At 46.7% G+C, this 576,716-nt stretch overlaps 2 protein-coding genes across 5 annotated transcripts in view; both read left to right on the top strand.

Annotated features, from left to right (window-relative positions):
* PIK3AP1 (phosphoinositide-3-kinase adaptor protein 1) overlaps positions 1–2,729 on the top strand; it is a 1,392,564-nt gene extending 1,389,835 nt beyond the window's left edge. For 2 of the 3 annotated variants that reach the window (XM_069240444.1, XM_069240442.1), the window contains one exon: positions 2,041–2,729. In XM_069240444.1, coding sequence (XP_069096545.1) covers positions 2,041–2,092 — 52 coding nt within the window. In that variant the 3' untranslated portion in view covers positions 2,093–2,729. The remainder of the gene's footprint in view (positions 1–2,040) is intronic. The other variant, XM_069240443.1, reaches the window with a different exon arrangement.
* A 132,645-nt stretch (positions 2,730–135,374) lies between these two features.
* TM9SF3 (transmembrane 9 superfamily member 3) lies at positions 135,375–479,345 on the top strand. Of its 2 annotated transcripts, none has more exons than XM_069240441.1 (15): positions 135,375–135,488; positions 232,985–233,180; positions 255,272–255,394; positions 271,415–271,575; positions 283,144–283,221; positions 298,940–299,071; positions 307,863–308,029; positions 335,671–335,765; positions 367,276–367,406; positions 410,990–411,129; positions 426,847–426,915; positions 427,031–427,177; positions 428,263–428,346; positions 447,478–447,554; positions 477,502–479,345. In XM_069240441.1, exons 2-15 carry the CDS (start codon positions 233,015–233,017, stop codon positions 477,567–477,569), a joined length of 1,638 nt encoding a protein of 545 aa, XP_069096542.1. In that variant the 5' UTR covers positions 135,375–135,488; positions 232,985–233,014; the 3' UTR covers positions 477,570–479,345. The 2 variants fall into 2 exon arrangements, with proteins under 2 accessions (XP_069096542.1, XP_069096541.1); XM_069240440.1 differs by lacking the exon at positions 135,375–135,488 and adding an exon at positions 191,442–192,106.
* Positions 479,346–576,716: the final 97,371 nt, after the last annotated feature.

Below are 576,716 nucleotides of genomic sequence, written 5' to 3'. Positions count from 1 at the left end.
CCCAAATCTTGTTGGTGCATGTAGTTGGTCATCATAAAGCCTGTGTGCCTCACTGTGCCTTCCACTGTCTTTTCTAGCATGGGTGTTGTCATGCCAGTCACTGCTACATGTGACATGTTTAAAACTACCCACTATCTCCAGTGCTTTAGGTGTCTATTGCCCATCCCTACCCGCCATCAAACCTGTACACGAACTCTAGTGTTCCAGACACTCTCCCTGGTAGCTCAATAAAAGAGAGTATCGAAGATCAGTTGGGTGCATGATCATGTCTCAGTGTTGCCTCTGGTTAAATTGGTTTTCTTTCCCTTGCACCAGCCTCGTCCTCAGCCTTTAGTCCCTATGGTACCCATCAGGATGATACGGGCTCCACAACTCTTGCCTCTCCTGCACTCTGTCCTGTTGTCTCACTCCCACCCCCCTCCATATCTGTGACCACCATTTCCTTTGACCTAACCATGAACACAGTAGTAACTCTAAAAACCATATACTGCAGTAACCGCCCATGTGGTGCCCAAACACTTGTATCTACTAGCCCCCTCTCCCAAGCACCCTCAATGTTTAGCTTTCTGCTACATTTGCCACAGACGGGAAAATGGATAGTTTATCAACTAAAACGAAAAAGTACTCTGTGTTCTAAGAGGTGACACAGTATCATCCAGATAGTCTCCATTCCATAGTTTCAAATTAGGTCACCTACGTCCCCACCAGTCGACCTACAGAAACAAAAGTTGTTCTAATGTAGCCAGATACAACTCATTTTGTACATGCTGAAATAGAGTACATTCAGCATTTCGTGATGTGCAGCTTATTTTAGAAAAGAAAACTAGAACTACAACGTGGGGAACGTGGAAATACGTAGTGTCATACGCAGTTTGAAAACCACCCACACACCCATCATAGTAAAAAAAAGACAAATGCGCAGTTGTTATGCTTTATTAACAGATTAAATAACAGTCACAGTTTAAAACCATTTATTCAAGAAATACACTAGGAACAGAGAAGCATCTGTATGGAAGACGGGTAAGAGGTGACAGCAGCAGCCCCGAAAGCCCCAGTTTAGGATCGAAAGCCAATATTCACGAAGCAACAGTGCCTCGGGGGTAAGGGGTTAAAGACACGAGATAGTGACACCACCAAGAAAGGCAAAACTCTCCTCTGGACCGAGAGGTCGTCAAAAGGGTACAAGCCCTTGTACCGTGGCCTCTGGAAGTGTCCCCACAATTCAGAAGATAGCTGCTGACAGCTGCCAGGCATGCGTCAAAGAATTACTACATAGATGGGATCTACTACATTGGTATGGAGCTTACCAACGTGTACAAGAATAAGCTGTCAAAAGGTGGCGGCCAACCATGTGGACAAGACAGCGGGGACATTTAGGGCCAGATGTAGCAAAGGGTTTTTCCCATTCTGTGTCAATCGGAAAATGTGTTTGTACATATGGCCCTTAAAAACAGAATGCGATGCGGCCCTGTTCGGAAGAAGCAGACAACCGAAGCAAATTGGGACATCACCTAAACCAAAACTGATTGTTGCCTATGTGGGAGTCCCGGTTCCTTCAGGGACCCAGATAATATAGGTACACAGGAAAGGGATGGGGGTCTGCTGGATGGTAGACTGCTGCAAACTTTGGTAGTCTACTGCCCATTTTAGTAGAGCTGTGGAGTCTGGATTCAAGTCACTGCTGAAAGTTAACTGTGCGTGACAATTGGTTGTGTCAGTGTGACAGCTGAGTCTCGAACCAATTAGCATGTTTCTCAGGCACCCAGTGTGAGACTCAAGGTCTCTGCTTATGCTGACCTTTTGTTGATCTGCAACAGCAAAGGTAGTTAAAAGTTGATATGCTCCCTGTTTTAATCGTTATTATATCATGTAACTCAATGAATTGTATGTGCTAAATCTGACAACTTCGTTTTTATTTATTGAGAAATCTGGATGTTTGTGCATCAGTTTTGCCGTCTACTTTGCCGTAAAATCCTTATAAATATATATTGCATGTCCCCTTACAATTTAAATGTTATTGTTTATGTTTTCATTTTCCAGGACCCAGAGCAGCAGTTTTCATCCTCCTCCAGTGCCACCTAGAGGACGCTGATATTCCAAAAGAAACATCCTGGAGCATGTCTAATCTCATCTGCAGCAGGGCGGTCTTTCTGGAATTGAATACAAACTGTATTGTTTCAGTAGCCATTGCAAATTTAATGTTACTTAGGCTTACACATTTTCTTGTTATAGTTTAGTGCAGTGGTTCCTAAACGTTTGACGATTCACCTACCTTTAACAGACATGAGGCGGGCAATATTTGAATTTAACTATATCGTCGTGTGGTAGTACATTGTCATTTACAGACAGCACATTTTCCATTGAAATGTCCACAAAATTTGCACAGGCCTACAGTTTTACTGATAAAACTACATAGCAGACAAATGATAAAGTGTTGAAATCGAGTTTCTGTGAATAGTTATCATTTGTGAATCACCAAAAAAGTATCTTGTTTGTTTTGGTCCTATTAAAATCTTTGTTTCCAGCACATTTCTGAATTACAAAAAACATGCTTGTTTTTTGCTTTCCTGACTTCTGGATACATGCTGTTCATGTACAGGGAATTACATTTTGTTGTGTATTACAAGAAACAACATTATGCATTGTCACGTAATTCACTTTAAACACTCCTGTAACTTTGCAGTCAGATAAAGAAAAATAAACACCAATCCCCATGTTAAAAGAATAAAGCAGCCTGACAGTTGACCTCTTTCAATCACCAGCGAACGTGACAAGATAAACACAGAAGTTAAAGGTATCTATATTGATTGCACTGAGTTTCTTGACCCACCAAACTCAGCTGGGTCAGACCCCAGTTTGGGAAACACTGGTTTAGTGCATTTGGATCCATTTTCATTGTTATACAGCCAGTGTTATGAGCTGTGAGCCCAAAAGCTCTGTATGACTACAACACAAAAGAAAACTGATCGCTTTGTCTCTGCCTTTTCGCTCCCTCCCTCTTTTTCTCTCTCTCCTGAATTCTTAGGGGGCCTGTCACAATTAACCTAAGGGGAATGGGGAAGTTGACAGAGGCACCAAGAGTTGCCCCAGGAATCCAGCCCACTGGGAAAATGCACAGTGGAATAAAAAGCTTGACTGGCTCTGATGCTGCTCGTGACATAATCCTAGAGTGGCTAAGCAGAAGCGTCGCAGACCAAAGAGTGGAGTGTCCCAAGGCAACTGGAATCAAGATGGCAGTGGCAGACCTGGTGACATGGTGAAGAGTGAGGGAGCTGCCTAGACATGAAATCTATGGAGGTAGTGGTGACATGGGACTACTGTAGCAGGCCTGCTCTTCTCCCAGGCTGAGGTTTCCAATCAGGGAGCCCTGGAGCAAAGACGTACAGCACTGATGGAGGTAGCTCTCTCTGCAGCCTGTCCATTGCCAACACAGAGAATGAGGAGCTGCAGAGCTCAGTAATGCTTGGTTACCAGGGACTGGAAAGTGAGCCTAACCATGATACCATCATTAGGCTGTGTTGCTCCCAGGTGGAAGTTGCCTTTACCTGTGTCCATGATCAAGGTGTGCTTGTGCAGGGCTCCAGGGAGTGCTGTTTGTCTACAAACTAGTAGAGGACCTGCATGCCTCAAGGTTGGGGCTGCAGAAGGATAGATGGTGCTCAAATGGAGGTTGTCACATGATGCCTGATGATGGTGGGTAGTAACTGCCTGAATTAGCATTGAAGGCCTAGAGGGCTATATAGGAGTGGCCAGATAAAAGCAGGTGTCATTTCCATTGCTTGGGCCAACCCCGCAACCCTTCATAGAGATTACAGAGGGGGGTGCACCCCCAAGAGAATAGGTTAATTCGGTCACCTAAAAGTAGGTGGATTTTAATACATGACTGTGATCAGACAGGTAACATGTAGAGAGGCTGTGGGTCAGAGATGGTGAGCAGAAATCCAGAATATGCTGCAGTTACCCCTGTTTGAGAGTTTTGGATGTGAAGAGGCAATGCTGCTTGCTGGACTGAATGAAGGACATGGTGTTAACTCACCTGTACTGGCCGGTGGATTGGGTGCTGACTCTGTATATCAGTTGGGTCCTCTGGGAGCTGAGAGAAAACAGTGAAAAGGAGGATAGTCATAGGAATTAGCGCTCACAGTAATTCACCAAGTTACAATATACCGCAAGTTATACACGGTGCTCTTAACAGGAGGATCCCCCCACACCTCCCAAGTTTCTAATAGAAACACAATAACCACAAACAGATGTCAAGGCACTCGTGAATTAAAAGTTCGGTGTTCATGAGTTTTTGTCCTGATGTTTTATTTGCAATAATCAGCCGTACATTCGACGAGGATAAAGGGCAGAATTGTTCATTTATTCTTGAAGTAAATATCCTTTACAACAGCAGCCAACATGTGTTTCGTTCCGTGAGAGAGTTGCTCCCAAAGACTTCATCAGGGCTGTAAAGATTCAAATTATGACCAATATTAAAGTCAATATTCGCAGTATTGTTCCTACACAATGGATAACCCATATTCCAAACCACGTGACTTTTGTGCCGAATCCTGATTTTATATGTGACAGTTTGTGGGAAAAAATTAGAAAATACCAGAATTTAAGAACATTTTGTCAAAATTCACAGTTCAAAATATAAAGTTACAATTTCTAAGAGATGAACGATGAGTAGTCTAGAGTTATGATGAGACATGGAGCCACTGATATATGCTACTCTATAAATAGTAACCAAAGTACTTAAACTTATTGTTTTATCTTTGTTTTGAGAGATCAGATAACAATCACATGTGGTGGCATAGAGCATTATGTAAGTCATGACACCCCGTATGTGGGCCAAATGAAAATCGAAAACCAGAGAAATTAAAAATATCCCAGTTGGTCTGAAAGCAGCCATGTGATACTAGAAATATAATAATACAAAGGGAAATGGCAATACCCTAAGGTGAATTATAATGTCCCTGTGAACACCTAAGAAAACATCCCACATACCTTTCTATTGAATAAGCAAGCAGCGCAGTTTAATGAATGTTTAGATCCCTCTCCTGAGAGTTCAACATTAATTCCATCTAGGGATAAAATATACAGTGATGCAACTAAAACTTTAACACTATTACTAATATACCAATATTACGTATATAAATTATGCTAGTGAACCTAAAGGATAATATTGTGCAATAGTTTTAAACACGTACCCCATATAGTCAGTCCATGTATTACTGGATGTGCCCCTATCGGTATGTGGGCACATTTATCTGAAATAAAAATAAGCTGTAGAGGCGGTTTGTTAGGTATATCCACGATCCTTAATAGCCCAATATAAGTATCCCCACAGACATTTGGAAAAAAAAACGACTTTCCCCACTCATCTATGTGCAGAATAATACGAAAGAAAAGAGTCCTTCAGTTTTTGTGGCTTCACTACGAATAGTATTAGGGACGCTGGCAACCAGGAAGTGCTCCCTTTATACTCTATTAAGACGATCCTTCATGTAATGGAAGTAGAAAGAGGACTGAGATACTCTAGAGCGCGGACGCCATCTTAGAAGAGCGGCGACCATCCTAAATGAAACATACGTTCCCATACTCGGCAATTAGATCCGAAATCACCTAATTGGACGCGTATCATAGGTACTTAGAAGTATAAATATATATAAGTATAGCCTAATTATGGCTGTGAGACCTATATATAGAAAAACGACAAACAAAAGAAATTAGATTCCACATGATTGAGTGAGCTAGAGGGGAGAAGACGGTTAATGCAATTCCCAAAGAAGGGAATAGGTGCTGTATATATTAATTAAAATGGCGGTATTATATGATGATATTAATTTGCATATTGGAACCATGTATCATAAGTCACATATGCTTCATGCCATAACATCGCTTTGAATATGTAAGCATTGACTGCATTGTACATTATCAACAATTGACATATTGGATATACATATTGAAAATATTTGAGAAATTACATTGAGACTTGAAATTAGTTAGACTGACGAATTCACTCATTCATAATATTCACAAAACAATAAGACAGATATAACTGAAGGTGATCTTTGAATACAAATTAATGCCTGATTATTCACCCAAATAATATTCCATCTCAAAGTTCGTATTGAGTCCCTCCTCAACTGCTTTGAGTTTGAGGATCCAATAACATTCTCTCTTTCTCAGAGCCAGTTCTCTGTTCCCCCCTCTGGAGTTCCTAGCTACCTGTTCAAAGCCAAAAAATTCAAATACCTTTATTTGGCCTTGTGCAGAGCATTGTCTCATATGAATGACTATAGGGTATCTGTCATCACCATTTCTCAAGGCCCTGTAATGTTCACTTGCTTTGATCTTGAGAGGTCTGATCGTACTGCCTACATAATAGAGTCCACATTTACATACAATCATATAGATGACAAATTTGCTATCGCATGTGAGATTATCCTTGATTAAAAATTGTTCACCCGCAAGGCTTTGAAATGTAGATAAACCCATTCTAGCCCACCTACACATCCCACAGTGTCCACATTTGTGGAACCGTTTGTGGCGGCTAGTAAGCCAATTTTCCTGTTGTTGGGTGATGCGATAACTGGGACACAGTATATTCTTGAGGGTCTTGCCTCTACGGTATTTAAATGCTGGGGTATCCGTAACCAGTCACTTGAGTATTGGGTCTGCTGTCAGTACATGCCAGTGTTTATTCATACATTTGCGCAGAAATGTGGACGTGGTTGTGTAATTTATTATACATCGAGTGCTGTTATCTCTTGATCTATTTTTGTGTTTTAGTGTGTCATTCCTGTCCAAACGTGTTATTCTATCTCGTGCCTTTCCAATAACACGTGACGAGTATCCCCTTGACTTATATCTAGTTTCCATATCACCTATACACTGTAAAAAAATCCATCTCAAGACTGCAATTCCTCCTAGCCCGTACCATTTCGCCATATGGTATCGAGTTTATTTGGTGTGTTGGATGTGAACTTTGTGCGTGTAAAATAGAATTGCAAGCTGTGCTTTTCCTGAAGAGACGGCTCTCAATCTTGTCATCTTGGATAAAGAGTTCCACGTCTAAAAATGCTATGTGAGTTGTGCTGTATTCAGAGGTGAATCTAATGTTGAGATCATTGGAATTTAAATAGGTTAGGAAATCTTTGAGTTTTTGTGTGTCACCTGTCCAGATCATTATGCAGTCGTCAATATACCTGCCCCAAAAGAGTATATCTGTGTTCCAAAAACTGCCTTCTTTGCTCCAAATGATACTCTGTTAAAAAAATCCCATAAAGAGGTTGGCGTAGGCTGGTGAGAATTTAGATCCCATGGCCGCACCCCGTTTCTGGCGATACCAATCCTTTTTGAATAGGAAAAAGTTGTTCTTCAGAATCAATTCCACCATGGTAAGTACCATGTCAGTGTGGCCATAGAGACTCGCTGATCTCTTGTAAAGAAAATGTCGCAAGGCTATCATACCCAAATCGTGTTCTATACATGTGTATAAGGGGGGTGACATCCAATGTTACCAGAATCATCCCAGGTTCCCAATTAATGTCTGCCAAAAGGCTCAAAATATGTTTGGTATCCTTGATAAAAGACGGTAGATGTACTACAAAGGGCTGCAAGAAAATATCTACATATTCTGAAAGTCTCTCCGTTGGGCCCCCTATACCTAAGACAATGGGCCTACCTGGAGGGGAAATAGGGTTTTTGTGTATTTTCGGTAATGTATAGATGCAAGGGTTTCTGGGCCTGAAGACCCTGAGATACATGAACTCATCTTCTCTCAACAAGGATTGCTCAAAGCTATCCTGCAGAAATTTGTTAATCCTATTTGAAAGAGACTGGATGGGATCAAAACTGATCTTCTCATAACAAGTGTTATCACCTAGTTGCCCTAAAATCTCCCGTTCATAATCATGACTATTCATGATCTCAATATTTCCTCCTTTGTCAGCCTCCTTGATCGTAATGTCGGTACTTAATTGTAGGCACCTGAGGGACATTTGTTCTTCTTGGTTTAAATTTTTATGGTGAGTTGTGTACCGGGAACCTTTTTTAGATTCCAACTTGTTCAGGTCACGCCAAACTAGCCTAAAGATTAATGCTTTATGCCATCACATGTGATTGTTATCTGATCTCTCAATACAATGATAAAACAATAAGTTTAAGTACTTTGGTTACTATTTCTAGAGCAGCATATATATCAGTGGCTCCATGTCTCATCATAACTCTAGACTACTCATCAATCATCTCTTAGAAATTGTAACTTAAAATTTTGAACTGTGAATTTTGACAACATTTTCTTAAATTCTGGTATTTTCTAAAAAAAAATCACAAACTGTCACATATAAAATCAGGATTCGGCACAAAAGTCATGTGGTTTGGAATATGGGTTATCCATTGTGTAGGAACAATACTGCGAATATTGACTTTAATATTGGTCATAATTTGAATCTTTACAGCCCTCATGAAGTCTTTGAGAGCAACTCTCTCACGGGACGAAACACGTGTTGGCTGTTGTTGTAAAGGATATTTACTTCAAGAATAAATTAACAATTCTGCCCTTTATCCTGGTCGAATGTACGGCTGATTATTGCGAATAAGACAACAGGACAAAAACTCATGAACACCGAACTTTTAATTCACAAGTGCCTTGACATCTGTTTGTGCCTCTGGGAGCTGGGGTCTAGACTGTGCTGGCCCCTGATCTATCCAGTTGCTTGGTTGCTTGTGTCTTTAGTGTGTCTTTAGTGTGTCTTTGAGGGGGGTATGTTTAAAGAGGACAACTAGTCTCAGATGTTTGCAGGTTCTACCACAGGGAGGGTCTGAAAAGTTACACATACCTTGATCTCTAAGATAGTGGAACAAACTGCTCTCTACCCCTGACACGGGATCTATGACCAAACTGATAATCCTAAGTGGCTGCAGTCAAATAATGGTTCTTCTTCTTATTGTCAGGATCAAGACTTTAGTGCTTTGTAAAAGACGTTAGAGCCTTGCTTTGCAACCTGCTCAAGGGAGACAGGTTGTTAGCTCTCCTAATGAAATTTAGAAGTGAGGTGAGGCTTCTGGACCCATGATCCTGGATGGGAACTTGAAGGTTGGAAATGGCCAAAGACAAGTGAAGATAGCTTTCTCACCAATGGAAATTCAACAAGCTAAATGCACTTGGTCAGCTGGTTGTCTCTCCACACTCTGACCCAATTAGACTGCTGGGGGTACTGATTCCATTGCCTCATCATTCTCCATTAAGGTAATGCTGTAGGATATAAACACCAATAGATCCGCCATGGAAACAAAGATAGATGAAGTCGGCAGGATCTTAGCTCTGTTACACCAGGATCTCCATAATGTGATTAATAGGGTGAGGTTAAGGCCGCAGAAGCGCGAGCAGCATCAGGGCCAGACAGACCTTGTATTCCACCAGACATTTTCCCGGTAGGCTGGAGCCTTTGGAGGCTGGTGATGAAAGCCTGGGGTGAATCCTGGTGCCCCTGTCACGTTCCCATTTCCCTGAGGTTAATTGCAGCAGGCTCGGGGAGAATTCAGGAGAGAGAGAAAGAGAGGAAGGGAGTGGGAAGCCAGAGATAAAGAGATCAGAGAGAGAAGACAGAGGAGTGTAGGAGAGACAGAGAATGGAAGGATGGAAAGAGAGAGATTGTGCATGGAGACAAAGGGAGTTGTGCTGGTTTGAGCATTTTTTGAGAGGTCTACTTTAACCTTCACCAGTCCAGCCTGGAGCAGCATCCAGCACCTCTTGAGTTCCTGTGTCTGTCCAAATGGTGCTCTGTGGCTCCCACCGCTCCAGGCTTCACAGCATCCTCATACCACAAGTGACATTAGATGGGCCATGATTCTATATCACTGCAAATTAGTATGGACATTGATACGTAGTAGAAGCAGATGTTGCAGCAACAGCCATCATGTCTTTTCTTTCTCAATGTGATCAGAACACAGAAGCACTTCATTTCATGGCTTTTTGCTCTTGAATTCTAACATGTACTGAACAACCCTATGCCATTTACAGTTGTAAGTTGTTGACGCCTAATACACTTTCACACAATGCAGGCCTTATATAGAAAGAAGAACACAGGAAAGTATAGTATGGGCAGATGAATTAAGCTGGGAATGTCTGCCATCTATTGTGAGAATCTATTAATCTCTATTTAGAAGCACTATTTTTTCATGCTTTCATTTCAAGATTCATTATAGTACAGAAAACCTCCATGAAATATCTAGTACATTTTCCAGAAATACTGAGATCACTACAGAGGTTCTCCAGCTCTGTTTATATTGCCAGTAGTTGCTACAGTCCAAAAGGAGCCTATTTCTTTCCTTGATTAGGCGGCGCTCGCATACAGCATTACATCGTACATAAACAGATCTAAGAGGAACCCACACAAAGACAAATAATGCAAGCTATTCTATTACAAAACAAGATCTTTGTACTTACTAAAGAAGTACCAGAACAATTGTTTATCATTTTGCCATGATTCTTTAGTAGAAGAACACCCAGAAAGACACCGCCATCAGGAATAAACATCTCACATCTGTGTTAACGTACATGGGTTTGCTTATTCTTTTACTCACCCACTCCTAACCCTGTTCTTCTATTCTAGTGAATTTCACTGACAGTCTCCCACCATCAAATCTGAGGAACAGTCAGTTAGGGGTTGTGGACTCATTTACCAAAATGAGTCATTTCTTTCTACTGTCAGTACAATACACTTCTGTTTAACGTACTTTAAGTGTTTTGAAGGACACTACGAAACGAAATAGACAGCCCTTAGTTATCATCACTTCCTTGGAATCGCAAATCATTTTGAGGTTTTGAACAGCTCTCTTATGAGGACATAAATCAAGCAGCTACTATCTCCAGTCTGATAGACAGATGGAAATGATGAATCATGCCATCAAAAAGTCAATACATTGTTTCCTATTACAGGATCCTGAAGATACTAAATGCTGAATTCATGTACAACAATTCATAGCACAATGACATGAAGTAGTCAACATTTTATGCTCATATAACTTTCATACCCACATATTACTGGTCACTTTTTCTATATGTATGATTCACTTGATCTAAGGCCTGGTCCAGTCCTTACAGGTTGTCAACCAGACAATTGTAGTCCACATAATTGCAGCTAATAAGTGGTACACACGTTTTGCAGATGATCACTGCACTTTGCGCCTTTTATGAGGTTGGCAATTTGGTTAGGGTTTCCATTGTTTTATTTGTGTATTGGGGGTGTCATGCCAGATTTGTGCCTCACTTTCTTGGTCCATTCGTGACTATTGTCAATCTTGCTTCTCTTTGCTCATCTCCCCATCTGACTGGTACAAGGTTTTTCCTGTTTTCATTCTGAATCCTTTCTCTTGGGTTCCTTAGCATTCAGTGGTCCCTGCTCTGCCTGTAGCTGTGGCATAATATTAAAAGGGGTCTTTAAAAATGTATGTTTTTACCAGGTCAACGTCAGTATTATATTGCTTAGAAGGACTATGTTGGAAAATGGGTTATTGGTAGGGCAGGTAGGTACCTACACCTAGCAACAAGCCACTAACCTCCACATAGGTACAGTTAGGTCTCAGTAAATTAATCCCAGCTCTACCCTTGGTAGCTTGGCATCGAGCGTCAAGGCTTAACTTAGGAGACAAAGTGTAAAGCATTCAAATATCACAAAACAGTAATTAAATAAAACACAGGAAACAGTTTAAAAATCCAAAACCAATTTATAAAAATAGCTTATATTTTTATCTTTAAAATGACACAAAAACGATTAAAATCGGTTCAGGGGAACCGGAGATATGAATTTTTAAAGTATTATTATTTTCTAGCGCTTAGAAACAAAAAGCGCCAATCGGGTCATCTGGTTGCACCAGGACCGAGGCAAAGTCAAACTTTCAGGCCGAACGCGATGGAGCCCTGCTCGGCTACAAGTCGCGGGAGGCCTCGGTTAAAAAGTTACCTTCTGACTTAGTCTCTTTTTTTATGTTTTTCTTCCCCGGGACGAACCTGCCAGTTGAATCCGACCTCCTGGAGCCCTTGTCCGGATACGCGAAGTCGGTTTCCTCGGTGGTGATTTTTACCTTCGGACTTAGTCGTTTTTTCGAGATGAAAATCCTTCGACCGGGGTAAACCTGGATCTTGATCCGACGTCCATGGAGCCCTTCTCGGATACGATGGCTGGGAGGTCCCGGTCAACTTTTTACGTTCGGACTTAGTCTCTTTTTTGGATGTTTTTCTCTACCGGGACGAACCACGAAGTCAGGCCGGGTCGCGGTTGAGGCAAGCCGGCTAGAATTTCCGTGTCGGGTCGGTCACTTTATGGAGCTTTTTTTCAAAAATTCTCCAATCTTTTCCAAACTTCTGGGGCTTCACCCAGATGTTCTTTTAAGGTTCTTTTGGGGTCCACAGCTCACCCCAAGGGTCCAGAAGTTCTGTGATGGTCCTTGGGAAGTGCGGACTTCAACTCCCAGAATGCACCTGGCGCAAACTCCTTTTTGGCCACTGGACAGTGGTCAGCTGGTCGCTTTCTTCAGGAGTTGGTGCAGGGGACTCTGGTTTAGCAATTTTTCCTTCTTCTTCTTTAGTTCCTTTCTTGTTGAATTCTGGAGGGGATCTGAGGTGTGGGGGCAGGTCTGCCAGTTTTATCCTTGCTCCTGGGTGAAAAGCAGGGGGGTCCTGATCCTCCAATCAGGGACAGGGTTGTCCCCCTGTGATGACCACTTCCTGGGAAGTGTGGCAAAAATCCATCCCAAAAGGCAACAGTCTCCAAAAATCCAACATGGCTGAATCTGATTTTTGGAGGTTACATCTGGCTGAGCCCACCCACTGGTGTGGCTAAAAATCATAAACACACCCCTCTCCTGCCCTCTCCTAATCTAATCAAGGGGGCACCTAGTGGTCTGGGGTTGCAGGATGTGGGGGTGTTGCTGGGTGCTGCAAATGTCCTTCTCTGCCTTTGAAGACCAGTTTGGCAGCCCTCCCCCTTCCTGCCTCACCATCTGCTGAGGGGAGATTCTCTCCCCCAAGCACATTCCTTTGTGTGAAGTCAGGCCACTTCACACCTCATCAAGGTAGCCTGGCAGAAGCTGCTGCAGGCTGGCCAATCAGAGCCCAGCAGCAAAAACAATGCAGAGCTGAAATTGGCAACTTTTTAGGTAAAGTCTAAACTTTTTACCTGGACAAGTTATATTAAATCCAACAACTGGAAGTTGTGGGATTTATTACAACAATTAATTTGATACCAAATTCTTGGTATGTAACATTTAAGGAGACTTTAAAATTTAAAATAAAGTCTGCCCATTCTAGCCTATGAAGGCCATTTACTTCAATGAGGGAAAAACGAATTTGGCTGTTTTTACCTCACCAGGGCTTATAAATCTATTTTTATAAAGTCCCTGCTTATAGTTACATGGCACCCAGCCCTACGGGCACATAGGGCACACCTTAGGGGTGACTTATATGTAAAAATAAGGTAGTTTAAGACTTTGGAAGTACCTTTAATTCCAAAGTCGAATTTGCATATAACTTTTATTTAAAAGCAGCCAGCAAGGCCGGCTTGCTTTTAAAATGACACTGGGCACCTCAGCAATGCACATAGGTGTGCACCACCTATGCTGTGGTCCCTAAACCTACATGCCCTACCATATACTAGGGACTTATAGGTAGGTTAACTTAGCCAATTATAATTAGCCTAATTTGCATATCCATTTTACACAGAGCACAGGCCCTGGGACTGGTTAGCAGTACCCAGGGCACCATCAGAGTCAGGAAAACACCAGCATAAAGTGGAAAATGGGGGCAAAAAGTTATGGGGCCTCTGCAATCAGCCCTAGTTTCTCACACAACCCCCCCCCCCCCCCAGCCCACACGCCCAGGAGACTCAGCCCAACCCTGGGAGAGTCTTCCTGGCTTGTTAGGCGAGGAAGACAGTGAAGAAAACTGGCTGTCCCTTTGCAGGGCCTACTCTGCTTTATATCCTCCTGTCAGGGTCACTCCCTCTGGGTAGTGAAGCCATCCCAACAGTAAAAGGACCCAACTCAAACTGAAACTTCCCTCTAGGGGGGTCTTCCTCCTCTCTCTCTGCCAACTTGGGTAGTGAGGTGCCCACCTCCCCTACTCCTAACTTTGCTAGGGCAACACCTAGCTTACCCAAAGAGGTCACCCAACACTTGAGCAACCCCACCATGACCAATAGGGACAGGGGGCCTACTTTGCTATTGGCCCTGGGGTCTGCCTCCCAGGCCAAGTACAGTGCTGCCAGGAAGGCTAGCACCCAGCAGAGGCTACTGACAGCTGTCAGTACCCAGAACCACACCCTAAGCTCTCCACTGACAGGTGGCTGAGCTGCTTTAGGGGCAACTTTGGGGTCCTGGCACCGCTCTTGCTGTCTAGAGTGGGGGGCTACCACCTCCTGTGGCAGACACCCTCCTTCCACTCTCCCTTCTGTCAGTGCAGGGGCAACACCTTGCATCTGGACAGCTGCCTGACTACTCAGGACTTCCTTGGGGTCAGGTGAGGCCTCACCAGTGCCAACTCTGGGCTCCCCCCTTACTGGGGCAGAAGGCCCTTGGCTCCCTGGAACTCTCTTTAAGAGTGGCCTACCCTTTCTTTTCTTCTTTCCTTTTCTTGGGGACCCCTGTCTCCTAACTGTAGGGACTGACTCCCCAGGACTTTGGGTTTGGGGGGCGCCCTGGGCGACCACCCCGTCTGTGACCAGACTCACCTCTGGGAGGTCATTGCCCAGGATACAATCTAGGGGGAGGTCAGCACTGACTACCACCCTAATCCAGTCAAGGATACCCTCCCTCTCTAGGGGCACTATGGTACAGGTTTGGAGGTGACCTCCCCTGTGGCTATCCTGACTTTCTTTGTCTTTCCTGGGACATACATGTCTGGGGTCACTAACCGGTCACTCACTATAGTGTGACTGGCACAGGTGTCTCTCAGGCCAGTGGTAGGGATCCCATTCACTTGAATGTGGTGGAAGGGCCTACTCCCACCCTCAGGGATCACCAGCTTACCATCTGGTCCTGTCTCCCAGCACAATGCTAGGAGGACTTCATCATCTGAGGAATCCTCCTCTATGGCTACACTGGACAGCCCAATGCTAACCACCTTCTTTGGACAGGCTGCATCTCCTCTGAAGTGACCTGTCTGCTGACAGTCAAAGCAAGCCCTACTGTCCAAGAGCTTTTTTAACCCTGGGTCTCCCTGTCTCTGCTTGTCAGAGTGGGAGTGGGATTTACTCTCCTCCTTCTTAGGGTTCTGGGGTACAGAGGGAGTCTCTGTGGTGGGCTTACCACCTCCCTCCTTAGGTTTTGGGGGACCTGTCCCCCCCTTCTTGGAGTCTCCCCCCTGGGACTTGACAACCACCCTGGTTCTCAACCACTCATCAGCTGCCTCCCCTAGCTCTCTAGGGTTGGTCTGCTTAGAGTCCACTAGATGCTGGCGTAACCTTTCTTGGATACAATTGGTCAAGATGTGCTCTCTCATGATCAGATTGTATAACCCCTCATAAGTATCTACTTTGTTACCAATAATCCAGCCCTCTAGTGCCTTTAGTGAAATGTCCACAAAGTCAACCCAAGACTGGGTACTGACCTTCTGGGTGTCCCTGAACTTCATTCTATATTGCTCTGGGGTCAGACCAAACTTCTTGGCTAAGCACCTCTTCATACTAGGGTATGAATCTGCCTCCTCCCCCCTTAAGGTCAGAAGCCTATCCCTCCCTGAGTTGGGGGCCAACTCCCACAAAAGGGAACCCCAGTATTGAGGCCTAACCCTTCTCATTTGGAGTGCCCTCTCAAAGGCCCCCAGCCACTTATCTATGTCATCCCCCTCTACATAAGCAGGAACCACCCCCTTGGGTAATCTGGGGCAAACTCCCCCACCCATGGACACCTCAGCTTCTTTATCGCTGCTTCCATCTCTTTTCTCTTTGTATGCCCACTTTTTCTTTTCTAGGGCCAGCTTCTCTGCTTCCAAAGCTATGTATGCTAGCTGGGCCTCCAGCTCTCTTTCTCTTATGGATGGGTTCTCTCCTCCTGAAAGGACCCCCTTCCCACCACTAGCTTTGGGTCTGCCCCTAGTGACTGTATTTACTGAGGACCGTTCTTCCTCATCCTCACTTGGGCTCAGATGCCTTCCCTCCCCTGAGTGGTTAGAGCTGGCATCCTCCCTTCTTTCTCCCTCCTCTGGAGCTTCTTCTGACTCTACCTCTTGGGCCTCAGCCCATGCTGTCAGGGATGTGATCAGGATTTGCTTCCTGAGATCAGTGGTTGCAGGCAACCCTCTTTCAATACACAACCCCCTAAGCTGGAATACTGTCAGTGTGGGTAGGCTAGCCAGATCAAGCTCCATGGTTCCCTAGTTTTGTGTCAACAAAAACTTTTTGCAAAAATTGGAAACAAGAATTTAGAAAAATTACAAAAATTCAATAATTGAAATTAATCCAAATTAAAAATTAAAAACAATTTTTGCACTAGGACAATTTAAAGGATTTTTAATTTGTTTTACTTAAAACTGTAACGTGATATTGAACACAAGTACAGGATCCCGTCGCTGCTTCCAATTATGTTGGAAAATGGGTTATTGGTAGGGCAGGTAGGTACCTACACCTAGCAACAAGCCACTAACCTCCACATAGGTACAGTTAGGTCTCAGTAAATTAATCCCAGCTCTACCCTTGGTAGCTTGGCATCGAGCGTCAAGGCTTAACTTAGGAGACAAAGTGTAAAGCATTCAAATATCACAAAACAGTAATTAAATAAAACACAGGAAACAGTTTAAAAATCCAAAACCAATTTATAAAAATAGCTTATATTTTTATCTTTAAAATGACACAAAAACGATTAAAATCGGTTCAGGGGAACCGGAGATATGAATTTTTAAAGTATTATTATTTTCTAGCGCTTAGAAACAAAAAGCGCCAATCGGGTCATCTGGTTGCACCAGGACCGGGGCAAAGTCAAACTTTCAGGCCGACCGCGATGGAGCCCTGCTCGGCTACAAGTCGCGGGAGGCCTCGGTTAAAAAGTTACCTTCTGACTTAGGTGGTCATTCTGACCCTGGCGGTCTTTGACCGCCAGGGCGGAGGACCGCGGGAGCACCGCCGACAGGCCGGCGGTGCTCCAATGGGTATTCCGACCGCGGCGGTAAAGCCGCGGTCGGACCGGCACCACTGGCGGGGTCCCGCCAGTGTACCGCCGCCCCATTGAATCCTCCGCGGCGGCGCAGCTTGCTGCACCGCCGCGGGTATTCCGACCCCCCCTACCGCCATCCAGATCCCGGCGGTCGGACCGCCGGGATCCGGATGGCGGTAGGGGGGGTCGCGGGGCCCCTGGGGGCCCCTGCAGTGCCCATGCCACTGGCATGGGCATTGCAGGGGCCCCCGTAAGAGGGCCCCTACATGTATTTCACTGTCTGCTGCGCAGACAGTGAAATACGCGACGGGTGCAACTGCACCCGTCGCACAGCTTCCACTCCGCCGGCTCGATTCCGAGCCGGCTTCATCGTGGAAGCCTCTTTCCCGCTGGGCTGGCGGACGGTCTGAAGGCGACCGCCCGCCAGCCCAGCGGGAAAGTCAGAATTACCGCCGCGGTCTTTCGACCGCGGAACGGTAATCTGACGGCGGGACTTTGGCGGGCGGCCTCCGCCGCCCGCCAAGGTCAGAATGAGGGCCTTAGTCTCTTTTTTGATGTTTTTCTTCCCCGGGACGAACCTGCCAGTTGAATCCGACCTCCTGGAGCCCTTGTCCGGATACGCGAAGTCGGTTTCCTCGGTGGTGATTTTTACCTTCGGACTTAGTCGTTTTTTCGAGATGAAAATCCTTCGACCGGGGTAAACCTGGATCTTGATCCGACGTCCATGGAGCCCTTCTCGGATACGATGGCTGGGAGGTCCCGGTCAACTTTTTACGTTCGGACTTAGTCTCTTTTTTGGATGTTTTTCTTTACCGGGACGAACCACGAAGTCAGGCCGGGTCGCGGTTGAGGCAAGCCGGCTAGAATTTCCGCGTCGGGTCGGTCACTTTATGGAGCTTTTTTTCAAAAATTCTCCAATCTTTTCCAAACTTCTGGGGCTTCACCCAGATGTTCTTTTAAGGTTCTTTTGGGGTCCACAGCTCACCCCAAGGGTCCAGAAGTTCTGTGATGGTCCTTGGGAAGTGCGGACTTCAACTCCCAGAATGCACCTGGCGCAAACTCCTTTTTGGCCACTGGACAGTGGTCAGCTGGTCGCTTTCTTCAGGAGTTGGTGCAGGGGACTCTGGTTTAGCAATTTTTCACCTGTAGAAAACAGGGAGTCCCTCCTTGAACCAGTTGAAGCCAGGCAAAGTCCTTCTTGTGGTGAAGCCCAAGTGTGCAGCTGGTGCAGTCCTTCTGAGTGCAGGTTCCAGGTGCAGGCCAGGGGTCCAGCAGGGCAGTCCTTCTTCTTCTTTAGTTCCTTTCTTGTTGAATTCTGGAGGGGATCTGAGGTGTGGGGGCAGGTCTGCCAGTTTTATCCTTGCTCCTGGGTGAAAAGCAGGGGGGTCCTGATCCTCCAATCAGGGACAGGGTTGTCCCCCTGTGATGACCACTTCCTGGGAAGTGTGGCAAAAATCCATCCCAAAAGGCAACAGTCTCCAAAAATCCAACATGGCTGAATCTGATTTTTGGAGGTTACATCTGGCTGAGCCCACCCACTGGTGTGGCTAAAAATCATAAACACACCCCTCTCCTGCCCTCTCCTAATCTAATCAAGGGGGCACCTAGTTGTCTGGGGTTGCAGGATGTGGGGGTGTTGCTGGGTGCTGCAAATGTCCTTCTCTGCCTTTGAAGACCAGTTTGGCAGCCCTTCCCCTTCCTGCCTCACCATCTGCTGAGGGGAGATTCTCTCCCCCAAGCACATTCCTTTGTGTGAAGTCAGGCCACTTCACACCTCATCAAGGTAGCCTGGCAGAAGCTGCTGCAGGCTGGCCAATCAGAGCCCAGCAGCAAAAACAATGCAGAGCTGAAATTGGCAACTTTTTAGGTAAAGTCTAAACTTTTTACCTGGACAAGTTATATTAAATCCAACAACTGGAAGTTGTGGGATTTATTACAACAATTAATTTGATACCAAATTCTTGGTATGTAACATTTAAGGAGACTTTAAAATTTAAAATAAAGTCTGCCCATTCTAACCTATGAAGGCCATTTACTTCAATGAGGGAAAAACGAATTTGGCTGTTTTTACCTCACCAGGGCTTATAAATCTATTTTTATAAAGTTCCTGCTTATAGTTACATGGCACCCAGCCCTAGGGGCACATAGGGCACACCTTAGGGGTGACTTATATGTAAAAATAAGGTAGTTTAAGACTCTGGAAGTACCTTTAATTCCAAAGTCGAATTTGCATATAACTTTAATTTAAAAGCAGCCAGCAAGGCAGGCTTGCTTTTAAAATGACACTGGGCACCTCAGCAATGCACCTAGGTGTGCACCACCTATGCTGTGGTCCCTAAACCTACATGCCCTACCATATACTAGGGACTTATAGGTAGGTTAACTAAGCCAATTATAATTAGCCTAATTTGCATATCCATTTTACACAGAGCACAGGCCCTGGGACTGGTTAGCAGTACCCAGGGCACCATCAGAGTCAGGAAAACACCAGCATAAAGTGGAAAATGGGGGCAAAAAGTTGTGGGGCCTCTGCAATCAGCCCTAGTTTCTCACAGACTATTACCATGTTCATTGTTCCTGGAAACCTCCTTAATTAGTTCTTGCTCTTCGTTTGATTTGCTCTTTTTTATTATTGCTTTCCTATAATGCCATATGAATGTTCCGAGGTGGGGGTACTGCCGAAACGCACCATGTACCATGGGCAGCAGGGACTTCCATTTCACCTCACTATGTGCCACAGATAGCGGGGTTCTCCATCAGGCATCAACAGTGCAGTTGAAAGAGGGGAGGCAATGTACAGCTCACCAGCAGGGGTTGTCAGCCGTGGCAGTCAAACAGACAAGGTCCGGAAACAACTAGCAGCTTGGTGAGGACAGCCATAATGCAGCATTTTTAATTATATGTTTTACTCAACCCTTTCCAAGCTAACCCTGGAGGAAAGGCTGAGAGGTAGTTATGCTTCCAGATCATAGCAATCAGGGCAGCATTTTAACACTGTGCCACATGTCTTCTGTAACTGGAAACATTGCACATTAGAGTGCTTTCCTCTGTCCTTTGCATAGATTGTATCCAGCTACCTTATTCTCTACTTGTCAGGACTTGTGAATTTTTGCAGCTCCCCTTCAGTTTGTGACAGTGTGTTTGTATATCCAGCTTCTTCTTTCTTCATTGCTTTTTAGTTCTGGTCTTCAACAGTGCATATGCTCTCGCTTGACAGAGCTATTGTATACAACAAGGGGTTTCCAGCACTTTTCGTTGTTAACATTCAATGCTTTTATTATCACTCTTATTTGCTGCCTTCTAATTGTCCAGCATGTGCTGGCTCAACTTCTTCTTCTTTCAACTGGAGCATGGCCCAAGTACTGATTGCTTCAGCTTGATTGTTGTCCTTAAGCAGATTGTGCTGTGATTGAGGCACTATTTTTTTTTCTTCTTCCCTGTCATCCTTGTTGAGCTCTTGCCATTTGTAGCTGTGTTTCACTATGCCACATGCACTTCAAAGAAGACCTTTTCTCATTTGAAATGGATGTTTATTGTAACAACAGATGTTATCTGCTTCCAAATGTATTTTCACTAACACATGGACGCAATTGGGTTTTTTGTGATATGATTTTTTGCCAAATATATATATTTTTTGTTTTTTTTACATGCATGAGGAGATTTACTGATTAGCTCAGATTCACAGCGTTGTTGTGGCGAGACCTAACATGAATTAGCATGCCAGTAGGTTTCACCCTTGAGGCTATTAGCTCTGCTATCGTTGTCTGTTCATGCTGTACAGCATGGGCATTGCCGACTTTGGCAATTACTTATAGTCATGCTTTTTAGCAGAGTGGCTGCTGTGCAATATGGCTAAAAATAATAACCAGAAAAAGATCTATGATACATCCAGTGCTAATGTAGTTTTAAATAAAAACTGCATGATCCCTGGCTGCATCATAGCACTTATATAAATTCATTTTAGCCATACTGCAAAGCATCTGCACTGCTGTGTAGCATGTGTACAAAACATTGCCAAAACCAATAGCTCTCATAGGTGAGGCATATTGGCTTTGCCAATGCTTGTTTGCATATCCGTTTGCTCGCCTCATAACCAGTTTGAGTTATTGAGAACCATCAGTGTCAGAAATCATTGTCATTGGTGAGTGCTTCTACTACTACCTTTGGATATTCTTCATGTACGTGTTACTTTGGGTGTAATAGTTAACTGTTATTTTGCAGGACCAGATTTTCTACATATGGATTGCAGTGTTTCTCCTTTTCCGTGCGCTACATCAGCCCTCCCTGTGTGACATAAGGTGTTGAGCAGCTTGGGGTTTGTTTGCTAAGGTCCCTTTGCTATTCTCAGTCCTAACAGATATCCCATAATATCCCTTTCATTAACTTCAATGTCCTGCTAATATAATTCTGAACAATACCCTCAAAGGCCTACAGTATTTCTATGATCGGCAAAACAAGGCATTCAACTAAACTGTTTACCCCTGTAATATGGGCCCTACTGATATTAGCGCTAAAAGATATGTACATCCTTATTGTGACATCCATGAATACACTGGTACAGCCACTGGAGCTGTTAGCGTTATCGAGTGGCATTAGAAGCTATTACACAAAAAATATCATATTCAATGATTTCACTTTACTAGGGGCGGTTTCTCTTTTAGGGCTGAGGGGCTGTGCCCCTCCGAAATTCCTACACCCTTATAGGACAAAATAATAAATATATCAATTTGTTCAGAGATGCGATTGTAATGATCATAACTCTAAACTAATCGATGCATTTAATTCTGGGTTGTCTGTCCCCCGCTACCTGCCCACCTCATTTTGAAGCAGGAGACAGAAGGCAGGCAGTAAATCAACTTTTTACACTGTGACACATGACGCAGGACTGACTGTTCTAAAGCCCTTCATTTCCATTGTAGTCTATCGCAGTATCTACTATAGGCCAGTGATGCTTTTAACATCATGGTTTCGGGCGTCCGAGTCTTCATCCCTGCGTGAGGGCAGCCATCTGTCATTCACAGATAGACCCCACCCTTTCTCCATTCATCCCGCAGTAGGGGTGAATACGAGCATGTGAAACCTGGTGCCTTTTCTTCAGTAATTGTAAGTGTTATAATGCTAATCTTGTGTTTTTTTTATTGCACTGATACCCCTCGTCACACTAGCCTCTCCCACTGTGACACCCCAGGCCCTAGCTGCAGATCGCTGGCTCCTTTAGAAGTGGAGCTGCTGTATTTTTTCCCTCCCGAAATTGATCCAAAAGACAAGCATGGTTCTTGTTCCCTTGCAAAATTGATCCTAATAGAGGAGTCAAGCCAAAGGGACTACTATGTGATTACAGTAAATCTACTTATCTGCTGTATGGCTTTAAAACTGGCCCTGCCATCATGCACTTAGCATTAATGCCAAACTCATGGTTTGCCATGCAAACAATGAATGTTAAAAAGCAATTTAGTTCTTCTTTTATTTCACATGTTTTAGTTAATGTTGCATTCGCCAAGATAGTTAGCTGTTTCATCAAGCTCTGTTTCAGTATTTCTTTTTGTGCATTTTATTACTCTTGCATAGTGTACACCTTGACTTGTGCCAGGTGTTTATGAGGGGCTTTGACTGAGATTGCTGGTGCTGAGGCTGAAGGTAAAGCAAAGTTCCTGTCAGTGAGTTGGTGTTTCTGCAGAGCACACAGAACAATGGTCACGTATTCCAGTTACAATTGAAATTCAGTGTAAATGTATGTGAAGGGGAAGCACGGAGGTCAAAATATTTAAAAGGCAAAAGGAAATAAAGTGCTTAAATGGGAATTACTGCAGTGTATGTTTGAGGTGTTAAAATGAGGGCGATGCTACAAAGTGCACCCAGAGGAGAGTGAAAAGAGGGTGCTGAAGAGGAGAGAGGAGGTTGTAAATGTGCAGGTGTATCAGATGTGAAGAGAAAAAGGGCATCCATATCCAACATAAAGCACACATAACTGAAGGCCCTGATCCTCCTACAGGCCTCAAACATATTTAATTCACAGTCTCGCAATTTCACAATTGAAACATTTCCAATGTTAAATATTTATAACTAATCATTGTTGCTACTCATTTATCATAAACAGCTAACAACCATTGACAAAGTCAATGATACTGACAGGTGTTAGGTGTATGTCATTTGTTGTGTTATATTGGTGGATGCAATAACATCTCAGAGAGAAACCAAAATACAGGCCAGGTGGCTCACTATGGGAATCACACATTTATTTTGTATGTTCCCTTTTAGAGAGCCACCATTTTTTTCAGCCCACTTAAAGACCTATCTGCACATATTTCTGTATGACTGATTGCAGCCAGCTTCTGTGGGTAATTCCTGGTGCCTGGTTAGAGCATTTCATTCCAAATTTGATGTTGCATGCAGTGCAAGACACTGGGTAAGCTCACACTTTAAAGGGCCTGAAGTTGTTGCTGTGTACAATTCACACATTAAAGGCAAGGGGGAACATATTAATGCAGTAAGATATGGGGCAGTTTTTAATGTGTTTAATATTTCAAGATTATACATTCCCACTGCTTCATAAACCTTTCATTCTCACCAAATTAATTTCCTTTAAAGTGCCTCATTTGTCAATCTTTTTTTCAACTTTTTCTTGGGAGGACCCACACTGAAACCCACGTTTGTCCACTGAGCTTGCTTAATTCACTCATTACATAAAAGTCGTACCTAGACTTTTATGCCCGACCACTGCACTTTACCTTACTGCAGGTGCATAAAACAGGTACATTTGCTTTGCGCTATGCCTGCAAAGCCCATCATGATACAACTTCTGCTCTCTTTCCATTATCACATTAAGCTTGCTTTCAAGACTTGTCATACCATGAAGGGCGTCCTTCAGGCATGCACCAAGTAAATCAGCTGTACATTTAGTCATGTGGGGTGTGGGCATAAATATTTAGAAACATTCATCTCGTTGCCATATGGAAGTGGGACAAACATCAAGGAGAAGATCTTTTATTCCAAATTTGTAAGTCAGAAATGGGTTGTTTTTAACAGTCAATCTGTTAAGAAGGAAAACAGTGGGTTTGGTTTTCCTTGGTGGCCTTCCTGGGGAACTTGAACTACTAGTTGACCATTTAGGAAACAGTTGAGTAAGGCATGTACCAGTTCCTTGGGAGCCAATACGTAATAGCAGCATGTTATCAAAAATCACAGTGTTCTAGAAATTATCTGTCAATGAAGGCGGGGAATGCGCTCACTGTGTTTTCCCCCATGTGACTCTTTAAAACCCTTATAGCACCCACCACTCTCTTCCACTTGGGACCATTAGAAAGGCTCTTCCTTACGCGTCCTCAGTATGACAGCACAGTTGGTTTGTGGTAAATTTGTTAATGCCTTTCCCAGAGGAGGAATACTTGCATTCACTAAGAAGTGGAGAACTTGCATTAAATGTAATAATTTTTGCCATGTTTCTTATTGTTTTAGATTTATTATTTACACTGTGTTTTTTTGCTGCAGTCTTGCTGGGACACCTCTTTTTACTTGGAAACAGTTACCAGCGCTACTTGTTTTTCATTATATATCAATGTTTGCGTTAGATTTTAAAGGGACTGAAGTTTATTCAAAATAAGTGAGCAGAACCAATCAGAGTATATTGGCTAAAGATTTGCATCATGATGGCTGATTATGCTTCACAAAGTTGTTATCCTGTTTTCTGTTTTGGTGATTATTGAAACCAATGCTTGTCAAAGATCCCATTGGACCTCCATTTTATGTGAATGCAGTGATGGCCTGGCAGCGATTAATTTGAAAATTGCCTCTGTTTTTATCTCTACATTGTGACTCCCAGCCTTTGCATTTTACGTACTTAAAATAAAGTCATGGAGGCTTACTTCTTCGCGTAAGTCCAGTTTCAGAGTGGGCTGTGCAAGCCAGCAGGTTATCATAACTTCCAGTCCATAGCACAATGTAAATCTAGTGGTGGTGCTTTGAATCCATCTTATATACCTTGCCCAGAGCAATAGTCCAATAGCAAAATCATTAAGATAGCCTCTGGACATGCTGTCTGACAGAACCTATGGTTGAGTCTCTGGTATAAGGCCCACCCCGTTGCTAGCTCTGGTTCCTTCCACTGGGTCTCAGAATGGTTCTAGTGCTCCTGTCTGTGGGTGTCCCTATTGAGGTCAAACCTCTCCTTGTGTTGCACACCTCTCTGGGGTCATTGGTCTTTTCTCCATTGAATTCTGGGTCTCTGTCACTTTACAACTACTGACCTGAGTATTCCGATCAGCACGGGTGGTGAAGCAATGATAATTCGACCACTCCCCTCTACGTTCTCCCCTGGGGACAAGTACAAACTGCCCTCCAAAGGGGAAAGGGGAAAGGAGAAAATAAAGAACAGCCAGGAATACTGGACGGCCTGTTCTGCTGCATCATCACTGGAGGACCTGGTTAGGTAGCATGTATAATAGGCCAATCTTAGGGTGCATAAACAGAGATAGAGGGAGAGGACATAGGAGTCTATTACATATGGCTCTTACAATTCACTTACACTCAGGGGGTCATTATGACCCCAGCGGTAAAACTGAGAAAAGTACTGCCAACGGGCTGGCAGTACATTTCCCCATATTAAGACATTGGCAGTTTGGCTCAAGCCAAACCGCCAATGTACCACACCGTCTTCCACGGCGGCCGTCACTAGCTCGCCCACAGGATTATGACCACGCCTTCCGCCATGGTTTTCGTGGCAACCTTACCGCCACGAAAACCCTGGCAGTAGGCACCATCAGTGACAGGGAATTTCTTCTCTGTCACTGTTAGGGGTCTTCCCCACCCCTTCCCCCTCCCCAGGTTTCCCCCCAAACCCCTACGCTCTCCAGACCCCCCCCCATGACATACATGCACCTTCACTCAGCAACAAACTCACGCATACACACACTCACCCACATTCATCCACGCATGCATACATCCATTCACACACACATTCACACACACTGACATACATACATGGACACAACACAACATACACACACTCACACATCCATACACGCACACACAACACCCCCCACCCCCCTCCCCTGTCGGAGCACCCAATTTACCTGATGTAAGGGGGTCCTCGGGCAGGAGACGAGATGGGGCGCTGTTGCCAGCAGCAGCATTCGCCAGCAGAACACTGCCAGGCCTTATCATGGGTCATGATACAGTCTGCGGCGGTCTACTGGTGTGGCGCTGCTGGTGGCAGCAGCGCCACCTTACCGCCATCCGCCGGCATGACCACAGCCAGATTTCCGCCATCCTTCTGGTGGAAATCCGGCTATGGTCATAATCCGGCTGACGGCTGGTAGCCACAGCGACGGTCGTTTGGCAGCCGTCGCCGCAGCGGTAGGCGGTATATACCGCCAATGTTATAATGAGGGCCTTAGTCCACAAAGCTCCCGCCTCCCATACTCACTCAGACAACCACACAAATACAGTAGGGCTGATATACCAAACAAATGTGGAGTTGAAGACTTCACTCCAATATCACAGTTCCAACCATAGGTGCGTAAGTGGCACTATCACAAAGGAAGAGTGCAGGATAGGAAACCAGAGTAAGTTAGACACCACAACGTAAGAATCTCAATAATCCATGGGGAGTAGTCAGTAGGTACACAAATACCACTTGAAATATGCTGGAGAAATCCAGAGGCACACAGTATGCCTCTGCAGAGTAACTGAAAGGCGAATCACTAAACCCAAGGGAAAAGGCTGTTCTTACAAAACAATCCAGGCCCAGATGTACAATAAAATCACGCAACTCAGCTCTGTAAGTGAAGTTGCAGTGCTGCATTGTGTGAACAGGAGACAGCAGAACAGCGCCATATCTAAAAGGAAGTGGCGTTGTTCCGCTCCTTTCCTGCTCTGACTCCCTTTATACTACCATGTGCAAACGCAGGTACCATAGTGTAAGGGTGTCGCAGTTTTAGTACAGGAAGGGCTCTGTTCTTGTATAAAAACTACGCTGAAAGTCAATTTGTGTGTGTACTGCAAAATGCAGGACACATGCAAAGAGGAAAAATGAGAAGAAATACAAATATTTCTCCTCCTTACATTAGATTTTGGCGCAAATCCCTGTCTACAAGTGTTTGAAGATATGGATTTGCAAAACAATCCATGGGTTGATGCAGGGGAAAGCCTACGTACCACCCATGGAATGTCCCCTTGAAGTCATGCAAGACAGTGCATTGTGCTGCCTTGCGTTACTTTGCACTACAATCCAAGAGGAATCATGATTTATCCTACCCACCACTTTACGTCAGGTCAGCGTTAACAAAACTAGCACAAACCTGATACAAAGTGTCTGTTAATCAGGTTCCCAATATTTCTGGGTCCATGTGGGTATTCCCCATTGCTGGGAGGAAGCATACTAGTCAGTTTTTGATGCAGGGATATGGGCTGGAATCTCCACATCAAAAACTAGCAAGGTTGTAATCGGGTTACAACAGTCACAGTCAGGCTTAAGGAAGCCTACAGGTGTGATGCTGCTCTGAGGGCAATCAAGTACTCAAGCTAAGACTCGGGGATGACATTGCAGCTTGTGCACAGCTTTGCAGGAGCTGATCAGGCCACCCAAAAGGGGCCGAAGAGCTCAGACCAAATAAACCCACAGATTATCTGGCACACAGAAGGGGTCGTAGGAGCAAAGGGCAAATGCACGGGAGTCTGCACAACACATGGAGACTAAAGTCGGTCCGGTGGCCCGAACACCAGTATTTTTGTTATAAAAGCATATTTATAATTTTTTCAAAGCACAATCAATTTAAAACAGAGTCAATTGCTGTTCAACAGGTGCACAATGGTTCCGTCAGGGCCGAAAGGGACTTACCACAAGATCATGTACGTGCCAATACTTTCACTGGGAGTCAAACATCGTTGATGTCAGTGTATGCTTCAAGTCCTGTCCAGCCCTTGTATGTCATCATCTTGTAGTACAACCAGACCTCATGCAGCCCCAAAGCTCCTCAAGCAACTGTTCGTCTTGTCTTCAAGGCAGGGACTCCCCTTCAGAGCACACTCTAGTACCACTTTCTATAGTGAGGGAAATGAAGCATCACTCCAAGCACGTATCCAACGGAGACTTGGTCCCAGTATGGGAAGGAGAACAGCAGCCAGCATACTCAGCCCTCAGACATAGCAGTCTTCTCAACCACACATTAGTGTGAGCTTCCTCCCCTGTTGATGAGAAATTCTGGCACATTGAGAAGTCTTTTCCCACAATGCTTTCCAATCAGCTTTAGTGGCACATTTAAACTTAGGGTCCTCCTCCAAACAACATATTTGCAATTATTCTACCGACTGTCAGGTACATGGTGAGAGGCGAGCATTCACATTGCATGTTTGTTACTGCTGCCGAGCGCCTGCTTTGAACTCCTGTCATGTATTTAATCTTGCAGACGTCACCTCTTCAGCATCCGCCTTCTCTGCCTGCCTTAGCAGTCTGCTTACCATCACTACTCTTTTGGCCTACTTTAAATGCAGAGCTGCGGCAGCCCGTGGTCCTTTCAGCCTCAGACACAACAGCATCAGAAGGTCTGTGGTCCACCTGCCTTGCCTGCTTTCTCATCTTATGCTCAGCTTCCAATGTGGAACTGCACTAGCAAATGATCATCTCTGAATTTGGCGTGGCTGTCCTGGGAAGAACACTGGCTCGTCCGAGGGCTACATACTTTGCCTGCCGTCTGCCCCTCACTCCATGCTGCGAGAGAAGAACAGCTGCTGCTGAATTAGCTAAATACTCCAAATGCAAACACATCTTTCTCCTAGAAAACACCTCCAAGCTGGCCTGTTCACTAGGCCATAGGAAGCTTCTTTCTGCCATATTGGAATCGAAGGTACTTTAGTTCTGACACTAAGAGATTTCACTACATTACCCCAATTCATGTTTTTGTGGGGGTAAGGTCTTATTATTGCATTTAAATAAATTGTATGAGAACTTGCAAGAAAAAAGGGAATTGCTTTCTGTTTGTGATTTATATTTCCCTCCAGGTCATTTTCGCCTAGGGGTATTACATTTATTCAAATCTAACTTTCAGTGTGTCGCAATTTTACTAAAACCTATTCAGTTCATTTCTTGATCTGAATATTTGGTGCTCCATTATACTCCGACTTGTCTTGATTTATTTGTCCTCAAATTCCTGCTGGATTGTTTGCCACCTTACTTTCTGTTCAGTGTGTCTTTTCAGGGCTTTTGGATTTTTCTCACAAGAGATCATGTTACACCTAAAATTTTCTTTTCCCCTTTCGCCCAGAAACCTCTTGTGCTGGATTGAAAACTTTAGGTGGCGGAGGAAAATGGCAGGCAATATCAAAAAGATGAACCTAAGATTCACAATACATGCATTTCACATTATGCATTGTAACTGCATCATCACCTCTTTGCCAGGGAACTCGACACTTGGATGCTTCTTTGTATATTATGGCTCTGGCAGGACTTCAAGCTTTTTGTGACAGACTAAGTTAGACAAAAACAGGACAGCTAGGACCTCTCTGACAGCAGAAGGCAAACACAAAGGGGGGAATCTGGCATGCCACCCCCATGATACTGAAACTTTCTACAGTGAACCTCTGGTGGATGAGAATGGAATGTAACACTCCAGGCTTCCAATCTAACAAAGACAAGACCAGTAAAAATCTAGGCAGCCTCCTATTTTGTAATCCTATTCACACAAAGACAGGTCCAAAATGGATTTCCGCTTCCACACAGCCAGACATTCCCTCTTCTAAAACCTTTCCTCTGTGGTTTTGAATAAGGGTCGGGTAAAAGAAACAGTGGACGTGATGAATGATGGTTGCCTTCTTGTCCTGGGTGGAGCACTCTACTCAGAAACCTGTATGCCCGCCCAGCCACCAGTATTGTCCCAGCATCCACAAGCTCCAGGTGTGCAGCGCCATTCACCACCAACCCCCAATGACACCCAAACATTATTTGTGAGCTAGATCCTTCCTTCCTACTTTGACCACCCTGACAATGCCAGGTGGAAGACTATCTTGCCTTTGTACACAATGAGTCCAGACACTATCGTAATTGTTTTCACCTGTTTTGAGTTTCACGCAACTTGACTCCTATATTGATGTAGAAGAATGTTAGTAATATCTCAGTACTTGCTAGACTAGAGAACAGCTGGTGAGAAAGGGCTTCTCCTGGAGATTAATATATAATTTAAGTCTGTACTGGCACCACTAATAGGGGTGTTCTAAGTTGTACTTTAAGCAATCCGGTAAAACCCATATCATAGAACGAGTTTAACATAGTTATGTTTCTCAAAAAATTAAAAACCTGCCGATAGATGCAGCTCATATCTCTGGGTCTCATCGATCAATGCAGATGTAAGATTATACTCCAAATCTTTACCATTTCATTTGGTAACTATTGTCAGCATTTTAGTTTCTAAATGGCACAGCTTTGTTCCCAAGTGGGATTCACCAGAACCTAGAAATCTGACCTTAATACAATATTTTCAGCTTTACTATTTGATCCATAAAATACTTTCAGTGGGGTGGGATGGCCATACCTTTGGATCTAATTGTCCCAGTTTGACATATTATTCTCATACCTTCAAAGGGTAGACGTCTTATATAAGAAATCGTTAGCTCATATGCATCCAATGGTTTGTCAAATAGGGGGTTTAAGAGTGCAGTGAGACATTTTTTCAGGTGTTCCAGCTTCAACCTCTCTTGTTCACTTTTTATTTAGAACCACTATTTATCAAGGAGACTTTGTAAAGCTAATATTCCACCAATCATTGTCAGAGTATTGAATACATTTATAATCTGTACTACTGATATGGTTGCGACTACTTTCTATGCCTCACAGCATTGCACTAGTTCTATACAGAAACTTCAGCATTTCGTTTAGAGACAGGGAACCATTTTATTAAGACAGAAAATGGAGGTATTAAAAACTGAAGATTTTCCAGGATGTTCCAATAAGGCTGTATGTTTAGAAGTTAAGCTGTGTCCTCAAATTTGGTGAATAATATGTTCTAATTTTAATCCTTTACGTAAAACATGTTTTGCTCTTGTGAAGTGATGGGTGTACCAACCTATTTTGCTTCCTGACCAGTGCAATATCATTAAATGTCTGCATTCATTTCATACAATCCCACTTATATCCCACATACATTCTTAAAATGGCTAGAATCTGCCACATGTGGTGATTCGCTGAGAACCTGTACAACCATACTTCTGTTCATTTTTTCCTAAAGGCTTGTTTGCACCACTATCGTTTATAGCACTGAATAGGTTCAGTTTAATACCCCAGCGCAGTGGTTCTTAACCTGTGGTCCAGGGACTCCTGGGAGTCTGTTAAGCCTACTCAGGGGTTTTCAACCACTTAGAAAATTAAATAATATTAGCAGATTAATAAACTGTATAGAAATAAAGAAGCAAAATGGACAATTGAAAATCTTAAAATGTTAAGAAAATGTGAAGGAATTTAAGTTGGGAGCTGAAAATGAAATTAGTATTCTCAGATTTATTTGTGGGAGCAGAGCATCAAAAAGAAAGTAGTATGGCTGATGCATGGAGTCAATTGAATTCAGAAACGCTCCATCTATTTTTTGTGTGCATTATTTTGTAGTTCAAATAAATAATGCTTACGCTTGGGTACCCTGCATCCAGTAATGACACTCTGAGGGTCCCTGGATTCCAATAATGATTCAGTGGGGGTCCCGAGTTCCAGCAATGATTAAGTGGGGATCCACAGAAGTCAAAAGGTTAAGAACCACTTCCCTAGTGGCTTGGGCAGGAGATGCAACAATACTGAACATTGGTTTGGCATCCATTTCATACCTGTGGTATAATATAATGGCACAATTGGCTACTTCCATTATAATTTAAAGGCCCCAGACAGTGTGAAAAGACAGACATAACTAATGTTTTCAGTGCATAAGGAATTGGCTATAAAATTGTTTGATGATTTAGCACCAGAATTTACAAATATATACATTTATAAAAGCTGACTCAACTATACCCAGTGGCAACCTCCACTGGCTGGATGTATATATATATATATATCGATAGATAGATAGATAGATAGATAGATAGATAGATAGATAGATAGATAGATAGATAGATACTACTGGCAGTCACAGGTAGGTAGTTATAGTTAGGACAAATCTCAAGCTGAGATCTGATTGGACGCCAAAACTTCAACCAGGAATTGTTGGCAGCCATTATGGGACTCAGACTCAGCCAAGTCCAAAGAAAAAAGTTAAGATTAAACAAAAGGGTGCAGTGTAGGAATACCCAGACTACCTAGGCCTAGTGCTAGGGTCCCCCAGGGACCCCACTTGGGCCAAAAAGTATTTTTTTGAAAATAATTTTGTGACAAAAAAAAACTCAGGGAGAATACATGAATCTGCCCAAAAAGTGTTTTTACAAAAATGAAGCAAGGTCTCCCGTGACTGTTTGTATTTCAGTACCCGAGTGGGCCAGGTCTCAGGGGCATATTGTAATATATATATACTATGGGGAGGAAGGCGCATGTGACCCCTTTCCCCATGGCTGATATGGGCCCCGGGGACTGCCACCTCCCTGGGGGCCAGGCCAATATGCAATTATAAAGAGAGGGCCGTGCAGCCCAACTCCATAGGCCTTTTAAGGACCCGGAGACTGCCACCTCTCTGGGGCATGGCCAAGAAATTTAACATTTAGGAGGGGGCTGCGCAGACCCCCATCTAGAGCCCTTTGTGACCCTGGGAACCTCCCCAGGGCCAGATCAACTGAAGATAAAGGGGAGAGGGCCGCACGCCCACCAGCTCCCCGGGGCAGGCCCTAGAATAATGAAGGAAGGGGGCCATATGCCCCCCCCCCTCCTGGAGCCATTAATGACCTTGTGGACAGCCACCCCCTGAAGGCCGGCTCCCTATGTCCTGAAGTGCCCACCCTCTGGACATAGTAGTTTGCTGTTGCTTGGTGGGAGCTATGACAGCTCCCGGCAAGCGAGAGCAAACTGTAAGACATTTCATCTGTTTTCCTGCCTGCTGTCAAGCAATTGCCCTCTGTCAACAATTGATCCCGTTTCCAAGAAGCATCATTTCTTGCTGCTCCCTCGGTGCCGGAGCAATGGGACCATGAGGGAATTTAGCCTTCCCACGTTCTATAAAAGACCACAGTTTTGCACAAAAATATGGACTCTTCTTGGATAAATAAGCCGATGAGGATCCATTCTGGCACCAATGCCCATGCATCTTTGCTATATTGGAGTGCAGTCACTTCAGTGATGACTGTGATGAGCAAGATCGTTCCCGTGCTTTCCTGTGCGTAACAGAGTCTATCCTTCATCCCTTCAATTACTACCAGTGTGCAAATGTGCAAAATGACCTTGAAGCTGCATTTGTTTGGCCCTGCCCTGTATATGTTAGTGGTATGCACCGGTCTTCTCATCTTTTTCCAACTTGATGGACTGCTTACCAAATGGCCCCACAAGCGTTTGTGAGAGAAGAATATAAGCACATCTCCACCAAACAAAGAATAACTTACTTAATATTATTAAGAGGAAGTAACTTTGTTTGGTGGAGACTTAACTCCTTGTAGAATTGCCATCTTCTCTGTATGAGCCTTCATGTTAGCACAGATTTCAGCAGGAAAACGCTCAAGGAATAGTCACATTCCCCAAATTACGCCAGACATCACATTGTGGTTCTATGGGAAGTAGCAGAGTAGAATATGCACTATACATTTACTCTGTAGGGTAGCACTTACTAATTAGCTTGTAGAAAATACTCCAGTTGGGTAGACTTTTGTGCAAAACTGTGAACTCTTCTTGAATAAATAAGCAAGCGGGGATCCATGCTGGCTCCATGCTCAATTCACAGAAATTAAACCTCAACGGGAAGCACTTGCAAACATAAACATAGTAGATACCCCAGTTGAATCTCTGCTTCTGAAAAGAACACATCCTCCCAAAAAACTTAACTTATCCAAGGCAAAGCAAGGTTCTGTCCCTGGAATTCCACACTGAAAAAATGCCTGTGGCCAACTCTCATCACACACGGCCCAATTCCGTACATAGTACAGGATTGAGTGCCAACATGAGGTTGGCCGCAGGGCCTGCTCATGGCATGAGCTGTGCATGGCCCAGGGTTGGATGCCTAGGTGGGTTGGCCGCAGGGCAGGCCTTGTGGCACGGGGTGGGATGCCTACCGGCGTTGGCTGCAGGGCCTAACCACGAGTGTTGGATTAACAGCACGTAATCTAATTTTACTTAACATTTAAAAAAGATTACAGATTCACTGAAAATACAAAGATTGCCGGGACGTTATAATTAGGACCTTGCATTTTAAAAAAACATTAGAAATTCACTAAAGAACCAAAGGGTAGAGGGATGTTATAATTAGGTTCAGATTTTACATGCATAAAACCATAGAAATTCAATAGTTATAGTTATACTTATATCACAACACTTTAACTTGTGCTCTAAGAAAACCATAACTAGTGCCCTCACCATGCACTGCTACTTACCCCACTTATTACATAAGTAACGCCATCTTAGATGACATCATTTGGAATAAAACTTCAACATTTGTAATAAAATTATTGATCAGAAAACTGTGCATGGTGGGGCATGAGTTGTATGCTAAATCTTGTGATCATACTTATATCATGTTCTCCTACTCACTTTTTCTCTTTCCTGGCCCTCCTATTGGCTTTACTCCTTGCTCCCTGTACCACTTCTGCGCTGTAACCTCTGTCAATGAATCTGCTGAATAATTCATCCTGAGCTTCTCCCAACTGCTGTTGATTGCTAGTTTCTACACATGTGCAGATTTTCAACATAGGGCATTATTAGGGTGAAAACTGCGGGCATGCAATGTTGTATCACCCATTGTCAGTTGTCTGAGTTTTGGTGTGAATTCTGCCTTGCTCATAACAGACTGTGAGGTCCAAATATTTCACATGCTGCTTACTAATGATAGATGTGAAGTGCAAATTTAAATTGTTGACATTCAAAGTCTCTGTAAAGGATCACGCTGAGTATTCTAAACCTTTCCAGATGAGGGAATGTATTGTTGATAAAGCACGTCTATAGGATGACATTTTCTGTGCACTTAGCACCAGCACTTGCTCCTCCCACTAGCTCAAATGCAGATTAGCACAGCTGGGGGCAAAGCAGGTGCCCATGGCTGTCGCCCTATCTGTTTGAAGATGTCCTCACCAAATAAGAAAAAAATACTGTAGAGACAGTAACACACTATTGCAAGCAGCATCTCTGTATGCCTATAAAGGGAAATTGGTCTCGTACTGACAAAATACTCTACGGCCCTCAGGCCGTCTTCATGTAAAATGTTTGAATACAAGGATGTAATGTCCAGTGTGACTAGGCTATAACCCTCTTCTCATGTGACATCATAAATCCTTTCTCAAAAAATCTCCACTGTCATGTATGTAGGAGGACAAGTTCTGAACATGGGTCTGTAAACGAAAAATCAGTGTACTGTGAGGTGTTTTCAAAAAGAACTCCTAGGGCCCAAATAGGCCTGCCGGGGGGTGCCTTCACATTCTTAAGTACCTTGGGTATATATTCACTGAAAAAAAACAAAGGTTACAGGGATGTTATAGTTAGGTTCTGAATTTACTCGTACAAAACAATAGAAATTCAGCTGTTATAGTTAGAGTTCTTTCAAGTAACTATAACTCGCAACCTACGGTAACTATAACTCGTGCCTTGCCATGCACAGTTTTCTTATCAATAATGTTACTGCAAATGTTGCAGTGATATCTAATATGACATACAAGATCTCATCAATGACATAATATGTGGAGTCAGTAGCTGTGCATGGCGAAGGTGCGAGCTATAGTTACATTGGGGGGTGAGTTATAGTTACTTGAAATAACTCTAAATATAACTGTGATGAAAAATCATATTAAACCTATAATTTGCCGCTAAACCACAACTATATCACTCCCCTTATGCCGCTCTCAATTTCAATTTTCACCCACCAGGGACCGTGTTCTGTGAAATAAAATGGTTTTCGCAACTTTCTAGTCAGCCTATTGCAGAGCTTCTTTTCGCATGCATGTTTGCGAACATTCACAAATTTTGTGATTAATCGTGGCCAATGATATACAAATTTATTTGCCCTTAAATATTTTAAATATCTTCTAAACTGCTGACCGGATTTACAGCAAATAACAGAGCACAATCTGCGTACTGGCAGCTAACTTCCTGCTAAATTTGGTGTCATTCTGTCCAGTGGTTCGAGCTGTAGATGTGTTGACACGTCCTATGGGAATTAACATGGAAAACGCAATTTTTTCTCGTCCCCCTCTTGACAGATTACCCCAGAATTTCCTGTATGCAACAAGAATCACTGGGCCACTTTGTTTTGGAAAATTTTGGGAAGATTCATTAAACTGTGCCAAAGATGTAGGCAAGACAAAAAACCCTTTTTCTAGGGAAACATGGTCCTAACTGTAGCTATTTACTGGCAACTGCCAGAGGTTGTTTATATATATATATATATATATATATATATATATATATATATATATATATCTATATATATATATCTCTCTCTATATATGTATATATGTATATATATATATATATATATATATATATATATATATATATAAATGTATAAGTCGTGTTAGGTCAGCTGCTCCATAGGAACAGTGCATTTTGTGTTGCTACTAACTTTGGCCTCGTCTGACGAATCTCCATGAAACTCTCCAAAAAGGTACTACTTTTGACTAGTTTGCCATGGAAAGTTTCGGGGTGATCCATCAAGTGGGGGCCAAGAAAAAAGGGAGGTCTCAAACACAAAAAATCTCCTTGCATTTTCCATAGATTTCTTTATGAAGGGTTACAGCAAAATAAGCTGAACAAAATTACACCAACTTTGGCAGGAAGTTAGATCTTAGTCTGCAGATTGCGATTTCTGTGATTTGGTGTAAATCAGTTCAAGAGCTTTTCAGAAGTCAAAGGTCAAAGATATTTGTATATCTGGACGGTTGGGTCTGCAAGAGGTTGTAGAGACTCTTGCAGGACCAGCTATTCAAAAATAGAGCGTTCTGATTGGCCACGAAGCTTTATTTCCCTTGGGCTAATTTGCTCCAGCAGTGTAATGCTATTTCTATTTGATCACGACTCCATCTTTACCACTGACTCCATTTTGTGCGTAGCTTCAGATGTCCTCCCATCGGTGGTGCAGGTATTTTTCCATAAAGCTTTTTTTTTTTTAAATGAATATGTTTTTCGCTTTTCTCACTAGACCAGGGAGCATATTGTGGGAGATGCGGCAGTGATAAGAGTGTACCAGAATGAGAATCTTTTCAGCAGAGAAATGTACAGCTCTCTGTCAGGAATGTGCTTTGGGGCAGAGCCCGTTCCTTTGCATGTTTTCAATGCACACCGAGTACATCCAGTGCTAGAATTTCATAATTTACTCAAAGGGAGGGGGAGGTTGACAGAATCTTCCTCTTGGGTTTGTTTAAGGTATATAACGTGTGGAAGCTTGGCACTGAGGCAGAAGGAGCTCGCCTGAACGTGGACGCATGATTCAGGAAGCACCCCATGTTGGTAAAACCTCCTGCCTCAGCTGTTCAGGGTTCCTCAGCTTGATGATGCTGGCAAGGATGAAGAGTTCAACCCCCATGGTGAATCATTTTTATTCTTAATTATCTAGCTTGGCTGTGGACATATGTATACATATCTATATATTCCCTGCATATATTAATTGTTGATGTATTTCACTTTTTATGCTTGCCATTATTTAACTGCTGTGAGTATTGTGGTATTTACATGTGTTTTACTGCTTTCACGTGAAATGCTCATGTTTATATTCTTGTGTGCTTTTATTTGGTATCTGGGAAGTGTATTGATAATTTAATTATTCAAACTAGGAGTGCTGCATTCCTTTGCATTGTTTTCCTCTTAGTTTGAAGCAAAGCAGAACAAGCGGGAGTCAGACTGTCTTTAACTTTGATACACATTAAAGATATAAAGGGCAGGGTAGAGCTACCCTGGTTCCCCAGGCATCTTGAGGCGACCCAGAGTGACCCATTCTAGTGCTAAAATTGGAAAAATAAAACAGGCAATTTTTGCCGTGATGGCAAGGGACTACGGTGAGATCATAAAAAAAATAATGACAACCTGGGGACGTATTGTAAACCCGGGACCCAGGAAGCCCACCCCAGAACTGCATTTCATAGGAGGTGGGGGCTGCATTGCCCCCCAAGCCATTATAGGCAAAATGTGCACAAAAGGGGAGGGGTCACGCCAACCCCCTCTTCAAGCCTTGAATGGCCCCGGGGATCATTTCCTGCAGGGCCAATTTATTTAATTAAAGGAGAGGAGCTGTGGGTCCCCTCCCTGAGCCATTATAGGCCCCAGGGGCCCACCCCTGGGGCCAAAACTAACAAAAAAGGGAAGGGGTGCTGTGTGTCCCACCTCCCTAAGTCACTAATGGCCTGGAAGACCCATCCTCATGGGCCAGCTTACTTGCTATGTCCTGAGGAACCCACCCTCGGACACAGCAGTTTCCCTGCCCACACCAGCGCGAGCATGGAAACTTGTGTTTTTAAACCTCCTGCAACAAGGGAGCAAACACAAAGTCTGCTCCCAGTGGGTAAAAATGCTCCTGCCTAATGGCAGAAGTCTTTTGTTCTGTTTCCCTGCACTGATGCTGGCAGGTAAACAGACCAAGAGAACAGATCAAGATATTGCTCCCCCCAGTGGGAGCAGCATAAATAGCTACTCCATGTTGGCAGGAGCAGTGCAGACACCTGCAGCATGCGGGGAGCCAACTGGGTCCGCGGGGGCCCTGGAGCTCCTCCCACTGCCTTGAACGTGTTGCATGGAGGTGCCCTGGGTGGGCACCAGGACACCCACCCATCCTAAACTTAGGCCCCAGAGGATGGGGTCTCTAGGGCCAAAATAGGCTTGGGAAAGGAGGCAGTGCGGCCACCCCTCCCCTTACAAAAACAGTAAATCACATACAAGCTCCACCCATTTGGCTCCGCTTTTTCAATTTTAGTAGTATCCAAATGTGTTCCCGCCATTTTCCAGTCTGATGGACAGTGTGTTTTGTCTACAATTGCACATCAAAACAATCTGAAATCTTTGTTGGAGGTGAATGCTTTGTTGATTTATTGGAGCGCAATCTCTTGTGTAGTGAGTGTCCAACAGAAGTGGGTTCTTTCTTGTCATCTCCTCTTCTGAGGTCCATGGTTGTCCCTTTTAATTGCTGCCAATTATGCAAAGGCACCAAATCACCTAAAAGCTATGCCTGTTTGGTCCAACCTCTTCCATGTTAGTGGTAAGCAACAGTGTTGGATCTGGAGAAGTGGGCTAAAGGCTGGCCCCTTTACCATGCCCCTTCTGTGCACGGCCAAAGGCTGCGCACGGTGTGGGCTTAGCTGCCTGAAGGGGGCCTTGCAGACAACCCCCACAGTGCACAGCCAAAGGCTGTGTGCAGTAGGGGGTTGGATTTACGCATGGTAATAAAATATTATTTTACATAAAAAAACTACAAATTCAATTTAAAAAAAACAAAGGTTAAAGTAATATAATAATTAGATGTGATAAAAACAAATCTGTTTTGTTAAAAAAAATTATTGGAAACTCACTGAAAAACAAAGGTCAAAGTAACATTATAGTTAGGTGACTATGCCATTGACAAGATTAAAATTTTGAACTAAAAACATCACAGAAATTAACCAGTTATAGTAAGTAGAGCTAACAGTAACTTGAGCTCCCGCCATGCACTGCTTATGACCTCACATTTTACATCACTCCTGACGTGTTCCATGACATCAATTATGACATTGAATCACATCACTGATTACATCATCCAAGCTTCTTCTGTACACATTACTGTATAAACTAGTATGGCATTAGAGGCCTGAAAGTAGGTACAAAATAGCTCAAAATAATATGAAGCATCATTAATGCCATCACAAATACAACAATCTTATGTGTAGCAAGCATGTGCTATGCGCAACAGTGACCCTATACCATACACTTCACATTAACAATCAACAATATATGGGAAACCCTCATTGCACACAATGTTCAATATGTACAAAGTTTCAGAGAAAGCCAGGTTACTTAAGATTTTCAATGCCTGTTCCAAAATTAATACCTTACTACGGACAGCTTTTATCTGTATCAAATCCCTCACAGTCACCAAACCTACATTGAGAAATGAAATTGATATGAGTAGAAAAGTGGGCACTGTAATCAGTGTTTACTCTATGAAGAGAGTTTACTCCTCTATATAGCCCTGTTTGCAGACATTGAAACTCTCACAAGAAATACACCACTGAGTATTAAAAAGTATCCACTGAGAACAGTGTTCATTCTATGTATCACTGGTCAAAAAATACACTATTCGCTTGGAATAACCAAGGTCTGAAGGTGGTAAAGATCATACTACCTGCATCCTTCATACTGTGGGTACAACGTTACAGATAGCTCATCTTTTGAAGCAAGAGATGCACGTACTTAGGTTAGTACCTGGTGAACACAGTCTACTGTTATGTAGAAACTGTCATGGTTAGATCATTCTGCCTATAACTCAAAGCTGTTTACAATACTTAGTATCTACTACGTAGAATCTTTGCCCTGTTGGAAACTTTTTCTGCAGAACCAAACAACTTGTGTAGAACATGCTAAACATAAGTCATCAACTGTCACCTGCATGCAGAGCTACTCTTCTACATAGAGATTTATAACATGTTCAATACCTCTACATACCAATCAATCAAGGCATTTATAGAGCGCGCTACTCACCCGTGAGGGTCTCAAGGCGCTAGGTGGGGAGGGCGTCACTGCTGCTTAAAGAGCCAGGTCTTGAGGTGCTTCCTGAAGGCGAGGTGGTCCTGGGTAGTCCTGAGGTGGACTGGAAGGGAATTCCATGTCTTGGCTGCCAGGTAGGAGAAGGATTTACCTCCAGCGGTGGTTCTGCGGATGCGAAGGAGGGCGGCGAGGGCGAGGCTGGTTGAGCGAAGTTGACGGGTGGGCGTGTAGAAGGCGAGGCGACTGTTGAGGTATTCTGGGCCCTTGTTGTGGAGGGCTTTGTGTGCGTGGGTGAGGAGCCTGAAAGTGATCCTTTTGTTGACGGGTAGCCAGTGCAGGTGTTTCAGGTGGGCGTAGATGTGGCTGTGGCGTGGTACGTCGAGGATGAGGCGTGCAGAGGTGTTTTGTATGCGCTGAAGACGTTTCTGAAGTTTTGCGGTGGTTCCTGCGTATAGGGTGTTTCCGAGGGCGTGGGTCCGAGGAGTTCCGTCTTGTCAGAGTTCAGCTTCAGGCGGCTGAGTTTCATCCATTGTGCGACATCTTTCATTCCATCCTGCAGGTTGGCTTTGGCGGTGGCTGGGTCTTTGGTGAGGGAGAGTATCAGCTGGGTGTTGTCGACGCAGGAGATGATGTTGATGTTGTGTTTGCGAGTGATGTTGGCGAGGGGGCTCATGTAGATATTGAAGAGAGTAGGGCTGAGCGAGGAGCCTTGTGGGATGCCGCAGATGATCTCGGTGGGTTCTGAGCGGAAGGGCGGGAGGTAGACTCTTTGGGATCGGTCCGAGAGGAACGAGGTGATCCAGTCCAGGGCCTGTCCTTGGATACCGGTGGAGCGTAGGCGGGTTATTGGGGTGCGGTGGCAGACGGTGTCGATGGCAGCCGAGAGGTCAAGGAGGATGAGGGCGGTCGTTTCTCTGTTGTCCAGCAGGGTTCGGATGTCGTCGGTGACTGCGATGAGAGCGGTTTCCGTGCTGTGGTTGGCCCGAAAGCCAGACTGGGAGGGGTCGAGCAAGTTGTTGCCTTCGAGGAAGTTGGTCAGTTGCTTGTTGACGGCCTTCTCAATGACTTTGGCCAGGAAGGGGAGGAGCGAGATGGGGCGGAAGTTCTTCAGTTCGTTGGGGTCCGCCGTAGGTTTTTTCAGGAGAGCGTTGACTTCCGCGTGTTTCCAGCTCTCGGGGAAGGTGGCAGATGCAAACGAGCTGTTGATGATGCTGTGGAGATAGGGGGCGATGATGGCGTCAGCTTTGTTGAAGATGTGATGGGGGCATGGGTCCGAGGGGGCGCCGGAGTGGATGGTGTTCATGGTGGTTCTAGTCTCTTTGGAGCTGATGGGTGTCCAGGCATTGAGGGTGATGGTTGGGGCTGTGAGTTCCGTGGTGGCCGGCGGGATCTGTGGTCCGAAGCTGTCGTGTAGGTCGGTGATCTTTCGATGGAAGAAAGTAGCGAGGGAGTTGCAGAGTTCTTGTGAGGGCGTGATGGAGTTGGAGCTGGCGTTGGGATTGGAGAGCTCTTTGATGATGTTGAAGAGTTCTTTGCTGTTGTGGGTGTTCTTGTCCAGTCTCTCTTTGAAAGATGCCCTTTTGGTGGAGCGGATCAGCTGGTGGTGTTTGCGGGTGACGATCTTGAGGGCTGACATGCTTTCTGCAGTGTGTTCTTTGCGCCAGGTTTTTTCGAGGGTACGGCAGGTTTTCTTGGATTCTTTGAGGGCGTCTGTGAACCAAGGAGGTTTCCTGATGTTGGTCTGTCTTGGGTGGCTTCTGAGGGGGGCGAGGTTGTCGGCGCAGTTGGTGATCCACTGTGTGAGGCTGAGGGCTGCGTTGTTGGCGTCGGAGGTGATGGCAGGTTGGTTATGGTTGAGTGGAGAGTAGCTGTTCTGTGGAGATTTTGTTCCAGGGTCTGCGGGTGATAAGTTGTGTGCGAAGGTGGTGGGTCTTGCATCTGAAGGTGAAGTGGACACTTCTGTGGCCGGTCCAGTGTATCTCAGAGGAGTGGCTGAAGGATACATGGTTGCTGGCAGAGAAGATGGGGTCGTGCGTGTGGCCAGCGGTGTGGGTGGGGGTGTTCACCAGTTGCTTGAGTCTGAGATTGGCGAGGTTTTCGAGCAAGGTGGTGGTGTTGGTGTTGTTGTTCTTCTCCAGGTAAAAGTTCAGGTCTCTGAGGAGGATGTAGTCCGGTGGGGCTAGAGCGTGCGGAGAGATGAAGTCTGTGATGGATTCGCTGAATGGGGCGCGTGGGCCAGGGGGCCTGTAGACGAGAGTGCCTCTGAGGGTGGTCCTGGGGTCGGTGTGGATCTGGAAGTGCATGTGTTCGGCAGCGAGGAGGGTGTCTTCAGTGGAGGTAGTGACGTTGATTGAGCTCTTGTAGATGATGGCGATTCCACCTCCAATTTGGTTGGCGCGGTCTTTCCTGGGGATCTTGTAGCCGTCTGGGATGGCTAGGGCGATGTCGGGAGCCGATGAGGCGTTCATCCAGGTTTCAGTGATGAAGGCGACGTCTGGTGCGGTTGAGTCCAAGAGGTCCCATAGTTCAAAGGCGTGCTTGTGGACGGAGCGTGCGTTGAGGAGGATGCACTTGAGGTGGTTGTTGGAGCGTGGGCTGGTGGACGGATTGCAGGCGCAGTGGAAGGTATAATTGCAGGTTTGATAGGCGAAGGGTCCATGGGTGCGTTTGGGGCTGGCTTGGTAGCAGGTGGTAGTACATGCGGGGTTGAGTGCGTGGAGGGAAGCGGCGTCGTATCTGAGCTGGGGGTTTTGGGAGCGCTGGGGGCCAGGGGTTCTGGCGCTGGGCGCGGTCCAGGCGCGGACGGGCGCCTACACCTGCCTGTGCACCTGCATTTAATAAACAATTAGCTGGACAAAAGATGTACAAAAGTAGGTAGAAAAGTAATATGGTAGCCACTCACCACTATGTCAACTATAAAACAAACTAGCAATCAACTACAAAACAAACTAACACACTCTTTGGATGATGTCCTCAGTGATGTCAAAAATTATGCCAAAGAATATGTCATGAGTGATGTGAGATCATAAGCAATGTGTGGCGGGGCTGCATGTTATAGGTATATGTAGACACACACATATATATATATATATATATATATATATATATATATATATATATATATATATACATTCATTACATGCATGTCTTATAGAGACACACACCATAATGGTAATCACTCCTCCTTCATCTGCTGCAAGAAAAATGATCTTAAGGATACTTTCACATTGCTAAGTTTAGTACGGTCATTGCTCAGTTTAGTATAAGTCTCTGGATCTTTCTACATGGTTGTTTACACTATCGTAAAACGTTCTATTCATTACAACCAGTGGTCCGCCTTTTATCCGCCAGCTTTAATGTCAGGTCAGACTTCTTAGCTAGTTTGTGAAAAATGACAATTTCTTCCTTTGTGCCTTTAAAGTATTTTTTCCTCTGACGTTTAACTCCTAATTGAGTAGACCTTCAGTCAGCTTACTTCAGTAACCACGACAAGCCAGTATGACTTTGCCCTGGAGAGCAGTCATAGCTAGCAGCAATGAGCGCTGTCTATACTTTCAGTTGGCACTTCACGTAAGAGGCTCACCAGGTTCCAAAACTAGAAGTGCCCACAAGTATTTTTCACTCAGCGGAAGACACATTTTATTATTATTTTCTTTGATATATACAAATTTCATATATAACCACTGTATAGTTGCAGTACAGTAGTTGCAGTACCTTAATAGCATTCTGCATTAATGTATACTATGTGTATTTTGTTCCAATTTGTCAGGAGCTTGATGATTGTTTTTACCCTAAGACTTACATGTTTAGTATGAATACCAGTTTTCTTATTGAAGCTGTTTATAGTAATGTGCCCCGTGCCCGAAGTGCATTGGGGAACAGCTTGAGAACGAGTAGATGTTATCAAATAAGCAGTCTTAGTTGGCATTAGTTAAAATGCTAAAGTTACAAAAGGAAGTTGTGCAGGGGGTGTGGTCTGGCCACGGAACGTGATGGCCACCTGAAGCGTGTGCTCCGTGAGGCGGCCGGGCCGGGGACCGGGGCACTGTGGGGCCACGGAGCATCTTCCCAGGAACGTGGAGGTTACCGGAGGACGCTGCAGTAGCAATGACGCTTCCTGGGGGCGCTGCGGACTCGCGGCCCCGGAGAGGTTGGCGCTGCGTCAGGGCGGCCTAGGAGGGAGCCCGGAACCGTGGCCTTCAGTACTTTCGGAGCCCGGTGCTCTCAAGGGCGGACCGACGTCCCAGGAGTAGAGCGGGCGCTCCTGGGCGCCTAAGCATCGACGACCCCCCCCCACCGCCGCTTTGACCAGTTTCCCTTTCTGCCGCTGGTGCGCAGCTTACGGTAGGGGTCCGGACCCTCTACCCCTTGTGGCCTGCTTTTTGCACTGGGCCTGACACCGCCCTTCCAGCTGCAAAGGAGGGGTGGACGCCAGGCGCTGCAGAAGGACTCGCACTGTGTTGGGGGCGCAGCGGGACCCTCCCCCCCCCATTGGAGGTTAATTCACTCTTTCCCTGCACCTGCCTGCCCCCGCCCCCATCCTCCTATCACAGAGAGGGGCTGTGGACCACTGGAGACCGCGACGGAGGACAGATGGGCAAGTCGGTCTTCTCTTGGTGCTGGGTGCCCTGACACGCCTGTTGAAACCGGTATACCTGCACCTCCCTCATTACCCATGGAGCCGGGCACAGTGCCGTGGAGCGCAATATGGAGACTACCGCCACAGCTTCAGTGACACCCCGCTGGGCTGCTTTCCGGACTTTCTCTTTGCCCAGTTACCTAGGATGAAGCCTGGCAGATCCACTATACCAATGGAGTGGCAATGCGGGACCTAGGTCTCATGGCCGTTCTCTTGGAAGTTCGCCGGGGCCCTCGGGGGACTGGCACCGAGTGACTGAGACGAGGAATATAACTTGTGCCTCCTGTTCAACCCCCCCTTCTTTCATCATTGTGAGCGCCAGGTGTGGAGGGGTGCATCGCCTACCACAGGGACGTCCGGGAGACAGCCCACAACACGACGCGTGAGGAGCTGGTGCTCTCTGCCTAGTGGAATACCCTTGCCCCTGCACATTGAGACTGAGGCCCTCACTCTGTCGTCACATTTCCTTTGAGATGGACAGACGCCTTTTATCTCTGGGTTGCGACCTCCTTCCTTTATTAGAGCACAGACTGCACCGCGGACCCCGCTGGGGCTGTGCCACTCACCGGCCACGCTGCTGTGGGAGCCAGGGCCCTTCAGCCTCTCCCCCCTTCCCTCCATTTACCCGATCACGCAGAGTTGGGTCAACTCCAGCTTCAGGAGAGGACCCCTGGTCCCCCACACAACCTCTGCTAGGCTCTGCGAAGGAGCCACATATGCCAGTCGGCCAGTCGTCCCACAAGAACTCGGGCAAGCCGGCGAGACAGTTGCTCTTTTCTGAGGCCTTACTTCAGACGAAAGCCCCCCCCCCCCACTTTGGCGGCGCTGCCACCTGCCACAGACCACGATATGACGGGCTCAGCCCAGGAATCCAACATGGATCGGATCCTCCAGGAAATTTCGGCAGTTGGTCGTAAGTTGGAGGGGATGGATAGTGCAATGGTCTCATTGACTGCGGAAACGAAATCCATCTGTATGGAAATTGCAAGCTTTCAGACCTGCGTACTGGGGTTGGAACAACGGGTGTCAACAGTGGAGGCCCAATCTGCTTCTTTTCAGGATAGAGACCAGGAACACCTCTTTCTACGCAGTAAGCTGACAGACCTGGAGGACAGAAGCAGGAGGGACAACCTCCGATTCCTAGGATTTCCTGAAAATATTGAGGGAGAGGACCTTCATGGATTCCTGCGAGATACACTACCCAAGCTGACTGGCATTACTTTTGATCCACCTTTGGAGTTCCAAAGAGCTCACAGGCTGGGTCCTAGGAGACCCGGCACGGACGCCCGCCCTCGGGCGATCATAGCCTGCCTTCTTCGTCATGCACAAGCCCGCTAACTTATACAGAGAGCACGCACACAGGGTCCCTGCCAGCTGGACGAAAACACGATCCGAATATCAGCAGACTTCTCCAAGGAAATCAGTGAACGTCGAAGGGCTTTCCTGGCCCTCTGCCCTCGGCTATGTCAGATGGAGGTGAAATACGGCCTGTTAGACCCGGCGCAAATGTGGTTAACGAAAAATGGCGCATCCAAAGACTTTTATGACCCGGAAGACCTACGCTCCTTCTTGGATGGCCCGTGCTCATGGACTATTCCACCCAGACTCCACACCGAGATCTAACGGTTGCGGATCAGAGTACTTCCTCTCAAGACCTTGCTCCAGGAGGGTCAGGGTCTGACCACCATCCTCCTCTCTCCTCCCCAGGGAACGGGACTTGGAGAGACTTTGAGAAAATGTACATAAACTTAATCATACACCATAGCTGCTAGGCATCTGTTTATCTTTATTATGTTTCCATGTGCTCGACAAACCTCCTGAACTTTGAAGATTGACCTTGTGCTCGCAGCCTTGGGCTGCAATCTGCTTATCGCTGTAATTTACTTGTTCTAACCGTAGTTCAGAGAATTTTTGTGCTTAATCAGTAACTGCCAGAACAGGTTTGTACAGGTTGTTGCCACCTCCTGCCAGCTGCATCTGTACCTTCTCCCACCACACGTGTATCCCTGAAATATTCTGAAGGCCGCAGAGGACCTTGAATACGCTAGGGGTGGAGTTGTCCTCTGACTAAGCAGTTTTGTGTGTATATAAGGTTGGGTGCCCCAGAGTGAAGGGGCAGCCTCTGTAGGATAGTCACTTGACTGTCCTGGGACTCTGTATTAGCTCGAGCTATAATCCATGTAATAAACTTCTCTTTATTCCTCCAGTTGGTGACTCCGCTTGATTTGTGTACTCTCTGCTAAACGGACCCTGAGGACTAGGGTGTCCCTCCACCGCTGGGAAGGAGACCCCGGGTGGGGATTATATCTTTCCTGGTTCCTCAGTTGGCGCCCGAACAGGGACCCGAGTCAGGCATCCAGGGGACCGACCAGGTGACGGAGGACTCATGATTGGACTTCCAAGGGAGGTGCCCCACACCAGATTCTGAGCTTCGTTCTCTGTCGTGGACCTGCGGATCTCCACTGTGTGTCTTCCAGCCGGCTCGACTTCTGCTGGCGCTGTCTGAATTCGGGTCTCTGTTTTCCGTGAACTACTGGAGTCCCCAACTGTCGGACTATAACAGAAGTGTCAGGTAAGGACGGGAGTTGAAAGATTCCTGTCTAAAAATAGGTCTGTGAGTATTGTACGGTTTCTATCGCTCTTTGCAAAGATCAACGTCAGTGGTAAGACTGACCTCAGTTCTCATTTAAGTATTTAGGAAGCAAAGGGCATATTTGCCACTCATTTGGTGTATTCAAACCACTGGTGTAAGATTTTTTATTTATTTTTAAATACTAGCAGAATGCCAGTGGTCAGTTGTTTTAGGAAATTGTGTTGTTGTCTTTGCAGTACGGACTCCCGCCTGGAGGAAACATGCCCCGCTCCTCCGGCCGGGACTCCGAATCATGATATATATGTTAAATATGGCATAGGTCCGATTATCTGGTCTGATATATGGAGAAAAAGAACCAAAGGTAGTTCTGATTTACAATGGCCTATTCACGGGACATTTGATAAAGATAAATTAGACTATTTACAGGAACGTTTGTTTGTGACAAAAAGTAGACCAGGGATGTTTGATTCACTACGGACTTGGCAGAAAGAAGCAGACCAAAGACGTAGGAAGGCAGAGAAAGAATTACAGAGACATAAGACCAGGATGGTGACTGAAAAGGTATATGACTCTGACGTAGCTGAACATCAACAGAACATTTTAGAACATGACCGAAGGCTTCACTTACAAACTGATAAGTGTTACCCTTCCAGGACAGTAGTGGATAAGCCACAAGAGGAAGACCCCCTTTTAAACGATATGTTAGATAAACCCCTGTTATATACTCCACCAATATATCCTACACTACATTCTCAACCTGCACCAGGTGATCCTATTGTGCGACCCCCGGTTGGATCTCAGGCGAGTGCTCCGCCACCCACCACCACCCCTCCTGTCACCAGACCTATAGAGGATACACCCCGCCCGACTGTACCCACCCCTCGACTGGCCCCCATTTGGCCCACCCCTGACTCCTGTTTAGACACCACACATACCCCACGCCCCATGACCCTGCGAAAGCGCACCCTCCGCGGACACTTGTTCTCTAATTCACAAGAGGAAGATGTCATTGAAGAAATGACATGGAGGTGGATGACTAATTGGAATGACTATGGGGTCAGGGACATTGTCCACACTATGAAACAATGGGATAGTTTAGTTCAGTTACATGCAGCTACCCTTATGTGCAACATTATAATACAAGAATATGAGGATGATGGTTCCTCAGCTCCAGCGGGACTGGTGGACCTCTGAAAACACGCCTCTACTGTACTGCCGTTTGGTTCTGGTCTACATGATTATGTTGTTACTCTTCTCGTATATAGGGACCGCCTGTGGACATGTAGCCCTTCTATAAGGGCATCCATGTTTCCCATGAGAGAGGTTCCGCCGGTTTGGCGAGAGCCGGTGATGGATAACGCTGACCAAGTTATTACCGCAGGGCATTTTCAACAAATGTGGGTACACACCCCATGGAAAAGATCTGAAACATATACCCTAAAAGCCGCCTTACCTGACCCCCGTAAGAATCCTGCAGGATATTATAAAGAACTGCAACAAATTCTTGAATCCTGTACTATGACGTTGTCCGATATTGACATGTTAATGGCAGCAGTAGTCCTGCAGGAAGTATGGTCAAAAGTACGGAGGCACGACCATGCTGAACTGGGGGCACGTGGGACCAATTGCAAGCAGCAGAAAGGGACAGGGTTGGGGGAGCGAAACCAGACCCACTAATATTGGCTCTCCCACTGCGTATTTTGAATTTAATGAAGACCATACTTGCACCACACAGGACAAATTGGGATAAATTGGCCGCCTGTAAACAGAAAAAGGACGAGGGTGTTTCGGACTTTTATACAAGGTTTGAGGGTGTCTTTTCTGATTACAGCGGCCAAGACATGACTACTGAAGGGGGGATAAGACTCTTTGTTGACAAATTTGTGGACAATTTATTACCAGACATAAAGGGAAAATTGAAATTGTGTGAAAGTACGTGGCCAGTCTCTACTGCCACTGGAATACTGACAATGGCCCAATATTATGAGAACAGGGAGATAGAAGAACAAGAAAAGAACGAGAAAAAAAACAAAGGAGTTGAAAACGAAGGTGTTATTTCAGCAGGCCTACCCTCAGCCCCGTCAACAGCAGTCCAGATCAAGGTCACAAGGACCTCCCAATGACAGAAGGCAGTCCCAACGCCCTCCCCGTTCTTCCCTCTCCTACAATCAGTGCGCCTATTGCAAGCAGGAGGGCCACTGGAAGAATGACTGCCCCAATAAGGACAACTCTACAGGCCGCCCCATGCCCCCACCGCAACAGGACAACAGACCACGTAGTAGGTCTGGTCCTGCAGACAGACCCCGCCAGCAGGCCCCTTCACAGTCCCACAGTACCCCCCACCCGAATTATTTTGATGCTTCATCCCAGCGTCAATATTTTAATGACGACTATGATGCGTATGAAGGTCAGGGGTCCTCCTTTGACTAGGACAGCCTTCGACAGAGGGGGGTGGGACCAGTTTCTATTCTTGTTAGGCAGAATGGCCCTCACGTTGAGGTACAATTAGACAGTACTCTACATGATTTTTTGGTAGATACTGGGGCCAACAAAAGTTCTGTTAAACAGGAAGAGGTTCAAGGGGTCCCTCTGTCTGTCAATATTAACGTCTCTATGGGTTTTTCTGGTGTTCCGGTGGCTAACCCCGTCTCCCAGCCGCTGCATGTTGCTATAGGTCCTTACACCATTAGCTCCCCTCTCATTCTTACTTCAGCCTGTAGTGAGAATTTATTGGGTTTGGACCTATTAAAGAAATTGTACGCCACCATTTAGTGCTCTCCGGATGGAGTTCATGTCACTTCAGGTCCAAATATTTCCCTGTTATAATTTTTGTCAAAACCACTTCCACCCGAACTTCGAGATTTGCCAGCCATTTTATGGGCCACACATAAGGACGATGTTGGATGTCTGGACATACCACTGTATGTCATACGCTTGAAAGCCAATGCCAAATTACCTCGTCTTCCCCTATACAAATTATCCCAACACATTGAACAACAACTCAAAAATATTGTGACCAAGTTGATTGATTTGGGTGTCATTGAAGAAACGCATGGTAATGATTGTAACAGTCCTGTCCTTCCTGTTCATAAAAAATTATCTGATGGCACCGCGTCTCCAGGACTCCGATTTGTTATTGATTTACGGGCGGTCAATAAGATTGTAATACCCCAGTTCCCTGTTGTTCCTGACATTACGACATTATTAACAATGATACCTGCCTCCGCTACTTGGTTCTCTGTTATCGATCTTAAAAATGAATTCTTTAGCATTCCCATTCATCCAGATAGCAGACACATCTTTGGGTTTTCACTGGGTGGTCGCAGTTTCCGGTTCTGTTGCGCTACACAAGGCTATACTGAATCACCTAGCATTTTTAGCCAGGCCCTCAAGGGTCAATTAGATACCCTTGTTTTCCTTGCTCCTCGACGCTGGTTCAATATGTGGATGACCTTTTAATAGCATCCACTTCAGAACAAAATTGTAAAACAGATACTGTAGCCTTATTGAAACATCTTGCACACCATCACCATAAGGTCTCCCTCTCCAAATTGCAATATTGTAGACAGGAGGTTATATACCTAGGACACCTCCTGTCTAAGGAGGGACGTACGTTGACGGCTGAGAGAATACAAGCTATACGAGACATACCGGTTCCAAGGACACAGAGAGAGGTTAGGGCCTTTATAGGTATTACCTCCTTCTGTCGTCTATGGATTCCTAATTGTTCTCTTTTGATAAAACCGTTTTTGCATCTCACCCACAAAGATTGTCCTGAAATTGAATGGAATGACGATTTTCAGTTTGGTTTTGATGAATTGAAAAATACACTCTGCACAGCACCTGTACTGGGTACGCCTGATTATCGTAAAGATTTTCAGTTATATGTGAGTGAGAAAAATGGATGTTCACTATCAGTGTTAACCCAAGAGCATGGCGGCAAACAACGCCCCTGTGCTTATTTTTTGGCCCTACTGGATCCAGTGGCACGTGCACTCCCGAGTTGTCTACGGGCAGTATCCGCTGCAGCGGTCGCAGTGCGCCAGTCGGCCGGGATAGTCATGGATTCACCCCTCACCCTGTTGGTCCCACACACTGTTGACGCACTATTAAACAAAACAAAAACACAGCATCTTACTAATGCACGATTAACTACTTATGAACTGACACTTTTAGCTAGTCATATAACATTAAAAAGGTGCAACACGCTCAATCCTGCCACTTTATTGGCAATTACTGAAAAAACTGAAGATTCTTATGATGACATACATGACTGCATTCTCCGGACGGAGGATGAAACAAAAGGGAGAGTGGACTTACAGGACACTCCACTGAAAGACCCTGATGGCATATTATACGTAGATGGCTCATGCGTCAAGCTACCTGATGGCACTACCTCTGCAGCCTATGCAGTTACAACAGCTACCACTGTAGTTGAAACAGCTAGAATACCACATAACTCTGCTCAGGCCGCAGAATTAATAGCTCTAACACAAGCCTGTGAGTTAAGAAAAGGACTTAATGTGAATGTTTACACGGACAGTCAGTATGCATTTGGCTTAGCACACAATTTTGGTCGCTTGTGGGCAGAACGAGGATTCCTCACCTCACATGGGACACGTATTCAACATAGGACCCTTATAACTAACTTACTTTCTGCCCTGGCATTGCCCAAAACAATGGCTATCATGAAGTGTAGTCCACACAAAAAGGTGACAGATTAAACTGGACGGGACAACGCCCTAGCCAATCAGACAGCAAAAGATACAGCGTATGCAAAGACAGGACACATGTATGTGGTAGATAGTACAGAGAAGGTTCGTCCCCATGAAATATTTGGGAACACAGTAGAGAGTGTCAGGAAGATACAGGATGAGGCAACTGAACAGGAGAAAAAGGAATGGGAAGAAGGGAAGGCCAAGTTAGATGAAAATACGCTGTGCTGGAGAGATCTGTCACAGAGGGAAAGATGGATGTTACCCGATGCATTCGTTCTGCCAGTAGTGACTATGGCCCATGGTCCTGCACACGTTAGTGCGAAAAGCATCTGTGATTTGCTTGATCATGTTTTGTCTAATAAAAATATCAGAAGAGTAGCTGACCAACTGGTTCAATCCTGCATGATTTGTTTACAACATAACATAGGGAAGGGTGCCTCAGTCCCCGCTGGGCATTTTTCACCACCAACGTATCCCTTTGAAATACTACAAATGGATTATATTGAGATGGAAAGGTGTAACAATTTGAAATATGTCCTAGTTGTGGTCTGTATGTTTAGTAAGTGGGTAAAAGCTTACCCTACTAAAGATAATACTGCCCTTACTACCGCAAAGGTACTTCTGAAGGAGTTCTTCCCACGGTTTGGGGTCCCAAGGTGTGTCTGGTCAGATAATGGGAGTCATTTTGTAGGGCAGGTGATGAAAAGGGTGTGTGAAGGGTTGGGCCTCCGCCAGAAGTTTCATGCAGCTAACCACCCCCAGCCAGCAGGACTAGTTGAAAAATATAATGGCACACTTAAATTGAAGATGTCAAAGATATGCGCAGAACGCGGTATACGGTGGCCGGACGCGTTGCCCCTGGCTTTAATGTCTGTCAGCATGACGCCTCACTCTAGATCAGGGTTGTCACCCCATGAGATAGTGATGGGAAGGCCAGCAAATGTCTGGGGGGTCCCTCGACCTCACAAGTACTCAGAACTAGAACATCCTGTTTTGATGGACTATTTAAATGAACTCACTAATTCTTTGCGTTCTATTCACCAACAGGTGCGTGAAGCACTCCCATCTGTATCCACTGATCCAGGTCACAAGATAGTACGTGGCAACTGGGTTCTCACAAAGAATTTCCAGCGGAAAAAGAGTCTCGAACCTCGATGGAAAGGTCCGCAACAGGTCCTTCTTGCTACTCGAACAGCAGTTAAAGTCGAGGGAGCTAAGAATTGGATACATGCATCCCACTGTAAGAAAGTACCCCTACTCGTACCCTCTGATGAAATAAAAAGTGGTGACCACCCGACGACTGAGGACCATTTCAGCAACACTACGCGGAGTGATAAAAAACAGAACGACAGTGTGCTGCAGGAGGTTCCCTCAGATTTAGGTCACACTGAACAATTGTTTCCTGACCATACCATACCACAGTCCACAAGATACGATTTCCGCCCACGAAAATAAAAAAATGAACAATGAACTGATTGTTTGTCCCCTGTACTAAGTCTGACGATAGCTGCAGGGCCGTTATTTTGTCTCTCGGGGCGGACCAGAGTGTGTCAATAGGACTGCTGGTATCACCCTACAGTGAAGCAACCACCAGTCACGGGCAGCACTTAGGTCGGACTGAACTGCTAGTGGGACAAGCAATAACGAGAAATTGGTGTTGTACAAGAAGACAAGAGGAAAAATAAGAAAATAAGTAATTTAAAAAGACTATTAGGGCCACGTATCGCTTGTCTCACCATAACAATACTATTTTTGGTACTTCTGTCCTGCATTGGGTGGGTAATACATGATTCTGATTCAGAGGTCTCACCAACTACGCCACCGCCTTCAGAACACAGCCATGTTTCCTTACCACCCCATGAGGAAGGACGACGTAAGGAATATGAAAACAATACCTTCATATCTATGTTACATCAACATCAGCTGGCTTTAAATCGAACAAATTGTTGGATATGTGGCTTGCTACCGAGTTCCGTGCAAAGAAGGTTGCCATATCTTTCATTCCCTTTTTCTTTTGATGGCTCCTGCAGCGCCTGGTACGAACTATCAGCCATGTGGGCTACCTCAATGGATGCTACTAATTCCGGACTATTGGTCACCCACCTATACCGGTTATGCTGGCCCACTGGAACAAGAGTTTATGGAACAAAGGAAGAAAAGTCAGAATATGCTGACAGACGAAATAGGTCTACTGGCATATATTTTTTATCCTTTAATACCACACCCCGGATTGGCCGAAGATGTTTTGTAACACAAGTCAAGGCTCCACTTTGTTTTCAGAAAAGTGGTAATAGAAGTGTAGGTGCCAGTAACTGTAATGCTACAGTAATATTGAATGGAACTAATTGGCCTACCATGATACATCACGAAACTTGCATTTTGTTTGTGGTAATAATTCCTACACCTCCTTGGTACCCACCTGGACCGGCAAGTGTTACATTACTTGGTTACTACCACCAACTCACACAGCTGGCCCTCAACACCACAGGACTCGGAGAGGGGTAATATCTGCAGAAGATGCCTCAGCACAAGAAGCATTGGACTACTTTAAAGGAGTCCTTCCATTTTGGGGCCCTATGATGAACAGTAGGGATATCAGACATCTCACACGAGTCGTGGAAGCAACAATAAATGAAACAGCAGGAGCTCTGAGTAACATCACTGCAGAGTTCGCTGCTGACCGCCTTGTTACTCTTCAAAACAGAATGGGTCTTGACATCATCTTGGCGGACTGTGGTGGAGTTTGTACTTTGATCGGATCGAGCTGCTGCGTTTATATTCCAGACAATGCCCCTTCAGTGTACAAAGCTATTCAAAGGTTGCATGCGATAGCTTCCACAATACACCAAGACGAAGGAACATGGCCCTTGACCGACTGGTTTTGGGGCTTGATTTCCCAATGGGGCTGGAAGATACTAATATTCCTTTTTGTGCTTGCTGCTGTACTCCTCACCTGTTGTCTTTGTGTACAGTGCCTACCTGCTTTGTGCGGTTGCTGTATGGCATCCCTTGCCCCCTGGCCTGTTCGCCCTCCTCAACACACGGCTATGCTGTCCCTTGAGCAGGAGATAAAAGACCTTATGTCCATTAACATAGACACTGAATGATGTTCAAACTTGCCTCACAATGGCAAAAGGAGGGATTGAGAAAATGTACATAAACTTAATCATACACCATAGCTGCTACGCATCTGTTTATCTTTATCATGTTGCCATTTGCTCGACAAACCTCCTGAACTTTGATGATTGACCTTGTGCTCGCAGCCTTGGGCTGCAATCTGCTTATCGCTGTAATTTACTTGTTCTAACCGTAGTTCAGAGAATTTTTGTGCTTAATCAGTAACTGCCAGAACAGGTTTGTATAGGTCGTTGCCACCTCCTGCCAGCTGCATCTGTACTTTCTCCCACCACACGTGTATCCCTGAAATATTCTGAAGGCTGCAGAGGACCTTGAATACGCTAGGGGTGGAGTTGTCCTGTGACTAAGCAGTTTTGTGTGTATATAAGGTTGGGTGCCCCAGAGTGAAGGGGCAGCCTCCGTAGGATAGTCACTTGACTGTCTTGGGACTCTGTATTAGCTCGAGCTGTAATCCATGTAATAAACTTCTCTTTATTCCTCCAGTTGGTGACTCCGCTTGATTTGTGTACTCTCTGCTAAACGGACCCTGAGGACTAGGGTGTCCCTCCACCGCTGGGAAGGAGACCCCGGGTGGGGATTCTATCTTTCCTGGTTCCTCAACTTCTCAACAGCCACGATGACGGAGGGCAGGTGCTGCACGTGGTGGCACTTCACACGCAGGTGGCGGACAGAGACAAATCTCTTTCCCCTTTGAAGCCCCCAACGGAGCCCACCTGAACCTGCTATATCCTATTGGACTGCAGGAAACCGAGAGCCTGGTGATCATGGCCTCCCCCTGTTTCGGGGCGGCCGACCCTTCGTTGACCCACTGGCTGGCTGAGTACAGATTTTTATTCATGCACAATGTTGGGTGTTTTGTTATTCCTTTGTTATCCTCGTTTAGCAATGTTTTCTTACAGACATAGGGCCTGATTCTTACCTTGGCGGTCGGCGGAGAGTCGGCGGTCGGACCGCGAACAGACCGGCGGTCCAAAAAATGGCATTCTGACCGCGGCGGTCACCGCCGCGATCGACCGCCACTTCCCCACTCCGACCGCCACGGCGGTCATGACCGACGGGCTGGAGTTCACACACTCCGGCCCGGCGGTCGACCCAAGACCGCCAACCGTATCATGACCCTGCTTTCCACTGCGGTTTTTGGCGGTCGGGAACCGCCATGCGAACCATGGCGGTAGGCACTATCGGGGCCAGGGAATTCCTTCCCTGGCACTGATAGGGGTCTCCCCCACCCCCCACTGCCCCCCACGAGTCCTCCCCCCACACCCTCCACCCCCCTGCCACCCCCCAGAGGTGGTACGAACCCCCTGCCCCCCCCCACCCCGACATGCACATACACGCACCCCGACATGCACGCACCCCCAACATGCACATATGCACACCCCCTACACACACACATACACAACGGGGGCACATACCCGCACACATACATGCCCACATGCGCACCCGCCGAACTACACACATTGCCCAAAGGCACAGCAGCACCCCCCGCCCGCATGCACGCACTCACACACCCCCTCTACACACCCCCATGCACGCACACATCACACAACACCCCCCCACCCCCTCCGCTCACGGACGATCAACTTACCTTGTGCGTTGGTCCTCCGGGAGGCGACGGGAGCCATAGGGACGTGACCGCCAACAGAAGACCGCCAACAGAAGACCGCCACACAGAAATGTGGGTCGTAATTCTGGGGGCGGTGTTCTGCTGGCGTGGCGGTGGAGGTTGACCAGTCTCCACTTTCCCGCCGACCGCCAGTGTGGCTGCTGGCGGTATTCCGGCTGAACGCTCCCAGCGGTCGGAATACGCGCAGCGGCATACCGCTGCGGTCGGCGGCCTTTACCGCGGCGGTAACTCGGCGGTCTTGCGAAAAGACCGCCAAGGTCAGAATCAGGCCCATAATGTGGAGGCCGAGCAGACTCACGAGGATTGTCCAGCCCCCGTTGGGACTGATGGAATGTGGGACAATACATACTCCTTAGGCTTAGTAGCCCCACGATTAATCTAATATAATAGCTGTTAATATAATGACAATTGAATGATTGCTCTTCACTGTCGTATTCCCTTTTTGGGTTTCTTGAGCTGCTCTTTACATTCTTCTCTTCCTCCTTTCTATTTGCACTCCGTTCAGCCTCCTTCCACTTTTCCTCCCCCCCCCACCGATGTACATGCAGCAACACTGACACAATAATGGCCTTTGCTGTCCCTCCTCCTCCCCCATCCCTCCCCGGGGGGGCTTGCTGATCCCGCCGCGGCGTCCCTCTGCAGGCTTGTTTTCCAGTTGTGTTACGCTGCGATGTCTCATTCCCTCCTGGGGGATACCAAATCACATCACATTGTGTCATACCCTCCTGGGGGAATTCAGCTCCAGGACCCTGGGAAGTTAGTACCAATGGGCAATAGTGGCCCTGCGCTGCGTCCCCGCTCCTGGCCATGGCCCCGCCGGCCTTACCCTGCGCTGGGACTTGTTAGGTCCAGGTATAGACCCGCAGATTAAAGTTTAGGTTCTCTGGGGCTCCAGTTTTGCTCAATTTTTCTTCGTCTTTCCCTTTTTCTTTCTCCCTCCTGCCTCCTTCCCTTCCCTTCCTTGGCTCACCTCTTCTTTAGTTCTTGTAAGGAAATGCCTCCTTGGCATAGTTACCCCCTGACTTTTTGCCTTTGCTGATGCCAAGTTATGATTTGAAAGTATGCTGGGACCCTGCTAACCAGGCCCCAGTACCAGGGTTCTTTCCCTAAACTGTACCTTTGTCTCCACAATTGGCACAACCCTGGCACTCAGGTAAGTCCCTTGTAACTGGTACCCCTAGTACCAAGGGCCATGATGCCAGGGAAGGTCTCTAAGGGCTGCAGCATGTCTTATGCCACCCTAGGGACCCCTCACTCAGCACATAGACACTGCTTCACAGCTTGTGTGTGCTGGTGGGGAGAAAATGACTAAGTCGACATGGCACTCCCCTCAGAGTGCCATGCCAACCTCACACTACCTGTGGCATAGGTAAGTCACTCCTCTAGCAGGACTTACAGCCCTAAGGCAGGGTGCACTATACCACAGGTGAGGGCATATGTGCATGAGCACTATGCCCCTACAGTGTCTAAGCAAAATCTTAGACATTGTAAGTGCACGGTAGCCATAAGAGTATATGGTCTGGGAGTCTGTCAAACACGAACTCCACAGCACCATAATGGCTACACTGAAATTGGGAAGTTTGGTATCAATCTTCTCAACACAATAAATGCCCACTGATGCCAGTGTGCACTTTATTGTAAAATACACCCAGAGGGCATCTTAGAGATGCCCCCTGAAAACATACCCGACTTCCAGTGTGGGCTGACTAGTTTTTGCCTGCCTGCCACACCCCAGACATGTTGCTGGCCACATGGGGAGAGTGCCTTTGTCACTCTGTGGCCAAGAACAAAGCCTGTAGTGGGTGGAGGTGCTTCTCACCTCCCCCTGCAGGAACTGTAACACCTGGCGGTGAGCCTCAAAGGCTCACCCCCTTTGTTACAGCGCCACAGGGCATCCCAGCTAGTGGAGATGCCCGCCCCTTGGGCCACTGCCCCGACTTTTGGCAGCAAGGCTGGAGGAGATAATGAGTAAAACAAGGAGGAGTCACTCCCCAGTCAGGACAGCCCCTAAGGTGTCTTGAGCTGAGGTGACACTTACTTTTAGAAATCCTCCATCTTTTAGAAGGAGGATTCCCCCAATAGGATTAGGGAAGTCCCCCCCTCCCCACAGGGAGGAGGCACAAAGAGGGTGTAACCACCCTTAGGGCTAGTAGCCATTGGCTACTAACTCCCCAGGCCTAAACTGACCCCTAAATTCAGTATTTAGGGGCTCCCAGAACCGAGGAAGATAGATTCCTGCAACCTAAAGAAGAAGAAGGACTGCTGACCTGACGCCTTGCAGTGAAGACGGAGACGACAACTGATTTGGCCCCAGCCCCACCGGCCTATCTCCCTACTTCAACGAAAAACTGCACCAGCGACGCATCCAACAGGGATCAGCAACCTGCACCCGCAGCACCCAGGACCTGAAGGAACCGAACTCCAGTGCAGGAGCGACCCCCAGGCGACCCTCTGCCTAGCCCAGGTGGTGGCTACCCAGAGGAGACCCCCGTGCCTGCCTGCATCGTTGAAGAGACCCCCAGATCTCCCTATTGATTCCTAACTGAAACCTGACGCCTGTTTGCACTCTGCACCCGGCCACCCCTGTGCTGCTGAGGGTGTACTTTCTGTGCCTGCTTGTGTCCCCCCCGCTGCCCTACAAAACCCCCCTGGTCTGCCCCCCGAGGACGCGGGTACTTACCTGCTGGCAGACTGGAACCAGGGCGCCCCTGTTTCCATTGAAGCCTATGTGTTTTGGGCCCCACTTTGACCTCTGCACTTGACCAGCCCTGAGTTGCTCGCGTGGTAACTTTGGGGTTGCCTTGAACCCCCAACGGTGGGCTACTTTGGACCCAACTTTGAACCATGTAAGTGTTTTACTTACCTGCGAACTTAACAAATACTTACCTCCCCCAGGAACTGTTGATTTTATCAGTGTCCACTTTTAACCCCTTCTGTGCCCAGGACGTAATGGTTACGTCCTGAGGCACAGTGCTGCTGTGCCCAGGACGTAACCATTACGTCCTGTGCACAGAGCCCAGAGGGAGCGCTCTCGCTCCCTCTGTGGGGTTCCCCCCCACCCCCCAAGTCAGGGATGGAAGGGGAAGCCCTTCCCCTCCCACCCCCGACCCCCCCAACCCCCCCTGTGACGTCAGCGCGCGAGCGCGCGGTGATTAGTCACAGGGTCTCCCCCATCGCGCTGGAAGCAGAGCTTCCAGCGCGATTGAAAAAGAAATGCTTTTGCATTTCTTTTTCAATCCCATGGGGGAGGCCCCGAGAGGCTTCAAAGGGAAGGAAATGTATTTCCTTCCCTTTGAAGTCTCTCACAGGTTTCAAAAGCCAGATTGCTTGCAATCCGGCTTTTGAAACCCCACTAGACACCAGGGATTTTTTTTTTTTTCTTGAAATTGGCAAAAGGGAGCGACCCCTTGGGCAAGGGTCGCTCCCAGGGGGGCATTTTTTTAGGAAGGCCTTTTCTGCCCCTCCTGGGGGCAGAAACCTCTCGGCACCAGGGACCTTTTTTTTTTTTTTTTTTTTTTTTGTGATGAATTCTTTTTTTTTAGGTGGGGAGCGATCCCTTAGGCAAGGGTCGCTCCCCTACGGGGCAATATATATTTAGGCCATTTCTGCCCCCCTTGGGGGCAGATTGGCCTATTTTGATAAGGCCAATCTGCCCCCAAGGGGGGCAGAAACCATTAGACACCAGGGAGTTTGTTTTTGCGCGCGAATGTCACGCAACAAAGCGACCCCTTTGGCAAGGCTCGCTCCCAGGGGGGGCAATTTTTTGGGAAGGCCTTTTCTGCCCCCCCTGGGGGCAGATCGGCCTATTATTAGGCCGATCTGCCCCCAGGGGGGGAAGAAACCTCTAGGCGCCAGGGCAAAAAAATTTTTTGTGTTTTTTTTTTTGTTCTTTTTTTTTTTTTAGAGATGGGGAGCGACCCATCAGGCAAGGGTCGCTCCCCTGGGGGGCAAATTGTATTTAGACCATTTCTGCCCCCCTGGGGGCAGATTGGCCGATTTTAGGTCAATCTGCCCCCAAGGGGGCAGAAACCACTAGGCACCGGGGATTTGTTTTTTGCCGCCAATGTCACGCAGGGGGAGCGACCCCGTAGGCAAGGGTCGCTCCCGGGGGGGGGTTGGGGGTTGGGGGGGCAAATTTATTTTAGGCCATTTCTGCCCCCCCGGGGGACAGATCGGCCTATTATTAGGCCGAACTGCCCCCGGGGGGGGGGCAGAACACTCTAGGCGCCAGGGCAATTTTTTTTTTGTGTTTTTTTTTTTTGTTGTTTCTTTTTTTAGAGATGGGGAGCGACCCATCAGGCAAGGGTCGCTCCCCTGGGGGGGTAAATTGTATTTAGACCATTTCTGCCCCCCTGGGGGCAGATTGGCCAATTTTAGGTCAATCTGCCCCCAAGGGGGCAGAAACCACTAGGCACCGGGGATTTGTTTTTTGGCGCCAATGTCACTCAGGGGGAGCGACCCCGTAGGCAAGGGTCGCTCCCCGTGGGGGGGTTGGGGGGGCAAATTTATTTTAGGCCATTTCTGCCCCCCCGGGAAACAGATCGGCCTATTATTAGGCCGAACTGCCCCCGGGGGGGGGGCAGAACACTCTAGGCACCAGGGCAATTTTTTTTTTGTGTTTTTTTTTTTTGTTGTTTCTTTTTTTAGAGATGGGGAGCGACCCATCAGGCAAGGGTCGCTCCCCTGGGGGGGCAAATTGTATTTAGACCATTTCTGCCCCCCTGGGGGCAGATTGGCCAATTTTAGGTCAATCTGCCCCCAAGGGGGCAGAAACCACTAGGCACCGGGGATTTGTTTTTTGGCGCCAATGTCACGCAGGGGGAGCGACCCCGTAGGCAAGGGTCGCTCCCGGGGGGGGGGATGGGTGTTGGGGGGCAAATTTATTTTAGGCCATTTCTGCCCCCCCGGGGGGGGGGGGGCAGAAACCTCTAGGCGCCAGGGGAATTTTTCTTTTTTTTCTTTGTTTTTTTTTTTTTTAGAGATGGGGAGCGACCCATCAGGCAAAAGTCGCTCCCCTGGGGGACAAATTGTATTTAGGCCATTTCTGCCCCCCTTGGGGGCAGATTGGCTGAGTTTAGGTCAACCTGCCCCCAAGGGGGCAGAAATCACTAGGCACCGGGGATTTGTTTTTTGGCACCAATGTCACGCAGGGGGAGCGACCCCGTAGGCAAGGGTCGCTCCCGGGGGGGGGATGGGGGTTGGGGGGGCAAATTTATTTTAGGCCATTTCTGCCCCCCCGGGGGACAGATCGGCCTATTATTAGGCCGAACTGCCCCCCGGGGGGGGGGCAGAACACTCTAGGCGCCAGGGCAAATTTTTTTTTGTGTGTTTTTTTTTTGTTGTTTCTTTTTTTAGAGATGGGGAGCGACCCATCAGGCAAGGGTCGCTCCCCTGGGGGGGCAAATTGTATTTAGACCATTTCTGCCCCCCTGGGGGCAGATTGGCCAATTTTAGGTCAATCTGCCCCCAAGGGGGCAGAAACCACTAGGCACCGGGGATTTGTTTTTTGCCGCCAATGTCACGCAGGGGGAGCGACCCCGTAGGCAAGGGTCGCTCCCGGGGGGGGGGATGGGTGTTGGGGGGCAAATTTATTTTAGGCCATTTCTGCCCCCCCGGGGGGCAGATCAGCCTATTATTAGGCCGATCTGCCCCCGGGGGGGGGGGGCAGAAACCTCTAGGCGCCAGGGGAATTTTTCTTTTTTTTCTTTGTTTTTTTTTTTTTTAGAGATGGGGAGCGACCCATCAGGCAAAAGTCGCTCCCCTGGGGGACAAATTGTATTTAGGCCATTTCTGCCCCCCTTGGGGGCAGATTGGCTGAGTTTAGGTCAACCTGCCCCCAAGGGGGCAGAAACCACTAGGCACCGGGGATTTGTTTTTTGGTGCCAATGTCACGCAGGGGGAGCGACCCCGTAGGCAAGGGTCGCTCCCGGCGGGGGAGGGGGGAGGGTGGGGGGGCAAATTTATTTTAGGGCATTTCTGCCCCCCCCCCCCCTGGGGCCGGCTGAGCTACAGACCAAACACCACAGGTAGGCACCTTGCAAAAAACACCTCTGTTTTCTGTGAAAAAATATGTTGTGTCCACGTTGTGTTTTGGGCCATTTCCTTTTGTGGGCGCTAGGCCTACCCACAGAAGTGATGTACCATTTTTATCGAGAGACTTAGGGGAACGCTGGGTGGAAGGAAATTTGTGGCTCCTCTCAGATTCCAGAACTTTCTGTCACCGAAATGAGAGGAAAAAGTGTTTTTTGGGCCAAATTTTGATGTTTGCAAAGGATTCTGGGTAACATAACCTGGTCAGAGCCCCGCAAGTCACCCCATCTTGGATTCCCCTGGGTTTCTAGTTTTCAAAAATGCACTGGTTTGCTAGGTTTCCTCAGGTGTCGGCTGAGCTACAGGCCAAAATCCACAGGTAGGCACTGCTTTTTATAAAAAAAATGTGATGTGTCCACGTTGTGTTTTGGGCCCTTTCCTTTCGTGGGCGCTAGTCCTACCCACACAAGTGAGGTATCATTTTTATCGGGAGACTTGGGGGAACGCTGGGTAGAAGGAAATTTGTGGCTCCTCTCAGATTCCAGAACTTTCTGCCACAGAAATGTGAGTAACATGTGTATTTTTAGCCAAATTTTGAGGTTTGCAAAGGATTCTGGGTAACAGAACCTGGTCCGAGCCCCGCAAGTCACCCCTCCTTGGATTCCCCTAGGTCTCTAGTTTTCAGAAATGCACAGGTTTGGTAGGTTTCCCTAGGTGCCGGCTGAGCTAGAGGCCAAAATCTACAGGTAGGCACTTCGCAAAAAACACCTCTGTTTTTTTCCAAAATTTAGGATGTGTCCACGTTGCGCTTTGGGGTGTTTCCTGTCGCCGGCGCTAGTCCTACCCACGCAAGTGAGGTATCATTTTTATCGGGAGACTTCGGGGAACGCTGGGTGGAAGGAAATTTGTAGCTCCTCTCAGATTCCAGAACTTTCTGCCACAGAAATGTGAGGGACATGTGTTTTTTTAGCCAAATTTTGAGGTTTGCAAAGGAGTCTGGGTAACAGAACCTGGTCCGAGCCCCGCAAGTCACCCCTCCTTGGATTCCCCTAGGTCTCTAGTTTTCAGAAATGCACAGGTTTGGTAGGTTTCCCTAGGTGCCGGCTGAGCTAGAGGCCAAAATCTACAGGTAGGCACTTCGCAAAAAACACCTCTGTTTTTTTCCAAAATTTAGGATGTGTCCACGTTGCGCTTTGGGGTGTTTCCTGTCGCCGGCGCTAGGCCTACCCACGCAAGTGAGGTATAATTTTTATCGGGAGACTTGGGGGAACGCTGGGTAGAAGGAAATGTGTGGCTCCTCTCATATTCCAGAACTTTCTGCCACAGAAATGTTAGTAACATGTGTATTTTTAGCCAAATTTTGAGGTTTGCAAAGGATTCTGGGTAACAGAACCTGGTCCGAGCCCCGCAAGTCACCCCTCCTTGGATTCCCCTAGATCTCTAGTTTTCAGAAATGCACAGGTTTGGTAGGTTTCCCTAGGTGCCGGCTGAGCTAGAGGCCAAAATCTACAGGTAGGCACTTCGCAAAAAACACCTCTGTTTTTTTCCAAAATTTAGGATGTGTCCACGTTGCGCTTTGGGGTGTTTCCTGTCGCCGGCGCTAGGCCTACCCACGCAAGTGAGGTATCATTTTTATCGGGAGACTTGGGGGAACGCTGGGTGGAAGGAAATTTGTAGCTCCTCTCAGATTCCAGAACTTTCTGCCACAGAAATGTGAGGGACATGTGTTTTTTTAGCCAAATTTTGAGGTTTGCAAAGGATTCTGGGTAACAGAACCTGGTCCGAGCCACACAAGTCACCCCTCCTTGGATTCCCCTAGGTCTCTAGTTTTCAGAAATGTACAGGTTTGGTAGGTTTCCCTAGGTGGCGGCTGAGCTAGAGGCCAAAATCTCCAGGTAGTCACTTTGCTAAAAACAGCTCTGTTTTCTGTGATGTGTCCACGTTGTGTTTTGGGGCATATCCTGTCGCGGGCGCTAGGCCTACCCACACAAGTGAGGTATCATTTTTATCGGGAGACGTGGGGGAACGCTGGGTGGAAGGAAATTTGTGGCTCCTCTCAGATTCCAGAACTTTCTGCCACAGAAATGTGAGGAACATGTGTTTTTTTAGCCAAATTTTGAGGTTTGCAAAGGATTCTGCGTAACAGAACCTGGTCCGAGCCACACAAGTCACCCCTCCTTGGATTCCCCTAGGTCTCTAGTTTTTCAGAAATGCACAGGTTTGGTAGGTTTCCCTAGGTGCCGGCTGAGCTAGAGGCCAAAATCTACAGGTAGTCACTTTGCTAAAAACAGCTCTGTTTTCTGTGATATGTCCACGTTGTGTTTTGGGGCATATCCTGTCGCGGGCGCTAGGCCTACCCACACAAGTGAGGTATCATTTTTATCGGGAGACGTGGGGGAAGGCTGGGTGGAAGGAAATTTGTGGCTCCTCTCAGATTCCAGAACTTTCTGCCACAGAAATGTGAGGAACATGTGTTTTTTTAGCCAAATTTTGAGATTTGCAAAGGATTCTGGGTAACAGAACCTGGTCCGAGCCCCGCAAGTCACCCCTCCTTGGATTCCCCTAGGTCTCTAGTTTTCAGAAATGCACAGGTTTGGTAGGTTTCCCTAGGTGCCGGCTGAGCTAGAGGCCAAAATCTACAGGTAGTCACTTTGCTAAAAACAGCTCTGTTTTCTGTGATATGTCCACGTTGTGTTTTGGGGCATATCCTGTCGCGGGCGCTAGGCCTACCCACACAAGTGAGGTATCATTTTTATCGGGAGACGTGGGGGAACGCTGGGTGGAAGGAAATTTGTGGCTCCTCTCAGATTCCAGAACTTTCTGCCACAGAAATGTGAGGAATATGTGTTTTTTTAGCCAAATTTTGAGATTTGCAAAGGATTCTGGGTAACAGAACCTGGTCCGAGCCCCGCAAGTCACCCCTCCTTGGATTCCCCTAGGTCTCTAGTTTTCAGAAATGCACAGGTTTGGTAGGTTTCCCTAGGTGGCGGCTGAGCTAGAGGCCAAAATCTACAGGTAGTCACTTTGCTAAAAACAGCTCTGTTTTCTGTGATATGTCCACGTTGTGTTTTGGGGCATATCCTGTCGCGGGCGCTAGGCCTACCCACACAAGTGAGGTATCATTTTTATCGGGAGACGTGGGGGAACGCTGGGTGGAAGGAAATTTGTGGCTCCTCTCAGATTCCAGAACTTTCTGCCACAGAAATGTGAGGAACATGTGTTTTTTTAGCCAAATTTTGAGGTTTGCAAAGGATTCTGGGTAACAGAACCTGGTCCGAGCCCGGCAAGTCACCCCTCCTTGGATTCCCCTAGGTCTCTAGTTTTTAGAAATGCACAGGTTTGGTAGGTTTCCCTAGGTGGCGGCTGAGCTAGAGGCCAAAATCTACAGGTAGTCACTTTGCTAAAAACAGCTCTGTTTTCTGTGATATGTCCACGTTGTGTTTTTGGGGCATATCCTGTCGCGGGCGCTAGGCCTACCCACACAAGTGAGGTATCATTTTTATCGGGAGACGTGGGGGAACGCTGGGTGGAAGGAAATTTGTGGCTCCTCTCAGATTCCAGAACTTTCTGCCACAGAAATGTGAGGAACATGTGTTTTTTTAGCCAAATTTTGAGATTTGCAAAGGATTCTGGGTAACAGAACCTGGTCCGAGCCCCGCAAGTCACCCCTCCTTGGATTCCCCTAGGTCTCTAGTTTTCAGAAATGCACAGGTTTGGTAGGTTTCCCTAGGTGGCGGCTGAGCTAGAGGCCAAAATCTACAGGTAGTCACTTTGCTAAAAACAGCTCTGTTTTCTGTGATATGTCCACGTTGTGTTTTGGGGCATATCCTGTCGCGGGCGCTAGGCCTACCCACACAAGTGAGGTATCATTTTTATCGGGAGACGTGGGGGAACGCTGGGTGGAAGGAAATTTGTGGCTCCTCTCAGATTCCAGAACTTTCTGCCACAGAAATGTGAGGAACATGTGTTTTTTTAGCCAAATTTTGAGGTTTGCAAAGGATTCTGGGTAACAGAACCTGGTCCGAGCCCCGCAAGTCACCCCTCCTTGGATTCCCCTAGGTCTCTAGTTTTCAGAAATGCACAGGTTTGGTAGGTTTCCCTAGGTTGCGGCTGAGCTAGAGGCCAAAATCTACAGGTAGTCACTTTGCTAAAAACAGCTCTGTTTTCTGTGATATGTCCACGTTGTGTTTTGGGGCATATCCTGTCGCGGGCGCTAGGCCTACCCACACAAGTGAGGTATCATTTTTATCGGGAGACGTGGGGGAACGCTGGGTAGAAGGAAATTTGTGGCTCCTCTCAGATTCCAGAACTTTCTGCCACAGAAATGTGAGGAACATGTGTTTTTTTAGCCAAATTTTGAGATTTGCAAAGGATTCTGGGTAACAGAACCTGGTCCGAGCCCCGCAAGTCACCCCTCCTTGGATTCCCCTAGGTCTCTAGTTTTCAGAAATGCACAGGTTTGGTAGGTTTCCCTAGGTGGCGGCTGAGCTAGAGGCCAAAATCTACAGGTAGTCACTTTGCTAAAAACAGCTCTGTTTTCTGTGATATGTCCACGTTGTGTTTTGGGGCATATCCTGTCGCGGGCGCTAGGCCTACCCACACAAGTGAGGTATCATTTTTATCGGGAGACGTGGGGGAACGCTGGGTGGAAGGAAATTTGTGGCTCCTCTCAGATTCCAGAACTTTCTGCCACAGAAATGTGAGGAACATGTGTTTTTTTAGCCAAATTTTGAGGTTTGCAAAGGATTCTGGGTAACAGAACCTGGTCCGAGCCCCGCAAGTCACCCCTCCTTGGATTCCCCTAGGTCTCTAGTTTTCAGAAATGCACAGGTTTGGTAGGTTTCCCTAGGTTGCGGCTGAGCTAGAGGCCAAAATCTACAGGTAGTCACTTTGCTAAAAACAGCTCTGTTTTCTGTGATATGTCCACGTTGTGTTTTGGGGCATATCCTGTCGCGGGCGCTAGGCCTACCCACACAAGTGAGGTATCATTTTTATCGGGAGACGTGGGGGAACGCTGGGTAGAAGGAAATTTGTGGCTCCTCTCAGATTCCAGAACTTTCTGCCACAGAAATGTGAGTAACATGTGTATTTTTAGCCAAATTTTGAGGTTTGCAAAGGATTCTGGGTAACAGAACCTGGTCCGAGCCCCGCAAGTCACCCCTCCTTGGATTCCCCTAGATCTCTAGTTTTCAGAAATGCACAGGTTTGGTAGGTTTCCCTAGGTGGCGGCTGAGCTAGAGGCCAAAATCTACAGGTAGTCACTTTGCTAAAAACAGCTCTGTTTTCTGTGATATGTCCACGTTGTGTTTTGGGGCATATCCTGTCGCGGGCGCTAGGCCTACCCACACAAGTGAGGTATCATTTTTATCGGGAGACGTGGGGGAACGCTGGGTGGAAGGAAATTTGTGGCTCCTCTCAGATTCCAGAACTTTCTGCCACAGAAATGTGAGGAACATGTGTTTTTTTAGCCAAATTTTGAGGTTTGCAAAGGATTCTGGGTAACAGAACCTGGTCCGAGCCCCGCAAGTCACCCCTCCTTGGATTCCCCTAGGTCTCTAGTTTTCAGAAATGCACAGGTTTGGTAGGTTTCCCTAGGTTGCGGCTGAGCTAGAGGCCAAAATCTACAGGTAGTCACTTTGCTAAAAACAGCTCTGTTTTCTGTGATATGTCCACGTTGTGTTTTGGGGCATATCCTGTCGCGGGCGCTAGGCCTACCCACACAAGTGAGGTATCATTTTTATCGGGAGACGTGGGGGAACGCTGGGTAGAAGGAAATTTGTAGCTCCTCTCAGATTCCAGAACTTTCTGCCACAGAAATGTGAGTAACATGTGTATTTTTAGCCAAATTTTGAGGTTTGCAAAGGATTCTGGGTAACAGAACCTGGTCCGAGCCCCGCAATTCACCCCTCCTTGGATTCCCCTAGATCTCTAGTTTTCAGAAATGCACTGGTTTGGTAGGTTTCCCTAGGTGCCGGCTGAGCTAGAGGCCAAAATCTACAGGTAGGCACTTCGCAAAAAACACCTCTGTTTTTTTCCAAAATTTAGGATGTGTCCACGTTGCGCTTTGGGGTGTTTCCTGTCGCCGGCGCTAGGCCTACCCACGCAAGTGAGGTATCATTTTTATCGGGAGACTTGGGGGAACGCTGGGTGGAAGGAAATTTGTAGCTCCTCTCAGATTCCAGAACTTTCTGCCACAGAAATGTGAGGGACATGTGTTTTTTTAGCCAAATTTTGAGGTTTGCAAAGGATTCTGGGTAACAGAACCTGGTCCGAGCCACACAAGTCACCCCTCCTTGGATTCCCCTAGGTCTCTAGTTTTCAGAAATATACAGGTTTGGTAGGTTTCCCTAGGTGGCGGCTGAGCTAGAGGCCAAAATCTCCAGGTTGTCACTTTGCTAAAAACAGCTCTGTTTTCTGTGATGTGTCCACGTTGTGTTTTGGGGCATATCCTGTCGCGGGCGCTAGGCCTACCCACACAAGTGAGGTATCATTTTTATCGGGAGACGTGGGGGAACGCTGGGTGGAAGGAAATTTGTGGCTCCTCTCAGATTCCAGAACTTTCTGCCACAGAAATGTGAGGAATATGTGTTTTTTTAGCCAAATTTTGAGATTTGCAAAGGATTCTGGGTAACAGAACCTGGTCCGAGCCCCGCAAGTCACCCCTCCTTGGATTCCCCTAGGTCTCTAGTTTTCAGAAATGCACAGGTTTGGTAGGTTTCCCTAGGTGGCGGCTGAGCTAGAGGCCAAAATCTACAGGTAGTCACTTTGCTAAAAACAGCTCTGTTTTCTGTGATATGTCCACGTTGTGTTTTGGGGCATATCCTGTCGCGGGCGCTAGGCCTACCCACACAAGTGAGGTATCATTTTTATCGGGAGACGTGGGGGAACGCTGGGTGGAAGGAAATTTGTGGCTCCTCTCAGATTCCAGAACTTTCTGCCACAGAAATATGAGGAACATGTGTTTTTTTTAGCCAAATTTTGAGGTTTGCAAAGGATTCTGGGTAACGGAACCTGGTCCGAGCCCGGCAAGTCACCCCTCCTTGGATTCCCCTAGGTCTCTAGTTTTTAGAAATGCACAGGTTTGGTAGGTTTCCCTAGGTGGCGGCTGAGCTAGAGGCCAAAATCTACAGGTAGTCACTTTGCTAAAAACAGCTCTGTTTTCTGTGATATGTCCACGTTGTGTTTTGGGGCATATCCTGTCGCGGGCGCTAGGCCTACCCACACAAGTGAGGTATCATTTTTATCGGGAGACGTGGGGGAACGCTGGGTGGAAGGAAATTTGTGGCTCCTCTCAGATTCCAGAACTTTCTGCCACAGAAATGTGAGTAACATGTGTATTTTTAGCCAAATTTTGAGGTTTGCAAAGGATTCTGGGTAACAGAACCTGGTCCGAGCCCCGCAAGTCACCCCTCCTTGGATTCCCCTAGATCTCTAGTTTTCAGAAATGCACAGGTTTGGTAGGTTTCCCTAGGTGCCGGCTGAGCTAGAGGCCAAAATCTACAGGTAGTCACTTTGCTAAAAACAGCTCTGTTTTCTGTGATATGTCCACGTTGTGTTTTGGGGCATATCCTGTCGCGGGCGCTAGGCCTACCCACACAAGTGAGGTATCATTTTTATCGGGAGACGTGGGGGAACGCTGGGTGGAAGGAAATTTGTGGCTCCTCTCAGATTCCAGAACTTTCTGCCACAGAAATGTGAGGAACATGTGTTTTTTTAGCCAAATTTTGAGGTTTGCAAAGGATTCTGGGTAACAGAACCTGGTCCGAGCCCCGCAAGTCACCCCTCCTTGGATTCCCCTAGGTCTCTAGTTTTCAGAAATGCACAGGTTTGGTAGGTTTCCCTAGGTTGCGGCTGATCTAGAGGCCAAAATCTACAGGTAGTCACTTTGCTAAAAACAGCTCTGTTTTCTGTGATATGTCCACGTTGTGTTTTGGGGCATATCCTGTCGCGGGCGCTAGGCCTACCCACACAAGTGAGGTATCATTTTTATCGGGAGACGTGGGGGAACGCTGGGTAGAAGGAAATTTGTGGCTCCTCTCAGATTCCAGAACTTTCTGCCACAGAAATGTGAGTAACATGTGTATTTTTAGCCAAATTTTGAGGTTTGCAAAGGATTCTGGGTAACAGAACCTGGTCCGAGCCACACAAGTCACCCCTCCTTGGATTCCCCTAGGTCTCTAGTTTTCAGAAATGTACAGGTTTGGTAGGTTTCCCTAGGTGGCGGCTGAGCTAGAGGCCAAAATCTCCAGGTAGTCACTTTGCTAAAAACAGCTCTGTTTTCTGTGATGTGTCCACGTTGTGTTTTGGGGCATATCCTGTCGCGGGCGCTAGGCCTACCCACACAAGTGAGGTATCATTTTTATCGGGAGACGTGGGGGAACGCTGGGTGGAAGGAAATTTGTGGCTCCTCTCAGATTCCAGAACTTTCTGCCACAGAAATGTGAGGAACATGTGTTTTTTTAGCCAAATTTTGAGGTTTGCAAAGGATTCTGCGTAACAGAACCTGGTCCGAGCCACACAAGTCACCCCTCCTTGGATTCCCCTAGGTCTCTAGTTTTTCAGAAATGCACAGGTTTGGTAGGTTTCCCTAGGTGCCGGCTGAGCTAGAGGCCAAAATCTACAGGTAGTCACTTTGCTAAAAACAGCTCTGTTTTCTGTGATATGTCCACGTTGTGTTTTGGGGCATATCCTGTCGCGGGCGCTAGGCCTACCCACACAAGTGAGGTATCATTTTTATCGGGAGACGTGGGGGAAGGCTGGGTGGAAGGAAATTTGTGGCTCCTCTCAGATTCCAGAACTTTCTGCCACAGAAATGTGAGGAACATGTGTTTTTTTAGCCAAATTTTGAGATTTGCAAAGGATTCTGGGTAACAGAACCTGGTCCGAGCCCCGCAAGTCACCCCTCCTTGGATTCCCCTAGGTCTCTAGTTTTCAGAAATGCACAGGTTTGGTAGGTTTCCCTAGGTGCCGGCTGAGCTAGAGGCCAAAATCTACAGGTAGTCACTTTGCTAAAAACAGCTCTGTTTTCTGTGATATGTCCACGTTGTGTTTTGGGGCATATCCTGTCGCGGGCGCTAGGCCTACCCACACAAGTGAGGTATCATTTTTATCGGGAGACGTGGGGGAACGCTGGGTGGAAGGAAATTTGTGGCTCCTCTCAGATTCCAGAACTTTCTGCCACAGAAATGTGAGGAATATGTGTTTTTTTAGCCAAATTTTGAGATTTGCAAAGGATTCTGGGTAACAGAACCTGGTCCGAGCCCCGCAAGTCACCCCTCCTTGGATTCCCCTAGGTCTCTAGTTTTCAGAAATGCACAGGTTTGGTAGGTTTCCCTAGGTGGCGGCTGAGCTAGAGGCCAAAATCTACAGGTAGTCACTTTGCTAAAAACAGCTCTGTTTTCTGTGATATGTCCACGTTGTGTTTTGGGGCATATCCTGTCGCGGGCGCTAGGCCTACCCACACAAGTGAGGTATCATTTTTATCGGGAGACGTGGGGGAACGCTGGGTGGAAGGAAATTTGTGGCTCCTCTCAGATTCCAGAACTTTCTGCCACAGAAATGTGAGGAACATGTGTTTTTTTAGCCAAATTTTGAGGTTTGCAAAGGATTCTGGGTAACAGAACCTGGTCCGAGCCCGGCAAGTCACCCCTCCTTGGATTCCCCTAGGTCTCTAGTTTTTAGAAATGCACAGGTTTGGTAGGTTTCCCTAGGTGGCGGCTGAGCTAGAGGCCAAAATCTACAGGTAGTCACTTTGCTAAAAACAGCTCTGTTTTCTGTGATATGTCCACGTTGTGTTTTGGGGCATATCCTGTCGCGGGCGCTAGGCCTACCCACACAAGTGAGGTATCATTTTTATCGGGAGACGTGGGGGAACGCTGGGTGGAAGGAAATTTGTGGCTCCTCTCAGATTCCAGAACTTTCTGCCACAGAAATGTGAGGAACATGTGTTTTTTTAGCCAAATTTTGAGATTTGCAAAGGATTCTGGGTAACAGAACCTGGTCCGAGCCCCGCAAGTCACCCCTCCTTGGATTCCCCTAGGTCTCTAGTTTTCAGAAATGCACAGGTTTGGTAGGTTTCCCTAGGTGGCGGCTGAGCTAGAGGCCAAAATCTACAGGTAGTCACTTTGCTAAAAACAGCTCTGTTTTCTGTGATATGTCCACGTTGTGTTTTGGGGCATATCCTGTCGCGGGCGCTAGGCCTACCCACACAAGTGAGGTATCATTTTTATCGGGAGACGTGGGGGAACGCTGGGTGGAAGGAAATTTGTGGCTCCTCTCAGATTCCAGAACTTTCTGCCACAGAAATGTGAGGAACATGTGTTTTTTTAGCCAAATTTTGAGGTTTGCAAAGGATTCTGGGTAACAGAACCTGGTCCGAGCCCCGCAAGTCACCCCTCCTTGGATTCCCCTAGGTCTCTAGTTTTCAGAAATGCACAGGTTTGGTAGGTTTCCCTAGGTTGCGGCTGAGCTAGAGGCCAAAATCTACAGGTAGTCACTTTGCTAAAAACAGCTCTGTTTTCTGTGATATGTCCACGTTGTGTTTTGGGGCATATCCTGTCGCGGGCGCTAGGCCTACCCACACAAGTGAGGTATCATTTTTATCGGGAGACGTGGGGGAACGCTGGGTAGAAGGAAATTTGTGGCTCCTCTCAGATTCCAGAACTTTCTGCCACAGAAATGTGAGGAACATGTGTTTTTTTAGCCAAATTTTGAGATTTGCAAAGGATTCTGGGTAACAGAACCTGGTCCGAGCCCCGCAAGTCACCCCTCCTTGGATTCCCCTAGGTCTCTAGTTTTCAGAAATGCACAGGTTTGGTAGGTTTCCCTAGGTGGCGGCTGAGCTAGAGGCCAAAATCTACAGGTAGTCACTTTGCTAAAAACAGCTCTGTTTTCTGTGATATGTCCACGTTGTGTTTTGGGGCATATCCTGTCGCGGGCGCTAGGCCTACCCACACAAGTGAGGTATCATTTTTATCGGGAGACGTGGGGGAACGCTGGGTGGAAGGAAATTTGTGGCTCCTCTCAGATTCCAGAACTTTCTGCCACAGAAATGTGAGGAACATGTGTTTTTTTAGCCAAATTTTGAGGTTTGCAAAGGATTCTGGGTAACAGAACCTGGTCCGAGCCCCGCAAGTCACCCCTCCTTGGATTCCCCTAGGTCTCTAGTTTTCAGAAATGCACAGGTTTGGTAGGTTTCCCTAGGTTGCGGCTGAGCTAGAGGCCAAAATCTACAGGTAGTCACTTTGCTAAAAACAGCTCTGTTTTCTGTGATATGTCCACGTTGTGTTTTGGGGCATATCCTGTCGCGGGCGCTAGGCCTACCCACACAAGTGAGGTATCATTTTTATCGGGAGACGTGGGGGAACGCTGGGTAGAAGGAAATTTGTGGCTCCTCTCAGATTCCAGAACTTTCTGCCACAGAAATGTGAGTAACATGTGTATTTTTAGCCAAATTTTGAGGTTTGCAAAGGATTCTGGGTAACAGAACCTGGTCCGAGCCCCGCAAGTCACCCCTCCTTGGATTCCCCTAGATCTCTAGTTTTCAGAAATGCACAGGTTTGGTAGGTTTCCCTAGGTGGCGGCTGAGCTAGAGGCCAAAATCTACAGGTAGTCACTTTGCTAAAAACAGCTCTGTTTTCTGTGATATGTCCACGTTGTGTTTTGGGGCATATCCTGTCGCGGGCGCTAGGCCTACCCACACAAGTGAGGTATCATTTTTATCGGGAGACGTGGGGGAACGCTGGGTGGAAGGAAATTTGTGGCTCCTCTCAGATTCCAGAACTTTCTGCCACAGAAATGTGAGGAACATGTGTTTTTTTAGCCAAATTTTGAGGTTTGCAAAGGATTCTGGGTAACAGAACCTGGTCCGAGCCCCGCAAGTCACCCCTCCTTGGATTCCCCTAGGTCTCTAGTTTTCAGAAATGCACAGGTTTGGTAGGTTTCCCTAGGTTGCGGCTGAGCTAGAGGCCAAAATCTACAGGTAGTCACTTTGCTAAAAACAGCTCTGTTTTCTGTGATATGTCCACGTTGTGTTTTGGGGCATATCCTGTCGCGGGCGCTAGGCCTACCCACACAAGTGAGGTATCATTTTTATCGGGAGACGTGGGGGAACGCTGGGTAGAAGGAAATTTGTAGCTCCTCTCAGATTCCAGAACTTTCTGCCACAGAAATGTGAGTAACATGTGTATTTTTAGCCAAATTTTGAGGTTTGCAAAGGATTCTGGGTAACAGAACCTGGTCCGAGCCCCGCAATTCACCCCTCCTTGGATTCCCCTAGATCTCTAGTTTTCAGAAATGCACTGGTTTGGTAGGTTTCCCTAGGTGCCGGCTGAGCTAGAGGCCAAAATCTACAGGTAGGCACTTCGCAAAAAACACCTCTGTTTTTTTCCAAAATTTAGGATGTGTCCACGTTGCGCTTTGGGGTGTTTCCTGTCGCCGGCGCTAGGCCTACCCACGCAAGTGAGGTATCATTTTTATCGGGAGACTTGGGGGAACGCTGGGTGGAAGGAAATTTGTAGCTCCTCTCAGATTCCAGAACTTTCTGCCACAGAAATGTGAGGGACATGTGTTTTTTTAGCCAAATTTTGAGGTTTGCAAAGGATTCTGGGTAACAGAACCTGGTCCGAGCCACACAAGTCACCCCTCCTTGGATTCCCCTAGGTCTCTAGTTTTCAGAAATATACAGGTTTGGTAGGTTTCCCTAGGTGGCGGCTGAGCTAGAGGCCAAAATCTCCAGGTTGTCACTTTGCTAAAAACAGCTCTGTTTTCTGTGATGTGTCCACGTTGTGTTTTGGGGCATATCCTGTCGCGGGCGCTAGGCCTACCCACACAAGTGAGGTATCATTTTTATCGGGAGACGTGGGGGAACGCTGGGTGGAAGGAAATTTGTGGCTCCTCTCAGATTCCAGAACTTTCTGCCACAGAAATGTGAGGAATATGTGTTTTTTTAGCCAAATTTTGAGATTTGCAAAGGATTCTGGGTAACAGAACCTGGTCCGAGCCCCGCAAGTCACCCCTCCTTGGATTCCCCTAGGTCTCTAGTTTTCAGAAATGCACAGGTTTGGTAGGTTTCCCTAGGTGGCGGCTGAGCTAGAGGCCAAAATCTACAGGTAGTCACTTTGCTAAAAACAGCTCTGTTTTCTGTGATATGTCCACGTTGTGTTTTGGGGCATATCCTGTCGCGGGCGCTAGGCCTACCCACACAAGTGAGGTATCATTTTTATCGGGAGACGTGGGGGAACGCTGGGTGGAAGGAAATTTGTGGCTCCTCTCAGATTCCAGAACTTTCTGCCACAGAAATATGAGGAACATGTGTTTTTTTAGCCAAATTTTGAGGTTTGCAAAGGATTCTGGGTAACGGAACCTGGTCCGAGCCCGGCAAGTCACCCCTCCTTGGATTCCCCTAGGTCTCTAGTTTTTAGAAATGCACAGGTTTGGTAGGTTTCCCTAGGTGGCGGCTGAGCTAGAGGCCAAAATCTACAGGTAGTCACTTTGCTAAAAACAGCTCTGTTTTCTGTGATATGTCCACGTTGTGTTTTGGGGCATATCCTGTCGCGGGCGCTAGGCCTACCCACACAAGTGAGGTATCATTTTTATCGGGAGACGTGGGGGAACGCTGGGTGGAAGGAAATTTGTGGCTCCTCTCAGATTCCAGAACTTTCTGCCACAGAAATGTGAGTAACATGTGTATTTTTAGCCAAATTTTGAGGTTTGCAAAGGATTCTGGGTAACAGAACCTGGTCCGAGCCCCGCAAGTCACCCCTCCTTGGATTCCCCTAGATCTCTAGTTTTCAGAAATGCACAGGTTTGGTAGGTTTCCCTAGGTGCCGGCTGAGCTAGAGGCCAAAATCTACAGGTAGTCACTTTGCTAAAAACAGCTCTGTTTTCTGTGATATGTCCACGTTGTGTTTTGGGGCATATCCTGTCGCGGGCGCTAGGCCTACCCACACAAGTGAGGTATCATTTTTATCGGGAGACGTGGGGGAACGCTGGGTGGAAGGAAATTTGTGGCTCCTCTCAGATTCCAGAACTTTCTGCCACAGAAATGTGAGGAACATGTGTTTTTTTAGCCAAATTTTGAGGTTTGCAAAGGATTCTGGGTAACAGAACCTGGTCCGAGCCCCGCAAGTCACCCCTCCTTGGATTCCCCTAGGTCTCTAGTTTTCAGAAATGCACAGGTTTGGTAGGTTTCCCTAGGTTGCGGCTGATCTAGAGGCCAAAATCTACAGGTAGTCACTTTGCTAAAAACAGCTCTGTTTTCTGTGATATGTCCACGTTGTGTTTTGGGGCATATCCTGTCGCGGGCGCTAGGCCTACCCACACAAGTGAGGTATCATTTTTATCGGGAGACGTGGGGGAACGCTGGGTAGAAGGAAATTTGTGGCTCCTCTCAGATTCCAGAACTTTCTGCCACAGAAATGTGAGTAACATGTGTATTTTTAGCCAAATTTTGAGGTTTGCAAAGGATTCTGGGTAACAGAACCTGGTCCGAGCCCCGCAAGTCACCCCTCCTTGGATTCCCCTAGATCTCTAGTTTTCAGAAATGCACAGGTTTGGTAGGTTTCCCTAGGTGCCGGCTGAGCTAGAGGCCAAAATCTACAGGTAGGCACTTCGCAAAAAACACCTCTGTTTTTTTCCAAAATTTAGGATGTGTCCACGTTGCGCTTTGGGGTGTTTCCTGTCGCCGGCGCTAGGCCTACCCACGCAAGTGAGGTATCATTTTTATCGGGAGACTTGGGGGAACGCTGGGTAGAAGGAAATTTGTGGCTCCTCTCAGATTCCAGAACTTTCTGCCACAGAAATGTGAGTAACATGTGTATTTTTAGCCAAATTTTGAGGTTTGCAAAGGATTCTGGGTAACAGAACCTGGTCCGAGCCCCGCAAGTCACCCCTCCTTGGATTCCCCTAGATCTCTAGTTTTCAGAAATGCACAGGTTTGGTAGGTTTCCCTAGGTGCCGGCTGAGCTAGAGGCCAAAATCTACAGGTAGGCACTTCGCAAAAAACACCTCTGTTTTTTTCCAAAATTTAGGATGTGTCCACGTTGCGCTTTGGGGTGTTTCCTGTCGCCGGCGCTAGGCCTACCCACGCAAGTGAGGTATCATTTTTATCGGGAGACTTGGGGGAACGCTGGGTGGAAGGAAATTTGTAGCTCCTCTCAGATTCCAGAACTTTCTGCCACAGAAATGTGAGGGACATGTGTTTTTTTAGCCAAATTTTGAGGTTTGCAAAGGATTCTGGGTAACAGAACCTGGTCCGAGCCACACAAGTCACCCCTCCTTCGATTCCCCTAGGTCTCTAGTTTTCAGAAATGTACAGGTTTGGTAGGTTTCCCTAGGTGGCGGCTGAGCTAGAGGCCAAAATCTCCAGGTAGTCACTTTGCTAAAAACAGCTCTGTTTTCTGTGATGTGTCCACGTTGTGTTTTGGGGCATATCCTGTCGCGGGCGCTAAGCCTACCCACACAAGTGAGGTATCATTTTTATCGGGAGACGTGGGGGAACGCTGGGTGGAAGGAAATTTGTGGCTCCTCTCAGATTCCAGAACTTTCTGCCACAGAAATGTGAGGAACATGTGTTTTTTTAGCCAAATTTTGAGGTTTGCAAAGGATTCTGGGTAACAGAACCTGGTCCGAGCCACACAAGTCACCCCTCCTTGGATTCCCCTAGGTCTCTAGTTTTCAGAAATGCACAGGTTTGGTAGGTTTCCCTAGGTGCCGGCTGAGCTAGAGGCCAAAATCTACAGGTAGTCACTTTGCTAAAAACAGCTCTGTTTTCTGTGATATGTCCACGTTGTGTTTTGGGGCATATCCTGTCACGGGCGCTAGGCCTACCCACACAAGTGAGGTATCATTTTTATCGGGAGACGTGGGGGAACGCTGGGTGGAAGGAAATTTGTGGCTCCTCTCAGATTCCAGAACTTTCTGCCACAGAAATGTGAGGAACATGTGTTTTTTTAGCCAAATTTTGAGATTTGCAAAGGATTCTGGGTAACAGAACCTGGTCCGAGCCCCGCAAGTCACCCCTCCTTGGATTCCCCTAGGTCTCTAGTTTTCAGAAATGCACAGGTTTGGTAGGTTTCCCTAGGTGGCGGCTGAGCTAGAGGCCAAAATCTACAGGTAGTCACTTTGCTAAAAACAGCTCTGTTTTCTGTGATATGTCCACGTTGTGTTTTGGGGCATATCCTGTCGCGGGCGCTAGGCCTACCCACACAAGTGAGGTATCATTTTTATCGGGAGACGTGGGGGAACGCTGGGTGGAAGGAAATTTGTGGCTCCTCTCAGATTCCAGAACTTTCTGCCACAGAAATGTGAGGAACATGTGTTTTTTTAGCCAAATTTTGAGGTTTGCAAAGGATTCTGGGTAACAGAACCTGGTCCGAGCCCCGCAAGTCACCCCTCCTTGGATTCCCCTAGGTCTCTAGTTTTCAGAAATGCACAGGTTTGGTAGGTTTCCCTAGGTTGCGGCTGAGCTAGAGGCCAAAATCTACAGGTAGTCACTTTGCTAAAAACAGCTCTGTTTTCTGTGATATGTCCACGTTGTGTTTTGGGGCATATCCTGTCGCGGGCGCTAGGCCTACCCACACAAGTGAGGTATCATTTTTATCGGGAGACGTGGGGGAACGCTGGGTAGAAGGAAATTTGTGGCTCCTCTCAGATTCCAGAACTTTCTGCCACAGAAATGTGAGGAACATGTGTTTTTTTAGCCAAATTTTGAGATTTGCAAAGGATTCTGGGTAACAGAACCTGGTCCGAGCCCCGCAAGTCACCCCTCCTTGGATTCCCCTAGGTCTCTAGTTTTCAGAAATGCACAGGTTTGGTAGGTTTCCCTAGGTGGCGGCTGAGCTAGAGGCCAAAATCTACAGGTAGTCACTTTGCTAAAAACAGCTCTGTTTTCTGTGATATGTCCACGTTGTGTTTTGGGGCATATCCTGTCGCGGGCGCTAGGCCTACCCACACAAGTGAGGTATCATTTTTATCGGGAGACGTGGGGGAACGCTGGGTGGAAGGAAATTTGTGGCTCCTCTCAGATTCCAGAACTTTCTGCCACAGAAATGTGAGGAACATGTGTTTTTTTAGCCAAATTTTGAGGTTTGCAAAGGATTCTGGGTAACAGAACCTGGTCCGAGCCCCGCAAGTCACCCCTCCTTGGATTCCCCTAGGTCTCTAGTTTTCAGAAATGCACAGGTTTGGTAGGTTTCCCTAGGTTGCGGCTGAGCTAGAGGCCAAAATCTACAGGTAGTCACTTTGCTAAAAACAGCTCTGTTTTCTGTGATATGTCCACGTTGTGTTTTGGGGCATATCCTGTCGCGGGCGCTAGGCCTACCCACACAAGTGAGGTATCATTTTTATCGGGAGACGTGGGGGAACGCTGGGTAGAAGGAAATTTGTGGCTCCTCTCAGATTCCAGAACTTTCTGCCACAGAAATGTGAGTAACATGTGTATTTTTAGCCAAATTTTGAGGTTTGCAAAGGATTCTGGGTAACAGAACCTGGTCCGAGCCCCGCAAGTCACCCCTCCTTGGATTCCCCTAGATCTCTAGTTTTCAGAAATGCACAGGTTTGGTAGGTTTCCCTAGGTGGCGGCTGAGCTAGAGGCCAAAATCTACAGGTAGTCACTTTGCTAAAAACAGCTCTGTTTTCTGTGATATGTCCACGTTGTGTTTTGGGGCATATCCTGTCGCGGGCGCTAGGCCTACCCACACAAGTGAGGTATCATTTTTATCGGGAGACGTGGGGGAACGCTGGGTGGAAGGAAATTTGTGGCTCCTCTCAGATTCCAGAACTTTCTGCCACAGAAATGTGAGGAACATGTGTTTTTTTAGCCAAATTTTGAGGTTTGCAAAGGATTCTGGGTAACAGAACCTGGTCCGAGCCCCGCAAGTCACCCCTCCTTGGATTCCCCTAGGTCTCTAGTTTTCAGAAATGCACAGGTTTGGTAGGTTTCCCTAGGTTGCGGCTGAGCTAGAGGCCAAAATCTACAGGTAGTCACTTTGCTAAAAACAGCTCTGTTTTCTGTGATATGTCCACGTTGTGTTTTGGGGCATATCCTGTCGCGGGCGCTAGGCCTACCCACACAAGTGAGGTATCATTTTTATCGGGAGACGTGGGGGAACGCTGGGTAGAAGGAAATTTGTAGCTCCTCTCAGATTCCAGAACTTTCTGCCACAGAAATGTGAGTAACATGTGTATTTTTAGCCAAATTTTGAGGTTTGCAAAGGATTCTGGGTAACAGAACCTGGTCCGAGCCCCGCAATTCACCCCTCCTTGGATTCCCCTAGATCTCTAGTTTTCAGAAATGCACTGGTTTGGTAGGTTTCCCTAGGTGCCGGCTGAGCTAGAGGCCAAAATCTACAGGTAGGCACTTCGCAAAAAACACCTCTGTTTTTTTCCAAAATTTAGGATGTGTCCACGTTGCGCTTTGGGGTGTTTCCTGTCGCCGGCGCTAGGCCTACCCACGCAAGTGAGGTATCATTTTTATCGGGAGACTTGGGGGAACGCTGGGTGGAAGGAAATTTGTAGCTCCTCTCAGATTCCAGAACTTTCTGCCACAGAAATGTGAGGGACATGTGTTTTTTTAGCCAAATTTTGAGGTTTGCAAAGGATTCTGGGTAACAGAACCTGGTCCGAGCCACACAAGTCACCCCTCCTTGGATTCCCCTAGGTCTCTAGTTTTCAGAAATATACAGGTTTGGTAGGTTTCCCTAGGTGGCGGCTGAGCTAGAGGCCAAAATCTCCAGGTTGTCACTTTGCTAAAAACAGCTCTGTTTTCTGTGATGTGTCCACGTTGTGTTTTGGGGCATATCCTGTCGCGGGCGCTAGGCCTACCCACACAAGTGAGGTATCATTTTTATCGGGAGACGTGGGGGAACGCTGGGTGGAAGGAAATTTGTGGCTCCTCTCAGATTCCAGAACTTTCTGCCACAGAAATGTGAGGAATATGTGTTTTTTTAGCCAAATTTTGAGATTTGCAAAGGATTCTGGGTAACAGAACCTGGTCCGAGCCCCGCAAGTCACCCCTCCTTGGATTCCCCTAGGTCTCTAGTTTTCAGAAATGCACAGGTTTGGTAGGTTTCCCTAGGTGGCGGCTGAGCTAGAGGCCAAAATCTACAGGTAGTCACTTTGCTAAAAACAGCTCTGTTTTCTGTGATATGTCCACGTTGTGTTTTGGGGCATATCCTGTCGCGGGCGCTAGGCCTACCCACACAAGTGAGGTATCATTTTTATCGGGAGACGTGGGGGAACGCTGGGTGGAAGGAAATTTGTGGCTCCTCTCAGATTCCAGAACTTTCTGCCACAGAAATATGAGGAACATGTGTTTTTTTAGCCAAATTTTGAGGTTTGCAAAGGATTCTGGGTAACGGAACCTGGTCCGAGCCCGGCAAGTCACCCCTCCTTGGATTCCCCTAGGTCTCTAGTTTTTAGAAATGCACAGGTTTGGTAGGTTTCCCTAGGTGGCGGCTGAGCTAGAGGCCAAAATCTACAGGTAGTCACTTTGCTAAAAACAGCTCTGTTTTCTGTGATATGTCCACGTTGTGTTTTGGGGCATATCCTGTCGCGGGCGCTAGGCCTACCCACACAAGTGAGGTATCATTTTTATCGGGAGACGTGGGGGAACGCTGGGTGGAAGGAAATTTGTGGCTCCTCTCAGATTCCAGAACTTTCTGCCACAGAAATGTGAGTAACATGTGTATTTTTAGCCAAATTTTGAGGTTTGCAAAGGATTCTGGGTAACAGAACCTGGTCCGAGCCCCGCAAGTCACCCCTCCTTGGATTCCCCTAGATCTCTAGTTTTCAGAAATGCACAGGTTTGGTAGGTTTCCCTAGGTGCCGGCTGAGCTAGAGGCCAAAATCTACAGGTAGTCACTTTGCTAAAAACAGCTCTGTTTTCTGTGATATGTCCACGTTGTGTTTTGGGGCATATCCTGTCGCGGGCGCTAGGCCTACCCACACAAGTGAGGTATCATTTTTATCGGGAGACGTGGGGGAACGCTGGGTGGAAGGAAATTTGTGGCTCCTCTCAGATTCCAGAACTTTCTGCCACAGAAATGTGAGGAACATGTGTTTTTTTAGCCAAATTTTGAGGTTTGCAAAGGATTCTGGGTAACAGAACCTGGTCCGAGCCCCGCAAGTCACCCCTCCTTGGATTCCCCTAGGTCTCTAGTTTTCAGAAATGCACAGGTTTGGTAGGTTTCCCTAGGTTGCGGCTGATCTAGAGGCCAAAATCTACAGGTAGTCACTTTGCTAAAAACAGCTCTGTTTTCTGTGATATGTCCACGTTGTGTTTTGGGGCATATCCTGTCGCGGGCGCTAGGCCTACCCACACAAGTGAGGTATCATTTTTATCGGGAGACGTGGGGGAACGCTGGGTAGAAGGAAATTTGTGGCTCCTCTCAGATTCCAGAACTTTCTGCCACAGAAATGTGAGTAACATGTGTATTTTTAGCCAAATTTTGAGGTTTGCAAAGGATTCTGGGTAACAGAACCTGGTCCGAGCCCCGCAAGTCACCCCTCCTTGGATTCCCCTAGATCTCTAGTTTTCAGAAATGCACAGGTTTGGTAGGTTTCCCTAGGTGCCGGCTGAGCTAGAGGCCAAAATCTACAGGTAGGCACTTCGCAAAAAACACCTCTGTTTTTTTCCAAAATTTAGGATGTGTCCACGTTGCGCTTTGGGGTGTTTCCTGTCGCCGGCGCTAGGCCTACCCACGCAAGTGAGGTATCATTTTTATCGGGAGACTTGGGGGAACGCTGGGTAGAAGGAAATTTGTGGCTCCTCTCAGATTCCAGAACTTTCTGCCACAGAAATGTGAGTAACATGTGTATTTTTAGCCAAATTTTGAGGTTTGCAAAGGATTCTGGGTAACAGAACCTGGTCCGAGCCCCGCAAGTCACCCCTCCTTGGATTCCCCTAGATCTCTAGTTTTCAGAAATGCACAGGTTTGGTAGGTTTCCCTAGGTGCCGGCTGAGCTAGAGGCCAAAATCTACAGGTAGGCACTTCGCAAAAAACACCTCTGTTTTTTTCCAAAATTTAGGATGTGTCCACGTTGCGCTTTGGGGTGTTTCCTGTCGCCGGCGCTAGGCCTACCCACGCAAGTGAGGTATCATTTTTATCGGGAGACTTGGGGGAACGCTGGGTGGAAGGAAATTTGTAGCTCCTCTCAGATTCCAGAACTTTCTGCCACAGAAATGTGAGGGACATGTGTTTTTTTAGCCAAATTTTGAGGTTTGCAAAGGATTCTGGGTAACAGAACCTGGTCCGAGCCACACAAGTCACCCCTCCTTCGATTCCCCTAGGTCTCTAGTTTTCAGAAATGTACAGGTTTGGTAGGTTTCCCTAGGTGGCGGCTGAGCTAGAGGCCAAAATCTCCAGGTAGTCACTTTGCTAAAAACAGCTCTGTTTTCTGTGATGTGTCCACGTTGTGTTTTGGGGCATATCCTGTCGCGGGCGCTAGGCCTACCCACACAAGTGAGGTATCATTTTTATCGGGAGACGTGGGGGAACGCTGGGTGGAAGGAAATTTGTGGCTCCTCTCAGATTCCAGAACTTTCTGCCACAGAAATGTGAGGAACATGTGTTTTTTTAGCCAAATTTTGAGGTTTGCAAAGGATTCTGGGTAACAGAACCTGGTCCGAGCCACACAAGTCACCCCTCCTTGGATTCCCCTAGGTCTCTAGTTTTCAGAAATGCACAGGTTTGGTAGGTTTCCCTAGGTGCCGGCTGAGCTAGAGGCCAAAATCTACAGGTAGTCACTTTGCTAAAAACAGCTCTGTTTTCTGTGATATGTCCACGTTGTGTTTTGGGGCATATCCTGTCACGGGCGCTAGGCCTACCCACACAAGTGAGGTATCATTTTTATCGGGAGACGTGGGGGAACGCTGGGTGGAAGGAAATTTGTGGCTCCTCTCAGATTCCAGAACTTTCTGCCACAGAAATGTGAGGAACATGTGTTTTTTTAGCCAAATTTTGACATTTGCAAAGGATTCTGGGTAACAGAACCTGGTCCGAGCCCCGCAAGTCACCCCTCCTTGCATTCCCCTAGGTCTCTAGTGTTCAGAAATGCACAGGTTTGGTAGGTTTCCCTAGGTGCCGGCTGAGCTAGAGGCCAAAATCTACAGGTAGTCACTTTGCTAAAAACAGCTCTGTTTTCTGTGATATGTCCACGATGTGTTTTGGGGCATATCCTGTCGCGGGCGCTAGGCCTACCCACACAAGTGAGGTATCATTTTTATCGGGAGACGTGGGGGAACGCTGGGTGGAAGGAAATTTGTGGCTCCTCTCAGATTCCAGAACTTTCTGCCACAGAAATGTGAGGAATATGTGTTTTTTTAGCCAAATTTTGAGATTTGCAAAGGATTCTGGGTAACAGAACCTGGTCCGAGCCCCGCAAGTCACCCCTCCTTGGATTCCCCTAGGTCTCTAGTTTTCAGAAATGCACAGGTTTGGTAGGTTTCCCTAGGTGGCGGCTGAGCTAGAGGCCAAAATCTACAGGTAGTCACTTTGCTAAAAACAGCTCTGTTTTCTGTGATATGTCCACGTTGTGTTTTGGGGCATATCCTGTCGCGGGCGCTAGGCCTACCCACACAAGTGAGGTATCATTTTTATCAGGAGACGTGGGGGAACGCTGGGTGGAAGGAAATTTGTGGCTCCTCTCAGATTCCAGAACTTTCTGCCACAGAAATGTGAGGAACATGTGTTTTTTTAGCCAAATTTTGAGATTTGCAAAGGATTCTGGGTAACAGAACCTGGTCCGAGCCCCGCAAGTCACCCCTCCTTGGATTCCCCTAGGTCTCTAGTTTTCAGAAATGCACAGGTTTGGTAGGTTTCCCTAGGTGGCGGCTGAGCTAGAGGCCAAAATCTACAGGTAGTCACTTTGCTAAAAACAGCTCTGTTTTCTGTGATATGTCCAAGTTGTGTTTTGGGGCATATCCTGTCGCGGGCGCTAGGCCTACCCACACAAGTGAGGTATCATTTTTATCGGGAGACGTGGGGGAACGCTGGGTGGAAGGAAATTTGTGTCTCCTCTCAGATTCCAGAACTTTCTGCCACAGAAATGTGAGGAACATGTGTTTTTTTAGCCAAATTTTGAGGTTTGCAAAAGATTCTGGGTAACAGAACCTGGTCCGAGCCCCGCAAGTCACCCCTCCTTGGATTCCCCTAGGTCTCTAGTTTTCAGAAATGCACAGGTTTGGTAGGTTTCCCTAGGTTGCGGCTGAGCTAGAGGCCAAAATCTACAGGTAGTCACTTTGCTAAAAACAGCTCTGTTTTCTGTGATATGTCCACGTTGTGTTTTGGGGCATATCCTGTCGCGGGCGCTAGGCCTACCCACACAAGTGAGGTATCATTTTTATCGGGAGACGTGGGGGAACGCTGGGTGGAAGGAAATTTGTGGCTCCTCTCAGATTCCAGAACTTTCTGCCACAGAAATGTGAGGAACATGTGTTTTTTTAGCCAAATTTTGAGGTTTGCAAAGGATTCTGGGTAACAGAACCTGGTCCGAGCCACACAAGTCACCCCTCCTTGGATTCCCCTAGGTCTCTAGTTTTCAGAAATGAACAGGTTTGGTAGGTTTCCCTAGGTGGCGGCTGAGCTAGAGGCCAAAATCTACAGGTAGTCACTTTGCTAAAAACAGCTCTGTTTTCTGTGATGTGTCCACGTTGTGTTTTGGGGCATATCCTGTCGCGGGTGCTAGGCCTACTCACACAAGTGAGGTATCATTTTTATCGGGAGACGTGGGGGAACGCTGGGTGGAAGGAAATTTGTGGCTCCTCTCAGATTCCAGAACTTTCTGCCACAGAAATGTGAGGAACATGTGTTTTTTTAGCCAAATTTTGAGGTTTGCAAAGGATTCTGGGTAACAGAACCTGGTCCGAGCCACACAAGTCACCCCTCCTTGGATTCTCCTTGGTCTCTAGTTTTCAGAAATACACAGGTTTGGTAGGTTTCCCTAGGTGGCGGCTGAGCTAGAGGCCAAAATCTACAGGTAGTCACTTTGCTAAAAACAGCTCTGTTTTCTGTGATGTGTCCACGTTGTGTTTTGGGGCATATCCTGTCGCGGGTGCTAGGCCTACCCACACAAGTGAGGTACCATTTTTATCGGGAGACTTGGGGGAACATAGATTAGCAAAACAAGTACTATTGCCCCTTGTCTTTCTCTACATTTTTTCCTTCCAAATATAGGAGTGTGTGTAAAAAAGACATCTATTTGAGAAATTCCCTGTAATTCACGTGCTACTATGGTCACCCCGGAATTCAGAGATGTGCAAATAACCACTGCTCCTCAACACCTTATCTTGTGCCCTTTTTGGAAATGCAAAGGTTTTCTTGATAGCAATTTTTTACTCCTTATATTTCAGCAAATGAATTGCTGTATACCCGGTATAGAATGAAAACGCACTGCAGGGTGCAGCTCATTTATTGGCTCTGGGTTCCTCGGGTTCTTGATGAACCTACAAACCCTATATATCCCCGCAACCAGAGGAGTCCAGCAGACGTAACGGTATATTGCTTTCGATAATCTGACATTGCAGGGAAAAGTTACAGAGTAAAACGTAGAGAAAAATTGATGGTTTTTTCACCTCAATTTCAATATTTTTCTTTTTCAGCTGTTATTTTCTGTAGGAAACCCTTGTAGGATCTACACAAATGACCCCTTGCTGAATTCAGAATTTTGTCTACTTTTCAGAAATGTTTAGGTTTCTGGGATCCAGCATTGGTTTCATGACCATTCCTGTCACTGACTGGAAGGAGGCTGAAAGCACAAAAAATTGCACAAATGGGGTATGCCCCAGTAAAATGCCAAAATTGTGTTGAAAAATTGGGTTTTCTGATTCAAGTCTGCCTGTTCCTGAAAGCTGGGAAGCTGCTGAGTTTAGCACCGCAAACCCTTTGTTGATGCCATTTTCAGGGGAAAAACCACAAGCCTTCTTCTGCAGCCACTTTTTCCAATTGTTTTGAAAAAAACGAAATTTTCACTGTATTTTGGCCAATTTCTTGGCCTCCTTCAGGGGAACCCACAAAGTCTGGGTACCTCTAGAATCCCTAGGATGTTGGAAAAAAAGGACGCAAATTTGGCTTGGTTAGCTTATGTGGACAAAAAGTTATGAGGGCCTAAGCGCGAACTGCCCCAAATAGGCAAAAAAAGGCCTGGCACAGGAGGGGGAAAAGGCCTGGCAGCGAAGGGGTTAAAATAGCTTATTGCCATTTTTGTCAAAACTGTACTTGCTATTGTGACTATTCAAAGTTCCTAGAATACCTGAGTGAAATACCTTTCATTTGAAGTATAACTTGTAAATCTTGAACCTGTGGTTCTTAAAATAAACTAAGAAAATATATTTTTCTATATAAAAACCTATTGGCCTGGAATAAGTCTTTGAGTGTGTGTTCCTCATTTATTGCCTGTGTGTGTACAACAAATGCTTAACACTACCCTCTGATAAGCCTACTGCTCGACCACACTACCACAAAATAGAGCATTAGAATTATATATTTTTGTCACTATCTCGCCTCTAAGGGGAACCCTTGGACTCTGTGCACACTATTTCTTACTTTGAAATAGTATATACAGAGCCAACTTCCTACATTGGTGGATCAGCGGTGGGATAGAAAACTTTGCATTTGCTGGACTACCCAGCCAACACCTGATCACACAAGTAAATTCCAAAAATTGTCATTAGAAACTGATTTTTGAAATTTGAGCTATTTTTCTAAATTTTTAAAAATCCTGCTATGGCCTTGTGTTAGTCCCTGTTAGCATTTCTTTTAGAGTTTAAAAGTTTAGTAAAAGTTTGGATTAAGTTCTAGAGATAGTTTTAGATTCTTAAAAAGTATCCCAACTTTTAGAGAAATAATGTCTACTGCAGAAGAGATGGTGGTGGAGCTCAACCTCACCCCTTACCTGCATCTTAGGATTTCAGAGTTAAGGACTCTAAGCAAAATCAAAAGGATAAAAACTGGATCAAACCATACCAAAGTACAGCTCCAGGAGCTCTTGGCAGAGTTTGCTAAAGACAACCCCTCTGAAGATAACCTTACAGAGGACGAAACTAGTCAAGTGGAGGACAATTTCCCCCCTCCACTCCTAGTTAGGGAGGCCAGGGTTCCTCTAACCCTCACCCCTCAAGTGATAGTCAGAGATGCTGCTTCTCCCACAGGGGAGTCCAACAGCTCTGGAAGCATTGAGGGCAGCCTCAATGAAGATGACCTCCTGTTAGCCAGGATGGCCAAAAGATTGGCTTTGGAGAGACAAGTCCTAGCCATAGAAAGGGAGAGACAAGAAATGGGTTTAGCTCCCATCAATGGTGGCAGCAACTTAAAGAGGATCAGAGAGAATACTGACATGCTAAAAATCCCCAAAGGGATTGTAACAAAATATGAAGATGGTGATGATATCTCCAAATGGTTCACAGCTTTTGAGAGGGCTTGTGCAACCAGAAAAGTAAACAAATCTCACTGGGGTGCTCTCCTTTGGGAAATGTTCACTAGAAAGTGTAGAGATAGACTCCTCACACTCTCTGGAAAAGATGTAGAATCCTATGACCTCATGAAGGCTACCCTGATTGAGGGCTTTGGATTCTCAACTGAGGAGTACAGGATTAGGTTCAGGGGGCTCAAAAATCCTCATGCCAGACCTGGGTTGATTTTGTTGACTTCTCAGTCAAAACACTGGATGGTTGGATTAATGGCAGTGGTGTAAATTATTATGATGGGCTGTACAATCTGTTTATGAAAGAACACCTTTTAAGTAATTGTTTCAATGATAAACTGCATCAGCATCTGGTATAACAAGGTCCAATGTATCCCCAAGAATTGGGAAAGAAGGCAGACCATTGGGTCAAGACTAGGGTGACCAAGACTTCCACAGGGGGTGACCAAAAGAAAGGGGTCACAAAGACTCCCCAGGGGAAGAGTGTTGAGACATCCAAGGGTAAAAGTAAAGAGTCTTCTACATGGCCCCAAAAACCTGCTCAGGAGGGAGGGTCCAAAGCCACTTCACAATCCACATTTGGATACAAGGGTAAAAACTTTGATCCCAAAAAGGCCTGGTGTCGTAGCTGTAATCAGCAGGGACACCAAACTGGAGACAAGGCCTGTCCCAAGAAAGGTTCCACTTCTACTACTACTCCAGTTAGCACTGGAATAGCCAGTCTCCAGGTGGGATCAACAGTGTGCCCAGAGCAAATCAGGGTTCACACTGAAGCTACATTAGTTTCTGAGGGTGGGGTGGGCTTAGCCACACTAGCTGCCTGGCCCCCTAATATGCAAAAATACAGGAAGCAACTCTTAATTAATGGGACTATTGTGTAGAAGCCCTGAGGGATACAGGTGCCAGTGTCACAATGGTGACAGACAAACTGGTTTCCCCAGGACAATACCTGACTGGACAAACTTATCCAGTCACCAACGCTGACAATCAGACTAAAGTACATCCCATGGCTATGGTAACTTCAAAATGGGGGGGGGGGGTCATTGGCCTGAAACAGGTGGTAGTCTCCTCTGCTATCCCAGTAGACTGTTTGCTTGGAAATGACCTGGAGTCTGTGGAACTCAAAACCCATGCAGCCATGCTGGGTATACCTGAACTGGTGTGTGTCAAGACAAGGGCACAGTGCAAGGCTCAGGGTGAAAAAGAGGTGTTGGAGCCTGGAAGAATGGCCCAACCCTCCAAGAGAAAAGGAAAGAAGATTGGGGAACCAGCTTCAACACAGCAAACGAAAAAGAACCTCTCTTCCCAGGAAGAAGTTCTGCCCTCTGAGGGAACTGAGCCCATGGAGTTGGAACCTTATCAGGTTGAACTCTTAGGCCCAGGGGGACCAACAAGGGACCAGCTGTGTGAGGGGCAATAAATCTGTCCCTCTCTTGAAGGCCTTAGGCAGCAAGCTGCTGAGGAAACAAAAGGAACAGTCAGTGGAACACAGGGTCTATTGGGAAGATGGGCTCCTTTATACTGAGGCAAGAGATACCAAACCTGGTGCCACTAGGAGAGTGGTAGTGCCTCAGGAGTTTAGGGAGTTCATTCTGACCTTAGCCCATGATATTCCACTTGCTGGGCATGTGGGATAAACCAAGACATGGGAGAGGTTAGTCAACCATTTCTATTGGCCCAACATGTCCCAGAAAGTCAAGGAGTTTTGTTCTTCCTGTGCCATCTGGCAAGCCAGTGGTAAGACAGGTGGCCATCCAAAGCCCCCCCTCATTCCACTTCCAGTGGTGGGGGTCCCCTCGGAAAGAGTGGGAGTGGACATAGTGGGTCCACTAGAACCTCCCACAGCCTCAGGGAATCAGTATATCCTAGTAGTAGTGGATCATGCTACTAGGTACCCTGAAGCAATTCCCCTTAGGTCCACTACTGCCCCTGCAGTAGCCAGAGCACTCATTGGTATCTTTACCAGAGTGGGATTTCCTAAGGAGGTGGTTTCTGACAGAGGTACCAACTTCATGTTAGCATACCTTAAACACATGTGGAATGAGTGTGGGGTGACTTACAAATTCACCACACAATACCATCCACAAACCAATGGTCTTGTTGAAAGGTTTAACAAGACATTGAAAGGCATGATCATGGGGCTCCCTGAAAAGCTCAAAAGGAGATGGGATGTCCTCTTGCCATGTCTGCTTTTCGCCTACAGAGAGGTGCCTCAGAAGGGAGCAGGGTTTTCCCCATTTGAACTTCTGTTTGGCCATCCTGTAAGGGGACCACTAGCTCTTGTGAAAGAAGGCTGGGAGAGACCTCTTCATGAGCCTAAGCAAGATACAGTCGACTATGTACTAGGCCTACGTTCCAAGATGGCAGAGTACATGGAAAAGGCAAGTAAAAACCTTGAGGCCAGCCAACAACTCCAGAAGATGTGGTATGACCAAAAGGCTGCTATGGTTGAATTTCAGCCAGGGCAGAAGGTCTGGGTTCAGAAGCCTGTGGCTCCCAGGGCACTTCAGGACAGATGGAGTGGCCCTTACCCAGTGCTAGAGAGAAAGAGTCAGGTCACCTACCTGGTAGACCTAGGCACTAGCAGGACCCCCAAAGGGGTGATCCATGTGAACCGCCTCAAACTCTTTCATGACAGGGCAGATGTAAACATGTTAATGGTTACAGATGAGGACCAGGAAGCTGAGAGTGAACCTCTCCCTGATATCCACTCCACTGACCCTAAAGATGGCTCAGTAGATGGAGTGATCTACTCAGACACCCTCTCTGGCCAACAGCAAGCTGACTGTAGGAAAGTTCTACAACAGTTTGCTGAGCTCTTTTCCCTAGCCCGTGGTCAGACACACTTGTGTACCCATGATGTGGACACAGGAGACAGCATGCCTGTCAAAAACACATTTTTTAGACAGTCTGACCAAGTTAAGGAAAGCATCAAAGTGGAAGTCCACAAGATGCTGGAATTGGGAGTCATTGAGCACTCTGACAGTCCCTGGGCTAGCCCAGTGGTCTTAGTCCCCAAACCTCACACCAAAGATGGCAAGAGAGAGATGAGGTTTTGTGTGGACTACAGAGAACTTAATTCTGTCACCAAGACAGATGTCCATCCCATTCCAAGGGCAGATGAGTTAATTGATAAATTGGGTGCTGCCAAATACTTGAGTACCTTTGACATGACAGCAGGGTACTGGCAAATTAAAATGGCACCAGGAGCCAAAGAAAAGACAGCATTCTCTACACCTGATGGGCACTACCAGTTTACTGTGATGCCCTTTGGCTTAAAGAATGTCCCTGCCACTTTCCAAAGGTTGGTGAATCAATTCCTTGCTGGCTTGGAGTCCTTTAGTGCAGCTTATCTTGATGATATTGCTGTCTTTAGCTCCAGCTGGCAGGATCACCTGGTCTACCTGAAGAAGGTTTTGCAGGCCCTGCAAGCAGCAGGCCTCTCTATCAAGGCATCCAAATGTCAGATAGGGCAGGGTACTGTGGTTTACTTGGGACACCTTGTAGGTGGAGGCCAAGTTCAGCCACTCCAACCCAAGATCCAGACTATTCTGGACTGGGTAGCTCCAAAACCCCAGACTCAGGTCAGGGCATTCCTTGGATTGACTGGTTACTATAGGAGGTTTGTGAAGGGATATGGATCCATAGTGACACCCCTCACAGAACTTACCTCTAAGAAAATGCCCAAGAAGGTAAACTGGACTGTAGAATGCCAACAGGTCTTTGACACCCTGAAACAAGCTATGTGCACAGCACCAGTTCTCAAAGCTCCAGATTACTCCAAACAGTTCATTGTGTAGACTGAAGCCTCTGAACATGGGATAGGGGCAGTTCTGTCCCAAACAAATGATGATGGCCTTGACCAGCCTGTTGCTTTCATTAGCAGGAGGTTACTCCCAAGGAAGCAGCGTTGGAGTGCCATTGAGAGGGAGGCCTTTGCTGTGGTCTGGTCCCTGAAGAAGCTGAGACCATACCTCTTTGGTACTCACTTTGTAGTTCAGACTGACCACAGACCTCTCAGATGGCTAATGCAAATGAAAGGTGAAAATCCTAAACGGTTGAGGTGGTCTATATCCCTACAGGGAATGGACCTTATAGTGGAACACAGACCTGGGACTGCCCATGCCAATGCAGATGGCCTTTCCAGGTTCTTCCACTTAGAAAATGAAGACTCTCTTGGGAAAGGTTAGTCTCATCTTCTTTCATTTGGGGGGGTTGTGTAAGGAAATGCCTCCTTGGCATGGTTACCCCCTGACATTTTGCCTTTGCTGATGCCAAGTTATGATTTGAAAGTGTGCTGGGACCCTGCTAACCCGGCCCCAGCACCAGGGTTCTTTCCCTAAACTGTACCTTTGTCTCCACAATTGGCACAACCCTGGCACTCAGGTAAGTCCCTTGTAACTGGTACCCTTAGTACCAAGGGCCATGATGCCAGGGAAGGTCTCTAAGGGCTGCAGCATGTCTTATGCCACCCTAGGGACCCCTCACTCAGCACATACACACTGCTTCACAGCTTGGGTGTGCTGGTAGGGAGAAAATGACTAAGTCGACATGGCACTCCCCTCAGAGTGCCATGTCAACCTCACTCTGCCTGTGGCTTCGGTAAGTCAACCCTCTAGCAGGCCTTACAGCCCTAAGGCAGGGTGCACAATACCACAGGTGAGGGCATATGTGCATGAGCACTATGCCCCTACAGTGTCTAAGCAAAACCTTAGACATTGTAAGTGCAGGGTAGCCATAAGAGTATATGGTCTGGGAGTCTGTCAAACACAAACTCCACAGCACCATAATGGCTACACTGAAAACTGTGAAGTTTGGTATCAAACTTCTCAGCATAATAAATGCACACTGATGCCAGTGTACATTTTATTGTAAAATACACCCAGAGGGCATCTTAGAGATGCCCCCGGAAAACATATCCGACTTCCAGTGTGGGCTAACTAGTTTTTGCCAGCCTGCCACACACCAGACATGTTGCTGGCCACATGGGGAAGGTGCCTTTGTCACTCTGTGGCCAGGAACAAAGCCTGTACTGGGTGGAGGTGCTTCTCACCTCCCCCTGCAGAAACTGTAACACCTGGCGGTGAGCCTCAAAGGCTCACCCACTTTGTTACAGCACCACAGGGCATCCCAGCTAGTGGAGATGCCCGCCCCTCCGGCCACTGCCCCCACTTTTGGCGGCAAGGCTGGAGAAGATAATGAGGAAAACAAGGAGGAGTCACTCCCCAGTCAGGACAGCCCCTAAGTTGTCCTGAGCTGAGGTGACTCTTACTTTTAGAAATCCTCCATCTTGTAGAAGGAGAATTCCCCCAATAGGATTAGGGAAGTGCCCCCTCCCCACAAGGAGGAGGCAAAAAGAGGGAGGAGCCACCCTCAGGGCCGGTAGCCATTGGCCACTGCCCTCCCAGACCTAAACACACCACTAAATTCAGTATTTAGGGGCTCCCAGAACCGAGGAAGATAGATTCCTGCAACCTAGAGAAGAAGAAGGACTGCTGACCTGAAGCCCTTCAGTGAAGACGGAGACAACAACTGATTTGGCCCCAGCCCCACCAGCCTGTCTCCCTACTTCAACGAAAAACTGCACCAGCGACGGATCCAACAGGGATTAGTGACCTCTGAAGCCTCACAGGACTGCCTTGCATCTAAAGGACCAAGAAGCTTCCGAGAACAGCGTCCCTGTTCAAGAAACTGCAACTTTCTGCAACAAAGAAGCAACTTTAAAGACCCCACGTTTCCCGCCGGAAGCGTGAGACTTTCCACTCCGCACCCAACCCCCACGGCTCGACCTGCGGAAAACGAACACTACAGGGAGGACTCCCCGGCGACTGTGAGCCCATGAGTAGCCAGAGTTGACCCCCCCAGAACCCCCACAACGACGCCTGCGGAGGAAACCCAGAGGCTCCCCCTGACTGCGACTGCCTGTAACAAGGAACCCGACGCCTGGAATCAGCACTGCATCCGCAGCCCCCAGGACCTGAAGGAACCGAACTCCAGTGCAGGAGCGACCCCCAGGTGACCCTCTGCCTAGCCCAGGTGGTGGCTACCCCGAGGATCCCCCCTGTGCCTGCCTGCATTGTTGAGGAGACCCCCGGGTCTCCCCATTGATTCCTATCTGAAACCCGATGCCTGTTTGCACTCTGCACCCGGCCGCCCCTGTGCCGCTGAGGGTGTACTTTCTGTACCTGCTTGAGTCCCCCCCAGTGCCCTATAAAACCCACTGGTCTGCCCCCGAGGACGCGGGTACTTACCTGCTGGCAGACTGGAACCGGGGCACCCCTGTTTCCATTGAAGCCCATGTGTTTTGGGCCCCACTTTGACCTCTGCACTTAACCCGCCCTGAGCTGATGGTGTGGTAACTTTGGGGTTGCCTTGAACCCCCAACGGTGGGCTACTTTGGACCCAACTTTGAACCCTGTAAGTGTTTTACATACCTGTGAACTTAACAAATACTTACCTCCCCCTGAACTGTTGATTTTTGCACTGTGTCCACTTTTAAAATAGCTTGTTGCCATTTTTGTCAAAACGGTACATGCTATTGTGATTATTCAAAGTTCCTAGAATACCTGAGTGAAATACCTTTCACTTGAAGTATTACTTGTAAATCTTGATCCTGTGGTTCTTAAAATAAACTAAGAAAATATATTTTTCTGTATAAAAACCTATTTGCCTGGAATAAGTCTTTGAGTGTGTGTTCCTCATTTATTGCCTGTGTGTGTACAACAAATGCTTAACACTACCCTCTGATAAGCCTACTGTTCGACCACACTACCACAAAATAGAGCATTAGAATTATCTCTTTTTGCCACTATCTTACCTCTCAGGGGAACCCTTGGACTCTGTGCACACTATTTCTTACTTTGAAATAGTATATACAGAGCCAACTTCCTACAGTTCTCCTTCGTCTCTTTTCTTTCTACTCTTTGCTATCCTCCCTCCCCGGATCAGGACTGGTTCTGTTTTATTGTGTCTGTTTCTTTGTTTGTCCTCGCCCCGCTTTTCTCCCCACCCCTTCCTCATACGTTCTCTTTTTCCCTCCCCCTTCCTCCCTCTCCTTCTACCCCCCTCCTACACTTTATATTCTATATTCTTGTCCTCCGCCTTTTGCTCTCCTCTTTTTTCTCCTCCCTCTGGTGTCTCTTTATATTTCGCCCTTTCCTATTTCTATCTTCCTCCATGCCCCTTTCCCGCACTCACAATCCTCTCGGTCTTATATTATACAGTGTTCTGTAAGCCCCCTTCCCCATCTCTCTATCTCACTCCTCTGCATCTCTCGCCCTCCACACTCCTTCTAGCTTTTCCCCATAGCCGGACGCCCGTATGCCCCACCTACCCCGCTACGGGTTGTCTCTTGGAACGTCAATGGCCTCACCCATTTCATTAAACGGAAGAAAATACTTTTGTATCTCAATACCAACCGGGTGTATGTAGCTCTCCTTCAGGAAACCCACTTGACCAGGCTCGAATCTGATAAGCTGCAAAGGGACTGGGTGGGGACTGCGCTGTCCAGCTGTAGCACCCCACCCCCCCTGCTGGACGAACAGAGCGGTGCTTTGCGAAAATGCGGGGTTACGATATTGTTGCGAAAGAGCTTACCTTTTACAGCTACCAAATCATGGGCCGATCCGGAGGGGCAATATATATTTGCCAAACTGAAGCTAGGAGGCTCCTTGCTTTGTGTGGGATCCATCTATGCCCCAATAGGTCCCAAGAGGCAATTTTTTCTCCGCATCAACCGTCTCTTGATGGAGATTGGAGCTTCTCGGTACATTATCGGCAGATACTGGAATCTGGCTCGTGATGCCATACTGGACAGGACTGGACCTCTGGACACCATCAACAATCGAGACAGAGCCTTGCAGTCTGACGTAATGCAGGACAACAGCCTGGTGGACTTCTGGAGACTGACACACATGGATGATAGGGAATATACCTTCTTATACCCGGTCAATGGCACCCAATCCCGACTGGATTACTTTCTTATCTCACATAACCTTGTGGCACACACGCAGGACTCTCACATTCTGAGTGAGGGCTTGTCGGACCATTCCCCGATTCTTTTAGTCATTCAGCTGGGCATGGTATCCCCAGGCCGCAAGCCATGGCGATTCGCTGTCCACCACTACCAAACTCCTCAGGTGAAGGCGCAGCTGCAGCCACACACTTCCACATACATCCGGGAAAAACCTTGGGTCAGTGGTGTCCAGGAGGGTCACCTGGGCTGCGGCTATGGCAACGATACGGGGCCACATGATGCATTACGCCGCTCTGGCAAACAAGGAAAGGGTGGCGTGGCAAGCGACCTTAGAAACTGACATCGAACGCTTGACGTGGCACTACACAGCCCGCCCCTCCCTCTCCACCCTCAGGGAGTTGGAGAGAGCATGCATGGCTTTGAACAAACTCTTTACTTCTCAGGCTAAATGTGCTCTACAGCGCCTGCAGGGATGGCATTACAAACAAGGGGAGAAGGCTGGCCGCTTGCTGGCCGCAAAACTTCGCCAGAGAGCGGCGACCCTAGCTATACCGGCCATTAAGGCCCAAACAGGGGAGATTCTCACGCATCCGCAGGATATAGTGGGTGAATTTGCGACATTTTACCGGCGCCTTTATGCCCCGGAATCACAGACCTCTCCTACCCAGATAGAGGCTTTCCTCAGTACTGTCACCTTGCCCTCACTTTCCGACAAAGGCCGGGAACTGCTGGGGGGAGACATCACCCACCAGGAAATTCTGCAGGTTGTCTCCGGTCTCCCATATCACAAGTCTCCTGGAGAAGATGGATTCCCTGTGGAATTCTACAAGTGGGCGGGGGAGGAAACGCTAGATGTCCTACATGGGGCGCTGGACGAAGCATGTCAGACAGACTCGCTGGGTGCGATATCCAATGCCGCCGTAATCGCTGTCATACCAAAGCCTGGTCGGGATCCTCTGCTTTGCGGCAGTTACCGACCCATATCCCTTCTGAACGGCGATATTAAGATATTGGCCATTGTTCTGGCGAACCACCTGCACAAGGCCATACCGTCTCTCATACACGAGTCGCAGGTCGGTTTTGTTCCGGGTCGCAGCTCAAGGAATCATCTTCGTATCCTATGTCATGCCCTTTGGGGGGTTCGGGCCATCCCTGAGGCTGCCCTAGCACTGTACCTCGACGCCAAAAAAGCATTTGACCGCATAGAATGGTCATACCTCTTTGCAACGCTGACAAAATACGGCCTGGGAGACCAATTTATTTCCAAAGTCCGTCTGCTATACAATCATCCTACGGCACGGGTCAACTGTGGGGGCTTTCTTTCGGACCTGTTTCCTATCTGCAGGGGAACAAGGCAGGGATGCCCTCTTTCCCCTCTTTTGTTGCTGCTGGCGCTGGAGCCGCTGGCGGCTGCGATTCACGCATCTCCTGGGATAGCAGGCATTCCTCTGCCGGGTGGTATCACCTCTAAACTTTACTTTTATGCTGACAACATCCTGCTCACCCTAACCGATCTGGACCGCTCATTGCCTGCCCTTATGGAGATTATCAACGGCTTTGCTCCTTTCTCTGGATATCGGGTAAACTGGGACAAGAGGGAAGCTCTCCCCCTCACAAGGGATGACAAAATCAGTGCTCCTGGGTTTCCCATTCCGTTGGACCCCCAAGCGCCTTAAATACCTGGAGGTCGTTGTTAACCGCGTCCTGGAACAAATGACGGCGGACAACCTAGATCCCCTCATTGCACGTATGAGACTCGACTTTGACAAATGGGGCAGGTTGCAGGCGGTGCGAATGGTCACGGTACCGCGCTTCACATATGTACTGGTCCTTCTCCCCCTCCAGATACCCTTCTCCACGTTGAGACTGGTAGACACTGCAATCAGGACCTTTATGTGGCGATCTATGTGCCCCCGTCTAGCATTAGCCAAGCTAATGGCACACAGGTCACACGGCGGAATGGGACTCCCCTCGATGGAACATTATGCTCTAGCCCTCCACCTATCACCATTGGCTGCCACATTATCTAGACCTGCAGAGTCGCCACAGTGGATATCAGTGGAGAGAGAGTTGCTCTCCCACAGAAGAGGCCTTAACGGGCTTTACCGCATGACCTCTGTGCCCCCTGGCAACCCGAATCTGATTCTGAAGGCGACGGGTGTGGCTTGGCAGGGGGCCCACCGCCTTCTGGGGGTTCACCCCTTTCTCCACCCCCAGGTTCCCTTGTGGCACAATGACAGTATACGCATAGGGGGAACGGCCCTCAACTGGACGCAATGGAGGGACGCCGGTATAACTCGCCTAGATCAGGTACTGGAGACCGGCAGGCTCAAACCTTTCACTAATCTGAGGGAGGAATTCCGCCTCCATTCTGCACAGGAGTGGAAATACCTGCAATTCCAGCACTGTATGCGTCAAAACCCTGACATTGTTTGTCGGGGACTACAGCCCTCACCTATAATAGCCTACCTGACGACATGGGGGCTGGTCTGTACGAAGTCCTTATAAGTCATCTATTTTCACGATCGGTCCTGGATAAGCTGTGTCTGCAATGGCAAACCCGCTTCCAGCAGACCTTTGAAGTGCAGGACTGGGCAGACACGGGGGAAGAGTTAGACAGAGATACATGCGAGGCTCGCTTAAAGTTCTGCCTCTTCAAGATACTCCACAACTGGTACTGGACCCCGGTGAAACTACATAGGACTGGCCTTCTTCCGCATGCGTCATGTTGCCACTGCGCAGACCCGCGCTGTGATCTACTCCACGTACTCAGTAGCTGTCTGTCAGTACAGCCTCTATGGAAGGCGGTGGAACATGTCCTGGCGGACTCCATGCTGCTTCCAACCCCCTTACGTCCATCATTACTCATGCTGCACAATACGGTCTCCCTCCCGGCTTTATCACGACCGCAAAAAAAGTATTTTGCATACATCCTTGGCAACTGAAAAAATATGTATTCTACGGCACTGGAGATCCGCAACTCCCCCTACACCCGAGGAATGGATTGTGGCTATTATTAGCATAGCCACACATGAGCGAGTCATTTATAACCTTCAGGATCAGGCCGCCATTTTTGCTCAGGTATGGGCTCCCTTCCTCACTGACGTCTAGACTGTACCATTGTTACCACTGCTGCCCCCCAGCTAACCTCATGCACCTTCTATTTTTCTCTTTCTCCCTTTCCTTTCCCTTCCCCACTTCCCACCCATTCCCTCTTTATATCCTTTTCCCTCACCATACCTTCCCTTTCTTTGTTCTCCTAGCCCTGGGACCACTCCACTTGGCCATCTGGTTTCTCTCTCTCCCCTCACTCCTCCCCTACCACTCCCCTCCCGCCTATATTTATTTCTAATTCAATGTTCTCCCTTTTCTCTTTTTCTTCAACACCAGTTCCCTTTCCTTCCTTTTTCCCCTGCTCTTCTCTCCTCTCTATTCATCTCCTGATTAACCCTGCAAGACCTGGACATCCTACCCTTCTACCACACCTGCCTCCGCAACTCTTGCTTTCGAATTGTCCAACTGTCATGGAGCGGCTTCCCTCGTCCCCACATATGCCCTGTCCGATAGCCTCTTCTGAAAGACGGATCCTGCTTGCGACAAGTGAATGCATATTTACTCACATCAATCCTTAATGAAGGAGGAGATGATACACAGAGAAGTAGGGACCATGTGAGACGGATACATTTCGGAATACTGTCCAAATCTGTTGGCTGATCTCCTCCCCCTTCTTTGTCAGCAGATTTCTGAAAGACTTGCATCCCCGCTCACCTCCCTCCGCCCCTCATTTCCTTCTCCCTCCCCTCTCTTAGTACTGACTGATCCGTTCCCTGTCGTTGGTCGCCCCCATCCCTGTTATTTCCCTCTGATATTCTTTTCTTTCTCTTTCCCCGACACCGTTTGGTTATATTGATAATAATGCATATGCCATGTTTTTACAGTCTCACCTCAGGCAATATTATTGCGTTTTCTGGACCATATTGTGCAAGAACTGTTGTTTGTTAGCCTTACCCTTATGGCTTATTTACTTGCCCCGTGAGGCTGTGTTATACTGTATTTTATACTGTATTTTACCTGCTACTTTACGTAATAAAAAATTACAGCACAAAAAAAGGAAGATGTGCAGAAAAGTAAAGAATTACAAAGAGTGGAGAGTGTCTTGTGGTACTCAAAGAGCAGTGCAACTGGGGGAAGGCACAACATTTTGGATAAAGCTTTTCAAATAATTAGAGCCAGGGAACACATGCCCAGGAGGACATTGATGATCTTTAGAAGAGTGGAAGCACAGGACCAGGAATCCACAGGAGGAGGAAAAGCAACTTCCAACATGGCATGCCTGGAGTCCCAGAAAGACGATGAAGGCATAAAAGAAAATCGTAGTTCGGAGAAAATTGGAGAAAACACGCATGGAGGCACCACCAACACACATACACGCACACATACACACACACACACCGACATACATGCCAACATCCACACACACAGTCAGACACGTACACACACATTCACGCACACATCCACACAGACATACCTACAGACATACACGCACTCATTCCCAAAACACGCAACACCCCTGCAAGCATACAGGCAATCACACCCCCCCTACATACACAGACGCACACCCTCATGCACCCACACAACACACAACACCCCCCCACACCCCTCCCCTAACGGACGATCGACTTACCTGTTCCGTCGATCCGCCGGGAGGGGACGGGAGCCATGGGCGAAGCTCCGCCGACACCACACTGCCAAAAGAACACTGCCGCGCAGAATCACAGGACGTGATTAGCTGGGCGGTGTTCTGCTGGCGTGGTGGTGGAGGTGGAGCAACCTTCACTTCCCTGCAGCCCGCAAGTAAGGCTGTTGGCGGCTCTCCATCGGAAAAACGACGGAGGGCAGCCAACGGTCATAATACGCAGAGCGGCAAACCGCCACTACTGGCGGCCTTCCGCACGGCGGTCTTGTTAGAAGACCGCCGAGGTTGTAATGACCACCATTGACACATCTGTGTTACATCTCACTGATTCACATCAGTGAAATACCACTAAAACCAAACTTAAGTAAAATAAGTTAGGCCACCACAGAGACACCAGGGTCATGAATGTTATTAAAATATAACATTTGCATACCAGACCCGCACCCGGGTAACCAACTTATCTAGACCTGGCATAGATAACAATTAGGAAATACAGTGTCGCTTTTACAGTTTATGGGTTTACATGGAGAGGATAATTACACAAGGATAATGTAGGTAATATGTATATATATTGTTCCAAATATTACTGTTGTAAGCCTATGCATAAAAAAAATGTGTATATATGTAATTCCACTATTAGGAAACCCTAAGCATTGCTGTATCATACAGAGGTCATGTCTCAGCAGTTGAAAGAGAGAGGCACCATCTAGCCCGAACAGGAGGGACAAATATGAGACCAGCATTGCACCATATGTTTCTAGCCAAGCAGAGAAATCCCTGTGTCCCAGTGTGCAGCGCAAGCCCAGAACCATTCCACACTACAGCACCCACTCTTTTACCACATGGAAATCTACCATAGCAAGGGCCTTAATTCTATAATATCTGAAATATATTTAAGGCCCAGTTCTTCATGGATGACAAAAGTGAAAGTAGTCTGTGGGACCCCAATAAATGCTGTACAAACCTACTCTCCTCAGCCTGAATCAGATGGCAGTCCTCGAACCCCCAATATAACACTTCCATAAGTAGCGGACGACACACATTTAGCACAATAGATTAGCAGGAGGGGCGTAATCAATTTCCTACCCAGCGCAGCACCAAAATCCAATGTTGTCTTCCATAATCTTTTGGAGGCCAGAAGGGGACCCCAAGTTTTCTTATCAAGCAAGACACCCAGATAGTTTAAAGTAGGCACCTGATCAGTTTTACTCCTATTGCAGTAAAAGGTTTTATTTTTGGATGGCTTTCGACCAATGAACATAAGATTTAGCCTGGTTTAAAGAGAGATCCAATTGTTCCATGTAATCAGAAAAGGTGTTAAGCAGGAGTTGCATCCCTACCACCGTCCTAGACATAAGGACTGCGTTGTCCGCGTAAAGGAGAACTGGGAGCGCCCGCTAGCCTACTCATGGGACATCACAAATCAGCTCAGGTAACACCTTCTCAAGATGGTTTATATATAGGTTGAACAAAAAAGGTGCCAGGATGCAACACTGCCTGACGCCGCAAGTTATTGGAAAGGATCTTGAGCAACTACCTTCACTGCCATACCTGACAGATGCACACATGTCCTTGTGCAAGTGCCCCCAAAAGAGATACCATACAGTAGTGTAGCAGACTGGAGTGGCAGAGAGTGTCATAGAGTGAATTGGCGTAGAGGGAGTTGTGTACGGCATAAGAGTATAGTAGAGTGGAGGGGCATAGAGTGGCATAGAGTGGAGTAACATTTCACAGTGGAGTGGCATAAAGTGGATTGGCACAGTGTATAGTGGAGTAGCCTACAGTAAAGTGTCGTAGAATGGAATGATGTAGGGTGAGGGAGCATAGAGTGGAGGGGCATAAAGTGGGGTTTAATTGAGTAGAGTGTCAGAGTGGAGTATCATGGAGTGTAGCATCATGGTGTGGAGGAGTGCAGTCATAGTGTGTTGCAGAGGAGAATATAGTGGCGTAGAGCACAGTTGTGCTGAATAGACTGGCGAAGATGGCAGTGGTGTGGAATACACTGGCGTTGAGTAAAGTGGTTTTGAGTACATTGGAGTAGATGATTGCAGTGATGTAGAGTGGCATAAAGTACAGTGGTGCAACATACACTGCAGTGCCGTAGAATGCAGTGCCGTGTGAAGTGGCATAAAGTTGAGTGGCATAGAGTGGAGTGGTGTAGAGTGGAGTTGGGCGACGTTGAGTGATGTGGTGCAGGGTAGAATCGCCAGTACAACAATTTACTAGATTAGGCGCCCCATTTGTACACTCTCCTGGTCGAAGTGATTTAACTTTGGCCTTGTTGAGAGATAATTGTTGGAGGGACACCCCGGTCATAGCCAAGTGCCACTGTATCTGCTTGGAGGGACCCCTCTGGTGAATTTGCTCCAAGCTGATGATAGGAGTCTCTAGGTCATGTGTTGTCCTGTCTCCCATTCCTTGCCCCTCAGGAAGGCTCTACCTATGCCCTGTAAAGTGGCTTTCCCTGTGGCCCATAGTGTGCCATGGGGGGAGGAAATGGAGTCTTTAGTGACTTCGAGGTAGTATTTAATTTGCTGTGCGAGAAACACTGCAAAGGGAGCGTTAGTAATGTGCCATGCATTGAGGTGCCAGACCGGGCGGTTTCCCTCACTTGGGGATCTAAGTTGAAGTGTAACTGGAGCATGGTCTGAGATGCCCTGTGGTAATACCTGGGCTCCCGATATGAATGTCAAGTAAAGTGCTGAAAGCAAAAAGAGGCCAAAGCGTGACAGCGTTTTATGTGCAGCTGACAAATGGGTATAAGCCCAGTTGTGGAGGGTCCACACTCTCCAAGCATCAGAGCATCCCAGGCCATCAATCCATCTCCTCTGTTTTCCTCTAAGACAACTCCCTGGTCTGTGTGATCCTGTGGAGTCTGTTTCAGGGTGCACTACATCACTGCAGTCCCCCACTGTGATGGCAAGTCCCTGGGATAGCCCCAGTATCAAGTCCCAGAGCTTCAATAAGATATTGTTGCTCAGGAGTGGATGGGACGACCCTCAATGGTACCTTCGGCCACAATATATCTGCCCAAGGAATACAGTTAGCAGGAAGGCTTTGTGTATAAGGATTGCCCCCGAGCCTTTTGTATATCCAGAGAGGAACATCCTGTTGTACCCATAGCAAGCCAGTAGGGGACATCTATTCCCCAACAAGTGAATCTCCTAAAGAAACATAACAGCTAGGTGTGTCCTTTGGCAAATATCAGGACTTCAGTGCATGTAATAGTGTCATCGAGGCTGTTTACATTCCATGTCATGATTGAAACTATTGCATGAGGTTGGGGAAAATGATGAGCAGTGAATGTAGGCCCCAACTGCCCTGACAGGTGGGCAGTGCAGGGTGACTATAGCAAAAAGGTGCCCTGGGAGGTAGTTGTTGACCTGTTTAAAACTGTAATAAATCCAACTAAAATCATTAAGCGAAACAAGCCCAAATGGGGAAACTTTGATAACTCTGTCCCCAACTACCCCCTCCCCATACTTCCTCCCAGAAGCATCTGTCATCCCCCAAACAAAAGCAGGTGTTAGTCTTATTGAAGTCTCACAACGTGAACTGGGCAGTAGCAGCTTAGTTAAGAAAAGAGTGGTTCTGATGAGTAAATATAAATTTCCTCTACTGAATGCTCTCAAGCTTGTGGAGGTCTCTAAGTCAAAGGGTAGATGGGATGGTGACCACCTCTGTGGTGCAGTAGTATCAAGGTTATGGGCTTAGATAGATGGGGCATCATCTAAATCAGAGGATGGTCACCTCCTGGATTTCACTTGCCGCCTTCTATGGGAGCCCCTGTGGTCTCTACACGCTGCCGCCAGTCTGGGACACGTCTTGTCATCCGAGGTGCCTGAGGGTAAGGCCTGGTTGTGTTGCTGTTTCATTGCCCAGACCCAGGCGGCTTCTGCGTTATCAAAGAAGAATGATTTGGAGGGGTGGATCACTTTGAGCTTTACTGGGTACAGGAGCATATACTGAAATTTGAAGGACTGGAGTTTCTGTTTGACCTTGTCAGAAGATTTTCTCTGTTGCTGCACCTGGTGAGTATAACCAGGGAAGATCCTTACGTGTTGAGACTGGAAGACAAGATTTCCCCATTCAACGTGCTTCTCCCATGATAGTGTCCCCGTCTTGACAGTTGAGGATCTTTGCTGTAGGAGGGTGAGGGGGTGACCAAGAAGGGGCCTTATGTGCTAGGTAGGGATCTGTGGGCCTGCTCTAGGACAAAGCAGGCGGACAAATGGTCGGCGGGCACCCAGGATATAATCCATTGTTCAAGGATGGTCGCAGGAGCATATCCCTCCGTCCCATCAGGAAAGCCCACAAAGTGAAGATTGAAGCAGTTTGCCCTGTTTTCAACATCTTCCATCCACTTTTCCAGGGTCCTTAACATATCTGAGAGACGGGACATGCCACTGCGGCTGTGAGTTTCTTCAACTTGTCCTCCATTTCTGAGACCTGCTCGGTCACTCATGGGAATACTGGTGAAGCAGGTAAATTTCAACTCCAACCTCCCCAATTTCTGCTTCGAGGGACGATCAGGAGGCTTAGATAGCTTGCAGTATAGTATTAGTGTTGGCTGTCTTGAAGATCTCAGTGGGGTGCCCCGCCTATCCAACCGATCCACCGGTGCTTGAAACCAGGGCTGTAAATGTATCTATTTTCGCTTTCCGTATGTGGAGCCCCTGGCTTGTCTTGTGCCATTGTTATTGGTCCAGTCAAGGGTCTCTGCAGTGAAAGAGGGCGGCTAGTACATCAGGACAAGGGAGCCTCACAACCTGCTTTGTTGTAAGCTAAGAAGTCACAGTTGTATGGGAGGGGGCGCCTTGCTCAGTGAGGACCCCTATGCTGCTTGCACCACCATTCCATAGTGGAGTGCAGCACTAGCAGTTGGGGGGAGGGAGCCTCTTCCACAGCAGGAATATAATGCTGGTAGTGGCCATGTGGCATCCACACCCTGTTTCCCAGTCAGACCTCGTTCATGGAGAACTTATGCCCCTGGGCTAAGCCCAGAAGATTCTGTCTGCTCCCCTTGTGGGCAATGATGTCCCTTCTACCTCCCCAGGGGGGTATATGCCAGAAAAGGGCAAAGGGCACATGAACAAAAGGCCCAGAAGATCGCCCCTCACACTCCTCTGAAAGCACAAGACACACAAGGCTGCCTTGGAGGCCACACCAATGTCCAGGTTAGCTGTTCAGTCTCTGAGGCCCCGGGGACTGTCTTCCAAATAATATGGGAGGGAAGCTGCCCTGTGGCGTCCTGCTTCACCTGCCGCTCCGCTCCTGGATGGGGATCCCTGGGTGGCAAGCAATCAGATGGCGCAGGGCTCAGGCAATTACTGCAGGGGCGTGCCATGGGAACCTGTTTATGCTCTACACCTCTCTCTGGTCCACTTTGCTCTCCCAAATGAAGGGGTGGCCTTGTGCTGCTCCGGTCTCTCAACACGGGCCACGGGGCTCTGGAACTCACCCAGGGGGCAGCACTGAGTCCCAGGTGGGCCGGAACAACCTGCCAACACCTCTCTGCCATTACAGGCTCCAGTAGTATTGCTGTGGCTGCAGCCTACCAGCCTGCAATCCGACACCCAGTTGCAGGTAACCATTCTCTGACAATGCAGTGGTCCTGAGAGATCACAGCAACAATCCTGTGCCACCCGGCTGCCATCTACCCTGGTAGTTGTATGCAGCGGGCGGCTTAGTCTCCCTGGTCAAAGCTGCCCTGAGTTTTCATCTGGTGCAGTGAGGGCAGCCGATGCTGGTCAAGGCTCCCTGCCACCACGGAGGGCCATCCAGGAATCTGCTTGGGCATGGGCACTCAGAAAAGAGCATCCCCCATCTTGGCCACAACAGTACCCATAAAGAAAGGAAAAGGAATTAAGAAGAAAATGTGTGTGTGCAGATCTAAACTTGTGTCTCATGACCTCCTGACCAATGTGTCTCTCCACAACACCAAGAGTATCTGTGCAGGTCACCTTTCATCTTGGGTTGACCCTGGAAGAATGCAAACTAGGTGTTTCTGCTTTCAGACATTTGCAGTCCACACACAATAATCACCAAATATCACTGTACAAGGCTGAGATAGTATGCATTTTACTTAATGTTGTGTTTTGGGAATGCGGAACTGTTTGTAATTGCAGAAATTCTAGCTTAAATTATGTTGCTTACCTGGTAAGCCATAAACACTATGGGGGTCATTCCAACCCTGGCGGTCGGTGTTAAAGCGGCGGCAAAACCGCCAACAGGCTGGCGGTAAAAAAAAATGCAATTCTGACCCCGGGGGAAACCGCCAACAGAGACCGCCACTTCAACACACCGCCCGCCACGGCGGGACAATCAAACAGTGCGGCGGTCACCGCCAACAGACAGGCGGGCGACAATGTACCGCCCACCCTATCACAACCCACCCATCCGTCACCTTTTCCGGGGCGTTAGCCCCACCGATAAAAACACAGCAGAAACAGACATTTCAAACGGAAAACGCTCACCTCCATACACCCCACGAGGAATCTGGACAGCATGGAACCCGAACTACACATCCTCCCAGCGATTGTCTTCCTGCTCCTCTACCAGGAGCACAAACGCCGGCGCAGAAGACAACGGTGAGTGCTGCACCTACGACACAGGGGAGGGGGGAGGCAAAAAATTACGGGGACACACATATGCGAAACACCCACCCTCACCCTCACCCACTACAAGACACACATCAATGCATAGCAACACATCACAGTTACCCCCCCAAACCTCCCGGAAGAATGCAAAGACAAAAGGAAATGATTATAAACTTTGGAATATATTGTATGACTGAGTATAAAATATATCACACATCTAAAACTTTATATACATAAATTGTCCAGTCTGATATGTGTATCAGGCATTGTTCGTGGGCCACTGGGCCAAAATCACATGGGCAAAGCCCACACAGGATACCTGACTCCAATGGAGAGAACACTGCAGGGGCATCAGATAGGAAAGCTACAGGCACCTCAGGGGGAAGGGAAGGGGGGGCACCTCAGCCAGATGAGTCCACGACGCCAGATCCACGAGGGGCCTCCATGGCCACTGTTACATCCTGGGGAGTGCAAAGCCACAATCTCGCAAGTCTCTACAGTGGGTGGCTTGCCCACTGTGCCATCCTGGGGAGTGCAAAGCCACAATCTCGCAAGTCTCTACAGTGGGTGGCTTGCCCACTGTGCCATCCTGGGGAGTGCAAAGCCACAGTCTCTCAAGTCTCTACAGTGGGTGGCTTGCCCACTGTGCCATCCTGGGGAGTGCAAAGCCACAGTCTCTCAAGTCTCTACAGTGGGTGGGTTGCCCACTGTGCCATCCTGGGGAGTGCAAAGCCACAGTCTCTCAAGTCTCTACAGTGGGTGGGTTGCCCACTGTGCCATCCTGGGGAGTGCAAAGCCATAGTCTCGCAAGTCTCTACAGTAGGTGGGTTGCCCACTGTGCCATCCTGGGGAGTGCAAAGCCACAGTCTCTCAAGTCTGTACAGTGGGTGGCTTGCCCACTGTGCCATCCTGGGGAGTGCAAAGCCACAGTCTTGCAAGTCAATATCAGTCTCCACTGGTACTGGAGGGGGACTAGTGCCCAGAGTGCTTCGTGCAGCCCTGCCCGACACAGATGCGGGCCTGCCCCTTCCGCCAATGGGCCAGCGCTGCTTGAGATGAAGGGCCCAGTTCAGCGGTGCTTGAGATGAAGGCCCCAGCGGAGTGGTGCTTGAGACGGCGGTGCCCAGCGGAGCGGTGCTTGAGATGAAGGGCCCAGCGGAGCAGTGCTTGAGACGGCGGTGCCCAGCGGAGCGGTGCTTGAGATGAAGGGCCCAGCGCAGCGGTGCTTGAGACGGCGGTGCCCAGCGGAGCGGTGCTTGAGATGAAGGGCCCAGCGGTGCAGTGCTTGAGATGAAGGGCCCAGCGGAGCAGTGCTTGAGATGAAGGGCCCAGCGGAGCAGTGCTTGAGATGAAGGGCCCAGCGCAGCAGTGCTTGAGACGGCGGTGCCCAGCGGAGGGGGCTTGAGATGAAGGGCCCAGCGGAGCAGTGCTTGAGACGGCGGTGCCCAGCGGAGCAGTGCTTGAGATGAATGGCCCAGCGCAGCGGTGCTTGAGACGGCGGTGCCCAGCGGAGCGGTGCTTGATATGACGGGCCCAGCGGAGCAGTGCTTGAGATGAAGGGCCCAGCGGAGCAGTGCTTGAGATGAAGGGCCCAGCGGAGCAGTGCTTGAGATGAAGGGCCCAGCGGAGCAGTGCTTGAGACGGCGGTGCCCAGCAGAGCGGTGCTTGAGATGAAGGGCCCAGCGCAGCGGTGCTTGAGACGGCGGTGCCCAGCGGAGCGGTTCTTGAGATGAAGGGCCCAGCGGAGCGGTGCTTGAGACGGCGGTGCCCAGCGGAGCGGTGCTTGAGAGGAAGGGCCCAGTTCAACGGTGCTTGAGACGGCGGTGCCCAGCGGAGCGGTGCTTGAGATGAAGGGCCAAGCGCAGCGGTGCTTGAGACGGCGGTGCCCAGCGGAGCGGTGCTTGAGATGAAGGGCCCAGCGCAGCGGTGCTTGAGACGGCGGTGCCCAGCGGAGCAGTGCTTGAGATGAAGAGCCCAGCGGAGCAGTGCTTGAGATGGCGGTGCCCAGCGGAGCGGTGCTTGAGATGAAGGGCCCAGCGGAGCAGTGCTTGAGACGGCGGTGCCCAGCGGAGCGGTGCTTGAGATGAAGGGCCCAGTTCAGCGGTGCTTCGGATGACTGCCCAGTTCAGCGGATCAGCCCATGGCGTGGAGGTCATTCGCCACCTGACCTGTGGCTGGCTGCGCCTTCCTGCCCACCTGGGATGGGCCTGATGGGGCCCTCCTGGGCTGCAGTACCGGGCCTGTTGGTGTTGTCCTGCCCACCTGGGATGGGCCATGCGGGCCCTCCTGCACAGCTGGGCTGCTGGCGGTCTTGTCGGGCGTGCTGCCCTTCCCAGCCTTCCCTGGTCGCCTGTGGCCCTTCCCCACCTTTGGCAGTGTGCCAGGTGGCACCACACTCCCTGCCGGAGCCATGGTAGGGATTTTGGTCCCAGGTGTTTTAGGCCTCTCGCGCCGGGCACTGACAATTTTGGCATGTTTTTGCGGCGGTGGGCTGCCCGTGCCTTGGCTCCCTACTGAGCTGGCTGCCCTTGAGGGTGGGGGACTCCACAGTCCATGGCAGACTGTCTTTACAGGGCCCGCTGTTGTGGTGGCTGAGGTGCTGACTGGAGTCTTTTTAGATGGACGGGGTGGGGGAGTTGTTGGGAAGAGGTCAAGTTTGGAAAGGAAAATAAGTTTAGGAAGAGAGGGACGGGTAGGTGTAGTATGTATGGGAGTGGAGGAGGAGGTTGTGGTTGTAGGAGTTTGAAGTCTGGTGTCTTTGGGTGCAGGTGCTTGGGCTGGAGGCTGTCGTGAGGTGGATGGCTGTTGGGTGGGTGTCTGCCTGCGTTTGTGTAGCTTGGAAGAGGGGGTGACAGACACACTGGGAGAGGACACAGGGGACGTGTGAATGGTAGTGGGGGTGGTGACTGCACGTGTGCGGGGGTTCTGGTGGGTGTGCTGGTGATGGACGTAGTGGCTGAAGATGTTGTGCATGCAGGTGTGAGTGGAGACGTGAAAGGGAGGGAGGAGGGAGACGAGGAGGAGGGGGACACAGTGGAGGCAGTGGGTGTTGGTATGTCTGCATGTGGATGTTGCTTTTGTGAATGCCTGTGTGATGTGTGGTGCTTATGTCTGGATGAGCTTCCCTTGGGTGTTGAGGTGTGTGCAGGCTGGTCTGATGGTGTGTCTGGGATAGGCAGAGGTACAGGGGATTGGGTATTGGTGGAGGAAGTTGGAGGGGGGAGGCTAGAGACAGGGACAATTGCTGCCATCAGTGCTGAGGCACGAGTGTTGAACGATCGCTGATGGGCAGCCTGACCCGAATGAATGCCCTCCAGGTATGCATTACTCTGGTGCACCTCCCTTTCTACACCCTGGATAGCATTCAAAAGGGTAGACTGCCGAACAATGAGCGTCCTCAGGAGGTCAATGACCTCCTCACTGAGGGCAGCAGGGGTGACAGGGGCAGGGCCTGAGGTGCCTGGGGCGAAGGAGATGCCCACCTTCCTGGGTGAGCGGGCACGGGGCAAACGCTGAGGGGCTGCTGGGAGGGCCGTGCTGGTGCGCTGGGTGGTGGCTGTACCTGTTGTAGCGGGGGGCACGGATGTTGCCGCCACCACAAGGGAGCTCCCTTCAGAGGACGAGTCGCTGTCACTGACATCCGCACGAGTCCCCGCTGTGGAGCTCCCCTCGCCCTCCGTCTCACTGGTGAAATCTGAGTCAGTTGCATGGCCCGCCATGGCCATGTGAGATGCAGCTCCCTTTTGCTCCGATGCCACTTCTCCTCCGCCTGATGATGCTAATGCACAAATGAGCAGGAAGACAACAAAAAAGGGGGGTGGGGAAAAATAAAGAAATGTTGAGTGCATGCATTTGCGACACCGTTGGTGGACAGGACAGACACAGAAGCCCCCTGCACTACGCCGTGCACTTGGGGTCGACTACGCAATCCGTGGGACATGGCCTACAAGCCTATGGGCGACCTCTGCTCACATACATGACACAGGGCAATGAATAGCTGTACTTGGCACCCTACAGAGGTGGGGGGCGGGGGCACAGGGCCATGCCTTACGGAGGGGCCTAGCCTACAGATATCGCCCTGGCCTAGGGATACCCACAGCCCTCCACCCCCACCCAGACACCTCCACTGCGCGCAAAGTCACCAGGATTTGAGTGTACTCACCCCCTTGTGTCTGCTGTGATGTCCTCACATGCCCATCCAACTCAGGGTAGGCCACCGCCAGGATCCGGGACATCAGGGGGGTCAAAGTACGACTGGCACCCCTCCCACGTTGGGAGGCCATCCCCAGCTGAGCCTCCGCCATCTTCCTGCTCCAGCGTCGGATGTCCTCCCATCTCTTCCTGCAGTGGGTGCCCCGTCTCTGGTGGACCCCCAGGGTCCGGACGTCCTTGGCGATGGCACGCCAAATACCGATTTTCTGGTGGGCGCTGACCTATGTGACATGTACAGGGAGAGAAGAATAACCGTCACCTTCTGCATGCTCGATGTGAGTGGCCCCCCCATCCCCACCCTTGCCATGTGGCACATGCTCTCATCTGTCGTTTGATGCATGCCTCAATCGCTCCCCTCCCCACCATCTTTCATCCACCCGACTCAACACAGGCATTGGCGACAAAGCATGGTCCCAGTGTACTTACCTGTTGGTCTGGAGGACCGTAGAGTAGCGCATACTGGGGGAGGACCCCATCCACGAGTTTCTCCAACTCCTGAGCAGTGAAGGCAGGGGCCCTTTCCCCAGTCGCATGAGCCATTGTCTCTTCCAGACCGTGGTCACAGCAGCACTTGCAGTGTAGGTCCTCTCCTGTGGAAGATCAGGTATCGAGTGATTAAGCAGATAGAAAATGGCGGTCACGCCCGCGGCGGTGCGTACCGCGACCGCCGGCGCACATCGTCATTGGCTCCTGAGACCCATAGGGTTCAATGTTAACCAATGCAGCTTTGCGCCGCGGTCTTCGACCGCCTACCGCCACGGTGTCCCACGCCAGCGCATTGATCTCACATCCCATTGTCGCACTTCACAGGTCAGGCAGCCGCCATTTCAAGGGCCCACATGCCTTATTTTCTACTGCGTCACACATACCTAGGCCTTGCATCGACACTCATACAAGCCATTCAATGCATTGGGAATCGTGTTATGTGCAAGCTGTGGTTACGTACCTGTGGGTTGATTGACTCTGTGCTCGCTGTTGTCCTTCATAGGCACCGTCCGCTGGCACATGCGAGGAGATGGAGAAATCTTCCCGTGTACCGACCGCTGGTGGACCTGTCGACAATGGAGGAAAGACATGTCATACTGACATACAGGCTTGACCGAGCCACTATACAGGAACTACGTACCCAGTTGGAGCCAGACCTGATGTCACCAATCCGCCAACCCACAGGGATCCCCCCTCTAGTGCAGGTGCTGTCAGTACTCCATTTCCTAGCAAGTGGGTCATTTCAAACAACAGTGGCCATATCATCAGGGATGTCCCAGCCCATGTTTTCCAAGGTGTTGTCCAGAGTGTTGTCTGCCCTGCTCAAACACATGCGGAGCTACATCGTCTTCCCTGAGGTGGGGGATTTGGCTACAGTAAAGGCTAATTTCTATGCCCTTGGACATATACCCAACATCATTGGTGCCACTGATGGGACACATGTTGCTTTGGTCCCCCCCAGCAGGAGTGAACAGGTGTACAGGAACAGGAAGAGTTATCATTCCATGAATGTCCAGATGGTGTGTTTGGCTGACCAGTACATCTCCCATGTTAATGCCAAGTTCCCTGGGTCAGTGCATGACGCGTAAATCATGCGGAATAGCAGCATCCCTTACGTGATGGGTCAATTCCAGAGGCACCGTGTGTGGCTATTAGGAGACTCTGGTTACCCCAACCTGTCATGGCTACTGACCCCAGTGAGGAATCCCAGGACAAGGGCAGAGGAACGGTACAATGAGGCCCATGGGAAAACTAGGAGGGTGATCGAGCGGGCCTTCGGCCTCCTGAAGGCCAGGTTTAGGTGCCTCCATATGACTGGTGGATCCCTAATGTACTCACCAAAGAAGGTGTGCCAGATCATCGTGGTCTGCTGTATGCTTCACAACCTGGCTTTGCGACGCCAGGTGCCTTTTCTGCAGGAGGATGGTCCAGATGGTGGTGTTGTAGCAGCTGTGGAGCCTGTGGAGAGTGAAGAGGAGGAAGGCGAAGAGGACGACATAGAGAACAGGAACACTGTAATACAGCAGTATTTTCAATGACACACAGGTAAGAATCCACACCGGCATATTACATATACTTAACCCCTGCTACCTCTCTACTGTCTGTCCTTTTCCCCCAGTGTATGGTAACTGAGTTGTGACTTTCCCTTCCGATTTCAGAGATGTGGGCCCCACTGCGTGACATTTGCTTTATTTCCCCATGGACTACAGCTGTGTGACATTGGTATGTTGGCATCACAATGTGAATATGCCATTTGGCACGGTAATGTCTAATACATTTGTACATAATCACAGCCAGACTCCAGATTGTTTTATGCAATAAGTGTGTTTATTACAGTGCTCTAAATTGGTGGGTGGTTGCATATCGTTGAGGTGTGATGGTGGAGGATTGTCCATGGCAGAGTCCAGACTATCAGTATCACAGGTGCATTGTCCAGATGCCTGTGGAAAGTGGAGCAGGGGCAGTGTAAGGTTGGACAGGGTGTCAATGTGGGACAGTGGGATGACAATCAGGGAGGTATCCTTTGCTGGCGGGGGTCTTGGCATCTTACTCTGTCTTCTTCCTGGATCTCAGGGCCCGCTTGCGGGGTGGTTCTCCTTCTGCAGGGGGTGGGGTTCTGGTGGCCTGTTGGTCTTGTGTCTGGGCCTCCTGTCCACTAGCACCGGCGGAGGTGGTAGGCAGTTCTTGGTCCATGCTAGTGTCAGGGGCCCTTTGTGGTGCAACAGTGTCCTGCAATGTGGTGACTACCTCATTCAGAGCCACTACGATGGTGCCCATGCCGGTACTGATGTTTCTTAGTTCTTCCCTGAACCCCATATACTGTTGCTCCTGCAGAAGCTGGATCTCCTGAAACCTGGCCAGGACCGTCGCCATCGTCTCCTGGGAGTGGTGGTATGCTCCCATGATGGAGGAGAGGGCCTCGTGGAGAGTGGGTTCCCTGGGCCTGTCCCCCCCCTGTCGCACAGCAGCCCTCCCAGTTCCCCTGTGCCTCTGTCCCCTGGACCGTGTGCCCACTACCACTGCCCCCAGGTCCCTGTTGTTGTTGGGGTGGTGGGTTAACCTGGGTGCCCTGTAGTGGTGGACACACCGCTGATTGACGTGTCCTGGGGACAGAGATATGGGCCCGCTGGGTGGGTGCTGTGCTGGTGTTCCCAGAGGGGGGAAGGTCTGCTGTGGCCTGTGGCTGTCTGAGGGGAACCGACTGTCCAGAGGTCCCCGATGGGCCGGGCTGGTCATCTAGATCCAAGGAAACAGAGGTGCTGTCATCACTGTGGGCCTCTTCTGGGGGTGGAGTGGACATTTGTGGACCCTCCTGCGCGGTGACGTGGCGTTCGGGTCCTGCAGGGGTATAAAAGTATGATTATAGCTTCTGTGTGTGCCATAGTGTGCAATGGGTGGGTGCCCGTGTACCCCTGTGCTTGCATTCCTGTGTGGGGGCTTTTGTGACGGTGGTTTGGGGGGGGGGGTGGCTATGTGCAGTGGGCAGGCTTAGGTGATGGGTGTCCATGCTTTGTGGTCGCATGCAGGGCTTGGTGTTGGGATGGGTGGGTTGTGAGGGTGAGATATTTGCAAGGAGTAGGTGTGATGGGGGTGGGGGTGAGGGTGGGGGTATGAGTTGGCATGCTGGTGGGGTTGGGGGATGAAGTAGTTAAGATATGACTTACCAGAGTCCATTCCTCCGCCTACTCCTGCGAGGCCCTCAGGATGCAGGATCGCCAAGACCTGCTCCTCCCATGTTGTAAATTCTGGGGGAGGAGGTGGGGGTCCGCCGCCAGTCCGCTGCACTGTGATGTTGTGCCTGGATACCATGGAACGCACCTTCCCCCGTAGGTCGTTCGACCACTTCCTGATGTCGTCCCGATTTATTGGGTGCTGTCCCACAGCGTTGACCCTGTCCACTATTCTGCTCCATAGCTCCATCTTCCTGGCAATGGTGGTGTGCTGCACTTGTGTCCCAAAGAGCTGTGGCTCTACCCGTACAATTTCCTCCACCATGACCCTGAGTTCAGCATCAGAAAACCTGGGGTGTCTTTGCGGTGCCATGGGGTGGTTTGGGTGATGTGTGGGGTGGATTGTGTGGTGCTAAGTGTGGTGATCTGTATTGGTGTGTATTTAGAAGTGCGTGGTAGTATTGCTGGGTGACAGTGAATTGCGCGTCTGGGTGCTCGGGTCTCTTATCTCTGTGCGTGTTCACGAATCTCTAGGAGTAGGGATTTGTGGGTGATGTGGGTGTGTGTTTTATATTGTGTTGGGTGTGTGGGAGTATTGTTTGTATGTGTATCAGGTGTGTGTATTTCGAATTATCCAATGTGGCTGTGTTTTGTAAATGTGTGTGTATTTTGAGCGCGGCGGTGTGTACCGCCAATGGAATACCGCGGTTGAAAAACCGCCGCGTGGATTCGTGTGTCGTGATAGTGTGGGCGTATTTCTGTTGGAGTGACGGTGGAGGTTTGGTCATCGCCAGTTTCTCGCTGGCCTTTGGTGTGGCGGACTTTTGTGGATGTCTGTATTTTGGCGGTTTGCCTGTTGTGGGTCAGAATGACCGTGGCGGTTTACCGCGGCTGCGGCGGTGTTCTGGTGGTCTTCTGCACGGCGGTAAGCGCCTTTTACCGCCGAGGTTGGAATGACCACCTATGTTTGTACGGGACCATCTAATGGGGAACAAGATGATCTTTGATCATGGAGACTTCAAAAAATACTTTTGAGTTCCGTCTCTGCAGGAATCTGGTCACTGATATTCTCCATCGATCAAGCTATTACTTAGGAGCTTTTAAGTAAATGTGTATTCTGGTATTGGCTGAGAAAAGTTTTTACTACAAATCCTAACTCTAGCTCAAGGTCCTTTATGTCCTTTGAGCCAATCTGTGAATAGGTGACTGACTTCTTCAGCTATGCCAGGAGTCAGAAAGGAAGGACACAGAGACGAGAGAGGAAGAGGCAGGGGACAAGAACAGAGCCATGGCAGAGGAAGATGGATGGTTGTCAGGAAGGTGCAGTGAAGTACAGGTGATAACTTGGCAAGGGGCACATCAGTGGGAAAAAAATATAGAACTAAATTTGGCATGCGGAGCAGTGAGAAATGGAAAAGGAGGGATAGAACGGGGAAAAAACTTGCTAAGTGAGAGGGGTGATACAGTGACAGACTGGTTGGAAAAGCAAGTAGTAAGATGTGGCTGAACACGACTGTCTGAACTACCAGCCTTTTAAGGGCACTAGCATGTTGCAGCATGCCCATGTCCACAAATGGATGAGTATACCACACAGCCCCTGTACACCCCTATACCTTCTCTCTATCCTCCAAATCCTCACCTCCTCCCTCCTGTCACAGCATGTCAATGTTTTTGCAGGCATTGCTTGTGCTTTGGCTCTTAAAAGACCAATGCATTCTTCTTAAAATGTTGTATATGAAAGCATATTGTGCCCAGAAAGTTTGAGCATATGCTGACACCTTGCAAGATATATCAGAGTATGCTTAGCAATAGGCCAGTAGATAAGTAAGATAGAGCAGTGGTTCCCAACCTGTGGTTCGGAGACCCCTGGGGGTCCGCGAATCCTCCTCAGGGGGTCCGCGACTTCTTAGAAAATTAAATAATATTAACAGGTTAGGTTCCCTGCTATCAGTAAACAGTCAGTGGGGGGGTTCCTGGATTCCAATAAAGTTTCATTGGGGGTCCCCGGCTCCAGTGATGATAAAGTGAGGGTCCACAGAAGTCAAAAGGTTGGGAACCACTGAGATAGAGTATGACTGAACATGAAAGTAACCAGAAAGAATAAACCACAGTGCTCTGTTGTCCTTATGAACATTTTGAAATGAAACTTCATTGTGAAGTTAAACAGTACATACCACTGCTCCAAATATTGCAATAAGCCATATGTAAATATTTGTTAAGATGTTTTATTATCAAGAAGGGAAAGGCCCTCGCATAGTAGTGGATGTGTATCCCTGTTCTTAGTTTCCCAGCTGCTGTGATATTTGGCTCCTTGGTAACGACTTTCGGTCATGAGCAAACACAGGTCATGTGTGAGCTATGATCTACGCCTGTCTCATGGACTGCTGTCTGCTTGGACAGGGGGAGGCCCACAGCGCTACCCTCAAGTGGTGGATGGCTACTGCCTTCCCCAGGAGTGAAGCAGCACAAGCGCAGTGGTGTTTTTAGTGATTAGTAGAGAAAATGGGCGTTTCTACCTGTGTTACGAAGTGGCCCCTCTTGGCCTACCCTGTTAAATTTCCGTTGCTGTGTGCCTAACTCACCCCTGGCCTGCATTGGCTTGTGCGCAGCACTGAAATTTATGTGTGTGTGTGTGTGAAGGTAGAGTGCATTGGGAAATAGCAAGTGTGGTTTTGGGTGCTTGCTAGCATACATGTGTGCCTGTGAGAAAGTACAGTGCATCAGAAAATAGCACATCTGGTTGACTATGCGTATTGGGATACTTGTGTGCCCCTGAGAAGGTACAGTGAATCAGGAAACAGTGCTTGTGGTTACATGTACACGTGGAGACATATGTGGACCTGTGAGCTGGTACCACGAGGAGATAGCTCATTGGAATGTAAACATGCTTTAGTGGGGGTAAAGCACATTGGAGGCTGCACATGTGCGCAAAGGTGTGTTTGCGCACAAGGTGTGTGCTTGCTATGGACACAACACATGGAAGACACTGGGTTTCATTTTGGGAGATGCAGGGCTTGATGGAGGAGCAGAGAGAGGTAGAGTTTCCCCTAGATAGATGTGTGGATTGCTGCATTCCTGAGACCTGGGTGGGTCACATACTGGAGGAAGGAACAGCCAGGCTCTTAGGTACTGATTCTGAAAAACCTTCATTTGTCAAAGGGGAATGGGCACATCTAAGGACAGAGATGGGGCTGGTAAGAGAATCATAAAGAGGATGGCTGGTGCCCTTTGAAAACATGTTGATGCACATATCACTGAGGCTGCCATCCACGTGTAAACCTCTAGTCACTTCTTTGGCCTGTGTTACGGCTATCAATATCAAGTGACAGACTGCTATGTGGAGGAAGAACATAACAAAGCAGTGGACACTTCAAACTGGGTAACCCCCAGAACATGAACTTCAAAGTTAGAGTCAGTAAATTACAAGCCTGTCTAGCAATGAATTATAAACATTATTTTAAAAAGGGAGCGTGAGACTCCCAAATTATGAAACCGCAGCTGTACATCAGCATGGGGAAGTGCAACACAAGTTCTGCGTTTTGGGGACTAAAGGTCTACAAGGCTGGGTAAGAGGTCATCCTTTCTGCTTGACCTAAGGCCAGTGGGCACTGTGAGTTGAAGGAGAATGCTTGGAGGGAGAGAGGTTCAATGGGGATCCCAGGAGCATAAAGTGAGATTCCAGTCCATTGGGACTGATGCAGCGATCAAACTACCAGCCAGTGTATCAAAGTCTACGACCACCTTGCCAGGTGGGGGATGCAGTGAAGAATAAGGGTTACCTCTGCTAACACAGATGTCTTAATTAGAAATTATTCATGAATGTTTACATATTTTGAATAATGACTTATGTAGAAAAATGAATAACGTAGGAAAATAATGTGCACGTTTGAAAATGTGACCTCGGAGATTGGCCACCAGTGTTCACGAAATGTACTAAAATATAATTAATCCACCTGAAATATTGACAATGCATCAGATTAATGTAGTAATATGGCATACTAAAGGATATGAATTATGTTATTGCTTAATTAATTGTAGGCCTTAACTTAGCGAGTGTCTTGGCCTAGTCTTGCCAGGACTCATCCAGAAGCTGTATTTCTTAGTGTTTAATGAAAAATACTGGTAGAGTGAACTAACTCTGAAATACTCATTGTTTTAATAAAATGCTTAGCAGAGGCTTTCTATGGGAACCGACAGACAGGAGATGAGGTCTCTTGTAAAGTAACTAAGGGGGTCATTACAACATCGGCGGTAAAAGCCGCTTACCGCCGTGCAGAAGACCGCCAACACACCGCCGTGGCCGCGGAAATCCGCCACAGCTATTATGACCCACATCCCGAAATCCGACAAAATTCAGACACCCACACAAATCCGCCAAACCAGAGGTCAGTGATAAACTGACGAAAACAAAACCAACACCGTCACGCCAACAGAAATACGCCCATGCTATCACGACCCACGAATCCACGTGGCGGTCTTTCAACCGCGGTATTCCATTGGCGGTACACATCGCCGCGCTCAAAATACACACACATCTCTAAAACACAGCCACATTGGACAATTCGAAAGACACACACCTGATACACATACACACACCACTCCCACACACTCAATACTATATAATACACACACCCACATCACCCACAAACCCCTACGACAAAAAAATCTGAAAGAAGGCCAGAGAGAGACACCGCCATCCACAAACTAACAGACACCCAACACCATCACCCACACTACTTCCACGCACAAAACACCACACACCACTACAAATCACCACACTTATCACCACATACACCACCCCACACATCACCTACACCACCCCATGGCACGGCAAAGACACCCCAGGTTCTCGGAGGAGGAGCTCAGGGTCATGGTGGAGGAAATCGTACGGGTAGAGCCACAGCTATTTGGATCACAGGTGCAGCACACCTCCATAGCTAGGAAGATGGAGCTATGGCGAAGAATACTCGACAGGGTCAACGCAGTGGGACAACACCCAAGAAATAGGGACGACATCAGGAAGAGGTGGAACGACCTACGGGGGAAGATGCGTTCCGTGGTCTCCAGACACAGCATTGCGGTACAGCGGACTGGCGTCGGACCCCCACCTCCTCCCCCACAACTAACAACATGGGAGGAGCAGGTCTTGACTATCCTGCATCCTCAGGGCCACGCAGGAGTCGGTGGAGGAATGGACTCTGGTAAGTCAAATCTTAACTATCATATCCCCCACCTTACCTGCATGCTATCACAGACCCCCACCCTCACCCCCTCCCCTATCACTCAAACTCCTCACTAATGTACTAATAACACAAACCACCCATCCCAACACCAAGCCCTGCATGACACAACAAAGCATGGACACCCATCACTAAAGCATGCCCACTGCACATATCCATAACACCCCCCTCAACCATCATCACACAAGCCCCCACACAGGAATGCTAGCACTGGGGTACACGCTCACCCACCCATTGCACACCATGACACACACAGATGCAGTAATCATGCCTTTACACCCCTGCAGGACCACTACCAAACGTCACCAGACAGGAGGGTCCAGACATCTCCACCCCACCCACAGAAGAGGCCCACAGTGATGACAGCAGCTCTGTCCAACTGGATCCAGATGACCAGCCCGGACCATCGTGGGCCTCGGGACAGTCGGTTCCCCACACCCAGTCACAGGCCACCACAGACCTTCCACCCTCTGGTAACACCAGCACAGCACCCAACGTCACCAGACAGGAGGGTCCAGACATCTCCACACCACCCACAGAAGAGGCCCACAGTGATGACAGCAGCTCTGTCCAACTGGATCCAGATGACCAGCCCGGACCATTGTGGGCCTCTCGACAGTCGGTTCCCCACACCCAGTCACAGGCCACCACAGACCTTCCACCCTCTGGTAACACCAGCACTGCACCCACCCAGCGGGCCCATACCTCCGTACCCAGGACACGTCAATCAGCTGTGTGTCCACCACTACAGGGAACCCAGCATAACCTACCACCCCAACAACAACAGGGACCTGGGGTCAGTGGTATTGGGCACACGGTCCAGGGGACGGAGGCCCAGGAACACAGCGGAACTGGGAGGGCTGCTGTGCGACATGGGGTGGACAGGCATAGGGAACCTACTCTCCACGAGGCCCTCTCCTCCATCATGGGAGCATACCACCACTCCCAGGAGACGATGGCAACGGTACTGGCCAAGTTTCAGGAGACCCAGCGCCTGCAGGAGGAATAGTATTTGGGCTTCAGGGAGAAACTCAGAACCATCAGCACCGCCCTGGGCACCATCGTAGGGGTGCTGAAGGAGATACTTAACACCAGGAGGGACACTGTGGCACTCCAAGGGGCCCCTGACACTAGCATGGACGATGAACTGCCCACCACCTCCGCCGGCGCTAGTGGACAGGAGGCACTACCACAGGACCACCACACCAGCACCCCACCCCCTGCAGACAGAGAACCACCCCGCAAACGGTCCCTGAGATCCAGGAACAAGACAGAGCACGATGCCAAGACCCCCGCCAAGAAATGAGACCACCCTGATTGTCATCCCACTGTCCCACTTTGTAACCCTGTCCATATTGGAACTGCCCCAGCTCCACTTCCTATGCCCATATGGGCAATGCACCTGTGAGACTAATAGACTGGACTCTGCCATGGACATTCCTCCACCATCACCCCTCACCATTTTACAACCCCCCTCCAATATTTAGCACTGCAATAAACACCCTTGAAGCACAAAACAATCTAGAGTCAGTCTGTGATTTTGAAAATGTGTATTAGCAATGACAGTGACAAAATGCATTCTCAAATGTAATGTCAACATACCTATGTCACACATCTCAAGTTCATGAGGAATCTAAGCAGATAACAATCGTTGGAAACCACACCTGTGAAACCGTAATGGAAATGTACCACTCAGTTACCATATACTGGTTGAAATCGACAGACAGGATAGAGGTAGAAGTGTGAAAGTACTTGTAGTAGGCAGGAATGTATTCTCACCTGTGTGTCACTGGAAATATTGCTGGATAACTGAGTCCCTGTTGTCAATGTCTTCTTCCTCTGCTTCCTCCTCGTCATCACTGTCCACAGGCTCCACAGCTACCACAACCCCGTCATCTGGACCATCCTCCTGCAGAAAAGGCACCTGTCGTCGCAAAGCCAAATTGTGAAGCATACAACAAGCCACGATGATCTGGCACACCTTCCTGGGTGAGTAGAATAGGGAACCACCCGTCATATGGAGGCATCTGAACCTGGCCTTCAGGAGGCCGAAGGTGCGTTCCATCACCCTCCTAGTCCGCCCATGGACCTCATTGTAGCGTTCCTCTGCCCTGGTCCTGGGATTCTTCACTGGGGTCAGTAGCCATGACAGGTTGGGGTAACCAGAGTCCCCTAATAGCCACACCCGGTGCCTCTGGAGTTAACCCATCACATAAGGGATGCTGCTATTCCGCAGGATGTAGGCATCATGCACACAGCCAGGGAACATAGCATTTACCTGGGAGATGTACTGGTGTGCCAAACATACCATCTGTACATTCATGGAATGATAACTCTTCCGGTTCCTGTACACCTGTTCACTCCTGTGGGGGGGGACCAGAGCTACATGGGTCCCATCAATGGCACCTATGATGTTGGGGATATGTCCAAGGGCATAGAAGTCACCTTTCACTGTAGGCAAATCCTCCACCTGAGGGAAAACGATGTAGCTCCGCATGTGTTTCAGCAGGGCAGACAACACTCTGGACAACATGTTGGAAAACATAGGCTGGGACATCCCTGATGCCATGGCCACTGTTGTTTGAAATGACCCACTTGCAAGGAAATGGAGCACTGATAGCACCTACACTTGAGGGGGGATCCCTGTGGGATGGCGGATTGCTGACATCAGGTCTGGCTCCAACTGGGTACACAGTTCCTGGATTGTGGCACTGTCAAACCTGTAGGTGATGATCAAATGTCGCTTCTCCATTGTCAACAGGTCCACAGCGGTCGGTACACCAGAGGATTCCGCCATCTCCTCACATGTCTCAGCGGACAGTGCCTAGGAAGGACAACAGCGACCACAGAGTCAAACAACTCAGAGGTATGTACCCACAGTCTACACAGAACACCATTCATACACAGAATCTGGCCTGTATTTGTGTTGTGCAACAAGGCCTAGGTCTGTGTGACGCAGTTGGTAATTAGGCCATGTGGGCCCCTGAAATGGCAGCTGTCTGACCTCTAAAGTGGGACAATGGGATGTGAGGTAACTGCGCTGGCGTTGTACACCGTCGCGGTAGGCGGTCGAAGACCGTGGCGCAATGCTGCATTGGTTAACATTGGACCCTATGGGTCCCAGGAGCCAATGACGATGTACGCCGGCGGTGATGCTACGCACTGCTGCGGACGTGACCGCCGCGGACGTGACCGCCATTTTCTAGCTGTTCAATCACTCGATACCTGATTTTCAACAGGAGAGGACCTACACTGCAAGTGCTGCTGTGACCTCGGTCTGGAAGAGACAATGGCTCATACGTCTGGGGAAAGGGCCCCTGCCTTCACTGCAGAGGAGTTGGAGAAGCTCGTGGACGGGGTCCTCCCCCAGTACAAGCTACTCTACGGTCCTCCAGACCAACAGGTAAGTACACAGGGAGCACGTTGTATGGGCTATGCCTGTGTGGAGAGGGCTGGTTGTAAGAAGGAAGGGGGCACAGTTCTGCGTGCATGAAGGACTGTGAATGTATGTGCCACATGGCAAGGCTAGGGATGTGGGCCACTCACTTTGACGGTGCAGTTGCTAATGACTTCTCTTCTTCCCCTGTACATTTCATGTAGGTCAGCGCCCACCAGAAGAAGGATATTAGGCGTGCCATCGCCAAGGACGTCCGGACCCTGGGGGTCCACCACAGACGGAGCACCCACTGCCGGAAAAGATGGGAGGACATTCGCCGCTGGAGCAAGAAGACGGCGGAGGCTCAGCTGAGGATGGCCTTCCAACGTAGGAGGGGTGCCCGTCGAACCATGACCCCCCTGATGTTCAGGATCCTGGCGGTGGCCTACCCTGAGTTGGATGGGCGCTTGAGGGCATCACAGCATACACAAGGGGGTGAGTACAACATCATTCAGCGGACTTTGCGTGCAGTGAAGGTGTCTGGGTGGGGGAGGAGGGCTGTGGGTTTCCCTATGCCAGGTCGAGTTCCGTAGGCTAGGCCCCTCTGTAATGCAGGCCATGTGGCACCCCACCCCACCTCTGTAGAGTGCCAAGTACAGGTATACATGCCCCTGTGTCATCTATGTGTGCAGATGGCGAACATAGCCATGTAGGCCATATCCCAGGAATTGCATCTGTAGAGCCCAACAGCGCGGCGTAGTGCAGGGGGCTGCTGTGTCTGTATTGTCCGCCAACGGTAGCGGTAAGCCATGCACTCAACCTGTCTTCCTTCTGTCGTCCCCCCACTTTTTGTGGTCTCCCTGTTCTTGTGTGCATCTGCATCATCAGGCGGAGGTACAGTGGCACCGGAGCACGAGGGAGCTGCATCCCACATGGCCTTGGAGGGCCACACCACGGACTCAGAATACACCAGTGGGACGGAGGGCGAGGGGAGCTTCACGGCGGTCACAGGATCTGCAACCAGCGACACGGACTCGTCCTCCGATGGGAGCTCCCTTGTGGTGGCGGCAAAATCTGTGCCCCCCACTTCTACAGGTACAGCCGCCACCCCCCCTACCAGCACCGCCCTCCCAGCAGCCCCTCAGCCTTCGCCCCATGCCTGCTCACCCAGGAGGGTGGGCATCACCTTCGCCCCAGGCACCTTAGCCCCTACCCCTGTCACCTCTGCTGCCCTCAGTGAGGAGGCCATTGACCTCCTCAGGTCACTCACTGTTGGGCAGTCTACCATTTTGAATGTCATCCAGGGTGTAGAAAGGGAAATGCAACACACAAATGCATTCCTGGAGGGCATTCATTCTGGTTAGGCTGCCCTTCATCGAACCCTGCAAACTCTGGCCTCAGCACTGATGGCAGCCATTGTCCCTGTGTCTAGCCTCCCTCCTCCAACTTCCTCCACCCAGACCCAATCCCCTGTACCCCAGCCTATCCCAAGCACACCATCAGACCAGCCTGCACACACCTCACCACACAAGGGAAGCTAAGGCAAACATAAGCACCACACATCCCACAGGCACTCATGCAAGCATCACACACATACAGACACAGCAACATCCACTGCCTCCACTGTGTCCTCCTCCTCGTCGTCTCCCTCCTCCCTCCCAGTCTCGTCTACACTCTCACCTGCATGCACTACCACTACAGCCACTACGTCCCGCACCAGCACACCCACCACCACACCCCGCTCACGTGCACTCACCACCCCCACTACCATTTACACGTTCCCTGTGTCCTCTCCCAGTGTGTCTGTGACGCCCCCTCCCAAAGTACACAAACGCAGGCACACACCCACCCAACAGCCATCCACCTCACGACAGCCTCCAGCGCATGCACCTTCACCCAAAGTCACCAAACGCACACCTCCTACAACCACTACCTCTTCCTCCACTCCCAAACCCCCTCCAGCTACCCGTCCCAGTGTTCCTAAGAAACTTTTCCTGACCAAGTTTGACCTCTTTCCTACCCACCCTCCAATTCATAGGTCCCGTACTAGTACCTCAGCCAAAAAATCTCCGGGACCAGTGGTGCCTGTTGTTACAGGTATGTGGAGTGCACCGGGCACCAGGGCAGCCAGTGTGACACGGAGCCACAGCACAGCCAGTCCCCCCCCTGTGAAGCACCAGAAGTTGGACAGCGCCCGGCGGGAGAGGGTGAAGGCTCCAGCCGCAAAGCCGCTCACAAGGGTCCCAGGGGGAGTGTCGACTCAGCTGTGACTCCTCCCAAGGTGGGGAAGGGGCAGAAGAAATCGCCAAAGTCTGGGAGGAGCAGCACGGCGGAGAAGACCGCTATCATCCCCGCTGCCCAGGAGGCCACCGCCAGCCCAATCGTCACTGGCCAGGAGGCCACCGCCAGAGTTAGTGCCCAGGAGGGCAGCCCGATCATCACTGGCCAGGAGGCCACCGCCAGAGTCAGTGCCCAGGAGGCCACCGCCAGCCACAGCCCAGCTGCCCAGGAGGGCCCCGGCAGCCACAGCCCAGCTGCCCAATAAAGGACCGCCAGCCCCAGCCCTGCTGGGCAATGAAGGACCGCCATGGCAAGCTCCGCTGAACAGGGCAATCACCGCTAAACAGGGCAAGCACAGCTGAACAGGTCAGAAACTGCAAACTCAAGCACCGCTGAACATGGAAAAGACCGCCATGGCAAGCACCGCTAACCAGGGCAAGCACCTCTGAACAGGTCAGGAACTGCAAACTCAAGCACCTCTGAACAGGGCAAAGACCGCCATGGCAAGCACCGCTGAACAGGGCAAGCACCACTGAACAGGTCAGGAACTGCAAACTCAAGCACCGCTGAACAGGGCAAAAACCGCCATGGCAAGCACCGCTGAACAGGGCAAGCACCGCTGAATAGGTCAGGAACTGCAAACGCAAGCACCGCTGAACAGGGCAAAGACCGCCATGGCAAGCTCCACTGAACATGGCAATGACCGCCAACTCAAGCCCCGCTAGCCCATGGGCGGCAGGGGCAGAGACGCAACTGGGACCGTCACGGGGTGAGTGATGCACTCTGGGCACCAGTCCCCCTCCAGAACCAGTGGAGACATGCATCCACTACCTCTGTCCTTCACAGGATGAAGCACTCTGGGCACCAGTCCCCCTCCAGAACCAGTGGAGACATGCATCCACTACCTCTGTCCTTCACAGGATGAAGCACTCTGGGCACCAGTCCCCCTCCAGAACCTGTGGAGACTGTTATCCACTTGAGAGACTGTGGCTTTGCACTCCCCAGGATGGTACAGTGGGCAAACCACCCACTGTAGAGACTTGAGAGACTGTGGCTTTGCACTCCCCAGGATACATCAATGGGCATGGAGCCCCCTCGTGGATCTGGCGTGGTGCACTCATCCGGCTGAGGTGCCCCCCCTTCCCCCTGAGGTGCCTGTTGTATTTCTATCTGATGCCCCTCGCCCATGCATTTTGGGCCCAGTGGTCCACGGACAATGAATGGTGCATTACCTGCACTACTAATAGTGGTGTATATTTTGTTTAATGTGTACTTATATATATATGTATTTATTTGGTTACTGTATTTTTATATATTACAATGGTTCCACTCATTTCCTTTTGCTTTGCATTCTTCCGGGGGGTTGGGGGTTGTTACTGTAATGTTTGGATATGCATTGGTGTGTGTGTTGTAGTGGGTGAGGGTCGGGGTGGAGGTGTTGCATGTGTGTGTCCCTGTCTTTTGCCTCCCCCTCCCCTATGTCGTAGGTGCAGTACTCACCGTTGTCTTCGCTGCCGGCGTTGATGATCGTCGTATAGGAGCAGGAAGACTAGTGCAGGAAGAATATGGAGTTCTGGCTTCATGGTGTCATCGTTCCTCGTGGAGTGTGTAGAGGTGAGCGTTTTCCCTTTGAAATTCCTGTTTCCGCCATGTTTTTATCCGCGGTGAATTCGCCCCGGAAAAGGTGGCGGATTGGCAGGTTGTGATACTCTGGGCGGTACTTTGTCTCCCGCCTGTCTGTTGGCGGTGACCGCCGCGCTGTTTGTCTGTAACGCCGTGGCGGTCGGAGTGTTAAAGTGGCTGTCTTTGTTGGCGGTTTCCGCCACAGTCATAATTCCCATTTTTTTACCGCCAGCCTGTTGGCGGTCTTACCGCCACTTTAACACCGTCCGCCAGGGTAGTAATGACCACCTAAATGTGTGTAAAGTGTGCAAAGTGTTCCTTCTCAGGAAGCGAACAATGAAGACACTGACTGGAGACAAAGATGCAACAAAATTGATACCTGACGAGCCGGATGATGAGAACATCAGAAAGCAGACCAATCAACGACATGTGAACTGTGAAATATTAGAATTCATAGATTTGGTAAAGGGACAACTATAATTAGAGTAATAACGTACGCTTAATTGACCAATTGGAAATTTAGGCATGATTTGGGGAACTTTGAAATAACAACATGACAGAGGGAAAAGACTTCAGACTTATCCTGATTTTTGTGAGGCGATATTGAGAAGTGGAGATTCGAGATTCTGTAATTGGGCTCGTACTCTATGAGAGCCTGATGTTTTGCTGTTCGACTGATGACCTGAAGACGAAAACTGATTCTGCTTGCTGACCCATTTCTTTCTAGGTACCATTTGTGCTGACTTAGTGATTTCTGTAGGTAGATGTTTTCCAAATTTGTGATTTAAATTGTTTGCATGAAGCCCCACCTGCTGATGCTAATTGGTGTTAGCTAAGGTTACTCATGTGACGACTGACAAATTACAGGGACAAATGATTGACGGACTATCTTGCTGAACTTCATGGATGTCATAGTTTTACTGAATTGGGTTTTATTAATGTCTTGTGTTGATGCCTTAGAATGCCTTTTTGATTCAAGCTTTGATTAGATCATGTCTTCTGCGACTTGCTGATTGACAAGTGCTATTAGAATTGTTTGATTAGAGGTGATGATTAAAATTCATGATTTAGTATTATTAGCGAATAAGGAATAAACTTATTAAACATATAATCAAGGTGTGGTTATGCATGACTGAAGAGTCACGGTGTATGAAATTTACTGATTCCATTGATTCTAAATTTGACTAATGGTTATTGACTATTGTGTGTTGATTACTGATTCTGTACGAAAACTATGGTAGGACCACCCTATACGAATCAAAAGGTTCATCGACCTATACTCGTCCTCTTGTACGTTTACTTATTAAGGACCGACGCGCTAACAGTTATGGTAGCAGACTGATGGTTTGTTTCTGTAGGGGTTTGCCATAGGTGTCTGACACGTAGTGACAGGTGTTGACAGTTGTGTTAGGAGACTGATGGACAGGTGTTCCTAGTTATGGTAATAGTTTGAAGATTGATTCCTTTGAGAATTTAGTATTATTGAAATTTGGATTTTGTTTTTCAAAATGGTATTTATAGAGAGAATGATGTTCCCTTCAGCCCAGAAATGACTTTGCCAGATCCTGGATCCTGCTAGAAGTGTTAGGTATGTTCCCGGCGTTCCAGTGGTAGAGTGAGAGAGATAGGTTGCGCTTACACAGCTTATTCAAATCGCAGGTGAATTGTGACATATGTGAGGGAATTTAGGGAGTCTGCGTACTCTAGATGAAGTTTTAGTAGGTGTGAGTACTCCGCAGTATGAGAGTCGGGAAGTCGTCAAACCTCATATGTGTGTGGCGCTTTGTGCTCAAAAATCTGTCCAAAGGTTTAAAAAAGAAGTCACAAAATTGTGACAAAGGTTCAAGTATGGATCCAATTCCAGATACTATAGGACGGCCAGGGGAGGTCTTGGGGTTTATGGACTTTTGGAAGGATGTAAAAATATGGAGTCACTGGTCTGTTATTGCACAGAAAACTCCCTTCCTTATCTGTGATCCACCCATTCGTCAATGCTTCTTCCACCAAAATGTAATCTCCCTCAGGATATTCCTAGTGGGATCTATAGTCAAAATCTTATAGTTTCGGTCATTGGATAAGAGCCTTAAACATTCCTGGTGGACAGTATTAGACAAACCAACTCCACCAACTCACAATACAGACATTGGTGATTTTTTATTCAACCATGAACAGCGATGGATTTATCGAATCCGGAGTCATATTCAGGGTTTGAATGATGAAATGCACTGGCTCCAATTGAACTGCCCCTGATTTGTCCACCAGAGGGAAGGGACAGAACACATGATAACGAGGGCACCCGTCAGTGGTGACCAGATGCATAATAGAGGGAGCGACTATTACTGTTTCTTAACGAGGAGCCATTAGCCCTGGTATATGGAAAAAATTCCACCAATAAAATAACCCCCCTTTCTGGTTTTTGGATCCCTTTAGATGAAGCACCACAAACCCCTCCCACATACATGTTTGGGTGTATACGCATGAACTCATGCACATAAACATAGGTATGGATATATAACTGTGCATGTGCACAGATGTATTTGTCACCATACTTATGAGTATAGAACTACCTTCCTTTAAAGGTTATGTTGCCCTATTATTGGGTGTTGATCGTTAATCAACAGTTTGGGATCCCATTATTTTGGGTCAACGATCCAAATAAAATGCACATTATAATTCCTTTGTCAAAATTTCTTAGATAACTTTTTGGGTTTCCTGCTTTTGAATGCGTTTCCTTTAATATAACTACATTCTCACCCAATATGGCCCACATGTGACGCCATGCCATATACTTCTAATATGGCCGCCATTGTGGCTCGTGGAAACAAAGACAATAACCAGTCTAGTGGACTGGATACAGTGACGGTGTGACTAGGACGTGACACCGTCATGGAACAGCATGTAAGATGGGTGTGCGCCGGTCCACATTTCTACATGGAGCCGGGCGGTGGTGAACAAGCAGCAATGGTCCCTTGTCAAAGTAAGGAGCAGGGGGAGGCATGAGGAGCGTGAGGACTCTTGTTTATGATATGGGAGGGATCGCAGGGGTCCTCGATATTGTTGCTGGCTGCCCAGATAGAAAAACAACACTTCTGGGAGCACATATTCAGTATCTATAGGGGTCGGTGGACACGAAAATGTATCCTTTGCTATTTTGGATAATTTCTGACATAGACCTGTGACGAGGATATAAACTATATGTTTTGTTTCTCATGTAGTGTGTGACTACTGGGTGGTGCTTCCACCCGGCGCTGATTAAATCCAAATGTCAATGAAAACTCAGTGAGTGACAACCGCTGGCTTTTATAGAACCGATGTGAGGGTGTTTGAGCCTTGGTGATAGTGATAAGTCACAGAGGATCCGTGAGATGTTAAGAACCCTGAGTATAAATTATGGATAAGGGGAAAAAGTTTGCACGCAATTTAAAATTTGTGAATACCTAATGGTATGGATAAAAGTGAATATACTTTTCCCCAAGTCAAACAGAACATATTTGTTTGTGTGAATTTGTGTTTCTTTATCTCTGTATTACAGATAACCGAGAGTGTGTGTACAGACAGGGAGAAGTACTCCCTGACATATGAACGGTATGAAACCCTGATCAAAGGACAGGTAGGGGATAATCATAACAGAGCAGTACGAAGGTCCTGATGAAGGCCGTGTGGCCCAAAGGGGCAGTGAAAAACAGCCGAAACGTGTTGACACATAAACAGATACTGGGGTGAACAGGTCATGAGTTCCTGAGATCACCAACAGGGGTATATTTTTTAATCCTGCCCAGGCGGTACTATAATAAAGATTTGAGAGTGACTGATCTGAGACAGTTTTATAAGTCTGTTGTTCGTCCTTGGTACCCGTGCTTGATGTTGTTTATTTGTTGTGTGACATTTTATGTTCCCCCAAACTTTCTGCTCCACTCCGACATGGGATTGTGTTGGAGTGTGTTAGCATTACACACTAAGTAAGTACACCGTTCCAAAATAACTGGAACGGCTCTCTAGCCAGTACTGATGATTTTACAGATTGGGTCAATACACTCAACCCATACCTGAAATTCACCTCCACAGTGTCAATTTCCTAGACTTACTGATTACGATTCATAATGGTAAATTATCCACCAGCACATATACAAACCCAACAGACTGAAACAGTCTCCTGACATATGACAGTCATCACCCTAAATGCTCATGTGATAATTTGCCGTTTGGCCAATTCTTACGGTTACGACGCAATTGCAGTTCAGCACAGGTGTACAATATTCAAGCTAATGACCTACAAACAAAATTACTAGCACAACACTATCCCCAGCAGATTGTCAACCGAGCTCGCAAGAGAGCTAGAAACAACAACTGTGAAGCCTTGCTCCAAACTAACACTAGGGATACCAGCAGGACACTGACCTGTGTGTCCACATTTACCCCCCTACCGAATGAGATCAAGAAACTGATTAACAAGAGATGGCAGATTCTTACTAGTGGGGGTACTTCTATCCCCAGACCTCTCTTCACTTTTAAGCAATCTCAAAATATTAAGGATTTGATAATACATACTCGCCCGAAAGGCACCGTGCAGTCACAGATGACACTTTGGAATCTTCCCCCGGTGGTGGGTCATTATCCTTGTGGTCACTGCAACGTCTGTTCATTGACAAGTCATGCCAAGATCCTTGATTTGGAACCTATAGGCCAATGGCGCCTCACTAAGCATACCAATTGTAACACGAAGAATTGTGTCTACATGATTACTTGTCCTTGTGGTCTGCGATATGTCGGGATGGCTTCCAGACCTGTCAAAATATGGATCAATGAACATAGGAGTAACATTATGTGTGGACTTGTCACCACAAAATTATGCGCTTATTTTCTTGATGCACCTCATAGTCCAGACGACCTACGTTGGGTGGTCCTGGAATCCCCTAGATTCATCAATGACTCCTCACGCTCACTGTTCAGACTTGAACAACGTTGGGTGTTCAAGCTCCATACGAATATCAGTGGATTGAACGATGACATCCCTTGGGTCATGCTGTCCCAATAGTTTTGTTTTTGGATCTTTAGACGGGTCATGTTTATGATCATAAGTGAATCCAACCTATTTGGTCCCACAGTACTAGCTTCCTAGGTCTGCTTCCTTTGATAACCTGACTGGCTTCACGCGGTCCTAAGACGAGCCAAGGGTACATGCCATCAGCTTGACTTCGTATACCTCCCTTTCCTGTTATATATTAGAGCTTATTATGAGCGATTATAAAGGAAATTGAAGGTCTCTACAGGTTCCTATTAAATCATCAACTGCCCACAGGTTGACACTACACCTCTAATGGCTAGTATTAAGTTATTTACTAGCAAGGGGCATACGCCATCACCTCGACTATATTACTTGTCTTATGTTAGACCTCTTTTATAAAATATTATTCTTTAAATATTATTTTTTCATAAAGAAATTAATAAAAGAGGAATTTAAAAGTCTTAAAAGGTTTTCTTTTAAACCAATTGTACACAGGACTATTGCATATCCCGATCGGCACACATTGAAGTTGCCTTCTCTAACATGGCCGCCATCATCCTTTCTTTTGTTTGCCCTTCATTTATTTTTATGGCCTAGGTTGAAACGAAGCGTGGATAGTCCGTTTTTAGTTTCGACTGGACTGCCTCACGTGACGCGGAAGAACGTTGTCTCCCCGTCCCATTCACCTAAATATAAGCCAGCACTCCTGGTTTTCATTTTTTGGGAGAGCACGCCGGGGTAGGTGACACCGACGGCGATCGGCACAGAAGAAGTAAGTGAAGCGCCCGCCCCCCTTCCCCCGCTACCATACCGGCAATTCAAGGATCTCCAGTTTATGCTCGGGAGAGTTCCGCATATTGGGGACTCCCCCTAAGCCAATACATATACGGAGATGAGAACTTTTTATATTAACATTTTTGGGTGGATTGGGAGCTTAGACCCCTCTGACATCGGTGACTACTACATTAATTTTGATGCACTCAGCCATAATTTCTGGATGTATATTACAGATTCAACCATATAAAAGGTACCTACAATTTAGATTGGGTTACCCACCTACATGTGGTGTAATCAACCGGCATGCCAATTAAGTGATCCATTTCAGGAGTTTGGACATGAGAAAGTTAGAGTGTTTTCACTCAATCAATAGTGTCGATTGGTGAACCCCTCACTTTATTATATTGGTTGAAACATAATAAGATTCATTCCCTTGGTTTAATGTGTTATGCTTTATCTTTTTTATTAGTAGTGACCGCTTGTGGCATGCTACTTCCCAAGGGGCCCCCCCAATGACGAGGGATGGTAAGCGCATGATTCTGCTTTTTTAATATGATGGGTCACCACCCCCCTATATCACATTGGTTCACCACGGGTGTTTTGATCATTAACCGTGTATATTGATTGTATTTTGTTTTCTAGGGTGACCTTTTTTGTTCATTGACAGACAGCTTACTAGAATGTAAGTGCTGTACGTTATTAATACATACACAAAGTAGTTTTGTATTCATTTCACATTTACTTACTCTTATCCGAGTATAAGTCAGGAGAAGTTTTTCATTGGTCCTGAAGAAGCGTCATAGGATCTGTATAGACCACTGCATGCGAAACATGTTGACCATGCCTTAGGGGATAGGTGATAATTTCCCATATCCCCGTGTTGAGTCAGAAAGTGGTTGAGCATGAACTCTCATTTTCCACTTTCCTTTTGTTTTTAATCTTGGTCTTAGCCCCTTCCCTCTGGCACATTAAACAGTGCTGTTTCCTGTGGGGCCAAGAACCAAATTTAACTTATTACTCTCCTGCTAGAATGAGTGCCTGACCTCTGTAACTCTCCAGTGAGTGTTTACTATAACGGCAGCCATATTGTTTTAAAAGATCTCCGGCAAAGAGCCCCCTAACGGGGAGCCCGTCAGATATTGCAGTGCCAGTCTGACGAGGAGCAACCCGATGATGAAGCATGACATCCATTGGGATGTGTGAGGGCTCTTGCTCCTGAACATTCCTGTTCCCCTAGATTTAGTTATTTTGGAACTGTGTACTTACTTAGTATGTGATTAGTCAATTTGGGAGACTGTACACTGGACCATAAACCTCCCTGTCCCTCCTATTGTCGGTGTGTTAGCATTAGCCCGATGATGAAGCATGCCACAACTTGTGGGTGAGGGCAGTTTTTTCATAACTGGTGATTACCCCTGTTGGGGATAATGATGCACTGGTTGTTTCCTGTCCTATAGTGTTATTGATTGAGATTTTGGGAGGTCGGGCAGGGTAATTTTTCCTCTCACCCCTTTTTGAGTGTTTTAGACAAATTACAGGACCAGAACAAGAAAAGGAGTAAGGAAGAACTGAAGCTGAACCTGAGCTCGTTGAGGGCGGTTCTCTCATCCCTGTGAGAGACTAAAGTAAAGACCTCCAGGAGGGTGCAGAGGAACCTATCGCAACTGAACCAGCAGGAGAGACAAGTACTGAGGGGGCTCTCCCAGAAGCAGATGATTCTAAGAGACAATCAGAGCAAGTGCCAGACCAAGAAGGGGGAGGAATCGAGCAGGATCAAAGTCAAGGTGATGTCACTTCTCCTGAACCTGTTGCAAGTCCATCAAGAGAAAACACTACAGAAAAGGAAAAGGGTGCAAGTCCAATCCTGAAGAGAATACTAACAGAAGGTACACGAAAAGGAGATAAGTGGCCGAATTCACAAATGGCGAAAAGGAAAGAGGTGATAGTCGATCAAACAATAGAGGAAGAAATAGACACTACGAGGAAAGAAGAACTGAGTGAAGGAGAGTTGAGTGGTGATCCAAAGTTGAAAAGAAAGAGAAAAGCAAGTCGAAGCCAGGCAGGTCCTGAATGGGCATATGCAACTTCAAACGAATGGCAACACAAGTTTATGTCTTTTTGTTTTGATAGGGAAGTTCCGAGTCAGTATTTTGAAGTGACCTGAAGGAAATTGATGAGCCGAACTATTGAAACAATCTGAGAAATATTTTTGAGAAAGAGACGGGTGAAATAACAGGATAAGACATTGATAACCTGATTTGATATTTGAAACTGATTTTGACAAAGCTGCTAACCAACTTTGAGAAGGAGAAGAGTTCCAGGAAGTGAAAATGAACTGCTGAAGAATTGTTTTTATTTTTATTTTGCTGCACTTTTCTAAAGTTACTTCTGCTTTCTGATTCTTTACAGATCATGGCTGATGTAGATAAGCGAATTAGGGTTGTTAGGTGCTGTAAATATATGAGCATTGATTTGGCAATTATGTGTGGGATATTGTTTATAGTGTTGATTGTGAGAATGTCTGTTCTTGACGCAAAAGGAGCCAACCATAATTCTGCTTTTGAGACTACTACATTAACTGCTTTAGAAAGATTTAAGTTAGACGAGAAGTATTTGCATGACTTTACTAATGTTCAAGAAGAGCCTTCTTCTAGTTTTTTCTATCGCTTATTGAGTATGTTGAGACAATGGATGCAAAGGATTGTCTAGTGTGTATGCAGATTCCTTCATCAGTCGAGGAAGGAGTCACTTACCACAGTTTTCCCCTAACATATGGGATAAGTTGTAGTCTGTTACTAACAAGATTCTATAATCAAGAGTGCATTCAATATTTTTACTCCAATCATGATGTTGTGTTTTCGTTTGTTCCTATTATTAGGTATTTGAGTAGACTAGCTAAGGATGATAACATAGAATTAGTTAGAGGATTCTGTGAACCTACACTAACGTTTGGGACTGCTCATGCTCATGAAAATAATCTCACATGCTTGCTTACACTTTTACATAAGAGCTTCTTAGATCACACTGATGACAGGAGAAAGGCACTTAAGGAGAGATTACAAAAAGGATTAGAGAAGAGAACTTCTCAAAATGATTATGTTTACACTGCAATTAAAATGTAAAGAAAATTAGCTTTAGATGCATTGCACGTAGGGAAGCTTTGTATACATAGGCCTAAATCACACACTGACACTTTATTTGTGGGTACGAGTGAATGTAGGCATGTGTTTTTGTTTCAGAGTAAATGGACATTTATGTTGAATGGACAAGACCCTGACAATCATGCAGGCAGGACCAACACTCTACCCGAGAACTATCAACCTTCTATGGCAGTGAATCCTTCCCCTTCACTTTCTGACTTGGACTGACTAACTGACCCTAAGGAAGCGATGTCCAATGTAGCAATCAAGGTGAGTCAAGCAGAAAGCATAGGGAATTTAATAATCACCCCTCAAATGAGAACTAAGGCAACAAATATTTCCCCAAAACTTAACATTATGGGCCTCATTATGACCCTGGCGGGCGGCGGAGGCCACCCGCCAGGATGCCGCCCTCCAAAATACCGCGCCGCGGTCAAAAGACTGCGGCGGGTATTACAAGTTTTCCCCTGGGCTGGCGGGCGGTTGCTGAAAAACCGCCCGCCAGCCCAGGGGAAAACGACCTTCCCACGAGGATGCCGGCTCGTAATCGAGCCGGCGGAGTGGGAAGGTGCGACGGGTGCAGTGGCACCCATCGCGTATTTCAGTGTCTGCAAGGCAGACACAGAAATACTTTGCGGGGCCCTCTTACGGGGGCCCCTGCCGTGCCCATGCCATTGGCATGGGCACGGCAGGGGCCCCCAGGGGCCCCGCGACCCCCCCTACCGCCATCCTGTTCATGGCGGCTTTCCCGCCATGAACAGGATGGCGGTAGGGGGGGTCCGAATCCTCATGGCTGCGGAGCGCGCTCCGCAGCCATGGAGGATTCACACGAGCAGCGGAAAGTCAGCGGGAGACCGCTGACTTTCCGCTTCTGACCGCGGCTGAACCGCCGCGGTCAGAATGCTCGTTGGAGCACCGCCAGCCTGTTGGCGGTGCTCCCGTGGTCGGTGGCCCTGGCGGCCACCGGACGCCAGGGTTAGAATGACCCTCTATGTCTTGGAACGTTGCAGGAATAGACCAGAAGCTAGAGGACCCTGAATGGGTTAGTTTTATTAATAAGCAAAATGTATGTCTATTCCAGGAAACTTGGGCTGCAGAATTGAACCAACTAGAAGGGTTTATAACCTATCTCTCGGCGGCCCAATCTCCTTCTGGAGGTTTCGGTAGACGGATAGGGGGACCTATGATCTCGCTGAATAATAGGCTGGAATGTGACCTTTCAGTGATACGGTTTAATTCTCATGATCAGTTGGGTGTACAACTCACATTTCGACCTGGTTTTAGGATGATTATAATCAATGGGCCTGATTCTAACTTTGGAGGACGGTGTTAAACCGTCCCAAAAGTGGCGGATATATCACCTACCGTATTACGAGTCCATTATATCCTATGGAACTCGTAATACGGTAGGTGGTATATCCGCCACTTTTGGGACGGTTTAACACCGTCCTCCAAAGTTAGAATCAGGCCCAATGTGTATGCAAGGTCTGTCTCACGTGGTACTGAATCTAATGTTCTTACCCAGTTAGCCGATTTTATGGAGCTCCTGGATCCATCAGATTTCTTGATGGTTTCGGGAGATTTCAATTGTTACTTTGCATTTGTTAATACTATCAGTAGCTTGACCTCCGAGGAGTATGAGTTATGGGGCATTCCCCAATCCAAGGAAACTGCCCCCCCCCCCTTGCCTCTTGTGTCGCTATGCAGATGGCCTCTCTGTGCTTAAAATTTGGGCTGAGAGAATGCAATGGTCACACTGGATCTGATCTAAATCGTGCTCCCACCTTTAAGCAAGGGTTTTCTTCTAGTACCATTGATTATTTCTTGGTGGACATTAGGCTTTGGACAAGCACATTAGATATGGAAATAATACCTCGCCATGATAGCGACCATGACCCTCTGTGACTTGTCCTAACTAACCATGCATTTGTAAGAGTCCAGCACTTAGAGACCTACCAATGTCCCAATCCCCTGTCTGAACCTCAGACGAACCCGTGTCAGTTGGCCGAAAGTGACATCAAATCCATACCTTATTAGGAAAATGTATTTATTGCTTCTAAAATTCTTTTCTGGTTTTGAGGAACAAGAGACAGCTACTATTCCCAGCTTGACTATCCATAAAGAAATGATAGGTACCCTGCAGGGTATCTTCTATAAGGAAACCCCCCTGAGGAAGACATCTGATATTTTTCCTCGTAGGGAATTATACAACAAGGATTGCGCTCATGCAAGATCTAATCTAAAAATAGCCCGAAAAAACTTTTCGCAGGGTGACATTAGGATTGCTAGACTCAAGTATGTGAGGGCCCTAGAACAAGCAAAAACAAATTTGGGAACATGAGATCTGGCAAAGGTTAATGGACGCAGTCAAGAAGCAAGATGACGGTTCCTTTTGGAGGTTGTTGGCTTGCAGATCGAGAGGGGGTAATGACACTATTGGCATGCACATTCAGCCTGAAAGATGGGTGACTTATTTTTCTGAGATTTATACTTCCCCTGTACAACAGGACCTTGTGGGTATTTGTAGGAGGCTGGCCTGGCTTATAGTGGGTACCTTGTGGTGCTTACACCCTGTGCCGGGTCCAGTTATCCCTTATTAGTAGAATAGAGGTGTTTCTAGCAGCTGAGGCTGATAGAAGGTAGCTATGGCAAAGCAGCTTAGGCTGAACTAGGAGACATGCAAAGCTCCTACTATACCACTTATATCATAAAGCACAATATCATAAGAAAACACAATACTCAGAGTTACTAAAAATAAAGGTACTTTATTTTAGTGACAATATGCCAAAAGTATTGCAGAGAATACCCTCACTTAGGAAGTAAGTAATATACACAAGTTATATGTACACAAACCCATAACAGGTAAGTAACAGTAAGAAAAGTAGTGCAAACAATGTAGAATCACAATAGGATGCAATAGGCAAACATAGGTCTAGGGGCAACACAAACCATAAACTCCAAAAGTGGAGTGCGAATCACGAATGGACCCCAGACCTATGGGAGATTGTAGAGGGTCGCTGGGACTGTGAGAAAACAGTAAGGGTGTCCAAAATACCCCACCCCAAGACTCTAGAAAGTAGGAGTAAAGTTACCCTACTACCCCAGAAAGACACAATAGTTGTGATAGGGGGATTCTGCAAGAACCACAAGCACCAGCAAAACACTGAAGACGGATTCCTGGACCTGATGACCTGAAAAGGAAGGGAACCAAGTCCAAAAGTCACAATAGTGTCCAGGGGAGGCAGGAGCCCAGGAAACCCCGGATGAAGGTGCAAAAGGGCTGACTCCGGGTGGAAGAAGCCGAAGATTCTGCAACAACGAAAAGGGCGAGGAACTTGTCCTTTGGATGGAAGATGTCCCACGGCGTGCTGGATGTTAAAAAAGTGTTTCCACGCAGAAATACCGCAAACAAGCCTTGCTAGCTGCAAGGGTCGCTGTAGAGGTTTTTGGGTGTTGCTGGGGTCCAGGAAGAACCAGGATGTCGCCCCTTGGAGGAGGAGACGGGGGGGGTGCTCACAAAACTGAGAGAGCCCCCGCAGAAGCAGGCAGCACCTGCAGAAGTACCAGAACAGGCACTTAGAAAATCTGTGAACTCAGAGTCACAAAAGGAGGGTCCCACGACGTCAGAGTCCAACTCAGGGAGTTGGGCTAGGCAGGACGGAGTGCTGGGGACCCAGGCTAGGCTGTGCACAAAGGAATCCTTGGAGAAGTGCACATAAGCCGGAGCAGCTGCAAATCACGCAGTACACAGGTTTGCTGTCTGGCGTGGGGAGGCAAGGACTTACCTCCACCAAATTTGAACAGAAGGGCCACTGGACTGTGGGAGACACTTGGACCCAGCTCGTGTGTTCCAGGGACCATGCTGGTCAGAATGAGAGGGGACCCAGAGGACCGGTGATGCAGTCTTTTGGTGCCTGCGTTAGCAGGGGGAAGATTCCGTCGACCCACGGGAGATTTCTTCTTGGCTTCCAGTGCAGGGTGAAGGCAGACAACCCTCAGAGCATGCACCACCAGGAAACAGTCGTGAAAGCAGGCAGGATGAGGCGCTACAATGTTGCTAGTAGTCGTCTTGCTACTTTGTTGCGGTTTAGCAGGCGTCCTGGAGCAGTCAGCGGTCGATCCTTGGCAGAAGTCGAAGAGGGAAGTGCAGAGGAACTCTGGTGAGCTCTTGCATTCGTTATCTGAGGACTAGCCCAGAGGAGAGACCCTAAATAGCCAGAAAAGGAGGTTTGGCTAACAAGAAAGGTAAGAACCTATCAGGGGGGGACTCTGATGTCACCTGCTGGCACTGGCCACTCTGGGCAGTCCAGTGTGCCCCCAACACCTCTGAATCCAAGATGGCAGAGGTCTCGGACACACTGGAGGAGCTCTGGGCACCTCCCCTGGGAGGTGCTGGTCAGGGGAGTGGTCACTCCCCTTTCCTTTGTCCAGTTTCGCGCCAGAGCAGGGCTGGGGGATCCCTGAACCAGTGTAGACTGGCTTATGCAGAGATGGGCACCATCTGTCCCCATCAAATCATATCCAGAGGCTGGGGGAGGTTACTCCTCCCCAGCCCTTCTCACCTATTTCCAAAGGGAGAGGGTGTAACACCCTCTCTGAGGAAATCCTTTGTTCTGCCTTCCTGGGCCAGGGCTGCCAAGACCCCAGGAGGGCAGAATCCTGTCTGAGGGGTTGCCAGCAGCAGCAGCTGCAGTGGAAACACCGGAAAGGCAGTTTGGCAGTACCCGGGTTCTGTTCTAGAGACCCGGGGGATCATGGAATTGTCCCCCCAATACCAGAATGGTATTGGGGGGACAATTCCATGATCTTAGACATGTTGCATGGCCATATTCAAAGTTACCATGGTGACGCTACACATAGGTAGTGACCTATGTGCAGTGCGCACGTGTAATGGTGTCCCCGCACTCACAAAGTTTGGGGAATTTGCCCTGAACAATGTGGGGGCACCTTGGCTAGTGCCAGGGTGCCCACACACTAAGTAACTTGGCACCTAACCTTCACCAAGTGAGGGTTAGACATATAGGTGACTTATAAGTTACTTATGTGCAGTGAAAAATGGCTGTGAAATAACGTGGACGTTATTTCACTCAGGCTGCAGTGGCAGTCCTGTGTAAGAATTGTCAGCGCTCCCTGTGGGTGGCAAAATAAATGCTGCAGCCGATAGGGATCTCCTGGAACCCCAATACCCTGGGTACCTAAGTACCATATACAAGGGAATTATATGGGTGTACCAGTGTGCCAATGAGAATTGGTAAAATTAGTCACTAGCCTGCAGTGACAATTTTAGAAAGCAGAGAGAGCATAAACACTGAGGTTCTGGTTAGCAGAGCCTCAGTGATACAGTTAGGCACCACACAGGGAACACATACAGGGCATACACTATGAGCACTGGGGTCCTGCCTAGCAGCATCCCAGTGACACATGGCAAACACAAACATAAATACAGTGAAAATGGGGGTAACATGCCAGGCAAGATGGTACTTTCCTACAGTATTGGGCATGCCGACTGTAGAGCTCATATAAAATATCTTGCTGAAGACATTGGTGGTCATTACAACCTCGGCGATCTTTTAACAAGACCGCCGAGGGACCGCCGTGCGGAAGACCGCCAGTAGTGGCAGTTTGCCGCTCGGTGTATTATGACCGTTGGCTGCCCTCTGTCGTTTTTCCGACGGAGAGCCGCCAACAGCCATACTTGCGAGCGGCGGGGAAGTGGACGCTAACGTCCTGTGATTCGCCGTGGCAGTGTTCTGTTGGCGGTGTGGTGTCGGCGGATCTGCCCCCATGGCTCCCGTCCCCTCCCGGCCGATCGACAGAACAGGTAAGTCGATCGTCCGTTAGGGGAGGGGAGTGGGGAGGTGTTGTGTGGGTGCATGGGGGTGTGCGTCTGTGTATGTAGGGGGGGTGGGAGTGCGTGTATGCTTGCGGGGGTGTTGCGTGTGTTGGGAATGAGTGCGTGTATGTCTGTAGGTATGTCAGTGTGGATGTGTGCGTGAATGTGTGAATGTGGGTGTACGTGTCTGAATGTGTGTGTGGATGTTGGCATGTATGTCGGTGTGTGTGCGTGTATGTGTGTTGGTGGTGCCTGCGTGCGTGTCGGGTGTGTATGTATAAGGCAATGTCGGGGGTCATGGTGGGGAGGTGGGCCCTGCCACCTTTGGGGGGTGGCAGGGGTGGTGGGGGGTGTAGGGGAGGGAGTCGGAGTGGGGGTGAGGGGTGGGGGAGACCCCTATCAGTGCCAGGGAAGGACTTCCCTGGCACTGATAGTGCTTACTGCCATGGATTTCATGGCGGTTCCTACCGCTGGAAATCTACGGCGGTAAGCCGGGTCAAAATACCGGCGGCGGTATTGTCACGGCCGCCGGGCTGGAGACCCAGGTCTCCAGCCCAGCGGGCGGAGCGGAGAAGCTGCAGATGACCATGGCGGTACCCACCATGGTCATAATACTCAAAAAAAGACCGCCAGCCTGTTGGCGGTCTTACCGCCACTTTAAAACCGTCCGCCAGGGTTGTAATGACCCCCATTGTTTTTACTATAGCTGAAACAACAGCTGCTATCAATTCCCTGAGACCAGCGAAAGCCCCGGATCCTGATAAGATACCAGGGGATATGTTTAAATCTGAACCCATCATATGGGCATGGTATGTAAACTTAGGGGGTCATTCCAACCGTGGCGGTCGGTGTTAAAGCGGCGGCCAAACCGCCAACAGGCTGGCGGTAAAAAAAATGCAATTCCGACCCTGGCGGAAACCGCCAACAGAGACCGCCACTTTAACACACCGCCCGCCACGGCGGGACAAACAAACAGCGCGGCGGTCACTGCCAACAGACAGGCGGGAGACAATGTATTGCCCACCCTATCACAACCCACCAATCCGCCACCTTTTCCGGGGAGGTAGCCCCGCCGATAAAAACACGGCGGAAACAGCCATTTCAAACGGAAAACGCTCACCTCCATACACCCCACGAGGAATCTGGACAGCATGGAACCCGAACTACACATCCTACCAGCCATTGTCTTCCTGCTCCTCTACCAGGAGCACGAACGCCGGCGCAGAAGACAACAGTGAGTACTGCACCTACGACACAGGGGAGGGGGAGGCAAAAAATTACGGGGACACACATATGCGACACACCCACCCTCACCCTCACCCACTACAACACACACATCAATGCATAGCAACACATCACAGTTACACCCCCAAACCCCCCGGAAGAATGCAAAGGCAAAAGGAAATGATTATAAATATAGAATTATATTGTAAGACTGAGTATAAAATATATCACACATCTATAACTTTATATACATAAATTGTCCAGTCCGATATGTCTATCAGCCATTGTTCGTGGGCCACTGGGCCCAAAACACATGGGCAAAGCCCACACGGGATACCTGCCTCCAACGAAGAGAACACTGCAGGGGCATCAGATAGGAAAACTACAGGCACCTCAGGGGGAAAGGAAGGGGGGTGCACCTCAGCCAGATGAGTCCACAACGCCAGATCCATGAGGGGCCTCCATGGCCACTGTGCCATCCTGGGGAGTGCAAAGCCACAGTTTCTAAAGTCTCTACACTGGGTGGGTTGCCCACTGCCATATCCTGGGGAGTGCAAAGCCACAGTCTCTCAAGTCTCTACAGTGGGCGGGTTGCCCACTGTGCCATCCTGGGGAGTGCAAAGTCACAGTCTCTCAAGTCTCTACAGTGGGTGGGTTGCCCACTGCCATATCCTGGGGAGTGCAAAGCCACAGTCTCTCAAGTCTCTACAGTGGGTGGGTTGCCCACTGTGCCATCCAGGGGAGTGCAAAGCCACAGTCTCTCAAGTGGATAACAGTCTCCACTGGTTCTGGAGGGGGACTAGTGCCCAGAGTGCTTTGTGCAGCCCTGCCCGACACAGATGCAGGCCTGCCCCTTCCGCCAATGGGCCAGCGGTTCTTGAGATGAAGGGCCTAGTTCAGCGGTGCTTGAGACGGCGGTGCCCTGTTCAGCGGTGCTTGAGACGGCGGTGCCCAGCGGAGCAGTGCTTGAGACGGCGGTGCCCAGCGGAGCAGTGCTTGAGATGAAGGGCCCTGTTCAGCGGTGCTTGAGATGGCGGTGCCCAGCGGAGCAGTGCTTGAGATAGCGGTGCCCAGCGGAGCAGTGCTTGAGATGAAGGGCCCAGTTCAGCGGTGCTTGAGACGGCGGTGCCCTGTTCAGCGGTGCTTGAGACGGCGGTGCCCAGCGGAGCAGTGCTTGAGATGAAGGGCCCAGTTCAGCGGTGCTTGAGACGGCGGTGCCCAGCGGAGCAGTGCTTGAGATGAAGGGCCCAGTTCAGCGGTGCTTGAGACGGCGGTGCCCTGTTCAGCGGTGCTTGAGACGGCGGTGCCCAGCGGAGCAGTGCTTGAAATGAAGGGCCCAGTTCAGCGGTGCTTGAGACGCCGGTGCCCAGCGGAGCAGTGCTTGAGATGAAGGGCCCAGTTCAGCGGTGCTTGAGACGGCGGTGCCCAGCGGAGCAGTGCTTGAGATGAAGGGCCCAGTTCAGCGGTGCTTTAGATGAAGGGCCCAGTTCAGCGGTGCTTGAGACGGCGGTGCCCTGTTCAGCGGTGCTTGAGATGAAGGGCCCAGTTCAGCGGTGCTTGAGATGAGGGGCCCAGTTCAGCGGTGCTTGAGATGAAGGGCCCAGTTCAGCGGTGCTTGAGACGGCGGCGCCCTGTTCAGCGGTGCTTGAGACGGCGGTGCCCAGCGGAGCAGTGCTTGGGATGAAGGGCCCAGTTCAGCGGTGCTTGAGATGGCGGTGCCCAGCGGAGCAGTGCTTGAGATGAAGGGCCCAGTTCAGCGGTGCTTGAGACGGCGGTGCCCAGCGGAGCAGTGCTTGAGATGAAGGGCCCAGTTCAGTGGTGCTTGAGACGGCGGTGCCCAGCGGAGCGGTGCTTGAGATGAGTGTCCAGGTCAGCGGATCCGGCACAGGCATGGATGTCACTCGCCACCTGACATGTGGCTGGCGGGGCATTCCTTCCCATCTGTCTGGTGGCTTGCAGGGCCCTCCCGGGCTGCAGTTCTCGGCCTGTGGGTGTCCTCCTGCCCACTTGGGACGTGGCCTGCGGGGCCCTCCTGGGCTGCAGTACCGGGCCTGTGGGTGTCCTCCTGCACACCTGGGATGGGGCTGGTGGGGCCCTCCTGGCCAGCTGGCCTGCTGCCGGACTTGTCGGGCGTGCTGCCCTTCCCACCCTTCCCTGTACGCTTGTGGCCCTTTCCCACCTTTGGCGGTGTGCCAGGTGGCACCCGACTTCCTGCCGGAGCCAATGTAGCGATTTTTGTCCCTGGGGTCTTTGGTCTCTCGCGCCGGGCACTGGCAATCTTAGGATGCTTTTCCGGGGGTGGGCTGGCCGTGCCTTGGCTCCTAGCTGAACTGGATGCCCTTAAGGGTGGGGGACTCCACAGTCCATGGACAACAGTCTTTACAGGTCCCGGTTTTGTGGTGGCTGAGGTGCTGATTGGAGTCTTATGAGATGGACGGGGTGGGGGAGTTGTAGGAAAGAGGTCAAGTTTGGAAAAGAAAAGCAATTTGGAAAGAGAGGGACGGGTAGGTGTAGTGGGTATGGGAGTGGAGGAAGAGGATGTGGTTGTAGGAGTGTGAAGTCTGGTATCTTTGGGTGCAGGTGCTTGGGCTGGAGGCTGTCGTGAGGTGGATGGCTGTTGGGTGGGTGGCTGCCTGCGTTTGTGTAGTTTGGAAGAGGGGGTGACAGACACACTTGGAGAGGACACAGGGGACGTGTAAATGGTAGTGGGGGTGGTGACTGCACGTGTGCGGAGTGTTCTAGTGGGTGTGCTGGTGATGGACGTAGTGGCTGAAGATGTTGTGCATGCAAGTGTGAGTGGAGACATCACAGGGAGGGAGGAGGGAGACGAGGAGGAGGGGGACACAGCGGAGGCAGTGGCTGTTGGTATGTCTGCATGTGGATGTTGCTTGTGTGAATGCTTGTGTGATGTGTGGTGCTTATGTCTGGATGAGCTTCCCTTGGGTGTTGAGGTGTGTGCAGGCTGGTCTGTAGGTGCGTCTGGGATAGGCAGAGGTACAGGGGATTGGGTCTGGGTGGAGGAAGTTGGAGGGGGGAGGCTAGAGACAGGGACAATTGCTGCCGTCAGTGCTGAGGCCAGAGCATTGAACGATCGCTGATGGGCAGTCTGACCCGAATGAATGCCCTCCAGGTATGCATTACTCTGGTGCACCTCTCTTTGTACACCCTGGATTGGATTCAAAAGGGTAGACTGCCCAACAATGATGGTCCTTAGGAGGTCAATGACCTCCTCACTGAGGGCAGGAGGGGTGACAGGGGCAGGGCCTGAGGTGCCTGGGGCAAAGGAGATGCCCACCTTCCTGGGTGAGCGGGCACGGGGCAAACGCTGAGGGGCTGCTGGGAGGGCGGTGCTGGTGCGCTGGGTGGCAGCTGTACCTGTTGTTGCGGGGGCACGGATGTTGCCGCCACCACAAGGGAGCTCCCTTCAGAGGTCGAGTCACTGACATCAGCACGAGTCCCCGCTTTGGAGCTCCCCTCGCCCTCCGTCTCTTTGGTGAAATCCGAGTCAGTTGCATGGCCCGCCATGGCCATGTGAGATGCAGCTCCCTCGTGCTCCGATGCCACTTCTCCTCTGCCTGATGATGCTAATGCACACATGAACAGGAAGACCACAAAAAAGGGGGGGAGGAGAAATAAAGACATGTTGAGTGCATGGATTACCGCTACCGTTGGCGGACAAGACAGACACAGAAGCCCCCTGCACTACGCCGCGCACTTGGGGTCCACTACGCAATCCGTGGGACATGGCCTACAAGCCTATGGACGACAACTGCACACATAGATGACACAGGGCCATGGATACCTGTACTTGGCACCCTACAGAGGTGGGGGGCAGGGGCACAGGGCCATGCCTTACGAAGGGGCCTAGCCTACAGAAATCGCCCTGGCCTAGGGATACCCACAGCCCTCCTCCCCCACCCAGACACCGCCACTGCGCGCAAAGTCATTTGTACTCACCCCCTTGTGTCTGCTGTGATGTCCTCACGCGCCCATCCAAATCGGGGTAGGCCACCGCCAGGATCCGGGACATCAGGGGGGTCAAATGACGACTGGCACCCCTCCTACGTTGGGAGGCCATCCCCAGCTGAGCCTCCGCCGTCTTCCTGCTCCAGCGTCGGATGTCCTCCCACCTCTTCCGGCAGTGGGTGCCCCGTCTGTTGTGGACCCCCAGGGTCTGGACGTCCTTGGCGATGGCACGCCAAATCGCGACTTTCTGGTGGGCGCTGACCTATGTGACATGTACAGGGAGAGAAAAATTGTCATCACCTTCTGCATGCTCGATGTGAGTGGCCCCCCATCCCCACCCTTGCCATGTGGCACATGCTCTCATCTGTCGTTTGATGCATGCCTCAATCGCTCCCCTCCCCACCATCTTTCATCCACCCCACTCAACCCACGCATTGCCCACTAAGCATAGTCCCAGTGTACTTACCTGTTGGTCTGGAGGACCGTAGAGTAGCGCATACTAGGGGAGGACCCCATCCACAAGTTTCTCCAACTCCTCCGCAGTGAAGGCAGGGGCCCTTTCCCCAGTCGCATGAGCCATTGTCTCTTCCAGACCGAGGTCACAGCAGCACTTGCAGTGTAGGTCCTCTCCTGTCGAAGATCAGGTATCGAGTGATTAAGCAGATAGAAAATGGCGGTCACGCCCGCGGCGGTGCGTACCGCAGCGGTGCGTACCGCAGCGGTGCGTATCGCGACCGCCGGCGCACATCGTCATTGGCTCCTGAAACCCATAGGGTTCAATGTTAACCAATGCGGCTTTGCGCCGCGGTCTTCGACCGCCTACCGCCGCGGTGTGCCACGCCAGCGCATTGACCTCACATCCCACTGTCGCACTTCACAGGTCAGGCAGCCGCCATTTCAAGGGCCCACATGGCCTAATTACCAACTGCGTCACACATACCTAGGCCATGCACCAACACTCATACAAACCATTCAATGCATTGGGAATCGTGTTATGTGCAAGCTGTGGTTACGTACCTGTGGGTTGCTTGACTCTGTGCTCGCTGTTGTCCTTCATAGGCACCGTCCGCTGGGACATGCGAGGAGATGGAGGAATCTTCCCTTGTACAGACCGCTGGTGGACCTGTCGACAATGGAGGAACGACATGTCATACTGACATATAGGCTTGACCGAGCCACTATACAGGAACTGTGTGCCCAGCTGGAGCCAGACCTGATGTCACCCATCCGCCAACCCACAGGGATCCCCCCTCTAGTGCAGGTACTGTCAGTACTCCATTTCTTAGCAAGTGGGTCATTTCAAACAACAGTGGCCATATCATCAGGGATGTCCCAGCCTATGTTTTCCAAGGTGTTGTCCAGAGTGTTGTCTGCCCTGCTGAAACACATGCAGAGCTACATCGTTTTCCCTGAGGTGGGGGATTTGCCTACAGTGAAGGGTGATTTCTATGCCCTTGGACATATCCCCAACATCATAGGTGCCATTGATGGGACACATGTTGCTTTGGTCCCCCCCAGCAGGAGTGAACATGTGTACCGGAACAGGAAGAGTTATCATTCCATGAATGTACAGATGGTGTGTTTGGCTGGCCAGTACATCTCCCATGTTAATGCCAAGTTCCCTGGGTCAGTGCATGACGCCTACATCCTGCGGAATAGCAGCATCCCGTATGTGATGGGTCAACTCCAGAGGCACCGGGTGTGGCTATTAGGGGACTCTGGTTACCCCAACCTGTCATGGCTACTGACCCCAGTGAGGAATCCCAGGACAAGGGCAGGGGAACGGTACAATGAGGCCCATGGGCGGACTAGGAGGGTGATCGAGCGAACCTGTGGCCTCCTGAAGGGCAGGTTCCGCTGCCTCCATATGACAGGTGGATCCCTAATGTACTCACCAAAGAAGGTGTGCCAGATCATCGTGGCCTGCTGTATGCTTCACAACCTGGCTTTGCGCCGCCAGGTGACTTTTCTGCAGGAGGATGGTCCAGATGGTGGTGTTGTAGCAGCTGTGGAGCCTGTGGAGAGTGAAGAGGAGGAAGCCGAAGAGGACGACATAGAGAACAGGAACACAGTAATACAGAAGTATTTTCAGTGACACACAGGTAAGAGGACACACCGGCATATTACATTTACTTAATGACTTCTACCTCTCTACTGTCTGACTTTTTCCCCCAGTGTATGGTAACTGTGTTGTGACTTTCCCTTCCGTTTTCAGAGATGTGGGCCCCACTGCATGACATCTGCTTTGTTTCCCCATGGACTACAGCTGTGTGACAGCAGTTTGTTAGCATCACAATGTGAATGAACATTTTGGCACGGTCATGTCTAATACATTTGTTCTAAATCACAGCCAGACTCCAGATTGTTTTGTGCAATAAGTGTTTTTATTCAAGTGCTCTAAATTGGATGGGTGGTTGCAAATCGGTGAGGGGTGATGGTGGAGGATTGTCCATGGCAGAGTCCAGACTATCAGTTTCACAGGTGCATTGTCCAAATGCCTGTGGGAAGTGGAGCAGGGGCAGTTTAAGGTTGGACAGGGTGACAATGTGGGACAGTGGGATGACAATCAGGGCGGTATCCTTTGCTGGCGGGGGTCTTGACATCTTACTCTGTCTTCTTCCTGGATCTCAGGGCCCGCTTGCGGAGTGGTTCTCCTTCTGCAGGGGGTGGGGTTCTGGTGGCCTGTTGGTCTTGTGTCGGGGCCTCCTGTCCACTAGCGCCAGCGGAGATGGTAGGCAGTTCTTGGTGCATGCTAGTGTCAGGGGCCCTTAGAGGTGCCACAGTGTCCTGCAATGTCGTGACTACCTCATTCAGGGCCACTACGATGGTACCCATGGCGGAACTTATGTTTCTTAGTTCCTCCCTGAACCGTCATATACTGTTGCTCCTGCAGAAGCTGGATCTCCTGAAACCTGGCCAAGACCGTCGCCATCGTCTCCTGGGAGCAGTGGTATGCTCCCATGATGGAGGAGAGGGCCTCGTGGAGAGTGGGTTCCCTGGGCCTGTCCCCCCCCGTCGCACAGCAGCCCTCCCAGTTCCCCTGTTTCCCTGGGCCTCTGTCCCCTGGACCGTGTGCCCACTACCACTGCCCCCAGGTCCCTGTTGTTGTTGGGGTGTTGGGTTAGCCTGGGTGCCCTGTAGTGGTGGACACACCGCTGATTGACGTGTCCTGGGGACAGAGGTATGGGCCCGCTGGGTGGGTGCTGTGCTGGTGTTCCCAGAGGGGGGAAGGTCTACTGTGGCCTGTGGCTGTGTGAGGGGAACCGACTGTCCCGAGGTCCCCGATGGACAGGGCTGGTCATCTAGATCCAGGGAGACAGAGCTGCTGTCCTCACTGTGGGCCTCTTCTGGGGGTGGAGTGGACATTTGTGGACCCTCCTGCGCGGTGACGTGGCGTTCGGGTCCTGCAGGGGTATAAAAGTATGGTTATTGCTTCTGTGTGTGTCATAGCGTGCAATGGGGGGGTGCCCGTGTACCCCAGTGCTGGCATTCCTTTGTGGGGGCTGTTGTGACGGTGGTTGGGGGGGTGGGTTGTATGTGTATGTGCAGTGGGCATGCTTAGGTGATGGGTGTCCATGCTTTGTGGACGCATGCAGGGCTAGGTGTTGGGATGGGTGGGTTGTGATGGTGAGACAGTTGCAAGGAGTAGGATGTGATGGGGGTGAGGATGAGGGTGGGGGTATGAGTTGGCATGCAGGTGGGGTGGGGGGAAGAACTAGTTAAGATTTGACTTACCAGAGTCCATTCCTCGCCTACTCCAGCGAGGCCCTCAGAATGCAGGATGTTCAAGACATGCTCCTCCCATGTTGTAAATTCTGGGGGAGGAGGTGGGGGTCCGCCGCCAGTCCGCTGCACCGTGATGTTGTGCCTGGATACCATGGAACGCACCTTCCCCAGTAGGTCGTTCCACCTCTTCCTGATGTCGTCCCGATTTCTTGGGTGCTGTCCCACAGCGTTGACCCTGTCCACTATTCTGCTCCATAGCTCCATCTTCCTGGCAATGGTGGTGTGCTGCACCTGTGCCCCGAACAGCTGTGGCTCTACTCGTACAATTTCCTCCACCATGACCCTGAGTTCATCATCAGAGAACCTGGGGTGTCTTTGCGGTGCCATGGGGTGGTGTGGGTGATGTGTAGGGTGGATTGTGTGGTGCTAAGTGTGGTGATGTGTATTGTTGTATTGTGTGAAGTGCGTGCAAATATTGCTGGGTGACAGTGAATTGGGCGTCTGGGTGCTCGGATGTCTTTTCTCGGTGCGTGTTCACGAATCTCTAGGAGTGGAGGTTTGTGGGTGATGTGGGTGTGTATTTTATATTGTAATGGGTGTGTGGGAGTGGTGTGTGTATGTGTCTCAGGTGTGTGTATTTTGAATTGTCCAATGTGGTTGTATTTTGTAAGTGTGTGTGTATTTTGAGCGCGGCGGTGTGTACCGCCAATGGAATTCCGCGGTTGAAAGACCGCCGCGTGGATTCGTGTGTCGTGATAGTGTGGGCGTATTTCTGTTGGCGTGACGGTGGAGGTTTGGTCATCGCCAGTTTCTCGCTGCCCTTTGGTGTGGCGGACTTTTGTGGATGTCTGTATTTTGGCGGTTTGACTGTTGTGGGTCAGAATGACCGTGGCGGTTTACCGCGACCGCAGCAGTGTTATGGCGGTCTTCTGAACGGCGGTAAGCGCCTTTTACCGCCGAGGTTGGAATGACCACCTATCTGTCTAATGCCATAGCAGCAGGTAGTTCTATCCCTGATTCATGGCATGGTGCAGAAATAATTCCCATACACAAGAAAGGCGATGTGGGTTTGCCAGCTAATTATTGACCAATTAGCCTTATTGACAACCTGCAAAAGATCTTTGCCAAGCAAGTCTTAGACAGGCTCACGGAATGGGTTCAAGATAATCAGGTCTTATCCACTCTCCAGGCTGGCTTCCGTTCCAAAACTAAAACTTTGGACCAGGTTTTTAGGCTGTCATTGTTATCTTGGAAGTATGTCACCCTAGCCAAACAAAAATTGTATGTTGCCTTTGTGGATTTAAGATCTGCCTTTGACCTTGTTCCAAGAGATAAGTTATGGGAAGTCTTTGATCAAAATCTGCACCCCAGGGAACCTAGTGCATTTAATTGAAAGGTTGCATGAGAACACATCCGCACAAGTAAGATTGGGCAGTCAGGGGGAACTCACTGATAGAATAGATATTAGGCGAGGGGTGCGTCAAGGTTGTGTCCTTGCCCCGACCCTTTTTACTTTGTTCATTAATGAGGTGGTGCAAATTGTAACTGGCTGCCAAAATGATGCGCCCTCTCTGAACAATCATAAAATCCTGATTTTATTATTTGCTGATGATTCCCTGCTGATTTCCAGAACACCTATGGGTCTTCAGGTCCTAGTGGATAGGTTCAGCTCGTTCTGTGTTGATTATGGGCTGGAGCTCAATCATAGTAAAACCAAACTTATGACCCTGGTTCGTGGTTCCACCCAAAGATATACCATCCTTCATAATGGGACTCCCTTATGTAAGGTTCGATCCATCGATTACCTGGGGGTAAGAATCAGTGATAAAATGCAATGGGACGCCCAGATTGATAAAAGGTTACTCCTCCTGTCGCATAGATCAGGGGCTATCTTGCGCTTCCATAGAGCCACCACTGAGAGAGTGGTCACTTCAGCTATTAAAATCTAGGGTGCTGTGGCCTATGGGGAAGAAGTTTGGGGGTTCTCTAATGTTAGTAAACTTTCAGTGGGGGGAAATAGTTTTTTAAGATCGCTTTTGGCATGCCCTCGAAACACCCCACTGACCCCAATGTTCTGGGATCTTGGTCTTGCGCGCATCTCAGATGTAATTGCTCTAAGACCACTTCTCTTTGGGGTACGCATCTGGACCACCCCCGAATTAATTACATATAAGGCGCCCATTCAAGACATTCTAGATAGACCCAATGTACTCTCTATTCCTTGGTTTAAGCACATCTCAGGATGGTTTCATATCTTGGGACTCAGCAACTTCTGGAGCCATCCTAACAACGTAAGAAGAGACCAAAAGAAATATTTGAAAACAGTTTATTGGGTGTATGTTAAAGAAAACTATTTGCTACATATGACACATGGCAGATTGACATCTCAATTCCTCGATTATAAGTGGTATCCTTATTTTGAATCATTCATGGATCTAATCCTTGATCCGCTAAGCAAAAGTTTGCACATTCAGTTTAGGTATGGATGTCTACCTCTCAAATCTTTCAGAAGCACTTGGAGTTCCACTTCGAGGGTTGTTTTTTTTTTAATATATATTTTTATTAACATTTTACTTACAAACAGACATAATTTCAGTACCGTTTACATTACTTGTTTCTATGTTCATCCTTATTGCTTCGTCATACATTTTGGGTTATGCATCAATATCAGACTAGTTTTGGTAACAAATCATTCGTGGTCGAGATACTACTCATGCATATAGGCAGAGATTTTTCATAGTCATTTATGTAGTAGTTGCCTGTCTGATTCCATTCAGAACTATATACACGATGGCGGTATGCAGTGCTAGTACGGTGCTGTGTAGGGCTGGGGGGGTCCATTGACATTAGTTTATTCAGTTCTGAGTTAAACCTTAATTACTGAATCCATTAATGTTGGGGGGGAAGGTCTCTACGTGTGCAGGCAATGTGCTGATGCCATTATGCTCACTCCTCCACCCAGTCTGTTATGCTGTGGTGCAGTCTGACTCTTTCTTCTTGTGCCTACTATGTTGCTACTAGACCTGTCTTCCCTTCCCCTAGCTACCCAGCTTGCCACTGTGTGCTCCTTGCTTCTGATTTCTATTCTAAGGAGGGGGGTCCATCGTCTCTCCATTGGTTCCCCTTTCCTGAATTTCCCGCTCCCATTTATCTAAGATTTCCTCCCAGTCAGGAGCAATGGGTTTCAGGCATAGCCCCTTCATCTCCTCTCGCCTCAGTGCCTGAAATTCAGCTCTCGCCCACCTCAAGACATCTCTTCTCCAGACCTCCAGAGGAGGGCTTTCAGAAGATTTCCATCTAATGGCAATGTGTCTCCTAAATAGTACCAGAGCCAGGTCTAAGAATCTTGTTCTTACCGATCCAGCCGCTGCTCCGGCATACAGTCCCATCAGACATGCCGCTGGGTATTGATCCAGGTCCCTTTCCAGCAGCGACCCCAGCTTGTCTAGCATCTCTCCCCAGGCATGTCGGATCTCAGAGCACTGCCACAGCATATGGTCCAGGTCCGGGTCTAGTTCCCTACACCTGGGGCATGCTCTAGTTTCATCTCCGTAAATTATATTTAGTCTATGTGGGGTAAGGTACGTCCTGTGTAGGTAGTTGTATTGGATATAGCGCAGTCGTGTGTTTTGCTATACCATCTTGGAGTAGGACAGTGCTCTCTTCCAGGCCGAGTCAGTTAAGTCTTCCCCTAGAGTTTTTTCCCAACGTTCTCTTAACGTCTGTAACGGCTTCATGGAGCATTCCATTTGGGCCTTATATAATTTAGCTACCAAGTGGGATTCATCACCCTGTGTTAGGAGGTAATGAAGGATCTTATGAACCTCACGTTCCGCATTGACAGTGTCCCAGAGTGATTTTATGCAGTGTGTTAGGTATTGATACGACAGAAACCTCCCGCTCGGGACAATATTTTTATCAATCATGTCTGCGAAAGTCCTCATTATCCCGTCCTGGAAGAAATCTCCAACTGTCTGTACCCCAGACCGCGCCCAGACTCCCAGCCCGTGGCCAATTAATTTTTTATCTGGGGAGGTTTGCACCAGTACTGTTAACGGAAGGACTGGTGAATAAGCTACTCTCACCCCTACTCGTCTCGTGCAGCATTTCCAGCAAGTTGCCGCAACCTTCATTAGGGCACTTTCCTCCCCCCGTGCTCCACCTCGAGCAATCATGAGTGCTAGTATCTTGCCTACATCTTGCACTCTAGTGTCGGTGCATCTATCCAGTTGGCCTCTTCCCCTTAGCCATCCTGCTGTCCACTGGAGTTGACAGGCCAGGTAGTACAGTTCAAAGTCCGGCACTCCCAGACCCCCCATGAGTACTGGCCTAGTCAGGGCCGATAGGGATGTGCGCTTCCGGCCTCCATCCCACACCAGATCCCTGAGAAGTGTATTTAGTTCGTGAAACCATGTCGAAGGCACGACCACCGGGAGGTTGGCAAAGAAATAGAGAAGGCGTAGGAGCATGATCATCTTAGACAGGGACACCCTAGCTGATATGGTTAGTCTGAGTGATCTCCAGAATCTCACCGAGGAGCAGAGAGAGCACAACGCCTTGCTCAAATTACCCTCGCGGAGGTCTTTTAAGTCATGAAACACCTAGACTCTGAGGTACTTAAAGGTGCGCGGAGCCCACACCACATCCCCGGGGCAAGAGGAGGGTCGCTCACTGCCCTCTACCATGGGAAAGACAAAGGTCTTACCACGATTAAGGCGGAGTCCAGAGACAGCACCAAAGTCATCTAATATTCTCAATGCCCTTGGTAAACCAGTCTCGCCATCTCTCAGATAAATTAATACATCGTCCGCGTAGAGTGAGATGATGTGTTTAGTTTGTCCCCACTCCACTCCGTGCCCCCTTCCCTCTATCAGGAACCGGGCCGCTAGTGGTTCGATTGCTAGGGCAAACAACAAAGGGGATAATGGGCATCCTTGCCTAGTCCCCCTGTGTACAGGATACGTCTCCGAAATTATTTTACCCGTTCTCACTCGCGCCAGGGGGTTTGTGTATAGCAGATACACCCAACGCACCCAGCCCTCACCCATCCCCATCTGGAGCATCACGGAGCGCAGGAAATCCCATCGTATCGAGTCAAAGGCTTTTTCAAAATCTATTGCCAACAGTGTCGACCCCTCTGGCTTCGCAGCTTGCGGCATATGTAAAAGATTAAACAGGCGCCTCAAATTTAGGGCGGTGCTTCGCGCTGGGATAAATCCATTTTGATCTTCATGTATTAAATTGGGGATGTGGCTGAGGAGTCCGTTGGCCAATAGTTTACTCAAAATTTTAAAGTCACAGTTTAACATTGACAGCAGTCGAAAGTCTGTCACTGAGAGCTCACCAGGGTTCCGTTTGGGCAGGGGGACCACTAAAGCTTCTCTCAGTGTCCCCGGCAATGAACCCCGTTGGAGGGCCTCCGCATACGTTTCAACTAGCCTGGGAGCAAGCAATGCGGAATACTTCTTGTAGAAGTCCATAGGGAGACCATCCGTACCCGGGGTCTTCCCCGCCGCCAGCTATTCTATGGCCTCTTTTACCTCTTCTAATGTCACTGGTCCCCCTAGGCTATCCCTGTCCTGTTCTGTCAGAGTGGCCAATGGTAATGCCCCCAGGTAATCACTGAACCTTTCTATTTCCAGGTTCTCTGGTTGTCTGTACAGGTAGGTGTAGTACTCCCTAAAGGCTCCATTGACCTCACTTGGTGTATGTTTATGTAGTCCCTTCGCATCTTGAATGCTCACTATAGGCATCCCCTCTCCACCAGGTCTCACCAACCATGCTAGCATCCTCCCCGATCTGCCCTCCTCCGCTTGTATTGAGGTTAGGTACCTTTGTGTGTTGTGGCATCTTAACTGTTCCTCAGTCTTAGCGTGTGAGTCCTTCGCTTCTCTGAGTCTATCGCATTCTAAGGCAGTTCTGCTCTCTTTCTTTTCTTCTTCGTGAATGGTTTTCTCTAAACCTATTAGCTCACGCTCAAGAGTGCGCGTAATCCCAACAGTCTGGCTCATGTAATGCCCTCTTACCGCTACCTTTAGCGTTTCCCATTCCACTCCTCTAGTTGACGCTGAGTCAGAGTTGGTGGTGATATGATCTGTGAGAAAGGAACGCAATGTCTCCCTATATGCCTGGACCTCCAGAGCGGCTGGGCCCAATCTCCATAATGGTATAGGGGGTCTGTCCCTAGTTGCTCGCCATGCGCAAAGTAGTGGGTTATGATCAGACAGAGTGCGCCCCAGATATTCAGTGTGGCTCACGTTCTGTGCTATCGCTGCCGAGCAAATCACCCTGTCAATTCTGGTGTGTAACAGATGTAAGTGTGAGAAGTAGGAGTAGTCCCTTTCTTGCGGATGCTGCACTCGCCATACATCCACCAAACCCCAGACCCTGGCCCATTCCTCCAAGTGTTTAGCTATCTTATGCGTTGTTGCTCCAGCCAGTGGTGGGGTGGAGCGGTCCAGTTCAGTATCCAATACACAGTTAAAATCCCCTGCTAGTAGCAGCTCCCCCCCGGCACGTAAGGTGAATCGATAGGCGCTGTATGAAGGGTATCTGGTCTTGGTTGGGCGCATAGATACTGCTAATGGTAATTGTAACTCCATGTAATATACCTTCCACAACCACAAACCTGCCTTCCTGGTCTATGTCCACAGCTTTGGCCTCAAAGGGGACCCCTGTTCTTACCCATATCAGTGCTCCCCTAGCGTAGGCCGAGTATTTAGTAGCAAACATCTGTCCCCTCCATCTACGCTGGAGTTTGTCTACTTCGGAGGTGGTAAGGTGAGTCTCCTGCAGCATGGCAAAGTGCACCCCCGCCGTTTCAAGTACGATAACACTCTGTACCTTTTAGAGAGCGATCCCATTCCCCTGATATTCCAGATCAGAAAGTTGTATTCAGCCATACTAGATTAATTAGGATGAAACTGAGTTCTGTCGCACCCCTATGTGTCCCCTGCTCCACTTCTCGTTGTGGATGACTGTGTACTACGTTCATAGTGTTTTTATCACTATCAAAAAAGTGCAAACATAAACCCCAACTCCCGGACCCCGGGGCACCTCTCAAAATGTAGGTTGCCCATAACACATTGCAAAAACGAAGCAATAACAGCAAGTTAATTAAAGTTCTCGCCATCCTGTCTTGTGGCCGAGAAACTAGTGGGGGGAGTGGATGCATGTCCATCGGGCCTCATTCGCATGACACTCCTCACCTCATGTTCAGGTTGTGGACCAATTAACCTAGCTCGTCTGCAGTCTGTGGGGTTACCCTTGGCGTATCACCTGGGCCAACGGAGCCCCCGACAGAGGACACAGATGCACGATCCGAGTCTCCACTACCACCATCAATTGATGGAGTGCCTCCACAAACGGAGGCCTCTGCATTCAGTGCTTCCATCCTGGCCAGTGCCTTTTGGGCTGTGGTTGATCTTGTCCGCGATCTGTTTCTGTTTCGCTGTTTCTTCTGACCTCTTCGACCCGTGCGGGCCATGCGCTCGCTCTGGACACGTGGTCCCTCTGCCATTCCCTTCGATTCCAGCCACTCCCATGCCTCCTCAAGTGTCTGAAAAAACATGGTTTTGCCGTCCAGGGTTACCCTTAGCTTGGCCGGAAAGAGAAGAGAGTATTGTATATTAGCTTCTCGGAGTGTCCTCTTCACCGACGTGTAAGAGGCCCGTTTCATCTGCACTTCCATAGTGAAATCGGAAAACAGCGTTACTGTGGCCTTTTCGACTTTGAATGGTCCAGTCTCTCTGGCCCTTTGGAGTAGGATATCTCTGTCCCTGTAGTGCATTAATTTGGCTATCACCACCCTTGGTGGCCTTCCTGGTGGCAGTGGGCGCAAGGGGACTCTGTGTGCCCGCTCCAGGGAGAAGAAGGGCGAAAGAAGCTCCGGAGCCACGACCAAGCGCAGCCATTCCTCAAGGAACTCTACCATATTTGGTTTCTCAACGCCCTCAGGAAGACCCATGATCCGTATATTATTTCTGCGGCTTCTCCCCTCTGCATCTTCTACCCTACGTTATAGTTGTTGCACTCGTTCCGTTAGGTGTAGGACTGTGGCGGCGAGGTTATCTTGTTTCGGCGCGAGCTCTGTCAAAGTAGTTTCAGTGTCTTTCACTCTGTCCGCTAATTTGTGGTGGTCGGCTCTCAGCAGACCCAGTTCGACCACTACCTGGTTGATGTCATGTCTCAGAGTGGTTTTTGTGTCTTCTATTGCACCTAGGATTCTGTCAAGGGTGGTCTGTACAGTGGATTGTGCGGGGTCCTCCATCTTCTCTTTGTCGTAGTCTCTGGTGGTGTTACGGCCCTGATTTTTGCCTCTTGCCCTGTGCCTGGTGGTCATGCGGGACATGTAGATCGTACTTCAATTGTCAGACAGGTGGGAGATTACTCAGTGCCTAGTCCCTATGTTTATAAGATCACCTCCAGCTGTTCTCCACGGTATTGATAATGCGATTCTTTGAAATGGCTCTGACTAGGGGTGCACCAATCATCAGCACAAATCAGGCGCCGTACCGTTACTGTCTTTCTTCGATGGAGTGGCAGGAGTACCCCTCAGGAGATCGGGACATCAAGCCAGTCGTCTTCCACTAACAGGCGCTGTCTATGTGTAGGACCCCAGCTGTCGTGGCGCTGTATGATATTGCGCTCCGCCCCCAGGCCAGGCGCCCCGCTCCGCGTTGTCAGGGCAGGGCCTTAATCAAGTTAGGCTTGTGCGTTCAGTTCTGCGGGCCTCTATCTCTCGCCAATGGGCGCGTTGACACTCACCACCACGGCCCAGGGCTGGGTGCTAATTTGCCACTCCGTGTGCACTGGTGGCTGTAGTCCGCTTGCCTCAAGGTTATAGGTCTAGTCTGATTTTCCCTCCATGCCGCTACATCGGCTCTGCCCCCGCAGCCCGGTCCGTCCTCTTCAGTATAGGCCTCCGGGGCCCCTCAGGAGGATGTGACAAGAAACCAGTCGTCTTCCGAGGTTTGCCTATGTGTATGACCCCGGCAGTTGTGGCGTTGTATGGTACTGCTCTCTGCCCTTAGGCCAGGCACCTCCACTCCGCGCCGTCCAGGCAAGGCCTTGTTCAAGTCGGAATTGTGCAAGCGGCCTCCATCTTCCACCCACGGGCACGTTCTAACTCACCACCGCGGCCCAGGACAGGCTGCCAATCTACCATACAGAGTGCACTCCCCTGGATCCCCCTAGGGCCGTGTTCGGCTTGCCTCTGGGATCTGGGTCTAGTCAGATTCTCCCTTGTTGCCGCTGCGTCGGCTCAGCCCCAGCAGCCCAGTCTGTCCTCTCCAGTTTAGGCCTCCGGCTTACCAGAAGTGATAGCGCTCCCTCGGGCCAGGTCGCAACATCCGTCCGGTAGTGCCCCCAGGGGTCTCGTTTTAAACCACCAAAATGCAGTTATTGAGGTACCTCCGCGGCTCCGCCGGTATCCAATGGTAGGACGGGCCCAAGATTAGGCCCTGCCACCGGCGCCCCACACAGCGCCGCTGCTCCACTCCCCACCTCGGTGCCGCTCTTTCTAGGTCAATTGTGCGCACTCGGGATCACCACTATAAGCCCGGAGTCTCCACCAGCGCGCCGGTCCAAGTCGGCACTCCTCCGCGAGCGCCGGCCCCTCGCTCCGTTCCTCTCACTGTGCCCGCAGGTTTAAGACAGCCGGGAGGCCGGGCCCCGGGCCGCTGCCGCTGCGGAAGCACTCCGATCGCCATGGGCCAGGGGAAGCACTCCAGCCAACCCAGCAGGCATGGGCATGACAGAAGCCCTCCTCGCCACAGCGTCCTACCTCCGCGGCACAGCAAGGCACCGCCGCGCCTCGCGGGTCCGTCCGGGCTAGGCCTCCAGCCATGCCCAGGCTCATTCCTGAAGTTGTCCGCGGGCGCCTCCGAGTTCCCAGGCGCGAGCCGGCCGCTCCCCACCGGTCTACTGACTCAAAGGGGGAGTAGATTCAAGCAGGATTCTGTTAGGCCCGGACAGAGCCTCAGGATTATGCGTCCGCCATGTTGGTGTGGTTGGCCACGCCCCCCACTTCGAGAGTTGTTCTATGTCCTACCTGTAGCTGCACCTCAGAAACCGTAGTACATTTCATGTTCATATGTCCTGCATATAGGATTGCTCGGCGGGGGTGGCTACGCCCAGTTTGCAGGAATATGGGCATGAGACATTGCAATGACGCTCTAAGGATTATGATGAGGGACACTTCCACTCCCTTGTTCTGTGCGGTCAGCAAGTTTCTTGCGGCCGCATGGCATACACGCACATCCTATTTAAATAATTCAAAATGACCAGTTCCAAGTTTTATAGTTTTAATTATTTATTTCTGATTGATATAAGGTTTCATGATTACTGTGATTACTTACTTAGATGCCACGGAGGATGATTTGAGAATAGGTTTCAGGTGGTTAAACATAATCTGTAAATAATCTAATGATTTTAAGTATTTATGTTTTTATTCCTTTTAAAATATTTTTGATTATACTATAGCTACGTCTTTTTGCTTCACTCTGTATTTGCATGATGTTATTGCTTTCATGGTTGAAGATAACAGAAGAAAGCTATGTGTGAATTGGACAGGACCCTGCAATTCTTTTGGCAAAAAATGGCAGAGTCTGTAAAATGATTAACTCTTTCGATTGCTGTTAGTACATTCCTAACAAAAATAAAGAGATAACAGACTTACTTACTAATCTGACAAACGCAAGTAATGATTTTAAGGAGTTGAAAGAACCAGGTGTTTGGGAAAATGTTGGTAAGGGGTTTGCTTCAGTGCAAAACCTGTTTAGTAGTATTTGGAATTGGGTGCTATTGAAAATCATTCAGGGAATATTAATTGTCATAGTTTGCTTATTAGGAATATAGGGATTATGTAAACTATGCAAAAGAATTAAATCAAAAAGGTCTAAAAATAATCAGAGGAGGGAAGAGAGAAATAGAGAAAGAATCTATAGGGAAAATTCAAGGAGAAGACAAAGGGGGTCATTCTAACCCTGGCGGTAAAAACCGCCAGGGCGAATGACCGCGGTAGCACCGCCAACAGGCTGGCGGTGCACCGCTTGGCATTCTGACCGCGGCGGGTCAGCCGCGGCCAGAAACGGAAAGTCGGCGGTGTACCGCCGACTTTCCGCTGCCCTTGAGAATCCTCCATGGCGGCGGAGCGCGCTCCGCCGCCATGGGGATTCTGACACCCCCTACCGCCATCCTGTTCCTGGCGGGTCTCCCGCCAGGAACAGGATGGCGGTAGGGGGTGCCGCGGGGCCCCTGGGGGCCCCTGCAGTGCCCATGCCAAGGGCATGGGCACTGCAGGGGCCCCCGTAAGAGGGCCCCAAAAAGAATTTCAGTGTCTGCCTAGCAGACACTGAAATTTGCGACGGGTGCTACTGCACCCGTCGCACTCCAGCAACTCTGCGGCTCCATTCGGAGCCGGCTTCATCGTTGCTGGGTCTTTCCCGCTGTGCTGGCGGGCGGCCTTTTGGCGGTCGCCCGCCAGCACAGCGGGAAAGCCAGAATGGCCACCGCGGTCTTGTGACCGCGGTGCGGTCATTTGGCGGTAACCGCATGGCGGGCGGCAGTACCGCCAAAATGTTGAAGAAATAGAATTGTAAAAATTGTGGGTGGTAAATTTGGTGTGATGACATATTTAGTCATCAGAGGAGGTATTGCTAACGCAGATGTCTTAATTAGAAATTATTAATGAATGTTTACGTATTTTGAATAATGACTTATGTAGAAAAATGAATAACGTAGAAAAATAATGTGCATGTTTGAAAATGTGACCTCAGAGATTGGCCACCAGTGTTCACGAAATGTACTAAACTATAATTAATCCACCTGAAATATTGACAATGCATCAGATTAATGTAGTAATATGTCATTCTAAAGGATATGAATTATGTTATTGCTTACTTAATAGTAGGCCTTAACTTAGCGAGTGTCTTGGCCATGTTTTGCAAGGCCTTATGCAGAAGCTGTATTTCTTAGTGTTTAATGAAAAATGCTGACAGAGTGAACTAATTGTGAAATACTCATTGTTTTATTAAAATGCTTAGCAGAGGCTTTCTATGGGAACTGACGGACAGGAGATGAGGTCTCTTGTAATGTAACTAAATGTGTGTAAAGCATGCAAAGGGTTCTTTCCCAGGGCGTGAACAATGAAGACGCTGACTGGAGACGGAGATGCAACAAAATTGATACATGATGAGCAGGATGATGAGAACATCGTAAAGCAGACCAATCAACGACATGTGAACTGTGAAATATTAGAATTCATAGATTTGGTAAAGGGACTTTATTGGGAAAAGTAATAACGTACGATTAATTGACCAATTGGAAATTTAGGGATGGTTTGGAGAACTTTAATATAACAACGTGACAGAGGGAAAAGAATTCAGACTTATCCTGATTTTTGTGAGGCGATATTGAGAAGAGGAGATTCGAGATTCTGTCATTGGGTTCATACTCTTTCAGTGCCTGATGTTTTGCTGTTCGACTGATGACCTGAAGACGAAGACTGATTCTGCTTGCTGACCCATACTGTGGATAGGCAGATATGACAATAAATGAATTGCATTTTCATGCCTTTTCTTTCTAGGTACCAACTGCGCCGACTTAGTACTTCCTTTAGGTAGATGTTTTCCAAATTTGTGATTTAAATTGTTTTGCATGAAGCCCCACATGCTGGGGCTAATTGGTGTTAGCTGAGGTTACTCATGTGACGACTGACAAATTACAGGGACAAATGGTTGACGGACTATCTTGCTGAACTTTGTGGATGTCATAGTTTTACTGAATTTAGTTTTATTAATGTCTTGTGTTGATGCCTTAGAATGCCTTTTTGATTTAAGCTTTGATTAGATCATGTCTTCTGCGACTTGCTGATTAACAAGTGCTGTTAGAATTGTTTAACTAGAGGTGATGATTAAAATTCATGACTTACTATTGTTAGAGAATAGGGAATAAACTTACTAAACATACAATCAAGGTGTGGTTATTCATGACTGAAGAGTCACGGTGTGTGAAATTTACTGACTCCATTGATTGTACATTTGACTAATGGTTATTGACGATTGTGTGTTGATTATTGATTCTGTACGAAAACTATGATAGGACCACCCTATACGAATCAAAAGGTTCATCAACCTATACTCGTCCCCTTGTACGTTTACTTATTAAGGTCCGATGCGCTAACAGTTATGGTAGCAGACTGATGGTTTGTTTCTGTAGGGTTTTGCCATAGGTGTTTGACACGAAGTGACAGGTGTTGACAGTTGTGTTAGGAGACTGATGGACACGTGTTTCTAGTTATGGTAATAGTTTGAAGATTGATCCGTTCGAGAATTCAATATTATTGAAATTTGGATTTTTATTTTCAAAATGGCATTTATAGAGAAAATGATGTTCCCTTCAGCCCAGGAATTACTTTGCCAGATCCTGGATCCTGCTAGTAGTGTTGGGTATGTTCCCGGCGTTCCACTGGTAGAGTGAGAGGGATAGGTTGCGCTTACACAGCTTATGCAAATCGCAGGTGAATTGTGACATATGTAAGGGAATTTAGGGAGTCTGCGTACTCCAGATGAAGTTTTAGTAGGAGTGTGAGTACTCCGCAGTATGAGAGTCGGGAAGTCGTCGAACTTCATATGTGTGTGGCGCTTTGTGCTCACAAATTTGTCCTAAGGTTTCAAAAAGAAGTCACAAAATATTGACAAAGGTTCAAGTATGGATCCAATTCCAGATACTATAGGACGACCGGGGGGAGGTCTTGTGGGATTATGGACTTTCGGAAGGATGTAAAAATATGGAGTCACGGGTCTGTTATTGCACAAAAAACTCCCTTCCTTATCTGTGATCCACCCATTCGTCACTGCTTCTTCTACCAAAATTTCATCTCCCTCTGGATATCCCTAGTGGGATCTATAGTCAAAATCTTATAGTTTTGGTCATTGGATAAGAGCTGTAAACATTCCTGGTGGACAGTATTAGACAAACCAACCCCACCAACTCACAATACAGACATTGGTGATTTCTTATTGAACCATGAACAGCAATGGATTTATCGAATCTGGAGTCATATTCAGGGTTTGAATGATGATATCCACTGGCTCCAATTGAACTGCCCCTGATTTGTCCACCAGAGGGAAGTGACAGAACACATGATAACGAGGGCACACGTCAGTGGTGACCAGATGCATAATAGAGGGGGCGACTACTACTGTTTCTTAACAAGAAGCCATTAGCCCTGGTATATGGAAAACATTCCACCAATAAAATAATCCCCCTTTCTGTTTTTTGGATCCCTTTAGATGAAGCACCACAAACCCCTCCCACATACATGTTTGGGTGTATACGCATTAATTTATGCACATACACATAGGTATGGATATATAATTGTGCATGTGCATAGATGTATTTGTCACCATACTTATGAGTATAGAACTACATTCCTTTAAAGGTTATGTTGCCATATTATTGGGCGTTGATCGTTAATCAACAGTTTGGGATCCCATCATTTTGGGTCGACGATCCAAATAAAATGCACATTATAATTCCTTTGTCAAAATGTCTTAGATAACTATTTGGGTTTCCTGCTTTTGAATGCGTTTCCTTTAATATAACTAAGTTCTCGCCCAATATGGCCCACATGTGACGCCATGCCATATACTTCTAATATGGCCGCCATTGTGGCTCGTGGAAACAAAGACAATAACCAGTCTAGTGGACTGGATACAGTGACGGTGTGACTAGGACGTGACACTGTCATGGAACAGCATGTAAGGAGCCGGGCAATGGTGAAAAAGCAGCACTGGTCCCTTAACAAAGTAAGGTGCAGGGGGAGGCATGAGGAGTGTGAGGACGCTCGATTATGATATGGGAGGGATCGCAGGGGTCCTCGATATTGTTGCTGGCTGCCCATATAGAAAAACAACACTTCTGGGAGCACATATTCAGTATCTATGGGGGTCGGTGGACACGAAAATGTATCCTTTGCTATTTTGGATAATTTCTGACTTAGACCTGTGACGAGGATATAAACTATATGTTTTGTTTCTCATGTAGCATGTGACTACTGGGTGGTGCTTCCACCCGGCGCTGATTAAATACAAGTGTCAATGAAAACTCGGTGAGTGACAACCGCTGACTTTTATAGAACCCACATGAGGGTGTTTGAGCCTTGCTGATGGTGATAAGTCACGGAGGATCCGTGAGATGTTAAGGACCCTGAGTATAAATTATGGATACGGGGAAAAAGTTCGCGCCCAATTGAAACTTAGTGAATACCTAATGGTATGGATAAAAGTGAATATACTTTTCCCCAAGTCAAACAGAACATATTTGTTTGTGTGAATTTGTGTTTCTTTATCTCTGTATTACATATAACCGACAGTGTGTGTACAGACAGGGAGAAGTACTCCCTGACATTTGAACAGTATGAAACCCTGATCAAAGGACAGGTAGGGGATAATCATAATGGGGCAGTACGAAGGTCCTGATGAATGCTGAGTGACCCAAAGGGGAAGTGAAAAACAGCCGAAACGTGTTGACACATTAACAGAAACTGGGGTGAACACGTTATGAGTTCCTGAGATCAACATCAGGGGTATATTTTTTAATCCTGCCCAGGCGGTACTATAATAAAGATTTGAGAGTGACTGATCTGAGACAGTTTTATAAGTCTGTTGTTCGTCCTTGGTACCCGTACTTGATGTTGTTTATTTGTTGTGTGCCATTTTATGTTCCCCCAAACTTTCTGTTCCACTCCGACATGGGATTGTTTTGGAGTGTGTTAGCATTAGCCCGATGATGAAGCATGCCACAACTTGTGGGTGAGGGCAGTTTTTTCATAACTGGTGATTACCCCTGTTGGGGATAATGATGCACTGGTTGTTTCCTGTCCTATAGTGTTATTGATTGAGATTTTGGGAGGTCGGCAGGGTAATTTTTCCTCTCACCCCTTTTTGAGTGTTTTAGACAAATTACAGCACCAGAACAAGAAAAGGAGTAAGGAAGAACTGAAGCTGAACCTGAGCTCGTTGAGGACGGTTCTATCATCCCTGTGAGAGACGAAAGTAAAGTCCTCCAGGAGGGTGCAGAGGAACCTATCACAACTGAACCAGCAGGAGAGACAAGTACTGAGGGGGCTCTCCCAGAAGTAGACGATTCTGAGAGACAAACAGAGCAAGTGCCAGACCAAGAAGGGGAAGGAATCGAGCAGGATCAAAGTCAAGGTGATCTCACTCCTCCTGAACCTGTTGCAAGTCCATCAAGAGAAAACACCACAGAAAAGGAAAAGGGTGCAAGTCCAATCCTGAAGAGAATACTAACAGAAGGTACACGAAAAGGAGATAAGTGGCCGAATTCACAAATGGCGAAAAGGAAAGAGGTGATAGTCGATCAAACAATAGAGGCAGAAATAGGCACTACGAGGAAAGAAGAACTGATTGAAGGAGAGTTGAGTGGTGATCCAAAGTTGAAAAGAAAGAGAAAAGCAAGTCAAAGACAGGCAGGTCCTGAATGGGCATATGCAACTTCAAACGAATGGCAACACGAGTTTATGGGGGTCATTACAACCCTGGCGGACCGCAAACAGGCCGGCGAAAAAAAAGGGAACTATGACCGTGGCGGAAACCGCCAACAAAGACAGCCACTTTAACACTCCGACCGCCACGGCGGTACAGACAAGCAGCGTGGCGGTCACCGCCAACAGACAGGCGGGAGACAAAGTACCGCCCACAGTATCACAACCTACCAATCCGCCACCTTTTCCGGGGCGGATTCACCGTGGATAAAAACACGGCGGAAACAGCCTTTTCAATGGGAAAACGCTCACCTTTACACACTCCACGATGAACAAGGGCACCATGGAGCCGGAACTCCAAATACTCCCTGCGATAGTCTTCCTGCTTCTGTACGATCATCATCAACGCCTGTGCCGAAGACAACGGTGAGTACTGCACCTACGACATAGGGGAGGGGGGAGGCAAAAGTCAGGGGGACACACGCGCAACACCCCGCCCCCAACCCAACCCTCACCCACTACAACACACACACCAATGCATATCCAAACATAACAGTAACAACACCAAAAAACCCCGGAAGAATGCAAAGACAAAAGGAAATTAATTCAACCATTGTAATGTACCAAAATACAGTAACCAAATATATACAGATATATATACACATTCAACAAAAGATACATCATGATTAGTAGTGCAGGTATGCACCATTCAATGTCCGTGGACCACTGGACCCAAAATGCATGGGCGAGGCCCACACACGATACCTGAGCAAAACGGAGAGAACACTGCTGGGACATCAGATCGAAATACAACAGGCACCTCAGGGGGAAGGGAAGGAGGGGCACCTCAGCCGGATGACAGCACCACGCCAGATCCACGAGGGGGCTCCATGCCCATTGATGTATCCTGGGGAGTGCAAAGCCACAGTCTCCCAAGTCTCTCCAGTGGGTGGGTTTCCCACTGTTCAATCCTGGGGAGTGCAAAGCCACAGTCTCTCAAGTCTCTACAGTGGGTGAGTTGCCCACTGTACCATCCTGGGGAGTGCAAAGCCACAGTCTCTCAAGTCTATACAGTGAGTCGGTTGCCCACTGTTCAATCCTGGGGAGTGCAAAGCCACAGTCTCTCAAGTCTCTACAGTGGGTGAGTTGCCCATTGTACCATTCTGGAGAGTGCAAAGCCACAGTCTCTCAAGTCTCTACAGTGGGTGAGTTGCCCACTGCCATATCCTGGGGAGTGCAAAGCCACAGTCTCTCAAGTGGATGCTGTTCTTCACTGGGTCTGGAGGGGGACTGGTGCCCAGAGTGCTTCATCCTGTTAAGGTTTGAGGTAGTGGATGCTGTTCTCCACTGGTTCTGGAGGGGGACTGGTGCCCAGAGTGCTTCATCCTGTTAAGGATTGAGGTAGTGGATGCTGTTCTCCACTGGTTCTGGAGGGGGACTGGTGCCCAGAGTGCTTCATCCTGTTAAGGATTGAGGTAGTGGATGCTGTTCTCCACTGGTTCTGGAGGGGGACTGGTGCCCAGATTGCTTCATCCTGTTAAGGATTGAGGTAGTGGATGCTGTTCTCCACTGGTTCTGGAGGGGGACTGGTGCCCAGAGTGCATCACTCTCCCCGTCACGGTCCCGGTTCCGTCACTGCCCCTGCCGCACATGGGCTAGCGGTGCTTGAGTTGGCGGTGCTTGCCCTGTTCAGCGGTGCTTGACTTTGCTGTCTCTGACCTGTGCAGCGGTGTTTGCCATGACGGTCTTTGCCCTGTTCAGCGGTGCTTGCCAAGGCGGTCTTTGCCCTGTTCAGCAGTGCTTGCCCTGTTCAGCGGTGCTTGACTTTGCTGTCTCTGACCTGTGCAGGGGTGTTTGCCATGGTGGTCTTTGCCCTGTTCAGCTGTGCTTGCCCTGTTCAGCGGTGCTTGCCATGGCGGTCTTTGCCCTGTTCAGCGGTGCTTGACTTTGCTGTCTCTGACCTGTGCAGCGGTGTTTGCCATGGCGGTCTTTGCCCTGTTCAGCGGTGCTTGCCCTGTACAGCGGTGTTTGCCATGGCAGTCTTTGCCCTGCTCAGTGGTGCTTGCCATGGCGGTCTTTGCCCTGTTCAGCGGTGCTTGCCCTGTTCAGCGGTGCTTGACTTTGCTGTCTCTGACCTGTGCAGCAGTGTTTGCCATGGCGGTCTATACCCTGTTCAGCGGTACTTGCCCTGTTCAGCGGTGCTTGCCATGGCGGTCTTTGCCCTGTTTAGCGGTGCTTGCCCTGTTTAGCGGTGCTTGCCCTGTTCAGCGGTGCTTGCCATGGCGGTCTTTGCCCTGTTCAGCTGTGCTTGACTTTGCTGTCTCTGACCTGTGCAGCAGTGTTTGCCATGGCGGTCTTTGCCCTGTTCAGCGGTGCTTGCCCTGTTCAGTGGTGCTTGCCATGGCGGTCTTTGCCCTGTTCAGCGGTGCTTGCCCTGTTCAGCGGTGCTTGACTTTGCTGTCTCTGACCTGTGCAACGGTGTTTGCCATGGCGGTCCCTCATTGCCCAGCGGGGCTGTGGCTGCCGGGGGCCCTCCTGGGCACTGACTCTGGCGGTGGCCTCCTGACCAGTGACGATGGGACTGCCCTCCTGGGCACTGACTCTGGTGGTGGTCTCCTGACCAGTGACGATGGGACTGCCCTCCTGGGCACTGACTCTGGCGGTGGTCTCCTGACCAGTGACGATCGGGCTGGCCGTGGCCTCCTGGGCAGCGGGGATGATGGCGGCCTTCTCCGCCGTGCTGCTCTTCCCAGACTTTGGCGCTTTCTTCTGCCCCTTTCCCACCTTGGGAGGAGTCACAGCTGACTCGACACTACCCCCGGGACCCTTGTGAGCGGCTTTGCCGGCTGGATTCTTCCCCCAATCCCTTCGGGCACTGTCCAACTTCTGGTGCTTCACAGGGGGGGGACTGGCTGTGCTTTGGCTCAGTGTCACACTGGCTGCCCTTGTGTCCGGTGCACTCCACATACCTCTAACAGGCGCCACTGGTACCGGAGATTTTTTGGCTGAGGTGCTAGTACGGGACCTATGAATTGTAGGGGGGGGTGGAGGGAAAGAGGTCAACGTTGCTCAGCAAAGGTTTCTGACGAACACTGGGACGGGTAGCTGGAGGGGGTCTGGGAGTGGAGGAAGATGAGGTGGTTGTAGGAGGTGTAACTTTTGATTGATTTGGGTGCAGGTGCATGTTCTGGAGGCTGTCGTGAGGTGGATGGATGTTGGGTGTGTGTGTGCCCGCGTTTGTGTACTTTGGGAGGGGGCGTCACAGACACACTGGGAGAGGACACAGGGGACGTGTAAATGGTAGTGGGGGTGGTGAGTGCAGGTGAGCGGGGTGTGGTGGTGGGTGTGCTGGTGCGGGTCCTAGTGGCTGTAGTGGTAGTGCATGCAGGTGAGAGTGTAGACGACACTGGGAGGGAGGAGGGAGACGACGAGGAGGGGGACACAGTGGAGGCAGTGGATGTTGCTGTGTCTGTGTGTGGGTGATGCTTGTGTGAGTGCCTGTGGGATGTGTGGTGCCTATGTTTGCCTGAGCTTCCCTTGTGTGTTGACGTGTGTGCAGGCTGGTATGATGGTGTGCTTGGGATAGGCAGAGGTACAGGGGATTGGGTCTGGGTGGAGGAAGTTGGAGGGGGGAGGCTAGACACAGGGACAATGGCTGCCATCAGTGCTGAGGCCAAAGATTGCAGGGTTCGATGATGGGCAGCCTGACCAGAATGAATGCCCTCCAGGAATGCATTAGTGTGTTTCAACTCCCTTTCTACACCCTGGATGGCATTCAAAATGGTAGACTGTCCAACAGTGAGTGACCTGAGGAGGTCAATGGCCTCCTCACTGAGGGCAGCAGAGGTGACATAGGCAGGGGCTGAGGTGCCTGGGGCAAAGGAGATGCCTACTCTCCTGGGTGAGTGGGCACGGGACGAAGGCTGAGGGGCTGCTGGGAGGGCGGTGCTGGTAGGGGGGGTGGCGGCTGTACCTGTAGAAGTGGGGGGCACAGATTTTGCCGCCACCACAAGGGAGCTCCCATCGGAGGACGGGTCTGTGTCGCTGGTTGCTGATCCGGTGACTGCCGTGAAGCTCCCCTCGCCCTCCGTCCCACTCGTGTATTCAGAGTCCGTGGTGTGCCCCTTTATGGCCATGTGGGATGCAGCTCCCTCGTGCTCCGGTGCCACTGTACCTCTGCCTGATGATGCTGATGCACAAAAGAACAGGGAGACCACAAAAAGGGGGCGGGGGACAACAGAAGAAAGACAGGTTGAGTGCATGGCTTACCGCTGCCGTTGGCAGACAATACAGACACAGCAGCCCCCTGCACTATGCCGCGCTGTTGGGCTATACTGATGCAGTTCCTGGGATATGGCCTACATGGCTATGGTGGACATCAGCACACATAGATGACACAGGGGCATGACTAACTGTACTTGGCACTCTACAGAGGTGGGGTGGAGTGCCACATGGCCTGCACTACGGAGGGGCCTAGCCTACGGAACTCGCCCTGGCCTAGGGAATCCCACAGCCCTCCTCCCCCACCCAGACACCTTCACTGCACGCAAATTCCGCAGAATGATGTTGTACTCACCCTCTTGTGTCTGCTGTGATGCCCTCAAGCGCCCATCCAACTCAGGGTAGGCCACCGCCAGGATCCGGAACATCAGGGGGGTCATGGTGCGACGGGCACCCCTCCCACGTTGGGAGGCCATCCCCAGCTGAGCCTCTGCCGTCTTCTTGCTCCAGCGGCGAATGTCCTCCCATCTTTTACGGCAGTGGGTGCCCCGTCTCTGGTGGACCCCCAGGGTCCGGACGTCCTTGGCGATGGCACGCCAAATAGCCTTTTTCTGGTGGGCGCTGACCTACATGACATGTACAGGGGGAGAAGAGAAGTAATTACCAACTGCACCATTGCGCCGCGGTCTTCGACCACCTACCGCGACGGTGTACAACACCAGCGCAGTTACCTCACATCCTATTGTCCCAATTTACAGGTCAGGCAGCCGCCATTTCAGGGGCCCACATGGCTTCATTTTCAACTGTGTCACACATGCCTAGGCCTGGACTCAACACACATACAGACAACTTTTTGGATTATGTTTCGTGTTCTGTGTAGCTGTGGGTACATACCTCTCAGTAGCTTGACTCTGTGGTCGCTGTTGTCCTTCCTAGGCACCGTCAGCTGGGACGTGAGGAGATGGCGGAATCCTCCGGTGTACCGACCGCTGATGGACCTGTTGACAACGGAGGAGCAACATTTAATCATCACCTGCAGGTTTGACCGTGCCACAATCCAGGAACTGTGTACCCAGTTGAGGCCTGACCTGATGTCAGCAATCCCCCATCCCACAGGAATCCCCCTTCAAGTGCAGGTGCTGTCAGTGCTCCATTTCCTTGCAAGTGGGTCATTTCAAACAACAGTGGCCATGGCATCAGGGATGTCCCAGGCTATGTTTTCCAACGTGTTGTCCAGAGTGTTGTCTGCCCTGCTGAAACACATGAGGAGCTACATCATTTTCCCTCAAGTGGAGGATTTGGCTACTGTTAAAGGTGACTTCTATGCCCTTGGACATATCCCCAACATCATAGGTGCCATTGATGGGACCCATGTAGCTCTGTTCCCACCCCCACAGGAGTGAACAGTTGTACAGGAACCAGAAGAGTTATTATTCGATGAATGTACAGATGGTATGTTTGGCAGACATGTACATCTCCCAGGTAAATGCTATGTTCCCTGGCTCTGTGCATGACGCCTACATCCTGCGGAATAGCAGCATCCCTTATGTGATGGGACAACTCCAGAGGCACCGGGTGTGGCTATTAAGAGACTCTGGTTACCCCAACCTGTCATGGCTACTGACCCCAGTGAGGAATCACAGGACCAGGGCAGAGGAACGCTACAATGAGGCCCATGGGCGGACTAGGAGGATGATCGAACGCACCTTCGGCCTCCTGAAGGCCAGGTTCAGGTGCCTCCATATGACAGGTGGTTCCCTATTCTACTCACCAAGGAAGGTGTGCCAGATCATCATCGCCTGCTGTATGCTTCACAATCTTGCTTTGCGACGCCAGGTGCCTTTTCTGCAGGAGGATGGTCCAGATGACGGTGTTGTGGCAGCTGTGGAGCCTGTGGACAGTGATGAGGAGGAAGCAGAGGAAGAAGACATTGACAACATGGACTCAGTCACCCAGAAATATTTCCAGTGACACACAGGTGAGAAGACATTCCTGCCTACTACAAGTACTTTCACACTTCTACCTTTATCCTGTCTGTCTGCTTCAAGCAGTATTTGGTAACTGAGTTGTACATATCCATTACGGTTTCACAGGTGTGGTTACCAACGTGTGTCATCTGCTTGCATCCTTCATGGACTTGAGATGTGTGACATAGGTATGTTGACATTATATTTGAAAACGCTTTTTGTCACTGTCATTGCTAATACATATTTTCAAAATCACAGACTGACTCCAGATTGTTTTGTGCTTCAAGGGTGTTTATTGAAGTGCTAATTATTGGAGGTGGTGGTAAAATGGTGATGGGTGATGGTGGAGGAATGTCCATGGCAGAGTCCAGTCTATTAGTCTCACAGGTGCACTGCCCATATGGGCATAGGAAGTGGAGCTGGGGCAGTTCCAATATGGACAGGGTTACAAAGTGGGACAGTGGGATGACAATCAGGGTGGTCTCATTTCTTGGCGGGGGTCTTGCCATCGTGCTCTGTCCTGTTCCTGGATCTCAGGGACCGCTTGCTGGGTGGTTCTCCGTCTGCAGGGGGTGGGGTGTTGGTGTGGTGGTCCTGTGGCGGGGCGTCCTGTCCATTAGCGCCGGCGGAGGTGGTGGGCAGTTCTTCGTCCATGTTAGTGTCAGGGACCCCTTGGAGTGCCACGATGTCCCTTATGGTGTTCTGTATGTCCTTCAGCACCCCTACGTTGGTGCCCAGGGTGGAGCTGATGGTTCTGAGTTCCTCCCTGAACCCCAAATACTGTTCCTCCTGCAAGCGCTGGGTCTCCTGAAACTTGGCCAGGACCGTAGCCATCATCTCCTGGGAGTGGTGGTATGCTCCCATGATGGAGGAGAGGGCCTCGTGGAGGGTGGGTTCCCTTGGCCTGTCCGCCCCCTGTCGCACAGCAGCCCTCCCAGTTCCCCTGTGTTCCTGGGCCTCCGTCCCCTGGACCGTGTGCCCACTACCACTGCCCCCAGGTCCCTGTTGTTGCTGGGGTGGTGGGTTATCCTGGGTTCCCTGTAGTGGTGGACACACAGCTGATTGACGTGTCCTGGGGACGGAGGTATGGGCCCGTTGGGTGGGTGCTGTGCTGGTGTTTCCAGAGGGTGGAAGGTCAGTGTTGGGCTGTGCCTGTGCGAGGGGAACCGACTGTCCCGAGGCCCAGGATGGTCCGGGCTGGTCATCTGGATCCAGTTGGCCAGAGCTGCTGTCATCACTGTGGGCCTCTTCTGTGGGTGGGGTAGAGATGTCTGGACCCTCCTGTCTGGTGACGTTGGGTAGTGGTCCTACAGGGGTATAAACGCATGATTATTGCATCTGTGTGTGTCATGGTGTGCAATGGGTGGGTGACCGTGTACCCCAGTGCTAGCATTCCAGTGTGGGGGCTTGTGTGATGATGGTTGGGGGGGTGTTATGGGTATGTGCTGTGGGCATGCTTTAGTGAGGGGTGACCATGCTTTGTTGTGTCATGCAGGGCTTGGTGTTGGGATGGGTGGTTTGTGTTATTAGTACATTAGTGAGGAGTTGGGGTGATAGGGGTGGGGGTGAGGGTGGGGGTGTGTGATAGCATGCAGGTAGGGTGGGGGATATGATAGTTAAGATTTGACTTACCAGTGTCCATTCCTCCACCGGCTCCTCCGAGGCCCTCAGAATGCATGATGGTCAAGACCTGCTCCTTCCATGTTGTTAGTTGTGGGGGAGGAGGTGGGGGTCCGCCGCCAGTCCGCTGAACCGCGATGTTGTGCCTGGAGACCACGGAACGCACCTTCCCCCGTAGGTCGTTCCACCTCTTCCTGATGTCCTCCCGATTTCTTGGGTGCTGTCCCACTGCGTTGACCCTGTCGACTATTCTTCGCCATAGCTCCATCTTCCTAGCTATGGAGGTGTGCTGCACCTGTGAGCCAAATAGCTGTGGCTCTACCCGTACGATTTCCTCCACCATGACCCTGAGCTCCTCCTCGGAGAACCTGGGGTGTCTTTGCCATGCCATGGGGCGGTGAGGGTGATGTGTGGGGTAGTGTATGTGGTGATGAGTGTGGTGATGTGTAGTGGTGTGGGGTGTTTTGTGCGTGGATGTTGTGTGGGTGATGGTGTTGTGTGCCTCTGTGTGGTGGGGTTGTCTATGCTGTGCTCTCTCTCTGGCCTTCGTCAATAATTTTTGGTCATAGCGGTTTGTTGGTGATGTGGGTATGTGTTTTATATAGTGTTGGGTGTGTGGGAGTGGTGTTTGTATGTGTATCAGGTGTGTGTATTTGGAATTGTACAATGTGGCGGTGTTTTGGAGATGTGTGTTTATTTTGAGCGAGGCGGTGTGTACCGCCAATGGAATACCGCGGTTGAAAGACTGCTGCGTGGATTCGTGGGTCGTGATAGAATGGACGTGTTTCTGTTGGCGTGACAGTGGAGGTTTGTTTTCGCCAGTTTATCACTGACCTTTGGTGTGGCGGAGTTGTATGGGTGTCTGAATTTCGGCGGATTCCGAGATGTGGGTCATAATAGCTGTGGCGGATTTCCGCGCCCGCGTCGGTGTATTGGCGGTCTTCTGCACAGCGGTAAGCGGCTTTTACCGCCAATGTTGTAATGACCCCCTATGTCTTTTTGTTTTGATAGGGAAGTTCCAAGTCAGTATTTTGAAGTGACCTGAAGGAAATTGATGAACTGAACTATTGAAACAATCTGAGAAATATTTTTGAGAAAGAGACTGATGAAATAACCGGATAAGACATTGATAACCTGATTTGACATTTGAAACTGATTTTGACAAAGCTGCTAAACGATTTTGAGAAGGAGAAGGGTTCCAGGAAGTGAAACTGAACTGCTGAAGAATTGTTTATTTTTGATTTTGCTGCACTTTTCTAAAGTTACTTCTGCTTTTTGATTCTTTACAGATCATGGCTGATGTAGATAAGCAAATTAGGGTTGTTAGGTGCTGTAAATATATGAGCATTGGTTTGGCAATTATGTGTGGGATATTGTTTATAGTGTTGATTGTGAATATGTCTGTTCTTGACGCAAAAGGAGCCAACCATAATTCTGCTTTTGAGACTACTACATTAACGGCTTTAGAAAGATTTAAGTTAGACGAGAAGTATTTGCATGACTTTACTAATGTTCAAGGAGAACCTTCTTCTAGTGTTTTCTATCGCTTATTGAGTATGTTGAGACAATGGATGCAAAGGATTGTCTAGTGTGTACGCAGATTCCTTCATCAGTTGAGGAAGGAGTCACTTACCATAGTCTTCCCCTAACATATGGGATAAGTTGTAGTCTGTTACTAACAAGATTCTATAATCAAGAGTACATTCAATATTTTTACTCCAATCATGATGTTGTGTTTTCGTTTGTTCCTATTATTAGGTATTTGAGTAGAGTAGCTAAGGATGATAACATAGAAATAGTTAGAGGATTCTTTGAACCTACACTAACGTTTGGGACCGCTTATGCTCATGAAAATAATCTCACTTGCTTTCTTACACCTTTATATAAGAGCTTCTTAGATCACACTGATCACAGGAGAAAGGCACTTAAGGAGAGATTACAAAAAGGATTAGAGAAGAGAACTTCTCAAAATGATTATGTTTACACTGCAATTCAAATGTAAAGAAAATTAGCTTTAGATGCATTGCACGTAGGGAAGCTTTGTATACATAGGCCTAAATCACACACTGACACTTTATTTGTGGGTACGAGTGAATGTAGGCATGTGTTTTTGTTTCAGAGTAAATGGACATTTATGTTGAGTGGACAAGAACCTGACAATCATACAGGCAGGACCAACACTCTACCGAGAACTATCCACCTTCTATGGCAGTGAATCCTTCCCCTTCACTTTCTGACTTGGTCTGACTAACTGACCCTAAGGAAGCGATGTCCAATGTAGCAATCGAGGCGAGTCAAGCAGAAAGCATGGAGAATTTAATAATAACCCCTCAAATGAGAACTAGGGCAACAAATATTTCCCCAAAACTTAACATTATGGGGGTCATTCCGACCCCGACGGGCGGCGGTCGCCGCCCGCCTGGCGGGAACCGCCATTTGGCTGCTCCGCGGTCAAAAGACCGCTGGGGCCATTCCGACCTTCCCGCCGGGCCGGCGGGCGCTAACATTGTTAGCGCCCGCCGGCCTAGCGGGAAGGCAGCCTGCAACACTGAAGCCGGCTCCGAATGTTGCCGGCGGTGTTGCAGGTGTGTGACGGGTGCAGTTGACCCATCGCGCTTTTCACTGTCTGCTAGGCAGACAGTGAAAAGCAGGCTGGGGCCCTGTTAGGGGGCCCCTGCACTGCCCATGCCACTGGCATGGGCAGTGCAGGGGCCCCCAGGGGCCCCAGGACACCCGTTCCCGCCAGCCTCTTCCTGGCGGTGTAAACCGCCAGAAACAGGCTGGCGGGAAGGGGGTCAGAATCCCCATGGCGGCGCTGCTTGCTTGTCCAAAGCTGGGCGACCGCGGCTGTACCGCCGCGGTCGGAATGACGATTGAAGCACCGCCAGCCTGTTGGCGGTGCTTCCGTCATTCGCCACCCTGACCGCCAGGGTCGGAACGAGGGCCTATGTCTTGGAACGTTGCAGGAATAGACCAGAAGCTAGAGGACCATGAATGGGTTAGTTTTATTAATAAGCAAGATGTATGTCTATTCCAGGAAACTTAAGCTGCAGAATTGAACGATCTAGAAGGGTTTATAACCTATCTCTCGGCGGTCCAATCTCCTTCTGGAGGTTTCTGTAGACAGATAGGGGGACTTATGATCTCGCTGAATAATAGGCTGGAATGTGACCATTCAGTGATACGGTTTAATTCTCATGATCAGTTGGGTGTACAACTCACATTTCAACCTGGTTTTAGGATGATTATAATAAATAAATGTGTATGCAAGGTCTGTCTCACATGGTATTGAATCTAATGTTCTTACTCAGTTAGCCGATTTTATGGAGCTCCTGGATCCATCAGATTTCCTGATGGTTGCGGGAGATTTCAATTGTTCCGTTGCATTTGTTAATACTATCAGTAGCTTGACCTCCGAGGAGTATGAGCTATGGGGCATTCCCCAATCCAAGGAAACTGCCGCCCCTCTTGCCTCTTGTGTCGCTATGCAGATCGCCTCTCTGTACTTAAAATTTGGGCTGAGAGAATGCAATGGTCGCACTAGATCTGATCTAAATTGTCCTCCCACCTTTAAGCGAGGGTTTTCTTCTAGTACCATTGATTATTTCTTGGTCGACATTAGGCTTTGGACAAGCACATTAGATATGGAAATAATACCTCGCCATGATAGCGCCCATAACCCTCTGTGTCTTGTCCTAACTAACCATGCATTTATAAGAGTCCAGCACTTAGAGACCACCAATGTCCCAATCCCCTGTCTGAACCTCAGACGAACCCATGTCAGTTGGCCGAAAGTGACATCAAATCCATACCTGATTAGGAAAATGTATTTATTGTTTCTAAAATAATTTTCTAGTTTTGAGGAACAAGAAACAGCTACTATTCCGAGCTTGACTATCCATAAAGAAATGAGAGGTACCCTGCAGGGTATCATCTATGAGGAAACCACCCTGAGGAAGACATCTGATATTTTTCCTGGTAGGGAACGGTACAACAAGGATTGCGCTCATGCGAGATCTAATCTAAAAATAGCCCTAAAAAACTTTTCGCAGGATGACATTAGGATTGCTAGACTCAAGTATGTGAGGGCCCTAGAACGAGCAAAAAAAAAAGTTGGGAACATGAGATCTGGCAAAGGTTAATGGACGCAGTCAAGAAGCAAGATGACAGTTCGTTTTGGAGGTTGTTGGCTTGCAGATCGAGAGGGGGTAATGACACTATTGGCATGCACATTCAGCCTGAAAGATGGGTGACTTATTTTTCTGAGATGTATGCTTCCCCTGTACAACAGGACCTTGTGGGTATTTGTAGGAGGCTGGCCTGGCTTATAGTGGGTACCTTGTGGTACTTACACCCTGTGCCGGGTCCAGTTATCCCTTATTAGTAGAATAGAGGGGTTTCTAGCAGCTGAGGCTGATAGAAGGTAGCTATGGCAAAGCAGCTTAGGCTGAACTAGGAGACATGCAAAGCTCCTACTATACCACTTATATCATATAGCACAATATCATAGGAAAACACAATACTCAGAGTTACTAAAAATAAAGGTACTTTATTTTAGTGACAATATGCCAAAAGTATCTCAGAGAATACCCTCACTTAGGAAGTAAGTAATATACACAAGTTATATGTACACAAACCCAAAACAGGTAAGTAACAGTAAGAAAAGTAGTGCTAACAATGTAGAATCACAAAAGGATGCAATAGGCAAAGATAGGTCTAGGGGCAACACCAACCATATGCTCCAAAAGTGGAATGCATCACGAATGGACCCCAGACCTATGAAAGATTGTAGAGAGTCACTGGGACTGTGAGAAAACAGTAAGGGTGTCCAAGATACCCCACCCCTAGACCCTAGAAAGTAGGAGTAAAGTTACCCTACTACCCCAGAAAGACACAATAGTCGTGATAGGGGGATTCTGCAGGAACCACAAGCACCAGCAAAACACTGAAGACAGATTCCTGGACCTGAGGGCCTGAAAAAGAAGGGGACCAAGTCCAAGAGTTGCGATAGTGTCCAGGGGAGGCAGGAGCCCAGGAAACCCCGGATGAAGGTGCAAAAGGGCTGCCTCCAGGTGGAAGAAGCCAAAGATTCTGCAACAACGAAAAGGGCTAGGAATTTCTCCTTTGGATGGAAGATGTCCCACTGCGTGCTGGATGTTGCAGAAGTCTTTCCACGCAGAAATACCGCAAACAAGCCTTGCTAGCTGCAAGGGTCGCGGTAGAGGTTTTTGGGTGTTGCTGGGGACCAGGAAGGACAAGGATGTCGCCCCTTGGAGGAGACGGGGGGCGCTCAGCAACTGAGAGAGCCCCCGCAGAAGCAGGCAGCACCCGCAGAAGTACCGGAACAGGCACATAGAAGATCTGTGAACTCAGAGTCACAAAAGGAGGGTCCCACGACGTTGGAGTCCAACGAGTTGGGCTATGCAGGACAGAGTGCTGGGGACCCAGGCTAGGCTGTGCACAAAGGAATCCTTGGAGAAGTGCACAGAAGCCGGAGCAGCTGCAAATCACGCAGTACACAGGTTTGCTGACTGGCGTGGGGAGGCAAGGACTTATCTCCACCAAATGTGGACAGAAGGGCCACTGGACTGTGGGAGACACTTGGACCCAGCTCCTGTGTTCCAGGGACCACGCTCGTCAGGATGAGAGGGGACCCAGAGGACCGGTGATGCAATCTTTTGGTGCCTGCGTTAGCAGGGGGAAGATTCCGTCGAGCCACTGGAGATTTCTTCTTGGCTTCCAGTGCAGAGTGAAGGCAGACAGCCCTCAGAGCATGCATCACCAGGAAACAGTCGAGAAAGCTGGCAGGATGAGGCACTACAATGTTGCTGGTAGTCATCTTGCTACTTTGTTGCGGTTTTGCAGGCGTCCTGGAGCAGTCAGCGGTTGATCGTAGGCAGAAGTCGAAGAGGGAAGTCCAGAGGAACTCTGGTGAGCTCTTGCATTCGTTATCTGAGGACTAGCCCAGAGGAGAGACCCTAAATAGCCAGAAAAGGAGGTTTGGCTACCAAGAAAGGAGGTTTGGCTACCAAGAGAGGTAAGAACCTATTAGGAGGGTCTATGACATCACCTGCTGGCACTAGCCACTCAGAGCAGTCCAGTGTGCCCCCAATACCTCCAGTGGCAGTCCGTCCTTTAGGGCGGAGGGGCCACGCCCCCCCACCCCATGAGAGTGTCTGTCAGGCTGAACAAAGGTCAGCCTGACAGACACTCTTCATGTTCAGGTCAGGTAGCCAGGAGCAGACATGCACGATTTGCGCCGACTCCTGGCTGCCTGAGCTGAACTTAACTGGGCTGAGGAGATCACAGCTCCTATGGGAGTGACCTCCGCGGCCCAGCAAAGGTTCCTCGAGGCCCTCCCCTGGGTGACGAGGAAAGCGTCACCAACTGACACTCTCCCTGGGCGCTTCAGTTTAAGCCCTGAAGCGCCCAGGGCGAGTGTCAATCAGTGACACTTCGTCACAGAGTGGGGTGGGGTCTGCAGTCTCACTGACCCCATCCCACTCTGTGATGAGGCTGGGACTGCTGCCTTCCCTCATTGGCTGATGTGCCAATGAGGTCAGCCAATGAGGGAAGGCAGCAGTCCCAACCCTCCTGGGACCTGTAGGCTAAAGGTAAGTGTGTGTGTGTGTGTGTGTGTTTGTATGTGTGTTATGTTTTACACTGAATGTTTGGTGCACGCATGCATGTTTGAGTGTTATGAGTGTTGTTAATGGATGTGCGTGCGTGCGTGTGTGTGAAAGAATGAATGTGTGTGATCTTGTTAAATGAATGTTTGGTGCGTGTGTGCATGTTTGAATGGAATGAGTGTTGTTAATGGATGTGCATGCGTGCGTGTGTGTGTGTGAAAGAATGAATGTGTGTGATCTTGTAAAATTAATGTTTGGTGAGTGCGTGCATGTTTGAATGGAATGAGTGTTGTTAATGGATGTGCATGCGTGCGTGTGTGAAAGAATGAATGTGTTTGATCTTGTAAAATGAATGTTTGGTGTGTGCGTGCATGTTTGAATTGAATGAGTGTTGTTAATGGATGAGCGTGCGTGCATGTCTGTGTGTGAAAGAATGAGTCTGTGTGTGTGTGTGTTTGTGTGTGTATATGTGTGTGTGTGTGCCCCGCCCGCCCCCCTCCCCAAGCTGCCGGCCGCCACTGAACACCTCTGAATCCAACATGGCAAAGGTCTGGGACACACTGGAGGAGCTCTGGGCACCTCCCATCGGAGGTGCTGGTCAGGGGAGTGGTCACTCCCCTTTTCTTTGTCCAGTTTTGAGCCAGAGCAGGGCTGGGGGATCCCTGAACCAGTGTAGACTGGCTTATGCAGAGATGGGCACCATCTGTGCCCATCAAAGCATTTCCAGAGGCTGGGGGAGGCTACTCCTCCCCAGCCCTTCACACCTATTTCCAAAGGGAGAGGGTGTAACACCCTCTCTCAGAGGAAATCCTCTGTGCTGCCTTCCTGGGCCGGGGCTGCCCAGACCCCAGGAGGGCAGAATCCTGTCTGAGGGGTTGGCAGCAGCAGCTGCAGTGGAAACCCCAGAAAGGCAGTTTGGCAGTACCCGGGTTCTGTGCTAGAGACCCGGGGATCATGGAATTGTCCCCCCAATACCAGAATGGTATTGGGGGGACAATTCCATGATCTTCGACATGTTACATGGCCATGTTCGGAGTTACCATGGTGACGCTACACATAGGTAGTGACCTATGAGCAGTGCACGCGTTTAATGGTGTCCCCGCACTCACAAAGTGCGGGGAATTTGCCCTGAACAATGTGGGGGCACCGTGGCTAGAGCCAGGGTGCACACACACTAAGTAACTTGGCACCTAACCTTCACCAAGTGAGGGTTAGACATATAGGTGACTTATAAGTTACTTATGTGCAGTGAAAAATGGCTGTGAAATAACGTGGATGTTATTTCACTCAGGCTGCAGTGGCAGTCCTGTGTAAGAATTGTCAGAGCTCCCTATGGGTGGCAAAAGAAATGCTGCAGCCCATGGGGATCTCCTGGAACCCCAATACCCTGGGTACCTAAGTACCATATACAAGGGAGTTATATGGGTGTACCAGTGTGCCAATGAGAATTGGTAAAATTAGTCACTAGCCTGCAGTGACAATTTTAGAAAGCAGAGACAGCATAAACACTGAGGTTCTGGTTAGCAGAGCCTCAGTGAGAGAGTTAGGCACCACACAGGGAACACATACAGGGCATACACTATGAGCACTGGGGTCCTGCCTAGCAGGATCCCAGTGACACAAGGACAAAAGCAAACATACATACAGTGAAAATGGGGGTAACATGCCAGGCAAGATGGTACTTTCCTACAGTATTGGGTATGACGACTGTAGAGCTCATATCAAACATCTTGCTGAGGACATTGTTTTTACTATAGCTGAAACAACAGCTGCTATCAATTCCCTGAGACCAGCGAAAGCCCCGGGTCCTGATAAGATACCAGGGGATTTGTTTAAATCTGAACCCATCATATGGGCATGGTATATAAACTTACTGTCTAATGCCATAGCAGCAGGTAGTTCTATCCCTGATTCATGGCATGGTGCATAAATAATCCCCATACACAAGAAAGGCGATGTGGATTTGCCAGCTAATTATCGACCAATTAGCCTTATTGACAACCTGCAAAAGATCTTTGCCAAGCAAGTCTTAGACAGGCTAACGGAATGGGTTCAAGATAATCAGGTCTTATCCCCTCTCCAGGCCGTCTTCCGTTCCAAAACTAATACTTTGGACCAGGTTTTTAGGCTGTCATTGTTATCTTGGAAGTATGTCACCCTAGCCAAACAAAAATTGTATGTTGCCTTTGTGGATTTAAGATCTGCCTTTGACTTTGTTCCAAGAGATAAGTTATGGGAAGTCTTGATCAAAATCGGCACCCCAGGGAACCTAATGCATTTAATTCAAAGGTTGCATGAGAACACATACGCACAAGTAAGATGGGGCAGTCAGGGGGAACTCACCGAAAGAATAGATATTGGGCGAGGGGTGCGTCAAGGTTGTGTCCTTGCCCCAACCCTTATTACTTTGTTCACTATTGAGGTGGTGCAAATTGTAACTGACTGCCAAAATGATGCGCCCTCTCTAAACAATCAGAAAATCCTGATTTTATTATTTGCTGCTGATTATCTGCTGATTTCCAGAACACCTATGGGTCTTCATGTCCTAGTGGATAGGTTCAGCTCCTTCTGTGTTGATTATGGGCTGGAGCTCAATCATAGTAAAACCAAGCTTATGACCCTGGTTCGTGGTTCTACCCAAAGATATACCATCCTTCATAATGGGACTCCCTTATGTAAGGTTCGATCCATCGATTACCTGGGGGTAAGAATCAGTGATAAAATGCAATGGGACGCCCAGATTGATAAAAGGTTACTCCTCCTGTCGCATAGATCAGGGGCTATCTTGCGCTTCCATAGAGCCACCACTGAGAGAGTGGTCACTTCAGCTATTCAAATCTAGGGTGCTGTGGCCTATGGGGAAGAAGTTTGGGGGTTCTCTAATGTTAGTAAACTTTCAGTGGGGGGAAATAGTTTTTTAAGATCGCTTTTGGCATGCCCTCGAAACACCCCACTGACCCCAATGTTCTGGGATCTTGGTCTTGCGCGCATCTCAGATGTAATTACTGTAACACCACTTCTCTTCTGGGTACGCATCTGGACCACCCCCGAATTAATTACATATAAGGAGTCCATTCAAGACATTCTAGATAGAACCAATGTACTCTCTATTCCTTGGTTTAAGCACATCTCAAGACGGTTTCATATCTTGGGACTGAGCAACTTCTGGAGCCATCCTAGCAACTTAAGAAGAGCCCAAAAGAAATATTTGAAAACGGTTTATTGGGTGTATGTTAAAGAAATCTATTTGCTACATATGACACATGGCAGATTGACATCTCAATTCCTCGATTATAAGTGGTATCCTTATTTTGAATCATTCATAGATCTAATCCTTGATCTGCTAAGAAAAAGTTTGGACATTCAGTTTAGGTATGGATGGCTACCTCTCAAATCTTTCAGTAGCACTTGGAGTCCCACTTCGAGAGTTGTTCTATGTCCTACCTGTAGCTGCACCTCGGAAACCGTAGTACATTTTAAGTTCATATGTCCTGCATATAGGATTGCTCGGCAGAAGTGGCTACACCCAGTTTGCAGGAATATGGGCAAGAGGCATTGCAATGATGCTCTAAGGTTAATTATGAGGGACACTTCCACTCCCTTGTTTGTGCGGTCAGCAAGTTTCTTGCGGCCGCATGGCATACACGCACATGCTATTTAAATAATTTGAAATGACCAGTTTCAAGTTTTATAGTTTTAATTATTTATTTCTGTTTGATATAAGGTTTCATGATTACTGTGATTACTTACTTAGATGCTACGGAGGATGATTTGAGAGATAGGTTTCAGGTGGTTAACATAATCTGTAAATACTCTAATGATTTTAAGTATTTATGTTTTTATTCTTTTTAAAATATTTTTGATTATACTATAGCTACGTGTTTTTGCTTCACTCTGTATTAGCATGATGGTATTGCTTTGATGGTTGAATATAACCGAATAAAGTTATGTGTGAATTGGACAAGACCCTGCAATTGCGGGGATCTACTATATTTGTGGACTTAATGCTTATTACCGTCTTCCAAGAGGATGGTATGGGACATGTTATTTGGGGAAAGTATTCCCAAAGATTTACCAGATGGAGGATTTGAAAAAGTTTGCAAAATTGACAGAATTACATCGTAAAAGACAGAGGAGGGAAACCTCTTCTGCAATAGTGGGAGATATATTTGGTGCGGTGATTCCTTCAGTGGGAGTCATCCTAAATTCAATTAAGATTCGAAAGTTGTCTACTAACGTGGATAACATGCTGACAAATTTTCAGGGGCTATTCTCCTGATAGATAGTGAATTGGCTGCGGATAGAGCTATGACTCTTCAAAATCGTCTTGCTTTAGACATTCTTTTGGCAAAAAATGGCAGAGTCTGTAAAATGATAAACTCTTTCCATTGCTGTTCGTACATTCCTAACAAAAATAAAGAGATAACAGACTTACTTACTAATCTGACTAACGCAAGTAATTATTTTAAGGAGTTGAAAGAACCAGGTGTTTGGGAAAATGTTAAGGGGTTTGCTTCAGTGCGAAACTGGCTTAGTAGTATTTGGAATGGGGTGCTATTGAAAATTATTCAGGGAATATTAATTGTCATAGTTTGCTTATTAGGAATATGGGGATTATGTAAACTATGCAAAAGAATTAAATCAAAAAGGTCTAAAAATAATCAGAGGGAAGAGAGAAATAGAGAAAGAATCTATAGTGAAAATTCAACGAGAAGACAAAATGTTGAAGAAATAGAATTGTAAAAATTCTGGGTGGTAAATTTGGTGTGATGACATATTTAGTCATCAGAGGAGGTATTGCTAACGCAGATGTCTTCATTAGAAATGATTAATTAATGTTTACGTATTTTGAATAATGACTTATGTAGAAAAATGAATAATGTAGAAAAATAATGTGTACGTTTGAAAATGTGACCTCGGAGATTGGCCACCAGTTTTCACGAAATGTACTAAAATATTATTAATCCACCTAAAATATTGACAATGCGTCAGATTAATGTAGTAATATGTCATACTAAAGGATATGAATTATGTTATTGCTTAATTAATAGTAGGCCTTAACTTAGCGAGTGTCTTAGCCTAGTTTTGCAAGGCCTCATGTATAAGCTGTATTTCTTAATGTTTAATTAAAAATGCTGACAGAGTGAACTAACTGTGAAATACTCATTGTTTTAATAAAATGCTTAGCAGAGGCTTTCTATGGGAACTGACGGACAGGAGATGAGGTCTCTTGTAATGTAACTAAATGTGTGTAAAGCATGCAAAGGGCTCTTTCCCAGGGCGTGAACAATAAAGACACTGACTGGAGACGGAGATGCAACAAAATTGATACATGACGAGCCGGATGATGAGAACATCGTAAAGCAGACCAATCAACGACATGTGAACTGTGAAATATTAGAATTCATGGATTTGGTAAAGGGACTTTATTGGGTAGAGTAATAACGTATGATTAATTGACCAATTGGAAATTTAGGGATGGTTTGGGGAACTTTGATATAACAACGTGACAGAGGGAAAGGACTTCAGACTTATCCTGATTTTTGTGAGGCGATATTGAGAAGAGCAGATTCGAGATTCTGTCATTGGGCTCATACTCTTCGAGTGCCTGATGTTTTGCTGTTTGACTGATGACCTGAAGACGAAGACTGATTCTGCTTGCTGACCCATACCGCGGATAGGCAGATATGACAATGAATGAATTGCATTTTCATGCTTTTTCATTCTAGGTACCAACTGTGCCGACATAGTTCTTCCTTTAGGTAGATGTTTTCCAAATTTGTGATTTAAATTGTTTTGTATGAAGCCCCACATGCTGGTGCTAAATGGTGTTAGCTGAGGTTACTCATGTGACGACTGACAAATTACAGGGACAAATGGTTGACGGACTATCTTGCTGAACTTTGTGGATGTCTTAGTTTTACTGAATTGGGTTTTATGAATGTCTTGTGTTGATGCTTTAGAATGTCTTTTTGATTCAACCTTTGATTAGATCACTGCGACTTGCTGATGAACAAGTGTTGTTAGAATTGTTTGATTAGAGGTGATGATTAAAATTCATGGCTTAGTATTGTTAACGAATATGGAATAAACTTACTAAACTTATAATCAAGGTGTGGTTATTCATGACTGAAGAGTAACGGTGTGTGAAATTTACTGACTCCATTGATTGTAGATTTGACTAATGGTTATTGACTATTGTGTGTTGATTATTGATTCTGTACGAAAACTATGGTAAAACACCCTATACGAATCAAAAGGTTCATCGACCTACACGCCTCCCCTTGTAAATTTACTTATTAAGGACCGACGCGCTAACACCGCCCTTTGCGCTGCACTGCGAGAGGAGGGCTGTTGACCGATACAGAGCTGTAACCTGAATAGCCTGTTACCGTATTTGTGCCGCCCACAACCCCTATTTAACAGGTGAAGGCTGTGGAGAATAGAGAGCCATCACCTTGTATGTACTGCTGTGACCCTTGTTGCATGTCAGGATAAAGGGGCCGTGAAGTAATAAGAGAGCTGTCAACTGAACTCCCTACGTAGCTGAGAAGACACCATGTGCCTCGACCCTTGGGAAGTGAGACCAACTAATTTAACTCTCTCTTCTAGGGCATCAAAGCCCTGCCCCCAGATTCCAGGACAGAAGTACTGCATCAGAGGGATGCTGAGAACAGCATCAGCCACAACAGCAGCTTCTAACATCTGGGTGCAGTCAGGCTGCAGAGGTATACCTAGGGACGCTGACGTGCCACTGGGTAACATTGACAATGGGGCAGCTAGGCTATAGGGGTGCTTGCTGTGATTGCACTCCGACATGGGGATTCGGGGATCGTTGGAACACTGACACTTACCAGAAAGGGAAGTTATAGCAATATGAAACCAGCGCTAGCCCCGAAAATGATACAATAAGTGCAAGTGAAGCCTTAAGTTGATGATTAGTTCGTATATTTTGAGTGTTTCTATTTTACTCTTTGCTGCATTAAAAACTACCAGATTGGCTTAACAGGCGCTCTAAATTGAGTTAAAATGAGAGAACCCGTACCATAAAGGACCCTTTAAACTCGGCGAGAAAGATCTCAGTCATAAAGCTCCTCCATGACGTGACACGCACTGATTAGCCTATTCGAGAGCGCTGCTGTTTGGGGCCCCGGCCGGGAGCATGACAGAAGCAATGCAGAAAGGAAAAGCCTTCTGGTGACTGCAAATACCCTGAAGCCCCGGCGCCTCCTCCTCGGACACCTGAGTTCAGGTCTCGGGCCCAGCAGCCCCTGCGGGAGGCGGCGCTGTTCCTGCATCCTGGCCGAGGTGAGGCACTTCCGGCTTACGGGCTCCGTGGCAGTGACGTGGCTCAACCGCGGCGGCAGGGGCAGCGGGAGCCGGAGCGCTGCTGAGCGTCGTGCGGAAGGTCGGGGAAAGCGTCCGTGCTTATCACCTTAAGGAGAGAGGCGCTCGCTGGGAAGGAGGAGAAGCGGACAGGAAGAAGCGCCTCTCGGGCCCACCACTACCAGAAACCAACCGGAAGAGGCCGCCGAGAGCTGTCAGGCAGGGCCGCCGGGGGTGGAGCAGCAGCCGCCCAGGGGGCAACAGAAGCCGCCGTGAGTTGCAGGAGCCGCAGCGGTTTGCAGAAGGTACCCCAACGGGACGAGGAGTCGTTTTGGGGAGGAAGACCTGACCTCAGTGTGTACAGGACATGGACGTATTAAAAATGCGGCTGGCGCTACTCCTCCTCTGCGCCACCCCTCTGTTGCCTGTCCAGGCAGATGAACACGAGCACACGGTGAGCGGAACCGGAGCACAGAGGCCTGTGCTGGGGTAAATCCCGAAGGTGGGGGTCGGGGTTACGTTGCAAAGAAGGGGACGCTTGGGGGGGGAAGTAAAACTGCAGCGTACATACCAGACACGGGTTGGGTTGATGTTCCAGGGGGCACAAGCCTGTACACTGCAAAGTGGACCATAGACAAGTCGAAATTTGGCAGGAGTACATAAATCTCTGTCAAGAATGCAGGAGTAACAAGGATCGTTCTTTAGTTTGTCACTTTGAAAGGGTCATGTGGTGGGATGGGGGCGGGCGGTGACTATCACTGGTCAACTTTTAAGATCTTGGCAGGCAGACCGGTATCGATGGAGCCGCAGTATGTAAGAGAGGAGTTAGGTGTAGAAACTATGCCTTTCAGAGGATGTAGAAGACCTGGAAGAAGCGAGGCACTCGCAGAGCCGTTATAGACAGTCACAAAGTAGAGTACTGAACTGAAGGAGTCACGGGGAAAGAAGTTCCCGGTGTCAGAGCTTTGAGACCATGAACAAGATTGTCGTGTGGTTGAATCCTGAGCCTACCGGGCGTTCGCGAGGGTAGAATAGCTGTGAAATTGCCCTGTGCCTTGAGTGATTTCCTGGCAGTCTTTGCTTGTTGGCCTTGTTTTTTTTTTCTTCAGAAAGGCATGCTACAATGCCCTATAATATCATTAATACTCCCCCTTAACATTCTTCTTAATTCTCATTCAGTTGCATTCACGCTTAATCTCACTGATACTCGCTCCTACTTACTGACACTCTGGCCCATGTTCACTAAGGCTTTGCACTGTGTTTGCATCACGTTTGTGATGCAAACCCTATGCAAAGTGATAGGGTGGGATTTACTACACAACGTAAATCCATATTTACATTGGATAGTATCCCAAAGTAACACACAATTAGCTATTTCCTGCATTGCCTTATTTTGCGTCAAGGGGGTAATCCTTTGGTGGTGCCATGGGCCTTCCCACGCAACCACCCATGGGTTTTGAGGCACATCCTTATCTACAAACCTTGGTAGACAGGACTTTGTGGCAAAATGTTACGATTCCTCATAGCAGGTATAATGAGGGACATTTTTTTAAATTTACCCTCGTTTTTCCAACTTTGCGTTTGTGCTGCATTGTACAACACACATGCAAAGGGGGGAAAGCAATAGCGCATAGTATTTGCATCAAAGTGAGCCTTGACAGTACAAAACCTATGCTTTAGAGATACTAAACACACTTGCGTTATGGCTCTAGTGTGCATGGGATAATTCGTGGCTGTAAAAAGTGCACCTGCGCCCCATGAGAGGAAAAAATACACCATATCTTAATTGATATGGCACATTTTATCTCCCTTTCTTTGAAGCAAGGCAGCGCAGCATCTTTGCATCGTTGCCTTGTGTCAAACATTAGTAAATCTTGTCCTCAGTCCTGCAGTCTCACTCACTCTCACTACCTTTCAATCACTTCAACTCACACACATTTTTTTTTTTACAGATAGACATTCTCACACATACATGTGCTCCCTCTTACATAACCACACTCTAACCCAAAAGCATGCACCCAGTATACATTTAAAACCATTTTTACTTACCACTGCTTCCACCAAAGGTTGTGCTCCGAGTTTTTTTATTACACTATTGGTGAGTAATAGAATATTATTAACTATTAGTATAATGTAGATGGAGCAGAAAATAAGGAATGCGAAGCTGTCCCTGTGTTCGTGGCACTGATTTTGCCGCCTGAGAGGCCAAGGGTCACAGTCAGTGCCATGGGTCACGAGGGACAAGCCGAGGTCGTAGCTGCAACCCCTAAGTTATGTCCATGTGCTACGGTTGGACGGGGATGAGACTGACTGGATGGGTGACTAAATGAGAGCTGTATTGTGGGATAAAAAGCCCTCATTGCTGCTCTGATCTGAAACAAACTTTAGCCCGGAATTCTGTCATACAGTTATTCCACTTTTTCCAGGTGCTTTTCAATACCTTTTTCTTCTTTGTCCTCTCCTTATTGTGGCTGTGAAAATAAATTAAAAAACACTTTAGAAAAAGACACAGCACTCCTGTGCATACACCCTACACGGTGTTGCTTCCTGCCCATATAGGCATATGTTTCAGCACCTTCACCCCTCAACCCCCCCCACCCCCCCCAAAAAAAAAAAAAAAAGTGGTGGTAAGCTCTAAATAAATTCTGTGAAGCAATGTAATGACTACCTTATTGCAGTCTAATGTTTAGTCTATAAGGACGTGCATTAAGGTGCTTACTAAACATGACACACCTCCCAATTTACTGCCCTGCCAACCCCACCACCTTGTTAATGAGATTTCCTGCTTTTGGAGTGCAATGTGGACGAGGCTGAGGAGATGTTCTAACTCTCCCAGATTTGTTATGTGCTTGCTTCTGACCTTAGGATCTGTTCTCCCCAATAAGACATACCGCAGGGCTCACTTAACTACAACAGGGCAACATGGTATTAAGAAGAATAAAACATTAGTTGTTCCAGAGATCCCTCACATCCCATGTAACAAAACTGCTAACTAGAACATGGTTCCTATTCACTTATAAAGGTAAGCATTACAAGATAATTTTCCAATACGATATTATGAGACAATGTCAAACAGTGAAATGAATATAAGACACGACTCCCTGTATACAGGTTTGATTCAAACAGTGTATTTATATAAGTATACATGAATTCACAGGATGTATAATAAGATACACAGTGCCGATGGTGCAGTGTACATTAAGAAGTGAGTGTCCACAAGTGTAATAGTGTCACACTGAATCAAATTGTGGAGAAGAGCATACTGCATTCATTGGTCATCAAGCTTCCAAGCAAGTTAGTGTGTGTGTGTGGGGGGGGGGCAGGGAGTCAGCATTTCACCCCTTAAGGCACACGTTTGTGGGTGTCATCTGAACAGGTAGTTATGTCAGGCTAAAACCATTCATGATTTCAGTGTTTGGCTCAGTGGCCAGATGAATAACAAAATAAAAAGGAAATCCTCTTAGTTGGCCAGCTTGTAATATTGGCTTCCCATGTGGTTTGCACTGTGTTAGTGTTTGTTGCCAGTTAGCCTTCTGTAATCCAGTGGTTAAGGAAGTCTGGCGTTGTTCTTGCTTCCCCTGTCTATGGCTTCTGACACAGGTGACATGAGTACTAGAAGTCATAAAAGAGAGCAAACGGGGCTTGGGAATTCGCAGTAGATGGTTCTCTTTCTTTCTTAACTATCGTCAATAAGTCAAAGTTTAGTTAGTTTAAATTAGCTTAGTTGAAAGTAACTTATGGGATGCTTCGGCATACCGTGTCCCTTGCATCTATAGTGCCTGCATGAAGGCCTTGCTGGTCAGCACCTCTGGCCATCATTTTCTGTTTAACGCCTACGCAGATAACGTGCAATTTGTGGTACAAATTATTGGTCTTAAACCTCACTTTGATAACCTCATTGCCTTCATCATGAATCTGGACAATTGGTTAAATCAAATGTCACTCCATCTGAATCACGGTAAAATCAAGGTTATCCTTTTGGACTACAGCATTGTTTGCCAGGCAGGTTTTTCCAGTTTGACCACCTACCTCTTTCCTGTATTTGATCATTCAATTACTCTCAAGTCTAAAGTTTAAAACAATGTTTTCATTCACCTTGATGAGAGTTTCATTGATGGTGGAGGGTACATTTGTTGTCAGAAATAGATTTTACTTGGCCTGGATCTTACGAAGTTTGAGCTTCTTCTTTTAGGGTTGTGGGCTGTCCTGATATGGATATGTTAACTTCAGATTAGATTGTTTCAGTGTTCTTTACTTAAGTAGTCAGAAATGATTGCAGGGATGTGGAATTCCTGTTGCCAAATCCCCGACATATTGTTTGGGAGTCAAAGGCAACAAGTTTTCATGTTTATTCTGTCCTTGGGACAAGTAGGCCTAACCCCCAGCAGCACAAACTCTTTGGCTGCCACTTTACAGAGAAGAGAACTGTCTGCAGTTGAGGTAATATGTGTTCATATGTTAATGCTGTTCAAACTTCTGTTTATAGTTCGGTAATTAAAAGCCTTAATTATTAGGGTGAGCGCTGTAAATACACATTTTAAGGGTGCACTGCACTACTTACAGTGATTCCATTAAGAAAATAATGTACACACTCTTGAAAAGTTAAGCAATATGAGGCTAAATATAATGCTCCCAGAATGCTCTCTGATTACATGCAAATGTTTGCAGAAGCTTGTAAGCAAGGGCGATGATTCATTGCTTTCAAAAGAAATTATACAGAGAAAAATGCAAGTAGGAAAAAAAAGTGTCTCTACTATGAAATTTTAGGTGCTATTTCTTTGAAGCGTCATTTAGTAAACTGTGTTGGTTCATGCTAGTATTTCCCAAAAATATTCCTAATTGAAAATCAGTGTAATCATTTCAACAAGCTTATGGGAAGCATGAAAATAATCAAGCACTGGCAAAGCCAACCAATCCAACATTTTTTGAGAGTTTTTTGGTTACGTTAATGCATGTCTTGTTTTGACATGGCTTTTGTAACACTTTCTTGTTGTCGGAGCTGCCAGGCCCTCACCATTGTAACAAACACTGGCAAAAAGAAAAAACAAATATTTGATCTCAGAAAGCACACATTGCCACAAGTGGCATAACAAATGCCCTGCAGCTCCCCTCCAGCCCCCCCCTTTCAGAACAGCACTTACCCTGAGTGAGTCTGTAGGTGGGGGAGAAGGGGGCTCCATGTTCTTTGCAGGGGTTGCACTCCAGTTTCATTACTCCTATGATAGCCACAGTACTTCCTGGCACTCAATAAAACTACTTTGTGTGCCAATGTGCTCTTTGTAGAAGAACAGAATGCGATCACTCATAGTAAAGCCAGGCAATAGACAGAGAGAGAAATAGTAGTTTAATAAAATTAAGATGTCTTTGTTAAAGCCAGACCTATTTAGGGACCCAATTCCTGAGAAAGTCACAAAAGTGCACCCATGGTATATGTCTTTGAAATAGTGGCTTTCATGAATTCACAAGAACTTACAGAAGTAGACCAGGAAATCATACTCCTAGAAAAAATATTTGTTTATTGTATTTTAGCACAAGCAAATATGCATGTGTAGATTTGATCATGTGAAAATCTATTGAGATCTTGCAAGTTCACTGTACCTCCAACCCCTTTTTTTCCCCAACCATGGAAGAACGACTTCTGCCTTTGTCAGGAATACATTTTCAACTTTAATCATTATGGGAAAATATTAAAGAAGAGCTGGTGAAAATCCTTAAAACATGCAGGTTGGTAGATTTGCAGACTTGAAGGCATTCCTGCCCTTGAACTATTGCTTACTGCTTCCTCCAACCTGTAGATCTGCAGAAAGGTGGCAAAATAAGGAATTGCTATAGTAGATATTGAAATTACAAGTATGCAAGCCCTACTATAGTAGTGGCCCTGGCATAAGCAGGGAGGCTATTATTAGAGCTTTAATATAAAACTATTGCTGGCATAATTTGTCACCGCATTACGTAGCACCAAAGGGACAAGTACGTTTTTTTTTTTTTTTTTACAGGACAAGTAGATGTAAGAAGCAACCTGTCCCATGGACAAGCAGATAATTTACTAAATTCCACATCCCTGGATTGCCCAGTTATAAAAATGCTGAAAAGCTGGTTTCACCTCAAGCACTTACTGGAAAAAAAAACACAATACCCTGTTACAAAAGAGCTCTTTGTTACTTGTGGAAGCCAGGATTTAGTGTATATTCCTCTGCCTAATTTTCAAAGGCCGATTTGGATTTATTCTAAGTATCTACAAAAAATATGATGGTTTACTGACCTCAAGTAGCATTTTTTTGCTCAATACCTTGCACATCTTTGCTTGAATTGGAGTTGGGACTTATTTAGTCTGAACAGAATATTGGCTGTTCTCACATGATCTCTAAATACACTGTTATCCATCTTCCAATGTGTTTTGCCAAGCATTTCCATAGCACCAGGACACGCTTTTGGGTATCAGCTTGTGCACTATAAATACTTTTAGATTAGACTGGGTTATCCTTTCCTTTTTTCGATTACTCCATGAAAGAGATAACTATGACAGTGTCTTTATATTCTGCAGACTCCCAGGCAAAAGTCAAATTCTTTGTCCCCTGGCACAGAACAGCACAAACAGACTTTAAATGTACTTGCTTCTAGGATAGTGACAAAATTATTTATCTGGATTTGCTGTTAAGTTCACTGACGACAGCCTCTTAACTACCTCACTTATGAAACCAATAGACCATAACACTTTACTTAAATACCAGCGCTACCACATGTGCTCTCTATGATGGCTTTCCCTTAGGTCTGTATTTGCTCACCTGCCGCAACTGGAAGCTGAGACCAGACTTTTTTTATTTTTATTATTATATAGAAGCCCAAAACCCTATATATTATGCTTCTAGAGAGGGGTATTATCTCAAGAAACAACTTCAGGTATAAAACAGAGAAGGGAGAAACAAAAAGAATCGTGTCTCACCACTTTTTGTCTGCATTTCAACAAAGTAGCTAGGTCTATCAAAATATATTGGTGTCTATTAAGAGTTGACAGTCTAGCATTCAATTGGAATAAGTCTTCTGTTTATCAACATGTCTCTGGTTCAGTAAGACATCCAGTCATTTGATTTGGGCCAAAAAACATTGTTAAAACATCTTCATACCTGCTAGCACTGATGGGCTAGGTGAATTTCAAAAAGCTTAAATTATTTTGATCAGTAACAACTAACATAATGTGCTGTGCCGCTGAATAACTGCACCATTTCCAAAGTCATCCTGTAGTGGCTTATTTTGAATGCGTCATGGCTACATCCCCAGTTTCTACAACTTACTTACCTCCTGAGAAGGGATGATTCCCTCATGAGCTGTCAATCACTAGACTAGAGTATTACTCCATGTTAGTTCTAAAACCTTGGAAGAACGTTCCTGACAGTTTTCATTGTCAGCTATGCTCGAGTAGAAATAGTTTCCACTGCTTCTTGATAATTATACTTTGATTCCATTTACATTTTGTAGATGCCCAAAATATAAGCTTTTCGTTCCATGGCAACTTTTAATCTAACCGTAACAAGGTGTTAGTTGGTTTTCCAAACCTTTCTGAATGTACTCTAGTATAGGCATTCAAAAGAAGGTTGACTCTGTAGTTACTAATCTTTGACAAAAATCTTTCATCTGTTATATGGAATCAGGCCTGTTTATCACTGAAAGGGAAAAAAAAAACATTGGTGCTAATATGCATGCTTGTTTAGAATAATCCTGGGTCCTTATTTTAATGATGTTGCAGGTAGCCATATATGGTAATTTCCACCAAGGTATTGTTAAACAAACATTTTATGATCCCAAACAGACTGAAATCTATGTTCACAGGCTTTTTTATTTTAGAGAATTACAGTGTTAAGAGTCAGTGTTGGCTTAAAAATAAATATATCCTTGCAAGAGCCAACCCTTTTTTTACCCTCACATTGTTGAACCAGTCATGGTAATGTAAAACAATGATAATTGGTGAACTTTTCTGACATAATTCTGCCTGGACTTTTTGCAGTAAATTGTGATCGTAATCTCACTTCTCCAGACAATTTAGAGTGAGCTTTGCAGATTAGCCATTAACCCTAAATTTAAGGATTTGCAATTGTGGCTCGACTCCATGTCCACCACACTTCGTTTTAGTGCTATTCAAAAAATAATGTTCCTTTTTAAAGATATTTAACTTAAGAGGAGGGCTGTGGGAGGCATTCCGCACATACTCCATGCTGCCCTGCCGCAGGAGTGGACAGGCAGAACATACATTAACATGTGCCCACAAAATAAATGCTCTAAATCAAGATAGCGGATGCAAATCCCACAGAGGTTGTCTATGTCAAATAGCTGTGTAGATTACATATGGTAATTCCACATAAAATTTGTTCTGAACTGTATTAGCATAAGAAACACATGCTTCATTACAGCTGCTTCTGTTTCTGACATAACTCAAAAGTGATTTGGAACAGTTGTGGATAGGCCTTATAAATGAATATTTTATGGGAACTTGTTGAAATAATGAAACAGTTGTGCTGGGTACAATATGAAATACTCTTACGGCACTAACAAATATTGGCACAATCATTCCAAATGTAGGACTTGTATAAGAAGTGCACCTGACATCTCAAGTAAACCTTGTAAAGACCTGTTCTCCCTTTTTCTGGCTATTAACTAGAAATCAGAAGGTTTATCTTAGGCCATGTTTATGTAAAAGGAACATTCTTCCTGTTTTCATGATGATGTCTTCTATTAAAATAGAAAGAGACAGTTTGACACAATTCCCAAATGGTAATCATTCTGAAGGTATAATATTTAGTGTTTCCGCTAAAGCCCTGATTTGAAGCTTGTTGGAAGTCGGAATCCAGGTCCTTTTTAAAAAACATTTTTAAATTTTTTTTTACGCCATATAAACACCACCCTGGGACACGTGATGTATTGACTGTGATAAGTAGCACCTATTATGAGTTTCTGGGGAATAACATGCAGATTTTCAGCACCACAATCTGCATGGTATGATAAATATGTACACTTTTTCTCCTGTTAAATTTAAGTAGGTTTGACCTGGGGTGAGATATTTGTTTAGACCCCGTAATTACGAGATGCGGTAAATAAAACCCAACTCGTAATTCTGATTCAGACCTCTGTGCAATGTGGGGTTTTCTCAATGGTCGTAAAACACCATCCCACTTTTAATAAGGGCCTAAGTGTGACATCTGTAGGACAGGCATATTACATTGTCAGGTCTTCACTTCATTTTTGAAAACACTGCTTACTTTTCACATAATCAGACCCCTTCACAATTGTACTACAAAATGGTTGTGAATTCATCTTGGCAACTTCAGTCTTACTTCTTCTAGTCATTCTTTCTTGTGTACTTAGTTGTTAAAAACAATTTTATTTCCATGGATTTCGATGTTGTCTGGCTCTAACTTAGCTCTGTTAATATGTAAAAAGTCCTCCTCCGGATTGACCCTCATCTCTGCGTTTGCTGAATTTGAAATCCTAACTTAACCACGTACCAGCTGGAGTAAAAATCCATTCTGTAAAGTAAGTTCTCCAACCACCTGCAAACTCGTCAACAGTAATTTTAGCAATATAAATGCTACGTTGTAGTCTCCTGTAGCAGTCACTCTACTATCCATCAAGGGAACAACCACCTCTGTCATCACACAAGACTTTCTAGTGTGAGGCTTTCTGCCTTGGCCTTACCGTTTTGAATACTGTCTGTACGTGTGAAAGGACATATTTCTCTTTAATCCCTAGGCCCACAGGAAGCTCCCTTTAAATAAACTTAATGCAAGTCAAGCAGGTTACCATCAGACCACTTCTTTCAAGAAAGCACAGCTAGTTCTCTGTTTAACCTACCTCTCCATATAAGGCTGAAAAAACTCTTCAGTGATTACTTCTAATAATGCCCAAATCTTGTGGAGCATTATTACATGATGCTATTTTAAATCCCAGAAATTTTCTAATTTAATCAGCCTACTGACATTACACAACAACAGAATGCCATTATTAGATAAACAGGTGGTATCTTTCAGAAGTCTTTTTCAGGGGACCCATTTAAGAACCGGCTTGCCTTCAAGAAATAGTGTAGAGACCAGAAATTTGTAATCCAGATTGTTTCAAACCATAAAAACTTAAATCTTTAAAAAAAAAAAAACCCAGTGAGCAATAAGTTAAAAGTATATTTTTAGTAACTTTTTACAATCCTCATCCATAATTTGCAGACTAACACTTTCTTGCATGCATTATCAATAAAAAAAAATCAGTCATCCTCCATTGTTATTCAGTTGAGTAAATAAAGAAAATAGTCTGACATTGGAAAAAATAGCATTCAGTAAAATGTGTAGTACTTTGAATAATGTTATTAATGCACACCTTATAAAAGTGAGATTTTCCGGCCCTTCCTATATATGTAGCATTTAATTTTAATAAAGACTTCTCCTAACCTAAAGAGTAAGTTGTGTTTCTTAGATCTCCTTTCTGTTAACATTTCAGTATAGCTATTTGTCCAACGTTTGCCAAAGCATTATAATAATTGTTATGGCTTACTCTAATGAAAGCAACGCAACCGTCGGCCTCTTTGGGATTTTTTTTTTTATTTCCAACATGTTTTTCTTAAAACACAGTAAAAAATATTTTGATCTAGAAAAATACTGAATCTCTCCAGTAGTGAAATCCACTTTGTACAGAATGATACATCAGAGCCCATGCTTTTATTATGTTGCATATTCATCTCCTGATTAATCAAAGCGGACGGTGTGTCTTAAGACTCTTGTTAGAACAAGACTGCTGTATTAGGGGGCAGCAGCACCACCGTTTGCGGGTGACTGAGTCAATCCCACACCGTCTTAGCAGCTGTCGGCCAAACCATTTTGGCTGGCTAGCAGCACCTCATAAAAAACTGGAAGAAAAGAGGATTTATGGCAGCCTGAAACATGACACTGGCTTCTCAGGGGAAGGTGTGGTCAACAAATCGCACCCCTTTCTCCATTAGCAAAAGGTCTCCTACACATACATAGGCCAAGAAAGAGATTCAGGATGGTTTTCAATACATTTGTTGAAAAGACTGCAATCTACGACAAAATGGGAGCTGCAATTATTAGGCCAATTAGACATAACAGTATTAGAATGGTGGTGACCAGCAAGAAGAAAATTAAGTCCCAACATATGGAATGACATATATAGATGAATTTTCCCTAACTCCTAAGTGAGAGCACAGCAGTGATAGCCCAATCTGTCCATACTCGCCCCCATTACATGAATGATTAGGGGGCTGCCTGCCGTCTCTGGAGTTGGCTATAGACCAGTTCGAGGTCAGCAAAAAATGGCATGCAGTGTGGATAGACTCTTAGCTGATTACCCCCCCCCCCCCAAAAAAAAAATAATTCCTGTTGTCCCTTGGCCTATACAGTGTTTTTATAAGAAACCTATTTTTGTTCTGTGAAAAGGCCTTAATGCGGGCAAGTGTCTATTTACAAATTCTTGGGGTGACAATTGTTAGCTGGATTATCATAACCTTGGACAAGGGTACATGGTGAAATGTCGTGCACAGAATAATAATGACAATGCTTTCGCAGAATCACAATCTTACAGTGGATTAGAAAATAAAAACATCCCAGCTGAAAGCAGGCTAACTAAAAACAAATAAAACAGAACAAATGAAATCAGAGCACATATGTAGGTAAAAGCACAGCTGAGTCGACAGAGTGAATCTTTTGCAGGAGAAGCACAGTTGAGCCTCTGACAGTTCTTGCAGCGTGCCCATGAGGAGTGCTTTCTCTGGTGCCCCTGGGGCACAGGCAGACATCCACTCGGGTTGTTGGACCCCAGAGTGAGGCTGCGCTTCGTTTGGCTGTAAGGGCTTCTCACCACCTCGGAGCGGATGTCGAGAGGCCGCCTTGCCCTGCAGAGGGCAGAAAAGAGTCCTGTCACCCCTAGCTGGCACGCGGGAACGAGGGAGTCTCTGGGCCAGCAACCAGTGATCGACAGTGGTGCTGCAGACCACTGCGTTTTCAGTCCAGAGGTATGAGAGCAGCTCAGAGTAGCATCAGAGGCACAAGTGCGGCATTGGACCACTTCTGTGGTCAAGAGGAGTGAGAACGGCATGGGAAGCTGTAGTGAGTGCCCATGGAGATTGGAGGCCGTGGGAAAGCTCGGCTTGTGGAGTCATTAGCACAATGCCTGTGGAGTGCGTAAGGTATTGTGCTGGCCTGTGCATTCTCGTCCTCACACCTCTTTCCCCCCCCCCCCACCCCCCCAATACACACTTTCCTGGTTCTGATTTTGTTTTGAATGCCTGAATCTTCAGCCTTAGTCCTTCTTATCTTTGTTATTTGAGGAGAGAATAGCTTGGGACTCGGACAGATTAATTGTTATCTGTCTTGTGGTCGATATTTAACAAGACTTCTGGCTAACTGGATAAAAGGAGAGCAGGGCCTTTGTGGTTGGACTATCCTGCCAAACCCACCTAGGAGGCATGCATTCTCGGCAGCAGAGGCAGCCCCGGGTAGTTCACAGTGTGCCCTGTCTCCCTTCGCCTCTCCTTCTCTTTGCCCACCCCGCCTCCCTTGTTCAGAATTGTGGACATTAAGAACTCTTTTTGACCCCCACTTAAAGAAGGAATTGCAGTCGCTGATGTAAAGCAGTATTCTACAGGTGGCTTCAAAGTGGTGTATTTTATCCTCTGGTCGTACTCAATTTTACCCCTCAAGTTTTGTCCGGTGTAGAAGCTTCCAAGCAAAAGGTTCTGTCCATTGGCATAGCATGCTAGCATCTTGGGTAAGTGATAAGCGTCACTGGCATTTGGTTATTAAAGGCATTAGAAGGGTGCAATGATTGCCAAAAAACTGAGATCGGGTGGTCTGCTTCTAGGGAAGACTTGATTGAAAACAAAATCTAACCTCTTCGCAATAGTGATGCTGTAGTCCCAGCTTAGACGTTAAAAAATCAAATTTTTACTTTTTGGGAAAAGGAGACAACTCCATCTGAACCACCTGATATTAATTTATTTAGAAGTGGGGACTTGTGCAAAGCTATGCAGCTCGGAGGTCCACATCATTCAAGCCTCAAGGGTTCAGCTTTATCTAACATACCTGAAGAGGCAGTTCAGGAACTTAATTCATCCCAAATAGCCCATTGCCATATAGAGGATCCTGGCTTGAGAACAGCGCCTTCCCTGCCCTATGGTATCTCCCTGTCCCCAGTTTGCAACTCTGACGGCTCAGCCCTAAAAAAGGTAGACTGGTCAGTTGTAGATGGGAAAGAGGCTCTTCCACAAAGATAGGACTTGGCTCTCCGGATGGATGACTTTACAATTCTGGACCTGGATATAGATTTATATAAAAGATAAGGGCCAAAAAACAGGGTTGATACGCTTCAGTCTTCTTCCCAGCCATTGTCTACAAGTCTGCAGCTTTTTAGTAGTACTCCTTCACATCATCCCTCCTTGTATTCACATCTTTCGGCGACTCACGGTTTAAGCATAAATGATAATCTCCCAAGTAATCCTCCCCCAGATCAAAATAATCAGGTTTCTGCCTCCCTTCTTCGTTTAGTGAGACTTCTCGCTTTTGAATTTATTGGAAACATTTTCTGGGGGGTCTGATTGTATTTTTGATACAGTAACAGCTATTTTGAAAGAAATGATCACCAGTAAAGGAGGCGACTGCAATCTCGTCCCACTACCAGAAGGAGCTTTTACCATGGTCTTGTGTGGTAGGGAACAAGGCTGTCCAGTCTGGGATTGACTTTTGCTCTCAGGCTGAGAAGCCACAGGGTAATGAGCTGCATATGAACTTAGCCCCTGTTGAGAACCCAGTAGATTCTATTGGATTTGTATTGAATGACTTTTTATCAGAGAGGAGACTCAGTTGTGAGCCAAAAGTGTGGAACAGGAAGAATTTCCAATCTTAAGGCTCGCTTTTAGGTGGGTACGGTGATTGCAGAATCTTGTTCTCTGTTGCAAATGGTTCCAAAACAAGGGTGTCTTCTTATTTGAAACTTCTAGTTAACAAAATCTTAAATAATTCAGAGCCGATTGTATTGCAAAGGTATTGACGTTGTTCCGATATTGAGGACATAGGGAGCCAGTCTTTTGGTTGGGATGTACAGTCAGTCTGGGAGGGGGCCGGTGGGTAGGTCTTCACCCCACAACCCCTATGCTATATCAGTAGTCCCCTTCTGGGTCAACCGGGATTAAAATTCTCCCTAGGGAGGCATGGCAGGCAAGTGACATTCAAAGAACACCCAAATTGATTCCCTTAAGAGTCCAGGACTATCACCTACTCCTGGAATTGGTTACCGGGTGTTTAAGTAGTTCTTTCTTAATGTCTCATCCATCAGCTTTATTAAATTAGCAATTAATTTACTGTCATTTCCTGGAATATTGCCGGCATAAGAAATAATAGACAGACATTGTTTTTTCTGAATTCATTATACATGGATGCAATTTGTCTGCAAGAGACTTGGGGCCAGATGTAGGAAACGTTTAGCGAGTCGCAAACGGCAAAAATTGCCGTTTGCGACTCGCTAAACGCGTTTCCCAATGCAGAAATGCATATTGCGAGTTGGTACCGACTCGCAATATGCATTTCAGAATCGCAAATAGGAAGGGGTGTTCCCTTCCTATTTGCCAGTCTGAGTGGTATGCAATACCATTTGCGATCGCGTACGCGGTCGCAAATGGTATCGCAGTTACCATCCACTTCAAGTGGATGGTAACCCACTCGTAAATTGGAAGGGGTCCCCATGGGACCCCTTCCACTTTGTGAATGGACCCAAAAATATTTTTTCAGGGCAGGGAGTGGTCCCAGGGACCACTCCCTGCCCTGAAAAAATACCGAAACTAAATGTTTCGTTTTTTTTAAAGTGCAGCTCGTTTTCCTTTATGGAAAACGGGCTACACTTAAAAAAAAAACAAAAAAAAAAAACTGCTTTATTGAAAGCAGTCACGAACATGGAGGTCTGCTGACGACAGCAGGCCTCCATGTTTGCGAGTGCCTATACTCGCTATGGGGCCGCAATTTGCGACCCACCTCATGAATATTCATGAGGTGGGTCATTGCGACCCCATAGCGAGTTGCAGTCGGTGTCTGAGACACCGTACTGCATACCAATTTGCGAGGTGCAAATTGCGAGTCGCATGGATTCGCACTTTGCACCTCGCACATTTTTAAGTTGCTACATCTGGCCCTTGGTGTGATGGGGAGCCCTTGTGTGATAGATATTATTCACTTTATTGAAATGCTACCACCTCCAAAAGAGGTCACACAATGCTGGGGTGGCTTCCCTGTTGACTAATAGGCTTAAATTACATTATGAATGTTTTGGAGATCCTAGTAATCTGCTTATGGTTATAATGTTGTACGGTGTAGGAGGGGTGCCTGCTGGGGCTCCCTTGTTGTTGGTAAATGCTTATGTTCCCCCTGGCGCTGATGTCCTCCTAGATAAGGTATTCTTATTTATTAATACATTCTGTGTCCGGTAGCCTGCACCTGCAGTTATTCTGGTTGAGAACCTAAACTGTAAAGTCTTGAGTCTTGCACTTCTTCAGTTTTGGGATGAGGAAAGAGAAGAAGCTTACCAAATCCTCCCCCATGTGTTTTTCCTCATAATATAAGAACAGAGAAGAGATGGAAGCTCTTCCTTGAGCAGCTGAAGATGACCAATTGTTTCATTGTGAATGGTAGACTTCCCTCAGATTCAACAGCACAATATGCACATAAATCATTAGTGGGAGAGGCAGTCTTGGGCTATGTGGTGACTGGTTGTCAGGCATTTTCTTTGTTACATGATATAAAAGTGATAGAGACAGTGTTTAGTGATCATAATATTCTGGTTGTGTACCTTAACCTGAAAGTGCTTCCCACTGATACTTGGAGTTTTGATGGGTCTAATTCTAAATTTGGCATTCAATTTAGAAGAACACATTGGTCCGATGGTAGGATTGAGGGTTTGAAAAGCAAATTATAAACCACCTCAGGAAATCTTGAAAGCTGGGCCGGAAATGTATTTGAGAAGTTCATGGAGCAGCTGCTTGAGAGCTCCTGCCAGATGACCATGGGTAAGATTACGGCAAAACCTCGTCCCCTATTTTTATTAAATAGAGAGATTAATGTCCTCATCAGTAAACAATATAGGGAATACTCTTTGGAAAGAAATATTCAGCTGCCTCTGCTGAAAAGGAGGTGTTTGAGGGCATGTCTAAAAAGAGATGCAAGCAACAGATTTTGGGTCAATTTAAGGGAAGCAGTTAAAGGTCAGCATAAGCCTTTTTTGTCGTTGGTGGCTGAAGGAAGTGGCCTGAGAACCAAATCACTCCCAATTGCCATCAGCGAAGCAAGCTAGTCAACCTTTATCTGAGGACCTTATGCTACGAATGGCATACTACAGCTACTATTTGCTAAATGCTTGCTGTCTCAGATTAGTAAATGGGCAGAAGGAAACAAAATTATCCCTCTGGAGCAGTCTGCGTTCAGAAAGAAGCACAGAGCAGTTGATAACATCTCATTCCTTGTATTTGAGATGGGGGTGACTTATGCAGCCTTTATAGATTTCGCCACTACATTTGATAAAATAGATCAGGCTACACTATGGAGAAAGCTTGCAAGATTGGCTATGCCAAGTATCCTGTTAGATCTGGTCATCTTCCTTCATTCCTCCACCTGGTGTAAGGTACTGTTAGGTGGTGATAGAGGTTTGTCTCGTGAAATTCCAACCTTGAATGGACTAAACCAATGGTGTATGTTAGTCCCGTTGCTTTTTTTCCCAGTATATCTCAGATTTGCCCAGCTATTTGGCCCGGAGTGAGCGCTTTGTCCCCATGTTTGGGTGGAGGCCGATAGTCTGATTACTTTACGCAGATGATATAATCATTTTTGACCTCACCCCGAAAGGATTAAGCAATTGCCTGCAGACTTTACAGCAGTTTACAGAGGACCATATTTTAAAGATAAATTGCTCAAAAAGTAAGATTTTTTGTTTCCGTTGTAAGAAGAAACTCAAATATGATAAATTGTTATGGTCCTTGTGAACACAGAAGTTAGAAATGGTAAAATTGTACGTTTTTGTAGGAAAAATAGTCAGTGGGAACCTCAGTGATAGGGCACACATAGAACATAATTCAAGCAATATGCAATCTCAAGCTAATGGCCTGGACGCCCTTTATGGGGCGGATGGCAAGAGGCACTTTAAATACATTTTAGAGGTATTCCGAGCAAAGATTCCACCTTCTTTGCTGTATAGTTTGGAGCGAGCCGGAGTTTCTAAATGGGATTTTTTAGACAAGATAGAGAGCTGGGTCCTCTTGAAAATTCTTTTGTTAGTTTGGCTTCCTCAGCAGCAGCTTTAAGTGTGGAGATGTACTTTTTAGACCCATTGTGCAAGGTCTGGCTGGGGTGGTGTGGTAGGTGGTCAGTTTGGTGAAGAGTGACAGCGATTCTTTAAGGTCTCTGCTAAAGAAAGACATTTTGGCTGGTGGTAGGGCAAAGTATACTATTGATAGGAATTGTATTTATGCTCTAGATTTGTTACATTTAGATTCCCATCTTGTTTTTTACACTTTTTCCATTGCAGTTAAAAAACAATCTTAGGCAAGCAATTTGATCCTTAAGCTTTTACTTGGATAGAAAGGCCTGTTCACACAGACGGGGTTTCCAGCCTGCATTGGACACTGTGTTACTGAAGAAAATGCAACCCTGTTTCATTTGGAACCTGACGCACAGGATTGGATGTTTCTGGCTCCTGTTACGGCAGGGGCTGCTACAGCTCAATGTATTGTAGGCAAGATGGTATGGGTCTGTGGCGATTTGTAATTTTATGTCAGAATGGTAACCAAGGTCTGAACCATGTTCTTTCTATTTGCCCGGCTTTGTTGCTATATCCTCAAAGATGGTTAAACCCAATCTTCTTTCAACTCTGTCTACTACGAAGTATTGCAGGCCACCTGTGTCCCACCAAATTGTTTTGCTATATCATTTTTAAATTTAAGGTTTTTTAAAAATTGTATTAATTACATTATTTAAATTAACTTGTTAGAATTCGGGTAGGTATACTGTTTGACTGGTTTATAGGTCATATATTTTATGTTTTCTTTTTCCTGTAATTTATATTGCGTTTTATGTGGATCTCCATCTGAGTTCCGTATCATAAATAAATAAAATGTAAATTGTATAAGGGCAAAGGCCGCAGGCCTAAGTTAAGCTAATATATGTGTGCCCAAGCAGAGTGTAAAATGAACCGACGACACCCTCACCATTGTCGGGACTAGAGGGTTATCTTAAAAGCGCTCCTAAAAATACTAAAAGCGTATTAAAAAAAACATAACATGTTGATGACCAGTGAGGCAGGCAATTTAGTATTAAAGACAAAAAATGCCAATCAGTCAAATTCAACATTTCCTGCGGGAAATCTCAGATGTCTTCAATGATGGAAGGCAAGAAGGATTCCACCTAGGCAGGTGGCAATTTGACTAGCATGTTAGCTGAAGGATCCAGAAAGCAAACGTTTGAAAAAGCCTCAGCCACAGGACTGGCTGAGGGGACCACATTCATGGCCGCATCAGATGTTGAAGGAGCCAGGAAATCCACAAGAAGTGGCTCATAGGATGTCTCGCGTATCAACCGAAGTCTCAATGGATATGTCCGGGAATGAGCCTTAAGCAAGAACATTAACAGATCCGTGTCCACAGAAAGCACAGGCTGCACAGCAAGGCACATCTTTGGTGCACACACAATGATGCACCACAAGCAGGAAAACCGGCTGCACACAAGTCAGTATTGTTTGAAATGTAAATTACCAATTCAACTTGAGCTCCTCCGGCAATAAAACTCTGCAGTATTGTATCATGTGATCATGACACAGATGGGCTGATGAGAGCCCCAGCACTCTGCTTAGCTGAGATGGGACAGCCATTGTGTATAAAAAAAAAATAGCAACAGCAGAATGCCACCAATCAATGCCAGAGTTAAAGGGGATCCACCAAAGAGACTCGAGAAGAGGGAATGGATGTCTGAAGGTATCACTCCAAATATAGGGCTTGATTACGAGGCTGACGGTCTTCAGACCGCCAGCCCCGCTTTGCCAAAAGGGTTCCGCTAGCACCTCCAGGGTCCATGATCCTGCCGCCCTGCCGTTGGCGGAGATTGCAGTCCACCAGGGCAGACCTTCCCTGCGGATTACGACCTCGTTCTCCGCCAGCCTTTTCATGCTGGTAACACCGCCATGAGAAGGCTGGCGGAGAACAGGTGCAGGGGGGGTGCAGCCCCCCCCCCTCTCACCCAGCACTGTCGCAGTGTTCACTGTCTGCCTTGTAGCACGGATATAGTTGCCCCTACACCAGCATGGGAAGAAGCAACATCCTCATGCGCTGCATAATGAGATCTGTTTTCTGGTCTTCATTGGGGATCACACGATCACTCACCCCTGGAATTGTTGCAAATGCAATATGTTGGGCACTGAGGTGGTAGATATATTTAGAAGGGTATGCCTTTGGTAGGGGCTTGCCTTGCTTTCACGGCAGCCAATGCATTATAGTTCAGTGCCATGTGAGAGCGAGTAATTGCAGAAGCCATAGCTACTACGAATTTGGCAGCTTCATTAGCTAAAGTGTTTCCTACATTGTGTACTCCTACGTGTTTTTGTGTTTGATGTTCTCTTTTGAATCTCCAAACTCGTTCAGATGCCAATGATGTAAGTACCCATTGTAGAACTGGACACAGTAATACAAATCACACACAATCAAGGTGGATTGTTCAGGATCTGTATGTTCCAGTGCCTTGAGCTCTGCAAGTTGTGCAGTGCAGTCCCCTAGGGTCTACATGTAGGAATGTTGAGTGTGGAAAGTACCTTCCCACATGACTCCGCTAACTGCTGTGCAAGCAGCAGAGTACTGATGTTTTGTACCTATGGCTGGTTGTGCTCAACCGGCGGTGTCCATGATCATGAGGTATTGATCAAGAGGCATGATGTTGTAGGGTGTGGGGTACTCAAGTTCATATTGTAGTACTTCTTGGGTCTGTAGTTTGGGGTCAAAAACATACTCCACATCAGTGGTAGTCAGCGAGGTTGCCCATTGAATTCAGCATGGATGCAATGCTTTTGTGTATAGCTTTGGGTAATCGCCTCGAGGGCTGGCACTGGGTTAATGACAATAATGTGATTCCCTTGGGCAAGTGGCCTCTCCTAAATGACAGCCATTTGTACAGCAGTCAGTATTTTTTCTGTTGGTGCAAAACGTTGTTCTTCATTGGAGTTGAATGTGACAGGTGAACCCAATGGCACCAGGAATTATTCTGATGACCATGTTTATTTTGTTGTCTCATGTGTAAGTGTTGTGCTTCTAGCATGTTATGTTGCAAATCTCCAAGTATGCATGTATGTTCTCGTGTCCAGTGTTTGCTCGAAAAATCTAGACCATTTAAATCATAAAGTGGTTTTATGCATTATGCATAATCTGGATATATGTTCTGCCAAAATTAAAGAAACCCAGTAAGGACTGCAGTTTCTTGATGGTGTTTTGAAGTTGAAGTTGTCTCACTTTTCAAGATAGTGCGGGGCTAGGCTTTTGCCTTAATCATGTAGTTGATATCCTAAAAATAGGACACATAGGAATGCAATTTTGGTTTTCTTAAAGTTAAATTTGTAGCCTTGGGGAGTGAATCTAAAAAACAATGTGATTCATCTGGAACAAATGTGCACTGAGGTGGTCATTGGTTAGGGAAATGTCATTGACTTACAACAATACCTTGGGTTCAACATCATGTAATACTAGATCCAGGCTTTCAGGTGCTAGATTTTGGCAGAAAAAAAACATTGGAAATGTCCTAAGTTGCTTTGTATCTCTTTTACACTGTATTGTTAAGTGCTGTGTGCATTTTGGTATTGCAAATGTGAGTGTATGACTGTTTAAATGTCTATAATCGAAGACCATTCTATATGAATGGTCTGGTTTTGCCACAGGGAATAACAGGATATTCATTGTAGAGGTACAGGGTTCAGTTGCTCCCTGGTACTCTAGTTGTGTGAGAATTTCTCTCACGGGTGCTTCAGCTTTATGCTTAATTGGTATTGAGGCCAGATCTGTGGAGTAGATTGTATTGGTATTACATGGTAGGGGGATTCCCTATCCCATTCTACATAGTTTCCATACAGCGCAGGAGCCTGTGCCAAAGCCTATTGGCAGCACACGCTTCCTTTACTCCGCCTGGAGCTTGGACTGAGAAAGAAGGCAAAATTGCAACTTACCGTTATGGGAGCATGTGGCCAAATTCAGGTGGGCAATCTTTTTTCTGCAAATCCAATATCATAACTTAGTGTTAGTCTTTTCAGAAGATTACTTTGTTATTGCGTTCTGTCTCCATCAATTTATATGTTTATTCTGTAGACCCTGTCGGGTGGGGAGACACACCTGTCCGCTGTCTCGACTTCAAGGAAGTCATGAATCGGTATCACAGTGAGATGATCTATAGGTCTCTGGTGACATATCGTGACCTCTGTCGTTCTGTCTAGCAGAGTCACTGCCCCTGTCCTGCTCTTCAACAACGTTCTTAGTACGAGTGGCATCTTTAATTGAAAATGCTGCCACCTATTTCTTTTTCATTTGGGGCTTTTGTTGTGGAAGTTTATCTTCCTTTTTTGTGAACGTCTCTGAGGAGCACTGAGAGTCCTTTTTTGGCTCCACGTAGTCACTTCGGTGTTCTGCTGTGCTCCTCTGTCACTCCCTTTATCCAGTGTGTCCTGGAAGGAACAAATTGGGCAATTGTCAATATATTGATATCTATCTGGTGTTTTTAAAGTATACATATTTCTAAGCTTTTATCTTTTTTCTGAGGTCTCCGGTTGTGGATATTCTCCTCTTTGTGTGCTTCTGTCTTTATTTTATTTTATTTTATTTTGGTATATCCTAGTGTTTTTAGAGCTCTTGTGTGCTTGCTTAGTACCTTCCTTATTGGTAGTACTCTGGAGTTGAGGTTTAGATGGTCTGGCTCTCTCACTATCCTGATCTATACTGGTATAAGTTTAGAAAAAAATCTTTGGCAGTTTGCATGCCTGGTCCCGCTGAGGGACCTCCCAGAGCTGCTGGCAAATTGCCAGTGCTGCAGCTTCCCCTTTTAATATTGCTTAAAATTATTGAGGACACTGTGCCAAAGTTGCATATCAGTTTCATCCACAAATCTAGGGCTGAGGCTGCACTGTTAATTTTAAATTTGCTTCAACACTTCTGGTAGATTCTCAAAAGTCAGTGTACCGTGTGTAGGGGTATATGTTGCAGCAAAGACTGTGTCCCAAGTGGTGCAGTCCTCTATTGAGGAAACCATTCCAAATGGCAAGCACGTTTTGAGAATTCTATATTTATATTGGGGTCCAGTATGGGAAACAATGCTTCTAGCTGATTTGCTTTTGCGTGACCCAGAGTGGACTTTTTTTCCCACCCAGTGGGTGCTTTTCTCATTATTGAATGGACAGTTTGGGAATTAATCACTTTAACAGCCAATTGATTTATAGCTGGAGTAACCCTCGCTGGGGTGATGTTCGAAGTCTACATTACGAATTGTATTAATTGTCTATACATTGCTACTAGCTCATTGTACAGCGTGCGTACTTCTGCTACTGGCAGTGCTTGCAAATTGGGATGTGATGTGTAGGTGGACAATACTGGTCATTTTGGACCATCATTGCTTGAAGGACCTAACCTAAGGGGTTGTATTACATGTGGAAGGGTGCCATTAAACCACTTTTGGTGCTCTTGATAGTTTAGAGGTATTTCTAAATATTGGTATTCTAGATACTGCAAGGGTAGGTTTGCTACTCTGTATGAATGAAACGTGCTAGAGTCAGCGTTTATTTCCGGGAAGGTGACCCATGAGTAGAATATTTCTGTTCCGTAAGCATCTTGAGCGTCAACTACAAATGTGACATCCCCGCCCTTATTTGTTAAGCCATTAGCTAAAAGAAACTGTAACAGGTTGCCTACAGTTCTCTCGAATATTTACTGGTTGTGCCATATTATGGAATAGGTATCAGAGCCTGGAACACCAGTGGGGAAATCCTTTTAATGTTAAAGCTTGAACAACCTACAGTCTAAATGGGTTCTCCCTATTCAGCTGAGTATTTTCCCTAACAACATGGACGGCTCCATAAATGTTACCTAGTGTACCTTAGTGTGTGTGAGACGTAGATACTCAGGGGACCTGTATAATTAGTACCTAACCAACGTTGGCAGTGCCATGTCATGGGACTGCTGGATTAGGGGTGACAGCACCACTGTTTGTGGGTGACTCACTCAATCCCACACAGTCTTGGCAGCTGTCGGCCCAACCCTTTCGGCTAGCTAGCAGCAGTTTAGAAAACCTTGAAGAAAAGGTGATTTGTGGCAGCCTGAAACTTGACACTCCATGGCTTCTTAGGGGAAGTCGTGGTCGACAGGTCTCACCCCTTTCTCTAGTTAGCAAAAGGTCTTATACACATACATAGGCCAAAGAAAGAGATGCTTGCAAAAAGAACAGTTGATGGACGGAATGTAGACCAAATCAAACATTCACCCCCAGTCAAAGATCTGGGTTTAATCCATCAGTTTTTTTGCTCACCATGCCATTCCAGTTTGGATCCAGCCAAATGCAAATCAGTCTTGACCCTGTTCCCCATGGGAACGGTCCAGCCCGAACTGCCAGGCCAGGTCCTCCCTGGACCAGAAACAAGCATACTGGTACCGGTTTCGGGGTATCACCCCTCTTCAGCCAGGCTAGCTTGAATCTGGTGGCATAGTGAGCTCGGGACCCACGTCTGGGCATACCCTTCCCACTTGGGGCGACAAATGCAAAAAACAGTTGATGGACGGAATGTAGACCAAATCAAACATTCACCCCCAGTCAAAGATCTGGGTTTAATCCATCATTTTGTTTTTTGCAGCATGGTTTTCAATGCATTTATTGAAAAGACTGTAGTTTACATTAAAATATATAACCTGCAATTATTAGGCCAATAAGGCATAACAGTATTACAATGGTGGTGACCAGCGAGAAGACAATTAACAGTCCCAACATATTGGAATAACATACATAGCTGAATTTCACCTAACCCCCAAGAGAGAGCATAGCAGTGATAGCCCAATCTGTCATTACCTAGTCCATGAGAAGAGCACTGCCCCCATTACCTGAAGGATGGGGATCTGCCAACATTCTCCAGGGGTTGGCTGTAGAGACTGGGCTGAGTTCACCAATGAAATGGCATATTTCGTGGAAGAGATCCTAGCTGAATTGACCTCCCCTGTTGTCCCTTGGCCTATACAGTGTTTTTTTTATTAAAAAAACATATTTTTGTTCAGTGAAAAGGCCTGGCGTGGGTAAGTGCCTAAGTGTTGTCGACTGTTTACAAACTCTTGTGGCAACATTTGCTAGCTGGATTCTCGTGTATTAGCACTTGTTAACCTTGGACAGGGGTATGTGGTGAAATGTTGTGCACAGATTAATAATAATGCTTGTGTAGAATTACAAAGTTACACCTGATTAGAAAATAAAAACATCCAGATGAAAACCTGCTAACTAAAAATGAATAAAAAGCAATAAATGAAATCAGAGCACGTGTGGTTAAGAGCACAGGCCGCAGGCCTGAGCTAAAATGTGTGCCAAAATACGAGTGTAAATTGAAACCATGACAGGTGAAGCTATTTGGTTTATAAAACGCCAAAAAATAGCCCTAATTACTTTTTCTCTAAAGTTGGTGTATGTTTCTAGGTGAATACAATTAACTGGGTTGCACGCTTTTGGACAACTGAGGATGCTGGCCTCACTCCTGGCAGGCTCAATTGTTGTAACTGCATAAAGAAATCAGACATATGAACCATATCCTGTATTGGGCATTATACTACATACCTTAATCAAGAGGGTCCATTGTGAATCCCCATAGTTCTTATTGATCCTCTGCAGAGCTAGCTCCTGTTAATGCAGTAATGCATCCATCGATGGTCAGGTAAATAGTACGGGTACTATCAAAGAGGTCCCAGCAAATCATTCAGTTTTCAGTCTGAAGCCCCTGGCTCTAAAATTAACTGGCAAAGCTAAGCAGCAAGTAGGCACGCAAGTGAAAAGGGACACCCTGATGTCCTCCCCTGACAACATAAGGCTCTGCACTCTCCTAAGCAAACTTATGCTCAGGTGGCGGACCCTATTGGCAATAGGTCTAAACCACAATCCAGTTTCCAGCCCTTTGACACCACATATGAGCACAGACCATCTGCCAAGCATACTGGACTTCATCAGGCTCCAGGCAGGGCTACTACAGAGGATTCAGTGGAGCAAAAAAGTATTTAGGAGGTACGGGTCAAAAAAACGCCTGACACACAATGCACAAGGGTGACAGTTGGCAAGGACCAGTGTGCAGGAATTCAAAACGAAGGTCAGTCAATCCCCGAAACAAATATTTACCAAGAAAATGTGGTACAACTGCCGGCACCACCTAAAGCTGTCCTAATCTTTACTCCTCACTAGGATAAAAGGTGGCTTTGGGATATATTAAATCTGCCCAACAGCCTGTACCTCTTGAATAATGTTTCATCACTCAAGCACCTTACAACAATGCACGTGCAAGGATTCCACACTGATGGAATGGTCCAATTCTGTAGACACCAGAAAAATCGGGTCTGAAGCTGGGAAATGTTTGAAGTGGGGAATTAATGCGTGTATGTTGACCCAAGAAGAGTACTCGTACATCCTGGTAGATAGACAACAGTACTGTCAAACTAACCTCCAGAACAGTTTTGATAACTTCAGTGTATTGATAAAGCATTAGGCTACCCATATAATTTTGCAAGGGACAAAGCAAGTAGGACTCCTCCAATTGGGGAAAAAGGATTATAATCTAAATGGCACGTGACCAGAAAGAAAACCACCCTTCAAGAGATCCAGCATGTGAAACAACTAGGAAAAGCGTAGATCTTGCAACTTAGTCATGGGTCCTGACAGTGCTCACGGTCAAGGGGTAGCCTTACATCAAGTTGTAAGAGGGATAGTACGGCTTCATACAGAGCCACACTCAAGGTGATAAGCTGTAACGTGGCCAGTCTTTCCCAAAGTATCCAACACAAACACCGTGAAATTCTCGCAGATAGGGGATGTCCTCCTTCTACAAGAAACATGGCTGACTACGCCTACGCCATCCAAGGATTTTGTAAAATACATATACCAGGCTAAAAAAAAAAAAATATATATATATATATATATATATATATGAGAGACATCACCATCTATGTAAAATTGGACCTGCGAGTGGAAATAACGGCACTTAGGCTCCCTTCTAACGATCTGGAGGCGCTGGTGCATAGAGGCCTGGCAATAAATGGCACTTCAACTTCTATTACAGCAGTAAACATGTACATCAACCCCTGGAATACAGTTCAACCAGTAAAGGTTAAAGAAGTGGTTAAAATGATGAGATCTGTTCTGTATGAATATCCTGCCTACCAGTGTATCTTTGCATGGGACTTCAACATAAATGATTTAGGTCTTATAGGTCCACAGAATAGGGGCTCCCCAAGCGATCTGTTAGCAGCTTACTTTCATGAGTTAGGCTAAAGTTCTGCGAATCGCCGTGTCACACAACCACAAACATTTCAACCTTAGAATACATATTCTTATGCAGGAATCTGCAGAACTGCTTTGTTGCATTTCAAGTATAGCAGAGGTCAGAAAAGGACCATTACCCACTATCTATAGTATTGAAAGCATGGGTAACTACTTACACTAAGGAAGAATTGATCAGACAGCCACTTTCATGCAACGTAGGCCCAGCTACTAGATGGATCCAAGAGGGTCGGGTGAAAGGAATTCCACGTCCCTGTCCAAATATATATCAACGGAGGGGTACTAGCCCCCATGTAAGGAATAATGGTTCTGAGGGGGGTGAAGAGGGAGAATCGTACAGATGGATCGTCTGAAGGAAACATGTGACCATCTGGGTTACTTTGGTGTCTGTTACTGGAAACAAAGACTGTGTAAATCATCATTCTCGTTAAGTATGGCAATGTTGTTTAAGCCCAGGCTTATGATGATCGCCTATGAGGTGCACAAATAATATTAGTCCCCAATCAACGATGCGACTAGCTGCCTGGTATCCTCTAGTACCCCCTCGTTTGGGAGATGTTCATGGGGGTCTCTCATCGGTCTTTGCCTCTAACCTTGCCAATTGCAGGAGAGAGAGGGGTAGGTACTGGTCATGGTGCCAGAGTTGCAAGACTTAAGGGCGTGTTGTTCGGCTATAATATAAAAATGCAGGTCCTTTAACCATGTGGCAATGGGTGGAGATGCTGAAGACTTCCAACACATGGATATCCTGTGCTTAGCCAACACCATGACCAGGTCAATAAATGTATTAAGTGGTTATTAAGTGAGCTGGAATACAGGAATACAGGAGATGAGTCCCAGAAGCAGTGTGTACTATCTGTTTGAATCCAGACGCCTCTAGCTTCTGAGATAAACCTTGTCACCTCTCCCCAATATCCTGCTGTGTGAGGACAGTCCCATACCATATGGATAACGTTTGCGGCCGGTGAGTGGCAGTGGGGGCAAATATCAGTTGTTCCAGGATACATTTTAGCCAGTCTTTCAGGTGTGAGGTATGTGTGATGTAAAAAAATAATTTCATTGCGTATATTTCTGTCTAGAATTTATAGAAATCCATTTGGGGATTTCTGTACATTGTGCCCATTGTTAATCTGTCATTGGGGAATCTAAAGCTTCATCCCAGTAAGCGTGCAGATATGTCAGTGGGGCTTCCCCATCTGTGCTTTTAACCTTATCTACATAGGTGACCACTGTGTGCCGTGGGTCCTCTTAGACGCCTATAAATATCTTGTCCAACAAAATTTGGCCACTTTCATTATAGTGTTACCACCCCCCTCAGGCATCGCCGTCTTTGACCCTAAGAGCCAGCTCAGTATTTTGGGGATGACTGCCCCTCGAACCAATGGCCCCCCTCCTGTAATCATATCAGTGACAGATCCCTCCAGTTTGACATCTGTCGTTCCCAGTCCGATACCGAAGACTGAAAGTTCATTTTTCACCCAGACTCTTAGAACTCTTCTTTAAGGGTTTGTCATCCTTACGAGTACATATTCAATGACGCACATCTTCAGACAATCTTCTTCCTTGTCTGTAGATTGGCTGGATCCTCCTCTCCAGGTTCCTAAACAATATTCCAACTGTACTGTAGCTTCTATATCTGAGTTCAACAAGGCCATCGCGAGTTAGGCTTTGAAAAATATCCAAACTAAATAAACAGCTTTGAAGTCTGTAATGTCAATCATTAGTGTGCCACTGCTAGAGAAAATATGTGCATTTATGTCCTTTCTGATTGTAGTGATGAGATTTCTCAATCACAAGAGCAGAATCTCCTTTTGTTAGAGGAAGGATTTCATTCTCCATCCCTCAGTTGTCCAACGTTTAGGTATGATATACTAGAATTTTCAAACTAGTATTACATTAAATACTCTTGTTTGTTACATTACATGATTTCAGTGTTGTATTACTCTTCAAAGTGTATTGCAGGTACTTTGTGCATGTGATTCTCTCTTGAAAATCTGTGGCGTCTCACTCATGGACCTGTCTGCCAGGCATAGTACCATTATATTTAGGCTGCGAGACACTCTGTGGGCTCAAATGAACCTTTTTTTCTGCTTTGACTTTTCACTATTGCTCATGCAAAAGGTTGCTTTTGCAACTATCTCTGAGTCCTTCTGCAGTCCAGGAAACTGGAATCCAGTTGTCTGGCCCCCTTTTAGCTACTTTTGAGCTATAACTGATCAGTTGGCTTTCTTCTACCATCATGGTGGCTCAGCCTCTTCTGCTGGCGATGTGAGCAGCTTTACCTGCTCACCGCCGCCTACCTGCACTAGTGCATTCTGATGTAGGGTACTCTAGTACAATCACTAAAGATTTAGCACTAGTGGTGGCAAGTCACCCAGCTCTGTGTCCTACATATGCAACCATTTTGAATCAACAGGTGGCGACTGATAATCACAAAGAAACGTGGTCACTCAGTATTGTGGTGAACAGTGTCTCTATGTTGGTAAGATACCAAAAGACAGCAAGAGGCGTAGGTCGATCATAAAAAGTGTCATGTAAACATATGCAAAGTGGCTGATATTTCACACATCTGGTCACTATATAAAGTGATCGCACAGTGCAAGCAAGTACAAACAAGCCTTGCCAAAGCCAATAAGTCTTGCCTATGAGAAAGACCTATTGGCTTTGCTTATGACTTAGCACCATGTAGTAGAGCAGCATGGCTAAAAGTTAGAAAAAAAAGTGATAAAATGCAGAAATGTGTGAAGAGTTAAGATCTGATGGCACTGCTGGTGATGTTACATCCTGTGGGGCAGAGGTTGTGATGTAACTTCCTCTGCTGTGATGTCATGCATCGTGATGGCTACAGCTTGGTGTTGATTTTCCATTGTGTTTCAGGATTTCCACCCCATCATTATGGGAATTCAGTGTAAGGCCTATAGTAGCACAATGAACACAATCGCCCATTCACTATCAAATTAGTGTATCTCATTGGTGTCATCATAAACATCATTGTAAAAGATTTGTTAGATGCGCTTCTTATTCCTTCCTTTCAAGCTGGTGTTCACACTGTCCTGCTTTGCATCACCTCCCGTGCAAGGAGCATACAGATAAGTAAATTTGAGTTGGGCTGTTTTTTAGGTCTCGCCTGCAGCAGTGCATGAAACCTTGCTTGCGAGGGGATTTGTTTACAATAAAGGGATTGGATGCTGCCTATTGCTTATCATTTGTTGGCTTCATTATCACTCATTTTCTGCCTCCTAATCGGGCAGCGTCTGCTGGCTTCATATCCCCTTCTTTCCCCTGTAGCATGGACCAAGTGCAGATAGCTTCATCCTGATTAGGTCCTTCCGCTTCTGGCACTGGGATTGAGGTACTATTTTTCGTGTTGCTTCTTCTTTTAAAATGGAATTGAAAGCCATTTAGAAATGTCATAATGGCGTGTATGTCTCTCACACACTCCCAAGTCTTATCTGATTCAGCCTTTCATCCTAATGAGATCAGTAAAATGAGCACAACCGTTACTTCTGTTTTTAGGTGTACTTCTTGTCAAATGTTCAGTATTATGACATCTAGGGTTGTGCTCGTTTACTATTTTGTCTCAACGCATTACTTCTCAGAGTCATCCCCTCTGAGCTTGTGTTCAACAGGTGCATTATTGAATTGCATTGTTTTTTAAACATACAGCAATTGACTTTTTTAAAGTCTCATCTTCAGGCTAATATAGTATTGTGGGCATCTTTTGGGCCACAGATGTCACTCATTGGATTAGGTCTTTGATGTGGTCATAAAAAGGCACCCCAAAAAATATGCTTTGACATTAAAACTTAATCTTGACAAATTTGCTCCCATTTTCGTTTTTTGTTTTTTTGTTTATTGAAGTTGATTTCACTCTTTCCAGTAAGGTATAGTCTTAGTTGTAAATGTAATTTTGACACAGCAAATGCCAGCAGTATAAATAGCTTTTCCAATACTTCAGCATCATGTAACTATGCCTAATTACCATAGCTTAATCAGCAATATATTTAGTGCTGCTCATTCTCTATTTCCTTACAGAGCATCACAGCAGGGGGCATTACAACTCCTCATACCATCAACATTTTATAGCTGCATCACAGCTTACCTCTCAACCTCTAAGCCTCTCTTTTTGTTTCTAATAATTTAATTTTTTTCCATGCACAAGATGAGTCATGAATGCAATAATCAAATCAGACTATTTCATGAACTGAACATTAATTGCACTGTTCCATATATCAAACACAAAGGCATGCTCAAAATACCAGATTCGAATTCATTAGCCATTGCGAAATTGTAGCCCACATTTTTGTAGCCCCCCTTTCGGGCCGTCTTGCCCTCACACAAGTACAAACTGGTCTTCAAGTAATACATTGAAAACACTCGAGCCAACCATTGATGAAAGGTCGGGGGATCAGATTTTAACCAGTTGGCCACAATACAACTCTGCATTACTGCCATAGCCAAAAATAAGAAACTTAGGAATTCCCCCATGATATCACCATCCTCAACTCTTAGTAGCACAAGTTGAGGTGTTAAACATATTTTCTGAAGCAATATGATTTCCAAACAATTAGAAATCTCAATTTACAATTTTTCAAGCTTGTCACAACTAAAAAAACATGTCAAAGGTCTGCTCTTAGACTGTTGCATCGCGGACAACTGACGCCAACATTGTGTTCCCATTGAAATATCTTAACAGGAGTATAATGTAGATTGAATAGCATCTTGTAATGTGGAGCCTGTAGTGCAGCATAGAGCAATACAAGTTGGCTCATTTCTAGGGAAGCTAAAAACAATGCTTCACTTGAACCAACCTGTCTGCTCCAATTCTCTGCTTGCTTCCCCAAGTCATCCTGCATGGATTCCATAAGCAACTGGTAGAGTTTACTGATATTGCAGTCCTTTGAGCTCTCAAGTACCTCCATCACTGGAGCTCTCTCACCACAGGTGTTCCCTTTTAACGTTCTCATCAAAAAATCTCTGATCTGAAGAAATTTATAAAAATCCCTGTTATCCAGGGAAAAATCATCTTTCATTTTGTTGAAAGATTTCATTTGACTATTGGTGAAAAATAAATCTCCCATTTGGGGAGCTCCTACCAGTACCCATTTTCTGCAATATTTATCGTGAAATATATCTGGTAGAATTGGAGTATTCCATAACGGTGTGTAGTAATTAAGGCAACCAATTAATTTTTTTTTAAAGTTTTTTTTTTTTTTGCTTCAGTTGCTGCCATAATTTAAATGCAGCCCTCATTGTTTTACATTTAACTTTTTCAAAGTAGCTTGGGTCCACTATTCTTACAAAGGCAGTTTCCCCTGCTGTACCCCAAATCGGACGGTAAATAGTTGGGAGAGTGTCTCTTAGTGCTTTACCAGAGTAATCTGGTATAATTAATATTTGTATATATTGTAAAGCGGCAGCCTAGTAATATCTAAAATTGGGGACTGCCCATCCAACCTTCTCTCTTGGCAGGACTAAATACTTGAAAGTCCTACAGCCTTCACATATGATCATATGAAGCTGCCAGCTATCTCTTCCATCCATTTGAAACAAATTTGCTCAAATTCCAGTGGGATAGTCCCAAAAAAGTATGTTACTCTAGGGAGAAAGAACATCTTATTAACATTGCATTGCCCTACTATAGAAACATATAGAATATTCATACGCTGTAGTTCTCTCTTGGTCTTGGCTAATACCCGGGCCAAATTATTTTCTACTATACTGTGCATATTGGTTGTTATCTTGACCCCCAGGTATTTAACTTGCTCAGTCCACTGCTCATCCTCCAGGTATACCAATTTGTTTGGCAGTACCTGACAATTCTCTATGTTTAGGAGGTACTTCAACACTTCATGTAATCTTTAAGACTCCTTCTCAACCTCTATTAACGCAGCCCCTGAATCTGGTGTTAAGAACGTGATTTCATCTTCATAGGCTAGTGTCTTAGTGCTCACCCGTGCATTTTTATTGGGGTAATTAGTTTGTTGTTTATTAGCGCCCTTAATAATTGATCTATATGTAGGGCAAAGAGGAGAGGGGAACAAGGACACCCCTGACTTGTGCCCATTAAGATTGGGATAGTTACTGATTCCAGCCCCGCAATTTGCAGTCTTGCTGTAGGATTCTTATACAAAGCCTGAATAGTCCCAATGAAGCCAGGATCCATATTCTATTTGAACATCGCCCCTTAAACTGTAAAACTGCTCGCAACCATAAGATACATCGAAAATCATCTCCGGTTCAGTAAATTAGTCAAGAGCTAAACCTTCCCCACATGACAACTCTGCTTTCAACACAACAGTCTACCTAAACAGTTATGCATCACCAAAATATGTTAAACTATGAAGGGGCAACCACTTATCACAATAAACAGAAAAAAAGTTAAAATTCAAATAAATTAAAAACAAAAACAAAAAAAAAGCATTCTTAGAGTCATCATGGTCTAAGACATAGGATAGGCAGGTTTGGTCAAAGTATGCAGTGTTGATCCATTGAAAGGGACAAATGGTAGGCTGGAATCATAGCTTTTGGCTGATAATGGCTGTTTTTTATGTTGTGTGCATTTGTCCTTCTTGAGAGTTTCTTTTAAATCACTTTGAAGTGGCCTGAAAGCTACAAAAGGTATAAAAGGCTGAAGTCATTTGAACCAGGTGACAGTTTTGTGCATCAGCAGCACTAGGCCTGTATTTATAAGGGCCAATTTATAAAACATTTGTTGCATACATGTGTAGAAGTATCCATCTCTGCTTGCACACTACAGCCTCTGATTCACAGAGTCAGACAAAGTGGATTTTTGCACTTAAAGATGGGGTAAACTATCATTTACCATTACTCTGTCGGCAATGATCCGACAGAGTAATGGTAAATGATAGTTTTCAGTGGAGTGTCATAGTAGATTGCAGTGCAGTTGACATCCACAATGTGATTTCTTTGAAAGTAATCACAAACCTTGATAGTGCATTTCAACTAAGGCCTGTAACTTGTAAATATGCACATACTGCAGTTAGTTCTAAGTGTGTAACTAGAGTGGAAATGTGGTCCGAACAACTTAATTTTTAGATTTTGCCTAGACTGCGTATGTGCTGCCTCTTTGAGACGTTTGTGCAACTCAAAACGTCTCCCTTACCCAGATAGCACTGAAAAAACTATGCATGTACCACATAACCAGTACCACTGGAATTATGAAGTAGGAGAGGATCATGCTATCATTCAGGGTTGACTAAATTATGCGACAAGAAATGGCACATTATGCAGTGTAATATGCTTTATTGTGTGATAAAATTACTTCACGATGTTGTAATGTTTACAGTTCAACACTGAACATATAGTTCACCTTTTTACTACGACTGAACACCCGCACATAGCAATAAGCAACAGAAAGGTGACCAGTCAATCTTTTTGAAGGACCTCTCACTGCTGCTGATGAATTATGTGGAAAATACGACAAATCGCAAATTATGCAGACAAAGCTTCAGCCGCACAATTGCATAATTTGGCTGACCCTGAGTGTAACTATGGTCTTGCAAATTACATGCATCACTTTATAATACACTTCAAAAGTGCCCCAACTCGATATTGGCCAGGTAACACTTTGTGCATAGTTGTCACAACTAATGCTACCCTGCAAGTTCCATAGAGCACGGTGCATGCACCTCAATCAACATAGTGGTTTGTATTTTGTGCATCCACTGCTGAATTAACGCTATCCTGTAAATTACATATAGCAGTGTGCATGCATCCCTTTCTGCATGCATTGCTTACCCAATGCTATTGTGTAAACTCCATACAGTACTTGAAACTGGCTCTCGGCCTTATGTAGTTCAGACAAGACTTTGTGCATATACTGCACAACTAATGTTCTCCTATCAATGCAATACAACACTTTGTCTAAGAAACTGCACCATTCCCATAGTCCAGGCAGCACATGCCAGGTATTGTTCAGCTGATATAATGTGCATGCCCCATAAAAACTAACACTGCACCTTCAAGTACATCCATGCATACACCTCAAAAGTAATACCGCTCCCTATAGTACATAAAACATTCATGCATGCTCATTTTTGTTTTCAATAAGTAGGCTTAGGGGCCGCCCACTGCTTACCATGGGTTGACTTAATTGCTAATCTAATTTACTAGCTTTTTATTGATTGTCTATTGTAGGCTTCTTCCTCTTCATGTGTCTGTCCCTCCCCTGGAGCATTGGCACATTACTGGTGTCTTTTCATGGCTGATAGTTTTAGGTGCTACTTTTGTGTTTAAGCACTCTACTAGAGTGTCTTATTTTTTTTTTTTCCTGTCTCCCTTGTTTACTTCTCACCCCTCTGTATTCCTCACGTGCCCACCTGCTTGCCCCCATTTATTCACACCCCCTTTGTGTGTCCCAGTTGGGTTGCCCACACCTTCCCTCCTTCCATTGTCTGTGTTGCTTTGCCACCACCTACCCTCCTGTTGTCCCTGTTGGCTTGGGCCTACCCTCCCTCCTAGTATCTGTGTTGCCTTACTCTCTCCCTCTTTCCCGTTGTCAACGCTTCCTTGCTAGTTCTTTCTCTCGCTCCTATTGTCCATGATGTTTTGCAATTTGTCCGTATTGCCTTGTTTGTGCTCTCCCTCCCTTTACCCCATTGCCTTTCTCTCACCCTCCCATTCTTTGTCCATATTGCATTCCAATACACCATCCCCCCCTTTGTCATGCTTTGCTCCCACTCACCTGCCTTCTGTTTTTTATTTTGCACCCTCACTTAACTGCCCTTCATCTGCTGTCTATGTTGCCTCCCCACCGTAACAAAAAAAAGTCAATAAAGCGTCCCTGTTGTCTGCGTCCTAGTGCTTTTTCTCCTCCTCCTTCACACCATTGTCCCTCCCTCATATCCATCCTCCCTCCGTTGTCCCTCTGCCTGCCATAACAAAAGTGCTATGATGTAGACACTGCTGCCTGTGCTAGATAGCTCCTTTCCCCCACTACCAGCCCTGTCATAAGCCTCTCCCTCCATGTTGCCTTACTTCCCACCACTGGCCGCATCATAATGCTTTGAAAAAAGAAAAATAATCTTTTAGCCATGCTGTACAGCAGCCCTACTGTTGTAAAACACAAGCTTAAAAGCACTGACAAAGCAAATTCCTCATGTAAGCGAGACCAATTGGCTTTGCCAGTGCTTGTTTCAGTTTATGTACCCAAATTGATTTCTTCTCATCGAGAAAATTCTGTGTCATGGAAAAAGAGGAAACAAAATGTGTAATTGCACATTGAGATATTTTATATGACCACATTATTTCTTAACAATTCATTGTTTTAATGCTAACAAGTGTGTGTGTAAGGTAAAAAGATTTAAATTGAATGTGCAGGCCTATTGATTTTGTGATGCTTAAAAGATGAGTGACCCTATGGAAAACTCACAGGTGACAACGCATGCACTGTATATGCTTTTGCTTTCGAGAAACATTGAATAAAACAAGGGGGTGTTCACCACCTATCGCTTACCTTTTTTTGGCTTCATTGCCACTTTTTCTTTTCCCCCTGCCTTTTAATTGAGGAGTGCATTCCGGCTTCACTTCCTCCTCTTTCTTTTAGAGCATGGACCAAGTAGCTATAGCTTCATATTGATTACGGTTCTTTTGCTCCCAACGCTGTAATTTAGGCCTACTGGCTTTGCCAAGGCATGTTGTATATCTGTGCTTAACATCATCTGTTGTGCATTCCTCTTCTTTGTGCCCACCAACATAGATTTGAATTAAGGCGACCATGATTTTACAGAATGTTTAAAAAAATGTCATGGAACCTTATAAGTTGTATTACTTTTTGTGGAGTATGTTAATATAATTTTAAGGTGCACTTGCTTTATTTATTTTTATAACTGGTTGTTTAGTTGATGATGATAATTTAGTCTTTCAATTGCTTACATTTTGTTTGCCTCCTCCTATTGCGGCTTAAGTGTAGTTTCTTTTTATAGAATTTATTGTATTTCTCCTTCGCTTATCTTATATTGCTCTTGGTTGTTATTATGGTTCTCTTACATCTGAGTCGTTGACTGAAGGGTAAATTTGCAATCAGGCTTTTTAGAGAAAAAAAAAACACTTCTGGCATCAAATAGATTATTTTAGGTTGAGTATAAGCGTTAGACCTTGTGTATACTTTGAGTATACTTCTTTTGGCTTAAAGCGATTACATTTGTTGGTTGCAGTGTCCTTTGAAAATTCTTACTCGCTGGTGATCAGTTCTGCCTTTTTCTCCCTCCTTTTTCTGTTTCAGAGCAGCGACCAACTACTGTATTATTCCACTTTGGTTTCTTTATCTTCTGCTGTGATGGACTATTTGTGTTATTTCTTTGGTGCACTTCTTTCACTGTGGATGTCTTAGGCTGGTAGATGCCCATGTTTTATTGCAGCATTACATTCCTCCCATCTGCTCCCATGTTGCTGACATTTGCTTTAACTTTATTCCAGTGCTGTCCTCGTTTACCTATGGCTCCTAAAATAAGCTTATTTTACTAAAGGAACACCTGGTCGTTTAGCTCACTCCTCACGAAAGCCACAGAATGCCCTTTCTGGTAGAATGTAGCCAACTCTAGAAGCAAAAATGTGAAACTTGCTTAGCCTCGCATCTGAGTCTCTCTCACCTGGGCCCTTTCCTGCCAGCACTCACGACATCGCACACAGGGCATTGCTTATTTCCTTCATTGGTGCCATAAATCTTCTCAGACTGCTCTGCTCGTTGAAATGCAAGGCAATAATGCTTGCAGGGCTCTTCATTCTGTTAAAATAAAAAAAAAACACTTTTCCATCCTTATTTTCCAATTCCTGTTTGGATTTCTGATGTCAGTAGCGACCAGTGACCAACCACCAAAACATGGCAGGAAAAGACAAAATTATGAGACTGGGTTGACCAAGTTATGTGGCAAGAAAAGTCCAGTTCTGAATTTACAGTACCAATAGCTCTAACTCAAGAAAATGTGAGACCTGTTGCATTGCAAATGCTTGTTATTGGTTGCTTTTACATGCAGGTGTGTAATGTAAATTTTTGATGTATAGTGATTTTTAGATCTAAGAAGGTTACTTCTTGTTGTCCAGTGTACATTTGTTAGTATTATGACTTGAATTAAGTTGTCCCCAAAGTTTTTTGGTTCATCCCCCATGCCCTTTTATAGGCCTAGCACATCATCAGTATAGCAACTCTGTTGAAGGGAGATGGCCCTTCCATCTGTGGTTTGACAATACCAGGTTCTGTTTGATGTTTTGCATAAAAATATATTGCTATGGGACAGCCATGCTAGTACCCATAGAAAGTCCTACTAGTGGTGGAATATGTTCTCCAATTTGAATGAAGTATGAATGTTTGAAAGTCATATGAAATATTTCTAATAGGAAAACACCTTTCTCTTTAAACCTATGGTTACGTTATTCTCTATCAAGTATTTTATGTGCTAGGTCTGTAGAAAGGCACAGAGGAAGAACTGAAATACTTTAAGAACTCTCAACACATGCCATCATTTTATCTAGTTTATGTTGAATACTTAAAGGTAACCTTCTTAGATCTCAAGATCAATATATATCAGAATGTTCTATACAGATATGCATGTAAAAGCAACCAGTGAAATTAGTATATTGGATGCCAGGTGATTCCCAATTTACCCTTCAGTCAGTTACGTAGACTTAAGAGAATCTTTACACTTCAAGAGCATTACCAGATAAGAGAAGCAGAAATGTGCAATAAAGTCAATGGAAGAAACTACACTCAAGCCACAATCAAAGAAACCAAACACAAAAAGCGATTGAAAGACCAAAGCCATTAAGTAAACAGTCAATAAAGAAAAAACTGACACAATAAGATATTATTGTACTTGAGGTACAGTAATAAAATGATATTCAATTTGAAGAAAATCTCAAAACGTAGGATTTGATGTGTAATATTTCTCACTTAGTGAATCCTCCCCAGGCAGGATCTGTAGGTTTTTTATTTTTTCTCAGCCTAGCCCCTGAACACTGGTGGATGGTGTAGTGCTGCTCCGTGCTTACTTAGTCCTGCCCTTGAAGTGATGCCAAAGCCACATATGTGTGCCACCCTCCCACACTGTCAGTGCTTTCCTTGCTTCAGATTTAGACCTCCGTCAACATGGTGATGGAGCGGACTGGGATGATGCATTCATTATTGTGATGAGGGCAGTCCTTTTGATGGACCTTCATGACACCAGTGGACAAGACATTTTCCTGAATACAGGGTTGACCTCTCCCCCTGCCCTCTCCACAAAGGAATCATCTTTGTTTGCAGGGGTAATTAGAAGGCCCGTTGAAGTTTTTGACCTCAAACTTCCTTCTATTGAAGTTAAGACTAATGTCCTGACGGAAGTCCTACAAGCTGGTCAGACTTCAACATAACCACTTCTTTCTTTTAGTAACTCCCCAGGGTTGTGGGATTTCTATAGCCCTATGCTCAGGGCATATTGTTTGGGGTCAGGGACAACAGGTTTTCATGTTTTTGTCTATGGGACAATTAGACCCAACCCCTGCAGCTCAAACCCCTTGGCTGACAGTTTACACTACTGCATCATGGATCAGGGAAGGACATTGTCTGCAGTTGAGGTCATATTTGTGTACATATGGTAATGCTGTTTGGACTTTTATTTATGATTCATTAATGCAAAGCTTTTATTGTTAGGGTGAGTGCTGTAAGGAAATGTAAGTTCGGACTGCACTACTGATGGTGGTTCTAGTATAAAAATGTGTACACGTTTGCAAAGTTTAACAATATGAGGCTACGTATAATGCTCCCAGAATGCTGTCTGATTAGATGCAGATATTTGCAGAAGTTTGAAAGCAAGTTTGATATTTTTTGCTTTGGAAATAAAATGTTTACAAAAAAATGCAACTAGGGGTAAAAACTGTTTTGTTAAATTGTAGGTACCATCTCTTTGGCACCTCATTTAGTAAAATGTGTTGATAGATACAAGTATTTGCAAAAATGTTCGGCATGGAAAATCAGTGTAACCAGTTTCAACAAGGTTATGAGAAACATAAAAATAACCAAGCATTGGCAAAACCATTAGGTCTGCCAATGGTATTCAGCCTTTGAGTTTTTGGCAAGACGTGTTTTGTTTTGACTTAGTTTTTGTAGAACTTTGTTGAGGGATCTGCCAGGCCTACATCATTATTATAAATATTGGCAGACATACTTTTTGATCTAAAAAACACACTTGCCACAGTAGGCCCTGGCACTGAACAAAACTACTTTGTGTGCAGATGTGCCCCTTATGAAAGAGCAGAATGCTGACCCTCAATGTGAAGCCAGCTGACCGTTAGCCAATACCTTTCATTTTTATTAAAATTCTATCTAACACCAGAACTATTTAGAGCTAACTTCTTAAAGAAAGTCCCAGAAGTGTACCCATGGTATCTGTCCTTGCATTAGTGCAGATTTACAGCTTTCATAAATGTACAAGAAATTTACAGAAGTAGGCCAGGAAATGGTACTTCTAATAATATTTGTAAACTGCATTTTAGCACAAGCAAGTAACCATGTGTAGAATTGCTCATGAGACAATCTCTTGAGTGTTTACAACTTTACTTTTCTTCCACCCCTTTTTTCTCAAACCTGTAAGTGTTTACTACTCCCCTTGTCAAGAGTAAATTTCCAACGTTTCTCAGTATGGGAAACAATTAAATAAGAGCTGGTGAACACCCCTGAGACATAGAAGTAGTGAGTTTGCTCAGACTCAAGGCATCCCAACACTGAAACTCGATTGGCTATCTGCAGTCTATCCGATCAGTTAATAAGCACGGTGTCCAACCGCATGGACAGATTTAAGCATGAAAGTGACATCAGCTTGCAAAGGTGGTGCATATATTTGACTCCAGGATCACTTCCAGGCTGTGACAAAGCTGGTGTGAAGCTACACAGTGGCACTTACTAGTGTGCAAGAGCAAAGCTGAGGAAAAATCTTCGGCTCCTGCCTGATGGCTGGAAGTATACAGAAGGTGAGTAATATGCAGTTAGTGTGCACCAGAAAGAGCATTACCAAAGGTAAGTAACTTGTTCAATATACGTCATATGGTGCTATGAACAGATATACAGAAAGAGCTGACTCAGACACTTTATATCTAAATCTCAAGGTACATTCACATGCTTAGTCTGTGCACAGTGTAATAATTTTATTAGAGGAGAGGAAATGCAACATCCAACAATGTGCAAAAAACTGAAAGTGAAACATTTTCCAACATGCTTAACAAGTAATGTGGTGGATTTGGTAACATGCCCATACTGGAAAGTTTTTAGGTGGGCCGAACACCTGGAGTGGTAAAAACTAGAATCTCAACATACGTCTGATATCACAATTAAAAATAAGAACTGTTGTGCTGCAAGACATTTTCTGACTGAGCTCACTAGCATGTTCCCTCCAAATTACCTGTTTGCCGTTTCCATTGCCACTACTAAGCTAACAGTCCTTTTAGTTTACTCTGTGAGTGGATAAAAGGACTAGGAAATCTAGAGTGGTGTGGGAAGACAGGACTGTGTGTGGGTGCACTAGCACATAGGCTTGCTGATATCTGTAACTGCATTAACTGGTGGTATTAGTTTCTTCCCTTGTTTCAATGGACATCATGTTTATAACAGAAATATGGATGTTGCTGAATGTCTGTTATGTTAGCAGGGTTTTTGTAGCACAGTTCTACCATTTGCCTGATCTTGTAGCATGTGCTGATTTTCCTACTAGTTAAGATGTTAAAACAAGTAAAGTTATCTTTCGTATTGAAATTTATAAATTGCTCTATAATTTCTGTTCTAGTATCAGGAAAAAGAAGAAGTTGTTTTATGGATGAATACAGTGGGACCATATCATAATCGCCAAGAGACTTATAAATACTTCTCTCTTCCATTTTGTGTGGGTAAAAAAAAAAGTATTGGCCACTACCATGAAACACTAGGAGAAGCTCTCCAAGGAGTTGAATTGGAATTTAGTGGTCTAGACATCAAATATAAAGGTAAGAACATACTTTCTTTACATTTTCACATAATTTACATTTTTATGAAAGTATGTTACAGTATTTATGCATTGCTTTGCATGATACGCCCCATTATTTTTTGTATGATTAATGAAATTTCATTCATGCCGTTTGGAGGTATCTGGTTGCAATTAAAAATTTACTTGTCTTAGTCATGTTTTTCCTAAACATAGGTGAGCGTATCTGTCAGTGCTTGGTGCCACAAGTCTTATTGTATGTTTTGTACCCACTGTGGTTAAACATTGCAGCAGATAGACATTCACACACCCACCAACAAAATAAATTGGAGTGCATTGTGTAAACGTCCAAGGAGGTCTGTGCGCATGAGAGCCATTTCCACTGAAATTGTTTTCTGATGCTCAAATTTGAAAGATCAATAAATATTAAGCTTGTCTTGCAAAGTTTTTTTTCAGTTGATCTTTAGAAGGAAATGATACATTGATATTCTTTAACAGGAGCTATGTTAAGTAGTTATTTAGCTTGGTTTACAGTGTGAACCTATTCTTGATGATAATATGCGTACTAATGCTGCATCTTTTTTTCGGCCCTGAAAACACTGTGTAAAAAAAAAAAAAAAAAAAAAAAAAATATTCTGTTTTAGTCATTGATCACGGGGAACTGTTTGACTCATGATGATGTTTGCAAGCTCAAAATGTTCCATTGTATATCTGCAGCCTTAAGATTTATTTTTCCGTCATTAAGCCCGTAAGCATGTAAATGTTATGAATTTTAAAATTGCTTTAAAGCATTATTTGGAAAAATTTGCAATTTTTAAATCACAACAGAACTACACCGAACAATGACCAAAAGTCCGGACATTTTTCAAAAATCTTATTAAGGCTTTTTTAAATTTCTTTTTAAAGATCTTTACTATCGTCTTCAGCCATTGAAGGCCTACATATCAGTGGAAATGTTTGATCTGATAGAGACTTCTTGTTGCAGATTCCTTACCTTAGAATTTCCCTCGGCGTCAGACTAGACCCGGAGATATTTCTTTGAGCAGTATCCTTGCGCGCAGCAGGTGGAGTCGGTCGACTCTGCATGCGTTGTTTGGGTCGTTGTGATGACGGTCATATCTAGGCGCCACCCCGGCAGGCTGAGGTCAGTTCTTTTCTTTCCGCGCCAGCCTATGCGCAGATCCGGAGAGAGATACCCTTAGTAATTTTGTTTTTACCAACTTTGCCCGTTTTGTGATTTGTGACATTTTGGTGCATTGAGGATGTCACAGAAGACCAGTGTTAAGCTGTGTGACTACTGTCACCAAATGATGTCGGTGACGGATTTGCACCTTGTGTGCTTGTGGTGCCTGGAGCAAGGCCAGGCCATGAACCAGAAGGCTTTGAGGGAGCTGTCCCTGAAACTCATGGCGTCCCGGCACTGGACTCCGCATTGCTCCCAGTCTCGTTCGAGAGGCAGGTCACAAGACAGTTCGCGGAGTTGTCACCACTCTTCGGCATCCCACTTTAAGTTCTCGGGACAGCTGGGTCACAACAAAAAGAAGTCGAACAGGCCAAACGTTCTTTGACTTTGCCCTGTCGCTTGGCCGATGCGATGCAGGAAGAGCGTCGATGCTGTAGGCCTCTGTCCGTAGAGCCTGCTTCTGAGTCAGTTCTGCGCCTCCCGACTTTCCGGGAGCTGGAGCCACCCTTCCCAACTGAGAGTTTTACAAGGCCATGTGCCTTCTCTTTGGGCAGACTCACCCCCCCACCCCCCCCCCCTCAACCCCTCCCCTGCGGCACTTTCGGGCCTTGTGGGGTCAAAAGGGGGGGGTTCTCTTGGTTTCCATGTTAGCTGCTTTGGCCCTGGCCACTGAGGGCCCCTCCGGATCCATCATCGGATCCATGCTGATGCAGGTTGTGCCAATGTGTCCTTCCGCCGGTACCGGTAAACAAGTTGATGCTCCCAACGTCGGTTGGGCCCACAATCGAAGTCGGCCAAGTCTGTATTCCCAATGACCCGGAGCCTGAATGGCATCACTCAACGCTGGATCAGTGTCCGATGGGGTCTACTCACCCCAGGTTGGATCCTTACCCTCTTTACTAAGGGGAACTGATACGGGGAAAATTTGGAGGGGTCGCTGGACCCTCTAGAATACCAGCTAGACAATCTTGATTTGGAATGGGCAAAGGAATAGGGCAAGGCTAGTGGTCTGGATACTTCTCCAGACGCTGGCATGTTTTCTTCCCCTACTGTGGCTACGGAAGAGGGAGCGTCATATTTCATGGTGGTCACTAGGGTGGCTGAGGTCCTTGGCCTTGAGCTTCCCTCTATGGTGGTCACGACTAACCTGAGTTTAAAAAAAAAAAAATTATTTCTGTATTGTTGTTCAGAATTTTCTTACATACAGTAGTTCCGGAACATTTACATAGATGAAAGATCGCAGTATAATATCAACAACATTTTTTTTTTTCATGACAGTGAAACAATCCTCAAACCTAATAACCCCAGACCGTGGTATCTTCTACCTATTAGAGTATACTACGCAATCCCCCACCTGCCCCCACCCCTTGACTACTGTGTGCTTTAGGAAGGCAGCCACCATCTTCCCAGGTAAATGCCTTAGTAATTAAATAGGATTAAGCTTTGATACATGGAAGTCTGAGGCTAGTTGTAGTGTAGCATCTTCACCTTGTAGATCAATATGTAGTAATGTTTGGGTCATGGCCACCCAAGCCCTCAGTGTCTCCTCTGCTTTCACATCAATTCTAGTTTACCTCAGGTTTGCCTCCTACGCACCTGCCCACTCCAGAAGATCATTCCTTCAGGCCTGGGCAGTGTGTGGAGGTGAGGGCTGAGCCCAGTGTATGGCAATGCGTCTTTTTTTAGCCACCACCAGACCCAAGATCGTATATCATCTAGTGAGTTTTCTTTTGGGGTTTTCTGTAAGGTGACCCAATATACAATTTTTAATAGTTAAGGGAACGTCACAACCTGTCACCAATTTCAGGTGTGCTAAGATCTGGGTCCAAAACTCAGACATTTTTGGGCAGTACCAAATCATATGGACAAAGTTCACAGCAGAGGACCTGTACCTAGGACAGGACCCAGATCTGGAGGGGTTGATGCGGTTGAGGTGACCTGGGGAAAGATGTATGAATACTATTATACTGAATTTATTTAAATCTAGCCAACGGGGCCATTCTTTGGACCCCTTCATGTGTTTTAGTCTGCCCGTTGGGAGAAATCTGTTCTACACTGTACTGCTGCCATACCTCCTCAACCCCAAGTGGCTGCTGGCATCGTTCCGTTCTAAGAGCACGATATAAGCATTTAACGGCTCGCCTTCCCCAGACAAATCTAAGAGTGTGACCATTGTTCAGGTCGGATCTAGTGCTTTGGGGAATGTAGGCCTTAAGTGACGATCTGTGGGAGATATTTTAGCATATTGGAGAAATTGTCCCCCTTTCAATTGAAAGCTTGTTTGTGCCTCCTGATAGGATATAAAGCGGCCATTAGCATAAAGATTCACTAGCATTATACAGCCCTCCTCCTGCCATTTATCCGTTGTCATCACTTGGGCTATGCGCCTAAACCATATTATCCATATATCTAAATCTAGGGCCAAGGGGGTTTGCTTCAGGGCTGTTTTTACCATTCTTTCACTTATCCGACACATTAGGCCTGTTAAATGTGGGAGGTGTTTGGGTATTCCTGTTCCATCAGCAAGGATTCCCCCAATTGGTGACCTTAGTGCGATCCCTCTAATAGTCGTCTCTCCCAGTTACATTCCCCATCTAACCAGGAGATAGCATGTTGGAGCTGAGCCGCAAAGTAGTACGGATCCAGGTCTGGGACGTCCAAACCTCCCTGTATGAAAGTACCCTCTTTGTTGGCATGGTTACCCCCATTTTCAGCTTGTTGTCAGTGCATTTGACTGTGTTCACTGGATCCTGCTAACCAGGACCCCAGTGATTATGCTCTCTCCCTTCAAACTTGGTTACTTGAACCACTTACACCCCACATTTGACTTACTGGTGCCACTATGTAAGTCCCTTGTATATGGTACCTAGTTACCCAAGGCATTGGGGGTGCCTGGGGGATCCCCATGGGCTGCAGCATGTATTATGGCACCCATGGGGAGCCTATGCACAGTGTATCTTCAGGCCTGCAATTGCAGCCTGCGTGAAAGGGTGCATGCACCCTTTTCAAAACAGGTCACTGCACCAGGTGACTGCAAGTCACCCCTATTGCAGGCCCTAGCTCAGAGAGCAGGATCAAAGTACCTGTGTGAGGGCACTCCTGCCATAGCAGAAGTGCCCCTACGAACTCAGTTCAATTTTCCTGGACTTCGTGTGTGAGTGTGGGGACACCGTTTTATGCGTGTACTGGATATAGGCCACTACCTATGTCCAGCTACTTAATGGTAACTCCAAACCTAGGCATGTTTGGTATCAAACATGTCGGAATCATACCCTAATACTGTTGCCAGTATTGGAAGTATGATTCCATGCACTCTGGGGGCTCCTTAGAGGACCCCCAGCATTGCTCCTACCAGCCTTCTGGGGTTTTCCAGGCAGCCCAAGCTGCTGCCACCCCTCAGACAGGTTTCTGCCCTCCTGCTTGAACAGCTCAAGCCCAGGAAGGCAGAACAAAGGATTTCCTTTGGGAGATGGGGTAACATCCTCTGCCTTTGGAAATAGGTGTTGCATGGCTTGGGAGGGGTAGCCTCCCCAAGCCACTGGTATGCTTTGAAGGGCACTTTTGGGGCCCTCCTTGCATAAACCAGTCGACACCCGTTCAGGAAGCCCCAGTCTCTGCTCTGGTGTGAAACTGGACAAAGGAAAGGGGAATGACCACTCCCCTGTCCATCACCACCCCAGGGGTGGCACCCAGAGCTCCTCCAGAAGGTCCCTGGGTTTTGCCATCTTGAATCTAAGGTGAGCAGGGACCTCTGGGACATCTGAGTGGCCAGGTCAGGCAGGTGACGTCAGAGCCCCCTTCTGATAGGTGGGTCCCCCAGCTTGGTGACCAATCCCCCTTTCAGGGCTATTTAGGGTCTCTCTCTTGGGTAGGTCCTCAGATTCAGCTTGCAAGATTACAGCAGTACTCCTCTGCAACCTCTACTTAGACTTCTGGTCACTTGAACTGCAACTGGACCCTCCAGGAACTGCGACTGGACCCTCCAGGAACTGACAATCTGCATCCACGACAAAGACTCTGCTTGCAGCATTGTTTCTACAGCTCCTTCCAGCTTCTGCAACATTTCCCCGGCTGTGCATCCTCTGAGGGCGGCAAGTCTTCAGTCTGCACAAGAAGGAAGAAGGAATCTTGCTTGGAATGAAGGAGTCACTCCCCTGCACTCGCAGGCACCAACTGCAACAACGACCAACAGCGTGGATCTCCTCTAATCTTGGGCTGCTGGATCCTGCATCATGGGCGGTGGTCTGGAGTAGTCCTCTTGATCCTTCCTGCCAGCTGTCCAATTTAGGTAGAGGTAAGCCGTTGCCTTCCCACGCATGACAGTACCCCGTGCATTGCATCTCCTGCAGCTACCTAGGCTTGTTTGCATCTCCTCCAAGGGATCCTCAGGCTATGTGACGTCTCATCCCCTAGCACACTTCCCTGCGACGCACAGCCCTCTGCGTACTTCTACTGCAGCCTGGGAATCTTCTCCAGTTGTGCTGCATGGGCTCCTCTGCGTCTCCTGGTTCCTCGTCCACCTGTGGGGGGTGCCTTTTCTTCTGTGGACTGTCTGCCTTGCTGAGGGTCTCCCATGGACTCCCCCCCCCCCCCCCCCTCTCCCCCCATTGGTTGAGTCCTCCTGGACCTTGCTGGTCCTCCCTGCAGCTCCACTTTTGCTTCACTGAGACTTCTGCCTCTGCCAAGCCTTGTTGGTGGCTCTTTCACACCACTGACCGACTGCAGTCATCCATCCGGCGTGGGCCGTCGACTGCATCCTCTAGGAACTCTTCACCTGCTGCAAGGCTGCATTCCTGACCGTCTTCGTCCTACCTTCTGCTAACTCCTGCAACCACAGACTGGTGGGTAGTGGCTCCTGCCTCCACTAGCCACTTCAATGACTTCTGGACTTGGTCCCTTTCTTCCACAGGTCTTCCTCTTCAGGAATCTACTCCTAGTTTCTTGCAGTCTTGTCTGGGTGTTGCATTTTCGTCCTTTTGGGTGGTTTACTGGATTTTCCTGAACTTACTCCTTTCTTCCTGGTCGCTGAGAGGCACTGTGGTGCTTACCTTTGGGGTTTCCTAGTTCCTCCAGCTCCCCTCTACACATCCCACTTACCTAGGTGGTCATCTGCTTTCCATTTTTCTAGTACATGGTTTGGGCTTCCTCTAGGGTCACTATTGCCTATTGCTAATTGTACTATTTTCTTTTATTTTTTTTATGCCTGATGACTAGTTTACACATCTAGTGTGTTACTTCCTATTGGAGGGCTGCCTCTCTAGTACTTTTTGGTATTTGTGTTACTAAAATAAAGTACCTTTATTTTTTGCAACACTGAGTGTTTCCTTTCATGTATTTAAGTGCTGTGTGACTACAGTGGTATTTCATGAGTTTTGCATGTCTCCTAGATAAGCCTTGGCAGCTCATTCACAGCTACCTCCTGAGAGCCTGGCTTCTAGACACTGCCTACACTGCACTAATAGGGGATGCCTGGTATAAGGTGTAATTACCTTAGGTACCCACCACACACCAGGTCAGCTTCTGACACTCCCCCTGCCTATTCTCGCTTCAGGGTGGCCAGGCTGACCCGACATAATTTACCCTGCCACAGAAGTTCTACCAAGATCTTGTCCTGCTCTCTGCACACCTCCCATGGAATTTCAAAGTAGGAGCCTTGCATAATGTAGAGACATCTCGGTAACATGACCATCTTCACGATTTCCCCATTAGTGATAGCACAAGTGGGTTCCAACAGCGCAGAGAAGATCCCAGTCCCGTCATGACTCCTGCCATATTATTATCGTAGAATAGGTCTTGGTCCTGCTTTATGTACAAGCCTAAGTATTTGACCTTGTCTTCCACCCATGGAAGTGCAGCTTTGGGGAGTGTTTCGAGGGTTGTACCTGTCAGCAGTCCAAGCAGGGACAAGGTGGACTTTTTTTGTATTGACTCACAGGCCAGACACCTCTCCAAATTCGTCCATAACGTTTAACATTATAGGGACCGACATATCGGGACGTTGGAGGTAAATCAATGCGTCATCTGCATATAAGGAGACTATATGCTCCTGAAGACCCACCTGAATACCCCATCCCTGTAGTACTTGATGGAGCCTATACGCCAGAGGCTCCATAGCTATTGCAAATATTAAGGGAGAAAGGGAACACTCTTGGTTGGTGCCTCTTTGTAATACAGTTTCTTCTGAGACACATCTGCCAGTGCAGAACCTAGTTCTGGGCTCAGTTTATAGTAGTTTGACCCACTGGATTATTTGGTGGCCCAGATGCATTGTTCACAGCACAGACCAGACATAGTCCCAGTTGAGGGAGTCAAATGCCTGTTCAATATCCAGAAGGGCCAAAGTGTATTTGTCCTGTCGGAGCTGCGGGTCGAGGACCACATGTGCAGGTTATGGAGGGGTTTTCTGTGAGAATAAACCCCGATTGGTCCTTGTGGATAAGGGCTGGGAGGCACGGAAGCAGACACGCTGTAGGATGCTGTTTAGAATCTTAATTTCAATGTTAAGCATCGATATTGGCCCGGAGGAACCAGCATTCAACCGATCCTTGCCGGGTTTAGGTATCACTGTAATGAGTGCCTCCGTCATAGCTTGAGGGAGTCGCCTCGCCTTATACGCCTCTGCAAACACCTCCACGAGTCTCTCCGCCAAGCCTCCCTCAAATGCTTTATAAAACTCAGATGGCAAGCCATCACTCCCGGGGGCTTTGGCTGACTTTCGTTTTTTGATAGCCTCTAAGATTGCCACTTTACGAACCGGGGCCCCCAGGTTTTTAAGGTCCTCTTCTGAAACTGTTCTTAGAGGTAGGGAATGCAGGTATGTTTGCCTAGATCTCTCATCAGTGTCATTTTTCAGGTGGGTGTATATCCCATTAGGTGAACCAGAAAGACCCCATTGATGGCCTGTTGGGTGTAGACCTCCTGTACTTCTTGGTTCCGTACGGACAATATTGGCCCAAGTGTTTTTTCAGCTTTGATTAAGTGGGCCAGCATCCTCTCTGCTTTATCTCCCTCCAGGTACCACAGTCTATGGGCGGCTGTTTTGTTATGTGTATCTAGTTGCAGCCAAGGACCATTCAGTGTATGTTTTAATTGTTCCCATTTCACCATAAGCGACTTGCCTCCGGAAGCCCAGACCCCAGTTTCACAAGTTCCCTTTCTTGATCTGAAATCTCCCTCTCAAGCACCTGACATACACCCACCAAGGTAGCCATGCAGACCCCCCGGAGGACCACCTTCATAGCATCACTCTCAGTTGCTCGACTCCCAGCAGTATGCCTATTCTCATTGAAATATTGTGTTAATGTCTCTTGGATTGTTGCTTGGAAAGCGTGATCAGTTAGTGGTTATGATTGTAGATACCACAAGGGCACCCCAGGGGGCTGTCTCTTAAGTGTTTAAGTAGCAAGAAGTGTGGAGTGGTCAGAGAGATACCCTGCCATTTAATTTAAAATCTCCTGCCATAATTATTTCAGTGGAGGGCGAAATCTGGGCCGTCCCCAACAATGAACCCCAAAAATCTCCATCAGTATTTGGACCATAAACATTAACAATGCAAATATGATGAGCATCCAACGATCCCTCCAGTATGACATAGTGCGCCCCCCTATTGACTAACGATCTGTATATTTTAAAGGGGGTTCCCGAAGCCACCCAGATGAGTGAACCCTTGCACACCTTGAATAGGATTTTGCAAAAAACTGTCCTCGTCATCTTCTCTGCAAGTATTTAATACAGTGCTCCCAAAGGTGTGCTTCCTGCAAGAGAGCTATAGCCACCCCGTAGCATCTTGGAAAGGCGTGGTCCCTATTTCGCTTAGTAGGGTTAAGGCCTCACACATTCCATGTTAATATTTTATAGCTAGTTCCTAAGTCCGTGATATGTAGATAGATAGTGGTATAGCCTTCTCTATCATGTGGGGTGCATAGGAAGGATGCGGGGGCGCAAACTTCTCCAGTTGGTAGTCTTCCCCCAATAGACATATAGCTGTGTCATATCCGGTCTGCTACCAACAACAAAAAACAATTTGCAATGGTTGAAAAAGTGCATCATAAACCCTTAACTGCCTTAGGGATGAAAACTCTGTTCCATTCCTGCAAACTCCCCCCACCCTGGGGCAGTGGCTGCAAGACCTCCCAGCATACCCTTTACCAAGAGGGTCAGAAACCCCGCCCCAAGTAGCCCTCCCAAAAACATAAACTCTAACTAAGTGTAGGAAGTTGGCTCTGTATGCACTATTTCAAAGTAAGGAATAGTATGCACAGAGTCCAAGGGTTCCCCTTAGAGGTAAGATAGTGGCAAAAAGAGATAATTCTAATGCTCTATTTTGTGGTGGTGTGGTCCAGCAGTAGGCTTATCAAAGGAGTAGTGTTAAGCATTTGTTGTACACACACACAGGCAATAAATGAGGAACACACACTCAGAGACAATTCCAGGCCAATAGGTTTTTGTATAGAAAAATATATTTTCTTAGTTTATTTTAAGAACCACAGGTTCAAGATTTACAAACAATACTTTAAATGAAAGGTATTTCACTTAGGAACTTTAGGAACTTTGAATTAGCAAAATAGCATATACAGTTTTCACATAAATGACATATAGCTATTTTAAAACTAGACACAGTGCAATTTTCAACAGTTCCTGGGGGAGGTAAGTGTTTGTTAGTTTTTGAAGGTATGTAAACCACCTACGGGGTTCAAGTTTGGGTCAAAGGTAGCACACCTTTGGGGGTTCAGAGCAACCCCAAAGTTACCACACCAGCAGCTCAGGGCCGGTCAGGTGCAGAGGTCAAAGTGGTGCCCAAAACGCATAGGCTTCAATGGAGAAGGGGGTGCCCCGGTTCCAGTCTGCCAGCAGGTAAGTACCCGCGTCTTCGGAGGGCAGACCAGGGGGGTTTTGTAGGGCACCGGGGGGACACAAGTCCACACAAAAAGTACACCCTCAGCGGCACGGGGGCGTCCGGGTGCAGTGTGCAAACAGGGGTCGGGTTCGCAATAGAAATCAATGGGAGACCAAGGGGTCTTTTCAGCGATGCAGGAAAGGGGGGGGGGGGCTCCTCGGGGTAGCCACCACCTGGGCAAGGGAGAGGGCCACCTGGGGGTCGCTCCTGCACTGGAGGTCGGATCCTTCAGGTCCTGGGGGCTGCGGGTGCAGAGTCTTTACCAGGCGTCGGGTCTTTGAAGCAGGCAGTCGCGGTCAGGGGGAGCCTCAGGATTCCCTCTGCAGGCGTCGCTGTGGGGGCTCAGGGGGGGGTCAACTCTGGCTACTCATGGTCTCGTAGTCACCGGGGAGTCCTCCCTGAAGTGATTGTTCTCCACAAGTCGAGCCGGGGGCGTCGGGTGCAGAGTGCAAAGTCTCACGCTTCCGGCGGGAAACACAAGTTGTTTCAAAGTTGCTTCTTTGTTGCAAAGTTGCAATCTTTGGTGAACAGAGCCTCTGTCCTTGGGAGTTCTTGGTCCTTCTAGATGCAGGGCAGTCCTCTGAGGCTTCAGAGGTCGCTGGTCCCTGTGGAAAGCGTCGCTGGAGCAGTGTCTTTAGAAGTGGGGGAGACAGGCCGGTAGAGCTGGGGCCAAAGCAGTTGGTGTCTCCGTCTTCTCTGCAGGGTTTTTCAGCTCAGCAGTCCTCTTCTTAGGTTGCAGGAATCTGATTTCCTAGGTTCTGGGGAGCCCCTAAATACAGAATTTAGGGGTGTGTTTAGGTCTGGGAGGGCAGTAGCCAATGGCTACTGTCCTTGAGGGTGGCTACACCCTCTTTGTGCCTCCTCCCTGAGGGGAGTGGGGGCACATCCCTATTCCTATTGGGGGAATACTCCAAAATCAAGATGGAGGATTACTAAAGGCAGGGGTCACCTCAGCTCAGGACACCTTAGGGGCTGTCCTGACTGGCCATTTTCTCATTACCTCTCCTGGACTTGCTGCCAAAAGTGGGGGCTGTGTCCAGGGGCGGGCATCTCCACTAGCTGGAGTGCCCTGGGGCATGGTAACACGAAGCCTGAGCCTTTGAGGCTCACTGCTAGGTGTTACAGTTCCTGCGGGGGGGAGGTGTGAAGCACCTCCACCCAGAGCAGGCTTTTGTTTCTGTCTTCAGAGAGCATAAAGGCCCTCACCACATGGGGTCAGAAACTCGTCTCTCAGCAGCAGGCTGGCACAGACCAGTCAGTCCTGCACTGAACAATTGGGTAAAATACAGGGGGCATCTCTAAGATGCCCTCTGTGTGCATTTTTTCATAAATCCAACACTGCCACCAGTGTGGGTTTAGTATTCTGGCAAGTTTGATGCCAAACTTCCCAGTATTCAGTGTAGCCATTATGGAGCTGTGGAGTTCGTGTTTGACAGACTCCCAGACCCTATACTCTTATGGCTACCCTGCACTTACAATGTCTAAGGTTTTGCTTAGACACTGTAGGGGCATAGTGCTCATGCACCTATGCCCTCACCTGTGGTATAGTGCACCCTGCCTTAGGGCCGTAAGGCCTGCTAGAGGGGTGACTTAACTATTCCACAGGCAGTGTGAGGTTGGCATGGCACCCTGAGGGGAGTGCCATGTCGACTTAGTCATTTTCTCCCCACCAGCACACACAAGCTGGCAAGCAGTGCTGAGTGAGGGATCCCTAGGGTGGCATAAGACATGCTGCAGCCCTTAGAGACCTTCCCTGGCATCAGGGCCCTTGGTACCAGAGGTATCAGTTACAAGGGACTTACCTGGGTGCCAGGGTTGTGCCAATTGTGGATACAATGGTACATTTTAGGTGAAAGAACACTGGTGCTGGGGCCGGGTTAGCAGGGTCCCAGCACACTTCTCAGTCAAGTCAGTATCAGGCAAAATGTGGGGGGTAACTGCAACAGGGAGCCATTTCCTTACACTAAGCAATAATAAAAAGTGTGGTATTAGGAAATCTGTCCAGGACAACTAGTGTCCCTTTGTTACAAGCCCAGCCTGAGCTCAGGAATTCTGGGGCACTCTGGTCCTGAACCATCCCATCCAGAGGATTTTATAGATCTTCCCCCTGCCATCTTCTCATTTTTATATATATATATATATATATATATTCGGTGGCATGTGTAGCTGCAGATACACATGTTGTGCATAGTCCGCCGTCTGGTGTTGGGTCGGAGTGTTACAAGTTGTTTTTCTTTGAAGAAGTCTTTTCGAGTCCCGAGACCGAGGGACTCCTCCTCCTTTGTCGACTCAATGTTAGATTGATTTTTTCCGCCATCTGGTTCGGACGTGTTCCTTTATGCTCCGGGTTTCGGGACGGAAAGATAGTCTTAACTTCGGAAAACTACGTCGGTATTGTTTTGCTCGGTATCGGGTAAGAATAGAATCGACACCGAATCGTGAAGAGCTCCGGTAGCCCTTCGGGGTAATTTCGATCCCCCGTCGGGGCCTGGTCGGCCCGACCGCGTGTAACATCGACACTGATGGAACGGACCCCGTTCCGATTCTGTCCTAAATGCCACAATAAATATCCATATACAGACCAACATTTGGTCTGTAACTTGTGCCTGTCGCCCGAGCACAAGGAAGAAACGTGTGAGGCCTGTCGTGCGTTTCGGTCCCGAAAAACGCTCCGTGACCGGCGAGCCAGAAGATTGCAGATGGCGTCCACGCCGACAGGACACCGAGAGTTCGAGGGACAAGGAGAAGAAGAGGAAGCCTTCTCCATCCATGAATCGGACTCGGAGGAATTCGACGTCAAAGAAACCGTGAGTAAGACGTCGAAGCAAGCACCACACAAGAAAACAGACAAGGCCCAGGGGACGCCACTGCCAATAGGCCATGGCTCAACCCATAAAGTAGGTGACCGTCCATCGGCACCGAAAAAGGCCGAACTGGTGCCGAGATCGTCCGACTCGTGTCGAGAGACAGGCACGCAGCAATCTCTGGACCGAGAAAGTGTTGCCGAAAAAGATAGACGCTGAGACAGCGGAACCGAAGCTGCTCGACGCAGAGACAGCGGCACCGAGGAAGATCGACGCCGAGAAAGCTCGACGCCGAAAAAGAAAAAATTCTCCTCGGAGCCGAAAACAAGCAGAGACACACTTTCGGTGCCAAAACGACCAGCAACCGAACCAACTGCCAGCTCATATACAGAGGAACAATCACTGTCCTCTCAAATGCGCAAACACAGATTTGAAGAAGAGTTACAGACCACTGATGTAGACCACACACAAAAGCGGATCTTCATACAAAGTGGGACAGGCAAGATCAGCACTCTTCCCCCAATCAGGAGAAAAAGGCGACTCGAGTTCCAAACACAAGAACAAACACCACAAAAAATGGTGAAGAAGGTAACTCCGCCACCCTCTCCTCCACCTGTAACTCACACATCACCGGCACAGACTCCGTCACATTCACCGGCTCATACCACCATGAGCCAAGACGACCAGGACGCTTGGGACCTATACGACGCCCCAGTATCAGACAATAGTCCTGAGTCGTACCCTACCAAGCCCTCACCACCTGAGGACAGCACAGCGTATGCACAGGTGGTAGCTAGGGCAGCAGAATTCCATAACGTGTCATTACACACAGAACCTGTCGAGGATGACTTCCTTTTCAACACCCTCTCCTCCTCCCATAGCTCCTACCAAAGCCTACCTATGCTTCCAGGAATGCTAAGGCACGCAAAGCAGATCTTCAAAGAACCTGTCAAAAGTAGAGCGATTACTCCAAGGGTGGAGAAAAAATATAAAGCACCGCCCACGGACCCTGTTTTTATCACCTCACAACTGCCACCAGATTCAGTCGTGGTAGGGGCAGCTCGCAAGAGAGCCAACTCGCACACATCAGGCGATGCACCACCTCCAGATAAAGAGAGCCGCAAGTTCGACGCAGCTGGGAAAAGGGTCGCAGTACAAGCTGCACACCAGTGGCGCATCACGAACTCTCAGGCGCTCCTAGCGCGATATGATAGAGCCCATTGGGACGAGATGCAGCATCTCATCGAGCATCTACCCAAAGAATTTCAAAAACGGGCAAAACAAGTGGTTGAGGAGGGACAAAACATCTCCAATAACCAAATACGCTCCTCTATGGACGCAGCAGACACAGCGGCAAGAACAATAAATACCACAGTAACCATAAGAAGGCACGCATGGTTGCGCACATCTGGCTTTAAACCGGAAATACAGCAAGCGGTGCTCAATATGCCGTTCAATGAACAACAATTGTTTGGACCCGAAGTGGACACGGCAATTGAGAAATTGAAAAAGGACACGGACACAGCCAAGGCCATGGGCGCACTCTATTCCCCGCAGGGCAGAGGCACTTTCGGCACCTTCCGCAAAACAACCTTCAGAGGGGGGTTTCGGGGTCAAGCCACACAAGCCAGCACCTCACAATCTACACCGTCTACCTACTAGGGACAGTACCAAAGGGGAGGCTTTCGGGGCCAGTATACAGGAGGACAATTCCCTAGAAACCGGGGAAAATTTCAAAGTACAAAAACCCCTGCAACCAAACAGTGACTCTCAAGTCACTCAACCCCTTCACACAACATCAGTGGGGGGAAGACTAAGTCAGTTTTACAAATCTTGGGAGGAGATGACAACAGACACTTGGGTCTTAGCAATTATCCGACATGGTTATTGCATAGAATTTCTCCAACTCCCTCCAAATGTCCCACCAAAAACACAGAATATGTCAAAACAGCATTTAGACCTTCTAGAACTAGAAGTTCAAGCATTACTGCTAAAGGACGCAATAGAATTGGTACCATGTACACAAATAAACACAGGAGTTTACTCACTGTACTTTCTAATACCAAAAAAGGACAAAACACTGAGACCAATCCTAGATCTCAGAACACTAAACACCTACATCAAATCAGAACACTTTCACATGGTCACGCTACAAGACGTTTTACCACTGCTAAAGCAACAAGACTACATGACAACCTTCGATCTAAAGGACGCATATTTCCATATACCGATACATCCCTCGCACAGGAAATACCTAAGGTTCGTATTCAAGGGAATACATTACCAATTCAAAGTGTTGCCGTTCGGTATCACAACCGCACCAAGAGTATTTACAAAATGCCTAGCAGTAGTAGCTGCACACATCAGAAGGCAGCATATACACGTATTCCCGTACCTAGACGATTGGCTAATCAAGACCAACTCCCTCACAAAGTGTTCACACCACACAGATTATGTCATACAAACCCTCTACAAACTCTGTTTCTCCATCAACTATACAAAATCTCACATTCTGCCGTGCAAAACACAGCAATACTTAGGAGCGACAATCAACACAACAAAGGGAATAGCCACTCCAAGTCCACAAAGGGTTCAAAATTTTCACAAGGTTATACAAGCCAGGTATCCAACACAAAAGATACAGGCAAAGACGGTATTAAAACTCCTAGGCATGATGTCCTCATGCATAGCCATTGTCCCAAACGCAAGACTGCACATGAGGCCCTTACAACAGTGCCTAGCATCACAGTGGTCACATGCACAGGGTCACCTTCTAGATCTGGTGTTGATAGACCGCCAAACCTACATCTCGCTTCTATGGTGGAACAGTATAAATTTAAACAAAGGGCGGCCTTTCCAAGACCCAGTGCCACAATACGTGATAACAACAGATGCTTCCATGACAGGGTGGGGAGCACACCTCAATCAACACAGCATCCAAGGACAATGGGACGTACATCAAACAAAGCTGCATATAAATCACCTCGAATTGTTAGCAGTATTCCTAGCGTTGAAAGCATTTCAACCCATCATAACCCACAAATACATTCTTGTCAAAACAGACAACATGACAACAATGTATTATCTAAACAAACAGGGGGGAACACACTCGACACAGCTGTGCCTCCTGGCACAAAAGATATGGCAATGGGCAATTCACAACCACATTCGCCTAATAGCACAATTTATTCAGGGGATCCAAAATCAACTAGCAGACAATCTCTCTCGAGATCACCAACAGGTCCACGAATGGGAGATTCACCCCCAAATTCTAAACACTTACTTCAAAATTTGGGGGACACGTCAAATAGACCTATTTGCAACAAAGGAGAACGCAAAATGCCAAAACTTCGCATCCAGGTACCCACACAGGCAGTCTCAAGGCAATGCTCTATGGATGAACTGGTCAGGGATATTTGCGTACGCTTTTCCCCCTCCCCCTCTCCCTCGCCTTCCATATCTAGTAAACAAATTGAGTCAAAACAAACTCATACTAATAGCACCAACATGGGCAAGACAACCTTGGTACACAACACTACTAGACCTGTCAGTAGTACCCCATGTCAGGTTGCCCAACAGACCAGATCTGTTCACACAACACAAACAACAGATCAGGCATCCAAACCCAGCATCGCTGAATCTAGCAATCTGGCTCCTGAGATCCTAGAATTCGGACATTTAAACCTCACCCAAGAATGTATGGAAGTCATAAAACAAGCTAGAAGACCATCCACTAGACACTGCTATGCAAGCAAATGGAAAAGATTTGTTTGCTACTGCCATAATAATCAAGTTAAACCATTACATGCATCTCCAAAGGATGTAGTGGGATACTTGCTACATTTACAAAAATCAAATCTAGCCTTCTCTTCCATAAAGATACACCTCGCAGCAATATCTGCATACCTGCAAATTACCCATTCAACTTCACTATTTAGGATACCTGTCATTAAAGCGTTTATGGAAGGCCTGAAAAGAATTATACCACCTAGAACACCACCTGTTCCTTCATGGAACCTCAACATCGTCTTAACAAGACTCATGGGCCCACCTTTTGAACCCATGCACTCTTGCGAAATGCAATTCTTAACGTGGAAGGTTGCATTTCTCATTGCCATCACATCTCTAAGAAGAGTAAGTGAAATTCAGGCGTTTACTATACAAGAACCTTTTATTCAAATACACAAAAATAAGGCAGTCCTAAGAACCAATCCAAAGTTTTTACCAAAAGTTATTTCACCGTTCCACTTAAATCAAACGGTAGAACTACCAGTGTTCTTCCCACAGCCAGACTCCGTAGCTGAAAGGGCACTACATACATTAGACATCAGAAGAGCACTAATGTACTACATTGACAGAACAAAAGAAATTAGGAAAACAAAACAACTGTTTATTGCATTTCAAAAACCTCATACAGGAAACCCAATATCAAAACAGGGTATAGCCAGATGGATAGTTAAGTGCATCCAAACCTGCTACCTTAAAGCAAAGAGAGAACTGCCCATTACACCAAGGGCACATTCAACCAGAAAGAAAGGCGCTACCATGGCCTTCCTAGGAAACATTCCAATGAACGAGATATGTAAGGCAGCCACATGGTCCACGCCTCACACATTTACTAAGCACTACTGGGTAGACGTGCTATCCGCACAACAAGCCACAGTAGGTCAAGCCGTACTAAGAACTTTATTTCAGACTACTTCCACTCCTACAGGCTGAGCCACCGCTTTTGGAGAGATAACTGCTTACTAGTCTATGCACAATATGTGTATCTGCAGCTACACATGCCACCGAACGGAAAATGTCACTTACCCAGTGTACATCTGTTCGTGGCATTAGTCGCTGCAGATTCACATGTGCCCACCCGCCTCCCCGGGAGCCTGTAGCCGTTTGGAAGTTATCTTCAACATTTGTACATTTTGTAAATATATTACTTAAACCTTAGTTGGTACATACTTATTCATTCCATTGCATGGGCACTATTACTAACATACACAACTCCTACCTCACCCTCTGCGGGGAAAACAATCTAACATGGAGTCGACGCCCATGCGCAATGTAACAAAGGAGGAGGAGTCCCTCGGTCTCGGGACTCGAAAAGACTTCTTCGAAGAAAAACAACTTGTAACACTCCGACCCAACACCAGACGGCGGACTATGCACAACATGTGAATCTGCAGCGACTAATGCCACGAACAGATGTACACTGGGTAAGTGACATTTTCCATATCATTCACGGACCTCTAAAATAGGTGGATAGGATGTATCATACAATGCCAAAGGAGGCAGATAAGTGTAAGTCCTCCCCCCTCCCCCCCCAGAGATGGCCATTCGGATAAACAATCTGTGTTGTGGGTATCTGAAAGATGAGTCACAGGAAGGAAGAGGTTTGGGGTCAATTCGATGTCATTCTCCATGCAGTGTCCCGTCTCCTGCCGCCAGTACTTTATTGCCTCCAGTTATTGATGGTGTGCTCGATGCACTCCTCAGGAGCTCTGAGAAGAATGGGAAGGCTGCCGCTATTTTTTCTTCTCGCTTCTCCTCAGCCGGAAGAATGCACCCCTTTCGAGAGGCCTTGTTTTTCTAACCTGACTAAGTTGCTTAAGCCAGGGACTTCCACCTCGGAACCCCTTTTACCATTCAATGAAACCCTCATGGATGTCCTACTTGGTCTAGACCCAGCACATGGGGCTCCTGTGAATAGGGCAATCACCTGCCACCACCGATCTGCACCGAACAACCCTAAATTCCTGTCCCAACACCCTACGCCTGAGAGCCTTGTCATCCATCTGCCCCTCAGGACCGGGAATCAAAATGACTGGATCAGCTTGGGAAGAAGATATTTTCTTCCTCCCGTCTGGCATTGCAGTCCGAGAACACCGCATGCCTCTTTGGCCGTTATACCCACTCCTTATGGAATATGGCTGTGCAGGTATAGCTGTAAGTTCCGGAGGAGGCCCAGGCCATCATTTCCCAAGTAGCTTCTGATGAGAGGGCCAAGTTCACGATACGTTGTGGACTGGACATGACTGTCTCTCTGGGCAGATCAGTTGCACCGATGGTGGCCTTATGATACACAGGTAGGTTTGGCAAATACTCTGAAGGGGCTACTCCCTCCCCTTTGAGACTACACCTCCACCTTATGACTGATTAGCAAAGGATCATTTGGCACTTCTCCTCGAGGAAGTCGCAGCTCTGTTGGCCAAGGGAGCCAGAGAGAGGGTCCCTGCGCCAGAAGTAGGTGGTGGTTGTTATTCCCACTACTTTCTAGTGCCCAAGAAGGAAAAGGGCCTTTGTCCTGTCCTAGACCTCGGGCCCTCAATCTCTTCCTCAGGATAGAGAAGTCCAGTATGCTCCTCCTGGCTCAAGTCCTGTATGCCTTGGACCCTGGAGACTGGTAGCATTGGATTGCAGGACGTGTACTTCCACATACCTGTCCTACTTGCCCATAGACGTGACTTGCGATTCGTGATAGGCCACAAGCACTTTCAATTTACTGTGCTCCCGTTTGGCCTTACTAGTGCCCATCGGGTGTTCACGAAAGTGATGGCTGTGGTCCGAGCTCATCTGCGCAGGTTAGGGGTTTCAGTCTTCTCCCTACCCCGACGACTGGCTGTTGAAAGCTAGCATGCCCCAGACTGTTGTCTCCAACCTTCAGTCTACGGCGAACTTTCTACACATTAATAGTGACCCTCAGCAAATGCTGAAGTCACACCGGACTCCTTTTCAGACACTGACCTTCATCAGAGCTGTCCCGAAAAGCGAGCCCAGGAAATTATGGTTATGATACCGATGTTTCAGCCTCTATCCTGGATTTTGGTACCACTGCTATGTGGTACAGCAACAAGCAGGGCAGAGTGGGGTTGTGGACCCTTTGTCAAGAGGCTCTGCGTCTCTGGACATAATGGAACATTAGGGCATATCCCTGGTGGTTCAGCATCTGGCGGGCTCTCTGAACACTAGAGCAGAAAAACTCAGCCATCTATGCACAGTCGATCCCGAATGGCGTCTGCATCCAGAGGTGGCGCAAAATCTCTTTTAGAAGTGGATAGAGCCTTGGTTGGATCTGTTGGTTTCTGCAGAGAACTCGCAATGTTGTCTGTTGAGCATTGGAGTTTCGAAGGTGACACTCGCTTGGCAACTCTTTTTAAAAATTTTTTTTTAAACTCTAGGCTCCTTTACGCCTTCCCGCCAATGCCACTTCTGCCCACAGTACATAAGTAATGTTTGTGGTTACGGTCCAGTTGGCTCCGCTGATGGTGTTTTTGGGTGTCTTGGAAGCTATTGTGCGCACAAGAATGGAGCGCACCTTTTTGGGTGCAGCCCTAATGGTGGCAAGGGTAGACATTGCAGCAGGCTGAAAAATGGCTATTCCTGACCCTCTAGCAATTGAGAAAGGGGGTGGATTGGTGTGTGCTACAAGAGAATCCAGTTTATGAAGCAACCAAAATTGAACATGTTGACCTTTTCTCAAATGCTCAGTATAGTTTGTGGCTCACTGATTCTCCAAGACCTGGCCCCAGAGACACGGATGGTATTCTTGGCCTGGCGAGCAGCCTTGCAGCACACTCGCTGGATGGCTATCCTGACCGAACAGACTCTCCTGTGGAGGGGTACCTGGCTGCGAGAAACGGCAGCCCTCCAAGGCTTCACAAAATGGGATCAGCTGTGTATATCACAATTGGGTGATGTCTGACGTCTGACAGGACTCGCACATGTTTTCCTTTCAGGAGCTGAAGGCGCAAACCACCACCTTTCACATGTGCAATTTTATAAATATCTCCAGCTTCTCCACGCTCTCTAGGCACATACTACTGACCCTACTCCACTACTGGAACATAGCGGAAACATGCCAAGGTGTGGGGGAAATGGTTGGACAACATATTGTAAAACTCAGAGTGATGAACCCTTTCCGCCGTCACTATCACATGTAAATGATTATTCTGGATTCTGGACATGGTTGTTGGAATCTTACTATGGTTTACCCGAATGTTGATGCTCAATAACTGTCTTGAGTTAGGTGTGTCATTGTTATTGTTCTGTGTACTTGCTCTAAGATTATTAAAAACTGTTTATCCAAAAGAAAAATAAATAAAATAAGCTGGTACATTCCATTGGCCCATGCTTTCTTAGTGGCACATGTAAGTGCATGGGGAAAGAAGTGACCACCAGCAGTGCCATGCTACCTATGCATTGGTGCAATCACTGTGCTTTTTTATTCCTTTTCTGTTTTCTTTTCAATGCTGTACAGAATCACCAGAAAGTATGGCAAAGCCAATAGGTCAAAAAGGCAAGTCATGTTTGCTTTGCCAGTGTTTGTTTTATATTTTTTTAGGGGGCATAGCTGACTGAGATCTTGGTAAGCAAGTAAATTCTTGAATGTTAGTACCTTTAAGTGAAAACTATGGTTGATCATGGTTAATGACTAAGTAGCAGCCCCCCCCCCCACCCCTGTGATGTGACGTATGTCAGTCTACAAGCAAAGTTCCGATTTGACTGAGAAGAGCATGGGACTATGTATCTGCTGTTAGTGCATTTTAATACATCTTTGAAAGTAAATAGCTGGCTGTCAGTCCAATTACTATAGGGTTTTGTGGATGCAAACCTGACATGAACAACATTAGTGTCCTGCTAATAGGCACGTTTGGGTGGTTTCTTCTCATTGTTGGGCTCTAGGTCAGAAATTGTGAACATGTCACATGACCAATTTGAGTGATGGTTGTAGCCTATAAATGCTGTTGATAGAGGGAGTCCCGTCTTAAGAGTTATCCATTGGCATCAATAGTGGCAGTAATGATGCTCAAAGCTTCAGCAGCATATTTATTTCTGTTGAGAGGAGCAACTCTTCCACATCTGGCCCCCCCCCCTCCAAACTCCGTTCAAAATTTTAGAAAATGCCATACTTGTGGCTCTCAAAGGAAACTGAACATTGATTCATAGCCACTGTGGAACAATTTGGAGCCAGCGTACATCATTTGCCCCTCCATGTCATAGACTCAAAAATTGTCATACTGTATTTTTTTTATCAATGTTGGTAATGGTCTCTAAATAAATCTTACAATTCAAATATTTTTCAACTAGTATAGTTGTTCATTGCAAACCTTGTTAATTTAAATGTATGTTGTCAACTATTGTTGTTTCTTGTGTGTACTTTAATCGTATTAGAATTTAATTTAACATTAAAAATGTACAGCTTATTTTATTTATTTTTTTGCTTTTGTTTTACTCAGATGATGTCATGCAGACGACCTACTGTGAAATAGAATTGGACAAAGCTTACAAAGATGCATTTGTGTATGCAATTAAGAACCATTATTGGTACCAGATGTACATAGATGATTTACCAATCTGGGGTAAGTCATGCAGTGTGGTTTATTATGCCCAAGTGGGCTTGCTTGTATAGCCACAACTTTACAGATTCAAATATTTTGTCCATATAAACATTTGGCTGTGAATGATTGTGGAAACAGGTGGTGAGGCCATTCAATTGAAGACTCTTTGATCTCTCATGCACGAATATAGCAGGGGTTTCATTATTTGGCAACAAATTTAGCAATTTGTATAGTATGTGTTAGAAATGGGGTCTTTGGTTTGCAGTCAGGTTACCCCCTGTCCAAGCAAGGACCCTCACTCTAGTCGGGGTAAGTCACACACAATCCAAATTATCCTGTGCCCACCCTTTGGTAGCTTGGCACTGAGCAGTCAGGCTTAACTTAGAAGGCCATGTGTGAAGTATTTGTGCAATAAATCATGCAATAACACAGTAGAACACCACAAAAATACTCCACACAGTGTTTAGAAAAATATATAATCTTTATCTGGATAAATGCAGGTCAAAACGATTAAGATGCAATAAGTATATGTTGAAAATATCACTGTAGAAATAATATAAAGTGTCTTTAGCCTATTAAAAGAAATAAATGTCTCTTGAAAGCACAAAGTACCTGGTTTGTGTTCAAAATCTCCGCAAGGAACCGCAGAGGAGGAGATGCGTGGAAAACTGGGAGGTGTGCATCGAGTTCTCAGGCCGCACACAGCAATGCGTCATTTATTTTTCACGTACGGAAGGCTTTGCATCAATTTCCGGCGCTCGGTCTTGGATCCTCTTCGGGTTGCAGGGTTTTTGGACGCCCTGGGGACGGTGCGTTGAATTCCGGCGCTGACAGGATGAAGTCACAGGGGCTGCATCGATCCGGTGGGCGTTGCATGGAAATTTCTACTGCACAGCAGGTGCTGCGCCAATTCCTCTCCAGAAGTCAGGCTGCGTCGTTCCAGCTCGGCTGTGCGTCTAATTTCCGATCGCTATGCTGGCGCTGTGTCGATCTTCTCGTTGCAAAGTCGGGCTGTGTTGTTCCGGTTTGGTGAATTTTTCACCGCAATGCAGGCTGTGCCTCGTTTCTGGCAGGCTGTGCATCGATTTCCGCCGCACAGGGAGTTCTCATTGCAGGAATGAAGTCTTTTTGGTCCTGAGACTTCAGGGAACAGGAGGCAGGCTCTATCCAAGCACTTGGAGAGCACTTCTTTAGCACAGCCAAAGAGCAGCAAGGCAGCAGGGCAACAGCAAGGCAGTCAGCTGGGTCCGTTGGGCGGCCAGGCAGTTCTTCTTGGCAGGTTGCAGGTTCTGGTTCAGGTACTTTCTCCAGGAAGTGTCTGTGACAAGAGTGTCTTCTCAAGAAGTGTCAGAGTTGGTAGGGTCAGAGACCCTGCTTTAATACCCAAATGTGCCTTTGAAGTGGGGAGGACTTCAAAGAGGGGCTTAGAAGTGTACAAGGTTCAATCGTGTCTGCCAGGGTCCCAGTAGGGGGTGTGGCAGTCCTTTGTGTGAGGGCAGGCTACTGTCCTTTGACATGTCAGGCTCTCCACCCTCCCAGCCCAGGAAGACCCATTCAGTATGCAATTGTGACTGAGCATCCTGTGTTTGGGGTTGTCTGAGTGAATGCACAGGGGAGCTGTCAACTAAACCTAGCCAGACGTGGATTGGAAGGCACAGAAGGATTTAAGTGTAGAGAAATGCTCACTTTCTAAAAGTAGCATTTCTAAAAAAGTAATATAAAATCCAGCTTCACCATTAAGTAGGATTTTTATATCACCATTCTGGCCATACTAAATATAAACACAGGTTCGATGGCATCTGTCGCTGTAGATACGCATGTTTTGCATAGCTCGCCATCTGGTGTTGGGCCGGAGTGTTACAAGTTGTTTTTCTTCGAAGAAGTCTTTCGAGTCACGGGACCGAGTGACTCCTCCTTTTGTCTCCATTGCGCATGGGCGTCGACTCCATCTTCGATTGTTTTTTTTCCGCCATCGGGTTCGGACGTGTTCCTGTCGCTCCGAGTTTCGGAACGGAAAGATAGCTAATTTCGGAAGATTTTCGTCGGTATTGTTGCTTTCGGGATCGGCGTAGTTAGATTCAACACCGCGTCGAAAGATCGAAGAGCTCCGGTGCCCTTCGGGGTAGTTTTTCGATCCCCCGTCGGGGCCTGGTCGGCCCGACCGCGTGCAGAAGAACGCCGATGGAACGGACCCCGTTCCGCTTCTGTCCCAAATGCCACAATAAATACCCCTATACAGACCAACACTTGGTCTGTAACCTGTGCCTGTCACCTGAGCACAGTGAAGACACCTGCGAGGCCTGTCGTGCGTTCCGGTCCCGAAAAACACTCCGAGACCGTCGAGCCAGAAGACTTCAGATGGCGTCCGCGCTGACAGCCCACCGAGAGTTCGAGGAACAAGAAGAGGAAGGAACCTTTTCGATCCACGAATCGGACTCCGAAGGATTCGACGATACACAAACTGTGAGTAAGACGTCGAAAACCACTCAGAAGAAGATTTACAAGGCCCAGGGGACGCCACTGCCACCAGGCCATGGCTCGACCCATAAATTCGGTGACCGACCGTCGGCACCGAAAAAGGCCCAAACAGTGCCGAGATCGTCCGACTCCGGTCGAGACACCGGCACGCAGCCTTCTCGGGACCGAGAAAGTGCTGGAGACAAGCATCGACACCGAGATACCGGTGTAGACACGGCTCGACGCCGAGACAGCGGCACCGACGAAGATCGACGCCGAGAGGTTTCAGCCCCGAAAAAGAAAAAAGTCACCTCGGAGCCGAAAAAAGATGCAGACAGGGTTTCGGTGCCAAAACAAACTGCAACCGACCCAGTTTCAGGCTCTTATACAGAAGAGCAATCACTAACCTCCCAAATGCGAAAGTATAGGTTTGAGGAAGAGCTACAATCAACGGATGTAGACCATACGCAAAAGCGTATTTTCATACAGGAGGGGACAGGAAAAATAAGCACCCTTTCCCCTATTAGAAGAAAGAGAAGATTGGAGTTCCAAACTGAACAAACACCACAAACAAAGGTGGTGAAAAAGGTTACTCCACCACCCTCTCCTCCACCTGTAATTAACGTCTCACCAGCACAAACTCCATCACATTCCCCAGCTCACACCACCATGAGCCAGGGTGACCAAGATCAGGACGCATGGGACTTATACGACGCCCCAGTGTCAGATAACAGCCCGGAGGCATACCCTACGAAGCCATCTCCACCAGAGGACAGCACTGCGTATTCTCAAGTGGTGGCTAGAGCAGCACAATTTCACAATGTAAGCCTCCACTCAGAACAGGTCGAGGATGACTTTTTATTCAACACCCTCTCCTCCACCCACAGCTCCTACCAGAGCCTGCCTATGCTCCCTGGTATGCTCCGGCACGCAAAAGAAATCTTTAAGGAGCCGGTCCAAAGTAGGGCAATCACACCAAGAGTGGAAAAAAAGTATAAGGCGCCTCCTACAGACCTGGTTTTCATCACTACACAGCTGCCACCAGACTCTGTCGTTGTAGGAGCAGCTAGGAAAAGGGCCAACTCCCACACATCTGGAGATGCACCACCCCCAGATAAAGAAAGCCGCAAGTTCGATGCAGCTGGTAAGAGAGTCGCAGCACAAGCTGCAAACCAGTGGCGCATCGCTAATTCTCAGGCACTACTTGCGCGCTATGACAGAGCCCATTGGGATGAGATGCAACATCTCATTGAACATCTGCCCAAGGACCTACAAAAGAGGGCAAAACAAGTGGTTGAGGAGGGACAGAACATTTCAAACAACCAAATACGCTCCTCCATGGACGCTGCAGATACAGCTGCACGGACAATTAATACATCTGTAACTATCAGAAGGCATGCATGGCTACGAACGTCTGGATTTAAACCAGAGATTCAGCAAGCAGTTCTCAATATGCCTTTTAACGAAAAAGAACTGTTCGGTCCAGAAGTGGACACAGCGATTGAGAAACTCAAAAAGGACACGGACACTGCTAAAGCCATGGGCGCACTCTACTCCCCGCAGAGCAGAGGGAATTACAGCACATTCCGTAAAACACCCTTTAGAGGGGGGTTTCGGGGTCAGGGCACACAAGCCAGCACCTCACAGGCAACACCGTCCAGTTACCAGGGACAGTACAGAGGAGGTTTTCGGGGACAATGTAGAGGAGGGCAATTCCCTAGGAATAGGGGAAAATTTCAAAACCCCAAAACCCCTACTACTAAGCAGTGACTCACATGTCACTCACCCCCTCCACACAACACCAGTGGGGGGAAGAATAGGTCATTATTACAAAGCATGGGAGGAAATCACTACAGACACTTGGGTTCTAGCAATTATCCAACATGGTTATTGCATAGAATTTCTACAATTCCCTCCAAACATACCACCAAAAGCACAAAATTTGACAAAACATCATTCCAATCTCCTGGAGATAGAAGTGCAGGCACTATTGCAGAAGAATGCAATCGAATTAGTACCAAACACACAAATAAACACAGGAGTTTACTCACTGTACTTTCTGATCCCAAAGAAGGACAAAACGCTGAGACCAATCCTAGACCTCAGAATAGTAAACACATTCATCAAATCAGACCACTTTAACATGGTCACACTACAAGAAGTGTTACCATTGCTAAAACTACACGACTACATGACCACTTTAGACCTCAAAGACGCGTATTTCCATATACCAATACACCCATCGCACAGGAAATACCTAAGGTTTGTATTCAAAGGAATACATTACCAATTCAAGGTATTGCCTTTCGGATTAACAACCGCACCAAGAGTCTTTACCAAATGTCTAGCAGTAGTCGCTGCACACATCAGAAGGCAGCAAATACATGTGTTCCCATATCTAGATGACTGGCTAATCAAGGCCCATTCGTTAATAGAGTGCTCAAACCACACAAATCAGATCATACAAACCCTCTTCAAACTAGGGTTCACCGTCAACTTCACGAAATCCAACATTCTGCCGTGCAAGGTACAACAATACCTAGGAGCCATAATAGACTCAACAAAAGGAGTAGCCACTCCAAGTCCCCAAAGAATTCAAAATTTCAACAACATCATACAACGCATGTATCCAACACAAAAGATACAAGCAAAGATGATATTACAACTCCTAGGCATGATGTCTTCATGCATAGCCATTGTCCCAAACGCAAGACTGCACATGAGGCCCTTACAACAGTGCCTAGCATCACAGTGGTCACAAGCACAGGGTCATCTTCTAGATCTGGTGTTAATAGACCGCCAAACTTACCTCTCGCTTCTATGGTGGAACAACATAAATTTAAACAAAGGGCGGCCTTTCCAAGACCCAGTGCCACAATACGTAATAACAGATGCTTCCATGACAGGGTGGGGAGCACACCTCGATCAACACAGCATACAAGGACAATGGAACGTACATCAAACAAAACTGCATATAAATCACCTAGAACTGCTAGCAGTTTTTCAAGCACTAAAAGCTTTCCAACCAATAATAGTTCACAAATACATTCTCGTCAAAACAGACAACATGACAACAATGTATTATCTAAACAAACAAGGGGGGACACACTCCACGCAGTTAAGCCTGCTAGCACAAAAAATTTGGCGTTGGGCAATTCACAACCAAATTCGCCTAATAGCACAATTTATACCAGGGATTCAGAATCAACTCCCAGACAATCTCTCTCGAGATCACCAACAGGTCCACGAATGGGAAATTCACCCCCAAATTCTGAACACCTATTTCAAACTCTGGGGAACACCTCAAATAGACTTGTTTGCGACGAAGGAGAACGCAAAATGCCAAAACTTCGCATCCAGATACCCACACAAGCAGTCCCAAGGCAATGCCCTATGGATGAACTGGTCAGGGATATTTGCTTACGCTTTTCCTCCTCTCCCTCTCCTTCCTTATCTGGTAAACAAACTCAGTCAAATCAAACTCATATTAATAGCACCAACTTGGGCAAGGCAACCCTGGTACACAACGCTGCTAGACCTATCAGTAGTACCCCACATCAAATTGCCCAACAGGCCAGATCTATTGACACAACACAACCAAAAGATCAGACACCCAGATCCAGCATCGCTGAATCTAGCAATTTGGCTCCTGAAATCCTAGAATTCGGGCACTTACAACTTACCCAAGAATGTATGGAAGTCATAAAGCAAGCCAGAAGGCCATCCACCAGGCACTGCTATGCAAGTAAATGGAAGAGGTTTGTTTGCTACTGCCATATTAATCAAATCCAACCATTACACACGACTCCAAAACATGTAGTGGGTTACTTGCTTCACTTACAAAAATCTAACCTGGCTTTCTCTTCCATTAAAATACACCTTGCAGCAATATCTGCATACCTGCAGACTACCTATTCAACTTCCCTATATAGGATACCAGTCATTAAAGCATTCATGGAGGGCCTTAAGAGAATTATACCACCAAGAACACCACCTGTTCCTTCATGGAACCTAAATGTTGTCCTAACTAGACTTATGGGTCCACCTTTTGAACCCATGCACTCCTGCGAAATACAGTTCCTAACCTGGAAGGTTGCATTTCTCATCGCCATTACTTCCCTAAGAAGAGTAAGCGAGATTCAGGCGTTTACAATACAAGAACCTTTTATACAACTACACAAGAATAAGGTCGTCCTAAGGACTAATCCTACATTTTTACCAAAGGTTATTTCACCGTTCCATCTAAATCAAACAGTGGAACTTCCATTGTTCTTTCCACAGCCAGATACCGTAGCTGAGAGGGCACTACATACATTAGATGTCAAAAGAGCATTAATGTATTACATTGACAGAACAAAGAACATCAGAAAGACTAAACAACTATTTATTGCATTTCAAAAACCTCATGCAGGAAACCCAATATCAAAACAAGGTATAGCCAGATGGATAGTTAAATGCATCCAAATCTGCTACCTTAAAGCTAAACGACAGCTGCCCATTACACCAAGGGCACACTCAACCAGAAAGAAAGGTGCTACCATGGCCTTTCTAGGAAACATCCCAATGCAAGAAATATGTAAGGCAGCCACATGGTCTACGCCTCACACATTCACCAAGCACTACTGTGTAGACGTGTTATCCGCACAACAAGCCACAGTAGGTCAAGCCGTATTAAGAACATTGTTTCAGACTACTTCCACTCCTACAGGCTGAGCCACCGCTTTTGGGGAGATAACTGCTTACTAGTCTATGCAAAACATGCGTATCTACAGCGACAGATGCCATCGAACTGAAAATGTCACTTACCCAGTGTACATCTGTTCGTGGCATCAGTCGCTGTAGATTCGCATGTGCCCACCCGCCTCCCCAGGAGCCTGTAGCAGTTCGGAAGTTACCTTCAACTATTTGTATATATATCATTTCAACCTTAAATAAGTACATACTTAGTCACTCCATTGCATGGGCACTATTACTACAATTCAACTCCTACCTCACCCTCTGCGGGGGAAAAACAATCGAAGATGGAGTCGACGCCCATGCGCAATGGAGACACAAGGAGGAGTCACTCGGTCCCGTGACTCGAAAGACTTCTTCGAAGAAAAACAACTTGTAACACTCCGGCCCAACACCAGATGGCGAGCTATGCAAAACATGCGAATCTACAGCGACTGATGCCACGAACAGATGTACACTGGGTAAGTGACCTTTTCATTCCAGTGGGTGCAGCATCAGGGACAGTTCTCCGACATGGTTCAGATCTCTGAGAGGCCTGTGAAAGACCTGCAGTGGTGCCTTTCGAATGTGCATTGGGTCCACGGCAGATCCCTCTCTCTTCCCTATCCAGATCTGTCCATAGTGACAGATGCGTCACTTCTGGGTTGGGGTGGCCACATGGGAGAGGCGTAGATCAGAGGCCTCTGGTCTCCGGCGGAATCTTGGTGCTATATCTATCTTCAGAAGCTCTGGGCGATCAGGCTTGCGTTAAAAGCATTTCTTCCCTCTCTCAAAGGGAAAGTAGTGCAAGTGTTCACGGACAACACTACCGCCATGTGGTACTGCAACAAACAGGGTGGGGTAGGGTCCCGGACCCCTTGTCAGGAGGCACTACACCTCTGGGCATGCCTGGAACATCAGGGTATTACCACGGTAGTTCAACATCTGGCGGGCTCTCTGAACACCAGAGTGGATGAACTCAGCTGTCGATGCACACTACTATTACGAATGGTGTCTCCATCTGGAGGTGGCACAAGGTCTCTTTAAGCAGTGGGGAGAGCCTTGATTAGATCGGTTCGCCTCTGCAGAGAACGTGCAATGTCAGCTGTTTTGCACATTGGAGTTTCAAAGGCGGCACTCGCTCGGAAACGCTTTTAGTCTCGAGTGGAATTCCGGCCTCCTTTACGCCTTTCCACCTATACCACTTCTGCCCAGAAATCTCAAGAATATCAGGAATGACTGGGCCCAAGTTATCTTGGTGGATCCAGACAGGGCACGGACAGTATGGTATCCAGAGCTATTGAGCATGGCCACCAATCCTCCACTCAGACTGCCTCTTCGGGCAGATCTTCTGTTGCAGCAACAGGGGACGAGTCTTTACCCAAACCTGTCCAATCTCTGCCTTCATGCATGGAGATTGAGTGGCGACAGTTGACAACTTTTGATCTTCCACCCAAAGTCTACGATGTTACCTTGGCAGCCAGGTCCCCCCCCCCCCCCCCCCACCAAAATGGTATACGCCTATCATTGACATAAATTTGCAGCATGGTGTACCAACAAATCTTTTTTTTTTTTCCCCCTCCCCTCTGCCCCTCTCTGAGGTTCTTTTGTTCATTCTTTCTTTGGCCCAGCAGGGCTCTGTTGTGGGCACCCTTAAAGGGTATTTATCGGCCATTTCGACCTTTCTTAGGCTACCTGATCAGCCCTCACTCTTTAAATCTCCTGTTGTCAGTCGATTCCTTAAAGGTCTCACCCATCTATTTGCTCCCACTCCATTTATTATGCCTCAGTGTGACCTCCATCTTGTTCTTACATACTTGATGTGCACTCCCTTTGAGTCGATGCACAATTGCCCTTTATGGTTCCTCACTTTCAGAACTGTCTTTCTTATTGCCATCACTTCTGCTTGCAGAGTGAGTGAGCGTCACGCTCTTTCTTCAAAGCCTTCATTCTTCTCTGTGCAACCTGACAAATTGGTGTTGCGCACTAAGGCTTCCTTCCTTCCCAAGGTTGTTACGCCTTTCCATGTAAGCCAGTCCATCACCTTGCCTACTTTTTACACCCCCGCATCCTTCTCATGAGGAGGAGAGACTCCACCATCTAGACCCAAAAAGTGTTAGCGTTCTGGGTGGACGATCAACTCTTTGTTGGGTATGTTGGTGCGAAGAAAGGGAAGGCGGTGCAAAAACATACCTTCTCTCGATGGGTTCTTATTTGCATCAAGATGTGCTATGCTTTGGCCAAGAAGCAACCCCCTGGGGGCTTGCACGCTCAATCCTCCAGAGCAACTGCTGCTTTCACTACGTTACCACGTGGAGTTCCTGTCCTGGATATCTGCCAGGAAGCTACGTGGGCATCCCTGCACACGTTTGCTAAACATAACTGCCTGGACAGTCCGGTCTGTCGGGCGGCTGCTTTGATCATTCTGTCATGCAGGACTTTCTAGTATGATCTTGGTTTGCAGCCCACCTCTGAGGTTGGCATTGCTTGGGTATCTATTCTAAGGTAAGCATTCTGCAACTAGAAGTCTCTATCAGATGTACAAGTTACTTACCTTCGGTAACAAAATATCTGGTAGAGACATATTCTAGTTGCAGATTCCTTACCTCCCCGCTTGCCAACTGATTTCTAGGGACAGGGATTCCCCCTTCAGGTCCTTAGCTCTGGCGCACATATCTGTGTTCTTAGCGGCTCTGCACTTTGGAGTGGAAAGTCGTTAAAAGAAACTGACGTCACTGCGCTGACGCGGTGTCAATGTACTACTTCAGACATCTTCATGGCGACTACGATGCCCGCGGAGTCGACTGACTCCACCTACTGACGCGCAAGGGTGTTGCTCAAAGAACAAATCTCAGGATCCAGTCTGACGGCTGGGGGGAAATTCTAAGGTAAGGAATCTGTAACTAGAATATGTCTCTGCCAGATATTTTGTTACTGAAGGAAGAAACTTGTACTGTGGGTGTGGTGCCACCTATTTTGCACTCGTGAATATCAGGGATGAGAGACTAAAATTGATCGTATAACCTATAAAAAGGTGCTAAAGATACAGAGGATGTGCTTTAGCCATGGGTTGTTAATGCTGTATCCTTATACAGGATAGAATATCGTCTGTTTATAGGGATATTGCCCCCCCCCCCCCCCCCCCCAAATAATCCCCTGTACCAGTGGATCACTCGCGATCCAGATCTCCAGGGCCTCAATGGAGTTCAAATGTGCGCAGTGTCACACCATTCATTCAATCTCACACCTCCAGTCCCTGATATAGGAGATGGATCCTTCCCAGCATGGTAGGGCTGAATCCAAAGCCTGATTGATCCTGGTGGGTCAGGGTGTGTGAGGCTAGTTGGTAGTAATTTGGCAAGGACTTTAGCCTCAACATTCAGGAGGGTTATAGGGTTTATACGAACCACATTGGTCTGGGGGTTTATTGTCTTTGTAAATCACTTTGATTGTGGCTTGTCTTTGATCTCTGGGAGCCTCCCTGTGGCTTTAGCTTCAATCCACATGTTTAGTAGATGGGGTGCCACGTTGCTAGTCCGCCCCTTATATAGCTCAGTAGGAATGCCATTGGGTCCCATCACTTTCCCAGAGGTAAGGGAGTATACAGCTGGCACAATTTTGCTGGGTGTGAAGTCGCTATCTAAGGTCTGTTTGTGCTCTGTCAGTGTGGGGGGTAATGGGGTTCAGTGTCCTGGAGGGAACTCCTGGATTTTGTCTAGTTGGGAAGTGTCCCCTGCTTTATAGAACTGTGAAAAGTAAGTTGCAAATTCTTCCTCTAAGTCCTCCACCATAGTTCCCACTTCCCTGCTGACAGTCATGAGGTGAATTACCAAGTTACGAGCCTGCTCCTTCTTTTCTAGCTTTGCTAGGAGCTTGCCAGCTTTGTTCCCAACATCATAGCTCCTCCTTTGTGTCAAAATGTGGGTTTTACTTAGTGTCCTCGGCCAGGTCTCTGTACTCCTGTTTCTTCAATTTAAGGGCAAGTGCAGCTGCCCCAGTTCCCTCCCTAGTAAATTTTGCTCCAGCTCTGTAATTCTGCCTTGCATGTGGACTGCTTTGGCCCTTGTCTCTTTCTTCCTCCCTGCAGTCGGGGAGTATGCCTGACCCCTGATACTAATGGGTGGTCTCACCGACCCATCGTTGTCTGTGAAATAGTCTGTCACCTGTCTTAATTTTGTCATAATCTTACTATCTCTCATGTACCATTTGTTAATTTCTTCGGGCCCAAAGTCATTCTAGAGTCTCCCCATAATTCTAACCGTACTGGTGAGTGATCAGATATGCCCCGGGCTAAATGTTTCACCAAGAAATTCTTGAATGTGTTTGTGGTGCATAAAGATATGTTATAAGCATGAGGCGCTATTATGCTCTCCTGGTAGGAACATATATTGTTGCTCCTCTGGATGGGGAATTCGCCATGTGTCAAGGCCTGAATCCTCCAGTAATGTTGCTAGGTTGGATGTCGTCCTAGTGAGTTTGACCTGAGTGAGTCTTTCTTCAGCTTCAGATATGGGATATTGGCGTAAGCCTCTTCTTTCATCTCTACGTAAGACTTTACTTTACACATGCGCGATAGCCACCTTTGAGAGCCCCCAGGTGGAAAGTGTAGGGGTTGGGGGACCCATTGACTTCCATCTGCAGGTAATCAACTAAGAAAAGGGCCAAGTCTCTAAAATGTGCCACTGCTTTGTATTTCTTGGTTTAGCACTTTAGTCCCAGCAGGCACACTTCCCAGGTCTACATTGTGAAAAAGCCTGCCAACTGTGTCAAGTGTGTCGTGATTTCCAGCCTGTACTGGGTATTGGGCATGCCCAAAACATATGCAGAAAATATGCTTTTGGGGTGAGGCACAAGGGGCAGGCAGCATCTGTACGGTGAAAGTATTGATTGATTTAATGGCGGGTTGTGTTAGGTAAGCTCTGTGTAGTATATAATATTATAATAACTAGAAGCAGGCATTTCGCGATACCAGGGTAGGGTATGCCATTATTTTCTGCCACTCTTTATCAGTACAAGAACGGCCCAGGTCAGTATCCTAGTGTTGGGGGCAGTGTGGTTAGGGGAATTGCTGCATGAGTACGCAGGGAGCTGGCTAGCCATCGCATCAGGTGTTGGACCCCTTCCCATTACATGTAGGTACTGTATTGTTAAGTGTATGTGTCTTTCTTGCTGCATGTCTCCCCATTACATCCTCAGTGATTGGATGAGGGACGTGTGCAGCAGAAACTGCCCTGGAGGGAGATCCGCATCTGTGTTAAGCTCCTCTACAGATACAAGGACCCCCCATCCCGATATGAAACAACCATGCTACAGAGTCTCACCGTGTGCCAGGGACCTAGTTCCCTTAGGCATGCCGGGCACTGGCAACGGACGGCCAGAAGGCATCACCATTTGGAAGAAAAGCACTCTTATGGAAGCACGCAACCTGAATAAAGAACGATTGGGGCAACTACCCTGCCCTAGGTCCTACGGAGGAGAGGCAGTAGCAGCATCTTCCAGTTGGCAACCAACAAACCTTCGTGCCACCCATTGCAGTTCTGACATCAGATAGTAGTGCTTAAAATTTGCCACTCCAAATCCACCTCACTCCACCGAAAGGTATTGTTGAGCAAGGGTCACCTTTTGGCTCGTCGCATGCCATATAACATTGCCTGTTAAACACTTGATAGAGAAAAAAGGGTTTGTTGATCTATAGAGGCAAATTGGTGTAGTACAGCAGGCGTGACATCTTAATCATCTTCGTGAGGGGTACTGTGCTTGCCACTGACAATGTCTGCCAGAATGATATTTGCGCCTGCAGGGCGGACAATGCTTGGACTAGTTTACCATCCATGAGGTCTGCTCAATTATGGTACTTCGAATTCCCATGTATCGGAATGTGACCTGCTGCCTGCCCAAACTGACACCATTGATATGCAGGGTAGGGTCTGGTGTAGTAGCAGTGAATTGGAATAAACAAGATTTAGCCAAGTTCACTATAAGCCATGACACCTCAGTAATTCAGTTAAGCAGTTGTACTGTTAGTTGGGACTGCATGGACATTAACATAGAGGAGTGTGCCATCTGCTAAAAGTAAGATGAGCGTAAGCCATCATTGAGGCTCATACCCCTTTGTTGGCCCTGCGCTCTGAGAATGTGGGCCAACAGCTCTATCGCCAGGGGTAAACGAAGTGGGGTCAGTAGGTAGCCTGTTGGGTACCTCTCTGAATCAGTTTTGGGTCTGATATGTGATCTTCTATTTTAACCCAGCCCGCAGGGTTGTCGTAGAGGAGTTTGAACAGTCAGATAAAGCGGGCCCTCAGGCCATATCAAGGGAGTACCTTGAATATATATAAAGCCATTGTAGGCGGTCGTAGGCAGTCAAAGGCCTTCTGCAGGTCGAGTACCAGGCAGCCTGACTGGCTGTGTGTAAATGGAACGTATACTAGCACCTGAAAAAGAAAAAAAAAAACAGACACAAGTTCAGGGTGTTCCTGGCTGTCACAAATCCATTCTGGTCTGGTCAACCAGCAGTAGGACCGGGGGGTGGGAGCTAGCCTGTTGGCCAGAATCTTTGCTAGTATTTTGTATTCTGAGTGTAGAAGCGTGAGGGGCCTATAAGTTTCCAGCTACTCTGTGTTCTTACCTGGCTGGGGTAAAGAGATGACCGCAGCGTCACATAGCATCACCAAAGGTATGCTGTCGCCAAGGCCTTGTCATATACTGTTTTCAACCGAGGTGCCAGTACAGAAGTGTAGGCCTTATAAAATGTATGCAGTAGCCTGTCAGGCCTGGGGTTTTTCCTGTGACAAGCACATGGCTTCCGTAATCTTGAAGATCGTAATGTCCCCATTGAGTTCCCCCTTTGCTCGAACAAAACCTGAGAGGGCAACGTTTGCTAGAAAGGATCTGAACTCCCCTGGGGTTGCTAAGTCGCTGATGTGTATAATGAGGCATAGTGGCATGTGAGTGCATGTATCTCCCTTTTCATGTGTAATAGGACCACAAAGTTGGCCCAGATGGACAGTATGGGCTGCAGCGGTTGCTCCTCGAGTAGTAAGCACGCCAGCAGCACTACTGATTTATCGACTCAGCATGTGTTTACGCAGCGTGAGATGCATAATTGAGGCATCTCAACCTCTCCAATAATCCAGCGTAGTCATGCCTAGTCTTTCCCTGTCGTTCGTGGCTTGCCACGATGAACTTGAGATGCCTCTCAAGTCTGAGCAACTTCTGCTCCTCCCGGAAGATCTCAGTCAGCCTGACGACATTTGCTCAAGATATTGCCCAGGCAGTATCATCTGATTGCCACCTTGAAGGCATCTCATTCTGTCAGCTTGGAGGTGGCTGTATCAATATACGCTGTGATACTACTGCTAACAGAAACCTTAAGTGGAGGGTCTTCGAGAGCAGACACCTGCAGTCTCCACATTGGGATTAGAAGGGAGGAGGCATGTTTCCAGCACAGTCTTATGTGAAGTGGGTTGTGATCGGAATGTGTCCTGTCAACGTAGTATATGTCTCTGATATGTGGAACTAAGTCTGAAGTGCGGACCAATCAATCTTTGCCTGCATCCATTAATTCACTCAGTGCTGTTCATGCATTCAACAGTTTATCCAGCCAGCAGTCATTGCAACCACCTCTTCACCGGTTATCATTCTAAGAACTTTGTCCTTGTAGTTATCTGTTCACTCAGCCTTTTATTGATTCCCTCACGCTGACTTGTTGACTCAGAAGTATGCTAATTTTACATTCAGTTTTTTTTTTTTTTCAATTTGTGAATACCTTTTTTGCTTAATTCTGAACCATTAAAAGATCAAGTATTTCTTAAGCTTTCCGGTGGTCTTATGGACAGCATGAGTTCTTGCTAAGAAGGACATGGTCATGGATGGTACTTTTTTAAACAATTGATCACGCTAGATCTGATTTTTGGCAAGTGTTCATTAATAAGCAGATCATCTACTAGAAAGAGCTGTGTTGACCTCTAATACTTGTTGTGTTTTTTAAAAAAAAATTTTTTTATTACTTTGGTTTTACTTCTCTAACATCCATATGCCCAAGTTACACATTGCCTGCTGTATAGTCATTGAATGGCATCATGAACATCCTATTTGAGCATCTAAATTGTGTGTGGGGTAGGTCTAACTTGTTGGTATGCTGAGTTCTCTCAACCCTACTTATTTTTTAAGTACTTGTTCTGTCTGAAACCTGCAGAAAAAAGGTCATAAATAATGATGTAAGGGAAAATTCTGTTAAAGATCTGGGTAACCGGTTTATGGTTGCCAAATATAATGAAGGAAACCCAGAAGTTGACATAATGAAAATTGTTGTAAATGTTCAAAGAGAATGGGAAAGCGAGCCAGGCTGGGAGAAAGAAGGGCAGGAAACAAGTGAGTAGGAAAGGAAAGAAAAAAGTATAGGCGGGAAAAGGAGGAGAGAAGAAAGAGGAACGAATTGTGAAAGGAAATATAATGAAAAGGGTGGAAGGAAGCATGGCTATATGCATGAAAGTATAAATGGATTGATGAATTGAAGGGTGAAACAATTGATGAATGGAAAGGTGGCAGGATGTGTGCATAAATAAATAGAATGATTGAAAGCCTGTACTTGTTAGGTCAGAATGAGAGATTTTAATTTTCTGGCTACCCCTTTCAGTCATCACAAGGTATTCCTAGTCACTCAGCCAGAGCCTCGCCTCATCATGGGCAATGTAAATGCACATGTTCTTTATATTTGTAAGAAAGCAACATGTTCTGATAAATATGTTGTTCACTTGATATTTCAAAATGCAAATGTGGGCAGATTGTGTACGATTACTTTCCATTCAGCAATGAAGCAGTAACATTCAGAAAGTTAAACAGACATATAATGAGCTTGTTTTTGTTTTTCAGGTATTGTTGGTGAAGCCGATGAAAATGGAGAAGATTACTTCCTTTGGACTTACAAAAAACTAGAAATAGGCTTTAATGGAAACAGAATTGTTGATGTAAATCTCACCAGTGAAGGAAAGGTTAAACTGGTGCCAAACACCAAAATCCCAATGTCATATTCAGTAAGTAGTTAAATAGAAATGTAGCAATGAAAAAGTATTCCTAATACCCTTGAAACAAGACCTTGTTTAAAAGACAGTTCTCATGGATACTTCTTACTGTTAATTCCTCAACTTGTGAATAACCAGGCGCCAGACTGAACCCATAGGTGGTGTGGTGCATCTCAGTCTTGACTCCATCTTACCCCAGAAGTGATGCAGAAGCCACAGATATCTGCCACCTCTGCTTGCTAACGTTAGTTCCTTTCTTTCTGCAATTTCAAGTGTGGATCTAGAGTTACCTCCTTAATTTTCTTTTCCTTGTCTTTGAGGAGATTTTTTGTGAAATTCTGCTTCAGTATGCAAGAGAAGGTGTGCTCACCCAAAACCACAGGTTTAAGCGTTGTAGGGACTGTCACAAGCAGTTGTCTATGATAGATTCCCATAAGGACTGCCTCATGTGTCCATTGTCGTCACACAAAGCCAAAGCCTGCGAGTCCTGGGCCTGCATGAATCCCAATGGGATCTGAAACTGTGAAGCAAAAGTCTGTCCCTGAACACTGGTGGAAGGCTGGGTAAGTCAAAGTGGGATTCATCTCAATCCCACCGTTGCTGTCCTGAGAAAATGCACGGACAACAGCGCGCCTCTCGATTTAAATCTTGTTCCTGGTTCCATACTGAGTAAGCGGTCCATCAATTTCTACAGATGCATGCAGAGATTCTGGGCCTTCCCAGGACGTTGCAGCAGATAGAGGATTTAAGAGAAGCCATGCTGACCATATTTTACACCATGCAGGCGTCCTGTGGTGTGCCTTAAGGTCCCTCGGATCATGGAGGCTTCCAGTCTGTGCCTCTTGCTCCTGCTGCAGGGTCATCCCTAGTCTGGGGTCAGTGGACAACCTGACCAGTTCTCGCTCCATGGCTCTCAATGCTCTTGTGCTGGTCAGATGTTGCTGAGGCCAGAAGATTACCAGAAGGTCTTGTCCAACTCAGAAACAATGACTTAATTTTGACCACCACTGGTCCAGCCTTATTGAGGCTCAAACTGAACACTTCCCTTACTTGGATATCGGTCACAAGCTTTTCACAACCTGCTTAGCTTTGACTCTGACTAAAGCCAACATAATCACAGAGATGATGATGGTGATGATGTTCAATGTTATGATGACCTGAATTTGTACATGGATTTGCAGAAGGCCAGTGGTTTGGATACATCCCCTGACACTGGGTCAAGTCCCCACCTCCATAATTAAGGGCAAAGTGACTCAGTGAGGGACACCAGGGTCACACTTTGCTCATGCCCCCAGTAACTAGGCAGGTGGCCAGACTCCAGAGGTCTGACCCAGGAAACCCTGCCTTCCTGACCAGGCATCCTTCTCCAGAAATTGGCCATCCTATAGCCTTTGCTAGGATTCTTCCTGACAGATAATTTTAATATATGGAGGTATTTGAAAGAACAGTGTTTTTTTCCACCAACCTTTTGGTCGATCAGTGCTGGCCGCTTCTTAGGCAGATAGTTACACGCTTTTTGGGATATGTTTGGTGTGCTCTTGCTGACAGTTCTCGAAGAGTTTCACTTATGTTTTGTGCAGTTCATCCAAAATGGCGAGGATACAGAAAACTATTTGATCCTTTATGCACTGAACACTACTGACTGCTTCTTCTCCTTGCATTGATTAGATCCACAGGCTTCTCTGGAGATGCCCATTCATTAATAAGAGACATGCCATTTGGCGGCACCTTTCTCTTCGTATTTATGGTGGACTCTGCATTGGAACTCTTTAAGGAAAGCAGGTCCATAGTGTGCTCCTTAGCCCTTTCTGCACTAATATCCCCAGCAAGTTTGCCTCTTTTGAGGCTTCAGTGCAAAGACAATTCAAAGGCCCTCCACTCTTGCAACAGACCCCCATATCCTTTTAAGGCTGGGGTTGGGTGTCCAGCCTACAATGCCCAGGCCAGCAGGAGCAGCACATTGTCCTGGTGCAGGTTCGGCTCCCAAGTCACTTCAGTTTGCCCTTGGTGGCATATGATCACACTGTGGGAGGCAGGTTAAGTTTTATTACATCCATGTATGGCAGAGCATTGCATCCACCCAGCGGGTGCATCAAACCTTTCAACAAGTCTATGCCTTATTATTCGTCAGTCCTGCTTGCATCCTGCCAAATTCAGAGCCGTTTCCAGAGGACCAATTCACCATTCTGGTAAAAGACACTGACCTTTTGGTCAAAGGAGCTGTAGGAAGTTGGCTCTGTATGCACTATTTCAAAGTAAGGAATAGTATGCACAGAGTCCAAGGGTTCCCCTTAGAGGTAAGATAGTGGCAAAAAGAGATAATACTAATGCTCTATTTTGTGGTAGTGTGGTCGAGCAGTAGGCTTATCAAAGGAGTAGTGTTAAGCATTTGTTGTACATACACACAGGCAATAAATGAGGAACACACACTCGGAAACAAATCCAGCCAATAGGTTTTTGTTATAGAAAAATATCTTTTCTTATTTTATTTTAAGAACCACAGGTTCAAATTCTACATGTAATATCTCATTTGAAAGGTATTGCAGGTAAGTACTTTAGGAACTTTGAATCATTACATTAGCATGTATACTTTTTACATAAAACACAAATAGCTGTTTTAAAAGTGGACACTTAGTGCAATTTTCACAGTCCCTGGGGGAGGTAAAGTAATGTTAGTTTTAACAGGTAAGTAAGTCACTTACAGGTTTCAGTTTTGGGTCCAAGGTAGCCCACCGTTGGGGGTTCAGAGCAACCCCAAAGTTATCACACCAGCAGCTCAGGGCCGGTCAGGTGCAAAGGTCAAAGAGGTGCCCAAACCACATAGGCTATAATGGAGAGAAGGGGGCGGCCGGGTGCAGTGTGGGAACACGCGTCGGGTTTCCAATAGTTTCCTATGGGAGACCAAGGGGTCTCTTCAGCGATGCAGGCAAGGGGGGGGGGGGCTCCTCGGGGTAGCCACCACCTGGGCAAGGGAGAGGGCCTCCTGGGGGTCACTCCTGCACAGGAGTTCCGTTCCTTTAGGTGCTGGGGGCTGCGGGTGCAGGGTCTTTTCCAGCCGTCGGGAAATAGAGTTCAGGCAGTCGCGGTCAGGGGGAGCCTCGGGATTCCCTCTGCAGGCGTCGCTGTGGGGGCTCAGGGGGGACAACTTTGGTTACTCACAGTCTTGGAGTCTCCGGAGGGTCCTCCCTGAGGTGTTGGTTCTCCACCAGTCGAGTCGGGTTGCCGGGTGCAGTGTTGCAAGTCTCGCGCTTCTTGCGGGGAGTTGCAGGGGTCTTTAAATCTGCTCCTTGAAACAAAGTTGCAGTTCTTTTGGAGCAGTGCCGCTGTCCTCGGGAGTTTCTTGTCTTTCGTGAAGCAGGGCAGTCCTCAGAGGATTCAGAGGTCGCTGGTCCCTTGGAAAGCGTTGCTGGAGTAGGTTTCTTTGGAAGGCAGGAGACAGGCCGGTGAGTCTGGGGCCAAGGCAGTTGGTGTTTTCTGTTCTTCCTCTGCAGGGGTTTTTCAGCTCAGCAGTCCTCTTCTTCTTGTAGTTTCAGGAATCTAAATTCTTAGGTTCAGGGGAGCCCTTAAATACTAAATTTAAGGGCGTGTTTAGGTCTGGGGGGTTAGTAGCCAATGGCTACTAGCCCTGAGGGTGAGTACACCCTCTTTCTGCCTCCTCCCAAGGGGAGGGGGGCACATCCCTAATCCTATTGGGGGAATCCTCCATCTGCAAGATGGAGGATTTCTAAAAGTTAGAGTTACTTCAGCTCCGGACACCTTAGGGGCTGTCCTGACTGGCCAGTGACTCCTCCTTGTTTTTCTCATTATTTTCTCCGGCCTTGCCGCCAAAAGTGGGGGCCGTGGCCGGAGGGGGCGGGCAACTCCACTAGCTGGAGTGTCCTGCGGTGCTGGAACAAAGGGGTGAACCTTTGAGGCTCACCGCCAGGTGTTACAGCTCCTGCCTGGGGGAGGTGTTAGCATCTCCACCCAGTGCAGGCTTTGTTACTGGCCTCAGAGTGACAAAGGCACTCTCCCCATGGGGCCAGCAACATGTCTCTAGTGTGGCAGGCTGATGGAACCAGTCAGCCTACACAGATAGTTGGATACAGTTTCAGGGGGCACCTCTAAGGTGCCCTCTGGGGTGTGTTTCACAATAAAATGTACACTGGCATCAGTGTGCATTTATTGTGCTGAGAAGTTTGATACCAAACTTCCCAGTTTTCACTGTAGCCATTATGGTGCTGTGGAGTTCGTGTTTGACAGACTCCCAGACCATATACTCTTATGGCTACCCTGCACTTACAATGTCTAAGGTTTGGCTTAGACACTGTAGGGGCACAGTGCTCATGCACTGGTGCCCTCACCTATGGTATAGTGCACCCTGCCTTAGGGCTGTAAGGCCTGCTAGAGGGGTGTCTTACCTATACTGCATAGGCAGTGAGAGGCTGGCATGGCACCCTGAGGGGAGTGCCATGTCGACTTACTCATTTTGTTCTCACTAGCACACACAAGCTGGTAAGCAGTGTGTCTGTACTGAGTGAGGGGTCTCCAGGGTGGCATAAGACATGCTGCAGCCCTTAGAGACCTTCCTTGGCATCAGGGCCCTTGGTACCAGAGGTACCAGTTACAAGGGACTTACCTGGATGCCAGGGTGTGCCAATTGTGGATACAAAAATACAGGTTAGGGAAAGAACACTGGTGCTGGGGCCTGGTTAGCAGGCCTTAGCACACTTTCAATTCAAAACATAGCATCAGCAAAGGCAAAAAGTCAGGGGGTAACCATGCCAAGGAGGCATTTCCTTACAGGAGCCCTAGAGAGGGTCCTGGAATCATATATAGAAACGGTTGGTTAACCCTTTTATTTCTTGGTGCCGAAGAAAGCTGAAGGCCTTTGTTCTCTTTGCCCTCAATTTCTTTCTGATTAAAGCCAGTTTAAAAATGCTTACTTTGGCCCACTGTCTGCCCAGGATGCAGGTATCTGAATGATAGTGCTGGACCTATAGGACACCTATTTTCACATGTGTTATCACACACATCACCTGCGATTCAAGTGGGCCAGAAGCTTTTCAGTCTTCTGTGCTCCCTGTTGGCCTAAATCAGTGCCCCACAGGTGTTTACAAAAGGGATGGTGGTGGGAAAAACACATATTCAGAGTTTGGTGGTAGCAGTCATCACCTACCTCACCGACTGGTTGTTGAAGGCGGCAGGCTACACTCAGTCGTTGACCACCTCCAGACGACAACTAACCTGACATCTTTGGGGTTTTGGCCTCGTGTGCCAGTAAGAGTGACTGTGACACTTCTTTGACCCTTTGCCTCCTGCATCCTCCTGGTCAACTACGCCAGAAGACATAAGCTGGCTGTGTAGGGGTTTCTGAAGTCTTTTGGCTCAGCACAAAGGGAACCTATCATATTCCTTCCAAGTTGTGGAGGACCTGCAATGATGGCTGATCAACTGCAGTTGGACTGGTTGCAGACCCCTGTCCCCACCACACCCAGAGCTGAGGCTGGTGACTGATGCATCTCTGTTGGGTTGGAGCAGTTGTCTGGGAGAAGAGGGGGATCAGTGGACATCAAATAGAGGCTGGTTTAGGTCTTCGTTGACAGCCCCACCACCTGGTGGGACTACAGCAAGCAGGGTGGGTTGGGTCCTCTGTCTGCAGGCACTGTGCCTTTGGAACTGGCTGAGTCGGCAGGGTATTTTCCTGGTTGTAAATCTCCTGGCATATCTTTAAACTCCAGGGCAGACAAACTCAGATGCCAATGTCTAGTGGATCATGAACAGTGACTGCACTCATAGGTGCCCCAGCCATTCCAGAAATGTATTTATTAGATTTAGATCTGGGAATCTTCCCTTCAAAACATTTGCAGCTAAGTGGGCCAAGGACACCATTCCTTCTGTGTATTGTCCTTTCTGCGCAACTGTTCACAATTCAGAAGAACATTTTTTTTTTTTGTCCAGGTTATTAGGCTCCAAGAAAGACATGGATTGCCCCCATGTGTAGATTATTGGGCATCTCACATTAATGGGAGGCTGCTAGGCTCAAGATTTGATACTAATGAACAACTCATCTTTGCTACCCAATTGGTACCTATACTGGGCTTGAAGAATCAGATCTAGGAATCTCATCCAAGTTCCCGACTAGTCCAACTAAAGTCCCATGTCTTTATGTCACTTTTTTCCTTATGAGCCTTGGAGTAATCTGCTCCAGCTACCTTGAGGCACCTCTTTTAGGCTTGAAGTAATTGTCTTAGGTAACTTGACAAGTGATCCGCTGATCCTTTACTGAGATTCAGGTCCCTCTGCATATCACCCTTCCTTTTATAGGTAATTGTATATATTTTATCTTTAACATTTTATGTTTATCTGAAAATTTTAACTGTATTTTACCCATGACAACAAGGCCATGTAAGATGTACTTTAAATAACTGACTTTTTAGTCTCTGCATTACAACTGAGGACCTGTGTTTTCACTGTGAATTTTTTACATGCATTTGTATTTTTACTTTTATGGTTTTTTTCCTAAGCCGAAATAAAGTGATTGCCTTGACCATTAAGTTGGAATTTTGATAACTATTAATAATAGTTGCATAATTATTTTTCTAGTGTGTCCCATTCCCAAGATACAATATTAGGATTTCCCATCTGTACTCTGATTATCTACATAAGACAGCTAGGCCTGCTAAAGTGAAAAATAGCTTTTTGGTGCTGGTCACACTAAGGACATAACATTACATTTCTATATGTTCTAGCTAAATACCATGAACCCTGCCTTGTGGGTGACAAAGCTTACATGGAGTGACGTATTAATATTTGAAAGGGAGGTTTTGACCTGTCAAAAGGGTTTATTTTGGCAGGGTGAAATTTAGTGTTGCCAGTCAGGCTTCACATGGAAGGCCAGGTTTGCACTCACTGTAGTGGGATGACACTATAGGTGCTGCAGTCAATTAGTATTATTTAACTTCCAGGTACCAGGTGCACCTTGTACCAAACTTGTACAATTCTACACATCTGAAAATTAGACATAATTCTGAATTCATTGAGTGGGCACTTGGAGTTCCCATCGATACTAATCAATTAAATACTAACCGAGAAATTGAAGATGAAAAAAATACATCAATGATATATTTTTTTGTATATTTTTGCACTGAATGTTTATCTGTGAAAATAATATAGTTACACCCATCAAACTCTCACAGTTGTGAATTTACATAGTGTTTATCAGCTGTGATACCAAGAGCGATCAACCAAGCTGCAGCTTACAATAATATTCAGTCAGAATGAGTATTGAGGATGACACATGAGGTTACTGGGCAAATCTATTGTCTTGGGAGTGGAGCAAAGACTGGGAGCTTGCTGCAGACTTCCCTCCACCACTTGCTGAGTACGCATTAAACGAGCCATGATCCGAAAGTGGGACTCCAGGCCTAGGCAACTAAATAACACGCCAGGCAGCAGTGGAAAGCTCCTACCGGCTGTGTATGCAGACAGGAAGCCACAATTGAGTGGACAACATATGGACATGTAACGAGATCCCAGTGGAAAAGAAGTATAAGGTGGCTCAGTAACACTGGAAGAATGTAGGGGACAGTGCGGACTTCAATATGAGGTGGAGATGTCGAGGCTAGTTAAATGAGTTGAGAAGGATTGAATGCCATTGCCTCAGCAACAAATTTGAAAATAATCAACATACAGTGTAGAAAGTGGCCTGATTCCCTTCTGGCCACAGAGGGCATGGCAAGGTCATTGTGTCTGAAACCTCCCAACAAGGGCAAAAGAATATTGGTAACTATTGTGTTAAAACACAGTCAAGGAAACAGGGTACTTCTGAGACACTGAATATGGTGACCAAAACTGGAAGGGGCAGGCAGTCATAAAATTGCTGCCAATTTGGCAAGGTCTCAAGAAAGTAGCATCTTTCGTGAGATCTGATATAATTAACCAGATAGGCAACAAATATCTTTGAAAACTGCTTTGCTAGAAAAGCGTGTAACTTTCACTCGGACCAGTTGAAGATGGTTAAGGAACTAAAAGGTATGCTATTCAACGAGTGTGAGGGTCTGAAAAACTGGCCCGACGTGGTAGTATCCGAATACACACAAAAGAAGGTGATTGAGCAATCATAAAAACTCTGTGAAAGCCCCTGTTTGTCCAGATAAACCTCAAGAAGGGAGAGGTAGGTGTTGAACATTGCATAGTCAGACCAAAGAAAGTAGCCACTGCACGGGACCCCAAGACATTCTTGCCAAAATCTCCTCTTTTTCTTCAGAAAGAATTATTGATTAGAGAAGTTCAATGCAGAGTGCCTATAACGTACAACATAGAAAAGTCCTATCACAAACAAACCTCAAAAATAGCAATGCTTCTGACCCTCTGGTCAACACACTGAATAACCAAAACATCATATTCCACTGGAGCTTTCCCTACGGCCCACATTTTCAAAATGGCTTTGAGACCCATCATGTAACTAACGTGTGGAGGCACCAAGAAATACTGGGGTGGAAGGAGGCTATCAACTAGAGGCATCCTATAGGTGTAGGATGCGAAAGTTACATGTTGGACTGCCAAACAGGAATCATCTAACAAAAGACAGAATACAGCCTCAATGTAGAAGTGGATAGGGGAACAAAGGATGCCAAATGTTTTTCCAGAAGACTAGACAAATGCAACTAACCAGATCACCCAAGGACTTAAATACAGCTGCAAGCTAGGCAAGCAATATTGCACGTGTGTGGTGCACAGAAGATCACCCTCGGAAAGACATGAGTTGGACAGAGAGCACTGAAGACGTGAACAGAGATTTGAGCTTCAATAATAAAAATATATATTTTTTTGCACTTATCAAGAGTTGAAGGGGGGTTGTTAAAACCCTACAGCTGGGACAAAATGGGAAGTTGGGGAGTGATGGACAAAATCAGCCAGTGAATGACACTTTCACGATGACTGTGTTTAACGCTTGATATTTTCTAAGTTCTATCACTTAATTTATTGGGCTAATTATGCCCTCAAAATGCTCCAGAATGTGAGCCTTGATTACATGACTGAAGACTGAAATGGTACTACTGCAGCTGACTTATTTGAAAAGGGGAGACTCAGCATTCTTCTCTAAATACTACCTCATGTGAATACATGCCAAAGTGCACACTAAAACATGCATGATAGCAATTCTAATAAACGTGTCTGTTCTCAAAATTCTGGAAACCATAGCTAACAAACAGGGAAAGGTGTGTGTGTGCGCTTCTGGCAGGATAGGTACCAAAACACGGATTATAGCCAAATTTAATGCCCCATACTCAGATTAGGATCTTTTCTCACAAAATGTGTTGCACAAGGTGAAAGGTTTAATAGAATCACATTGGATTGGATAGCTCAAGATACATTTTACGACTTACAGAAACTTCTGTTAGATTTTATGTGACTAGACAAACCACCATGAATTTAGAAACCAACCATTAGACTTGCAGGAATAATCTTCCTTGACAGAAGATTATTACAGAGCCATTCAGTTAATGGTGGTGGGATAATTTGATCAGAAGCAGTCAAACAAGCTCTTGGTTCCATAGGGACTGCATGTAGCAGGAAGGGCACTTTGGGATATAATATGGCTCCTGAAAAAGAATAAACCAGTGTGCAATACTGAAGCCAAATCACAAGCTCTCTGGACGAATGGTACTTTATCGTACAAATGAAACACCTGACAACCCATCCATTGCCGTACAATATAATCAAGACTTTAATCAAGCATGTGAAGGAGAGGCACATAAGAAATGGAGGCATGGGACTGCAGATTTCTGTCTGACTTCTTGAGAAAGGGCAAGTAATATTCTTTGATACCTGTAAATGAGCTTGTGGACTATGTGACGAGTAAAGGTTTAGTCATGATAAGATTGAGCACTGGGCCATGCAAGCAATTAATAAGAATGTAATAATGATGCAGAAGGCCCATATTAAGAGAGCAGTGTAGCCCTTCACACCTTATAACTGCCTTAAGTATATTTATTTGGCATCCCACAGATAACACACAATGGAGATAGTTGAGTTAATAGGAGGAATCCATGGTAAGGTGGTCATCCCACCACAAAAGGTGGACAGTCTTTGGACAAACATAGTGAGTTGTAATATAAAATGAATCGGAAAGAATCATATATAGAAATGACAGGCTGGCACATAACCATGCTTCACAAACTCTGTCCAGCAGATTTGGGACTGGTGCTGCAGGGGCTGTGGAAGCAAAAGGGGCTGGCACACGTTAGTTGCTTGTGCCCATGATCCTCTGGAAGGAGGTCCTAATGGCAATAAACATAATGCTGTGTGGTACCCCATACTGGACACAGTGAGCACTGTAGTGCTGGGCTGCGCTTGCACCTGGGCACAGCTATACAAAGGAGTGATTGGTTTTGGTCTCACAGCTCCTAAGGGCAGCATAAATGGTCATAGCTGGAAGGAGACAGCACCACACACTAGTAATGTGGTATATAAAAGTGTGGGACACTACATCCTCAGAAAGGTTAAGAGGCACCACTATAGACAGACAAGAATATGGAAACCCGCTATACAATACTTATAGTGAGAATAGGAAATTAACAAGCCCTCTAAGACTAAATGTCCCTTGACTCATTTACAGAGCGGATCAACCAAACACTGACGCCATATTAGCATTAAGGTGTGTGGGAATCCAGGAAAAAGCCTATGGATAAAAAAACGCAGTTGCTATCGTCCATAACCTTATGTGATTTACTGGCAGGAGAAACAGGTAGGAGGAGAAGAGTGAATAGTGTACAATTCGAGTTAGAAATAACAAGTTATTGGGAAACACGGAGTGAACTTATGTTGACTAAGGTGTTCAGTATTACAAGAAGTAATGTTTACATGCTACTACACGTTAAACCTCAGCTTTGAAGGCAATAGGCGATATTGATTATCAATAGGCGATATTGATTACCACTTAAAAAAAACGGACAAAATATGTAGTACAAAAAAACATTCAGCCCCCTCCTCCTTCCGCCTTGTATTTTAAAGCTCAGAAGACGGTGCAAATTTTTTGTCTATGCCAATAAAAAATAAAAATAAAATAATTCTCCAATTGTCACAAATGGAGCAAATACAAAACAAATTGCTACATTTGGGCTATGTCCTAGGCCTCTCCTGGGGACACAAGCCCTTGGCACCTTTACAATCTCCAGCCTATGTGCTGGGGAGGGAGGACACACATTTGGCGTGGGTATCTTTTGTGGGGGAAAAATATATGAACCTTTTTCAGTGAGCAGTCTCAAATGTGTGACACTTTACACTTAAAGAGTTCATTATTAGAGTCGGGGTAATAGCTGCACAGTGTTTGTGAAGTTAAAAGTTAGAGGTCTGTTTTCTTTATAATGCCACCCTTTTCTGTTCCCTATTTGATTGTAAGCAAAATAATTTAGTGTTTCTAATTAATGCACATAATTAAAAAAAAAAAAAATCTTGGTACAGATTTACTTTAAGATTGTACTTTAAGAGTTATGATTTAAAAATAGTAATATGTTAAAGCATACGAAATCTTGAATAAAATCTTTGTGTAATTTTGTAATTTTTACTCAAGCACTGTAATTTTTTTTTTTTAAGGTGAAATGGAAAAAATCTGATGTCAAATTTGAAGATCGATTTGATAAGTATCTTGACCCATCGTTTTTTCAACACCGGGTATGCAGCTTGACTCATTAATTTGAAATAGTGTTTCCTTTTCTATCTTCACTCCAGATATGAGGCAGATTGTTGCTGTGCGAAAGTGATTTCAGACCGAGTGCTCCTGACAGTTTATTTTTCTATTTTAACTGTGTGTAATAAGTGCTGTCTATTGACCTATCCCAAGAACTTTTAGAGGGTTTGTGCTAATGTCAATACAAGAGTTACCACTCCTTATTAAAAACAGGTGTTACCAGTTTTGACCGGTTAGGTTTAAATCTGTTGGGGCATGGTGGTGGGGGGGATAATTAAAGAGCACATACTATAAAAGGTTTTCTCATTTGAACTTATCAATAAAATGTTGCTTTCCTCTACAGCATAAATTGTGGTACTGAATTATATTAGACTTTGCATGCATCTAGAACTTTACTCATGTGCGTTACTTGGTATTGTGCAAATCTGTTCAGTAGGGTTTAAAAAAAAAAAAAAATTGCTTTACAAAAACGTGTTGGGTGAGCATTAAAAGTGTTAATGAGCCGGCGGCTTCTGTACATCTTTTCAGTTTAGTCACATATCTAGACCCACCACTCCTCACAGGATAACATTTATAAAATAAATACCATTGGAATAGGGAACATTGTTTTCTCTTTGTCTAGTGTGGGATTCACAACTCTTTTGAGGACTGAGGATTCAGATAATCATATTGACTGACAGCAATAGAATATCTGTGTGGCCACTGCCATTCTGAGATGTCATGTATATACAACAAGGACAACGCTATGTGCCCACAGAGACCAGGGTAATACTACGTAAAACAAACTGTTGTCTCATGGTTTTCATTCAGATTAACACCTCGCTTTTGATTAAAAGGTAATTAAATTAATTAGGTCTGCGTTCATTCCCATCATGTCCTAATCCATTGTATGCAAGCAAACATTTCAAAGAAATAATCAAAATCACTGTTCTCTTTGTTCCAATTCTAATTTATTTTTCTAAATCACATGAATGTGCAACATGTGCAGTGAAGATTATTGCAGATGACTCGGTGCAAGATAAAAAGTGAGAATATGTACACAAATTAAAATAGCCTGTATAACTCTCATATTGTATGGATTATACACTTGTTTTTAGATGGACTGGCCTAGTCTATATAGATTCCCTCCACAAGAAACAATTGAATGAAAAACCAAGGGGAGTGTGATAGCATTTCGACCGAGACTCAATTATCTGGTCTCATCAGGACAGTAGTTATTTGGCTAATGACTAAATGAGTATGATAATGCAGGGGCTCCCAGAGTAGTCACCAGAAGATGACTCCAATCATCCTCACCCAGTAACTCCAAAAATCACTGCATGCACTGCTACTTTACAGTCTTGCACTTAATTGTCCAGAAAACAGGCTTGTGTCTCCTTTCACAACTACTTATAGTAGATCACTGGTGTCTCCCCTGAAGCCTGCTTCTTGAAAAAAGTGATGGTGGGCTAAGGTGATTTGGTGAGCATCTCCTCTACTTCGCTCTCACCCCAGTGAAGATATAGGGTTTACCAGGGGACAGATATTGCTGCAGAGTTTTTTTGTTGTTGTTTGTTTTAAAACAGGGTTGGCACATCCACAAATTTGTGGATAGGTGGGAAAACCTCCTTTTTTTTCTCTTACTCGGGGATATACACATCATCTTGTGAGATGTGGCTTATATGGTTCTAAAACATCAACCCAAACCACCTCGAGCATTTTGCTGTGGTGGTAAAGGATGAGTAAGACCAATTATAGTAGCCCAGTTTGTTGACCATTAATTGGCATGCTTGGATGAGGTCATCAAGATTTTCAAATGATGTACAGCCAACCTGAATGCATCTTCCCTTTGGTGTTCCAATTTGTTTAGGGAGGAAGTACACTAGAGAGATTTACAGTGAGAAGAGCTGAAAATGTTGTGACTTTAAGAGGATTTACCTTTCGGCACCTTTAGACCACACGACCTCAGCAATAACCTGAGAACACATGATTCAGAAGAAGGGGTAGGGGTAACGGCATTGCACAGCAGGCAGCCTCTTCCTTTTTCTCTGCGACGTCTGTGGAAGCTGTTCGTGTTATCCCCTTTCGGAGCATGTGAGACCTGTGGGTTGGACTGGTGTTTCTTTCTGCAGACCCAGAAGGCCAAACTTGTATGCTTCCAACCTGCCCCTCTTGAGAACTCATCCCCACAGTCCATCAGACGGAATGCCTTCTAGCCGTGCTGCAACAGAGGGCGACATTCCTGTTGCAAAAGAAGTGGTAGGGTTGGCTCTAGAGGAGAAAAATCGGGCTAGGCTTCTACTTTTGATACTTCCTAATTCCCAAAGAAGGATGAACGCCTCGTCCAGTCTTAAACCTCAGCATCTTGAATTCCTACCTCTGCAGGGAGAGTCACTGTCTCTGGCTCTGGGACTGTTGTTTTGGAAGCGGAAGACTGAGTGGTGTTCTTTGATTAGCAGAACCTGTAATTCAATATCATTAGTCTGCACTTTTAACAGGAGATACCATTGTTTCATGGTAGACTCCACCTGCTATCAGTCCTCTATTTGGGCTGGCATCAGTACCTCAGGTTTTCAAGAAGGTGATGGTTGTGGTAGAATCTCAGTGTTTGAATACCTGGACTACTGGCTGCTCAAAGCCAGTTTGCCACAGGCGGTGTCTCATCTCCAAACTACAGCATCCGTGTTGTTTGACTTCGTCAACATGCTCAAATCTCACCTAGAGTCCTTTTAACTTACCTTGCTCATAGGACTGGACAAAAAATTGCTTCAGACTTTTCCTCTGAGACATTCACGTTATGATTTCATTGTTTTGAAAAGGGGCTCAGATTCCAATCATGATGATCCTGCACCTGCGGGTTTGTTGGCTTCCTGCATACTCCCAATTATGTATGCATACAGTCACCTGAGTGCGGTCCACTGGTTCCTCTGCAGGCATTGGTTCCAGCTCGGGTGAAATCTGTTTAACACCATTGTGATCTCATGAGAGACTGCTGCAAAACTGACTTAGTGGTCTGTGGAGGATAAACATAAAAAAAAGTCCTTCATCCACCCCTGCCAGCTGTGGCTGCAGTGATGACAGATGCCTCCAGTTTTGAATGGAGAGTCTCTTCAAAAGGAGCTGGAGATCAGAGGCTTCTGGTCTCCAGGGGAGCACGTATTCCCCATCAACTACCTGGAGCTGAGGGCGGCTTGACTGGGTCCATTGCCTTTCTCTTTCTTCCCTTTACTATCAGTCTGTGCAGATTTTGATAGACATCATAGTTGCGATGTAGTATGTTAAAAAGCAAAGATGAGTGGGGCGGGGGGTCTCACTTTCTATGACAGGAAGTCTTGAGACTCTGGACATGGGCACCCTGGCTTGAAATTTGAAAGTCCCGACCACCGAGCCAGCTCTCTGAACATCAGATTCAACAGCTTTGAGTTGGCCTCATCTTGCCAACCAAACTAGCATCTCTATTTGAATGTGGTTCAAGTAATCTTTCTTCTGTTGGAGGCCTTCAGATTAATCTTGGACAATGCTCAATGACCGCAGTTCGTACTTCCAGAATCTGCTACCAGCAGTCTTGAAGGGTGCATTTCATTGAGGTGAAAATTTCTACTTTATTCTGTTTCCTACCTCACCCTTAACATGATTCCTCAGATTTGAAGTATGATTCGTCAGGACAAGACAAGGGTCAGTCTTATTGTCCTGGACTGGCTGATAAGGTTGCAGTATGTGACTTGTCTGTTCCTCTTTCTGTCTCTGACTTCACCTACCTCTCGGGTAGACCTCCTCCCAGTTGGAGATGTACGTTTGGCACTCAAACCTCCAGAGACTCCACCGTTTTTTTTTTTTTTTTTAACAAACTTGAATTGGCATTCGTTATATATGTGATGCAAACATTTTTCGGGGCAGTTCGACGCAGAGTTAATCCAAGTGTTTGCGAGAGAGGTGAATAATCATACATCAAAAAATTACAGATATCAGCTTTGTCGCATCTGCGATCAAAAGAACTATTTATAAGTAGAGGTTATATTACCTACTCCTGTCGCACTAGCAAATGATGATAGTCCGTCTCTCAAGGCAAGGAAAGGTTGCAGGGAAAAGTGAGAAAGAATAGAAAATAACAAGCAAACTGAAAGATAAGCTGTCAGAATCTTGTTCAGAGGGCCACACGGTAAGCCAGAGTTACTGTACCCAACTGCGTTGGTTGAGGTTTTTTATTTCCTGTGTCCCGGCACCTGCCCTACTATGGATCGCTCTGAACACTGCCGAGCACCCTCTCTTCTGCACTTGACTGTCAGTTGGGTAGCATTGGAAGGGGAAGCGCAGATACTGATCAGTGAACAAGACTCCTAACTTGGCATGGAAGTGGCACAAACCATAAATCAGCGGCATCCAGCCAAGTCTTGTTTTTATATATATATATATATATATAGCTATGTGTGTATATGTATGTATTTTAGCTCTAGTATTTGTCAGACCACTCCCTGTCCTCCTAATTCTACTGCAATGTGTTTTATGGTATTCCATTTCACTGATGTCCACATCCAGGGAATGTAAACTATTAGGCCGTACTCGAGAGTTTCACCTCTGGCGCTTTACATAAGTTCAATCACTAAAGTATGGGATTGCAGCATAAATGGCAGTATGTCCCCTGGTGCCCCAAAGGCCCAGTTCATGGTTTATCCGCTCTGGCGGTACGGATCCCTTCAGCGGTGCAGTGCAGTGCAGTCCTGCTTAGGAACAGCAAACTTGGGCTGCAGGCCCAGGCGCTCTCCCTTGAACCATGCTGCTGGCTGGTTCTCATGATTGGAATTGCTCCTGCTCTGGCAATCACCTTGTAAGTCACTTTTTCCTCCACAGGTGTGGAGGATGGTATCCTTGCTCCAACGGGGTTCTGGCTGTGTCATGTTGATCCTCTGGCCTCCTTCGGTGCGGTCCACGGATTAACAGGCAAGTCCTGCTTTGGTCACAGCAGTAGTTTCCCAGACTCTGGCGATGACATGGACCTTTGACCTCAGTGTTTCTAGCAGCGCCTCCTAGCATACAGGGTTGCTGCCACGGCACTCACAAGTCTGGTTATGCTGACCTGATGTTGGCATCCAAGGCAACCCTCTTCTGGCAAATGCAGTCGCCAAATTAATCCCACACAACAGCGACGACCCAATTGGTTTGGGAGTGGGTTTCTCACACCCTGCTCCTTAGCTCAGTCCATGGCACTATCGCCAGATCAGTATACGGCTTGATCGATGCAAGAGCAGATTCATCAAACTTTGCACAGGGAATCCTCATGTCAGGACTTCCTTCTGGACCCCATTCACTCCACTGCTCTCCTCTCCCTCACTGGGCACACTGGTCTTGACGAGCAGGCAGACGCTTGTGTTCCAAGCGTCAGGACAGGTGATCTTGGTTTCCATGGGTGATGTCCCCTCACCCAGCAGGGAAACTAGAAGGCTTGGGCCCTAGTCCTGGTGACTGACCGATATCTTGCAGAGCTTCCCCTCCTCACACTGCATGTCTGGTTGCTTGGCAGATGACAGCTTTGGGGTTTCAGACGCCCCCCCCCACCCCTTACAGTCCTTTTCTAGACATAATGTAATTTAGTGTCTGGGTCTTTCAAGTTTTATGTTAGGGCTGTTTTTCTTTGCAGTGGACATCTTTCCTCTTTCTGCTTCCTCCTGAAGGATGTCTGTCACAGCAGGCAGGACTCCAAGCTGATTAACCCACAACAAGATTCATGGAAGTGACCAGAGTTAACACCTGGTTAAGAGCCGGAGTAATATGTGCATCAAAAAGTTAATCCCGGGCCCTCAGCCCTAATCTTTATGGTTTCCTTATCTGCCTCTTCCGGACATGTCCAGGCCCCTTACTGATGTGTCCAGACCTCTACCTTGTGATCTGTCACTGTCAAAACTCTGGCTCTCCCATCCTCCAGTGCATGTCCCATCCAGCTTATCGGAATACAGCAATACACAAATGTATCTGGGTTATTCATCGGCTCTTCATGTTTGAATCAGGCAGGCCCGGGCTTCCCAAAATGGAACCCAAGGTTCTCTCTGTAATGTACCAGTACAGGCACTTCTGGACTGTGTACTTCCACAGCCCACTTTCTGCCCAGCACAGTTAGCCTTATGTATTATGCCATCACTAGCATAGCCACATGCAGGACATACATTTGTTCTGCGCACACTGTTTAGTACTGCAGTCTCTCCGTACTGTACCAGTGTGTGTAATTTTAAAACAACCAGAACACACATTTACCAGAAGTGCTCTGTACCACACTTCACCCTTTGTGTAGTCTATTTCTTGTGAGGGTATATGCACTCAGCACGTGTTTCCACCATGCACTCACTTCCACATCAACCTGATGAAGGCCGGAGGGGAGTTAAACACACAGCAGCAAAACTTTAAAAAAGGCGAGTGAGGATTTAGGCCTAACTCCAGTGACACACTGTAAAAAGGACCTGTTCTCCACTACTGACTGATATGCTACCACAACAATGCTTGTGCTGCTTAACTAATGGTGAGGGCAGTAGCCTTCCTCTACTATGAGGGCAGCGTTTTGGGTGCCGCTCCTGGTCCAACAAGACCGAAATCCATGAGACAGGCCTATGTCATGGTGCATACTCATGATCCATGTTCACCTATGACAACAAAAATAAGCATTTAGGTTCCATATCATAATAAAGTTGGGCACTCATGGCAGGGGTTCACGTTGCTTATCCTGCTGAGGACTTTTCTGTCCCAATTACAACTTAATGAACCAAGCAGTGCTGTGTCACCAAGGTATATTAGTCAATCTTAGTAGAGGGACTGTAAGGTTGGGGTTGGGGAATACTGTGTGGTGGGAGAGGGCAGGGGGTAAGTTAAATGTGATCTCCTCACGTGCATTGGAAGGCATGGTGTGGTAGATCTGTGCCATGGGGTTCTGTTTGGGAGAGTTAATGCTGTAGTTCTCACCTGCGGAGTCCTCATCTTGTGTGAGAAATAGGTGATCATCCCCACCTAACTGCGGGGTGCCTCATTGTATCTGATCCCATGCTTGAACATGGTCAGGATTGTGCTGTCCCTTTTGCACCTTGAGGTTCATCATGTTACTCTAGCATTGCACCCATTGGTCTGCGCCTGTCTCCATCACACTAGAGAGGGACCCACTGTAGATTTCCAACATGCAGATATGCTGGGGTGCCAGAATGAAAGCTAGGTCTGCAAACTTGGAGATGACAGTTCTAGTGTGAGGTTTGGGAAACAACCCCGATAAACAACCAGCAGGATGCCTATCGAGGTTGCAACCTGTAGCATTATGGACAAGGGGTGTCACAGATTCCCAATATGGAGGAAGAATCTGGCAGTTACATACTATGTGGTGGAATTCTGCGTCTTCTTTATTACACCTGGGACAGGCTGTCTGGATCCCTAGGAATATTCTTTTCAGTCGTTTTGGAGTCGGCTGTACCCTGTGCAAGTAATAATACTGGATTAATTTAAGGAGAGTTCTGCGAAGTACCAGAAGTGTAGAAGAGAACATTGGCCCTTTCTCTTTTCGACCGTTCTCAGCCCAGGTCAATGGCCCAATGGGGTCCGCAAGGGGAGAGGGATCATGCTTTGTTTTGGAGAGCAAGGAACAATAGACAAGCAGGACTGGGCAGTCCTGTCCTTTACTGGTGCAGATATTCTTTAGACAATTGTGTCTGGATGTTTTTAACCCTGCCGTACCCCACGTCCATCTGATAGCCACCACTGCCCCATATGAAAGGAACTGTTGGGGTGGACATCACACACAGCCGTCGGGTCCTAGAAGTCGCACAGTTGACCATTTAGGAGCCAGTCTCTGATGGTCTTCATTGCCCCTTTGCTCCCAATCATGTAGTCCAGTCCAATCCCCTGTATGTGGGAGGTAAAGCAGCATCAGTAGAAGAAGGTCCCTGACATAAGGGAGCTTCATTTTGATGCACTGCAGCGCTCTAGTTGGAGGGCGGACAACACTGGACCCTCCACACCACTTGAGGAAAGGGGCACGGTGTGAGGAGAATGGTCGCCAGACTGGATGGGGTTGTAGCAACAGTCCCCTGTTACCGCCATCACAGAGCTCATTTTGCCGGAGTGCTGCCAGTTTTAGTTGTGCAGCAAGATAGTAGAGCTCCCTGTCTGACACTAAAAGACCTTCCTCCTCTGTGGACAGGTACAATTTAGCCATACCTTTACAGCGGCGCTCTGAGTCTCAGATGAGCCGGTTGAACAGACTGTCCGTGTCATTGAGGAGGGATCTGGGGAGGCAAACTGGCAGAGTCACAAAATAGTGGAGGAGCTGAGGAAGGAAAATTATTTTTGACAGAGGGATCATTCCCATCACAGAGCAGGGGAACTTGAGCCAGAATTGTGTGGACCAACATAGGGAGGCGAACATTACCCTAATGGTGCCCTCAGTAAGCTTTGCTTCACTATGGTAGCCCTTTATCCTCTGGTATCAGAATGTAATCAAATCCCATCAGAGTTGTTCGATTTCCGGAGGGGAAGCCTGTGTGAGCGAGGTGTATAATGGAAAAGCATTTGATTTATTCCAGTTGGCCCTCAAGTCTGAGTGGCGTCTAAGCTTTGCCAGTGCAGTGACAGCTTCCCTCTAGCTATGTTAAACAGTTTGATTAGTACAAGAGCAGGGGCATCAGTGTGTGTCGAGGAAGATTCTATGAGCAGTCTGTCTGTGCCCAAAGTCTTTCTTCAGGTCAGTGCTTTAATGGCCCATCTTACCTTATGTAAAAGGTTCATTCCTTACAGTGGGGACACATCCGCCACGGGTATTCTGGGCATATCTGCCTGAAGGATATAGTCGTGCATGTGCTCCCATCAGGCATAGAGCGGAGTATAATATTCCCTAAAAGCCCTATTGATTGCAGACTAGGTATAATCCAGCCTATTGTTGGATGTGTGTAATTGAAGGATTTGTGAACCAGGCTTTAAGTCACCCCATCTTGTTGCATTCAGCATGTGCGCTGGTGGTGTAGGTTCTATAGTCAGAAGTTCGGCAACAGATGTTCAGTTAGTACCAGGAAAATTTTCTATTCAGTGCGTAGGTGGTCTGGTGGGACAGCATTACCAATAAGAGGCATTTTCAAGGCTACTAGGATATCCTCTTGTTGCTTGAGCTCCCTACCCCTATTGTAGTTGGGTGCGAATTCCCACAATGTTGGTTATACAATGAGCTCTAATAATCATTTTGAACACCTCCCATCCATTGTCCACAAACTAATCACAAATCAGGTCACCCAGGCCGTCCCGATAAAATGTGTAGTCTAGGGGTAGAATACTTAATCTCCAGGTCAGTGCAGGGGGGGGTCTAGTATGGCCCCCAGGTGAATGTTTGAAGTAGGGATCAGAGTGGGTTTTGGCAAGGTATTGTGCCTGGGTAGCTCAGCAGTACAAGCAGGCAGAAAAGAGCAACGTGTCGAGGCAAACCGAGAGGGCATGAAAGCACAAATGGTAGAGATAGGAACTACCCTGAGGGTTATGTGCTCTCCAAGTGTCGATTAGGCCTCAATCCGCTCTCCAGGAGCGGAAGTCCTGCACAGTTTTATGAATGGGAAGGTGAGGAAGAGGGGGTTTGAGAAGTTAAGTATGGCTATAGAATTTAAGTTAGCCCCTCCTAGGAGTGGGAATTGTATGACCTTGGTAATATGCAGTGCTGTGGAGAACAGGAACATGACCTGATCTGAGTTTGGGGCATGTATGTGTGAAATCAATGCTGTTTCCATCTAGTTTACCCTCAACACCATGAAGCAACCCCCTCCTCTTCACTTAAAAAAGCAATGCAGGTCTGGGGTGCACCTGTATTATATCCCTTCCTAGCAAAGGAAAAGTAGATAGTGGTATAGATTATTCCCCTCCAGCGTTTTTGTAACACAAGGCGTTGCCTGCATGAGGTGGGTTTCCCAGAGGGATGCTACCTGTATTCGTCACCTCTCAAGATGAGTCTAACGCTTAGAAGAGGACTTGCGGCCCCAGACATTCCAAGTGAGTACTTGGAAGGCAGCGGCTATTCCGACCAGGAGGAGGGAAACCGAACTCTGAGCAAATAGGGCTGCTTGCCTCTGCCCAACCCAACCATCCCCATGTAATGAAGTGATAGCAAGCATCCTGTTGATGGCGAAAATGGGAAACTTCCAAAAGTGGTAGAAAAACAACAACTCCCTCTTCCCCCCTCCAGAGCAGTCACTCAGAGTGCTCTGTCCAAACTACATGGACTCATGATGAATTCTCACAGCTGGTGGGTCTGCCGTAGACCATTCACAGACCCGTTCTCCTCTGTCCCAGGGACTCGCAAGAAGCCATACAGTTTTATCAAAATAGTCTGGACCCAAACTCCCTCTAGAAAAATAACAGTGCTAGTAGTCAATAACCGTTGTGGGGCCGGTGGGGGTGGGAGGGGAGGTGCCGGGCGGCCCTTAGGTTATTTCATCAGCAGTGTCCAGGGTGACTGTTATATGTTATGTTATAGGGATTTATAAAGCGCATGGCTACCCGAGGGCCTCCCAGCGCTGAATGCAGGCCTTCAAAATATAGTCTGAAACTTATGCTCTGAAAAGCCAAGTTTTAAGCAGCCTCCGAAAGGAAAGCTATGGCTGGTCATCTGAAGGTTGAGGGAAAGGGAATTCCATAACTTATTTCACAAGTAGGCCATGGAGGTACCATCCCATCTACTTTTTATTTTATTTTTTACAACTGGAAGTCTAGCTAATGCAGCCGATGAGTATCTAAGCTGTCTGGAGGGCATATAGACAGAGGCTAATGTCCTTAGCAGAGTGGGTCCTCTATTGTGTAAGGACCTGTGAATATACCACAGAGCTTTGAACTTTATGCGTTGTGCCACTGGAAGATAGTGAAGAGAGGAGATGGTCTCTTTGACCGAAACATGTCTAGGTATGTCTAGGAGAAGTCGGGCAGCGGCATTCTGAACCGGGAGATAATAAGGGCCTGAACAATTAGTCTTTTAGCAGCAAATGGGAAGATTCTGAGGAATTTCCTCCAGAAGCCTGAGCCAACTGAAACAGTTGCAGAAATATTTTTTTGCATGATGGTCTGTTGTAAGTTGCGGCTCCAGGCTGACTCCTAGACTCTTAATATTCTCTTATAAGAGGTACAATGCTGGAATCTGAGTCGGGCCACTCTTGGATGCGGAATCGTAGTCCTCTGTGGAGGTGACCCTGGTGTCTTCCCCAACCAACTCCCCCCCCCCCCCCCCCCCCCCCCCCCCCCTGCCCACCCACCCAAACCCACCTCCCCTCCTGAGTCAAAACAAGGTCACCACAACAAGAGCCTGGTTCCTGCAGTTGTGTGCCGATTGGCCCATGCCTGTGGTAGTGTCACCATTTACACCTTGGAAGGAAATGTTTGGAGTGGTAGATGAGGGCTCTCAACATAGGTTTCGTGCCAGCTCCACGCCTCGTCTGGGGTGTTGAAAAAGGTAGTTTGGTCATATGTGTTTATCCGCAGTCCGGCAGGGAACAGCAGAGAGTATGGTATTGAGAGTTCTCGTAATCTCTTTTGAACTGCCAAGAAGGCGGACACTTGTCATTGCACCACTACTGTGTAGTCTGGGGAAAACGGAAAAAGGGACACTTTTGAATTCTCCACCTGGAAAAAACCTAAGGTGCTGGCCTGTTTAAGCAAAAGTCCAGAATCATGGAAATACAAGAGATAGGCCACCAGTATCCTCTGCGCGATGCGAGGGCCAGAAAGCACCTGTGTACATGTTCAAGCGCATAGACTTTTGAAAGGCCCTCTGAGGTATCTACCTCCAGGAGCCAGTCCTCGAGGAAAGTAAGTCTTGATACTCTCAGGCAGCCTGATCGTGGATGTTGTTGCTTCTGGTCCTGACTTTCTGAACTTTGATTCTGGTCTCAAGTGCTTGCATGTGTCCTGTCATGTCAGCGAGTTGAGACAAATGGGAAGCTTTCTTTCATTTTCTGTGCGCGTCCAGTGATGTTATGAAAGATGGGTTGGTGTTCACAGCAGAGGGAGCAGGCCAACAGAGGTGTCCCTTCGTGGGGCACTTGTCCTCTGAGGCTCCGTGAGAAATTTTTTACTTGAACTAGTGTGGAGCAACAGGGGAATGTGGCACCCACAGGGCCTTGGAGGGGTTTGCGAAGGAGCTGCAAATAATGTTCTGGAGGCTCTGTACTCTGCCAGTAGAGGTAGGTACCCCCAGCATCGCTGTAACAAGTGGGCCTGGAGTTGAGGAAAATGTCGGGGCACAACGGCTCTGGTATCCAGTATTCCACCCCCTTTCCTCTTGGGGCCGCGGCTCAGTTGCACACATTAGATAAGGTTGAGGGGGAAGTAGTAGATGTTAGCCCTACCTGTGGTGCCCAGGCAGAGGGCAGGGACATGCTGAGTAAGGTAGGAAAAAAAGTTCTAGGTCACTGCTGCACCCATTGCAGCTTACAAAAAACTGGTCTCAGATATCTGATGATAGCTAATTCACGGCTATATCCCTCTTTTTACCGGCAGGGTGAGGGATGAGTTTAAGCAAGGCGTACTAGTTTGGTAAGTCATTTTCCTCTGTCCTGCCTTGGGGCCCCCTCCCAACAAGTCCTCCAAGCAGCAGTGCAACATACTCCTGATTCATGAGGGGGAGAATGGTAGACAGTCTCCCCCAATGGTGTGTTGTGATGAGCAGGAGGGAGGGGCGTGGATCAACGTATTCAGTGCTTGGGGCAAGGCCCCCGTGTAGTGGCGTGTAGACTGCTCTGGTGCTCCTCCTTAGGTCTCTGCCCTTCAGCTGTGCTGGGGTCACACAATGGGATAAGAAAGGTATAACCATAATCAACTATCCCTGATCCCTCAAGAAATGGAACCAGAAGTTACCCTTAGTCCTACCATCATTCTTGCTCCGTAGAAAGTCAGATGTCTCAATTGCCACAGATACTGCATGATGGGATACTGGCGGTATGCATTTTCTTTGAAGAGCAGCATCAGCTTTCCAAGACATTCAGGCTGTCTTTCTACTGCTCTGTCTAAAGGTACTTTTCTGGTGGTAGTAACTTTTTTTCCATGCTACTTAGTTATTCTCTGTTTGCACAAACTGGTCTGTTAACCTTTCATTGTGACAGAATCAGTAATTTCATGTTGATGCTAATGTTCTTAATGCCAACCTACAGCTATCTACTTGTTCCCCAGGCTGTTGACTTCTACTCATAAATTTGTCCCTTTCTAAAATTTTGTTTTTTCATTTCAGAATTTCAGATTATCTGACATAGTTATTTACAATAATGTAGTTCCTTCTTGCCTTCTTCTAGTACATTAATTATTTAAAATATGCCTCCCCATGGCACCAAAACACTGTGTAAGCATTGCCAGCTTTCTTTCTCGTAAATCTTTTGCCACCAAAATCTTGTGGGTAGTATCTTGAAACCCTCAAACACATTCTGTATGATGTAAATAACATTAACCACCTTTGCCACTAAGTATCATTTGAGCTCTCTAGCTAAAAGTTTGTCCAAAATGTTCTAACTGTCCCAGTTTGGCTTACTGCATTGGTATGTATTCAATCTTTCGTATGTTCTGGAATTCATTTTCTTAACAGCTACCATCATAAGGCTGTTGTGAAGCTTCTGGGCACACATGCATATCTCCTTTTTATTTCTACCTTGGAGAGTGCCCTTCACCGTAGAACTGGAGACATTTCCTGGCTTCTGATTGGAAATTCTTCTACTTATAAATTCTGTCACCAAAGCTTGCTTTTCACCATTTTACTTTTTTGTATATTTTCCACACCAAAACTCTTGCATCTAGAATTCTACTTCTTATAGATTCCATTTTCCATGGAAGTTGGACGTTGTTTTCCTTTAGCTTACATACTTCTTTAATATTCACTATTTATAGTGGACTCTACTGCATTTTGCAGGGCACATGCTGTTCTTATTTCTTTTAATGCAATGTGATCTGCTTTGTTTGGGCTGTTCTAATAATGTTCCTTCGTCAGGTATTTTATTTTTATTTTTTATTCTACGTTCATTGTCATCCTCATCTTGTGCCACTTCGTTCTCCCAACTTTCATTTCTAATCCATTTTCCTCTTTTTCCAGATCTTTGCCCCATGATTGTAACTTGTATGCAACCTTTTGTGCCCCTAGAGTAGTAACTCCTTTAATGTTTTACTGGTTCTGATTGAAGAATAATGCTTCTGTTTACTCAGTGCCTGATAACACATTGAGTTCCATGTGTGGATTCTTCATCTGCTGTAACTTATACAATAATACCACCTTCTGCCTGCCTGCTGTCCCCATAGCCTAGCAGTCTATCCACCCCTTTCCAGGATAATGGCACTGATTCACTTTTATAGCGGTTTTCTCTTTTAAAAAAAGTATGACTTATTTGTCTACTGCCACAATAGAGTGTGTGGCTTTTCTCTTGCAGGGAGCTGCTATGTTGTATCCCTGGTTATCCCTGTAGCATTGTTCTCATACTGGTCCCTTTGGGAGATCAGAGGTACTGAGTTTGGGCTCTTGTCATTTTGGCAGCCAAACTTTCTAGGCTACTGCTTAGGTGGCCTTCCACCATAACCCACCCACCGCCCCCCAATTTAAAACGTTACTGCTTACTGTGGTAGTTGATCTGATTATTAATAAATTTGCAGCTTTTATTGCTCCCTAGTCCATTCTGTTGCATTTAATAGTTTTTATAGTTTTGCGGTAATGTGAAAAATAAACATTCTGTTGGAGTTTTTTTTTCCTATGGCTTTGACTCTTAAGATTTTAATTAAGAACACCTTCGGAGCCTGTCGATAAGATACAATTGTTAACTCAATTAATTCCATTAATTTGCTTTTATTTTCTTTACTAATTCTGGTCTGACATCATCAAACTCAATGCACTCGTTCTTGATGATCTATTTACAGTTTTTCATAATCATGAACCAATTTTTGTTCTGTGTGAAATTTCACATCAATGAATTCCGATTTGTATATGAATTAATGTATTTATTTGCCTGTTTTGCTTGTTAATGTGATTGACCCAATTTGGTAGACCATTACATATGCTTTCTTCGCGAGTTCTAATCGACCGCGTTTCTGTCCCTTGAATAGCTTTTTTGCTAATGACTCGTATCAATGCAGATGTGCTCCCCAAAACGCAAATAGATCTGAGGCTTCATCTAAGGGCTGGGCGTCATTGGAACCCTCTTCATGTTAGTAATGTCTATTTCAATTTCTGATTGCATTATGAGCTTGAATAGATGTGGAGATATTATCAAATCGTTCATGGAAGTCTGAAATTTGTACCTATGTATAAATGGAGAAGATATTCCACTCAGGAGAACTGTTACAGGTAACAATTGCTCCTTTTTTATAATGCATGCAAGTTTCCCACTTATCCTTGCTATTTGTAAGAGGTGGCTTATTACATGTAGCGCTGATGTAATGGGAGAACATCACGTTCCGGCCACTGATTTGCCCATGAAGTTACTTTCCAGGAATAATGGTGTTGATGTGACCATTCCTGGTGTTTCTGTGCTCAATGATATGTATATGGGTTCAGGTGCTTGGGTGGTGATGCAGAAAAGAACTTCAGGCAGTTTAGTAGTTTAACTTAACTTAGAAGTGAGAATTGGTATTTACTGTTTAGTAGCACTTGCATTTTAAATGCTTTGAGCTATAATTTTGCTTTTATCACCATTATCACTGATTACAGTACTGTTGTGTGGCTTAAACATTAGGGTAATTTACACTGATTTTTTTCCCCTTTAGATACACTGGTTTTCCATCTTCAACTCGTTCATGATGGTTATTTTTCTTGTGGGCTTAGTTTCCATGATTCTTATGAGGACCTTGCGAAAGGATTATGCACGATACAGCAAAGAGGAGGAAATGGATGACATGGTAAAATATTTTAACCTGATTTTTTTCCTCTTTTTGTACTTCACACAGTTGATACAGTGCAATGCACTTAACTTCCTTACTCTTATACCAAACGTTTAATCAGTGAACGTGGCATTTCACTTGAATATTGACTATTGATGAGATGTTTTTTGAACACTTATGTTTGTGACATTGCTGTTCAATTTTGAATTTGCTGGTTTTACTGGGAAGTTAAGTAGGAAAATGCAATCCTATTCTTGTGCTTTTTGTAGACTTTACTGAGTTTTACATTTTTCAAAAGCAAACTTCTGCTTTGGGAGTTTGTTTTTGAAAAATTAAAAAACATAGTTAAAGTTTGATGGGTGGCTCGTGTTTTATGGAGCCATCTGGCAGACTTTTACTTTATTGACTAACTGCTGTGATTGTATTTCTTGCCAATGTTAAGAGTTGTCCATGGTGCTTGCTGGTAGACAACTCATAGATTTCTTCAGGATGGCAGGGGTAATGTCCTCCGCCATCCTGATGGAGTACCCTTAACACCTGAGTGAATTGAAAATCTTTCACTTCACCATTTAAGCATATAAAATAAACACAGGTAGAATCTGATGATTTGTATGTTGTTTGCCCACTTTGCCCTGGTAAGCAACGTTTGCTGAGATTTTCCTGAACCCTTGCTTGCTGTCTATTATTTCAGCCCATTATCTCAATCTCAATCCTAATGGAGTATTCCTATACCACCTCCCAAACCATCCGTGAAATTCTGTCAAGCAGTCATTTTGACCATCCAATAATCATCTTGCCTCCTTACGAAGAGAATGATGGAGAATGAAGAAACCTCCCCACCTCCAGGTTAACAATAAATGTAATTTCAACTTCACCTCCTGCATAATCCTGGGGTTGATTCATAAAACTTAAAAATCATTTAGTCCAATAATCCTGGACTTGCTTCGAGTTATAAACTAGGTTGACAAACGAAAAAAAGGCAACAACCTTATGTTATTATGCATATTGTTTTTCATCAAGATAAGGGTTTAGACTCATTTAGTTCCCCAAGGTTTGAAGAAGTAGACGTCTCATCCAAGGATCTTTCCTCTCTGCACAAATAACTCCTTACTACAGGTCTCCTACAAGTCTGGAAGCTTTGAAGTAAAGGAAACCATGCTTTCCTTTTTTTTTTTTTTTGTTGATCAGCATACACTTCTCAACACAGCACGTGACAATAAAAGCATGGCAATGCATTTTTCTCTGTAGCCATTAGTATATGGCGAAAAGTAAGATTACGTCAATAAGACAATAATCCAATGGTGTATAGGCTTAGCATAGAGGGCAAGGAGGCGCATCATGCACAGTAATTGTACAGTTGTCCTCTGTAGACAATATGCACAAATTCAAACAAAAAATAACAAATACCCAAGTATTGGAGGTCGTAGCATCATTATGCGGGGTTCCTCGGGAAGGAGGGCTTCCCGACGTTGGTCATTGAGGGGGAGAACCCAGGAGTTCAGTGGGCAGGGGAAGGGGGTGGGAGGAAACGCATATAAGGCATGGGGTGAAGAAGGGGGTACCGCCATCATGCAATCTAGGGTGATCCACAAGTGTCCATTCAGTTGAATAGTTGAAGAGCTTTAAGTCTGAGAGGTGTAAAGCAAGAATGCTCTGGAGGGGTGAAATAATCAAGCAAGGCCTGCCAGGTGCCAGTGAACTTAGCATCGGTGCGTGCTGTCTTGTGGGATAGGAGCTCAGTGGCCATAACATGCCACAGCTGTTGAAACCACTGGGCCCTGGAGAGGGCGGGGGAGGTGGGGGAGGGGGGGGGGAATGATTTTTTTCCAATGGAGTGCTATTAACTGTCTAGCGGCACCTAGCATGTGGCATTATAGGAATCAGTCAGTGTGCATCATTGCTTCTAATTCTAAAGGGCGTCTGCCTAATATGACTATATTATATGAGGCAGGGAGGGGGAAGCCCAGTGTGCTTTTGATATGGCCAATAATCTCCTTCCAGTAGGTAGTTATAAGAGAGCCCGACCACCATATGTGGTGGAAATCTCTGGGGGCAACACCGCACTGCCAGCAAAGGTCATAGATGGCAGGGTGGATTGTTTGGAGGCGGGTCGGGGTGTAGGGCCATCTAATCCTCAATTTGTAGGCAGTCTCATGCTGCGGAATGCTTTTATAAGTTCTAGGAATGTCCCTCCAGAGTGTTTCTTATTGTTTCTGGGAGATGCCCTCAGCTGTTTTTTGTTTTTGTTTTTTTGTCTCTGGGATTGATATGGGTGTGTTTTGATTGATGTGGCGTGTTGCAGCACATATGTGCTGAAGATCAGTCCTGTGGTGGCATTATGGGGTCAGATTGTTTACTCAAAGGGGGTGAAAGCTCTACTGGCTTCCTGAGCGTTGGGAGGGTGGAGCGCCCAATGGTTTAGCTTGCAATATTGTAATCGGGCTGCTGCAGGGTTCTGGAATTCTGTTTTACAATGTTCAAGCGACTTAATGAAGTTACCCTCGAACAAGTCATGCAAGGTGCTGCATTCACCTTTTCCCCCAGCTTGCACACAAGGCACTTCGCTGTGTGGTGTGTTTGGGAAGCGAAGCGAGATCCCTCAAAGGGTGACAAGCTATCACCCTATCCATATGGAACCAGTGTTGTTAGCTCCCATTGGCTGTCCATTCAGAGAGATAGCTGAGGAGTGCGCCCAGTAGTAGTCAAGGAGGTTAGGACACACCAGGCCTCCTTGATCTCTAGGAAGCATAAGTGTGTATGTCGCTCTGAAGTCAGAGTCAATACAATGCTTTCTTTATGCTAGTTCTCTTGACATAATAACTATGCTTTCATAGACTCAGCCTAACTCATTCAAACTTTTTATATTAATTTGGTAATGCATACATTATCTCTGATTTTCTCTACTAAAGAAATTCCAAGAGTGCTATAGAAGAGTTATGGCCAGTATGTGACAAACAAAGAAAATGGTCATGAGTGCATCTTTACCCAACAAGGCCAGCATGTACTAGCAGTTGTAATGCCTGAAGCGTTATGAGGCAGGAGGCCACTGTAACTTTACTAGTCATTTGGAACCCAATGTCAGCTGCTCTTCAAGTTGAAATTTCTGCCTTGATTAAAGTCACAGAAGTAAAACTTAGAAATCTAAGGGTAGGTGCTCATATAGTCATTCAGTTGCGAATGAGCAAGAGCCACACACAAACCAAATAGGGATTGTGGCACCATTCACAGATTTAACAGTGGCCTTTCCCGATGCATGTGTGCACCTTCAGCAGTATTTTCTCTGCCAACTAATGTGGATGTTATTCTGTACTTCCTAACCCAGGCCTGATTTTGCTGGCATCCTTGCCTTTTTTTAAAATAATTAAAATCTCTACTCCCTTTTCTGAGATAGCATTTACCACTGATCCCTGGATTCAGGCCATGTATTTACAGCTATAAACAGCTTGATGCAGCTGGTTCTCATTTTTTTTTGCCTCTCCGACCTAGAAGATAGGCTAGGTCAAGCACATCAAGCATGCACGTTACTGGAAATTGTTTTCAACAATGGGCTATGTCAAAGAGAAAGGAATATTATGTCTTATTACTTGTTTAGTTGACGGCAAGCTCTTGAGAATACAGTATCTGAGATGCATGTTGGTTGCAAAGAGAAATCCCCACATTACACTGCTCACGTTCCATTGGCTTTAATAGTGAAAATCACTCACTTTAAAGTTATGCTTATAGTATATAAAAGAGCTGATTCGTACAATCCATCCTTTTTGAAGATGAGATAAGTACGAACTAGAGCATAAAGATCAATCCCTGGATTTCTTGAAATTGATTTAAAAATTGGTAAAGACTATAATACTAGAAGCTGATCCTAATTGTACAAGCAACACAAACCTGTAACTCTTAATCAAAGTCAGTGTTTTGGAGCTTAATGCACTTAGAGTGCTGTTATTAGCTATTTAGCTGTTATACCTATTTAAAGACTGTTTGAAACTGTGAACCAGGGATGCTATGTGTTGCTCCTTGGGAAGGTTAAAAGTAAGTTGCTATCATAGGGCAAATGTGCACTTCATGTGAAACAATAACATAACCAGTTTCTGCATGCCTGTTTTGTAATCACCTGAGTGCCTTCTCAAAAAAGGTATGTTTAGGCGAGGATGAACTGCAAATTGAAGAAATTGCTTACTTTCTTGAAGTGGAGTCCATAGATAAATTCAGTTGCTCGAAACCTGGTGTGGTATCAAGCTATCAGTTACTGATGTCATTAAACACATTGTCCAAAGTCATTCAAACCCTGCATGGGTGTTGCCCTCACAGACCAAAAACAGTATGTGCTATTAATATTTTGGAAAGTAAAAACACTAACTTGTACAATCATATTCCCCCTGAACCAGCTTCACTTGTTAAGGTTCAAGAAAGAAATGTTCAACCTCAAGGAACGTACTGCCCCATGGACAGTCAAGCTCATTGCACATTCTGATAAGTGTTTCACTGTCTCTTCCAGGGTGGAAATCCTCTGATCCGCCTCAGAGGACTGCTCCACCATCTGCCAAAGGTCCTGAGGGAGGAGGGATACTTTCACCCACACCTCCCCATCTTGGTCTCTAATGCCAATTTGTTGAGGCCTGCGTGCTACCGCATAGGAGTGTTGAGGTGTTTCTGTGTGTGGCAAGGAATGGCGGCGTGGCCTGTAAGTTATCCAAGCATGTCACAGCTAGGGAAGAGGGGAGAGCCAGCCCGCTTGCAACGGATACAGAGCATGATATGCGGCATCCGAGTAGCACGGGCAGTTACATGTCTAAGGGCAGCAAAATGTATGTGCTGTCTTGAACAAGCCCATTAGACTTTTATTGGTATACACTAATACTGATGAAACGTCTGTTCTTTCTTCTGAAAGTGATTTCAGCTCGTCCGTTCAATCAGTGTTTCTTTAAAAACTCTTAAAATTCTTCAAATCAATAAGACCAGGCTGTGATCACTTCAGATATGAATAAGCTGTAAATATTACCATAAGAGAACAGCCTGACTTACAAATATTTTTGTGTACCTGTGTGCACAAATCTGTAAATTCCTTGCCCTAATTTACAGTTTGCGGATTTGTGAAGTTTTATTATACTGTGTTCACGAAAGTCACTCTTTTTTTGGCGTGGTTACCCCACTTTTTGCCTGCTATCAGTATGCTTAGACTGTTTTCACTGGGATACTGCTAACCAGGGCCCCAATGACTGTGCTCTATCCCTCTAAATTTGGTTGCCTAGAACCTTTGTGCATCTTACAATTGGCATACTGGTGCCCCCTTATTAGTCCCTAGTATATGGTAACTAGGTAACCAGGACATTGAGGCACCAGGGGTCTCCCATGAGCTGCAGCATGTATTATGGCACCCATGGGAGCCCATGCGAATTGTATCTGCAGGCCTGCCCTTGCAGCCTCTGTAAAAAAAAAAAAAAAAAAAAAAAAAGGTGCATGCACCCTTTTCACAACAGTTCACTACACCAGATCACTGTAGGTCATACTTATGGTAGGCCCTCCTAGCCCAGAGGACAAGATGCAGGTACCTGTGTGTGAGGGTACCCCTGCATGAGCAGAGGTGCCCCTACGAACTCCAGTCCTATTTTTCTGGACTTCATAAGTACGGGGAGCCATTTTACCTGTGTCCATTTACATAATGGTAACTCCAAATCTGGGCATGTTTGGTATCAAACATGTCAGAATCATACCCCAATACTGTTGCCAGTATTGGTTGCATGATTCCATACACTCGGGGGCTCCTTTGAGGACCTAATTCCTCCCCCTTCCAAAGTATTGCTTCTACCAGTCTTCTGGGGTTTTACGGGTAACTGCGCTGTGCCACCCCTCAGACAGGTTTCTGCCCTCCTGCTGCTTGACCACCTCAGGCAGGGGAAGGCAGAACAAAGGATTTCCTGTGGGAGAGGGAAGCAACACCCTCTCCCTTTGAAATAAGAGTTAAAAGGCTTTGGGTAGCCTCCCCAAGCCACCGGTTTGCTTTGAAGGGAACATTTGGTGTCCTCTGTGCATAAACCGGTTTGCACCAGCCCAGAGACCCCCGGTCCCTGCTCGCGCGCGAAACTGGACAAAGTAATGGGGAGTGACCACTCCCCTGTCCATCACCACCCTAAGGGTGGTGCCCAGAGCTCCCCCTGGTGACCACTTGATTCTGCCATCTTGAAATATACAGAGGCTCCTGGAGCATCTGAGTGGCTAGGTCAGACAGGCGACGTCGAACCCCCTCCTGATAGGTGGTCACCTTGCAAGGTGACCAAACCCCCTTTTAGGGCTCCCTTGTGGATGGGTCCCCAGATTCGATGTGCAAGAGTCCACCTGGACTCCTCTGCATCCTTTACTGCTACCTCTGGCCACTGAAACCACAACTGGACTCTTCAGGAACTGACAAGACTGCAACTCCTGGGCCGACCTCACCTTGCAACATTGTTTCTTAGGCTACTTCCAGCAACAGTATTGTTTCCCCGGCTGTGCATCCTCTGCGGTCGGCGAGATCAAGAAGGAAGAACCTCCCTTTGAGTGAAGCAGGCACCTACATCAACGAGGTCCGGCTGTGTGGATCTGCTCTCCTCTGGAACCAAGTGGATCCTGCATTTCAGGTGCTGGTCCCCTTGGTCCTCTCTGCCAGCTTTCCAGCTTGGGAGACGGTGAGCCCTTGCCTCTCCTTGCAGGACAGTACCCCTGTGCACCACGACTCGTGCAGCTGCCGAGGCTTGTTGTCGCCTTCTCCAAGGATCTTCAGGCTCCAAGTAGCCCTGGCCCCCAGCACTTCATCCTGCCAAACAGTCTCCTCTCTGCTGCTCCAGTGAAATGGGACTCCTCTCCAGGTGCGGTGATTGGGCCTCAGTGTGACTTGCGGTGCTTGCTGCCAGTGGGTTGCCTATGGGGGCTGCGACTGCTTCTGCTGGCTCTCCCGACTGCTGAGGGTCAGCCTGGACTCCCCTCCGAGGGTCTGGTCCCCTTGACCTTGTTGGTCCTCTTCAGCCTTGCACCTTGTCTTTAGCTCCTCTTGTCATTTGCCAAGGCTTGTTGGTGGTTCTCCTACACCACTAATAAATGTGGGATAGCATCTGCACCGCACAAAGGACTTCTGCAGCTCCTGGGCTCCACAGCTGGTCGTCGTCTTCCCCGTCGATCCGAATCTTCATCCACAGAAGGGTGGGTGGCTCCTGCACCGACTGGACATTCCATCATGGACTGGATTCTGTCCCCTTCTTTTGCAAGTATACTTCAAGTATACTATGGTGTCTTCTAGACTGGTCCTGTTCTTGCCCAATCCAATTTCTAAGCCCTCTTGTTAGTCCTTGGGAAAACCAGGTACTTACCTCTGCTCTCCTGGTCACTGGAAGTCACTCAGGTACCCACCTTTGTGGGGGGGTCCCTAGTTTTTACAGTTTCTGTCTAACAACTCCGTATCCATGGGTGGGAGACTTCTCTTTGCATCCCACTATTTTAGTATATGGTTTGGTCCTCTCCTAGGGTCCTAACTATTTTTCAATAATTCTTGCCAATGCGTGTTGTTTCTTGTGCCTATTCCTAATTATGATTGAGATATATATATACATGCTTAATGTGTACTTTCCTCCAGTTGGTGTGGGGGATGGGGGGACTGCCTAAAAGTAATCTAGTGTTGTGTTGCTATAATAAATGCCCTTTATTTTTGTAACACTGTGTGGTTCTTTCATGTGTGATAAGTTGCTGTGTGCCTATTGTGGTATTGCATAAGCTTTGCATGTCTCCTAGTTAAGTCCTGGCTTCTCATATACAGTTACCTCTAGAGAGCCCTGGCTTCCTAGACCCTGCCTACATTCACTAATAAGAGTCACCTGCGCCTGGTATAAGGTGTCAACACCATAGGTGTCCACACCAGGCCAGCTTCCTACACTGTGGTCACTAATGTAACATATTTCCCACAGTCAAAACATTTACGGTTGTGCCTTGGAACCAAGAAACAGATTGATGCTGCAAAGTGTGAGCAACCGTAACCTCGTAATTAGTGAGACGTGGCAATCATCTTAATGATATTGCCCCTTCCTGGATGAACCTACTTATTTCAAAATCGGTATTTGAACCTTTCCATGATAGATGAAGTGACATTTAATAGGTGTCTAGGCGAGTGGCTTCTTACATAGAACTCAACACGGAGATCGAGTGACGGGAGGTTAAAAAATTGTCTGCACCATTTTGCACACTACTTCTATTTGCATTGTAGATTTTTTCAGGTACAGTAGGAAAGTAATAAGCCTGCATGAATGGGAATAATTGAGTGATTGTCACAACACTTACTCGTTGAAACTTTACATTGCCTAGGGGCACCGGCTGCAATATTTGGAATTCTTTGGCTTAAAAAAGAGCTGTGGTAAAAAGATCCAGGGGGCAGAACTCTCAATCGAAGTACTCTTCACTCACTTTTAATACAAGATTTTAAAAGGGAGTCTCCCCTTTTTTTAAGCACTGTTATAAATTGTTTTCCCTTTAATTTCCTGCTTTTATGTGAAATAAAAAAATGCGTCAAAGGTCAAACATTGCACCACTGTTAAAATTTTTAAAAAAACAATTTTGGATGTTCACAAGGTGCATAATGATGGCAGCAAATTATTGTAAAGTGAAATATGTCCATAGGGGCATGTTTGCTGTCAAAGAATTGCTACAGGTCAGTAACCTTTCTGTTTCTAATGCTTTTGGAATGTGTGGCTTTTATAAATATTTAGTCCTCAATAGCAATTGTGATATACTTTGTTTACATTAAGTATGTTGGTGAGATGTACCTTTTATGTTTTTACTTTTGTAATTTCAGGACAGAGATCTAGGAGATGAATATGGCTGGAAACAGGTTCATGGTGATGTTTTTCGACCATCCAGCCATCCTTTGATATTCTCATCGCTCATCGGTTCAGGGTGTCAGATTTTTTCAGTGTCTCTAATAGTCATCATTGTTGCAATGATTGAAGACTTGTACACAGAGTGAGTATTTTTAGGCAAATGGTATATCATATAAAAAAAACTTATAAAGTATCAAATGAGATAAAAAATTTGCATTCAGACATAATATATTGTAACTTATTTGGAAATGGGAAAATGTAAAGCCTGCATTCATCTGTGATAAGTAGGAACTTCTTCAACATTTTAATTTTGTGAAGTGGGTGTTACATGGAATAAGTATTTTAGGATAAAGGTTTGACCTTATTTACAGTTCATCATGCCTATGCAATTTTCTTGCAATGGATATTTCCTTTTAGAAGTATGTACTATTGAAACAAATGAAATACATTTTGTGTTATATGCATAAAAGTGGCCTTGATGCACATTCCTTTTGTGCAAATTCTTCAAAGTTAAATCGTTATAATTGAGTTAATTGTTTAGAATAACTAATGTTGTGGTGAAGTTGGCAATTTGGCGGCGGCGTAGAAGCATTTTCCTCAGAGGCTCGCTGCCCGACCTGCCATTCCTCTATTTTGGCCCATTGACTGCTTACCAGTCTGCTCGGGCATGGGCCCATGATGTGGTATATCCTTCAGTGGCTGCACAACCGGCTGGTGAGGTGATGTAGCATGCCAGACAGTCAATGCGTTGGGCCTGACGCTACTATACCTGCCTTACAATGGCAGGCCTTGTCTGTGAGTGGTAGCTGTGCCCTGAAAACTCCCCTCATGTGACTTTACACTCTGCCCCCTGTGTAGGGGGCTTACCTCCAGATTGTTAATGAGTAGGGTGGCTCCCCTGAAGCCATGTATTCCTGTCGCTTTGTACCCTAGGCCTGTTCTTGCTGTGGTGCTTTCCCCCTGGTCTGCTGGATTTGGGCAAGACAGTTATTCCATTGCCGTTTCTGGGTGGCCGTGTGGGGCCCTCGTAATGCTCTTCCTAGCGGGGGTCTGGTGGTTGGGTGAGGTCCTTGGGCCCTGTGTAGGAGGCGGCAAGGACCATTCATCGCTCAGCCCAGCTCTCCCCGTCATCAGCCTCTGAAGTGGCATGCACCCCTGGCCAGGGCCCTCAGTCGCCAGCAGCCACACTGACTCTGGGTTCATTGCATTCAAACCTGCGTCATGTTGACGATAGAGGACATACAAAAGACTAATGTGAAAGAGTTGCTTACCAAAGAGGCAGCTAAGAAACTTGACTCACAGAGAGAAGCCTGAGGATGACCTCATTTGCGCTGAATCAGCACCCGCCGGCCACACGACAGTCAACATGGATGCCCCCATCACCATGTCCTTCAGGGAGAACCTACGTGGGACCTTGAGGGGTCTCTTGGCGAGTTTTTGCCAGGAACTAAAAGCTGAAGTCAAACAGGTCCGCTTTTCTGGGATGCAGGACTTTCTCCTTGGGGGATAGTGGGGGACACACATGAGGAGCAACTAAACAATCTTCGCCGGGAAGTTGTGCAGCTGAAGGATCAGAACATAGATCTTCAGCCACACCTCGAGGGTTTAGAAAACTGTTTCAGCAGCTCCAACATCTGTGTTGATGGGAGGGGGAGATATTGCGATATCAAAGGTTATGTCATTTGGCTCTTTTGTCACCTCCCTGATCTTTCAGACTATAATGTTCAACTAGACCACACTAGGAGGCAGAGGGAGCCACAGTGTTGCTGGAGCAGACATCCTCACCCGGGTCTGTCACTTTCGGCAAAAGGAGGGCATTATCGCGATGGCTCGAGCGGCTGGCCCCCCTCACCTTTGAGGGACCACACTGGCTCCACTAGGACCTTTCACTAATAACCCTCCACAAATGAGACTTCCTTCAACAAGGCACAATATTTCTCTATTCTGAAAGAGTCAAGTACAAGTGGGGCCATCCGTTCCACCTCACCTTTCGATTCAATGGCGCCACCCACTCGGTCCACGAGCTGGAGGAGGTGGACTTGATCCTTTAATTAAGGGAGCCAGCAGGTAGCCTTGCGGCGGCTCCCAAAGACCCACCTCCACCAACAAATACCAACTATGGACCCAGCAGGCCGCTAACAACTCAGCACAAAAACCCTCAGCAGAGAAGAGATGCAGGGAGCAGTCGGCCCTCCTACATAAGCTACAATCTCAAGGTCAAACCAAGGAGCCCAAGTGACAATCCCTGCAAGGAATGTGTTAGGCTGTGTGCTGTGCCATGGGACGAGTTTGCCATAGCCCCTCTAGCCAGACCCATTCAGGGGCTTGAGCGTACGTTTGAGCAAAATATCTATTGAAGCTGATCACGGCGGGCCTAAACTGCCTCAAGATGTAAGATGGCTGTTGATGGTGATGATTTTCTCAGTGACTACACTGTGATGCATACGGTTCATTCTGCTGTTCAGAACATGGTTCCTGTTGCCAGTTTGTGCCCCCCTCGTCCTGTTCTTTCTTACCTACTGACAACACATACAGAAAACATGAGCTACTCCCTGCCCCCTTTCGGGGCGCTCACTTACCTTGCCCATGCACTACATGATATCCATTTCGGATTGTAAGCGCAGCTCAAACATCCGTGGGCTCAGTGCCCCCACTAAGAAGCTGGCGACACTGACAATTCTCTGAGACTCTTGGGCGGAGTTATACCTCCTCCAGGAGACTCACCTCCTCCTCCAAAAAGACTACCCAACCTATGTCTAAAGAATGCACATGTCATTTTCACCCCTCCAATCCCAAGATATCTGCAGGGGTAGAAATCCTACTTACCAACATATTCCCAGGTCTGGTCCTACTCACAGGTCCTGAGATCTCAGGGTGACTTGGCCTTAAAAGTTCAGCTAGGTGGCATCACCCTTGTCGTTGCGAGCCACCAGCGAACAAAAAGAAACTGTCTTGCAGCACTCACTCAATCTGGTAACGGTGTCTTCTGCCACACATTTTGTGATAAGTGGAGACTGCAATTTAGTTCTGCATCTGACCCTGGACTGGTCTGTTGAAAGGGCTGGGCAAGATGGGTACTTTCTCTGCTAAGGGACTGTTGCTCTCCGAGATGGGTTTGAGAGACGCTTGGAGGGCATTGTACCCCTTAGCTTGCGACTTCACTCATTACTCCACTGTGTGGCAATCTTATGTGCGGTTAGACTGTTTTTTATGTTCTCCTTGCTACAGCCTTATATCCAAGATGCAGCCATCAAATTATCTGCCCTCTCAGATCACTTCCCTTTTACTATCTCCCTCAAGCTGTTCTACTCCTGTCTCAATAACCGCTTGTGGTAACTTGATACCATATGCAAACATCAATCGTTTCAGGCAGAGCTGCAGGAGCAAATTGCCCTTTTCCTTCAGATCAACAACACACCTACTGTCTCCCCCTCCCTACTGTGGGTGACCCTCAAATCAGTACTTCAGGGTTCCCTCCTCACCGTCACAGCACCGTTCAACACAATCTAGCGAGACAAGGGATTGGAGCTTTAGAACAGACTGAAGGATCCGGAAGCCTGTCATAAGCAAACTGGGGCCTGCACAGTTTGGAAACAATTGTCTGCTGTTCACAAGGAGCTGAAAGCCCTTGTCTACGACAAAGCTGAATATGCAGTGCTGCAAGTGTAACCTGTTGCTTTCATAAGCAGAAGGGTGACCCCAGGGAAAAGCGTTGGTCAGCCATAGAGAGGAAGGCTTCTGCTGTGGTCTGGGCTTTGAAAAAGTTGAGGCCATACTTGTTTGGCACTCATATCCTTGTTCAAACAGACCACACGCCCCTCATATAGGGTAAGCAAATGAAAGGTGAGAATCCCAAATAGTTGATGTGGTCCATATCCCTACAAGGAATGGAGTATATAGTGGAACATAGACTTGGGAGGAACCACTCCAATGCAGATGGACTCTCCAGGTATTTCCACTAAGACAATTAAGACTCAACTGGGCAAGGTTAGTCTTATTGTCCTTCATTTTGGGGGAAGGGGGGTTTATGTAGTAAAGTACCCCTTTTTGGCATGGTTACCCCCACTTTTTGCCTGCTGTCAGTATGCTTAGACTGTTTTCACTGGGATCCTGCTAACGAGGACCCCAGTGATTGTGCTCTCTCCCTCTAAATTTGGTTTCCTACAACTTTGCACACGCCACGATTGGCATACTAGTGCCCCCCCCTATAAATACCTAGTATATGGTACTTAAGTACCCAGGGCATTGAGGCACCAGGGGTCCCCCCATGGGCTGCAGCATGTATTATGCCACCCATGGGAGCCCATGCAAAATGTGTCTGCAAGCCTGCCATTACAGTCTGCGTGAAAAGGTGCAAGCATCCTTTCACTATAGGTCACTGCACCAAGTCACTATAAGTCACCCCTGTGGTAGGCCCTCCTAGCCCAGAGGGCAGGGTGCAGGAACCTGTGTGTAAGGGCACCCCAGCATGAGCAGAGGCGGCCCTACAAAGTCCAGCTTCATTACACTGGACTTAACGTAACCAGACACAAGTCACTACCTGGTTTAAGCTACATAATGGTAACTCTGAACTTGGGCATGTTTGGTATCAATCATGTCAGAATCCTGCCCCAATACTGTTGCCAGTATTGGTTGCATGATTCCATGTACTCTGGGTGCTCCTTAGAGGACCCCCAGTATTGCTCCTACCAATCTTCTGGGGTTTTTTGACCGGTTCACACTGCTGCCACCCCTCAGACAGGTTTCTGGCCTCCTGCCGCTTGACTAGCTCAGGTAGCGGAAGGCAGAACTAATAATTTCCTGTGGGAGAGGGAGTTAACACCCGTCTCCCTTGGAAATAGGTGTTACAAGGCTTGAAAGTGATAGCCTCCCCCAAGCCACCGGTATGCTTTGAAGGGCACATATGCATAAACCGGTTTGCTCCAGTTCAGGGACCCCGGTCCCCACTCTGGTGCGAAACTGGACAAAGGAAAGGGTAGTGACCACTCCCCTGTCCATCACCACCACAGGGATGATGACCAGTGCTCCTCCAGATGGCCACTTGATTCTACCATCTTAAAAACCAAGATGTGCAGAGGCCGCTGGAAGCATCTCCTGATACGTGGTCACCTTGCAAGGTGACCAATCCCCCTTCTAGGGCTATTTAGGGTCTCTATTGCGGATGGGTCCTCAGATTCGACATGCAAGATTCCACCAGAACCTGGCATTGTTTACTTCATCTTCTGGCCACTGGAACTGCTTCTGGACTCCCTAGGTACTGACAATCTGCACCTCCGGTGAAAACTTCGGTTTGCAACATTGTTTCTCTATCTCCTTCCAGCAACTGCAACATTTCACCAGCTGTGCATCTTCTGAGGTTGGGGACACTTCAGCCTGCACCAAGAAGTAAGAAGGAATCTTCCTCGGGTGAAGGAGTCACTCCCCTGCATCTGCAGGTACCAACTGCATCAACGCCCGGCTGCGTGGATCTACTCTCCTTCGGAACTGTGTGGATCCTGCATCACAGGGGGTGGTGTGAAGAGGTCCCCTTGGTCCTCTCTGCCAGCTGTCCAACTTGGGAGATGGTAAGCCCTTTCCTTTCCTTGCAGGACAATACCCCTGTGCACTGCAACTGTTGCAGCTACCATGGCTTGTTTGCTCCTGCTCCAAGGGATCTTTAGGCTCTGTTTAGCCCTGACCTCCAGCATTTCATCCTACCAAGCACAGTCTCCTCTCTGCTACTCCAGTGACTTCTCTACAGGTGTGCTGAGTGGGCCTCACTGCGACTTTCAGTGCCTGATGCCAGTGGGTTGTCTGTCGGGGGGGGGTTGCATCCACTTCTGTTGGCTCTCCCGACTGCTGAGGGTCATCTCCGACCCCCCCCCCCCCCCCCCCCAAAGGGTTGAGTCCCCTAGGCCTTGCTGGTCCTCTTCAGCTGTGCACCTCTTAATTTTCTTCTCCTGCACTTGGCAAGGGGTGTTGGTGTTTTTTCTGCACCACTAACCAACTTCAACCCGACAGCTGACATGGGACACCATTGGCATCACTTCAGGGACTCTTCTTCATCTCCTGGGCTGCACAGCTGGCCTTTTGTCCCCGTCGGCATAGTCCTGCATCCACAGAAGGGTGGCTTCTGCCAGAATCGAACACTCCATCACGAACTGGACTTGGTCCCCTTCCTTTGTGGGTCCTCTTCTGCCAGAATCTGCTTTTGGGCTCTTCCAGTCTGGTCTGGATCTTGTGCAGTCCTTTTCCTAAGTCCTCCTGTTGGTTCTAGGGAAAACCAGGTACTTACCTCTGCTCTCCTGGTCGCTGAGGGTCAGTCTGGTACTCCCCTCTTGGGGTTCCTAGTTCCTCCAGCTCCCCTCTAACGATTCTACGTTCTTGGGTGGGGGACTGCATCTTGCATTCCGTTTACTTAGTATATGGTCTGGCCCTCCCCTAGGGCCTTCACTATTTTCTAATACTTTTGCTAATGCTTGTTGCTTTTATGCTCCTTACTGATTGCTAATGTTTATATAATTAGTGCTACACTTACCTCCATTTGGGGGACTGCCTATTAGTATTTGTGTTTCCATAATAAAGTACCTTTATTTTTGTAACACTGTGTGGTTATTTCATGTTTGATAGCTCTGTGTGACTATAGTGGTATTGCAAAAGCTATGCATGTCTCAAATATAAGTCTTGGCGGCTCATCTACAGCTACCTCTAGAGAGCCCTGGCTTCCTAGATGTAAGGCAAGGTCTTCTTTGGCATAGTTACCCCATAACATTTTGCCTTTTGTTGATGCCAGTTATCATTGAAAGTGTGCTGGGACCCTGCTAACCAGGCCCCAGCACCAGTGTTCTTTCCCTAAACTGTACCTTTGTTCGCACAATTGGCATAGCCCTGGCACACAAACGTCCCTTGTAAATGGTACCCCTGGTACCAAGGACCCTGTTGCCAGGGAAGGTCTCTAAGGGCTGCAGCATGTCTTATGCCACCCTGTGGACCCCTCATTCAGCACATGCACACTGCCTCACAGCTTGTGTGTGCTGGTGGGGAGAAAATTACTGTTGACATGGCACTCCCCTCATAGTGCCTTGCCCACCTCACTGCCTGTGGCATAGGTGAGTCACCCCACTAGCAGGCTTTACAGCCCTAAGGCAGGGTGCACTATATACCACAGGTGAGGGCATAAGTGCATGAGCACTATACCCCTACAGTGTCTAAGTAAAACCTTAGACATTGTAAGTGCAGGGTGCACTGAAATCTGGGAAGTTTGGTATCAAACTTCTCAGCACAATAAATGCACACTGATCCCAGTGTGGGATTTATTGTAAAATACATCCAGAGGGCATCTTAGAGATGCCCCCTGAATACCAGTCCGACTCCTAGTGCTAGGCTGACCAGTTTCTGCCAGCCTTCCACAACCAGATGAGTTTCTGGCCACATAGGGTGAGTGCCTTTGTCACTCTGTGGCCAGGACCAAAGCCTGTACTGGGTGGAGGGGTTTCTCACCTCCCCCTGAAGGAACTGTAACACCTGGCGGTGAGCGTCAAAGACTCATGCCTTTTGTTACAGCACCCCAGGGAATCCCAGCTAGTGGAGATGCCCGCCCCGCTGGCCACTGCCCCCATTCTTGGCGGCAAGGCTGGAGGAGATGATGAGGAAAAGGAGGAGCCACCCACCACTCAGGACAGCCCCTAAGGTTCCCTGAGCTGAGGTGACTCATGCCTTTAGAAATCCTCCATTTTGAGATTGGAGGATTCCCCCAATAGGAATAGGGATGTGCCCCTCTCCCCTCAGGGAGGAGGCACAAAGAGGGTGTAGCCACCCTCCAGGACAGTAGCCACTGGTTACTGCCCCCCAGACCTAAACACACCCCTAGTTTGGTATTTAGGAGCGACCCAGAACCCAGGAAATCAGATTACTGCAACCTGAAGAAAGAAAGACTGCTGACCTGAAAGCCCCACAGAGACGATGGATACACCAACTGACTTGGCCCCAGCCATACTGGCCTATCCCCAGACTCAAAGAACCTGCACAGCGACGCATCCGACAGGGACCAGTGACCTCTGAGAACTCAAAAGACTGCCCTGAACCCGAAGGACCAAGAAACTCTCGAGAACAGCGGCTCTGTTCAAAAACAGCAACAACTTTGCAACCTTTTAGCAACTTCCAAAGAACTCTCTCTTCCCGCCAGAAGTGTGAGACTTCTCACTCTGCACCCAACGCCCCCGGTTTGAGCTCCAGAGAACTTACACCACAGAGAGGACTCCCAGGCGACTATGACGACGCGAGTAACCTGAGTCGACCCACCTGTGACCCCACAGAGACGCCTGCAGAGAGGATCCAGAGGCTCCCCCTGACCGCGACTGCCTTGTAACAAGGAACCCGACGCCTGGACCAAGCACTGCACCCGCAGCCCCGAGGACTGAGAGGAACCACCTTCCAGTGCAGGAGTGACCAGCAGGCAGCCTTCTTCCTAGCCCAGTCGGTGACTGGCCCGAGAAGCCCCCCCTGAGCCCTGCCCACATGGCCCTCACAGTGCTCTACAAACCCCCCCCTGGTCTGTTCCCCGGGGACGCAGGTACTTACTTACCTGCTAGCAGACTGGAACCGGTGCACCCCTGTTCTTCATAGGCGCCTATGTGTTTTGGGCCCTCCTTTGACCTTTGCACCTGACCAGCCCTGTGATGCTGGTGCAGTGACTGAGGTTGCCTTGAACCCCCAACGGTGGGCTGCCTATGCCCTGGAGACTGACTGTGTAAGTGCTTTACTTACCTGAGAAACTTAACCAAACTTACCTCCTCCAGGAACTGTTGATTTGTGCACTGTGTCCACTTCTAAAAAATCTCATTGCCTTTTTAACTAAAACTGTGTGTACTACTTCTTTGAATCAAAGTTCTATACTTAACTATGTGAAGTACCTTGCATTTTATGTATTTACCTCAAATCTTGAATCTTGTGGTTCTAAAATAAAGAAAATATATTTTTCCATATAAAAACTATTGGTCTGGAGTTGAGTCTTTGAGGGTGTGTTCCTCATTAATTACCTGTGTGTGTACAACGAATGCTTAACACTACCCTCTGATAAGCCTACTGCTCGACCACACTACCACAAAATAGAGCATTAGTATTATCTAATTTTGCCACTATCAACCTCTAGTGGGAACACTTGGACTTTGCACACTATCTCTCACTTTGAGATAGTATATACAGAGCCAACTTCCTACACTTTACTAATAGGGGATATCTGGACCAGGTATAGGGAAATAACACCCTAGGCGTCCACCACATCCCAGGCCAGCGTCCTAAAGCAACCCTTATTAGATAGTGTTACACTGTCTTGGTAGCCAGGGCTCTCTAGTGGCAGCTGTGGTGAATAGCCAAGACATATCTAGGAGGAGTGTGAAGTACTTGCAATACTACAGTAGTCGCACAGTAACTTATCAAACCTGAAAGGAACCACACAGGTTTGAAAAAATAAAGGTACGTTGTTACAGGGACTCTAAACTAGATTACTATAGGCAAACCCCCTTCTGGAGGTACGTACACACAAAGTATACATAAGTAAGTATTAGGGAATAGCATAAAATAACAAGGGCCCTATGGGGGGGCACAAACACTATACTAAGAGTGGAATGCGAGAATGGGTCCCCAACCAGAGGATATGGAGTGGTTAGCCAAGGGCTGGGAGAGAGTGGAACCCCAAGGGGTAGGTATCTAGAAGACCCTCAGCGACTATGAGAAGAAAGGTAAGTTACCTGGTAGTCCCATAGGGTAACAAGGGGGACTCGTAAATGGAATATTGCAAAAGCAGGACAAGGCTGGTGGAACCCAACAGTGGATTCTGGATGAAGAGGACCTACAAAAGAAGGGCACAGTCCAGTCCACATAGGAGTGTCCAGGTGGGTCAGGAGGCAATGCCCACCCTTCTGTGGGTGAAGATCCAGGTCGACAGTGATGGGGGAAGCCCAGCTGCGGAGTCCAGGAGCTGCAGAGTCGTCCCTGAATTCATCTAGGAGCTGTCCCTCGTCAGTCTCCGGATTGCAGACGGTTCAGTGGTCAGGAGGATCACCAACAAGCAAATGCCACTGGAGCTGTTGGAGATTTGCAGAACTGAAGAGGACCAACAAGGTCCTGGGGACTCGATCCTTGGAAGGGAGTCAGGGCTGACCCTTAGAAGACTGAAGAGTCAGCAGAAGCAGTCTGAGACCCCACAAGCAATCCACTGGCAGCAGATACAGCAAGTCGCAGTGAGACACAGTCAGCTCATCTGAAGAGGAGTCCCATGTAGTTGGAGCAGCAGAAAGTAGAGTAATGACGAACTCCCAGCCCATGTACTCAATATAGCCACACTGCACTTGAATGGATTTAGACACTCTAAGGGGGTATATTGCTCATGTAGCTATGCCCTTAACTGTGGTATAGTGCACCCCGCCTCAGGGATGTAAGGCCTCCTAGAGGGGTGACTTACCTATGCCGCAGGCGGTGGTTTTTGCGCATAGCACCATGAGGGGGATACCATGTCGACTTTACCTTTTTCTCCCCACCAGCATGCACAATCTGCAATGGCAGTATGCATAGTCTTGGTGAGTGGGTCCTTAGGATGGCTCAAAACATGCTCCTGCCCTTAGGGACTCTCCTCCTTTTAAAGAGGCTTACCAATATGTTTCCTCCTTCACCGTTGCTAATGCTCCAATGGGATTTGAACTTTGTTCTTACTTTTCTGATGTGTGCCCATTTCGAGCCAGTTCATAACTGCCGACTTAGGCGTCTTACTCTAAAAACAGCCTCCCTTGTAGCTGTCACTTCTGCCCGCAGGGTGAGTGAGCTGCGGGCGTTTTCATTGAAACCATACTTCATTGCCATCCATCCTGACAAAGGTGATGCTTCATACCTGGGCTTCCTTTTTACCAAAAGTGGTCATGCCCTTTCATGTAGGTCTATCCATCACCTTGCCTACTTTTTATGAATCTTTCTAAGGAAGAGGAGAGACTCCAACTCCTGGACCCAAACATAGAGTTGGCGTTGTATCTTGATCATACAAAAGTGTTCTGGGTGGATGATCAACTCTTTGTGGGTTATGTGAGTGCGATGAAAGGTTGGGCAGTGAGGAAGAGGATCCTCTCCAGATGGGTTGTTCTCTAAATTACAATGTGCTACGCATTGCCTAAGAAGCAACCCCAGGAGAGTTTGTGTGCTCATTCCACCACTGTGTTAGCATGAGGGGTTCCAGTCCTGTACATCTGCCAGGCTGCAACGTGGGCGTTATTGCACACGTTCACCAAACACTAGTGCTTAAACAGTAAGGTCCGAAGGTATGGGTACTTTGCCTGTTAGGTCCTGCAAGACTTTCTGGTATGATCTTGGTATTATCATGGTTTGCAGACCCACCTCAGAGGATGGAATTGCTTGAGTATCTATTCTAAGGTAAGGAATCAGCAGCTAGAAGATGAACAAGTTACCTTCGGTAACAAAATTAGCTGGCAGAGACATATTCTAGTTGCAGATTCCTTATCGACCCACCCATCCTCCCCGCTCTGCAAACTGATTTCTAGGGGCAGGGGCTTCCTTTTTAGGACCCTAGTTCTGATGCACTAGTTGTTCTTCTTGGCTCCACGCTTCTGGCTTGGAAAGTCTTGAAAAGTACTGACGTCAGACTGCTGGGGTGGCACCTATATAGGACCTGCAACGTCCTATCCAACGATCATGACACAGACAACAGACGCGAAGTTGACCGAGGCCACCTAACGGCATGCAGGGATGCTGCCTTAGAAAAACCTCCAGATCCAGACTGATGTCTGGAGTGGGGCATTCAAAAGTAAAGAATCTTCAACTAGAATATGTCTCTACCCAATAATTTGTTACCGAAGGTAAGTGACTTGTTCAAATACTCAATAAACTGATTTGCGCTATAACTTATGTTGTCAGGCCAATTATCCTGAAACGTATTTGCTTTGGTTTTGTAAATGTGTTTTTGCATTTAATAATAAAAAAACTAAAAATTACCAAATTACACCTGTAATTCTACTAGTGGGCCCTTCATCCTTGTCACATGAGAATAGTTCTTAGTAAGTTGAGAGCATGTGACATAATGTATCAACACAAGGCTCTTGTGTTGCTCTTCAACCCTAAAACTAAAATGATTTCCCCATCCAGGTATGCAGGTCAGTCAACAAGAAGGCTTTAGGTTGGTTACCCCAAAATGGTAATCTTCCTCAGTCAAGGATTTTTCCATGCATCATAGATCAAAGTACCAATTTCCTCATAGAAGGAAGTGCACTACATTCCTTGTAAAGGATGGCGTTAACCAAAGTCAGTTTTCCCAGATGAAGCAGTTGAGATATTGAAGCAATCCTGACGATTAGGTGTAATCTTAGCTGCACAATAGGTTGCAAAGGGAAAAGGCAGTTCAGAAATGAAACACTCACTTGCAATAGAAAATTGGTCTCCTTAAAAAGTCAAGCTCACAATCTGTGTGAAGAACTCAAATTCTCATCCTCTTCAAAGTAAAAAACATATTGAATACACTCCTTATTGAGCTACCTGACAGCAGAGAGATTTAGTGTTTCAGCAACTAGTTCCTCTTTACCGCCCTCCTTGCCAGAGACTGGTGTGAGGTAAATTAATTGTAAGGTATGTAGGCATTATCAGTTTCATCAGTGCAACATAAACACTTAAAAATATGCCTCCTCCGAGAATGAACTTAAGACAGTTGTTTCAAACCACAGGTACATGGGAAGTTCTAGAAATGTCGCTCATTGCGGAACACAGACTGACGTGGTAGAGCAAGCACAATCTACCCTTGATACACTCTTGGCAAACCCTCTGCCTCATGTAACCCTTACAATGGACACATCACAAACTTTGTGAGCACGTGCCTGAATTGACTAGTCACTGCAAGTGGTTGAAGGAAGAAGCCTTAAAACATATCAGGGTACATACTAGAAATGATGGCATTGTGTCTAGCTCTAAAGGCATTTCAAAAGTTAAAAAACAAAGTTGCCTAATAGGTGCTCACAATATGGCAAGGTTTCACAAACAGCAAGGGAGAGTTACTTAGTTCACTTGTTAAGACAGGCTCAAATGATCTGGCATTTGGCACACAGTCCTCAGAATCGCCTTCAGTTAGAGCGTGTGCCAGCGGTGAACAATTGTTTTTTGGATTGTAGGCAGTTGGCTCTGTATATACTATTTCAAAGTAAGAAATAGTGTGCAGAGTCCAAGGGTTCCCCTTAGAGGTAAGATAGTGGCAAAAGTAGATCATTCTAATGCTCTATTTTGTGGTAGTGTGGTCGAGCAGAAGGCTTATCAGAGGGTAGTGTTAAGCATTTGTTGTACACACACAGGCAATAAATGAGGAACACACACTCAGACTTACACCAGGCCAATAGGTTTTTATATTGAAAAATATATTTTCTTAGTTTATTTTAAGAACCACAGGTTCAAGATTTACAAGTAATACTTTAAATGTAAGGTACTTCACTTAGATACTTTAGGAACTTTGAATAAAAGCAATATCATATATAGTCTTTGTAAAAATGGCAATAAGCTATTTTCAAAGTGTACACTGTGCAATAATTAACAGTTCCTGGGGGAGGTAAGTAAAGGTTAGGTTTGCAGGTAAGCAAAACACTTAGAAGTCTCAAAGCTGGGGCCAAGGTAGCCCACTGTTGGGGGTTCAAGGCAACCCCAAAGTTACCACACCAGCAGCTCAGGGCCAGTCAGGTGCAGAGGTCAAAGAGGGGCCCAAAACACATAGGCTTCAATGGAGAACAGGGGTGCCCCTGTTCCAGTCTGCCAGCAGGTAAGTACCCGCGTCCTCGGGGGGCAGACCAGGGGAGTTTTGTAGGGCACTAGGGGAGACACAAGCAGGCACAGAAAACAATCCCTTAGGCGGCACAGGGGCGGCCGGGTGCAGTGTGCAAAGCAGGCATCGGGTTTTGTATAGGTTTCAATGGAGGGACCCGGGGGTCACTCTTGCGGTGCAGGGGGGGGGGGCTTCTCTGGACAGCCACCACCTGGGCTAGGCAGAAGGTCGCCTGGGGGTCACTCCTGCATCGAAGTTTGGTTCCTTCAGGTCCTGGGGGCTGCGGGTGCAGTGTTGGTTCCAGGCATTGGGTCCCTTGTTACAGGCAGTTGCGGTCAGGGGGAGCCTCTGGATTCTCTCTCCAGGCGTCGCTGTGTGGGCTCATGGGGTCGTCTCTGGTTACTCACGGGCTCGCAGTCGCTGGGGAGTCCTCGCTGAGGTGTTGGGTTTCTGCAGGTCGAGCCGGGTCCGTCAGGTGCAGAGTGTAGAGTCTCACGCTTCCAGCGGGAAACGTGAAGTCTTTGGAAGTTGCTTCTTTGTTGCAAAGAAGTTGCTGGTTTTGAACAGGGCCGCTGTTCACTGTAGTTGCTTGGTCCTGTAGTCCAGGGCATTCCTCTGAGGCTTCAGAGGTCACTGGTCCCTTTCGTATGCGTCGCTTGGAGCAGGTTTTTGAAGTTGGAGACAGGCCGGTAGGGCTGGGGCCAAATCAGTTGTCGTCTTCCTCTGCAGGCTTGTAGGTCAGCAGTCCTTATTTCTTCAGGTTGCAGGAATCTAATTGTCTGGGATCTGGGGTGCCCCTAAATACTGAATTTAGGGGTGTGTTTAGGTCTGGGAGGGTGGCTACACCTTTTTTGTGCCTCCTCCCTGTGGGGAGGGGGGCACTTCCCCTAATCCTATTGGGGGAATCCTCCAAAACCAAGATGGAGGATTTCTAAAGGCAGGGGTCACCTCAGCTCAGGACACCTTAGGGGCTGTCCTGACTGGTGGGTGACTCCTCCTGGTTTTTCTCATTATCGCCCCTGGACTTGCCGCCAAAAGTGGGGGCTGTGTCCAGGGGGCGGGCATCTCCACTAGCTGGAGAGTCCTGGGGCATTGTAACACAAAGCCTGAGCCTTTGAGGCTCACTGCTAGGTGTTACAGTTCCTGCAGGGGGGAGGTGTGAAGCACCTCCACCCAGAGCAGGCTTTTGTTTCTGTCCTCAGAGAGCGCAAAGGCTCTCACCCCAGGGGGTCAGAAACTCGTCTCTCAGCAGCAGGCTGGCATAGACCAGTCAGTCCTGCACTGAAGGATTGGGTAAAATACAGGGGGCATCTCTAAGATTTTTTTATAAATCCAAAACTGGCATCAGTGTTGGTTTATTATTCTGAGAAGTTTGATACCAAACTTCCCAGTATTCAATGTAGCCATTATGGCGCTGTGGAGCTCGTTTTTGACAAACTCCCAGACCATATACTTAATATGGCCACAACTGTACTTACAATGTCTAAGAATAGACTTAGACACTGTAGGGGCATATTGCTCATGAAGCTATGCCCTTACCTGTGGTATAGTGCACCCTGCCTTAGGGCTGTAAGGCCTGCTAGAGGGGTGACTTACCTATGCCACAGGCAGCATTTTGTGTGCATGGCATCCTGAGGGGGATGCCATGTCGACTTAGCCTTTTTCTCCCCTCCAACACACACAATCTGCGATGGCAGTGTGCATGTGTTACGTGAGGGGTCCCTTAGGGTGGCACAACAAATGCTGCAGCCCTTAGGAACCTTCCCTGGTCACAGGGCCCTTGGTACCACTGGGCACCTTTTACAAGGGACTTATCTGTGTGCCAATTGTGGAAACAATGGTACATTTTAGGTGAAAGAACACTGGTGCTGGGGCCTGGTTAGCAGGGTCCCAGCACATTTCTCAGTCAAGTCAGTATCAGGCAAAAAGTGGGGGGTAACTGCAACAGGGAGCCATTTCCTTACATAGATAAAATGAGAAGATATTCATTATTCAAGTACCCACCCACGTAGACTTGCTTAGCCAGCAGGGAATCTAGTTAAATCTGTCAGGCACCGCAGGTCTTAGATTTTGGTAAATTGCAGCTTCATAGAGACTGTATGGGTAGTTTATTTAAAAATTGCATTATGTTGGACCTCGCGAACACTTTACTCGTTAAAGTAGAAACAACTTGCAAACTACTGTTTTGATGTACATACGTTGATCCTTTATAAGCATCAACCCAAGATTTGTTTATCTTATCCAAGTTGCACTTCTCTTACTTGTCTATACCACCCAGCCAACATGGATCCATTCTTAGGAGACTTGTAAAAAGGCCTTCTTGGACGGTGTTATGAGATATTCATGTTCAGAGTATTCCAAGCATCAATAGTTAGGGTGACAAGAGCTTTGGAAGTGCACACTTTGTTCCAATAATCTACTTATTTACAAAAGTCACTTAACGTGAATTCAGTACATGGTGCTCAGAGAAAGGAAAGAGTAGTCTGAACCATGCTTTCCAAGTTAGGGAGATGAGTCCCAAAGCATACAAGATTATTTTTGCAAGCCCACCAAGAGACTCCAAATGTTCATCACATTAGGGTTCTGCTTTATTTCAGTGTTAATAGGTTATTTTGTTCTATCCAACACAATTTGTTTTGTTTTTCTCAAAAGGGCTTAAGCCTGTGGCTTAATCAGGGCTGAGAATGGCATCAATTAAGTGTGTTTCCTCAAATAGGTAAGTAATGTAGATCCTCATGGTCGGTAGTGTTCCTATGGTCCCGCCATGTATTTTGTACGTGGTCAGTAGTGTTCATATGGTGCAGCCATATATTTCGTGCATATGATGCTCTACACGATGGAACGCTATAAACCTCTGTAGGAAGTTGGCTCTGTATGTGCTATTTCAAAGTAAGGAATAGCATACACAGAGTCCAAGGGTTCCCCTTAGAGGTAAAATAGTGGTAAAAATAGATAATACTAATGCTCTATTTTGTGGTAGTGTGGTCGAGCAGTAGGCTTATCCAAGGAGTAGTGTTAAGCATTTGTTGTACATACACATAGACAATAAATGAGGTACACACACTCGGAGACAAATCCAGCCAATAGGTTTTGTTATAGAAAAATATATTTTCTTAGTTTATTTTAAGAACCACAGGTTCAAATTCTACATGTAATATCTCATTTGAAAGGTATTGCAGGTAAGTACTTTAGGAACTTTAAATCATAAAAATTGCATGTATACTTTACAAGTTATTGACAAATAGCTGTTTTAAAAGTGGACACTTAGTGCAATTTTCACAGTTCCTGGGGGAGGTAAGTTTTTGTTAGTTTTACCAGGTAAGTAAGACACTTACAGGGTTCAGTTCTTGGTCCAAGGTAGCCCACCGTTGGGGGTTCAGAGCAACCCCAAAAGTCACCACACCAGCAGCTCAGGGCCGGTCAGGTGCAGAGTTCAAAGTGGTGCCCAAAACGCATAGGCTTCAATGGAGAAGGGGGTGCCCCGGTTCCAGTCTGCCAGCAGGTAAGTACCCGCGTCTTCGGAGGGCAGACCAGGGGGGTTTTGTAGGGCACCGGGGGGGACACAAGCCCACACAGGAATTTCACCCTCAGCAGCGCGGGGGCGGCCGGGTGCAGTGTAGAAACAAGCGTCGGGTTTGTAGTGTTAGTCTATGGGAGATCTAGGGATCTCTTCAGCGCTGCAGGCAGGCAAGGGGGGGGTTCCTCGGGGAAACCTCCACTTGGGCAAGGGAGAGGGACTCCTGGGGGTCACTTCTCCAACGAAAGTCCGGTCCTTCAGGTCCTGGGGGCTGCGGGTGCAGGGTCTCTCCCAGGCGTCGGGACTTAGGATTCAAAGAGTCGCGGTCAGGGGAAGCCTCGGGATTCCCTCTGCAGGCGGCGCTGTGGGGGCTCAGGGGGGACAGGTTTTGGTACTCACAGTATCAGAGTAGTCCTGGGGTCCCTCCGGAGGTGTTGGATCTCCACCAGCCGAGTCGGGGTCGCCGGGTGCAGTGTTGCAAGTCTCACGCTTCTTGCGGGGAGCTTGCAGGGTTCTTTCAAGGCTGCTGGAAACAAAGTTGCAGCCTTTCTTGGAGCAGGTCCGCTGTCCTCGGGAGTTTCTTGTCTTTTCGAAGCAGGGGCAGTCCTCAGAGGATGTCGAGGTCGCTGGACCCTTTGGAAGGCGTCGCTGGAGCAGGATCTTTGGAAGGCAGGAGACAGGCCGGTGAGTTTCTGGAGCCAAGGCAGTAGTCGTCTTCTGGTCTTCCTCTGCAGGGGTTTTCAGCTAGGCAGTCCTTCTTCTTGTAGTTGCAGGAATCTAATTTTCTAGGGTTCAGGGTAGCCCTTAAATACTAAATTTAAGGGCGTGTTTAGGTCTGGGGGGTTAGTAGCCAATGGCTACTAGCCCTGAGGGTGGGTACACCCTCTTTGTGCCTCCTCCCAAGGGGAGGGGGTCACAATCCTAACCCTATTGGGGGAATCCTCCATCTGCAAGATGGAGGATTTCTAAAAGTTAGTCACTTCAGCTCAGGACACCTTAGAGGCTGTCCTGACTGGCCAGTGACTCCTCCTTGTTGCTTTCTTTGTTCCCTCCAGCCTTGCCGCCAAAAGTGGGGGCCGTGGCCGGAGGGGGCGGGCAACTCCACTAAGCTGGAGTGCCCTGCTGGGCTGTGACAAAGGGGTGAGCCTTTGAGGCTCACCGCCAGGTGTTACAGCTCCTGCCTGGGGGAGGTGTTAGCATCTCCACCCAGTGCAGGCTTTGTTACTGGCCTCAGAGTGACAAAGGCACTCTCCCCATGGGGCCAGCAACATGTCTCTGGTGTGGCAGGCTGCTGGAACTAGTCAGCCTACACAGACAGTCGGTTAAGTTTCAGGGGGCACCTCTAAGGTGCCCTCTGTGGTGTATTTTACAATAAAATGTACACTGTCATCAGTGTGCATTTATTGTGCTGAGAAGTTTGATACCAAACTTCCCAGTTTTCAGTGTAGCCATTATGGTGCTGTGGAGTTCGTGTTTGACAGACTCCCAGACCATATACTCTTATGGCTACCCTGCACTTACAATGTCTAAGGTTTTGTTTAGACACTGTAGGGGTACCATGCTCATGCACTGGTACCCTCACCTATGGTATAGTGCACCCTGCCTTAGGGCTGTAATGCCTGCTAGAGGGGTGTCTTACCTATACTGCATAGGCAGTGAGAGGCTGGCATGGCACCCTGAGGGGAGTGCCATGTCGACTTACTCGTTTTGTCCTCACTAGCCCACACAAGCTGGCAAGCAGTGTGTCTGTGCTGAGTGAGAGGTCTCCAGGGTGGCATAAGACATGCTGCAGCCCTTAGAGACCTTCCTTGACATCAGGGCCCTTGGTACTAGAAGTACCAGTTACAAGAGACTTATCTGGATGCCAGGGTCTGCCAATTGTGGATACAAAAGTACAGGTTAGGGAAAGAACACTGGTGCTGGGGCCTGGTTAGCAGGCCTCAGCACACTTTCAATTGTAAACATAGCATCAGCAAAGGCAAAAAGTCAGGGGGCAACCATGCCAAGGAGGCATTTCCTTACACAACCCCCCCCCCCAAACGAAAGAGGATGAGACTAACCTTTCCCAAGAGAGTCTTCATTTTCTAAGTGGAAGAACCTGGAAAGGCCATCTGCATTGGCATGGGCAGTCCCAGGTCTGTGTTCCACTATAAAGTCCATTCCCTGTAGGGAGATGGACCACCTCAACAGTTTAGGATTTTCACCTTTCATTTGCATCAGCCATTTGAGAGGTCTGTGGTCAGTTTGAACTAGGAAGTGAGTCCCAAAGAGGTATGGTCTCAGCTTCTTCAGGGACCAAACCACAGCAAAGGCCTCCCTCTCAATGGCACTCCAACGCTGCTCCCTGGGGAGTAACCTCCTGCTAATGAAAGCAACAGGCTGGTCAAGGCCATCATCATTTGTTTGGGACAAAACTGCCCCTATCCCATGTTCAGAGGCATCAGTCTGCACAATGAACTGCTTAGAATAATCTGGAGCTTTTAGAACTGGTGCTGAGCACATTGCTTGTTTCAGGGTGTCAAAGGCCTGTTGGCATTCCACAGTCCAGTTCACTTTCTTGGGCATTTTCTTGGAGGTGAGTTCAGTGAGGGCTGTCACAATGGATCCATATCCCTTCACAAACCTCCTGTAATACCCAGTCAAGCCAAGGAATGCCCTGACTTGAGTCTGGGTTTTTGGAGCTACCCAGTCCAGAATAGTCTGGATCTTGGGTTGGAGTGGCTGAACTTGGCCTCCACCTACAAGGTGGCCCAAGTAAACCACAGTTCCCTGCCCTATCTGGCATTTGGATGCCTTGATAAAGAGGCCTGCAGATTGCAGAGCCTTCAAAACCTTCTTCAGGTGGACCAGGTGATCCTGCCAGGTGGAGCTAAAGACAGCAATATCATCAAGATAAGCTGTGCTAAAGGACTCCAAGCCAGCAAGGACTTGATTCACCAACCTTTGGAAGGTGGCAGGGGCATTCTTTAAACCAAAGGGCATAACAGTAAACTGATAATGCCCATCAGGTGTGGAGAATGCTGTTTTCTCTTTTGCTCCAGGTGCCATTTTTATTTGCCAGTACCCTGCTGTCAAGTCAAAGGTACTTAGGAATTTGGCAGCACCTAATTTATCTATGAGCTCATCAGCTCTAGGAATTGGATGAGCATCTGTCTTGGTGACAGAATTGAGCCCTCTGTAGTCCACACAAAACCTCATCTCTTTCTTTCCATCTTTGGTGTGAGGTTTGGGGACTAAGACCACTGGGCTAGCCCAGGGGCTGTCAGAGCGCTCAATTACTCCCAATTCCAGCATCTTGTGGACTTCCACCTTGATGCTTTCCTTAACATGGTCAGACTGTCTAAAGATTTTGTTTTTGACAGGCATGCTGTCTCCTGTGTCCACATCAGGGGAACACAGGTGTGTCTGACCAGGGGTTAAGGAGAAGAGTTCAGGAAACTGTTGTAGGACTCTCCTACAATCAGCTTGCTGTTGGCCAGAGAGGGTGTCTGAGTAGATCACTCCATCTACTGAGCCATCTTTTGGGTCTGATGACAGAAGATCAGGGAGAGGTTCACTCTCTGCCTCCTGATCCTCATCTGTTACCATTAACAGATTTACATCAGCCCTGTCATGGAAGAGTTTAAGGCGGTTCACATGGATCACCCTCTTGGGGCTCCTGCTTGTGCCCAGGTCCACCAGGTAGGTGACCTGACTCTTCCTTTCTAGCACTGGGTAAGGGCCACTCCATTTGTCCTGGAGTGCCCTGGGAGCCACAGGCTCCAGAACCCAGACTTTCTGCCCTGGTTGGAACTCAACCAGTGCAGCCTTTTGGTCATACCAAAACTTCTGGAGCTGTTGGCTGGCCTCAAGGTTTTTGGTTGCCTTTTCCATGTTCTCTGCCATTCTAGAGCGAAGGCCCAGTACATAGTCCACTATGTCTTGTTTAGGCTCATGAAGAGGTCTCTCCCAGCCTTCTTTAACAAGAGCAAGTGGTCCCCTTACAGGATGACCAAACAGAAGTTCAAAGGGTGAGAATCCTACTCCCTTCTGTGGCACCTCCCTGTAAGCGAAAAGCAGACATGGCAGGAGGACATCCCATCTCCTTTTGAGTTTTTCTGGGAGCCCCATGATCATGCCCTTTAATGTCTTGTTGAATCTCTCAACTAAGCCATTAGTTTGTGGATGGTAAGGTGTAGTGAATTTATAAGTCACTCCACACTCATTCCACATATGTTTCAGGTATGCTGACATGAAGTTGGTACCTCTGTCAGACACCACCTCCTTAGTGAAACCCACTCTGGTAAAGATACCAATGAGGGCCTTGGCTACTGCAGGGGCAGTAGTCGACCTAAGGGGAATAGCTTCAGGATACCTGGTAGCATGATCCACTACTACCAGGATATACATATTTCCTGAGGCTGTGGGAGGTTCCAGTGGACCAACTATGTCCACACCCACTCTTTCAAAGGGGACCCCCACCACTGGAAGTGGAATGAGGGGGGCCTTTGGGTGCCCACCTGTCTTACCACTGGCTTGACAGGTGGGGCAGGAGAGGCAAAACTCCTTAACCATGTTGGACATATTGGGCCAGTAGAAGTGGTTGACTAGCCACTCCCACGTCTTGGTTTGTCCCAAATGTCCAGCAAGGGGAATGTCATGGGCCAATGTTAGGATGAACTCTCTGAACAGCTGAGGCACTACCACTCTCCTAGTGGCACCAGGTTTGGGGTCTCTGGCCTCAGTGTACAGGAGTCCATCTTCCCAATAGACCCTATGGGTTCCATTTTTCTTGCCCTTGGACTCTTCAGCAGCTTGCTGCCTAAGGCCTTCAAGAGAGGGACAGGTTTCTTGTCCCTTACACAGCTCCTCCCTTGAGGGTCCCCCTGGGCCTAAGAGCTCAACCTGATAAGGTTCAAGCTCCAAAGGCTCAGTTCCCTCAGAGGGCAGAACTCCTTCCTGAGAAGAGAGGTTCCCTTTCTTTTGCTGTGTTGCAGTTGGTTTCCCAGCTGACTTTCCTTTCCTCTTGGTAGGCTGGGCCATTCTTCCAGACTCCAGCTCTACTTGTTCACCCTGTGCCTTGCATTGTGCTCTTGTTTTCACACACACCAGTTCAGGGATACCCAGCATGGCTGCATGGGTTTTTAGTTCTACCTCAGCCCATGCTGAGGACTCCAGGTCATTTCCAAGCAGACAGTCCACTGGGATATTTGAGGAGACCACCACCTGTTTCAGGCCATTGACCCCTCCCCATTCTAAAGTAACCATTGCCATGGGATGTACTTTTCTCTGATTGTCAGCGTTGGTGACTGTGTAAGTTTTTCCAGTCAGGTATTGGCCAGGGGAAACCAGTTTCTCTGTCACCATGGTGACACTGGCACCTGTATCCCTCAGGCCCTCTATTCTAGTCCCATTAATTAAGAGTTGCTGTCTGTATTTTTGCATGTTAGGCGGCCAGACAGCTAGTGTGGCTAAATCCACCCCACCCTCAGAAACTAGAGTAGCTTCAGTGTGGACCCTGATTTGCTCTGGGCACACTGTTGATCCCACTTGGAGACTAGCCATACCAGTGTTACCTGGATGGGAGTTTGGAGTGGAACCTTTCTTGGGACAGGCCTTGTCTCCAGTTTGGTGTCCATGCTGTTTACAGCTATGACACCAGGCCTTTTTGGGATCAAAGTTTTTACCCTTGTACCCATTGTTTTGTGAAGAGGCTCTGGGCCCACCCTCCTGTGCAGGTTTTTGGGGGCCTGTAGAAGACTCTTTACTATTTTTAGTTTTGGTTGTCTCATCACCCTTCCCCTGGGGAGTCTTTGTGACCCCTTTCTTTTGGTCACCCCCTGTTGAAGTCTTGGACACCCTTGTCTTGACCCAATGGTCCGCCTTCTTTCCCAATTCTTGGGGAGAAATTGGTCCTAGGTCTACCAGATGCTGATGCAGTTTATCATTGAAACAATTACTCAATAGGTGCTCTTTCACAAATAAATTGTACAGCCCATCATAATTACTTACACCACTGCCTTGAATCCAACCATCTAGTGTTTTCACTGAGTAGTCTACAAAGTCAACCCAGGTCTGGCTCGAGGATTTTTGAGCCCCCCTGAATCTAATCCTATACTCCTCAGTGGAGAATCCAAAGCCCTCAATCAGGGTACCCTTCATGAGGTCATAGGATTCTGCATCTTGTCCAGAGAGTGTGAGGAGTCTATCCCTACACTTTCCTGTGAACATTTCCCAAAGGAGAGCACCCCAGTGAGATCTGTTCACTTTTCTGGTTACACAAGCCCTCTCAAAAGCTGTGAACCATTTGGTGATGTCATCACCATCTTCATATTTAGTTACAATCCCTTTAGGGATTTTCAACATGTCAGGAGAATCTCTGACCCTATTTATGTTGCTGCCACCATTGATGGGTCCTAGGCCCATCTCTTGTCTTTCCCTCTCTATGGCTAGGATCTGTCTTTCCAAAGCCAATCTTTTGGCCATCCTGGCTAACTGGATGTCCTCTTCACTGGGGTTATCCTCAGTGATTTCAGAGGTGTTGGTCTCTCCTGTGAGGGAACCAGCATCTCTGACTATTATTTTTGGAGTCAGGGTTTGAGGGACCCTGTTCTCCCTAGATAGGACTGGTAGGGGGGAATTTTCCTCCAAGTCACTATCCTCTTCCTCTGAGTTGCCACCCTCAGAGGGGTTGGCCTTTTCAAACTCTGCCAAAAGCTCCTGGAGCTGTATTTTGGTAGGTTTGGGGCCCATTGTTATTTTCTTTATTTTACAGAGTGACCTTATCTCCCTCATCTTAAGATGGAGGTAAGGTGTGGTGTCGAGTTCCACCACAGTCACATCTGTGCTAGACATTTTGCTTCTAAAAGTTGGAATACTTTTTAAGAATCTACAACTGGTTCTAGAATCTAATTCAAACTTTTACAAACTTTTAAACTCTAAAAGAAATGCTAAACAGGATCTAACACAAGGCCCTAGCAGGTCTTTTAAGAATTTAGAAAACTTTTCAAATTGCAAAAATCAATTTCTAATGACAATTTTGGAATTTGTCGTGTGATCAGGTATTGGCTGAGTAGTCCAGCAAATGCAAAGTCTTGTACCCCACCGCTGATCCACCAATGTAGGAAGTTGGCTCTGTATGTGCTATTTCAAAGTAAGGAATAGCATACACAGAGTCCAAGGGTTCCCCTTAGAGGTAAAATAGTGGTAAAAATAGATAATACTAATGCTCTATTTTGTGGTAGTGTGGTCGAGCAGTAGGCTTATCCAAGGAGTAGTGTTAAGCATTTGTTGTACATACACATAGACAATAAATGAGGTACACACACTCAGAGACAAATCCAGCCAATAGGTTTTGTTATAGAAAAATATATTTTCTTAGTTTATTTTAAGAACCACAGGTTCAAATTCTACATGTAATATCTCATTTGAAAGGTATTGCAGGTAAGTACTTTAGGAACTTTAAATCATAAAAATTGCATGTATACTTTACAAGTTATTGACAAATAGCTGTTTTAAAAGTGGACACTTAGTGCAATTTTCACAGTTCCTGGGGGAGGTAAGTTTTTGTTAGTTTTACCAGGTAAGTAAGACACTTACAGGGTTCAGTTCTTGGTCCAAGGTAGCCCACCGTTGGGGGTTCAGAGCAACCCCAAAAGTCACCACACCAGCAGCTCAGGGCCGGTCAGGTGCAGAGTTCAAAGTGGTGCCCAAAACGCATAGGCTTCAATGGAGAAGGGGGTGCCCCGGTTCCAGTCTGCCAGCAGGTAAGTACCCGCGTCTTCGGAGGGCAGACCAGGGGGGTTTTGTAGGGCACCGGGGGGGACACAAGCCCACACAGGAATTTCACCCTCAGCAGCGCGGGGGCGGCCGGGTGCAGTGTAGAAACAAGCGTCTGGTTTGTAGTGTTAGTCTATGGGAGATCTAGGGATCTCTTCAGCGCTGCAGGCAGGCAAGGGGGGGGTTCCTCGGGGAAACCTCCACTTGGGCAAGGGAGAGGGACTCCTGGGGGTCACTTCTCCAACGAAAGTCCGGTCCTTCAGGTCCTGGGGGCTGCGGGTGCAGGGTCTCTCCCAGGCGTCGGGACTTAGGATTCAAAGAGTCGCGGTCAGGGGAAGCCTCGGGATTCCCTCTGCAGGCGGCGCTGTGGGGGCTCAGGGGGGACAGGTTTTGGTACTCACAGTATCAGAGTAGTCCTGGGGTCCCTCCGGAGGTGTTGGATCTCCACCAGCCGAGTCGGGGTCGCCGGGTGCAGTGTTGCAAGTCTCACGCTTCTTGCGGGGAGCTTGCAGGGTTCTTTCAAGGCTGCTGGAAACAAAGTTGCAGCCTTTCTTGGAGCAGGTCCGCTGTCCTCGGGAGTTTCTTGTCTTTTCGAAGCAGGGGCAGTCCTCAGAGGATGTCGAGGTCGCTGGTCCCTTTGGAAGGCGTCGCTGGAGCAGGATCTTTGGAAGGCAGGAGACAGGCCGGTGAGTTTCTGGAGCCAAGGCAGTAGTCGTCTTCTGGTCTTCCTCTGCAGGGGTTTTCAGCTAGGCAGTCCTTCTTCTTGTAGTTGCAGGAATCTAATTTTCTAGGGTTCAGGGTAGCCCTTAAATACTAAATTTAAGGGCGTGTTTAGGTCTGGGGGGTTAGTAGCCAATGGCTACTAGCCCTGAGGGTGGGTACACCCTCTTTGTGCCTCCTCCCAAGGGGAGGGGGTCACAATCCTAACCCTATTGGGGGAATCCTCCATCTGCAAGATGGAGGATTTCTAAAAGTTAGTCACTTCAGCTCAGGACACCTTAGGGGCTGTCCTGACTGGCCAGTGACTCCTCCTTTATGCTTTCTTTGTTCCCTCCAGCCTTGCCGCCAAAAGTGGGGGCTGTGGCCGGAGGGGGCGGGCAACTCCACTAAGCTGGAGTGCCCTGCTGGGCTGTGACAAAGGGGTGAGCCTTTGAGGCTCACCGCCAGGTGTTACAGCTCCTGCCTGGGGGAGGTGTTAGCATCTCCACCCAGTGCAGGCTTTGTTACTGGCCTCAGAGTGACAAAGACACTCTCCCCATGGGGCCAGCAACATGTCTCTGGTGTGGCAGGCTGCTGTAACTAGTCAGCCTACACAGACAGTCGGTTAAGTTTCAGGGGGCACCTCTAAGGTGCCCTCTGTGGTGTATTTTACAATAAAATGTACACTGTCATCAGTGTGCATTTATTGTGCTGAGAAGTTTGATACCAAACTTCCCAGTTTTCAGTGTAGCCATTATGGTGCTGTGGAGTTCGTGTTTGACAGACTCCCAGACCATATACTCTTATGGCTACCCTGCACTTACAATGTCTAAGGTTTTGTTTAGACACTGTAGGGGTACCATGCTCATGCACTGGTACCCTCACCTATGGTATAGTGCACCCTGCCTTAGGGCTGTAAGGCCTGCTAGAGGGGTGTCTTACCTATACTGCATAGGCAGTGAGAGGCTGGCATGGCACCCTGAGGGGAGTGCCATGTCGACTTACTCGTTTTGTCCTCACTAGCCCACACAAGCTGGCAAGCAGTGTGTCTGTGCTGAGTGAGAGGTCTCCAGGGTGGCATAAGACATGCTGCAGCCCTTAGAGACCTTCCTTGGCATCAGGGCCCTTGGTACTAGAAGTACCAGTTACAAGGGACTTATCTGGATGCCAGGGTCTGCCAATTGTGGATACAAAAGTACAGGTTAGGGAAAGAACACTGGTGCTGGGGCCTGGTTAGCAGGCCTCAGCACACTTTCAATTGTAAACATAGCATCAGCAAAGGCAAAAAGTCAGGGGGCAACCATGCCAAGGAGGCATTTCCTTACAACCTCAAACCTACAGTTCATAGAACACTATTGTCTAAAATTTGGGAACCATACCCAAGTTATATACTCATTTAATATCAATAAATCCATTGAATTACTAATTTTTATTTTAACAAACAAAATGCTTCAGAAATTGCTCCGTGTATGATTGAAGTTAGTTTGTGTGCACAACATTAACTGTACTGATACCAAGTCAACAACGTTTTGCCATCTGGTATATTAAATTAAGGGGATTCTGCTTTTCAATCTATGGACGGCATTTATATCTACAACACATGCTGTACACCGAAAAGGTTTCTTAACTTTAACAATAGGTTTGCAGCTTGTTGTGTTTAAGATTTCATTGTGACCCTTTATGGGGCAGAGTGGAAGCAGAATTTCAATTTATGCAAAGTTAGATGAATCCAGGCACCAAGTCCGATGGGGAAAAGTAGGGATCTCGAGTCTTTCAATCCACGTCTGAAACTGAAACAAAGACTTTAAACTGAAACAAGTTGGAATGTTGTGAACCCGCCATTAGATGGCGGTGGAGGACCCAGCATTGTTAATCTACTTTACAAAAAGCTTCCAAGCTGTTCTGACAGGTAATATTTCCGTTACTACCGCTTAATTTCTTAGCAGTCATGATTCACGTACTGTGGGACGCTATTTTTAAAACGCTATTAAATACAAAGTATGAAAAATAAGTTATATTTACCCTTTTACAGGAGAGGGTCCATGCTTAGCACAGCGATTTTTGTATATGCAGCAACCTCTCCGGTGAACGGATACTTTGGAGGTAGTCTTTATGCCAAACAAGGAGGTGAGTTATCTGCTCCATTGATTATTATTTTTTTTTCTTTTTTTTTTTTTGCCATGATTAGCCTTGGATGATATATTCATTATGATCTTTTGCACGTCGCTATTAAGTTGTTTTTCTCCAAAATGTGTGCACTCCAGTTAACTCTAATATTTTTATGTGAATATTATTTTAAAGGTCTTGTTAAAAGTGCCCCGGAAATTATAGCACTATTTCTAATGAATACTTATACCTGCAGATTCCTCAGCTATTGAATATCCAAGGTTTCAGACCAGATCCAGAAACTCAACAGCTTTCCCATGTCGGTAGAGAGCAGTGACTACATGTCTGCCCCTGAAACGACCCCGGAGTGCTGCCAGTGGAGCCCTAAAGGCACCTTGACATTATTTGTTTTTCTGTGCCATTAAGTGTGGATCCAGAGCTCTCTCTCCTCTGAGAGCTGTTTCATGAAACTTTTCGTGCAGATTTGATGCAGACCTAGGGGAGTCTTCTCCCATGTATTTAGAGTTCAAACCCTGTAAGAATTCTGATAGTCAAGCATCAAGTTCGGACCCCCAGTAAATGTATTTGTGGTGTGTAGGGTCAGACAGAGAATAACACGAGGTTGTGTGGCTCCTGCTTTAGCAGGCATCCATGTGCCATTGGCCTCAGTTTGGGAGGAGCTGGTCCCAGCTGTAGCGTCTTCCCCAGCCTGGTACCTTCTGAATGGCTAGGCCACGCATGATGATGTAAATCACACATCTTTATTTCTCTGCCTGTCCCTGTGAACTCCCAAAATTCTAAAGTAAACTTTCTATTCTAGCAATTGTCACCCTGATATGGAGTCCTTTGTGAGCCGTCAAGGTTCTGTTCTAAATCATGCAAGACACTGCAACTTCCCCTGTGTTAAATTTTAAAAAAATTGCAAATATTTATAAAATCATTAGACAAACACAAAATATGTGTGTGTGTGTGTGTGTGTGTGTGTATATATATATATATATATATATATATATATATATATGTTCGATGGCATGAGACGCTGCAGATTCACATGCTGTGCATATCCCGCCATCTAGTGTTGGGCTCGGAGTGTTACAAGTTGTTTTTCTTCGAAGAAGTATTTCCGAGTCACGAGATCGAGGGACTCCTCCCATTTCGGCTCCATTGCACATGGGCGTCGACTCCATCTTAGATTGTTTTCTTTCCGCCATCGGGTTCGGACGTGTTCCTCTTCGCTCCCTGTTTCGGTTCGGAAAGTTAGTTAAATCTCGGAAAATTTGACGGTATTGTTTGTGTTCAGTATCGGGTTAGTTAACGTAGATCGACACCGAATTAAAGAAGAGCTCCGGTAGCCCTTCGGGGCTTCTATCCCGCGGCGGGGCCTTGTCGGCCCAACCGCGTGTGTCTTCAAGGCTCATGTAATGGACCCCATTCCGCTTCTGCCCCGAATGCCACAATAAGTATCCTTACACAGATCAGCATCTGGTCTGTAATTTGTGTTTGTCCCCCGAACACAAAGAGGATACTTGGGAGGCTTGCCGGGCATTTCGGTCGAAGAAAACGCTACGGGACCGGAGAGCACGAAGGCTTAAAATGGCATCGGCGCCGTCGGGACACCACGACGTCGAACAAGAGGAGACTTTCTCCATTGCTGACTCGGACGAGCCCGAAACGGAGCAGCCAGCGAAAACCGTGAGTAAACCAGCCCCGGCAGAAAACTCACGGCAAAATCATGAAGGACCAGGGGACGCCACCGCCAGCAGGCCATGGCTTAACCCGTAAAATCGGTGACCAATCATCGGCACCGAAAAAGGGCACACACGTGTCGAAGTCATCCGACTCGGTCGAGATACCGGCACAGAGTATACTCAACACCGAGAACCTGGCTCCGACCAAACTCGACATCGAGATACCGGCTCCGACCAAAATCGGCACCGAGAGATCTGCACCCCGAAACCAAAAAAGTAGCATCGGAGACGAAAAAGACTGTTGAAAAAGTTTTGGTGCCAAAACACCCAGCTTCGGAGCCGAAAAAAAGCTCCTACTCCGAAGAACAAGACCTTTCAGCACAACTCCAAGGCCATAAATTTGGACAAGAGCTAGAAGCAGGGGAGCCAGATTATACACAAAGAAGGCTCCATATTCAAAAGGAAACGGGGAAAATAAGAACTCTCCCTCCTATTAAGATGAAAAGGAGACTTGCTTTCCAAGACACAGGAAAACAACCAAAGGCAAAGGTGGCAAAAGAAATGACTCCACCTCGTTTTTCGCCACAACCATCACCACACCACTAACCGCAACCGTCACCAATTGCAACCCCCCCATGGTGCAATCTCCAACGCACAGGGATGAGCCAGGATGATCCAGATGCATGGGGATCTATATGATGCACCCAGTATCTGACAATAGTCCAGACTGCTACCCAGCAAGGCTATTACCACCTGAAGGCAGTACTGCTTACACGCAGGTGCTGTCCAGAGCAGCTGCTTTTCACAATGTGATACTGCACGCTGAACCGATTGAGGATGACTTTTTATTCAATACTTTGTCGTCAACACACAGTCAGTACCAAAGTCTTCCAATGTTACAAGGGATGTTGAAACACGCGAAACAAGGGTGCAGTGTAGAAACAAGCGTCGGGTTTCCAATGGGAGTCAATGGGAGACCAAGGGGTCTCTTCAGCGGTGCAGGCAGGCAAGGGGGGGGCTCCTCGGGGTAGCCACCACCTGGGCAAGGGAGAGGGCCTCCTGGGGGTCACTCCTGCACTGAAGTTCCGATCCTTCAGGTGCTGGGGGCTGCGGGTGCAGGGTCTTTTCCAGCCGTCGGGATTTTAGAGTCAGGCAGTCGCGGTCAGGGGGAGCCTCGGGATTCCCTCTGCAGGCGTCGCTGTGGGAGCTCAGGGGGGACAACTTTGGTTACTCACAGTCTCGGAGTCGCCGGAGGGTCCTCCCTGAGGTGTTGGTTCTCCACTAGTCGAGTCGGGGTCGCCGGGTGCAGTGCTGCAAGTCTCACGCTTCTTGCGGGGAGTTGCAGGGGTCTTTAAATCTGCTCCTCTGAAACAAAGTTGCAGTCTTTTTGGAACCAGGCCGCCGTCCTCAGGAGTTTCTAGTCTTTCTTGAGGCAGGGCAGTCCTCTGAGAATTCAGAGGTCGCTGGTCCTGGGAAAAGCGTCGCTGGAGCAGGTTTCTTTAGAAGGCAGGAGACAGGCCGGTAGGACTGGGGCCAAAGCAGTTGGTGTCTTCTTTCTTCTTCTGCAGGGGTTTTCAGCTCAGCAGTCCTCTTCTTCTTGTAAGTTTCAGGAATCTAAATTCTTAGGTTCAGGGGAGCCCTTAAATACTAGATTTAAGGGCGTGTTTAGGTCTGGGGGATTAGTAGCCAATGGCTACTAGCCCTGAGGGTGGGTACACCCTCTTTGTGCCTCCTCCCAAGGGGAGGGGGGTCACATTCCTATCCCTATTGGGGGAATCCTCCTTCTACAAGATGGAGGATTTCTAAAAGTCAGTCACCTCAGCTCAGGACACCTTAGGGGCTGTCCTGACTGGCCAGTGACTCCTCCTGGTTTTTCTCATTATCTCTCCTGGACTTGCCGCCAAAAGTGGGGGCTGGGTCCAGGGGCCGGGCATTTCCACTAGCTGGAGTGCCCTGGGGCATTGTAACACGAAGCTTGAGCCTTTGAAGCTCACTGCTAGGTGTTACAGTTCCTGCAGGGGGGAGGTGTGAAGCACCTCCACCCAGAGCAGGCTTTGTTTCTGTCCTCAGAACACAAAGGCTCTCACCGCATGGGGTCAGAAACTCGTCTCTCAGCAGCAGGCTGGCAGAGACCAGTCAGTCCTGCACTGAACAATTGGGTAAAATACAAGGGGCATCTCTAAGATGCCCTCTGTGTGCATTTTGTTTAATAAATCCAACACTGGCATCGGTGTGGGTTTATTATTCTGAGAAGTTTGATACTAAACTTCCCAGTATTCAGTGTAGCCATTATGGAGCTGTGGAGTTTGTTTTTGACAGACTCCCAGGCCATATACTCTTATGGCTACCCTGCACTTACAATGTCTGAGGTTTTGCTTAGACACTGTAGGGGCATAGTGCTCATGCACCTATGCCCTCACCTGTGGTATAGTACACCCTGCCTTAGGGCTGTAAGGCCTGTTAGATGGGTGACTTACCTATGCCATAGGCAGTGTGAGGTTGGCATGGCACCCTGAGGGGAGTGCCATGTCGACTTAGTCTTTTTCTCCCCACCAGCACACACAAGCTGGCAAGCAGTGTGTCTGTGCTGAGTGAAGGGTCCCTAGGGTGGCATAAGAAATGCTGCAGCCCTTAGAGACCTTCCCTGGCATCAGGGCCCTTGGTACCAGGGGTACCATTTACAAGGGACTTACCTAGGTGCCAGGGTTGTGCCAATTGTGGAAACAATGGTACATTTTAGGTGAAAGAACACTTGTGCTGGGGCCTCGTTAGCAGGGTCCCAGCACACTTCTCAGTCAAGTCCGCATCAGTATCCGGCAAAAAGTGGGGGGTAACTGCAACAGGGAGCCATTTCTTTACAGTCAAGATATGACAGAGCTCATTGGGATGAGATGCAGGACTTTATAGAACATCTTCCCAAGGAGTTTCTAAAGCGGGCACAACAAGTGGTGGAGGAGGGCCAAAGTATCTCCAACAACCAGATACGATCGGCAGTGGATGCAGCGGACACAGCCGCAAGAACTGTGACTACAGCGGTCACTATTCGGAGACACGCATGGATACGCACCTCCGGATTTAAGCCAGAAATCCAACAGGCTGTGCTTAATATGCCTTTCAGTGGACAGCAGTTGTTTGGGCCGGAGGTGGGTACAGCTATAGAGAAGCTGAAAAAGGAGACTGATACGGCCAAGGCCATGGGCGCGCCCTACTCCCCACAGAGCAGAGGCACATTAAGGAAAACACAATTTAGAGGGAGGTTTTGGGCCCAAAGCACAGAACCCTCAACCTCACAAGCCAGACCCACATACCAGGGCCTATATCAAAGAGGAGGCTTTCGGGGACAATACAGAGGTGGACAGTTCCCTAAAACTAGAGGAAAGTTCCAAGGCCCAAAGACCCCTCAAACTAAACAGTGACTTCAATGTCACAAATCCCCAACACACAACATCAGTGGGGGGAAGACTTGCACATTATTACAAAAATTGTGAGGAAATAACAACAGACTCATGGGTCCTATCCATTATCCAACATGGTTATTGCATAGAATTCGTACAATTATCACCAAATGTGCCTCCAAGGACACACAACATGTCCAAACAACACTTGGATCTATTACAACTAGAAGTCCAAGCGTTATTACAAAAAGAGGCAATAGAACTAGTACCCAAACATCAAAAAGGAACAGGTGTCTACTCCCTGTATTTTCTAATACCAAAAAAGGACAAAACTCTGAGGCCATATTAGATCTCAGAACATTAAATATTTACATCAAATCAGATCTCTTTCACAGGGTGACACTTCAAGACGTAATTCCATTGCTCAAACAACAAAACTATATGTCAACATTAGACCTCAAGGATGCTTACTTCCATATACCTATACATCCTTCCCACAGAAAATACTTAAGGTTTGTAATCCAAGGAGTACATTACCAATTCAAAGTGTTACCATTCGGGATAACAACAGCACCAAGAGTATTTACAAAATGCCTTGCAGTAGTAGCTGCACATATCAGAAGACAGCACATACACGTATTCCCATATCTAGATGATTGGTTAATCAAAACCAGCATTCAGAAACAGTGTCTTCAACACACAAAATACGTCATAGAAACCCTTCACAAACTAGGGTTCTCACTAAACTACCAAAAATCACACTTACAGCCGTGTCAAATACAACAATACTTAGGAGCAACAATCAACACAAAAAAAGGGATTGCCACTCCAAGTCCACAAAGGGTACAAGCATTCCAAAACGTAATACAAAGCATGCACCCAAAGTATCAGGTAAAATTAGTGATGAAACTACTAGGCATGATGTCCTCATGCATAGCCATTGTCCCAAACGCAAGATTACACATGCGGCCCTTACAACAGTGCCTAGGAACACAATGGACACAAGCACAGGGTCAACTTCAAGATCTAGTGTTGATAGACCGCCAAACACACACCTCGCTTCAATGGTGGAATCCTGCAAATTTAAACCAAGGGCGGCCTTTCCAAGACCCAGTGCCTCAATACGTGATCACAACAGATGCTATCATGGTAGGGTGGGGAGCACACCTCAACCAACACAGCATCCAGGGACAATTGGACACTCAGCAGAAACAACTTCATATAAATCAGCTAAAATTACTAGCAGTGTTTCTAGCGTTAAAAGCATTTCAACCACTAATAGCCCACAAACACATTCTTGTCAAAACAGACAACATGACAACAATGTATTACTTAAACAAGGAGGGACACACTCATCACAACTGTCTCTCTTAGTACAGAAGATTTGGCATTGGGCGATTCACAATCACATTCGCCTAATAGCGCAATACATTCCAGGAATTCAAAACCAGTTGGCAGACAATCTCAGTCGAGATCACCAACAAGTCCACGAATGGGAAATTCATCCCCAGATACTACACACCTACTTCCAAAACTGGGGAACACCGCAAATAGACCTATTCGCAACAAAAGAAAACGCAAAATGCCAAAACTTTGCATCCAGGTACCCACAGCCTCACTCCAAGGGCAATGCGTTATGGATGAGTTGGTCAGGGATATTTGCTTACGCTTTTCCCCCCCTCTCCCACTCCTTCCGTATCTAGTAAACAAATTGAGTCAAAACAAACTCAAACTAATACTAATAGCACCAACTTGGGCACTACAACCTTGGTACACAACACTACTAGACCTGTCAGTAGTGCCTCATATCAAACTACCAAACAGACCAGATCTGTTAATTCAACACAAACAACAAATCAGACACCCGAATCCAGCATCGCCCAATCTAGCAATCTGGCTCCTGAAGTCAGAATTCGGACATCTAGACCTTACACAAGAATGTATGGAGGTCATCAAACAGGCTAGAAAACCTACTACAAGACACTGCTACGCAAATAAATGGAAACAATTTGTTTATTACTGTCATAATAATCAAATTCAACCATTACACGCGTCTGCAAAAAACATTGTAAGCTACTTACTACACGTACAAAAGTCTAAATTAGCTTTTTCATCCATTAAAATTCATCTCACAGCAATTTCTGCCTATCTGCAAATTACACATTCAACTTCACTATTTAGAATCCCAGTCATAAAAGCATTCATGGAGGGTCTAAAAAGGATTATTCCACCAAGAACACCACCAGTTCCTTCGTGGAACCTCAATATTGTATTAACACGACTCATGGGTCCACCATTTGAACCCATGCACTCTTGTGAGATTCAATACTTAACATGGAAAGTAGCCTTCCTAATAGCTATCACATCTCTCAGAAGGGTAAGTGTAGGAAGTTGGCTCTGTATGTGCTATTTCAAAGTAAGGAATAGCATGCACAGAGTCCAAGGGTTCCCCTTAGAGGTAAGATAGTGGCAAAAAGAGATAATACTAATGCTCTATTTTGTGGTAGTGTGGTCGAGCAGTAGGCTTATCCAAGGAGTAGTGTTAAGCATTTGTTGTACATACACATAGACAATAAATGAGGTACACACACTCAGAGACAAATCCAGCCAATAGGTTTTTGTATAGAAAAATATCTTTTCTTAGTTTATTTTAAGAACCACAGGTTCAAATTTTACATGTAATATCTTATTCGAAAGGTATTGCAGGTAAGTACTTTAGGAACTTCAAATCATCAAAATTGCATGTATACTTTTCAAGTTATTCACAAATAGCTGTTTTAAAAGTGGACACTTAGTGCAATTTTCACAGTTCCTAGGGGAGGTAAGTATTTGTTAGGTTAACCAGGTAAGTAAGACACTTACAGGGCTTAGTTCTTGGTCCAAGGTAGCCCACCGTTGGGGGTTCAGAGCAACCCCAAAGTCACCACACCAGCAGCTCAGGGCCGGTCAGGTGCAGAGTTCAAAGTGGTGCCCAAAACGCATAGGCTAGAATGGAGAGAAGGGGGTGCCCCGGTTCCGGTCTGCTTGCAGGTAAGTACCCGCGTCTTCGGAGGGCAGACCAGGGGGGTTTTGTAGGGCACCGGGGGGGACACAAGTCCACACAGAAATTTCACCCTCAGCGGCGCGGGGGCGGCCGGGTGCAGTGTAGAAACAAGCGTCGGGTTCGCAATGTTAGTCTATGAGAGATCTCGGGATCTCTTCAACGCTGCAGGCAGGCAAGGGGGGGATTCCTCGGGGAAACCTCCACTTGGGCAAGGGAGAGGGACTCCTGGGGGTCACTTCTCCAGTGAAAGTCCGGTCCTTCAGGTCCTGGGGGCTGCGGGTGCAGGGTCTCTCCCAGGCGTCGGGACTTTAGGTTCAAAGAGTCGCGGTCAGGGGAAGCCTCGGGATTCCCTCTGCAGGCGGCGCTGTGGGGGCTCAGGGGGGACAGGTTTTGGTACTCACAGTATCAGAGTAGTCCTGGGGTCCCTCCTGAGGTGTTGGATCGCCACCAGCCGAGTCGGGGTCGCCGGGTGCAGTGTTGCAAGTCTCACGCTTCTTGCGGGGAGCTTGCAGGGTTCTTTAAAGTTGCTGGAAACAAAGTTGCAGCTTTTCTTGGAGCAGGTCCGCTGTCCTCGGGAGTTTCTTGTCTTTTCGAAGCAGGGGCAGTCCTCAGAGGATGTCGAGGTCGCTGGTCCCTTTGGAAGGCGTCGCTGGAGCAGGATCTTTGGAAGGCAGGAGACAGGCCAGTGAGTTTCTGGAGCCAAGGCAGTTGTCGTCTTCTGGTCTTCCGCTGCAGGGGTTTTCAGCTGGGCAGTCCTTCTTCTTGTAGTTGCAGGAATCTAATTTTCTAGGGTTCAGGGTAGCCCTTAAATACTAAATTTAAGGGCATGTTTAGGTCTGGGGGGTTAGTAGCCAATGGCTACTAGCCGTGAGGGTGGGTACACCCTCTTTGTGCCTCCTCCCAAGGGGAGGGGGTCACAATCCTAACCCTATTGGGGGAATCCTCCATCTGCAAGATGGAGGATTTCTAAAAGTCAGAGTCACCTCAGCTCAGGACACCTTAGGGGCTGTCCTGACTGGCCAGTGACTCCTCCTTGTTGCTTTCTTTGTTCCCTCCAGCCTTGCTGCCAAAAGTGGGGGCCGTGGCCGGAGGGGGCGGGCAACTCCACTAAGCTGGAGTGCCCTGCTGGGCTGTGACAAAGGGGTGAGCCTTTGAGGCTCACCGCCAGGTGTCACAGCTCCTGCCTGGGGGAGGTGTTAGCATCTCCACCCAGTGCAGGCTTTGTTACTGGCCTCAGAGTGACAAAGGCACTCTCCCCATGGGGCCAGCAACATGTCTCTGGTGTGGCAGGCTGCTGGAACTAGTCAGCCTACACAGAGAGTCGGTTAAGTTTCAGGGGGCACCTCTAAGGTGCCCTCTGTGGTGTATTTTACAATAAAATGTACACTGGCATCAGTGTGCATTTATTGTGCTGAGAAGTTTGATACCAAACTTCCCAGTTTTCAGTGTAGCCATTATGGTGCTGTGGAGTTCGTGTAAAACAGACTCTCAGACCATATACTCTTATGGCTACCCTGCACTTACAATGTCTAAGGTTTTGCTTAGACACTGTAGGGGCACAGTGCTCATGCACTGGTACCCTCACCTATGGTATAGTGCACCCTGCCTTAGGGCTGTAAGGCCTGCTAGAGGGGTGTCTTACCTATACTGCATAGGCAGTGAGAGGCTGGCATGGCACCCTGAGGGGAGTGCCATGTCGACTTACTCATTTTGTTCTCACCAGCACACACAGGCTTGTAAGCAGTGTGTCTGTGCTGAGTGAGGGGTCTCTAGGGTGGCATAATACATGCTACAGCCCTTAGAGACCTTCCCTGGCATCAGGGCCCTTGGTACCAGAGGTACCAGTTACAAGGGACTTATCTGGATGCCAGGGTGGGCCAATTGTGGAAACAATGGTACATTTTAGGTGAAAGAACACTGGTGCTGGGGCCTGGTTAGCAGGGTCCCAGCACACTTCTCAGTCAAGTCAGCATCAGTATCAGGCAAAAAGTGGGGGGGTAACTGCAACAGGGAGCCATTTCTTTACACAAGCCCCCCCCAGCCCACAGGCCAGGAGACTCAGCCAACGCTGGAAGAGTCTTCCTAGTCTGTCAGGCGAGGAAGAGTAGAGGAAATGGCTGGTTTGTTGCAGGGCCTACTCTGCCTTACATCCTCCTGTTCAGGTCATTCCCTCTGGGGAACTGACCCACTTCCACAGTGATAGGACCTAGTCTGAACTGCCTCTTGTCTGTGCTTTTTATGTCTTCACCCATTCTCTTTATTTTGAGGTCAGAGGTATCCACCTCTGCTAATCTTATCTTAGCCAGGGTCACCCCTAGCTTACCCAAAGAGGTTACCCAGAGCTGGAGTAACCCCACCATGACCAACAGGGTCAGGGGGCCTAACTTGTTATTTGGCATGGGGTCAGACCACCATGCCAAGGATAGTGCAGCCATAAAGGCTAACACCCAGCAGAGGCCACTGACAGCTGTCAGTGCCCAGAACCACACCTTTAGCTCTTCACCTACAAGGGAAGGGGCTAAGTTACAGGCTTCTTTGGGTTCAGGGTGCCTGTCTGCTGTATTAGAGTGGGGGGTTACCACATCTTGTAGTAAACACCCTTCTTCCACTCTTTCTTCTGTTAGCTGAGGAGCCACCCACTCAGGCTTAACAGTTGCCTGACTAGCCAGGACTTCTTGTGGGTCAGGTTGGACTTTATCAGAGCCATTTTTGGAGTTCTCCCCTACTGGAGCAGAATCTCCTTGGCTTGCTGGAACCTTGGCTAAAGGTTGTCCACCTTTCCTACTCTGTTTCCTTTTCTTTTTCCTCTGGGGCCTACTTGCATTTACTGCAGAGGCAGGCACTCCAGAATCCTTGGGAGAGGGCTGGCCCTGGACCAGTTCTTCTCTTAGGCTCTGACTAACCTCTGGGTAGTCATTTCCAAGGAGACAATCAAGGGGGGGGTCTGTACTGACTACCACCCTTCTCCAGCTAAAAGTTCCACCCACTTCTATGGGCACAAGAGCCACAGGCCTATTAGTGACCCTGTCTGGGCTAACTCTTACTCTGGCCATCTCACCTGGGATGTACTGGTTTGAGAGCACCAGCCTGTCATGCACAATAGTGTGACTGGCACAAGTGTCTCTCAGGGCAGTGGTTGGGATTCCATTCACCAGTAGGTGGTGGAAGGGTCTACTTCCCTCTGGAATCTCCAACTCACCTGTTGGGCCCTGTTTCCAGTTGAAGGCTATGAAGACCTCCTCATCTGAGGAGTCATCTCCCATGGCTACACTGGTTACCCCTGGAATTTTGTTCTGGGGTTTGTTTTTGGGACAAGAAGTGTCCTTGGTGTGGTGCCCAGACTGTTTACAGTTGTGGCACCATGCCTTAGTGGCATCCCAGTTCTTACCCTGGTACCCACCTTTGTTTTGGGTTGTGTCTTGGGGCCCACCCACCTGTTCTGGTTTTTGGGGGCCTACAGAGGACTCTTTTTCTTTGTTTCTAGTGTCACCCACTTTCTCCTGGGGAGTTTTTGTAACCCCTTTCTTTTGGTCACCCCCAGTGGAAGTTTTGGTTACCCTAGTCTTGACCCAGTGGTCTGCCTTCTTTCCCAATTCTTGGGGAGAAATTGGACCTAGGTCTACCAGATACTGATGCAACTTTTCATTGAAGCAGTTACTTAAAATGTGTTCTTTCATAAACAAATTATAAAGCCCAACATAGTCACACACTTCATTTCCATTTAACCAACCATCTAGTGTTTTTACTGAGTAGTCTACAAAGTCAACCCAGGTCTGGCTCGAGGATTTTTGAGCCCCCCTGAATCTAATTCTATACTCCTCAGTGGAGAATCCAAAGCCCTCAATCAGGGTACCCTTCATGAGGTCATAAGATTCTGCATCTTTTCCAGAGAGTGTGAGGAGTCTATCCCTACACTTTCCAGTGAACATTTCCCAAAGGAGAGCACCCCAGTGAGATCTGTTTACTTTTCTGGTTACACAAGCCCTCTCAAAAGCTGTGAACCATTTGGTGATGTCATCACCATCTTCATATTTTGTTACAATCCCTTTGGGGATTTTTAGGATGTCAGGAGAATCTCTGACCCTATTTAAGTTGCTGCCACCATCGATGGGACCTAGGCCCATCTCTTTTCTTTCCCTTTCTATGGCTAGGAGCTGCTTTTCCAAAGCCAATCTTTTGACCATCCTGGCTAACAGGGGGTCATCCTCACTGAGAGCATCCTCAGTGATTTCAGAAATGCTGGACCCTCCTGTGAGGGAAGCAACATTTCTGACTATCATTTTTGGAGACAGGGCTTGAGAGGCCCTGGTCTCCCTATTTAGGACTGGAAGGGGGGAATTGCCCTCCAAGTCACTAATTTCTTCCTCTGTGAAGTCATCCTCAGAGGGGTTGGCTTTTTCAAACTCTGCCAACAGCTCCTGGAGCTGAATTTTGGTAGGTCTGGAGCCAATGGTTATTTTCTTTATATTACAGAGAGACCTTAGCTCCCTCATCTTAAGATGGAGGTAAGGTGTGGTGTCGAGTTCCACCACATTCATCTCTGTATCAGACATTATTTTGCTAAAAGTTGGAAGACTTTTTAAAGAATCTAAAACTGTTTCTAGAATCTAATTTCAAACCTTTAACAAACTTTTAAACTCTAAAAGACAATGCTAAACAGGGACTTAACACACAAGGCCCTAGCAGGACTTTTAAGAATTTAGAAAAATTTCAAATTGCAAAAATGAATTTCTAATGACAATTTTGGAATTTGTCGTGTGATCAGGTATTGGCTGAGTAGTCCAGCAAATGCAAAGTCTTGTACCCCACCGCTGATCCACCAATGTAGGAAGTTGGCTCTGTATGTGCTATTTCAAAGTAAGGAATAGCATGCACAGAGTCCAAGGGTTCCCCTTAGAGGTAAGATAGTGGCAAAAAGAGATAATACTAATGCTCTATTTTGTGGTAGTGTGGTCGAGCAGTAGGCTTATCCAAGGAGTAGTGTTAAGCATTTGTTGTACATACACATAGACAATAAATGAGGTACACACACTCAGAGACAAATCCAGCCAATAGGTTTTTGTATAGAAAAATATCTTTTCTTAGTTTATTTTAAGAACCACAGGTTCAAATTTTACATGTAATATCTTATTCGAAAGGTATTGCAGGTAAGTACTTTAGGAACTTCAAATCATCAAAATTGCATGTATACTTTTCAAGTTATTCACAAATAGCTGTTTTAAAAGTGGACACTTAGTGCAATTTTCACAGTTCCTAGGGGAGGTAAGTATTTGTTAGGTTAACCAGGTAAGTAAGACACTTACAGGGCTTAGTTCTTGGTCCAAGGTAGCCCACCGTTGGGGGTTCAGGGCAACCCCAAAGTCACCACACCAGCAGCTCAGGGCCGGTCAGGTGCAGAGTTCAAAGTGGTGCCCAAAACGCATAGGCTAGAATGGAGAGAAGGGGGTGCCCCGGTTCCGGTCTGCTTGCAGGTAAGTACCCGCGTCTTCGGAGGGCAGACCAGGGGGGTTTTGTAGGGCACCGGGGGGGACACAAGTCCACACAGAAATTTCACCCTCAGCGGCGCGGGGCGGCCGGGTGCAGTGTAGAAACAAGCGTCGGGTTCGCAATGTTAGTCTATGAGAGATCTCGGGATCTCTTCAACGCTGCAGGCAGGCAAGGGGGGGATTCCTCGGGGAAACCTCCACTTGGGCAAGGGAGAGGGACTCCTGGGGTTCACTTCTCCAGTGAAAGTTCGGTCCTTCAGGTCCTGGGGGCTGCGGGTGCAGGGTCTCTCCCAGGCGTCGGGACTTTAGGTTCAAAGAGTCGCGGTCAGGGGAAGCCTCGGGATTCCCTCTGCAGGCGGCGCTGTGGGGGCTCAGGGGGGACAGGTTTTGGTACTCACAGTATCAGAGTAGTCCTGGGGTCCCTCCTGAGGTGTTGGATCGCCACCAGCCGAGTCGGGGTCGCCGGGTGCAGTGTTGCAAGTCTCACGCTTCTTGCGGGGAGCTTGCAGGGTTCTTTAAAGTTGCTGGAAACAAAGTTGCAGCTTTTCTTGGAGCAGGTCCGCTGTCCTCGGGAGTTTCTTGTCTTTTCGAAGCAGGGGCAGTCCTCAGAGGATGTCGAGGTCGCTGGTCCCTTTGGAAGGCGTCGCTGGAGCAGGATCTTTGGAAGGCAGGAGACAGGCCGGTGAGTTTCTGGAGCCAAGGCAGTTGTCGTCTTCTGGTCTTCCGCTGCAGGGGTTTTCAGCTGGGCAGTCCTTCTTCTTGTAGTTGCAGGAATCTAATTTTCTAGGGTTCAGGGTAGCCCTTAAATACTAAATTTAAGGGCGTGTTTAGGTCTGGGGGGTTAGTAGCCAATGGCTACTAGCCCTGAGGGTGGGTACACCCTCTTTGTGCCTCCTCCCAAGGGGAGGGGGTCACAATCCTAACCCTATTGGGGGAATCCTCCATCTGCAAGATGGAGGATTTCTAAAAGTCAGAGTCACCTCAGCTCAGGACACCTTAGGGGCTGTCCTGACTGGCCAGTGACTCCTCCTTGTTGCTTTCTTTGTTCCCTCCAGCCTTGCCGCAAAAAGTGGGGGCCGTGGCCGGAGGGGGCGGGCAACTCCACTAAGCTGGAGTGCCCTGCTGGGCTGTGACAAAGGGGTGAGCCTTTGAGGCTCACCGCCAGGTGTCACAGCTCCTGCCTGGGGGAGGTGTTAGCATCTCCACCCAGTGCAGGCTTTGTTACTGGCCTCAGAGTGACAAAGGCACTCTCCCCATGGGGCCAGCAACATGTCTCTGGTGTGGCAGGCTGCTGGAACTAGTCAGCCTACACAGACAGTCGGTTAAGTTTCAGGGGGCACCTCTAAGGTGCCCTCTGTGGTGTATTTTACAATAAAATGTACACTGGCATCAGTGTGCATTTATTGTGCTGAGAAGTTTGATACCAAACTTCCCAGTTTTCAGTGTAGCCATTATGGTGCTGTGGAGTTCGTGTAAAACAGACTCTCAGACCATATACTCTTATGGCTACCCTGCACTTACAATGTCTAAGGTTTTGCTTAGACACTGTAGGGGCACAGTGCTCATGCACTGGTACCCTCACCTATGGTATAGTGCACCCTGCCTTAGGGCTGTAAGGCCTGCTAGAGGGGTGTCTTACCTATACTGCATAGGCAGTGAGAGGCTGGCATGGCACCCTGAGGGGAGTGCCATGTCGACTTACTCATTTTGTTCTCACCAGCACACACAGGCTTGTAAGCAGTGTGTCTGTGCTGAGTGAGGGGTCTCTAGGGTGGCATAATACATGCTACAGCCCTTAGAGACCTTCCCTGGCATCAGGGCCCTTGGTACCAGAGGTACCAGTTACAAGGGACTTATCTGGATGCCAGGGTGGGCCAATTGTGGAAACAATGGTACATTTTAGGTGAAAGAACACTGGTGCTGGGGCCTGGTTAGCAGGGTCCCAGCACACTTCTCAGTCAAGTCAGCATCAGTATCAGGCAAAAAGTGGGGGGGTAACTGCAACAGGGAGCCATTTCTTTACAGTAAGTAAAATACAAGCCTTTACCATACAGGAACCCTTTATACAAATACACAGACATAAAGTGGTTCTACGCACAAATCCCAAATTTTTGCCAAAAGTTATAACACCGTTCCACTTGAATCAAACGGTGGAACTTCCAGTGTTCTTTCCAGAACCAGACTCTGTAGCTAAAAGAGCATTACACACATTAGACATAAAAAGAGCACTAATGTATTACATTCATAGAACCAAACAAATTTGCAAAACAAAACAATTGTTTGTAGCTTTCCAAAAACCTCATGCAGGGAATCCAATATCCAAACAAGGCATTGCTAGATGGATAGTTAAGTGTATTCAAACCTGTTATGTTAAAGCAAAAAGAGAACTGCCTATTACACCAAAGGCACACTGCACTAGAAAGAAAGGCGCCATCATGGCCTTTCTAGGAAATATACCAATGACAGAAATCTGTAAGGCAGCCACATGGTCTACGCCTCATACATTCACTAAACATTACTGTGGATGTGTTAACAACACAACAAGCCACAGTAGGACAGGTAGTACTACGAACATTATTTCAAACGACTTCAACTCCTACAGGCTAAACCACTGCTTTTGGGGAGATAACTGCTTACTAGTCTATGCACAGCATGTGTATCTGCAGCTACACATGCCATAGAACGGAAAATGTCACTTACCCAGTGTACATCTGTTCGTGGCACGAGACGCTGCAGATTCACATGCGTCCTCCCACCTCCCCGGGAGCCTGTAGCAGTTCTAAGTTGATAAAAATAAACTTGTACATTTGTAAATTTGTAAATATATCACTTTTAATCACACTATGTATATACATACTTACCCCATTGCATGGGCACTATTACTATATACACAACTCCTAACTCACCCTCTGCGGGGAAAACGATCTAAGATGGAGTCGACGCCCATGCGCAGTGGAGCCGAAATGGGAGGAGTCCCTCGATCTCGTGACTCAAAAAGACTTCTTCGAAGAAAAACAACTTGTAACACTCCGAGCCCAACACTAGATGGCGGGATATGCACAGCATGTGAATCTGCAGCGTCTCATGCCACGAACAGATGTACACTGGGTAAGTGACATTTTCCCTAAATGTTCAATGGCATGTGTTGCTGCGGATGCACATGCTTTGCATAAGTCCGCCACCTAGTTTTGGGCTCGGAGTGTTACAAGTTGTTTTTCTTTGATGAAGTTTTTTCGAGTCACAAGATCGAGTGACTCCTCTCAGTGCGCATGGGCATCAAGTCCTTTGTTAGATTGTTTTTTTTTCGCCGTCGGGTTCGGACATGTTTCCTCTCGCTCCGGTAGATCTTGGTTCGGTACTATCTGAACTTCTCCATCTTTCCTTTAAATGTCAGTATCATTTTCAAACACATTTTCTGACTACACTTGATCCGATTTTATCATCTGGATCGATTAAACGCCCTTTCACGCCTTCTCGGGCCTACTGCAACACAGGCCCATGAATCGGTCTCCGTTTCAATTCTGCCCTCAGTGCTATGCTACGTTCCCCTACATTGACCAACAGTCGATGTGCAACCTCTGACTCTCTCTCAATCACAAAGAAGAAACCTGTGAGGCGTGTCGATCCGCTCCAAAAAGACTGCGGGATCGAAGAGCATGTCTGCCAGGGATGGCATTCAAGTCGATGAACAAATGCCTCACATTTTCGGTGAGGAACAGGCACGGACTTCAGTTTCCCTCGCAGACTGTGATTCTGAGCGTGACTCTGATGGGGACAGCCAAGTGATTCTAGTGGCTCAGTACATGAGTATGCCAGCCCCTTCCCGTAACCAAAAACCATCCAAAAAATCAACACAACTGGTCTTAGGTCCACCACTGCTTGACGGCTATGGTTGGACCCGAAAGTTGCATCTCGGTGAGAGGCCCTTGGGTTCGGCGACAAAAAAGACCAAAATGCATTGGATGTCAACTGAACAGACTGCCACGCCTGTTTCGGGATCGACTCGAAAAGTGGATGCTTTCACTTCGGAACCAAAGCATTGGTCTTCCACCTTGGAGCTGAAACACCCAAGCTCCTCTTCGGAGCTGAAAAAACTTCCATCTGCTTCTGAGTCGATCTATTCAGCCAATTAAAACAGTTGTTCACTAAGTTTTGGAGCTGAAAACTGTGGGAAAGAAATATGCTCCATCTATAGAAGAATCAACAGATATTAGGCCCATACTTGAAGTGATGGACCATAAACAGCGAAAAATCCATAAGGATATTGGAAAGAATATTGTCTTTCCTCCTTCTATAACCAAAAGGAAACTATCTTTCCAAGAGACTCTGGAAGCTGGGCCTTCACCTGCCAAAATCTTCAAACACAAGGAGAAACCAAAGGCAGTACATCAGCCTTCACCACCGCATTCTCCTTTGCTTCCTACTTCTCTCCCACCTGATACTCCCCAACCCTCACCTACAGTTTTCTCCGCAATCCCCTGTCTCCTTATATGGGGATGACCTGGGTGACAATACTTATAGTGTAGATCCATGGGATTTGTATGACCCAGACCCTATCCCATCTAATGATCCTGATGTATATCCCACAAGCCAGCTCCACCTGAAGACACCACGGCCTATAATCAGGTTATTGCTAGAGCAGCACCATACCACAATGTGCAGCTGCACTCGATCCCATAGAGGATGATTTTTTATTTAACATGCTATCCTCTACCCACATAGAGCACCAATGCCTACCAATGCTTCCGGGCATGCTAAAACATGCTGATGACATTCCTAAAGAGCCTGTAAAGGCTAGGGTACTAACACCACGAGTAGACAAAAAATATAAAGCTGCACCATCAGATCCACTCAACAATTGCCACCTGATTCTATTGTTGTGAGTGCAGCAGGGAAGAGGGCAAATAGTCAGTCCACCCAGGATGCTCCTCCCCCGATATGGAAAACCGGAAATTTGATTTAACGGGCAAGAGAGTGGCAACTCAAGCTGCAAATCCAGTAAAGGGTTCAGCAAGTAGTTGAAGAAGGTCAGGCTATCTCCAACAACCAGATTAGATCTGCCCTAGATGCAGCAGGCACCGCAGCTAGGAATATAAACACTAGAATAATAATCAGGAGGCATGCCTGGTTGCGATCTTCAGGATTCAAACCTGAAATACAGCAAGCTGTCCTTAAAATGCTGGTTAACAAACAGCAGTTATTTGGACCCGAGGTGGATACAACCATAGAAAAATTCAAAAAGGACTCGGACACAGCTAAGGCCCTTTACGCAACACCTGTTCGGGGTACTTTTCGCAGGCCCCTCTTCTGAGGGGGTTTTAAACCCTGAACATCAGAAGCCTCTGCATCCCAACAAAAGCAGGGACAACAATACCACTCTAGAGGGTCTTTCAAAGGATCCTATAGAGGAAACAACTTTAGAGGCAGGGGGAAATCCCCTGCCACAAGAGGTGCCTCCACCTCATCTCAAAGCAGTGACTTTCCCAGCATCCCCACACAGAACGCATCTCCTGTGGGAGGAAGACGGCAATAATTCTACCATGAATGACACAACATTACATCAGATCAATGGGTACTGTCAATTATCCACAATGGTTATTGCCTAGAACTCATCTTCACTCCACCAAATTTTTGCTAAAACAAGAGGTGCAATCACTTCTACTCAATGGTGCAATAGAGGTAGTACCTATAACTCAACAAGGGACAGGAGTATTGTAGGAAGTTGGCTCTGTATGCACTATTTCAAAGTAAGGAATAGTATGCAGTTCCCCTTAGAGGTAAGATAGTGCCAAAAAGAGATAATACTAATGCTCTATTTTGTGGTAGTGTGGTCGAGCAGTAGGCTTATCAAAGGAGTAGTGTTAAGCATTTGTTGTACATACACACAGGCAATAAATGAGGAACACACACTCAGAGACAAATCCAGCCAATAGGTTTTTGTTATAGAAAAATATATTTTCTTAGTTTATTTTAAGAACCACAGGTTCAAATTCTACATGTAATATCTCATTTGAAAGGTATTGCAGGTAAGTACTTTAGAAACTTTGAATCATTACATTAGCATATATACTTTTTACATAAAACACAAATAGCTGTTTTAAAAGTGGACACTTAGTGCAATTGTCACAATTCCTGGGGGAGGTAAAGTAATGTTAGTTTTAACAGGTAAGTAAGTCACTTACAGGTTTCAGTTTTGGGTCCAAGGTAGCCCACCGTTGGGGGTTCAGAGCAACCCCAAAGTTACCACACTAGCAGCTCAGGGCCGGTCAGGTGCAGAGGTCAAAGAGGTGCCCAAAACACATAGGCTTCAATGGAGAGAAGGGGGTGCCCCGGTTCCAGTCTGCCAGCAGGTAAGTACCCGCGTCTTCGGAGGCAGACCAGGGGGGTTTTGTAGGGCACCGGGGGGGACAAAAGTCCACATAGAAAGTACACCCTCAGCAGCGTGGGGGCGGCCGGGTGCAGTGTGCAAACAAGCGTCGGGTTCTCTGTAGATTTCAATGGGAGACCAAGGGGTCTCTTCAGCGGTGCAGGCAGGCAAGGGGGGGGGGGGGGTCCTCGGGGTAGCCACCACCTGGGCAAGGGAGAGGGCCTCCTGGGGGTCACCACTGCACAGAAGTTCCGTTCCTTCAGGTGCTGGGGGCTGCGGATGCAGGGTCCTTTCCAGCCGTCGGGACTTTAGGTTCAGTCAGTCGCGGTCAGGGGGAGCCTCTGGATTCCCTCTGCAGGCGTCGCTGTGGGGGATCAGGAGGGACAACTTTGGTTACTCATGGACTCTGAGTCGCCGGAGGGTCCTCCCTGAGGTGTTGGTACTCCACCAGTCGAGTCGGGGTCGCCGGGTGCAGTGTTGCAAGTCTCACGCTTCTTGCGGGGAGTTGCAGGGGTCTTTAAATCTGCTCCTTTTAAACGAAGTTGCAGTTCTTTTGGAGCAGTGCCGCTGTCCTCGGGAGTTTCTTGTCTTTCTTGAAGCAGGGCAGTCCTCTGAGGATTCAGAGGTCGCTGGCCCTTTGGAAAGCGTCGCTGGAGCAGGTTTCTTTGGAAGGCAGGAGACAGGCCGGTAAGACTGGGGCCAAAGCAGTTGGTGTCTTCTGTTCTTCTTCTGCAGGGGTTTTTCAGCTCAGCAGTCCTCTTCTTCTTGTAGTTTCAGGAATCTAAATTCTTAGGTTCAGGGAAGCCCTTAAATACTAAATTTAAGGGCGTGTTTAGGTCTGGGGGGTTTGTAGCCAATGGCTTCTAGCCCTGAGGGTGGGTACACCCTCTTTGTGCCTCCTCCCAAGGGGAGGGGGTCACATCCCTAATCCTATTGGGGAATCCTCCATCTGCAAGATGGTGGATTTCTAAAAGTTAGTCACCTCAGCTCAGGACACCTTAGGGGCTGTCCTGACTGGCCAGTGACTCCTCCTTGTTATTCTCATTATTTCCCCCGGCCTTGCCGCCAAAAGTGGGGCCGTGGCCGGAGGGGGCGGGCAACTCCACTAGCTGGAGTGCCCTGTGGTGCTGGAACAAAGGGGGTGAGCCTTTGAGGCTCACCGCCAGGTGTTACAGCTCCTGCCTGGGGGAGGTGTTAGCATCTCCACCCAGTGCAGGCTTTGTTACTGGCCTCTGAGTGACAAAGGCACTCTCCCCATGGGGCCAGCAACATGTCTCGGTTGTGGCAGGCTGCTGGAACCAGTCAGCCTACACAGATAGTCGGTTAAGGTTTCAGGGGGCACCTCTAAGGTGCCCTCTGGGGTGTATTTTACAATAAAATGTACATTGGCATCAGTGTGCATTTATTGTGCTGAGAAGTTTGATACCAAACTTCCCAGTTTTCAGTGTAGCCATTATGGTGCTGTGGAGTTCGTGTAAAACAGACTCCCAGACCATATACTCTTATGGCTACCCTGCACTTACAATGTCTAAGGTTTTGCTTAGACACTGTAGGGGCACAGTGCTCATGCACTGGTGCCCTCACTTATGGTATAGTGCACCCTGCCTTAGGGCTGTAAGGCCTGCTAGAGGGGTGACTTATCTATACCTGCATAGGCAGTGAGAGGCTGGCATGGCACCCTGAGGGGAGTGCCATGTCGACTTACTCGCTTTGTTCTCACCAGCTCACACAAGCTGGCAAGCAGTGTGTCTGTGCTGAGTGAGGGGTCTCCAGGGTGGCATAAGTCATGCTGCAGCCCTTAGAGACCTTCCTTGGCATCAGGGGTACCATTTACAAGGGACTTATCTGGATGCCAGGGTGTGCCAATTGTGGATACAAAAGTACAGTTTAGGGAAAGAACACTGGTGCTGGGGCCTGGTTAGCAGGCCTCAGCACACTTTCAATTCAAAACATAGCATCAGCAAAGGCAAAAAGTCAGGGGGTAACCATGCCAAGGAGGCATTTCCTTACAAGTATATTCTCTGTACTTCCTCATACCAAAGAAGGACAGCACTCTGACTAATCCTCGATCTCAGACCCCTCAATCAATACTTTCTCTCAGATCACACAACACCTCTCGGGGGCAGACTGCAATTTCTCCCCCCCCCCCCCTTCCCCCCCCTTTAATGGCATTCTATCACCACAGACAAATGGGTATTAGCCATTTCCTAGTAAGTCCCTCACAAAGCGCACTATGTGCGCCCAGGGCCTGTAAATCAAATTCTGCTAGTGGGCCTGCAGCACTGTATCTGCCACCCACATGAGTATCCCTGTAAACATGTCTCAGACCTGCCACTGGGGTGGAGTGGTGGGGTGAGGGGGCAGGAGAGAGAGATCTCTCCTATCCAGCGTCCAAATATTTGACGCATCGCTTGTTTTCTCCCTTGCAGCCCGTATTATCCTTGTTTTGACTTACCCAAGGTACTGTGTTATAAGGACACAACCACTGATTTTCAGATTAAAGACTCTTTTAAACCTCTAAAAAGTGATAACTTTATTTGTGCATGTTGTCTTTTTGTCGTTTAGGTCTTGTTTCACTCAAATATTGGCTATTTTTCTAAACTGGTGTTGTTTGGGGGGAGGGGGGGTACACACAAATACTTTACACACTGCCTCTGAGATAAACCTGACTGCTTGTGCCAAGCTACCAAGGGGGCGAGAAGGTGGTTATCTTAGGTGTGCGACTCCCTTATTGATGTAAACTGACTGCAAACTAGAGACCCCATTTATAACAACTGCACTGCCCAACATTCCGGCTTGCGCTCACGTGTTAACGCAGCAACATTAAACATTATTCAACCGTGAAGATCAAGCCCTTCTCCTCAAAGGGGCGCATTGAACCTCTTCCCATTCAACATCAGGGCTCAGGAGTATACTCCCTAGTCCCCATAAAAAGGCCAGTCTTAGATCTCAGGCCTTTAAATAAATACATCCCATCAGAGCACTTCCAAATGGTCACGTTACAGGATGTCATTCCACTTCTTCAACAGGGCAACTTTATGGCAACACTAGACCTAAATAATACCTACTTCCATATACCAATACACCCAGCTCATCACAAATACTTTAGATTTGTCATAGTGGGCAAGCATTACTAGTTTAAAGATCTTTCATTCGGGGTGACCACCGTACCCCGGGGTGCTCACCAAATGCCCAACTATGGTCACAGCTTATCTGCGTAGACAAACTATCCATGTATTCCTTTGCCTAGACTACTGGCTAATCAAAGACAGCACACATCATCAGTGCATACACACTCAGGTGACAGTAGGTCTCCTTCACAGCCTAGGGTTCACTATCACCATCCCTAAATCTTACCTGCAACTATTACAGGTGCAACCATATTTGGTAGCAGTCCTGAACACACTGTTAGGATTAGTTTATACCAATTCCACTTGAATTCAAAACTTTCAAGAAACATTGCCTCAGTTTCGGACAAATAAGACACAGTGAGGATGGTTATGCGTCTGCGAGGAATGATGGCTTCCTGCATTGCCAAAGTTCCTCACCCAAGGTTACATAAGCGGCTGTTAAAAGAATGTCTAGCTCGTTAGTTGTCTGTCAACAGGGTCAGTTGGAGGATCAAGTTTGCTAAACCGCCACACTCGTTCTCTGCACTGGTGGAACACCAACAACCAGTTGAAAAGGCGGCCTCTTCTGGACCCTGTCCCCCCACATCACTTTCACAATTGACACACTACAGACAGGATGGGATGCTCACCTACAAGACCTCATAGTACAGGATCTCTGGGATCCCAGGCATCAGTCTCTCCACATCAAATGCCTAGAACTTTAAGCTGTTCACCTAACATTGAAAACCTCTTTACCTCTTCTGTCTCACAAGTTTGTCCTAGCTTGGATAGACAATGTAACAGCCATGTATTACCTACAAAAAGGGTGGAGGGGCACAGTATTTACAATTATCTCACCTGTGTCTTTACAATTATCTCTCCTGTCAACACAACATTCACCTGTTGGCGTAATACCTTCCGGGAACAGACAACGACTGTGCAGACTTGCTAAGCAGGATCAATTAACAAGTCCACAATTGGGAACCCCACCCACAAGTCCTCCTATCATACTTCAAAAAACGGAGGTTCCCTCTGACCTTTTCTCTAGAGCAGAAAAGTCAAAATGCCCAAACTTTGCCTCCATGTTCCCACACCCACTATCCAAGGACAATACACTATGGATGAGTTGGTCAGGAACATTTGCCAACAATTTTTCCGCTTACAGGGTAAGTAACCTATTTCTTCTACTTACTGGATTTTTGTTGTTTTGATCTTGTTTTATGTACTAAATTGTAATCTATTTTTCAAAATTGGTGTGGATTAGTTTTTTATGGTGTTTTTACTGTTGGAAGTGTTGCACAAATACTTTACGCATTGCCTCTAAGTTAAGCCTGACTGCTCAGTGCCACGCTACCTGAGGGTGAGAAAAGGTTAATTTAGAGGTTGCCTCACACTTCCCCTGACTAGGATTGCAGTTGGTGTTTGAATAAGGTTTACACCCCAGTCAACCAACAACCCAGTTTCTAACATCTATGATATCCATGAAGAATAGGAAAGTTATGGGAGGATGTTGATGCAGGGTTCCCAAAGGAAGAAGTAGACGTGTACTTTGAGAGCATCCACCACTACATGAAATGGTAATATATCATGGTGCAATGAAAAAGAGCAGCAGATGGATTTGAGTTTCACATGGATGTAGGCCAGCAGTATCCATGCTACTTAGCAGAGCCCTTTCAGTCCTTTATATAAAAAACAACCAGTCAGTATAGGCTATTACATTTACTTGCCATCATTTCACGTAAGTGTTTGGTTCATTTAATTATACCTGAAGGCAAGTCATACATATGTACCCCTAGTTTCTTGGTGGCTGGTGAAATCCACTATATTCCAAAAACTCTAATTGAACGTGCAGCCAGTGGTGATCCTATTGTATCAGTTTGGATTCCCAGTAAATTTAACAAAAACTCTTGATTGCCGGAGACGACAAATATGCATCTTTGGGAGAAGAATTGGACATCATAATGGCGATTAACTACCCAAAAAAAGAAAGATTGCAAGCATTGCAATATCTGATTGTTTTCCCATATGTCTTAGCCTTTGGCAGTGAGGACAGCACTGAACTTGCTGAGTATAATGGCTGTATGCATTCATTTAGTGCCAAGTGCAAGGCTGCATGGCTACATATGAGACAGAGAGGGGAAGTTTATCAGTAGGGGATCGTAGACTCCGGGGGATAGAAAGGATCTATTGCTTTTAACAAAGAAGGTCAGCGTAGAATTAAATTGTTGCACCAAAAAAGTATGTTGACAGGAGATCCTTTTTTGTTTAAAGTCCCACAAGCTCCCATATCAACAGATGCATTACATCTAGGAAGAAGTGTACACAAAGGACAATTCAAAATAAGTGAACTTTGATTATCGAAGATGCAGTATACACATGAAATACCTAGAGCGCACAGCAGTTTTTTTTTAACACTAAAGGATTTCCAAAGTCATGACTGGATCTAGAGAATTTTTCTTTCGAGCAGTACCTCTGTGCACCGTCAGGAGGCGTCAGTCAACTCTGTGGGCGTCGTTGCCGTCGTGCTCGCTGTGATGATGTCACGGTCATATATAGGCGCCACCCCGGCACACTGATGTCAGTTCTTTTCTTTCTGCGCCAGCCTACACGCAGATCCGGAGAAGAGCTACCTCAGTCATTTTTTGACTACGTCGACATTTTTGTTGTATTTTTGATGAGTTCGTGGATGCGTTGAGGGATGTCCCGCAAGACCAGAATCAAGCCCTGCGACTCCTGTCACCGTACTATGTCAGTGATGGATCTGCACCTCGTGTGGTTATGGTGTTTGGAGCGCGATCACAACCTGAAGTTGTGCTCCGAGTGTCGGGCCATGAACCCTAAGGCTTTGAGGGAGCGGTCCCTAAAGCTCATGGCAGCCCGACAAGCGACTCCACGGCGTTCACGGTCCCGCTCGAGAGGAAGGTCTCGAGATTGGCCACGGAGTCACCACCACTCTTCGTCCTCCAAGTCATCGGGACATTCGGGTCACAAGAAGTCGACGAAAGACCAGCGTTCTTCGACTTACCCCATCGATCGGATAAAACGACGCGGGAAGAGCGTTGACGCTCTAGGCCTCCATCAATGGACCCTTCTTCTAGGTCGGCTCTGTGATTCCCTGACTTCCCAGGAGCTGGAGCCACCCCCGCCCAACTCATAGTTTTACGAGGCCATGCGCCTTATTTTTGGACAGTCCGACCCGCCTTCGGGCACAGGTGAGTTGGTTGGGGTCCCTTCAGTTTCAAAGCAGTCTGCTTCGGCCTCTCCTCCGGAGGGCCCCTCTGGATCCAATCGGGAATCCGTCCCAACACCGGTCTTGCCACGGCGACCTTCCCCGGCATCGGGTCAGACACAGACACTCCCGACGTCGGTTGGACCCTGTGACGGGGTGCCGATATCCCTCGCTCACAGAGGTCCTACGGGGGTGATATATTCATACCCCCGGGGGTACCTCGGAGGGGTTCAGTGGCTTGAGCGTCGAACCAGATATCCGATTAAGAACAATAGAAAACCCAGAAGATGCGCAGTTGAAAGGAGAAGAAAGCGGCGAGAGGAGGGAGTTGAGGACGGCACAGTTGGAAGGAGAGCCGTGAGAAGCATGAACTGACAGCAGGACGCTTGGAAGGAGAGGAGAGTGGTGAGAACGACGGCGTGTCAGCGGCATACTTGGCGGCAGAGGAAAGCCCAGAAAAGTAACGTGCCAGTGGTGCGACCGAGAACAGACGGAGGTGGAGAGTCAAAGCAACTCCACAAACAAGCGGGAACACCCAGTGTAGGAAGTTGGCTCTGTATATACTATCTCAAAGTGAGAGATAGGTGGCACAGTCCAAGGGTTCCCCTTAGAGGTCGATAGTGGCAAAATTAGATAATTCTAATGCTCTATTTTGTGGTAGTGTGGTCGAGCAGTAGGGCAGTGTTAAGCATTTGTTGTCCACACACAGGCAATAAATGAGGAACACACACTCAAAGACTTAACTCTGGGCCAATAGTTTTTATTTAGAAAAAATATTTTCTTAATTTATTTTAGAACCACAAGATTCAAGATTTGAAGTAAATACATAAAATGCAATACACTCCACACAGGTAAGTAAGGAACTTTGAATTAAAGCTATAGTACACACAGTATATGTTAAAATGGCAAGCTATTTTAAAAATGGACACAGTGCAAAAATCAACAGTTCCTGGAGGAGGTAAGTATGGTTACTTTTCTGAGGTAAGTAAAGCACTTACAAGTTCAGTTTCCTGGGCATAGGCAGCCCACCGTTTGGGGTTCAGTGCAACCCCCAAGTCACCGTACCAGCAACACCAGGCCGGTCAGGTGCAGAGGTCAAAGGAGGGCCCAAAACACATAGGCACCAATGGAGAACAGGGGTGCTCCAGTTCCGGTCTGCTGGCAGGTAAGTACCTGTACCCTCAGGGAGTAGACTGGGGGGGGAGGGGGGTTATAGAGCACTGGGGGGGGACACACAAAACACACCCTCAGCAGCATTGGGGCGGCCGTGTGCAGTGCGCAAAGTTGGCGTCGGGTTAGCTATTGAAAGCAATGGAGGGACCCGGGAGTCACTTAGGCGATGCAGGCAGAGCACAGGGGAGTTTCTCGGGACAGCCACTGACTGGGCTAGGCAGGGGGCCGTCTGATGGTCACTCCTGCACTCGAGGTTAGTTCCTTTCGGTCCTGAGGGCTGCGGGTGCAGTGCTTGGTCCAGGCATCGGATTCTTTGTTCCAGGCAGTCGCAGTTAGGGGGAGCCTCTGGATCCTCTCTGCAGGTGTCGCTGTGGGGGGTGCAGGGGGGTCGTCTCAGGTTACTCACGAGGTCACAGTCGCCTGGGAGTCCTCTCTGCAGTGTTGGTTCTCTGGAGCTCGAGCCGGGGGCGTCGGGTGCAGTGTGTGAAGGCTCACTTTTCTGGCAGGAAATGTGAGTTCTTTACAAGTTGTATCAAAGTTTCAAAAATGTTGCTGTTGGTGAAAAGTGCCGCTGTTCTCTGGAGTTTCTTGGTCCCTCGGTTTAGGGCAGTCCTCTGAGTCTTCAGAGGTTGCTGGTCCCTCTCGGATGCATCGCTGTGCAGGTTCTTTGAGTCTGGAGACAGGCAGGTAGGGCTGGGGCCAAGTCAGTTGTCGTCTGTGCAGGGCTTTCAGGTCAGGAGTCGTCCTTCTTGGTGTAGGTTGCAGGAATCTGATGTCCTGGGTTCTGGGTCACACCTAGATACTCAATTTAGGGGTGTGTTTAGGTCTGGGGGCAGTAGCCAATGGCTACTGTCCTGGAGGGTGGCTACACCCTCTTTGTGCCTCCTCCCTGAGGGGAGCGGGGCACATCCCTATCCCTATTCCTATTGGGGGAATCCTCCAATCTCAAGATGGAAGATTTCTAAAGGCAGGGGTCACCTCAGCTCAGGACACCTTAGGGGCTGTCCAGACTGGGTGGTGACTCCTCCTTGTTTTTCTCATTATCCTCTCCTGCCTTGCTTCCAAAAGTGGGGGCAGTGGCCGGAGAGGCGGGCATCTCCACTAGCTGGGATGCCCTGGGGTGCTGTAACAAAAGGCATGAGCCTTTGAGGCTCACCGCCAGGTGTTATAGTTGCTGCAGGGGGAGGCGAGAAGCACCTCCAACCAGTACAGGCTTTGTTCCTGCCCACAGAGTGACAAAGGCACTCTCCCCATGTGGCCAGAAACTCCTCTGGTTGTGGCAGGCTGGCAGAAACTGGTCAGCCTAGCACTAGGAGTCGGACTGATATTCAGGGGGCATCTCTAAGATGCCCTCTGGGTGTATTTTACAATAAATCCCACACTGGCATCAGTGTGCATTTATTGTGCTGAGAAGTTTGATACCAAACTTCCCAGATTTCAGTGTAGCCATTATGGAACTGTGGAGTTCGTGTTTGGCAAACTCCCAGACCATATACTCTTATGGCTACCCTGCACTTACAATGTCTAAGGTTTTGCTTAGACACTGTAGGGGCATAGTGCTCATGCACATATGCTTTCACCTGTGGTATAGTGCACCCTGCCTTAGGGCTGTAAGGCCTGCTAGAGGGGTGACTTATCTATGCAACAGGCAGTGTGAGGTGGACATTGCATTCTAAGGGGATTGCCATGTCCACTTAGTCATTTTCTCCCCACCAGCACACACAAGCTGTGAGGCAGTGTGCATGTGCTGCGTGAGGGGTCCCCAGGTTGGCATAAGACATGTTGCAGCTTTTAGAGACCTTCCCTGGCATCAGGGCCTTTGGTACCAGGGGTACCATTTATAATGTACTTATCTGTGTGCCAGGGCTGTGCTAATTGTGGGAACAAAGGTACAGTTTAGGGAAAGAACACTGGTGCTGGGGCCTGGTTAGGAGGGTCCCAGCACACCTTCAATCATAACTGGCATCAACTAAGGTCAAAAACTCAGGGGATAACCATGCCAAGGAGGCATTTCCTTACACAGCTGTTTTGCGTGTTGGAGTTGTCAAGGCAGCACTCACTCGGCGACCCTTTTTGTCACAAGTGGAACTCAGGCCTCCTGTATGCCTTCTCGCCAGTACCACTTCTGCCCAGAGTTCTGAAGAAGATCAGGCAAGACCGGGCCCAAGTAATACTGGTGGCTCCGGACTGGGCACGGAGAGTCTGGTAACCCGAGCTCTTTAACATGGCCATAGCTCCCCTGATCAGGCTGCCTCTTCAGGAGGACCTTCTGTTGCAGCAACGGGGGAAGGTCCTCCGCCTGAACCTGTCAACTCTGCGATTTCTTGTGTGGAGATTGAGCGGTGACAGCTGACGTCTTTCGACTTGCCACCCAAAGTCTGTGACATTATCTTTGCAGCCAGGCGTCCCTCAACCCAAACTTTATATGCCTGTCTTTGGAAGAAATTTGTGGCATGGTGCATTGACAATTCTGTCGATCCGCTATCTGCTCCTCTCTCTCAGATCCTTCTCTTTATTCTTTCTCTTGTCTGCCAGGGTTCCACCTTGGGCACTCTTAAGGGATATCTCTCTGCTATTTCTGCTTTCTTAAGATTACCTGATCAGCTTTCTTTATTTAAATCTCCCATAGTTGGGAGGTTCCTTAAAGCCCTCACACCTCTTTTTCCTCCTATCCCATTCATCATGCCCCAATGGGATCTCAACCTGGTCTTAACTTACCTTATGTGTACCCCATTTGAACTGCTTCACAACTGTCCTCTAAGGCTCTTAACTATAAAAACAGTTTTCTAGTCACCATTACTTCTGCCCGCAGAGTTAGTCAACTCCAGGCTCTGTCATCTAAACCACCTTTTCTTGCCATACACCCTGACAAAGTGGTGCTTCGAACGAGGGCTTCTTTTCTACCCAAGGTAGTGACACCCTTCCATGTCGGACAGTCCATCACCTTGCCTACCTTTTATGCACCCATACATCATTCTCATGAAGAGGAGAGACTCCACTGTCTGGACCCAAAAAGAGCGTTGGCGTTCTATCTTGATTGTACCAAAGACGTCCAGGTAAACGATCTACTCTTTGTGGGATATGTGGGTGCAAAGAAGGGGAAGGCGGTGCAGAAGAGGACCATTTCAAGATGGGTACTCTTATGCTTCAAAATGTGCTACGCTCTGGCTAAGAAGCAACCCCCTGAAGGTTTGTGAGCTCACTACACCAGAGCTACTGCTGCAACCACATTGTTAGCATGGGTCGTTCCAGTCCTGGATATTTGTCAGGCAGCAGCGTGGGCATCTCTGCACACTTTTACCAAGCACTACTGCCTGGACAATCAGGTCTGAAGCGATGGCTACTTTTGCCATTCGGTCCTACAGGACTTTTTAGTGTGATCTTACTTTGCAGGCCCACCACCGGGGATGGTATCTCTCAGTATCTATTCAAAGGTGAGGAATCTGCAGCTAGAAGTCTCTATCAGATGTACAAGTTACTTACCTTCGGTAACAAAATATCTGGTAGAGACATATTCTAGTTGCAGATTCCTTACCAACCTGCTGATGCTCTCTGCACTGTGAACTGACTTCTAGGGACAGGAATTTTCCTGTGAGGGCCCTTGTTTTGGCGCACCAATCTGTTTTCTTAATGGCTCCACGTTACAGGCGTGGAAAGTAGTGAAAAGAAACTGAAGTCAGCGCGCCGGGGTAGCTCCTATGTACGACCGCGACATCATCACGACGAGCACGATGCAAACGACGCACGCGGAGTCGACCGACTCCACCGGATGGCGCGCAGAGGTACTACTCAAAGAAAAATTCTCCAGATCCAGTCTGACGCTGGTGGAAATTCAAAGGTAAGGAATCTGCAACTAGAATATGTCTTTACCAGATATTTTGCTACCGAAGGTAAGTAACTTGTACATTAGTGTCTGTTTTCATTGTTCATTTTCTGCTTTGCCACAGAAGTACTATATTCTAGTTTAGATTTTAATTAAACATTGTAGTCACATGTTTTGTTTTTTCTATCATAGTAGAATAATCCCAATTATATTCTAGGCAGGCGGTGGATAAAACAAATGTTCATAGGAGCATTCCTTATTCCAGCAATGGTGTGTGGCACTGCCTTTTTTATCAACTTTATTGCAATCTACTATCATGCCTCGAGAGCAATTCCTTTTGGAACAATGGTAAGTAGTTTGATCGGCTAGTTTGTTTTGTATGCATCTTATCTCATTATGTGTTTGAAAACTTTGATTCACAGCAGAACTACAGTATCTTAATTATTTAGGTATGTTGTGTGCTTACGTTTAATATGTGTAAAATGTATACTGTTATTTCCCAGCTATTTTTTTGTTTTTGGTTTGATTCTTGATCCCCGGAAGAGGTCCATTTCGTAGCACCTTTATTTGGTTTAAATAATAAGTCCAGTTACCCAGATTAAAACTACTATACATTTGGCTGAAAAAACACTGTACTGATCCTTTTCCTTTTCTAGACTTAAAATGAAGAGGAAAATATGAATTGGATAACTAGTTGGACAGGTCTACACCAAACACACATCCTCAGCGGCTGAGAGGCGGCCGGGTGCAGGTTGCAAACACAGAGCTGGGTGCCAAATGCTTTTCAATAGAAGGGCCCCGGGAGTCATAAAAGATGCTGCAGGCTGAGTACAGGAGGTTGGTTCTGTGAAACCAAAGGCTGGATAAGTACAAGAGGTGTCTGCTGGACGTGACTGGACCATCGGTCAGATTCCCCAAGGCCACCGTTCTCCTGGGGCGTTGTGTTTCTTCATTGGATCCGGTCACAGTCGGGGGCGGGGGGTTATCTGGATTCAGGCTGCAGGCGTCGTCATGTTGGCCAGGAGGGGTGTCAACCCAGGGTAGACTCAAGGTTAGAATCGTGTGGGAACCTTCTGTGAACCGGTGGGCCACATGGACTCAGGCCGTGGGTGTTGGGTGCAGAGTGAGCAGAGCTCGCGGATCTGGGGTAGTTCTGAAGTCCTTTAGGAAGGTTTCTTCTGGACAGGGCCGCTGTCCTGAGGAGTTCTTGGTCCTCTGCTGGGCAGGCAGTCCGCTGGGGATTTGGAGAGGTCGCTCATCCTGCAGGATGCATCACCTTTGCTTGAAGCTGCAGAGAGGCCGGTAGGGCTGGAGCCAAGTCAGTTGTCATCTGAAGTCTTCACTGCTGGGGTCTGCTTGGCAGTCCTTATTCTTTCTTCTTGAGGTTGCCAGGAATCTGGTGAGTAAGGTTCAGGGGTGCCCCTAAATACTAGATTTAGGGGTGTTACAGTGGTCAGAGGGCAGTAGTTAATGGCCACTGTCCGTGAGGGTGGTTACACCCTTGCTGTGCCCCACTCCCTTTAGGGAGGGTGGGCCACATTCGTATCCCTATTGGCCCCTCTCCTCCAAACCAAGATGGAGGATTCTGCAAGGAGGGGGTCACTTCCACCCTGGACACCTAAAGGGGGGGTGGTCGGAGCTGCAGTGGTCACTCTTCCTTGTTTTACCTAATATTCCTTCCTGGACCTGCCGCCAAAAGTGGGGTCTGGTCTGGGGTATGTGCATCTCCACTAGCTGGATTGCCCTGGGGCACTGTAACGGGAGGCCTGGGCCTTTGAGGCTCACAGCCAAGTGTTACAGTTCCTGCAGGGGGGAGGTGTGAAGCACCTCTGCCCAGAGCAGGCTTTGTTTCTGACCCCAGAGAGCACAAAGGCTCCCACCCCAAGGGGTCACAAACTTGTCTGTTAGTGGCAGGCTGGCACAGACTGGTCAGCCCTGCACTGAATGGTTGGATAAAATACAGGGGGCATCTCTAAGATGCCCTGTGTGTGCATTTCACAATAAATCCAACACTGGCATCAGTGTGGGTTTATCATGCTGAGAAATTTGATACCAAACTTCCCATTCTTCAGTAAAGCCATCATGGAGCTTTGGAGTTCGTAACGACAAACTCCTAGTCCATGTACTTAAAATGGCCACACTGTACTTACAATGTCTCAGAACTGACTTAGACACTGTAGGGACTTATTGCTCATGCATCTATGCCCTTATGTGGGGTATAGTGCACCCTGCCTTAGGGCTGTAAGGCCTTCTAGAGGGGTGACTTACCTATACCACGGGCAGTGGTTTGTGCGTATGGCACCCTGGAAGGTGTGCCATGTCAACTTTAGATTTTTCTCCCCACCAGCACACACAATCTGCAATGGCAGTGTGCATATATTTGGTGAGGGGTTCCTGAGGGTACCACAATACATGCTTCATCCTTTAGGGACCCTCCCTGGTCACAGAGCCTGTGGTACCACTGGTACCTTTTACAAGGGACTTAGCTGTGTGCCAGTTGTGGAAAAAGTGGTACATGTTGGGGAAAGAACACTGGCGCTGGGGCATAGTCAGCAGGATCCGAGCACACACACAGTCAAGTTAACACAAATACCAAGCATAAAGTGTGGGGGGAGGGGAGGGGCATGCCAAAAGGGGCACTTTCCTACACCCACTATTCACATTTTCTTGACTATGGCATCAGTCAAACCTGTAAACGGAAGATAGGGTTAAAAAAAAAAATACAGATCTTATCTGCTACTTAAGTCTTCTGATTCTCTAGTTGTGTCTGCAGCCAGAAAATATTACACTTTCAAAATTCTACTTGTTGATAGAGTAGAGAGATTTCGGTTTCCATGCAATATTGCTTCCTACAGAAGATATGATTTTTAACAAATTGTGAAGGAGGAAGAATGGTAATGTCTAACCAGATCATCAATTCAGCAAAGGACTCAGCAGCTCGAGACATGGTCTCTCCATGAACACTCCACATGGTTGTCTGACATCCTTAATGCTGGAAGATCAACAAAATGTCTTGGGCATGCCTTTCTCTTATCTTCCCATTTTTGGTCCACATGGACTGCAAATAATTTCTTCCATCCACTCTAGTGACAACAGTACTGTTACAAATTAACAAAACAATAACTATGAACTATGTCAATAAACTAGGGGAAGAAGATCAAAAGTAGTACAGTTCTGCAGCACAAGTGATTTGTGCTTTTCTGAATTCACATGCTGTGCATTATTCTGCCATTTAGTGGTTGAGTTGGAAAGTCTTTTTTTTTTTTTTATAGTCTTAAACAACCATTTGGTGCTATGTGTGACTTCAAACACCAGCCTTGGAAGTTCCTGTGTGTGGTTGCCAACTTCAGATTCTTTTTTCCACCATGGGGTCTGGAAGAACCACGGAGGAGTTCTGAAGAATTTCCCAAAGTTTTGCAATTTTTTATTGAAATTGAAGGAAGAGTGAAGAAATTGTCGAGAAATGCAAGGAAATTTAGAGAGGGAAGGGGAAACCTTCTCAGCCATGACGGGGGAGGTTTGTATCCTTTTCCACCATAAGGACCACAGAGACGATAATGGTGACTCCTGCGTGGAATTCGTGCCGGAGAAGCTCATAGTTCGACCCCGGCAAAGACTCGAAAATGACACCACGTTGACGACACAGAAATATAGCTCAGACACCTCTGCCTCTTAAGTAATGAGAAGGGGAAAGTTGAGGAGGCTAAAACAGTAAGAGGAGGAGATTCAACGTCAAAATATTCAAGGCCGACCCCAGAAAAACTCCTGTGCTTAAGAGTAAGACAAAATATACAGACAGGAAAAAGGCAAAGCTGGCGAAAGGCATGGACATGATACTATACTATAAACTGTATAAAGCAGCCTCTGCACTGAAGCAGTCATCGACCAGAGGTCGGCTGAACACAAAAGAGCCACACTGATCCTGAACAAGGGATACAAAAGGGCCCAAATCTCGATAAACAGCCTCAACTCAAATCTCTGCTCCAGAGGGAGCAAGAGAAAAATCAAGAGTATCAGACGCAGGAACCGTCGATATTGAAAAGAAAACAAACATTGGTGGCCAAGGCCAGACAAAAAACGCTAGAGTTTGAGAAGTAGAGGAGGAGGCTTGAGGCCGAAATGGCCACCCTCATACAGAGGAACAAGGAGACTACTCGAAGGACGTTTGCATTCCTACAAAACCTTAAAAAGCTACAGAGGACGAGGATAAACAATCGACCATGGAGGCACCGGCAACACCGTAACTCCATGACAAAAAACAGGAGGAGTTCTTCTAACTCGGAGTGACCGTGTATGCATTGGCCTTTGATGACTCCAGCCATTTCAAGGACACATGGCAAGACCTCGATGCAGAATCACATAAAGAAAGTGTAGACCACTACCCTTTAAGGCCATCTCTGTCTGATGACCTGGAGATGTACAACATCATTGTAAAAAGAGTGGCAGAGACCTTATGGGGGTCGAACTACAGGATGAGAAGGAGGATGGAGCATGCTTTCTCCTAGAGACTATGATGCTGGCCGAGAAGGGAAGAAATCCAGACATTCCACTCACGAGCCAAAGTACATAAAAGAAAATTTACCTTCAGATTCCATTATTGTAGCCACTGCAAGGAAGAGAAACAACGCCTCCACTTTCACGAGGTCACTACCTGAGAAACAAAGTGAGAGGCTTGACTTGGTGGGCAAGATAATGGAAAGAGAGGTTGCTACCCAATGGAGGCTAGCCAATTCCAACACCCTTGTGAGCTGCTATGGCCATCAACAGTGGGAAGAGATAGAAAGTCTCATGCAACCCTGCCTGATGGATATTGCAAAAAGGCCAAAGCAGTCATACAGGAGGGAAAGAATATCACAACACCTGTCTCAAGTGGGCACTAGATGCAGCATATACAGCCAGCAGCCAGATGTGTACAGGAACAACCCTAAGGAAGCACCCCTGCCTCAGGGTATGAGGATTTAAACTGGAGGTACAGGACTCAACAGTAAACATGTCCTTCAAAAGAGACTCCCTATTGGGGCAAGCAGTGGACGACACACTGCAGCAAATAAAAAAGGATAATGAGACAGCTAGGGCGAAGGGAGCACACCAGTTCAGGGGCACACCCAGGAGGGGAATCTCATGCAAAAGACACACTGGTAGGGATGCCTTTCATGACAGGATAGCAACAACAGCAAGGCCACACAACCACCAACATACCAGCAGTGGCGAGGTAGCCCTTTTGTGGAAAAGCAAAAGAAAGAGGTCAGCCCCCAAGAGCATTGGCACATCAGACGAGTGACTCTTGCAAAGAGAACGTCCTACACAACCCAGATGCAGGGCAGAATAAAAGGATTCCTCCAGGATTGGAGTAAAATAACATCAGACAAGTGGATGTTAAAATAATCTGTCACGAATATTACATAGTTAAACAACCTCCACAAACACCTCCAAAACTGAATGCTTTCAGGGGAGAGGAATTAATACAGCTCTGGGAAAGAGGTCAGAGAATTAATTCTAAAGAGGGACATACATAGGGTGTGTACCAAAGCAGGAGGAAAAGAATGTGAGCTACTCACCATATTTCTGGTCCCAAAACAAGACTTAACCTTAAGACCAATTCTGGACCTCAGTTTTATAAATAGATCCCTTTATACACTACATTTCAAAATGGCAACATTGCAGGAAGTAATGCCATTCCTGAGAGGAGGAGGTTGTATGGCCATTTTACATCTTAGGGATGCATACCTGCACATACCTATGAATCAAAGACAGACAAGATACCTCCGTTTTGTCCTAGACATCAAGCACTACCAATTCACAATATTGCACTTCAGCATAATGTCTGCACCAAGAGTCTTCACAGAGGTCCTCGAAACAGTAGCAGGACACTTAAGAAGACAGGAAATTCATGTCTGCCCGTACTTAGACGATTGCCTAGTAAAAGCGCAATCAAGAAAGAAGCACCAGAAGGACATACAAAAGGCCATACACACGCTACAACTCCTAGGTTTTGCAAAGAAACTAATCTCCACAACCAGAGCAGGTGAAGGTGTTTCTAGGAGTTACACTGAACTCCAGCACAGCAAGGGCATACCCTGCTCAGAAGGGAGCAGAGGCAATCGAAAAACACACACCTCTACCAGAAGGGTCAGTCTATGACAGTGATGACTGTAATATAAATTCATGAGCATGATGGCATCCCATTGATCTTGCAGCCAAGACTGCAAATGCTACCCTTGCAGGAATGGATCTGCAGCAGATGGTCACAAGCCACAGGGAGCTGGCTGGATCTACTGGTTGTCACAGCAGGTGTACAGGAGGAGATGCAATGGTGGAATTCTGCCAACATAGATGTAGGGAGATCATTCAAAACACCAGCTCTAACTGTGACCATAACAACGGACACAACCCACAAAGGGTGGTAAGCATACACAAGAACTCTGAAAGTACGTGTTTTATGGAAGGACACAGATGCAGAGAAGTATATCAACTACCTGGAGATAAAGACTGCCTAATTAGCCCTAATGGCATTTCAGACACATTTTAACAAATGGACAACACAACCACCATGTTCTTCCTCAGCAAACAAGGGAGAACAAAATCATTCACCCTAGCAAAGCTAGCCCAAGAGATTTGGCAATGGGTGATCCAATGATAGATAACTCTACAAGCAATATATCTACCAGGCGTAGCTTAATTCAGAGGCAGACAAATTGAGCAGACAGGAAACCAACTCACACAAGTGGGAGATAAAGTAAGAAGTCCTACAAAGGATTGTCAACAATTGGGGCATGCCAAGCATAGACTTTTTCACCACACCAAAAAACACAAAATTCCAACACCTCAACTCCAGGTTTCCTCCCCCAGTCAAAAGGGAATGCCCTGTCAGTAAGTTGGTCAAGGGATTTTTCATACACCTTTCCTCCAATTTCCCTGATCCCAAGATTACTGGAGAAGGCCAGACCGTCTGGAACAAGAATCATCCTCATAGCCTCCGAGTGGGCAAGACCGACCTTGTACTCGGATCTGTAGGAAATGTCCAAGGGTCAAATAATCACAATCAAACCAGTAAAGAACCTATTGACGATACACCACTTTGAGGTTTACCACCCTGAGCCAGCAGAATGGGTAAAGAACACCTAGAATTCGGACAAATGCAGCAGCCCTGACCCTTCCCCCCCCCAAACTCCCCCCACCCCCACGGACGATGAAAATATTGAGGGAAGCTAGAAAACAAAGCACATGAAAATGTTACATGGACAAGTACATACATTTGTGTACAAACAACAACCGGACGGGTTCAAGAACACATAGGGAAACAGTGCTAATATACATCAACTAGTTCTTGAACAGTGGCCTCACATACGCATCACTGAAGGTGCATTTGGGAACGATAGTGGCCTACACTATCGGTATGTCAGGCACCAGCCTCCTCACAGCCCCTGTAGTGTAGAGATCCTTAGAGGGCTCTAAAAGAGTGGCACTGCCAAGACCTGTTCCAGCACGGTTATTGAACTCGAACACTGTGTTAACACAGCTGAATTAAGAGCCCTTTGAAACCACCCACAATTTGGATCTCAGATCTTTCACTCTAAAAACAGCCTTTCTAATAGCAGTCACATCCTTACCCAGAGCCTGTGAGTTACAAACACTGGCAATTCAGTAACCTTACTTGCAAATCCACAAAGAAAAGGTAGTCTGTAGAACCTGCCAGCAATTCCTACAAAGATAGTAGCACAGTTCCATGTTAACCAAAGCATACAACTTCGGCTTTCTTGCAGAAAGCAAAGACACAAACCGAAACAGCCTTGTACTCTCTAGGTGTGCAAAGGGCTTTAATGTATTACCTCCAGGAAACAAGGGAGTTTTGCAAGGGAAACAGGCTATTTGCCAGGGCAAGCAACGGATCACCTGTATCCAAGGGAACAATCGCATGATTGATTGTTGAAACCATACAGAATTGCTACTCAAAAGATGGAACACACTTAGCTGTGTGTCCCAGAGCCCACTCAACCAGGAAAAAGTGTGCAACACTAGGGTTCCAGGAAATGTTCCCACTGAGGAAATATGGTCATCTTTACACATTGTGGCAAAACATTACAGCATGGGCATTCAGATTAATAAATAAGCACAGGTGGGACAGAAGGTACTACTTCACCTGTTTGCCAACGCATCCACTTTTCATCCCAGCAGCCCACGGAACGGTATACTGCTGTATAATCTAATGCACAGCATGTGTATCCAGAAAATTATTCATGCTGCAAAACGACATGGTTACTTACAGGTAAGAGTAGTTTTGCAGCTTGAAGAGTTTTCGAGATTCACATGAGACCCACCCACATCCACAGGAATGGGACAGTAAGCAAACAGGTGGGAGGAAAACAGCAAGGAAGAAAAAAAAGAGAAAAAGAAAAACAATTTGAAGATGATGACCACACACAGGAACTTCCAGTGCGCCAAAAAAATAAAAAAAAGATTAGAACATTTCCGGGCAAAACCACTAGATGGCATAATAATGCACAGCATTTGAATCCAGAAAAGTCTTCCAGCTGCAAACCTACTCCGACTGGTAAGTAACCATTTTGATACTTGGCAGTGGGCTTGGAGTAAACACATGTCCTTGTCAGCAGTCCATCGTCTCGGCTTGCAGCACTGGAGGTTAATGAGCCCAGAAGGCATGGAGGATAACCACAGCTGCAGATTGACTACAGCGATCTGCAAGAGTTCTTGCTAAAGTGGGGCACTCTGCAAATCAACTTTTTCAGAATGTGAAGCCTTTATATACAGATTCTCGGAGTCCAGATCCAGGTGGAACGCCCTTCCGATGGACTTCATCCGATTGCCCTTGTTACCAAAAGTCATCATTAAAATGATGTAGTGCAAGATGAAAATGATCCTTATTTCTCTGGATTGGCTGGGACACTATCAGGACCTACTTCACCTATTGTTTCAACCTCACAAGGCTGTTTAAACTTTCCAGATGAATGCATGAAGGTCTGGAAAGAAGCTAAGAGCCCTTTTACTCGTTCATACACATTCAAGTCTAAGGGATTCTGTGCATGGTGTCCTCAGTGATAAGAGAACTTGAAAACTTACCATGAAGAGATGGTTCTTCCTTATGGTACTTATTTAGTAACATTTGGCATGCAGATCTCTTGTGTAAAAGTGAATTTGGCTGCCATTGCTGTTTGAATGAAGACTCTTTCCCAGATAGTTATTCAACTTCTCGCTGCTTAAGCATTTTCTTGAGGTCATGAGGAAACTTTGTACCATCGCAAGGAGACCATCTCCAACTTGAAAGTTTAATATTGTTCTTTCTATACTGCCAGCTTCTCCATTTGAAACTGAGCACAGGGCAGATCTGCAACATGTCTTAGGACAGAATCTTCTCTCCAGGCTATAACCTAATCCAGAATCTTGACTGTGTTTCAGGTTTCAAGTTCAAAGGGACTGTATTTGGTTTTACACATTAATGTGTTTTCTTAAGAAATACTTCTGCTCATAGTATGTTTAGCTGTAAATACACATGCTCTGCGTACTCCTGCCATGTAGTGTTGAGCTCGAACTGTTGCAACGTTTTTTTTCTTCAAAAAGTATTTTGAGTCATGAGGTCTGAGTGAGTCTTCCTCAGATTATGAATGTGTATGGGCACGTAATCCATTGTTGTTTTTCTCTACCATCAATTTTCGACGTGTATCAACATTGCTGGCGAACACAGGGCGTTGGACGCTGACTGTTGTGGGCCCCGGAACTCGCTCCCTTTCTTTCCCGCCACTAAAAAAACTTTGACAAGTCTATCATTCCTTCAACTTCCTCCCTTCGAACGGCCCAGGACATCGTTGTCGAATAACCAGGCCTCCTGGCCCTCGGGTGCCATCCCACCACCTTCAGAGCAAGGCATCTCTCCTTGCCCCGACAGAGAATAAGGGCATGCAGAAGGTAATGGAACAGACAAATTTCAAAAAGGTGTCCTCACTGACACTCAAAATACCCTTGGGGTGCCATCCTTAGAGACGCTGGACACCTCAAGGGAGGCAGACCCGCTCAGTACTGAAAAATAAGTATCTGGTGAGTCACCGGATCTCAAATTATTGCAGAAATCTCTACCAATATAGGTCAGTATAGTGTGAGCCAGGCCAGGTGAACCACAATTACAAGGTAAATCCAATAAGGATTCTATCAAGCTTCTAAAAAAAACACTGGGGTAAAATAATATAAAGACAGTCAGAAGCAAAGAGTAGAATCTCTGCTTTCAAATACCTCTGAGAAACACTACACTTTAAGAAATAAGGAAACTTTTAAAACTCCAGATATATACCAGTAAACTGACACTCGACTATCTCGTTCCTTTCTGGACTTACCCGAGAAACGCAGTGATAGAAGGGCCGTCAGAACACCAAAACGAGTATGTTAAACCAAGAAAAGATTCACAGTGCTTATCTGAAGTTTCTATAAAAAAGGAAGAGAAACTTCCACAACAAAAGCCTCAATTTAAAAAGAAAAAGGTTGCAGCCATACTGGCGAAAAATGCCACACTTATTGAGAACTTTGCTGAAGAACAGGGCATGCACAGTGACTCTGCTATACAGTGCTGCAGAGGTCACAATAGTTCGCAAGAAATCTTCGAGAGCTTCTGAATGTGACAGCAACTAACAACTTTCCTGATATCGAAACTACAACTGCAGAGAAGCCCGTCTCCCCACCAGACAAGGTTTACAAAGCTAAAATACAAATTGAGGGAGACACAGAGTGCACAATTTAAATTGTATTTTGGGGGAGATTAACAGTTATAATTTCCTTATGGCAGAAATGTTTAGCCACCTAAATTTGTCTGTAATCTCCTACGAGGAGAAGATGTCATTTTGCCATCTTTTTCGTTCCTCGTTCCAGCTACACTAATAGAATCTTACGCTTGAGATTGGGCCTTTGGCGCAGGCTCCAGCGCTACATCGCAACCACGTAGCGTGGGAAAGAGATTCCCCCTACCATGCTATACTGATAGGTCAACACCACAGGTTCAGTCACAATTCCCCATTAAGCTAAAAAAAAAAAACAGTGAGAGAAATACAACTTTGAGTACCAGGACGTAATTGAATGCAGCATATCACCAATGAATAACTTTGTTTCCCTTAGCTAAGGCGGACCATTTGTATAGAATAGATTTAGATTACAGACATCCTAACAGTTATACACATTTTCAATACAGAATGCGCACTGCACTTACTAACTATTTAGTGTGGGGAAAAATACAAAACTGTGTATATTTCCAAAATTTTTTGTTTCTGCCAAACCTAGCAGCTAAAGTCAGGATTTGAGTGCCTTCAGTGCGCTTGGCTCTCAAATGAAATGTTGTTGACTCCCTCATGTTGCATGTGCAGAAATAGCAGGGGTGCGTGATTGTTTGAGCCCCAACCAATTACAGAGACTAGATCTCATAAACGCAGCTCATGAGAGCGTTGCTTCTACCCATGCTGGTGTGGCTGCTACTATCTCACTATTGCAAAAATGCTATTGGTGGCCAGCCCTACACAAAGGGACTAAACAGTATGTCCTTTGTTGTGACATCTGCCAGCAAATTAAATGGTGCACCATCTAACTTCCACCACAGACACCCCTCTTAATTTCCAACAAACCACTTCATGTGTGTGTACCTGGACCATTTTGGTCCCTTATAACCTGATGGTGCATACAAATACATCTTGGTTGCTGTTGATTCATGCTCCAGATTCCATGCGTATGGCCACAACGATCAGCTGATGCTCGAACTGTTATTAAAGATTTGTAAGTCTTCATCAAGACCTATGTAGTTGCAGCATTCCATTCGGAGCAGGACCTTGCCTTTGCCTCCAGGGCATTCAGGGACACCATGGCGACAATGGGTGGTCAACTCTATTTCTCGCTCCATCCTACCCCGAAGGAAATGCGGTTGTGGAGCGGGAAAAGAGACTTAAAGCAATCCTTAACAGCGATAGAATTAGGTACAGGGTCATAGTTGGCTTAAACGCCTGCAGGGAGTCAAGAGAGCACTAAATCTGCCCAGAAGGTCTATGGGAGGGTATACTACATACAGAGTCCTATTCAGCATGCCTATGTATGTCCTAGATCTTGATGGCTCCAGTGCAGTGGCGGCAGAAACACCCTTTGACATAAGTTAACGTGTCACTGTCTTGCAGAAATTACAACAATTCTGTGATGAAAACTCCTCTGCACATGCCGTCACCTTGGGAATGAGGGATTTGCCAACAACATCAACAGACTGGATTCTAAAAGTTGGGTATCTAGTGTGAGAAAAGATTGCTGTAAACAAGGGATTTGGCCCATCATATAGAGCACTGGTTTCTGGTAACACTCAGTACAAGAGCTGTCATTCTACCACTTCTTCCTGGTTTTAAAGAAAACCATTTCATTTCAGTGGACAATGTCATGCTACACCATGTGGCTGGTCCTGCACAGTAGACCACAAAGACTCGGTTAGTTCCTGTACCCCTCTCACTGCCAGTCTGGATGTACCTCGACAAACCTTATACAACAACAAAAATAATTCCCTGTGCTTCGGGAGGGTGGAAAGTTAACTTTATTGGTTACTATCACCACATCAACTACAAGAAATGTCCAAAGTGCTGAATTATATTACTCAGGTTCAACTCAAATGGTTGGAATAATTTTCTACGAACCACCAAGGGATACATCTGCCAGTTCTTCACCTACACCACCTCCAGTATTTGTACGAACAGCTTCTGGTTAGTTTGCGGACATACTCATTTTCAAATTCTTCATTGTCTTCTGCAGTCCTTGTATCAAGAGCACGTTTTCAACTGGCTAAAAAAATATATCTAATTCGTCCATGGTACTATCTGTGGATATTTCTGACTTTTACTTGCCTTCTTTCTTTGGACTTGTTTTGTCATTGTTTTTTTATTGCTAATACATGGTCACTATCTTCCTGAATGCTGTGCTCTTGAACTGGTGGATGAAGTTTTAAAACCTTACCTGTCCTCACATAAGATCCGAAGAGATGTGTCCCTAGTGACCATTTCAGCTATTTTGATTCCAGAAAGGATTGTTTGGGATAAAGTACAGTTCAGTATATTCAGCCCTACATAAATGATTAACCCCTTCGCCGCCAGGCCTTTTCCCCCTCCTGTGCCAGGCCTTTTTTTGCCTATTTGGGGCAGTTCGCGCTTAGGCCCGCATAACTTTTTGTCCACATAAGCTAACCAAGCCAAATTTGCGTCCTTTTTTTCCAACATCCTAGGGATTCTGGAGGTACCCAGACTTTGTGGGTTCCCCTGAAAGAGGCCAAGAAATTGGCCAAAATACAGGGAAAATTTCGTTTTTTTCAAAAAAATTGGAAAAAGTGGCTGCAGAAGAAGGCTTGTGGTTTTTCCCCTGAAAATGGCATCAACAAAGGGTTTGCGGTGCTAAACTCAGCAGCTTCCCAGCTTTCAGGAACAGGCAGACTTGAATCAGAAAACCCAATTTTTCAACACAATTTTGGCATTTTTCTGTGACATACCCCATTTTTGCAATTTTTTGTGCTTTCAGCCTCCTTCCAGTCAGTGACAGAAATGGGCATGAAACCAATGCTGTATCCCAGAAACCTAAACATTTCTGAAACGTAGACAAAATTCTGAATTCAGCAAGGGGTCATTTGTGTAGATCCTACAAGGGTTTCCTACAGAAAATAACAACTGAAAAAGAAAAATATTGAAATTTAGGTGAAAAAAACATAAATGTTTCTCTACGTTTTACTCTGTAACTTTTCCCTGCAATGTCAGATTATCGAAAGCAATATACCGTTACGTCTGCTGGACTCCTCTGGTTGCGGGGATATATAGGGCTTGTAGGTTCATCAAGAACCCGAGGAACCCAGAGCCAATAAATGAGCTGCACCCTGACGTGCGTTTTCATTCTATACCGGGTATACAGCAATTCATTTGCTGAAATATAAAGAGTAAAAAATTGCTATCAAGAAAACCTTTGTATTTCCAAAAAGGGCACAAGATAAGGTGTTGAGGAGCAGTGGTTATTTGCACATCTCTGAATTCCGGGGTGACCATACTAGCATGTGAATTACAGGGCTTTTCTCAAATAGATGTCTTTTTTACACACACTCCTATATTTGGAAGGAAAAAATGTAGAGAAAGACAAGGGGCAATAACACTTGTTTTGCTAATCTATGTTCCCCCAAGTCTCCCGATAAAAATGATACCTCACTTGTGTGGGTAGGCCTAGCGCCCGCGACAGGAAACGCCCCAAAGCGCAACGTGGACACATCAACATTTTTGGAAGAAAACAGAGGTGTTTTTTGCGAAGTGCCTACCTGTAGATTTTGGCCTCTAGCTCAGCCGGCACCTAGGGGAACCTACCAAACCTGTGCATTTCTGAAAACTAGAGACCTAGGGGAATCCAAGGAGGGGTGACTTGCGGGGCTCGGACCAGGTTCTGTTACCCAGAATCCTTTGCAAACCTCAAAATTTGGCTAAAAAAACACATGTTCCTCACATTTCTGTGTCAGAAAGTTCTGGAATCTGAGAGGAGCCAAAAATTTCCTTCCACCCAGCGTTCCCCCAAGTCTCCCGATAAAAATGATACCTCACTTGTGTGGGTAGGCCTAGTGCCCGCTACAGGAAACGCCCCAAAGCGCAACGTGGACACATCCAAATTTTTGGAAGAAAACAGAGGTGTTTTTTGCGAAGGGCCTACCTGTAGATTTTGGCCTCTAGCTCAGCCGGCACCTAGGGAAACCTACCAAACCTGTGCATTTCTGAAAACTAGAGACCTAGGGGAATCCAAGGAGGGGTGACTTGCGGGGCTCGGACCAGGTTCTGTTACCCAGAATCCTTTGCAAACCTCAAAATTTGGCTAAAAAAACACGTTCCTCACATTTCTGTGGCAGAAAGATCTGGAATCTGAGAGGAGCCAAAAATTTCCTTTCACCCAGCGTTCCCCCAAGTCTCCCGATAAAAATGATACCTCACTTGTGTGGGTAGGCCTAGCGCCCGCGACAGGAAACGCCCCAAAGCGCAACGTGGACACATCCAAATTTTTGGAAGACAACAGAGGTGATTTTTGCGAAGTGCCTACCTGTAGATTTTGGCCTCTAGCTCAGCCGGCACCTAGGGAAACCTACCAAACCTGTGCATTTCTGAAAACTAGAGACCTAGGGGAATCCAAGGAGGGGTGACTTGCGGGGCTCGGACCAGGTTCTGTTACCCAGAATCCTTTGCAAACCTCAAAATTTGGCTAAAAAACATATTTTCCTCACATTTCGGTGACAGAAAGTTCTGGAATCTAAGAGGAGCCAAAAATTTCCTTCCACCCAGCGTTCCCCCAAGTCTCCCGATAAAAATGGTACCTCACTTGTGTGGTTAGGCCCAGCGCCCGCGACAGGATATGCCCCAAAACACAACGTGGACACATCACAGAAAACAGAGCTGTTTTTTGCAAAGTGCCTACTTGTAGATTTTGGCCTCTAGCTCAGCCGGCACCTAGGGAAACCTACCAAACCTGTGCATTTTTGAAAACTAGAGACCTAGGGGAATCCAAGGAGGGGTGACTTGTGGGGATCGGACCAGGTTCTGTTACCCAGAATCCTTTGCAAACCTCAAAATTTGGCTAAAAAAAAACACATGTTCCTCACATTTCGGTGACAGAAAGTTCTAGAATCTGAGAGGAGCCACAAATTTCCTTCCACCCAGCGTTCCCCCAAGTCTCCCGATATGAAAATGATACCTCACTTGTGTGGGTAGGCCTAGCGCCCGCGACAGGAAATGGCCCAAAACACAACCTGGACACATCACATTTTTTCATAGAAAACAGGGCCTTCCTGTGGATTTTGGCCTCTAGCTCAGCCGGCACCTGGGGAAACCTAGCAAACCAGCGCATTTTTGAAAACTAGAAACCCAGGGGAATCCAAGATGGGGTGAATTGTGGGGCTCTGACCAGGTTCTGTTACCCAGAATCCTTTGCAAACCTCAAAATTTGGCTAAAAAAACATGTTTTCCTCACATTTCAGTGACAGAAAGTTCTGGAATCTGAGAGGAGCCACAAATTTCCTTCCACCTAGCGTTCCCCCAAGTCTCCCGATAAAAATGATACCTCACTGGTGTGGGTAGGCCTAGCGCCCGCGACAGGAAATGGCCCAAAACACAACGTGGACACATCACATTTTTTCATAGAAAACAGTGCCTACCTGTGGATTTTGGCCTCTAGCTCAGCCGGGCCCAGGGGGGGCAGAAATGGCCTAAAATAAATTTGTCCCCAACCCCCCTGCCCCCCCGGGAGCGACCCTTGCCTATGGGGTCGCCCCCCCCCCTTGCGTGACATTGGTGCCAAAAAAAAAATCCCCGGTGCCTAGTGGTTTCTGCCCCCCTTGGGGGCAGATTGACCTACAATCGGCCAATCTGCCCCCAAGGGGGGCAGAAATGGTCTAAATACAATTTGCCCCCCAGGGGAGCGACCCTTGCCTAATGGGTCGCTCCCCATCTCTACAAAAACAAACAAACAAACAAAAAAACACAAAAAAAACAATTTGCCCTGGCGCCTAGAGGTTTCTGCCCCCCCTGGGGGCAGATCGGCCTAATACCAATAGGCCGATCTGCCCCCAGGGGGGCAGAAATGGCCTAAAATAAATTTGCCCCCCCAACCCCCCCGGGGAGCGACCCTTGCCTGCAAGGTCGCTCCCCTTGCGTGACGGCGCAAAAAAAAGATCCCTGGTGCCTAGTGGTTTCTGCCCCCATTGGGGGCAGATTGACCTACAATCGGCCAATCTGCCCCCAAAGGGGGCAGAAATGGTCTAAATACAATTTGCCCCCCAGGGGAGCGACCCTTGCCTAATGCGTCGCTCCCCATCTCTAAAAAAAAACAAACAAAAAAAAAAAACCACAAAAAAACTATTTGCCCAGGCGCCTAGAGGTTTCTGCCCCCCCTGTGGGCAGATCGGCCTAATACTAATAGGCCGATCTGCCCCCAGGGGGGGCAGAAATGGCCTAAAATAAATTTGCCCCCTATTTCCTTCCCTTTGAAGCCCCTCCGGGCCTCCCCCACGTGATCGAAAGAGAAATGCTGAGCATTTCTCGCGCGATGGGGGAGGTTGTGTGATTGTCAGCGCGCGCTCGCGCGCTGATGTCACAGGGGGGGTGGGGGGGGTCGGGGGTTGAAGGGGAAGGGATTCCCCTGTCAGCCCTGACCTAGGGGGGGTGGGGGGGCGGCCCTCGGGAGGAGCGCTAGCGCTTCTCCCGAGGGCAGCATTCAGGACGTAATGGTTACGTCCATGGCGCCACACGGGCGCTGCCATGGACGTAACCATTACGTCCCTGGCGGGGAAGGGGTTAAAATTCCATTTGTGTTCAAAGCTTCTATGAATGATGTTATAACACCAGAGATTGTTTCTGATGACTGGCATGTATAAACAGTTGATTCTGTACTTTCTGAGCGTGAATATTACACTTTGTTTGAAAGTGGAGATGTCTCTAGGACAACAGCGAATTATGGCAGAAATGTTCTGTTACTATCATTATGGGAATTATTTTCTGCACAAAGCCAGCACCCAAGAACTGTTTATAATTACACACAATGGTAACACTGTCCAACTCCGCCAGTGGGGAGTTCTAAAACATACGTAGAAAAAGTGTTGTATTTTACTGGCCATGATGTTAAAAATGCTGAGTTTTACTATTTTTAATTGCCACCTTCAAAATTGCAAATTTGCAAATTGTTAACTGACACAAAATGGATTTATTCAGGTTCCTTTGTTTCCCAGTTGGCTATAGAAGGCTATGAATATTGGTTGAAGTCGATTGACTTAAAAAGTGTGTGGGGATCTAAAGATTGGCAAATAAAGGGTAGAGAAGCTTTATTTTGAGCACACCTTATTCCATTATAGATTATATTTCTGAATGAGACAATGTGCAACAAACAAGTTGTTTAGGCATGGCGAAAATTAAAGAATTGAATGCGCCCACTATTCCCTCATCAGCTAAATTTGAAAAACTGCAAAGGATTTCAAATGTCACTGAAGATCAGCTCAATGGATGGGTTCAGAACCTTTAAATAAACACTTTCAGGTCCCAACGGGTGGTTGTTGTGGCCAGTGGACACAAATGGTTTTCATGAACATTTTGTAAACTCCAAATTGGGTTTTATAGCAAAGCAACCTGATCCTTGTCGCATCACGGCACAGCACTCCGGTATCATCATCACATATAGCATGGGCAAACAATGTCAGCAGTGGTTAAAAATGTTCACACCAACAGCCGGTAAGGAACATCTTACTCTCCTGTCAGTAGATATAGACTTACAAGATTTCTTGTTAGGTCCTAGACAACAATGCACAAAGCCCTTCTATAAGGAAATGCCTCCTTGGCATGGTTACCCCCCTAACGTTTTGCCTTTGCTGATGCTAAGTTATGACTTAAAAGTGTGGTGGGACCCTGCTAACCAGGCCCCAGCACCAGTGTTCTTTCCCTAAACTGTACCTTTGTCTCCACAATTGGCACAACCCTGGCACTCAGATAAGTCCCTTGTAAATGGTACCCCTGGTACCAAGGACCCTGATGCCAGGGAAGGTCTCTAAGCGCTGCAGCATGTATTATGCCACCCTGGGGACCCCTCACTCGGCACATGCTCACTGCCTCACAGCTTGTGTGCTGCTGGGGAGAAAATGACTAAGTCGGCATGGCACTCCCCTCAGAGTGCCATGACAATCTCGCACTGCCTGTGGCATAGGTAAGTCACACCTCTAGCAGGCCTTACAGCCCTAAGGCAGGGTGCACTATACCACAGGTGAGGGCATATGTGCATGAGCACTATGCCCCTACAGTGTCTAAGCAAAACCTTAGACATTGTAAGTGCAGGGTAGCCATAAGAGTATATGGTCTGGGAGTTTGTCAAACACGAACTCCACAGTTCCATAATGGCTACACTGAAAACTGGGAAGTTTGGTATCAAACTTCTCAGCACAATAAATGCACACTGATGCCAGTGTGCAATTTATTGTGACATACACCCAGAGGGCATCTTAGAGATGCCCCATGAATACCTAACCGGCTTCTAGTGTAGGCTAACCAATTTATGCCAGCCAGCCACACACCAGACATGTTGCTGGCCACATGGGGAGAGTGCCTTTGTCACTCTGTGGCCAGGAACAAAGCCTGTACTGGGTGGAGGTGCTTCTCACCTCCCCCTGCAGGAACTAACACCCGGCGGTGAGCCTCAAACGCTCACCCCTTTTTTTACAGTGCCACAGGGCATCCCAGCTAGTGGAGATGCCCGCCCTTCCGGCCACTGCCCCCACTTTTGGCGGCACGGCTGGAGGAGATAATTAGAAAAACAAGGAGTCACCCACCAGTCAGGACAGCCCCTAAGGTGTCCTGAGCTGAGGTGACCCCTACCTTGAGAAATCCTCCATCTTGAGTTTGTAGCCACCCTCCAGGACAGTAGCCATTGGCTTCTGCCCTCCCAGACCTAAACACACCCCTAAATTCAGTATTTAGGGGCTCCCCAGAACCTGGGAATCTAGATTCCTGCAACCTGAAGAAAGGAGGACTGCTGACCTACAAGTCTTCAGAGAACGAGGAAGACGACAACTGCTTTGGCTCAAGCCCTACCGGCCTGTCTCCAACTTCGAAAACCTGCTCCAGTGAAACCTCAGAGGACTGCCCTGGACTACAGGACCAAGAAACTCCAGTGAACAGCGGCCCTGTTCAAACCCAGCTACTTCTTTGCAACAAAGAAGCAACTTCCAAATACTTCACGTTTCCCACCGGAAGCCTGAGACTCTACACTCTGCACCCGACGCCCCCGGCTCGACCTGCAGAAAACCAACACCTCAAGGAGGACTCCCCGGCGACTGCGAGCCCGTGAGTAACCAGAGACGACCCCACTGAGCCCGCACAGCGACGCCTGCAGAGAGAATCCAGAGGCTTCCCATGACCGCGACTGCCTGTAACAAGGGACCTGACACCTGGAACCAACACTGCACCCGCAGCCCCCAGAACCGAACTTCGATGCAGGAGTGACCCCCTGGTGACCCTCTGCCTTGCCCAGGTGGTGGCTGTCCCGAGAAGCCCCCCCTGTGCCTGCCTGCACCACTAGAGTGACCCCCGGGTCCCTCCATTGAAACCTATACAAAACCCGACGCCTGCTTTGCACACTGCACCCGGCCGCCCCAGTGCCGCTGAGGGTGTGTTTTGTGTGCCTACTTGTGTTCCCCCCCCCCCCCCCCCCCCCCCAGTGCTCTACAAAACCTCCCTGGTCTGCCCCCGAGGATGCAGGTACTTACTTACCTGCTGGCAGACTGGAACCGGAGCACCCCTGTTCTCCATAGGCGCCTATGTGTTTTGGGCACCTTTTTGACCTCTGCTCCTGACCAGCCCTGAGCTGCTGGTGTGGTAACTTTGGGGTTGCCTTGAACCCCCAGCAGTAGGCTGCCTATGCCCCAGGACTGGGACTTGTAATTGTTTTACTTGCCTCCTAATCTAACCTTTACTTACCTCCCCCAGGAACTGTTTATTTTTGCACGGTGTCCACTCTGAAAATAGGTTATTGCCATTTTTACAAATACTGTACATGATATTGTTTTCACTCAAAGTTCCTAAAGTATCTAAGTGAAGTACTTTACATTTAAAGTGTTTGATGTAAATCTTGAACCTGTGGTTCTTAAAATAAACTAAGAAAATATATTTTTCAATATAAAAACCTTTTGGCCTGGAGTAAGTCTTTGAGTGTGTGTTCCTCATTTATTGCCTGTGTGTGTACAACAAATGCTTAACACTACCCTCTTATAAGCCTACTGCTCGACCACACTACCACAAAATAGAGCATTGGGATTATCTACTTTTGCCACTATCTTACCTATAAGGGGAACCCTTGGACTCTGTGCGCACTATTTCTTACTTTAAAATAGTATATACAAAGCCAACATCCTACAACGTCTTATATGCAATATATAGTGAAATTTGGAAGCTTTCCCAAAAAAGAAGCCGCTGCCTGGTTGAGACATATAGAGCAGGAAAACTTGCAGAAAGCTCTAGGCGTTGTCAATAATGGTATGAACACTAACTGCACTTACACCCTAAACATTAGTGTCTTCTGCAATTGACACTATTCAAAACAATGTGTCATTTTTATATCACGGACAGAGTCAACTTAGGATCATTATGCAGTTAGGATGGGCGTTACAAGTTCTGAGAAGTGGTTGCAGACCCTGGCAACACATTAACTCCAAGGATTTAATTGCCACATTTAATTTGACACGCAAACAACAGATAATGGCTAAGAAAGAAGCAACTTATATTGTGCTTATCATTGAAAAGTTTAAAAAGTTTGCCTTTTACTATGGCAGAAATTCCATCAGCAGAATGGTTAATACATGTGGTAATTAATTTGCCGGTTTTAATTTTTTTTTACTTTGTGCCTGAAACACATTCCAGTAGGCCGATTTGAGCAGCTAGCATTTAGTTACATTCATGAGTTGTGGGAACTGCCCTTACGTACAAATGTTTCAGTGGCATGAAGGAGGACTTTGTTAGTGATTCGATGATTTGTAAACAGCTGTCCTTGCTCAGAACTTGTAATGCTATGGCAACAAACTTAGCTTGTTTTCTGAAGGGTGTTGCTGTCCCTATGATTCGTCCAGCATTCCAGGTGCTCTCGGGTGGGAGTTATGTGATGCTGAACAATGAATGTTGCTGTGGTATGCTGTGCCTGCAAGGTTTAAGTCTCCCAAATTGTAATTTGTTGCTGAAATGTGCTCCCCCCCCCCCAATGCGAGAGATAAAAGTATCAGACAAATGCCTTCATATTGCTACTTCTACTGTAAATCTTGACAAGCTGAGCAGAGTGAAGGCTTGTTTGTTTCAAAAACGCATGGTGCTTACATCTGCCCGCAAGACCTATGATCCTCCAAGTGGCAAGGTCATCTGCAGATATACAGTCCCTTTTAAATACGAACTTTCCAAAACATTTCGGTGAATTGATTTGTTGCATTTGTAATGCGTCTAACACCTCTGGGATTTTTTTTTTTTTTTTTTAAGGCTTTTTGTTCTTATTTTGTCAGCATCTTTCAAAATGTCTTTGGAGTAATGCCTTCAGCCATCGATGCTTGTGGTGTCTATTCGAAGATGCACCAGAAGTGTGTCTTGCTGTGCAGTGCGTATCTTCTTTGGAAACAGGTCTGATTGTGTTCTCGCTGAGAGTTCATTGCCAAGACGTGCCCATTGGTATTGCAGTTTGCTGCTTCCTGTCAGCTGCTCTTTATGACTATAGTGGCTTCTGGTGCTGTAACACCAGGCACTACACGGAATGCTGTGTGCTTGGCCAGGCCTATGACTGAGGCACTGGAACATGAGTGATCCCTCAGTTTTCTTGTCAAAGAGCTTGCCTGCCGGAGTGCGATCTTCCCTGGATCCCATGATAGACACCTGTCACCACTGCATACCAAACCTAAAATGACTGCTGTGCTCTGGGAAACCACTGAGCACTAACGGCTTTGTGATATCTGGAGAGCTCTCTACCCCTCATCTAAAGTTTAAACATGCTATTCACCAATATGTGGTACCTATAGCAGGCTTGACCATTTATTGTTAACAGCCTCACTGGGCCCCAGCGTTCTCACAGTGCCACATCTATCTTGCTACTTAAACGGCCATGTCCCTATTTATTGCAAACTTAAATTGGAGTTGGGTGGAGGAGGAGCAGGGGTCTTGGCTGTCGCCATTTGCCTGGAGGTTGTCATTGAGGTCCCACAGGACCCTGAGGGCAGCAAGGTTCTGGCCAGGGCACTGACCAATTTCTTTGAACTAAATTGGGCCACAACACCGTCTCGGTTGACTGAGTAGGAGACTGTGAAAGCAGTGATCTGGGCACGTTGTATAGGCTTTCTTGTGGGGTTCACCGAACTCTTCAGTCTCCGCTTCTCCAGAGGGGAGGTCAAGTTGGCACGCGCTTAAAGTCTGGCTCTGGCTGTTGTGGCTGGGCAGCAGGAGGAACTGCGAGCTTGTTGTTTGGTCTCCGAGTGCTGGATAGGCTTGAAGTATGTGCTTAAATCATATTGCCAACTTCTCCATAGAGAGGCAGATAGCTCTGTATGCCTTCTTGCCTGGCTTATTCGGTGGGAGCTTCCCCACTCCACCATTTTACACCTTTGGGCCCCTCAAGGCTGTGATATTTATACACAGAGGTGCTTAGTGAACACCATTAAAACTAATTTGGAGCAGTTGTATCAAGACAACCCCATCTGCACGGGTGAGCATTGAAACTTTTCTGGCCTACTTATTGCTCCTGCTGCTGAGAGAAATGGCTGCCCGCAATATGGATGCTGACCTCACTTTGGAGGAAAATCATACAGTATTAAGGTAGCTGCCTTGAGGGAATGCGCCGTTGGGCAAAGACTTCCCTGCAGAGCTTTATCAGACCTTTGTCCCAGATCTTACCCAACAGTTACTGATGGTCTACTTGGATGCCAGGTGGTGCGGTGTGATCCTGCCATGTATAAGCGAGAGATGCATCACTATGCTGCTGAATCCCAGATCGGATCTATCTGCCTATAGACCGTTTATAGTGATTAATATGGACTCTAAAGTACTCTGCAAAGCGTTTGCCCTTCGCTTGAGACTGGTCATTACATGCTTAATTCATCATGATCAATGTGGTTTCATACCTGCCCATAGTACTTGCACACATCTGCAGCGTCTTATGAATGTCTTACTTGAGGTGGAAGGTAGAGAGGAGGAATTAGCAGTAGTATCCATCGACATAGGCAGAGCTTTTTACACTATAAAATGGAACTACCTTATTAATGTGTTGGAGTCAGTGGGGTTCGTGTACACTTTTTCTCTTGGATACGCCTCCTTTGTACGAAACCCACAGCAAGTAGCTAGGCCTTTGTTCTGAAACATGGGAAGTTGGCAGGGGCATGCACCAGGGCTGTCCACTGTCACTCCTCTTTGTGATCACATTGGAGCCTCTTGCCGTTCATATCTGCCAGAATATTGCAGAATGCGCGATTAAGGGAGGGGACATCACTCACTTGGTGCCCCTTGTATGCTGACGATACTCTTATCTCTCAGCTCCTTGACCATCTCTTCCCAACCTTTTGTCATACTTGGCCTCATACTGGGAACTGTCAGGTCTTAAACTCATTTGGAAGAAGTTGTTACAGTTTCCTGTGGGAGCCCTTGCAGCACATGACCTGGGTGACTTGCAGACCCTGCCCTCTTCACTGGGAGACAGATACTTTAGAGTACCTGGCAATGATGGTGTCTCATATGCCACAGAAGTGCATGCAACATAAAATGGTAAGAGTCACTGAGGGCCTATGCTCCTCGGTGCAGTTTTGGACCTCTTGCGCTCTCTCTCATGGGTCATCGTTAAGATGCTGTGTTTACCTCAGAGCCTATATGTTACCCAGCACTCGTTCAACATTTTACCCTGTGCAGTGTTCTGAAGGTTGCATTCCGCTCTGACTTCAATGATTTGTGCTGGGGGAAGGAGGGGGCAGGGGAGCTAAACAAGGTAGCTAGGACCCATGTGTTTCACCATTAGAAGAGGGGGGGGATTGGTGGCACCCATCTTAGAGCAATATTACTTGGCCTCCCAAATCCAATATGCAGCACACTGGCTAGTTGAGGAGGGTGCATGTGAGAAGTCGCTCTAAGGAGACATGGGAGGGCACTCTTCCCTCCCTCCTCTCCTGATATCAGGGGATTGCAGTGTAGCCATGGTACCATATTTGGTCAGGCATACTGCCTCCCGATGGGAGGGGACTGTAATGGTGGTCTTCCCCTTCACTAGGGAATCTATCTTTTGGGACCTTCTGATTTTAGAATGCTGAGGGACTCTGTGGACCCGTGTGCCTGAAGGGCCTAGAGGGTGCAAGATGCTTGGAGACTTGTTCCCAAAATCAGAATTTATTTCTTTGAAGCAGCACAGGTACGTTTCATTATAGGACTTGGCCAATTCTTGCAGCATGCCAGTATCACAGCCATAGTCTGTGATATTTTCCCTACTTTTCCAATGGCCAAGGCTACTTCACTTACCTTTAGAGCAGTGGTTCCCAACCTTTTGACTTTTGTGGACCCCCACTTTATCATTACTTGAACCCGTGGACCCCCACAGAATCATTATTGGAATCTGGGGACCCCTCGCCCCCCGAGTCATTAGTGGAGCTGGGGACCTAATCTGTTACTATTATTTCATTTTCAAAGCAGTCGCGGACCCCCTGAGGGAGCTTCGCGGACCCCCAGGGGTCCCCGGCCCACAGGTTGGGAACCACTGCGTTAGAGGACTTGTTGGAGTTTGGGGGTGGGGAGGCTCCAGCTGGTCTTCCTCCAATACAAAGCCATGACAGCAGATCATATCTGGTTTCCATTCCCTGCGCATTAGGCCTGGGAGGATGAACTGGGGGTGTGGTTAGGAGATGCCCAGTGCAGGAGAATGTGTGTCCTGATGAAGACTGCGTTGAGCAATGCACAAATCTGATGGAGACTTCTAGTTAAAGATTCCTTACCTTAGAATTTCCCCCAGGCGTCAGACCGGATCCAGCATTTTTTCTTCCAGCGTCCACGTCCCTCCAGCTTCTGCATGGCCACGGGATCCAACGTCCCCATGGATAAGGGAGCCAGCGGTTGGCCCAGTCCACCTACACACCTTGCCACAAACCACCCGCACTGCAGCCTTCAAATCTTCCTAGTCCATTACTTCATCACGGACCAGTTGGAGGCAGGGTTCGCCATCACCTGCCCCACAGGGGAATCCATCACAACAGACAGGTGGGTTTTGTAAATTGTCCAAAGGGGTTACTTTCTCCCCTTCTGGACTACCCCTTTGGCCATGCCACCATCCTACAATCGGATGACGGAGGATCACTTTCCACTTCTCTGCAAAGAAGTTACAGCTCTCTTTGCCAAGGGAGTCATAGAGAGGGTCCCTGTGCCAGAAGTAGGTCATGGTTGTTGATCACGCTACTTTCTAGTGCCTCGGCCCTATCCTAGACCTCCGGTCCCTCAATCTCTTCCTCAAAAAGGAGAAGTTCAAAATACTCACTCTGGCTCCAGTCTTATCTGCCCTGGAACCTGGAGACTGGATCGTAGAGATGGACTTGCACGATGCTTACTTTAACATTCCCATCTTGCCTGTAACAGGCGTTACTTGCGGTTCGTGGTAGGTAACAAGCACTTTCTGTTTACCGTGCTCCACTTTGGCCTTTCCAGTGCCCCTCGGGTGTTCACAAAAGTGATGGCGATGATCGAAGCTTATTTGCCCAGGCAAGGGGTTTTAGTCGTCCCCTACCTAGACGACTGGCTGTTGAAGACTGACTCGCCCCAGGCTGTCGTCTCCCACCTCCAGGCTACGTCAGACCTCCTGCATTCGCTGGGATGTACTATAACTGTGCCGAAGTCACACCGGACTGCATCACAGATGCTCCCTTTCATCTGAGCTGTTCTGGACACAGTACAGTTTCAGGCTAATCCTCCCCACCAGTGAGTCCAGGATGTTCAGGCTATTATACCAATGTCCAGGGTTTCACTGAGAATGACTCTGACACTGCTGGGCCAGATGGCATATACGGGCCTGCTGTGGAACCTGAAGTTCCAGTAGGCGCAGCATCAGGGGAATCTCTCAGACATAGTCTAGGTCTCAGAGGGACCTGCTCAAGATCTGCAGTGGTGCTTTCAAACCGCAGTTGAGTCAAAGGCAGATCCCTTTCCATTCCCCATTTGACAGTTGTGACAGATGCATCACTCCTGGGATGGGGCGGCCACATTGTGGAGGCGGAGATCAGAGGTGACTGGTCTCTGGCGGAGTCCGGGCTCCACATCAGTCTCCTGGAGCTTAGGGAGATCAGGCTTGCTTTGAAAGCATTCCTTCCCTCTCTCAAAGGGAAAGTGGTGCAGGTGTTCAAGGACAACACTACTGCCATGTGGTACTGCAAAAAGCGTGGAAGGGTGAGGTGTTGCCTCCTTTGTCAGGAGGCCATGCGCCTCTGGACATTATTGGAACATCAGGGCATATCCCTAGTGGTTCAACATTTGGTGGGCTCTCTGAATGACAGAGCAGACAAACTTAGCGGTCACAAAGGGCTTCTCCATCTGGAGGTGGCGAAAGGTCTCTTTCAGCAGTGGAGAGAGCCTTGATTAGATCTGTTCCCCTCCGCAGAGAACATGCAATGTCACCGGTTTTGCACATTGGACTTTACAAGTCGGCACTTGCTCGGAGAGCCCTTTTAGTTTTGTGTGGCGCTCAGGCCTCCTATATACCTTTCTGCCAATACGACTTCTGCCCACAAAAGTAAATTCTTGTGGCTTCGTACTGGGCACAAAGAGTATGGTATCCCGAGCTTCTGAGTATGGTCATCGATCTTCCAGTCAGTCTGCCTCTTCTGGAGTATCCCCTGCTGCAGAAGCTTGGGATTGTTCTCCACCCAAACCTTCCCTGTCTCCACCTACTTCCATGGGGATTGAGCAGCAGCAGTTGACCGCTTTCGACCTTCCTCCCGAAGTCTGTAATGTTAGTGTAAGAAGTTGGCTCTGTATATACTATCTCAGAGTGAGAGGTAGTGTGCACAGAGTCCAAGGGTTCCCCTTCGAGGTTGATAGTGGCAAAATTAGATAATACTAATCCTCTATTTTGTGGTAGTGTGGTCCAGCAGTAGGCTTATCAGAGGGTAGTGTTAAGCATTTGGTGTACACACACAGGCAATAAATGAGGAGCCAATAGTTTGTATATAGAAAAATATATTTTCTTAACTTATTTTAGAACCACAAGATTCAAGATTTGAGGCAAGTACATAAAATGCAAGGTACTTCACACAGGTAAGTAGAGAACTTGGATTTAAAACAGTAGCACACACAGTTTAGGTTAAAATGGCAATAAGCTATTTTAAAAGTGGACACAGTGCCAAAATCAACAGTTCTTTGGGGGGGGGGGGGGGAGGTAAATTTGGTTAAGTTTCTCAGGTAAGTAAAGCACTTACACAGTCAGTCTCCTTGCCATAGGCAGCCCACCGTTGGGGGTTCAAGGCAACCCCAAAATCACTGCACCAGCAACACAGGGCCGGTCAGGTGCAGAGGTCAAAGGAGGGCCCAAAACATGTAGGCACCTATGGAGAACAGGGGTGCTCCGGTTCTAGTCTGCTGGCAGGTAAGTACCTGCGTCCTCAGGGAGCAGACCAGGTGGGGTTTGTAGAGCAATGGGGGGGGGGGGGGGCGACACAAACAGGCACACAAAACACACCCTCAGCGGCACTGGGATGGCCGGTTGCAGTGTGCAAAGTAGGCAACAGGTTTGCTATTGAAAGCAATGGAGGGACCCGAGGGTCACTTAGGAGATGCAGGCAGGGCACAGGGGGGTGGGGGCTTCTCGGGCCAGCCACCGACTGGGCTAGGAAGAGGGCCGTCTGCTGCTCACTCCTGCACTGGAAGGAGACTCCTCTTGGTCTTGGGGGCTGCATGTGCAGTGCTTTGCCCAGGCGTCGAGTTCCTTGTTACCAGGCAGTCGCTGTCAGGGGGAGCCTCTGGATCCTCTGTGCAGGCGTCACTGTGGGGGTGCAGGGGGGGGGGTCGACTCGGGTTACTCACGTCATCATAGTCGACTGGGAGTCCTCTCTGCGGTATTAGTTCTATGGAGCTCGTGCCGGGGGCGTCTGGTGCAGAGTGAGAAGTCTCCTGCTTCTGGTGGGAAGAGAGAGTTCTTTGTAAGTTGTTAGAAAGTTTCAAAGTTGTTGCTGTTTTTGAACAGTGCTGCTGTTCTTGGAAGTTTCTTGGTCCTTTGGGTTCAGGGCAGTCCTCGGAGTCCTCAGAGATCGCTGGTCCCTGTTGGATGTGTCGCTGTGCAGGTTCTTTGAGTCTCGAGACAGGCCAGTAGGGCTGGGGCCAAGTCAGTTGGTGTCTCTGTTGTCTCTGCAGGGCTTTCAGGTCAGCAGTCCTTTTTTCTTCAGGTTGCAGGAATCTGATTTCCTGGGTTCAGGGTCGCCCCTAAATACTAAATTTAGAGGTGTGTTTAGGTCTGGGGGCAGTAGCCAATGGCTACTGTCCTGGCGGGTGGCTACACCCTCTTTGTACCTCCTCCCTGAGGGGAGGGGGGCACATCCCTATTCCTATTGGGGGAATCCTCCAATCTCAAGATGGAGGATTTCTAAAGGCAGGAGTCACCTCAGCTCAGGGCACCTTAGAGGCTGTGCTGACTGGTGGGTGGCTCCTCCTTGTTTTCCTCGTTATATCCTCCAGCCTTGCTGCCAAAAGTGGGGGCAGTGGCCGGAGGGGTGGGCATCTCCATTAGCTGGGATGCCGTGGGTGCTGTAACAAGAGGCACAAGCCTTTGAGGCTCACAACCAGGTGTAACAGTTCCTGCAGTGGGAGGTGAGAAGCACCTCCACCCAGTACAGGCTTTGTTCCCGGCCACAGAGTGACAAAGGTACTCACCCCATGTGGCCAGAAACTCGTCTGGTTGTGGCAGGCTGGCAGAAACTGGTCAGCCTAGCACTAGGAGTCGGACTGGTATTCAGGGGGCAACTCTAAGATGCCCTCTGGGTGTATTTTACAATAAATCCCACACTGGCATCAGTGTGCATTTATTGTGCTGAGAAGTTTGATACCAAACTTCCCAGATTTCAATATAGCCATTATGGAACTGTGGAGTTCGTGTTTGCCAAACTCCCAGACCATATACTCCTATGGCTACCCTGCACGTACAATGTCTAAGGTTTTGCTTAGACACTGTAGGGGCATAGTGCTCATGCACATATGCCCTCACCAGTGGTATAGCGCACCCTGCCTTAGGGCTGTGAGGCCTGCTAGAGGGGTGACTTACCTATGCCACAGGCCGTGATAGGTGGGCATGGCACTATGAGGGGAGTGCCATGTCCACTTAGTCACTTTCTTCCAACCAGCACACACAAGCTATGAGGCAGTGTGCATGTGCTGAGTGAGGGGTCCCCAGGGAGGCATAAGACATGCCGTATCCCTTAGAGACCTTTCCTGGCAACAGGCCCCTTGGTACCACTGGTACATTTACAAGGGACTTGTAAGGAAATGCCTCCTTGGCATGGTTGCCCCCTGACTTTTTGCCTTTGCTGATGCTATGTTTACAATTGAAAGGGTGCTGAGGCCTGCTAACCAGGCCCCAGCACCAGTGTTCTTTCCCTAACCTGTACTTTTGTATCCACAATTGGCAGACCCTGGCATCCAGATAAGTCCCTTGTAACTGGTACTTCTAGTACCAAGGGCCCTGATGCCAAGGAAGGTCTCTAAGGGCTGCAGCATGTCTTATGCCACCCTGGAGACCTCTCACTCAGCACAGACACACTGCTTACCAGCTTGTGTGTGCTAGTGAGGACAAAACGAGTAAGTCGACATGGCACTCCCCTCAGGGTGCCATGCCAGCCTCTCACTGCCTATGCAGTATAGGTAAGACACCCCTCTAGCAGGCCTTACAGCCCTAAGGCAGGGTGCACTATACCATAGGTGAGGGTACCAGTGCATGAGCATGGTACCCCTACAGTGTCTAAACAAAACCTTAGACATTGTAAGTGCAGGGTAGCCATAAGAGTATATGGTCTGGGAGTCTGTCAAACACGAACTCCACAGCACCATAATGGCTACACTGAAAACTGGGAAGTTTGGTATCAAACTTCTCAGCACAATAAATGCACACTGATACCAGTGTACATTTTATTGAAAAATACACCACAGAGGGCACCTTAGAGGTGCCCCCTGAAACTTAACCGACTATCTGTGTAGGCTGACTAGTTTTAGCAGCCTGCCACAAACCGAGACATGTTGCTGGCCCCATGGGGAGAGTGCCTTTGTCACTCTGAGGCCAGTAACAAAGCCTGCACTGGGTGGAGATGCTAACACCTCTCCCAGGCAGGAATTGTCACACCTGGCGGTGAGCCTCAAAGGCTCACCTCCTTTGTGCCAACCCAGCAGGACACTCCAGCTAGTGGAGTTGCCCGCCCCCTCCGGCCAGGCCCCACTTTTGGCGGCAAGGCCGGAGAAAATAATGAGAAAAACAAGGAGGAGTCACTGGCCAGTCAGGACAGCCCCTAAGGTGTCCTGAGCTGAAGTGACTCTAACTTTTAGAAATCCTCCATCTTGCAGATGGAGGATTCCCCCAATAGGGTTAGGATTGTGACCCCCTCCCCTTGGGAGGAGGCACAAAGAGGGTGTACCCACCCTCAGGGCTAGTAGCCATTGGCTACTAACCCCCCAGACCTAAACACGCCCTTAAATTTAGTATTTAAGGGCTACCCTGAACCCTAGAAAATCAGATTCCTGCAACTACAAGAAGAAGGACTGCCCAGCTGAAAACCCCTGCAGCGGAAGACCAGAAGACGACAACTGCCTTGGCTCCAGAAACTCACCGGCCTGTCTCCTGCCTTCCAAAGATCCTGCTCCAGCGACGCCTTCCAAAGGGACCAGCGACCTCGACATCCTCTGAGGACTGCCCCTGCTTCGAAAAGACAAGAAACTCCCGAGGACAGCGGACCTGCTCCAAGAAAAGCTGCAACTTTGTTTCCAGCAGCTTTAAAGAACCCTGCAAGCTCCCCGCAAGAAGCGTGAGACTTGCAACACTGCACCCGGCGACCCCGACTCGGCTGGTGGCGATCCAACACCTCAGGAGGGACCCCAGGACTACTCTAAGACTGTGAGTACAAAAACCTGTCCCCCCTGAGCCCCCACAGCGCCGCCTGCAGAGGGAATCCCGAGGCTTCCCCTGACCGCGACTCTTTGAATCCTAAGTCCCGACACCTGGGAGAGACCCTGCACCCGCAGCCCCCAGGACCTGAAGGACCGGACTTTCACTGGAGGAGTGACCCCCAGGAGTCCCTCTCCCTTGACCAAGTGGAGGTTTCCCCGAGGAACCCCCCCCTTGCCTGCCTGCAGCGCTGAAGAGATCCCTAGATCTCCCATTGACTTCCATTACAAACCCGACGCTTGTTTCTACACTGCACCCGGCCGCCCCCGCGCTGCTGAGGGTGAAATTTCTGTGTGGGCTTGTGTCCCCCCCGGTGCCCTACAAAACCCCCCCTGGTCTGCCCTCCGAAGACGCGGGTACCTACCTGCAAGCAGACCGGAACCGGGGCACCCCCTTCTCTCCATTCTAGCCTATGTGTTTTGGGCACCACTTTGAACTCTGCACCTGACCGGCCCTGAGCTGCTGGTGTGGTGACTTTGGGGTTGCTCTGAACCCCCAACGGTGGGCTACCTTGGACCAAGAACTAAGCCCTGTAAGTGTCTTACTTACCTGGTAAAACTAACCAAAACTTACCTCCCCTAGGAACTGTGAAAATTGCACTGTGTCCACTTTTAAAACAGCTATTTGTCAATAACTTGAAAAGTATACATGCAATTTTTATGATTTAAAGTTCCTAAAGTACTTACCTGCAATACCTTTCAAATGAGATATTACATGTAGAATTTGAACCTGTGGTTCTTAAAATAAACTAAGAAAAGATATTTTTCTATATAAAAACCTATTGGCTGGATTTGTCTCTGAGTGTGTGTACCTCATTTATTGTCTATGTGTATGTACAACAAATGCTTAACACTACTCCCTGGATAAGCCTACTGCTCGACCACACTACCACAAAATAGAGCATTAGTATTATCTATTTTTACCACTATTTTACCTCTAAGGGGAACCCTTGGACTCTGTGCATGCTATTCCTTACTTTGAAATAGCACATACAGAGCCAACTTCCTACATTGGTGGATCAGCGGTGGGGTACAAGACTTTGCATTTGCTGGACTACTCAGCCAATACCTGATCACACGACAAATTCCAAAATTGTCATTAGAAATTGATTTTTGCAATTTGAAAAGTTTTCTAAATTCTTAAAAGACCTGCTAGGGCCTTGTGTTAGATCCTGTTTAGCATTTCTTTTAGAGTTTAAAAGTTTGTAAAAGTTTGAATTAGATTCTAGAACCAGTTGTAGATTCTTAAAAAGTATTCCAACTTTTAGAAGCAAAATGTCTAGCACAGATGTGACTGTGGTGGAACTCGACACCACACCTTACCTCCATCTTAAGATGAGGGAGCTAAGGTCACTCTGTAAAATAAAGAAAATAACAATGGGCCCCAAACCTACCAAAATACAGCTCCAGGAGCTTTTGGCAGAGTTTGAAAAGGCCAACCCCTCTGAGGGTGGCAACTCAGAGGAAGAGGATAGTGACTTGGAGGAAAATTCCCCCCTACCAATCCTATCTAGGGAGAACAGGGTCCCTCAAACCCTGACTCCAAAAATAATAGTCAGAGATGCTGGTTCCCTCACAGGAGAGACCAACACCTCTGAAATCACTGAGGATAGCCCCAGTGAAGAGGACATCCAGTTAGCCAGGATGGCCAAAAGATTGGCTTTGGAAAGACAGATCCTAGCCATAGAGAGGGAAAGACAAGAGATGGGCCTAGGACCCATCAATGGTGGCAGCAACATAAATAGGGTCAGAGATTCTCCTGACATGTTGAAAATCCCTAAAGGGATTGTAACTAAATATGAAGATGGTGATGACATCACCAAATGGTTCACAGCTTTTGAGAGGGCTTGTGTAACCAGAAAAGTGAACAGATCTCACTGGGGTGCTCTCCTTTGGGAAATGTTCACAGGAAAGTGTAGGGATAGACTCCTCACACTCTCTGGACAAGATGCAGAATCTTATGACCTCATGAAGGGTACCCTGATTGAGGGCTTTGGATTCTCCACTGAGGAGTATAGGATTAGATTCAGGGGGGCTCAAAAATCCTCGAGCCAGACCTGGGTTGACTTTGTAGACTACTCAGTGAAAACACTAGATGGTTGGATTCAAGGCAGTGGTGTAAGTAATTATGATGGGCTGTACAATTTATTTGTGAAAGAACACCTGTTAAGTAATTGTTTCAATGATAAACTGCATCAGCATCTGGTAGACCTAGGACCAATTTCTCCCCAAGAATTGGGAAAGAAGGCGGACCATTGGGTCAAGACAAGGGTGTCCAAGACTTCAACAGGGGGTGACCAAAAGAAAGGGGTCACAAAGACTCCCCAGGGGAAGGGTGATGAGACAACCAAAACTAAAAATAGTAAAGAGTCTTCTACAGGCCCCCAAAAACCTGCACAGGAGGGTGGGCCCAGAGCCTCTTCACAAAACAATGGGTACAAGGGTAAAAACTTTGATCCCAAAAAGGCCTGGTGTCATAGCTGTAAACAGCATGGACACCAAACTGGAGACAAGGCCTGTCCCAAGAAAGGTTCCACTCCAAACTCCCATCCAGGTAACACTGGTATGGCTAGTCTCCAAGTGGGATCAACAGTGTGCCCAGAGCAAATCAGGGTCCACACTGAAGCTACTCTAGTTTCTGAGGGTGGGGTGGATTTAGCCACACTAGCTGTCTGGCCGCCTAACATGCAAAAATACAGACAGCAACTCTTAATTAATGGGACTAGAATAGAGGGCCTGAGGGATACAGGTGCCAGTGTCACCATGGTGACAGAGAAACTGGTTTCCCCTGGCCAATACCTGACTGGAAAAACTTACACAGTCACCAACGCTGACAATCAGAGAAAAGTACATCCCATGGCAATGGTTACTTTAGAATGGGGAGGGGTCAATGGCCTGAAACAGGTGGTGGTCTCCTCAAATATCCCAGTGGACTGTCTGCTTGGAAATGACCTGGAGTCCTCAGCATGGGCTGAGGTAGAACTAAAAACCCATGCAGCAATGCTGGGTATCCCTGAACTGGTGTGTGTGAAAACAAGAGCACAGTGCAAGGCACAGGGTGAACAAGTAGAGCTGGAGTCTGGAAGAATGGCCCAGCCTACCAAGAGAACAGGAAAGTCAGTTGGGAAACCAACTGCAACACAGCAAAAGAAAGGGAACCTCTCTTCTCAGGAAGAAGTTCTGCCCTCTGAGGGAACTGAGCCTTTGGAGCTTGAACCTTATCAGGTTGAGCTCTTAGGCCCAGGGGGACCCTCAAGGGAGGAGCTGTGTAAGGGACAAGAAACCTGTCCCTCTCTTGAAGGCCTTAGGCAGCAAGCTGCTGAAGAGTCCAAAGGCAAGAAAAATGGAACGCATAGGGTCTATTGGGAAGATGGACTCCTGTACACTGAGGCCAGAGACCCCAAACCTGGTGCCACTAGGAGAGTGGTAGTGCCTCAGCTGTTCAGAGAGTTCATCCTAACATTGGCCCATGACATTCCCCTTGCTGGACATTTGGGACAAACCAAGACGTGGGAGAGGTTAGTCAACCACTTCTACTGGCCCAATATGTCCAACATGGTTAAGGAGTTTTGCCTCTCCTGCCCCACCTGTCAAGCCAGTGGTAAGACAGGTGGGCATCCAAAGGCCCCCCTCATTCCACTTCCAGTGGTGGGGGTTCCCTTTGAAAGAGTGGGTGTGGACATAGTTGGTCCACTAGAACCTCCCACAGCCTCAGGAAATATGTATATCCTGGTAGTAGTGGATCATGCTACCAGGTATCCTGAAGCTATTCCCCTTAGGTCGACTACTGCCCCTGCAGTAGCCAAGGCCCTCATTGGTATCTTTACCAGAGTGGGTTTCCCTAAGGAGGTGGTGTCTGACAGAGGTACCAACTTCATGTCAGCATACCTAAAGCACATGTGGAATGAGTGTGGGGTGACTTATAAATTCACTACACCATACCATCCACAAACTAATGGCTTAGTTGAGAGATTCAACAAGACATTAAAGGGCATGATCATGGGGCTCCCAGAAAAACTCAAAAGGAGATGGGATGTCCTCTTGCCATGCCTGCTTTTTGCTTACAGAGAGGTGCCACAGAAGGGAGTAGGATTCTCACCCTTTGAACTTCTGTTTGGTCATCCTGTAAGGGGACCACTTGCCCTTGTTAAAGAAGGCTGGGAGAGACCTCTCCATGAGCCTAAACAGGACATAGTGGACTATGTACTTGGCCTTCGCTCTAGAATGGCAGAGTACATGGAAAAGGCAACCAAAAACCTTGAGGCCAGCCAACAGCTCCAGAAGTTTTGGTATGACCAAAAGGCTGCACTGGTTGAGTTCCAACCAGGGCAGAAAGTCTGGGTTCTGGAGCCTGTGGCTCCCAGGGCACTCAAGGACAAATGGAGTGGCCCTTACCCAGTACTAGAAAGGAAGAGTCAGGTCACCTACCTGGTGGACCTGGGCACAAGCAGGAGCCCCAAGAGGGTGATCCATGTAAACCGCCTTAAGCTCTTCCACGACAGGGCTGATGTCAATCTGTTGATGGTAACAGATGAGGATCAGGAGGCAGAGAGTGAACCTCTCCCTGATCTTCTGTCATCAGACCCAAAAGATGGCACAGTAGATGGAGTGATCTACTCAGACACCCTCTCTGGCCAACAGCAAGCTGATTGTAGGAGAGTCCTACAACAGTTTCCTGAACTCTTCTCCTTAACCCCTGGTCAGACACACCTGTGTACCCATGATGTGGACACAGGAGACAGCATGCCTGTCAAGAACAAAATCTTTAGACAATCTGACCATGTTAAGGAAAGCATCAAGGTGGAAGTCCACAAGATGCTGGAATTGGGAGTAATTGAGCGCTCTGACAGCCCCTGGGCTAGCCCAGTGGTCTTAGTCCCCAAACCTCACACCAAAGATGGAAAGAAAGAGATGAGGTTTTGTGTGGACTACAGAGGGCTCAATTCTGTCACCAAGACAGATGCCCATCCAATTCCAAGAGCTGATGAGCTCATTGATAAATTAGGTGCTGCCAAATGTCTAAGTACCTTTGACTTGACAGCAGGGTACTGGCAAATAAAAATGGCACCTGGAGCAAAAGAAAAGACAGCATTCTCCACACCTGATGGGCATTATCAGTTTACTGTTATGCCCTTTGGTTTAAAGAATGCCCCTGCCACCTTCCAAAGGTTGGTGAATCAAGTCCTTGCTGGCTTGGAGTCCTTTAGCACAGCTTATCTTGATGATATTGCTGTCTTTAGCTCCACCTGGCAGGATCACCTGGTCCACCTGAGGAAGGTTTTGAAGGCTCTGCAATCTGCAGGCCTCTCTATCAAGGCATCCAAATGCCAGATAGGGCAGGGAACTGTGGTTTACTTGGGACACCTTGTAGGTGGAGGCCAAGTTCAGCCACTCCAACCCAAGATCCAGACTATTCTGGACTGGGTAGCTCCAAAAACCCAGACTCAAGTCAGGGCATTCCTTGGCTTGACTGGGTACTACAGGAGGTTTGTGAAGGGATATGGATCCATTGTGACAGCCCTCACTGAACTCACCTCCAAGAAAATGCCCAAGAAAGTAAACTGGACTGTGGAATGCCAACAGGCCTTTGACACCCTGAAACAGGCAATGTGCTCAGCACCAGTTCTCAAAGCTCCAGATTATTCTAAGCAGTTCATTGTGCAGACTGATGCCTCTGAACATGGGATAGGGGCAGTTTTGTCCCAAACAAATGATGATGGCCTTGACCAGCCTGTTGCTTTCATTAGCAGGAGGTTACTCCCCAGAGAGCAGCGTTGGAGTGCCATTGAGAGGGAGGCCTTTGCTGTGGTTTGGTCCCTGAAGAAGCTGAGACCATACCTCTTTGGGACTCACTTCCTAGTTCAAACTGACCACAGACCTCTCAAATGGCTGATACAAATGAAAGGTGAAAACCCTAAACTGTTGAGGTGGTCCATCTCCCTACAGGGAATGGACTTTATAGTGGAACACAGACCTGGGACTGCCCATGCCAATGCAGATGGCCTTTCCAGGTTCTTCCACTTAGAAAATGAAGACTCTCTTGGGAAAGGTTAGTCTCATCCTCTTTCGTTTGGGGGGGGGGTTGTGTAAGGAAATGCCTCCTTGGCATGGTTGCCCCCTGACTTTTTGCCTTTGCTGATGCTATGTTTACAATTGAAAGGGTGCTGAGGCCTGCTAACCAGGCCCCAGCACCAGTGTTCTTTCCCTAACCTGTACTTTTGTATCCACAATTGGCAGACCCTGGCATCCAGATAAGTCCCTTGTAACTGGTACTTCTAGTACCAAGGGCCCTGATGCCAAGGAAGGTCTCTAAGGGCTGCAGCATGTCTTATGCCACCCTGGAGACCTCTCACTCAGCACAGACACACTGCTTACCAGCTTGTGTGTGCTAGTGAGGACAAAACGAGTAAGTCGACATGGCACTCCCCTCAGGGTGCCATGCCAGCCTCTCACTGCCTATGCAGTATAGGTAAGACACCCCTCTAGCAGGCCTTACAGCCCTAAGGCAGGGTGCACTATACCATAGGTGAGGGTACCAGTGCATGAGCATGGTACCCCTACAGTGTCTAAACAAAACCTTAGACATTGTAAGTGCAGGGTAGCCATAAGAGTATATGGTCTGGGAGTCTGTCAAACACGAACTCCACAGCACCATAATGGCTACACTGAAAACTGGGAAGTTTGGTATCAAACTTCTCAGCACAATAAATGCACACTGATACCAGTGTACATTTTATTGAAAAATACACCACAGAGGGCACCTTAGAGGTGCCCCCTGAAACTTAACCGACTATCTGTGTAGGCTGACTAGTTTTAGCAGCCTGCCACAAACCGAGACATGTTGCTGGCCCCATGGGGAGAGTGCCTTTGTCACTCTGAGGCCAGTAACAAAGCCTGCACTGGGTGGAGATGCTAACACCTCTCCCAGGCAGGAATTGTCACACCTGGCGGTGAGCCTCAAAGGCTCACCTCCTTTGTGCCAACCCAGCAGGACACTCCAGCTAGTGGAGTTGCCCGCCCCCTCCGGCCAGGCCCCACTTTTGGCGGCAAGGCCGGAGAAAATAATGAGAAAAACAAGGAGGAGTCACTGGCCAGTCAGGACAGCCCCTAAGGTGTCCTGAGCTGAAGTGACTCTAACTTTTAGAAATCCTCCATCTTGCAGATGGAGGATTCCCCCAATAGGGTTAGGATTGTGACCCCCTCCCCTTGGGAGGAGGCACAAAGAGGGTGTACCCACCCTCAGGGCTAGTAGCCATTGGCTACTAACCCCCCAGACCTAAACACGCCCTTAAATTTAGTATTTAAGGGCTACCCTGAACCCTAGAAAATCAGATTCCTGCAACTACAAGAAGAAGGACTGCCCAGCTGAAAACCCCTGCAGCGGAAGACCAGAAGACGACAACTGCCTTGGCTCCAGAAACTCACCGGCCTGTCTCCTGCCTTCCAAAGATCCTGCTCCAGCGACGCCTTCCAAAGGGACCAGCGACCTCTGAGGACTGCCCCTGCTTCGAAAAGACAAGAAACTCCCGAGGACAGCGGACCTGCTCCAAGAAAAGCTGCAACTTTGTTTCCAGCAGCTTTAAAGAACCCTGCAAGCTCCCCGCAAGAAGCGTGAGACTTGCAACACTGCACCCGGCGACCCCGACTCGGCTGGTGGAGATCCAACACCTCAGGAGGGACCCCAGGACTACTCTAAGACTGTGAGTACAAAAACCTGTCCCCCCTGAGCCCCCACAGCGCCGCCTGCAGAGGGAATCCCGAGGCTTCCCCTGACCGCGACTCTTTGAATCCTAAGTCCCGACACCTGGGAGAGACCCTGCACCCGCAGCCCCCAGGACCTGAAGGACCGGACTTTCACTGGAGGAGTGACCCCCAGGAGTCCCTCTCCCTTGACCAAGTGGAGGTTTCCCCGAGGAACCCCCCCCTTGCCTGCCTGCAGCGCTGAAGAGATCCCTAGATCTCCCATTGACTTCCATTACAAACCCGACGCTTGTTTCTACACTGCACCCGGCCGCCCCCGCGCTGCTGAGGGTGAAATTTCTGTGTGGGCTTGTGTCCCCCCCGGTGCCCTACAAAACCCCCCCTGGTCTGCCCTCCGAAGACGCGGGTACCTACCTGCAAGCAGACCGGAACCGGGGCACCCCCTTCTCTCCATTCTAGCCTATGTGTTTTGGGCACCACTTTGAACTCTGCACCTGACCGGCCCTGAGCTGCTGGTGTGGTGACTTTGGGGTTGCTCTGAACCCCCAACGGTGGGCTACCTTGGACCAAGAACTAAGCCCTGTAAGTGTCTTACTTACCTGGTAAAACTAACCAAAACTTACCTCCCCTAGGAACTGTGAAAATTGCACTGTGTCCACTTTTAAAACAGCTATTTGTCAATAACTTGAAAAGTATACATGCAATTTTTATGATTTAAAGTTCCTAAAGTACTTACCTGCAATACCTTTCAAATGAGATATTACATGTAGAATTTGAACCTGTGGTTCTTAAAATAAACTAAGAAAAGATATTTTTCTATATAAAAACCTATTGGCTGGATTTGTCTCTGAGTGTGTGTACCTCATTTATTGTCTATGTGTATGTACAACAAATGCTTAACACTACTCCCTGGATAAGCCTACTGCTCGACCACACTACCACAAAATAGAGCATTAGTATTATCTATTTTTACCACTATTTTACCTCTAAGGGGAACCCTTGGACTCTGTGCATGCTATTCCTTACTTTGAAATAGCACATACAGAGCCAACTTCCTACAGGACTTATCTGTGTGCCAGGGCTGTGCCAATTGTGGGAACAAAGGTACAATTTAGGGAAAGAGCACTGGTGCTGGGGCTTGGTTAGCAGGGTACCAGCACACTTTCAATCATAACTGGCATCAACAAAAGGCAAAACGTCAGGGGGTAACCATGCCAAGGAAGGCATTTCCTTACAGTTAGCTTGGCAGGCAGGTGTCCCTCCACCAAAATGATACACGCCTGTCATTGGAACAAATTTGTGACATGGTGTACAAACAAGGCTGTTGATTCCCTTTCTGCACCACTTTCAGAGGTTCTTTTGTTTTTACTCTCTTGCCCAGCAGGGCTCTGCTTTGGGTACCCTTAAAGGTTATCTGTCTGCCATCTCTGCCTTTCTCAGACTACCAGATCAACCCTCCTTGTTTAAATCTCCCATTGTTGGAAGATTCCTCAAAGATCTTACCCATCTGTTTCCACCTACCCCGTTCATAATGATTTGAACTTGGTACTCACTTTCCTCATGTGTGCTCCTTTAGATCCTCTTCATAATTGTCCTCTGAGGTTTCTCACTTTAAAAACAGCATTTATTGTAGCTATCACCTCTGCATGTAGAGTGAGTGAGCTGCAAGCTCTTTATTCAAAGCCACCCTTCATCTCTGTCCATCCTGACAAAGTGGTGCTTTTTACCAAGGCCTCTTTGTTACCTAAAGTGGCCACACCCTTTCATGTAGGCCAGTCCATCACCTTGCCTACTTTTTATGCACCCCCCACCAACATTCTTTTTGTGAAGAGAAGAGACTCCAGCATCTGGATCCTAAGAGAGTGTTAGCGTTCTACCTTAATCGTACCAAAGACCTCCGGGTGGATGATCAACTCTTTGCTGGTTATGTGGGTGCAAAGAAAGGATGAGCAGTGCAGAAGAGAACCATCTCTAGATGGGTTGTTCCCTGTATTAAAATCTGCTTCACATTGGCTAAAAAGCGACCCCCAAAGGGTTTGCATGCTCACTACACTAGAGCAACAGCTGCAACCACTGCGTTAGCACACAGAGGTCCAGCCCTGGACATCTGCAAGGCAGCAACTTGGGCGCCCCTCCACACGTTCACTAAACACTACTGCCTGGACAGTCTTCCACAGGAACAGTTACTTTGTCTGTTCGGTCCTGTAGGACTTCCTAGTATGATCTTGGTTCGCAGACCCACCTCTTGGGCGGTATTGCTTGGGTATCTATTCTAAGGTAATTAATCTGTAACTATAAGTCTGTATCATATGAACAAGTTACCCTTGGTAACAAATCATCTGGTAGAGACATATTCTAGTTAAAGATTCCTCAACCACTCCCCCACCTTCCCCGCACTGCGAACTGATTGCTAGGAGCAGGGACTTCCCTTTCTGGTCACTAGCTCTGGCGCTCCAGTCTCAGTATTCTTCATGGCTTCGCACTTCTGGCGTGGAAAGAAACTGATGTCAGCTTGCCGGGGTGGCGCCTGTGTATGACCGCAACATCATCACTGCGACCACAATGCCAATGACGGACACAGAGTCGACTGACACCACCTGAGAGTGCCCAAGGGTACTACTCAAAGAAAAATCTCCAGGTCCAGTCTGATGCCTAGGGGACATTTTAAGGTAAGGAATCTGCATCTAGAAAATGTCTCTACCAGATAAATTGTTACCGAAGGTAAGTCATTTGTTCTTTAAGCTCATACACTTTCTGCATCGTACATATGTCACTCCCATCCTACTACATAAAATGAACCCTAGTAATTCGGCTTCCAATCCCAGGTGCCAGGCACTCTTGGCATCTTTTGGCCTCCCTTTTACATCTAGCCGGGGAGTGCCCCAAGGTGAATGGATACTGGTCAAGGGCGTTGGCCTGAGTAATGATTGTGGCGCAGAATCATATAGAAATGGACCCCGCTATCTGTATGTTGGGTTAACAGATCGGAAAATGGCCTTTAAATTCCTGCACCTTCTTTTACTACTGGCCAAGGAGCAGTAGCAATCACATGGATGAGACAGTGTGGACAGAGTGTGGTGTGGTGGTTGGCTGATGTGGCAGAATGTGCCATAGCTGAGGAAGTCTGATTGATGCGGTACAGGCGCGATAAGGTGGAGGAAGACCTCAAGGTGTGGGAGGGACTCTAGACAGATCTATGGACCTGTAGGGTAGTGGATCATCCTCATTCACTGATGTCAAGGGGCTGCTTGTTATGGGTGAGGACTGCCTTGCTCTGCTGAAATTTATGGAAGGATTGGGGGGGGGGGGGAGGGGCACTCCAATATTGTTTAGGGCAGTTACGTAAGTTTTTATATAAGGCATGCCATTACTGTAATGATCCTACTGTATTACCTTACCTGTGGAGACAGTTGGTTATGTATCTGTTAATGCTTGTTTGTATCGTTATAAACAATAAAAGGTGTGAAGTCTTCCTTTTTAAGTAATGTCTGTTGTCTTTTGGCCATGATTCTAAACTCTCCACTTATGTTGAAGTTGCAAGCTGAATCTCTCTAGTGGTCTAACAGCATATTCTAAATGTATTTGTGGTAGCACAGATCATTGTTTTGTTCCCTTGGGTCTCTGCATTCTCTTCAAAGCTAGATTAAGCCTTTTTCATTGTTGCCTCTCACTTTTTGATAGATATACCAAAGGATTACCCTTGCTTAACTCTCCATTGCCATGCTTTTTACCTGTCATGATTTTTCAGCCATGTGCTTGAAAACTCTGCGCCTCTTACCTTGAATACCTTGTCTGGTGCATTGTCAAACTGAAAAGTTTTAATTACTTACCTTTGCACTTAAAGTTCAATGACTGAAGTGAAGAAATGGGAAGTGACCTTCAAGAAAAGTCCAGTTGTAAATCATCTTAGATATAGTATATAGATTTGTTTTTCTCCTTTTATGTGGATAAGTAGGATTGAGACACAAATATGCCAATGTGGAATTGCTTCAAAGAAGCAAGGACGAGAATGAGGAAGTATAGTCAAATAAGTTTCAGTAGTGTCATTGCTCTGATTCTTCCCTCTGCATCCGTGTCTTTAAGGCACACCTTCCCTCACACAATCTTGAACACTCTGTAGCTCAGAAACAACAGACTGGATCAAAGATGGTATCTCCCTTTAAAGTGGCTTCCAGGGGAAGAAATAGGGCCCATACCACGAGTGTTACTGTTTCTCTGTGCTTAATCAACTGAATGCCGATTGGTGAAATGGACACAAGGACTGGGACAAAGAGATAAGAATCTGAAAAATGATTACTAGTAAGTATTCTGGGTATTTTTTATGTATATTTGTAAATACTGTTTATAATGGTATTTCACTGGTGTGCCAATAACATTTTTCAAACTTTGTTACAGGTGTCTAAACAGTCCTATCCTGTTAATGATTTATTGCCCTGTATGTAGTCACTGACTTAACATTTGAATGTTTTGAAGTTATGCTTTTAATTGTTAAAAATTTTTTTTTCAGTATTTCACAAATCTCAAGTAATTCTATATTCTTATTTTTTCAAGGTTGCTGTATGCTGTATCTGTTTTTTTGTTATCCTTCCCTTAAACCTAGTTGGAACTATTCTTGGCAGAAATTTATCAGGGCAACCCAATTTTCCTTGTCGTGTCAATGCTGTACCTCGACCTATCCCTGAGAAGAAATGGTGAGTTATTTATAAGCATTTAATTTTGTCGAATTAATGGTTGACTTGTTTCATCTATATAGACCTTCCAGCACTCAAAGGCAGAGGAGTCGTTAGAATTGTGAAAATTTTAGTAAATTAAACTATTTTAAAATGTCCTAGATCTTTCAGTGCATGAAAAGAGCTAGTGTCAAAGGTAGCTCACAGACTACCTCATTGTACCAACTTAAATGTGTAGCAGCTGTAAGCCCAGCAATCCTTAGGGTTCCAAAATATGTGTGCTGTCGGCTGGCAAATTAGGATGTAAGTGATCACCGTAGCCTGGTTGGTTCTTAATATTTGAGGTTTCTTCAGTGCTGGGGTTTTCATACATTCACTTTGTTGAATTGACGAGCTGGGAGGTCCACTGTAATTGTAGCTTGCAATATAATGCTTAATATAGCTTGGAAAAGCTTAAAACTGCTTTGTTTGAAAAGAACAAAGCTTTAACCAATCTGGGGACAGTTCAGAGAACACAACTTCCCTCAGGTATCACCGTACTTCAGATCTTTTCCCACTGCTGAGCTCTGCTCATTTTTGTTTTCTCTGAGAAGGAGATTTATTTCAATTGTTGTTGTTTTATTGACCCTTTCTCCAGCTAATACAGATATGTAACCTTTTTGTGGTGTTTTTCTCACAGAAAAAACATTGTCCAGCATATCCAAAAAAGATCCCTTTAGGCCTTGTGACTCCTGTGGCAAAATAAGGCTGCATTCTGATGCACTTGACACCCCCCCCCCCCCTCCACATACACACACAAACACACACAAAGAATGTCTCTACTTCCTTTATCCTAAGCAAAAGGCCAAGTATATATTTTACCATATTGTCTTAACCGAAATACTGAATGAAAAGACAGATGACTTTAATGGCTTCAGAAGATCAAAGCCAAGGATACCCCCCTCTTCCGAGGATGAACAGCAACATACCTCAAAAATGCCCAAAAGGCCAAAAAAGAGACCATCTCTCAGGAGGGTGTGCAGAGAGAATGAATTGAAGCTTTCAGTGCAGCAAAACCCACCCTCAGACATAATAGAATGTGAGAAGAAGGCAAAATCCTTTGTGCGACCTGAGCAATCCAGTTCCGAGGCCTCAACACCTTCACTAAAGGTACTGTTGCTCGAAAGTTCCAAATCCAAGGTCACATTTCAGTCAACGGACCCCTTATTGACAAGAAAAATAATATTGACGATGTATACTCGCTATCCCTTTGACAGCTAGAAAACCATCATCAAAGACACACTGTCATCAACCTCAACAACATTGTTGACGATTGTCACACCACCAGTGGTACTGAGAGCAGAGGCTCCAATTTTCAGCAGAAAAGATTGTCCTGTCCACAACGCAGTCCACGGTGATTCTGATTTCTAAGAAAGTTATATCTTTGCATTTACTAACTGAGCACATTTCACCCAGCAATGCTTTGCCACAACACCTATTTGAAACAGAAGATTATGATGTGGAAGGTCCATTGCGATCTGCATACAGCTTTACAAAATTTAAGGTTAAATTCCTAGATGAAAAAAATGAATACTTTGAAGGTGAATATACACCTTTCAAATGTCACTGTATTCTTAGTCAGGAATTTTGAAACTATTCTAGCTCTTTTATCTCTGTATTATTTGGCACACAGAGGGCTAACAAAAAGTGAGCCCCAGAGAGAGACTGCTGTCAGTTGGATAGCGGATGACCCAGATGCAAGTGCCCTGATCAGATGACAGCCTGCTGCGGGTGCTTAAGAGAGGCCAAGCTAGAGCCCTAGAAGGTTTCTGAGCAATCAAGAAAATCTGCTGGCTGTCGAGCAGCAGTGAGAGAGATTCCAGCCTGTTATTAGGGTGATGTGGACTGGAGGACTCTGCGTCCCAGCCACAAGCCTCACTCCCAGAGCCTCATTTGCCCTAGTGAAGACTGCAGTTTGCAGAGCTGGACTGATTGGGTGAGCTGAAGACAGTTCTACTTCAGACTTGGTTTTCCAGGAGGCTCATTGCGGGCTCCATAGCAGTTGAGGGAGCCTGCTTGCACGTACCCTACTGATAACATGGGCTGGGACAAACCTGCTAAAAACCCACTGTATACCTGCATGGACCAATATACTGTCACAGGGCTGATCTTCATGTGACAAACTGAACATAGTGACAGCCAATCCTCAGCCGGGGCACCAGAGCCTACAGGCGCCCAAATCCTGGTGGTAATAGAACACCCTGAGAAAGCTCTGAAGCATAAAATGGCCGCTATATCTGTTGAAGTAATCTTAATGTGAGCCTCTCTGCACAAAGTTAATGATAGATCTTTCTAAATGGAAGAACTTGATGAAAGAAGTCAGACTTGCATAACACAGTCCGTGTATCGTCTGACAGATTGAAAGATGCAGAGAGAAGGTTGAGGAGGTGTAATCTTTGTTTTGTGGGCTTCCCAGAACAGCAAGAGGGGGAAGATCTGGAATCCTTCCTGGGAAAGGTATTCAACAAAGTCATGGACCTGGAAGTACTGTCTGCATTTTGTGTGATTGAACAAGTCCATCGGACACTGGCCTCTGACCCTTCTCCGGATGCACTGCTAAGAGCTCTCATAGCTAAAAGACTCAATTACCTATGTAGGCACTGCATTCTTGAGTGGGCTCATAAACATGGAGAACCCCTGTTTGAGGAAAAAAGTATCCACATTTTCCTAGATTACACTTAGAGTTCATGCCCAAAGAGTATCCTTTCTGGGAGCAAAGCAGAAACTCTGTACCCTGAACATTTAGATGTATGCACCTGTTCCCAACATAATTGAAAGTGGCACACAGGGGTCAGACTTACTTCTTCATATGCACAGAGGATGTGTGGGACTGGCTTGAGAGCCTAGACAGGACTGGCACACAACGAGCCACTAACAATGGTGCGGGGAGGAACCAGAACAAACCAAGCAGGTTTATGAAGGCACTGACATGGGGCAACACATCAGACTGGCAGGCCTCTGATCGAAGTGCAGGAAAACCGAAAATTAGAAATTGCTGGTGGCACCGCTCCAATGACCGCAGTAACCACTCGGGAGCCTGATCCAGGGAAAACGCTACTTATAACAGATGTGTGACATCAGTAGGGGCAGGGTGAACCTATCAATTGAATAGTTGCATGGAGGGAATGCAGGGGAATCACTAGGTAAACACATAGGCCTTCGGCCTACATACAAAATATCATTATACTCAGTTTTTGTGACTGGGCTAGATCACACTGGCGTGCGGACCATGGAGGACACAATCTCCCCTGTAAATTACAGTTTGTTAGAGGCCAGTGATTTAGTTCCATAATCCTGGTGTTCCTGACATGCTACACCCCAGCTGGAAAGGGAAGGGAAGGGTAGAGTATTCAGTAGCAAGTAGATATAAGTAAACATCACACACAGAGAGTTCAGGGTCCTTACCCAGGGGGAGTGGAGGTTGGTTCTCAGCAGCTAATGTTAAATTTGTTATTTCTTTGTGTAACATTAGCATACAGGAGGCACACAAACAAATCGCAGCAAAACAAACCCGTTGGATGTAGCAATGTAGTGCACAATCAAGCACAATTAGAAAGGCTCATGATAGGGTCCCGAACTGTATTTTGTTGATGAGGGACCCAGTGTTTTGTGCTGAATTAAGAACAGTAGTGGAATAGTACTTCTCAGACAACTGGTGGGCATTTAAGATCAGGGCAAATGAGTGGAAAGTACCCAAAGTAGTTTTGCGGGGGAATGCCTTAATAAAACTTAAGGTATATTAGCCTGACTTTTGAAGTGGGAAAGGCCAAGGTCTATAATCATGACATTGGAGAATATGAGGAGAGACAGTTGCGATCCAAGCCACAATTAACAGTACACCACAGCACTATTTAACAGTACTCTAACTACAAGCAACCTAGGAGAATTAGTGACACACACTTTTTTACATGTTGATACTACTGAAGATTACAAACCGACATGTGGCAGACCTGGAGAGAGACCTATCTAATGAGCAGCTGACGCTGGCCATTAAGAAAACACCTAGGGATAAAACACTGTGAACTGATGGCCTGCCACTGGAATTCCATCATGTAAATGCAGAGCTCCTCTATGAGAGATTATTTGAAGTCTTTAGAGAGGCTAGATTACTAGGGGAACTCCCACAGCCCATGCATGAAGTGATCCTAGTAATGATGGTCAAACTGGAACTGGACGCTACAAAGCTTGCACCATTGTATGTTAAATGTCAGCATCAAGGTGTTGTCCAAAATATTATCTAGCAAATTGCAAAGATTAATCACATTTTTAATACAGGAGGATCAGTATGGTTTTATAGCAGCCAGGAGTACTTTCATGAATATTCATAGACTTACACGTTATGCCACCAATACAGGGTTCATATGATGAATTGGTATTGGTTGCCTTGGGTATCAAAAAGGAATTTTATATAATATGCTGGGAGTATGTGTGGCAGTACTCAAAAATGGGTGTTGGCCTCAAATTCCTGAGTTGGGGTCTCTTTGCTCTACTCGGACTCCACAGCTAGGGTTAGATCAGGCGGGTTTGTTTCAGAGAGGTGCAACATTGACAGGGCAACAAGGTAGGGCTACCTGCTCTCACCCACCTTTTTTGCCTTGGCTGTGAAGCCCCTAGCCGTTAATTTTGCACACTGTACTGCAGCAGTGAGAAACTCTGGTAGGTGAGACAGAGCATATAAGCAAGGACGTACTTGTGCTGTTTCAGCAATACCACAGTTGCTGGCCAAGTTGAGAAGGTTCTTTAGTGTTTTTGGGTTAATTGTAGCGGGAAGGCCCATGGAGTTCATGCCTACGTTGGGATTGTGGTGGGAACTAGACAAGTTCCATAGGAATAGAGGTCACACACACAGCAGACAAACAATATGATTATAATAGGGGCACACTGCTGGTGGGTTTGAGGCCTCTGTTGCCTTGTGGAAAAAGTTGTCACTGTCGGTCAAAGGCAGGATTTCCGATATTGACAAATAGTGTTTCTGCCGCGTTGCCTCTATGTTCCCTCTAGCTCTCCTGCACCTGATTTCTAGCTAAGCAGGCTTTGAACAGGGGGTCAGTCGCCTAGACCTTTCGGTTTTTGCAGGCTTGAAAATGGTAGCCAGGCTCCTGCAGAGCGCGTCATAGCCCAAGTATTAACAACCATATCCTCCGTGTTTAGGTTCAAAATAGCACAGGGGGCACTAGCTCTAGTCTTTACTTGGTTGATCAAGTGAGGGAGTCAACATAGTCAACAAATGTGTGCTAACTATCCAGATTTTGAGATGCTGAATACGTCTTTTTTTGCTGATTCTCAGATATAATCTTTGGCTTTTATTGAATGGAGGCCAGTCTTCCATTGTACATCCTCACCCTCTGCTTTATTCCGTACAGAAAAGCTTAACTTTTGTGTAGAAGTTAAAGTTGCACTTTTAAGGCTGAATTTGCTTTATCCTTGTATGCTGCTGCTGTGTCTTGTTAGGAGTAAAAGATCTGAACCTTTTTTATATGCCTGAGCGTTAGGAGCAAGGGTTCCTAGGATCTGGCTGCAGTGAGATTAAAGACCTTAATATGCCATTAGTGGATCCCGACCAGCCTTCGATTAGGTGTGAAGATTCTTTTATGAGGATATTAGGTATGCTTATATTTGCTTAAACTAAAGAACATTTGATTTGCCAGCTCCCCAGATCCTTCTAAAAGGTTTCAGATCCGATTCTTAACCCAGCATGATTTCTTTATGAAATGAGGCAGTGTCCAAATGGAGAGAACAAGACAGCATGGAATGATTACTTATAAGAGTGACAAATGGCAAGTTATAATTTAGGTTTGTACTTTTGAGATTAGTCTTGGCAACTAGAAGGATTGTTGTCCATTGGTTGTCCACTACAGGACCTACTTTTTAACATGTAATAGGGATTGGGTTGAGTAGGCACTTGCAGAGCAAAGTCGAATGCAGGAGGTCAGAACTGATTATCCACTCGAGGATAGAGGAATGTTTTTCTTATAGCATGGACAGGAATATTTGCCTGCACATTCCCTCCCATGATTCCAAAGGCTTTAAGCTAGGTGAAATGAGAACCATGTCGGACCAGACTATTTGCCCAGTGGTGGCCCAGAAGATACTGGTGCACATTGCTACTTCTTTCAGAAAAACTCTAAAATATAGTCTGTTGGGTAGCCAACTTTTTAACTCTGCACAAGGGTCAGGTTCTTCATTCCAGCCTGAAATCTTCCAGTTTATCGGATTGGCTTCTGAACACAGAGTTCCATCTCCTGAATACTCCAGAAGGTTGAAGAGCAATTTTTCTCAAAAGGAAAGCTGAAATGACAATTGCAACATAAAATGCCAAATTGAAACATTTTTTTCTGTGCTGTTCCGAAACAGCATCCACCATAATTCTTTGTTACCAGAGCAAGTTCGTTTAGTTTAGTTTAGTTTAGCTTGGAGTTTGTAAAGCGCATGGCTACCTGAAGGCCTCCCAGCGCTAGAGCGGAAGCAAAACGACAAGGAGGCATCTTATGCTGTGAACAGAGGGTCTTCAAATTCTTACGAAAGGACATTTCTTGACCATCCTGGTGGAGCTCCAAGGGAAAGGAATTCCAGAGATTGAGGCTCTAAATACTAAAGATCGACCTCCCCATCTTGCTTTCTTAATCTGTGGAACCTTAGGGAAGCTGTCAAGGATCTAAGAGCTCTTTGAGGGATGTAGGGTGTTGCAGTCTGTTTAAGGCAGGCCGGACCCTTATTATTCAGAGCTCTGTGCAAAGTGCAGAGGGCCTTGAAGTTGTTCTGTTGTTCCACAGGAAATTGTGTACTTAATACACTAAAAAAAGGTACTGGTCTCTGTCATGCTTCAATAAAAGTCCATTTAATTACAATATCACGCTTCAACTGATCCTCTCAGCTGCTATCACTTTGGTCTAGCAGACTTATTAAGAAGATTCTCAAAGTTCTGTCTAGGTTAAATCCTCCAATCAAAAGTAGCCCGTTTCATGGCACCCGAGTATAGTCCTTCCTCAGCTGATGAAATGTCCCTTCAAACCTATGCATAAAGCAGACTGGGAGGTTGATTTACATCTTAGAAACAAAGTTGAAAAAAATCAGTCAAAAAGCTGAGGGGGTAGCTCTTCTCTGGATAAGCGCCAGGCTGGCATGGAAAGAAAAGAACTGCCCTGAGCGCACTGGGGTGGGACCTATATAGGACCCGCGACATCATAGCTTGTGCGGACAACGATGGGCGCGGAGCCGATCAACAGCACCTAATAGTGCACAGGGGTACTTTTTGAGAAAAATCTCCAGATCCAGACTGATGGCTGGGAGAAATATTAAGGTGAGGAATCTGCAACTAGATATTGTCTCTGCTAGATAAGATGTTACCAAAGGTAAGTAACTTGTCCTTCACCATCAAAGAATCACCAATGCATTTTCAGATTGGCAGTCATGGTAAGAAGGACCCCCGGTTCATCCCGAAAGTTCCATTATTCTTTCATCTTAATTAATGAGCCAGTGATTCTGAAGGCATTATCTCAAAATCCTAATGATGTGGCAAATAGAGCCCTTCTTAGTCTCAATTTCAGACAATACATCAGATTTTACATAAAACAAAGACAAGAAATTGACCAGCTCTTAGTAGCTTATGGTCCTTCCAGAAGGTAACCTGCCCTTTCTAACCAGTGTGTTGCACTTTGGGTTTTTGCGGCCATTGCCATGAGAAAACAGAACATTCTTTAGACAAGAAAGTTAAAGCACATTACACTAGAAGTATATGCACATTTAATATTTACGTCCGGCCTTTGTGAGAGCGTCAGCTATATCTCAAGGTCTATTTTTTTTTTTTTACATTTATTTTTACAAAGCCGTTCATAATTTATAAACGTACAGGGGCTTTTGGTTGGTGTCTATCGATCTATTAGTATGTAATTCATTCACATTTTGCTTTTGCCCACTACCAGAATAAATCATGGGCAGTAGATAAACCCTCGTTACCAATTGGGGCCCTTCAGTGTTTGTGTTTGCCAAAAGTCTATGCACAGTGTTAACCTCTTATAACAAATAGTACATTCCTCTTCAATGACGACAAAGCTGGTTCATTTGTGATTGCACGTACGTTTTCATTTAGGTGGTGATTTAAATCTAACTTATTTGCAGTTGTTATAAAGTGATCTTGCAACATTGTAGCTGCTTGCAATTTTATTGCTTGGTTAGTTGGTAATCTATGCCTCTCTCCTTCGCAAATAATAAAATTAATGCTTTCTATAAAAATAATAAAATATGAATCTCACTCCCTTCCTAGGGCAAGAGCTATTGGTTTGACAATGCCTGTTATATATTTTTTTTTCATAAAGAATCCCTCTTCCTGACTTAGCTAATATTTCATTAATAAATTACTAATTATTCTGGTCATGCACTGCAAAATGTTTCTGACCCTGCGATGGTCTTTATGCAATTGCAAAATCGATCTGCCTTGTCTGGTGTATTATGGCATCTGACTGCTCCCCGACCTTCAGCCCTAACAAAAGACTTTTGTCAGTTTGTTGTAACATAATCTACATATTCACTTTTAGATCACAATGCTGCTCAGGTTTTTGTTTTGTGATATATTAATGCTTTTTTCTTAATACGGATAATAAATGGAGCAAGCATGGTTCTTGACTTGTTAAAGTAGATTTTCACAAATTCGCATTGTGTACACTGATGTTCATTATGAGTAAACATACTAGTTCAGGAAAACTAAAAACACAACTTTCTTTCCAGACAAGTTGGTATCTACGACCTGAGCCGCCTTTCTTCTGAAAGTGGTGACCTTTTCATGTCATGCAAAACATCACCCTCTCTGCCTTTTTCATTCCACTTCATCCCTGTAATGAAGAGGTAAGGCTCAACCGGTTAGATCCGAAAAGAGCTGTCAGTTTTTACATTGATAGTACTAAACCCTATCAGATGGACAATCAGCTTTTTATTGGATTCACTGGAGCAAAAAATGCAAGGCCGTGCAGAAGAGGACAGCCTCTTGTTGAATCATGCCCTGTATCAAAATCCACTGCTCTCTGACCTAGAGGCAGCTCCTGAAGGATTACCGGCTCATTCCGCCTGAGCCAAGATTGCTACCTCTGCATTGGGACATACGATGTCAGTTCTGGATATTTGCCAGGTTGCACTTGGGCATATCTTCATACATTGATAAAGCACTACTGCCTTGACAGCCAGGTCCATTGAGAAGGGCATTTTGCCCGCTCTGTCATGCAGGACTTTTTGGTCTGAGCCAATTCACAGACCCACCCCTAGGAGGGTACTGCTTTGGCATTGATCTAAAACAGTGAGGAAACTGTGGTTAGTGGTATCCATCAGAAGTAAAAACTACTTACCTTATGTAACACACTTTCTTGTCGATACTCTATCTAACCTCTAATTCCTCACTGACCCTCCCATTCTTTCCATTCTGTGAACTGGGTTCTTTTCTCGATCTACAAAAGTCTAGGGATCTGCACGCTGTCAGAGTCAATCTGCTAATGGATGCAGACAGCCTTAGAAAGCAACTGACATTGATGTGCATGGGTTATACCTATGCTGCTCAGCATGTCACTCCTGGAGCGGATCAGTGCTGGTGCAGAGACTCATGACGCACCTATTGGTGTGGATGGGACCAGCTTAAGATTTTCCAGAATGGTCTGAGGCCTAAGAAATATTAAAAAGGTGAGGAATGCTCATACCCACACATCTTGGGGCTATATCAAAGTCGTAAAGGTGTGGTGTTAACTGGAAAGCTTAAACTCAACCAAGCAAAATGCTCACTCAGCACATCAGCAACAACAGTGTTCCTGGGACCTCAAATATCTATAGAGCATGGAAGGATAACACCTTGACTAAGGCAACATGCTTGCTTCCCTGTTCAGATCCATTCACTCGCATGACTTCTGCACAGTTTACAATTGAAGTCTCTTCTGGGATCCATGTTACTATGCATTCCACGGATGCTAAGCTGTTGTCTGTACATGTGAGTAGCCATAGAGGGACTGGCTGCCTGGTGGCAGTGGTATACTGGGATCAAACAGTGGACTGAAGTAGTGCATGGCAATCGAGCCTCTTCAAAGGTGTTTTTTCACAGTTGGGATCCCTGACTGTGGGCAACATGCTGTAAAGAGCCAAATTCCAAACTTAATGCAATTGTGTAACTGGTCCAAAGATGAAACCGCTCTGAATTTCAACTTCTCTGAGTCACGAGGGTAGCTTTCTTGTTGTGACACACACATGCACACTTGGCATCCTGAAACGGAAGTCGAGATTTTTCTGTTCTTTGGCACAGAGTGTTTGCATATGATTTTCTGCTAATTATCCAGATTTTTCAATTTATGTAGATGAATTGGGAGTCTTGTACAATTCTCCTGAATGCTTCACCCCGAGACAGACAACATTGTTTCAAAGAGCTTTGGCCATGGTCTTTAGGCAGCCTGATAACCTTCAGTCCAGAGCAGCAGCTTCCTGTAGGCAACTCAAATTTTGCACCATGATTCAGCATCACTGCAGCTGCAAGGCCTGCCTACAAATGACTTGCTTCCTTTAGTAATGTAGAATCGTACATTACTATTCTATAGTCAAGTCTACTGCCAAGACACAATTTCGAATAAGTCTTGTTTTAGTGACAGCCTAAACACTCGTTGGCTAGATTAGAGAAGATTCTACCATATGTTTTGATTATCGGCTAAATCAGAACAAAAATACTCATCCATTCATCACCACTTGGTGGCTGTGTCCGGGTACCACGTACATATTATATTGTCTAATTTTTACCAAAAGCTGGATAAATAATTTATGAACAGCTTATTTCACACTTCACTACAGTAAAAGGTCGTTTTCAATCAATCCATGAAGCAATCCTTCAACACATCTTGGATAATGACTGTTTCTTGCAGTAAGCTTCTTGAGGCTGATCATGCAACTGAACGCTCCTACAAATAAGAGTATCCTGCATGAGAATGAACCTGTGCCTCATACCTCAAATGGGGGTGTCTTCTAATCTGAAACAATGAGTATGCCAACATTTATCCCAATCCTGCTTCTGTGGGAAAGAAGGCTCTTCACTTGTAGGTCCTTAAAAATGGCTGGATGACCCCTTCTAGTGAAGGTGGGTGCTTCCTACACTACAGCTATGATGATAATGGCTCTTCTCTGTACATACGCTCCTTTAATGGAACATACTCCAAGGAGCTGCCTGGACAACAGTACTATTTTATCAAGCACCACTGTCTGGGTCTACAAACAAGGATAAAATAAAAAACGAGACAGTTTGTGCTCTGGAACCTGTTTAACTAAAATGGAATAATCTTAAATATTCCCGCCTACAAGTATTAATGTTTTTATATTTTGCAGCCTAAAGCAACTATGTAAATCTATAAAATATCCAATGCTGGAGAAGAAAAGTATGTGTGGCTGAAGTTCTCCAGATTTTGTACCTTTTATAAATTAATGTGCAACTCTTTCATCTGCCCTTGTCTATGAGGCTCCTCTCTGCTTCTTCCTTTTGCTTACTTCTTCCACTCCCTTTGCCCAAGTTTTGGTCACAGAGAATGGGGGTTAGGCTTCCATACGTACTGCTAAAAAATGTTCCTTTGCATCTAGGTAACATTGCTGCAACGATTCCAAATGTGACGGAATCAAGATTGTAGAATTTTATTAAATATCTATTGGTCCACAGGACAGGATGTCCTCCAAGGTCTAATTCTCCTGTTAAAAAAGCCATGCAGTGAGAGGGCAAATTATGGAATCATTCTCAATATGTCGGAGCTCTGGAAATACCTTTGCTGATTAAGCCAGAACTCATTTTATACCGAGATTTGGATTCTACCCAAGCGCTTATTTTGCTACCATTCTGTTTGTAATTAGAAGGAAATCAGTGGGTTCAAGGTTAGAATGCTCCTTGAGTTTGATCATACTGTATATCCACTGACTGTTTCGCCATTATTAATCCTTTTCTTTAAACACTGGGCCCACTTTTCCAGTGGACAAAAATACAAATGAAAACTTGTCCCTGATCCCAAACAATGTCTCCTAGATGTTGGAATTCCAAGCCCCTGCCTAATTAGTGATAGAATACGAATCAATGAAATGCACTACATCTTAAAGATCTGTAGTGTGAGGTAAGTAACTTACTGTTGATATGCTTCACATAGAGGTATTCTTGAATGAGAAGTGTGTGCTCTCATAAGGTTTCCTTTTATTCATTTGCACTACTTAAAAGCAATAAAAATATGTGCAGAAAAATGCCTAATTTATTTTCGTGATAGAACTGGAAAACAAAGTATTTGTTTGATAGTAATCACGACAACTCCTTCAGAAGTCACCAGAAAGAGCTGTCAGATGAAAACCAGTGCAGAGCCTGCAGTCAAGCCCCAGAAACTATTGGGCACATAATCTGTACTTGCCCAGCATTCCAGAATGAGCGAAGGGACAAACTGTGTCACTGTTTCAGTAGGAGTACCTACCCGCAGGCAAGCAGTATTTGTATGTTTTAATGGAGCCAACATTAGTTTAAATGCACAGATGATAACATGTTTGTCTCGTTGGAAAAAACTCTTTGTGCAAATCACAGTTGATGGAAATAATCCACACAGATGAGCTTTACGGTGTTATACTGACTGCTCTTTGAGTGAACACTATAAGCAATTAAGCATTTAATGCCCATCACGTTGCAAATGTATATTCATACGTTTATGCAATGGTTTTTATTTACTAAGCATATAATAAAAGTTATTTGTTTTGATTGAAGGACTGTCAAATTGTTTCTTCTTTATTATTATCTTTATTCATATTCTTTGTCATGTCAAGTTCTAGCCAGCCAACACATGTTACTCAGATGTTGGAAACCAATGACTTAACAGGGTTGTGGAATACCTATAGCCCGACGCCCAGTACATATTGTTTGGGCTCAAGGAGAACACGTTTTCATGATTATTTTGTCCTTGGGACAAGTAGGCGTAACCCCATGCAGCACACACCCTTTGGCTGACTGTTTACAGTACCACATTATAGAGCAGGAATGGGATTGTCTGCAGTTGAGACAATATTTTTGTCCATATATTTGTTGTTCGCGCTTGTATAAATGGTTCATTAATGCAAAGCCTTTGTTATTAGGGTGAGCACTCTAAATACATATAAGCTCAGACTGCGCTACTGACCGTGGTTCCAGTAAAAAAAAATATATATATAAAAATGTGTACACACATTTGCAAAGTTTAACAATATGAGGCTACGTGTTACGTTGCCAAAATGCCCTCTGATTAAATGCAAATATTTGTGGAAGCTTGAAAGCAAGAGTGATGATTCTTTGCTTTAAAAATAAAATGTTCACAAAAAAGCAACTAGGAAAAAAATGTTTTGTTAAATTACTGTGAAATTGTTGGTACTATTTCTCTAAAGCATCATTCAGTAAAATGTTTTGATGCATGCTAGTAATTACCAAAAATGTTCATAATAAAACATCAGTAAAACCATTTTCAACAAGATTATGGCAAACATGAAAATAAACAAGCATTGGCAAAGCCAATAGATCTGTCCCCGGCAAGTAGTCTTTTTGTTTTGTCAATGTATGTTTTATTTTGACATGACTTTTGTAAACCTTCATTGTTGTGATGGCTGCCGGGCCTTCACTATTGTAAGAAACATTGGCAAAAACAAACATTTTTTTGTCTGAAAAAGCACACATTGCCACAGTAGTTTCTGGCACTGAACGAAACTTTGTGTGCCAATATACTCTGTGAAAGAGCAGAGTACTGTCACTCACAGTGAAGGCAGCTAATAGATGAATAGATAAAAGAGAGAGCCTTTTAATAACAAAAGGTCTTGGTTACCGCCAGACCTAATTAGGGGGCCAAGAATTAAAGAAAGTCACAATAGTGCACACATGGTATATGCCTTTGCCTTAGTGCAGATTTACATGTTTCATTAATTCACAAGAATTTACAGAAGCCGACCAGGTAATCATATTCATAGATATTTGTGAACTGTATTTTAACACAAATATGTATGTTATTTACTCATGCGAAAATATGTTGAGTGTTTACAAGCTCACTTTCCCTCCAACCACTTTTACCTCAACCCTGAAAGAAGTTTAAGTGCTGCCCCTGTCAAGAGTAAATATCCAGCCTTTCCCAGTATAGGAAAAGATCAGAGTAGAGCTGGTGAAAACCCATAAAACATGCAAGTTAATGCATTTGCACAGACTCAAAAGGGCATTCCAACCCTGGAACCTTTGCGTGCTGCTACCTCCAACCCCAATATGTAGATCTGCGTAAAGGTGGCAATATAAAGAAACTGCTAGCATTTAAGCCCTATGCCGTGGCATAGTCCGAGAGACGATTAGCAGGGCACTGATATAATGAGATTGCTGCCATAATTTGTCGCCGCTATACATGGTACCAAAGGGACAAGTAGGCATTTTTTTTACAGGACAAGAAGCTTTATGAAGGAACATGTCCTATGGACAAGTAGATATTTTATTAAATTCCACAACCCTGAGCTTTATCACAGCTTCTGTGACCGAATATTAAGGCAATCGACAACTGATTACTCAATCCAGAGTTTGGTTAAAGATGATACCTAGGTATACTCCACACTAAGGTGATGGACTAGGAGAGTGCTCTACTCTAGTTTCCTGCCACTTTTTAGACCCCTAAATTAATGTTTAAACATGTCTGCATATTCCAGTCTTCTATAGCCATACACTGGGTTGAAGAATCTCTTGACAATATCCTGAATATTTGGTTACAGAAGCCCTGATGAAGTCATGGGTTATTACTGTGTAACCAAACATATATTGAGTGACTAGAACTTGACTTGTGAAAGAGTAATGCCAGTACACCGATTTCAAAGATCTGAATACTTTCTGGTGATTTGTGAATGACTGTGTGTGATAACTGTTGAAAATGTGGCAATCGGACTTCCTCACTTGAGGAACATTTGTGTGGCTGCTCCTCCACTTTGCTGAACACCCTATCAAGGACACTAAAGACTTTTGGATATTAGTTATTTAGAAAGGAGTGCTCTGACTTTACTCTAGCCACCCAATTATATAATATTAATGGTATTTGTGGAAATGGTATATTTTATTCAGTGAAAGTCTCATTGCATTGGATATCACTAGCTCCCCTTCCAGCTGTTTTCAAATCTGAAGTCTGGCGAACTAGCTTAATACTTTCACTTGGTCTACATTTTTGCCAAGTAGCACTTAAGGATCTACATGTATTGCTGTTCATGGAATGTTGGATTGTTGCCTGCTGATCCAGCGATCTGAAACAGTGTACCAGAGATTTATCAGATAGCTATAGTGCTTTCAGTCCGTGAGGATGATGGAGCAAAATGAGGATTTCATGGATATTATGCAGCTGGAATATTAGCTGTGAAGGTTGCTGGAGATGTGCTTAAATCATAAGTCTGCAGAAGATGTGCTCAAACCACTGTGCAAAGAAATCTTTTACTTCAGCAGCCTGTTGTTGCATTACACCCTGCAAACAAAGTTAACATGTATTCCTTGTTTACAGTGTATGTACTTGTTGCCAATGACTAAATGGTAACATTTCCTTTACAAGTTATGAAAATCACAGGTGTGTTTGACCAGCGCCAGGGCTGGCTTGAAATATAAATTGTTGTATGTTATTATGTGTGTTTTTTCAATCCTTTACATTCTAAATGTCAGAATGTGCCACATTAAATTGGACAACTCCTTTTTATGTTTAGGTTCATGGAACCAGCAGTCATTGTCTGCTTGGGTGGAATTCTACCGTTTGGATCCATTTTCATCGAAATGTAAGTATAAACGTGTTAAAACAATAAATCTTAACATGATTTTTTTTCAATTAAACATGCAGTTTCCTTGCATAATATATGCATATTTAACAAGGTCTCATTTGATTTTATTTAGGTATTTTATTTTCACATCCTTCTGGGCTTATAAGATCTACTATGTCTATGGATTCATGATGTTGGTCCTCGTTATCCTCTGCATAGTTACTGTTTGTGTCACCATAGTATGTACATATTTCCTGCTAAATGCTGAGGATTACAGGTGGTAAGTATGTTAATATCTTCAACCTGAACGTGAAATGAGATGCAAAACATTTTAGTTAAACTATTTTTTATGTCAACATTTCGAACCTTCTTTAGGTTAAGTACAAACTTAGCCTGACCCTAGATTCATAGGGTACCTAGTGACCCTCAGTCACCTGGTACTTTCATTCGTGACTGATTGTTTTCTGTTTTTTTAGATGGCTAGGCAAGTTCATTGGAGTTGTTTAGTGCAGTGGCATAAACTACAACGTAATATACACAGATATCTGGAAAAACTGGGTCACACCAGAAACGGCGTGGCACATGGAGTCTGCTATTTTCTGATGCTGATGTAGGAAAAAAAGTACATCACACTCAGTAAATCTGTACTAATGTTTTTGTTTTACTCTTTTATTTTTTGAAGTAGTATTGTTCTTTTTTGTGGTGTCCCTGTACTCTGTTCGGATGACAGACTAGGTGTGAAGGATGTCTTCCGAGTTCTTTTCACTTAGGGAAGATATTAAGTGGCTGTCTTCTTGCATCCAAGTCCTGGCTTATTATTAGTGTAAGTCCGCTCTTGGTGTGAGTAATTTATGGCTTATCCCCAAGAAAGATATATATATATATTTTTTAATTCTTTTGGATGGGATGGGGTGCAATGTCTGGCTGTTGCCGGTGCAGAATTGGAGAAAGGAAAGCGATTGAGATGTTACTTCTGTAGTCTTGGCTGTCATCCACTTTCTACTCGTCTGCCTCCTGTTTGGTTGACTCAGTAAGACTTATCTTAAACAGTTCCTCCTGATTGTAGGCATTCTGTCATAAATAGAATGTATTCAGTTCCTTTATTTCACATTAAACCCCAATGTAGTCTTCTGTGCTTTGCAAATCCTGCTTAAAGCATGGCAGTAAAGCGGTGGATCTAATAGGAAGGTCTAATAATTTTAGAACAGTGTGGGTATATTCTTTACCCTGCAGCTTTGTCAAATTATACTGTGGTGTTTTCAACTGTATCTGTTTGTGCTTTTGTTTTTTATGTTTGCATTTTGGTATATATTATGATTGTACATCGCATATTCTAATTATATGCAATAAATCTTAATTTTATAGGCAATGGACGAGCTTTCTTTCTGCTGCGTCAACTGCAATTTATGTTTACATGTACTCATTCTACTACTACTTTTTCAAAACCAAGTAAGTGTTGATAACCTTTTAAGCACATTTGTTCAAAGTACCTTTGAGTATATTGATGTGTCCTTGTTGTTCTACTTGCCCTTTAGCTATGCATGTACCTCTATTATATACACAGTTAGGCTGCCAGAGGCGGGCCACACAGGAAAGTGTAAACAGATGTCTGCCTGGCTAGGTTCTGTTACGCAAAGACTAGCAGGATAAAATGTTTTTCGAGCATGAGGTCTTCATCTTATTACTAAGCATTGAACGTTCATGTACACGAGTAAAATATTAGAAACGTTTTGGAACACTGTTTTTTAAAAACATTTTAAAGGACTATAGTGATCAAACCTGATAAGCTAGGATTACGACACATTTTAGAGAGCCGAATGAGGCCTCCCCCTTTGAAGACCTGCCCAGAAATTTCTATTACTGTGAAGGATGCAACTCCTACTACAGAATCTCAACTCATTTTAATTTGAGCTTATGTTACAATAGAGGTTATTTAAACATGGCATTTTAAGACTATATTTTTCGTGGAAATGTTTCCAGTTTTCTTTTAGGTCTCTAGTTTTATTTCGTAGCATGATTGCATTTTCTACTTCATAAAGCCTTTTCATGATTGTTTGTGTGATATAATACAGTTTTCTGCAAGAGTATTTTCTTCCACTTTGGAACAGTTGGACTTCATTGATTCAGTTCTGGCCAGGACAGCGTCATTCAGATGTTCAAGGGTTGGTGCTTAAATAAAGTCAACTACATATTCACCATATTTTGTTCCTCTTGGCTGGACCCAGTAGAGGTCATCATTGATGAGGAGAATGCCCTGTTTAAGACTTCATATTTAAGGCAAGAGGCACCACACAGTATATTTGGTCCACCTTTCACCTTCAATCTCTATTCAGAAAATCGAATGCCAGGAGCTATGCAGGGTGGTTATTTATTTAGTAATGTATTTGCTAGAAGGTTAAGATTGTACAGAAGGAAGGAGACTTCCTATACCTACCAAGGAAGCCCCACATCAGTCTGGGCAAACCCACATAGCATTATCAGTGATAGCAATGGGGCGGACTCAGAGGTCACCCAAATGATTGTTTGGCAGGCAAACCTGCCACAAAAGGGGTACAGTTAACCTAAATCATAATGACTCCATCTGAACTCACCCAAATATAAAAAAATAAAAAAAACAGAGTGGGCTACTATGCTTGTTTTCACTAAACCCCCCGCGCACGTCACATTCTCACCCCTCCACCCATTCTCCCTAGAACCACTCCCCCAACTCGAGGACCGCCACCTCCCTAGGCCTTTAAAGAAATATGATGCAGGGGGACCGGGAACCACCACCACCTCCCTGAGGCTTTTGAGAAATATAGAGTGGGTGGAGCTCCCACCCCCACGCCCACCATCTCCCGGGTGCATTATTGCACTTGTGCTAAAAAAATCTGAGGGAAATCAGCTCCTCACAGGAGGGTTCTAGAAGGTGGTGAGAGCTGATTGGTTGTCTCTTAAGTTTCGTCCTTTTTTATAAAATGACTATAAGATGTTACTAAATTAAGGTGCCTCTGAGCATTATATACCATTGAGTATGGTTTTTGTATTACACCAGGGACTCCCATCTCGACGACATGGAATGATTCAAGCATGTGAATCTCTATGAAAGTTTCCAATACTGGAGAACTACAGTTACAGGTAAGTAACTTGTTTCTTCTGGCCTAATGGTCACGGTCTTGTGCTATCATTCAGTAGGCTGAAGGTTCAAATCCTAGTATTGCTTGGCAGTGTGTTTAATTATTTACTGGTGTTTTGACTGTTAAACCGTCCTAGTGATGGAACATTTGCATTTCTTTCCAATCACGTGCCTGGGTTGACTGTCATTGGTATGTCTGGAAGCATCACATTAAGGAGTCACATATGGCAAAAAAGGTTACAGACCTTCGCACTGAAAATTGAGGGTTCTACTTCAGGTGTGTTCGTGGTCATTTTCCTTCTTTAATTTCTTTTAAATTTCAGAAGTTTAAGGTTCATACTAAAATGGTGATCTCACTCTTTTTAATTGACAAAATTATTTTCAATTTGTCCAGAAATATCTCATTCTAAGCATATTATTCATCAAAGCCTAAATCGCTCTTAATCTCTCACACACTCCCTCAGGGTTGGGTGGTTTGGTGCATTTTACCATAGGGACTGACCACAGGACAGGCCCTACAGCTAACCCCACAATGCATGGCGAAAGGCCATGCTCTGAGCAAGGTGGGTGATTATAGGGGTTGGCCACAAGGCCTGCAGCCATCCACCGCATGCATGGTCCGAGGCAGTGAGCGGCACTGGTTGGATTAACATATAGTAATGAAAATTTATTTGTTAAAAAAAAAAACCCATAGAAATTCACCAAAAAAAAAAAGGGTTACGGGGACGTTATAGTTAGGAAGTACACACCTAGGAGGAAAAGAGAAAAAATACCCTATGTAACAACAAAAGAAAAATATATATATATATATATATATATATATATGTTCGATGGCATGTGTAGCTGCAGATACACATGCTGTGCATATCCCACCATCTAGTGTTGGGCTCGGAGTGTTACAAGTTGTTTTTCTTCGAAGAAGTCTTTTCGAGTCACGAGATCGAGGGACTCCTCCCATTTCGGCTCCATTGCGCATGGGCGTCAACTCCATCTTAGATTGTTTTCTTTCCGCCATCGGGTTCGGACGTGTTCCTCTGCGCTCCGTGTTTCGGTTCAGAAAGTTAGTTAGATATCGGAAAAATTTGACGGTATTGTTTGCGTTCGGTATCTGGTTAGTTATCAGAGATCGACACCGAATTTTGAAGAGCTCCGGTGGCCCTTCGGGGTTTCGATTCCCCGGCGGGGCCTGGTCGGCCCGACCACATGAGTCTACTAGACTAATGGAACGGACCCCATTCCGCTTCTGCCCCGAATGCCACAACAAGTATCCTTACACAGATCGAAATTTGGTCTGTGATTTGTGTTTGTCTCCCGAACACAAAGAGGATACCTGCGAGGCCTGTCGAGCGTTTCGATCGAGAAAAACGCTGAGGGACCGGAGAGCGAGAAGACTTCAAATGGCGTCGGCGCCGCCAGGACACCAAGACTTGGAGGAAGAAGAAACCTTCTCCATTGCTGACTCGGACGATGCCGAAATAGAACAGACGCCGAAAACCATGAGTAAAACAGCCCCGGCCAAAACTCACGTTAAAATCATCAGAGCCCAGGGGACGCCACCGCCGGCAGGCCATGGCTTAACCCAAAAAATCGGTGACCATCCATCGGCACCGAAAAAGGGCACACATGTGTCAAAGTCATCCGACTCCGGTCGAGATACCGGCACAGAAAAGACTCTGCCCGAGACACCGGGTCAGAACAATCTCGACATTGAGATACCGGCACCGAGATGACTCGGCACCGAGAGATCGGAACACCGAAACACAAAAAAATGGCTTTGGAGCCAAAAAGACGGTGGAAAAGGTTTTGATCCCGAAACATTCCAGCTTCGGAGACGAAAACAAGTTCCTACACCGAGGAACAAGGGCTTTCCACACAAATGCAAAGCCATAAATTCGGACAGGAGCTAGAGGCAGGGGAGCCAGATTATACACAGAGAAGGCTCCATATCCAAAAGGAGACAGGGAAGATAAGAACTCTCCCTCCTATAAGGATGAAAAGGAAACTGGCTTTCCAAGAGAAGGATAAACCACCACAAGCAAAGGTGGCAAAACAAGTAACTCCGCCACCATCACCTCAGCGCTCACCGCAATCATCCCCAATTGCTAGCCCACCTATGGTGCAGTCTCCAACACACACAAGCATGAGCCAAGATGACCCAGATGCATGGGATCTTTATGATGCGCCTGTGTCAGATAACAGTCCTGACTGTTACCCAGCAAGACCATCACCACCTGAAGACAGTACTGCTTACACGCAGGTGGTGTCCAGAGCAGCTGCTTTTCACAACGTGACACTGCACGCTGAACCTATCGAAGATGACTTTTTATTTAATACTCTGTCGTCCACACAGTCAGTACCAGAGTCTTCCAATGCTACCGGGAATGTTGAAACACGCAAAGCAAATATTTCAAGAACCCGGTAAAGGTAGGGCCATTACTCCTAGGGTGGAGAAAAAGTACAAGCCTCCACCAACAGACCCTATGTACATTACGCAGCAACTGACACCGGACTCAGTAGTAGTTGGCGCAGCACGTAAAAGGGGGAATTCACACACCTCCGGAGATGCACCACCACCCGACAAAGTCGCAAGTTTGACGCAGTGGGAAAAAGAGTGGCAGCACAAGCAGCCAATCAATGGCGCATTGCGAATTCACATGCTTTGCTGTCAAGATATGACAGAGCCCACTGGGATGAAATGCAACACTTTATTGAACATCTGCCCAAAGAATTCCAAAAATGTGCACAACAGGTGGTAGAAGAGGGCCAAAGTATCTCAAATAACCAGATACGTTCAGCAATGGACGCAGCAGACACAGCTGCAAGAACTGTAAATACAGCGGTGACAATTTGGAGACATGCATGGCTGCGCACCTCAGGATTCAAGCCCGAAATCCAACAGGCTGTGCTTAATATGCCTTTTAATGGACAGCAGTTGTTTGGGCCGGAAGTGGACACTGCTATCGAGAAGTTGAAAAAAGATACAGCTATGGCCAAGGCCGTGGGCGCACTCTACTCCCCACAGAGCAGAGGCACTTTTAGGAAGACACAATTTAGAGGGGGGTTTCGGGCTCAAACCACAGAACCCTCAACTTCACAAACCAGGCCCACATACCAGAGCCAGTATCAGAGAGGTGGCTTTCGGGGACAATACAGAGGGGGACAGTTCCCTAAGACTAGAGGGAAGTTCCAAAGTCCCAAGACCCCTCAAAACAAACATTGACTTCAGTGTCACAAATCCCCAACACGTAATACCAGTGGGGGGGAGACTAACAGATTTTTACAAAAATTGGGAGGAAATAACAACAGACTTGTGGGTCCTAGCCATCATCCAACATGGCTATTACATAGAATTCCTACAATTACCACCAAATGTGCCGCCAAAAACACACATGTCCAAACAACGCATGGATTTATTACAGATAGAAGTCCAAGCGTTGTTACAAAAAGATGCAATAGAACTAGTACCCAATCATCAAAAAGGGACAGGGGTTTACTCCCTGTACTTTCTCATACCCAAAAAGGACAAAACTCTAAGACCTATATTAGATCTCAGAACACTAAATACCTACATCAAATCAGACCACTTTCACGTGGTGACACTTCAAGACGTAATCCCACTGCTCAAACAGCAAGACTACATGACAACGTTAGACCTAAAAGATGCGTATTTCCACATACCGATACATCCTTCACACAGGAAATACCTAAGGTTCGTATTCAAAGGAATACATTACCAATTCAAAGTGTTGCCATTCGTAATAACAACCGCGCCAAGAGTCTTTACAAAATGCCTAGCCAGTAGTAGCTGCACATATCAGAAGGCAGCAAATACACGTGTTCCCTTACTTAGACGACTGGTTAATCAAAACCAACACGCTAACAAAGTGTTCATATCACACAAATTATGTCATACAGACCCTTCACAAGCTGGGTTTCTCCATCAACTATGCAAAGTCACACCTTTTGCCGTGCCAAACACAGCAATACTTAGGAGCAACAATCAACACAACATAAGGGATAGCCACTCCAAGTCCACAAAGGGTTCAAACGTTTCACAGGGTAATACAGGCCATGTATCCAACACAAAAGATACAAGCAAAGATGGTATTAAAACTCCTAGGCATGATGTCTTCATGCATAGCCATTGTCCCAAACGCAAGGTTACACATGCGGCCCTTACAACAGTGCCTAGCATCACAATGGTCACATGCACAGGGTCAACTTCTAGATCTGGTGTTGATAGACCGCCAAACATACATCTCGCTTCTATGGTGGAACAGTACAAATTTAAACAAAGGGCGGCCTTTCCAAGACCTAGTGCCACAATACGTCATAACAACAGATGCTTCCATGACAGGGTGGTGAGCACACCTCAATCAACACAGCATCCAAGGACAATGGGACATACATCAAATGGCAGTTTCACATAAATCACCTAGAACTGTTAGCAGTATTTCTAGCGCTGAAAGCATTTCAGCCCATGATAACCCACAAATACATTCTTGTCAAAACAGACAACATGACCACAATGTATTATTTAAACAAACGGGTAACACACTCGACACAGTTGTGTCTCCGAACACAAAAAATATGGCATTGGGCGATTCACAACCACATTCGCCTAATAGCACAATTTATTCCAGGGATCCAAAACCAGCTAGCAGACAATCTCTCTCGGGATCACCAACAAATCCACGAATGGGAAATTCACCCCCAAATACTGAACACTTACTTTCAAATTTGGGGAACACCCCAAATAGACCTATTTGCAACAAAAGAAAACTCAAAATGCCAAAACTTCGCATCCAGGTACCCACACCACCAATCCCAAGGCAATGCTCTATGGATGAATTGGTCAGGGATATTTGCGTACGCTTTTCCCCCTCTCCCTCTCCTTCCATATCTAGTAAACAGATTGAGTCAAAACAAACTCAAACTCATACTAATTGCACCAACATGGGCAAGACAACCTTGGTACACAACACTACTAGACCTGTCAGTAGTACCTCATGTCAAGCTACCCAACAGACCAGATCTGTTAACACAACACAAACAACAGATCAGGCATCCAAACCCAGCATCGCTGAATCTAGCAATTTGGCTCCTGAAATCCTAGAATTCAGACACTTAGACCTCACACAGGAATGTATGGAGGTCATAAAACAAGCTAGAAGACCCTCCACTAGACACTGCTATGCAAATAAATGGAAAAGATTTGTTTGTTACTGCCATAACAATCAAATTCAACCATTACACGCATCTCCAAAGGATGTAGTAGGATATTTACTACATTTGCAAAAATCAAATCTAGCTTTTTCTTCCATAAAGATACATCTCACCACAATATCTGCTTACCTGCAGATTACTCACTCAACTTCACTATTCAGAATACCAGTCATTAAAGCGTTTATGGAAGGCCTAAAGAGAATTATACCACCAAGGACACCACCTGTTCCTTCATGGAACCTCAACATCGTCTTAACAAGACTCATGGGTCCACCTTTCGAGCCCATGCATTCTTGTGAAATGCAATACTTAACGTGGAAAGTTGCATCTCTAAGAAGAGTGAGTGAGATTCAGGCATTTACCATACAAGAACCATTTATTCAAATACATAAAAATAAAATAGTTTTAAGAACAAATCCAAAATTCTTACCAAAGGTTGTCTCACCGTTCCACTTAAATCAAACAGTAGAATTACCAGTGTTCTTCCCACAGCCAGATTCCGTAGCTGAAAGAGCACTACATACATTAGACATCAAAAGAGCACTAATGTACTACATTGACAGAACAAAACTAATTAGAAAGACAAAACAACTATTTATTGCCTTTCAAAAACCTCATACAGGAAATCCTATTTCAAAACAAGGCATTGCTAGATGGATAGTTAGGTGCATTCAAACCTGCTATCTTAAAGCAAAGAGAGAGCTGCCTATTACACCAAAGGCACACTCAACCAGAAAGAAAGGTGCTACTATGGCCTTTCTAGGAAATATTCCAATGAACGAAATATGTAAGGCAACAACATGGTCTCTACGCCTCATACATTTACTAAGCACTACTGTGTAGATGTGTTATCTGCACAACAAGCCACAGTAGGTCAAGCTGTACTAAGAACTTTATTTCAAACTACTTCAACTCCTACAGGCTGAACCACCGCTTTTGGGGAGATAACTGCTTGCTAGTCTATGCACAGCATGTGTATCTGCAGCTACACATGCCACCGAACAGAAAATGTCACTTACCCAGTGTACATCTGTTCGTGGCATTAGTCGCTGCAGATTCACATGCGCCCACCCGCCTCCCCGGGAGCCTGTAGCCGTTTAGAAGTAGATCTTCAACATTTGTACATTTGTAAATATATTACTTTAACCTTCATTTTGTACATACGTATTCATTCCATTGCATGGGCACTATTACTAGCATACACAACTCCTACCTCACCCTCTGAGGGGAAAAAAATCTAAGATGGAGTCGACGCCCATGCGCAATGGAACCGAAGTGGGAGGAGTCCCTCGGTCTCGGGACTCGAAAACACTTCTTCTGAGAAAAACAACTTGTAACACTCCGAGCCCAACACCAGACGGCGGACTGTGCACAGCACAGCATGTGAACCTGCAGCGACTAATGCCACAAACAGATGTACACTGGGTAAGTGACATTTTCCATATATATATATATATATATATATATATATATATAATGTTCGATGGCATGTGTAGCTGCTGTGCATACGTCTGCCATCTAGTGTTGGGCTTGGAGTGTTACAAGTTGTTTTTCTTTGAAGAAGTGTTTTCGAGTGACTCCTCCTCTTCGGCTCCATTGCGCATGGGCATTGGCTCCATGTTAGATTGTTTTCTTTCCGCCATCTGGTTCGGACGTGTTTCCTTTCGCTCCGATAGTTTGATTAGGAAAAGCTTGAAAACGCTTTATTTCTCGTTGGTATTGTTTCGATCGCATTACACCTTCTAGCGACACTTCGGTACCATCGGATCACACATCTTTACTCGCCCTTCAGGGCGTCGTCTGGCCGACGGCGTGGAAGCCTCATGGACCGGACTCCATTCCAATTCTGTCCTCTGTGCCACTCTAAATTCCCTTATACAGACCAACACCTCGTCTGTCATCTCTGCCTTTCCCCAGACCATTGGGAAGAAAATTGCGAGGCCTGCAGATCCTTCCGGTCCAAAAAGACATTCGAGATGGCATCCAAAAGCACTGAACATCTCAACGTCGAAGAGAAAGAGATCATGCAGACCCCTGTCTCCGTTCGAGGATCCGACTCCGAGCAGGAATCTGAGGAGGACAGACCGGTCATGGCAGGACAGCACATGAGTATGCCTGCCCCTGTCCCATCCAAGCCGAAACATAAGGCCTTGGTGACGCCACTGCCTGAAGGCCATGGCTCAACTGAAAAAAGACCTTCGGTGACCAACCCACAAGTTCTGCACCGAAAAAGGCTACTCCTCTGAAGCCATCGGACTAGAGTCGAAGCTCCGTTTCTGAACCGAGCAAACACCGCTCTTCCGAGTCAAAATCGCAAATCTTTTTCAGAACCGAGACCATCTTCGACACCGAAAAAGCCAGTTTCGGAGCCTAAAAAACGAGCTTACACTGAGGAGCATGGACTTTCAAAAGCATTTAAAGCCAAAAATCTACTGAGGAGGGCTCACAGCAGCCTATCATAAAACAAATGTATGAAAGGCAATCCAGGATTCATATCCACAAAGAAACTGGCAGAATTTTAACTGCACCTCTTCTAAAACCAAAGAGGAAATTATCCTTTCAGGAGGAATTGGACACTGCACAGCCTCCAGCTTAAGTGCCAAGAACAAAGAGACCTCCACCTCCTCAATTTTCTCCTTCTCAGTCTCCTCCACATATCTCTCTTCCTACCAGCCCTACATCTATGCAGTCATCATCACATTCATTTGATTCACAGCACGACAATATAGATCCCATTCCCAGTAACGACCCAGACTGCTACCCCTCAAAGCCTTCACCACCTGAAGATAGTACAGGGTACAATCAAGTACTAGCTAGGGCTGCAGCATACCATAGTGTCACAGCTGGGTCGTAGAAACCTAAGTGTGCATGTGTGTTTGGCTGGCCTAAGTCTGCCGGCCAAACAAACATGCACACTTGAGTGCACTCCACTCCCATCTTCCCATCTCCCCACTCCCAGGGCCCAGCTCGTTCCTCCCTGCATATGCTGGCTGAGCTAGCAGCCGAAAAATAAAACAGTAGTAAACCATTGTTTAATTTTTCAGCTGCTGGCTTAGCCAGGGGGACAACGCACCTTCACCATTACGAAGGGGCTGTCCCCGATTGTAATGAATTGATCTTAATTCAGCGAGGGTCATTGATGATCTAGAAGAAGACCTAGTAAATTACAGCACAGGAATAATGTTATCTGAGTAGGATTTCATCCTACATCTATGTAATAACAGCACTACTAGTCCCTGTGGCCTCAGGGACTTGAATGGGTCAGAGGTGACTCATTGTAAACATGTTCCCTGTCGAGAGGCAGTGATTAGAGTTTTGATTTCCAGGAATCTGAGCTTTGGTAGCAACTATAGGAGCTCTAATGTTTCCCTTCCTCCAACATTTAAGGGCAGTGGAAATTGTAGTTAATTTGATTGTTGTGAGCTCAACTGATCTGTCTCCTGTTGCAAAACTATGAGGTAGTTGCCAGTTGTAGTAGTGACCACAGCCCGTTAATTGCTACTCTTTCCCTAGATTGGGCTGAATAGGGAGTCAATGATGGGGACCACTCAATTGAATTTTCAAGAAATCTGGGTGTAAGACATGTAGGAAGTTGGCTCTGTATGCACTATTTCAAAGTAAGGAATAGTATGCACAGAGTCCAAGGGTTCCCCTTAGAGGTAAGATAGTGGCAAAAAGAGATAATACTAATGCTCTATTTTGTGGTAGTGTGGTCGAGCAGTAGGCTTATCAAAGGAGTAGTGTTAAGCATTTGTTGTACATACACACAGGCAATAAATGAGGAACACACACTCGGAGACAATTCCAGGCCAATAGGTTTTTGTATGGAAAAATATATTTTCTTAGTTTATTTTAAGAACCACTGGTTCAAATTCTACATGTAATACTTTGCTTGAAAGGTATTGCAGGTAAGTACTTTAGGAACTTTGAATAATCACAAAACCATATATACTTTTCGAATAAAACACATATAGCTATTTTAAAACTAGACACAGTGCAATTTTCACAGTTCCTAGGGGAGGTAAGTAATTGTTAGTTCTTGCAGGTAAGTAAACCACCTACGGGGTTCAAGTTTGGGTCCAAGGTAGCCCACCGTTGGGGGTTCAGAGCAGCCCCAAAGTTACCACACCAGCAGCTCAGGGCCGGTCAGGTGCAGAGGTCAAAGTGGTGCCCAAAACGCATAGGCTTCAATGGAGAAGGAGTGCCCCGGTTCCAGTCTGACAGCAGGTAAGCACCCGCGTCTTCGGAGGGCAGACCAGGGGGGTTTTGTAGGGCACCGGGGGGGACACAAGTTAGCACAGAAAGTACACCCTCAGCAGCACGGGGCGGCCGGGTGCAGTGTGCAAACACACGTCGGGTTTGTAATTGAAATCAATGGGAGACCAACGGGTCTCTTCAGCGATGCAGGCAAGGGGGGTGCTCCTCGGGGTAGCCACCACCTGGGCAAGGGAGAGGGCCTCCTGGGGGTCACTCCTGCACTGGTGTTGCGATCTTTCAGGTCCTGGGGGCTGCGGGTGCAGAGTCAGTACCAGGCGTCGGGATCTGGGAGTCAGGCAGTCGCTGTCAGGGGGACCCTCTGGATTCCCTCTGCAGGCGTCGCTGTGGGGGCTCAGGGGGGACAACTTTGGTTACTCACAGTCTCTGAGTCGCCGGAGGGTCCTCCCTGAAGTGTTGTTCCTCCACCAGTCGAGTCGTGGTCGCCGGGTGCAGGGTTGCAAGTCTCACGCTTCTGGCGGGAAACGCTGTTGTCTTTAAGTTGCTCCTTTGGAAACAAAGTTGCAGTCTTGGGTGAACAGGGCTGCTGTTCTCGGGAGTTTCTTGGTCCTTTTAGAGCAGGGCAGTCTTCTGAGGATTCAGAGGTCTGGTCCTGGGGAAAGCGTCGCTGGAGCAGTTTTCTTCCGAAGGGGGGAGACAGGCCGGTAGAGCTGGGGCCAAGGCATTTGGTGTCTCAGTCTTCTCTGCAGAGTTTTTCAGCTCAGCAGTCCTCTTCTTCTTAGGTTGCAGGAATCTGAGTTCCTAGGTTCAGGGGAGCCCTTAAATACTAAATTTAAGGGCGTGTTTAGGTCTGGGGGGTTAGTAGCCAATGGCTACTAGCCCTGAGGGTGGGTACACCCTCTTTGTGCCTCCTCCCAAGGGGAGGGGGTCACATTCCTATCCCTATTGGGGGAATCCTCCATCTGCAAGATGGAGGATTTCTAAAAGTTAGTCACCTCAGGACACCTTAGGGGCTGTCCTGACTGGCCAGTGACTCCTCCTTGTTATTCTCATTATTTCCTCCAGCCTTGCCGCCAAAAGTGGGGCCGTGGCCGGAGGGGGCGGGCAACTCCACTAGCTGGAATGCCCTGTGGTGCTGGAACAATGGGGATGAGCCTTTGAGGCTCACCGCCAGGTGTTACAGCTCCTGCCTGGGGGAGGTGATAGCATCTCCACCCAGTGCAGGCTTTGTTACTAGCCACAGAGTGACAAAGGCACTCTCCCCATGTGGCCAGCAACATGTCTCGAGTGTGGCAGGCTGCTAAAACCAGTCAGCCTACACGGGTAGTTGGTTAAGGTTTCAGGGGGCACCTCTATGGTGCCCTCTGGGGTGTATTTTGCAATAAACTGTACACTGGCATTAGTGTGCATTTATTGTGCTGAGAAGTTTGATACCAAACTTCCCAGTTTTCAGTGTAGCCATTATGGTGCTGTGGAGTTCGTGTTTGACAGACTCCCAGACCATATACTCTTATGGCTACCCTGCACTTACAATGTCTAAGGTTTTGCTTAGACACTGTAGGGGCACAGTGCTCATGCACTGGTGCCCTCACCTATGGTATAGTGCACCCTGCCTTAGGGCTGTAAGGCCTGCTAGAGGGGTGACTTATCTATACTGCATAGGCAGTATGAGGTTGGCATGGCACCCTGAGGGGAGTGCCATGTCGACTTAGTCGTTTTATCCCCACTAGCACACACAAGCTGGCAAGCATTGTGTCTGTGCTGAGTGAGGGGTCCCCAGGGTGGCATAAGATATGCTGCAGCCCTTAGAGACCTTCCCTGGCATCAGGGCCCTGGGTACCAGTTACAAGGGACTTACCTGGATGCCAGGGTGTGCCAATTGTGAAAACAAAAGTACAGGTTAGCTAAAGAACACTGGTGCTGGGGCCTGGTTAGCAGGCCTCAGCACACTTTCAAAACATAGCATCAGCAAAGGCAAAAAGTCAGGGGGTAACCATGCCAAGGAGGCATTTCCTTACAAGACTTAAATGGGATAAGATAAAAAAAGAACACATTCACACACAAGCCTAATCCGGGAGAACCAGTGTGCATTCTCAACTGTAACCTCTTGTGATGAACCCTCAGTGAGAATCGCAGAGGCCGCCTGTGCATTTCTATTTCATCTAAACTGCTAATTAATAAACTCCTTAGCAGTAAACCCACTAAAGCCTGGGTTAAGCATGCATGCACAGTTGCTTACAAACAATTTAAACTGGCCTTAATGGAACAGCCTTTCTGCCGGGAAGAAATAAAAACAGTGTAGAAGCAAATACAAAAAGGCCATTAAGCGAAGGAAAGAGATACTCTGGAAGACGCTTGGGAGAATCAGGAAAGGGCAAGCAACTTAAAAGATATCGTCACTGTAGGAAGTTGGCTCTGTATGTGCTATTTCAAAGTAAGGAGTAGCATGCACAGAGTCCAAGGGTTCCCCTTAGAGGTAAAATAGTGGTAAAAATAGATAATACTAATGCTCTATTTTGTGGTAGTGTGGTCGAGCAGTAGGCTTATCCAAGGAGTAGTGTTAAGCATTTGTTGCACATACACATAGACAATAAATGAGGTACACACACTCAGAGACAAATCCAGCCAATAGGTTTTTGTATAGAAAAATATCTTTTCTTAGTTTATTTTAAGAACCACAGGTTCAAATTCTACATGTAATATCTCATTCGAAAGGTATTGCAGGTAAGTACTTTAGGAACTTTAAATCATAAAAATTGCATGTATACTTTTCAAGTTATTGACAAATAGCTGTTTTAAAAGTGGACACAGTGCAATTTTCACAGTTCCTAGGGGAGGTAAGTATTTGTTAGGTTAACCAGGTAAGTAGGACACTTACAGGGCTTAGTTCTTGGTCCAAAGTAGCCCACCGTTGGGGGTTCAGAGCAACCCCAAAGTCACCACACCAGCAGCTCAGGGCCGGTCAGGTGCAGAGTTCAAAGTGGTGCCCAAAACACATAGGCTTCAATGGAGAAGGGGGTGCCCCGGTTCCAGTCTGCCAGCAGGTAAGTACCCGCGTCTTCGGAGGGCAGACCAGGGGGGTTTTGTAGAGCACCGGGGGGGACACAAGCCCACACAGGAATTTCACCCTCAGCAGCGCGGGGGCGGCCGGGTGCAGTGTAGAAACAAGCGTCGGGTTTGTAGTGTTAGTCTATGGGAGATCTAGGGATCTCTTCAGCGCTGCAGGCAGGCAAGGGGGGGGGTTCCTCGGGGAAACCTCCACTTGGGCAAGGGAGAGGGACTCCTGGGGGTCACTTCTCCAGTGAAAGTCCGGTCCTTCAGGTCCTGGGGGCTGCGGGTGCAGGATCTCTCCCAGGCGTCGGGTTTTGGATTCAAGGAGTCGCGGTCAGGGGAAGCCTCGGGATTCCCTCTGCAGGCGGCGCTGTGGGTGCTCAGGGGGGACAGGTTTTGGTACTCACAGTATCAGAGTAGTCCTGGGGTCCCTCCTGAGGTGTTGGATCTCCACCAGCCGAGTCGGGGTCGCCGGGTGCAGTGTTGCAATTCTCACGCTTCTTGCGGGGAGCTTGCAGGGTTCTTTCAAGGCTGCTGGAAACAAAGTTGCAGCCTTTCTTGGAGCAGGTCCGCTGTCCTCGGGAGTTTCTTGTCTTTTCGAAGCAGGGGCAGTCCTCAGAGGATGTCGAGGTCGCTGGTCCCTTTGGAAGGCGTCGCTGGAGCAGGATCTTTGGAAGGCAGGAGACAGGCCGGTGAGTTTCTGGAGCCAAGGCAGTTGTCGTCTTCTGGTCTTCCTCTGCAGGGGTTTTCAGCTAGGCAGTCCTTCTTCTTGTAGTTGCAGGAATCTAATTCTCTAGGGTTCAGGGTAGCCCTTAAATACTAAATTTAAGGGCGTGTTTAGGTCTGGGGGGTTAGTAGCCAATGGCTACTAGCCCTGAGGGTGGGTACACCCTCTTTGTGCCTCCTCCCAAGGGGAGGGGGTCACAATCCTAACCCTATTGGGGGAATCCTCCATCTGCAAGATGGAGGATTTCTAAAAGTTAGTCACCTCAGCTCAGGACACCTTAGGGGCTGTCCTGACTGGCCAGTGACTCCTCCTTGTTGCTTTCTTTGTTCCCTCCAGCCTTGCCGCCAAAAGTGGGGGCCGTGGCCGGAGGGGGCGGGCAACTCCACTAAGCGGGAGTGCCCTGCTGGGCTGTGACAAAGGGGTGAGCCTTTGAGGCTCACCGCCAGGTGTTACAGCTCCTGCCTGGGGGAGGTGTTAGCATCTCCACCCAGTGCAGGCTTTGTTACTGGCCTCAGAGTGACAAAGGCACTCTCCCCATGGGGCCAGCAACATGTCTCTAGTGTGGCAGGCTGCTGGAACTAGTCAGCCTACACAGACAGTCGGTTAAGTTTCAGGGGGCACCTCTAAGGTGCCCTCTGTGGTGTATTTTACAATAAAATGTACACTGGCATCAGTGTGCATTTATTGTGCTGAGAAGTTTGATACCAAACTTCCCAGTTTTCAGTGTAGCCATTATGGTGCTGTGGAGTTCGTGTTTGACAGACTCCCAGACCATATACTCTTATGGCTACCCTGCACTTACAATGTCTAAGGTTTTGTTTAGACACTGTAGGGGTACCATGCTCATGCACTGGTACCCTCACCTATGGTATAGTGCACCCTGCCTTAGGGCTGTAAGGCCTGCTAGAGGGGTGTCTTACCTATACTGCATAGGCAGTGAGAGGCTGGCATGGCACCCTGAGGGGAGTGCCATGTCGACTTACTCGTTTTGTCCTCACTAGCACACACAAGCTGGCAAGCAGTGTGTCTGTGCTGAGTGAGAGGTCTCCAGGGTGGCATAAGACATGCTGCAGCCCTTAGAGACCTTCCTTGGCATCAGGGCCCTTGGTACTAGAAGTACCAGTTACAAGGGACTTATCTGGATGCCAGGGTCTGCCAATTGTGGACACAAAAGTACAGGTTAGGGAAAGAACACTGGTGCTGGGGCCTGGTTAGCAGGCCTCAGCACACTTTCAATTGTAAACATAGCATCAGCAAAGGCAAAAAGTCAGGGGGCAACCATGCCAAGGAGGCATTTCCTTACAGTCACCTTCTGGAACATCGTGAATAAACTTTTTTTGGGCTTATAGAAAACCTGCTATTGACATATGTCAGTGTACACTATTTAGTAGAACATTTCCCCAGCTGGTTTTAGCTGTGAGAATGAAATTTCTTCATTACCTGTCTTCGAAGATATACAGCCAGCCAGGAAGAAATTATTTCACTTAGCTAGTTAATCCATGTTACAGATGTTATTATACAGCAATTAACCAGAGCTTTCCTGGGAAAGCCCTCGGCCAAGACAGGTGCTCCATGGATGTGTTCAAATCAAATGTTACTTGTTGGGCAACCATTCAAAAATGTGCTTAGGGCCACTGTTTCTAGCCACTGGGTGAATCCCATCCTGGAAAGAGGCAGTGGTGGTTCCAATTTTTAAGAAAGGGAATAAAAATGTACCCAAGTGTTACCATCCAAAAAATGAGAGCTGGTTAGAGGAGGAGCCGGTGCTGTCTATGGCGCAATAGGTTTGGACACTATTGATCAGTGCCTAAACCTCCAGTTTAACCTAGGTAAATGTCAATGCTAAAGGAGGATCAGTACATCTTGCATTTGTGGAACACTCCACCGTATTTGACATGGTAAACCATCCCATATTGTGGTCCGTTATGGAAAAACAGGGGTTTGACAAATCACTGATAAACCTGGGTACATGATGTATTTGGGCACAGTGGTAAAATGTTGTGGGGTAAATGGGAAACGTTCACCGGACATTAGGTCCAAAATTGGTGTGGGTCTGTGTCAAGGCTGTGTGATGACCTCTGCCCTTTTTAATTTATTTCAAAGGCCTAAAGAAATCCTGAGCTGGGGAAAGAAAGGCCCCAGATAAAGGATACCTCTGTGCCAGTTCTGCTTTATGCAGATGACAATGTGCTCCATGCATGAACGGGCAGGGAGCTGCAAAGTCTCTTGGATGGGTTTAAAAATTTTATGGATTTGTTAGGCCTGAAAACAAATCACAATAAATCTTTTATTTGGATACTGGGGCCTAAAGGTACCAAAAGTATGAAATTCCAATGAGGGGGAACCGAGATTGTCATAGTAAAAAACGTAGCATACTTGGAGTTTGAGTTTGATTCACGGATGAGGTGGGGCCTTTTATTTAGATCACATGCACTACAGTTTCAGAGGTCTATTGATTCTTTATTTAATTTTGCAAGAAGATTGCGCCACAAACCACTGAACATACTAATCACAATTTACAGCACTAAATGTGTTGCCATTGCTTTCTATGGAGCAGGTGTGCAGGGCTATAAAAATTACACACTCCAGATATTGGAAAATAAGGTTTGGGGTAAATTGATGGCTGTACCACAATGCTTGTCCACTTTTGTATGTCATCTGTAGCTTTTTTTTTTGTAAATTATTTAGAGAACACAATTAAACTCAATCCCTTACTCCTCGGACTAGGGATTTGGATGATACCAAAAGCCATTCTTACCAGGGAAGACGAATCAAGATCGCCTCTTTTTGGATAATGTTGGGGCAGTCTCTTGGTTGACGTTTGTAAAAGCGGTCCTGAACACTTTGGGAAGCTCAGAGTATTTTATAAATCCAGACAGTATGAGTGGTATTAAATTATTGGTCAAAGAATATTCATATAAATAACGAGAAGCGAGCCGCCCGATTTTTATCAATCACACAGTCCTCAGTAGGACTAGAGTATTGCTTGTCACCGGTACAAAATGAGAGGTATAGATTTTATCTCACCAGGTGACGTTTTAATCGTCTTAATTTCCTTGTAGCATATCCCATTCAGGGTACTTGGTTTACCAATCTTCCGAAATGTCCTTGTGATTATGAAACAAAACACTCTGTACTTTGTTGTTCTTTTCCTTATACAATATGCATAGAAAGCGCTTTCTGGTCCCAGTACTCCCTGCTGCGAACTGTAGACATTATAAGATAGCCCTTATTTTTCTGCAGAACTTCGATACCCCTCCAATTTGTATTTTATTAAAAGTGCTTTAGTCACTAGGAGGCGGTACGGACAAGCTTTATGCACATATAGAATGTTACATTTTACAGGTTTGCTCTGTATGGGGTCGAGGACAGTTGTTCTGTCCTCTATATTTGTACATTCTATCTTTTTCATTATTTTTATATTCGTTTTTTGGATGTTTTTATTAACAGTATTGTGTTTTTAATGTATGTTCTTTGAATTGTGCTTTTATTGCTGGTTTGCCTGCCGAATACAGTTGATTGATTATGTCTGGCATAAATGAAAGGCATACCTGAAAAGATCAGTGGCCACGTCTAAGCTCAAGAGTGACCCGTTTTGTGTTTTTAATTTTGAATGTAAACTTACATCAGTAGTGTGGCCAGTATAGATGTTAATACAATTCTGAAAACTTTGAGCCACCTTAACAAAAAAAGGAAATCTTCTATTTTTGTTTCACTTAAACTTTTATGGGCTGGTAATTCTCCTGGCTGTCATGACTCACACCTTTAGAACTCCTATATTTACTAGTTAAAACTTGTTATGGCACGGAAGTGACAAAAACCCTACCATTAATGACATCACATGGTTGAGCCTTAGCCTTCGCTTAACACAGTGGTTCCCAACCTGTGGTCCGGGGACCCCTGGGGGTACGCAAAGCCTTCTCAGGGGGTCCGCGAGAGCCTAGAAAATTGAAAAATTATTAACATATTGACAAATTAGGTCCCCGGATTCCCATGATGATTCAGTGGGGGTCCCTGGGTTCCATTAATGTTAAAGTGGGGGTCCACAGAAATCAAAAGGTTGGGAACCACTGGCTTAACAAATTCCTGTTTGCTGCTGAGGGGCTGACAAATGGGCAATGCAATACCAGTGTGAACTATATTATGTGGGTTAAAGCAGAATGTGCAGTAATTTTGGTTCTCATTGTTTTAGATACTTATAATTACAGAACTTTGTTGAAAAAACAATGTGCATTTTGTTTTCCAGGATGTATGGTTTGTTTCAGACATCGTTTTATTTTGGATATATGGCAGTATTTAGTACAGCGTTGGGAATTATGTGTGGTAAGCTCAAACTAACTTTTACAACTTTTTATTAAAGATGCATTAATTTGGTAGTTGGTCTGCACACAGTTATTGCTGATTTGACATTCGTTTATTGCTTATTGTTTTTTTCTTAACTATATAGGGACAGAACCTACATACACAAGATCCACTAACATTGGTATTAAAAACCCCTGCACAATGTTTTTCTTTAATTGCAGGAATGTGATAATCTTTTAATCGTTTGCTTGCAAACAAATATTTTGCTTCTGAGGATACAAAATCTATTTTTTTTCGATAAATCATAATTACTTTTTGAATGGGTTTTTCCCAGACCTATTGGCTGAAAGTAACTTTGTCATCACCCATCCCCAAACACCAGACAGCTGCCCTCCCATAAAAATTTCCTCATGCATTTACCTTCCCTTGTTTTGCTTTTAAATGTTCCCGAACCATACCCCTATTTTGTTTTCTATTTAATTATTTTTCATATCATTGCATCTGAAAATGCTGTTGCTGTGTAGCATGGAGCAACGAGATACAACTTCCAGATACCCCTATATACAGGGGGAACAGTGAAATGAAAGTTAACATTCAAAAGATTATCATAAAGAATTACATATTGCTTTAAAGTAATAAGGCTTGTTGGGGGGTTCCCATAAGATTCCAAAAGCGAAGATGCCCATTGTTTCCTTCACACACATTGCAGTTTCTCTTTCCAAAAAAGACGAAGTGTTGATGCAGCACTCTTACTTTTCACCTGTCAGACTGAATATGGCATTTTTTGGGGAATCCTAATTGACAGGATCAGGATTTTTTAAATGTATGTATTTTCATTGTAGAATGATTATTATCTTAATAATCCTGACAATCAGGTGTTTGAAACAGTAACACAAGAAAGAGAAAAGAATACATTTGAAATTAAACAATCAGTTTATGCAGGTCCTAAAATTATATTTTGAGCAATACTTTGACTATAACACTTCCTAACATGCAAGTCAGTCCACGTTGACTATTTTTCATTTTTTTTAAATCGGTCCTCAATAGTAGGTGAATGAGAGGGATTCCAGTTCATAGATATTAATGATATTGTTATTTGAATAGCTAACAATATTTGCACATCTACTGACTTTGTTGTGCCCGATAAACAGCCAAAAAGGGCATATGTTGGATTACATTCTAATTGTCTATGAGTTGTGATAGGACAGCCCCATTGCCATGCTATGAAGCATCTGTCTGCACTACGAATTCCTTGGAGACCTCAGGTGCCTCGAGCACTGGTGCTGTGCACATAACTTCCTTCAGGGTGTCAAATGCTTTCTGGCACACCTCCTTCTAGATCACCCTCTTGAGCTGCTTCTAAGACATCAGCTTAGTTAAGGCAGCAAAAGTGGTGCCATACTCCTTAAAAAGTCTTCTGTTATATCCAGTGAGGCCTAAGAAGGCTCTCACTTCATTCTGGGTCTTGTGGTGTGCAGTGGCCATTGCGTTCCAAGCCAGGATGGTGTGCATCTTTGGCTAGAGAGGCTGTGCCTTGCCTCCACCAATTTGGTGGCTCAAGTACATTGTTGCTGCCTGCCCTATCTGGCACTTACTGGCTTCAGTAGTCCAGCCTTCCTTTTGCAGGACCTAAAGCACTGCCCAGAGGTGGTGCAGCTGGTCATCCCATGTAGTGCTAAATACAGCAGTGTTGTCTAGGTAGTGTGCACTGAAGATCTCCAACCCAGCCAGGACCCAATTGACCTGCCTTTGGAAAGTGGCAGGGACATCCTTTAAGCCAAAAGGCTTCACTCTAAATTGAAAGTGGTCTTCTGGACTGCAGAATTACTGCCTGTCCTTGACCTCCTCAGTTAAAGCACTCTGCCAGTACCCTGATGTCAGATCAAAGATATTCATGAACTTGGCAACTCCCAACTGATCAGTGAGCTCATCAGCTATGAGGATGGGGGTGTGCATCAGTCTTGATGACTTAATTGAAACCTCTATGGTGCACGCAAAACTTCAGTTCTGGAGTGGCGCTTGGTGGGGCAGCCTTTAGAACCAGGACCACTGGCCTGGACCAGGGCCTACAGGAGGACTCAAGAACTCTGAAATCCAGGAACTTGGACACCTCGTCCTTAAAGCTGGCTCTCCCTTTTTCATACAGCCTGCATATTGTTTCAGACAGGCTTGCCATCCCCCTTGTCTGTGTACCCTGGGGTCAATAAGAAAAGAGCGGCAAACTGCGCTAACAAGTGGCAATAGTCTCTCCATTCATCTGGGGTCAGGGTACGGGAAAGGGCAAATCCTTTCACTGACTCATCTTGCTCCTTGGAAGACAGGAGGGCGGGAGGGACTCGGTCTTCTCCTCACCACCACCATCGATCACCAAGAGCATGGGTATCTTCAGATCCACCAGGTATGTGACCTCGACCTTCTGTTCCTTCACCTCATAGGGCCCCCTTCACCGGTACTTTAAGGCACGTGGGCTCCACAGGTGCCATCACCCACCCTTTCTGGCCAGTTTGATACTCCATGACAGTATCCTTGTGTACCAAATGTACCAGTGTTTCATAACCTCCTGACTGGCCTACAGGTTCTCAGTGGCCTCTTTCCAGAAGCTGAGACTGGGGGGCCAACATGTAGTTCACTTGAGGGGGGTTTCGTGGGAGCTTGCTATTAACCCTCCTTGAAAGACTGAGAGGTCCACATATAGAGTGGCCAAATAGAAATTCAAAGGGACTGAACACTGCTGCCTTCTGAGGCATCTCCTGGTATGCAAAGAGAAGGCATGACAAGAGGACTCTAATGCCTCATGGGTTCTGGTAGGTCCAACATAATTCCTTTGAGGGTCTTGTTGAACCTTTCAAGACTGGAGGTGGTATCTTGTGGAGAACCTACAGGTTCTCACATTCCTCCCACAAGGACATCCTATAGGCAGGTATGAAGTTGGTACCTCTGTCACACACAGTTTCCTTGGGGAAACCCATGTGAGAAAATATCAGTGCCCTGGCCACTCCAGGAGTAGCTGCCATCCTTAGAGGAATGGCCTCAGGTTACTGTGTGGCATGGTCCCCCAAGACCAGAATGAGCCTGTTGCCTAGGGTAGTCTTGTGGCCCGAAGGCCCAACAGTGTCTATGCCCACCCTGTCAAAGGGTGTCAGACTAAGGGGAATGGAAGCAAGGGGTCCTTATACTTTGCCCCTGACTTCTCACTGGCTTGCTGGGTTACCCAGGGTCTGCAGAATGCATCAGTCTACATTCACATCCATGGACAATAAAAGTGAGTGACCAGACAGTCAAATGTTTTGTCCAGCCCCAAACGTCCTGCCACAGGAATGAGCCAACTCTATTATGAAGGCCCTCTAGTACTGGGAACCACCAACACGCAGGTGGCTGCAGACCTAGGGACCTTAGGCTCCTTATTCAATAGACTATTCTCCCAGTATATATAAGTGATCCAAGGAGTTGTCGTCAGCTGCCTGGGTCTCAACCTGCTGCTGCAGGCCCCCAAGAGTAGGGCACTACCCTCTGCACTTCCCCCTTCAGTTCACCACCCAGCCAGCTCTGCTAGGTTTCCTAGGGCAGTAGTGTCTTCCCAGTTAGGTTCTGGGGTGTCACCCTCAGGATCAGCCGGCCTGTGGAAATCTAGGGGGTGGGTTTGCCACACCTCTTGTCCTTCATCTTCTTGACAGGTACCTGGGTCATTTTTCCAGACACCATGTTCTTTTGATTCTCCTGATGGGCTGCCATGGACAAAGTGGTCAGACACACCCACTGAGGCAATCCCAACATCTGCAGGTGAGACCGGATCTCCACCTCTTTGCAGATGATGTGCTCTAGGCCATCAACAGGTATGGCCAGACTCATAGCTATCTTTAAGTAACCTGAGAACCCCACCCCCATTTAAATGGAATTACAGCTACTGGATTGTGGCGCACCTCGTTGTCTGATGTCACAACCTGGTGGACTTCATCAGTGACTACCTGGTCTGGGAACACTAAAGGATACCTAACATAAGTCATACTGACTCCTTTGTCTCTCTCCTTCCACCTGCTGCACATTGATGGTGACCCATTGCCTATACTTCTTGTGAATTCTTTGGCATGTGAGCCTTTGACGACATCTTCTTGTTGCCCAGGGACACATGGTTACTTCTGCACTCCCCCTAATACTAACTGGGGCACTACACTCCTCCCAAGCACTATACTGGCCATTCCCAGGGTAGACTGGCCAAGGGGAAGGGGGGGGCTACTTTATGTACTAATAGATGGGATCCCCTCCTATATGCCTATACTGGTAGCACTCATAGCACTTGGGTCTGAAGTACCATACCCTCTGGCTACTTACCAATAACCCCCCTTCTTTTGTCCAAATTACACTGGGAATTTCTTCCCCTTGATGCACGTTTGAGGACCTTTTGAGGATTCTTTAGGTTTTTCCTGGTCTCCCTCTTTCTGGCGGGACCCTGTCCATTCTTCTGGTAATCCCCCCAGGTGCCTTTTTGTGGGCCCTGTTGCTTAGCCAGAGTTTGGCATCCCTAGAAAGCTCTCTCGGTAAAGTGAGCTTGTCATGTACTAGGTATTGGTGCAGCTATGGAAAATAATTACCGAACATCTGCTCTTTTAAGAAAAAGATTGTACAGTTAATCATAATTACTCACTTTACTACCCTATCCAGTGCCTTATTTGAATACTCCACAAAATCCTCCAAGACTTGTCTCTAAACTTTACCCTGTACTTTTCAGTGGCACGACCATATTTTACAACCAGGACATCTTTCACTAGAGCATACTTCATCCAGTCCCCCTTTGCGAGGGCCAGTAGAGTATCCCCCCCTCAAATTTGGCATATGTTTACATGGACTAACTTCCCAATTCTGCTCTGGGATTTTGTGCATTTCTACGGCCACATCATAAGTCCCAACCCACTTATCAATGTTATACCCCACCAAATAGTTAGGTATCGAGTCTTTGGGTTTAGTAGACAGTTTTACCTCCTTACGCACTCCAAACTGATAGAAACATGTAGTTGCAGATTCCTTACCTTAGAATTCACTGAGTCTGTCGGCTGACAAGACTCGGAGCGTCGTCGTTCTAGGCCTCCCTCTGCAGAGCTTGCATCTGGACTGACTCCGCGCCTTCCTGAGTTTCCCAGAGCCGGAGTGACCCCTGCCTGCCTGGAAAGCTTTATTACGTCCACAGAAGTTGATGCCTTTGTAATTTTGGACTATGAGGTGGGCGTTGTTACTTAGAATCTTGTTGTATTCATACTTGAGTTGAAATAGATTGTTTAATTGAGTTTTGTCTTTGGTGCATTTGAGATCTTTCTCTTATGCTTTTATTTTTAGTACTAGTTGGTCTAAGGTTTTGTTGTGTAGTTTGTTTTTCTTTCTCATACGTTTAATCATGTGCCAGCGGATAGTGTATTTCAGGGCACCCCAGATAATTTGTGTATTTGGGCCAGAAGACCTATTGAGTTCTATATATTCATCAATCTCTTTTTTGATTATTTCCTTGGAGGGTTTCTCCTTGATGAGGTTGTTCATTCTCCATGTTTTTGTTCCTGATGTATTGCAAGCGATATTGTAGAGTAATGAAATATAGGCATGGTCTGAGACTAGGATTGGTTCAATAGTGAGGAAGAGGTGGCTGGGATGTGAGTTTCTTCAATTAAGATATAATCGATGTGGTTAGAAAGTATTGTGTGGATGGGAGAAAAATTAGTTATCTTTCCCTGTGAAATTGAATAGTCTCCATATGTCTTTAAGTTAAAGAGAATTGCACGTGTGTAGCATTTATTTATGGGATTTGTTGGGTTTAACTTGACACACAGAATTTCTGTCAAGAGTGGCTCCCCAGGGTAAATTGAAATCTCCTCTTAGAATCATTCTGCAGTTAGAAGGTAAAGTTGAGAGTTTTGTTTATTATTGAAATTAATCCAAAAGATAGGGTTGTCATTATTGGGGGTATAGATGTTCATGACTATAATTTCAGTGTTGTCCATCTGTAATTTAGTAAGAAGCCATCTGCCTTCGGTGTCTGCTTCGGATGGCAGGATAGTGAGGCCAAAGGCTTTCGAGATAAAAGTGATCAGCCCATTTATTTCTTTGTTGCTGGTGCACATAAGTCACTAACCCATGCATTTTTTAGAGGATTGCCTCTTTCATGGCCACCTTGGTTTCTTGAAGAAGAATGAGGTACCCCTTAAGTTTCTCTGTATAGTCTAGGATTTTCTGTCATTTGGTTGGGTGATTAAGACCCTTGACATTAAGGGAGAGTATTTTTGTTTTGCGTTTTTTGTGGGAGGTGGGTCATCTTGTTGATGTAACCAGCTAAATGCCAGACCTTGTTTACCGGAGAGATGGAGGTAGGAAGGGGGCATGGGTGAGGGGAAACAGAATGGGTGAGAAAGGAGGGGTAGGGAGGAGGAAAAGATAGTAGAGTATAGTAGGAGCACAGTACAGGAGGAAAGATATGAAAGGTAAAAAACATGGAGAAGAAAATGATGGTATATTGATTTATTAAATATTTGTGATGAGAATCTAGATGCCTTGGAGAGTTATCTGACAAACTCTAACTGAGGAGAGGCGATGGAGGCAACGAGTGGTAAAGCCTAGGGCCGGAGAGCAGTCTTACCATGCCCTGTATAGAATGGGTTGTGTACTAAGAATCACAGCATTGTCTAAGTATGGTATGTTTACCTATATTATATGGTGGCTGGAGTGCCTGGCGTTGTTTCCATAGTGGTGCCTAGTGAGTTAGTTGCCATTTAGTGGGAGTGGATAATGTGTATTCGATTGTTTATATCAATGTATTTGCAGGAATAATAGTTGTAATACGTGTAATATTTGTAGTGAGTGAAGTGGCAATTTCTGCAATGAGTGTTAGTTGGTGACACGTTCAATTATTTCTGATGAGTTGAGTTTTTATGTGAACAGTTTGGGTTTTGAAAAATGGTACCTGATGTATTTCATAATTATGGAGTACAATGTACAGTTTGCACTAAATTCTCCACTTACTGTCATTATAGTGCTAACATAATATCAACATAATATCAACATAGTGTCAACAGAGAGTCAATAGAATTTCAAAGAGTTATAAGTAAGGTGTCTACCTAGAACCAGCATATTCTCGACTTAGTACTAGCATCATGTTCACATAGTGCCAGCATATTCTTAGCATAGATAACAAAGTGAGTCAGTCAAATGACCCCAGGTTACTGTATTTCAGGTAGTGTGGGCAAATGTAAGTGAGATTGGTTATGTCCAACTTGTGGGTCAAAACACAGTTTTGATAACAATTGGACAACCGCTAAGTACCCATTGGATGGCACTAGATTTTTATGTTATTATCAATGTGAGGCTGGTATCAGTATTAATGTTAATGAGATTTGATAAATCTAAACTATGTTGAAAGTGAGAAGATGAAACATTGCAATAACTCCGTCATTGGGCAGAAGGCAATTATAAAACATCAGATTTAACCAGAGCAGGTTGAAGGTTGTTATAGAGATACAGTGCCAGTCATTGAAGAAAAGAAGAGAAATCTTAGCATTGGTTAGCATTAGCAGTAGGATTTTAGGTTTATTGTTAGGTTTTAAGGGCAGGTGCTAGTTAGTTAGTTCAGTTAAGGGTTTGTAAGTTGCTGACCACTTTGTTTATTCTGTAACATTTTGAACAAGTGGAAGCAACTCAAACATGTATTCAGCCTGTTACAGTTATTATGGAAGAATGAGCTTGTACGCCCATGTGTCGATCAGAGTTCTGCAGCGTTATGGGAAGAACGTGAATTGGGTTTTGTTTAGGCTGTTTGTGGGCAGCCTTGATGATCATATGTTACTAAGTGAGTAGGAAGTTAGTAGGAAGGACTTGTGTAAAGTGTAAGCCATTCCTTCCAAGTTTAAAAAAAAAAGTCATTTTCAGGTCTTGTATTTCAGCCATGTAGGAGTCCAGTTCATTAGGGTCTTCAAAAATGATGGTGTTGCAGTTGCAGTTGTAAGTTGTTTTTAATTTGTGCAGGAACAATAAACGAAAATTGTATTTCCTTTGGGGAAAGTAATGGCTTTCGTTTAATAAAAAATAATTATCTGTATTTTCTTCATCTGTGTAGGCATGGCTTCAGTATGTAAGTAGTTGCAGGGTCTCAAAATGAGAGCTCTTGGAGCTTCGCTGTTTATGGGCTTATGTGTGGGCACTCTATGGCTTGGGTTATTTTCAAAGTCTCCGTCTAGGTTTATATTGAGTACTTGGGGGATCCATTTTTTCAATAAAGGTTGCACAGGAAAGAACTTTTTGCTACCTTCAGAAAGTCCAAAAATGCCCAAGTTGCCCCTTCTATTTCTGTCTTTGAATTCAGTGATGTGCCTTTACAGTTGAGCGAGTCTCACAGTAGTGTTTGATAACATTTTAGAAGAGTTGTGTTTGTGGTCTTCCAGGAGGTTTTCCGTGATTCTGTTTCACAGGATTTGTGCGAATCCCTCGCCACTTTCTTCCATCGCAAGATTAGCGACCTCCACGACAGCTTCGGACACCAGACCCAACCATACACCACTGAACCCGCTTCCCCGGACATCACCCTCAACAACTGGACCCACATCAACACGGAAGAAACCAAATCCATCATGAACTCTATCCACTCCGGCGCACCTTCGGACCCCTGCCCGCACTTCATCTTTAACAAAGCTGACGACATCATCGCCCCGCACCTCCAGACCGTCATCAACTCTTCTTTTTCTTCTGCTACCTTCCCCGAATGCTGGAAGCACGCTGAAGTCAACGCCCTACTAAAGAAACCTACGGCTGACCCAAGCGACCTGAAAAACTTCCGCCCCATCTCTCTTCTACCTTTCCCAGCCAAGGTAATAGAAAAGACCGTCAACAAACAGCTGACCACCTTCCTGGAAGACAACAACCTGCTCGACCCTTCACAAACCGGATTCCGAACCAACCACAGCACGGAAACCGCCCTCATCTCAGTCACAGACGACATCAGAACCCTGATGGACAACGGTGAAACAGTCGCCCTCATTCTCCTCGACCTCTCGGCTGCCTTTGACACCGTCTGTCACCGCACCCTAATCACCCGCCTACGCTCCACCGGGATCCAAGGCCAGGCCCTGGACTGGATCGCCTCCTTCCTCGCTAACCGCTCCCAAAGAGTTTACCTCCCTCCGTTTCGCTCAGAACCCACCAAGATCATCTGCGGCGTACCTCAAGGCTCATCGCTCAGCCCGACACTCTTCAATGTCTACATGAGCCCCTCTCCGACATCGTACGCAAGCACGACATCATCATCATCACCTCCTACGCCGACGACACCCAACTTGTACTCTCCCTCACCAAGGACCCCGCCAGCGCCAAGACCAACCTACAAGAGGGTATGAAGGATGTCGCAGATTGGATGAGGCTCAGCCGCCTAAAGCTGAACTCTGAAAAAACGGAAGTCCTCATCCTCGGCAACACCCCGTCCGCCTGGGACGACTCCTGGTGGCCCACGGCCCTCGGCACCGCACCGACCCCCGCAGACCACGCCCGCAACCTCGGCTTCATCTTGGACCCTCTTCTCACCATGACCAAGCAAGTCAACGCCGTGTCCTCCGCCTGCTTCCTCACTCTCCGCATGCTCCGCAAGATCTTCCGCTGGATCCCCGCCGACACCAGAAAAACCGTGACCCACGCCCTTGTCACAAGTCGCCTGGACTACGGCAACACCCTCTACGCCGGGACCACCGCCAAACTCCAAAACCGCCTGCAACGCATCCAAAACGCCTCGGCCCGCCTCATCCTCGACGTACCCCGCAACAGCCACATCTCCGCACACCTGAGACACCTGCATTGGCTCCCAGTCAGCAAAAGGATCACCTTCCGTCTTTTCACCCACGCACACAAAGCCCTCCACAACAAGGGACCGGAATACCTCAACAGACGCCTCAGCTTCTACGTCCCCACCCGCCCCCTCCGCTCCGCTGGCCTCGCACTTGCTGCCGTCCCTCGTACCCGCCGCTCCACGGCGGGTGGGAGATCTTTCTCCTTCCTGGCGGCCAAGACCTGGAACTCCCTCCCCACCAGCCTCAGGACCACCCAGGACCACTCCGCTTTCCGGAGACTCCTAAAGACTTGGCTGTTCGAGCAGCGATAACCCCCCCTTTCCCCCCTAGCGCCTTGAGACCCGCACGGGTGAGTAGCGCGCTTTATAAATGTTAATGATTTGATTTGATTTCTGAACCTCTGTTATAATTTTTTACTGTGTATAGTTTCTATGGTGGATTTTGTCAATTGAGCAAGCACGTGCAGCATTTCCAGGTTCTGCAACATTAGTTCTAGAGTTGCCGAGTTCTCAGAATTAGATTTTATTGGGGAGCCTGGGGCTTCCCGCTTGTCTTTGTGCTGGTTTGGTGTCTTTCAGACCTCCCTCGCTCCTTTGGGGTCACGCAGTTTGGTGTCTCCCATTTTGAGAGTGGACCTTACTATATACGTCACTTTGGGTGCACTTGGTGGGATTTCAGTAGTCCTTGAGATGTTTGATGAAGGTGCTGGATGTTGGGAGGTATGGGGTGAGGTGCAGAAGTCAGTATCCTTCCTGGGTTTGTAACACTTAGATAATGTTATATGGTGCAGCAATGCACATTGTTAAATAGCTAGGTACAGCACTTTGGAGTGTAAGGGATTATTTTCAGACCCCTCCTGTCTGCAATTTGGGTTGCTGTTGAGGTGGAGCAATTCAGGATCCCAATATGTGTAGTTTAGAATTAAAGTTCTGGAGCATGCTTTAGAGAGGGCTATATTAAATGGAGGTGGCGATCTTATGGTCATGCTTTCGATGGGAGGGCCCGTGCCATATTTGCTCTGGTCGGTAGGCTAGTTTTGTATAGGTACCTACCCTTATAGAGCATTGAAGAGTAGTGCCACTAAGTGCTCACCTCTAGGGGTAGGATTTTCATAGTGATGCTGGGGTAGACTAGTAGAGATTCATCCACATGGAGTTCTGGTGTTGGCCATTTTAGGGTCAGGGGTTGTGAGGCAGTTTCTGGAGCACTTGGCTATGAGAGGTGTTTCTTAAAAACATTTTAGCCAAAAGTGGGTCGCTGAAAGCACCACACCTTCCTATATGCTGGGCGCTGTTTAAAGTGTCAGTGGAGATGGTGTATTAGCAGAGTGGGCCGTTTTCGTCCCTCAATACAGCAGCGCTCTCCAATTAGGTGGCATTTTCCTTGGGCTGTAGCCTCGCCCCGATCAACTTTCTTTGTTTAAGTCTCCTATTGTTACTAGGTTCTTCAAGGATCTTACTCATGTTTCCTTCAGCCTCATTCATTATGCCCCAATGGAATTTTGATTTGATTCTGACATTCCTGATGTGTGTTCCTTTTGAGCCTCTCCACAATTGTCCTCGCAGGCTTCTCACCTTGAAAACAGCCTTCCTTGTGACCATTACTTCTGCCCTCAGGGTGAGTGAGCAAAGGCATTTAATCTAAGTCACCCTACCTTTCCATCTATCCTGACAGAGTGGTGTTTGGCACTAGGGCAAAAAGTAGTTATGCCCTTTCATGTAGGCCAATCCATCACCGTACCTAATTTTTACACGCCCCCTTGTCCTTCTTAAAAAGAAGAGAGACTTCTCTGCTTGGACATAATAAAAGCGTTAGCATTCTATCTTGATCGTACCAAAGAGTTCCGGGTGGATGATCAACTCTTTCTCGGTTATGACGGTCTGAAGAAAGGTCGGGCAGTGCTGAAGCCGCCCATCTCCCAATGGGTTGTACTCTGCATTAAAATCTGCTACACACTGGTCAAGAAGCAACCACCTGAAGGTTTGCGTTCTCATTCTGCCAGAGTTACAGCTGTGACCACTACATTAGCACGCAGAGTTCCAGTCCTGGACATCTGTCAGACAGACAAGTGGGCATCTCTGCACACCTTTACCAAACACTACTGCCTGGAAAGTCAGGTCTGCAGGGACGGGTACTTTGCCCATTCGGTCCTGAAGGACTTTCTAGGATGAAAGTAAGGAATCTGCAACTAGATGTGTATCAGATGGACAAGTTACTTACCTTTGGTAACACCTTATCTGGCGAAGACAATATCTAGTTGCTGATTCCTTACCGACTCACCCATGCCTTCTTTCTGCGTCCTGTTTTCTTGGTACATGAACTCCCCTTTCAGGGACTTAGTTTTATTGCACGTGTGATCAGTGTTTTTTATGGCTCTGCCTCTCTGGCGTGTAACGCCATGAAGAGAAGTGTCTGTCTGTGTGTCTGTCTGTGTGTCTGTCTGTGTGTCTGTCTGTGTGTCTGTCTGTGTGTCTGTCTGTGTGTCTGTCTGTGTGTCTGTCTGTCTGTGTGTCTGTCTGTCTGTGTGTCTGTCTGTCTGTGTGTCTGTCTGTGTGTCTGTCTGTGTGTCTGTCTGTGTGTCTGTCTGTGTGTCTGTCTGTGTGTGTGTCTGTCTGTGTGTGTGTCTGTCTGAGGGTCTGTCTGTGTGTCTGTCTGTGTGTCTGTCTGTCTGTGTGTCTGTCTGTCTGTGTGTCTGTCTGTCTGTGTGTCTGTCTGTCTGTCTGTGTGTCTGTCTGTCTGTGTGTCTGTCTGTCTGTCTGTCTGTGTGTCTGTCTGTCTGTCTGTGTGTCTGTCTGTGTGTCTGTCTGTGTGTCTGTCTGTCTGTCGCCTGGGAGAAATTCTAAGTTAAGAAACCTACAAATAGATATTGTTTCTACCAGATAAGGCGTTACCAAAGGTAAGTAACTTGTCCTTTTTGCTCTCACACAGTAGGTCAACTCGGAGACCCTCTTGACTTTCATGAGCCAGCCACCCTTTCTTCTCCAGAGTTAGCTTTCTTTTCAGCCCTCTCAGCCTCAGTCATATTATCCTCTAAGGCCTTCTTTACAGCTGCTTCTGCTTTTATTTCCTCCATGGTCAGGGTGGCTAGTTGCAGCCTCAGCTTTCCTTCACCCCTCCAGTCCTCCAATCCCTCGGGGACCTATTATGGAAGAACACACTGCTCCCTGCTCTTAATCCAGCAAAGGGCTTAACTCCTTTGGGACCTTCTTGCCCCTCTGGCTCTGGGGCCATTATTTCCAGGATATTTTTGCCTTTTTCTTCCACTTCCTCCACTCCTTCTAAATCCTCCTGGGCTGTAGACTGTAGCAACGAACCTCCTCCAAGGCTCTGAGAACTATTTGGTACTCCAATTTTTGGAGCCCTTGGCTAGCTTCACCCATACTCCTTGCTCATCTTTTTCTACTCTGCCATCGTGTAGCCATCGGTGCTTCTGGGGTAGGCTTAGATTTTGCACATAAAATGTGAGGCAGGAATTGAATTTGGAAAAAAGGAAGAAAATTCCCTAATTAAAAATAAGTAGAATGTTTTTTAAAAACACAAAGGTTTCTGTTTTACACTAATCACTTAGTAGTACTGCACATACACAAGTACAGGACCCCACAGCTGAAGGCCATTGTAGGAAATTGGGTTATTAGTTGACAGGTGAGAACCCCACTCAAAAAATAAACACAGTCCTTGCCAAGGTGAGCTGCAAAATTCAGTAAATAAATCTGAACTTCCACGAAAGCAGTCAAGCTTAACTTGGAGGCAGTGTATAAAGTATTTATGCAGCACACAAACCGTGATACAATAAAGGCACAAAACAAGAAAAATCCCAAACCAATGTAGAAGAATAGAGTACATTTTAATTTATAGGATGACACCAAAATGACAAAAATCCAAGAAGTAGAACTAGAGATGTTTTTTTTAACTTTAGGTAAAAACGCCACTCCCAGTTTCCTGGTTGTGCTGGACCAGGCCAAAGTCAAAAGTTAGGGCCGATCACAATGGAGTGTAGCTCAGATACAGGGACCAGATTCTTCCCAGTGGAAAATTTACCTTCGAACGAAGTAAAGTTTTCATGCAAGAAACATTTGTGGAAGCAGTTGGGCTGCACACTGCATTCTGGCAGTGTGGTTGTCAGCACAAAGAGCTGGTCGATGATTGGTACTTTTTATTGGCAGGAAATGCAGGGTGATTGTTGCCGACATAAAGAGCTCTCGAAGGTGAAGTCTGGGTTCTGTCTCCAGGAAGGTCTTGTCAGCAGTTGGATGCAGGTTCCACATTTGCCTCAGTGAAGCAGAGACTAGGTTTGGTTTCTCTTTGACACATAGAGCCCAGAGCCCCTTTTTTCACCTGGAGTCCAGTTCTTGCAGTTTTTAGGGTTTGAGAAGTGCACTGTAAAACCGTTCAAGGGTCCATGTCCTGGCAGTGGGCACCTCCAAGAGGATAGGGCTCACTGAGCAGAGGGCAGCAACATGATTCAAGCAGGTCCAGTTGGTACGGGTCAACCTGGAAGTAGCAGGATAAGGCAGCATGAAGCTTGATGTGTCCCTGTAGTTCAAACAGGTCAGCCAGCTGACACTTGGACAAACATCTAGGTTCAAGGCAAGCAGGCTCGCTCTTCCTGCAGGCTTTACGAAGCAGGACAGTCCTTCTGAGTCTTACCAAAGCTAGGAATGACCTGGTAAGAGGTTTCGAGGTTGCCACTTTTGTACGCAGTTCTAGCCTATGTGTAAGGGACACTCCTGTTGTGGTTCTGGTAAGTTCCTCCCTTTTCCCTGGGTTGGGTCCAAACTATCTGTCTACAGAAACAAAGGACATGCAGAGCCAGGTGTGGGATGCATTTGCCCTTAACAAACCAAAGCAGGCATCCTCAGTGGTCCACAAGGGGGTGGTACAGCCCTCAGGTTACCCTTTGAACCTCTGATAGGGGCTGCATGCAACCCTCCAGGCCATTCACTAAGGAGAGAAACAACCTCTCCACATTCAGTACATGTCACACCCCAGGAGACCCCTCAACAGTCGTGCGACATGGGCAGAAAGGCACATTTGGTTCCTAAAAGTGCCATTTTCAGAATAGTAATTTTTAATCTGACTTTAGCATTTAAGAGGATTTCAAATTATAATTATTATAATTCAGATGAGTGAAATAAATATTTATCTGCTCCCAAACTGAAGTACTGCTTATTAAGTGTAATAAAGTATCCCGGAGAGCTAGCATTCTTGCAGCAAAAAAACAGCTTTGGGTGTTAAATGTGTTTCGGGGTGTGGTGACATCTGCTCCTTGTGTGAGTTAACTCCAAGCACTCACTATCCTTGTTTTCCCAGACAGTGTGCTACTGTAGACCAAATTAGCATTTTTCCCTAAAGTTGTAACTGCTTTTCCTGGTGTACGTTCCTTCACGTATCCAGTGTTCTCTTCCCTGCCTCACTCCTCAAAAGAGGAGAAGAGATTCAATTGGTTGGACTCTAAAAGAGCTTTAAGCTTTTAGGTTGATTGCACCAAAGGCCATCAGGTGGATGATAGACTGGTTATGGTGTTCTCTGGGATGAAGAAAAGAAGGCAGTGCAGAAAATGAGTTTGCCAATGTGGCTAGTCCACTGCATCAAGTTCTGCTACGACTTGGCCAATAAGCAGCTTCCAGAGGGGGTGAAGGTGAAGGCTGTTGGTACACCCGAGTGCCTGAACGAAGTTGACGCAGAGCCGCACTACGCCACCTGTCTGCACACAGGAGCAATGCTGTGTAAATTTTATAGATCTAGTCTCTTCTAAAGCTGAGGAATGTGCAGTTAAGTAGAGTACCCATCTGATAGAGCATTACCAAAGGTAAGTACTGTGTTCATCAGCATAGGAGCATAAAAAGCTATTGATGGATAAATAATTTTTTTAATAATCGTTGTTTGGGATACAAAGCCAGTCTGGACCCTGTGAATTGGACTATAATTATAGAACTTATTGTGGCTAGTGTTGGTAATTATTTTATAATTTAATACAATAAATAATGTACTGGGTCTTTAGAAATTAATATCTGTGGGACCTATATCTTTTAAGAAAGATAATTTTACCTTTCAGAAAGGAAGCAGGAGAGTTTCTGCCTGTTAAGACTATAAGTTGTTAAAGTAAAAAAAATAAAAAAATGACATTGTTGAGGGTCTTTTAAAACTTTATAGTGATCCCATTTTACCAGGAAGCCCTATGGTTAGACAGATTGTTGACAGCTTCACTAATTTCTACACTTGTGAAGGGGTAGATGAGCTGAACTGCTTAGGTGTCAGATAATTTGGAAAGTGAGAAATGTAATTAACTAAAAATATCTGTCTCACTATTAAAATATGTGTGACCATATCATTTTTATAATGGTCTCCATATACCTGGTTAATCTCTTGAGGTTAATAGTAGTCGAGAGGGTATTTAGATTATGCAGTGTGTCGATGTTGTTTTGACTGTTTTTAGCTTTAGCAGACCAGGCAGACATTTTCCCTGTATATTCTACCTATCCCTACTATTTTTGACCATCTGATGCAGATAGAAGCTGTTTTATTTGGTAATATTTTCTAAATATTGTTTGATTACCCCCTCCGCTTTAGTTCTACTCAAATGAAAAATGTTGAGCTTGTTCTGTCCGTTTTACAGATTGTGCTCTTTTTAATGAAACCGTTTTTGTAATAATCAGATAACTACTTTAACATGTGTATTTACCTCCTTCCAAGGATCTGTGGGACCCATTTTCTTCTTATATGTGTTAAACACATTGTCTGCTTTGCTTTTATTGTCCCTACTAAGCACATTATAAGAATCTGTTGGTCAGTTCTGTTAAATATTAAAAACTCCCCCCAGAGTAATCTGTCATACATGAAATGGATATGAACAGTTTAATTAAAGGTTCAGCTCCATCAAAAAGTGGTCCGTAGAGTGTTGCTACTGTATATCACTCCATTCATCTGAAGATTCACACCCTGGTGTTCTTATTCACTAGAAATTATTTAATAGTTATTCCCTTTTGGAAAATAAATAACTTCACCTCTGTGAGAATCCACAGTTGTAGAGTAGGAAGAGTGTGAAGCCCAGTGTTAAAACCCTTTCCCTGTGCTGAATTTGTACTTGTCCAGTGTGTTTCCTGTAACTATATAATAGAGGGTGTGTAAACACTAAAATCCAGGTTTCTAGTTCCTTTGATTTTAACTTACTATAATGGCCATTAGTACTTAGAGAGGAGTCTGATTTGCACTCTGAAGTTATGTATTTACATAATAATACAAGCAATACCCAATAAAAGCAATAATTTCATAGGAGTTCGCCTTTTGTAGCAGTGACGAATACAAATGACAATACTCATCCTGATTTTGTTCATTCCTACATGCACATCCAAATCATGTTAATCTATCCCCTTTGTGAGACGCAACTTCCTAAGTTGGTATCCGTTCCTCTTCTGATAGTTCCAGTGTAATGTCATGTTTGGTGCCCTATTTTGCCTCTGATGGGGGTCTTAATCACCTCCCTGTAGTGGACAGTTAAGAAATACAGTAAATTACCGTCAATCTGAAATGGATCTTATTTCATATACTAAATTTAGTAATGATTGTCCTGTTTTAACATTTTAATTTTATTGAAAGCTGTTGTCTCACAGAGCTTTGTTTGCTGGATGGAGGACTTCTGCTTGAACCTCTTCATTTACAAAAAAAAAATCAGTTAATTGCTTGAACTCCCAACCTTTCTTAGATGTCTCATTGGAGGCATAATGAAATATCAAAATCTGAAATTGATTTGCAATGTGTATTATTTTTGTTTGAATTGCTCTAGAAAAAAATTAACTCTTTAAATTCTGAAGTTCATTAAATTGCTCAGGATTGTGTGATGGTGGGTGCCATATTTAGGTTTTGAAATGGGCACCCAATGTGTTCTGGAAATCAAGGCTTACAGAACCTTGGATAGTAGATGTTCTGAATAAGGCACTAAAAACACAATGGAAGTTTATCCTTCATAATTGGTCTTGACTCCATCTGCACTAAGGTATGACCTTTGAGATCAATCTTCAGCATCTTCTCATTTAATGTTAATAGTTCAAGGTCTGTGTAGATGTGAATACTTTTTTTGTTTCAGTAAATTGCAAGCTTACTGATTGCATAGCCACAGAGAAAAACAAGTGAAATAAAAAAGAAATGGCAGGGGGTTCCCCACCTCATAACTGCACCAGCAGTCTTTTTCCTTTTCTTTGCAGGGAAATGTGGAAGATACACCCTAACCTTCACTCCCATCTTTGCCCCGGAGGCAGAAAGCCAACTAGACAACAAGTGGTGGTTTGGTCCCACAGGCAATAGCCCATGACCTCTGTGATAATGGACGCAGTAGTCTTTCTGGCACCTCCAGAGAAAGATTGTGATGTTTGCCCCTAATCTACTGCTTTTGGGAAGAATGGGAGCTTAAAGCCAACTAGACAGCAGGGATTTGTTTATTATTTTTGGAACAATAAAATAACGCCCACCCAGGTATCTGGCCTGACACCCCCATCCCTAATGAACCCCATTCTTTTTGCCTCCTACCCCCCCCCCAACACCTCTTCAAACACCCTCAGGGGAGGCAGATTGAGGTTTCTCTTCCCCTCTTACCCCCGCCTCCCATCCCCCCGCGACTAGACAATAATTAGGTCCCCCCCCCCCATATATTGGCAGGGGACAGCATGCATAGGCACCGGGCCTAAATCTTACTGACAAAACTCTACTGGTCTTTCCTACCACATTGGAGACCATTACCTGAGACGAGGAGGGACCAAACCTGATATGTAGACAATTTATGTTTAGAGGAGAGACATTGTCAGAAATTCTCAAGTGGGGTATCTCCAGACCAATACTGTAACTCTCTGTTGTAGCTGCAAATGTGTTAAGGCTGTGATTGGTTTTGAATGCAAAGACATATATGCATAAGATTCAGTGTTGTGTAGTTACTTCATTGTAACTACTGTTACTGAAAGTTGTAACAATTGATATATAGAAATAAAGGAAAAAAATACACCAAACCAGGTAACATGAAGAGAACAGTGACTTGCTATAGTCACAAATGTTACTCCTTCCTGTCGCGGGCAATATGCCACACAGGTCAGGTGCTATATTCATAAGGAGAAGTATGACACTGCTGGTTTGGATTTTTTTGTGAATTCCCATAGAGCCCAGAATTTCCTTTCTCAAAAACGTGGACAAAATGAATGAATTTGGCCAAAATCTGAGGTTTGTGGGCCATTCTAGGAAACAAACGGATCCACACACGTCGCACCTCTTTGAACTTACCTTTTGTCTAGTTTTTCAAACATGTCAGCTTTAGTAGGATGGTCTGGGTGACGGCTGAGCCTGGGCCTAAATACTGAACCTGCCCACTGTAGGAGGCTGGCCTGGTTTGTAGTGGGTACCTTGGGTACTTACACCAAGTCCAGTTATCCCTTATTAGTGAAATGTAGTGTTCTAGCAGCTTAGGCTGATAGAGGTAGCTATAGCAGAGCAGCTTAGGCTGAAATAGGAGACATGCAAAGCTCCTGCAATACCACTTATAGTTACACAGAACGTATACACAAGTGAAGACAAAACTCAGTGTTAAAAAAAATAAATGTAGTTTATTTGGGTGACAGAAGGCCAAAAATATCTTAGAGGCAATACTCCTTCTGGAGGTAAGTATTATACACAATATATACACTAAACACCAAAATAAGGTAGGTTATTAGACATAGGATAGTGCAAACAATAGGAAATGCTATAGAATGCGATGGGAGAAAATAGGTCTAGGGGCAACACAAACCATATACTAAAAGTGGAATGGGAATCACAAATTACCCCCTAGACAAGTGTAATGCGTAGAGAATCGCTGGAAGAGTAAGAATACAGTAAAGGTAAGTAAATTACCCCACACCAGAGCCCAGAAAAGCAGGAGTAAAGTACTGCAAGTTTCCTTAGGACACACTACAAGTGATTAGAGTTATTCCAAGAACCAAGCAAGACTGCAAACAACAAATGGTGGATTCCTGGACCTGAAAACCTGCAAAGGAAGGAGACCAAGTCCTGAAGTAGAAAGACGTTCCAGGAAGGACAGGAGCCCTTGCCAACCCAGAAGAGGGTGCAAAAGAAGAGTCCCCGGTTGCATGAAGACTGTAGAAATGCACCCAAGATAGATGTCAGCGGGTCCCTGCGTGATGCACTGGATATCCCACGAAGAGAAGTTGGATGCAGGCGAGTTTTGGCGCTGGATTATTCCAACAAGCTTTGGTTCGGACAAAGTCGCATTTTGCATCAAGTTGGCAATATCTGGACCCAGGAAGGACCTGGAGGCCTCAACTCTGTGTGAGGAGGAAGAGGGGGATCTCAGCACTTTAGAGAGCCCTCTGAACACCAGTTGGCACCCACGGGAATTCCAGGACCCGGGGACAAAGATGGTGCAAAATGCGGTTGGAGCAGCACTACAAAGGAAGGTCCCACACCGCCAGAGAACAACTCAGCAAGTTGAGCGTCACAGGATAGAGTGCTGGGGACCTGGTCCTGGCTGTGCACAAAGGTATTTGGCAAATAGTGCACAGAGGCCTCAGGAGGTGAAGAAGACGCAGTGCTCAGGGGTACTGTCGTTCTAGGGGAAGGCAAGGTCTTACATCCTCCAAATTGGGACAGCAGGACCTCAGGACAGTCTGTGTCGATGGTGTCCACCCTCTGTGTTCCAAGGAGCACGCTCGTTGGCAGGAGAGGAGTCCAAGAGAACCGGTCTTCGACTTAGAAGGTGCCTGCTTGAGTAGGGGAGTGACTGTCACTCCATGGGAGATTTTGTCGGTCCTTCTGGTGGAGGATGAAGACAGGGAGTCCTTAGAGCTTGCACGCCGTGGAAAATGTTGCAGTTGCTGGCTGGAGCTGAAATTGCAGAGGAAAAGTAGCCCTTCAGGATACTTTGTTGCTGTTACAGTGGTTCCTGGAGCAGTCTGCAGTTGATCCGAAGTAGTAGTTGCAGAGGATTCCTGCTGGAAACTTGCAAGTAGAATCTGAAAAGAAACCACAGGAGAGACCCTAAATAGTCCTGAGAGGGGGATTGGCTACCTTATCAGGTATGGACCAATCGGGAGGGGTCTCTGATGTCACCTGCTGGCACTGACCACTCAGAGCCCTCCAGAGTGTCCCTACACCTTGCAAAGCAAGATGGCTGAAGTCTGGGACACACTGGAGGAGCTCTGGGCACCACCCATAGGGTGGTGATGGACAGGGGAGTGGTCACTCCCCTTTCCTTTGTCCAGTTTCGCTCCAGAGCAGGGACAAGGGGTCCCTGAACCGGCATAGACTGGCTTATTCAAGGAGGGCACCATCTGTACCCTTCAAAGCATTTCCAGAGGCTCGGGGATGCTACCCCTCCCCAGCCTGTAACACCTTTTTCCAAAGAGAGAGGGTGTAACACCCTCCTCTCAAAGGAAATGCTTTGTTCTGCCTTCCTGGGACTGAGCTGCTCAGAACCCTGTCTGTGAGGTGGCAGCAGCTGTAGCTGCATTGCAAGCCTCAGAGAGCAGGTTTGGCAGTACTGGGGTCCTTGGTGGAGCCCCCAGGATTCATGGAATTGGTTCCACAATAACCAATTTGGAATGCGGGCGACAATTCAAAGATCTTAGACACCTTACATGGCCATATTCGGGGTTACCATTGTGAAGCTACATATATGTTTTGACCTATATGTAGTGCGCACGTGTAATGGTGTCCCCGCACTCACAAAGTCACGGGAATTGGCCCTGAACTATGTGGGGGCACCTTTGCTAGTGCAAGGGTGCCCTCACACTTAGTAACTTTGCACCTAACCATCAGTAAATGAAGGTTAGACATATAGGTGACTTATAAGTTACTTAAGTGCAGTGAATATGGCTGTGAAATAATGTGTGCACTATTTCACGCAGGCTGCAATGGCAGTCCTTTGAAAAGGGTGTGTTTGAGCTCCTTATGGGTGGCAAAAGAAATGCTGCATGCAGCCCATAAGGTTCTCCTGGAATCCCAATGCCCTGGGTACCTAGGTGCCATATACTAGGGACTTATAAGGGGGGTACAGTGTGCCAATTGAAATGGATAAATGTAGTCACTAGCCTATAGTGACAATTTTAAAAGAAGAGAAAGCATAAGCTCTGAGGTTATGGTTAGCAGAGCCTCAGTGACTCAGTTGAGCACTACTGACAATACACACATTAGGCCACAAATTATGAGCAGTGGGGTCCCGGCTAGTAGGATCTCAGTGAGACAGGCAAAACACACTGACGTGTATAGGGTTTTCACAATGAGCACTGGGGTCCTGGCTAGCAGAATCCCAGTGACACAGTAAAAACACACTGACACAAACTCACAAACAGCCCAAAAGTGGGGGTAACCATGCTAGAAAGAGGCTACTTTCTCACACTCACATCTCCAGAATGGCTCAGTATGCAAGACGAACATTTTGGTGTCTGATTTTTGGAGTCATTCCTGTTGCTTCTGATAGGTACAGCCACGCAAGTATTGGTCTGTTTCGATTGGGAGAGTTGTGAAAGTAGAGAATACCATTGTTATTATCGATTGAATTTCTCTATATTTTTTTACTTCTACATGTAACCCAATGTGCAAGGAGAAACATATTTTGAAAAATGCCCTTTGAATCACATGATAGTATGCGTAACCCCAAAAAACGAGTTGTACAAATAACTACTATTCACAAAAACCTACTACCTTGGGTACATTTTGAAAACAAAATGCATAGGATTCCAACATACCTATTCTTCATTAATTAGATTTTTTCACATGAGTTGGTTCATGGTCCATGCACTGTGAAGAATCAATCTTAGCTATAGCTCCGTTATCACAAATTTTGGACAATCAAAAAATACTAACTGTGGCCAGGCAGTATGATGGACACAACTGTGTATTACTTTAGTAGATCAGCTGAGTAAAAAATTACTGATGATAAACGGCATCACCTATTTATATATTTTCCACAGATTTTTGTATTAGTTTTCATTTCAACTATTAGTTTCTTTGGGAAAACAAAAGAGCAATCTATGCCAACTACCCCCTGCTGAATTCCAACCATATGTCATGTAACTGTTTCACCACAAACTGATAGTGAGTAGAAATCACCAAAATATAAAAAATCGACTGACACTTTGAAAATGAAAATCCTATTTTTATACATCTACATATATGTAACATTTTTTACAACCCTATCTGTTTTTGAAAGCTGGGAATATGGTGATTTTAACTCTGCAAACCTTTTATTGATACACTTCTTGGGGAAAAAAAAAAGTAGTTTCTTGCTCAGCATAAAAAAAAAATACATATATATATATTTATATACATATGTTCGGTGGCATGTGTGACTGCAGATACACATGCTGTGCATAAGTCGTCTGCAATCTAGTGTTGAGCTCGGAGTGTTAAAAGTTGTTTTTCTTCAAAGAAGTGTTTTCGAGTCACGGGATCGAGTGACTCCTCCTCTTCAGCTCCATTGTGCATGGGCATAGACTCCATGTTAGATTTTCTTTCCGCCATCGGGTTCGGACGTGTTTCCTTTTGCTCCGATGGTTCGAGTCAGAAAAGTTTCAAAACTCTCTAATTCTCGTCGGTATTGTTTCGATCGCGTTACATCTTCTATCGACACTTCGGTACCGTCGAGTCGAACATCTTTATTCGCCCTTTCCCCCAGACCGTCGGGAAGAAAATTGCGAGGCCTGCAGATCCTTCCGCTCCGAGATAGAAGAGCACAGAGACTCGAGATGGCATCCAAGAGCACCGAACGTCTTGACATCGAAGAGGAGGAGATCATGCAGACGGCTGTCTCCGTTCAAGGATCCGACTCCGAGCAGAAGTCTGAGGAGAACAGACCGGTCACGGCAGGACAGCACGTGAGTACGCCTGCCCCTGTCCCAGCCTTTGGTGACCAAACCCACAACTTCAGCACCGAAAAAGGCCACGCCACCAAAGCCATCGGAGCTGTGTCTCCGAGCCCACCAAACATCGAGCCTTCGAGTCGAAATCTCGAAAATCATTTTTGGAGCAGAGACCATCCTCGACCCTGACTTTTTCAATACCGAAAAAACCAGCTTCAGTGCCGAAAAAGCCAATTTACACGGAGGAACATGGACTTTCACAAGCACTCAAAGAAAGCCATGAAGTTACTGAGGAACACTCACAAATTGAGGCAATGGATGAAAGGCAAGCCAGGATTCACATCCATAAAGAGACTGGCAGAATTTTAATAGCACCTCCTCTAAAGCCAAAGAGGAAATTAGCCTTTCAGGAAGAATTGGACACTGCTCAGCCTCCAGCTAAAGTGCCAAGAACCAAAGAGAAACCTCCACCTCCTCAATTTTCTCCTCCTCACTCTCGTCATTTACTTATTTCTCCCCCTACTAGTCCTACACCTATGCACATCACCAGCACACACATTCAATTCGCAGCAGGACAATGTGGATCCATGGGATTTTTATGATCCAGACCCCATTCCAGACAACAACCCAGATTGCTATCCCTCTAAGCCATCATCACCAGAGGACAGTACAGGCTACACTCAGGTAGTAGCTAGGGCAGCATCCTATCACAATGTCGCCATGCATACTGAGCCGTTAGAAGATGACTTCCTTTTTAATACACTTTCCTCTACACATGCAAGTTATCAGTCGCTTCCCATGTTCCCAGGCATGTTAAAGCATGCTGACCAAATATTCAACGAGCCAGTAAAAACTAGAATAATTACTCCTAGGGTGGAGAAAAAATATAAGCCACCTCCCTCTGATCCTGTCTTTATCACACAACAGTTACCTCCAGACTCCGTAGTGGTAAGTGCAGCCAGGAAAAGAGCAAACTCAGTCATCAGGGGATGCACCCCCACCAGACAAGGAGAGTAGGAAGTTTGATGCTGCGGGGAAAAGGGTGGCATCTCAGGCAGCCAACCAGTGGAGGATAGCCAACTCTCAGGTATTGTTGGCTAGATACAACCAGGTCCACTGGGATGAGATGAAAGACATAATACAACATCTCCCCAAAGAACAGCAGAAGAGGGCACAACACATAGTAGAAGAAGGGCATGCCATCACCAATAATCAGATCAGGTCAGCCCTAGCCTCTGCACATACAGCAGCTAGAACCATCAACACTGCTGTAACAATAAGAAGACATGCATGGCTTAGGTCTTCAGGATTTAAGCCTTAAATACAACAGGCTGTTCTCAATATGCTGTTTAAACAAAAACAGCTTTTTGGCCCAGAGGTGGGGACGGCAATTGAAAAAATGAAAAAAGATTCTGACACAGCAAAAGCCATGGGTGCTTTGTATACCATACGATACAGGGGATCCTTTCATAAACCCCAATACAGAGGTGGATTTAGAGCCCAAACATCCTACCAACCTCAATATCAACGAGGTGGTTTCAAAAGTACTTACAGAGGCTAGTACCCCAGAGGCAGGGGAAAATATCAGACGGCAAAACAAGCCTCACAACAAACAAAGCACTGACTTGAGCCATCCCTTCCCAATTCACACCTCACCTGTGAGGGAAAGACTGTAAAGGTTCCACACCAATTGGCTACCCATTACCACAGACAGCTGGGTATTATCAATTATCCGCAATGGCTATTGCATAGAATTGACACACACTCCACCAGATATTTCACCAAAACCACACCACATATTGCCCTATTGCAAGAGGAAGTAAAATCTCTTATTACTCAAACAAGCAATAGAGACAGTGCCACAAAATCAAATAGGAACAGGAATTTAATCACTGTATTGCCTCATTCAAAAAAAGGATGGAACCTTATGGCCAATATTAGATCTCAGAACCCTCAATCTTTTCATCCTGTCAGACCATTTTCACATGCTAAAACTTCAGGAGGTTGTCCCACTACTTCAACAACACGATTTCATGGCAACATTAGACCTCAAAGATGCGTATGTTCACATACCCAAGCATCCAGCACACAGAAAATATCTCAGGTTTGTCATTCAAGGAAAACATTATCAGTTCAAAGCGTTACCCTTCGGAATAACAACAGTTCCCAGAGTATTCACAAAATGCCTGGCGGTTGTTACAGCCTACCTAAAAAGGCAACACATTCATGTCTTACCATATCCCGACGATTGGCTAATAAAATCCAACAGTCATACACAGTGTCAAAACTATACACATTATGTAATACAAACCCTACACACCCTAGGGTTCTCCATAAACTACCAAAAATCACACCTACAACCTGCGAAAATTCAACAGTATTTAGGAGCAACACTAAATACTCAAACAGCACTCACAAGCCCACAAAGAATACAAGCATTTCGCAATATATTGCCACAACTACAGCCAGCCCAACAGTACACTGTCAAATTTGTCATGAAACTATTGGGCATGATGGCATCCTGTATAGCCATTGTCCCACATGCAAGACTAAACATGCGGCCTTTACAACAGTGCCTTGCACAGCAATGGTCACAGGCACAGGGGCAACTTCAAGATCTAGTGTTGATAGACCGCCAAACATACATGTCCCTTCAGTGGTGGAATTCCACAAACCTAAACAAAGGGCGGCCATTTCAACACCCCGTGCCTCAGACCATACTTACAACAGATGCATCAATGATTGGCTGGGGGGCTTACCTCAGCAATCACAACATTCAAGGACAATGGAATGCCAAACACAAACAGTAACACATAAATCACTTAGAATTGCTAGCTGTATTCCTAGCACTCAAAGCTTTTCAGCCTCTTCTCACTCACAAGAATATCCTTATCAAAACACGCAACATGACAACAATGTACTACCTAAACAAACAAGGAGGGACCCATTCATCCCAACTCTCCCTCCTAGCGCAAACAATTTGGCAATGGCCAATCCACAACAAAATTCACCTGGTATCACAATACATTCCAGGGATACATAACCAATTGGCAGATGTTCTCAGCAGAGATCATCAACAAACACACAAGTGGGATATTCACCCTTCAGTGCTTCAACTACACTTTCAACAGTGGGGAACACCAGACATAGATGTGTTCGCCACCAGCGAAAACGCAAAATGCCAAAACTTTGCATCCATGTACCCACATCCGCTATCCAAGGGCAATGCTCTATGGATGAATTGGGCAGGGATATTTGCTTACGCTTTTCCCCCTCTCCCGCTCATTCCATTTCTAGTCAACAAACTGCGTCAAAACACGCTCAAACTGATACTCATAGCGCCAACGTGAGCACGTCAACCCTGGAACACAATACTTTTAGACCTGTCAGTAGTACCACATATCAAACTCCTAAACAGACCAGATCTGTTAAAAGAAAACAAACAGCAGATCAGGCATCCAAATCCCAACATACTCAATCTAGCGATTTGGCACCTGGGGTCATAGAATTTGGGTATCTACAACTACCAACTGAATGTATGGAAGTTATTAAACAAGCAAGAAAACCCACTACCAGGCAGTGTTATGCCAACAAATGGAAGAGATTGTGCATTACTGTCCATCTAAACGAATTACCCCTCTTTCAGCATCAGTACAAGACATTGTATGTTATTTGCTTCATTTGCGAAAAGCAAATTTAACTTTTTCATCTATAAAAATACATCTCACTGCAATCCCCGCGTTCTTGCAAAATATACAGCACAGCTCTTTATTTAGAGTTCCTGTTATCAAAGCCTTCATGGAAGGGTTAAAACGCATCATCCCACCTAGAACGCCTCCAGTGCCTTCGTGGAATCTAAACATAGTGCTCACACAAGCTATGGGCCCACCATTTGAACCTATGTACTCATGTCAGATTCAATACCTAACATGGAAAGTTGCTTTCCTAGTCGCAATTACTTCATTGCGAAGAGTTAATGAAATTCAAGCTTTCACAATTCAAGAACCGTTCATACAAGTACACGAACATAGTCGTACTACGAACTAACCCTAAATTTCTTCTAAAGGTTGTCACCTTTTCATATCAAACAATGGAACTAACAGTCTTATTCCCACAGCCAAATTCTGTGGCAGAAAGAGCCCTGCATACATTAGATATTAAAAGAGCCCTAATGTATTACATAGATAGAACAAAATCATTTAGAAAGTCTAAACAGTTATTTGTGGCATTCCAAAAACCACATACTGGTAACCCAATTTCAAAACAAGGTTTAGCAAGGTGGATAGTAAAATGCATCCAAACAGGTTACCTTAAAGCTAAAAGGCAGCTCTTAGTTGCACCTAAAGCACATTCCACAAGGAAAAAAGGGGCTACAATGGCCTTCTTAGCAAATATACCAATGGCTGAAATTTGTAAAGCAGCTACTTGGTCAACACCACATACATTTACCAAACATTACGGTGTAGATGTGTTAGCAGCGCAGTAAGCCTCAGTAGGCCAAGCTGTACTAAGAACATTATTTCAAACAACTTCAACTCCTACAGGCTAACCACTACTTTTATGGGAGGAAAAACTGCTTTGTAGTCTGTGCATAGCATGTGTCTCTGCAGCTCCACATGCCACCGAACGGAAAATGTCACTTACCCAGTGTACATCTGTTCGTGGAATGTTCCGCTGCAGATTCACAGGCACCCTCCCTCCTCCCCAGAAGCCTGTAGCCGTTTAAGTTCAACTACCTTACCCTCTGCGGGAAAACAATCTAACATGGGGTTGATGCCCATGCGTGATGGAGCCGAAGAGGAGTCACTCGATCCCGTGACTCAAACACTTCTTCGAAGAAAAACAACTTGTAACACTCTGAGCCCAACACTAGATGGCAGACAACGTATGTATAGCATGTGAATCTGCAGCGGAACATGCCGTGAACAGATGTACACTGGGTAAGTGACATTTTCCGTATATTACCTGTTTCTTGGTTCCTTCCACACAAATCCACAATCCCTGTGTACCTTTTAAATCCCCAACAAATGGGAAAAACCCAGATTTACCTTGGATATTTTTTTGAGGTCAAAAAGGTTATGAAGGCTTAATTACAAAGGGCCTTCAAAAACCAGTTCATCATTGTGGAGATTCAATGGTGGAGGAGCTTCAGCAACTAAAGGGTTAAAAGTTGCGGGACAGTTTTTTTTTTTTTTTTATGTCTGCTGTGTGTTTTATTTAATAATTGTGTTCCTCTTACTGTCAGCTAAGATAGCAACAATCCTATAGTTAAATAGATTAGCAACATGCAATAGCTGGGCTAAAAGTTATTAAATCAATATTTTCAGAAACAGTCTCTTACTGGTATTCATAAAGTGTTGAGCAGGAGGCCTCGTGCATTAATGTTTCACAGTTGGTGCTTAGAGATATAACAACTCATGGACAGTCATTGTAGTTGTTCAAATCTGATTTACCTTAAGTATTTTCACATCTCCTAGGTGGGTGGGAGCATGAATTAGTGGGTAGGAGATGATCACCTCAAACACAAGTAGTAGGTTTTATTGTATTTTGTATACAGCACTTCTAAATACTAGTAACTAAAAAACACTGTACATGCATCTTTCAGGCATAGTGGATAACTGGGAAGAGGTGGGAATGGTGTTGACTAATAGAGTAAAAGTAGCTTTGCATATCTTGGATGACTTTATTTGGGTAAGCCAGAGGTGTAGGAGGCCAAATTGTGAGGGCCACTGGCCATCAGGGGCAGCCTTAAACAGGACTCTCCCTTTGCCTCTATGGCCCTGATGAAGCCAGGCTGGTGTCACTATGATCTTGACCTTGAGGAATAACCATTCAAAACACAGGGATGACAGGCAGATTGAATTCCGGGCATTGGGTAGCAGGATAATTCATGTTGTTGCAAGTTGTCGAATAGATGCTATATTGGTCCTAGGGTGTTTGCAATGTTTATCTTATTTCTTTTCCTAGTTTCCCTCACTCCCCGTCCCTTCACCCACAACACACAGGTACTCCTCTCACCTTTTTCACAGATCACTTTGCTGTCCGATTCAGCAAAGTATCAGATTGTAAATTACTCGGAGAGGAGCATATCGCTGTAGTTGGTGTGTTCACTCATCCCGTTAATGAAAACAATATTTTAGAGACCCAGCCAACACAGTTTGAAAAAGTACTTAATAGTACAATGTTGTATTCTTATATAGTCTATCATTGGTAACATATAAAAGCAGCCTGAAATACAGACTATAAATTATTGTTCCTTCTCACATCGTTAAAAATATTAATTATGCTTTTGTTCAGAGAATCTAAAACAATGTTATTATTTTACAGGAGCTATTGGTTACATGGGAACAAGTGCCTTCGTGAGAAAAATATACACTAATGTAAAAATCGATTAAGAATCAAGAAAAATATGGGAACTCTGGATCCGTTACTGCTTTTTTGGGGGGTGGAGCTTGCACAAAAACAAATGCAAGAAAAGACTGGGTTTTAGCACTGGGTACTGTGTGGGTCTCCATTTTGTGGATGGCTTAAAGTAGCATCTCTTTCATTGATCCTGTGTTCTTACTGACTGCTTTCACCAACTGTTCACAGCAAATGCGTGGGTTATGTGCAGTACGCATTACCAATGCTAATCGTCCCAAAACAAGCTCATTAAAGATGAATAGACTAGCTCTCTTCAGTGAAGAGGACAAACAGTTTATTTAACACATTTGTTCCACTGAATAAAAAAGGGGGAAGCTCGGCTTCGAAAACAAGTGATTAGCTGTCTTCTAGGGTTCAAGCATTTTTAAAAAGATGTTAAAATGCTGTTCCTAAAAGACTATTTTTTCTAATTAATGCCATTGTAGGGGGAGTGGTATGTTTTATATTTTGATTCTGGGTGTTCTTTTTTTGTTTTTGGGCTGTATAAACAATACGCCATTTGTTAAAAGAATGGGCAGAAGAAAATGTGCATGTATTATATATCAGCTTTCCATGTAGCTGGACCAACTTCCCATGTATTTATCTTCAAAAAATAAATATTGTGCTGCATCTTTACAATCCATCCAAAGAAGATACACCCTGAAGAGGAGGGGCGGTTCTCTGCATCTGCACTGCAAGTCTCTGTACAGTTAGAAAGCAAACGTTAAATGAAGAGGTTATTTGTTTTTATTACTCATTTTGAGGTCTAGATTAAACAAAACATTTTTTAACAATGACTAAAATCCTCTCCTTTTTCTCCCCAAGTTAGTCTTGTTCATGTTTTGTTTGGGTTTGAATGAAGGCTCTACTTATGATATTAAAGGGGTAATACGTGTATATAACATTAAATAATGTAACTTAGGTGTAGATCCGAAATGTATTTGGATGTACAGATTTACTACAGTGTACTTTTTTCTGATGATGATTCCATGTAAAAATGTGTGAATTTAAGTGGCTATTTTCATCTTGCTTGCCACTGCATGAAACAATGATTTCTCCACAGATGTGTTTGTCATGATTTTTATGTTCCTTTTGAGAAAATGCAATGTCAGATTTGCAATTTATAACATTTATTTTTTGTTGAATGTGTGTGAACACCCAGAACATCTAAAGCACTGGTGCTTTGACATGTTCAAAAAGCTGAAATTTTCAGAAACCACTTGTTACCCCTTTTGGTGGAAATATAGGTTTCTACAATATAAAAAGAACATTTGTTAAAAAGTAGATATAAATGCCAATTTTTGCACAGTGTTTGTGTCCTTGTCAGGTGTTTATGATACACTGGTCAGAGTATAAACATAAATACATTGGCTCCCTCTTTCCAGATCACATTTGTAGTGGGGAAAGATGATCTTGTGGACCAAGATAGTAGATCTAGGGAGAGGGCTGGATGTCGATTAGAAGGGCAAATAAAAATGAAGCCTGTCGGTCAAGGATTGTTTCTTAAAAAAAACAGTAAATTAATCTTGGGGTATTTCACTCAAAGTGATTAATTGTTTGTTAAACTAGTTTGGTTGAATATTTTTCTATCTATGTTTTTCTTTTATCTCCCTAATACAGAAACCGATGGTGCACTAACCTTTTGTTTCAATTAATGTTTAAATATGGATTTTCAGAAGACCTGTGTGTTAAAAATGGACCGTAAATATGTGCTTAGAAATTGTGCTGAGCGGAGCAATGAATTTTAAAATTAACTTCCTGATGATCAAGTTTGAATTTTTTGTGTTTTTTTTTTTTTTTTCATGTCAAACAAGCAGAACCAAAAGACAGCAGTTGTTTTGCTAGCAAGTAATGAGGTGTCATTGTCTTGTAGCTTTATATTTTGAATCAGTCAAAGCACTGTATTTGGCGTATCGTGAAGTCTTGGTGAACGTTCAGCATTTGCTGCTTAATTGAAGCAACATGCAATAATTTTGGGTCTTTTGCTTAGCATTACACCATAACCGTTTTTCATTCTTAACTTCAAACAACTTCACATATAAGCTAACCTCACATCTCTGAATGTTGACTTCATCTTGACTTTTTGCTTTCAGTTTGATGGGGTAGGATTGGTTATAAGGTGGCAACCTGAAGGCTTGCTTAAGTTAGGCATTGCTTATACATGACATGTAAAGCTGCTTCTCAAATTGTTCATGAAAAGGAACGCAAAAAAATATAAAGTCAGTGTCTTTTTATCTTTATGTAAATAACTAATCTGATAGAGACTTCTAGTTGCAAATTCCTTACCTTAGAATTTCCCCCAGGCGTCAGACAGGATCTGGAGATTTTTCTTCGAGCAGAACCCTTGCACGCCATCAGGTGGCGTCAGTTGACTCTTGTAAGTCATTGGTGTTGTGGTCACCGTGATGTTGTGGTCATATATAGGCGCCACACCGGCACACTGACATCAGTTCTTTTCTTTCTGTGCCAGCCTACATGCAGATCCAGAGAACAGCAACCCTCAGTCGCTTTAGAACTGACTTTTCAACCATTTTGTTGAATTTTTTTATGTTTTTGGTTCTTTGAAATGTCTTCCCTAAGACCGTATTCAAGCCCTGCAACTCCAGTCACCACATGATGTAGGTGACTGATCTGCACCTTGTGTGCTTGTGGTGTCTGAAGTGCGACCACAGCACAGTCATACTCAGACTGCCAGGCCATAAACCTGAAGGCTTTGAGGGCGCGGTCCCTAAAGCTGATGGCGGTCGGCTCTGCGTTGCTCTCTGTCTTGCTCGAGAGGAAGGTCACAAGACCGTTCAGAGTCATCACCACTCTTTCCACTCTGGTCACAAGAAGAAGTCAACGAACTAGAAGCATTCTTTGGCTTAACCACGTTGCTCGGCCAATGTGACACGGGAGGAGCATCATCTTCCTAGTCTTCCGTCCTCTGAGCTTGCTTTTGTGTTGTCTCCATGCCTCCTGATATCCCTGGAACCGTAGCCACCCCTGCCCAACTTGGGGAGTTTTATGAGGCCACACACATCATAGCTGGGTAGACCTACCCTCCTGTGACACCCTCGGGCCCAGTATGGTCGGCGGAGGCTCTTTCTGATTACCACCGGCAGCTTTGGCCTCAGCTCCAGAGGGCATCCAAGTATTTGTTTCTGCATCCGAGCCAACGCCAGTTGTGCCATTGCGACCTAATCAACATCGATCACATACTTATTCCTGACTGCAATGCAGAGGTGGAACAAAGTCATTTGACATCAGTTCCAACTTTGCAGGTACATAACTCCCCAGGTTGGATCCTGACTCTTATACCTATGGGTATGGTTACGGTGGGAGTATGGAGTGGTCGATGGACCCCCTAAAATACCAGCATGAAGACCCTTACATGGACTGGGCTCAGGAATTGGATGAAGCCAGTGGGTTATACACCTTCCCTGACTCTGACATGCTTTCTTCCCCCTACTGTGGCTACGGAAGAGGGAGCCTCCTACTCTATGGTGGTGTGAAGGGCAGTCGAGATCCTGAGCCTCGAGCTGTCTTCAGCCCTGGGCTTCCACATCAAAACCCCTATTGCCCTTCAGTGAGGCCCTCACTGGTGTCCTGCTGCAGACATGGTCTAAGCCCAGCACAGGGGCTACTGTCTACAGGAAAATCATCCGCCACCATAGGTCTCCACCTAACAACCTTAAATTCCTGACCCAACACACTATGCCTGAGAGCTTAGATATTCAGTTATCTTCGTCTCCTGGCGAATTCCCTTCCAAGCCCCCCGGCAAGGAATCAAAAAGACTGGACCAACTTGGGAAAAAAATTTTCTCTTCCTGCAGTCTGGCATTGCGGTCCATGAACACTGCATGCCTTTTGGGCCACTGCACCCATACTGTAGGGGATACGGTCGCACAGGGTGGTGCCACAGGTCATTGAGGAGGCCCAGGCCATACTCTCCCAAGCTGTTGTCAACTGGAGAGATGCAGCCAAGCTTACAATTAGATGGGGCCTTGACACCACTGACAAATTGGGCAGATCGGTTGCTTTGACAGTGGCTCTTCAGCACCATGTTTGGTTGATGACATCTGGCTTTTGGGGGATATTCCGCAATGACGTACGGACATGCCCTTCGATGGCACCCCAACTCCGTGCTCAAGCGTTTTAAGGAGTCCCGGGCTACCGCTTGGTCCCTTGGCCTTGCATCTGCTCCTTGCTCCCCCGTTTTGCTCTTTCGCGGCTACAGAGGGGACACCAAAATGCGTCCATTTCCCCTCCAGCCACCATGCAGCATGGGCTGCCAAGCATCTCTGTGGCTCAGGAAGTGAGATCCTCCGTCCCAGTGGATCAGGGAGCCAGCAGTCGGCCCACCCAACCACCACACCCAACTCCCTGCTGCAGCCTCCAAGCCTTCCTAGTCCATCGCTCCATCACGGACCAGTTGGTGGCAGGATTTGCCATCACCTGTCCCACTGAGAAATCATCACGACGGACAGGTGGTTTCTGCAAATCGTCTGAAGGGGCACTCCATCCCCTTTGAGACTACCCGTGCTGTCATGCCACCATCCCTCGATCGGATGATGGAGGAATACTTGGCCCTTCTTCGTGAGCAGGATACGGCTCTTTGCCAAGGGAGCCCTATAGAGGGTCCTTATCCCAGAAGGAGGTCATGGTTACTATTCCCCCTACTTTCTGTTGCCCAAGAAGGACAAGGGCCTTCCTCCTTTCCTAGATCGCCCTGCCCTCAATCGGTTCCTCAGGAAGAAGTTCAAACTGCTAACTCTGGCTCAGGTCCTTTCTGCCCTCGAGACTGGATGGTTGCGTTAGACTTGCAGGACGCCTATTTCCATATTCCCGTCCTGCCTGCCCACAGATGTTACACTGTGGTTGGTGGTAGGTCACGAGCATTTTCAGTTCACCATGCCCCCCTTTGGTCTTACGAGCACCTGTCGGGTGTTCACAAAAGTGATGGTGGTTGTCGCAGCTCATCTGTGCCAGCTAGGAGTTTATCTTCCCCTGTCTCAATGACTGGCTGTTGAAGGCATCTCCCACCTCCAGACTAGGGCGGACCTCGTGCATTTTCTGGGGTTCACTATAAACGTACAGAAGTCACACCTGATTCCCTCTCAGACGCTCCTTTTCGTCAGAGCTGTTCTGGACACAAGTTCAGTTTTGGGCTTATCCTCCCGAGCGGCAAGTCCATTATATTCAAGCTGTGATTACAATGTTTCAGCCTCTATCCTGGATTTTGGTGAGAATTACTTTGAGGCTCCTGGGCCTCCTGGCCTCCTGCATCCTGCTGGTGACACATGCCAGATGGAATGCAGGCTCTGCAGTGGGACCTGAAGCTCCAGCGGGTGCAGCATCAGGGAAATCTCTCTGACATGGTCCAGATCTCAGAGGGAACTGCGGAAGACCTGCAGTGGTGGCTTTCAAATTGCCATTGGTTCATCTGCAGATCCCTCTCTCTCTCCCTTCCTCAACCAGATCTCACAGTAGTGTCAGATGCGTCATTCCTGGGATGGGGCAGCGACATGTGAGAGGTGGAGATCAGAGGCGTCTGGTCAGGCGGAGAACGGCCTCCACATCAACCGTCTGGAGCTCAGGACGATCAGGCTTGCATTTAAAGCATTCCTTCCCTCTCTGCAATGGAAAGTGGTGCAGGTGTTCAGACACCACCACCATTGCCATGTGGTACTGCAACAAGCAGGGCGAAGTGAAGTCTTTAACCCATTGTCAAGAGGCCCTGCGTCTCTGGACCTGGCTGGAACATCAGGGCATATCCCTGGTGGTTCAGCATCTGGCGGGCTCTCTGAAGATGAAACAGCTGTCAGTGCATGGTCGATCACGAATGGCATCTACGTCTGGAGGTGTCGCAAGGTCTTTTTCACCAGTGGGGAGAGCCTTTATTAGATCTGTACACTTCCACTGAGAACGTGCAATGTCAGCTGTTATGCGCGTTGGAGATTTCAAGGCGGCACTCGCTTGGCGACACTTTTCGTCTCAAGACGAACTCAGATTTCATGTACTCCTTTCCACCTATACCACTTCTACCCAGAGTTCTCAAGAAGATCAAGAATGACCGACCCAAGTAATTTTGTGGCTCCGGACTGGGCATAGGGGGTATGTTATCTGGAGCTTCTGAGCATGGCCATCAATTCTCCAGTCAGACTGGCTTTTTTGTGAGGATCTTCTGTCGCAGCAGCAGGGGAGAGTTCTCCACCCAAACCGGTCCAGTCTCCATCTTCTTGCAAAGAGATTGAGCGGCGGCAGTTGACAGCTTTCGACCTTCCGCCCTAAGTCTCTGATGTTATCTTGGCAGCCAGGCATCCCTCCACCAGAACAGTATACGCCTGTTGGCATAAATTCGTGGCATGGTGTACCAACAAAACTGTTGATCCCCTTTCTGCATCTGTGCTTGAGGTTCTTTTGTTCTCTCACTTGCCCCGTGTGGCTCTGCTTTGGGCACCCTTAAGGGCTATCTGTCTGCCATCTGACTTCCTGATCATCCCTCCTTGTTCAAATCTCCCATTGTTGTAAGATTCCTCAGAGGTCTTACCAATATGTTTCCACCTACCCCGTTTGTAATGCCCCAGTGGGACTTAATCTGGTCCTCACCTTCTTCATGAGAGCTCCTTTTGAGCCTCTTCATTATTGTCCTCTTCTGCTCCTCACCCTAAAAGTGGGCTTCCTTGTGGCTGTTACTTCTGCACGGAGAGTGAGTGAGTTACAAGCTGTTTCTTCAAAGCCTCCCTTCATTTCCGTTCATCCTGTCAAACTGGTGCTTTGTTCTAGAGCATCTTTCCTCCCTTAAGTGGTCACCCCCTTTCACGTAGGCCAATCCATCACCTCGCCTACTTTTTATGCACCCCAATATCATTCTTGTGAGGAGGATCTAAAAAGAGCGTTGGTGTTCTACCTCAATCGCACCAAAGACGTTCGGGTGGATGATCAACTCTTTGTGGGTTATGTGGGTGGGAAGAAAGGACAGGCGGTGCAAAAAAGAACCTTCTACAGATGGGTGGTTCTCTGCATCAAAATGTGCTACACTTTGGCTAAGAAGCAACCCCCTGAGGGTTTGCATGCTCTCTCCACAACAGCAACAGCTGCAACCACTGCGTTAGCACGCATAGTTCCAGTCCTGGACATCTGCCAGGCAGCAATATGGGCATCCCAGCACACGTTTACCAACCCACTCCTTCCTGGACAGTCAGGTCCACAGGGACAGCTATATTGGGTGTTTGGTCCTGCAGGACTTACTTGTATGATCTTGGTACGCAGACGCTCCTCTGGAGATAGCATTGCATGGGTATCTATTCTAAGGGGAGGACTCTGCAACTAGAATTCTCTGTCAGATGAACAAGTTACTTACCTTTTGTAACTAGTTATCTGGTAGAGACATATTCTAGTTGCAGATTCCTTACCAACCCATCCTCCCCGCTCTGTAAACTGATTTCTAGGAACAGGGACTCTGTGTCTCCGTTTTCTTCACAGCTCCATGCTTCTGGGGTAGAAAGTTGTGAAAAGAAACTGACATCAGCGTGCCAGGGTGCCGCCTATGTACGACCATAATGTAATCGCGGTGACCACAACACCAACGACAGACGCAGAGTCAACCAATGCCATCTGACAGTGCACAGGTGTACTGCTTCAAGGAAAATTTCAACTTCCAGTCCGACACCTGGGGAAAATTCTAAGGAAAGGAATTTGCAAATAGAATAGGTCTCTACTAGATAGGCAAGTGACTTGTTCAACAGTTAGTCACCCTAATATCTGTTCTTAACAGTCCGCAATGACAAAGACACATATTATGGTGTGGATGCTAGGTAGGTAATTATTTTGCCTTAGTAAAATAAACAACATTTCAGTTTCATAAAGTAGACTTTCAAATGAAGCTTCTTAAAATGTGTTAAGCTGGTCACCAAGTTAACACAAGTAATCCAGTTTCCTGTACTCTTTGGTGCAAAAAAAGGCAAATCTTTTATAAAATGGTGTGTTTTATGTCAGTTTATAATCTGTTCTCTTCTCATGTGTAAATTAAGAAGTTGATGTGGACTTAGTAAATGTTTTTAGTACGTGTTCTGGTGTAAACTCAAGAAACAATTTCTTCATATTGTTTGAACATTTTGCCCCTTGAAGACAGAACTTTTTCAACCTCCATTATATTTCTATATATAGGATTTTTTAATCACCATAAAGGCACTGGAGTGGTTCTTAGAAGCCATTGGTTAGCACACCAGTGTCCTTAGCCCAGGATTTTGTGCCATATTCTGTGAGGTCACCCGTGTGGCATCCCACTTCTGCAGTATGTGCCATCAGAGTTTGCATCCTTCCTCATGCATTAAAATCCCCAGGGTTCCTTAAAAGCTTAATAGTGAACTTAGTCCAGGTGAGACTCTGTGACCGTGGGCCTTTTTGGAAATTGTCCACATGGCAGAAAACTAAGCTAGAACCAGAGGTCCTCTAGTTTCTAAGAAGGGGTTGGTTTGTTTCCCTTGCTGCAGGGTTGCTTGAGCCTGCTTTTTTTTTTTGTCTTTTTTTTTTGTCTTTCCACTCAGGAGGGGTTTACTGGTCCCATTATCCATGATTAAGGAGCTTTGAAGAGCTGACCTTGATGCACACACCACGGGCTCAGGATCGACATTCCTCCATTTAATCAGCATCTTTACAGACTGTTTTGAAGCAAGAGAAATTATTGTTGTTCCAGTGGTGCCATTAGCAGTAGACTTATCATGTGGCTCCATCAGAGGTGTAGAATTTTATAAAATATCTACTTGTCCAAGGGACAGGATGGTTCAGAAATCTCCTTGAAGTTTAAAAAAAAAAAAAAATGTCCTTTTGATGCCGTGCAGTATAATGACAAACTATGGCAGCATTCTCATAGCAGAGTTCTGAGAATAGCCTCTCCCATATTATGGGTTACATTAATCTGGGTTTGGATTCTAGCAGGGCTCTTATATTCAGTCAATCAGGATTTATAAAGTGCAGCTAATCACCGGATAGGGTTTTCCAGGTGCTTGCAGATCCCAGAAGCTTATTTGAACAGCCAGGTCTTGAGGGCCATTTGGAAATCCGGAAGTGAGGTTGAGGTCCGGAGGTGCGTGGGGAGGCTGTTCCTGGTTTTTGCTGTGATGTGAGAGAAGGAGCATCCTCCACTTTTGCTTTGGTAGCTGTAGGGAGTATGGGCAAGTGAAAGGGAGGCACAGCATAGTCTTCTCAATGGTTGGTGGAAGTTCAGGCGGTGGCTATAGTAAGTGGGTCCTTGCTTGTGTAGAGTCTTGTGTGCGAGGGTCAGCAACCTGAATTGGCATCTCTTCTTTTTAGGGAGCTAGTGGACTTTCCTGAGGTGGGGTGTGATGGTTCATCAGGGAAGGCGAAGGATGAGTCTGGCTTCGGTGTTCTGTATGGTCTGAAGTCACTATAGGAGGTGTGCAGCGATTCCTACTTAGAGGGTGTTGCCGTAGTCCAGTCAACTATATGTAGATCTGCATAGAAAAGCTGGGAGTAGGCAGGAAGCTGAAGGTCCCAGGGACTGAATGCTTTCTGTATGAACCCACAGACTAACATCTTTAAGGATATTAGCAGCTCCTCCCCAGTCTGTCACCTTGGAAAAGGTTAGAAATGTACTCCTGAGGAGGGCAAGAGCAGTGCTTAATTTGAGCCAGGCATGGCAGGTGGGACCCCCTGGCACAATTATTTTTTTTTGTTTCCTTCTTTTTTTTTTTTTTTTTTAAATAAAGACTTGTACTTATTGTAATCATCTGACTTTCTCCCAGATGAAGAGGGAGAAAGGCATCGGGGGAAAGAAGGAGGGTGTGAAAATGAGAAAGAAGGGATTAAAAGGAATCTGCAAGAGTGAGATAGAGGCAGGTGGAGTATGGATGCAGATAAAGTAGGCATACGATGGAATCGAGCAGATGGCCTTGGGATTAGGTTACCCTGAGATTAATCAGTTGTACTAACGAGATTCTGAGAAAAACTTGGATACTGACACTTATTGTTCTTCAAATTAAACACTGGGCAGGAGTTAAACATTTTCCAGGGTAGGGGAAAAAAAGGGGTGTCGCAGAAGTGATAATTGCTCAGCAGATTTTCGTATGAGCATATATATGGTCATGCGAAAACTGAACTTATAAAATGTGGCTAGGAGTACGGTTGTTAGGCTTACTTAAGTAAATTTGAAATTCCTAAATTTGTGCACCTCAAATTCCTCACCTCCATTCCTTCTGTACGTACTCATGAGGACCATTAGACCAAGAGGTCAACTTGGTCTTAACGTCCCTAAAGCCTGCACTAAATCCCTCCGAAATAGAGCCTTCGCCATTGCTACTGCCAGGGAGTGGATTAAGCTCTCCAGTGAAATATGGACCACCACTCCAGGACTGCTCTTTAGCAAGCTACACACACTTCCCAAAATGTCAGTTATTAACACCATGAAAATTTGGCGTACATGCACTTTACTGATAAATACAGTACAAAAGTTGAAAATTTACAATAGTGCAAGTACTTATAATTGTAGGTGCACTTTTGTGACTTACTTTAAGAACCAGGCACCTAAATGATTTCCATATTGCTATGATGGTTTTGAACTGAAACTCTACTAGTATTTTTTTTTTTTTAAACATATTAGCATGCATTAACTATTTTAATGAAAGTTACCACAGAGAAATGGTATTTAATGGTGACAATAATTTAGCAGTTTTTTGTGTACTTTTTATTTTTGAAGAAAATCGTCAGTCCTCCTTTCATGCTTATGTATTTGCATATAATCAGGGAGCATTACAGTTAGCCTCAGGTTGTTAAATAGTGCAAACATGTTTACGCATTTGTATATTGGAACTACTGTTAGTAACGCAAAGTGAACTTACAGCTCACTGAATTATTTTTCTTAATGAACCATATAGATATTTGATTAAGTAATTCATATCAATGCAAACCATCCCTTAGTGGCAGACAGTACTCGTTCACAGATCCATATTGTGGTACTGTAAACTGTTTGTCCAGTAGATAAATGAATCTGAAAACTTTTTGCCCTACCCCCAAACAATATATTCTGCAAATTAGGCGTTACGAATTCCACACCCCTGGTTGATGAGTCATTGCGACAAATCCTTCTTGCTCTCACTGAGGTGAAAAGAGCTGTTCAATTTCAAAGTACTTCTGGGAGGTATCAAGGTGGCTTAGCCAGTGCTACTCACAATGTAACTGCCTTGGCTGTCGGCCATTGGCTCCATAATTGCTAAGATCTGGTGCTTGCTATAATATGCCCCATATAAATGCACTTGTTGCTCAGGCACTTAAATTATCAAGGACAGGCACCTTTTTTTAGTCTTCTTCTTTGCCGTGTGAGCAACAGATAAAGCTTACTGCTAGTGCATTTGATTTAATCCTCTCCGTCATTCTTATAAAGGTGAGTTCCTTGATTGGTTTCTTTGCAGACGCTGTTGCTAAAACAAGTATACAGGTGTCACTCACTCTGCCATATTAACAACTAGTGAAGGCTGTAGCTCCCCTGTTACCAGCAAGTGTCATTGGGTTGACCTGGTTTATTTTGTTTGTGTTCACTGGCACTAGTTCCTGTTTTTCCTCACCTCCGTAATGCTGGTTTAGTGGTCCTGTCAGTGCTTCACCAATGAATTTCCTTATGTTTTTGACAGTAACTAGGTCAAATGACTCCAAAGACTTGAGTTCAGCCCTAGTGCATATGCTGCAAGATGATTACCTTGTTGGACCCACATGATTGCTGCATGTGGGGGTGTTGACTCCAAGCAAGACCAACGGATTTCAGGAAGAAGGTGGCCAAGCTATTTTTTGTCAAAGCCTCCAGAGATCTGCTAAAGTGTTGCTCTGCCCCTTTAGGTAAATCCTCCCACAGGAAATGGGTTCACAAAAACTCTTCCTTTAAATAATATATGCCATAGCAAGAAATCCTTTTCTATGAAGAAACTGTTTTGGTCGGAGGCCATTCGTAACCTTGGAGTTGCTCCAGTCCTCATCAGGGCTGATTGTGACAAAAATAAGTTGAAGTGAGAATTTCTTATTCCATCAGCTGATGCCCACACTGAGAAGACCCCCTTCATTGGTTGAGGCCTTCTGGAAGGTCATCCTGAATATTTTATGGCTCTGGTATTCTCTGGGCCGCTCCCCTAGAGTGAGCCCTCCCCTGTGGCTTTGGCAATCCTGTCAGTTGTAACACCAGTGCCCTCTGAATCAGTGGCTCAACAGGGTTAGGCTGTGGTGCCACTTCCATCAAAGACTCTCCTCAAGGGCACTAACCCCTGTGCACTCTCTGCCACAGTTGAAACTAAACAACAGTGCCACCATTGCTGTATTTCGTCCATTGCCACATTTAAAACAGAGTTGCTGGTCGCTTCTTGCACTTGAAAAACAGTGACTCAGATAAATCTCCAAGAGGGGTCATCTCTTACCCCTCTGTACTGCCTTCAGAAGTATTTTAGTTGGTGGCATGAAAAGGAGGTTTTACAATTAACTTTGCCTACCCCGTAGGCCAATGTATCATTTCTCAATGTCTGTACTACCATTCAACAAGACACTGTTGCCGGCAAGACATTCTTCTTGGGCCGCGCAGCCCACATATTTCTACGTGACACAGGCTTGCACTTATTTTCACACCACTCTCTGAATAGCCTACTGGTCTAAAGGCTCCTATGTGAAGTTGAATCTAAATGGTTTTCTCATGGCTTCTCCAGACCAAGGGTCTGATAGCGTCATGAAACAGCAAACAGCCTCAGCTTCCAGTGGCCTTGGTATTTGAACTGCACATGCCTTCTACACCACTATGCTCCTGCCCTGTGGGAGCTGGTAAAACTTATCAGAAAACATGAAAAAGTCCTTTTCTGATCTGGTTAGTGACGGTTAGGACTCTCCCAAGTTGATATGGATTTTCCAGACAACATGGTTGATTACTAGGCAAGGCCGTTACACTACATTGTCATGATTTGATGTAATATTGGCTTCTCAGATGATGCCCAAGCAACCTTCATGGTAATGCCCTTCAATAGTGAATAGCTGTACAAGAGAAGGCTAGTAGCTTCGTGGAACACTTTAAAAGCAATAAAACCACAGATACTCACTAGGACTAGCCTGCCGGTGAAATAAATCTTCCAATGATACAAGACGTTTCAGTGCTACTCCTGAGCACAACAGTCCTAGCAGTGGCAAACTTAGCATCTGATCCAGACCCTCCAGTCCAGTCACTACCATCTTCTCTACCTCTGCCTCAAAACCTCTTATACCTCCCCCTCACTGGCTTCCTGTGATAGGGGCTGGAGGGTCTTTAAGAATCTACCAATTGGCAGGCTGTTAGAACAGATCATTGGGTTATCTAGATGATCTACAAGAACTACCCCTAACCCTTTCTGTCTATAAGTCAGAGTCACCCTCATTTTGTCAGGACGTGCTCTCCAGCACATGAATACATTATGAAAGAGGTTCTTGTCCTGCTGAACAAAGGGGACCACACTGGTGGTTCCATGGAGGTCCCTTTAATTCTAGGTCCCCAAGAAGGATGGAGACCCATCCTTACCTTTGCCTCTTGAAACTTTCAGTTCAGCAGCACAAGTTCAAAATGCTTTCACTGAGCCAGATCCGCTTCTCATCAGTGTGGGCAATTGGCTACTCTCTTTGAACTTCTATGAATGCTACCCCCTCCTGAGGCACTTTGAGGTTCATTGAGGGGTCTCGGCACTGTCACTTTTCGTTTCTGTCTTTTTGATTGATAACTGCTCCAGGAGTATTAACCAGGACTATGGCTGTGGTATGGCTTCATCATCATTTGAGGTCCTGAAGTAGGTCACCTCTATTGTCTCTGCATCCAGCCTACTTCGAATTTGTTGACTTAACATAAGAGACCTTTCTGGCAGCATTGATGACTGCGGTGCCCACCACACTGCCCATTCTAGGCCAGCTTCTTGCTTCCGTTTTGGCTGCATGATCAATGGTGGTCTCTTCGCCATTCTTGGCACCAGCATCTGTTCTGGATTTCTCAGTGCCTAGAGCAGACTCTGCACAGTTCCTCCAAGCCATTATAGATTTGATCTGACCAGCAGTGGTCCCTTCTTGTGTGTTGCCAGGCTCCATTATACTGCTCAGTGCTGTTTTTGATTTCCACCAGCTGGTGCACCCTCAGTGACATTTGATCTTGGCATGCTTCTGGGGTTTGCTGGCACCATTCTCGCCCTAAGACCATTACTATTTTCTTCTTCACTGGTGCGGTATCTTTGATGCTGTTTCCTGCACAAGCACAGCCAACTAAGGTCCAGGCAGTTCTTATGCGGTATATATGAGAGAGATGAAAGTTAATCGAAGAGGCCAGGTTAAGAGATGAATCTCAACCTAGGCCCACACTCCGTCAAGCCTGTTGACAGACTAGGGATGACATAATTGGATCTGATGCAGATCACATCAAGATGCCTGAAGTGGTGCCTCATGATGATGACCGCAATGAGGTAGCCAGTTTACTCCACCACTTCCATCTTCAGACAGTGTTGATTTCCTGACTTTGCAGAATGCTAGCCGGCTGGACACCACTTGATGAGATGATGGCCTCCTACATGCCCGGCTCCCTCGGAAGTGTCTTCCTTCCGTGCTGTCAGCAGAAGTATGTGATCTACCCTTTCTGATGCTAGGTTCACTTACTGAGGTCTCTAAGCACCCATTGGTGGGGTCAGAAACGCTGCTGCCTTTAAACAGGCCCTTGTTTGATCCCATAAAGTTAGATTGGGATAAGTACACCTCTTCATTTTTTACTCCTTGCCAGATAGTATAAGCAAGCTCCAAGGGATCCTACCTTCCTCTCACCACATCCCTCACCAGCGAGTACAGTTGTGCAGGCTTCATCCTGCACCAGGCAGAACCCGGGTGCCGTCCCCACGTCATTCCCCAACAGAGAATTCAAATAATTTGATACTGGTAACGTGTGTGTGTAGTCTGCAGTTATTCCATGAACGTCCCATACCTGATTGCCAGATATACATAATGCTTGTGGGACCACATGAAAAACCAGTTTGCTGAGGTGGTGATGGATGGACAGGACTCCACAAGGAAGATTGTAAGAGCAGGGCTGAACATAGTGAATTCTGTAGCAGGGGCCATCGGTTCTTCCATGGCCCTACGAAGGACAAATGGCTGAGGTTCACTGGCTTCTTCAGTGATGAGCAGGTGAGTCATATGGATAGGCCATTTGATGGGGGCTTACCTTCTGAAAACAAAGCTGACTGCTGTGTTGTGGCTTCTCCAAGGAGGTTTCCTTTCACCAGCATCACACCATTCTTTTTTTTCAAATTTTTTTTTGGAGTTGTTGCAATCAGAAAAAAATGCATACAGTAATGTAAAAAGCATCCAGTGTAAAGCAAGAGATAATAAATGAAGCAGAAACAAAATAATACATACCTACGACAAATTCTCACAAAATTAAGTTAGCCCAGACCCTGCTTAGCCACCCTCAGGCCTTGTGGCTAGCAACCTCAAGCGTCTGTAAAAATAGTGACCACCATTCAAAGACTGTTGGAGGGGTAGGTTGCACCTTTGCTCTTGCAATACATAAATGGGCAACGATCGCAAATGACACCACTAATGTGAATTACCATCAAACTAGTTAGCCAGTATAATATTCTTAACCGCCCACTCAATAGAATATTGCAAATGAAAAGGTAACTGATCGACAGCAAACCAGAATGTTTTAAGTGCAGGACATTCAGCAAACACATGAGTAATGTTAGCAGTATGTTGGCCACATTTAGGTCAGCGTCTTATAATTCAGATTATTTATAGACCATTTACATATCCTTTCTGGGGTGTAATATAACTTGCACAGTGCACAAAATTGTTGAAATTTAAGGCTGACTGAACAAACAGACCGATTTATGACCTCAGAAGCAGCTGAGATTTCATAATCTGAGATATCTTGACCAAGTTTAGCAGCTAGAATAGACCTTTCATCCGCCCTACCAACCATTATACTACAGCATACAAAATCCTGTTGGATTGTGGGGTGGATTGAGTGGGGTAAAGTGGTGTGGGGTGGATTGGATTGCATTAATTGGAGAGGTGCGGACTGGATTGAAGTGGGGCAGATTAAGATGGTTTGGAGTAGGGTGGATTAATCTGGAGTGGGGTGAATTAAAGTGGATTGTATTAGAGTGGGATGGAATGGGGGTATTGTGGGTCAATTGCTTTGGGTGAGGTGGGTTGAACAGCAGTGGACTCGATTGGAGTAGGGTGGATTTGTTGGATTGGAGTTGCGTGAGTGGGGTGGGTTGTATTGGAGTGGGGTCAGTGGTATTGGAGTTAGGTGGGTTGTAGTGGGGTGGATTGGAGTATGGCAGATTGTTTTGGCTTGAAGTGGATTGTTTGGGATTGGAGTGGGGCAGGTTATTTTGGATTGGAGTGGGACAGATTGGGGTGGGGTAGATTGAAATTAATTGGAGTGGGGCATTTTGTTTTGGACTGCAGTGGGTGTATTGGAATGGGGCAGATTGTTTTGGAATAAAGTGTAGGAGATTGTAGTGAGGCAGAATGTTATAGATTGAAGTGTGGGGAGATTGGTGTGGTGTTGATTGTTTTGGATTGGATTGAGGCAGATTGTTTTGGCGTGGTGCAGATTGATTTTGATTGGAGTGGGGCAGATTAGATTGGGTGGGTTTGGAGGGTGGGGGTGAGGTGGAGGAGAGCGGACTGGGGTGTAGTGCACGATTATGTTAAAGCATCATCTCAAAAATTCACATGTTTAGAACAAGATAATCGCCATCTTTTGAGAATAAAGCCCATGAGCCAAAACAAATGTAAACATGAGTGCAAAGTGAGAAAAGACAACTTGACCTAGTAAAAGAAAGTTAGTTATAAAGAAATAAAACTGCAATTTTGTTGGTCCTGCTGGGCATGTTTTTGACAGTCAAAAGCCTTCTGTTTGCAGGGTACTAGAAGGTAGTAAAGAACAAAATAGTACCTCAGTCACGTCGGGAGCAGCAGACAGGCACTAATTAAGTTGTATCAGTCTGTGCTTGGGCCCTGCTCAACACTGAGGAACGGGAATGCTGCCAGGCCTGTAATGACGGCTTACGAAGCTGTAAAGAAGAGTACCACATAAGCGAACAAATGGTAAGTGACAGGTGGGCTGCAAGCCCATTACTGTACACACCAGAGTTTGCAAGCGAGACACATGAACTTGCAGGCTCGAGCGTGAAAAAGACTGCTGGGGAAGACCATAAAGTGTTTGTAAGGCAGAAAAGGCGCATACCCCATCTGAATAAAAAAACTGAACAATGGTTGTAATACCCCGGCTAACCCATTTAAAGAGCACTGAAATGTGAAAGATGGATGGTGTGATTGGCTAGCCTGCAAGAAATACCAAGCACTGATTTCAAGGCCAGATTCAAAAAGCATCCCTAATAATCTTAAATCGTACCCTATTAAAGTAATTCGGGTCACTGCATCTGCTCAGAGCAAACCGAAAATCAGGCCCTAAGGCCAATTGATAACCTACGGCATAGCCATCAGTCTCATGAGTAAGAATATTTTTAAGACGAGAGCCAAAGGCAGCCCAAAAGTAGAATTTAACCCTTTGGCAGCCAAGGGTGTAACGTATACGTTCTTGGCTGCAGTGATGAGGCGCCAAGGACGTAACCGTTACGTCCTGGTACTGGCTCATGGCTCTAGCCCCCCCCCACCCCCCCAATGAGCCTCGCCTCAGCGCCCCCAGGGATGGAAGGGAAATGGGCAAGGGCTGCTCCCCAGGGGGCCAATTTTTTTAGGCCATTTCTGGCAACACCCCCGCCCCCCCCTTGGAAGGGGGGGGGGTGGCAGAAAACCCCTAGACACGAGGGGTAATTTTTTTTATATGTGGGCAGCGACCCCTTAGGGCCAAATTAATTTTAGGCCATTTCTGCTCCCCCTGGGGGCAGATTGGCCTAATATAATTAGGCCGATCTTCCCCCAGGAGGGCAGTAACCACTGGACACCAGGGAATTTCTTTTTTTATATACTTACACATAAGGGGAGCAGCCCCTTGGGCAAGGGTCGCTCCCCAGGGGGCCAAATTATTTTTAGGCCACTTCTGCCAAAGGGGGCAGATCGGCCTAATGTAATTAGGCTGATCTGCCCCCGGGGGGGGAAGAAAACCCATAGGCACCAGAATCTTTTTTTAAATTATAATTGTTTTTGTTTTTTTTTATATGTGGGGAGCGACCCCTTAGGCAAGGGTTGCTCCCCGGGGGACCAAATTATTTTTAGCTCTTTTCTGCCCACCCCGGGGGCAGATCGGCCTATTTTTCTAAGGCCAATCTGCCTCCAAGGGGGGCAGAAACCACTAGACAGCAGGGTTTGGTGTGTTTGTATGTGTGTGTTTTGTTAGGCAAGGGGCAGCCCCTTGGCCATGTGGGCACATTACTGTTGCCCATATCTGTCCCCCTTGGGGCCAGATCGGCCTATTTTTGGAAGGCCCAGGGCAGAAAGCCCACCAAAGACCAGGGAAGATTTTTTTTTCTCAAAATAAGAGGCTGGGTTAGGGCCATACAACCACCTCAAATAAATGGGGCCAAAGTTGTTCTTCCCACCAGTGGGCAAATTGAGCAATTACCCCCGATCCGCACCTGGGGGGTGAGGGGGCAAAAAGTCTACTAGATGCCAGGGAATATTTAAAAAAAAAAAAAAAAGTGGGGTGGTGGCTACCAACCAGTATGGGCCTGGTTATGCCCCCTCCCCAACTGAAAGGGGTAACTCCCCCGCACACTAAAATATCTTATCCCACGGCAAGCAAGAGAACATTTGATTATTTTAGGTTTTGGTTTTACATTTGGGCCATCAGAGCTTGGCTAACTTTCAAAATCGTCCCACTTGGAATGGTGAGGGCTGCCCTTTTTAGACTTTGGGATGCTGCCATGTAGAAAAATCCACAAGACCTAGACACATCTGAAAACAAAACATTCTGGGTAATTTCAGAGTGGTGCTTCACATGCACCCACACCATTTTCTTACCCACATTGCCCTGCAAACCTCAAACTTTGCTGGAAATCACACATTTTTCCCACATTTTTGTGATGGAACCTTCCAGAATCTGCTGGGAATCCACACAATTTCTACCACCCAGCTTTGTCTCATCTATACCGATAAAAATTCTGCTGCACTTGTCAGCCTAAAAATTATTTTTTTTTTTTTTCAACCTGCCCTTTTAGACCCGCTTTGGTTCCCCCTCAATTTCGGCATGTTTTTGGCTCTTCCCTGTCACAGGCACTTGGCCCACCTACACGAGTGAGGTATCTTTTTTACCTGGAGACTGAGGGGAACTTTGGGTGGTATGGAATTTGTCCAGGTGTGGTGATCCCACACAGATATGTGGGAAAAATTAGATTTTTTTTTTTTTTTTTTTTTCTTTTTTAGCTAAATTTGAGGTTTGCTGAGGATTCTTGGTAAGAAAACATTGGGGGATCCACGCAAGTCACACCTGCCTGGGCACCCTCGGTGTCTAGTTTTCAGAAATGTATGGGTTTGTTAGGTTTCCATAGATGGCTGCAGAGCCCAGGACCAAAAACGCAGGTGCCCCCTCAGCAAAAACAGGTAGTTTTGTATTTGATCATTTTGATGTGTCCAGATAGTGTTTAGGGGCATTTCCTGTTGTGGGCGCTAGGCCTACCCACACACGTGAGGTACCATTTTTATCGGGACACAGGTGGGGGAAACGCTGGGTGGAAGGAAATTTGTGGCTCCTCTCAGATTCCAGAACTTTCTGTCACCGAAATGTGAGGAGAAAGTGTTTTGGGGCCAGATTTTGAGGTTTGCAAAGGATTCTGGGTAACAGAACCTGGTGAGAGCCCCACAAGTCACCCCATCTTGGATTCACCTGGGTGTCTAGTTTTCAAAAATGCGCGGGTGTGGTAGGTTTCCCTATGTGCCGGCTGAGCTAGAGGCCAAAATCTACAGCAAAGCACTTTGCAAAAAAACACATCGAAGTTCAATGTAAAAATGTGATGTGTCCATGTTGTGTTTCCTGTCACGAGCATTAGGCCTACCCACGCAAGTGAGGTACCATTTTTATCGGGAGACTTGGAGGAACACAGAATAGCAAAACAAGTGTTATTGCCCCTTGTCTTTCTCTACATTTTTTCCTTCCAAATGTAAGACAGTGTGTAAAAAATACGTCTATTTGAGAAATGCCCTGTAATTCACATGCTAGTATGGGCACCCCGGAATTCAGAGATGTGCAAATAACCACTGCTTCTAAACACCTTATCTTGTGCCCATTTTGGAGATTCAAAGGTTTTCTTGATACCTATTTTTCACTCTTTATATTTCAGCAAATGAACTGCTGTACACACGGTATAGAATGAAAACCCATTGCAAGGTGCAGCTCATTTATTGGCTCTGGTACCTAGGGTTCTTGACCCTACAAGCCCAATATATCCCCGAACCAGAAGAGTCCAGCAGACGTAATGGTATATTGCTTTCAAAAATCTGACATCGCAGGAAAAAGTTAGAGTAAAACAGTGAGAAAAATGGCTGTTTTTTTCACCTCAATTTCAATTTTCTTTTTTATTTCAGGTGTTATTTTCTGTAGGAAACCCTTGTCACTAACTGGGAGGAGGCTGAAAGCACAAAATATAGTAAAAATGGGGTATGTCCCAGTAAAATGCCAAAATTGTGTTGGAAAAATTGGGTTTTCTGATTCAAGTCTTGCCTGTTCCTGAAAGCTGTGAAGATGGTGACTTTAGCACTGCAAAACCTTTGTTGATGCCATTTTCAGGGGGAAAAAACAAACCTTCTGCAGCCCTTTTTTCCCTTTTTTCCCTTTTTTTTTTGTAAACAAACGTTTCGCTGTATTTTGGCTGATTTTTGGGTCTCCTTAAGTGGAACCCACAAAGTCTGGGTACCTCTAGAATCCTTAGGATGTTGGAAGAAAAGGACGCAATTTTGGCGTGGGTAGCTTATGTGGACAAAAAGTTATGAGAGCCTAAGCGCAAACTGCCCCAAACAACCTAAAAAAGGCTTGGCACCTAAGGGGGAAAAGTCCTGGCAGCGGAGGGGTTAAAGTCAGGAAGAGAAAAACAGCCTTGGTTTTGCAGAAGTTTCAAAAGACTAATAGCTCTTTTTCCCCTCTGATATCCCCAAATAAAACTACTAAACTCTCCAGCAAGACACCAAAAGAAATGATCTGGAACCACCCAATGATGCAGCCAAAAAGAGATAACAAAATATTCATCTTAATAACGTTAAATCGCCCTAGAATGCTAATTGGAAGGCAGTTCCACAACCGCATCTTTGCTATAACTGACTTTAAAAGGTTTGTAATTCATAGAAACAATTTGGCAGAAAGCTTAACCCCAAGATACGTAGCAGTAATGACTATCCCTGGGATCGGTAGGTAGGGCTGAAAATTGGAAATAACCTGCATTTTGGATTAGTTTAGTTTGTATCTGGCAACTGCCCCAAACTTTTCAGCTTCCATTGCAATCTGATCCATTGCTGCCAAGGGATCAGTAGAATAGATTGCAGTATCATCAGAATATGCACTAATTTTCTTCTCAACGCTATTAAACACTGCTGGAGAGATAAAATAATTCCAGCTAAGATGTTGTAAGTAATGATCCATATAAAGTGCAGATAATAAAGAAGAGAGCAGGCGTCCTTGACTAGTACCTCAGGAGATTCTGAATGAGGAGGAGCAGCATTAATTGAGAACGAGGCGGGCCATCGCCTCTGATAAAGAAATCTAATCAAGGCACTGTGGGCCAGATGTATCATATTTGCGAATCAGTAATAGCGATTTCTTAAAAATCGCAAATGCTATTACCTAATCGCAAATTGCGATACCGGCCCCATTCGCACCTATGGGCCTGTTGGCCCATATCTGCAAATTTTTTGCATTTCCAAAATTGCTATATCTTAACTAGAAATCGCAATTTTGGAAATGCAAAACCCCAGGGTGCTGGGGGCCTAAGGCCCCCTCTGCTGCACCCCCAAATTCTTTTTTTCACCATGTAAAGTGCACACATGCCAAAAGGGCATGTGTGCTTTACATGTAAATTTTAAAAATGCATTTTAAATGCATTTTTAAAATTAGCATATGGTTACCACCAAGTTCAACTTGGTGGTAAATAGCGATTCCTAAATGCCCAAATCGCATTTAGGAATTGCTTCATACATGTGCTAAGGAATCGCAAATAAGGATTCCTTATTTGCGATTTCTTATTTAGAGAGTCGCAATTTGCGACTCTGTAAACATATTGCGACTCAACACCGTGAAAAGCTTTCTCAGCATCCAACAGGATCATACTGAGCAGACTACTGGTGTTCCTACCCATATCGAAAGTAGCCACAGCCGAGTTAGTGTGTCTAGTAGTGTCTGCCTGGCACAAAGCCATGTTATTGCAGCAAAACTAAGGAATGAATCAGAGGTGCCAAGACCTTGGCAAAGATCTTGGTATCGGAATTAATCAATGAGATAGGCCGATAAGATCCACTATCTTCTGGCGGGGTTTCTTGCTTAAGAAACACAATGATATTGGGAAGATACCAGGAAGCTAGAACCTTGCATCCCTTTTCAATACTAGGTACCAAGCCCACAAATAGAGGAAGTATGATATGAGAAAACGTTTTGTAAAATTCTAACCGGATAGCATCCTCCTAAGCTGCCTTTCCAAACAATAGTGGCCAAATAGCACTTTCCATTTCTTGAACAGTTATACATTTCTCCAATGTTTCCCTTTGTGTAGCACCAAGGGAGAGAAGGCATGCACACTAAATCTACCCATTGATACTAGATTGCGCAGCAGATGATGTATGGTCATAGAGGCCCTTATAAAAATCTGCAAACAGTTCCACTATAGCAAGAGTCCTACACTAGAGAGTGCCCTTGTTTCCCTTAATGCTTTTAATTAGATTCTTGTCCCTCTTCTCCGTAGTTGGAGTTAGAACCTTCCCACTGCTTTCCCCATACTCATATTGAACCTCCAATGTTTTAGATACTGAGCAGCAGTTTTTTTCCCCCAGCTGTTGATCCAGCAAGCAGTGGATTTCCAGAATCGTAGAGTAGGTGAGTGACTCATTCAGATTTTTAGCTGCAATTGCTTAGGAATGCCAATATTCGCCCTCACAAAGTTTGGCACGCCATCTAATACCCTCCTTCTTCTATGAGTGATTGGTCTGCCGAATATACTGAAAAGTAATACAACGGACAATGGCCTTCTTTGCATCCCAGACAATATGTGGGGCTGTAGAATTGATAATACTAAGAATACATTCTTGTAGAGAGTCCTGAATCTAGCCAATATAAGCTGGGTTAGCCAACCAAGATCTTAGAAGTGGAAATGCCTGCCTTTCCTTGCTAAGCACTGGAAGATGCAAGTCCAATAAGACTGGGTTATGATCTGAAGTTATCCTAGGACATACTTCCATAGTAGCAAATTGAATTAGCTGTCTGATTATAAATACCAAATCGATATATCAGTAATGTCTGTGGTGTGGAGAAAAAAAGTATACCTAGGAACCTTGGTATAGAGAATGTGCCAGAGATCAGCAAGCCCCTGAACCCATGCCAAATCTTGAATGGCAGCCCTAGTTTTGACAATTCGCGGATGAGTCGCTGAATTAGTAGAGTAGTCGATTAGCTCATATTGCAGTTAAATTCCCCAAGAAGGACCATCTCCCCTTATACTCATAGTTCTAGATTCAACCAATCAAATAGACCAAATAGTCAAGGTTTGGACCATAAATGGCAGCTATGATAGGCTGCCTAGATTGGAAATCAATCTGAGCAATAGCTCACTGTAGGAAGTTGGCTCTGTATATACTATTTCAAAGTAAGAAATAGCGTCCACAGAGTCCAAGGGTTCCCCTTGGAGGTAAGATAATGGCAAAAATAGATAATTCTAATGCTCTATTTTGTGGTAGCGTGGTCAAGCAGTAGGCTAATCAGAAGGTTAAGCATTTGTTAATGGTTACAGATGAGGACCAGGAAGCAGAGAGTGAACCTCTCCCTGATCTCCTCTCCACTGATCCTAAAGATGGCACAGTAGATGGAGTGTTCTATTCAGACACCCTCTCTGGCCAACAGCAACTGACTGCAGGCAAGTCCTCCAGCAGTTTACTGAGTTCTTTTCTCTAACCCCTGGTCAGACACACCTGTGTACCCATGATTTGGACACAGGAGACAGCATGCATATAATAAAAATAATATCCAGACAGTCTGATAAAGTTAAGGAAAGCATCAAAGTGGAAGTCCACAAGATGCTGGAGTTGGGAGTGATTGAGCACTCTGACAATCCCTGGGCTAGCCCAGTGGTCTTGGTCCCCAAACCTCACACAAAAGAAGGCAAGAGAGAGAGGAGGTTCTGTGTGGACAGAGGGTTTAATTCTGTCACCAAGACTGATGCTTACCCCATTCCAAGGGCAGATGAGCTGATTGATAAATTGGGTGCTGCCAAATACCTGAGTACCTTTGACTTGACAGCAGGGTACTAGCAAATACGAATGGCACCAGGAGCAAAAGAGAAAACAGCATTCTCTACACCTGATGGGTACCAGTTTACTGTGATGCCCTTTGGCTTAAAGAATGCCCCTGCCACCTTACAGAGGTTGGTGAATCAAGTCCTTGCTGGCTTGGAGTCCTCTAGTGCAGCTTATCTTGATGATATTGCTGTCTTTAGCTCCAGCTGGCAGGATCACCTGGTCCACCTAAAGAAGGTTTTGCAGGCCCTGCAAGCAGCAGGCCTCTATCAAGGCATCTAAATGTCAGCTAGGGCAGGGTACTGTGGTTTACTTGGGACACATTGTAGGTGGAGGCCAAGTTCAGCCACTCCAACCCAAGATCCAGACTATTCTGGACTGGGTAGCTCCAAAAACCCAGACTCAAGTCAGGGCATACCTTGGCTTGACTGGTTACTGTAGGAGGTTTGTGAAGGATTATGGATCAATAGTGACACCTCTCACAGAACTTACCTCCAAGAAAATGCCCAAGAAAGTTAACTGGACCTTGGACTGTCAAAAGGCTTGTGACACCCTGAAGCAAGCAATGTGCACAGCACCAATTTGGAAAGCTCCAGATTACTCTAAGCAGTTCATTGTGCAAACAGATGCCTCTCAACATGGGATAGGAGTAGTCCTGTCCCAGACAAATGATGATGGCCTTGACCAGCCTGTTGCTTTCATTAGCAAGAGGTTACTCCCCAGGGAGCAGTGTTAGAGTGCCATTGAGAGGGAGGCCTTTGCTGTGGTTCTGGTCCCTGACGCAGTTGAGACCATACCTTTTTGGTACTCACTTCATAGTTCAAACTGACCACACACCTCTCAGATTGCTTATGCAAATGAAAGGAGAAAACCCTAAACTGCTGAGGTGGTCCATATCCCTACAGGGAATGGACTTTATAATGGAACACAGACCTGGGACTGCCCATGCCAAGGCAGTTGGCCTTTACAGGTTCTTCCACTTTGAAAATGAAGACTCTCTTGGGAAAGGTTAGTCTCGTCCTCTTTCGTTTGGGGGGGGGGGGGGGGGGGGGGGGGGGGTTGTGTAAGGAAATGCCTCCTTGGCATGGTTACCCCCCTAACATTTTGCCTTTGCTGATGCTAACTTATGATTTGAAAGTGTGCTGGGACCCTGCTAACCAGGCCCCAGCACCAGTGTTCTTTCCCTAAACTGTACCTTTGTCTCCACAATTGGCACAACCCTGGCACTCAGGTAAGCCCCTTGTAACTGGTACCCCTGGTACCAAGGGCCCTGATGCCAGGGAAGGTCTCTAAGCGCTGCAGCATGTATTATGCCACCGTGGGGACCCCTCACTCAGCACATGCACACTACTTTACAGCTTGTGTGTGCTGGTGGGGAGAAAAGGACTAAGTTGACATGGCACTCCCCTCAGAGTGCCATGCCAACCTCACACTGCCTGTGGCATAGGTACGTCACCCCTCTAGCAGGCCTTACAGCCCTAAGACAGGGTGCACCACACCACAGGTGAGGGAAAATGTGCATGAGCACAATGCCCCTACAGTGTCTAAGCAAAACCTTAGACATTGTAAGTGCAGGGTAGCCATAAGAGCATATGGTCTGGGAGTTTGTCAAACACGAACTCCACAGTTCCATAATGGCTACACTGAAAACTGGGAAGTTTGGTATCAAACTTCGCAGCACAATAAATGCACACCGATGCCATTGTGCAATTTATTGTAACATACACCCAGAGGGCATTTTAGAGATGCCCCCTGAATACCAACCCGACTTCTAGTGTAGACTGACCAGTTTCTGCCAGCCTGCCACACACCAGACATGTTGCTGGCCACATGGGGAGAGTGCCTTTGTCACTCTGTGGCCAGGAACAAAGCCTGTACTGGGTGGAGGTGCTTCTCACCTCTCCCTGCAGGAACTGTAACACCTGGTGGTGAGCCTCCAAGGCTCACCCCTTTTGTTACAGCACCCCAGGGGATCCCAGCTAGTGGAGATGCCCGCCCCTCTGGCCACTGCCCCCACTTTTGGTGGCAAGGCTGGAGGAGATAATGAGAAAAACAAGGAGGAGTCACCCACCAGTCAGGATAGCCCCTAAGGTGTCCTGAGCTGATGTGACCCCTGCCTTGAGAAATCCTCCATCTCGAGTTTGGAGGATTCCCCCATTAGAATTAGGGATGTGCCCTCCTCCCCACAGGAAGGAGGCAAAAAGAGGGTGTAGCCACCCTCAAGGACAGTAGCCGTTGGCTACTGCCCTCCCAGACCTAAGCACACCCCTAAATTCATTATTTAGGGGCTCCCCAGATCCCAGGAAATCAGATTCCTGCAACCTGAAGAAACAAGGACTGCTGACTTACAAGCCTGCAGAGAAGGAGGAAGACGACAGCTGCTTTGGTCCCAGCCCTACCGTCGTGTCTCCAACTTCGAGAACCTGCAACCAGCGACGCATCAGACAGGGACCAGCGGCCCTGCTCAAAATCAGCTACTTCTTTGCAAAAAAGAAGCAACTTCCAAAGACTGCACGTTTCCCACCGGAAACGTGAGACTTCTCACTCTGCACCCGACGCCCCCGGCTCAAGATTCAGAGAACCAACACCTCAGGGAGGACTCCCCGGTGACTGCGAGCCCGTGAGTAACCAGAGATGACCCCCCTGAGCCCCTGCAGAGAGAATTCAGAGGCTCCCCCTGACCGTGACTGCCTGTAACAAGGGACCCGACGCCTGGAACCAACACTGCACCCGCAGCCCCTAGGACCTGAAGGAACCGAACTTCGACGCAGGAGTGACCCCCAGGTGACCCTCTGCCTAGCCCAGGTTGTGGCTGTCCCGAGAACCCCCCGTGCCTGCCTACACCGCTAGTGTCCCCCGGGTCCCGCCATTGTTTTCTATCTGAAACCCGACGCCTGCTTTGCACACTGCACCCGGCCGCCCCTGTGCCACTGAGGTTGTGTTTTGTGTGCCTACTTGTGTCCCCCGAGTGCTCTACAAAACCCCCCTGGTCTGCCCCCGAGGATGCAGGTACTTACCTGCTGGCAGACTGGAACCGGAGTACCCCTGTTCTCCATAGGCTCCTATGTGTTTTGGGCACCTCTTTCACCTCTGCACGTGACCGGCCCTGAGCTGCTGGTGTGGTAGGTTTGGGGTTGCCTTGAACCCCCAACGGTGGGCTGCCTGTGCCCCAGGACTGAGACTTCTAAGTGTTTTACTTACCTCCTAATCTAACCTTTACTTACCTCCCCCAGGAACTGTTGATTTTTGCAGTGTCCACTTTTAAAATACCTTATTGGCATTTTTACAAAGACTGTACATGATATTGTTTTCATTCGAAGTTCCTAAAGTATCTAAGTGAAGTACCTTACATTTAAAGTGTTTAATGTAAATCTTCAACCTGTGGTTCTTAAAATAAACTAAGAAAATATATTTTTCAATATAAAAACCCATTGGCCTGGAGTAAGATTTTGAGTGGGTGTTCCTCATTTATTGCCTATGTGTGTACAACAAATGCTTAACGCTACCATCTGATAAGCCTACTGCTACTGCTCAACCACACTACCACAAAATAGACCATTAGAAATATCTAATTTTGCCACTATCTTACCTCTAAGGGGAACCCTTGGACTCTGTGCACACTATTTCTTACTTTGAAATAGTATATAAAGAGCCAACTTCCTACACTTGGAATCAGAAGCCGTCCTCTGCACTGAATACTCCAGATTCCTGTAGCAAAGAATCAACCCAGGTGAGGAGGCAAATATTGTCAGGGATGATTCATTTCTCTCAGGGGTTGCTTCAGATCCATCAGAATTAGCCCCACAAGGGACGCCATATCTGAACAATGAGCTAGTATGTAGCACCAATTTCCAAAGCATTAAAGTCCCCTAGCTGATGGTTGCCACATCTCTTGAGCTACAATAACAATGTAATCATAGAGGCAGACACATTGTATCCATCATAATGGTAACTGCTGAGATAGTGGGTTACGGTAGCAAGTTAGAATAGCCCCAGGGAACCAGGAGACTGGGGCAGGAGAAGAGCACACTCCTGGCGAGTCAGTCCGACGCCATCTCCCCCTCCCGCCCCCCCCCCCCCCCCCCCCCCCATCAGCATCAGCCCTTTCAGCTCATAAAACAGCGGAATCCATTTTTTGTAACACATCTGCTAGTGACTTCTAGTTGCAGATTCCTTACCTTAGAATTTCCCCCAGACTGGATCTGGAGATTTTTCTGTGAACAGTACACTTGTGCGCGGTCAGGTGGCATCAGTTGACTCCATGTCCGTCGTGGTTGCCATTGTTGCATAGGCTCTCATTATTCTAATGAGACTAGTGGATTTTGAGATACAGAATCGCCGGTGGCGTGGGAGACTGAGTCTAACCCACTGCGGGTAACACCTGTCGCCCCAATACGGGTTTTCCTCCTACTAACTAGCAGTGCCTCCTCTCCACCTAAGGACAGGGATGATTGGGCAGCTGAGCGCATGACACCCTTGGCATCTCAGGGAAGTCCTGATCACTCAGGTCTCATCCGGTTCTCTCATTAACAGTTCAGTCTCGTATATAAATGACATACAGAGGCAGTATATGTTTCAATAATGAGTTTAATAAAAACGACTGCATCTTAGATAGCAAAGCGTGAGCTGCAATAACCAGGACGACACAACAGGACAGTATTAAAATTGTGACAAGAAGAGTAAAGCATAAAAACAACGCTATCATATTGTCACTATTATCGATGGATTAGTTCCTACCTAAGCTAAGATTGAGGACAGCATGTTAAGCTCTAATTCTGCCCTTCAGATTCCCCTGGGATGACATCAACTCCCATACCTGAGCAAAGGCCTGCAGTCTACGTTAGCATCTGTAGAGAAGCATTCAGCAATCAGCATACCGTCGTGGTTCCCTGGCTGGAATCTCCATCTAACGTGTAAGGGACAAGGAAGTGTTTTAATAATAACACAGCTGATATTCTGAGAAAGTGTCCCTACGTAAGGATGTGTATTTTCTACGAATGTTGGAGACTAAACTTCTACCACGTTCGCCGGCAATGTACCATGCTGTAGCCTTGGAAGAAGCACAGAGTGATCAAGTATGTCTTGTTTGAGAACAGAGTGCTGGCCTAGGCAAAAACAGTTAGATGAACGGAAGATAAAACAAGACCGTAAAAATGGTTATTGCAAAAATAAGACTAAGCTGAACAAAATATATCTAGGTTAAAGAGCACAGTGGCTTAGTGTGTTAAAATAACGTGCATGGAGCTATAACTAAAATGGCTACACAACACCATGATGGCATTGCGGTCGTACATAGGCGCTACCCAGGCGCACTGACGTCAGTTCTTTTCTTTACACCCCTCGCACAGATCCGGAGAGACCTACCCTGGTAATTATTTTTTTTTAACCAAATTCAACCTTTTCGTTGTCTTTTTTTTTACTTCTTTGGTGCACGTTCAGGGATGTCTTGAAAGAACGGCTTTAGACCTTGCGATGCCTGTCACCACATAATGTCCATAACGGACCCGCACTTGGTGTGTGTGTTGTGTCTGGAGTGTGACCACAACCTGAAGTTATGCTCCGAGGGCCGGGCCATGAATCTGAAGGCTTTGAGGGAGTGGTCCCTAAAGCTCATGGCTGCCAACCACTCAACTCCGTGTCGCTCCCGGCCTCGCTCGACAGGAAGGTCTCGAGACCACTCGTGGATTCATCACCACTTCTCCTCATCCCATTCCAAATCTTGGGGACATTCCGGTCACAAGGAGAAGAAGTCGAAGAAAGCTAAATGTTCTTTGACTTCAACTTGTCGCTCGACCGATGCAATGCAGTAAAAGTGTCAACGCTCTAGGTTTCAGTCCACGGAGCCTACCTCTGGGTCTGCTCTGCATCTCCTCAAGTTTCCAGGAGCCAGAGCCACCCCTGACCAGCTAAAAGAATTTTATGAGCCCATGCGTCTCATCTTTGGGCAGACAGACCCCCTGTGGTGCCTTTGGGGATTGGGGGCTCAGATGGGGGCCCTTTGGATTCTGTGCTGGCCAAGGTGACCTTCGTCGGCGCTGGCTAAGGTATTAATGCTCTCGACTTTGGTTGGGTCCACAATCGATGTCGACCCAATCCTCATCCTTGACGATCCAGAGCTGGAACGGCATCAGTCGACTCCGTTTTCTACTTTAACGGGGCCTACTCACCCCATGTTGAATTCTGAGCCTTTTTATTATGGGTACAAATATGGGGAAGGATTGGAGGGGACGCTGGACCCTTTCTACACAATCCTGACTTTGACTGGGCACAGGAATTGGATGAGGCTAGTGGTCTGGATATTTCTCCAGACGCTGGCATGTTTTCTCCTCTTACCAGGACTACGGCGGAGGGAGCTTCTTGCTCCATGGTGGTCAGTATAGTGACTGAGGTCTTTAGCCTTGAGCTTCCCTCTGTAGGAGTCATGACTAACCTGACATAGGTGCTTCAGCCTGCGGCTTCCACTTTGGAGCTTCTCCTTCCATTTAATGAAGCCCTCCCCAATGTCCTTCTGGGTACTTGGTCCAGACACAGCACAGTGGCTCATGTGAATAGGACAATTGCCCACTGCCATCGGCCCACCCCAAACGACCCTGAATTCCTGTCCCAACACCCCACGCCTGTGTTATCCAGGCTTCTTCCTCTGGCACATTGACTGGATCAGTTTGGGAAGGAAATGTTTTCTTCCTCCAATCTGGCATTGTGGTCCATGAATACCACATCTTTTGGGCCGCTGCACCCATTCATTGTGGGATACTGTCGCGCAGGTCCCGCAGAAGGCCTGGTCCATCATCTCCCAAGCCCTTGCTGATGGGAGGGATGCAGCCAAGTTTATGATTCTCTGTGTTCTGGACACGACTGACTCATTGGGCAGATCAGTTGTGTCTGCGGTGGCCTTCAGGCACCATGCCTGGTTGAGGACGTCTGGGTTTTTGGGGGATGTATAACAGTCTCTCATGGACATGCCCTTCAATGGCCCCAGTCTCTTCGAAGACAAAGCGGACTCAGCGCTCGAGCGGTTCAAGGAGTCCCAGACTACGGCTTGGTCCTTTGGCCTCACGGCTGCCCTTCATCCAACATGGTCCGCTTTTCACCACTTTTGTGGTCATGGAAGGGGTTCCCTGCCACGTCCTTTCCCTGCCCGCCACCGAGTCGCACATGCTACTCAGCAACTGAGCGGCCCGGGACGTGGAACCCCATGGGCTCGTGGGACAGGGAACGAGAGGTCTGCCCAGGCCACCCTTGCCTCCAATCTCTCCTAGTCAGTTCCACCATCTCGGACCACTTGGGGACAGGATCCACTATCACCTGCCCCACTCCAAATCCATCACGACGGATAGATGGGTTTTGCAAATAGTCAAAAGGGGGTACTCCCTCCCCTTCGAGACTGCCCCTCCGGCTATGCCTCCATCTTGCAACCACTTACTGGAGGATCATCTTACACTTCTCCGTGAGGAAGTCACGGCTCTCTTGGCCAAGGAAGCCATGAAGAAGGGTCCCTGCGCCAGAAGTAGGTTGTGGTTGTTATTCCCACTACTTTCTGGTGCTCAAAAAGGACAAGGGCCTACGTCCTATCCTAGACCTTTGGGCCATCAATCTCTTCCTCAAGAAGAAGTTCAAAATGCTCACTCTGGCTAAGGTCCTATCTGTCTTGAACCCAGGAGACTGGATTGTAGCGTTGGACTTGCAGGATGCTTACTTCCATATAGCCATCTTGCCTGCCCACAGGCACTACTTGCAAGCTGTGGTAGGTCACAAGCACTTTCAATTTACCGTGCTCCCCTTTGGCCTTGCCCGCCCCCCTCTTGTGTTCATGAAAGTGATGGCAGTAATGTCGGCTCATCTACGCAGGTTAGGGGTTTCAGTCTTCCCCCTACCTCAAAGACTGACTGTTGAAGGCAAACACGCCCCAGAAAGTTGTCTCCCACCTTCAAACTACAGCAAACCTTCTGCACTCACTGGGGTTCACTATAAACATGCTGAAATCACACCTGACTCCTTCTCAGATGCTCTCTTTTATCAGAGCTGTTCTGGACACAGTGCAGTTTCAGATCTAGCCTCCTGAAAAGACAGTCCAGGATATTCAGGCTATAATACTTATGTTTCCTGGATTTCGTTGAGAATGACTGAGGCTGCTGGGCCTCAAGGCCTCCTGCATTCTGTTGTTGACACATGCCAGATTGCATATGCTGGCCCTGCGGTGGGACGTAAAGTTCTAGTGGGCGCAGCATCAGGGGAATCTCTCTGACATGGTCCAAATCTTGAAGGAAACTGCGAAAGACCTGCAGTGGTGGCTTTCGAATGGCGATTGGGGCAATGGCAGGTCCCTCTCCCTTCCTCAGCCAGAACTTACAGTAGTGACAGATGCGTCACTCCTAGGATGGGGCGACCACATGGGAAAGGTGGAGATCAGAGGTCTCTTGTCTCTGGTGGAGTCAGGACTTCGTATCAATCTTTTGGAGCTCCGGTGATCAGGCTTGCATTGAAAACATTCCTTCCCTCTCTAAAATGGAAAGTGGCGCATGTGTTCATGGACAACACACCATGTGGTACTGCAACAAGCAGGGTGGAGCGGGGTCATGGGCTCTTTGTCAAGAGGCTCTGTGTCTCTGGATGTGGCTGGAACATGAGAGCATAATGCTGGTGGTTCAGCATCTAGCAGGCTCTCTCAACACCAGAGCAGACAAACTCAGCCGTCCATGTATAGTCGATCACAAATGGCATCTCCATCTAGGTGGCGCAAGACATCTTTCAGCAGTGGGGAGAGCCTTGGTTATATCTGTTGGCCTCCACAGAGAACGTGCAATGTCAACTGTTTTGCTCATCGGAGTTTCCAAGGCGGCACTTGCTCGCCAACGCTTTTCGTCTCGAGTGATACTCAGGCCTCCTTTACGCCTTCCCGTCAATACCACTTCTGTCCAGAGTTCCGAAGAAGATCAAGGGCGATCGGGCCCAAGTAAGCCTTGTGGCTCCGGACTGGGCACAAAGAGTATGGAATCCAGAACTACTGATCCTCCGATCAGACTGCCTCTTCGGGAGAATCTTCTGTTGCAGTAGCAGGGGACGGTTCTCCACCCAAACCTGTCCAGTCTTCGCCTTCTTGCATGGAGATTGAGCTGTGGCAGTTGACAGCTTTCGACCTTCTACCTGAAAGATGTGATGTTATTCTGGTAGCCAGGCGTCCCTCCACCAAAACTGTATATGGCGGTCATTGGCATAAATTTGTGGCAATGGTGTACCAACAAGGCTGTTGATCCCCTTTCTGCACATCTATCTGAGGTTCTCTTGTTCATCCTTTCTTTGGCCCAGCAGCAACATGGACATCCCTGCACAAGTTCACAAGACCTTACTGCCTGGACAGTCAGGACTGCAGGAAAGGCTACTTTGGTTGCTCAGTTCTGCAGGAGTTTTTAGTATGATCTTGGTTCGCAGCTTGCCACAGAGGATAGTTTTGCTTGGGTATCTATTCTAAGGTAAGGACTCTGCAACTAGAAGTCTCTATCAGATGAACAAGTTACTTACCTTACTTTACTTACTTTATCTGGTAGAGTTATTTTCTAGTTGCAGATTCCTTGCTGACCCACCCATCCTCCCCACTTACAGACTGATTTCTAGGGACAGGTATTCCCCTTTCAGGCCCTTAGCTCTGGCGCACCAATTTCAGTGTTCTTCATGGCTCCACGCTGCTGGCGTGGAAAGTTGTGAAAAGAAACTGACGTCAAGTGAGCCTGGGTGGCACCTATGTACGACAGCAACGTCATCACGCGACCCCGATGCCACCGACGGACGCCACCTGACAGCGCGCAAGGGTACTGCTTGATGAAAAATTTTCAGATCCAGTCTGGCGCCTGGATGAAATTCTAAAGTATGGTATCTGCAACTAGAACATGTCTCTACCAGATAAATCGTTATGGAAGGTAAGTAACTTGTTCTACAGGGCCATAGTTCAAATAAACTGCAGATGAGCCCAGCTGCCCTCCACTTAGACTTCCCCCACAACAACGGGAAAGCTGCTTTAGCTTTCTCTTACAGGAGCACGTGCAGCTAGTTCAAGGGAGAGTGTCATGCTTTTGATACGCCTGGAAGACCATAACATCAGTCCAATATGTGCAAAAACTCATAGAAAGCATATGCCCTTCCAGCAGGCACTTGCCAGATCCCTCCCCTTCAGTCACCTCATTAATAAAATCGCCTTTAAATCTTGCAGCAGGTGTTGGCCCTATTGCTGAAAAAAGCTGTCCCAAAGTAAGAAATTAGGCAGCCATGCTACTCTTTGTTCTCCTTGTTTTCTCAAAAAGGATATAGTCTTTATCTGTTCCTAGACCTGCGGTTGCACTTTTATCTTCACAAGGAAAAGATCATGCTGTCTCTGGCTTGTAGACTTCCAGTGCTAGAAGACTAGGTGGAATCCCTTGACTTGCAGGATCTGTATATCCACATACCGATCCTGCAGTTGCTTAGGAAATACCTCTGGTTTGTGGTGCAATCTACCCATTACCAGTCTTCCCATTTAGGTTGATATTGGCACTCAATGCAGGTTTGGCTACAGGTTGTCAGACCACCTACGGAGAACAGCTTCCCTGTTGTTCTGCTGATATGTTTCCATCAGTCTACCTATGTCTCACTTAGAGCCTCCTCTGTGGTTCCTGTTCACGGAGGCAGACAGGACACCACATCTTTGAGAGCTTTCACTCCTGAGAGGATCCATGACATTTGGGATACTATCCTGAGGTTTTGAAGGGTGGTGGAGAGGTAGTTTGAGATCCAGTCCTGAGGGTTTTTCATCAGCTGGCTTCCTGCATGCTATTGATTACACATTCATGAGGGCTCTCCATTGGTGCCTTCGTAGGAAGCAGTCTAAGCATAGAGGAAATGTCAGACACCATCTGGATCTCCACGGACACTGCATCTGGTTGTCTGTAGTGGAGAACCTTGGGATGTCCTGCTGACTTCCACTAGTGGCCACAGTAGTGATGGATGCATCCACCCTGGAGCAAGTGGAGATCAGGAGCCTAGAGATCCAGAGCAGGTCCTACACACAAACCTGCTCAAACTACAGGCAGTGTACCTGGCCCTGAAGGACTTCTTGCCCTCCTTATGTGGACAGCCTGATCAGAGCTTGACGGACAACATGATGAGGTATGTGAACAAGCAGGGAGGTGTGGGACCTAGTCATCTGTCAGGAAGCTGTGAAACTCTGGTCTTTGGCACATGCTCATGGGATCTGGCAGGCTCTCTGAACACCACAGCTGACAGTTTGAGCCTGTGTCATCTTGCTGACCACAGGTGATTTCTTCATCCGTAAATGGTTCAGAACATCTTTGCCCTGTGAGATACTTTTCATATGGATCCCTTTGCCACCAGCGGGAATGAGCACTGCCCACAATTCTGTGGTCAGAGTACTCATTGCAAGGAGCCTTGAGGGGCCTGTTTTGGTTACGCTGAAGTTTTCCACTTCACTATATGTTTCTCCCCACACCATTGATTTTGTGAGTCTTGCTGAAGTTGCGCCAGAACCAGGCCGTAGCTATTAAGTTTGCCCCAGACTATGTAAGGAGGTTGTGGTATACAGACCCACTCAAACTCGGTGTCCATGCTCCAACTGCCGCTCAGAGTGGAACTCTTCCCTGTCGGATGGACACCACCCCAACTTCCAAAGCCACCACCTTCACACCATTAGGTTGAGCAGGGGCACCTGAACTTCTTCTGTTAGCTTCTGGAGGTGGTCGACATAATATTGTTAGCTCATCGCACCTTCACAAATTCTGTCTTTTGGGGAAGGTGGAATAACTTTGCTGAATAGTGTGCAGAGCGTAATATGTATTTGCTGATGGTGGCTGTGTCTGATACTGTGCACTGTGCTCTTTCACTAACTCAGAAGGTTTGAGCGTTGAGCACTGTCAGCTTTTTCAATTTCAGTCTCTACTCTTCCAATCGGCCTTTGCTTTTCAAATCTAAAGTAATCGAAGAAGGGGTTCCCTCATTTTGCCTCCTACACCTTTTGTGATGCCACAGTGTAATCTGAACTTAGCTTGGACTTCTGTAATGACCTCTCCGTTTGGATACCTGCACCATTGTCTCTTGAGGCTGCAATGAAAGAGTATTTTACTTGTGGCTATAACTTTGGTGAGAAAGATCAGGGAGTTGCATTTTTTATGTTTTTGTCTACCCTTATGTGCTTCTATAGAGACAGACTGGTCTTGAGGACTCAAACAGTTTTCATGACCCTTTACCATCTCAGCTAGTCCAACACCTTTCACATCAGTTTCCTCAGCCCCATCCCTCCAAAGACTGGAGGCTTTAGCGGCAGGATCCTTGTAGTGTGATCAGTTATTACATTGACGAGATGAGGGAGATGGCAATGCAGTCACGAAGTGGATCTTTTCACACTGGCTCATCTTTTACATTAAATTGTGCTAACTATTGTCAAGAAGAAGCCATGTGAGGGGATCTGTGCTCATTTACCAGAGTGACGTTTTCAACTTCAACACATGATGGGGGTGTTCCCATGGTTAAGCTTTGTCATACCAAGACGTGGGCTTCCGTTCACACTTTTATAAAGCAGTGTTGCACCAGAAGAAAAAGTGACTTGCCTCTGGTAACAATCTCTCAGGTGGGTACTCTAACTGCAGATTCCTTACCAATCCCATGCTTCCTTATTCTGATGGGTGAGCATAAGCCACTTGTACAACTAAGTTTCCAAATTATTTTGTTGCATTGCAAATATACACTTGGTCTGTAGTTCCTGTAGTCTCTACTTTTAAGGGTAACTGAAGAATGGATGAGGATCTGATGTTAGTGTGCCTTGGTGGCACTCTATGGCTCCAGTGACACTACACCTGCCACACTTCCATCACAGAGATGGAAGCAGCGTGATATGCCAGTGAAGTAGTGTTATGATAAAGGTTTCTGCCTCTAGTATGGTAGTGGAGAATAGTCAGAAGGTGAGGAATCTGCAAGTAGCTGGAGTATCCACCAAAGAGATTATTACCAAAGTAAAGTAACCTTTTCTTTTGTCACAGACACTGATTCATGTTCAGGTCCTCTGCCTATTAGGCCTTATGACTTTACTAATCAGGTTGGTGCTGCATGCCTAACGGCAAATCAGTAGTGCCAAGGGAAGCAATGACTCCAGCATTAGGGGAGCATCTAGAGTGAGGTGCAGATTTTAGACTTTAACTAAGGTAGCCTCAAGTGAAGGGTACTGAAAGTCATGATTAGACAACTTGCAGTGCTGTAACCCGCATCTGGGTGATACCACTGCACAGGTCCTTTGTTCTCCATCAGTGCAGTGCCTACACAGAAATATGTTGGAGCTGCAAGAGGTCAGTCTTGCCATTAAAGGCTTTTTTTTTTCCTTTCATTTCATGGCGTGCTGTTCAAGTTCTGTCGGACAACGCTACAAGTCCATTACATCAGTGGACACAAAGGTGGGGTGTCACTGCTCCCCTGTTGAGATGCAATTCATCTGGCAGTAGGTCCAGCACTGGGGCATTATTCTGTTAATGGCACACCTCGCAGGCACTCTCAACATAGACTTCGCTCCTTGGAGGATCACAAGTAGGAACTTCATCTAGAAGTGATGGATTTTTCTTTTTCAGATGGGAGCCTCCATTTTAGATTTATTTGACATTCCTCGCAACATTCCCCTGTTTTTGTGCCAAGTTCTTTCATCTGAATGGTTCCCTTGAGGATGCCTCCAAGTTTGACTGTTAACAGGCTTGCTTAACTCATTTTTGTCATACACACTTCTTCCAAGAGTATTGCAGAGGGGGTGGAAGAAGTGAGTCCACTAATCCTGATCATGAGGAGGATTTGGTATGCCAATATGTTGCCAATCAGTATTTAGCCTCTCTTCTCCGGCACAGGATGGACTTTTCTTGCAGGTTGATAGGCAGGTACTTCATGCCAAGCCTTGTGTCTGCATAACTGGAGATTGGGTTTTGTAAACTGAAGTCCTGTTTGTTACCTGAAGATGATATTACCCTCCTCGCTGCCCAGAAATTGCAACAAAATCTGTTTGTGTGGGTCACTGGAAGAAGTTTGTTCCATGGTATTTGGAAGATGTGAAATTGTTTCAGTCAGCTTTTAGATGTGCTACAGTTCACAATGTCTCGTACCCTAGCAGTTGTCACTATAATAAGTTACTTCTGTGCCCAATCCTGCCACCTTCATGTGTCTCTGACCAACCTCCTTTGTAAACACTGGTGATGCATTTGGGGAAAGGTTGCACTTGTCCCACTCCATTTTATTGTTCCTCAATGATATTTCATTTGTATATTAATATTCCTTAAGGCAAACTCATTTGCCCAGTAGGACTTATGAAAAATATTCTTCTTTGTGTCAATGACTTCAGCCTGTGGGGTCTGAGAGCTTCAGTCCTCCATACACAGTCTTCTACGCAGCTAAACTGGTTCTCTGTAAATGTCCATTCTTATTGCCAAAAATGCCACCTGCCTTTCACATGGGGTAGACCATGACTCTTCCATCTTTACTAATTCCTCTTTCCACCATGGAGGAGGATTGGGTGCAAAGACTGGATCCCAAGCATGTGTTGTACTACATTGACTGTACCTGATAAGACATAGAGGATGTTCAGCTCTTTCTGTGCTTTGCATCAACCAGTAAACCCAAAGCAGTGACCATGCATATTTTGTGTTGGGTTACTATGTTTATTAAAAATCTGATGTGCCTTAACCATGAAAGAACCTCCTGCAGTCCTTTCTGTCCACTCCACCAGGGCAATGGCTAGTTCTGCTGCTTTGTCTGGAGGCTTTCCTGTAGCTGACATGTGCCGGATGGTGACTTAGTTACCATTACTTACTTACTTGGTGCTAACCGCTACTGCCTACCAGATCAAGCATGCAGTGATATTTTGCTAGGGCTTTGATGCGTGACTTAATAGTTAATCCGCACTACTGACCCTACCTCTCAGGGAGGTAGAGTTTTGGGACTCATGCCTAAGGTGAGGAATGTGTTTGAGGAAGTATACATCAGAAGAAAGTTGTTTACCTTTGGTAACAGTATTATTTTTTTTTAAATCAATACTCTTACCTTCTTAATGATTCCTCACCTTCCTCTCTCCTCTTATGACTTAGGACCTCATTACAACCTTGGCGGTTGGTGTAAAAGTGATGGGTAATACCGCCAACAGGCTGGTGGTAATTACCTCCAAATTATGACCATGGCGGATAGATCTCAGACAACCACTTTACCACACTGACCGCCAGGGTGGAAACAACAGGCACCACGGTGGTAGCTGCCTACAGCCAGGTGGAAGTCAATGTTCTGCCCACCGTATTATGACATGGCAATCCGCCACCTTTTCCGGGGTGGTACCAACGACATCAAAAGCCTGGCGGAAACAGAGCTCAGAAGGGAAAAGGACTCACCATTGGAGATACAAGGAACAACCACACCGCCATGGAGCCCGAGCTGCATGTCTTCCCCATGCTCTTCTACGTGCTGCTCCACCACGAACACCAACGACTGCGAAGACGATGACGGTGAGTACAGTCGTCTAGCACACAAGGGAGGGGGGAGAGGAAAAAGAGAGTGACACACACGCTCAAAACACACACCTGACATACACACACCATACACACAACCAGATGCACAAGAAAACAAGTTATTTCCCCTAAATCGGTTGAATAATGCAGGGACAAAATTAATTTACTAAAGTGAGTGTAATAATATCAGCACAGTATAAAAATAACTTAGCCAATGTTATACTTATTTACAATTGTACAGTTCAAGGGACACTGCCCAGTCCTCAGTTTGCGTGGGCTACATGGCCACAGGCCAAAGTCTAAGGCCCCACTTGTCACCTGCATCACCACGGAGAGAACACTGCAGGGGCATCAGTTGGATAAATAGGCAGGCTTCTCAGGGGGATGGAGGATGGGGGGGCACCTCAGCCGGGAGATTATACAATACCACTGGTTCTGTAGGGGGCAACATGCCCTGTGCTTGGTCCTGGGGAGTGCATGGCCAGTCTCTCGAGTGGGTGACTTGCCCACATTCTCTGGAGGGGGCAACATGCCCTGTGCTTGGTCCTGGGGAGTGATAGGCTACAGTCTCTCGAGTGGGTGTCTTTCCCACTGGTTCTGGAGGGGGCATTGTGCCCTGTGCTCTTGATCCTGGGGAGGCTGGGGTTGGTGAGTGTCTTACCCACTGGTTCTGAAAGGGGCATCGTGCCCTGTGCTCTTGATCCTCAGGAGGCTGGGGTTGGTGGGTGTATTACCCGCTGGATCTGGAGGGGGCATCGTGCCCTGTGCTCTTGATCCTGGGGAGGCTGTGGTTGGTGGGTGTCTTACCCACTGGTTCTGGAGGGGGCATCGTGCCCTGTGCTCTTGATCCTGGGGAGGCTGGGGTTGGTGGGTGTGTTACCCACTGGATCTGGAGGGGGCATCGTGCCTTGTGCTCTTGATCCTGGGGAGGCTGGGGTTGGTGGTTGTCTTACCCACTGGTTCAGGAGGGGGCATTGTGCCCTGTGCTCTTGATCCTAGGAGTGCAAGGTCAAAGTCTCTCAGGTGGGTGTCATACCCACTGGATTTGCAGGGGTCAGGCTGCACAGCAGCCCATGGAGGCTGGGCAACATACCATCCACCGGCGGTGACTGCTGCTCTTTGGTGGTAGCGGTGCTGCTGCAGCCGCTGGAGATGGGAAGCTCCAGCCCATTCCCTGCAGCCTTGGATGGCTGCCCACTGGTGGTGGTGGTGCTGCTGCTGGTGGTGGGAGGCTCCAGCCCATCCCCTGCAGCCTCAGATGGCTGCCCACTGGTGGTGGTGGTGGTGGTGGTGGTGGTGCTGGTGCTGGTGCTGCTGCTGCGGCTGCTGCTGCTGCTGCTGGTAGGGGGAGGATCTAGCCCATCCTCTGCAGCCTTGGATGGCTGCCCACTGGTGGTGGTGGTGGTGCTGCTGCTGGTGGTGGAAGGCTCCAGCCCATCCCCTGCAGCCTCAGATGGCTGCCCGCTGGTGGTGGTGGTGGTGGTGCTGCTGCTGGTGGTAGGGTGAGGCTCTAGCCCATCCTCTGCAGCCTCGGTTGGCTGCACAACCATGGTTGGTGGTAGGGGTTCCATCAGAGTTCCTGCCCCAGGCCTCTTACCCTTCCTGCCTGCTGATGCTGGCTCCTTGGTCTTCCTGGCAGCAGCTGGGGCAGGTTCCTTACCCTTGCGGCTGCCTGGTGCAGGCTCCTTCACCCTCGTGGCATGTGCCCTGGATCCTTTCCCACCACGAGTGGGTGTGGTGACTACTGGGCCTGTGGACTGGGTGGCTGAGGTGCTTGGCTGGGCTTTTGCCAGGGGAGGGGTAGGGAAGAGGTCAATGGTGGATAGGAAAAGCTCTTTAGGGACATTGGGGTGGAAAGAGGGAGAAGGTTTGGGAGTGGAGGAAGAGGGAGTGGTTGTAGGAGGTGTCTGTCTGCTGATTGTGAGTGCAGGTGCATGGGCTGGATGCTGTTGTGAGGTGGATGGCTGTTGGGTGTCTGAGTGCTTGCGTTTGTGTACTTTAGGAGGGAGGGACAGACACAGTGGGAGAGGACACACGGGATGTGTGCATGGCTGTTGTGGAGGTGTCTGCCAGTGAGGTGTGTGTTCTGCCAGGTGCCAGTTGACAAACACCCCACCATCAAGCATTTAGAAATTGGTGCCTAAGTGGATTCTGGGCCTACTAAAAAATATGCCTCTCTGCCCCGGGGGTGGCAGAAAATACCTTTAGTAGTGTGTCCCCATGGGGAGTGACCCTTGCCCAAGGGGCCACCCCCCAAACAAACAAACAAAAAACACACACACACTATCCTTGGTGCCTAAGTGGCTTCTGCCCCCCTTGGGGGCAATGGGTCTAAAAAAAATGGCCAACAGTTCTATGCCCCCCACCCCTCAGAAATACACAAATAATAAAAATCCCTGATGTTCCAGTGGTTTCTGCCTCCCTTGGGGCCAGATTAACCTAAACATAATAGGCCGCTCTGCCCCCAAGGGGGGCAGAAATGGCCATATATAATATGCCCCCCTAAAGGGAGCGAACCTTGCCCAAGGGGCTGCCCCCCCCCATCCAATAAAAACACACACACACACATTATTCCTGGTGCCTAAGTGGCTTCTGCCCCCCCTTGGGGGCAGATGGGTCTATAAAAAAATAGGCCGATCTGCCCCCAAAGGGGGCAGAAATGGCCAACATTTCCATGCCCTCCCCCCGCTTGGGGTGGGGTACCCTTGCCCAAGGGGGTGCCCCCCCCCACAGAAATACACAAAACAAATCCCTGGCGTTCCAGTGGTTTCTGCCCCCCTTGGGGGTAGATCAGCCTAAAAATATTAGGCCACTCTGCCCCCATGTGGGGGCAGAAATGGCCATAAATAATATGCCCCCGAATGTTGAGCGAACTTTGCCCAAGGGGCTGCCCCCTCATCCTTTAACCACAGACACACACACATTATCCCTGGTGCCTAAGTGGCTTCTGCCCCCCTTGGGGCAGATCAGCCTAAAAATAATAGGCAATAGAAATGGCCATAAAATATATGCCCCCTAAAGGGGAGAGACCCTTGCCATAGGGGCCGCTCCCCGACACACACACACACACACACAAGAAAAAAAAGAAAATCCCTGGTGTCTAGTGGGATAATCCTTTCATTTCCCCCGATGCCTCTTTGTGTGAAACCCCCCACCAGCCAGAGGGGAAACTTACCTGTTGCTCAGTGATCACGCTTGAAGCAAATGGCTTACAGCGCGACCAGCACCCTCTAAAGATGTCAGCGCGTTGACATCATTGAGGGGGGGTGGGGGTCTCGGGGGTGGAAGTGGAAGGGCTACAATTTGGAGAACAGCAAAGAGATTAACAGGTATATGAATTAGGTTGTACTTTAAAAAGGAAAATGTATTTGAAAAGGTAAGACCGTATATAAGGTGGAATAAAATATGTAGGATGTACATAACAGTAAAAGGGAATATAAAAGGGTGAGTACATGAAGATAGTAAAGAAAAGCAAGGTGAGCAACAAAGGAGGAAGAAACATTTTTAAAGGCTAAGATTAGTTATTTTATTAAGCTACTAAACATGTGTTTTGGAAGTAGATGTAGGTGATTGATTACAGTAAATAAACAAATAGTATATCATTTGTACCCACTCACAAACACAGGCAGGTGCTCATATATTGAGTTGCAGTCTCAGAAAAGCAATTATAAACCCCATACTGGTATAGAAAGAGAGAAACTGAGAAAGACACAAAAATAACAATTGACACACACATTTACTCACCTATACGTCTACTAACATACTCTTTCACAACCCCATACAGGTACTGTGAGATTCACTCAGACGCACATACAGCCATTTCTGTATCCAGGAATAACTCTGTTACGACATACCATACACCCAGGTGTACAACCAGTTGCCCACCAATACAGCTACTGACATACTTAATTTCAAAACCATAGAGCGCCTCACGCATCCAGTCAGAATGCAACAGAGGTACTTACACATTTACTCACATGTGTACACAGGACTTACGTACCCAATCACAACAGAAACACTTTAACACAGTTACATAATCAAATGCTCATGAATACAGCCAGTACGCAACCTATAGAGACACTTACATAACCATTTCTGTATCTACTTGTATTTACAACTGAAGATTTTTTATGCCAAAAAGACAGAAAAAAGAAAAGAATACTTTCTGCTTTAAACTCTGTGGAAAGGGACATAATACAGAGAATGTGCTTAAGGAGAAAAGAGCTGCTAGTAGGAGAATTAAGAAGTTTCTTAAAATAGTATTTGGAAAAATGCTAAATATTCAAAAACATGTAAATGAAAAGCAAGATTTAAAATCAGCTTTGAAAGGAGAAAGAGTAAGTGAAATTGAAAGTAAGAAATCTAAGAAAAGAGCTAGTTCAACAAAAAGACAGAAACAATTAAAAGAAATACAAGTGAAAATGTTTTGTAGTCGGGTATTACAGACTTTGGTATGAAGCATGAAGGAGTATAAGGGGAGATGTGCAGCTCTGAAGCATAAACAACATATTGAGAGTGTAGTTGATAAAGCATTTGCTGTGAAGCGGAAACTGTCTTGATACCGAACAGAATGAGAACTCTGGATAAAATAGTGTTGTGCATGCAGAGTAAAATGCAAAAAAAGACTTATTAATAAAAAGTAATTTTTGCAAAGGTGAATGGAAGTGCACATCTAGTACAGAGCCTTTCATTAACAAAGAAAGCTACTTACAAGAGAACACGTTAGTGCATACAGTTGAAAAAACTGGTAGACGCTATGAGGTAAAAGATGGTACTGCTATTGCAAAATAGGAGATGGTTCTTTGAAATATAGAGGAAGAGATAGTTGAAGAGATGCAAGGAAGGCGTCTCTATATAAATGGGACTTTAGCAACATTGCTAGTGTTCATCAGGAATCAATTGATATGTTAATTAATGTTCTACATCAATTTCCAAATAGAAGTGAGAAGTGAAAAATTGCATTGTTGCAAGGATCAGATTTGTGCAAAATTAGAAAATATACTGATTAACAAGGATGTTCACGTGTGTCCATCCAAGAAAGTGAGTACAAGCACCTTTAATCATTTCCGAATTTTGTTTGTTCATCATTCTAAAATGCAAAATTTAGTTAGGAGACTACTTTGTAAAGAGTCCAGCACTGTGTTTAGGAGAAATGAATAAAGCTAACACCAGAGGTAGAAAATGTTTGTGAAGATATTAAGTTACTTTTATTTGGTCCTGAAGAGGGTTGCAGGGAAAATGAGGAGTTGGTATGTCCAGGTGTGGAGGAACAGGTCACAGATATTAGTACTGATAACTTTGCACAAGAAAGTACAAAGTTTAATGCAGTCTCTACAGAAAAACCAAATTGGGTTTGTATTTGTTGTTGACGCACTCGTTACAAAAGCCAAACTCAAAAAAAAAGATATGTGTCTAGATTTGCTGTGTTTTCATTTGTGGAGGAATGCTTTGAAATGTGAACACAGCAAGTCATATGTAAGTATTTCTATCATAAATTAGAGGACAACAAAATGCCTGGCAGAGCAATACATAACAATTTAGAATTCATTCAAATTCCAGAGGAGCTTTAACATTTAAATATTTGTGAAACATTAGTGATACAATCAATAGACCCTTTCCAATAGTTGGTGTGGGACCAAAGAGTGGAAAACTACCACTGACTGAGCTACAGAGAGGCCTTAAAGGTAGAGTTGTGTACTTACCTTTAGTTTTAAGTGCACTATTGAAACTGTAGGTATAGAGTGAGATATAGATGAACCACTCATTATTCTAGTGAATGGTGTGCCCATAAAAAAACTAAAAAAGCTGGTAAGAACTAGTGGATGTGAATAAGTTTTTTAAAAAGCTACATAATTCCTGAAACAAATATGTAGATTTGTTGCAGATGGAAGTTTTATAAAGGATGAAAGGTTACCATCAAGTGGACAGCATGAAAAAGTGTACAGATTTAAATCTGAAGAAATGTGTGAATACTACAGTACCCATCCACTGCATTCAAAAGAGGTTATGGGGGTGCCCTTGATCTTTAGAAAACTTTAGAGGCTCACTGTTTTCCACAACTATTTCCAACTAAAGTAGATGGTATGATTTAAAAAAAAAAACACACAGATGCAGTTTTCTCTGTATAGAGATGGATAACAAATAACTGATATGGTTTGTGATTTTCTGGGTATGGTCCTAATGTAGCCAATAAGAAGCTATGGCTTGGGTGTGTCATCAAGCAAATCTGCGGATCTAGTCCAGAGATTTACAACTTTGCAAAACTTGTAAATTAAGTATGTTTCTTGAAAATCAGATATGGTGTGATATATATAAACTTATATGTTCACACTAATGTCATTAATAAAAAAAAAAGGGGGGACATGTATATTTAAAATAATGTTTACATTTTTTAATGAATTGGCGAATCCAAATTCACTGATTCGTTCTGATCGCGTTTTTTTTGTCCTCACCATACCACTTGTTTCCCATAGTGCTGTTCCTCCACCAGAAAAGACTGCCATACTGAGTTAACTGCTGTTACCTCTCTGGTCCCCGCCAGCATGGCCACCATAGCAGGTGAGAGCCAAACATTGGACATAGCCAGAGTTATTGTCACTCAACATAACCTTCCATACCCTCTCGAAGCTCCCTGCATCACATGCTGTGTCTGCTTGGATTATTATTTTGATGTTCTTAAGCAATTCCACAGTCTAGAAATGGCTCTCCTCTGCAATAAAATCAAATAGATGACAAGCCTTGCCTTCCCTAAAATCTATCCCTGGGCCCCTACCAAAAAATAGCTTTGGTGTTATCTTAACTCCATGCCCTGTCAGTTCCTTAAGGACCATACTCTCTTCATCCCAATAAAATGACAATATGCCAATGCCGGACAGAGCATGAACATATGCACATCATCTGCTTGTGCAGCACCACACTTTAGGCATACGAGCACCTGGCCAGCCACTCTCACCAACCTGCTTGGGGTCCAGTTGGCTCTTTGGACAATAAAAAGATCGTTTCTCCTAAATGGCCCAGATTTAACTACCAAATAGAGTATATTTAAAGATACTTGCCACAGTTCCATTGTATCGCCCGCAATTAGTTCCTTCCAAATTAAGGACAGCTTGGGACTGTGTTTGTCTTTGGCCTTAGGAAAGTCCCAGGAGCACATTGCCCCTTCTTCTTTTAAAGGCTCAGCCCTCCTTAGGCGCTCCTTCCACTCACCCCCAGCCTCCTCAGTACATCCACTATGACTGTAGCAGCTAATACTTGAACTTAGAGAGCTTGCTCCGGTGAGCACTGATAGTTCTTGCCAGCCCACTAACCCTGCCCCTTCCCTCAAATCAGCCCAGTAATTTAAAAACGCTTGTCACATAGGATGGCAAAGAAGGTCATTTGGGCATTCAGGTGTACCATTTTAGTCCCAGATGGGGGCTGAGCATGTAAAGTAATGTACGTTGAAGCTGTTCCTCTTTTCCTAACATAGACCCATGTTCTTACTGCTGCAAGGACCTTCAGTCTTACTTTTTTGAAATATTTAGGAGCACTTTATTTGTAAAGAAAATGGCTACCCCAAGGTAAACTACCATCGCAGCATACAGTCCACCCATCAACAAATTATCAGATTCCATAGCTGGCATTCAGACGTTTTTTAATTGAAAAGTATGACTGTATTTCTAAACATCTAGTAGATCCAGCCCACCGACTTCCTCCTAAGCTTTCTCTAGGCAAGCCTAATTCCTCTAGACACCCATAAGAAACTACTGACTTTTCCCTGGAGTTTGCTAATCAGCCCTTTTCGAAACATAAGAGGTATGCAATTAAGAAAGTAACTTTGAGGCGGATCATCATTTTTACCAAATTTGCTCAACCATAGATTGTTACTGGCAAGGTGTTCCCTTACCTCAGGAGCTTTTTCAACTTCATGATTGACTTTTCATATTTGACCACTAGGATATCTTCTGATTTATTGCCGATTTGGACCCCCCAAGTACCTCATCTGCAGCTTAGCACCCTCAATATTGTTTCCCGTATTCTATGACATGACATGACATCAGTTTTGCCTTTATTAACCAGACACCTGGATATTTTGCCAAACTCCTCAGCCAGGTCTAGTATCCTGGATAATGTGAACCTAGGGTTACTTGTATATAACAGCAGAGCATCTGCATTTAAGCTAATTTAACTTCCAGCCCTTCTGCCCTAAATGGAATATTAGTAGGATCTGTTCTGATCTGTTGAGCTAATAGTTCCATATAAAGAATGAAGAAGAGTGGGAAGAGAGAGCACCCATTGCCTAGTACCCCTGTTTATCTAGAAACTCTGTATTGTTCTTATCATATTGGGGTTAAAACCACAGCTCCTTAGAACCTCCCAGAGATAAATTATAGCATCCTCTGACTAAGAAAGAGGGGGCTTCACTTCTTCGAGATAGATTGCATTGAACAACATCATTAATGCTTGTATTGATTCCTCTAAATCACCTTATAGATCTTGGCAGAGAGCCCACCTGGGCCTGCAGCCTTATCTCCCTTTATTTTCTTAGTTTGAGACCGTATCTTCTCCTCTGTGATCTGAGTTCAGGGCTTTGACCTGCGCCTCGTTTACTTTTGGAACATTTCTATCAGTTAGCAAAGTCTTAATGTTTTCAATCTCCGGGTTTACATCTTCTTTATGAAACTTGCTCATATAATTCTGAATCTCCCCCACAATCCCTCTATTTGTAACTAGGGTCTGCATTATATTTGACTCCACTAAAGTGTATATTGCTTTCCTATTTCTGTCTGATCTTGTCTTCCAAGCTAGAAGTGAGCTGCATATGTAATATGATGCAAATTACTAGCCCTCATTCTGTCCTGGATGTACCTGGTCAACCTACCTCCATACTCCACCTGCATCCCCTCAAGTTATACTGTTAAGACATGTTGCCAATTTGATCCCAGCATCGAAGCACGTTGACCCTCTTGCTGTTTCATAGTTATTGTAGCATGAAAGGTTTCATCATATTTTTGCATTTCCTACTTCCTCCGTATGCTTACACTTCTAATGATACCCCTCAAGCAGGCTTAATATGTATCCCAGATGATGGACAAACTAGCGCCTGCAGTGTTCAGTGCAAAATATTCTGCATTGTTCTCTGCCAATTCTCAGCTTACCCAATCTTCCGACAGCACAACCTGTCTAACATCCATCTCCTCCTATGTAGCATCCCCAGGAGAATCAGTTTCAAACACGCCGGGGAGTGATCTGATGATGTGGCTGGGAGATGGGCTAATAACTCTATAGCATCATTCAGAAAATAGTAAATCCTTAAATGATGGCCTTATTTCTTACTATAGAACTTAAACCCCTTAGAGGATCCTGATTTACAGTGGCATACAGCCACTAAATTCAAATCCCTCACTATGTCTCTTAGCTTGCTCAACAATTTAGGGGAGTTTACATATTTCGTTTTCGAGATTCTGTCTTAGTCTTTGTTTAAGACAGTAATAAAGCCCCCCCCCCCAACTTATACTGGGATGGGTTCTTCCAACAAATGGATCTCCAGCTATCCAAGTGATACTGGGTCGTCACAGTTTGGACCATAATATGCTGCACAAGACAGTTGCATGCCACCAACCCTCAAAGTAGCCAATATCCTTCTATTAGAGCTATCCGTTTCATATTTTACTAACTTTATCCCTGAGTTATTCCTGACTCTGATCATCATCCCTCTCATTCTTCCCCATTGCTCAGAGCACACCACTTCCTTCACCCATCTAAGCTTACTGAAGTAGGCTTTGCACTCTTGTCTCTCTAAATGGTCCTCTTGCAGCATTATAATATGTTCTCTGCTATCCCTGAGATATTCTGCAATTAGACCCTGCGTCTGCTTGGACCGCAAACCATTAACATTCCAAGTAGTTATTTTAGCCACAGGGTACCCACTGTCAGATTGTCCGCTTACTCCTCCATATTCTCTTATATTGCATCCTCTCACTGGCTACACCTGCACACATCATGTGCTCTGATATTGCTACTTGATGTTACGAGGGCATATTTTATGCATTTCTTTGTACCCTATTCTCCCCACCCATAGTGCTCCCCTCACACTTCTCCTTAGGAACCCCCCACCCTCTGGTATCTCATTTGCCATTTGCGAACTCACACTCAGGAAATCTTGCATTAGGTTTGATAACTTGCTAACCTCAATAGTAAGAACTTACATTTTTTTCAGAACTCTTGGCACTTCACAACAAACATCAACAGATAACTTCAGGTATTCTAGTTTGTTGTCTTTTTCTACAGGCAACATAAGAAGCCTGTACAAATTGATCCCTTTAATGTTGTGAGCAGTTAGTCTAGTAGGAGCAGTCACAAAACATGCAAGATCACTACTATGCTTCCTATGAACAAATGCAATGTCCACTTTAAATAGAAAATGCTTTCCTGTACCTGCCTGACCACTAACATAGAGAAGTGTGGGCTTGAATATTCTACATGAACATTAAAACTTATCATATAGGAGTCCATGCTCTAAAGATCGTATTTGCTCAAAACTTTCTAGCTGTTCTTGATTCAATATAGAGATCGCATTTTCTAAATCAATGGTGTCAGTCCTCACTTGGCCCATAGCATTTTCCATTTCATTCATAGCTATGGATGTCTCATTTTCATTGATAGGATGGCAAAGGGGATGTTGACTATTAGGCCCTGAGCTCTGGCTGTCCTGTGAACTGTTCTTTGCCACCTCTATAGTAATTTTGCCATCTTGTTGAATTGCATTATTTTAAACTTTCTGATATGTGGGAAACACTTCACATTCAGTACTATCTTTGACTGCATTGAAAGTATATTCATAATAGTCATAGTCATCTAGCAGCTTAGTCTCTCAACATAAAGGTTTAATCAATTGGAAAAAACCCTAGTAAAAGAATTCTCTTTTAACATCTGTTTGACAGCTGAGTTCACAATGACTAATGAGGCTTGGTTTTGAATGTCTCACTAAACGTATGTTATAGTCGGTCACCCCAAACGTTCCTTGTTCAATATTTTCATCTTTGTTGTTTTTGTATGTATATTACTGCAGTACTTCATACAAAGGTTTTTTAGATGGAGACTGATCTTGGGATAGTGTGCAGCATATTTGATTTAAGTAGCTCAGTACTTTCTGGATCAAACTGATCAAGATACTCAATTTCAGGAAACGGATTCACCACATGTTTTCGGGTTGAAGCCAGACCTAAACTGGCCCAAGTTATTGATATGGACTTCCTGTATAAGCCAGGAGAATTGAGCCTGTCACAAGCTTTATAAGGTCCAATTTCTCTGTGTGAGAGCATCTTTAAACTGAAACTGTCAATCGTTTTACTTAAAGACTTCTCTGCTGCTATCTCTTTCCATGCATCCCTTATTTGTCTTTTCTCACTTTGTTATATATGAAGTGATGTATCAAGCTAAAACAGTAGAATTGTCTGCTACAAAGTGAATATCTATATTGGCATTCCACATGGATAGGATTACTGCATTGTAATCATTGATAACTTTTGAAAGACTCACTTCTTTAAATGAATTGTGGTTTTAGGTGGTTTTCCATGAACAGTGTGTCTGACTGCAGATTACAGGCTTAGGGAATCCAAAACAACACAGTGTAGTATTTCTCTTTTGCTCTGTATAGCCATCCACAATATTTGCTACATTTATGGGACTAGAATCGCAAGACTTGTTGCTGAAGAGTTTTGTTCTGAAACTCTTCTCTCCTGTCACAAGTGACATATTGATCAATGAAGGATAGCACTGACTGATCTGTATAATGACCAAACCTTGGTGCATCTTTCACCCAGAAGAATATATGTGCATGTGGTACACCTGTAGCTTGGTATTCTTTTCTCCAGAAAAAGTATATCACCGCACCCATTGGTGGGTTTATTTTGTTACAAATAAAGTGAAGCATGGCTTTACATCCATGCTCAAAGTAAGCAACCAATATGGAACATCCAAAAACCTGACAAGGAAGAAAACATAACAGAGAACAGTAAGCGTACAATGGCCAATACCGTAGTGTCAGAAAAGATAGTATCAAAACGGGAGAAACACTCCCAATACAATCCTCTCATCGGTGACCACAAGACAAAGATCCCCCCAGCCAGGTACACAGACAACTTCAGGGTAATTCACGATAGTTATCAGGCTAATTCAGGAAATCAGATTCAGCAACCACATCTCCAGGTCCCAGACTCATCGGGCTCAGGCCCTAAAGCATATTAGCACATCCAATGACCCCCTATTTTGCAAAATTTGCAGGGCCAGCCCCTGCTCTTATATGTGACTCGTTAATCCGCCATGTACATGTACATGTCCTCCTTCCATCCACACAGAGTGGGGACCTCCTGGTCCTCCCAGTGCTTGGCCACATCCCACTTTGCTACAGTCATGCCGAAGTTACATAGAGTTGGGCTCTTGCAACGTCTTTATCCGTTGGTAGTCCCAGGAGAACACATTTGGGGTTGAGTGGGATAGCTATCTCTTGGATGGCCTGAAGTTCTTGGACTTGTATACCTGGACTTGAGGCCATCCCCAAACTGTGTGGAGGGAGTCGCCACTTTCCCCTATACATCTCAAGCAATCTGTGGACATTGCCCTCCCAATCTTATGCAACCTGGCCCAGTCATAATAAATCAGAAGAAGGATTTTAAACTAGATCAGCCACAGACTAAACTTCATAGCAACTTCTGGGGGGCGCATCAGGGCTACCACCCAATCAGTATCATCAAACGCTCCAATATCAGTCATACATCTCCTTCTTAGAATGCCCTGTGAATTGCGGGTATTGTTGTTGATGGTCTTATAAGTACACAAGTTGGCGTTACTCCCCAGCTCTTCCATAATCAGCCTGCCCTCTAGCGGAGCATATTCATGTGTCTCAACCACAACCAACCCCTCTACCAGCCAGGGGTGCCAAAACTATGAAAATTGTGAATACTGGTTTTGATGAAGGTGATAGCCACTCAGCAGTGACAGCATCAAATTTCCCTCTTCCAGGACATCCCCTGTCTAGAAATGCCAATCAGGTCTCAAGACTCAAACCCATGCAATTTTTCAATTTGTCTGTGCATACCCCCTTCTCCCAGTGGCGTTTCTTTAGTAACCTTGGACACCCAACCGATAATCTTGGAGGTGCGTCTCCACACCCCCAACATCACCCATGTCACCAGAAGCAGTCCGTCTGTGCCTGTCCCATCATAAATATAATGTAGGGGGAAGCACAACTGTAGTCGGGCCCTATCCAGCTGGTAGGTCTGGTGATACTGTGATGCGAACAGCCAGTCATTAATGGGTATAAGGTGAGCCCCCCCAATAATAGGCCTGTACATCCAGCACTGCCAAACCCCTCTCATAGTAGTTTCTCTGAATAGTCCGCAACGCCAACCTGGGATGACCTCCGCCCCACAGTAGTGTCCTTACCTCTCTATCAGTTTTCTTAATATTATAGCCTGATGTTCCCCCAAATGCCTCTATAGTTTCAAAGATCACTGGGATTGTGGCGTGCGGCTCAGTAACATAGAAAAATCATCCGCATGGAGGAACATTTTCTCTTCCATGAGGGTAGTCGCCAAGACCTGAAACCCCTGAATATGAGGGGGTGATCCTGAATCATGCACTGCAGTGGTTGCAACATGAGAGCAAAGAGGAGAGGGGATAGGGCAACCCAGCTGCATCCCCGGCTCATTTGGGAATTTGTGCGAGAGGGCCCCCTTTTACTTTCACGGCTGCCATCGAGGCTTGAAGGAGTGCCACCTATTGCCTGTACTGAGGACCAAACCTTTATTTCAACAACGTTAGTTGAAGATAGGGCCAGTGGATTGAGTCAAAGGCTTTCTCTGTCTCCAGCGAATGAAAGACATGTAGCTTCCAATTGCCACAAACCTCCACCAGCCAATTGTGTTATTTTCACAAAACTAGTCAGGTGCATCTTCCCGGCATAGAATTTGATTGATCACCATGCACCAGTTAGGTGATGACCTTTAACAGCCTATGTACCAGAACCATGGTGAGCACCGTAGCGTCAACATTTAATAATTAAATTGGACTGTATGAGTCACAGCTAGTCTTGGGTTTGCTTTCCTTATGTATTGCTGTGATAGTTGCATATTGTATGTCAGGCAGAAATGTCGGCTGGTTGCTTGCTTCAAGAAACAAATACAGGAAATGGAGACTTAGGCCCTCATTACAACCCTGGCGGTCGGTGATAAAGCAGAGGCAACACCGCCAACAGACCGGCGGTAAAAGAAATGGAATCATGACCACGGTGGAAACCGGCAACACATACAGCCACTTTAACACACTGACCGCCACGGTGGTAGCAACAAACACTGCAGCGGTAACCGTCAACAGCCAGGCAGAAGGCAATGTACCGCCCACAGCATTATAATAGGCCTATCCGCCACCTTTTCCGGGGCGGTACCAACGTCATCAAAAGCATGGCCGAAACAGCACACTTAAGGGAAACGACTCACCTCTTGACACTCTAGGAAGAACCACAACGCCATGGAGCCTGAGCTGCACATTTTTCCAATGCTGGTGTACCTCCTCATACACCAGGAACACGAACGTCGGCGAAGACGACCACAGTGAGTGCTGCACCTAGCACACAAGGGAGGGAAAGAGAGTGACACACATGCAACACCCCCACCCCCAACACCAGACACACAAACAGATGCAACAACATTACATATACAACCCGTAACCCTCAGGAATAACACAAGGACAAAAGGAATGGATTAAAATGAGTACAGTTTTAGATAAATAAATCCTTAAACAATAAACAGTATGTACAATATATACAAAAGGAGGGACAATGCCCACTCCAAAATGTCCGTGGCCCACGGGGCCATAACACATAGGCCAAGGCCACACTTGAATCCTGCTTCAATATATAGAGAACACTGCAGGGGCATCAGGTCGAAAAAACGCAGGCACCTCAGGGGAAAGGGGAATGGGGGGCACCTCAGCCAGAAGATGGTACAACGCCACTGGCCTGGAGGGGGCTCCATGTGGGTGGTTTGCCCACTGCCTGGTCCTGGGGAGTGCAAGGCCACAGTCTCTCAAGTAGGTGGCTTGCCCACTGCTTGCTCCTGGGGAGTGCAAAGCCACAGTCTCTCAAGTGGGTGGTTTGCCCACTGCTTGGTCCTGGGGAGTGCAAAGCTACAGGGTCTTCAAGTGGGTGGCTTCTCCACTGGTTCTGGAGGGGGCTTTGTGCCCCGTGTGCTTCATCCTGCCAAGGAGGGGGTGAGTGGATGCATTCTTCCACTGGTTCTGGAGGGGGCTATGTGCCCAGTGCGCTTCATCCTGCCAAGGAGGGGGGTGAGTGGATGCCTACTTCCTCTGGTTCTGGAGGGGGCTTTGTGCCCAGTGTGCTTCATTCTGGATGGGGCAAGGTCACAGTCTTTCACCTGGGTGTCACACCGACAGGTGTTTCAGGGACCAGGATGTACTGCAGCCCATGTAGTCACTACTACACACTGCTCGACGGCGGTGACGGCTGCTCAGTGGATGGCAGTTGCGCTGCAGGTGGTGGTGCTGACAGTGGTGGGGGAAGGCTCCAGCCCTTCACCTGCAGCCTCAGACGGCTGCCCACTGGGGCTACTGCTGCTGTCAGTGGTGCTGCTGGTGACGGTGCAGGTAGCGGTGCTGATGGGGGGCAAGTAGTGGTGCTGGCAACGTTGGTGGTAGGCTCCAGCCCTTCACCTGCAGCCTCGGATGGCTGAAGTGCCATGGCTGGTGTTGTGTGCCCCTTCCTGCTCTTGACAGATGGTGATGCCTCCTTGCTTCTGCCAGCTGGTGTTTTTTTCTTGTGGGCTGGTGGTGCCTCCTTCCCCTTGCTGGCTGGTGTCCCCTTCTTGCCCTTGCTAGGCGGCGGCCCCTTCTTGGCCTTCGCAGGTGGTGCTGGCACACTGGCTGTGCTGACGGATGCCTCCTTGGAGCCTCTCACAACTGCAGTAGCTGCAGAAACCACAGTGGCCATGGACTGGGTGGCTGAGGTACTGTGCTGGGTTCTGGCCACCCTGGCCCGAAGTGAAGGACGGGGGGGGAGGGGTAGGGAATAGGTCAATGGTGGCAAGGAAAAGCTTCTTAGGGACACTGTTGCGGGAAGAGGGTGAAGGTTTGGGAGTGGAGGAAGAGGGAGTGGTTGTAGGAGATGTCAGTCTGCTGTGTTTGGGTGCAGGTGCATGGGCTGGATGGTGTTGTGAGGTGGATGGCTGTTGGGTGTCTGTGTGCTTGCGTTTGTGTACTTTGGGAGGAGTGGTCACAGACACAGTGGGAAGGACACAGGGGACGTGTGAATGGATGTGGGGGTGGTGACTGCCAGTGAAGGGAGTGTAGTGATAGGCGTGCTGGTGATGGAGGTAGTGGATGAGGATGTAGTGCATGCAGGTGTGAGTGTAGACGCTACTGGGAGGGAGGTGGACGACAAGGAGGAGGGGGAACACAGTGGAGGCAGTGGATGTTGGTGTGTCTGCATGTGGATGGTGCTTGTGTGAGTCCCTGTGGGATGAAGTGTGGTGCTTGTGTTTGCCTGAGCCACTTCTGTGTGTTGATTCGGGTGAATGCTGGTCTGAAGGTGTGCTAGGGATAGGCTGGAGTTGAGGGGATTGGGACTGGGTAGAGGAAGTTGGAGGCGGGATGCTGGAGACAGGGACAATGGCTGCCATCAGTGAGTTGGCCAGAGCCTGGAATGCTCTCTGTTGGGCCGTCATGCCAGAGTGAATGCCCTCCAGGTATGCATTTGTTTGTTGAAAATGCCCTGTTAGACCGTGGATGGCATTCAGTATGGTAGACTGCCCAACAGAGAGGGATCTCAGGAGGTCAATAGCCTCCTCACTGAGGGCAGCAGGGCTCACTGGGGCAGGCCCTGAGGTGCCTGGGGCAAAGGAGATGCCCACCCTCCAGGGTGAACAGGCACGGGAAACACTCTGATGGGCTGCTGGGTGGGCGATGCTGGTACAGGGTGACGGATGTACCCGTAGTTGGGGTGGGCACAGAGGTGTCCGCCACCGCCAAGAAGCTTCCATCTGAGGAGGAGTCGCTGTCAGTACTGTCCCCTCCTGTCTCCGTCGTGGTGCTCCCCTCACCCTGCGTCCCACTGGTACCCTCACCATCGGTGGATTTGGCCTCCAGGACCATGTGGGATGCAGCTCCCTCCGTTGCCGGTGCCTCTGCTCCTCCACCAGATGATGCTAATGCATACAAGAACAGGGTGACAAAACAAAATTGTGGGGGGGGGGCAGAGGATACACTTGGTCAATGCCAGCAACACCACTACCGTTGGTGTACACAACTCACAGGGAACAGCCCTATGCACTAGGCCATGCACTACCAGTTACAATGCTATTCACCAGCCCATGGGGTACAATGACTAACGCCATTAGCTGCACACCTGAAACCCACAGGACCCTGCCCAATAGTAGACGCCCACCAACATTATTGTGGTTGGAGTGCATCTGAGCTTGCCCATCATGGAACCTACCCTGCCATGTTCGCCCTGGCCTAGAGGCACCTACAGCCCACATCCCCCACCCAGGTAACACCTTAACGTGCGCAAAGTCAAGAATCTGAATCTGTCCTCACCCCCTTGTGGCTGCTGTGATGCCTTCAAGCGCCCATCCAACTCCAGATAGGCCACCGCCAGGATGCAGAACATCAGGGGGGTCAGGGTATGACGGGCACCCCTTTCTCGTTGGGAGGCCAGCCCCAGCTGGGCCTCCGCCGTCTTCCTTGCCCAGCAGCACAGGTCCTCCCACCATTTGCGGCAGTGGGTGCTCCGCCTGTCAAAGACCCCCAGGCTCCTTGGTGATGGCCCACCAAATACCCTTTTTCTGATGGGTGCTGACCCGCAGGAAAAATACAGCAGAAAAGGTATTAGTCATACCGTCCGGACTGTCATACTCATGGCCCACCATATCCCTCCCATCCCGTTACGCACAGACATTGACCACCATACATGCAGCACTCTGCCCAGGAACCCTCAACCCCCCTATACATGAGGCTTACACACACAGCACTCCACACATTCATGCCCCAAGCATCATGCTCACAATGTACTCACCTGTTGGTCAGGAGGACCATAACTTAAAAGGTACTGGGGGTAGGACCCCATCCACCAGTCTCTCCAACTCCAACACAGGTCACAGCAGCACTTGCAGTGTAGGTCCTTTCCTGTTGAAGGTCAGGAAGCAAGTGAGTGTACAGATAGAAAATGGCGGTCACATCTGCTGAGGTGCGTACCGTCACCACCAGCGTACATCGTCATTGGCCCCTGGAACCCGAAGGCCTAAATGATAACCAATGCGGTGTTACACGGCGGACGTCGACCGCCGACAGCAACGGCGCACAACGCAAGCGGAACTACCTCATTTCCACTTGTCCCTCCTCACAGGTCAGGCAGCCGCCATTTCAGGAGGGCACAGGCCATGGCCCCTAACTGCGTCACAGCAGACACAGGCACATCAACTGACTTTCAAGTTCACATACTGTTTCTGTAAAACATAAATTGCATATTAATCTGAGTACATGTTTGAATATGGCATTCTGCTCACTGTTTTTCACTCTAGAGTTCAACCACTGGGGATGAATAGGAGATGGAGACATCCCCCTGTGTACAGACCCCTGGTGGACCTTGCGACAATGGAGGACAGGCACATTATCCTAACCTACATACTTGATAGAGACACAATCCAAGAGCTGTGTGCCCAATTGGAGCCAGACCTGATTTCAGCTATCCACCACCCCAAAGTTATCCCCACTCTGGTGCAGGTCCTGTCAGTGCTCCATTTCTTGGCAAGTGGTTCCTTCCAAGCGACTGTGGCCATGGCATCAGGAATGTCACAGCCTATGTTCTCAAACGTGCTGACCAGAGTGTTGTCTGCCGTGCTGAAACATGCGCAGCTACATCGTATTCCCCCAGGTGGAGGATTTGGCCACAGTGAAGGCTGACTTCTATGCACTGAGACATATCCCCAACATCATTGGCGCTATTGATGGTACACATATTGCCTTTGTCCATCCCCCCCCCACCAGAGAAATGAACAGGTGTTCAGAAATCGAAAGAACTTTCACTCTCTGAATGTGCAGATGGTGTGTTTGGCAGACCAGTACATCTCCCATGTCAATGCAAAGTATCCTGGCTCTGTGCATGATGCTTTTATCTTGAGGAATAGCAGCATCCCATATTTGATGGCTCAACTCCAGAGGCACCGGGTGTGGCTCATAGGTGAGCCCATGGTCCCCAACCAGTTGATGTAGGTATATGGGTGTGGGGTTGTCCCTAAGAGTGAGTGTGTGGCTAACAGGTATCCCTCGATATTTACTGGTGACTCTGGTTACCCCAACCTCTCATGGCACCCCAGTGAGGAATGCCGGACAAGGGCAGAGGAACATTACAATGAGGCACATGTACGAACAAGGAGGATCATGGAGTGCACCGTTGGCCTCCTGAAGGCCAGATTCCGGTGCCTCCATCTGACATGTGGATCTCTGTACTACTCACCCAAGAAGATGTGCCAGATAATCATTGCATGTTAGACAACCTGGCCTTGAGATGCCAGGTGCCTTTTCTGCAGGAGGATGAGCCTGGGGATGGTTGTGTGGCAGCGGTGGAGCAGGAGCATGTGGACAGTGATGAAGAGGAGGCAGAGGAAGAGGATGTGGACAACATAACTACAATAATCCAACAGTACGTCCAGTGACACAGGTAAGACACTGTAACTTCATCTTCCATTGCAGTTTTGTGTTGTACATGGCATCCTGATTTCCCTATTTCTATGATCACTTACTGTACCCTTAGGCATCTCTATTTTCAGCTATCTGTGCCCCACTCTGGCTCCTGGTGTGTTTACTGCTGCCCACTACAGGTCGTACCTATGTAAATATAACTGTACATTTGAATTTCAATGTTTACAGCTTGTTTAAGTATTACATATTTCAATCAATTGACAGACTCCATACTTGTATTTTTTCCAAGGTTGTTTATTTCTGTGATAATATTTGTAGGGGGTATTTCAATGGGCTAGGTTGGTGGTGGAGAAATGTCCAGGATAGAATCCAGTCTATTGGTATCACAGGTGCATTGTCCAGGGGGCATATGAAGTGGAGAAATACCAGTTCAAGGTGGACAGGGTGACAGAGTGAGACACAAGGGTGACAATCAGGTGAGTCCTAATTCCTGGCAGGGGTCTTGGCAATGTTCTCTGACTTCTGCCTGGATCGCAGGGACCTTTTGCGTGGTGGTTCTCCTTCTGCAGGGAGTGGGGTGCTGGTGGAATGTTGTTCCAGTGGCGGGCCTCCTGTCCACTAGCGTCGGCGGAGGTGGAGGGCTGTTCTTCAGTGTGGCTAGTGTCAGGGGCCCGTTGGTGTGGCACTGCCTCCCTCATGGTGTTGGCCATCTCTGTCATCACCCCTGCAATGGTGACCAGGGTGGTTTGGATGTCTTTCAGATCTGCCCTGATCCCCAAGTATTGTCCCTCCTGCAGTTGCTGAGTCTCCTGCAACTTGGCCAGTATCTGGCCCATGGACTCCTGGGAATGGTGATATGCTCCCAGAATGGTGGTGGGTGCCTCGTGGAGAGTCGGTTCCCTGGGCCTGTCCTCCCCCGTTGCACAGCAGTCTTCCCAGCTTCCCTGTTGTCCTGTGCCTCTGTCCCCTGAACCGTGTGCCCCTGCCACTGACCCCAGGTCCCTGATCGTCCTGTGTTTGTGGGGTTGCCTGGGGTCCCTGTAGTGGTGGACACACTGCTGATTGACGTGTCCTGGGGACAGCGGGATGGGCCTGCTGGGTGGGTGCTGTGCTGGTGTTTCCTGAGGGGGAAGGCTTTGTGGTGGTTTGGGAATGTGGCTGGGTCACCAACTGTCCAGAGGTCCCTGATGGGCCAGGTTGGTCATCCTGAGCCAGGCGTGCAGAGCTGCTGTCATCACTGTGGGCCTCATCTGAGGGGGGACTGGACGTTGCTGGCACCTCCTCTCCGGTGACGTTGTGTGGGGGTCCTGTGGGGATGTAAATGCAGTGTTATTGTTTTTGCATGAGACATCTTGTGCATGGGTATGGTTCCCTCTATGGTTGTTATTACCAACCAAGCTCTGGCTTGTGTGAGTTGTGATTTGGTTGGCTAAGTGACTTTCACTAGTGTGCATGCTGTGGTGATGGGTGTCCATGCAGGTCTGTGACACCCATCACCACAGCATGGAGGTCCACGCATTGGTGTTGCATGCAGGGTTTGGTATTGGAATAGACAGGTTATGATGGTGGGGTATATGTGAGGTGGTGGAGTGATTGGGGTGAGGGTAGGGGTAGGAGTTTGTGATTTGACTTACCAGAGTCCATTCCTCCTGCTACTCCTGCCAGGCCCTCAGGAAGCATGATCGCCAAGACTTGGTCCTCCCATGTTGTTAGTTGTGGGGGAGGAGGTGGGGGTCCACCACCAGTCCTCTGTACAGCTATTTGGTGTCTTGCAACCACGGAATGTACCCTCCCCCGTAGGTCGTTCCACCTCTTCCTGATGTCATCCCTGGTTCTGGGGTGCTGTCCCACGCCGTTGACCCTGTCCACAACTCTCCGCCATAGCTCCATCTTCCTAGCAGTGGACGTCTGCTGCACCTGTTATCTGAATAGCTGTGGCTCTACCTGGATGATCTCCTCCACCATGACCCTTAGCTCCTCCTCAGAGAATCTGGGGTGTCGTTGTGGTGCCATGGGTGTAGTGTGAGTAGTGTGTGTGAGGGTGTGTGGGGTGATGTGTTGGGGTGTGTGCTGTGAGGTGCGTGGATGGTGTATGAGTGATAGTGTTTTGTGGCTCAGATTCAGTGGGTGCTCCTGGCTTGTCTCTCTCTCAGTTGTCAAATTCTTTGAGTCGTAAAGGGTTGTGGGTAGTGTGTGTTTTATAGTGGTGTGGGTGTGGCGTGTGTATGTGTGTCAGGTGTGTGTATTTTGAATTGTCCAGTGTGGTGTTGTTTTGTTAGTGTGTGTGTATTTTGAGCGCTGCGGTCTGTACCGCCAATGGTTTACCGCGGTTGAATGACCGGTGCAGTGATTTGTGGGTCATGATGCTGTGGGCGTATTTCTGTTGGTGTAACGGTGTGGGTTTTGGTATCGCCAGTTTATCACTGACCATTGGGCTGGCGGACTTATGTGTGTGTCTGTATAGTGGCGGATTTCTATGTGTGGGTCATAATACCCATAGCGGTATACTGCTGCGGTCGCGTTATGTTGGCGGCAGTCAGCCTGGCGGTAAGCGGCACTTACCACCAATGTCATAATGAGGGCCTTAATATATTAGCATATCTCTTAAAGAATTCAGCCAGAAGACCATTGGGGTTTAAGCAACACAATTGCAGCCTGGATCTCAGAGAGATTTATATTCACTCTAAATCCAATTGGTCCTCTGCAGAGAGAACCAGGGTTGTTACAGTAGCTAGAAAGTCCCGTATTTGATCAGCCCCCCTGCAGTGGACATGCTTTCGCAGAACGCCACACAAAAACAGGCAAAGACACCCACTATTTTGGAGTCCGTTGTATATGCTTCTCCCATGGAAACCATGATGGTATCTTCCCAATGTGCCTCGGTTTCCTTCCTGCTAAGCCATGCCAGCAGATTACCCCCTTTATCACCCGGGTCATAGAGATGGTGATAGATGGCTGACACTGTCACACCTCGCCCTGGATATTCTGTCCAACACTGCAAGTTGTCTGAGTATCTGCGGAGTAGGTTGACCCCAGTGTGCAGCATCTTGGATTTTCAGCTGGCACTCATGTTCCTTAACCCACTCTACCTTGCATATTTTTTTACATGCACAAATGTTCTGTGCTTGGTCCTCGAGAGCCGCTTTAGATGTCTCCCAGAGTATCAAGGCAGAGTCCACTGAACCTTCATTTTCAGAGAAGTACAACTCCGTTTCAATTTGTAGTTCATGAGCTAGACCCGTGTCCTTCATATCCCAAGCATTTAACTTCCACTCTGCGGAACCCACGCACCACCTCTTCCACGCTGAAACCCAAAGTGAGGAATGATACAATAGACCTTGTTGCAGATATTCCGCCATGGTCAGTGTCTCCACTTTGCCTGCCAGGGCAAAGATGTAGTCAAGCCTAGAGAAGACTTAATGCGCCCTTGAATAATACGAATAGTCCCTCACGCCAAAATGGCAACACCTCCACAGATCTGAGAGTCCCAGTATGGCCGGAAAGCGTGCCAAGGGTGTATCACGGGTTCTGAGCTCCTCCTGCCAAGAATGGTAACATGACATCATTAAAGTATCCTCCTACAATGTGCATGGAAGTGGAACCCTCCAATAGCAAGGAGGCAGCCTTATCCAGAGGGGGAACCTACAGGCACGGTGCACATACACACTAACTAGAGTAATGTCTGTTCTACCCCACAATCCCTGAGCCCCAACGATTGTACCATTTGGATCAATCCACATTGGAGAGACCTGAAAGGTATTTTCCTTACGATGACTGCCACCCCCTTGGATCCAGATGTGAAGCCCGTGTGAGCCAAGGTGGTATAAGCACCCCTACTAAGGAATGGGCAGTGGGTCCCCCTCATATGCGTTTCCTGGAGCAGGACCACATTGGGTTTATGACTGCATATGCATTGTCACTAATCACTGCTTCATCTTACTGCTCAGGCCATTTATGTTACAGGACAGGGCAGAAAAGTGTGTGGCATCCGAGGGCGTATCCTGCATTGTGAATGTCACTTTAGTTATTACCAGGGAAAAACCACAGTCCAGGAATGTGCATTACTATATCAGTACTGTTGCTCTCAACCAACACCATAATATAAACTCACCCCAACACAAAATCTACCACTTCCCTCCCCACCTCCCACCAATCATAGCAAGCATCCACTTTCAACAAACCACACATAACTACTTGCAAACTCCTATTAAGAGGTCTGTTGCCCACCCCCTCCCACCAGCTCACACTGCTAGAGAGAACGTAAACTGGTCTCTCACATTTCTTAACATACTCAACACACACATACTGTAGGAGGCTGGCCTGGCTTATAGTGGGTACCTTGTGGTACTTACACCTTTTGCCAGGTTCAGGTATCCCTTGTTAGTAGAATAGAGGTGTTCTAGCAGCTTAGGATGACAAAGGTAGCTATAGCAGAGCAGCTTAGGCTGAACTAGGAGACATGCAAAGCTCCTACTATACCACTTATATCATATAGCACTATATCACAAGAAAACACAATACTCAGAGTTACTAAAAATAAAGGTACTTTATTTTAGTGACAATATGCCAAAAGTATCTCAGAGGATACCCTCACTTAGGAAGTGAGTAATATACACAAATTATATGTACACAAACCAAATACAGGTGAGTAACAGTTAGAAAAGTAGTGCAAACAATGTAGAATCACAAGAGCATGCAATAGGTAGGAATAGGCCTAGGGGCAGCACAAACCATATACTCCAAAAGTGGAATGCGAACCACGAATGGACCCCAGGCCTAGTGTAGGTTGTAGAGGGTCACTGGGACTGACAGAAAACACTAAGGGTGTCCAAGGTACCCAACCCCAAGACCCTGAAAAGTAGGAGTAAAGTTACCCTACTACCCCAGAAAGACAGTATAGTCGAAATAGGGGATTCTGCAAGAACAACAACTGGCAGCAAAACACTGCAGACGGATTCCTGGACCTGAGGACCTGTAAAGGAAGGGGGCCAAGTCCAAGAGTCACGCAAGTGTCCGGGGAGGCAGGAGCCCACTAAACCCCAGATGAAGGTGCAAAAGGGATGCCTCCGGGTGGAAGAAGCCAAAGATTCTGCAACAACGGAAGGTGCCAGGAACTTCTCCTTTGGTCAGAAGATGTCCCAGGGCATGCTGGAGGATGCAGAGTTGTTTCCATGCAGAAAGACTGCAAACAAGCCTTGCTAGCTACAAGAGTTGCAGTTGAGGATTATGGGTGCTGCGAAGGCCCAGGAAGGACCTGGAGGTCGCCCCTTGGCGGAGGAGACAGAGGGGGTGCTCAGCAACTCAAAGAGCCCCCACAGAAGCAGGCAGCACCCGCAGAAGTACTGTAACAGGCACTTAGAAGATCTGAGGACAGCTGTCAACTCAGAGTCACAAAGGAGGGTCCCACGATGTCGGAGTCTAACTCAGTGAGTTGGGCAATGCAGGACAGAGTGCTGGGGACCTGGGCTAGGCTGTGCACAAAGGAAGTCTTGGGAAAGTGCACAGAAGCCCGAGCTTCTCAGATCACGCAGTACACAGGATTACTGTCTGGCGTGGGGAGGCAAGGACTTACCTCCACCAAATTTGGACAGAAGGGCCACTGGACTGTCGTAGACACTTGGACCCAGCTCCTGTGTTCCAGGGACCATGCCCGTCAGGATGAGAGGGGACCCAGAGGACCTGTGATGCAGAGGTTTGGTGCCTGCGTTAGCAGGGGGAAGATTCAGTCGACCCATGGGAGATTTCTTCTTGGCTTCCAGTGCAGGGTGAAGGCAGACAGCCCTCAGAGCATGCAACACCAGGAAACAGTCGAGAAAGCCAGCAGGATGAGGCACTACAATGTTGCTGGTAGTACTCTTGCTACTTTGTTATGATTTTGCAGGCGTCCTGGAACAGTCAGCACTCGATCCTTGGCAGAAGTCGAAGAGGGAAGTGCAGAGGAACTCTGGTGAGCTCTTCCATTCGTTATCTGAGGAATAGCCCAGAGGAGAGACCCTAAATAGCCCTCAGAGGAGGATTGGCTACTGAGAAAGGTAAGCACCTATCAGGAGGGGTCTCTGACGTCACCTGCTGGCACTGGCCACTCAGAGCTGTCCATTGTGCTCCAACACCTCTGTATCCAAGATGGCAGATGTCTGGGACACGCTGGAGGAGCTCTGGGCACCTCCCCTGGGAGGTGCTGGTCAGGAGAGTGGTCACTCTCCTTTCCTTTGTCCAGTTTCACTCCAGAGAAGGGCTGGGGGATCATTGAAATGGTGTAGACTGGCTTATGCAGAGAGGGCACCATCTGTGCCCATCAAAGCATTTCCAGAGGCTGGGGGAGGCTACTCCTCCCCAGCCCTTCACACCTATTTCCAAAGGGAGAGGGTGTAACACCCTCTCTCAGAGGAAATTCTTTGTTCTGCCTTCCTGGGACCAGGCTGCCCAGGCCCCAGGGGGGCAGAAACCTGTCTGAGTGGTTGGCAGCAGCAGCAGCTGCAGTGGAGACCCCGGAAAGCAAGTTTGGCAGTACCCAGGTTCTATGCTAGAGACCCGGGGATGCATGGAATTGTCCCCCCAATACCAGAATGGTATTGTGGTAACAATTCCATGAGCCTAGACATATTACATGGCCAAGTACGGAGTTACGCTATTGTATTTACCTAAATGTAGTGAACGCGTGTAATGGTGTCCCCGCACTCACAAAGTCCGGGGAATTTGCCTTGAACAATGTGGGGGCACCTTGGCTAGTGCCAGGGTGCCCACACACTAAGTAACTTGGCACCTAACCTTCACCAAGTGAGGGTTAGACATATAGGTGACTTAGAAGTTACTTATGTGTAGTGAAAATGGCTGTGAAATAACGTGGAGGTTATTTCACTGAGACTGCAGTGGCAGTGCTGTGTAAGAATTGTCAGAGCTCCCTATGGGTGGCAAAAGAAATTCTGCAGCCCATCGGGATCTCCTGGAACCCCAATACCCTGGGTACCTAGGTACCGTATGCAAGGGAATTATAAGGGTGGTCCAGTGTGCCAATGAGAATTGGTAAAATTAGTCACTAGCCTGTAGTGACAATTTTAAAAGCAGAGAGGGCATAAACACTAAGGTTCTGCTTAGCAGAGCCTCAGTGATACAGTTAGGCACCACACAGGGAACACATACAGGTCATACATTATGAGCACTGGGGTCCTAGCTAGCAGGATCCCAGTGACACATAGGCAAAAACAAACGTACATACAGTGAAAATGGGGTAACATGCCAGGCAAGATGGTACTTTCCTACACATACTAAATAAAACAAGACACCAAACATGGTGGAGGCAGGCATCAGCAAAAGCTCATAACCACAAACCAAGAATTGCAATTCCATTTACCCACATCATAATGCCTTCAAGGCACTACCTGATCCCCTTGAAATCAAGAGTCCACAGGGTCATCAGTCACTCTGGGTTTTTTTCAGGGTTGGAAGCAGCACCAGGAGAGCTATGGCCGTTATCATCCTCTGTTGTCTGCCAGGCCAACAATTCCTTTCCACCCACCAATGAAAGTTGGCTTCCCAGGAGGAGCATCTTGCCTTCTGAGTCTGTCGACCGCTCATCTCCCTCTCGCCCACCTGCAGCACCTCTCAAGGGTCTAGCCCTTCCTCTCCCAGTCTCTACTTTCTTTCTTTTTTTCCAGATTGAGGACTAAAGTTGAGGCCGAGCCCCCAGCTCGCTAAGATTAGAGGTCTCATGTGGCTGTCCCTGCAACCGTCAAGGCTGGGGCCTTTCTTTCTTAGAGCCAGTGTCAGGTGTATTTAGGAGTTAGAAAGGAGACTTTTGATTTAGCGGGGAATAACAGCATATATGACAGCTGCATAAATCGTAGCTTGGCCTTTACAGCATCAAACATCTTCCTCAGCTTTTGTCCCTCTCTAGAGTAGTCTAGGAACAGCATGATAGTGAATGAATCGTATTTTAACACCCATTTCTGCCTTGCTTCCCAGTGGATCACATTTAGATCCTGATTGTTCAAGAAGTGTGCAATGATCGGGCTGGGGCACGAGGTGGCGGCCGACCAGAGAGAGCTCTTTGTGCCCATTCAATAACAAAACAAGTGGAAACATTTGCAGCCTTGAAGGACGAACAAAGTCACTGCCTCAGAAAGTAAATTATATTGGTCCCCTAAACGTCCAGGAAGCCCACCAGCCTCAAGTTAAGGAATCATGCCCTTTTCTCCGCATTATCAACCTTCCAAGCCAGATCCTTAGTGATTGCCTTCACCTCCACCAGGTCTTTCTCAAAGGAGCGGGTTGTGTCCATGAGTTGAGACACTCTGGGGGTAATTCTGACTCCCGCCGGCCGCGGTAACCGCGGTGCCGGCGGGAGCCGCCAGAATACCGCTGCGCGGTCAGAAGACCGCCGCGGTTATTCTGTGTTTCCCGCTGGGCTGGCGGGCGACTGCCAGAAGGCCGCCCGCCAGCCCAGCGGGAAACCCCTTCCCACGAGGAAGCCGGCTCCGAATGGAGCCGGCGGAGTGGGAAGAGTGCGACGGGTGTAGTAGCACCCATCGCGATTTTCAGTGTCTGCATGGCAGACACTGAAAATCTTTTAGGGGCCCTCTTACGGGGGCCCCTGCAGTGCCCATGCCATTGGCATGGGCACTGCAGGGGCCCCCAGGGGGCCCACGACACCCCTCACCGCCATCCTGTTCCTGGCGGTCAAAACCGCCAGGAACAGGATGGCGGTGAGGGGGTCGGAATCCCCATGGCGGCGCAGCAAGCTGCGCCGCCATGGAGGATACCTCAGTGCAGCGGAAAACCGGCGGGAGACCGCCGGTTTTCCGTTTCTGACCGCGGCCATACCGCCGCGGTCAGAATGCCCTTGGGAGCACCGCCAGCCTGTTGGCGGTGCTCCCGCGGTCCCCGGCCCTGGCGGTCCATGACCGCCAGGGTCAGAATGACCGCCTCTGTCTTCGACTGCCCTTATGTGGCCTGCAACATTATGGAGATCTTGCCTCAAAAGAGTTTCCTCAGACTGGACCTCACTGATTCTGGCCTCCAAGGCTGTCTTAGAGGTTTTGATGGCTGCCACTCAGGCTGCACTATCAGGTAGTGAGGGGCAGCCAATTTGTCTGGTAAGGGGTTGTAGGAGGCTGGACTGGCTTGTAGTGAGTACCAAGGGGTACTTGCACCTTGCACCAGGCCCAGTTATCCCTTATTAGTGTATAGGGTGTCTAGCAGCATAGGCTGATAGATAATGGTAGCTTAGCAGAGCAGCTTAGGCTGAACTAGGAGACGAGTGAAGCTCCTACAGTACCACTTAGGGCCTGATTCTAACTTTGGAGGACGGTGTTAAACCGTCCCAAAAGTGGCGGATATACCACCTACCGTATTACGAGTCCATTATATCCTATGGAACTCGTAATACGGTAGGTGGTATATCCGCCACTTTTGGGACGGTTTAACACCGTCCTCCAAAGTTAGAATCAGGCCCTTAGTGTCATATGCACAATATCATAAGAAAACACATTACACAGTTATACTAAAAATAAAGGTACTTTATTTTTATGACAATATGCCAAAGTATCTCAGAGTGTACCCTCGGTGAGAGGATAGGAAATATACACAAGATATATGTACACAATACCAAAAATATGCAGTATAGTCTTAGAAAACAGTGCAAACAATGTATAGTTACAATAGGATGCAATGGGGACACATAGGGATAGGGGCAAAACAAACCATATACTCCAAAAGTGGAATGCGAACCACGAATGGACCCCAAACCTATGTGACCTTGTAGAGGGTCGCTGGGACTATTAGAAAATAGTGAGGGTTAGAAAAATAGCCCACCCCAAGACCCTGAAAAGTGAGTGCAAAGTGCACTAAAGTTCCCCCAAGGACAAAGAAGTCGTGATAGAGGAATAATGCAGGAAAGACACAAACCAGCAATGCAACAACAATGGATTTCCAGTTGAGGGTACCTGTGGAACAAGGGGACCAAGTCCAAAAGTCACAAGCAAGTCGGAGATGGGCAGATGCCCAGGAAATGCCAGCTGTGGGTGCAAAGAAGCTTCTACTGGACAGAAGAAGCTGAGGTTTCTGCAGGAACGAAAAGGGCTAGAGACTTCCCCTTTGGTGGACGGATTCCTCTCGCCGTGGAGAGTCGTGCAGAAGTGTTTTCCCGCCGAAAGAACGCCAACAAGCCTTGCTAGCTGCAAATCGTGCAGTTAGCGTTTTTGGATGCTGCTGTGGCCCAGGAGGGACCAGGAGGTCGCAAATTGGACCAGGAGGTAGAGGGGATGTCGAGCAAGACAAGGAGCCCTCTTAGCAGCAGGTATCACCCGGAGAAGTGCCAGAAACAGGCACTACGAGGATGCGTGAAACGGTGCTCACCCGAAGTTGCACAAAGGAGTCCCACGTCGCCGGAGACCAACTTAGAAAGTCTTGCAATGCAGGTTAGAGTGCCGTGGACCCAGGCTTGGCTGTGCACAAAGGATTTCCGCCGGAAGTGCACAGGGGCCGGAGTAGCTGCAAAAGTCGCGGTTCCCAGCAATGCAGTCTGGCGTGGGGAGGCAAGGACTTACCTCCACCAAACTTGGACTGAAGAGTCACTGGACTGTGGGGGTCACTTGGACACAGTTGCTGGATTCGAGGGACCTCGCTCGTCGTGCTGAGAGGAGACCCAAGGGACCGGTGATGCAGTTCTTTGGTGCCTGCGGTTGCAGGGGGACAATTCCGTCGACCCACGGGAGATATCTTCGGAGCTTCTAGTGCAGAGAGGAGGCAGACTACCCCCAGAGCATGCACCACCAGGAAAACAGTCGAGAAGGCGGCAGGATCAGCGTTACAGAGTTGCAGTAGTCGTCTTTGCTACTATGTTGCAGTTTTGCAGGCTTCCAGCGCGGTCAGCAGTCGATTCCTTGGCAGAAGGTGAAGAGAGAGATGCAGAGGAACTCGGATGAGCTCTTGCATTCGTTATCTCAAGTTTCCCCAGAGACAGAGACCCTAAATAGCCAGAAAAGAGGGTTTGGCTACCTAGGAGAGAGGATAGGCTAGCAACATCTGAAGGAGCCTATCAGAAGGAGTCTCTGACGTCACCTGGTGGCACTGGCCACTCAGAGCAGTCCAGTGTGCCAGCAGCACCTCTGTTTCCAAGACGGCAGAGGTCTGGAGCACACTGGAGGAGCTCTGGACACCTCCCAGGGGAGGTGCAGGTCAGGGGAGTGGTCACTCCCCTTTCCTTTGTCCAGTTTCGCGCCAGAGCAGGGCTAAGGGGTCCCCTGAACCGGTGTAGACTGGCTTATGCAGAATTGGGCACATCTGTGCCCAAGAACGCATTTCCAGAGGCTGGGGGAGGCTACTCCTCCCCTGCCTTCACACCATTTTCCAAAGGGAGAGGGTGTAACACCCTCTCTCAGAGGAAGTAATTTGTTCTGCCATCCTGGGCCAGGCCTGGCTGGACCCCAGGAGGGCAAATGCCTGTCTGAGGGGTTGGCAGCAGCAGCAGCTGCAGTGAAACCCCTGAAAAGGCAGTTTGGCAGTACCAGGGTCTGTGCTACAGACCACTGGGATCATGGGATTGTGCCAACTATGCCAGGATGGTATAGAGGGGGCAATTCCATGATCATAGACATGTTACATGGCCATATTCAGAGTTACCATTGTGAAGCTACATATAGGTAGTGACCTATATGTAGTGCACGCGTGTAATGGTGTCCCCGCACTCACAAAGTCCGGGGAATTGGCCCTGAACAATGTGGGGGCACCTTGGCTAGTGCCAGGGTGCCCTCACACTAAGTAACTTTGCACCTAACCTTTACCAGGTAAAGGTTAGACATGTAGGTGACTTATAAGTTACTTAAGTGCAGTGTAAAATGGCTGTGAAATAACGTGGACGTTATTTCACTCAGGCTGCAGTGGCAGGCCTGTGTAAGAATTGTCAGAGCTCCCTATGGGTGGCAAAAGAAATGCTGCAGCCCATAGAGATCTCCTGGAACCCCAATACCCTGGGTACCTCAGTACCATATACTAGGGAATTATAAGGGTGTTCCAGTAAGCCAATGTAAATTGGTAAAATTGGTCACTAGCCTGTTAGTGACAATTTGAAAGAAATGAGAGAGCATAACCACTGAGGTTCTGATTAGCAGAGCCTCAGTGAGACAGTTAGTCACTACACAGGTAACACATTCAGGCACACTTATGAGCACTGGGGCCCTGGGTGACAGGGTCCCAGTGACACATACAACTAAAACAACATATATACAGTGAAAAATGGGGGTAACATGCCAGGCAAGATGGTACTTTCCTACACAACCCCCCCCCCCCAAAACGAAGGACAATAAGACTAGCCATGACCTGATGAGTCTTCATTGTCTAAGTGGAAATATCTGGTGAGTCCATCTACATTGGAGTGGCTACTCCCAGGTCTATGTTCCACTGTATAGTCCATTCCCTGTAGGGATATGGACCACCTCAACAATTTAGGATTTTCACCTTTCATTTGTTTTAGCCAAAGTAGAGGTTTGTGGTCTGTCTGAACAATGAAGTGAGTGCCAAACAGGTATGGCCTCAACTTCTTCAGAGCCCAGACCACAGCAAAGGCCTCCCTCTCTATGGCAGACCAACGCTTTTCTCTAGGGGTCAACCTCCTACTAATAAAAGCAACAGGTTGATCCTGGCCCTCAGAATTAAGTTGTAATAGGACTGCCCCTACTCCTAATTCAGATGCATCAGTTTGGACATAGAATTTTTTAGAGTAACAAGGGCTTTTCAGGACAGGTGCAGAGCACATGGCCTGCTTCAGCTCCTCAAAAGCTTTCTGACAGTTTGCTGTCCATAATACCTTTCTAGGCATTTTCTTGGGTGTGAGGTCATTAAGAGGGGCTGCAATGGAGCCATAGTTCTTAATGAACCTCCTGTAATACCCAGTGAGGCCTAGGAAGGCTCTCACCTGAGTTTGAGTAGTAGGGGGAACCCAATCAATAATTGTTTGGATTTTCCCCTGAAGTGGTGCAATCTGTTCCCCACCAACAAGGTGTCCCAGATAAACCACCTTACCCTGCCCTATCTGGCACTTTGAAGCCTTGATAGTGAGGCCTGCCTTTTGCAGGGCCTCCAAAACCTTCCATAGGTGGACCAGGTGATCATCCCAGCTGGAGCTAAAGACAGCTATATCGTCCAAATATGCTGCACTGAAAGCTTCCAGCCCTTGCAGGACTGTGTTCACCAACCTCTGAAAAGTGGCAGGTGCATTTTTCAATCCAAAAGGCATTACAGTGAACTGGTAATGTCCTCCAATGGTTGAAAATGCAGTTTTAGGTTTAGCATCTTCTGATAATTTGATCTGCCAATACCCTGCAGTCAAATAAAAAGTGCTTAGATACTTAGCAGATGCCAGTGTATCTATGAGCTCATCTGCCCTGGGTATAGGGTGAGCATCAGTTTTGGTTACCTGGTTGAGACCTCTGTAGTCTACACAAAACCGCATTTCCTTCTTTCCATCTTTGGAATGGGGTTTTGGTACAAGTACCACAGGAGAAGCCCATGGACTTTCAGAGTGCTCAACCACTCCCAGTTCTAGCATTTTCTGCACCTCTTGCTTTATGCAGTCCCTGACATGGTCAGGCTGCCTATAGATCTTACTTTTGACAGGTAAACTGTCTCCAGTATCTATAGTGTGCTCACACCAAGAAGTGGTACCTGGCACAATAGAGAAGAGTTCAGAAAACTGACCCAGGAGATTTATGCAATGGTCTTTCTGCTCAGCAGTAAGACAATCAGCCAAAACTACACCTTCCACAAGCATCTTGTTCTGTGGAAGAGAAGAGATCCGGTAGAGGATCACTGTCTTCTTCCTGTCCCTCATCAGTTGCCATGAGCAGGGTGAGATCAGCCCTGTCATAGTAGGGTTTCAGGCGATTGACATGGAGCACCCTAAGGGGACTCCTGGCAGTGCCTAAGTCAACTAAATAAGTGACTTCACCCTTTTTCTCAACAATTGTGTGGGGTCCACTCCATTTATCTTGGAGTGCTCTTGGGGCCACAGGCTCCAAGACCCACACTTTCTGCCCTGGTTGGTACTGAACCAAAACAGCCTTCTGATCATGCCATTGCTTCTGGAGCTCTTGGCTGGCCTGAAGGTTTTTACTGGCCTTTTTCATATACTCAGCCATCCTTGATCTGAGGCCAAGTACATAATCCACAATATCTTGCTTAGGAGCTTTTAAAGGCTGTTCCCAACCCTCCTTTACAAGTGTTAGTGGACCCCTAACAGGGTGTCCAAAAAGAAGTTCAAAGGGGCTAAAGCCCACTCCTTTCTGGGGTACCTCCCTGTAGGCAAAAAGGAGGCATGGTAACAGGATATCCCATCTCCTGCGGAGTTTTTCAGGGAGACCCATAATCATGCCTTTGAGAGTTTTATTAAATCTCTCCACCAGTCGATTTGTTTGTGGATGATAGGGTGTGGTGAACTTGTAAGTTACACCACACTCCTTCCACATGGCCTTTAAGTATGCAGACATGAAATTGCTTCCTCTGTCTGATACTACTTCCTTTGGGAAGCCCACCCTGGAAAATATTCCCAGGAGGGCCTTTGCCACTGCAGGAGCTGTAGTGGTCCTTAAAGGAATAGCTTCAGGATATCTTGTGGCATGGTCCACTACCACCAAGATAAACCTATTGCCTGAAGCAGTAGGAGGGTCAAGGGGGCCAACTATGTCAACCCCTACCCTTTCAAAGGGAACCCCAACCACAGGCAGTGGAATAAGGGGTGCCTTTGGGGTGCCACCTGTCTTGCCACTGGCTTGACAGGTTTCACAGGATTTACAAAACTCTTTTGTGTCCTCAGACATCCTAGGCCAATGAAACAAGGGAACAAGCCTGTCCCAAGTTTTCATTTGTCCCAGATGTCCTGCTAGGGGAATGTCGTGAGCAAGAGTTAGGAGGAACTTTCTGCACTCCTGAGGGATCACTAATCTCCTGGCAGCTCCAGGTTTAGGATCCCTTGCCTCAGTATTCAAGAGATTGTCCTCCCAGTAAACTCTGTGAGAGTCACTGACATCCCCATTAGCCTGTTTGACAGCTTGCTGTCTCAGACCCTCTAATGTGGGACAGGTTTGCTGTGCCACACTCAGCTCCTCCCTGACAGGCCCCCCTTCACCCAAAGGCTCAGCAGTGTCTGCTTCAAGCTCCTCTGGTGTAGGTTCTGCACAGGGAGGGAATTCTTCTTCCTCAGAAGTAGAATCCACTGTAGAGGGAGGGATAGTAGGAAGTGGTTTACTTCTACTAGCCCTAGCTTTAGGGAGCACTTGGTCCATTGTTCCAGGATCCAAGCTTCCCTGTCCTTTTTGCTTTTTGGCCTGAGCCCTGGTTAAAGCAAAAATATGCCCTGGAATGCCCAGCATTGCTGCATGGGCCTCCAACTCCACATCTGACCAAGCTGATGTCTCCAAATCATTTCCTAGTAGACAGTCTACAGGTAAATCTGTGGCTACCACAACTTTCTTTGGACCAGTAACCCCCCCCCCAGTTGAGATTTACAACAGCCATGGGGTGGCTAAGTGTGTTGTTGTGAGCATCGGTTACTTGGTACTGGTGACCAAGTAGGTGTTGTTCAGGGTGGACCAGTTTCTCTATGACCATAGTCACACTGGCACCATTGTCCCTGTAGGCCTGAACCTCAACACCATTTATTAGGGGTAGCTGCTTGTACTTATCCATATTAAGGGGACAAGCAACTAAGGTGGCTAAATCAATAGCCCCCTCAGAGACTAACACAGCCTCTGTGGCCTCCCTAACAAGACCAACCCCAACTAAGTTACCAATAGTGAGCCCAGCTACTCCCTTGGATTGGCTATTAGTAGGTTTGCTCCAACTACCATTGCTATTAGTAGGGACACTAGGTGTAGCAGTAGGGGTTGTAGTGGTAGGAGGCTTGGTGCTTTTCTTTGGACAACTGGGATCTGTTGTCCAATGGCCTTTTACTTTACATAAATAGCACCATGGTTTCTTTTCTTTGTTTTGATTAAAGGAGGATTTGGTCGCACCACCCCCACCAGAGTGTTTTTGTGGGCCAGATGAAGACTCATTTTTAGATTTGTCCCCACCCTTGTCAGAAGACTTACCATCCTTCTTTTTGTTGCCATCTTTGTCACCCCCTGTATGAACTTTTCTGTTCACCCTTGTTCTGACCCATTTGTCTGCCTTCTTTACCAATTCTTGGGGAGAGGTCAGATCAGAGTCCACCAAGTACTGGTGCAACAAATCAGACACACAATTATTAAGAATATGCTCTCTCAGGATCAAGTTATACAGGCTGTCATAATCAGTCACTTTACTGCCATGTAACCACCCCTCCAAGGCCTTCACTGAATGGTCAATGAAATCAACCCAGTCTTGTGAAGACTCCTTTTTGGTCTCTCTGAACTTTATTCTGTATTGTTCAGTGGTTAAGCCATAACCATCCAGGAGTGCATTCTTAAGAACTGTAAAATTATTGGCATCACTTTCTTTCACAGTAAGGAGCCTATCCCTACCTTTTCCACTAAATGATAGCCATAGGATAGCAGCCCACTGCCTTTGAGGGACATCCTGTACAACACAGGCCCTCTCAAGTGCAGCAAACCACTTGTTAATGTCATCCCCCTCCTTATAAGGGGGAACTATCTTATGCAGATTCCTGGAATCATGCTCTTTTGCAGGATGACTATGGGGAATACTGCTGCTGCCACCATGGGTTTCAAAACCCAACTTCTGTCTTTCCTTCTCTAATTCTAAAGACTGTCTATCCAAATCCAGCTGTTGCTTTTTAAGCTTCAGTCTGGTTTGTTCCACCCTCAACTTATTGAGTTCCCTCTCTAACAATCTGTCATCAGGGTTGGTGGGAGGGACATTTCTAGATACAGAGGTATGATGGGAATGAACAGAAGGAGACCTGTCCCTTACAGAGTGCACCCTAACAGCTTGGCTGACAGTGTAATGTGAGAGCACATCATCTGGATGATGTGACTCCACCTCAGTACCAACTATGCTAGACTGTCTAGTAATGGGCAGGCTAAGAAGTTTCTTTCCTGAACCTTTTCCTGGGGGAGTCCCTGGATCAGATTGGGAACCATTAGCTACTTTTTCAACAGATGGGGCACTCTTAGCCTTATCATGTTCTCTAAGCATGTTAAGTAACAATTCCAAGGAAGGATTCTTCCCTACACTCAAACCTCTTTCTACACAGAGACTCCTTGCTCCTTTCCAGCTAAGGTGGTCATATGCAAGTTTGGACAGATCAACATTTTGGCCTGTGCCAGACATTTTTAGAAAGAGTTAAAGTGATAGAAAAAGAGAAAAAAGTTTGTCAGAGCTTTTTAGAAAGACAGAAAAAAACTTTTTAAACTTTTAAGAACTTTTTGAAAGTTTAGAAGTACTTTTCAGCACTTTAGAAAAGAGTGAAAAGAGGAAATGCAAAACTTTTTAGTTATGTGTACACACACTGAACTTGTTTTGTATATTTTTCTCTTATGAAAAGTACAATGACAAGAGTGGTAAGTAGTCTCAAAGCACTTATCCCACCGCTGCACAACCAATGTAGGAGGCTGGACTGGCTTGTAGTGAGTACCAAGGGGTACTTGCACCTTGCACCAGGCCCAGTTATCCCTTATTAGTGTATAGGGTGTCTAGCAGCATAGGCTGATAGATAATGGTGGCTTAGCAGAGCAGCTTAGGCTGAACTAGGAGACGAGTGAAGCTCATACAGTACCACTTAGTGTCATATGCACAATATCATAAGAAAACACAATACACAGTTATACTAAAAATAAAGGTACTTTATTTTTATGACAATATGCCAAAGTATCTCAGAGTGTACCCTCGGTGAGAGGATAGGAAATATACACAAGATATATGTACACAATACCAAAAATATGCAGTATAGTCTTAGAAAACAGTGCAAACAATGTATAGTTACAATAGGATGCAATGGGGACACATAGGGATAGGGGCAACACAAACCATATACTCCAAAAGTGGAATGCGAACCACGAATGGACCCCAAACCTATGTGACCTTGTAGAGGGTCGCTGGGACTATTAGAAAATGGTGAGGGTTAGAAAAATAGCCCACCCCAAGACCCTGAAAAGTGAGTGCAAAGTGCACTAAAGTTCCCCCAAGGACAAAGAAGTTGTGATAGAGGAATAATGCAGGAAAGACACAAACCAGCAATGCAACAACAATGGATTTCCAGTCGAGGGTACCTGTGGAACAAGGGGACCAAGTCCAAAAGTCACAAGCAAGTCGGAGATGGGAAGATGCCCAGGAAATGCCAGCTGTGGGTGCAAAGAAGCTTCTACTGGACAGAAGAAGCTGAGGTTTCTGCAGGAACGAAAAGGGCTAGAGACTTCCCCTTTGGTGGATGGATCCCTCTCGCCGTGGAGAGTCGTGCAAAAGTGTTTTCTTGCCGAAAGAACGCCAACAAGCCTTGCTAGCTGCAAATCATGCAGTTAGCGTTTTTGGATGCTGCTGTGGCCCAGGAGGGACCAGGAGGTCGCAAATTGGACCAGCAGGTAGAAGGGACGTCGAGCAAGACAAGGAGCCCTCATAGCAGCAGGTAGCACCCAGAGAAGTGCCAGAAACAGGCACTACAAGGATGCGTGAAACAGTGCTCACCCGAAGTTGCACAAAGGAGTCCCACGTCGCCAGAGACCAACTTAGAAAGTCGTGCAATGCAGGTTAGAGTGCCGTGGACCCAGGCTTGGCTGTGCACAAAGGATTTCCGCCGGAAGTGCACAGGGGCCGGAGTAGCTGCAAAAGTCGCGGTTCCCAGCAATGCAGTCTGGCGTGGGGAGGCAAGGACTTACCTCCACCAAACTTGGACTGAAGAGTCACTGGACTGTGGGGGTCACTTGGACACAGTTGCTGGATTCGAGGGACCTCGCTCGTCGTGCTGAGAGGAGACCCAAGGGACCGGTGATGCAGTTCTTTGGTGCCTGCGGTTGCAGGGGGACGATTCCGTCGACCCACGGGAGATTTCTTCGGAGCTTCTAGTGCAGAGAGGAGGCAGTCTACCCCCACAGCATGCACCACCAGGAAAACAGTCGAGAAGGCAGCAGGATCAGCGTTACAGAGTTGCAGTAGTCGTCTTTGCTACTATGTTGCAGTTTCGCAGGCTTCCAGCGCGGTCAGCAGTTGATTCCTTGGCAGAAGGTGAAGAGAGAGATGCAGAGGAACTCGGATGAGCTCTTGCATTCGTTATCTCAAGTTTCCCCAGAGACAGAGACCCTAAATAGCCAGAAAAGAGGGTTTGGCTACCTAGGAGAGAGGATAGGCTAGCAACACCTGAAGGAGCCTATCAGAAGGAGTCTCTGACGTCACCTGGTGGCACTGGCCACTCAGAGCAGTCCAGTGTGCCAGCAGCACCTCTGTTTCCAAGATGGCAGAGGTCTGGAGCACACTGGAGGAGCTCTGGACACCTCCCAGGGGAGGTGCAGGTCAGGGGAGTGGTCACTCCCCTTTCCTTTGTCCAGTTTCGCGCCAGAGCAGGGCTAAGGGGTCCCCTGAACCGGTGTAGACTGGCTTATGCAGAATCAGGCACATCTGTGCCCAAGAAAGCATTTCCAGAGGCTGGGGGAGGCTACTCCTCCCCTGCCTTCACACCATTTTCCAAAGGGAGAGGGTGTAACACCCTCTCTCAGAGGAAGTCCTTTGTTCTGCCATCCTGGGCCAGGCCTGGCTGGACCCCAGGAGGGCAGATGCCTGTCTGAGGGGTTGGCAGCAGCAGCAGCTGCAGTGAAACCCCTGAAAAGGCAGTTTGGCAGTACCAGGGTCTGTGCTACAGACCACTGGGATCATGGGATTGTGCCAACTATGCCAGGATGGTATAGAGGGGGCAATTCCATGATCATAGACATGTTACATGGCCATATTCGGAGTTACCATTGTGAAGCTACATATAGGTAGTGACCTATATGTAGTGCACGCGTGTAATGGTGTCCCCGCACTCACAAAGTCCGGGGAATTGGCCCTGAACAATGTGGGGGCACCTTGGCTAGTGCCAGGGTGCCCTCACACTAAGTAACTTTGCACCTAACCTTTACCAGGTAAAGGTTAGACATATAGGTGACTTATTAGTTACTTAAGTGCAGTGTAAAATGGCTGTGAAATAACGTGGACGTTATTTCACTCAGGCTGCAGTGGCAGGCCTGTGTAAGAATTGTCAGAGCTCCCTATGGGTGGCAAAAGAAATGCTGCAGCCCATAGGGATCTCCTGGAACCCCAATACCCTGGGTAACTCAGTACCATATACTAGGGAATTATAAGGGTGTTCCAGTAAGCCAATGTAAATTGGTAAAATTGGTCACTAGCCTGTTAGTGACAATTTGAAAGAAATGAGAGAGCATAACCACTGAGGTTCTGATTAGCAGAGCCTCAGTGAGACAGTTAGTCACTACACAGGTAACACATTCAGGCACACTTATGAGCACTGGGGCCCTGGGTGACAGGGTCCCAGTGACACATACAACTAAAACAACATATATACAGTGAAAAATGGGGGTAACATGCCAGGCAAGATGGTACTTTCCTACAGGGGTCCACTGCCTTAATAAATCAATCGATTTTGTCCTGATGGGGGTGGTTTAGGATCCTTGTCTTTGGCCATGGCAGAGAATAGTGGATAACGAGGTATCAACTTTGGCCTACGGTATCACACGCCACACTACAGGAAACGAGGAGCACCCATGATGCAAATGGAAGACCTCCAAAGCCAGGTCCTCCCTCCACGTCCACAAGTGTTACCACTGGAGAAAGGTCAATTACCCCCAGCCAGCAGAACCAACCAGGGCAGGCCCATTGTCCTCCCTCAGCCTTGTATCAAGAGTGAAGTGAAAGAGTGTCACTCACCACCAGGAGCGCATCACGCCCAACAAGTAGAAGTGAGGATCATAAGTCCAGCTGGCAGGCTCTCGACCAGGGCCCTCACCTAGCTTCCTACAGACAGGCATGCACCGCTGTCAGAGGCAAGACCCCAGTTCTCCAGCCCCACACCACCGTGCAGGAGGCAAGAGAATATGCACCAGGCAGTCTTCCGCCACGCCCGTCCCTCCACAGTTTATTGCACAGCACCTGGCACAGGCATGGCCCTGCAGCCCAAACACTTGACACAGGGGAGAAAGAGGGAGAAGAACAAGGGGGGGGGGGAGTGGTGACGTCTCACCAACAAAGTACTCTCCTTGTGGATTCCCCCACATGTGTATCTAGTGTACAAGGGGGGCCTCACTGTGAAGCTGCGTCAGGCGCCAACTCCATCAGTCACTGTCTTATTTCTGCTGGCTGACCTCCAGTCCAGCCGGGGATCAGCGCTGAGCCGCCACAGCGCTGATGTGCAATAGGACTCTATCCGTGTCTCATTGACAGTTGGCAGGTATTGTCCAGGGCAGCAGGATTCCCATGTAGGGCACAGCCACAAACAACTTCCTCATGGGTCACCACACCAGAGGGCCCCCCTGCAATGGGAGCAGCCCAGCTCATAGGAGCCGCCACTCACCCCACCCAACTCTGACAAAGGTGCATGGAAATACCAGTCTCTGATGGGGGGGGCACAATCCAGTCACCACACTCACTGCATTCCCATATCTGAGCAGCCGGCAGGCGAGGGAAACTGCTGCCTCCATGTCAGCAGACAACAAAAACACCGCCACCATCTTGAGGCAGCTCAGCAAACAGACGCCTCCAGTGCCACAGGGCAATGAAGCAAAGCCCAATGTGTGCCCCCAACACTACCTGGCACAGACATAGGATTTTGGGTGGTTGGTGGGGTCCCAGGTCTGCAGAATAAAGTCAGGATGTCGTGGACAAGCACGGAGATCTGTGAGGCTACAACTAGCCTGTCATCTTGCTGGCTACGCCCCTCCTAACAGATCACTTTCAAACAAAAGGTGGAAAATGTACAGAATGTTTTGCCTACATTGGGGATCTTCCAAATATAATTTATTTGATCTATATTCTTATAAAGGAGTCTGCAATGGACGTTCTTAATAACGACCACCTTCTCCTGTTTTGAACAACTATTGCAAAACACTGTTCTTCAAAGCTTGTTAGACACACACTTAACGGTTATCCTTTTGCTTGCTTCATTTTATACAGTTCTAAAGCATCACCCATCATATCTCATGTATGTAGAGGCTGAATGCTGTCATGTTCATATAATTCTTCTGCTTTATCCAAGTCAACTTTTTCAAACTGAAAAGAAACAGCTGAGGTGGAACCTTTGTGTTCCGTCACAGGTTACATGTTCTTCTATATCAACAACTTTGTAAAACACACTTTGAAGTTTAAGATATTGCAAAACGTTCTTAATGCTTACACGTTCCAGTCAAAGGTTTAATATCTTTAGTAGGCAGTCCATATACTAGAGCCAGTAGTGGTTCCACTTTTTCCCGATCTACACCTATAATTTTAATATTCTCCTTCATTTTCAAAGCCAAATATACAACTTTACCTTTTAGTAATTCAGAAGGAGGTAGGTTCCTATTTTTGGTTTCCATTCTAGCAGTTGATTGGGAGAGTTGCTTCTCTGTATGCAAATACTTTCATAAACATTGAAATTCTGAAGGTCAGGAGGAACTAGAAAGCTTCCAATTTATTATGAACCCATCTAGCATGCATTTTATCATTATCAAGTTTGGCAATAGACTATTTACAGACAGTCTGCCTTATACATAAGAGAAAACCAGTCTTCAGCCAATTTACACCATTGATAAGATCACTCTCTTCTGTTTTGGTTTTTCACAAATATCATGTTTTTATGGTTTTGTGACCTGTTGTCTATAAACACAGACTTTGTCTGGAACTTCTGCAGATGTTGTTGCAAATGCATCAATTTCCTTTCTAATATTTTAACTGTGGTTGTATTAGAAATTTCAGTGTTTGTTTCCACAACCATCACATTCATTTCAGTTGACTTTTCAGGCCCAAAGTATTTCATCTGAATATCATCTATAATAGAACTGACTTCACCATAGCTACCTCTTAATTACATATAATTTAGCTTCTGAAGCTAAAGAGCTGGACCTTTCACGAAATACAATCTTTTTACTGTATTTCACAATTTAGTGTGGTGCACAGACAGCATGTTCAGGAGGAAAGTTCTATCACAAATCTGTTGTGATAAGCCAATGAATGCCCTTGGAGGTTTGTTAAAAGGTTAACTCGACAAGGATCAAGGCATTGCAGTAGTTTTATTTTTTGTTTCACAGTCCCCCTGCTGTATTTGTTTAAAAGAAAGTCTAAGTTTGTTAATAGACTGTTGTCTTACGTTGCACACTTCCACTCAAAAACCGGGGTTGAGGGTGTTGACCTAATACTTACTCGGTTAGTTCTTCTTCAGTAGCAGTTCTATACACTAGGGCCCATATTTATACTTTTTTAGCGCCGCATTTGTACCGCTTTTTTACGCAAAAGCGGCACACACTTACAAAATACAATTGTTTTTTGTAAGTGTGTGCCGCTTTTGCGTCAAAAAATTACGCAAATGCGGTGCTAAAAAGTATAAATATGGGCCTAATTTTGCTTTCTCAGTTGGAGTACCTTAATTAATTTCATATACATGAGTACCTCAGTCATTTGTAAACATTAACTAATTTATCTGTAAATAGCTTTCCTCATTTAAAAAAAAATGCCTCTCTTCTGGAAATGTGTTTCCACTCTCCCTGGAAAATAGTGCAAAGGTTTGTTTTATGAATCTTTTGACAACATTTTTTTTAAGCGAATTAACCAGTTTATCTATACATCTCATTCTCTTCAAAATGCAAATAAGTAGCTTTCTCTTTAAAGCAAAGGTCCTGAGTACTAGGCACTCAACAAAAGTGTTCGACTTTTGCAGTGCATTTCTGCATTTCCGGCCCTGCTGGGGGTAAAATGTTTAAGTGAGTAATTCAGCTGTATAAAAACACATTATCTCTGAGAGAAGATAGTGTATGAATAGTTTTACAGACCGCAACGTCTCTACTGATACCTGTGAGCAGAGAAAAATGTTAATGTTCAAAGTTTTAGAGAAACACTAGGCCCTCTGGTAGGAACTTTAAATAAAGTACCATGGGGGGTGTAGATGCACTGAGCTCCGCTGCCCACTTTGATGAAATAGCAGATACGCCATACCTCCGAGCAGCTGAAGCATCGCAGACCCGGGAATAGTCAACCAAGATAATGCACCAGAATCCCTGGGGTTGGATGGTCGCTAAAGTACCAGCAGACGCCTTCCCCAGGCCGGGAAGAGTGGAGTCGGTACAGCCTAGACGAGCAGTGCCGGGGGACTACAAAAACAGCGTTCCACTCTAGGGGCCTATGAACAGTACCAGTAAGCTCCCATAGTAGGGGTTGAACTCTTTGCACAGCATTGCGCTGTTGTGTGCGGTATGTGACAGTGGCACCGGGGACCCTCGCCGGGCCTGGTGATCCCATCTGCACCGAGAGGCTGTAAAGGGCCTCATTCCAATCTAGGTTGCGACTGTCGCCCTTGGGCCACCAGCAAGCTTTAATCTTGCCCCAAACGGTTCTTTGGATGCATCGCCTCCTCTAACTTGTGGTAGGGGCCGCACCAAAAGGGGCATTGAAAGGGGGGGCCCCGGAGGTCTACAGCTGCAACTACTGCCTGAATTAAAGGGCCACTGACCCAGACAGTGTAGCATTTGCACCAGGGGTCTGTTGCTTTGTATCGGGACATGGAGCATGCTCCTGGAAGCCTTGCTTATCCCCCAGCATATTGGGACTGCTGCCCACCCATTGCCTTGGTCTACCAACTCTGGAGGAGTGATCAGCATCCCACAAGAACTAACAGCGTCCCAGTCTGAAAGGATGCCATAGACTTTACAGCAGCTGGCACAGCAACAGCAACACTTCAAGGCCACAGCTGTTCTGGGTGAGGCCTAACGCATAGTGCTCTTGGATACATTGAGGTGGCTGGAGTAGCATCGTCACCCTCTGCTTATATACTCCCAGCAGCAGTGCACCTAGTCTCCAACCCCTACCTCGTGGATGTACTACAACTGCAGCAATGGCCGCTAACACCAGCAAAAAAGACTCCAACCTCAAAGACTTGCTCAGTAAGCTATCCGCTACCAAAAATCATGACCGTACTCGGGAGGGTTCATCTGTCTGTCTTAGAGAAATTGTTTGGCACGCTGAGCGAGGACATCACAGCAACGGACATTAAAAACATCAAAAAAGACCTGGAGGACTTGGGTCAAAAGGTGGTCACGGTGGAACAAACCAACAACTCAAAGGAAAAGGAGCTTGACAGACACAGAAGGGAGCTCCGGGAACTGTGAGACCACAACGAGAAGCTGCGGTACTGGTGGCTGCTAGATCTTAAAAATCAATTGTGACGATCCAATATCTGCATTAAGGGAATTCCACTACAAGCAGATTCTGGGAAACTAGAGAAGCATGTCCTTCACCTGTTTAGACAAGTGGCACCGGAACTCACGGACAATGACATTGTGCTGCATCGTACCCAGAGGGCCGGTCCCCCCACTAACTCACCAGACAGGCTGCAGGACATGTTAACTTGTCTTTACTCGTACTGATAAAAAGACATCATCATGGCAGCTGTGCATCACCAAAATGCCATAACCTTGGGGGGCTCAAAATAATAGCTGTTTCATGACTTGTCACTTATTACATTGCAGTGCAGGGCACTCCATCCAGCTACGACATTCCTAAGTGAGAAAGAAGTCTGCTATAAGTGGGGACACCCCTTCTGCCTCATCTTTGTCTGGAACAAAGAAACCCATACTGTTTGCACACTGCAAGAGGTCCAATCCATTCTGCATTTTGAGGAATCTAATGATGCTGGGAACCAGCAACTTAACTCGTGCAGTCCATTGAGTTCCTCCGCTAAACTGCAGAAACCGTCACAATCAGGGAAAAGACGTCTCCTCAAATCGACTAGCCTGGAAAGCTGCGCTGAGAGAATGGCCTTACTCCATCAAATACAGCATCAAAGTATTGCTTTGGATTCAGTAAATGAACAGTGATATATACATCAACATATGGCGCTCCCCGAACTTTTCAGCTACCATTAACTCCCCCACGAACAAGTCATACTCCCCAAAGACAACGTTCCATCCTAACTAGCATCACCAGCTATGGAGGAGGGGACCAGCGCTCTTGCCATAGAGAGATACCACCACCATCAACATGGACCGCCACTAATGTTGTTTGTTCTGTTCCCAGGGGTGAAAGCAACCCAGTTGTATTTCCTTGTATTCAGTCTTGTTCTTCTATTCTTGATACCACACAAATAGCTGCGCACATGAAGGGTATTATAGATCACAGCACTGCGCCTCAACAAGCGCTTCTCTCCCTACTTAAAGACACAAAATGTGATGTCTGTCTTCTTCAAGAAACCCATCTTCTTAAAGCTGATTGGAAGCGTCTAAGGTACTGCTGGTTTGATCACCAATATTTTTCTTCTGGTATAGGAAAGCAGGCAGGGGTAGCGGTTCTACTGGCCAAGCACTTTCCGGGCCGGGTCACTCATCCTCTGGCAGAGATACCAGGGAGGCTTTTAGCACTTACCATTGTACTCAACTCATACACAGTCACAATAGCCACTCTATGCTCCAAATGATCACCAAGAAGCCTTCCTTCTGGACGCTCTGGGATGGTGGTAACCCCCCCCCCCCCCCCCCCCCCCGATGCAGACACACCCCTGGGGGATGGCGGGAATTTAATCTAGTCCCAGATGCCATGCTGGATAGGTCAGCATCAAGGGCTGGGCAGACAGGAGCCTTTTCCACAGCTGACCTTCAGTGGCTACACGATATGGGTTTGGTGGACATGTGGTACCTGCATCACACAGCGAAAGACTGCACATTTCTCTCCGCAGCCCACCAAACATATGCCAGAATAGACTTCTTTTATACCTCACCTCGTTTCACAGCGACTGCCATGGCAGTAGATTTAGGGATAGCCACACTATCTGACCGCGCATCCATCTCCATTACATTGCGTTCACCCGACGGTGTGCCCCAGGCTCGCACCTGGCGTCTTAACCACAAACTGCTCACCTATGACTCCACTATTAGAGAGATCACTAGCACTATCCGATCCTTCCTTGGCACAAACAATACACAAGGCACCCTGTTAGATTGTTGTGGGACACACTGAAAACTGTAGTACAAGGACATCTCATTGCCCTCGCAGCCAAACCGAATAAAGATAGGAACGATAAGTGACTCCAATTGGAAGGGCGGGTAAAGGAACTGGAGGAGGTGCACAGACAGTCTGACTCCCATAAAGTGCGGCTCCAACTAACACAGACCTGCAAAGAGCTAAAGGCCCTAAACATTGACAAGGGAGAATATGCCCTATTTCTCAACAAACAATAAATCTATGCAGGGGGTAATAAAGCAAGGCGCTTTTTAGCATACCAGCTTCGCGCACAAGTGCACCAACAGAGCATAGCGAAGATCAAGGGTGCACGGTGGGGGGGAGGGCTGTATCAAGACACACATACTACAATAATTTGAGCAGTTTGACATGTCACTCTATTAAGCTGAGACACTAGTACCAGAAGATGCGGTCACATATTTGGCCCAGACTCCCATGGAGCACATTCCAGCTGACGATGTGGCACACTTAAATAGGGATATGCAACCTTATGAAGTGATGAGCACTTTAGCTCGCCTGCAACCAGGCAAGGCACACGGCCAGTCAGCTACACTTCAGACTTTTATCAATTATTTGCGACCAATACTGGCTCGTCTTTATAATTCTTTTAGCAAGTCTGGATCTCTGACAGACACCATGAGGGAGGCAGTTATTACAGTACTTCCCAAACCCGGGAAAGATTTGGCATTCTTTGCCTCTTATCATCCCATATCCTTGTTAATATGGATGTTATAATCTTCACCAGCATACTGGAAGCACGTCTTTCCCCCTACATGCAAGGACTGATAGGCCTGGATCAGACTGATTTGATTCCCGAAAGGAACTGTAGCGATAACACCAAATGCCTCTGTAATTTCATCGACAAAATCCACTGATCCCGCACACCTGCTCTTCTCCTCTCGATTGATGCCAAGAAGACCTTTGACCGAGTGCATTGGCCCTACCTCTAACTGGTGTTGGACAAGGCCGTCGTTAGTAATTGGTTTAGGTGCTGGATATGGTACAGTTACACAAACCCTCCATCCAGAGTCAGAGTAATGACGGCTGTTGCGGTCCTTTCCTACAGGGCGTGGTACCCAGTAGGGTTGCCCCCTGTTGCCACCATTTGCCCTTTAGATAGAGCCCTTTGCTGAGAGAGTGCGCAGACATCCTCAGGTGACCGGACTTCATATGGGAGGCTGGGAGCATAAACCTTCTCTCAAAGCCAATGACTTTATGATAGTATTGTTGAAACCCTTTATATCTTTGCTCCCCAATGCAAGAACTGTAGCCTTTGGGAATGCCTTAGGCTTTAAAGTTAATCTGCAAAAATCACAGACTCTTAATCTCACACTCCCCTTTACTGACCAATCTAGGCTAGAACAACTAGGGGGTCACTTACTTGGGCTTATACATATACCACACCTGAGAACACACAGTAGAAAGCAAATACGTTGAGCTACTTGCGCCAGCCAGATCAGACATATATTCTTGGCAGGAGCATTCTCTTTCGTGGCTGGGATGACTGGCTGCCGTCAAAATTACCCTGTCACCTAGGATATTATACATAATTCAGACATTACCTTTGCAGCCCTCACCTCAGATACTTGTTAAAATCCAATGTCTGATTGAAGGTTACATCTGGGCAGGGGGAAAAATCCTCATTGCTAAACAAAAACTGGTGTATCTACCTATGGTGGAGGGAGTTTTGGGTATTCCACACTTGATGCGCTATTATTAAGCAGCCCAATTCAGATACTTAGTAAATTGGTCTCAATCTTAGTCTGAGAAGCACTGGTGTATTATTGATCAGGCAATAGCGGGGATCCACATGTGGAAGATACCCTGGCTGCCCAAACAGCACCGCCCACCTGGGGTATATATCTCACCTCAGGGCGACAGTACAAGTGTGGAGTAAGGTACAAATGACCCCGAAACTCTATACTCGCATCTCACTGCAAACACCAATTCCTGGGAACCCCAACTTCCCCCCTGCTCTGAACGGGACTGCATTCACGAGCTGGCAAGAAACCAACTGCGAATGAATAGGTGACTTATTTGACTGCAATGGCATAATGGACTTTGCTCAAGTTCAAATCACTTATGGCATCCCCCGAAGTGCACCCTGGCAATATATTGCAATGAAAAACTGGGTTATGCAGCCTGTATACAGCTCCACGATAGCAGCTCACTCACTGCTTTTGACCAGTAGCTTCTTACCCGCGACACAGATCGTAGACTCCTGTCTGATGAATACACATTCCTTAACGCTCCATTGGCTTCTACCAAATCTCCGTGGCAGAGCAGATGGAAACTAGAGTGTTAACGCACCTTCACCCCTAGGGAGTGGAAACATATTCTGCATTGAGTGCGCACATCTGCTAGTAGTGTCCCTGGCAAAGAAAATGTACTCAAAATTGTACACTACTGGTATTATACCCCCAACAGAACAACTAAATAAAAGGTTAATTGCTGGCAGCAGTGACGTCAGCCAGTCACACTAACACATATTTTTTGGAATTGTCCCAAACTTCAACAATACTAGGCAGAAGTCTTGGCTGATTTAAGTAAAATGTATGACACGGACATCCCCAGGTACCCTAGTCATATACTGTTGGGACTACCCAATGCACTGACCCCCTGCAGCCCAAGAGGGGACACGTTATTACCCTGGCTCCTTGTGCAGCAAAGCAGGCTATATTGTCTAAGTGAGGTTCTGATAGCCTCCATTCACGTCTGGACTGGCTAGACAGATGTTGGGGTCTGCTGGGCATGGAAAAGTTGACAGTGGTGGTGGAACACAGATTGCAGCAATTTGACAAAATGTGGGGACCATGTATTAGCTTTCTTTCTCAGGAATTTATGGAACTCTCATGTCCAGTGTACCTACGAGTCCTCCGCCTGACTCAGGCTCATGCAGACAATGCCTCATTGAGGCGGTGGTGAACTATCACTTCCTTATACCTTGCATATTCTGCATTGTATATTTCTGTGACTTGTCAAGCATGCCCCCTGTTCTTCCTCCCTACTGTTTTTTCCCTCTACTTTATGTCCTTTTTTGTCTTATGCCACCATTTCTTTCTATTACCTCATTGTCATCCTAATTGTCCCCCACCGGCCTCTGAATGTAAGTGGGTTGTTTTGTAATGTTCTCTTTTCAAAACAATAGAATAGATTTCAAAACATACACAGGGTACCATTTGAGTGTGGTAGTGTCTTATGAAAGAGTAACTCTCATACAATTCCATACAGAGTAAGTGATTCGCCATCTCTGCTGACACGTCTCTACAGGTTTAACCGTGGGTGTGAAGGACTTTAGTATTCAACCCACCTCTCTCTATAGACATTTTCTCAGAGTGAACAGGATGTAGGTTCAGTTTACAAACAGCTATCTATGTGCTGACACTTCTGAGGAGGATAAAGAATCTGGGTATAAGAATCCATGGAAACACTGGGCCTTGTATTTTCACATTTTAACATGGTGCAGATTCTGTATGGTAGTGTTTGATGAATGAGGGGTTCCTTTTCTTATAGGTGTATAGAGGCTGAATGCTACTTTGTATTACAAAATAGCCTCTCTGTTGAGACCTCTCTTCAAGTTGAAGTCGAGGTGTGCAAGGCTTTATTGAGAGAGACTTCCCTCTACAAAGATGTTTTATCTGAACGAATAGGGTATTTGGTTCACTATTGTAAGAGCACCCTCTTAGTGATTCCTCTTAGCAGAATAAACAGTATAAAAGGATTAAGAGAAAAGCTACCTCCTGTTCAAGTAGATTTCAACAAACTATACATTCTGTATGGTAGAGTTTGTTAAAACAATGATCCTATGTCACACTTCTCCATAACAGGCATACTTCCAGTGACACATTAGTGGGGATGTAATGGTTTGTGTAGAAGACATTAGAGAACTAGTACATGCTGTGTTTATGGCTTTACAAACCTCAAACTCTGTACTTGTATCTCTCAACAGAGTAAAGGGTGTACGTGGAAAGTGCCAGAGAAACAGTAGGCCCTGTACTACTACATTTTAACAGGGTGCACATTGAGAAAAGTAAAGTTAGGTGTAAAAGAAAACTAGTGTAATACAATTCTATACAGAGTGACTTGCTCACTTCTTTGGAACATACCCTCTCTACTAATAGTTTTGTACAGATTATAGTCTGAGTGTAAAAGGCTTTAGTGAGTAATTCACCCTCTATAAAGATGTTTTTTATGAGACAACATGGTGTATGAATGGTTCAGTTTTATAACAACACATCGTCTCTGCTGACACCTCTCTACAGGTTAAATGGTGGATGTCAAGGATTTTACTAATGAAGCCAGCTGTCTCTACATATCTTTTCTTAGAGTGAACAAAGTGTTTGACTTAGTTTACACAGAATAATCTCTCTACTGACACCTCTGGAAAGCATGAAGGATCTTCGGTGCAAGCTTCATTAAAACACCAGCACGTGTATTTTCATATTTGAAGAGGTTCCGATTCTATAAGGCAGACTTTGATGAAAGAGAGTGGCCCCTTTTCATACAAGTAGATATTGGATAAATGCTTCTTTTTTTATGGTAAAATGCCTGTCTGGCCTGTCTAGTGAGACCCTCTTTCAGGGTGAAGAATGGGTGTGAACCCATCTCTCTTGAGAAACCTTTTCTCACAGTGAACAGGGAGTTTCAATCAGTTTTCAAACAGCAGTGTCTCTAGTGACACCTGGAAAGAGTAAAGGATCTGTGTACAAACCTCCAGAGAAACAGTAGGCCTTCTGTTATAACATTGTAAGAGGGTGCAGAGTCTGTAGAGTACATTTTCAGAAAAGAGTGATTTTGCCTTATAACTGAATGCAGAGTAAATGCTTCATTTTTACGAAAGCATGGCAACTCTGCTAAGATCTCTCCACCTGAGAAATTCTGGGTGTAAAAGGATATTCTTAGAGACCTATCCCTCTACAAAGACCTTTTCTTTGAGTGAACCACATGTATCTTGCTTTAAGAAACAGAACCCTCTCTAGTGACAGCTGTGAACAGTACATATTTTAACAGGATGCATTTTAAATAAGATGTGATTTGATAAAACCTTGAGTCTATCTCATATAATTTTATATAGCATGAATGCTTTAGTTTAATGACAATATGCACTCTCTACAAAACACCTCTGTGCAGGGTAAAACTGTGTGTTAAACAGTCTAGTAAGGAACTCATTCCTGTGTAAGCATCTTTTCTCTGAGTGAACTGAAACTCTGATTCAAGTAGTTAGTGCAGACTCTCTGGCATAAAACAGTCATGTATGAGTGTAATTTGTTTCGGGGCAAGGTTAGCTCTCTCCACACACCTCTCTTTCAATATACAGGGATAATAATGGGGTTGGAAAAAACATCCTCTACAGTAACACACCACTACAAAGTAAAGTAAAGACTCTATGTAGATTGTATTACAGAAGCACTATGCCCTCTTTTTCCATTATAACAGGGCATACCCTCTCTACAGTACTTTTTCATACTTCGCTTTAAAAAAAAAAAAATCTGTGAATTCATGGATCCTCTGCAAAGTCACGGCAAAATCTGAAAAAAAGAAACAAAAAACGTTTTTGGCCCCCGGCGGGATCTCTTTAGGACCCTACCGCCAGGCCTAGGGGGTCAGGGTATTCCTACGCTGCCCCATTTTGTTTTTCTTTTTTTGTTTTTTCTATTTTCTTGGGACGTGGCTGAGTTCAAGTCCCACCTTTGCTGCCAACAACTCCTAGTTGAAGTGTTGTCCCACCATGAGATCTGCCAGATGCACGGACCCTCTGCATCCCTAGACATCTATAAATCTTTTTTCTTTAATAACTCAAAAACTACTGAACAGATTTACACCAAATTAGAAACAGCACTCTTTCTGAACCATGAGCTAGCTTTCTGTCAAATTTGGTGTAATTCCGGTCCCGCTGTTCGCGCTGTAGTCGAATCTAAAATCCCTATAGGATGTTGCATGCAGAAAACATGTTGTGGGATCCCCCCATTTTTCTCGGCCCCCATTTGACGAATTGCCCCAAAATTTTAAAGACAGCAGCTGAAGTGAGTGATAAACTAGTTTTGAAAGCCAAAGTTTTTAGCAAAACAAAAAGCGTTTTGTCTATGGAAACTAGGTCCTGACTATAAGTACCTACTAGCAACCGCCAGTAGGTTAAATAAAAAAAGAGAAGGAAATTAAGTCTTAATGGTCCAAGGGTCTGATTTGCAACTAGGGGCAAGTCACTAACAGTGGGTGAAATTAAGGTTGCAAGTTATGCACTAACTTTTTTGCGACCTGCTGTCATTTAGCAATGAGAGTATGTACATATGGGCTATGTTGCTAGATGGTAATTCACTGGGATTCGTAGAAAAACCTGCCTACTAAATATTCATTAGGCTATTTGCAACCCTGCATTTGGCTATAAACTAATTGACTGTGGCATTAAAAAAAAGCAGACCTCCATCCCGGCGTTCGTATTCCCAAATAGGAAACTATTTAAAAAAAAATTAGGAATGATCAGAAGTTTTTTGTTTATTTTTCTTTTTTGAATAGGTTTCCTATATTAATCTTTATTGTACAGTTAAGTAAAATCAACACAATAAAAAACGTGCTTTGTAACCCAAATTCTTGGACATTTATTGAACTCATTTAGAATTTTCAACTTTAGCTGGAAAAGATAGATTACAGGAGCATGGCCACGACTCGGAAGAGATGGCTACCAAAGAAGACAGATGACTACCTTATCAGAAGGAGCATGCCGAGCAGGAACGTGAATATTTCACATTGTTGACAATTCCACACGGAGGATGTCACAGAAATGGGAAGCAGCAGGGAAACGGGCATCTACACCAGTTTTCCTCACTGACGTGATACCAAGAGCCTCGAAATCAGATAAGTGCAATAAATAAACTTACTGTTGCGTGGTTGTACAATTCACCTAAAACCTATATTTCACTTCCTATTTTTTGTAACCAACATTTAAATTGAGCTACATTTTAGTAGAATTGGTATCCATGTCATTAATCTCCTTTAAAAGCATTTTTTAAAATCCACGCTCCTAAGAATATAAGATAGACTTTCTCCTTACATGTATTTAAGAGGGCATTATTTGGCATACATCCTGCTCCAGTGTTTGGGCTGTGACTTTGATAGGAGCCTACCATCAGTGAAAATGGTTTTCTTTAGTCACTCCTAGACACCATTTGTAACACTAGGGCCCTGATTACAACCCTTGCGGTCGGTGATATAGTGGCGGTAATACCGCCAACAGGCCAGCGGTAATAAATATGAAATTATGACCACAGCAGAAACCGCTCAGACGGACAGCCACTTTAACACACCGACCGCCAGGGCGAAATCAACAGGCACCACAGCGGTAACCACCTACAGCCAGGCGGAAGACAATGTTCCGCCCACTGTATTATGACACACCAATCCGCCACCTTTCCCGGCATCGAAACCCTGGCAGAAACACTGGTCAGAAGGGAAACAACTCACCTCTGGAGACTCAAGGAAGAATCATGCCGCCATGGAGGCTGAGTTGCATGTGTTCCCCATGCTCTTCTACGTTCTGCTCCACTACGAACACCAACGCAGGCGAAGACTACCACGGTGAGTACTGCCGCCTAGCACACAGGGAAGGGGGAGGAAAAAGATAGTGACACACTCACGCAACACCCCCACCCCCAACACCATACACACAAGCAGATGCAGTAACATCAAATATTCACCCCATACCCCCCAGGAATAATGCAAGGACAAAATGAATTGATTAAAGTGAGTGTAATAAGATAAAATAGTAAAAACACGTGCATCCAAATCAACACGTATATACATGTTTACAAATGTAGGGACACTATCCAGTCCTCAATGTCCGTGGGCCACAGGGCCACATCACATAGTCCAGGGGAGTGCAAGGCCACAGTCTCTCGGTGGGTAATTTGCCCACATGCTGTAGAGGGGGCACATGCCATGTGCTTGGTCCTGGGAAGTGCAAGGCCACAGTCTCTCAAGTGGATGGCTCCTTCCACTGGTTCTGGAGGGGGCATTGTGCCTAGTGATCTTCATCCTGTGGAGGATGGGGTGAGTGGATGGCTTCTCCACTGGTTCTGGAGGGGGCATTGTGCCCAGCGATCTTCATACTGTGGAGGATGCAGTGAGTAGAGGGCTTCTCCACTGGTTCTGGAGGGGGCATTGTGCCCAGCGATCTTCATCCTGTGGAGGATGGGGTGAGTGGATGGCTTCTCCACTGGTTCGGGAGGGGGCATTGTGCCCAGCGATCTTCATCCTGTGGAGGATGGGGTGAGTGGATGGCTTCTCCACTGGTTCTGGAGGGGTCATTGTTCCCAGTGATGCAGATCTTGGGGAGTGCAAGGTCACAGTCTCTCACCTGGGTGTCAGAGCCACAGGATTTGCAGGGGCCAGGCCACACAACAGCCCATGGACATAGGACTACACACTGTCTGCCGGCGGTGACGACTGCTCAGGGGTGTCAGTGGTGCTGCTAATGGTGGAGCTGGCAGTGGTGGGGGGAGGCTCCAGCCCTTCCCCTGCAGCCTCAGATGGCTGCCCACTGGGGCTGCTGCTGTTGGAGGCGGTGCTGGCAGTGGAGGGGGGAGGCTCCAGCCTTTCCCCTGCAGCCTCGGATGGCTGCCCACTGGGGCTGCTGCTGCTGGTGCTGGAAGAGTTAGGGGGGAGGCTCCAGCCCTTCTCCTGCAGCCTCGGATGGCTGCCCACTGGGGCTGCTGCTGCTGGTGGCAGTTCTGGCAGTGGTGGGGGAAGCTCCAGCCCTTCCCCTGCAGCCCTGGACAGCTGCACCAGCATGATTGGTGGTGGGGGCTCCGACTGAGACCGTGCATCAGGCCCCTTGCCTCTACTGCCTGCTGTTGCAGGCCCCTTGCCCCTCCTTCCTGCAGCTGGGGCTGCCTCCTTGCCCTTCCTGCAGCTGGGGCTGCCTCCTTGCCCTTCCTTCCTGCAACTGGGGCTGCCTCCTTGCCCTTTCTTGAAGCACTTGGGGCTGGCACCCTGTCCGTCTGGCTGACTGGATCCTTTCCCACCTGGGGTAGCTGGGGACACTGCTGTGCCCGTTGACTGGGTGGCTGAGGTGCTTAGCTGGGTTTTGACCACCATGGCCTGACGTAAGGGACGGGGGAGGGCTAGGGAAGAGGTCAATGTTGGCAAGGAAAAGCTTCTTAGGGACATTGGGGCGGGAAGAAGGAGAGGGTTTTAGAGTGGTGGTAAGAGGTGTCAGTCTGCTGTGTATGGGTGCAGGTGCATGGGCTGGATGCTGTTGTGAGGTGGATGGCTGTTGGGTGTCTGAGTGCTTGGGTTTGTGTACTTTGGGAGGAGGGGGTACAGACTTGGGAGGAGAGGACACAGGAGACCTGTGCATGGATGTGGGGGTGGTGACTGCCAGTGAGGGGTGTGTACTGATAGGTGTGCTGGTGATGGTGGTAATGGATAAGGATGTAGCGCATGCAGGTGTGAGTGTAGACGCAACTGGGAGGGAGGTGGACAACGAGGAGGAGGGGGCCACAGTGGAGGCAGTGGATGGTGGTATGTCTGATTCTGTATGGTGTTTGTGTGAGTGCCAGTGGGATGAAGTGTGGGGCTTGTGTTTGCCATGTCCACTCTTTTGTGTTGTCCTGGGTGCCTGTTTATCTGACTGTGTGCTTTGGATTGGTTGAGGTTGAGGGGAATGGGATTAGGAAGAGGAAGCTGGAGGGAGGAGGGTGGAAACAGGGACAATGGCTGCCATCAGAGAGGAGGCCAGAGCCTGGATTGATCTCTGTTGGGCCGCCAAGCCAGTGTTTATGCCCTCCAGGAATACATGTGTCTGTTGCATTTGGCCTGCCAGCCCCTGGGTGGCATCCACAATGGTTGACTGCCCAACAGAGATGGATCACAGGAGGTCATTAACCTCCTCACGCAGGGCTAACTGGGGCAGGGCCTGAGGTGGCTGGGGCAAAGGAGATGCCCACCCTCCTGGGTGAGTGGGCAAGGGAAACTCACTGAGGGGCTGCTGGGAGGGCGGTGCTGTTACGGTGGTGGCGGCTGTACCTGTAGCTGGGGTGGTCACAGAGGTGTCCACTACCACCAGGGAGCTCCCATTGGAGGAGGTATCCGTGTCTGAACTGTCCCCTCCAGTCCCCGCCGTGGTGCTCCCCTCATCCTCCGTCCCACTAATGCCATCACCGTTGATGGAATCGGCCTTCTGGGTCCTGTTGGATGCAGCTCCCTCCGTCGCTGGTGCCTCTGCTCCTCCACCAGATGATGCTAATGCACATAAGGACAAGGTGTCAAAACAAAAAGGGGGGGAGAGACAAAGAGGTCAATGGCGGCAACAACACCACTGTTGGTGTACACAACACACTCACACACAGGGAACAGCCCTACGTACTAGGCAATGCACTACTAGTCACAATGCTAGTCACCAGCCCATGGATAGGGACACCTAACGCCAATTGCAGCATACCTGAGACCCACAGACCCCTGCCCAGTAGTGGGTGCCTACTAGCTTGGTTGGAGTACTTTCACATCAAAACCCTACCCAACATGGGACCTACTCTGCAATGCCAGGCCTGGGCTAGGGGCACCCACAGGGCCCACACACCCCACCGGGATACCACCCCATCAGGGGTAAGTTGTATATTAGGGCACTGTACTCAACCCCTTGTGGCTGCTGTGATGCCCCCAGCGCCCATCTAGCTCCGGATAGGCCACCACCAGTATGCGGGCCATCAGGGGGGTCTTGGTTCAATGGGCACCCCTTCCGTGTCGGGAGGTCATCCCCAGCTAGGCCTCCACCATCTTCCATGCCCAGCGTCTCAGGTCCTCCCACCATTTCCGACAGGGGGTGCTCCACCTGCCGTAGACCCCAAGGGTCCACATGTCCTTGGCAATGGCACGCCATATACCCTTCTTTTGATGGGCACTGACCTGCAGGGAAATAGACACAGGGAAAGGTATTAGTCCAACCATCCTGCCTGTTACACTAATGGCCCACCATGCCCCTTCCCATCCCCATCAGCACAGATACGGTGCACTCACCTGTTAGTCTGGAGGCCCATACAGCAGTCGGTACTGGGGTAGGACCCCATCCAACAGTCACTCCAACTCCATCGAGGTGAAGGCAGGGGTCATTTACCCAGTAACACGAGCCATGGTCGGTTTTAGACACAGGTCACAGCAGCACATGCAGTGTAGGTCCTCTCCTGTTGAAGGTCAGGTAGCAAGTGAGTGCACAGATAGAAAATGGCGGTCGCGTCTGTGGCGGTAAGTACCGTCACCGCCAGCGTACATCACCATTGGCCACTGTACCCCATAGGGCCCAATGTTAACCAATGGGGAGTTACACAGAGGTTCTCGACAGCCTCCCGCAACAGCGCACAACGTCAGTGGAATTACCTCATGTACACCTGTCCCTCCATACAGGACAGGCGGGATGCCATTTCAGGGGGGGCAGGCCATGGCTCTTAACTGCATCACAGTACACAAATGCACCATTTTGGACATCTCCAACAAAATACTATCACAACATGCATTGAACTGCAGTGGTTAAAATGTGGAGATAATGACCAGCTGCTTACTCTTTTGGCCCATAGATTGCAACCACTGCAGATGAATAGGAGATGGAGACACCCCCCTGTGTACAGACCCCTGGTGGACTTGCCAACAATGGAGGACAGGCACATTATCTTCACCTATAGACTTGGCAGGGCCAGAATGAGCTGTGTGCCCAATTGGAGCCTGACCTAATCTCTGCTATCCGTCACCCCACCGGGATCCCCCTTCTTGTGCACGTGCTATCAGTGCTCCATTTCCTGGCAACTGACTCCTTCCAAGTGACAGAGGGCTTGGCAGCAGGAACGTCACAGCCAATGTTTTCAATTGTGCTGACCAGAGTGTTGTCTGCCCTGATTAAACACATGTGCAGCTACATCGATTCCCCTCAGATTGAGGATTTGGCCACAGTGAAAGCTGACTTCTATGCAATGGGACATATCCCCAACATTATTGGGGCTATTGATGGAACACATATTGCATTTGTCCCCCCCATGGGAAATGAACAGGTGTTCAGAAATCGAAAGAGCTTTCACTCCATGAATGTGCAGATGGTATACCTGGCGGACCAGTACATAACCCACATCAATGCAAAGTATCCTGGATCTGTGCATGATGCCTTTATCATGAGGAATAGCAGCATCCCAAATGTGATGGCTCAACTCCAGAGGCACAGGGTGTGGCTAATAGGTGAGCCGTGGTTCCCACCCAGTGGATGTTGGTGTATGGGTATGGTGTGGGCCCTAAGGGTTAGTGTGTGGCTAACAGTTGTCCCTCAATATTTGCAGGTGACTCTGGTTACCCCAACCTCTCATGGCTACTGACCCTTGTGAGGAATGCCAGTACAGGGGCAGAGGAACATTACAATGAGGCACA

Source organism: Pleurodeles waltl, chromosome 6 (assembly GCF_031143425.1).
Source record: "Pleurodeles waltl isolate 20211129_DDA chromosome 6, aPleWal1.hap1.20221129, whole genome shotgun sequence".
Classification (NCBI taxonomy): domain Eukaryota; kingdom Metazoa; phylum Chordata; class Amphibia; order Caudata; family Salamandridae; genus Pleurodeles; species Pleurodeles waltl.
This window is presented reverse-complemented; position numbering and strand designations above follow the sequence as displayed.

Coding starts and splice junctions, on each gene's coding strand:
- TM9SF3 (XM_069240440.1), top strand. CDS start 192,020: ATGGACGTATTAAAAATGCGGCTGGCGCTACTCCTCCTCTGCGCCACC. Junction 233,181..255,271: donor TCTAGACATCAAATATAAAG/GTAAGAACATAC, acceptor TGTTTTACTCAG/ATGATGTCATGCAGACGACC. Junction 427,178..428,262: donor AATGCTGAGGATTACAGGTG/GTAAGTATGTTA, acceptor TTAATTTTATAG/GCAATGGACGAGCTTTCTTT.